Below are 491,896 nucleotides of genomic sequence, written 5' to 3' on the forward strand. Positions count from 1 at the left end.
GAAGCGGCACAACTGTTTTCAACACCGATAATAACAAATGTTACTTGAGCACAAAATCAGTATATGAATATATCCATATAAATGCAGTTTCATGGTATATTTATGGCTAGTAAAATGTCATTGTTATTTGGCAGGTTTTTTACAAAAATTATTTTGGACTTAATGTGTATTGATGGCACAGAATGAGACAACTACTAATGTTCCGAGTGTGATTTGTAATCACATACTGTACATAAATCACATTAGCATTTCAGGAAACAAAAGTAGCTTTTTACAGTAAAATAAGTAACCCCACACATATATTCAATAATACACTATCCACTGTTATATAGTACACTGTACATATCTTGTCTGCTTAGCAAAATGAAGACTGGAATGACTCAATATCATCGAGGCCTGAAATCAAATATCAAACTCGAATGAATGTCGACCACAATGACAACACAATAAAACAGCATATCACCTCTAAATACAGTTCCCAACATCCACTAAATTCAACAATCCCTACAAATCAACATCCCTACAAATCACTGAACATGCATCACGTAGCGGGCTTCCTAAATTTATGTCAGCCAGCTGTTACGTGCCAAAACAAGCCTCTATCATACAATCCTTCATTACGACAGCCCGTAGGATCTTCATATTATTCCAGATGAAATCCCTGGTGTCTGAAAGAACGATCGCTTGTGTCAGATACTGAAAATGGCAGAAAGCTGCAGCCTGCTTTTTTTATTCTTTCTGGGCGCAAAGTAGAACAAGTGTGCCTGCCAGCGCTGTCATTACCCTTGGCTTCAATTAACATCAAATGAACATCAAAACTAAAATAGCCTGATTTAAAGAAGCCAGCAGCAATCGAGCAGAGCGGGTGCACATTAAAGCATTTATGCAATCGAGCTATAGGGATAGAGATCCACTTGTTTGCCAGACCGTATGCATGAGAGCACATACTGACAAGACGGAGCGATGTTTTCACAAGCAAATGAAGAGGGAGGTCTTGATGTTTTGAGTGGGCCTGAAGAGACAGAGAGCATGCTGCATTGCACAGACAGAGTGCGGTTCTCTTGGCATCGCTTAGAACTTTTTCTGGTAACGGCACTCGCTTGATTTTGAGCAACGACAACAATTACATCCTTTTGCTGCTGCGTGCAGTTTTTTGAGTCTGGCCCACGAATCCCTCAAACTCGAGCAGCCAAAACCAATCTCCTCTCAACATTTTTTATATTACTCCTCTCAGCGTGCATGAGATGTCTTTTTCAAGTGCAGCAACTTCAAAGCGAGGACGAGAGTCCCAGTGGGAACGAGGAGGAAGTAGAGAAGATAACATTGAAGTGTTTGGGGTGATGCGCGTTCGCCAAGTTCCCTCCGCTGATCCGCAGGGGAACCACTCTGAGAGGAGAAACCACATGCTTTCTTTTCTTATAAAGGATGTAAACTACATGCTAATGAGCGAAAGAGACAATAAATAATTTGCTATGTTTTTTCTAGGAGCTGACAAGGCATTGTGGGGTCATTATGCTCCTTTTGATGTGAATCTGGTTTGCTTTTTGTTATCGAGAACTAATTAAACGCCTTGTGAGTTGCATTGTTCAGAAACAAAAGTACAGTAAAGCACATTTAAAAAGTTTAAGCAACAGTTCACTCAAAAATGAAAATTCTGTCATAATTTACTCACCCTCATGTTGTTCCAAACCTGAATGGCTTTCTTTCTTCTGTGGAACATGAGAACTGTTTTTGTCAATGGGGACCAAAACAACATTGAACACCATTGACTTTCATTGCACAGAAGAAGAAAAAACGTTTGTGTTCCACAAAAGAAAGAAAGTATATATATATTTTTTTTTTTCTTAAATAGAATGATTTTGAATACAATTAAAAATCTAGAGGCTACAAAACCTGAACTAAAAAGACTACAAACTACTTAATATTAATATTTAAACAACAAACTACTTAATGTTCAGCAATATTAATGATTTGGCTGCACTGACACTATCCGATAAGAACTGAACTGAGTAGGAAGATCACATCACGGTTTTCTCCAGAGCTGCTATATAGTTAAATTGAACACATTTCATCATTGATGAACTTTACACAGCTATTGAACAGAACTATATCAACACTGTACTGACCTCAGCTGAACAATGACACTATTGTCTTTTTAAAGCTGCTTTACAGCCGAATTGAACTTTGTTTACATCATTGATTATTATTTCCTGTTGATCACTGTAAAGCTTTTTTGAAACAATCTGTATTGTATAAAGTGCTTTATAAATAAAGGTGACTAGATTACTCACTCCTGTTTTTTGTTTTGTTTATAATGTCTCTGCACTGCTGCCCGTCACTTTGCAAAATATTGCAACAGAAAACACACAAGTTAAAACGCTTTTAACACGTTACATGTTACTGTAGTAATAACTATAAATTATGCATAATTACATGCAACAAACCCTAAACCATACCCCAATCCTAACCCCATAGTAAGTACATGTAGTGAATTATTATTACACAGTACTTAAATGCATAATTACACTAACACGGACACCTTAAAATAAAGCTCAAGCGTAAACAAAGCAACTCACACAAAATCACATAATATTTCCATTTTGACAAATTTTAGATTCAAACACAACCATATTCACTTTATATTGGTCTTTTAACTGTGGCATGGACACGTCCCACCTGTCCATACCCAAATCTACATCTACAGTCAACTCAATTCATTTTCAAGAAGATTTGTATCCATTTTAGCATTCTGCGTGTGTGCCAACAGAGCTGTGCTGTGTGACTAGGAGTGACATGATTTATAGTGATGGATTTTGGAGGGAAACAGACTCCACGTGAAGCTCATTTCCTGGATGGCGTTCGAAACGCTCTTTAAGATGCTACAATCTGATTAGAAGCTACATGGAAATAAAATATGACATGCATCCATTTTCTCTGTTCGTTTTTGACGCCAACTCATTTATTCCCCATTTCTTCTGCTCTTGAATTCTTTAAGAGGGGGCCAAATAAAACAGCTTTAATGACTGAGTAGAGTTACCTGCTGCTGGATTTCTCGGTCTTAAATCTCTTCAGACAGTCAGCGGAACAGCACCACACCAGAGAGAAACACCTGAAAGAGAAAAAGAGAAAGGGATATAGAGATTTAGGGAACAGAGTTCAGATATGAGAGGATATACTCTCTGGCCCAGAAGTCATCCACACACTAATTGAAACTGATAAAGAGGTTTCATTTTTTATTCTTTAAGGAAGAGATTTAAAATGAAAAGAGAAGTAGCATATGACACATAAGAATGACAACCATAACGATATTGCCACATAAAATCAAAGCTAACAAATATATACAGTATGTGTCATGATATTATCTTTATAATTATTATTATTATTAAGGTTATTCAAGACCGCTATACAGTGGGGGAAATAATTATTTGATCCCCTGCTGATTTTGAAAGTTGGCCCACTTACAAAGAAATGAAGGGTTTATAATTTTATGGTAGGTTTATTTTAATGGATAGAGAGTGGGAAAAAAACACATTATATAAAGGTTATAAATTGATTTGCATTTCAGTAAGTGAAATAATTATTTGATCCCCAAGCAAAACATAATTTAGTACTTGGTGGAGAAACCCTTATTGGCCGGCACAGAGGTAAGACGTTTCTTGTAGTTGGTCACCAGGTTTGCACACATCTCAGGAGAGATTTTGGTCCACTCCTCTTTACAGATACTCTCAAAATCCTTAAGGTTTCTTGGCTGTCGCTTGACAACTCAAAGTTTCAGTTCCCTCCACAGATTTTCTATGGGATTAATGTCTGGAGACTGGCTAGGCCACTCCAAGACCTTGATGTGCTTCGTCTTGTGCCACAACTTTGTTGCCTTGGCTGTATGTTTTGGGTCATTGTCATGCTGGAAGTCCCATCTACGACCCATCTTCAGTATTCTGAGGGAAGGAGGTTCTCGTCCAAGATTTGACGGTACATGATCCCGTCAATCGGCCCCTCAATACAGTGAAGTCGTCCTGCACCCTTAGCAGAGAAACAGCCCCAGAGCATAATTTTTTCACCTCCATGCTTGACTGTAGGGATGGTGTTTGTGGCGAGCAGGACGAGGTCGAGGGACGTGAGAGAATGACGCGAGGCCAGCGGCGTGATTAATGATGAACGACACCTGTGAGGCGCACCGGTCTCGTATCTCTCACGGAGGAGCGGAAATATAAAGGAGGAGCAACGACTGTGAAGATCGAGAGAGGAACAGGCCTGATTTTTATTTGATGTTTTGTTTCTGTTTTGTGTGGCCAGCACTTGTCCGCAAGGGGCTGCTGGCTTATACTTTCACGTTTGTATTTGTTTATTTATTTATAATTAATATTGTGAATAAATATTATTCACCGTTAACCCTTGTGCATTGTTCAAATTTCCATCCTTTCGTTATGTTCGTGGCTGAAAACAGCCACTACTTTAAACTGCTGTAAAAATTGATCAGATAAATATTTTTTTGCCATTTTTTTTGCATAAATCTATTAATCAACCTCAGTCCTGTTCAAAACTACTAAATGTTTTTTAAAAAATCAAGATTTTAACTCTTTAATTGCCAAATTCATAAATTATGTCACTGATTTGGGAGGGAAAAAAACACAAAATTACTTATTTTCAATATAAAATGTGATTGTGGACTGGATTTTTTTTTACCTTTTATCACAGTCTTGGACATGTCAAAGATTAGAAACAACATTGGTTTTGATGCATTGTTAGTTTTTGTGCAGCATCAGATTTTAACTTTTTCTCCCTCATTTACTGTTCGTGGCTGTTTTTGCCCCATTGACTTCCATTATAACCACATTTTTTGATTGCAAAGCCATGACACCATAAAATCATGTATTTTTGATTGTTGGTGGTTTTCCCTGTTGGGAAGAGGTAAAATTTGTAATTTTTACTGTTGATAACCAGGTGGCACAATTAACCCTTTATATAAGCCTGTGCAAAAAAAAAGCTTAGTTTCTGGCTTTTACATGGAGTTATATGGAGTATAATAGCATAATAAAGTGTGTGTGTGTGTGTGTGTGTGTGTGTGTGTGTGTGTGTGTGTGTGTGTGTGTGTGTGTGTGTGTGTGTGTGTGTGTGTGTGTGTGTGTGTGTGTGTGTGTGTGTGTGTGTGTGTGTGTGTGTGAGAGAGAACTTGATGCGTCTGAGAAAATCTAAATATGCACCTCAGCTCTCAGAACTACATGGAGTAAACAAAAACAAAGTAAGTGTATTTATGCATCTGCTGCCTTTTGATAATGAGAAATGCAGACTAAACAAAAACTAAGCAAGTGGATTTGAACACTTGCATGCAAGCCTGCTGGTCATTTGATGGTGAGAAGAGCAGCAAGCAACATGAGAAAGGGCTTGACTTGTAGTGAAGTTTTAGAGATGATCATGCAGCCCGACCCCTCCAGCGAGCTGCAGGATGTATTGTCTTCTCCCTCTGACACCACAGACTCAGGAGAGTCAGACCATTATTTGGATGTGGCACCCTCATCATCCTCTCTAGCTTCCACTGAAGGCGAGGAGGATTCGGAAGATCCTGGGTCTGGGTGGATTGTGAGAAACGATGAAGTTTGGTTTTCCACCAACGCGGAGACAACTCCCTTTCTTCAGCCTGCCAGAGGCGTGACTTCATGGCCGACGCGCTATGCCATCGCAAGGGTCCAGAACATTGATTCTGTGTTCAATCTGTTTTTTACGGGCGCCGCACAATGAGAAACTGGACCGGGGTGGACTCCACAGATCTCCGTGCCTACATGGGGCTACTGATTTTGGCCGGCGTCTACAGGTCCAGAGGGGAGTCCACACGTTGCCTGTGGGATGATCACAGTGGTCGTGCGATTTTTAGAGCCACCATGTCCCTCTCAAGATTCAGGAAATCAGCAGAGCTCTGCGTTTTGGAGGTTGGTCATGCTGACAATGAGGTCAATCATCTCGTCGGCCATAAAGTCACGCCTCTGGCAGGCTGAAGAAAGGGAGTTGTCTCCGCGTTGGTGGAAAACCACACTTCGCCGTTTCTCACAATCCACCCAGACCCAGGATCTTCCGAATCCCCCTCGCCTTCAGTGGAAGCTAGAGAGGATGATGAGGGTGCCACATCCAAATCAGGATCTGCCTCTCCTGAGTCTGTGGTGTCAGAGGGAGAAGACAATACATCCTGCCGCTCGCTGGAGGGGTCGGGCTGCATGATCATCTCTAGAACTTCACTGCAAGTCAAGCCCTTTCTCATGTTGCTTGCTGCTCTTCTCACCATCAAATGACCAGCAGGCTTGCATGCAAGTGTTCAAATCCACTTGCTTAGTTTTTGTTTAGTCTGCATTTCTCACCATCAAAAGGTAGATGCATAAATACACTTACTTGGTTTTTGTTTACTCCATGTAGTTCTGAGAGCTGAGGTGCATATTTTGATTTTCTCAGACGCATCAAGGTGAGTTCTCTCTCACTCACACACACACACACACACACACACACACACACACACACACACACACACACACACACACACTTTATTATGCTATTATACTCCATATAACTCCATGTAAAAGCCAGAAACTAAGCTTTTTTTTGAACACGCCTATATAAAGGGTTAATGGTGCCACCTGGTTATCAACAGTAAAAATTTAAATTTTTACCTCTTCCCAACAGGGAAAACCACCAACAATCAAAAATGCATGATTTTATGGTGTCATGGCTTTGCAATCAAAAAATGTGGTTATAATGGAAGTCAATGGGGCAAAAACAGCCACGAACAGTAAATGAGGGAGAAAAAGTTAAAATCTAATGCTGCACAAAAACTAACAATGCATCAAAACCAATGTTGTTTCTAATCTTTGACATGTCCAAGACTGTGATAAAAGGTAAAAAAAAATCCAGTCCACAATCACATTTTATATTGAAAATAAGTAATTTTGTGTTTTTTCCCCTCCCAAATCAGTTACATAATTTATGAATTTGGCAATTAAAGAGTTAAAATCTTGATTTTTTAAAAAACATTTAGTAGTTTTGAACAGGCCTGAGGTTGATTAATAGATTTATGCAAAAAAAATGGCAAAAAAATATTTATCTGATCAATTTTTACAGCAGTTTAAAGTAGTGAATGTTTTCAGCCACGAACATAACGAAAGGGTAGTGAATTTGCCCAGAGTGTACTGTTGAGTTTTTGAAAATTTTCAAAGCATTTTCCTAAAATATGTGTAAAAATAAGCTTTGTCACCAAAAATCATTCCATTTGCTGAAACACGGAAAAAGTTATGGCCAAAATAAGACTAAAAAATACCCCATAGTGGCTGAAAACAGCCACAACAGCACATAAGGGTTAAAATAAACCTACCATTATAGACCCTTCATTTCTTTATAAGTGGGCGAACTTACAAAATCAGCACGGAATCAAATAATTATTTCCCCCACTGTATGTTGTGATATTTTTTACTTACTTTTACTCAATTGTTTTGCACAATTATTTTCTTAGCTTGTTCATAGTTTGGATTTTGGTCGAATGGAAATAATTGAGTGTGTGTGTGTTTTTACATGCTTGCAGTGAATTGTTGCAAATCAAAAAAAATAAAATTTAAAAAAATAAAATTCAAAATTGTTGGTATGACAATATCAACACTGTATTATCAGGTAAAAAAAAACATTTAGACAAAAATTAAATAAATCAAATTTAGGGGCAGAAAAAAACATCACCAATCGCTTTTCCCCCACCCTTAATTTTAACGTATAGCACACTTGGACAACATTAGATGCATTAATAAATAATTCCTTCATTGACTTCAAAGGTTCTTGTGCCTGTCAAAGAATATTCCAGTGAAGTCAGTTAAAAGAACCCCTTGTCATCTGGTGACAGGCTTTGTGATTTAAAAACGAGGTGACAACAAAGAGTCATGTGTTTCAGACAGTTTGAAGGTCTTGATTCATGGATAACTAAAGCTTATTTTAGAGGTCAAACTCATCAGGAGGATTGCAGCTACATATCAGATATATAGAAGGACGAGATAGAAGAAGAGATGGGAGAGCGTGTGTGTATGTGTGTGTGTGTATGTGTGTGTGTGTGTGTGTGTGTGTGTGTGTGTGTGTGCCAGAGAGATTGTCCTCAACCACCCTGACAACACTAAGTGTACTTTGAGAGTGAGTGAGTGAGTGATTGCATTTATGGGTTTCTGTTAGCTGAAGTAATGTCTTTAGACTCCATCCTACAGTGAATGTTATGAAAGATTTACTCTCTTACTCCAGCAAACTTGGAGTAAAAAACAGATATACTCTACCTTTTGTACATGTGTGTACGTTTACAGGTAACTGCATTTTGTCATTTGGTAACCTGGGCCCTGTTTGTTGTATATTTCTTGACAATTGAAAGATAAAAATGACATGTACATCTTTATGAAATGTTTCAACAAAGTTATCTTTGTATTCGAGTTGGTTTCACATGCATAAAACCTTTTTCTTTTTTTATATATATATTCAAGACCAATTTAAATCTAATGATTCTAAAATTGTCATGTGATGTAAGTGTACACATACGGCAGATGCATTTACACAAAAGAAACTTACAATGCATTCAAGCTACATTGCTTTTTCAATGCATGCATTCCCTGGAAACTGAACCCATGATTTTAGCATTGCTAGCACCATGCTTACAGTTTAAGCTACAGAAAGGCTTTTTGAAAATAATAAAATGACAAAATGCAGAAATCATCAAGCATGGGGTCTGCTAAATCTGTCCTCAGTAATCAGAAAGAATCTGATTAGTTGAAAGTTACCTGTCCACTCCTTCTCAACTCAAACTCTGAAAAAAGGTGCCAGTGATGGACCTTCAAGAGCAGTTTGAAATGTCGCTTCACGTAGCGCTGAGGCCATGCGCCATCTACTCGGTCTGACAAAGATGACCAAGCTTTGTCAGCAGGTCACCTGTTCTGTCCAAGTGCTCTGCTATCAACAGTGGTCTCCTCACCCGTCCCGACCTTCAGATGGTGCTACGTGTACAGAGTGCGTGACATTTTAAAGAGGTGACAGCAATAGTGCAATGAAACACAGTGTTGTTCCCAACACATCAGATTCCTTCTATTTCAGTTATATTAAAAGCCAACTATCTCTGGTAGACAGGAGCTCTTCCAGGCTTTCCTGAAATCTCTATCAAGCAAAAGCACTGATTGTTTTGGCACGTCACCTTATAGATGACATCCAGGGTTAAAAGGACCATATACATTACAGGTACTAACACAACAAATATTAGCATGATGAGTAAATACTTTACATTTGAAATAATACAATGGGGGATTTCCACATTGAAACCTGGATAAAAAAAATAAAAAAAAGAAATTAAAATAAATAAGACATTTTCGCTCAAAGTGTTATGTATTAAATTAATATTTTTTTTTAAAAGTGGTCTCAAACTTTTGGAACTCACTGCATATTGTTTTTATTTATTTTTCACATAAAGCTGAAAATAGAGTTAAAACTTAATTTTCATTAAAAAATGTCATAAAAAAATGTTAATTTAAAAAAACGTAATGCCCCAGAATATAGGCTTTATTCTCTTATAATTTTACATATAATTTCTCCCTATTTCCTTTCAAATGTATGTTCTCACTTTTTCCTTTTGATTTTGCTTTCTAGTCAATGCTGTCTTTAATAGTATCTCTCATGTTTTTAGGATTACATGATGACAGTGTTGTTCAGCAGAAATGGCTTTCCAGGAATTAACTAAAATGCAGCTACGCAGTCGAAAACGACACCTGTCATTACATATATTATTACGCAAGGCCACGGAGCTGAACAGATTGAGAGGCATTGGAGTCACAGTTTCCCTGACTGACCCGAGTCTTTTTAGAAGCACTGGCACAATTTCTGATAAAAATTAGAGAAAACTATCTTTCACAGCTGAGAGAGAGAGAGTGAGAGAGAGAGAGAGAGAGAGAGAGAGTGTGAGAGAGAGAGAGAGAGAGAGAGAGAGAGAGAGAGAGAGAGAGAGAGAGAGAGAGAGAGAGAGAGAGAGAGAGAGAGATTAGGGTAGGGTAAAGAACAAAAGAGAACAGGGGAGACAAGAGATGTATGGGCTTCAATTGGAATGAGTAAAAGGGTAAGCAATAGGGGCATCACACATGTAGCCATTGGAGGAGTGGATTAGACACACAGAAAAAAAAAAGATTCTAGAAGACAAATTGTCATAGCAGGATGACCACTGACATCCACCCATCATTTCCTAATGGATGATGACCCTGTAAAGGCTAAAGGTCACCCTTATCCCCCCCTCAACCTGGCCTATCTAAATAGGACCACCCTCTAGTGACACAAGATGAAGCACCTCTACCCAGTGAACTCTACAAAACAATCTTCTATAGTGTGGGGGTCCAATTGAGATCGACTGGGAGGTCTTGGGGGGGAAAAGTGTATTTCTGTATGCATAAGAAAGAAAGGAGTGAGGTGGAGAAAAAGAGACAGAGACAGAGACGGACAAATAACTAGAGATATAAACAGATATGTAGAAGACTGGCAATACAAATGTCACATGAGTAAGCGTGTATATCTTTCAACGGGGTGACTTTCGGTTGTGTGTATTCTTTATGTCAACACCTGTCCGAAATAGCAATCTAAAAATCCCAAGCAGATGGGCTCCTTCACTAAATGACACACAGGAGGGGAAAATGGACCAATCCATATAACATAATGGAAAAACAGCCACCAAACTCAAATGTCAAAAGATCTTTCATCCAGACAATTGACTCACCTTAAAATGGGTGTAATTTTCTGTAGCAACAAATGGAACAAAAATGAGAAAGGAAAAGAAAAAGCTTCTTAACAGATTTCAAAACACTCATTTTGCCAAGGTCCCTGTGAAAGCAACTCAGTGCACTCGGCAGCCATATTGGTTACGCCTCATAATATGCACTTGAATGGGGAAAGACTAAAATCTCTAAAACTCTCAATGAACAGTTCCATATTATTCATACAACTCAAAAGCACCAAAAAAAAATCCAGAATACACCTGCGCATTTAACTCTTTTCCCACCAGCGTATTCTAAAAAAAGTTGCCAGCCACTGCCAGCATTTTTTCTCATTTTCACAAGACTTATGACTAGTGCTGGGTATCGATTCAAATTTCAAGAATCGATTCGATTCCGATTCTCAAGATCTTGAATCGATGATCATTATTCGATTCGATTTGATCCGATCTGATCCGATCTCATATTTTTAAAATCAAAAGTTTTAACTGTTCATGAACAATCAAGTGTTTGTATTAAATAACATTCACAAACATACATTAATGTTGTAAAAATGTATTGTTCACTCAATGTATTGATGTTAGATAAGGCATTAATGTTAATGAATGGTGTCTTAATGTAGTGTTACCAACTAAACAGGAGATAAAACGTGTTTTATTTTACTTAATTGACTGTCCTTTTATTTAATCCAAAACTGCGTTCATATTTAAAAGGCCTTTTAAACTAGATACAACGAACCGCACACGATACCACTTTAGGGGCCGTTCACATATCGCGTTTTATGCGCGTGCAAATTCAGTGAGAAGCACTTCAATGCATCTCAACAGGTCATGTGACAAAAACAAGCCTGTTACGGCCTTTCCGTAACAACATGGAAAGCTCGGCCGAACAGCTGAGCTGTACAGGGCGGCTTTTTATTTCTCATCTCAATGAATATATCTAGTAGTAAAGCTAATGCAAGGGCTAGAAATCAATTAATTATTTGATGATACTTCCTCGTCATCATGGAGAGCGCAGTTTGCACGAGTTTGCACCGCTTTCTCCTCTCAACAAGCGCGCTTTCCCTTTGCGTCTGCCGTTGCTATGCAACCATGAACAGAGGCGCGCCTGGAAAACGAATTTGCACGCGCAAAAAACGCGCTATGTGAACGATTCATTCCTCCTTTCTTGTCAACAAGTGGATTCAGAGAAACCGCATTAGCAGCGCCGCCGGTCGCTGTGTCTCAGTGTGTTTATGGGGAAAATGTAGGCCTGTTATTAAATCGATCCTCTGAGTTACGGATCGATCTTTAGAAATTAATATGAAAATCGATTTAGAATTGGTGAATCGATTTTTTCAACACAGCACTACTTATGACCCCCAGCATACTTTGTTGTATGAATATCTGAACATATGTATATAAAAAGAAAAAACAGAGACACTCCTTTAAAAAAAAAAATTAATGTGGGTGCGTTTCGTAAAAAAGAAGCAGAAGACTTTTTGTCAAATACTACAACATGCATAAGCAATGCTCTTATCGCTTGTTTCTGCGTCTTCTTCGCCTGTGTGTTTTGATCCGGAGATTACCGTATAACAGTGAAAGCACAGATTGTCAGAAAATTCCGACAATGGGGTTGTAGCATCTAGACAATTCAGACACACAATCCAGCAAACTCACTCTCCCAACAAAGGTGTAGGGCTGTAAACGAACACAAACTTTTATTTTAGATGATCTGGATCGCGATTAATCGTTTACAGCCCTACATGATAGTTAATAATATATATACACTATTTTATAATAAAACATAATTAGTTGTGATCGTCAGGACTTAGAAATATGACAAAAAGAGTTTGCTTGCTACAACCGTTTACTACTAGAGTTTGCCATTGGAAATATTATACCGGAAGCTCATGTAGCACTGAGATTCTAGCGAAAATATGTAGCCAATCAGAGAGTCCATGTGTGCAAGAGTTCCTTTATAAAGTCTCTTTTTCCCACCCAGCAACAGTCAAGCAGCCTCACCCTAAACTCACGCCATTGGTTGAGCCTGAAGCTAATAAGTCGGGCAGCTAAAACAAATAGAAATGTTTTGAAAGTGCAAAAGAGCCTCAATTTTTACAATGAATGACAAACTGGGACAAATAAAAAATTTTGTTATTGAAAAAAGATATAGCTACCTTCACCTTTAAAATGTGTTTAACTCCATCACTAGCATCACTGACAAGACTGGCTTGCAGTTGTAGAAAGTACTACAAAATTACAATATATATATATATGTTTTTAACTAAATCTACCACCTAAACAGACAATCCAAGCAAGATAGACAATCCAGATACACACATTCTCAACCAGCAGACAGGTCTGAAGACAGGGAGCATAACCTATGTCATCTGTGGCGAAAGGCCAAGCCACACCTCCCGTGGTAGCCATAACTGTAGCCTAAAATAAGCCGTGAGTAACAGCAGCCGGGCCAACAGGGACGAAGCGGGTGACTAAACACGACATGGCGCTGGCTTTAGCCGAGATGAGAGGAGAGAGGGGATGAATCACGGGAACAGGCGATCCCTGGAGGAAAGCCCCTGCACTCAGAACACTCCGTCCTTGGGAGCTGAGGATTGATGGGAATCGAGTGATAAAAACCAAACTGTCCTTGAGTCCCCTGAGCCTGAGACATGGACGTACTTGCTGAAGAGTGTGCCACAGTGACATGTTTCCCCCGTGGGTTCAGAGGCTGATGCAGGATAGGCCTGTGTCAGGCTTTTGTCTGAACTCTTACTCCAGCCATCAGTGGTAAGATGTATTAGGAAGGGAGGCGGATTTGGAAATGAGGCGCAAGATTGAATAGTTGCTTTTGAAGGAACGGGTCAGGCGAGGTGTTTCGGTAAAGAGGGGAGGGAGTGGTGCTGACCAATACAATACAGTCCTACATAATGAGAGAGCATGTCAGGGTATCGGAAAGTCTCTGCAAGTGTAAAAAAGTCAAACTGCATGTTTCGTAGCACAAACATGAGGGAAGCGTGAATGTATATATCTGCTTTGAAATCAGGTAGCGTGTTGCAGATGTTCTGAATACTGATAAGATCAAACCGCCCTTCTTTTTGGATGATCGTTGAAAGCTGGTTATTCGATAGATGAGCACTTTTCATTTTATTGTCTGCGGAACAGCATGCAGCAGCTAGTTGTCTACAGATCTTACAACATCAGGGTAATAAAGCACTTGAAAGATCAAATGAAGGTGTAACGTTAGTGAGCATGGATCACTGAGTCTGCCCAACGTATAATTTAAAATCAATATTCTGAGGAAAGCTTTAAAGGGATAGTTCACCTAAAATTTTTAATTCTGTCATAATTTTTTCATCCTTATGGCCAAACCTGCATGAAATTCTATGATATTTTGAAGAATGTTTCTGTGATTGTCCATATAATGAAAGTCAGTGGGGTCCAATATTGAACATCCTTCAACATTGTCCTCAGTTTGGGTGATGCGAGCAACTTCAGGTCAACACACCTTTTGCGTTCCATCAGAAGCATCCCTTTACGCAAGCCACACCTCAAACTTCAACAATCCACCTTCAGAGTGCAAGGATTACATGATGACGGTCAAATTTACACAGGACAAACAGAGTGTCTATGCTCCAAACAGAACAAACTACAACCAAGATATACTCTACATTCAGTCATTTTGTTTAATTGTGTGAAAGTCTGTCCCTACAAATCAGTAAAGTGCCTCAGTGGTCTATAATAAATTGTCAATGGTGTAAGTAGCTGTATTGAATTCCTACTAAGCACAAATCACAAAAGACACACACACATACACTTTTCTACATACCAGAAGATGTGCAGCTCAAGCCAGTGACCGCACATAGTGGCACTCCAGCCTGAGCAGGTACATCTCTTTAATAGGCTGCTATCGACCAGCTACCCAGACTCACTACATGCAGATCGATTCTCTGCCCAGAAATAGCCTCTGGAGACTGAGCTCCGAGGAAGCGTGGTACTGTGTGTACGCTTGAATACTAGACTGCGTTTCTGAGATCCACTGCTGTACTTTCTGTTTTGTGTGTCTCTGAACGGTGAGGAAGCCACATCTTAGAAAAGATTGTAAACAACCTGGCGCTGCAGGTGAATTTGAGAGAATCCATAGTATCCATTTACTTAAAGGGTTAGTTCACCCAAAAATTGAAATACGGTCATCATTTACTGTCGTTCCAAACCCATAAGACTATCGTTTATCTTCGGAACACAAATGAGAATATTAATGAAATCTCAGTGATTTCTGTGCCTTCGTTCACAGTCTATGCAACTACTATTTTGATGCTTCAAAAGGTTCATAAAGGGACCGTAAAACTAACCCATATGAATCGAGCAGTTTAGTCCAAATTTTCTGAAGAGACTACTGCTTAATACAGTATGATGAACAGACTGAATTTAGGCTTTTATTTACATTCAGTGTAAAAATGACACATTTTGTTTACACCTATTTATGTAAACAAAATAAATGTTTGACTCATTAGCTCTATTTGGAGAGGACTAGTTTTTGTGAAACGCAAGTCTGTTTTCCTCAAACAACCTCTGCAAAAGTAAATTACGTGTAAATTAACTTTTTCAAAATTTTTAGTTAGAGCTGCTTCATTGTGCACTTTGACCTTTTGTCAACTTTATGGTTAAAACAAGTTTGTAGCAGTTTGGAAACATTAAGATGCAAATATAATTTTTCAAAATGTATAGAACGTCTTTTGACTAAATAAAAGTGACAGTTTTCCAAGTGGCTAAACTTGCATTTCTATTTTGTGTAAATACAGGCATGAAACATACAAACTGCTCAGTAGCAGTAGTGTCAGGTATTCATAAATTTTTGCCCTTATATATCAAATTATATCATGTATATGTCTGGTTTATTATTTCATGGCAAATGCATCTAGATCACATAACTATCCATAACACCCACATCCAGGGAATAGACACTCCAATCTTAGTAAAAAAAAAAAGACTAATTCTCATTTCCCCAATGCCATTCTGAATCAGTACATGAAATCCCCACCTCAAACGTTGTTTGGAAATCTAATCCTTTCTGAATAGTGCTATTGGCTCTATCTAGGATCTATGAGACATCAGAGCTCAGAAACCTTTCCTTTGCAATAGTTAATCACAGCCAGATTGTGTTTCAGTTTAGGAGCTCCGTTAGTGTGTAGAAAACCTGAGCATTGAAGAGTGAGGCGTAACTAATCTCATCGTTTTAGCCAGAGCTGTATTTTTTTCAAAAACTCTGGAAAGTGGGGCAGTGAGCTGTGCCATGAAAAATTGAAACTTCCCCCCTCCGGGCCCATGAGCATAAATAGAGAAGCCTTCGTCAGTCTTTCCCCTCCTTTCTGTCCCCCTAGTAACATCAATCCTTCTCTCAGACTTGCGCTATCATTGTGCAAAGGTAAGGATTACAGCGGGATTAAAAACGGGAAACTTTTGCCCTGCTCAGGGAACCAGATTTCCCAGATTATAGATCAGCCTCTGTCTGCTGGTGGTGTTGACATGAGCATTGTTCATTTGTTTGTGAGTACTCAGTCAGAGTCTAAATGTTAAAGTTCAGGTCTTTATAAGAATGTCTTTCAAAGAAAGCCCTAAAGACCTTTGAGATGACAGGAACACAGTGCAATGGCTCTGGTTAACTAACAGATGTTACATAAAAATGTGAATACAGGTTCCTGCATTCTCTAGTGTAAAGGGGAGTTTAGAAGTCTTCGAAGTAGTTTAGAGACGAAAACAACAGCTTCAACACAACATCCTTGATAGAGAGAAAAAAAAATGTTCTTGTGGAATCTTTACCAGGAGGAGTAATACTGTTGCTAAATCTTTCAAAATATAACTACCCTGGCCAGCTAACTCAAAAATGAAAATTCACCCTGAACCTCATCATTCAAACCTGAATGCAAAAGGAGATTTCATAGTGACCAAGGACTGTCAAGCTGCTCAAAGGACAAAAAAATACCCACTACAAAAGCAACATTAAAATAGTCCATATACTGTATCTTGTGCACTGTATTGCAAAAGTCCTCTGAAGCTATATAATCTTTTTTTGTGATGAACAGACTGAAAGCCATTTTTCACTCACAAATCAAATCATTCATGCAAATCATTATGCAGCTCTCAAATTAAATATGGTGCACATTTCGCACCACAACGCTTCATAACAAAACACACGAGAATGAATTATGTTTGACGGTGTTAATGTGTAACCTGCATCATAAACGGCATATTTGTTTTGAGAGCCGCATAATGATGTGCATGAATGATTTGATTTGAGAGTAAATAATGGCTTAAATTTCATTCTGTTCTTACAAAGTAATCATACAGACGTGGGATACAGCACATGAGTCATATAGACTACTTTAATGGTGCTTTTTATTGTGCTTGACAGCTGAAGGTCACTCTTGTTGTATGAAAAAGAGAGATTCTTAAAAATGCTCCTGTTGTATTCCAACGATAGATAACCAGAATATGAATTTGGAACATCATGAAGGCCAGGCGAGGAAATTATTATGAAAGATAGTTCATTATTTGGGTGATTTGTCCCTTTAAAGGAAGTTTAGTTTTGTCTAGGGCCTCTATATGTGGCTGGCAATAACAGAGGTTCATCTAGCAGACTTGTTTTCTCAAAGTTTCTTTTTTAAAATCTTTTTGCTGATATGGCAGTCTGATTTGGTCTTTTACTCAAGAAAATACTTCCTATATGCCCTTTGGGGTTTATTTTACTTTCCCTGCATTTGAATTTCTGAAATTGGTTTAATCTTTATTACTTGTGTAAATAAAAATACTATTATTCATCACACACACACACACACACACACACACACACACACACACACACACACACACACACACACACACACACACACACACACACACACACACACACACACACACACACACACACACACACACACACACACACACACACACACACACACACACACACACACACACACACACACACACACACACACACACACACACACACACACACACACACACACACAGTTTCCACTCGGATTTTGAATCCTGTGTGTTCTTGCACAATCTGAATAGAGGACAGCTTTAGATGGACCCTGACCCAATAAACCATGAACAAAAGGTCATATATGGCTGTGCTGACACTGCGGTGATCATGAAAAAGAGTTTTAAACGTGATTAACATTGGCTGCAAAGAGGAAGATCCCTTTGATCATCCCAACAGGAGCCTGTGCAGGAACACATTTCTTTTCTCAAATAACCCTGGGTGACTTCTAACAACAGGATCTGGCAAGAGGATCATGAGAGGTCAACAGGTACAACGTGTACAGCTGCAGGTCGGAACGGGAATGTTGGGAAGTAAATTTCACTGTGAGACATTAAGCACTGGCAGATTCACCGATCTATCAGCTGTAGAAACACAGAGGTACTGTCAGCGCCGTACAGATGTTGAGCCACATCTGCCTTCAATCGCACATTAAAAACATGGAGAAGAAGGGCAGGGAATACAGGTATTTGGCAGGCGCGGAGCAGACATGTCAAACTGAATTACTGGGGAACAATTGATGGGCTTACAACGGCACAAAATGAGCCATTTGTTCGTCAAACACAATACACCAAACACATAAACAAGACTTACTGGCAAATCAACACTCTCTTAGCTTTTTATTGAATAAAAACAGGGGCAGACCATTGTGCAGCAAAACAAAAAAAGAGAATCTTGGGCTGCACAATTAATGGAGAAAAAAATTGCGATTAGGCTAGAGCTGCCGTGATTTAACAAAACATGAACACTGAACAGTGCCGATTACAGTAGTTCTATTTAGATCTACTCCCTGTATAGTTGCGAACTGTATAGTTGCAAAATTGAGCATTGTAGTCAATCACACATTCAAGTTGAGCATGTGAATGTAATGGCCAATCAGAGGTGTTTATAATATCACCACATAAAAAATCCTCCGTAAAAGTCGACTAGTAATGCTGGGTACACACCAAAATATTTTTTACATCTTATAAGATTTTCAAAATGTGATAGGCCACAAACATGAGGACAAAAAAATCCTAGATTTAACCGTTTTGCTCCTATAGTCTGTGGTGTGCCATGATGTGACAAAGTCTGTTAGTGTGCTGTTAGTGTGCAGATTTTCAACCAGAGTCTCGACTGTGATGTGAACACAGGAAATCTCGCGAGACTTCAGAACAAGCATGGCGGACGATATGCAGGAAGAAATTGCGATGATAGTGTTTGGAATGACTTTCACAGAAATTCATTCTTTATTGTCTTTATTGGATTTATTGTCTCTTTAGAAAGAGTTCTTTAATCCCTCTATAGTCTATAGAACCTCACTGAACCCTTAACACTCAGCTTCCTGCCTGGTAGGTAGGTAGGTCTGTGTGTCTGTGTCTGTGTGTGTGGCTTTCTGATTGGATATTGTTTCATTTCACGTGATAATCTCCAGAGCGTGCGCGCGTTTGTCCTCGGGGTTCCCCCCCAAACATCAGGATTTCTGATTGTAAATATTCAACATGTTGAATATTTACGATTCGCGATCGGGGCGGCTCCGACGTTCTCCCGAGCAGGTTCAAACACTCTTAACACATCTCACACCAAGGGAAAATCTGATAGGATAATCTGTAGAACCCTCAAGATAATCGGGACATAGATAGGATTGTCGGAAGGGGGGAAATCGGCCCAAAATCAGCCGATTATCTTTTGGTGTGTACCCAGCATAAGTAGATTAGTTTTTCTGTTCAGCGTGATGATGTTTAATGACCCTGACAGCTTTTGTAGTCCCATTTAGGGTGTGTTCACACTCGTTTCGCTTCATTCGTTTTGTCCAGTCCGGAACAAAAAAAGTCCTGGTCTGCTTAGCGTTCACATTAGCATTTTAACACCGAACCTAAAGATAACATAGCCTACCTAAGGCCATAGGGATACGTTCACAACCTGATTGGTTGGCTTTTATGACGTATTTTTCGAGACGGTATGTGCGTAGCCTGCATATGATGCTATTTTGACCAGCTGAGAACTCATGCAGAACTTATAAAATGTGTAAAGGAGTCAAAACAGCGGCAAGAATTCTTCCAACACACACAGAAACGAATGTCTGCTGCGAGGAAATGCGGTTCTGATACCTGTACAGAACTGTGATAGGTAAAATTGTGACAATGAGAAAAAACAGTTATGCTTAAGCATTCTGTCCTTTTTACGGTCACCTCTTATGACATCATGACCTTCTTGTGGTTAATTTACATGTCTTTTGTCTGTGTAGCATTCATATTTCATTCGAACCGCACCAGAGTTTGTTTGGTAGCGGACTGAGACCCATCTTTGACCAGCAGACACTCTATGGCACTGAACACGCAAGCTCACACAAATGCGGTCACTACAACTAACAAGGTATGAGATGTAAATACTTAAGGTGATGATACATCGGGCAAGTTTTTGAGCAATGTTGCTGGGCAATGTTGCTGTCAACAGGCAACCAGATGAGACACAGGGCCCACGACCGATCTAAATTATCCACATTATCCCAATGGGAAAGTACCCAAGCAACAATCACTCGGCAAGATTACCCAGCAACATTGCTCAAAAAGTTGCCCTGCGTATCATCACCTTTAGAGTTTAAAGAGAGTACAGAAATCAGTGTTGAAATGAAGTGATTGACAGCTTCAGTGATAATAAAGAGGAGTTTGCATTCTGTATAACTTATTGAACAACAGTTTGGTTCATCATCAGCATGCAGCTCTTAGAGATTCTGTTCTCAACAAAACAGAAAGAGTATATAAATACACACTCACACTGACATACACTTATAATACCATGCCAGAATGAGGTCGAGGAAATGATGCAGCTCTTCCAGCTGGGTTTTTTGTGGCTATCAAAAATGTAGCATAATCTCTTGGGCTAGAGGACTGGAGTGTTTATTTTACTAGACTGAGACTCACAAGCCAATCCAGACCACACATACTCTGCTCTCCTCCACCCTGCACTCACTCACTCCCTCTTTCTAACACACCCTCCTAAATCATTCAGCTATACACTCACAAACACGCAGTCTCACGCTAAACCCAGCCAACAATACAAACGAGCGGAGACAATGTATATGCGCAAAATACAACAGAGCAATGACATCAACGTCTTCAATCCCTTACGTACTAAACACGCAAACACACACAAACACCCGAACACACACAGGTGCTTTTGCAGACCACACACTCCAAACTGGGCTTACTTCATTAGATTAGTGCCAAGGTAAGCAGCCAAATTAGGGCCCTCCAAACTACAGGGAAGAGTGAAGGATTTTCCATGCTGTGTGGTTAGAGCGCTTTCTGAAAAGGAGGTAGCCCCTGTACTGTAACGGTACTGGAATTCACTTTGCTCATGACAGACAACATCAGTTTTAGAGGACCAATGTGCCTTGACTCGAAGTAAAGATTGTGATTTTAATCATCTGAGAATATACTGCTAAGCACTAGTTTAATTTAATACAGATTCAAATGTATCAGAGTCTTTGGGTTTAACTTTAAATTGTACCTAGCAATTTACCAACAGTTTTACATGTTCTCGTTTAGGTCTCATGTGTCCCAGAGTAACTTGGGAGATTATGAACAGACACGGGTCATGTCCCAAATGCCACCCTAAGCCCTTGCAATCTTTCAAAGTCTATACTTTGTGGACGTAATCCAGCACAAACTGTTATGTAAGAGTTTGGTCCCTTTCAAGAAAAGTCAGTTCACTCTGTGTCCATATTTGCAATGCCTCCTGGAGGCTATTTCAAGCATACAAGACCAACTCCTATTTACTTAAATAAGGAAAATAGTGACATTTCAAAAACTGTTTGCCAAGCTCAAATATAATCAAATTATATACATCACTTAAGCAACAAAACCTGCATAATCTATCTCAAAAGTTGTTTCCTATGCTCAAATAGCATTAAAAAGTAGGGTTTCTCGATATAGTTTTAGCATAGATATCACGATGTGTGTCAAGTAGGGATTGTAGTTGAAACGTGATCCATACGGACCAGGAACCATGGTTCAAAATGCAAGTTATTCTCCTTTTGAGTCTGTTTTTAGTCTGTTTTAATTAAGCGCAAATTTACAGGAAATCGAACTTAAGCGATTTGGCTAATCGCGATTATGAAAATTGCAAAGGCTGTGATTATTGTTATGCTTTTATGCTTGTCATTGACGTACGGCTTTGTAAACGCTGCTCCACCTGAAAGCACTGTTAGTCTGTGTCACTTATAACCTGCATTTGAAAATGCAACACACGTCAAACATCTTTCCAAAAATGAGAAGCATTTATGAACCTCTTGTCCAACAAAAGACAACATTTAAAACTCACTTCATAACGACAGTGAGCATCCTTCTGTGAGATGATGTGGCTTCTTACACAGAATAAGGCAGTTGTGTGTTTATTTGTCATGTTTAATCAATCAAAGCGTTTCAAAATCAAATCAAAATAATTATAAGCCAGAATTATAATATCAGTATATCCCTAACTGCAAGAGCACATGTCCCGGCTGATCAAGCATAAGAGAGAAGGTCAAAGCACGAGGCCAGGATGACTAAGAAGCAGATGGCAATAAAAGTCTTACTCAAGGTTGCAAGCATAGTGTGACGTGACAAAAAAAAAAAAAAATAGATACAGTGGAGTTATGGCTGATTTCTTAAGTTTAGTTCAGGAAAGTGAGCCAAATACAGCCTATACAAAAATCACAGTCTTGTAATCATGCTAATAATAATGAACATGCATTACTGATAAAAATCAACCTCTCAATAAATGTGCTGGATAAAACAAGACTTTGGGTGAAATAGATTTACGAGGGAAACAAATCACTCATACCCACATGTAGCCTACTCAATAAGATGAAATGTGAGGAAAGGATCATCCAGAGGAAAGGCGACTTACTGTCCCCAAAAAGGGGAAGTCCCTGTTAAAACAGAAGCCATTGGCGCACTTAACACCTCTAAAATGTTTGCCAAGATCCCAGGCGTCTCCTCATAGCCGCTTCCTACACTGGTGCCAGTGGCGTGGCAACACTTCCTATTCTAGACCCTGCTCTCCAGGATATCCTGTGTCTCTGGTATCAGCAAACTTCACGTGAGGACCCTAGCCAACCTCAACTCCACTCGCAGAGGAACTCGGTTTCTTTCTTTTTTTTCTATGTTTGGAAACGCATGGCAAGTCTATAATGGCCAGTCTTCCTGAATTTAAGTGACTACACTTGTTCAGACTGCATTCTTCATCTAGATTCATTTCCAAACAAGGAGGCAGTGGTTATTTGAATATAAAAAGTTTTGCAGTGCAAATAAAAGTTTAATGGTTCAGTAAAAGCAAAACTCAGTTAAAAATCTTTAATATGCTGTTTTTTACTACCAAAAATTATTTTGACCTTTCCCTCAGTTCATAAAGACAACTAAAAATTGTTGTTAAATAAACACAATGGAAATATGAGGCAAGGCATTGCACCCGCAAATGTTAAAATGCACAGAGTTTTGAAAGCATAGCCATAAACATTATGGTGCGGTTTCGCAGACAGAGCTTAGATTAAGCCAGGATTAGGCCTTAGTTCAGTTTATAAACATGCCATAAAAAAATAAAAAAATAAAAAATAAAATAAAATAAAACATTACTGGTGTGTGCATCTTGAGACAAAACAATGACAGACATATTTTAATATAGTCAGTTCAAGTTGCTTTCTGTTAAAACAGCTCAAACATTCATAAACTATCTTAACCCTCAGACGGTCTTCGTTTCGGAGTCACCTCCCCTCCCGGTCAGAAGTGACCGGACACCTAAAAATTAAACTTCCTCCATCCCAGTAAAACCAATGCAATTTATTTTTGTTCTATTATATTTTTCTTTTACATTTTGTATTTTGAGAGAATTTTATTGAATTTATTAATATTTATGGTCTATTTTTGCCATTGAAAATAATACAAAAATATATATATATTTTTTATGCAGTATTTTAGTTTAAAGGGGTGGTTCAGGATTTTGGACATCGGACCTCATTTTCAAGTTAGCCTGGTTGTTATTCATCAGTGGAGACAGTTTTCAAAAAATTTCATCCAGTCCTTCCAGTTGCATAGTTCGCCGATGCTAGGCTAGCGCGAGTCAACAGTATCTGCTAGCCTGCCATTAAAAACTGTTTTACCCACTCCACAGTACACCAAAAGCAAATAAATTATAACGCCAGACTGTCGATGTAAATGTCTATTGAGAGAATAATGTTAGAAATCAAAGTACCGGTACTCTTACATCTCAATGATCACATTACATTTACAGGAACTAGTTTCTCAGCAGCGGCGGAATTTTACTTTGCTCCGGTTAGTAGTACTGCGCCGAAAAGTAAACACAGAACAGAAGCGTGCACTACAGACGGGACGTCTAGCTAGGTAGTAGTAGCCTTGAACAACGATATTGAAAAACATTCGATTGTAAACTAAGGAATTGGCAACATGGTGATTCGTTGTGCATTTCGAAATTGTAAAAATAAACCAAATAGATGTTCATGCAAAAAGTTTCCACAAATTTCCATTGAGAGATCCAGAAAGGAACCAACTGTGGCTTCTTTCTGCTGGCTTGGACAACGAGACACCGGCAGAGACTATTAAAGTTGCGAATTTGTAGTGATTATTTTAGACTTTGAAAAACCCCATAATCGAAACGTTCATAAGTCACTGACAAGGAATGCAGTTCCAGCCGTCTTTCCATGCACCAACAGCAGATGAACAGGTAATAACTTTTGTTAGGCTACTATAGCTATCTATGAAGCAAGTCCCTTTTCATAACTGATATAGAATGACAATGACAGCGTTAGTGGAGATAACGTTACAGTTCAATTTCTGCCCTTTTAGCATCCATCTCGATTAGTTCTTCGTCTGTGTATTCCGGCTCATACATGTACATGTTGAATAAAACACATTCCTCGTCTCCAAAGTCTGAAACATTGGCATGGCTTTCAAACGTGGCCATAGTCCTATGTTGATTTCTTCATGAAATATCCTCTGCTTCTGTAGTGATGAGTGTCAGCGGCAGGTAAATACACTTGCGTCATGTGGAGACTCTCTAGGTTGCCTAGGTAACTTAATATCACTCCGCCGCTGCTGTAGACTGTGCTAATAAATACAGGGAACAAAGTGTAACTATTGCAATGCAACGAAAAGATAGTTTGATTTCTAACATTATTCTCTCAATAGACATTTACATCGACAGTCTGGTGTTATAATTTATTTGCTTTTGGTGTACTGTGGAGTGGGTAAAACAGTTTTTAATGGCAGGCTAGCAGATACTGTTGACTCGCGCTAGCCTAGCATCGGCGAACTATGCAACTGGAAGGACTGGATGAAATTTTTTGAAAACTGTCTCCACTGATGAATAACAACTAGGCTAACTTGAAAATGAGGTCCGATGTCCAAAATCCTGAACCACCCCTTTAATATAGAGTCTAGGCCTTCAAAAAAATGGTTGAAGCAGATTAGCGCCATCTGGTGGGAGTATGGAGAGAAAGCGTAGAACCATGGTGTAACCACTAGATGACATAAACAGCACTCTATGGAGAGGCATGTGAATTCCCCAGCTGTTTATGGACACATTTACTTTTTTTTGGTGGATTTGAATATATATTTAAACAATCTCAAAAACTATTTCTTATCAAGTTTTATATATTTTTTTTTTTTAGAAATAGTGATTTAAAGTGTTAGTTTTTGCATTATGATTAGTCAAACCTAAACATTGTATTAGAAAGAGAAGCTTGCCTAGAATAATTATCCTAGAGTGGAAATCACACAATCCACCTAATATATCATCATGGCTCAGTGATATAATGATGTTTAATATATATAGGTTAGATTGGTTATGGCAGATCCTGAGTGGCTCTGGGCAGATCCAATAGTTTTAAACTTCAACAGAGTTCCCGCCTACAAGGAAGTTAACGCTTGTCAATGGAGAGAGGCCAGACTCTCTGTACAAATGAAATGTACGAGAGTCTGGTAGAACCAGGCTAATGGGGGTCATTTTTGACCGAAGACCACAACTGTGACAATTTTTTTTATGACCACTTAGCATGATCAGATCATGACCTCAATTTGTGTTTGTATTCACATACCTAATGCCATAAAAGTCACTAAGTTTCATAACATTCCAATGAAGCTGTGATTTTTAGAAATTCAAAACAGAAAATATTTCGGTCAGAAATGACCGAGGACCGTCTTGTCCGTGAAACCGTGGGTATATGCGTTAATATGAGGCTACCATTGTCTATGCAAAATGTTTACCTATTTTTCCAACTCCTGTCACGACCGAATAAAGCCAGCGACCGCTTTAAGATTTGCTTTATGCATACAGCTATCAAATCATTGTATAAATGGAGACAAATAAAATAAGGAAATCAATATAAAGAAAAATGATCAAAGCGCTTTAAAAATGAGCTGCACTGTTTTAAATGGAATATATTACCCCATCAATTTCCATTGTAAATGCACAGCATGTTTCTACAAACTAAGAGGCGAGTCTATTTTCTGTGGTAAACGACAGCAAGCCACAGATGTTGTCAACAGAGCTTAACTTGTAGTAAACCAGGAACACTCCTTTAAAGCAGCTGTTGTCTTTAAACTGTGGACTGGAATCTAGTGTGGTTCAGCCTTCGCTTCATTGATCAACATCACCGTTTTTTCTTCACTGAATCTATTACCTCCAGCATGACTGAACAGCAAATAACCATTACTTTGTCTTAACCATGAGGATGTCCTTACACAGCAGCACACAATCAAGTAAAGAACTTCCTTGTGCTTTATTCAATAAAGCTTCCAAGACATCAAGACCAGACTACAGGACATAATGATCACAACCGTGAGCAGCACACAGAAACAGCCCAGATAAGAGAGTTACTCTCATAGCTCATCTGGGCTCCATTCTCGTCCCCATTAGGAAGCTCTGCTCCATTGTCATGATAATCCACCAAATGGCCTCCCTTTTCAAGGTCTGCGGAGTGTCTGAGGCCACACTAGTGTAAAGGAGAATAGAGCAATCATAGATCACATCACAAGACACGTCCGTCAGAACAGCCACTTGCTCAGCCACCTGTTAAGTCTTGCCCTCGTGAGGACATCGACCCCTCGGATCAAACATACTCATCCCTTTTTCAAGGATCATACAGAACTGAATTGATTGTCTGGAGAGTCCCGGATTATTTGAAGAGGTTTATCAGGTCCTGCTAACTATACAAAGTAACAGCCTCACAGGATCAACTAGGCTCGTTTAGACAAAACGCAATGTGATCAAATTGTCTTTTTAAATGCTCCACAGGGATGTCAAGTGAGTTAGTATTAAAAACACCTCAAATTTAAACAAAGTAATATATTAATTTTATTAAAACACCCTCGGATATAGACTTGATGCCACAATTCAGACTGGGCTTATGGAAAATGGATCTGCAGATATCTATGGACCTGTTTTACTTCAACTATAATGCTTACTTACCTCTGCCAATCACAACATCTAGACTTCAGAACGTTGGTTAAATGTAGTTTCCACTGAAAACAGGGCTTTAGGCTAAGTGTAAAATACCGAACTGGTCCTTTAATACTCAGAAAGAAAAAAATGGTTCTGGTAAGAACTTATATTGAAAGGTTTTTGAGGAACTCAAAATAGCATAGAAGAGCCATTGCTGTGAAAACCCCTGGTTTGTAAACTTTTTTTTTTTTTTTTTTTTTTTTTTTTTGTAGCTCACTATAAAAATCACCTTTTTAGTCGTCATCATATTAACAAAACCAGTGTAACTACAGCCTAATCATGAGTTTTCTTTTTGGCTAAGTGAGCAAGTAACATGATGTATAGGTAAACTATATCCTTGTACTTCACAACTCATGGATTTCTGGGGTTCAGTGGTTTCTACTTGCAGAAAACAAGCCCCTATGTAGTTTAAAGACCTGCGGTAGAGGAATGCAAAGGATGAAGAAAGCTAAAAGCATTTTTACATGCTTGCCATTAGGGGGGCAGGCTGCCATGGCTGGGTTACAACTTAGAGAACTAGTGTCCATGGTGCACTGGGGGCTATAAATCCAGAGTGAGGGAGCCAGCGCAGCGACACTTCTGCTCCAGATTTACACACACTATCTGGGTTTTTACGAGTGCATTGAGCAAGGAGAGGAGCCTTTGAACTGTTGTGTCATGCCACGAGGTGGTTCAAAGACTCACGGGGGAGATGTGAAGAGGCCCACTGTCATGCACCTCCAAAGATCAGTGGCTCTGTCTGACATGTCCTAACAGATTCTTCGCCTTTCTTCAACGCAGGCCACACAGCCTGTTTGTGCTAATACAACAACACTAACATTTCCTAACACAAATATAAATTGTATTTTTTTTCAAGCATATTTTCTGTCACAGTGTCTTTGTGCATAAGATTTATTTTAATCAAAGTGGTAATAATTTGAAGGTCTGTTTTATGGGTGAGCGGCAATGCTCATTTTTTGTCTGGGTCTATTAATTTATTTGAAAAAATACATAAAAAATGTAATTCATATAATGACTTAAATTGTACATTTCATGTAGTACAACCCCAATGAACAATGATATTTAGAAATGTTGTGTTTTTTATTCGTAATAAAATCTTACCTTGAAATATGAAAAATATATTTGAAAATAATGATTAAAATGTGTGCAGTCACATGCAACCAAGGTCTAGTTTACTTGATTGTTTTTTTTGTCAATAATTCTAATTTTTTTAAATGGTATAAAGTTTTTAAAAACCATATGAAAACAACATTACTAAAAAAAATCTAACCATTTGTTTTTGTTTTATAAAAAAAAGGGGAAAAAAGACTTGTCTTTATCTTGGACACTATTATTTGTCATTGACCCTTTTTACATCGTCTCCCTGCAGAGAGATACAAGCCAATAAAAAACATCCAGGATACATGAAATATCTAAATATATAGTATACTGTAGTTGTTTTTACTTAACCACCTTTCTCTCATTTTTCTTTCGGCTAGAGGATTTGAAGCCTGGAAAATGCGCTTGCGGTCTGGAATACATATTAGCTGTGAAATCATTTAGTAAATTTTACGTGTGGTGAGTTTGAGTAATTGTATACCGATAGCCCACCTCCAGCGTGAAATTTTTAATTCACCCTCATTCAGTCATGCACACAGACAGACAGAGCGCTTAGAAGATCACATAAACAATTCATAAGTGTGTTCACTTTACATTAATTGTTTCCATTTATTGGACCTGTCAGGTTCATCAAATAATCTCATTTCATTTTATCCATTACTCCAACTCTCCCTCCATTACTATAGACAGTACAGGGCTGCAGCGTATAAAAGGAAATCCAGTTTGGATTAGGATCAGTGGCGGCTACTGACTGTAAATTTAGGCCAGATTCTGGGTCTTATGTAGACTGGGTAAACCCAGCCCGATCTGCCGGACCGGAGATTTGATTTCGCCCTGCAGCTCAGGCTGGAAACCTGTACATTATTCTATCCTGCTTCCGTTACACATTTGCGGGGACCAATCACAAACTGGCTTATCCACCTGGCGCGCTATTGGCGGGTTTAATCCAATTCAATTCCCTTTAACCTCTTGACGATACTCAATGGCTTCTTTAGTTTAGCAAACAAATCGCTCGAGTGGGTATAAATACCACTCACTTTCATGTTTTTGTTTTGCACAACCTGCAAAAATCACTTGATGCCATTGCTGCTTCTGCAAACCGCTGATCAATGCTCCAAACCAATCTGTCTATGAAACCAACACGTTTGTTTCCTACCTGGAGTTTTCGCTGCAAAGTACGTCACCTGGATCGTTGGCCTGATTGGCTGAAGAAGGACTATCGAATTGCATAGCGCGTTCAGAGTCATTTTAGTACCCCAGAGTGCAGTCTGGACGATCATGGGACGGGGCAACACTTTGGGGCGGGGTGACACGTGTCGCACCACCCACCCCCAATTTAATTGGCTTATTATGCAGCAATCTTATTGGCCTAGAGATGATTCAAGCCTGAGCATGCGCATTCTATATGTACTATTTTTGTGAATGATTTGTCAGTATTAAAGAAATATTAAATGCTAACTCTAATCGTATCTTATTATCGGTTTACCATGGTAATTTTAGTTAAGATCTATTGGCTAATGTTTTATTGTTAAGACACAGAATAGACAAAGTTATTGTTTAAAAACGAACGCGACAGCACCTCAGTGTAGGCCTACTTAATAGAGTTGTTTTCATATTTCCATCAGGGTCGGTGGATCATAGGGATGGGACGAAATATCGTTTGACAAAATATCGCGATACAAAACGTGACGAAACGCATCGAGGTCGAAAAAAATGGATCGCGAAATAAAGATAGATGGCACTGCTGCATGATTTGCGTAGTATATAAATAATTTAGTGTATTATATGTGTGTGTGTATGTATATGGGGAAGACATACAGTCTATGGTGACAGGCTGGCAGCACTATCTGCTGATCAAGCAGGGTAAAACTAAATAAAAAAATATATATATCCGGGGAACGGTGCGGCTGCGGTACGTCATCACGTCAAGACAGCGCTGCAACAACAACACTGCAGTCTAGAGCGAGCTAACAAATATTAGCATTAGCACCAACTGCCTTGCCCCCAAACAGCCGACCATGGAGTCAAATGAGGTTGAAATTGAGGACGCTCCACCTGGATACAAGTCATATATGTCTGGCAGTATTTTGGCTTTCTCATTAAAAAAGACAAAGACGGCAATAGAGTAACTCACCAACTCTACCTCCGTCAAGTCCGCGTGCAAAACAGATTGTGTGAGTGAGCCCGTTTCAGTTGTGTGTGTGAGCGCGTTTCAGTTGTGTGTGTGTGAGCATTTCAGTTGTGTGTGTGAGTGCGTTTCAGTTGTGTGTGTGAGCGCGTTTCAGTTGTGTGTGTGTGAGCATTTCAGTTGTGTGTGTGTGTGTGTGTGTGTGTGTGTGTGTGTGTGTGTGTGTGTGTGTGTGTGAGCGGTGAGCGCGTTTCAGTTGTGTGTGAGCGCGTTTCAGTTGTGTGTGTGTGAGCGCGTTTCAGTTGTGTGTGTGTGAGCGCATTTCAGTTGTGTGTGTTTGGCCAGTTAGGCCTTGTGTTTCCCTGTGTGCAGCTGAAACAAAAATAAATAAGTTGTTGTTATACAGTAATATTTTTTTCTTTTTTTCCCTTTTTTGATATCGTATCGTGACGTATCGTATCGTGACCCTGGCATATCGAGGTGCATCGTATCGTGAGTTTAAGTGTATCGTCCCATCCCTAGTGGATCAGCTCAAACTCGGGATTTTACACAAATTATGATAAATCGCTGTATTAAAGGAAAGATATCGGACAAACCCGAACGCAAGCAGCTGATTTTAAATATTAAATTATTACATTTTTTTTAAAACACGACCGTTTTTTGTTGTTGATTTTTTTAACAAGATTTGTTCTCCAATGCTTGCATTTTTTTGGAACAAGGTGCAAATAAAATGTTTAATGGAAAACTCATGTTTCCTTGTTGTTTACCTGTTAAAAATAGTTTCAAATATTAACACTGGCATAGGCTATAGCTGTAGCCTAACTATTAAGAAAACCATCGCTATAAATCTGTGCAAAAGGCCTATAGCCTAATAGTAGCCTACTTCAAATAGTTACTTATTTAAACCTACTTATTAATTACACATAAACAATACTAGCACATAAATAATACTATTTGCTATAGATCGACATAATAATATCTGTTTTAGTAGAATTTTTTTCACTTTTCAGCACTGCAGGTTTTTAAATTCCCATTGTACGCAAAAACAAACAAAAACAAAAAAACAAAGGCCAGGGCTTGTATTATTTGGTAGCCTATTATTGTCTTATTTGTCACTTTCGGAACTGTGTCTTACTGAAATACAGTGAATTATAATCATGTAGTGTAAAATCCCGAGTTTGTTTTTATTCACCAATCCTAATGGAAAAATGAAGAAGTATAAATGAATGATTTAAAATTACGGAGCCCTGCATGACATTTGGAAAATATTGTCTACTATCAGCCTAATAGGCTATCTCTCATTGCAATGCTAGTAATTTAATGCAGTCATGATCATTGCTCACTTAAAGTGGCATTGACTTATCTGCTGGGTAAATTAATAAATATAATTTAGCTAAATCTAAAACATTGTATCATATATATCGGCAACATATTTATTTATATCGCCCAGCTCTAAACTGCTCAATATTAAAACTTCTAGGCCTATATTACTTTTTGTAAAGCTGCTATATAACGATTGAGCGCTATACGAAATGTTTTGCCTTCACTTCACTTGATATAGACCTAACGTTAGGTATATCGTGGCCACGAATGAAGAATTCGTTCCCCAGATTTAGCAGCGTAGGTCTGCCTTGAAGGGATTGTTTGTTGTACAGTAACTTCATTTAACTTTTTAAGTCGTATTAACTGTTTAACTCGTATTAAGTTATTAATAAAAACATTATTTAATTGATCGTTACTGAAATCGCCATGCCTACGTAGTAGCCTACGGCCAAACTGCGTAGAAGATCATTCATAAACTCGTACATAAAGAAATGCGCATGCTCATGCCTCAAGTGTCTACTCCAATAAGATTGCTGTATTATAAACCAATGAAATTGTGGGTGGGTGGGCGCCGCGCCAATCGACCATACTGCACTCTGGGGTTAGTCGAGTCATTTGAACTATGAACTAAGAGCAGACTCTACTGCAGACTAATGTTCAATCTTAAAAGATTGAGCTTGGTCTGGTGATAGCCAGACTGTGTCTTAGGGCTACGGTTAGTTAATGATAAACCTTTAATATTATAATCGCTAAACACATGCAGAACACTTTTGGCAGATGTTGCGTTACTAAGCCTGAGGTTGGCGCACTAACGTTGATTGACAGCCAGACAGTAACTTAAGCACACACAACACACGCATAGAATGCCATCTTAGTTGCCTCAGAATTATGTTTTAGCTCTAGTCTAGAGTATTACAAATTGTGGAGGAATTCCGGTGACAAAAAGAAAGTCATGTCTATTCTCAGGACAAACATAAAACAAACACAACAGACCTATAAATAAAGGCTATGAGAACGTTTAACGTTAACCTAAAGGACGTATACTTTCATTAATTTGATACACTAACGTTAGCCTACTCCACATAGCTAGTTACTGACCTGATGCAGAAGATACAGCTGAAGCGAATTGATATCGTCCTGGTCTGGAGCGAGGGAGCAAGGTAACGTTAACGGCAGTTTGAAATATTATGCACCACCCTTCGCAGGGAGTTTGATTGACAAGGCGATCTGACCAATCAAAATCCACCGAATCAACTTTTTTTTTTTTTTTTTTTTTTACAAAGCAGTCAGGAGAGTTAGTAGATTAACGTCGGTGGATTTGAACTTGCTAAACTGTGTGTACTACATAACTGACGTCTTTCCGTGGTTGAAATAACATTCCTTATGATGTTCATTCATGTTTATTTGATCTATAAATTAACTAGAAGGAAGAGATGATCGGTTCACCAGCAGCTTTACCTGACAGCTTCTATCTGTCACGACTCACGACACATTAAAGAGCCCACATTTGAAAGTTGAGACTGTTTCATATCAAAAGTAACCTAGTCTGTGGTCTGTCCTGTCTGTCTGCGCTGTCAGTATCCTCTTTGCTCCGCGATGTATTTTTCGCAGGCATTTGCGAGCGCGCTGCAGTTCCATTTTTCACCACAGATTTACATCTACATCAGTGGGGCGCTGTAGAGCTGAGCAGGGCTCAGGCACCCGCTGCCCCGCTTAGTACATTTACAATTTATTATTGATTCAGCTAGCTTATAATATAGCTTATAATATTATCACTTTAATCCTAAAGTGACCAGTGCTCATGAGTCATGTCCTTTACCTGCCTTTTAGCAAATCAGTAGGACTAGCTATTTGATGAATCTTACAACCCCTAATTAATATTTATGAGTCCGTCCATATACACATAACATACAAGACAACATATTTGATGCAAAACTCAATCTTATTATATGATAGAAATAAAATGAAGTGACAAAATAATGTGAAAAATGTGAACATACATGCCTAATGCCGTTCACCATACCCATGCTTCAGATCAAGTAATGCATAGTAATGCTCAAATGAAATCCCCCCCCTAAAAAAAAGTTCCATCTAACTGTGGACTTGATAGGACTTTCCCCCTTCCTACTATTGGGGTTTGCAGAGCTAATCCAGATGTTATTCCATTCCCTCCAAAACTGCTTATGGGTTACAATAGGTGCAGCAAAGCTGTCATGACTCTATGTGACAGAGGTCTATGCTGGACTTGAGAAGAACCTAAAACACCACCAGCTACTAGTGTAGGGGGAAAAAAAGGATGTTCCAATAGGAAACAAGAAACCTGTGTCTCATCCGCCCACACTGCATGGTCAAGTACAAAACCTTGTCCACTTTTTTTTTTTTTTTTTTATTTCGTCCTCTCTCTCCCTCGGTTTCTCCCGGCAGCCAGAGCCCATTAACTCTGGCCGTTAAATAATGACAGAGACCCGGCGCCGTGGCTGGCACACTGTCAAAGTGAGGAGAGAAGGCCAGAGCAGCTTGTTTAATTTACCTTTACCCATCTGTCTTCCGCTGCACAGCCCATGAGCAAGAGTCACTCGATTCCCCGTCCGCAATGGCACACTCGCAATTCCTACATCAGTTACATTGCCTAAAAGGAAAACGTCCAACTCTATCGCGATTATATGTCGTAAATGCCAAGCTTTGGTATAGATGTAAAAAAACAAAGTGCGTGTGTCACATGTTTCTCCTGAAATATTTCTGGTCATTAGAACCGAGCGTGTCCTCGGATTGCATTGCCCAAGGCTGCATGTGATGCCACTCATCTGGCAAACTGTGTTCAAAACAAAGATATGTTGCCTAGCTGAAAAGAATGTTTTTACAAAGGAAATCGTGACTGACAGGAAATAAACACACCTACTTCCTGCTTCTCTATCTGAAGGTTTAGTCATCAGTGTCTTGTCCTTGTCTGGGGATGTTTTAGTAACATTGCAGACATGTGAGCAAAGCCTGGGTGGCCGTTTCTTTCAAATATAGAAATGGATAGGCAGACTCTTGTGTTCAACAGCTGGATAAAGTACACTAAAACAGGTCTCGAGTTGTGTGTTTGAAAATTTTTTACTTATTTTTTTGAGAACAACATTTATGGCACAATGAAACGCAAGGGACAAAAACGTTCACCTGCATGTGTGGCTAGCAGTAGTGCCTTCAAGTGTTTTACAGTGCAAACTGTCTAACAGCTAAAGCTAGCTAACTAATTAAAGCACCACAAATAAACAATTTAAAAACAAACAAAAAACTGAAACTAGCTGTCTATCACGATTCACTCCCACAGTCACGAAACATGCTTTAACTGAGGACTTATGCTTAAACGATAAGATACGTTTTTTTATGCAACATAAGTTGTAAAGCAGTACTACGAATTAATTGTATAATAAAATACTTGTTCCTCATTTATAAATCAATTTGAATAAACGTGTCTACTAAATGACTAAATGGGCAGAGGGGGAAATTAATGGAAGGGGAACTGAAAAAATAGTATCATATAGACCTAGAAACATGGAACGAAATGCTGAATCTAGTCACATGCCAACAAATGAACACATGTAAAGAATACACGTGAGCATAAATAGAGACAAAGTCACTGGCGGAAAATAGAAGACCAAACAGACAGTAAAAGAGCAAATTTTAAAAAAATGTTCCATTTCAAAATTTCAGCAATTTTAATAACCCATTGCCTGCAATCCTGGTAAAAATTCACTTAAAGGTTAACTGTCGCCAAAATTTAACCTAGGCTCTTTTTTGTTATTCTTCCCGAGTCAAACATTAGTGTAAAAGCATAATTAGAATGGAAACGCCACTTTTAAGATTGACAGTATTTTCGTTTTACGGAGTGCTAGGGCCACTTTTATGATAGCATCAAAATCGCTACGTTTAAACACCAAGGAGGATCGACACAACATGAAACTGTGCTTGAAGTATCACCAGGGGCTACACATGAACTCGAGCATTGACAACATTGTTTGTGTACACAAAGTTTACTAAAAATAAAGGTTTTGTACAACTCACTTTATCAGTTAGTGTTTCTGGTGGCTGGAATTTTGTCAGTCAAAAGTAGTCGATCTCCGAATGCAACGTAATGAACTGACTCCATATGAGGAAATATCATGCTTTTCATTGGAATTACAAGTTCATGACATTTCCTCATATGGAGTCAGTTCATTACGTTGCATTCGGAGATCGACTACTTTTGACTGACAAAATTCCAGCCACTGGAAACACTAACTGATAAAGTGAGTCGTACAAAACCTCTTTTTAGTAAACTTTGTGTACACAAACAATGTAGTCAATACTCAAGTTCATGTGTAGAGCCCCTGGTGATACTTCAAGCACAGTTTTATGTTGTGTCAAGCCTTCTTAGTGTTTTAAAAATAGCAATTTTGATGCTATCATAAAAGTGGCCTTAGCAATTCCATTCAAAAGGCATTTTTAACTAAAACGAAAATATGATCAATCTTAAAAGTGGCGTTTCCATTCTAATTATGCTTCAACACGAAAGTTTGACTTGGGTAGATTAACAAAAAGAGCCTAGGTTCAATTTTGGCGACAGTTACCCTTATAAGTCACAATCCCATTCTCACCTTTTCCACCACAATGTAACAAACTGGACAACAAAAGAAGCAAGTCTAATGAAGCAGCTCTGCCAGGAGTCTGAGCAGTGTGAGATTCCCAAATTCCTAAATCAAGATGATGAAAAATTGTGACCAAAAAGTAGAATAAGAAAGAAGCCAACGTACTGTGTTCAGGCCTGAGCACCGGACAGCGGCAAATAACTTCTAGTAATTCTGTATGGAAAACCTACAGCAAAAACAACAATAGACTCAAGTTAACAGCTGTCAGCTTTTACATGTTGCATAAGTTTTGAACTTATCTCACTCACATGGGTTCAAGGCAAGATTTCTGCTTCTTTTGTCATATGACCGCTTTATTTTCTTTACGATTATCTAGGTCAAAGTCTTTTATTCTCAGCTGTACTTTTTCGGATTAATCAAAAGATCAGTATCAGAGTGACACTCAGTATGTGTACATGTACATTGAAAAATGAGCACATGAGAACATTTTAGTAAACATTTTAGTAATGAGAAAATTAACAATGAAACAGCACATGATTGCACACAAAAAAAATGAAAAATAAAGATGTCTTAGCCATTCTAAGTATGTGAATACATAGTTCCCAGTATGTGTACGGTTAGAAGATTGCTGTGTCTCATGTGACCTTGTTATTTGTACACGCAGTGACTATACAAATCACAACATGTAAATAGGAAAATGTTGGCCCTATTTTGTCACTTATTGGGAGCAGTATGCTAGCTGGAGCCGTTTACCTCCAGTCTTTGTGCTAAGCTAGGCTAGCGGTGGGTGCGTCAGACAGAGTTACGGCACGCACGGAGATGAAAAGGGTATGTATGGACTTATCTAAATCTGGGGAATACGGTGAATAAGCTAAGGTCCCAAAAAGTCGTTGTGTTCCTTTAACATATATGATATGTTCTGTATGCATTCACTAATCTTTATACACTGCAAGATGTACATATAAAAAAAATGCGCAAACCTGAAAGATTTTCTGTTCATTTTCTGCCAGGATAATATTATTATAAGTTTATGAACATTTCCATTAACCCTATGATACAACACTCCTTCATATTAAAGTCACCATGAAATCAAAATGGACTGTTCTTATTTTTAGATGGAATATTGTACTATTTATTATAAATGATTTATCGGTGTATATCTTTTTTTAATACATGTGCCCCCGTAATCTTTCATCAAAATAGCTTCCCCTCATCCTGACTTTGACACAGTACTTTAGTCTCGATTTCTACTGACTTTTCTTATAGTGTAGGTAAATAAAAACCTAAAATATAATCTGTTAATCATTTAAATCAACCATGTTCTTTACGCTCGATTCTTATGGATCATTTATAAAATGTACTGCATTTAGTTTAAAAATGTTGATTACCTAGTCTTTAAATGGACGGGCGATCTTCATTTGTGTTCCAAAAATGGACGAATGCCTTATGGGTTTGAAACGACACGAGGTTGAGTAAATGAAAGAATTATAATTTTTGTGTGAACTAAAGACAGGGATCCAAAATACCTAATCATCAGTTACATCAATATACAATATTGCAGACAATTTGAAATGATTAATGAGAGAGAACGCTAAAATCAATCCACTGGAGAGAGAGAGGGAGGTAAAATAGAGAAATGGAAAGAGGAGCGGCGCCATCAACTAGTCATATCCAGCAGTGTGAAAAAGCAGATTTCTGAAAAAATGGCAAGGACGACAGCATTGGATAGCACCCCGATTCAGTCAGATTTGTGTTCCCCTCCCTGTTATTTTGGAAGGACAGAGGACATTAGAGAGCCCTGGTGGAAGGTTAGAGACAAACAGAACAGGAGGTGATACCTTGAGCACGCTTTCATGAACGGAACAATCTAAATGTCAGGCTTTGTGGCATATGTCTCTGCAGACGACGGTCATGAAAGTGGCAGTGCTTTGAGGAAGCAAATATCGTACCCATTCCTCTTTCTATTGCAGACAGATGGTCGAGGAACTTCCCATTTAACTGCAAAAACAGAACTAACCGAAAACACTTTGCTTCTTACACCATATGCTGAATAGTTTCAATGCATCACAAGCATGACTCATTTCATCCTTATACTATTGCCGTTAAACAAACTGTACACAAAGTGAATCGAGGGCTTAATATTAGTACTCCATATTGCAGTCTGGGCTATGGGGCAGGACTGAACCTGTCGCTCCGCCCACATCCAATTTCATTGGTTTATGATAGAGCAAATCTTATTGGCGAAGACCCTTGAAGCCTGAACACATTCCTTTGTGTATGATTTTGTGAATGATTCGGCCATATTACAGAAATATTAACTGCTAACTCTAGAATCATATCTAATTATGTTTAGTAACCATGGTAATTTTAGTTAGGATGTATTGTTGGCTAATGTTTTATTGTACTTAAGACACAGAATTATTGTTTAAAAATGAATGCTTTCATTATGGCATCTCCAGGTTCTTCAGGCTTAATAGAGCGGTTTCATTAGCACTTCACTTCAATTAATTTGTCTTCTTCCTATTTCCGTCAGCATTGGTGGATCAGCGCAAAATCGGGATTTTATGCAAATGATCATAATTCACTGATGTATTTCAATGAAACATCAGATTTACATTTTAAAGCACAATCGTTCTTTTTAAATAATATGATTTGTTCAATGCTTCACTTGCATAACTTTGCCATGAAAACATTTTATTAGCACTTTGCCCAAACTCATGTTTCCTTGTTTAGCCTACCTACTAATAAAATATTTGGGTCTAAATACTGGTTCTATATGTTATAGTTTTTAAAGGTTCCTATTTTATATTAAATACGTGTCAACGGGTTAACATATGTGGCATCAGGTATTAAAAATCCAAATATGTTATATAACCTGCTTATGTATGGGATGAAATGACCAATTAGTTTCAATTACCAACACTAATTGTATAGCCACATAGCTGCTAGCAAATAAAAAAATTATTGGAGCTGTAAATCTGTGCAATATTGGTTATGTGAAGATTTTAAGAAGTTTTAAGTAAAGGAGACTTTTACTGTGATTAATACTTTTTTTCAAGTGATAATGATTATAATTAACTAAGCAAAAGCTAAAAAAAATCTATAGTTCTATTTTACAAAGATTCTTGTGGATTATAAAGAAATGTATACAAGGTTATTTTTAAACAAGCCACAAAACCAGTTAATTTGTAGGCTACATAAAAATAAAAATAAAAAAGAAATAACAATACCCAGAGAACTGATACTTAAAGGGACAGTTCACCCAAAACTGAAAATTGAACACAAAAGAAGATATTGAAGAATATGTAACCAAGCCGTTATTGGACCCCATTGACTTAGTAGGGAAGATAAATAGGCTACTATGGAAGTCAATGGTGCCCGTCAATCTTCAAAATATCTTCTTTTGTGTTCAGCAGAAGAAAGAAATTCAAGTTGTTTTGAACAACTTGAGGGCGAGTAGCCTAAATGATGATAGAATTTTCACATTTGGGTGAACTCCCTTTAATTCTATTTTTTTGGGTGAACAGATAGGTCAGTATTCAGAATTCAGTATTGCATGGTGACCCAAATGCTCTTAAACAGTAGGCTAGCCTATTTTAACTGAGTTCATCCAAGCAGGAAATTACTTATAGAGGCATTTGTTGCTTTTGTTTGTAGAACGAAGTGACCCAGATACACTTACATCACACTCAACATGTTATGTATAGGCATTAGGCAAATATATAACATGAATAAGACTTTTTAAAGCCAAAAATAATATACTGTCAGAATAAAGTCGACGCATGACGAAATTCAATTAAATGCAGGACGCTCGGATAGTGCAGCGTATCCGCGCTTTGCATGAAATACTTGCTGCAAAAGCTCTCAATGACACATTGCTCATTCAGGTAAGAGAACAATACAGCGCATTTTATTACGTAGCAGCCGCAGACCGGTCATTATTACCCCCGTATGCGGTTTCGATCAAACTCAACGGGCAGCTTTACAGTTAAGTAGCACACCGCATCTGAGCGCCGAAGGACGCGCCTATTCACTGCTCCACATCTGTCAAGACGCTATTAATGTGGCTACCTGTCAGCCAAGCAATTGTATTGTCACGTAAATAGAGAGCGCCAATACCTGTTGACTCCTCCTACCGCTGTGTTGGTTGGTGGAAGTTGAACCTAGAGACGCTTTAAATTCTCTCCCGAATGTCGTTCTTCTTCTCCTCAGCCGGTGAGCTATTCTGCTGAATGTGTAGATTTATTTCGTTTCGGCGGGTGGTAGTGTCCGCACCGACAGTTCAAAGAAGCGAGAGCACTGATGTTGCCTACATTCGCAGGGCGGCAGAGGAATGATGCACTGCAAGGAACTGACAAGCAGCCATTGCGGTCACGTGTGAGCTGGTGAAACCGAACACCGGCCAGCCTCCGCCGCCGTCTCCTCCCATTCTCCCCTTCCGCGGTGTCACTTCAGGGCACGATACCACTGAACACAAGCTCAGCTGGTGCTCGCCTTTATGTAACCACTGCGCGTTATGCAGGAAGTTTAGAGCTTTTGCATTAGGACAAATCTGTGTTTCAGGTCACTAAAACACTTATAAACAGCTCGAAGTTCTTAGAGGATTAAGCGTAAAAAATGAAAAGGTGTTTCAGGATCCATTTGAGGTTCCTCAGTCACACCGGCAAAACCCAAAGACATATTAGGCACGTTCCTGACACATGGAGGAAGGTTCTTACACTAGAACCGCCAAACATTTTGCATTTAAATTGAACAATTTGTGTTGTGGTAATGAGTGAATGGTGAGGAAAAAGTGCAAAAACCATCACACCTATGATTATCAATTAATGAAAATATGCATGTAAACTTGATTGAAGAGATTTGTCTCACATTTATCAGTGGTAAATTTAGCAATGGTTCTCAACCGGGCGGGGACCAGGGCCCATTTGAGCGCCTTAGCAAACTTCCAAGGGGGCCTCAAGATGCCTTGAAGTCAAAACTCTAGATATTTCTTATTTTAATTTAACCCTCTCAACAACAGTCTTGAAAAATTATTTTAAACGTGTGATTTCTGAAGAAGTCATGTAACTTCATAAAATTAATTAATAAATTATCAATTAAACATTTTTATAATTAATTTACAATTTTTCCTAGATATGCCAAGCTGCTAATTATTTTAGGGGGTATAAATAATTTTATTTGAAACAGGGACAATGCACAAATAAACATTAAACTTGTTAAACAAGAGAACATGTCTTGTGTCAGGTTATAGCAACAATTGCTAATGTCCACCTGTAGTCCCTAGAAATTACTATATATATATATATTATAACTTTATTCTTAGTCCTTAGCCTGCAGTAAATCATGAACTACAGGAAAAGTCATGGCCTTTGAGTATTGTTGTTGACAAAATGTTGAGAACCACTGGTTTATTTCACATAACAATCTTAATCTGAGTAATTCCTTATTGTGATTACTGGGAATAATCAGACTATTGGTGTATATTTATGTAGCCAATAAATTGTCTACACAAAGAATTTAAATTAAGTGATGCAGCACCCATTTATCTCAAATTTCATATATATATATATATATATACTGTAAATCATGTTGCATGTCTCCAGTTGCTTTTTTCATGCATGTTTAAAATAAAATAAAATGTATTTACAAAAAATCATGTGAAGTGATATCCTCATATTTAAATATCTGCTGGCCATTGCATCAAAATAAGCTAATCTAAACACTCCTATCTGTCCAAAAATAAAATGGTATTGTTAAAAATATATTATTGATAAGCATCAGATGTGTGAAGAAAAAAACAGCAATGTTTTGATGGAAAAGGAGTATGAGGAATGTACAAAATGGAATCAATAAGTTCCTATACAAGAACTCTTGGCACAGTCAACAAATCGTCCAGTTGCCACAAATCATAAAGGAAAGACTGAGGTTCTTCAAATATATATACTGACATTTCTTGAGTGCACAGAATATGTGAGACCTCTTTGAGTGCCTAGAGTTTCTGCCAGTGTGTCAGTCTGAAAACCCCAGAAAGTATCTTTTCATTTTTACAGTGTACAATATTGATGTTAAAGGTTCCAGAAGGCTTTAAGCAACATTTGCATTGCTGTCCTTTGTGGTCTCAGAACAAATGTGTCAACATTGTGATGTCCTCTGTGTGAAAAACAGCTGCAAGCACCATTGATCTTGTGATGATGCCTTGCATTTACACAAGCGCTGGGCATCCACACTCTTAAGACCTTTTACCACTTTACTGTGACGACAAGGACACTGTTTCTCTGTTGCAAAAGCTCTTTCTCTGCAACCATGCATTTAAAACAGACGAGAAGCCATCCACATGAAACACTAATATCCTAGGCCCCAGTAGGTTGGGAGACCATTTTAAACAGCCTAAACCAGGTGAGGCCAGCACAGACCTGTTGAATTTTTCTCTCAACAGGGAGGTGTCGTCAGTTTGTCTGCCCTCATCTTGTTTACGTGAGCTAATTCTAGGAGCAGCCTTTGCCTCTACTTGTTTTCTACCCATCATACAATATGACTGCTGCTCTGAGTGACCCCTCTTGGTATCCCTCAGTGTGTGTTTGCAAATAGTACAACTGCTGAAAGAATGCCAAGACCTTTTGCCTATATGGCCCATCACCTTGCAAATGAGGGAACGTCCCATTAACAGAAGAGAAAAATAAACTATCCTTTAGATGGTGTCATGTCACATGTGGTTTGCTTGGCCTACGGGATTCAATAGCTTTTCAAATGACTCATACTCCCCCTCTTAAAAAATGAATAAAAAATACAATGTGAGATTTGAGGGGAAATCTCTTTTTTCTTGGTTCTATATTTAGAAACGCATGCCTAAGATTAAATCTAGGTTGCAGAGTGCTCATAATCAGTTCAATCTCTCCCATCTCTCCCTCTTTTATAGGGAAATATAGAGGAAAAAAATTTATTTTACCCAGTTTTCTTTTCCTGATTATGCAATCATAGTTATGGTTGGTTTGATGTTGTGAATCCTGTTTCTCCACTCCATTCCCGGGGACTCACCTCCCAAGAATGTTTTACGCACTGCTATAGTGGAACCGGTGAAGCACGTGAAGGGACTGCTTAAAATAGGGGTCTTCAATCTTTTCAAGCCAAAGACCTAGAGCAAGGACCCCCCTTGTATATAAAACTAAGTTTTGCTTTTTAAACCTACAAACATGTGTATAGATTCATATTAATGTACAGTATTTACTGTACATACAGTAGTGGTACATGCAAAAGTGATGTGCGGAGGCGATATTTTCACAATATTTTCTTTTAATGACATTTCAGGGTCTATTAAGTCATTTGGGAACAAGTATATACACTTGTTTAAGGTATTAAAATAACTAACTTATTTGGCCAGAAAGGCAAAATCCAGCATTCAAATATGGATTTTATTGTATACAAAAAAGGCATAGAAAAACAAAAAGCTCATTAAATAGCGCATACATTTACTTCAGTGTAATTAGTTATTATTATTTTGTTGGTTCTCCCTTGTTTTTGATCATAGCAGCCACTGTCCTGGGCATTGACTCACTCAACGTTGTGACATGCTCAACTTTTTACCAATCCTCCTTAAGTTCTTCCCAAAGTTGAGCTTCATCGGAAGACCTGCAGGACTGATCACAATTCAGGTTTATAATTTCCCAAAGCTTTTCAATGGCTTTGAGGTCAGGGGACTGAGGAGACCCCTTAAAGATCTCAAAAAAGATCCTCCATTCTTGGCTACATTGTGTTCAACAGGATTTCCAAACTTGCATTTGGTATTAAAACACTCCAGTCGTCTCCTACGAATATATCTGACACCAACCATGGTTGTTAAATTTTGACTTGTCAGACTTCAATCTTCCACACTCCATACGTTCTTTGGCACACGTGTTTTTTTGCAGTAGATAAAACGAATAAATGGTTTCTTTACTGGTACACAACCTGTCAATCCAGCCTCTTGTAGCCATTGGCTTACAGTTCAATATGAAATTGGAGGCTGGAGGTCTCATAGGTCTTTAGAAGCTGTTTTGAGGTAGTTAAACATTCAGGTGATTTTCATCCTCCTGTCAAAATGCTCACTAGTCCAGCCACAGCACTTTACATTCTGAATGACATGATCTCCCTGGACATTGTGACCATTCACATATCTAAAATAATGACTGTTTGAAAGAACAGCCTTCACACAACTGATGAGAGTGTTACATTGAAATGATCTGCACAATGGAAGTCCTATTTTGGCTGATATTTCTGCCTGAATCTGTTTAATGTACAGTATAAGAATCATGAAATTATGTGCAGGGTTTCCTTACCACACCACTGGAATGAATCATGCCAGGCCTACTTGGGTTGAGTGAACGTGTCATTGTTTAATTGCGTACGGTTTAAATTGCATGGCCTTTGTATCGCATCTAGAGCGAACACCTAAAGCCCTTCTGTGTTTTGACGGGTCACAAGACTTGACCAGAGGAAATGAGCTGGGAACGCAAGCCTGTGAAGATCATATCAGAGGGTGGGAAAGAACTAGCGCCATTTAGCATCCCACCACTTCAAAGAGGACTGAAAGACAAAGAAAGACAGGCAAGGATAGTCACAGACCTCCAAACGAGTATAGTCTTCTCTGCCACCCTCGCACCATCTCATCTCGAGCCTTCAAAAAACTAACAGTTTAATTTTCTCTAATGCACTCTTTGAAAACTTCCAGCCCTGGACAGCAAAATCTGCTTCATGGGGTTTAGCCTGTCTGAAAACATGTGGTAAGCCTTGTGGAATGTTTTAAATGATTCCCAGATGCAGGCAATGAACGTGCTTAACCCTTTAGCATCTATAAGCAGAGCAGTCAGGTTTACCTTTATTTTAAGTGGGTGTGTTATTGTGCTTTTATATCTCCTTTATTTTCCTTGCCAACCGCCGGAGATCAAGCTCGCTCTATCTATCTATCTATCTATCTATCTATCTATCTATCTATCTATCTATCTATCTATCTATCTATCTATCTATCTATCTATCTATCTATCTATCTATCTATCTATCTGTCTATCTGTCTATCTTGTGATATTGCATGTCATCATTGTTAATGGTCTCTTTCAAATCTTTGTCAGCTCTCTTTAATAACATTATATAAATATTTACTTGGTTGAAATGTTCTTTCAAGTCAATTTAATTTAAACAATTGTGTTTGAACAACAAACCCGATACAATGGTATTAAATCAAATTGAATTGTTTGAAAAAAAAGAACCGCATCAAAACAATCATTTTATGAGTGTATAGTGCGACGTGCTTATTCAAAAAAGTAGTGTTACATTTTAAAATTAATTTAGGCCTATTCTTTCAAGGCATACAGACTTAGCATGTGGAGTCATCGTAATACTTAACAGTTGTAAAAGCACAATGTTGTTATTGAGTTTTATGACAATAATTATTCCTCTTTTATTAGACTATTTGTGCAATTTATTAGCTTTCAAACATGTCTACAGTTGTTTTATTGGAGTATCAACACCCTTAATGTGCGAGTAGAGCTCAAGCATGCTGCATGCCTGGGTTCAGAGAGAGGAAGTCTCGTGTTTGTGAATCTGCTGCTTGGGAGGGCGATCATATCGAAATGACTGATATCCTTTAAAGAAATGAACTCGGTCGCCCTTTCTCTCACCAACCCTCCACCTCCCTCCCCTTCTGCACTCATTCGCCTGCCAGAACAAAGCCAGGGAAAAAAGCCCATTAGGCAGACTGATAACAATAGACAGTACTAAGTGAGTGGGGGAAAAGTAAAGGGAAAAAATACATAATGTAGGTCTGAGGTACTGCCATAAGATGGGACAAGTAGAATTACTTCTATACTACAGTATTTTAAGAAGAGCAAGAAGTAGGGCAGTTGGTTTTCATGTGGGTGGGTTGTATACTGTAGTGTTTTTCAAAATGTATGGTGTTCATTATTGTTCATCTCCTTACACCCAGATGAGGAATAAAACTTGGAAGGCTCAGCTTTTCTAAAGGCGGGACATATTGAAGGACTGACAGTACGCATGGTCCCGCAAGACAGATGAGGTGGAAGTCTTGGGATAATGGTTGGCTGAGGCTGAATATGGTTCATTAAATGATGAACCTCAGGATGTTTGGTTTTTGAGTTATCATGCATACCTGCTTATCTGATTAACCTGCATGTACACCATTCAAAAGTTTGGGGTTGGGTTGGTATGAATGTTTTTGAAAGAAGTCTCTTATTGCATTTATTAGTTTAAAAAACACATAAAAACAGTAATATTAAGAAAAAATATTTACAATTTTAAATAAATATTTTAAATAAATGTATATTTCACTACATTTTGTACATTATACATGTCTTTACTGCCTCTTTTGTTCAATTTAATGCATCCGTGTTAAAGAAAATTAATTTTATTGCATTTCTGTAAAAAAAAAAACATACTGACCTTTAATGCTTGAATGGTATGTACATGAAGGGAACAACTATAATTTATTAATTATTATAAATTATAATAATGATGATAATAATAATGCTGTCAAGTCGATCTAACATAAAATTTGTTGTTTATATGATGCATGTATATATATATATTATTATATTTATACAGAATATATATGATATATACTGTACACACACACACACACACACACACACACACACAATATAAACAAAAACTTTTATGTTAGATGCGATTAATCTATCATCTATCTAATAGAAACTAACTATCTATCTTAACTATCTAAATATAGCCTACTATATAAGTATATTCACATTTTTGTGTCATGATCAAAGTTTTTCTAAATGTTTCCAGCAAGGCTACTGTATAGGTACAGTTTGACGGACACAAGCTCTCAATCCATCCTCTCTTCTCAGGGAAACTAATCTGTTGAAATATATCCACATTAGGCTCTGAGGCAGTGAGTGAATGGCACCATGAGCCGGTGGAGAGGACAGAGCTCAGTGATGACAGGGATAATGAGGGTGATGAAAGTGCAGACAGGGCACACATGGAAGACAGACAGATGAATTATTCACCTCACTTACCACTTCCTACCTTGTCTTCTTCATGTGCCCTTTGAACATCCACTGACCCACATTTATGTACTGAATCAATGCATTGTCATTATTTATCTGATTCATATTCATAACTTTTTTGTCAACACTCAAAAAACCAAACCTCTCCTTGTTTATTTTTCTGTGGAAACAATATCATAGATACACGACAATGCCGCTAGTATTCAATCACCAGCCACAACAGGCCCAAAAAAGAAGCTGTCTTCTTCAATTGGAGTGTAACAAGGCCTCTCTGCTTGTACACAAACACATTCACAAGCTCAATAAAACCAAACAACTCTGTAAACTGCAATTAAAATCCTGGGCACTAATTAGGTGGAAATGGATGCTTGTTAAAAGACAGCAAGTTAAGGGAAGTGGACTCAACATGGCGAACATTTTCTTTACCCCCTGTACACTTCTGCTAATTTCTGTCATGTTTTTTTTTTTACACATTAACAACTGATACGCTTTACAAACGTGCATTCGGACAACATGTCAAACAGACGTTCTTGTTTTTCATGCTTGAACCATGTGACGTGGATAATCTGCTGATCCGTTTTTTTTTTAATTGGTTATTGATCACATCATTGAGCCTTAGAGAAGAAGCAGGGAACAAGAACTTTTGCTGCCTCAATACAGCGCAGAGAGAGAGATCACTGTGCAGTTTTTGGTGTACGTAAGTTCAGTTGATGGCAAATTTACAAATATTACATGAGAGCCATAACGTGTAACAATACCCTAAAAAAAGGTACCACAGTAATACCATGTTGTTTATTATTTATGCTTTTCCAGACGCTTTTATCCAAAACAACTTTCCATTCAAGGTACACATAATCGAATCCATGACCTTGGCGTTGATAGCACCATGCTCTACTGTTTGAGATACAGGATTGCCTTTTCGACATGTTACCATGGACATCTAACACGCTATATACTGTGGTAGTACCGAAGCATGTTTTTTTAACGTATGTTGGAGTTCCATATAGCAATCATTTAGAACCATTATGTACAGTATGTCATATTACCATACATAATTGTAGGCTACCATAGTAAGGCCATATTAGTTCTGTAATGGTATGATATTTTACACAAATAAACACCATCTTCACATACAGTGGGAGGTGAGGTGAAGTCTGTGTACATGCTGGAGCACTCTCGTTTTCTCAACTTCATTTGTGAGAAGAAAGTTTCACTCAACTTCATTTGTGGTTTCTCTCTGGGTATGTTGCAAAACATTCATATTTTTCATATTTTAGATTTTTCTGATATTTTGGACTAAAATAAAATAGAAATGTTGTGTACTATATGATATATGAGATGTCATGTGATATTTGTTTTAAATTGCAAAAACAAGAAGAAAGAATTAAGTTACACAACAAATCTGTTTTTTAATGTCTTTCACTTTCTATATAAAGATGTTCTCGCATAGTCCTGCATCTACTCTTTTTCCTTTTCCTGAAAGAGTCCTCCTGTGTCCATTTTAGGACACGGAGCCCACTGGTGCGTGAAGGCTAGCTGTCGCTTCACATTACAGTGAGCAGGCATTGGGCACTCGGCCCTCGCGAGCAGGAGCCCCTCGCAAAACATATACATCCTCTCCTCCAGAGCTCCTGAAAATGTATCTAAACTGTAACACTCCAGACTTTTTCTTAAAATAACACAGCACCTACAAGCGCCACAGTCACTACTGTAATATTTATTCAAGATTTGATCTGATTTCTTCTTACCTGAAGAGGGAGTGACACTGTTAAGTCTTCATAAAGATTCATATATCCACATTACATATGCAGATTTCACAGATCTACAAAAGCATAACACGACCGACTCGATATGAAGAGGCAGGTCACCGGGTAACATTCACCCGTCAGAACATGCCACCGCAAAACTAAACTGAGAAACACAAGCGCACACGTACACACAAATGCGCTCAAAACCTCAGCCCACTTCTCACTGTCTCTCACGCAATGCTCCTCGCCAAGGGCTTCCTGTTCCTCTTGCTGTTGTTTATTTGGTGCCCGAGCACTACCATCAACACCCTCTCAAATGAGAAGTGAAACCGGGGTCACCTCAGGCCATAGGAGCACAGATATCTATGCCCACAAAAAGTCTTTGTTTAAATAAAAGGATGAATCTGACCCATAGTTTCAGATTTCTGTACTAAGTTGGATTATGTAGCACAATGTAGCTTTATCAGAGCTAGAATGAACATTAAACGTGTGCATTAAGCATTAGCACTGTGTCTCGTGAGACGCAAATGTGTCTTGAAGACCTGTTAAAATCGCTTGACAAGTCTTTCTTTCCTGTGTTGATGTACTTCCTGTTGAATCAGGGAGTTTTGGTGACATTGAAGGGCTCGACACCTTTGTTTAGATAGGCATTAGTGACATCATGATTTGCTACTGCTACATGGTTGACGGTGGTATCATGGTTATCATTCCAGGGAGCATTTGATTAAGCAAATTTTAAAATATTGATGATTCATCCAGATTTTTGTCCAAAGAAAAAGACTGCAAATTGTATGTGTATATGTGCTAAAAGTTACATTTGTCAGTGTTAAGGTGCTAGTAGTTTAGCCTCAAAGCTCTAATTTTGTTTTCATGAGGTCTAACAGGAAAACAACAAAGACAGTAGCTAATCTGAACACAGTAACAAAAAGAGTTAAAGGGCACCTATTATGACATTTAAAATGTTCCTAATGTTGTTTAGGGAGTCCCCAACAACAGTTTTACGTGCATGCAATGTCAAAAAACACTTTTGTTTTCGTATAATATGCATTTATTTTTACCTGATTTGCTCACCGACTCCCAAATGATTCGTTCAACGACTCGTTTTTCCAAACCCCTCCTTTGCGCGACGCTAATCTGCGATTGGTCAGATGACCCAGCAGTGTTTACAGAGATAATACTTATTGTTTAACACGAAGTACAATGATGCTTTTATCAATTAAATCGTGTTATAATAATAATTATTGTCCACTGCTTTGTAGTTTGTAGTAAAAAACTAAAAATAAGATAAAGAATTTAATGTTATTAGCGAGCATAGCCCAGAGTTCATATTGTAAAAGCACAATCAGTCTTTGTTTGCATTAGCCCGATGCATAAACATAACGTTTTTACAAAAAAAATAAATCCAGTTACGTTACTACGAGGTATTACTCTATTCTTTAAGACAACTCCGAAAACAACGACAAACACTTCACATATCTCAATACAATTGCCATTGAAGACCTAGAAGCTAAACGGTGCTTACACAACAAACAAAATAATTATTAAGCATGCTACATAAAACATAAAAGCAACAATTATTAATAACACTTAGGTGGTGATACGGAGGAGGAAGCTGATGCAAATACACATAGAAATGAACCTTCCTTCAATATCAGCCAGCTCGCGAATCCAAGTTTGATTGCAGTTAAAAAGCAATATCGTCTTCAAAATGGCGCGAACAAAGCACAAGGCTCGGACTATACTTCTGTGGTATAGTTATATGAATTGTAGCCACAAATGCTCCTCCTTGGGCAGATGAAAAAAAGTTGGCTTTTGAGTCGCACTTCAGAACACAGCGTCTCGTTGCCATGATATTTTCATGATATATTGCTGGCCTTGGAGCGCAATAAGTGGGCGTGTCATATTCAAATAACTTGACAAGTTGACGTCATCTAGTCAGAGAAAAAGCTTCGGTCTTCTAACGATTCATAAAAATGACTCAGAGTCGACTCTTACTTTTGAAAGACAATAACTTTATATACGGTGCACTTTCATATTTCAAACTTTGCAGGATGTTTTTGTTCACTTAGATCTATGTTACACACTGCATGAAAGGTAAATTTCAAAATTCCATAATAGGTGCCCTTTAATTTTCACAATGAAACAATAACATACACAAAAGTTTCAAAAGTTTGGGGTCAGTACTATTTTGAATGACTTTGAAAGAAGTATCTTATGCTCACGACTGCATTTATTTGATCAAAAATACAGTAAAACAGTAATCGATGTTAACCCCTGTGTTTTGTGTTCTAAGACTTTAATTTTGAAGTGTTTTTTTTGTTTCCTGTTTTATTTGTTTCAAGCTACCTTGATGGTTAGTGGTTGACTCTCACCTGTGCATTGTTATGTGTAAATACCTTTGTTTCAGTTGTTTTTTTTTGTCTGTCTTTGTGTTTATGTGTGTTTGAGAAGTTGTTGCGTTTCTGTCACCTGTTTGAAATATTGTCGTCTTCATCTCCTGTTTGGATTTATGTTTCTTGTTTGGATTATTGTCATCTTCATCCTTGTTTGGATTATTCTTTTTTTCTGTGCTTGTTAAATAAAATGCTGCAAATAGATCTTTGCCTCTCCTCTTCCCTGTCGTAATAATATTTTTAACATTTACATTAAGTGTTTTCTATTTTAATATATGTTAAAATGTTAGTAATTCCTTCAAAAGCTGAATTTTCAGCATCATTGCTATAAATAAAAGACCAGCATTTATTTTAATTAACCTTTTGTAACATTTTAAATGCCTGAACTGTCACTCTTGATCAATTAAATGCACCCTTTAAAATTATAAATAGATAAAAAAATCTAAAACTCAGAAATGACCACTAATATGAATATGTCACATGACATGCAGTGCAACTGCATGAGGAACTGAACGTCAACACGTGTTTTAACTCTTGCAGAGTTGTGAAATACTGCACCTGCGCTTATACACCCTCATGGGCTCAAAGATACATACGAAACAACTCAAATAAACCCCAACCTCCCATTCAAACTTATATTGTGTTGTCTAAGCCTATGAGTTTCAACATACACACACCAAAACACACACCCTTGAGTAGTTCGCTTCGATAAATATAATTAACCTCAAGCCATCCCAGTGCAGCTCTGAATTGATCAGAGCAGGCAGAGTTGCAGCACGGCCTGTCAGCACCAGGCATAATCAATACACCTTATCGATCCTACATGCGGTGTGAGTCTGTGTGTCAGCGTGCATGTGTGAGGGATCACGCTGCATCTGCTTTGGATTTGTGCTCAGTGAGCGCATGTGGGCACGACATGAAAAAGGAAGAGGGGGTTTGTGGCTTAGTCTCCTATACCGGCTGCTTTGTAACAGAGTAACATGGGAAGGCGAATGGAGATTTAAAGTGGGTTAGTGAAATATGGCTAGATTTGTGTTTTTTTTTTGGGGGGTGCTGAGGTGAGAAAAAGATTTCAATAGAGTGGTATAGTGACATATTAGCAGGGATTTCCTGTCATTTGAATGGTAAATGTTTCCCAAACTGGGGTTCGCAAACCACTTCATGAGGTGATGAAAAGTTATTAATGAATCATTTCGGTTACACTTTATTTTGGTGGTCCCTTTAAAACATTCTGTTGACTATAAGTAACGTTGCGCCTGCATATCAACTAACTCTCATTAGCATGTTAGTAGAGTGTTAGTAGACTGGTAGGGTTAGATTAAGTTTACATGCAGTTGCAAAGTTACTTATAGTCAGTATAATGTCTGTAGGAGGAGCATCACAATAAAGAGTTAGCATATTAAAGGACACCTATTATGACATTTAAAATGTTCCTAATGTTGTTTAGGGAGTCCCCAACAACAGTTTTACATGCATGCAATGTCAAAAAACACTTTTGTTTTCGTATAATATGCATTTATTTTTACCTGATATGCTCACCGACTCCCAAATGATTCGTTCAACGACTCATTTTTCAAACCCCTCCTTTGCGCGACGCTAATCTGCGTTGATTGGTCAGATGACCCAGCAGTGTTTACAGAGATAATACTTATTGTTTAACAGGGAGTACAATGATGCTTTTATCAATTAAATCGTGTTATAATAATGATTATTGTCCACTGCTTTGTAGTTTGTAGTAAAAAACTAAAAATAAGATAAAGAATTTAATGTTATTAGCGAGCATAGCCCAGAGTTAATATTGTAAAAGCACAATCAGTCTTTGTTTGCGTTAGCCCGATGCATAAACATAACGTTTTTACAAAAAAAAAAATGCAGTTACGTTACTACGAGATATTATTCTATTATTTAAGACAACTCCGAAAACAACGACAAACACTTCACATATCTCAATACAATTGCCATTGAAGACCTAGAAGCTAAACGGTGCTTACACAACAAACAAAATAATTATTAAGCATGCTACATAAAACATAAAAGCAACAATTATTAATAACACTTACAGGTTGTGATACGGAGGAGGAAGCTGATGCAAATACACTTAGAAATGAACCTTCCTTCAATATCAGCCGGCTCGCGAATCCAAGTTTGATTGCATTTAAAAAGCAATCGTCTTCAAAATGGCGCGAACAAAGCACAAGGCTCGGACTATACTTCTGTGGTATAGTTGTATATATGAATTGTAGCCACGTAATCTTCAAATGCTCCTCCTTGGGCAGATGAAAAAAAGTTGGCTTTTGAGTTTTGAGTCGCACTTCAGAACACAGCGTCTCGTCGCCATGATGTTTTCCCTGCTGGCCTTGGAGCACAATAAGTGGGCGTATCGTATTCAAATAACTTGACAAGTTGACGCCATCTAGTCAGAGAAAAAGCTTCGGTCTTCTAACGATTCATAAAAATGACTCAGAGTCGACTCTTACTTTTGAAAGACAATAACTTTATATACGGTGCACTTTCATATTTCAAACTTTGCAGGATGTTTTTGTTCACTTAGATCTATGTTACACACTACATGAAAGGTAAATTTCAAAATTCCATAATAGGTGCCCTTTAAGAAGACAGTCTACTAAGAGTTAGTTGACATGTTTGCTCAGTTACTTATAGTCAACAGAATGCTCAAAAGGGACCATCAAAATAAAGTGTTACCATTATTTCATAAAATTGTAAATGAAATGAAAAATAAATACATTTTAAAATAATAAAAAAAAATGTTTTAATATAAAATGAAAAAGATTGATTTTTTTACTTGTTCTGAAATCAGAGAACATGAAAATGCAAATGTGTTGTTAAATCATCAAAATATTAGCTTAAAATCAAAGAGGGACTTCAAGTAGCCTAAATATTATAGGTCAAAATGGTTCAGCTAAACAATTTTTTTTTTATGAATTTGTTGTTATCCCTGAAGTAAAGGAATTGTGCATTCAGCATACCTGATATGGGCTCTCTGAGGGTGTTGTGTTTATTTCTGATGTTACATTTATTGAGTCTTAAAATTATCCTACGCTTCCCTCTTGATTAATAAATTAAGGTCTTACAGATTAATTACTGAATATTACAGAAATGTTGCAAGAGTTAAAGCTACCTAACCTAGCATAATAAATAGCAGTGGTATTGTGTGCCTCTCTGTTTCTGTGCTCTCACCACCGGCACAGAGACACATGAAAGCGCGGGGGGTTGGGCACTGTGACTGTGAGGAAGAGAGAGGGGCACATGGGGAGAGGGTGGGACAAGATTTATATGAGGCTGCTGTAAAACTTTGACCCCACAGTTGTAAATCTGCCAATGGAGTCTAGCCAGCACAACAGGAAGTATGGGGGATCAGAGAGAGAGAAAGAGAGAGAGAAAGGATGCAAACATAGGAATGGGGGGTAGATTGTTAGGCTTGCATTCAATTAGAAAAGTTATATGTCTAGATTTCACGATTTAACCTGAAGGATTGTAACGGCTGATGCAAATGTTTTTGCATCTCTTTGATGCTCTGGCATTGATGAGCTGCTTCAGCTTGCCTCAATCCTATACTGGACACATTGACTGCTCGCATTTGCTCAGATATAAACCTCGAAAGTGAAAAGACTTTAAAAACAATGAAAAACGTCTAAGAGGTCAAAACATTGTTTGAAAGGGTCGATATGAGTTTAATTGAAGGATTTTATTACTTGTATACACAATAGTGCCACAAATAGAAGTTGTTTTTGAATTCAACATCAATGTTTTTCTCAATGCTCAATCGAAAGATGAAATTTCCGTTAGTAAGGGGTGAATGACAACAAGAAAGTACCCGGGACACTCGCTTTGAAGATAAACATCAACAAAACAGCATGAGAGTGCATTACGAAAGTCGGCATGAGAGCACATTACTAAAGTTAATGTGCCACCCACTTAGGTGTGGTAACTCAGGGTCATGATGTGAAAATGCAGGATGTAGGTACTGAGACAGGAAGTGGCAGGCATCGAAGTTTCAGTCTTTAATGAGAACGTCAGTGTACTCAAGGTCATGAGAAATTGCTGGCATGAATACACCTCTGAACTCTGTCTGGCTTTGAGAATGGGATATGGAAAAAATATAAACAGGCTCATGTTAATAATCGCTCCACTTTTAAATATAAAGTTACTTTGAATGTATTATTTAAGCATATAATTGAATCAATACAATTATAAATTGTATCTATATATCAATTACATTTTTATTATTATTATTAACCTATTTATAAAGTAGGCCTGTTTACTAAACATCAGAAGTTACTGTAAAATGTAACAATTTTTAGTAACTCCAAAGTAGTTGTTACTTTGTTTGTACAGTACTTTTTTTTCTTCTCTGTTTTTGTAGAAACTACTATTTCAGTATACTTGACTGTAGCCTAGTTTAACTACTTGAATGCAAGTAATGTTTAGCTTACCCTAATGACCATAAAAACCTCTTTTCACTCTTTTATTTGACTCTTCTCCTCTATTCGTCTCTCAATCTTTCTTTTTTATTGCTCTCTCTCAATAATATGCATTTACAAGCACACAATTGCTTCAGGATCTAGGAGTGTGTCTTAGCTGGTGCGCTGAATGCCTTCTTTATTTCTAACAGTGTAAGACGTACAGGATCTGTGCTAGACTGCAGCTGTTCTCAGGTCAAGGCAGGAATTCTTGAAATCTTGAGATCTGAGCAACTGTTCGTTTATTGGATACCACTCAGCTAATGGACCTGCATCTACAGCCACCAGACCAGATGTTACTGTGTGTGTGTGTGTGTCTGTGTGTGTGTGTGTGTGTGTGTGTGTGTGTGTGTGTGTGTGTGTGTGTGTGTGTGTGTGTGTGTGTGTGTGTGTGTGTGTGTGTGTGTGTGGGGGTCTTTTTTGAACTGATGTTTTTTGAAACATTTTCTGTGATGGGGATATAATATACAGTTTTGTTGCATAATTTTTTGTCTGCCATTTTTTTAAATTAAATTTTATCCACATAATCGCACAGTGCTACCAAAAAGGTTTCCTTTTTGCACCAGTACCTGTATGCATAGCGTGCCAGATTATGAGTCAGATTCAAAGACTAAAAAAAGGCAGAAAAAAATAAAAACATGCTGTAAAAATGATAAGAAAAAATAAAAGAAATGTAGGCCAAAAAGTTTAAGTACAGATATAGGATGAATTACATGCAGCTGTTTCTGATCAGAGCTGGTTCACACAACAAACGGTTGAACTTCAAAACCCAATGAAAAACTGAGAAGGTCTTCACGAAAAAGAGCTGACTGTCTTATCTCATGAGCCGAGAGTGAGGTTTGCGTGACAAGGCCGGCCACGAGAGGAAGTGAAATGTGTGAGAATGGCAGTCACCGCAGTCTCATCTCAGAACGCTCACCACGAGCTCATGCCTGCCCTCACTCTCGAACCTATTGCTCCTGCCTTCACCCCTCTCACTTCCTGTCTCGTTTAAAACACGTCTCTGACTGTTGCTGTGACGCTTATAACTTAAAAACACAGTTTACAAAAAAAAAAAGATACTGTTGCTGAAATCAGCAACATTCTGCAAACAATCTGCCCCTCGTTCTACTGCATTTTTGCATTTCAATAAAACATGATTTATGTTTACGAAGCCATTTTACTGATTTCAGCAATATTGGCAAACACACACACACACACACACACACACACACACACACACACACACACACACACACACACACACACACACACACACACACACACACACACACACACACACACACACACACACACACACACATATATTTTATCAAAATGGAATTCGTTTTTTTTATTATTAATCCGACTACAGACTAACCCTAACCTTATTTAAGCCTACATTTTATTATATATTTTTTTGCTCTTTCATTGTTTGTAAAAAAGCACCTTGGACCTTTTGCTTCTTAATAACTCATTTTGTGTTTCACATAAAAAAACATATATATTTTGAGTTTCAAATGACATGAGTTGTGTGTTTTCTGTTCTTTTAAGAACTGTTCACTGAAAGGTTTGGGGAGCCCAAAAGGGTTCTTCTATGGCATTGCATTGATGCAAAAGCCCCTTTTTGGAACCTTTATTTTTAAAGGTATATCCCATTTCCCTCTAATCCCAACTTTCCTTTCTACACTCCAGTGGCTCAAAATGATCGTGCTCATTTTGTTCGTAATTTGTTCGTAATCATCCTGCATTTCCATCATACTGTGGAGTATTTTTGACACAGTGGGTTGATGCTACCTGCTTTGTATGCCAGTGCTAACAGTGCAGTGTGACATATGACTTATGTGTACGTACAGACAGCGTTACTGCCTCAGTCATATTTCATCTATTGCTGCAAATGACAAAAAATCTCTCTCACTTTCCCTCTCAGTCTCCCTCCCTTGTCTCTTTCTGCTCTCCTAGTATCGGTGAGCCCTTGCTCGTAGGCCTTGAAGGTTAAACGCTAACTCCCCACAGTTCTGACCTTGCCTTACAATGAGCAGCATTAGTTCATTGCTCTGTCTCAGCACCATTACAGTGACTGTCAAGATGGAACACTTGCTGTCTTGTTTCAGTTCGGTGTCTATAATCTGAACATGTTCGGGGAAAGAAAAGCTAATTCAAAAGCTAATCTTCAAAGCTAATTACAGCCTAATTCATCCCCCCTCCTTCCCCCCACTCGCCTTCACTTCCGCTTCGGTCTATCTCTCTCCTTTTCTCTCCCCCATCACTACACTCCCTCCTCCTACAAGGCGTCAGTTGGAAGGTCTCAGGGGAGAAGCTGCGGCCAGGCTTTTTGGGAGAGCTGTCAGACTAATAGATTTCCTCTCTCGCTCTGATGTGAACAGAGGGAAAAACCTTCCCTGCTGGGACATACTAAAAGCAAAGTTTTCACAGGGACGGTGGAAGGCCCATATGATCTTTGTCTGATAGGTCTGAATGTTTTGAGTTTTAAGCTCTGATATTTACAACATGCATTTTAATATGCTTGATTGCATGTAATGGTTGCTTATGTCTTATCATATGCATATTTAGCTACATAGTTCTGTATATCATACAAAACTTTACTTGAGGATTTCATGATTAATTTTTCTCAAACATGTATGCATATATGATCTTGAATGTGTCCATGTTCTTTTTCTTCTTGAATTGTACAGTGATTCCCTCGATTGGATGCAATACAAGACGATCCTCAAACGCCCACTACAGGCCGACAGCTGCACAGCACTTAGAAGTGTGCAGGCTTGAAGTGTAGTAATGCTTACATACTAAGCTAACAGCGCCACCTAATGTTTGTTCAGCAACTTACCAATCAGAAGTTTGTCAATGTGGGTACGTCCAGTATTTTCACAATAGGTGTTTAATAGTATAGCTACAGATGTTTAATTGTATACTGTTAGTATACAAATAATAACAGATTTTTTAGATTAAAAATGTATGGAAAAGTTTCCAGAATAGTAGTCAATACTGAACTTGTGTTAGTAGTGATTTTTTCCCTGATCGAAACTAGATTATAAACATAAACACTGAGTGACCACCATAAAAAATGCTTTGTCCTAATATTCACATTAATGGTCAACAAATATGAGTTTTCAATAGTTAATTTTTAAATGATTATTCCTCAACCATACATATGTGGTTACAGCCTTGCAAACTGAGAAAGAAAAAAGAAAGACCCGTGACATTTAGGTTTTAGAACATTTTTGTGCCTGTCCTTTTACATTGCAAAATGTTTCAGTTTTGGGGTTGAAGGTTAATACCAAAACTAGCAAATATCGTACCCTATTATTCATTCACATGCAGTCAAATTTTGTGTACTTTGAATAAAAATATTATTATTTTATATATATATAAAATTTGTTTTAAACTGATTTAAACATTTCAATTTCATGGTTAAATGGTATTTTATGCCTGCGGTTTCAAATAAATGTGACATAAGTCTGAACTGTTAATTATAGATGTGTGGTCATGGCAAAACTGTCTTCTCTTCCTTCTGGATGTTTAGGAAGCTTCTGGCCTGTGCTCAGCTGAATACTTTTTGCATTAGCTCACAGGGTAACTCTTCATTCGTGAGGAATGTGAGGGGGACACGACTCATATGGAGAAGACAAACGAGGGCCATTATTTTCATAATTGTGTCATAATCTATTTGAGTTTTAGACAAAATAATTTTTAGAGGAGCCAAAAAATGTATGACAACTTTACCACAATCCTTTTCAAATACTAATATTCAAAAGAAAAAGTGGCCAAGATTATAATACAATCATTATAAAATATTAATGAAATGGACTAAAACATACAGGGTTTGATATTTGCATATTTTATAGATCATATATTGTGTTTATGAAAAATAATAGGTTTTTATTATTCTTTCTTAAAATATGCCCTTATATATCCCTTCTTATACATTTCTTGTAATTTTTACAATACATTTGTTTAGGAAATTACATCATAAGCAGCTTCTGATGAAGGTAAGGAGAGAGAACACACACACACACACACACGCACACAGAGAGAGAGAGAGAGAGAGAGAGAGAGAGAGAGAGAGAGAGAGAGAGAGAGAGAGAGAGAGAGAGAGAGAGAGAGAGAGAGAGAGAGAGAGAGAGAGAGAGAGAGAGAGAGAGAGAGAGAGAGAGAGAGAGAGAGAGAGAGAGAGAGAGAGTGTAAAATTAGCATGTGACTTCACTCTCTGTGCATGCCTAATGAATCATTGGGCAATCCCAACTTGGGCAGCAGAACCAATGAAGCCTGTGGGGCAGTAAAAGTGACACCAACACATAAATCAAGTTACAACTGTAAACTTATTATAGCCTTCTGAGCATCTTGAATGTTCTGTTTACTTGTAGCTTTGAATTCTTATTCATGACCTCAGTGGTGTAAAAAGACCAACTGTGGGAGGTTCTCGACGCCTGTTAGAGAACTATATAAACTGGAGGGACCTGAAGCAAGCAGATCATTCTACTGAGAGAACTCAAGACAACACCTTCCAGACAAACAGGCGAGAGAAATGTCTTCTGCCGAGAGCCTCTTCATGGACGACCCTTTCTTTGCAAACTCCTACTTTTTGTGGCCCAGGCGCAGTACGGCTCTTTCCAGCTTCAGAGAGGATTTCCTCCAGCGAAGAGCCCAAATAAAGCAGAACCTGTGGAATGAAATCAGAGACAGCTTGCCGAATGAAGAGCTCGGCGAAGAGCTCTTCCAGAGTCTAAAGGGTCAGAGGTCCTCTGCCTTCTCCAGGCTCTTCAGCACCAACACAGAGCAGAACAAACGGCGAGACGTGTCTCTCACTCTGGACACTCAAGGCTTCTCTCCAGAAGATGTCACCGTGACAGTATCTGGAAGTAGGCTGGAGGTGATGGCCAGCAAGCGGGCAGAGAAAGACGCTTCCTCATCATCTATCAGCACCTCTCATGTCGCAGAACCCCAGGCACAAGAATTTGTTCAAGCTGTGCAGCTTCCTGATCACCTGGATCCAACCTCATTGACCTGCTCGGTTGGAGAAGATGGACTTCTGCATATTGAGTCACCAGAATCCAAAGATGAGTCCTCGGAGGAGCGTGTCATTCCCATCCGCTTCAGAACATCCCTGAATTTCCCCATCAACAAGGACAGCACAAACAAAATGAAGGATGGGGCTGAGAAAGCAAACTAGAGGACAGACTGATGGCATATTATGCTTTGTACAATTGTTTTCATGAATCCAGAGGTGTGCTTCCTGTAACTGTAAATTCTCTGTTCTAATTTTTTTTTTTAATAAAGATATTAATTGGTATATGACTTCATGCACAAACTGCTTCATGTCTTCTTCAGAAATATTATTGTCAATCTGGAGTGATAATTTATAAATTTTCAGTTTTATAAAAGTGTTTTCATTGATGTTCTTTATGATCACTTCAAAACCAAAAGTGCAGAATTGTTTTTAGAATAGGTCTCCATTTAAAAAAAAAAAAAAATAATTTGCCATGCAGTGATGGTTTTGTGGTATTATCAGTTTAGCAAATCTCTAACAGCTATCAAACCTAGAATATGCATAAAGTGAGGTTTCTAGGAAGATAAAGGTTTCTAACACAATTTCTAAATCAGATTTAAAGTTACTTAAATTAAATTTGAAAAGAAATATGTTTGTGAAGCAGAATGTAATGCAAGTAGAAAATAAGTTTCACAAGAAGTAGGTTTTACAATTAGCCTCCCAATACAAATGATGGCGCTATAGACACACGACTGAGATTTTTCCATCCCAAACATGCCAATTCAATTGATGTTGGGCAAATTCCAAACGGAAGTGAACATCCCTATGCCATACTCCCTTCGAATGGCAGAACCCTTGAAGTGGGCACTTTGGAGTGAGCAGGACACTTGCGTTGCGTGACATCATGTAACCGTTTGGAATGCACTTGGCGAAGGGAGCAATGACACACAACAATTTCACCACATTATTTTCACCTGGGATGTTCCCATGACAACGCAGCACGGTGTCCATCAGCTGAATTACTGTTCTTACGAGAGAAATGTCTTATTATTGCTGTTAACATAACTGTTGCAAATAAATATACATTTTATATATATAACTTTTCAAATGATGCGTCAGCCTATATCAAGTCAAGTCAAGTCAGGAATATTTGCTTTTCACAATACAGATTGTATCAAAGCAGCTTCACAGTATTAAATTAAAATAATAATAAAACGTCCATGTTTGGTACATCAATAGTATTATTCATTGATTAATTAAATTGAATATCCCCAACTGAGCAAGCCAAAGGCAACACATCTGTGTGTGAGTGTATTTCGCAGCTCTCAACTTTAAAACTTGTCGTCTAATCTTTGGACCCTGCAGTAGGCTACCTAACACTTTTCTTACCTATCAAACTTATTTCAACATAAGACACAAATGTGTTAAATATATCACGAACAACCAAAACAACTTGAATTGCTCTGTTTGTAAGATAACTCGAACTCTCCCGCCATCTAGCTTTAAAATGAATGAATGTATTTACTGGGTCACATGACCATAAATGATCAAATTACTTCCTTGAAGTGACCATCGCTGCACCCTTAGAAACGGCCTTGAAGGGCCCTTCGTGAAGGGATCCAGTATTTTTTTCTTTGTGATATTCTTTGCCAAACTAAAGTAAGTGATAACCTGCTGAATATTTACTGGGTCAAAACATATCAATGAATCGTCATGTCTATAAGACCCTCTATTCACATGTTGCCAACAAATGATAGCCTACACACAAGCGCGATTTATGTCCAGCCCTGACTTCTGTTTGGTTCACTTTTTAAATGATTGGCGCCTCTGAACAATATTTAAAGGGTAAGTTCACCTAAAATGAAAATTCTGTCATTAATTACTCACCCCCATGTCGTTCCAAACACGTTAAGACTTTAGATTATCTCCAGAACACAAATGAAGATCTTTCTGATGTTATCGGAGAGCTTTCTCACGCATTTCCGCTTGATGTGCAAGAACTGACTGAGGTTCATTCTCGTGTCGTGTTACGCAGCACGTTTGAGCTTCAGCAAGAACCACTAAGGTTGTTTGTTCTTGCATGTCAAGTCTTTTCGGTTGAGCTTCTATTTATGCTCGCTGATTAATGTTTATATGTGAATAAAAGCTTAAATCTGTTCATCATCTAAAGCGATCAAGTCTCTTCACAAAATTTGGACTAAACTGCTCAATTCATATGATTAGTTTTTCGATCTCTTTATTCACTTTTTGAAGCGTCAAAGTGGTAGTTGCGTAGCTGTCTGTGGAGGGACAAAAATCTCTCAGATATCATTGAACAAAAGTCTTACGGGTTTAGAATGACACGAGGGTGAGTAAATGATGACTGAATAAAACATGTTGGGTGAACTATCACTTTGTGCAAAACATCCGTCTAGCGAATATTTAAGACTGGACTTGGCCTTGGATGCCCGCCTAGTGAACAGACTTTTCTCGAAAAGGACTTTGTTGTTTACATTAAAAATACTATTAAAATGCAGCGCAGTGAACGCGTTTCCGTGTAAATGAGAACTGAGCTTTTTTTGCGTTTAATTTGACCGCTGTATTTTTTGATAGCCTTGTCACTACGCAGTGGAAATGCAAAAACGTTTGGAGGACCGATTTTGTCTTAAGTTTGTTTTATCAATCATGTATGGTGATATATTAGAAGGTTATTATGGTGGCTGGTGGTTAACTTAATCATCATGTGACCAACATAATGACCACCAGCCATTATGGCAGTCAAAAGTAACCTAATCACAACACAGCATGACATTACAATTATAGTTTGTAATTTATTCCTTCTCATTATACCTGACATAGGACTGTTTTCTTTGAAAGGAAGAATTGGGGACATCCAAGATCTACTGACCATTCCTTAATCATGTCGAGACGCCAGAGAGCAAAAAGTTCAAGAGATGAAAAGCTTCCGGATGAAACAGTCAGCTGGCTATAAAAGGTATTCTTGAAATGGACAGCAGGGGAATTTGACACCAGAAAATCATGAGATGAAGAGGCCAAATGCTGCCATTACATTCAGTTCCCAGGAGGAGCTAAATAAGAGCCTGGAAAGGTTTCTCTGACATTTTCAGCCTGAGGGACACCATTTGTTGTGGCTTCAGTGCAAGTACAAAACACAGCGGTTAATATTTGATGTGTGCAACCTCAGGCAACAAGATGGAGGAAGCGCACAAGGGAAACCACAAATGTCTCCTGACTAATTTAAATGTCAGCAACATAGAGATTTTTGATCTGGATCCTATTAATGAGAAATAATGTCTCGACTGAGAGAGAAAGAGAGTTACAAAATAAAGGCAATTGCTCTAGTCCTTTCTCAACACCTGCCATTACCTGAGACTGATCACTGCTTTTACCACATTTTTGGCAAGAGGATAAAATAGCCCAAAATTGCCTTCGACCGGGGCAAAGTGGAAATGGATTTTCACGTACAAGTTTAGTGTTGGGTGTGCCAAAAAAAGTGAATGGAATCTAATTGAGTCATGGAAGTTTGTCACTTTATAAGTTTGATATATAATATTTTATATTTAAATATTTAGATTCATTTATATTGAAATATACAATATAAATTAATACATTTCAAAAATATCAAATACATCAAGTATTTAAAATTCAAGTCTTTAGATTTATTTAGAACATTTGTTACCAAATAACGTATTTATGATGTTACATCTTTTTATTATGTTAACAATATCACTGATATCATTGATAGGGGGTGCCAACCTTCGCTGCACACTTAAATACAACTTTTTAATGGGTGCTTTCAGCTGGCGCACATCTCTGTCCAGTCCTCTTCACAAACTTTAATGGTCTTGTTTGGCCTCCAGCACAATAGATGACTCAAACTGTGACAAGCAAACCTTGTGGGCAATCACTTAGATAAGGAGACAACCTGTGTAGACCCACACCAGCGGGTAAATATTGATCCCATTTCCACCTAGCACTAATGATAGTCCACTGTCTTGCTGGGCAATTCAATGCCACTGGGAGAGAAGACCTGTTCCCTAGGCAGCTGCCCATCTGCACCACTGCACCGGTAGAGCTGCTCCCCTGTGCCTTGTTATCAATCTTTTTCAAAACATGCTTTCTTTCCCTCTCTCTCAGTTATTTCTTCTTGATGGTGTGAAGATCTGACATGTCAGCCCAGACTGTTTAACCTCTGTGAGCTTTGGTACACCAGCTGTTGAATCCAGGTTCCTGTGATCCATGGCTAACGCTTTGAAGGGAAAAAATTAGTTGCTCAGTTGCTCAGTGGAAAAAGAGTGAGGTGATTTGAGTTTTTTGTTACTAGACCACCTGTGAGCAAATAGTTAAATTGGAATATGCGACTACAAGGTTCCCAATACACATTCTACAACCATATCCAAATTAGCATGTATGCAGCTTGTTAAAATGAGTGATTTTTGAAAATATAAATCCTTTTTCAGTGGATTTTTTTTCAAAAAATGTTATTTTGGATCCTTTATATTGTATTGAAAGATACTTGAAAGTATATATATTTTTTAATCTGCAGATGAAAGAAAGTCATACAGGTTTGGAATGACATGAGGGTAGTAAATGATCATTTTTGGTGAACTATCCTTTTAAATTGGAGCACAATTTGAGGGTGTTATTTGCTATCTGTCCTGCAATTTTTGTAATGCGCTCTCCGCTCAGTTAGGTTGTACTGCAGGCCAGACCGGAGGCTCTAGCATTGAGGGTGTTCAGCTCGAGAATTTGTTCTGGCACATCAGAACAACTGAACCGCTTCAGGCAGGTTAATTTGCCCCCATTGTACTGTCATCTTTAGAAAGCGTCTTTATTCTTTTAGGATCACTGTCTTTTTTGATTTCCTCAGGTAGACTGAACCTTCCTTTATATTGAATGCAGCATGCTTTTACCAAGCAGAAGTAGAGAGCTTTCAGTGTGCTAATTCTCCCACTCAGACTATATACTGTTTAAAAAAACACATGACTCATGATGGAATCAATTTCATGGATTTAATTGATTTTATAATAAAATAAAAACGGGTTACTATAGTAGTTTAAGATCAGTCCTGCCTGAATAGTCCTTAATCAGGGTAGACACTATGTTTTCCAAAGTGAAAATTAAGCTGTGAGAGATGGATAATGGGTTGTATTGTAATGTAGTCTAATGTACTGTTATTGCCCTATGTAATGTTTAATTTTCACAACAGTTTTTTTCTCTCGAAAAGACAGATTTTCAATATTGCATCAGCTCAACAATTGATAGCTAAATTAAAAACTTTACAACCTTCTGAAGAGAGTAGACATGTCTATACTTCACAGGCTTGTTTTCATTCAAATGAATTATTGCTTCTACCTTATAAGGTCCAAACAAGGGCCGTTGCTGTTAAGGTCATCCTGATGTTGTGCAAGATCCCATCCCTCTTTCTCAATGCTTGATCAAAAAATTATCATGTTGTTATATTATGTTCTGGCTGATAAAAAAAAAAGTTCACAAAAAAAGTTGAAAACCATGAAATCAAAATGGACAATTCTTATTTTTTCTTATGTACTATTGCAAACGATTTTGTAAACGATTTATCTGTGCACACATCAATAGTTGTGCCTGCATAAACTTTAATTGAAAACCTTAACTTCCCCTCCCTCTCGGAGCGTCATCTCTTCTCTGATGACGTGTGGACTGGACAATCATTTATCCCCCCCAGCAAACTCTCAATCACATGAAATCAAAGTAATTGGCAAACGACAACAATCCAATCAATTACTCTTGGACAATCAATTCCTGATGTAGCTACCCTATTTTTTTTTCTAATTTGAGAAGCTGTGTTTTACTTGGATATACATCACAATAAAGAAGAAAATACTAACACAATTTCCCAACCTGGTCTCATGGGAAATACGTACCTCTGCACACTTTTTTTGCAGCGCCACAAATACGTACCACCCGGTACGTATTGCTACAGTTTTGAAACACAAACGTCCACTGGGGTCGCTAAAGAGAAGGACTATATGTGACTGCGATCGACAAGAGCAGAGGTAAGTTATGTACACTAGTATATCCTAAAACTGTGTTATTTTCGTGATAAATGTTCGTGATATGTGTTGTTTTACTGAATCATGTTTGCTGTAATGATAATTGTAGCGTTAGAGTCATGTGAGTGCTTATGACGTCGCCGGTAGGACAGGCGAATGCCTGGGTGATTTAGCTGAAGTTCATAAAGTTACATCCGCATACATCCTCAGAACCCCGGCAAAGTATGTTAGCGTTAGCCAGGTCATTTTTTTGTGATACGTTTTCTGTAGCCTAATAGTAAATGTGACGTTAAAATCATGTGAGCACTCTCGTTAACTTAACGTTACGTTACGTATCCTGTAGTATTTTTTGTAGTTCACTTTAGGTGGATAACGTTAGTGAGCTAACCCTGAACTGTCTGAACGATAACCTATATATTTGCAAATACACACTATCATCATAGCGCCAGATATGAGCGCATCCACATTTGCAAACAAATGCGAGATATTGCATTAGCCTACTTTCAATGTAGATGAGCTTAATCGGTGTCGTCTATATAGAACTACAGATCCCATGAAACTGTCGACCAATTAAGTACGTGTTGCCATAATACTGCGTGTACAAACGTGTATTTTTTTTATGCACAACATGGTGTTAATATTTTTTGTTTTTACAGTAAGAAACTACATTTCCGTGTAGCCAAATGTTTTACATTACCAAACAATTTTACATGTGCTTGCAGGTTCCAGTCATATATATAAAAAAAAATTTTTTTTTTTAGCCTATCATGAAAAATATGGAGGAGGAATTACACCGTGATCTTGATGAAATAATGGCTGATTTGGAGGAGATGCAGGTATTTTGTATAAAATTAAGTATGTAGCACGCATTCTGCATCAAGCAGTATTTCACTAATGTATGAAAAGAAAATGAATCATTGGAATTTGTTATTACCACGGTTTGTATTTTCTGCAACTTGATATTGATAAATGATATTCTTAATCATGTTATTGTTATACTTCTTAAAAATTAATATATTTCGGAGTCATTGTTCTACCTCTTATGTTTGAGTAATACAGAGTGAGGAAGCAGTCAAAACACCACCTAAAAAACAAAAAAGAAAGAAGATTGAACCTAAACTTAGGTGGAAAAAAAGAGACCAAGAAGGATACTTGGTCTATGAGAAGCGCAAACCAAAGAAAGGTATGGTTTGAGGTTTCAGACCCTTTGATTTTTCACTAAGTATTGTGTAAATCAAATATTTTTTTCCATTTACTTTACTCTAGACCGATCTGGAAATCCAGTTGCCTCAACCATTGCCTCTGCAAGTAACCCTCAAGAAGTTGAGCTCGGTAAGCAATTATTTTTGTTGATTTCATGTAGGAGTTTGTTCAACCAAATACTGTTTGCTAAAAAAATATTGCTTACCATTACATATCTTTGACATTTATACCCTGAAGTCCGTCTATACTAACAGACAGGTAATTTTGTAAAATACATTTTCATGTGAGCTGCTGTACAGTGGAAAAGAGTTCCCCTCTCTATTCCCTATAAGTAATCCCATTTCATGTTGATTTGCTTCTGTTCTGTTGTTTGAATGCATGATACTGCATTAAATTGTATAATTCTAGAAACTGCAAGCACATCTGAAGCCTCAACTTCTAAACAACATTTTGGAGATGTAGATGCCCAACAGATTATTGGTAAGTTTACCTTAAATGTTTTTAACCATCGGAACTGTATCACAGTCTTCACGAAGTCCCTCTGAATGAACAAAAGTGCCAACATTTTATGATTTTATGATCCGAGAGATTACTTGTTCAATGTTTTGCAATTTCCGTTTCATGCGACTTTGTCACAGTTACTTACTAACTGAAAAATGCAAAGAAAGGGAGTGTGATAAATTTAATGCATTTTACCAAAAATAATATGACCAATTTTTAGCTTGAGTATTATAATGTGATATGTAATTTAAAAAGACTACAAAATCACACTGAAATTAACATGTTTTCATGATTAAGACTAAATACATGGTAAAGCAGAACATTTTTAAGCTGGTTGGTTTAAGATTTGACCAGCTAAAAAGTGCCCAAGCAGGGTAATGTTCAGTACAATGTACAGTTGGCATATTTTATTGGGACAGCAAAGACACATAATCTTACAATGGTTTAAGTTGTTGAAGAATCAACGGGTCATACGGTATGCCTATTACAGTATGTATTGGTTACACTTTATTTTGAGGTGTCTTTGTTACACCGTAATAACATTTAAGTGAGTAACTACACTGTAAAAAAAAAATTACATCCCCAAGTCAAAATTTTCTAGACGACTGAATTTTCTAGACTATTATTGCAACAATTAATTCAATTTATTTTACAGATTTTCACTTGGGCCAATTTAAAAATGTAGATGTGACCAGTCACTAGAATATTTTGACTTGGAGAGGTTACATTTTTTTTTTACAGTGTAGTGTTAGGATTAGGGTTTGGTTTAGGGTTATTGCATGTATGAATAATTTCCTGTTTTTACTATAGTAAGTACTTGTAATGTAATAATTACATTGTAAAATAAAGTGTACATATGTATGATTTTTAACATATTGGATGTTACAACAGCCACTAGCTTGGAGAACTAAAAGGGTGAAGCTAAGAAAATTGTTTTTTTGATTTATCATTGACCCAAACGTCAAAAAATAATGGCGACATCAGTTAAAGGCTAGTAAATTGTTCTGATCCCCCTGGAGTGTTTCACAGTTTGGATGGGGAAAAACATAATTAGGGCAATCAGCTGTGGTGAAGAGTCATGTAGGTTTGAATTAGATCATTTTGCAGTTTAGTCTTTATGAGGGTCCGTGACAGTCTGAAGCAGTAGGTGTCACGGGGCGACAGTGTAAAATGTGGTCCATCGCATCCAAACCCGAAAGGTCTCCACCGCGACAGATATGAACTAGCAATAAAGACGTATTCCTCTGGCAGTGGGAGCGCTGATTCGATTTGTCCAGCGGATCAGTGAAGCATCTGCCCTGCAGGTCTTGACTCTACCTGCCCCACACAGCACATCTGTGATGATTGTGATATCTCAACGCAGTGCTCGCATTACCCTGCTTGAGTCTACTTCTGATGAATAGCAAACATTTGCTTCAGCCAGATGAGATTGTGCTCTGGTATTACCTTATAAATGCCTCTCAATACTCAATATATTCTTCTTTTTTTTTTTACATTTGATGCAGTTTTTTTCTGGACTCTTTGATAAATAGAAAGATCAAAAGAACATTGAATTTTTTTTTCATTGAAATTGAATTTTTTTGTTACAAAAAGTCTTACTGACCCCTTATTTTTAAGATAGATTATATATGTAAGGGATAATGTATAGCGAGGCGGTTGTTATAGCGAATACAACCCCGACAGGCTGATTAGGACCCGACGCGAAGCGGAGGGGTCCACCTCTCTCTACATTATCCCGCTTACATGGCTACCTACCAAATAAATAAATAATTTGACACAAAATATTGATTTAAAAAGGAGTTTATTGATTTAAAAACGATTGTATTGCTTCTGCTAAAGAACACCATGTCCATGGCAACGCTCTGTTTTTCATGGCAATGGTGTGTTATACTTACAGTAGCAGCGGTCTGTTATCAAGAAATACCAAACCGCATTCTACATTAGAATTCAACCAAGCCATGTAATAAACACTAGTAGTGTATATATAATCTATTTTAAAAATAAGGAAATATTGTCATTTTTATTTTGATAAATTAATGTTCAAATCTGAACATGGCATTTTGAACCAACTAAAGAAATCAAGCATTTGTATAATTGGACTTTTGACTCAAAACATAGTTATTGGCATAAAGCTCTTATTATATAAAGCTCTAACTAGCCCCGGTCTTTAGTATATAACTACTGCAAGCTTTCATAATCAAACCTATTTTTATGAGCTTTTGATTGCACAACACTATCAATATAGATAATATTGATAAACACAATAATATAAGAGATAGTGAAGAAAATCCTCACAGCAGATCAACACACCACTGCTTAATAAGTACATTTTAACATGATTTTATCCACTTTATTTTATTTACAATAAACTTGATTGACGTTCCTTTGCAGTGTTGAGAGCAATCAAGGGCACTGGAAAAACACTTCTCAAAAATAAAACAAAACACAGTGCACACCGAAGCCTTCAAATAGGGCAATCAAACAACAAACAACCCAATCTGAGAAGAACAAGAGAAAAATGTATAATAGGATGTCTGCCCCTTTAGAGGTTAAGAGGGAGAGAGACCATTACAATCTTAGTTAGTCAAGCCTAAAAAAGGGTAATCTTGTTGCTTAAAGCTAATTTTTTTAAATAAGACACTTGCCCTGGTTACTAGTGCGTCCCAAAAATAAAAGCATCCCTTTGGTTCTTTGCTGGTCACCAAACCCTGTAAAAGACTAGACTAATTCATAGAAAACATAAAAAGCATAAAAAGCCTTTAAAAAGAAACAAGTCTCAAAGGACCAAAACATCAAACTTTAATCTGGATGAGGGCTCAAGGGAACTAGAACAACAGCTCCAAACAGCAGTCCAAATTTATCATTGCATCACATTTGTCAGAATCTGAATGAAAACATTATGAGCATAATAAATTACCTCAACAATAATGGGAGATCACAAGGAATTTGATGCAGCTGGTATGATTTGTAACTCAGCAAGGTTGACGTGCAGCAAGCTATTACGTTCTTTTTTGTGACTGAAGAAAATATTTTCCTCTAAGAATGTCTATGTCTCTTATAAAGCATGGTGTAGTTGATCAATTTAATATTCCTGGACTGAATAATGCTTTTTAGCCAGCTTACGCAAAGTCATTTGTTTTGTTTAACTTAAGGCCCAGCCTTGTCATTTTGCCAAGATAAATAGCTGTAATTAAAATGTTGCCGTAGGCATGTTTATGCTGGAGGCAGGATAGTTTTGGCTCAATAGAAGTTAAATGTAAGTTGTTGTTGCAGGTGTCATCATTTACTCCCCCCTTCAGGGAATAGTGCACAATTGTATCAATATATCAAAAAAAGAGCAAACACTCCTATTGATATTAGACTAGAGCAGTACTAAGCACCCGCACTGCCTCGTAAGAATATACTGAAAAGAACTGTAGTTTAAAGAACAATGTCATGTTCTGTGTAAATGATGTGTATCAAAACCTTTGTCTTTACAGCAGCATTTTAACACCGTTTAATAGCTTAAGTAAACTATTTGTAAGTCTCTATCTCTAAAGATGCCAAAGGACATGTTTTTTATGATTACGTGAGCCCACCCCATGCATGTATTGAATAAGAAGAGATAAAAATAACCTCCCATACACAATTGGCTTTGGAATGTTAGTCTCTTTTTGAACACAATGATAACAGATGACATTTTGTTAAAAGAAGTAAACACAATTTACTTTGTGTTTTTGTGTAAAAACAAAAAAAAAGTAAATCTAAATGTATACAGATGATTTTTCTGTTAGAATAACTTTGTCATTGGATGAATTTAATCAGGGGAAAAAGTAAGTTCAATTGGCCAGAATTTTACTATATGCTTGTGAGGGAATGCCACTTTAAAAACTTTTAAGATAAATAATAATTTCAGTTAATTTAGTATTCAAGTGTACAATTATTTGTATAATTTTATGTATAACAAAGAACCATCTCCAAAACTGCGGTTTTCTATCATGCCACCCATTTTAAAGAAATTTGAATTTTAGAATTTAAATTTCTTTGTACAATTTTTGTAACATTTTACTGTGTTAGTCCACTTGTTCACAACATCACACATTAAAGTCCACTTGAAGCTTGATAATGGTTATCCACTTGGTAATTATGAGATCAGATCTGTCGTTTTTACATAAATAAAACATAGAACCTTCGTTTATCAAGATGTCAAGGCATCAAAAGAGCCCTTAATTTAAGAATCACCCATTAACCTTATTTACATTACCAATCCTTGAATAACATCTTACCTCCATCTGCAGACACTATTTTTAGTAGTCATAATCTGCTTGTCTGAAATGTTGTCCGAGGTCAATATAGTGATTTATAGGCAGTCCAGACAGGAATCCTTTCGAAATGGACTCTAATACGGAAACCATCTGATTCCATCTCACCTGAACAGCAAACAAGGCAATAAAAATTGACAGTCTAGTAGTATTAAGAGAGTTTAATGTTTGGTCTGACTGTGGCGAATCTCTGTAATCCTGACGAAGCCCTTTAAAGCCCTTACAAACATGTCTCGTGGGACTTACACCAGTTTCTTGTCCTTGGAAAAACACCAGTTGACTATCAAACCGAATGCTGCAGTTTGATCTAATTCAGTCACACTAGGAAGACATTTCAAAGACACAAAGGTCTTCATGTTGCTTATTATAATATTTTAAATAGCACTTGAGCTTGTATACATTTGTATACATGTTTGTGTAAAGATTAGTGTCTGAATGTTCGTTTTTTATGTTTTGGTTTTTGCTGTTGGTATAGGACCAAGCTTTCCTATCTTGGCTGTAGACTTTGGCAGCCACGGTACATTATAAAAGTAGCCACAAAAACAAGCGTGGGTATCTGCAGGTTAGACTAATGCGCTTGACGAAAGGTTGGGGTGTGCCGAGAGGTGTTTATCATTGGTCGTGAAAGCTGCCTGTCAGGGTGTGCGGTTAGGGTGTAGTTTCTGTTTAGGGGGTGGTAATTCACCCTTACTCCGAGCTGCAACTACCCCTGTCTCCCAAAAAATTCAACCCGCAGCTCCATAATTTGTCCTGTGACTAGATTTCCTAAATAGACCGCAACACTAGAAATGCTGCCTGTCTAGAACATGCACCAAATAGCGGAGTGATACAGTGAACAGTCCTAGTACTGATACTGGTTAAGTGCGTGTGTGCGTGTGCGTGTGTGTGTGTGTGTGTGTGTGTGAATAATTTTACAATTTAGTTATTTTAAAATGTAAATGTTTAAAAGCTAATCCTACACCAATTTTTACACTGAGTTTGGATATTTTTACAATTTTAAATAACATTATTTTATTTTTTTTAGAAGCCATTATGTCGGTGTCACATGATTCTTCAGAAATTATTTCACCTACATTTATTTTGTATACACGTGTAAAAATGAGTGTCTGAATTCTTACAGCCTTTTTTTCTCTTTTGGGTATAGGGCCAAGCTTTCATATTTTGGCAGTAGACTCAAGCCATATGTTTTCTTCTATCGACAGATACAGCAGCTGTGTAGTCGGCCTGGAAGATCATCATCCATCAAATCTAGAGTTGGTTTGTGTTTTGCCAATTTATTGTGTCAATAACCGGATTTCATTGCAGTCTCTAGATTTAGATTCAAAGATTGTTGATTTAACTTAGTAAGATTACTTTTGTGGTTTCATCTATCACAATTGTAACCATAAATATTTTACAATATGACATACTTTTTTTTTTTCCAAATGCCCTTTTACCAATTAATGTGGCACACATATATTTCTATTCTGACCAGGCATTCTTTAAAGTACAAAGTAAAGAATTAAAAAACTTAATTTCTCATTCTGTCATTTCTTAATGTACTTTTGTGACTACTTGTGCTCAACAGATGTTTTTTTAATTATGCATGAAATTAAGGCTCCTGAATTTCATGTGTTCTCACCCAGCTTTATATTCAGAGATGATCTTGATTTATGTTTTTTTTTTATCTCATTGTATCTTCAGAACACATGGCTCGACAAACATTTCCATATGCTTATCTTCTCCTCCTCATCAGAGATAGCAGATTGTAAAATTAAGACGTGACAGATATTTATTTAATCCCCATATGCAGGAAAGATCACTGTCAATCTTCTGTGTTAGCCTTTTCCCCTTGCATATATCAAATGCACTCTACAACAAGGGACAATGAGTCAGATTTCCTCTGTCATGATTTGCTGTTGATGTAAGATTTGCTACTGCTGTGACGGCAAGCAGAGATGCAGAAAAGATGATTGCGTTATAAAAGCATTTGGCTTAAGGTTATTTAATCAAAACCAGCCATATAAAAAGGGTTCAGCTTTTCTGCCCTTTCTTCTCATCATCCTCTCATTATATTCCCAATAATTTCTGCTTCTACAGTGGCCTTAACCATAATCCCGCTTTAGCAACAACAAACTAACAGATCAGGTCTGCTTCACTGCTCATGATTTTGCTTTTAAGCGGTTGTTTCTTGTATACATTGTGCTTACTAGAGCGTCCACAGGGAGCTCCTTAAGCGTCACTAGTTTCACATGGCGTCAAAAATGGCATATGGCCTCTCTTTACAGCTCCACATGCCCTCATTTGATCCGCTGCTGTGTTCAGAAAGACAGAGTTTAAATTAAACAGGGTTGCTACAGAGTTAATTAAAGTGGGGAATTGGGAAAATGTATTGTATTTTTGGAGAGAAAAAAAAAAAAAAAAACTATTTTCTTGGTTTTAAAAGAAATATAAAAAACTGGTCAGCACAGGGAGAAGGTTGCTGCTTGAAGAGGTGTTAGTGAATCCAGCAGGGGGTTCACAATGTGGTCTGTGTGGGTCCTAATGCTCCAGTATAATGATGGGGACACTACTGTCAAAAAGCACCATCCTTCGGATGAGACGTTAAACCAAGTGAGTCACACAATGACTCTGTGGTTGTAAAAAAAATCCCAGGATGTCCTTCAAAAAGAGTATGTCTTTCAAAAAAGAGTAGGGGTGTAATCCTGACCAAACTTGCCTCCCAATCATCCCCATATATACAGTAATACTTTGACTTCATCACTCTGTCTCCTCTTTGTCACAGACTGGTTGGATAGACTACACTACGACAAAGATGAAAGTCAAAGTCTTTAATTAGTATTCCACAATGAGTAAAGAAGTTAAAGACAGGCAAAGTAACAACCATCAAACAAGACTGGACAACTAGGAGCAGAACTAACTTAAACACAAGACAAAAACAAGGTAATCAATCACACTGCTGAACAGAATGATGAATCAAATAAGCTAAGGTGACAAACTAGTGGTGGGAAATAGGCAAACATATAATCGTGACTCTCTCCACCAGTTAGCTGGTGTGTGTGGTGGGTGTTCTGGCACAATGTGGATGCTGCACATTGGTGGTGGTTGAGGAGATTCCATATGTAAAGCGCTTTGAGTGCGGAAAAAAAGAGTCTGATTCCCAAGCTCTTCTTTTTACTGAATCAAAAACAGGCTGTGCAAACAGAGCAGTCCGATTCCTTACCGAATGGCTCTGAGCCGTTCTTTTCGTTGAATTAAAAACTTGCTGTGCACCTGGAGTCTGATTAGTTGAGTTATTTTAGTGGACATTTATATTTGGACAAATATTACTTAAATCACTGTAGTTACTGTTGTTCATATGACAACTTGGTTCTACAGATACACATTATAAGTTTTGTTAGTAGGTCTAGGAATGTAACATTTTAAAAAAATATCTACCTTTTTTTAGTAGGCCTATTGTTGTTTAATATAATAGTTAAGGCTAATTAATTGATTTCATTTATACCTCTGAAAACAATATATTTTTTAATTGTAATTATCAGATCATTTGGCATTGAAATTGCATTTATTTTGTTCCAAATATTTGTTCCTTAAAAGTGCTAGAAGAATTGGTAAGGAATAGGAATCATTATGAAGAATCAGAAGAACTGGAGCTCTTCATTCATTAGCTATTGACAGGTTCAACTAATGTTGGCTACAAAGTGTCCAGTACTTTCTTATTTTTAAACAGAATGTGTTTTAAAATTGAAAGCACTTATTTTTGTAAAATGTCTTTAAAGTGTGCCTTTTTATTTTATTTTTTATAAATGCAACCTGGTTTGATATTTTGTTACATATTACAAATACTTTTTTTTGTCCAAATGGGGGTCACAATACATTTTCAGTATGTCACAGTGTTTGCTTTATTTGTGCACTTGATACGTTTTTCAGGTTTGCAAAAAGTTTGAGTCTATATTTAGATATTCTGGAACTCATTGACATACATAAAATCTCAGTAGTGTAGTAGTGGCCAGTGAGTGGAGAGTTGAACTTGCGTTCATGGTTCAGTGCAGCGTTTGCAGGGACGGCTCTTTGAGGCTGGGGGATGGTTATGAACTCATGAGTGTGCTATTGAACAGGCCACAGGTGTTAAGGTTGCATGAGGCCTTCAGGGCTTCGGTTGGAGCTGTCAGCTTCGATCACGTTCTCTAATCGAGATATAATGTTACAACCCCTGCACCAGAGGGCTGACATTAAAACTAGAGTTACCTCAGTTGTGGTCACCTCAACAGAGAGTTCAGAAGACACCGGTGTCCTTACGGCCTTCAGTTTACTGAGCTGCTTTTTCTTCATAAACCCAATATAGCATAGTAAAGACCTCAAAGTACTTTACGCGAAATAGAAGAATGAACTGGTGTGACATTTCGAACAAAATCAGTCCAAAGCGAAGTTTGTTTTGATTTTGTTTCTGGAGTTTGTAACAGCTTACTAGAGCGAACTCTCTGAAAAGGTTGTCTGGTATACACCTTAGAACTACTGTACCATTTGTCCGTGGCGATTTTTAATGTGTGGCTCTGGCTTTTCTGTTCAGTTCATCCCCGAGGTCAGACGTGAGTAAAAAGATGAACACACTGGAGAGCTGCTTTATAGTAGAGATTGAAATTGTAATTCTAATTGAAAACAACACTGGCCATGTTTTTCGTGTTTAATACAGTAAAGCTGCTTGCTTTAAAGCAATATATTGTATAAAGTGCTATATGAATAAACATGATGTGACTTAATTGGAGTGGCAAATTGCAGAGCTGGTGGAACCATGTCCATGTCATTATGATCAGATGCTTTCTTAACTGCTGTTTTCTCACATCTGCCATTTTTGTTGTGTTTATTTTGTTATTGAAAGAAAGCGCGCAGCACATTTTTACATATCCATCTAAACGTCGCTCTCAGCAGTGTCATGAAGTATGCTTATAGTATACCGTATGCAGCAATACCTTTAAAGGTATTTCAAACTTCCTTTTTATGAGCGAAGAATATAAAATAACTTTGTCAGGAGTATATCGGGGCCTTTAATGCACTGTGAAAAGAAAAAGAAAAAAAGATGTTTCAACTTAAAAAAGTAATTGTACATACTGCCTTAAATGTTTAAGTTTAGTCAACTTGAAATGTGAAGTTGTACAAAGTGACAACTTGGATATTTCGGTTGACTTAACTTAAAATTTTAAGGCAGCATGAACATTTACTTTTTTAAGTTGAAACATCCATTTTTTTTTTTTTACATTGTGCTGATTTGTATGAATCATTGGTCAGTGTTGGTACTGTTTGTCAAATGGTTGCAAGAGCAGCAAATACCAGTAAAACAATACCTTCTTATTACCTATGCAATACCATATCCAACCTAACGCAATAAAGCAACCCGGAAAACTGCCTCGAATCAAAACATGGACCGGGACATTGCTTTGTATCTACTGAGCCAGTTTTTATATTATCATATTATTTGAGTCACTTGGGCTGCAGGTGAGCAGGTGAATGATGATGAATCGCTGGTAATATGGGGTCAGTCAGTGTGATTGTGGTCTCACTTCCTCTTCATAACATGTTCTGCCATTGGCGCTTGGAGTGACTGTTCACTCATCCTGCCATTGCTCAGATTTCACCGGTGGTCTTCTGCCAGATAATTGTTCTCATAGAAACACACTTGTGCCAGTTGCTATTGCAGTAAAGCGCAAAAATCCAACAACACAAATTCCTCGTCATTACCACATTTGGTCATACAGGTCTCATAATGACGCAACTTCTCTCTCCACTTCCTGCCACATGACAAATTTTATCAGAAGATTTTTTTTTGCAAAGAATATAAATAAGTGACTTCACAGATTCAAACTGGCTTCTAAGATGATTAATATGAACTGAATGAGGACCAGAACAGCAAGTAATGCAGAAGACACAAACACGTCCATTTCCTGTAAAAGTATCACAGTTCACAGGCTATTTTCAAGGCCTCAGTATTTGCATTATTTTCTTAACCTCTTTTTTTACCACCATTTCGACGGATTAGATTAGAATTGATTATCATTTTGCTTTCAACCAGATGTTTATGTCATTTTTGTTCACCTGAGATCTTTGCAAGAAATCCACGGTTGCCAAGCCAGAAGGCTGCGTGACTGACAGTGTGCGTCTGCAGGGTGTGTTATGACGCAGAGTCTGCGAACCCCCTACACATGTTCTCCTACTCCCTCAACCGCAGGTGTGACGGCTGGATCCAGCACAGAAAATCTTCTTTTTCCAAATTCTTCTCCTTTTCCCTTTTCAAAGAGGCTCTGCTGCTGCATATGAATATTATATTGTTTTGTAACATAAAATACATATATTTTCATTGTGTTCAGCTGCTTGATTTCTATGTCATTTTAAAGAGGACCTTTTAAGCTGTTTTACATTTTCAACTTATTTTAGTGAATAATGTTGCTGTTTGAGCATTAAAAAGGTCTGCAAAGGTACAAAGTCTGTCCTAAGGGGATTATTGTCTATATCAGTAAGCACTGTTTCTGAACTCCCTTAAATTCCTCAACTGTAGTCTTGAGTTTTCTTTCAGGAACGTACATGTCACAATATCGCTCATTAAAGGTGGGGTATGTGATTTGCAAAACGGCTGGCAGATTTTGAAAATACACAACTCAAATGGTCCTACCTTCTTTCCTTTGACTCCACCCATTCAAAGAACATGGACATGGAGGGGGGGATGGTACGACCGATTGATTGACGCACTTACTGTCCAATGATTCTAGGTGGTCTTGGAAATGATTGGCTGGAGTTTTTCGAGTCCTGCCTGTTCCACAGATGATTAAATTGCTTAATTTTTATTTCAGTGCTTCTAACTCAGTGGCTGTAAGTGGGTTAGGAATAGGATTTTAAGTGATTTTGAAAAAATGGCCAAAAAAGAGAATTACATACCCCACCTTTAACAATTAACAATTCGCATTTGCAAAGACAAAAGGGACGAGGCCTGATTAAGTTGCGTTAAAAGTGTGACGAAACTGTTAAGGGAAACATTTCCGAAACACGCTCAAAGCAGTTGACCAAGCACGCCACACTGGTACAGCTGCACAACTGACCAATCAGAGCACTTTGTGCTTGCTAGGAGGAGGGGCTTCATAGAGACAGGAACTGAGCAGAGCGTTACTGACGGACTGGGAAAAGTGGTGCTGCAAAAATGTAAAATGTATAACAACAATTTTTAAAAGCTATTCTAGTAGACCCCAAAAACATTATTACTCCTGTTGAGAAATAATAGGACAAATTTAACTTGCCATAACTTGTCTGAGAGGGTTCCTACCTGCTTTATAGGTGTTTGAATCCTATAAAATTCCCCAATAAATCTAAAGGACATTTGGGATTTGTGTAAATGGCAAGCAGACAGTTTGTCATAGTTTTTGTTGTGCTAATAAAAGGCTATTGGATTATGTGACACAACCCTGAGAGGCGGACAGTGAAATAAACAGGCACAGACTGAGTCACAGCTCCCTCTGTAACACCTTTGTCAGTTTAACATACAATGATATTTGTATGTGGTATTAAGTCAGAGAATGTATTTGCTTTTGTATCATAAACTGATGAGTCTTATTCAGAGAGGGAAATCACACTTTTTAAAGTTGAATGTCTGTTAACGCCCAGGAAATTGTATAAACCACAGCTTTAAGCTGAAACCATGCTGATGATACCGTATAATAATCCAAGCATGGATGGGATGTCACAGTGCCCAGTTTGTTTTCTATTTTGCGAAATGAGTGTAATCACATGCAAATCTATAGTAATGTGTGTATTACAAATGCTGTTATATTTCCTCCACCTTTAATGTTTTTATAATATTTCCAATGCCATACAATGGAAAATCATACATCAAGTGTAATGATTTTTCTTTTGGACGGGTGAGCCATGGGTTTATCTAAGTCTGTCTCTCAGCCTGTTAGCTTTGACCTAACATTACCATGTCAAAAGAATTTATGACATGTGCTTGTGTGTATTTTTCCAAATAGTCTTTTCCAAGAAATTTCCAAAATGCCATTCATTTCTTTTCAAAGTCACTCACACTGTTAAAAGTAATGTAGTTTTTCTTGTGTAAACTATTGTACTTGTTTTGATTTAATGATGCTAACACCACGAAACATAACAGTGTTCCAGCCAATAACCGACAAGAAGGATTTGGGGGTGGGGTTTGGGGGGTTAGTGCGCGGATGAGGAGGAGGGAGGGTCTAGCTATAGCCTCCGTTTGTTTGACAATAGTTCGAACGTCAACAAGAAGTGACGTCACCCAGGATCGCTTAGAGAACCTTTAATGTCCTGCCGCAACATGTCAGTCTGGTTGAGTCTTTTCTTTTTCAGCCATTCTGTTGTAGATTTGCTGTTGTGTTTGGGATCATTGTCCAGTTGCATGACCCAATTTCAGCCAAACTTTAGCTGTCGGACAGATGACTTCACATTTGACTCTGGAATACTTTGATATACAGAGGAATTCATTATTGACTCAATAACTGCAATGTGCCCAGGTCATGTGCCTGTAAAACAAGCCCAAATCATCACTTCACCATTGTGCTTCACAGTTAATATTTTTGTGCTGATATGCTGCTTGGTTTTCGCCCATATTTGCACTGTGCATTATGGCCAAACATCTCCACGTTGGTCTCGTCTGTCCAAAAGATATTGTTACAAAAGTCTTGAGGTTTGTTCAGATGCAACTTTTCAAACCTAAGTCGTGCTGTCATGTTTATTTTAGAGAGACGAGGCTTTCCAATGACACAGTGTAATATGTCAAGTGTTGTTGTTCCTCTGTGTTCGTATTTACCTAATTTTAAGACCAGCTAAAGAACAGATGATTTTTTTATTATGTCCTGAACCCTGATACGTAAAACCATAGAATTCAATCGGGTGTCCGTTCTTTTTCACATGAATAATACATATTGGATTTAGAAAATATTTGACATAGAGTACTGTATATTCAGAGCCTCCACTAATTCAGAGCCTGATGGGATACAGTATGTGACATACTGCCATCACAACATGCAAATGCTTTTAAATACAATTTGTACCTGCATGGCTTTTTTAGTCAGATTGTTTGATATGCCATGGCACTATCTTTTAACTACAGATGTGAAATGTTGAAAGATGACATTATTCTCCTCACAAGGCTAGAAATGGGTTAGCATTTCGATCGTCTGTTGCACTTGTAAATGTAATAATGTCACTTGCATTCATTAAAGTATTGTGTGACATTTTAAAATGTTAGACTGTTTAAACACTGATGCTGAATTTTTAAAGTTAATTCTTTGACGTCTGGCCACGCCTGTTAATTTTATCTCTGAAAACTTTTATTGTTTGTTTTATGTTTTTTTTTTTTTTTAAAGAAATGTATTTTTCTTCATTTTATTTAGCCTTTTGTTACTTATTTTGTTACTTATCTTACTTAGGATAAGCATAGTGTACACAGGAAATGATGGGGAAAATGATGAGGCAACGTTGAGCTTAACAACTCAACATGTCAAAGCACTTTCTTTTGAGTAATAATGTACATTTATTATGAAATATCATTATTGAAGGCCTCTCTGCAACAAATCCATCCATAATTTGTGTAAAAAAAAAAGAAGCTAAGACTATACAAATACAAACACACATTTGTATCTAAAGAAGAACTTGAACTCTTCATGAAACCCAACCCTTGCTATCCAGCGTAGACTCAGGCTTCTGTGTGGGTGACTCCTCTTGAGTCAGTGTGAGTTTTTTTGGGTGAGTGGGTGGGGGTCTCAGAGTTTGTGCATCAGTCCGAGTGACTAGATCGCACCTCAAGGGGGCTGAACAAGCCTTCAAACTGCGATTGATGTGGAGCTTATGAACAACAGCACCTAGCTGAGGAGGAGCAGTTAGCATGAGCAAGCCCCATTGACGTGTCCATGCTGTGATAGGACGACTATGATGCTTAGGGGTGGGGGCCTCCCTGTGAGGGCTCATGTACAGCCCGCGTCAGCCACCCCACGACTAAATCCAGTATCGTGATTCGTGACGTATAGTGCATGAGCCAGCAACAACTTGAAAGGACTTCAAGAAGTCATCACTGCCTGTTGTCACAATGAGTCAGATATTAGTTGACCTTTTTGATGCAAGACAATGAAGTTAATGACACATGTAGAGTTGAACTATTTGGATTATGACTTTATGTTTATTGTGTGGAACAAATGGATACATTCTCATGGAGAAAAGCTAAAATGTGACTTTCCACAGACTGTTTTTTTTTACATATTTTAGTTCTGGTATGGAGCACCACAAAATATATTCACCATTCTATTAAACTTTACTAGTTATATTCTTTAAATGACAAATTAATTGGAACATAATGTACTTCAAAATATAGTTGTTAGTTTTATAATTACTGCAATTAGTTTATACAAGACAAAGAAAGTAAAGAATGAGTTTTGAGAATGAGCTTTATAATGAGTTAATCAGAAATAATCATATGAAATTGCTTAAAATGTATAATACCTATAAGATTATGTTACTGATTACAATTTCATGAGTGCAATTTATAATCAGTACCAGATTACACAGTAATCTACTCGACGCTGCCCACATCCATATGAAGTCAGTGATCAGTTTATATTTTTCTGCATATCTTTAAGTCATTTAAATGTCATTTGAGTCTCATATTAATCATGCCTTTGTTTTTTTGTTTTGTTTTTTTAATCATTCTTTTGCCACGTATTGTAACGAAACCACAAGTAAAGACATAATTGAATTACCACAAAGCTCTCAGTGGGAGTATTAACTACCTGCAACATAATCAGTCTGTTGGGAACAAGTTTTATTATTTAAGCCTCAAGGGATCCTGCAAATATACGCACAGAAATCAGATGCAGTAGCTTATTACAGACCCAGACGCTTTCATTTCTTTACCCATATCCTCTTACTGATTTAATTTAGACCTTATGCAAATGTGTCACATCTTCTATAAAAATCACAGATTTTCCTGTTCCAACCGATATCTAGCCTACATTATTCTTTATTAGGCTACTCTTTATCTGCGTGGAATTTGAGACGCAGCTGCAAATATGACGCAAATTAAGTATGCTATTTAAGCAAAATCATTTTTTTTTTTTTTTTACATTTTTCCAAAACTTTTCAGTTTTTGAACAGTTTTCATTTATCCAAGCTTCCAACCGCTATAAACAATCTTGTTGAACTATGAAGTATTACACAATAACCTTGCAAAAGGAAGAACAACAGTTCCAGGTGTTTTAATACAAACAAATATTTTTTTTATAGCCTATATGGTTTCAACATGGGTTGCATGTTTATGTAATGGTAAACAATATTTAAAAAGTTTAAGAAAAAATGTTGGGTACATTTTTTGGCAAATAGACTTCAGAGGTCGATTCCGTCAGAGGTGGTAACCATAGCAACAGTGGGTAGCTCGAGAGAGTTCCATTACGGTCCGATAGGGATGATAGCCTATGACAAGTTTATTTGGCTATTACTTAGTTTATTATGTTAACATCTTATATTTTACGTTTAGCTGACGTAGTCACGCGATTTGACAAACTGCGTTGCACGAGTCCTCTACAGATTGCGCCACGGAAATACTTTAGTAGGCCTACATTTAATAATTTATTAGACTTTAAATTAGTTTTAAATACACCGAATTTTTTTTTAAATAGGCGAAGTATTGACAATCAGAGAGAGAGAGAGAGAGAGAGAGAGAGAGAGAGAGAGAGAGAGAGAGAGTCTGAGTTATTTAGTTGATGAGATGAGACGCATTGATTGTTCGATTAGTCGTGTTTGTGTTTTGATTGGTCGGTGCAAACTTGATTATGGAAGTACACTTGACAGACACGTGTTGCTACATCTCCTCATAAAGAATACATATTTAACAAGAAACTTTAATGAAAAAAATCATGAAAGCTTCAAGAATGTCATAGATGTAAATTTTAACTTACGTCTCATATTCAATAAATCTGATCTGCAACTGAACATCAGCAATGATCTTGATGAAAATGTCCCGTGAGTTGTATTACGAATGTATTTATGATTGACGTGTGTGATGTGGAGTTGGGGGCGGGCAGCGCTACTGTCATTTCCACCGCCCGGCTCGTGTTTACGCAAGGCGCAGCACTGTATATAAAGCACTTGAGGTGCAGGCAGGACAGATCCGTGAGTGTAACTTCTTATTGCTGAGAGACCTCGCAAAGATTCGGGAGACGCAAAAAGAACATTGGAACAAGAAACTTCAGGGTTCCAGTCCAGAGAAATAACTGTACCTAAACTCTTTAACTGCTGAAAGTAAGTTTTTATTGTGATTATCGTTCTGCATGTGGAGGCGCCAAATAAGAAGTTACGTAACTAAATTTGAATAATTGAAGTGATGTGGGAAATCTAGGCATTATTGTTTTCATCAATGTTAAATTCATTCTGAGTTTGCCATGCCAGATACAAGATATATTTTCAGTATGTCATTTTTGTTAGTACGAGCACCTTCAGCACCATGGACAGCAGACACAAACAATAAAGTCCAAGTTCATTCATAGCCTACTACTTTTAATTAGCCTATCCGCTAGGAAAAAGGCGCGATAGACTAGATTAACAGCACAATTTTTTTTTATCTATCATAATTATTTCATCGTTTCACAAAAGTGTATCGTACGCAAACTGAAGTGATTCATTGCTTTATGCAGTTCAAACCGTCTTGATCTCAGTTGTTTTTGTTTTTTAACTTTCGATTGATTCAAATGATAATTCTGACAAATAATTCTGAATTTCGTAAGTTTTTGCAATCGTGTTGACTGCAGTGTAGCGTGCACATGCAGATACTATCATGCAAATCTGAATTTTACACAACTATATATGCATATCAAAAACCGATTTACGCTTTCCCACCTGTTGTCGCTCCCTCACTTAGATCCATTCAGACGTTTTATAAAACGCAGTCCACGCGTGCACTGGTTTATTGCAAGGAAATAAAAGGCGAGTTGTATTTTTCAGATGGCTGTCATGCTGAAGCCCTGGACCGTCATCGCTACTCTCCTCTTCTGCGTGCTCCTGTGTCTCGGGACGCTTGTGGACGCCTATCCGCCCAAACCAGAGAATCCTGGAGACGACGCTGCTCCGGAGGAACTCGCCAAATATTACACCGCGCTGAGACACTACATCAACCTCATCACGAGACAACGGTGAGAAACACACGCGGTGTGTCATACAAACACCTGTAGCTTTTATGTTTACTTTAAATGTTCTTATTATCACCTGACCAGATGACCATGATAAAAAAAAGAATCATTTCCCGTTAGTGTCAGTGCACCGTCTCCCATTAATATATCAGGACAAATGACTAAGTTCTGCAATAGGATTCTGAAATTGCATTATGGTCCACTTTTCAGTAGCCAAAGGCTCTTCATAACAAATCAGAGTGATAAAACCCAACAGATGCACCTCGAAGAAGCCTCCAAGATTGAATAGGGTTCTCATCTGTCATAGATTGATGTTTCTCTGCAGCCCTGTCCTATAGATGACTACATGTATTTACATATTTATAGTCTAACAGGCCTTTGACATTTAGGACTAGAGCAACACATTCCAATAAAGACATTTACAGTAAATGATTTTCTCTCCCCACAATACACCTTTATTCCAGGGCCTCATAAAGAATCTAAAGTGTTGCCTGTATAAGAGGTCAAAATGAAAATATATGATGCCTATCTGAGATAGAACAAACAGACGTGAGGGTTAAGCAGCTAAACCATGAGTATGTCACAGTCCTGACTACATTATATGAATGTTGGCCACTTCACAAAGTATTGCCGATGTCCGTAATAGGGAGCAGGTGGGATTCTGTAGAGCGCATGTTTCAGAAATAGCTATAATATTAGTTTAGTCTCAGACTCATTGATGTTGCTTGTAGGCATCTATTGAGGAGGAATCTGAGCATGAAATTGCTTTTTTATTCGAGTGCCAAACCAATGCCTTTTTAGCTTGTTTTCTGCATAGGACTATTCATCTTGAAGATGTTGTTCTGAGAGAAATAATACTCAATTGTCTCAGGTCAATATTCAAACTATCTGCTCCATTTCCACTAAATGTTCTCTAAAACTGACATGCGTGTTTTTCATCTGTGAGATAAATGTCAGAGTCTTCTAGGTGACATGTCTCAAGCACATTCAGCTTTCAAGCAGTCAAAAAAACATTTAACTGCTAAATTAGATTCGTAACTTCTGGGGTGACAAGACAGTTTGTATTTATATCAGTGATTGGTGTCTGACAGATAAAGTGGGCTGACTAGTTCTTTTCACTTTCTGACACTTTCACACACCACACTGAGCTCACTGTGTGAGCAATTTGAGATCATTATTTCAGTACTGAAATGTTCCCAGCTAAGATACACGGATGGAATGAAGTAATGAGGGAATAAATTGTCATATTTCTTACATGCAGGTATGGGAAAAGGTCCACTTCGGAAGATGTGATGGCAGAGCTGCTGTTCGGGGACGATACGGAGCACAAACAGAGATCAAGGTGGGAGTCTTTTTTTTACTTTAGCTGCAATTTTAATGTTAATTGCTAATGGGCTCGTTAGTATACATACAACAATAACGCAGATAAACAAAAGTTTCCTGATTTATATGGTATTCTAAAGGTATTTGGGGCGAAAGCAGTTTTTTTTATTGATTAAATCCTCGAGGAACTCACTCACACAAAGGGTGATAGGTTGTGTGTTAATGCGGGAAGGAGGACAACTCATGAATTTTTCACACCTGTTGAGGAATATTAAGGGGACAGATGGATCCCTGGCTTTCTTTCTCTCTGTCCGTCGCCGTCAGGAAGGGAGTGGGTTAGGGAACATGACGCACAGTGAATATTTGAGAGGCCTTGACATTTAACAGCCCTTATTAGGCCTCAAAATAAAAAGTCACACTGTGCTAGCTAATTGAAAACTGTAATAGACTGACAGAAATTGTAGCATTGATTAGAAGGTGGAAATATTTAAAGGTGAAATACTGCAGTGTAAACATTCGGAATAGGGAATAAGCTATATTGATGAATGAATATTGACATATTTACATGTGTCTCTTTCAGATATGATGACTCTTATATGTGGTGAAGTTCAGTGACCGCATGTGGACTGTCCTGAGCTTAGCCCACCTGTGCCTGCCACAGAAAACCTCCAGACAATTAAATGAGAACATCAGACAACCTCATCCACCTCTTTATTATACATCATCTCTTTTTTCTTTGGTGCGCACAGAACAAATCTCATTAACAACTGTACATAATATATTATAATAGGAACTATCAATGGAAGTTTATATGTGTATACTTCATTGTGTCAATCAGAAATTATGCTTTTTCGTTTGTACCATGTAAATTATTCTATGTGATTAAAAGTTTATTGGATGAATCTGGCTATTCATTTTGCTCTGGTGGTTTTTGAAAAGGCTGTACCATATGACGTAAAGACAAATAACAAGTAAGGTTAATTTTTAAGTCATTATTATTATTTAATATAATATAGTCAGATCGTAGTAGGCTACATTTTCAAAATACATAGTTGTTCTCTTTATAAGGTTATATTTAAATGACCAGCAGATGTCCCTCCTGTAACATAAAATAAAACTCTTTTAGATTCCACACGTCAATAACATTTAGGCAAAATACCATAATTGTATTAAAAAATGTTTTTACCACAAGTCATTGCTAACATCTCATTCTACAAAAACAACTGCTCAAACAATTTTTGAACAGCAAAATGTATATGAATGACAGATAACACTTAGGGTCACTATGTTTGATAATATTTATTTAATGACGTTTTTTAAACACATTTAGCAGAAGAAATGTTCGCTGTTGAACCTGCAAATGCACATTAGCCTACTCAACTGTTTGGCACTGTTATGTAAATGAATGGAGAACATTTAAAGCGGGCTGTCGAGAACATTCTATGGTCAACGCGGCCCTATAGCTAAACATCAGCTGGTGGGTCCCACCTTCTGAGACATTTGAGCGTTGCCCCTTTATGTCTACGCAATGACTAGACTCTGATTTGATGCTTTGTAGCGGGTTAGACACCTCTCTTAGAATCAAAACAACGCAACGAAGCTATACGGGAAAGGTTAGTATCTCTTTTTATGATACAAAACATTTGAGAATTACGTATTTTCGTGTTGATGTATCCCTCTAAACGTAGCCTATGTTCCATTTAGGAATGCGAACCATATAGTCGTTTCTAATAGTATAGCGTTGTCGTCTTGCTGTTAACGTTACACGGTTTGGAAATTATGAATTCATCTATTGTTTAACGCGTCGGGGTTGTTTGCATTTCTCCATTGGCAGGATATTTTTTTATTCACCAAATTTAATTGAAATGATATAGCTAATTAGTGCAATTTAGGACTACATCAGATATTTGTTGGTATCTTCTCTGTCCATATTGTTGGCGTATTGAAATTCTTGAACCTTTTTTCCCCATTATTATCAGCACTTACATTACAGTTATTATTCACCCAATAACTGCAAGAGAACCTGTGATCAGAATGTAGAAATACACTTTCTAGTGCCTATGAATTGAGCTATAGGCTAATACTTTAGTAAGGATGTAACAAAGGTAGCCTATATTCTACAAAATAACTGAAACATTATTATGAAGAGCATCTTATTATGAGAACTCTAAAAAGTATAGTAGACATTATTAGGCTATACAGCGATTAGTTTGCCTAGTTCACTCATTCAATACTAAAAATGTATTGAAGCACAAAGGAATAAAAACATGATAGTTGGTGGTGCTTTTATTTTGTGTTTGGTGACTGAAAACTTATTTATGATACCATTACACTAGCAGATTTAAAGCGTTAACGCCTATATGAATATTATTTATGTGCTGTCAAAACCAGGTGATTAAAAGGAGAGAATAATCTGGCATAGTCTCAGCTTCTTGTTATGGTTCCTTAAAGGGGACGCAGAAGTATTTGTCTGTGCTGGAGACAGATGGGCCATGCCTTTTTCTGGCTCAAAGGGAGCAGATGGAGAGCGTGGCTGCATGTGATGTGGGCTGGGCCAGACCAGGGTGTCATTAACACAGGGGGCTCAGCGGGGTCTGCAGGATGGAAGGAGGTGGGGGCCTCAAGAGTTGCCAACACATGATAAATTCACCATCCCTCCCTTTTATAAAGGGCTAGAGGAAGACCCCCTCGTGCCGTCTCTCAGGGGATCTCTCTCAGATGCTGAGTTTGCATTCACACCTGGCCAAAACACACTGGAGCAGTCTGTTTGGTAATGAGATTGAAATGTGAGCTTGAGTTTGGCCCATGTTTGGCTGACAGCTCTCCATGGGAATTGACATCAAACATTAGTAGACCCTTCAGCTAAAGCCGGTCTGAGAGAGTTTCGGGCAGTTGACAGAACTTGGAGTTTTTGGAGTTTAAGAGTAATTTTCAGATATTATTGCAAATTTATTTACAAAAATAAAATATTGATAAATTATTTAAAATATATTTTTAAATACTAAATGTAATATATACAATATAGGCTAATACATAAGGCAAGTGAAAACAGATCCATAATTTGTAGTTGATCTATGTAGTTTGCTACAAATACATTTAATAATAATAATAATAATAATTCATTACATTTATATAGCGCCTTTCTGGACACTCAAAGCGCTTTACATAGAAGGGGGGGAATCTCCTCAACCACCACCAATGTGCAGCATCCACCTGGATGATGCGACGGCAGCCATATTGCGCCAGAACGCCCACCACACACCAGCTTACTGGTGGAGAGGAGACAGTGATGAAGCCAATCAGTATATGGGGATGATTAGGAGGCCATGATGGACAGAGGCCAAGGGGCAAATTTGGCCAGGATGCCGGGGGTTACACCCCTACTCTTTCGAAAGACATCCTGGGATTTTTAGTGACCACAGAGAGTCAGGACCTCGGTTTAACGTCTCATCCGAAGGACGGTTACGTTCTTAAAATATTGGAAAAGAAAATTCTAGTATTATTGAAATTTGTTTTAAAAGATGTTTTAAAACTTGATGTACTAAAATACTAAAACTAAAAACAACTACAAAACTAGCATCAATTGTTTGCATTTTAAGTGATATATGGTTCAAATATATATTGGGCCCGCTGTGTATTTTATATTTTATTATTTTTAAGTTTTGACATGATATTTTGCTAACTGTGCTGTTTAATATTTAAAGTTTTAGAGGAGCCATTTATGTCCTGTTATTCTCCAGCTGTGTGCCTGTAGGTTAACAATAAAACCTGTTTGTTTTGTGTGGGTTAATAAAAGCGAGAAGATGGAGCCCTGAGGTGCTCTGTGATTAAAGATGGTAACTAGTGGACAATCAGAAATCAGAAGTGCTTGGGGCGTTCAAAGAAAGCACAGCCAACACCCCTCAATAAAGAGCTATTTTTAACAAAGGAGTTGCTGGAAATGCGCTGAGTGAGACACTAGACTCCATTTAAATGAGTGCCTGTGTTTGCCTGAACTGATCTGACACTTTATCGCAGTATAGCAGCATCACTCTGAGCCTTGTCATGCTTGTGAATAAGCTAGAGTGTGAGAATGAAACGGAGGTGTGTGTGAAGTCTGACCTCTCCATCCCACCGGGACTGATCTCAGCTACACAAACAACAGATTCACACTAGCATCACACAACCACATGATCAAAGATCCTATGTTTTATGTTTTATTCTTTAGATTATTCAAATAATTAGACTATGTATATTGCAATTATTAGAACCAAAATGTATATATTTACATATCACAATCACAATCACAATCACACACACACACACACACACACACACACACACACACACACACACACACACACACACACACACACACACACACAACACACACAACACACACAACACACACACACACACACACACACACACACACACACAGTTTGTAAGCTAAGCTTTATTTATATATAAAATAAGCAATATATCCTAGCCAGCATTATTAACAGTGTACAATATCACGTTTATTAGAAAGCTAGACTATGAAATAAGCTAGAGCAGAGGTGAAATGCAAAATTTTAATTTATTTTAATTTGATTTTTGTTTTTAATTCCTAAAAGCAGAGTGTCAAAAGCAGGCTTATTTTACCTTGTTTGACCTCTACCTCACATACATACATAGATAACTGACTCAAGAGATTTCAGGGCTGTTCTGGTGTTATTTAAATGTGTCATGTTCAAAGTGTTCTTTCATCTCTGTCATCATTTACTCACTCTCATGTCATTCCAAACCTTTACACAAAAGGAATTTTGAAGAATGTTGGTTGTCCATTATTGGACAAACTGATTAATCCAGGTGTGCCTGACCTCAGTAACAATAATCAGACACACCTGGATTAATCAGTTTGTCCAATAATGGCAGACAGGAAACAAAGGAGCTGGCTGAAGTTCAGGAAGTAGTGCAGCTGGGCATAAAGCCAATTGACCTCCATTGTATAGACAAAAAACAGACATTTCTCAAAATATCATGGGAAGATCTGTCTTTGGCCTTAAGTAGTGAAGGCAGTTGTGTAATTGTCTCTAGAGTAAACATGGCTAATTTATTGCCCTCTGTGTTGTATCACTACATTCATTACAGTGTGCATCCTGTTTTGTAATATGATTGACAGTACAGCTCCTGTTCGTGAGAAACACAACAGATGTCTAGACCAAGAAAATAATTGTTTGCCTAATAGATTCTCTCTCTCTCTCTCTCTCTCTCTCTCTCTCTCTCTCTCTCTCTCTCTCTCTCTCTCTCTCTCTCTCTCTCTCTCTCTCTCTCTCTCTCTCTCTCTCTCTCTCTCTCTCTCTCTCTCTCTCTCTCTCTCTCGTCCAACGTGTGTGTGTGTGTGTGTGACAGAGAGCAAATGAGAGGGAGAGAGAAGATCAGGTGTCAGGTCTTAAACTCTGATCCTTCAGGTCTTTGAAGGATTATTGGATTAAGGATTATTGGAATCTATCTATCTATCTATCTATCTATCTATCTATCTATCTATCTATCTATCTATCTATCTATCTATCTATCTATCTATCTATCTATCTATCTATCTATCTATCTATCTATCTATCTATCTATCTATCTATCTATCTGTCTATCTGTCTATCTGTCTATCTGTCTGTCTGTCTGTCTGTCTGTCTGTCTGTCTGTCTGTCTCTCTCTCTATCATATGGCATAATGTATCAGCTGTTTGACTATAATGACCAGCAGGCAGAACATTATCCTTCTAATTAAATAATAAATGGACATGAAATAGTTATTTGGTTGTTAGAAATTATTTTATTATATGGGAAGAAATAGACTGGAGTTAAACTATTGCCTGGAACAACAGCAGTTATCCAGTTTAGTTCATTATACAGAAATATTTGACAGTAGAATGCAGCGATTGGCCAATCTGATTCTGAATAAAGTATTCCAGAAAGCTGTAAAATAAATACATATAAAACCTTTCAGTCTTACTCTCAGCACTTCTGTCGCTCCCACCGTCCATCTCCCCTCTCTCCTCCTGCGACTGGTGCACCTGCTCCCTGTCATTGTTTTATTTTGAGGTCACGGCTGAATCTAAGCACCCCCCTAAAAACAATTCATTTTCTCCCTCCCATATTAACACGCACACAAAGACCTCATGTCTCATTTTATTGTATATATCGCCATAGCAACCAAAGCTTACTAGTAAACGCCCCGCTCTTTTACATTTATTTTTATTCCCCATATTTTCTTTGTTTATACTTTACCCTCTTGTCCTACTGATGTAAAATATTAATGTTAAATCTCTCTCTCTGATGCTTTAGTTGCAGATTTCAAACATCATGCCTGTGGCAGCCACCGGCACAGAGCATGGTAAGGATCATCATCTAAGAGTGTTTTTGGCCCTGTGGACTTTTATAAAATAACTCTTAAACTGTTCACACTGTCTCTAGTTTATTTGATGTGTCCAATAACAATGTCCAAAAGTGAACATACATGCATCACAGAAGATTTTTGTCACTTTTTCTAAACTGTCGTGAATATTTCCACCGGTGTCATTTTCTTTCACATTTCAAATTGTGTATTTTGTTCTTCTTTTTTTTTTCATATTTGATTTTTATGATTAAATGGCCAACTCCTTTGTCTAGCTTGTCATAACTAGGAATTTGTCTATACTAAATAGACCAAATTAAATATTTTTTTGTGCTATTTTCCACACAAAGGATAAGATGCATGATGAAATGCTTCCAGTGTTGTTTTAATGTGTTGTTTTCACATTGTTTACAAATGTTGTTTTAATGTGATCTTCATATAGCAAAATATAAAAAGTTTAGGTTATTTTTACTGAAAATCAACCCTTCGGAGATACCCCCCAAATTTTATTTAATGAACATCTAAAATGAACATCTAATTTAAAAGTATTTATTTACAGCATATATTTTTTTTCTTTGCTTCTTTGGACCCTTATGCAGATAGTTTAGCGTCAGTACAGCACACTGGTGTTGTATTGTACCTTTGGCGTGAGCTGTGGCTCTGTTCATTCAAAGAATTTGAAGTCGAGCCAAAACAGTACAGACCACAATATGAATTACAGAATAGATGAAATACAAAATCATTGAAGGTAGTTTAATTGTGGTGAGGATTTTCCTGGCGCTGTAAACATGGACACACTTGTGCCAAAGATGGCTGGCACAGCAGGGAACCCCAGCTTTAGTGAGATCATGCCCTGCATCTTAAGAAAAATGCTACTAAACAGTCCCAAATTAGGTTTCTTTGGCTTGTAACAATAGCATACCCCTTTTTGTTGCTAAATAGAACCCTGATTATAAGGTTTGAAGAACCATGCTTTGAAAGTGTTATAAAGATCGTAATTTTTAACAATAGTTAATTTTCATTAATATTAGTATATTAGTATCTTCGTACTATAATTGTTAGTGTTATTAATATACTTTTTATATATTACTTATTAATATGTTTTTTTAGTCCTTTATTTGACTGGTCTTATAATATCTTGTTGCCTCTATTTGAAATTTACATAAAAAAATAAACCACAGCATGTTGTGTCAATTAGGTATATTCATTTTTTATTGACATGGCAAATTGTAGCAAAAAATGACCTTGCTCTAACAACAGTTGATAGCTGAATACATTAATAAATAACATTAACATTGAACACAATATTGATTTAATGAAGACCAAGTTCCAGTGAAATATCTTCACAATCCTCTATTATGTCTTTACGTCCTTCATTAGCATCTGAAATACACAATTGAGTTTAGAGTTAAAGTTGGTCTCTTCCAATTTATTATGTAGGCCAAAGTTAGCTAAAATAACAGATATAAAGTCATGGGATATCAAAATTGATATAAAGTCATGGGATTGCTTTAATGTTTTTTTTGTGACTGGGTGTTTAGGCATAAAGTAATAATTAAAAATAACAATATGGATCATAAATTCAATATATCTGTTACTTACTTTGTGTAGAAGAGAAGATGAGTAGGCTATATCCTTAACTGAACAGATCTGCTCACACTTACATGTTCTGTTAAACTTAAAAGAGAAAAAGACATGATTGGTAGGAAACCAGTAACAATATTTATAAACAAAAGTGACAAAATATATTGACATTTTAGGAAATAATTAATTTACCTGTTGAGAGTGTGTTGACAGTCTTTGTAGTTGTATCTGAGCTCCAGAAAATCAGTAATGAGGAGGCTTTGACAGTTACAGATTAAAAAAAAAAAAAAAAAAGGTGGGAATAAAGAACCCTAAACTCAAACACAAAGAACCATTTCATTTTCATTTAAAGGGTTCTTCAAGTCGATACAGTTCTAAATAGAACTATAAAATAGAACCATATTTTTTTAGAGTAGAGATCCACTTGACCTTTTCTTCCCTGTGCTAATAATACTGTGTGATTCTGAAGAAACCCATAGATTAAGGGGCTGTGATCTACTCTAAAAGGTCAGTCTTGTACTGTACACATCACATATCATATACACTCCCAGTCAGATTTCAAAAGTTAAAGGCATAGTTTAAGAAATCTTTCTTACTGGCCTGAAATAAATGTGCAGTAGTGTTCTGGAGAAACTGTGGCAAATGCCGGGTAAAAAAAAAATCCCAAAACGGATTCACTACAAATTCATATTTCATATACAGTTGAGCTGTACTTTTAAAAGAAAAGACCTAATATCGTCCATATGTGAAGATATAAGTATAATAGATTGTGTGTGTGTGTGTGTGTGTGTGTGTGTGTGTGTGTGTGTGTGTGTGTGTGTGTGTGTGTGTGTGTGTGTGTGTGTGTGTGTGTGTGTGTGTGTGTGTGTGTGTGTGTGTGTGTGTGTGTGTGTGTGTGTGTGTGTGTGTGTGTGTGTGTGTGTGTGTGTGTGTGTGTGTGTGTGTGTGTGTGTGTGTGTGTGTGTGTGTGTGTGTTTGATCAAAGAGCACAGTATCTCATAAGCAGCTCCATAATCATGTCTCTATCTCCCCCCAGCAGTGCTGCAGATGCTGGACACACTGAGTGACAGCACCAGCTCTGCCACTGCCAATGACCTGGACCTCATCTTCCTCAAGGGCATCATGGAGAGCCCTGTGGTCAGTTTTCTTTCTGCATACAGTATACTGTTAGGGTAATTCCAGACCCAAACATGCAAAAAAAAAAAAAAAAAAAAAAAACTGTTCATTATCCCACAATTAAATGGCGGTTTGGGTATTGTAACATTGTTAATTTTCTTTTTTGTCATTTCTTATGCTTTGGCAATATTGTATGTAAATAAGTACTTTAAATTGAAATTTGAAACACACACACACACACACACACACACACACACACACACTTGTCAAAAGCAACAGTAGCAAACTAATAGCCGATGATTAATATGTTGTTTAAAACCTGAATGATCTCCCAGAGTGCAGAGAGCCTGGAGGAGACACGGCTGGAGGCCGTGAGGGACAATAATGTGGAGCTGGTGCAGGACATCCTGAGAGAGTTGAGCCCCTTTACACACCGCAGCAACACCGCCGCAGAGCTGTCACTCATTCTCAACCAGCCGCACTTCCAGGTACACAGCTGCAGCTCAACAAACCTGTGAAATGAAACCAGAGTAATACACAGTCTGATTTATGGCTGACACACTATGCTTGTGATGATCAGTCTCTGTTGGAGACCCACGACTCTGTGGCCTCTCAGACGTGTGAGACTCCGCCCCCGAGCCCCTGCGCTTTCATGGAGCCGCCCATCAACAGCATACCCGTGCCAGCTGATGCCATCCGGATGGTGGGCATCCGCAAAGTGGCTGGAGAGCACTTGGTGAGACTGCATTCAGTGTATAATTTGTAGTAATGTTATATTAAATGATAATACTAATATTATATTAAACAAAATGATTTAATAACCAATCAATTGATTGAATGTACCAAAGCAATCGCAACTTGTTCAAAAGAATGAGAAATTGCTTTTATGATGTGCACAAGTGACTAGATGATGTGGAGGTTGAACAAATAGTTTTGAGAATTTTATTTCTGATCTGAGAAATGCACCAAAGCGACTGAGAAAAACTGTAATGCACATTATGTATTGAAAATAGATTTCATATAAACAATTTCCATAGTAATAAATACATTGTATATGAATGTATATATTAAATAAATATAGAGAAGAATTGGAAAAAAATCCAAGTCCAGGCACTCAATAGGATGCAAAAGTTAAAAAGCCTTTATTATTTGGGCTAAAACATTAAAACACCAACGCGTATCGGCCCACTAGCCTTCATCAGGGTGTTGGTGTTAAATAAATATATTTGCATTTTAATAGTAATATTTTATTAAATTATAATATAATATTATAATACTAATATTATATTTTTGATCAGAGCATAACAATGGGATTAAATGAAATTCATAGTTATGCTTGTTCTAAAAATGTTTTACTCTAAAAATATCTATTATATGAAATTCTAATTTACAATTTTTGTTGGTATGCTCTGCTCTACAATAGTAAATTAATATAAAGACGTCATGGTAAAGTCATGGAAATTCATTGGTCGAATTCAAAATGTGCTTGCAGTGTTTTGACCACTAGTTTCTGACTTCATGTCAGGGTGTGACGTTCCGTATTGAGAACGGAGAGCTGGTGATTGCACGTATTCTCCACGGGGGGATGATCGACCAGCAGGGTCTGCTCCACGTGGGTGACATCATCAAAGAGGTGAATGGGAGAGAGGTGGGCGATGACCCTCGTGTGCTGCAGGAGATGCTGCAGGAGACCAGCGGCGGTGTGGTGCTCAAAATCCTTCCCAGCTACCAGGAGCCACATCCCCCGAGACAGGTACCATCCGCTCCCCCTAAATACAGACCGGGACATTGAGTGAGTCCCGTGAGTCGCTCTCAGTTAAAGCCAGATGTGTTTACTATGAGATCAGACAGGATCGTGAGCTGGAAGGTAGACGGTCTCAGCGTTCTACTATCCACCTCCTGATCTTATCCTCTGTCCAGACTACATTTATATGGTTGTTTGATGGGGTGTATCTTTTTAACTTTCAGATAAGCTGTGCATTTTAGGTTAAAGGCTTTAGAATATAACTTTTTTTTAAACTGACCTCATTTCGTAGATATATTTTTGAATCATTTTCAATTTTCTTATAAAATAGTCACTTTAATGTAAACTATATTTCAGTCTGGATCACTCTCATCCTTGTCTCTACAGGTTTTTGTAAAGTGCCATTTTGATTATGACCCTGCCAATGACAACCTCATCCCTTGCAAGGAGGCGGGACTGATGTTCTTAAGTGGAGACATTCTGCAGATCGTGAACCAGGAAGATGTGAACTGGTGGCAGGTTGGTTGGTCAACTTAGGCCCTGTTTACACCTGCTATTAAGATGCGGTTTGGTCAATCACATCAAGTAGTCGAGGGAGACACAATCCCGTTTACACCTGCTATTTTAATCCGTCTCTTTTGTCCACTAACCACTTCTGTCCTGATTTTTTCGAGGGGAGCATCTATGGGTGGGTGTAGGGACTTTTTCAAATCTATCGATTTAATAGATAAAAAAAGCTCATGCTATTTACATATAAACACGACCAGAGAAAACAGAAAAACTTACAGAAAGCAACAGCTTTTGTTTCTGCTCTGATAGTCTCAATTGCATGTTACAAATCAGAAATGGTGAGAGAACATTGTGCTTGGTATGTTTTACATCTTCAAACCAAACTTGGGTCTCCAGCCAAAGTTTAAATCCTGTCTGGCTAGCGCACTTCAAATAATGTTTATGCATTAGGTCAGTAGGAGGAGAGTGGGGGATATTTTGTGGCTGTTCAAACGCATTCGACCACTTGAGCGTTTACACTACGAAAGCAATCCGGTAAAATGAGTTTTCGACTACCTCTGGAAGTGGTGGAAAAAAGCTTTTAGACCCTGTTTACACCTGTAACTAGCGTCATCCACTTGTGATCGGATCAACCAAAACACATCTTAATAGCAGGTGTAAACAGGGCCTTAGAAGCGCTACAATATTGTTGAGCTAAAATGACATGCCAGATAGTTTATTAACTTTTAAAGGACCTAAAGTCAGTTAGTCACATCTGCTTTTTATTTAAAATGTAAGATATCTCTTTAAAATTTCAGTCGAGGGAATTTCTAACAAGCACACAGAAAAACATGCTTGTTTATAATATAAAACAATGATACAACAACATTACCCTCTGAAAGCTGTACATTAGAGTCATGTATCTTTGCAGGCACGTCGTGTAGAAGGAGGCAGTGCTGGCCTGATTCCCAGTCAACTTCTGGAGGAGAAGAGGAAAGCTTTTGTGAAGAGAGATGTGGAGCTGTCACCAGCAGGTATGAAATATATTGATTAATTAATCATTTCAGAAAAAATTCTGAATGATTATGACACTTAAGACTGGCATAATGGCTCCTGATAATTCAGCTTTGATGTTACAATATATTCGAATAGAAAACAATTATTTTAAATAGTAATAATATTTGACAGTTTTACTGTTTCCCTAAATTATTTTCGATTAATAAACAAAATCTGAATTACTCTGAACCTTTGACTGGTAGTCATAGTTTTCTCTCTTCTCTCTTACACTATATTATTATTATTATTATTATTACAAAATTACAATTTATTATGTATGGTAAAGCTGTATTTTCAGCATCATTACTCTTGTCTTCAGTGTCACATGATCCTTCATAAATCACTCTAATATGTTTATCTGCTGCTCAAGAAACATTATAAATGTCAATTTTGATCAATTTAATGCGTCCTTGCTGAGTAAAAGTATGAATTTCTTACAACTGTTTTTAAATCTACCCAACTGAATGGTTGATTTGTGTATACTGCCCCCTGGTGGATTTAATATGAACCACTACTATATGTCTAATCCTCTAATCCAGTGGTTCTCAAAGTGTGGGGCAGATCAACAGAAAACAGCCAAGGCAACGGCGTTCTAGTGCATGAATAGCGGTTGGCTCTCTGCCTTTATAAACTCCAGTTCCTCTGAACTTTTCTTCTTCAGACCAATGACTTCGCATCACTGCTCTAATCAAACATTCATAAACACCAATGCATACAGCAAAAGGACAAACTTTAGTTGAGATTCGATAATGCTGTAAATGTTTTTATCTAAAAAATAATATCACTGTGTATTGCAGCCAATCTCTGCACTGGAATGGTTGGCAAGAAGAAGAAGAAAATGATGTACCTGACTACAAAAAATGCAGGTTGGCTTTTCTTTTTCTTCAAAAGCATATCTTGTGTCTTTTGAAACTCAACACTCAACAAACGTATTATTGTTATGCGCTTTGTTATTTGTCTTTTATCCCTGGAAGATTTTGACAGGCATGAGTTACTGATCTATGAGGAGGTTGCAAAAGTCCCTCCGTTTCGCAGGAAGACTCTGATTCTGATGGGTGCACCTGGAGTGGGCCGGCGGAGCCTGAAGAACAAGCTGCTAGTGTCAGACCCTCAGCACTACGGCACCACCGTCCCCTGTGAGTCTTCTCGGGGGATATCGGGTGCCATTCCCGTATCCCGTGTGCATGTAGTATTCCCTTTAGTGTGAGAATTTTGTTCTTTGGAGAAATTGTGCCGCTAATCTGTTAATAAACAGAAACTAAAGAATGATCTGATGTTCACTGGGCTGTTCTTGTATCAATGTCCGCAGACACCTCTAGGAAGCTCAAATCAGCAGACAGAGACAATATGATGTATGCCTTCACATCCCGGAGTAAGATGGAAGCTGATATTAAAGCGGGCCACTATCTTGAACATGGCGAATATGATGGTAACCTCTACGGCACCAAGATCGACTCCATCCATGAAGTAGTGGAGGCTGGACGCATCTGCATCCTGGACGTCAACCCACAGGTAAGGGTCCTCTGACTTTCCAAACATGGATGAGATTCCATAAACTATTACAGATACAAGTTCTTTATTGGCATTGATAGTTCCATGAAGAACCTCAATGGAATCTTTCCATTGCACAACAGGATCTTTACAGTGGTGAAAGGTTCTTTTGATTATTAAAATGTTCTTTGTTCTAAAAAGAAAACGGTTCTTTTAAACCCTGAAGGGTTCTTCTATAACCTTTCTTTGGAACCTTTATGATGCTGTTTTGTAGTAGTTCGTGAAAACCAGGTTTTGATTCAGATTTTTTTCCCCGTAGTCCCTAAAAGTCCTCCGGACATCAGAGTTTTTGCCGTATGTGGTGTTCATCAAAGCCCCTGAGTTTGAGGTGCTGAAAACCATAAACAGATCTGGGATTGAGGCAGGAGTGGCGACCAAACTACGAACAGTAAGTCTCACAGTAGCTGTTTACTAAACTTGGTTCTCATTAAAAATCTTTTTTTTTTTACCATCCTAAAAATGTCTCTTTTTAACAGGACGCAGAGCTAAAGAGGACAGTGGATGAGAGTGCTAAGATTCAAAGAGTGTACGAACACTACTTCGACCTCACCATAGTGAACGAGGATTTGGAACAGGCGTACAGGACCCTCAAATCCTCCTTAGAGCAGTTAAAGGGAGCGCAGCAGTGGGTTCCGGTTGGGTGGGTCTTTTAGAGCTCAGTAGCAGCTATTGTGTGCTTCATGTGACACTTTACATCAGTGCTACCTGGTTTATATCATCAACCTCGTTCCAAGGGTGTACACTGATCAGAGAGATCTGTCTCTTATATGAGTGCAGGTGTGAGTGTGTCTGTGAAATCACCATCTGCGCTCTCCAAACACAGCAGAATTTAGACACAGTCTTTGTCTCAATCTCAAAATCGTTTTGTTTACAGCATGAGTATTCATGTTTCTGTTCAAACACATTTTCAAAGTAAAGATTCATTTTTGAATTTTACATACAAAAAATATTAGTCTAAATCAGTTTTTTTTTGTCCAGTTAAAATAATCCCTCAAAGAATAAGATAAATTTACTTCAGATGCAGAATTGTGTAAGATAAAACTATATTTTGTTGAATATATCTTAATTATTAATAATTTGATACCCCATTAGCAATTTGTTTTTGTCGGTTTAAGCATAAACTCAAAATTTTGTTAGATTTATGTTTAAACCAATTTTTTATAAAAACAATATATTCAATATGAACTTCTGTTCAAAACTTTAGTTTTTTTTAAAGAAATTAATTGTATTCTGCAAGAATGCATTAAGTTGGTTAAAGGTAACAGTAAAAACATCTAATGTTACATAAGATTTCTGTTTCAAATACGGTAAATAATGTTCTTTTAAATGTTCTATTCATCAAAGAATAAAAAAAATGTATCACTGTTTCCACAAAAATATTTAAACTGTAATAATATTTTTTATATTACTCTTTAAACTGTATTTTTACCAAACGAATTCAGCCTTGATGAGCATAATAGGCTACTTTCAAAAATAAAATGTTCAAAGGTTTGAACGATAGTATATTTTCTCTAAAAAAAAAACAAGTCTTTTGCAGATTTGCAACTGAAGTAAATTTATCAAGTTATGTTTTTTTTTTCCAATCCACTGGTTAGTGTACATTAATTCTGATGACATAGAAGGTAGATGACTGGACAGTGTTTCATCTCTGAATTATATTTTTTATTATAAGGCTGTATTTTGCTTCAGCTCCTGATGTTGTTGTCAGGCACATGACTTTTGTACAGTTTGTTTCTTAAACATCCACATTACAGTACTTTTTTAAATTTTGGGCAGGAATATATCAAAATGTGATCCTATTTAGACACTGAGAGCACACTGATGGGGCATGAGAAGTAGAATCAGCAGGCAGATCATATTTATAATATAATACTGTGCAGAAGGTGTCACTAAATGCAGTCGTGTATTGATTTCAGATGGTTTTTTTTTTTTAGATTTGTTCACCATATCCACCGTAGTCAGCTATATTTACATATACTATATGAAAATATGGCAATAATTATTTTTTGAAAAAGTTGAAGGACCAAACATGAGGTTTACACCCTAATAAGAAATGAATCTGTGAATTGAAAGTAAGAACAGTGCTAGAGCATGACATTAAGACCTTTATGTTGATATATATGAGGATGCTGTCGGTGTAAAATGTTGTCACTGCATGTATCTGTGCATCTGATCTTATTCACTGAAAACATTGTTACATATTTATTATAATGCTGTATATGCTTATTGGATGAAAATATCTCTTTTTCCTACAGGCAAACCCTCTCTACTTTTTTATTATGAACAAACATAATTCAAGTGCTAATTAATATTCACCAATTACCATGCCAATGGTATTTGGCTTGAATTCTGGCAGCTATTATTTATTTATTGTTTATATCTAGGTGTAAGGTATTTGGATTTTAGTTTTGATATTGATATTACATTTTCTACATATCAGATAATGGTATAAGCTATAGAGCAGATACTGTATAGTAGTTATGTTTCACTTGCAAAATCTGTGATTAGAATAACACTGTAAATTACCTGATTTCTGAAATAAAATGTTTAGGGAAATAATGTGTGGAAAAAATTAATGACTAATGCACGACTTTCCCATCAAAATCACCTTGTTTTATGTTTGGCTTAAATCTGTATTGCTGATGCACTACTAGATGACACTGACATGCAGGCAAGAACCAGACATCATTCTGAATAAATAGGATAATCATCTTCAGAAAAATACAGAGGTAATCACTTATTTTCAAACAATTATGCCCTGAAAGATTTTAGATTTACTTTGATAAGTGCCATGTATTTCTGCAAGTCCCTGTCGTTTTCTGGCTTTAAGTGATTCTGTCACTCATTGCTAAATTTTAAGTAAGAAATTTTAGAATTATCCTGATGAATTACTTAAGAGTAAATGTGTTAATAACTCCTATTGTCTGTGACACTTAATGCATTGTGTTTTTCTGTCTGCAAGTGAGACTAAACTGACTAATCTATCTTAAATTCAGGTCAGCTCATAGTTATTATTTTTTATCACAATCACATTTTCCAGCCCTAAATTGTCTACTTTTCTCATGATTTTGTTTTGTTAAGTTTCACCACCAGAGGACAGAGTTTGTCCCACATATTACATCAGCGGCTGTATGCCGAAGGGTCTTATGTGCGTTTCCCGTTAACACAGTCTCACCCCAAAACGTCACATACTGACGGGTCTTGACCATACGGCAACATACGACGAAAAGGGTACCCTTTAACGTCCATGTGTGACGATTCGGGTATGGTTGGGTTTAGGTATGAACGCTTATGTCTTACTAGCTCGTCACGACTGTTTCCGAAATCGTAATGTTGCAAATTTGTTGTTCAACCACGTTGGTTAATGATGTCACGCAGCTTCAGGAGGTGGTGGAGTAATAGGCCCGAATAGGCATAATATATATATATATATATAATTATTATTATTATTTAATTTTTATTATTAATGCCAAGGTAGCCAATCAAAATTATAAGTAGGCTACGTACGTAGCAAAAATGTAAAAATTACAAAGAAATAAAAAAGACAGCAAAACATCACATAAATACATATAGCCTACAGGTTATAGCCTGTAAATAGCCTACACATAATAAAAAAAAAGAAAAGAAAAAAAGAACAAAAACTAATGAAATAAATTAAAAAGTTGAAACAAGTTTATTGTCATAATAGCTTTACGATTCTTAGATGATGAAATGCTTTGGATCGGTGCTTTAAATCTCTTGACAAAATAAAATATATAAATGCCATTTATTATAAATAAAATATATAGGTACAGAACGTCAGCATGCGTAGGCTATTTGGCTCAATATAAGGAAGTCCACCATGTAAAAGAGGTGCCGTTCCAACCACACAACTTTGCGATGTTGTTTGATAGTATGCGTTGGAAATATAAGGCTTGTTTGAGATGCGCCTTGCCTCGGATGGTCCAATACGTAGTGGATGGAGGTGTGTTTTGGTGACGTCATAGACGCATGCGCAGTACCGATCTCTGGGTTATAATCGTTTATATACTGTCTATTGTTATAATTCGCATGCGCTGGTAAAGGCGCATTGTATGCTCAATATTGTATTGAAATGATGTTCTAATCTAACCTGTGTAGTAGTAGTAGTACTGTTAAATAGTAATAAGTAATTGTTGATGAATAAGTAATTATTTACATAAATGGGATGCTTAAGTTATCCGAGTTTCTCTCTACATGGAAAATAGTTAATTTTACAACATTTTAAATCACATGATTTTAAACCTAAATTTGATAGATTTTAGATTTTATGCATGTCATCACCGCAAGTATTTTTTTAAATGTGTGTATAGAACATTTTAAAATAAAGCCATTTTATTTTATTCAGGTCATATTTGCTGTTGAGTGGAAGCAAAAATGAGTCAAGTAGCCTAATTGTCTCTGTAATTTTAAAGGTACAATACAATAAGGTCTGTAAACATATTAAAATACCAGTACACATTCAAGGAAAAATGCAAAAATAATAACAGCATCAAGAAAATAAATCTTGTCAAAAAAAAAAAAAAGTGCTATTTTGCCTGGTAAGAGTTCCTTCTTTAATGGCTACTCGTTTTTCCACAGTGATCTGTAGGCTACTTAAGCTTCCTCTTAATTTGCTGTTCAGTGTCTGCAAGACATGTCTATGGAAGCTTGTTTTCGCCACAGAGTTAGAAATAAAAAAGGTAACTTAATTGCGACTTTTTATCTCACTATTCTGACTTTTATCTCAGAATTGCGTGATATAAAGTCGCAATTGTGTGTTAAGTCAGAATTGCGTGATATAAAGTCGCAATTGTGTGTTATTAAGTCAGAATTGCTTGATATAAAGTCGCAATTGTGTGTTATTAAGTCAGAATTGCGTGATATAAAGTCGCAATTGTGTGTTATTAAGTCAGAATTGCGTGATATAAAGTCGCAATTGTGTGTTATTAAGTCAGAATTGCGTGATATAAAGTCGCAATTGCAGGTAGTCAGAATTGCGTGATAGCTATAAAGTCGCAATTCTGTGTTATTAAGTCAGAATTGAGTAATATAAAGTCGCAATTGCGTGTTATTAAGTCAGAATTATGAGATATAAACTCGCAATTGCGAGAAATATACTTGAAATTCAGACTTTTTTTTCTCAGAATTGCATGTTTATATCTCGCAATTCTGACATTATAATACGCAATTGGGACATATAAAGTCAGAATTGCATGATATAAAGTCGCAACGTGTTATAAAGTCAGAATTGTGAGATATTAAACTAGTCTGAGGTAAAACGGGGGTGCTACCACAGAAACCGATTCTCGGGTCAGCAGCATGTGTCCAAATTTCAACCGTTCTATTTCATCAGAAAATATCTGAAAACAGCTTTAAGTGTAAAATACCAAACTTGTCCTTTAAGTTCTGTTGCTTTTATTAGAAAATAAATATAATGAACAAGACACTCAAAGTTCTTGTTATTTAATTCAATAGGCTACCAAAGACGTGTTTATCAATAATTTTTTACTTTACAGACATGTTTTATAAATATTTTTTAATAAATATGACAACAATCAAATAACCCATAGAGATCACACTGTGAGAGTTCGGAATACTCACACATAATTTATACACATAAAAACACGAAATCAGAGTTTTAAATTCAAACATTTTAAAAGAGATACATCACAGTTGTTTAAACCAATGAGCATTAAGCTGTGTCGTCAGCAAGTCGTTTCCCATCGTGCTCTTGATCAGCGCAGTGGGTGGAGAGCAACTGCGCTCGACTGCAGAATCCGACACGTGCAGCTTGCGATCGCGAGAGTGTTTTGACACGAGCCAGGCGGACCGCACTCAGACAGATCCGAGTATGAAACTGATAAAAAATGTAGACCCCACTGGCTGCGTTCACGCATGTCGTAATGACCGTAATTGTGAGATGACAACGCCTGACGTTCTACGTAAGGAGCTGCTCAAATCCTCAGACTCGGAATTATGCGTTTCTATTGCAACATCAAACTAAACAAATCAGCTGAGGTCAGGTGTACAGAGGTCTTCCGAGTTTACACCTTAACGCCTTTACAAGCGTTTTTACGTAAAGTAATTACGTTAATTACAACATGCCATGAATGCAAGGCTTTTAATGTGCTTTGGAAAACCGTCTCTGAATGAAATCAGCACAGGGAAGAGATAAACTTTATACGATAAATACAAAAAAACACAACATGAATGTGAAATATAAATGTGAGAAGAAAAAAAAACAATTCTCTCTTAAAATCTCTAATGCAAGTGATAGGCCCTTATGTGTGTTTACCACCTCTACATGTTACCGGCAGAGATGTACACTCCCCTCACTAACATATTTTATCTTCCCGCACGTTTGGAGATGACAACACAGCTTATTCCGATAGGGGGGTGACTTCTTAAGTAACCGGTAGAATTGTAGATGCTATATAAAAGCAGAAACCGTTGAAATGATCAAACTGTTTTTTAAGAAAAGATCCTTCAGTCGGAAAGCAAGTCCTTCTTTTCAGCAGGTCAAGTTTTAAGCCATTTAGTTTTATTGACCCGATGGGTCTGACTCTGAGAAAACAGAGAGAGGCCATAGATAATATTGCCTCACTGAATCCATTCTTCCTTTTGTAAATGCAGAATACTTTCTCCATCCATTTAAATGTCACAGTTATTTTATCTGGTAAACTACAGGCAAATGGGGAAATATAGCTTTTATGTGTTTCTGCAGGTCATTTCCTGGATGTCTTACATGATTCCACATTTTATGACAGAACAGTGTCATTTCTGAGAAGGTATTATGACATGGGCGTGTTTTATGTTTTTGTTTCCACTCACTTAAGAGATGATGCACAAGGTGTAGACCTTTGTACCAGTAAACATTCCATTGCAACCCTAAATCCATTGCATTTACAACCCAGACACTTCTTTTATAACATTATGACAATCATTAAATTATAGATTACACGATGACACGAAAAGTGATGACAAAAAAATGATCTTTTGAGGATATTTTGACCAAAAAAGTATGTTTTGAGACAACCCTCTTGAATTTAAATAGGCCTATAAAATCAACTGAAATCTTCTAAAATGATACAGTTTGATTATCATCATGTATTTTCTTAGGTCATAAGCTATTCTTTCTTTCAGGGTATGAGGGCAGCACGGTGGCTCAGTGTTTAAGAAGCTCAAGAAGGTCCCCGGTTGGAGCCCTGGAAGTGAGTTAGCATGTTCTCCCCGTGTCAGCGTGGGTTTCCTCCTCTTTTTCCCCCACAGTCCAAAGACATGCAGGTTAGAGGAACTGGCGAGTGCTTTCCCCTGCCTCTGGCCTAAACAAACTGGGATAGGCTCATATAAGCCTAGAAGGTCGTATAAGGAAATAGATCAGGGTACGAACCTATCAGTATCACAATAGTCAATAAATGGACAGACAGAGAGAAACTGGCAATGTGGTTTTATACAATTATTACCTTTACTGAAATTAAAGTTACTGAAGAGGTAGATAAAAATGCTTTTAAGTTACATTTTTCTGTTTTTATTTTTTATAAAACATGACAATTGAATAGATGTGTGCAGTTTACAGTCTTTGATGCATACTGTGTATGCACTTTAATACAAAGCTGTGAATTCACCACATGTGATATTTCAACTATTTCATCTGTTTAAGTAGGTCATTTGGTTAATTTTGTTGTTCATTTTATGAGTAATAAATGCATTGCATGGTGATTAGATGCATATGGCTTATGTCTGTGTGGGACAGTGAGGACAGTGACAGGAATGCAGGAGGTGGAGCGTCCTCTGTTGTAACAGCGCTGGACTTTGAGCTCAGGTGGAACATGGACCATGAAGAGCGAGCTTCCAGACAGTAGGAAAGATGGCTTATATAAAACAGTTTTTATCTCTCGTTAACATTGAACATTTTCAGGTACATAGTGGATATTATTAAGAGTGTGTTTATACAACATTCTTATTTTATTTTACATTAGCTATACAATTTAGATCCAGTCAACCATATATAGCATTTATTATAAATTAACACATTTTATTTCACAAAGTCAATAAAAAAGGTTTAGTTATGTGCAAAATTGATAAATATTCACTAAACAAAACATATATACATTTTTAAACTTTTAACCAAGTTCCGTATGCTAATTGTGTGAAACAGTTCATGACCCTATGACGTTCAAAATCCCAACAGAATCACAGATTATCACATCTTTGACATTTTCTTCCTCACTTTGCATAGGTAGCATGAGTAGTAGTCCTTGGAAAATCCCACTTTGCACCAGTCCAAGTGCTTGAGATACTGTGTGTGTTGAGATCATGATTCATGAATGTGAGGTGAGTTTGAGACAGATTCTGAATATGCAGGAGGGGGTTCAAGAGGGGAGGCTTCAGGCTTCAGACGTAACTGCAAAATAAATGTTTAAAAACATTTCAGGACAAGATTCATTCCATGATGATGTAGATATTCGACAGTATCTCCACGGTTACCTCGTGATAAGCCGGAGGGGCCTCGTACTCGTAGAACTGGACGGTGCTGTAGCGCGGCGGCCTGTGCAGCTCGTCTTCGGACAGAGAGATCGGAATGACGTACACCGACGAACGATCCACGACTCCAGCTTGACCCTGCAGGCGCTCCACGCGCTCCTTACGGGCCCGCTGCATCATTTTACAGAAGCCAGTACAGCAGATTATCAAAAAAGCAAAGGTTAGGATAGGTGCGAAAATCCTGAAACAACAACGACAGCATGAGTGAGAGTGAGCATGTGTGCAGATTTCATATTGGTGATGATAACAAACATATTACAGAAAGTAACTGAATGGACCATTTTGACATTTCTGGAATGAGGAAGTAAACTATAGGCTATATAGTTAACTATATAACTATAACTATAAACTTTTATAGGCTACAGGTACATACGAAATATTATTATAGTTTTACAATCTACAAATGAGATTTTAAAAAATCTGCTAATGTGTTTTCACAATTTCCAAAAATATAAGATTGAAGTCAGAAGAAAGATACTTTACAGACACCCTGAATTATAAATACACGCACACACACACACACACACACACACACACACACACACACACACACACACACACACACACACACACACACACACACACACACACACACACACACACACACACACACACACACACACACACACAGCAATCTGTTTTGGAGAGCATTGAGAGCAGGTATACATACTTAAATATTAAAAACGAATCACTGTTATCCATGGCAGTGATGGAATTGCCAATTCAGAAGCAACTCTGTAAGGAAATAAATTACATTTGGTGATGACAGCTTTAGTTAGTAAACAATAATAGAGTCCATATGCATGGGATATTGAAATCATTGTGGGGTTTTCGCAAACTGTTGTAACTCAGACATTATCCTATGGCAGACTGGACAGGTATGAAAGAAGCAAGAGCTTAATATTCATTCAAATAGTGCAGTCTTTCATCCAAAATTTACAATTTACTTAAATTTACTTAAGCAATTGTTTTTTTTCAATTGCTTAAGCACAATTTTGAAAACAGGGCCCGGTTTTTCAAAGCCCTACACACAATCAGCACAACACTACACCAAAGTAACACAACACCTCAGATCATTTGCAAGATAATTTGCAAAATGGAACACTTTTCTCAAAACTATGTATTATAAAAACCTTATTTTGTTGTCATAACATAAGCACAAGCATCATATGGTCTGCTTCTGTTTGAATCAATTACTGTAAACACTCATGTGCTCAACCTAAAACACTTTTAGCATTTACACAGAGAAAGTGTAAAAATAAATTCACCAACACCACATGACACCAATTGTGCAGACTAAAGTATTTATTTATTTTTTATTTCTGAACATTTCAACAAAACATTCATAACAGTTTTCATACAGTACAGTATTGTTGAAGACAGGTGAACTTACCTGTTGCTTTTTTATAGTGCTTAAACCTGATTGGTGAGTCTACAATTAAGCACCAGTGTGTGTGCACATCTGGTTGCTGTGTTTACCAATTGTTTCATGGGTGTTTTCATTTAAAAAGCCTTTGCTTTGAAATTGCAAAGAAATTACATCATGATAAATATCTGTGTCAAATGCATGCAAGTGTTTTGCAAATCACTGTTTGTAATGTTTTGCAAAAAGTGTGAACCTGAAAATGTGCTTACAGTTCTGTTCTAGGCCAGTGTTTTGCTCCTTGAGTGTAAGGTTTTGCTAATTGTGGGAAAGTTTTCATTTTAGTGTGAAAGCAATTGAAAAAAACTGTAGAGGTGGGTTTTTATTGGACATTGGACACTTTCAAAATGCCAACAAGCTAACTAAAATCCATTTAGCACCATTAATTGTATTCATTTATTTTAGAAATAATTTTATAATTCAGATCCTAGAATTCCACAAAATATAATTTGTAATACGACAGGATGCTATATAACGTAAATGTTAAGAAAATACAGAATTTTCCAGGTCCTATCAGATCTTTAATGTCTTAAAATGAATGTGTGAATATTTAACTGTCTTCAACCACCATAATAAACTTTTGTAACCTAATGAGTCAAGAAAATGATGCAAGATGTCTTGCTAACCGGAAATGTCCTAGTTCAGTATTGAGGACAGATGTAAAAGATAATCCAAGTGAGAATTATCCAGATACAATTTTTGGTTTTATTAAAGAATTAGCTTTAAACACAACATATTGTCAATTTCCATTCATATTTTGCCATTTACTGTAAGCCAGGGCCACCAAGGTCATCTATCCAAGGAATGGCCTACTGTTTGGTCTCAAGGGAGATAACAAAAAAAGACCCTTGGTTCCAGACCCTTTTACATTAAGTGAACTGTAGGCCCATAGCAGCTCAGGAGGGTCCCGCTTTTTTACACACATACCCCTTCAACACCCATCAAGAAACCCTTTCTGACACTATAAATCATGTTGATTTCTCCTTTTTTCACTGACTACCAACAGTGTTTTAGACAACACCTGTCTTTCCGGTGATCAAAAGAATCAGAGAATCTCAAAATAACACAATCTTCTGCTCTCAACATTAGATACAGCTCAATACCCTTGTGAAAAAGAAGTGTGCTTAATTGTATTGAAAGCGTACTTTTTGTGTGCTTAATATCATAAAAGTATACTTTTTGAAAAGTGCACTTGCAGATAATATAATATAGTTCAAATTAAATACCACTTAAGTGTACTTAAAGGGAATGCACTTTAATGACAATATTTCTTAACACACTTAAGTGCACTTTTTACAAATGCACTTTGTAATAATGTCTAATTAAGTTGAACTTAAAGTAAGTACACTTTCATCACAATATTTCTTAACACGCTTAAGTGCACTTTTTACAAATGTACTTTGTAATAATGTCTAATTAAGTTTAACTTAAAGTAAGTACACTTTCATCACAATATTTCTTAACACACTTAAGTGCACTTTTTACAAATGCACTTTGTAATAATGTCTAATTAAGTTGAACTTAAAGTAAGTACACTTTCATCACAATATTTCTTAACACACTTAAGTGCACTTTTTACAAATGCACTTTGTAATAATGTCTACTTAAGTTGAACTTAAAGTAAGTACACTTTCATCACAATATTTCTTAACACGCTTAAGTGCACTTTTTACAAATGCACTTTGTAATAATGTCTACTTAAGTTGAACTTAAAGTAAGTACACTTTCATCACAATATTTCTTAACACACTTAAGTGCACTTTTTACAAATGCACTTTGTAATAATGTCTAATTAAGTTTAACTTAAAGTAAGTACACTTTCATCACAATATTTCTTAACACACTTAAGTGCACTTTTTACAAATACACTTTGTAATAATGTCTAATTAAGTTTAACTTAAAGTAAGTACACTTTCATCACAATATTTATAAACACACTTAAGTGCACTTTTTACAAATGCACTTTGTTATAATGTCTAATTAAGTTTAACTTAAAGTAAGTACACTTTCATCACAATATTTCTAAACACACGTAAGTGCATGTTTTAAAAAGGCACTTTGTAATAATGTCTACTTAAGTTTTACTTAAACAGTTATTTTGATGTATTGACTAATATACTAAATAAAATAATAATTTTAATGGAAAATATGGAAAATAATTGTTTTTAATTTCAACTCAAGTGTGTTGTCCAAAATTATTTTGTTGATGTATTATAAATGTGTTTAGTCTATAATATATTGTGTGCATTAATGCACTTGAAATGTATTTTTCCTCTAAACTGCAATACATTTGTTTATACAGTATACTCCAGTACAACTTATTGTTGACATTTTTATCACCAGCTTCTGCTCTATGAACTCAATTAAAAGTGTCAGTTTTCTACATAATATTTGACAATAAAATGTCATTTATGAGAGGAGTTCTTAATGTAATATTAACGTATTGTACTTTACATCTGTGTAGAGAATACTTTTAATATCATTATGTTGATCTAATTAAATTAAACACATTTAATTGTGAGCAAAGTTAAACAAATCTAAACAAAATTAAACTGCATTTAAATGCAGTTAAAATACATTTAATTTAAATTAGACTACACTACACTATAAAAATGATTGACTTTTAGTTAGGTGAATGAATCAAGTTTTGTGAACTTACAAAGTCTAACAACACAATGAGTTTGAACCTATGGTTTGAACAGAAATTAAAAAGCTGAAACATAACCATGCATGAAATATATTAACTTTATTTAATGCGCATGCGCCAAATATACTACGTCACGATGACGCACTACTTCACCAGAGTTTGAAAAATGCACTGTTATGTTTCTGTAATCGCGATTCGTGAGGAAAGGAAACTGAAGCTGCGCAATCAGGAAGAGAACGCCACGCCACGTTTGATTACAGATGAGACGTTATACTGCAATAATGAGTCAAGTAAGTATATCTTGATGCTTTCTTTATTTTAAAATTTTCACCGTAACATGGCAGTTGTTATTGCGATTAAGACTGTGTAACACATTACATTATTTTAATCGCAGACAGACGCAATAGACTCGGGAGGTGAATTAATCAGGTTTTCAATAATTTATCTATGATTGCATTCTAATAATTTCTTACATCATAATATGTTCGCGTGTGGGTGTGTTCGACGAATTTGGCTGCTGAAAATATATATAATTTAATTAAACCGACTTTTTAAATCATTTAAAAATTACTAAATGACTTAGTCAAATTTGCTAAATACAGATCCAATATTGTAACACTCGAAGACATTTATATACATTTAATACATATAATCAATGTTATAACCACCATAAAAATGTAATATATCACTCTAGAAATAATGCTTGTAATGTAGCATTATTTTTTTATTTTTGCATTTGAAGAGTGAGTTGTTCAGTTACTATTTGTTTTGGAATATGTTATTTTTTTGTGCTTATCTGGAGTTACACGTTCATTTTGCAGGATCAGTTCATATGTGATTGGAGATACAGTGCAAGCGGTGTGGAATCACAGGCCTTTATTGATGAGGTGATGTTAACGTTACATAATTTGTCATGAATTGTTGCACAGACAGCACACCCTGATCAAGCTGAAACACTGCTATCAAGTCACTTACTATCCCTATAGCTTTTAAATACTTTGAATCTTCTCCATTTGCAAGTAATAAATTCCCACCTGTGCATTTACAGATGCCCCTATAATCATCATATATTTTACAGGTATCAAACCAAAGGAAGAGGGCCGCAGAATTGCTGTGTCAACTGTGGTACCAGTAAATACAGGAACATCCTTCATGAAGATGTGCGCGGTAAGCTGAAACTTACAAGCCAAGATGAGGAAACATTTGCATGGGTCTTGGGTATGGAAGTAAAATAATGGCAAATGTTTTTGAAACAAAAAAGCCTGTTGAATTGCACTACTTGAACAAAAAAAAAATGCATTGCATTAACTATGCTTGCATTTTAATGCATTGTATTTTTAGGGCTTGCATTTTGGGTTGAAATTTAAGCTGTGAATATTTCGATTAAAAACATTTCAAACCCATTTTCATTATTAAAAATCCAATAATCCATATTCACCTTTAATATTTTACTTAAAAAATATTAAAATGGTTTAAAAATACAACCTATAATATTTAACAGGTGATTTTTGGTCAAAAACAATTTTCCGCTTCGCAAATTCAGTGGTTCGAATTGGACAGTAAATTCAACTTTAACATCCAGGAACTGCTAGCCTGGAAATCCAGACCCAAATCCGAAAGATTAAGGGTCTGGCATTGAGTAATATAAATCACCCAACTCGAGGGGCGGCACCAAGCATTTATTTGAAAATCTCACTGCACGCAATTGGATAATACTAGTACGACCAATCACAACTAAGCCCCATACGCCTAGCTACCAGCGGAGCTAACTGGTAGATTAGACTCTTGCCGGCAAAACAGTAAAAACATCCTTCTTGCAAAGGAACGTTTCGAGCACCGTCTTCGGTTCCTCTTTTAGATAAAAGTCTAACTCGTTCATTGTAGCGGCCAAAGCTGTTTCAAACAACTGGTGTTCATCCACAGCCATCTTGCAATGTTACTAATGACGAATAATTTGTATCATTATTTTCGTCACCGACATTTTTTCACAGACGAAAACGAGACGATAACTAAATAAAAACCAGTTTTAAATGACGACAACTATGACGAAAATTTATTGACATTTGATTGGGGAATGAATAAACTGCTTCATCAGGGCAGTACTAAATAAAAAGAGAACAACATTTTTTGTTATCCCTCTTATTACTATAATTATTAACATTTTGCAGATACTGCAAGGTGTATAACTTTAAAGCGCAACTGTATATCTATCACTTTCATTCAATTGAGCCAAATATAATAATGGACTGGATCTGTTTTTATAAACAATTGTTTTCCTTCTGTTTTTGTTTTCTTTCTTCAAGGTATTTTTTCTGACTTTCCTGCTTCTCTGGAACATTTCCATTCACATATACTCTGGAGAGCTTCTGGGACATAGACATAAACAGCACTTTCTAACAACTTCAAAACATTTGGTGACAAACGATTTTGGTTTTCTTGTTTTTATGCCGTTGGAGTTCTTCAGATTTTGTTTTGTTTTTTGTTTTTAGACAAACTTACATTCACTGTAATTGAGTAAGATTTTAGAAGAAACCATTTGGTCCTGTTGGTGCTAGTAAAGGTTTAAGAGCTTTAATATTTTTACTTTAATATTAAGTCTCATTTGCTAACATTAGTTTATACATTAGCCAAAATGAACTAACAATGAACAATTTATTTACTGTATTTATTCATCTTTGTTAATATTAGGTGTGTGTGCGTGCGTGTGTGTGTGTGTGTGTGTGTGTGTGTGTGTGTGTGTGTGTGTGTGTGTGTGTGTGTGTGTGTGTGTGTGTGTGTGTGTGTTTTTTTTTATGGGGACCAAATTCCAAATTACCCCAAAAGTAGTAGTACCAGTAAATTACATGGAAACAAAAACAATTTTATATATCATACAGAATGTTTTCTGAAAATGTAAAAATGCATAATGTTTTCTGTGATGTTTAGGTACCTTTGTATTTGAGGAAGAAAATGATTGTGCATATAAGCTTCATTGTCCTCCAGACTCTTTCTAAAGGAGTTAAAGTGTTGTAACTGTTTGTGTTTATGTATAGTGTTTCTTTTGATTGTAACTAGGTTATTAAGAGATTTTTTTTTTATTAAAATTTGAAATGTACTAAATTACAAATTTATTATAATTTTTTAAAATTATAAATGTATTTAATTATATAACGAACGATGTACATGTATATTACATTAAAGTATATTTTAGTTCACATTAATTGCATGTCAGTATATTGTGTAGTGCACTTAAAGTATATTTTAAAGACACTAGAAGCTGTAATGAAAGTAGATATAAAGTTGTATTAAAGTCCCACTTAAGTTGTTCCAAAAAATCACTCTTAATGGCAACTTATTGCATTTTATTTAAACTTAATATGTGATACATTTGAAATTAATTACACTTAATGTGCATTGAGTGCGCCCAAAACAATACATTTAATTCACACTTAAGTGTATTTTTAACTGACATTAAAGTATATTTTAGTTCACATTAATTGCGTGTCAGTATATTGTGTAGTGCACTTAAAGTATATTTTAAAGACACTAGAAGCTGTAATGAAAGTAGATATAAAGTTGTATTAAAGTCCCACTTAAGTTGTTCCAAAAAATCACTCTTAATGGCAACTTATTGCATTTTATTTAAACTTAATATGTGATACATTTGAAATTAATTACACTTAATGTGCATTGAGTGCGCCCAAAACAATACATTTAATTCACACTTAAGTGTATTTTTAACTGACATTAAAGTATATTTTAGTTCACATTAATTGCGTGTCAGTATATTGTGTAGTGCACTTAAAGTATATTTTAAAGACATTAGAAGCAGTAATGAAAGTAGATATAAAGTTGTATTAAAGTCCCACTTAAGTTGTTCCAAAAAATCACTCTTAATGGCAACTTAATGCATTGTATTTCAACTTAATATGTGATACATTTGAAATTAATTACGCTTAATGTGCATTGAGTGCGCCCAAAACAATACATTTAATTCACACTTAAGTGCATTTTTAACTGACATTAAAGTATATTTTAGTTCACATTAATTGCGTGTCAGTATATTGTGTAGTGCACTTTAAGTATATTTTAAGGACACTAGAAGCAATTATGAAAGTAGATATAAAGTTGTATTAAAGTCCCACTTAAGTTGTTCCAAAAAATTACTCTTAATGGCAACTTATTGCATTTTATTTCAACTTAATATGTAATAAATTTGAAATTAATTATACTTAATGTGCATTAAGTGCGCCCAAAAGATTGCATTTAATTCACACTTAAGTGTATACTTTTAAAGTATATTATTTGTGTAATAAGTACACTTTATAAAAGTACACTAAAGTGCACTTTTTTTCCACAAGGGTATATAGGCTATATATACAAGCCCAGTCACATTTCTGTGATATTCTACTAGGTGAACATCATACACACTTTATTTATGTAGTTAGTGAATTTATTTCTTAAATCAAGCGAGTTTATAAGCACCTGACTGAAAAACAAATAAAAGTCTTACCTCAAAGGATGCAGGCGATTACGGCAAAAATGTAGACTGTGTGTGCACTGCTCTGATTTGAGACTGAGTCTTATCTGAGGGAGGGTTTATAGCGCTGATAGTGAAGTTTGAACACTTTTATGGTGACTGTCTGGTGTTTAAAGACACAGCACCTATCACATGTGTTTCCTGTAGCAGGACATTGTCTTTGCAGCACATAATTCATTTTAATCACCACAGAGCAAGTGTTCTTCATTATTTGTTTTTGTTTATTAGAACATGCTTTTTTACTTTTTTCCTCAATTTATCATTGAAGAACAGTCATTATATTGTCTCTCCCTGTTGAAAATGAAAGCAGATCAACATGAATTTCCAGGTTGCATGGCAGGCTGCACTGTAAAAAGTGATCAGTTGACTAAAAGTGAGGAAACCCATTGCCTTAAAATTATTAAGTAAATAAACTTTATGGATAATTGAACAAATTAAGTTGTGAACTTGACAATTCCACATAACTTTTTTTTTTTCAGTTACGCATTAAGTTTATCATCAGGTTAAGTCAACTGATAATATTTTACAGTGTGGTGTGTGTTGTTTTGGTTTTGGCACAACTGGTGAAGCAGAATGTAGTTTCTGGCAAAGACTGAATAAAGAAGTCTTACTATTTAATCCTGTAAAGATGCCTGGTGGGGACCAGCATCCAAAACAATATTTGCTGTCTACAAATGCCTCCGAATCCCAAGAGTTTCCACTTTTATTTATGTGGAAATAAAGAGGAACACATTTTGGGTGACAAACTTTGGACAGTTTAATATCTTTCATCAACATGAAATAAACATTGTGAAACAGTCTAAAAGAGAATAAAAAATGAAAACAATAAGGCTACTGGTGCTTATGAGCCAGATCATCATGAATGAACAGGGCAAAAGATATTTAAGGAGTGGATAGTTAAAAATTGACATGAAACAAATACAACTTTATTCCCAGACATAAATGTTAACAGTTTATTGATTCTATGGACTGTAAATGCCAACTTGGTATCATGAAATTGTGCATATTAACAGATTTCAATCACTTACTAGATGAAGAAAAAAAGTATATATTATTTCATTATTTACTCAACACAATTTAAACAAATATGTTTACAGAATTAACAAATAACCATCCACTATCTACTTCTTTGTGAACTAGTGTACAAAAATTATTCTTAATATGTTGTACATTTAGATTATAACTTACGTAAAGTCCTGAGAAATCAATTATCATGGTCATCAGCATTCATTATGTAAGACCAAAGTACACTTTAATAGGAGAGGCTTTTCATGTCCACACACACTCCTCTGTGCTGGAAACATTAGTCAGCATGTTAGTTGGGATTTTCTAAAACTTCAACATAGCTCAACAATTAATTTCACTTGATAAAATGCGAATACAAGATGCCTTATATGTCTAATAATTGTTTTACTGAAATTCTGGATTCTTATGGCCAGTTAAGCGGTGGACTCCACATAGTTGCCAGGAAAATAACCCTTTACTCCGTTCAGAACCCCCTCACACCAGCCATCCTCGGTCCTGCTGGTGAGGTAGATGATGTCCCCCTCCTGAAAGAGCAGGTCACCTGGCTTGCCTTTGTCGTAGCTATATAGTGCCACCACTTGGTAGGAAAAAGAGTTACAATGAAAAATCTGTCCATGTACATATCTTATATTCTGAATGTCATGACCAGTGGTGGACGAAATACTCCAATCAGGTGCTTGAGTAAAACTGTAATAAAATAATACTCCAGTAAAATGATTACATGTTAAAAGTACTGATTAATGAGTGAATGTATATTTGTTTTGCAATTTTATCTACTCAAAATACATACATGTGTGTGTGTGTGTGTGTGTGTGTAATGTACGAGACACAGTCTGACATCATTATGGTTTATTATGAATTGTCAAGTGGCCAACACTAGTCAATATGAAAGGTTAAGCAGACACTTAATATGTATTGATCTGCACATCAGAAGCGTCACATAGGGCAAACTCTGTTAACATTTTAAAGGGGTGGTTGATTATGATTTCTCTTTTTTAACTTTAGTTAGTGTGTAATGTTGCTGTTTGAGCATAAACAACATCTGCAAAGTTACAATGCTCAAAGTTCAAAGCAAAGGAAGATATTTGCTATTAAAGAAATAGCTTTTTAAGGAACAACAAACGGCAGGTATGGACTACACGACATTCCTCCCGGGTTAGTGACATCACCAACCCTAAAATTTACATAAACCCTGCCCCCGGGAACACATTTATAGATTATCAAAACAGAATATGCTAATCAATGACTAGAAGATACTACACATACGCTACATAAATTCATCAACTAACCATTCAGAAATGTCATGTTGCCTTCTACATGCTGTCACTTCTTCTTGAGTCTCTCCATCATTGTCTGACTCCGGTTTAACATAAAAGGCTAAACGTTTTTTAAATGTTCAGTACATGTCTGTGTGAGGTAAAATGACATGAGCTCTTGAAGCTCCGCCCTCTGTGCTGCGAGCAGCAGCTCATTTGCATTTAAAGGGGCACACACAAAACGGTGCATTTTTGCTCACCCTCAAAAAGTGACAACTTTAACATGCTACATAAAAATATCTGTGGGATATTTTGAGTTAAAACTTCACATACACACTCTGGGCACATCAGAGACTTATTTTAGATCTTGTGATAAGCGCATTATACCACCCCTTTAAGAAAAAAGCTATACAAACATGCCAGTTTTCTGTCATTTGAAACTGCCATGGCAGCGGGGAGATGCATGGGCTTTCATTTGTGTCATTATAACATTCTGTTTAGTTTTCACCTAAAACCTTCCCTGTTCAGACACAGTGATACACAAATGTGGACATGTGCACATTCAAGCATTTCATACAATGGGCTTAAACAGCTCGCCCTTTTACAGCAGATGTACTGACAGCTATGATCTAAATCTGATTTTCATTTACAATAATAAATCCTACATTTGTTAATTTTTAACACGCCCACTCACGCCCAGAGGATCTCCCGTTCTCGGCTAATTTTGAGTCTGACTTGTGAATTCATCCAATTGTTGACTCAAGAACTGATGCAATTGGATCAAGCCAATTCATTGTGCAGTGTGATTTGCGAACCAATTTTACATGCTAATTGAACAGAATCAGTTCACGAATCGGACACCAGGGTGGGTGATGATTTCTTCAGTTCAAAATAACGAGGAACGACATGTTTTGATAAAAGTAAAAAGTAAAACGGAGTAAAAAGTATGATATTTTGCTTTGGAATGTAGTAAAGTAAAAGTAAATGTTTCTTAAAGTCTCCCTGTAATCAATAATTGTATCCCTTCTTTGTAACTCTTCTCTGATCACCAAAATGACACATTTAAAAGTTGTTTCTTTGAGAAAAAAAATTATTCTTGCCTTAAAACAGCTGGAATGTAACTCTACACCCTTGCCTCATTTAGAATACGCGGTTCTATAAATATGCTAATTAGCCCCGCCTCCACTCACTCGCACCAGCTCAGAGATCCACTCGCTGACGATCACAAGTTGACATGATTGGTTACAAGGTAGTTTGTGACGTCAAAACACCAGCGATTTCAAACCGCGTTTTTGAGACTGGTTTTGTCTTTTGTTCACTGCAGTTTTAAAGAAAAAATACTCAGCAATGGTGTTGACATGCATTTTCCACATGGTTTGTCTTAAAGCATATTAACAACAATTATAAACAACATTAAATACTGGATTTTCACCACAGCGAGACTTTAAAATAAAAATACTCAGATAAAGCACAAATTCTTGAAAAATGTAATTAAGTTACTGTCCACCACTGGTCAGTACAACATTATCTTGGAAACCTAAAATATCAATACAGTCATTTTACGAAATACCAAAGTCTTGCTATTATGATACTGATTAACAATGCAAATTCTTTAGCTCTCTACAAAAAATGAGTTTGACTTAAATGAGTCGACCCTACCTTTCTCCAAATAGTCGGCCGGTGCAGATATGTCGTAATCAATGGGGGGAGGTAAAGGGGGCATATCCTCATAGTTGTCAAAACCATCTACTGGCGGTGATGGGGGCGGTGCTGGAATCTCAAGGTCTAAATGTGCATCGACACACAATGTTAACACATAGACAACACTAGAGCAAATGCACTTTGTCGTCACAAGCGAAGTGTGTGAGTTCTGCGCTTCAAGCCACATCAAACTAAATTGTGAAAACAATATTTTTTTTCCGCTTCAAACACATGGAAGACCACACAGGCAATCAATCATAATAAAAATAATAAAACTGCATTATCCCTGCGGGCCTCCATATCTTTGAAAAGAACAATTCTGTTTGCAATTCCATTTGTTTACAGTACAAATTACACACTTCACATATAAAGGAATAGTTCACTAAAGATAAAAACAAAAATCCATCATATGGCTTCAGATAACTTGGAATATAGTGCACCAGTGTCATTCATTATTATAAATACTTTGAATTATCTTTTATTTTTCATCTTTTACGTTGAGGATGTAGATCGAGTGTAGATCCTGTTGCATGCCAGAATGGCGTGATACGAGGTCAAATTATATGCTGGCTTGGCTCGCTGAAGAGCAGACTGAGGGAAGTGGCAAATATTAAGGAAGAGAAGAGCAAGACAGCAATGCGCCACACTTACCCAGGTGCTCTAGGCGAGCAGGGATCCTGCACAATGGGCTGAACGAAGCAGGCGGAGCCAGAGGAGGCGGGTATGGAGGGGGTGGGGGTATCATGACTGACAGGTGTTCATAAAGAGAAATGTTTAACTAATATGAACAGATTAGAGTTTTTTCAAGGGCCAGATAATAAGAGTGATTCGATTTTAATGTCAAATGTTTTTGGTATGTCGCATCAACAGTTTTGGCATCAAAAGGAGGAACTACCAATGAACTGTAATGAATCAGGTCTCAGGAATGAGCGGGGCCTTACGTGATTGAGCGCAGGGCAGAAAAAGCGAGCGTGTGTACAGCGAGCGAGCGCTGGGGCCCATGCGGACCCTCAGAGAGAGAGAGCGAGAGCTAGGAGGATGGCGTCGCACTCGTGACCGGCGAGAACGCGGAGCTGAGTGAGAAGAGAGAGACAAGTGTGAAAATAAGAGCATAGAGTATAAAAGCTCACAGAAACAAATAACAGCAACACCAAGATTAAGAGCAAAGGCTGGCTGTAACAGAAAGCAAACATGTAATCATTCAACGCATTTTGAAGCGAGACACAAAGCATCATTCAAAACAAAATACCACGTTTGAACAAACAAATGATGTTGATTTGGACATTTTTGTACCTTCAAAGTTCTCCTCATCAGGCAGAGGCGGTGGGGTTGGAAGATCAACGCCATCGGGGGCTGGTGGAGGAGGCATGTCACTGGGAGCTTCTGGTAGAGGAAATCCATTCTCCTCGGCCACTAGACAAAACATTTCTTTATTCAATTCTATTATACTATAGAACTTTCCATTTTTAAACTATTGTCATTGGATTATTTTCCTCTGGCTCCACTGCAGCAGCATCCATATATGCACAATATATAATACATTTTTTCATTATGACAATAATTAATTCTACATTTCCAATAAAGTGCCAGGTGTCAGCTTTCAAATGAGATCATACTTGTGCTTTTAGTACAAAGGGTTCATGAACTGTATCTGTTTTAGTTTGGGTATGACATTTCTGGGGATTTTTCAAAAGTGGCGTTGAAGGCTAACAGGTTAATGACCGGATTGTATTTTTACTACACACATGCACACTTATAGAACATACTTTCTTTTTATTTATTTTTGTGTGTATAATGTATCATTTTTTATATATAGTTTTTAGATGTTTTATTTAATAATATGTAGGTTAGTCTAGTAAATCACAGGTTTTTAAGTGTAAGTTCTTACACTCGCAGCTCAAGTCCTAACCAGTCCGTCTACACTGAACATGACACAGCTGAGGAACGTGACACAAACACAACCATCAGATCATATTTAATTTTTAATGCACAGTTACACTCCCTTCCCTTTACCTCTGTACAGATAAAACGTTTGCATTTGCGTTCTCAAGCCACCAGGCACTGTTTTGTGCAAATGAGCGGCCGGATAGCCGGATAGCGGTCATTAAGTTAATAACTAATGATCATTGCGATGGAAGTGTGAATCAATCAAAACTAACTTTAGCTGGACAATAACTTGGACAAGAGCTGCTGTAAAGCCTAAACAATCTATGTTACTTTAATTTCCTATTATCACTGTAAAGCTGCTTTGAAATCGCTATATAAATGAAGGTGACTTGACTTGATGTTAGTTTCCATTAGCATTAACTGACATTGACTAACAATGAGTAACTTATTACAGTATAAAATAACAGTTCGCTGTTAGTTCATGTTAACTCATGTCTGTTGAACAATATTAACAGATACAACTTTTGATTTGAGTAATGTATCAGTAAATGTTGAAACTAACATTAACTAAGATTAATAAATTCTTTAGAAGTATTTTTCATTGTTAGTACATTTTAACTAATGTAGTTAACCAGTACCGTTAACAAATGGAACCTTATTGTAAACCAAAAAATCCGTATACCGACCTGAAACTTTTGACTGGTATTGTATGTGGAGCGGCTGGTTAGGACAACAAATGTATTGCTCCTTGCTTTATCATGTCACATCTAGATGGCGTAACCTCCTGAAACCTTTGAATGTCCTGCCATGCTGATTGATTGGTCAGTCAGCACAAACTAACCTGTTTCAAGAGGTGGAGCTGGTGGAGGAGGTGGTGCTGTGGTTAGCAGGCTGCTGGGATCAGATGTATTGACTGAAGCAGGCATGGGTGGAGGTGGGGGGATGTCGGTACAGTCAAAGAGAGGAGGTGGAGGTGGATCCTCTGTCTCCATCAGTGGGGGGGGATCCAGCAGCGTGCTGATGATGTCACCATCAGGGCTGGTGGGCCAGCTGGGCACTACCGGGGGCGGCACGGCTTTACCAAAGCTCGAACTGCGGTGACGGAAGAAATCCAGTTATGAAAACTGATACAGATGTGACGTTAGGATTAAAAACATGAATGATAAAACACTTTATGTGCTCTTACGCAATAGACTTGTCATTAAGTGAGGTGAGGGACGCTCCATGAGACAGAGTGGGAGCCACAGGGCACTGGACAGGCTCTGGAGGACGGTTGCCTCGACTTGGTGATCATACACACACAGAAACACATACTGAGCTGTCAAATAGTTAATATTAGACATGCACTTCTGTATTTTATGCAGAAAGCCACTAAAAAGACATGTGCATGTCTCATGTGCTCGTGCTGAGAAACTAATGCTACCACAATGCAAGCCTTGTTGCTTTCAGGCAGTGCAAAGAGGGGAAGTGGGTAGAACAAAACTAAAATCACTTCCTGGAGAAAGGCCTTCTAAATGAGAAAGAAGAGGAACAGCGGCCTGAGAATGAGGGGTTAGTATGAGTATATCTGATTTCATCCAAGTTTTCTTTTTTTTTAATGAACAACAGAGACGTTTTCATAGAGAATCTAAACCAGTATAAAAGGAGATGTGATGACTAGCATGATAGTTTGTATTAGGGTGGCTGCAGTCATGTGGGCATGTCAGGAGATCAAGCAGAGAATGAATACATGTAAATGGCATTCTCTCACAGGATGCATACTGGTGATCAAAAACTGGAAGATACTGCATAACAGAATGAATCCTCGAGACATGTTTTTAAAATGAAACAGCATCACAGCACTCATAGCACAAGATGCTAAAAAAATTGCCTGACACTTTGTAATGGTCACAGAATCCCTTAAAGCACATTCTGTAATTCGTGTTATTAAGAATTGTTTTCATTAATTGAAATAAAGCTTAAATAAAATACAAATCTTGGAGGATGAAAAACTTATTGAAAAAATATTCAAATAAAAGCAAATTCAAAATATAAATAAATTCTATAATGGTATTAATCTCAAATGAATCTCTGGTAACATCACACTCGCCCTGTGTGAACAGGCCCTGACATGTCAAACAGATGTACCTCAGCGTGCTGCCGCTCCGTGTCATCGTAGCTGTTTTTAACTGTGGCTGGCCAGAATCCTGAAAACAACACATCTGATGATTAGCAGTTTGTAGATTGAACTTAATTATAATATCAAAACAAAAACAATCTATATGACCACCCTGACTCCTTTCTATTAGCATTATCCATCTGTCTCCCTTAATATTCCAATAGGGGACTTTAGGGAAACCTGTTTGAAAATATTTAATATTTCTGTAATTATTTTTGATGATGCTAGTAGCACAGAACTCACACACTTCAGCTTTACAGGTGAAATATGAGGTAAATAAACATCGTCCCCTTGGAATTATAAGGTTCTATCTGACATTTTTGTCAAAATTGACTTATTCACATATTCTTATTCTGTGACAACTTATTTACATTATGTGATGTTGTTTTTAAAGTTGTGTACATTTTGGAACTTTTTATTTAGAAAATAAAAAGGTTCTTTCTACACAGTCGAATGGAATGCAAAAACTTTAAAGTTTAATATCTCAAAACCAGTCAGAATGCAGATCGAACCTTATAATTCCAAGGTGGCGATATATGTTTATTCATACTACTGTAAACAAAAATTTGGGTTAGCAAGATTTATTTTTTATTTTTTTATAAGTCTCTTCTGGTCGCCAAGGCTTAATTTATTTGATAAAACAAACAAACAAACAACCCCCCAAAAAACAGTCATAGTGTGAATTATTATTACAATTTCAAATAACCGTTTTCTAATTTATTCTATTTTGAAACGTATTTTATTCCTGTGATGTCAAAGCTGAATTTTCAGTATTATTTCTCCAGTCTTCAGTGTCACATGATCCTTCAGAAATCATAATAATATGCTGATTTGCTGCTCAAAAAACATTTCTTTAATTATCAATGTTGAAAACAGTTGAGCTGCTTAATATTTTTTGTGAAAACCATGATACACCATAATTTAATGCACCCTTGCTGAAAAACAACAACAACGTACTGATCCCAAACTTGGTGCTTATAATAAATGTATGATAAACACAATGACATCTCAAATGAAAAACTATATAAAAAATATGTGTTTATGCTCATGAGTGTAAGACTTGGTGAGTGTGTGCTAACGTGATAGACTTTCTAAATATGGATGTGCTTCACCAGTCTTCTGTGGCAAGTGCATTCCTGTGAAAGTCTGCTAAATGCTAAACAGACCTAGCAGGGTATCAATAAGCTAGCTTAGCATGAGTAGCACCAATTAAAGACTGAAGCTGCTTTTCCCACGCTGCTTAGTGGCTGCTAGCCAAATGTGTGTTTGTGTTTGAGGGAAAGAGGAGTGTAAAGGAGGTAGGAAAAGAGAGTAATATGAATGTGCCTTTGCTCTGAGTTTGTGTGCACTGTTAATTGGTCAGACTAACTGCTTTATAACAGGATGTGGTCAAGTGTGTGACACGAAGAGATACTCTATTTTTTACCGTTTCGATTTTTATTTCGAACTGTTATGAAGGGAAGAAATTATAAGTTACATGCTGAAACAGCTAAATGTTATATCTTAAAGATTCTTGACACCATTAATCATTGTAATACTTGGTAAATGTAATCCTGGCTATTTATACTTTACCCGGTTAGAAAATAATACTGAATAGACAAGTGTTTCACACTGTATAATTGTAAACCCTGGGTTAATATTGTTATTTGCACAGCCCTCAACATGTATTTTTCGTTCCACTTAACATATTTCCTTTTACATTACACAATTGTTTCCCCTCAGACACTGAAACTATTCAAGGCAAATGGATATTTAAGCACTAAGGCAGATTCTGGTTGGTTGTCTTGATAATGAAGTTACTGTAACACACTGTACACCTCTGTCACCACAATATGGGGGGTTAACCATGCTCTGTACCCACTTCATGAGATTGTGTGTGTGCTCACCTTCATGCCATGGCCAACAGAGTCCAGGCTGGAGAAGGAGATGGGTGTGCGGGAGTACTTGAGCTTGGCGTCTTTATTTTTTACAGGGGGGACAATCTTATGACTGCGTGAAACCCTCTTGGCAACTGTGAAGGCGCCAATCTCTCTGCGGGCCACTTTCTCCCTGTGCATGTCCACTGTCTGTATACAAGCAGAGAGATTGGGAAAAGTGACACCTGGAAATCTCCACTAAGACAACATTTTGGTATTAAAATGTAGAAATCTTCACAATCGACATGCTAAAATATCACACTTTAAACCGCACTCTGGAAATCTTGAATCTGATTGGTTTTTGCTGCATTCTGCAGTCAAATTTTGTTGTTGCTGTTGCTGATACACTTAATGATTCAAATTAAACATGAAAAACATTTTTTTTAAACACCATGTAACCCATTTATTTTTTATTTATATTAAATGTAATATTTTGGTAACACTTTATTTTACAGTGTCCTTTTTACATATGTTACATGTAGCTATAATAATACCAGTAATAATTACAAACCCTAATCCTACCTTAACCCTTTGGTTACAAGTACATGTTGTTAATTAATATTACTCAGTACTTAAGTATATAAATACACTGTAACAAAGACACCTTAAAATAAAGTGTAACCAATTTTCTTTACTAATTTTATTAACCATGTATTAGTTCACAAAATTAAGATGTATTGAAACCCTTAAAAATAGTTTTGTTCATTGAAATAAAGCTGAAATTTAAAAATTAAATATAGATATTAGATGAAAACCCTAAAGAAAAATTAGTGATGTTGCCTTGGTAGCTAACTGAAATAAAATAAGTTGAACTGAAGTGCTAAAATTACTAAAAAACTGAAATAAAATAAAAAACTAATAAAAATGGCAAAAGATCATAACAAAATTATGGAAATTATAAAAGCTCATTCAAAATAGTAATAAATATTAAAATAGTACACAAACAATACTAAAATAACACCCTCAACACTATATTAAAAATATAAGCGTGAGCATAATTGAATGGTATTTAGCTAAATCTTATTAATGTTTAGGCTGTCCCAATGCACTCAATTCCCCCAGTAAAGGTTTAGTCTGATGTAGGAGGAACTGGAAGCCTCGCTTCTAAAGACATTAGATTCTTCCTGAAATACGCCAATCTGGCTTTCCTCTGTGGGCACTCAGATAGGGTGAGAAGGATCAGTATTACTCCAGGCCTGCTTGTTACAGCTCTTCTTGGGCACAGGGCAGACAATAGAGAACATCAATCAGCGTTCAAACTTTGCTTCTGAGCGAGAGAACAGTGGCCCTTTCATTGCAAGTCTGGGATCTGGCTCACCCCCTCTCAGGCCTGCCTCAGGTGACCTGGTTAGGCAGGCTGGGCACGGAGCGCACTGGAATGCTGCTGTGCCGCAGTGAGAGGAGCCAAGGGAACCGAGGGGCAAGGGGGGCCCTGGTGGCATGGAGTATTATCACCCGGGTGACAGGGGGCCCCAAACAGTGACTACCTACACTGAGCTTTGGGACATTTCTACAACAGCCCTCGGCACTACAGTAGGAAATCCTCCTTCACCAAGAGACCAAGAGCGGTTTTGCAGTCAAGCATGTTATTACCATGTTTGCCAAGCAGTAATAACAGAGAAACCCTTTTTGAAGCCTTTCACCGATTCATGTTCAGTTCAAATGTAACAGAACTCAACGCTATAACAATCATAATCGTTTAAAAGTCTTATCAGCAGGATTGTGTATCACTGAATTTTATTGAGAGTGCTTTTTGAATTCAATTCAATTACTGAATTTGAATTGAGATTGAAAACATGATGAAAATTTGCATGACCCATAAACTTTATCATAACTACAACATATAGGGTTTTTCCAGGAACAAACAAAAACATTTATTTAATTTTTATTTTTCATTTTATGGACGATGATGGAATAGATTAAAATGACAATATTTACGAATGACAATAAGTATTCTGTGGATGTGATGAACATTTTGTGGTGATGAGTTGAATGTGAGTTGATGTAGAGGTAATTGTTTTTACATATTGATGTTTAGAGAAATATTGGGAAACAAATAGGTATCAGAATTGATGTTTTGCAAAACTTGTATTGAACTGATGAATTCAACTGCATTTCTTTACATTTCAATAAGATAATATACATTTTTGAATTGAAAGTGAGCTGCTGAGTAGGTAAAGTTATCATAGTTTAGAGACCAAACCTTGTACCCATATATAATTACTAAGGGAAGTAAGGAACCAGCACATGCACAACTTCCATTTTTTATAAAATGAAAATCGACATCGTGGAGCCGACAAAGTTCATAGAGTCAGCATGATAGGACTAAACTGCTTTACACTGATTATAATGACTGTATCGTGATCATATGATCAAAATAACAAACATGTTCTGAAGTATCTCAAAATATTTAAATGCATTCCAGTCTCTCTAAAAGAAAGAGAGGAAGGGGCCGATACCTGTCCGATCTGGTTGACGGAGGACTCTATCTTGCGGAGCTGCAGGCTCTGTGCATCCAGAAGCTTGAGCACATTGGTGGCCAGAGAGCTGATCTGATAGGCCACACTAGCCAAAGACTGAGCAGTGAAGGCCTTGGTCTCCTCCAGAGCTTTGCTGGTGTCATTTCCAGACTGCAGAGGTAGAAACATCCGTTAAACAGACATGACATGCTTCAAACAGGTTCATTTTACTCCGTCTTAATGAACTTTATTACTAGCTGTCATTGTGTTGCATGCAATACATGATCTCATTTTACATCCTGTCGCAAAAAAAAAAAAAAAAAACGGAACAATTTTTTTTGTATACAAGTAGCTAAATGCAGTTAGGCTACTTTCATTTTCTGTTCTTCTTTCTACTGACTTCTATTGTTTTTATACTGTTACAATTATATTATTTATACTTGAAGGCTTAATCCTACAACTCACACAAACCTTTTTGCATTTTTAGATTTTTAGACATTATTAGTTTACTATGCAATTTCCGTCTCTGAGACCGCTGACAGGTGATTACAAGTTTTACTCTTTGTGGGGAATCAGATTTGGTCTCTACTGTAAGGAAGACAGACTTGCAATCTTGCATAAAGTACATTAAGACAATCTTCTCTCTTGTATGTGTTCCTTGAATTACAAGGGCATGCATATTTATATGGAGCAACCTTTTAACTACGAGTATAAGCAGGTAAAAGTTCCACAGTTTTAACTGCTTCAATCTGTTATCAGTTGTACAAAGTGGGTAAGTCAGTGAGTAGCTACTGAGGGACACCAAACACTCCTCAGTAAAATAAATACTATACAATTTGGTCAGGCAGAGGAATCGTGAAAAAGCGTAAGATATTGTCACGCGTTTTTAAAGTTGAATTTCTATTAACTACGTTTAATATTGTCATGCGCGTGACGCTGCAAAAGACGCGAGCGCAACGCTCTCTGTAAGAGCGTTTTACACAGAAAAACAATAAAACCTGCGCATTATATGTCCCTTACACTTATAATAACGTCACTTAAGTAAGCTAATAAAATGTTAAATGACATTAATTAAATTAAGTTTTGTAAATGATTTTTAACAGTCTCGGACTGAATCATAATGTGTAAGGAGCGCGTGTCAGCATCTTACCTGCAAGTAGTTGTTCTCGCAATACTTCGCTACTTCTTGTAAATTGTTGTAGTTGTCTAAAAGTGCTTTGCGAGCAGAGGGGGCATCTTCGAGTATTTTTGTAACTTCTTCGCCGTAGTTTTGATCCTTCATTGCGCGGTGGAATGATAGACCGTTGAAGAACCACTCCGGAAACCTCCGTGCGACAGCAGCCTACTGATATCTGTCAGTCAGAGCCCATCCGCCACTGCCTTCCTCTGTCATCACAAGTTCTCCTTTGATGCTGCAACAAGCACTTGTATCTGCTCATGGGGTGTGCAAGCATGTGGAAACGAGGAGCTTTGAAAGCCATTTTGTATTAAAACACAATTTACATTTAAAACAGCAATGAATCATTTAGCAGCTAAAGTGACTAGTTCAAGAAACATAATAGCATACTGCACTATTACTGCGGTTTTACTGCTACTTTCATGGTGAAAACACGCCCTCTAGCGATTGTATCGATTGTTACCATGTGTCTATAAAAGTGAACTATGAGAAGAATAGACAGCATTGAAAATCGAAACCCCGGTTTCACAGACAAGGTTAAAAGGTTCAGGAAACCCAAAATCAGTTTGGTCATAGCACCACGGTTTATTTAAAGAAGAAAATAGAAGAAACCTTTACATAATAATAATAGAACAAACTTATATTGTAAAAAAGGTCACAAATCATTAGAACATTTGTGACAGTGACATTAACCATGTATAGCACTTTTTAACCATGTAAAACAGTAGATTTTTTAGATTTTGTATATAATTTGTACCCAGTAAATCACAAATGACTGGGAGAGTCATGTGAATTTATTTGTTTAATAAAGAACATTCACATTTTAAAACTTCTGGAATTCTCTTTTGTCTACATTTCTGTATAATGTCCAAAAATAAAATAATAGGCAATTTAAACATTTACACAATAAAAGTATATTGATTTAGTTACCTCCATCTCAGTATGTTAAAGAACAAAAGCATTAAAAAAAATCATGTTCAGAAAAATCATTAAGCAGCATATTTATTAAATTTCACATTACACTTCACAGTAATCATACACAGTAAACATAAAATTGCTGCAAATTCAAGTTCTGTTAATATCTGTAAATGTATCTTCCTTGCTTATCTGCCAAATAAATCTGACTAAGACAGTGAAGAGAAACAGAGCTGTAATGCCAGTGTAGAAAGTAAGTATAAGCTGTAGTGCATAGACAGACTCCGGGTCAGAGATTTGACGCAAACGTCCCAAGCGCAGATACACCCCCAGTCTGATCTCTGCAGCCAGCTCTCCCTGGAGCCAGCAGAAATAGGAGCCTTTATCTTTCAGCCGCACAGGCATGAAGTGTAGGTGGTGACCGGTGTCAATGAAGATGCGAGAAGTCTTATTCAAACCCTCCATATACTGAGAGCGGTAAAGAGGTGCTGAGCCTTTATCCCAGGCCACAGCGTACTGGGGTTTGGCGCCAGGACAGGTCAAGACCAGATCAGAGCCTGTGGGGTGGTTGTGGTAGTGGATGGTGACACCCATAGAAGCGTGATCATCATCCTGGAGGAACTTCAGCAGAGCTCGTCTCTCTGGAGATGTTGTAGGTTTCGGAGGACAGATGGTGTGACAGTTCCTCACCTCAAGCTCGGCTCCGTAGCTACTGCCTGAAAGTCCAAACTGTTGGGGAACGGCTGAGGAACCACAGGAAGCCGCTGCGTCCGATTCATGCTGATAACGTACATGGAGGTAAATGCTTTTGACATAACAAAATCCCACACGCGTCTGCTCCCCCTGGATGTCACAGCGGTCACATTTAGACCACGACCAGTAGCTGGTGAACACTTGAAACATTTCCGTTTTCATTCTGACAGGCTTTGCCTCTTGTGCTTGAGTTCTCTGTTTGACATTGAAGGGAAATAAAACTTGATGGACCTCCTGGACATCGACATCGTAGCCGTAGAAGAATTCACCAGAGGCCGTGCCACAGATATAGTGCCCTGAGTCAGCTTTCTGGACCCTGAAGACCAGAAGGCTAAACAAACGGATGGAAAAGCGACTGTGCAGATCTGACCCTCTACCAACTTTGGATGATTCCACCACAGTAGTGCCTTCAAAGTCTGTGAGCACCTTGGTGTTCATGGAGCCTATTTGTTTTTGATAGTACCATACCACTGAATGAGTCTCCTCTGGTTTGCAGTGACAAGGAAGTTCAATGGTCATATCGGCTATGAAAGCCGCAGTGTCAAAGACAAGAAATGCAGGACAGGCCCTGGTGGCAAAAATGTCCTTCTTATCCTCAGGAGCCTCATAGGCTGAAAGTAACAATGGGAGGATGGGCAAAAAACAAATGGCCAGCACTTCTTTTAACATATTTCCGCTGGTGTAAAGTACTAATAAACTAAAACAAAAAACAATGGAGTTTTCAATATAAACTATTTTTGGATACCATATTTCCCCATTAACTCTTTAAGTTTTATTGTAATGTCAGTCTCGTCGTCCTCCACATGTGTCAGACTGGCCTCACAAACCATTGAAGTGTCAGAAGAATCATCTTTCGAAGTATGATATTCTCCTCCTGCAACTTGTAGCTTGTGGAAAAGCTCCTCACAGGCTTTTTGTTCTGCCTTACTAAGAAGAGTCTGGTTGAGGCCAAAACGACCAGTACTGGAAAGGCCGTCCAGCACTCCAATCACTTTTTCCTCATCTCCTGACTTAAGACACTGTGACAGAATCAGAAAGAACTCGCCTAGAAGACCAAAGCCAACCTCAGTGCTGAAGATTTCCTGCAGAGCCTTGCCTCCCAGACTCACAAGCAGAATGTACTTTTCAAATGAGCTCCCTGCAAACTTGCGCCAGCCACGGATGAATTCGGATGCATTTCTTGGCTGGATCTCAGATAACTGCGGCTAAAGACAGAATCAAGATCATTGATTATGAATCATGATCTTTGGTGAGATCTAGCATCCAGATTATTGATTTCTTTATATGCAAGATAACATAATGTCAAAGGCTCACCTGGACCTCTTCAGTTGAAGCACTTTCATGCTTTGTCCCAAAAGCAATTGGATTCCACGGCTGTTTTCGGGGTGCACCAGAGATGTCCTTTCTATCAAGAGGCTTTAAGTGAGATGCAAGTACTATGTCCCTATGAAACATAAAATCCTCCTATTAAAATATAAAAACGATTACAAGAGGATAGACAGACACATGCAGTAGCTAAGTTAACGTTACCCGGTAACGTTAAACATAATTAAAGTGTCATAGTTAGTAACGTTAATCGGTTTGGGAACAAATGTGAATTGCACAGTACAATAAGTCAGCAACGCACCTGAATTCTTCATAGCTGGCGACATTTTGGTTCAAAGCACGAAATTTGGCATCATTTTCCCTCTGATATTTCCTGTCCGCTTCCAGCGCCGCTTGTAGCTCTTTTTCAAGAGAGCTGAAATTTATCACATCAGATTTCTCCATACCTGCTCTTACTGCTTACCGAAAAATATGGTCGTAACAAGTCACTCAATTTACTTTTAGAAGGAACTGATCATTTTATTTAACGTTACCTCTAAAGTCAGAAATCCAGCAACTTCGGCTAGCCAAAAATGAGTACAGCAAACTTGCTAGCTAGCTCACGCCTCCACAACAAACTGGTCTCCATGACAACCACGCCACGCACTCAGTCGCACTGACTGATACTTCAAACTGACTGGAAAGTTTGTTTGTCTGATTATCGAGTTTTATTGAAAACAAACTGGATAGATTGACAAAATGTGTAATATTACCATAGCACATACATTACAGCTTAAATTACTTTGATTAGCGTTCTCAAGAGTGTTATTTTAAAAATAATTATTCTGACGATTGTAATAAATGTATTCCTAATGTTTTCAATCAGCGAGTATGTTAAGAATATATAATTAAATTGAAATTAACAATTATTCATTTTCATAGTTAAGGCCCTAGTTCAATAAGGACATTTAAGTAGCTTTTCTTTTTAATCACCTTAAAAAATATTACTGGTGTGCATCTCATGGTAAAACAGAGACATTAAGATGTGTCAGGGCAAGTTGCTTTCAGTTAAAACATGCATTTTAGCTTAGGACTTGTCTGTGAAACAAGCTAATGAATTTAGATATCAATCCTCAAGATTCAATATTTCCCATGCAACTGCATTTACCACATGTAGTGAAGTCAAAACTTAATATGACCAACAAAGTCTGTAAAACGTTAAATATTGCATTAACATAATAAATGTCATCACAAATTCAGTTCAAAACATTGCAGTTTTAATTGTAGACTCAAGACAATTTCCTGCAATCAACAGAGTGACACATGTGTAAACTTTGAGTATTTATTGAAAACGACAAGCCACATTTGAGCTCAGGCAATGCTACCGGCATTGGAAGCAATTCTGGGCCACAGGTCTGCACATTCCTTGGCTACGGGTCCTGTGATAGCGGAGCCTACAAAACACAAAAACATTTTTAGCAGTGCATCTGAGCTAAATCCAGAAGTTGAAAACTAAAATGACATGCATCAAGAAGAGAAGTAAAATGTTCCATCACGGATTGAGATTTAACAGCACATGGCGGCTGCCATCTCACCCATTAGCAATGGGATTTACTATTTCCTTCTACGACGACTCACCCATGCCACTGATCAGACAAAGCAAGTGCTTTAAGAAGGATACCGAAAAAGAACTGACATTCACCACTTACCTTTCATTTCTCCTTTGTTATTCACTATGACCCCTGCATTGTCTTCAAAGTATAGAAACACGCCATCTTTTCGCCGATACGACTTCCGCTGTCGTATCACCACCGCAGGATGCACTAGATTAAAAGGGGACATCTGTATGAGCATATATGCTTTTCTAAGCCAAAGCCAGCAGAGTACAGTTGTAACAGGCTCTGAAATATCTCACCCTTTTTCCTGAGCTCTGGCTTGCCTTTCTTCACTGTAGCCATAACCATGTCTCCCACACCAGCAGCAGGGAGCCTGTTCAGACGACCCTTGATGCCTTTGACGGATATGATGTACAGGTTCTTGGCACCTAAACAAAGAGAAAACCCACAGATTAGTGGAGTTAAAAAAAAAAAAGTGAAGATTAACTTAATTGCCTATAGTCAAGTTATATTTTCATGCTGCAAGTTAGTTTAATAGACATAAGTCTGCAAACTCTCAGCCAAGAAAAAGCCTGCGACAAACCGCAAACATTTGTTCCATCACGGATTGAGATTTAACAGCATGTAGCAACTGCCATCTCACCCAACAGCAATGGGATTTAATATTTCCTTCTACGACAACTCACCCAGCCACTGATCAGTCAAAGCAAGTGCTTTTAAGAAGGACCACAAACATATGCCCAATGCTGGAAGATCTCATACCCGTGTTGTCAGCGCAGTTGATGACCGCTCCCACCGGGAGACCCAGTGATATACGGAACTTGGCTCCCGATGACCCACCACGTCCTGAAGAGAAAGACAAAAACATGATTTTACAACTAACAAAATACACCAAATCAGATTTGCTGTCCATCTAGCAAGCCATTACTACATCTCATTTATTTATAAGTGACCCACCTCTGCAGTGACAAGAAATCTAGTGACTTAAGATTAAGCTGACAGTGGTTTACATACACTTTTTTTTTGGGCCAAGAACATTTTAGTCATTTACATTGAAACTATTTTGACCTCATTATTAGGGAAGGAAGAATCTGGGTCCAGTTGCACAAACATAGCCATTGTTAAGACGGTATCTTAAGTATTAGTATGACCAACTAGCAGTTAGTCAAGGGGCAATCAGTCTTTAGTCCATCTTTTTATGCAATTGACTTAAAACAGTTATGAAACGGCTTAAAGAAAAAAATGTGACGACTAACCTTAAAGACTAGTCCAAGCAGTTTATGCAACCGACCCATGGTGCAAATTTTTTTGAAGTGATAAAGGCGTCAGTCAAATGACATGCAAGAGGAGAAGTGAAATGTTCCATCACGGATTGAGATTTAACAGCACATGGCGGCTGCCATCTCACCCATTAGCAATGGGATTTACTATTTCCTTCTACGACGACTCACCCATGCCACTGATCAGACAAAGCAAGTGCTTTAAGAAGGATGGAAGAGTAGGGGAGTAACCCCAGTGTCCTTGGCCACATTCCACCCATTGGCCCTTACCAATCATAGCCTCCTAACTAACCATCACTCTCTCTCCACCTGTAGCAGGTGTGTGTGAGCACACTGGCACAGTCGCATCATCCAAGTGGATGCTGCACACTGGTGGTGGTTGAGGAGATCCCCTGAAATGATTGTAAAGCGCTTTGGGTGTACAATAGTACATGTGCGCTATATAAATGCCTCATTCTATTCTGTCACCATTCACTTTAAGTGCATAAAAAACCTAATGAAAATGGTGACAGGATGATCATTCCACCTAAAATCCAGTTTTTTTCGACAAAATAAAAGTTAAACAGGTTTGTAACAACGTGTATAAAAAAAATTAAGACGTTTGTTTAAAGGTGAACTATTTAAGTCTGCAAAATGACTAACGTTAACGTTGGTTGCCGACACTGCAGCAAGTTTATAGTAGTGAACTGATGTTTACTGCCGTATAACGTTACCAGTTTTATTTTATTCAGATACATTTATGAAGACAATATTTCAGAACCAAGCAAATTATCAATTCTGTTGCCCTGTCGGATAAACCTCCAAAATATGCATTTCTCTAACACGCTAACCTGCGATTCAACTCGCCACCATTCAGTCGAGTGTCTACCCGCTTCGTTGCATGTTAAAAGTCTCGCACCTTCTGTGCTTTTACAGTCGTTGTTAATTTTACATGGTATTTATGTAAAGGTGCTCCAGAACTTGCTTTCGCACATGAAAGTTTGCGTAAGAAGTGTTTAATCACCATACTACTGGTACTGGCTCCACGAGCTTGGGGCTACGTACTTAGCAAACATGGCTCCTACCGCTAGTGGAAAATGTACATAACTATTTTTATCAAAGATATAATTGAGCATTTACATCAATATATCGAAAAAATAATTCCTATATGACCAGTTAACCCCATGTATTGAGTTAGGGGGCTTTAGCGTACCTCATTTCAAGGATGATTTTAGATTTCCATATGCGTTTCTTACCTCTCTTAGACATTGTCGCCGAAAGGGAAAGAGGAAGAGAGAAAAAGGAATGATGGGATATATGCGTGCGCGCACCACAGATTTCACAGCATCCGGCGCAAACATCAACGTCATTCTCTGTGCATCGCCACCTAGCGTGGCGTATGTCGCATAACTGTATAACTCACGGCCTTAGCTTATATCCATTACAATCGAATTATATGTGAGAACCAAATTGACCAAATTGTCATTAACGTGAAAAGATAAAGGGACGTGTAAGACATATTGATCATGAAACTTCAGTGCGGCTCACATCAGACATTCTGAAATCCACGTTGGTTTTTCAATTAAACTTTTTTTACTCATATTGTTATATATGCATAATATAATAGGCTATGTGAATAAAAACATATTATATAGGCCTATATTAAAATGAGAAAATATTGAGTGGAAATAGGCACATTTTTGGACCTCACTGTAGATTAGCTGAAAAAATACTTTTACAAACTTTTTAAAAGGACAAATTTCACTCAGATATTCCTAGTAAATTTCACAAATAATTGCAAAGAAATGGCAAGAAACACGTTGAATTAAACGTGAAATTTGAAAGCTGAAAGACTGAAATTGTATTTTCTTGTAAAATGTAGGCCTACTCCAATAATTTACAGTGTAGGCTATATATAAATTATTTGGGATGGAAATTACAGCCTATAAGAAATCTGACTCACAGTTGGAATTACACTGTTACAATTTAAAAAGAAAGAAATGTATTATATTTATTATAATAGCCATTATTTGCATGCATTTTGTAAATTAGCTACGTTAAAGAAAATGTCTAATGAAATGGGTAAAATCAACAAAACATCAAAGATGAAATAAATGTTCAAACAAGGAGAAAATACACAAACCTGAGGTGTTTTAATACATAAAATATGTTTCCATTTGATCAGCCCTTTGAAATTGGGTGTTTCTCATTGCATGCTCCACTTCCCATCTAAACAAAAATATTTATCATCTTCATGGAGAACAATATTTTACTGGTTAATCTAATACAGTATTATTATTTTTTTAATCTATTGGAATAAACATTGAAATTATTAATGAAATGCATCATATTGGCCATAGAATAAAACATTTAAAATTCAACAACATGCTAAAAGAATGAGATGGAAAAATGGGAGATAATTTTTAAAAAATACAATGCTCCATATTTAAATATGCTGTATAACTGCACCGTAATAAGTAGACAAAATGATATACAATAACATACACATTTACACTACCGTACAAAAGATTGGGGTCGATTGGCCTTCTTAATGTTTTTGAACGTCTCTTTTGTTCACCAATGATGCATTTATTTGATCACAAATACAGTAAAAAATAATAATATTGTGAAATATTATTGCAATTTATAATAACTGTTTTCTATTTAAATATGTTTTAAAATGTAATTTATTCCTGTGATGGCTCCAGTCTTCAGTGTCACATGATCCTTTCATGTCATTCATCTTGATTTGCTGCTCATGAAACATTTCCTATTATCATCAAGTTGAAAACTGCCTCAAATATTTGTGTGGAAACCCAAACTTTGGAATGTTATTGTGCATGCATAGAGTAATGAAACATTGTGATACTGCTATTGCATGTTGCTTCTCAGAGGGTTGCGGATCTGGGTCAGGGTGGGCGGGGGTGGTGAGGTTGGCTAAAGAGGTCTGCATTGGCAGTTATCCAAGCGCAGGTTGTGTTCACCCTGGGCACAGACACGGCATGTGCTCTGCATCCCGTCCTGCCTGTCAGGAGAGCTGGTGCCAGGCACACTTCCCTTCATGGGATGGCATCCAGCCTGGGTGAGAACACTCTCTCTTTCTCCTGCTCCTCCATCTGTTTGGATGTGTTGTCGGAGTCAGTGGCTTCATTGTCTGCTCGCTGGCGCTCTTCACAGGTAGCGTGAGGGTGCGCCTGCCACGTTCCATCCTGGTAGGTGCAGAAACACACCGTCTGCTTATCAATCTCCACACGCTCTCCAGCTGAGATCACACGATTTCCAGCAAAGCAGTTTGGCCCTTTGAAGAGGAGACAGGAGCAAGCTCAGTATTTAGGGGAATCATAGCTAGTTCACCCAAAACTGAAAATTCTGTCAGCATTTACTCATGTCGTTCCAAACCTGCATGACTTACTCTCTTCTGGAACACAGGAGGAAATGTTTCTGTTCATTTAACCACTTTTGACTGAACATTTTAACGTTTTGAAATTGTAAAAGTTGTAACTTCATTGGAATGGTACGAAACTTGGTGACTTTTGTGGCACTTGTTAAGTGAACAGAATTTGTTTTTATGTTCCACAGAAGAAAGAAAGTCATGCAGGTTTGGAACGACATGATGGTGAGTAAATGAAGACAGCGTTTTCAATATTGGGTGAACTATCCCACTATTTGCGCTCAAACAGAAATTATCAGGTAGACGCCCACAGATGCATTACGTTTATATACAATGTCTATTATAGGTTTTAAAATTGATACACATTGCATACCCATTTCTACATAAACATTACACACACACAATCTGTCCACCTCTTGCCTTCTGTTATCAGGGATGGCCTAATGCCCTATAGTGCCTGTGCCATCCCAGCATGCAGTGAACTAGTTCCTATTTATAGAAGGCATGTTGGTAGTAAGCAATCTATCGAACAATTCCATTGCATCATTCTTTTTCCATGACATCACTGCGAACTATGCAGTAATAAATTGATCAAAAAAAGAGGTGTGGGCTCAACATCACCAATGAAACTGCCTCATTGATCCTTGTGAGTTGCACAACATAATATACATGCCTCTCAAAACACTAGATGCATGTGATGGAGTTTGTAAAAACATTATTGGATGCACATGTAATGTTGCATGTGTAAGGACTCACCGCTTCTGCACACAGGACAGCAATGGTTGGGTTCGTATACAGGATTTACACAATGTAAGGCAGGACAGCCAGATATGGTGCAGTAAACTTCTCTGTTGACTTCACACCGGCAACGCTCACATGGTGACAACTATTTTACACAGGAACAAAAGCCAAATGCATTAATGTAAATATAAGAAAATTCTGAGTAATTAAAAGAGTAAACAAGCCATTAAAAGAGAACTGAAACAGTCTTATACTGTTTAATCATTTACCCTTATTTATCTTTATCCCACACAAAAAATAGCAGTAAAAGTATATATTATAGTCTAATTATCATGCAATTAATATTATGTCCCAAATTGAAGCTAGTTAATAGTTAATAATCCTGAAAAGTGTGTAGTGTTGTGATGGGGGAAAAAATATGATAAAGGTCGTTATTCTACGCTATATTATACTTTTTACATTGTTGTGATATACATCAGTAAAGAAAAATAAAAAAGGTAATTTATTATAATAACAGGTTGTTATTATTATTATTATACTATCCGGTTAGACCAATATAATGAAATGTATTTAACTTATACGCTGACTCACCCTAAATTCTTCAAGCATTCTGTAAGTTTTGCCTCCATACACACAAACTTTACTGACAGCTTCACACACCGGACAGCACGACTTGTATTTGATGCGCGTGCATCTCGGGTGTATACGCGGGCACTTGGGTCTGACACACACGGGTCCATCATCTGTGCAGGTGCAGGGACACGCTGTGGAGCTCGGATAATAAACCTCTCCGATGCCATACACAAAACCTTGATCGTCGATACAGAACTTGCCACGATAGTCACCAAACTCGTATTCCAGTTCAGATTTGGAAGAGTACTCTGATGCGCTTTGGAGAACGAAGCACTGGAGTGCAAACGAGAAGCAAAGGACGAGAGATCGCATCGTTCCTGGCAGTAAGTTGTAGACTGGTTTGTCTTCATGCGCGTGGGTCAGTGCATGAACATTTGCTCAATGACATAGCCTTAGCCTACACAAGAGAAATGACCCACCTCTAAATGCCACTATCGCTACTGTAACTGTACAGGGTTGCAGACAACTGCATTTTTTAATGTTCGATGACTATCAGTAAAAAACTAACTTTTACGTTACATTTACTTTTTACAATAATAATAGCACGACTATGTTATCATTTTTGAATCATTCTAATCTTTTTAAATATTTTAAAGACTTTTCTCTTAAAATATTATTGAACCGACCGATCATGGAACGGATGTTCAACTGGTTTAGGATAGGCCTACAAATATCTCACGTGAAGAGCTTGACGGTGGTTACGTACCGATCCAAGTGGTGCTCTCAGTCTGCAGAGATAAAAATGACATCCAGCTCTCCCCCCTGGATGTCCAGCTCCACCTCTGGATCTGATGAGTGGAGAGATAGAGTTATGGGTAGGTTTAGAGTGTGGTTGGTCCTTCTAGGTCCACCCATTACGGCCAAATAAGAGGTGCCCCTGGAAAAGTACAGTCTACCTCAAGTTAATTTTTTTAAGTATACTTAAGTAAAGTTTAAGTATATTTTTCAGTATACTTTATGTAGTAGTATACTATATCCATGTAGGCTACTAGTAAATTTGTAAGCATACTATTTCAATATTGCTTGCTAAATTGAGTGGTGCAGGTATGATGTTAGCCTGGTTCTAACAGACTCTCGTACATTTCATTTGTACAGAGAGTCTGGCCTCTCTCCATTGACAAGCGTTAACTTCCTTGAAGGCGGGCACTCTGTTGAAGTTTAAAACTACTGGATCTGCCCAGAACCACTCTGGATCTGCCATAACCAATCGTTAATGTTTGGTCGTGACGTATGACGACTCAAACTATAGTGCACAACCTCAACGTCATCGTTCTCTGCCACTCCCTCTGTTCGCTGATTGGACCGGTAAAAAATTGACCGGAGAAAACCCAAGAATATACCACAATCCCAGACGTAGTACTGAATGAAAATTAAAATTGAGTATGTAGGAGGGCAGAGCCAGGCTAGTATGACGTCACTTTGTAGGCCAAAACACGGAAGCGAGTTAGCATTTTTGCACTTCTGGTTCCATCGTCCTGAAGTCAATTTGTTTTTTGAATGGGGTTTTGGTTAAATGGCTGAAATAAGGTCTGCGTTGACCACAAGCTCAAGACACGTTCACGTTTTATTCTACGACATAAAATACATTAAAATTACAGCACTTGTGATTTTTTAAGCTGTTACGTGTCTTGAAAAAGGCGGCTGCTAACAAGTGCTAAATGGGACTACAGAGGCTGTTGGGCCAACTATTCTTACGCAAACAATCTGGGAATTATTATTTTGTTTTAGATAAAAACGGAAAGAGTTTAGTAGTGGTGACGTTAAATTTGTGGGACCGTGGTGTAGTTCGTTTATAGCCTACCTTTAGCTTTTTACCCCTGGCAGTTGCATTCAGGCTTCAAAATTCATAAAAGTTGTGTTTATCTGTGATAATTATCTTGATGGACTAAACGTGGAAGTTTCATAAACATTTGTTGATCACAGAGCTTGTTTTTAATCCAAAAGCCCGTTTTTCTCAAGACAAGTGTGATGCTAACTGCCGTTTGGCCTACAAAGTGACGTGATACCTGTCCTGCACCACTCTATTGCCCCACTTTTTAGTATATAAAAGTACTATAAGTTTAAGTGTACTATAAGTGTAACAGTAGTAAACTTTTAAGTGCACTAGTTTCTCATTTGTACTGCATCTGTTCTAAGTGAACTTATGAGTATACTAGTAGTTTACTATTGGAATACTTGTAGTTTTTAGTTTATGAAAGTATACTTTGAAGTATACTCTCAGTAAAATACTATTTTAGTAGTTTTATACTGCATATAAACTTGTAAGTTTTTTTAAGTGAACATATAACATTTTAGGCTACTGTTTTTATATTTTGAAACATACCTTTAACTCCTTACATTTTAAAAACATTTTATTCTAGCTTGAATGTGAGAAAGTTTAGTAAAAAAAAAAGCAACATTTTAAACAAAAAGTTGAGAAAACCACATTTTTGTCAAAGACTACGTCCGGATCGGATTCAGAGTGAGATGGAGTAGATCAAACCTCCAAAGCTTCACAGTCGTTTCCCTTTTCATGGGTTCAACATTTCAATCAGTAACAAGCAGTTTGATTTTATGCTTAATGTTTGATGATCGCGTTGTTTTACATTTGCGTAAGCAATCTTCTTCACCTGTGTTTTGATCCGGAGAGTCTTTCAGAAGAGGCGTAATAGCGCCCCCTTCCGTGTAACAGTGAAAACATGAATAGTTTTGAAAACATGAAAATTCAGTCAGTGGCGGGGAAAGAGTTAAGTAGATTTGACGTAAATCCCTAGGATACTCAGAATTAGCATCATAACTTTTTTCTTTATAAATCACCATTTTCAAACAATGTATAAGTAAACAACAATATAAGTCAAGTACAGTATGCTATACTGAAGTGCAATTTAAGTTTAATTGAATCTTGAGTACATAAAAAGTAGACTGAATGTATACTCTCTTATGTTTAAAAGAAGTATACTAATAGGCCCTATGCACAGCTTCACTACTTCCTGAACTTAAGCAGGGACCTTTGTTTCCTGTCTGCCAGGATTGGCCAAACTGATTAATCCAGGTGTGTCTGACCAACAACAATAATCAGACACACCTGGATTAATCAGTTTGGCCAATCCTGGCAGACAGGAAACAAAGGTCCCTGCTTAAGTTCAGGAAGTAGTGAAGCTGTGCATAGGGCCTATAGCACACTTGAATAAACTTATTTTTCGTAAGGGTCGGAAAGCTTAAAGGAGACTTAAGCCATTTTTGCTTGTGGATGAAGAATTTTGCATACATTTTTTGTGTGTGAAAAATCCTCAGATGACGCAAAAATCGTCATTGGAGGCTTTTTTGGCCAGAGGCTAAAAACTACAGCCAGTAGAAGGCGTTAGATCCGCATGTTTTCAACCCGCCCATAGAGGGAGGGATCTCACTCACAGAATGTACAAATAGTGTCAGCCATCTTTTATTTGGAAGCTAAGCTAATAGGCTCTTATTCTGTAGAGAAAGCTGAGTAGTAGGGGGGGTTACCATCCTCTTTTTCCCGGACATGTCCGGCCGTCGAGATCGTTCAAAATGTCCGGAATTCGGCTTTTGCTTTCTGCAGTCGCCATTCATTGTTTACATGCACACCTTTTGTTTCAATCTAACTGAATTCATTCCGATTGGTGAATCTGAATGTAGTGTTTACATGAATGCTAAACAAGTGATGGGTTAATGTGCGTTTTAACATTACTAAGAAAATTCCCGCTCCTCCGTGAGAGATAAGAGACCGATGCGTCTCACAGGTGCCGCTCATCAGTAATCACGCCACCGGCCTCGCGTCGTTCTCCCGCGGCCGTCAGTCTCGTCCTGCTCGCCACAGTAAACATGATGAATGGGGTACGGCGACTGTAGAACGCAAAAGCCGAATCCCGGACATTTTTGGCGATCTCGAAATCCCAGGCAGACTTGTCACGGAGACTCACTAGTAGCCTAGCCTTGTTGTTTATCTGTGCTCTCTTACCGGTAGGCGTGGCTTGGGAGTGGCCTCGTCGTAGGGCAGCGAAGCAAGTGCATTCTGGGAGTTGTTGTCTTTCATCCACAAGAGCCACAAATACATTTTCTGGCTTTTCTCAGTCTAGGAGGCTCCAAATGAAAAAATATTTCACATTTCTACTACATAAATGACCCATTTTAAATACACATTCATCTTTCCAGAGGTGAAGTGCCTTTAACTGGGAAAAGCTAAATGAGTTCAGGGCAGGCTCTCATGGCCGCACTCTAACAATATGCTTACGGAGCACTTTTTACTATCTGTGTCAGACATATTGTTCTTTCCATTGTTCCAGGTGTTTTTTTTTTTGTTTTTTGTTTTTTTAAATAAGCCCATTAACTCTGATGGGAGGAATATGGAACATCCAGTGTCTGTTTGCTTCTGGTTGATATTGAGAGCTGGATACCTGTTAAAGACATTGACAGTTATTTTTTTCAGGTTCAAACTGGACTTGCATCTACTGCAGGGGGGTTGGGAGTTGATGAAAAGCTAATAATTAAAAGCTAAAAAAGCTTAAAATAAAACACTAAAAAAGATTAAATATTTTTTTGATTACACTTTATTTTAAGGTATCCTTATTACAGTGTAATTATACATTTAAGTACTTCGTAATATCCATCAACTATGTACTTACTATAGGGTTAGGATTAGGTTTGGTTTAGGGTTAGTTGCATAGTTATACATAATTGATAGTTATAACTAACAAGTCTAACAGGTACAAATAAAGTGGTACCATTTTATTTGTTTACCAGCATGCCATGTGACCATTAATGAACACTAAAGAAGCGTGAACATGTGAATGTGTTGTTAAATTATTGAAATGTTAACATTAAAATCTCAGGGTGTACTTCAAGTAAAATTCTTTAGATAAAAAGGTTTTGGCTGACAAAAAAGTTTGGAAACAGTATGTGACCTCGATTACAATCGCTACAACTTAGACTACATTCTTGTTTTTGTTCCATTGACCCTGTGTAGCCTATCAAAAAACAAAAAAACTTCATTTCTGGCCTACAGTGTAGCCATTATGCAGCTATTTAACAATAATTTATATTGCCTATTTGTTGTATGTGGTAAATAGGCCTATTTAAAAAAAAATACTGCTAACTTTGTTTAGGCTATTACGTGATTTGACAATAACTTAAATTTATACAATCAGAGGAACAAATATAATTAGTCAGATTCTGTTTTTTGTTAAATACGATTAGGCGATAACACGATAATCTGGTGACACTTTATTTTTGTAGCACGTGGTTTGATTAGTCTCTTCTTTTTATGTAATTTATTGTTTTTTTCCTGTCAACCTAAGCTTGAACCGAAACAAACATTGCGACTTTATAAATAAATGTTGCATCATTTGCAATATAATTACAGCGTATTAGTAAAGATATGCACCGCCCACGAATTTTCATCGGATAATAACACACGTGATTTGGGTTCTAAAGAAAAGGATTGGCCAGGCTCTACTCTGTTGAATAATTCATGAGGATAAGAAAAACACACATCCTTTTATTAACATTTTAAACGAACACCTAAACGTGCATAGTGACCGATCTGTAAGATTTTAGTGTGCTCTATTATCAGTTAGCATGCTAGTGTGATACCACTAATATGTAGCGATACTTGTTTATCTCGACGCAGCAGGTTTTAGCCTAGTGGCAAAGAGTAGTGGTGAGCGGCGTTACAGCCTGAATGTGTTTGTGCTGCATCAGCTTACAATTGTTCCCCCAAAAGCCGTATCGTTTTAAAGTTTTTTAGCTTGAATTTTAAAACTGCTGCCCGAGAGATGGCATCGTTAACGACAACAGATCCGGTTTTTAATCCCGGGGCCTTAGGGTTGTCAGAGTCTGTAGTCCCCGCTTGCATGTTTGCTCCTGGCCGGGGATGCGGCGATGATGACGGGGGAGAGTGCTTCGAGGACGAGGAGATGTTCAACGGCGAGGCCGTGGATCTCGGCATAGACTTCTCTAGCAAGGTAGGCTAAGTTAGGCCTCAAACAGAGTTAGCCTAGTCGCGGAGTGAATTAACGTTAGTGTGTTTAAAAAAACAACGTATTATTAATGACATGACTACACGTTGACAATTTGAAGTGACTTTTAATCATGCGATTTGATTTGCATCACTTTTTTGATATTTTCACGGTTTTACCAGCTGACCGCTGAGTGTAACTGTAAACATAAGCTAACCCGGCTGTGTTCAACGATGTTTTTAAAACATATTTCTTGCCTGTATCATATGCACCCGTCTTAGTGCAGTATTAGAATATAGCTTTCTGATTGATCCATCTTTGTGGGGGTTTCGCTGTAAAGCAAACTGATTATGGGCTGTAAATCTGCATTAAACCCAGTGAATGAAAGACATCAGTGAGGGAAGAGATGACAACCTGACAACACAAAACCTGATGAAATATCAACGCAACACAGAGGGTTTTCCCTTTAGCAGGAGGGAGTCACTGAGGAGATAAAGGAAGAATGAGGAAGTGCATATTACACTTGATCACTTTTATTTATGGTCCTAAAGTTTTAACACTATGTAGAAACAGAGCTATAATCAGGGCTATTGTAGTCAACTTAACGTTATACTATTATAAAAATCTTCTTACTTGAAATAAAATACGTCAGCAGAAATACAATTTAATCTTATTTAATTTTAGCTAGTTGCCAAGGTATAGCCTAATTTCTCATGTTCCCTTAGTTTTACTTGATGTACTGAAATGTCTAAAACTGAAATAAAATGAATGAAAATGATATTGGTCCGTTTAAAATTAACCTAATACAAATAACAAAACATACAACAAAAATACTACATGTTTAACTACAATGGCAAATATAAACATAAAAATCCCTTCATAAAATAACCAACCTCTGAATATGAACATTCTGTAAGTATAATAAGCAGCCAGTGCCTACTGTAATGTTTCCACTTAGTAAGTAATCCAACAGCGACTAGCCATCATTTGTTCATATAAAACAAATAATTACTATTTAGTTGCAGGTAATAAATAAATTTTGCCATTAAGTTCTATATCTCAAGCACAGAACCTATCAACGATTTATTCCAAATAGTATTTGATTGTATGGAACCTCATTCCAGTTTTACTAGTAACTATTCAATAGTTTTAGTTGTTGTTTCTTAGTTACTAGCAACTAAAATAGTTCAATTTAAATAGTTTCATTCCAGTTGATACTAGTAACAATTTTAATCTTTATAGCAATATTTTTTTTAATTGAACTATTATGTACCTTTTCTGACTAATGATGTCACATGGCAAATTAATGAATTGGAATAGATATATTAATGTCTCATAAATGGGTAAAAGTAGAAACGCAAAGTAGGCACAGCTTGACACGTCAGTTTCTAATTTAGGTCTACATAGCCACCAGTGCCTAACCTTGATGGACGTGGGAACCAGGGCAGATGAGAGTTCGTGTTTTCTGCTGTGACAGCGGCCTCCTTATCATTCATCAGACCGTTTCAGTCTGAGGGAGGATCTGTTTTCATATGGCTAGAGCTGAGCTCTGTTAACAGGGTTTTGCATGGAGCTCTGTCACTCCACCTTCTGCAACATTACTCCTCATGACATCTGATGTAACAAGCAGTAAAGTCAGACAACTGTTCTCAAAGTCCATCGATGACTTTGTTGTTCCTGTTTTTACACTGACGTTGAGTCAGATGGCGATAACAAAAAATAACAGGAGCATTTTTTTTTCCACAACCATTCTGTGTTTAATAAGACTCTTTTCCTTTATTCATCATAGCTAGCCCTGGTCAGTCCCAATGGAGAACAGTATGACTTGTTACTACGGCAGCTGCGTGAGAGGATGGACGAGGGCTGCGGGGAGACCATCTATGTCTTGGGTGTGGGTTCAGGTAAGACACTGAAATGAACCCAACGAGACTCGATTTAGATTTTTTATTAGGCCTATTTCTTACATGCTTTTGTCTCTCTCTTTCAGATGGTGGAGACTATGGTTTGAATGAGAGTGATATGCAGGCGTCTGTTGCCACAGTAAGGTCCATGTGTGAGCAGATCGAGGCAGACCTCATCCTGTTGAGGGAGCGTACTGAGGCTGGTGGCCAGGTCAGAGATTACCTTATTCGCCGCCAGGTGGGAGAAGCCGACTTCTTGGAGGTTAGGTGAGTGATGTCAATGTAGAAAGTGGCCTTTTCTTGCAATTTAAGGGACAGTTCAGCTCAACCAAAAATAAATATTAGACTCATCTACTCGTTGTTCGAACATCTTTTTTTTCTCTTTTTTTTTTGTGGAACACAAAATGAGATGTTTATTAGAATGTAGAGGCTGCTATTTTCCATACAACAAACGTTGACCGTGAACAAATGCAAAGAGCGAGAAAAGTTAATCCAAAATATAAAGAATGTACACTACCATTCAAAAGTTTGCAGGTTGGTATGACTTTTTTGTTGTTGAAAGAAATTAATACTTTTATTCACATTAAATTGATCAAAAGTGACCGTAAAGACATTTATAATGTTAGAAAATATTTATATAAGATCACAAGACATGATTTTATCACAATTCTTTTTCACATTGGTCTTATTATAAGTCACTGAGCAGTACAGCAAAACTAATTTAAAATTTATATGAAAAAATTAGCCTTACAAGGTAACAAAATATAAAAGAGAAAGAATGACTGCGCGGTATAAATTATACATTGATTCTTATTAAAGCTACTGAAGTTATTCAGCGACGAGCAGTAATGGATTATCATTTTTTTTTGGATTAACAATAATACAGTGATTACAAACAGTTTGTTGTGTACTTTAATCAAATAAATGCATTCTTGTTGACCATAAGAGACTTCTTTCAAAAACATGAAAAAATTGTACTGACCCCAAACTTTTTAATAGTAATGTACCATATCAATGACCCTTATGACTTGCTCTGTTAAAAGGGCATCTTTAATGTGTCTTCCAAGATCTATAAGACACTTTTACTTTGAGTGTAGCCATTTCGGATTACTAACTCAAAGTCATGATGGTGTTTACCTCAGGGTGGCTGTAGTGGGGAATGTGGATGCCGGTAAAAGCACTCTGCTAGGTGTGCTGACTCATGGAGAGTTGGATAATGGTCGTGGCTTTGCGCGACAGAAGCTCTTCAGGCACAAGCACGAAATGGAGAGTGGGCGCACCAGCAGCGTGGGCAACGACATCCTGGGATTTGATCAAGAGGGCCAGGTAGTCAACAAACCCGACAGTCACGGAGGCAGCCTGGATTGGACCAAGATCTGTGAGAAGTCTTCTAAAGTTATTACCTTTATTGACCTTGCCGGCCATGAGAAGTACCTGAAGACGACTGTGTTTGGAATGACAGGTCATCTGCCTGATTTCTGCATGCTTATGGTAAGGAGGGAAGACAAAGCTCTGTTTCAAAACCTATTGAGCCTTGATGTTTTGATAGGCAGCAACAGTTTCTCCAATGGCAGCATCCTATTTGAAATGTTCTTCATGGGCAGCAACACTGTCAACAATCACTCACGTGCATTACATAAATAATATGAGTGAGCCACACAAGAACTGCCTCAACTCACTATTGCTCACAATTGATTTTGTTGTTGCCTGATATTAGCACGTTTCTAACCTAAGGACTTGATACTACATCAAGCACAGCGAATACATGGTGAAACAAATATCGGTAACACGTCATTTTAATTCGTTTTTCTATTATCTTTTTTATATAATAAAACATTTTAGTGCTGATTGAAGACTATTCTCTTAACTGTGTAGGCCATCTTGAATTTTGGCTAAAATGTAATATGAAGGTGTGGTCACATTAACTAAATTTAAGCAAAAATTTGCAGGCAAAAAGGTCCATTGTTTATTTTCAATAGTGTAGCAATGTATTAAGCACCGATCACACAGAAGTAGCAGCTGTTTGTTGGTCAATGCAACAAATTGTGTGACCAATTTGAACCTGTTGTTAAATATGTGTATGTAAATCCTTCGCCCTCATGCGAAACTCCTAGTGGTGTAGATTCCCATTGCAATGACTGGATTTCGCCTGCTAAAATTCGCTGAATAATTGTAAATGTGACTGCACCTTAAGGCAACATGATTTAGTAAGGAACTATTTGGATCAAACTTCATGTTGGGTGTACACTAGCTAGCTCTAAAAGTGCTGCCAAAGTGGGCAGCTCATTGTTTGGAACAAAGTGAACTGATGATCGTTGACATTTAAATTGACTCCTTTTCACTCTCTTTCACAGATTGGAAGTAATGCAGGAATTGTTGGCATGACCAAAGAGCACCTGGGTTTAGCATTAGCTCTCAATGTTCCCGTTTTTGTGGTGGTTACTAAGATTGACATGTGTCCAGCTAATATTCTTCAAGGTGAACCATGAGTCCACAGATAATACCAGTTTCATTGACTGTAAATTATGGAAAGCTGTAGGTATTGCCATACTAGTGAATTTAAAACGGTCTGTCTTTTCAGAGACCTTGAAGCTCCTGCAGAAGATATTAAAGTCTCCAGGCTGCAGAAAAATCCCTGTCCTAGTCCAGAACAAAGATGATGTCATCGTCACTGCATCCAACTTCAGTTCTGAGAGGTAGTGCCCCGCAATACACATTGCTTACCTGCCAACTTTTAACCCAGTTATGCTCCAGACTTATCTAGATTTGTGTGTTTTGTAGAATATGTCCCATCTTCCAGATCTCTAACGTCACAGGAGAAAACATGGACCTACTGAAGATGTTCCTGAACCTGCTCTCCTCCAGAAGCTCATTCAAAGACCACGAGCCTGCCGAGTTCCAGATAGATGACACCTATTCAGTACCAGTAAGCATGCTTTCTGTCTCTGTTTATATATTTATGTTTCCCCTCTCTCAACGGTCTGATTTTTTTGGGGGGGAAGGGTGTAGGAACGGTAGTGTCTGGGACCACGTTACGAGGGCTGATTCGACTCAATGACACTTTGCTTCTCGGACCAGACCCTTTGGGCGCTTTCCTCTCAATCACTGTCAAATCCATTCACCGCAAGAGGATGCCTGTGAAAGAGGTCCGTGGTGGACAGACGGCCTCTTTTGCTCTGAAAAAGGTATGTGGCGTGGGTTCCAGACTAAATAAATTGCTAAAGTAAAACATTTTGTCCAAATTATTTTAGTTGGCAAATTACAGAATTACTCAAAGATGGTTGATCAGAAGCGGTTTAGTTCCTAATTGATGCTGTCTCTGACCCTGATAGACCCTCTTCTGAGACTGCAATGAAGCGTTTCCACAGTTATCATCACAATTCTAGTAAAGTTTTTTTTCAAATTGATTTACATTCATTTACAACGCTAGACTTTGTTTTTTATTACCTTGGTAGTAAATTACAAAACACAATTTAGGTCTGTAGCCAGCCTATTGAAAGGGGGGGTTCTTTTTTTTCCAAAAAGTGGACCTTTTTGCAGTTTTTCTCCATCTTTTGTATTTAATTATGATGGTTTAAATACTTCATTTTGGTGACCTTTTATGCACTAATTAGTAAAAAAAAAAAAAAAAAAAAAAATGAGGTGAAAAAATCCCGATCATGTAGGCTATGTTTTTTAATTATAAGTTAATACATTTTTGTAATTTTCATAGAACATACAATAGCCTACAATGTTATTGTAAGTGTAGCTTGTTACCTCTAGGGGGGTCCTGGGGCATGCTCCCCCGGAAGAAAATTTTGTACATTTTAAAGATAAATTCATTAATCTGGAGCACTTTGAGTCACCTTAATTTACTGAAGACTACAAATTATATTATAATATTAATTCTCAATATGCTACACATTCATATTAACCTGTGCCTTATATGATGAAAACGGCTTCGATAATGTTTTTTGTCCCCTCACAATGACAGTAACGTTACATAGGCCTATTTTCCGTTAAAAATTGTGAAATTAGACAAAGTTTATTAGTTTGCCTGATTATTTCTAACATGTATGACCTAAAACAGCTGTCAAATATGAAATGTTTAGTTTAGCTACTTACATCTTATCTCGCACTTGAGCATAAACTACTGTCTATGGTCGAGGTGCGCCTCACGCTGCTGCTAAAATTCGCGCTCAGCCGCTTCTGTGAACATAAAGCCCGCCTACTTTGATTTGATTGGTCATCTCAATTATTCTGACATTGACGGGCAGTGACGGACCAATGAGGCTCAGATGAACACACAAACACACACACACCCTGTCCTCTGTTTCTGACGGTGCGAAGCTATCTGGACGTGTGTGTGTGTGCCGCGCGTATATCATATTAATTTGAAACAGCAACCCAGCATATTTGTCACAAGCATTGATTAAAACAATGATGACAATAATCACATGAAAAAAAAAAAAAACGACTTAAATTTTGGACCTTAGGCAGTGAGCGGGGGTTCGTTCGAACCACCCGAACCCCCCCTGCCTACGGGCTTGACAAATGAATGCAGCTGTGAGGGTGTTTCTAATACAACAACTGAGGGAGTGATGGCAAATTTCACATTATTCTCTCTTCTGACTGCTGTAATCAATCTCTCGATATTTCCCCCTCTTTTGGAAAGTTGTGGAAATGCTATAATGTTTTTTTTCTTTCGCTGTTGGAGCAAATTGGATTACAAAAATTATATTTGCCGACATCTCCCATTCACCTCTATAGAAGTTTACCCAACTATGTCGACTCGTTTCTGAGAAACCCGTAAATGTGAAAAGGATTCATTGTATTTGTGACATGGCAGTTTTGTGAGATATATTTCTCACTTTTTTTTAGAAAAAAAATTAAAATACTGTTGTGTTTTATGGTTCCATCAATCACCCACCTTACAGTTTTAGATTCAGCATTACAATTGGACCTCACTCCTAAAAGTTGACCAATCATTTCTGAATATGTTTTAGTATACCATTCATTCCACAAAAATTATGTTGAGAATATGTATTATTAATTACAAATAATGATTCCTGGTTAATTTGGAATTGGACACAAATCAGTTCAGTAAGAGAATTAGTTGCAAATGTTTTACTCTGAATCAGACTCGCTCACAATCCTTCAAACCACTAATATTACCCCTTTTCCACCAACAAGAACCAGGTGCTGGTTCAGAGCTAGAGCTAGAGCCGGTTCGGAGTTGGTTCTACTGACGGTTCTTCTAAGAACCGGTTTGCCTTTCCACAGGCTAGAGAGCCAAAACAGAGCCAGATCTTACGTCACTGTGTATACATCTCATGTTGCCCAGCAACGCTAGCGCGGCAGCGCCAAACAGAAACACACCAGGCTTGTTCGAGATGGTTCGGCTTCTCGCAGACCGATCGCCGCGTGACATTAAAGCACTGCGAAAGCGATCAAAAGCACAAGGAGTCGTATGCTCTCCAAATACTCCCGGAGCTCTGATCGGTCCGCGCCGCTCCGATGCATCTCGAACAAGCCATCAACAATAACGGACGTTGCAATACTATGGATGCTCATGGGATTGCAAAAATACATCGGAATCCAACGCGTTCGTGCAGCTCGCCGTAACTTACATAGACGGATATTATAATCGAGCTACTATTAGCTCGACTAGCTGCTATTTAAAAATGGCGGTCACAAGTTTCTCTTCGTCTTGTTGGTCACGGTAACCCCGCCCCCAGCCCCTGACGCAAGCGGTTCTTACTTGGCTCCGTTCTAGACCCTGCAATGATTTGGTGCTACTTAAGAACCCGTTTTACTGGTTCGGAGCTGGTGCTTTGGCGGTGGAAAAACAAAGAACCGATTTGAAACTAGGCTCTGGCTCCGAACCAGCACCAGCTCTGCCTTGGTGGAAAAGGGGTATTAGGGGCCAAGCACTGAAGGTGCGGGCACCTATTGTATCTGTTCCCGTTCTTATTCTTCTTTTTCTTTTTCTTTTTCTTTTTCTTTTTCTTTTTCTTCCGACTGGGCGTCTATGGCAGCCTATAGAACCGTTTGCGGGAAACTTATACAAATTGGCACAGTGATAGAGGACAGCCTGAACTATCACCATAGCAAATTTGGAGTCTCCAACTCATTCCCTCTAGCGCCACCAGCTGTCCAAAGTTTCACTCATGTTTATGCTAATAACTTTTGAACCACAAGGGCTAGAAACAAAATTCTTTTTTCCTCTGATTCCTGAGCTCATGACGATTCGACTGCACCCTATGACGTCATTTTCCGTCATAATAGTTTTCCCGCCATTTTGAATTTTCCGAAAAAACTACTTTTTCGAACTCCTCCTAGGCCGTTGCTCCGAATTTCACAAAAATTGAACCAGATCATCTCCAGACCTTGACGACCAAAAGTTATGGAATTCAAGTTGATTCGAATTACCGTTCTCGAATACCGCGCAAATAAATTTTACGTAGCGCTTGCAAAAACAGACGTAAGGCCGTATCTCCACAACGCTTTATCGGATTCAGACCAAATTTGGTACATGTCATCACAAGCATGACCTGAGGCTACATGCTGCGTTTCGGCGCAGCGCCACCTACTGGTCCGGAGATATGAAGAATTTATGTTTTTGCTTATAACTTCTGAACGGTTTGTCCAAAAATCACAAAAGTGGTCTCGTTAGATTCAGGGCGTCGTGCTGAGTTGACTGATATTCAATTTTCCCATATCGGCCATTTTGGCTGTCGGCCATTTTGAATTATGTGCTAAAATGCTGTATTTTATGAACGCATGAACGTATCGTTACGAAACTCAGTATGGGTCATCAGTACAATGCCCTAAAGGTACTCAAAAATTTATGAGACAGCGCCACCTTTTGGTCAAAAGTTATAATGAAATTTCCAAAAATGCTAATAACTTTTGAATAAATTTGCCTATAGTAATGACACTGATCTCAATAGATTCCTTGGGTTATGCTGAAAACATAGATACCAATTTTGCCATAGTCAGCCAAACTTCCTGTCCGCCATCTTTATTTTCTTTTAAAACCTACTTTTTCGAACTCCTCCTAGACCGAACGTCCGATTTTCACCAAAATCGGATCGTGTCATCTCCAGACCGTGCCGAGTAAAAGTTATGGATTTCATGTCGATAGACGAAACCGTTTTTGTATACCGCAGTGGCAAAGTTGAGGCATGATGCCAAAATGACTATTCAGGCTTTATATCTGCAATGCCTTGACATATTGACACCAAACTTTGTATGTGTCATTGTCACTTAACTCTGACCACATCACATCAGTTTCGTAACTGCGCCACCTATTGGTCGAAAGTGATAATCATATTTTTAGTTATTGTATGTGATTTTTCAACCATTTTGCCAAAATTCATCTTTAAATGTCTTCAATTGCTCCTTGCTGCAGTTGGTCTCACACTCCCAGCCACTTTGGCATGTCTTGTCGTCTTGCTTGCGCTTGGCCCCGGTGATTGCTGCTTGCAGCTATATTTCATAATTGAGTTTGAGGCCGTTTTGTGAATCTTTTTAACTGGTGTATTAAATAGAACTTGTTCATAAGAGTAATTCTTTCATGAATCTCATATCATAACTATCCCCTCCTTATTTCCTTGTCATTTCTCTCTCCTTCAGATCAAGCGCTCCTCAATAAGGAAGGGGATGGTCATGGTGTCACCAAGATTAAACCCACAGGCATACTGGGAGTTTGAGGCCGAGATACTAGTTTTACATCACCCGACGACCATCTCGCCTAGATATCAAGCCATGGGTGAGATACATGCACTTTTATGCTCTTGAATGCAAGTATGTGAGATTTTCCTCTTATCATTTTTCTCGTACTTCCCTTCCCACAGTGCACTGCGGTAGCATCAGGCAGACAGCTACTATCCTGTCTATGACCAGTGACTGCTTGCGCACAGGAGACAAAGCTACCGTCCACTTCCGCTTCATTAAAACCCCAGAGTACCTACACATAGACCAGAGGCTTGTCTTCAGAGAGGGAAGAACCAAAGCTGTGGGCACCATCACCAAGGTCAGCTTCACGGGGCGTAAAATTGAGTGTCTAGGTCAGAACCGAATACATGCAAGTTTTTCTGTATTATTACAGACACAGCTAGTTGATGAGGATAAATTTTAAGTTTTTCTGTATTTTTACAGACATAGCTAGTTGATGAGGATAAATTGAAAGTTATTATCGTTCAGAATTATAAGCTTCATGTTTGAGTGTTCATTTTTCAAATTCTAATTGGATCACTTTTGTTCTCTTGACTGGTAGTTGCTCCTGTCAACAAATAATCAGCCGTCAAACTCCAAACCCCCGCAAATCAAGATGCAGTCAACGAAGAAAGCCCCGGCTAGAAGGGAGGATGGAGCGGCTCCACCCTGTGAGGAGACTGCTTGCACAGGACCGCCAGCCGCTCAGCAAAACATACCACAACAGGTAATAACAGAAATGGTGTGTTATGCTCAGATTTATAAGTATTGTCAGTTTCTCTTTCTGCTCTGATTTGTCTGATCTGTCCAGTTTTCTAATTGCTTTCTATCACTTTTTCCCTTCACTCCATCTTTTTTCATTTCCCTTTTGATACTCGTATTAATTATTTACCTTTCTTTACCTACATTATGCGGTTTCTTTTCTTCACCTGTTCTTCCATTTCATCTCTCCTTATTTCCCATAAACTGCTGTTTCCTTTACCTTATTTTTTCACACTTATTACTGCTTCAGACAGAAATGGAGGAAGACCCTCAAAACAAAGAGAACAAGGTAAAACAAGGGAACTCACTCATTCCCAAGACTGCTAATTATCCCCTCACAGGAGCTGTGCTGTTTATAGGTCCTCAATGTACTCAAAGGACATTGCATGATGCATCTTTTAAACCGGTCTCAGACTACAGGAGTTTCATGCTGATTTATGTCCGACACAGTATCCATTTAGTTTACATCCGTTTCCCCGTGAGACCATGTGAGGTGCTAAATCTGGCATGATAATCTTAATATCTTGTAGTGTGTGATGCACCAAGATTTTTAAAATCTTGTAGTGTGTGCAGATTTGAGATTTGAAAGAAGAAAATCTGTGAAGATTTTCCTTATTTGTGTGATGCATAGGGTTGACCAAAAGGGAACCGGTTCCGACGTAAACGGTAGTAACGAGACCGAATATGAACGAAAATTTCGGTGCCTGACTTTTTTTTTTTACCGCCCCCTGTAAAACATCTCGCGCAACAAATGTTCCAATGCATATAAATAAAACCTCTCCAGTTAACCAGCATAGCATTCATTTCGTTCGTTTGATAAATAAGATGATCTAGCGCTGAAATGTGTTTTTTAAATCAAGTGATCAAAGTGCTCGTTGGCGCTGTGATCAGTGGCGCGGATACAGTGTTTTCGCTCTATCAGTGCGGGACGCGCGTTTCAATCCGTTGCGGAGACATAATGCACACAAACGTGTGTATAAAATTGATATACAACCAACCACTGATGAGCATAATCGGTTTTGATGAGAAAAAAAAAAACAGTATGAATGCGGATTAGAACCCAGAACCTCTGACACGCTTGACGAAAGTTCAAGTTCAGCAGGCTGCCAGTGTCTCTATAGCACGCATTGTGTTTATCGTGCAATTTATATGCGAAAATTAGTTTTTACGTGCATATGATACGCAGTTTTCGCGTGCATTTGATACGCACTTCATTGCGTGTAATACACACACATCCCACACCACTAATTCTACCCAAATGTATAATACACACGCACCCCACACCACTACTAAACCTACCCTAACCAACCCATGCGCATCCTATGCACGTAAAAACTAATTTTCGCATATAAATTGCACGATAAACACACTGCGTGCTATAGAGACGCATTTAGTGTGATCGGGTTGCAACATCACATATGATGATAACAGCAGCCGTTCCTCTTCGGGTAAGTCTTGTAGGCCTATTTTAATGCCAACTGCAAATCTTGCATATCAAGTAGGCTAGCAAACACCGTTGCCATTCAACAGCGAGTGTAACGTGTGCAAACAAAATGTTTTAACAAAGTTCCGACACTTCTTTATACGAGGCTATACTGTGTGTTAAATATTTCTGCTCCGTGTCAGATATTTCTCTGCTTAAAATAAAAGTCATAATATGTGAAGACAAAATGTTGATCTTAACGTAAGTGTTTTACATCAGTAGCCTATTAAACGGGGCAATTTTTAATTTCATCAGAAATTCTTTAAATATTTTAGTTTTAATATTGTGTCCAGTTTGGCCCTGTAAATAAAAGGGTTCAAGAACCGTTTAAAAAAATACTGAGTAGGTACTGGTATCGGATAAAACCCAACCCTAGTGATGCAATGCAACCAGATTTCACAATCGGTTATGATTTTATGATTTCCTGTAGTCTGAGCCTGGCTTTACCAAAATTATACTGTGGCATGGAAATGAGTGAGGCTTGTGACCATTAGGTCTAATTCTAGCTGGTTTGTGAGTCCATAGTGTTACTGTGTATTTAGCAACAACTTGCTAGTATTTTGGGTGATGGTTAGTATGATCTGTTTGGTTGACAAAATATTTGGAATTTTGTTGAAATTTGAATCAGACATTTACCTATTATTATCATTATTATTTATATGGCAAACATTCTTCGTTTTTTTTTAGATATGAAATTAAATATTCCGATCATAAAATTACAGCTTCAAGGTTTTTTTTTTAATCTGAATGATTTTGAATGTATTTCTAAATTCCATCTTTAAATGACACGTCTAGAATTCAAATTCACAAAATTCAAATGTTTTTTGTCTTTCTTTCTTTTTTAGTTCCATAGAAAATGGAAACGTTTTCAGTTGCGTTTGCAAATCAAATACTGATTAATACTAATGAACCACGTACTTATTGTGTAATCATTTTGTGGAGTTATATTATTATACTTTTAGATATTATAGCAAGTATGTATAAAACAAGTGATCTAAAGTGTTACCAAAACATGTTAGTTACCATATCAGGATCAAGTGTAATGTTTAGAAGTCAACAATCATCTTAAAACCTCCTTCCTCTTTTTTCTCTTATTGAAGCCAAAGTCTGGAGGCAGAAGACGAGGAGGTCAACGGCATAAAGGCAAACCTCAAAACAACTCCACAGTGACCCTTGCTGGTGCAGTCGGGGGCTGTTAAACTCGCCCCTGTTCAAGAGTCCAGTACACCATTCATGTTTTCCTCATGCCTTTTACCTGCCCACACGGACCATACAACTTCGATGACAAAGCTTAAGGAGTTCACAGAACCAACATGCACATTGTTTTGTGAATTTTAACTTATTATAAGACGTGCGTGTGTTCGTAGACTGTATATACCGTAGATATTGAGACTATAGGACAGGCATACTGCATGGTGGTTCTGTTTTGGCTGTAAATGTCAATTTAAGAAGGATAAACTTTTAGTCTGTTTCTTCTTGCTGAACATGACATCATGTACTTGCTCAATGACTCATTTCTATCCCATTTTAAGATAATCCCATTGGAATGGAACTCTTTATTATGTAGCAAACTGTTTTAATGGGACTATTAACAAGCCTCGTCACAAAACCACATTTAATTTGAATGATCATTATTGTGGACCATAACGATAAGAGATGCTTTTGGAAAGTGTTTTGAGCTGAATTCACTGGCGGCTTTAAGACACTGTGACTTGCAAAGTTTTTTGGCAGCTAGTTAAGTGTGAAATGCAAATTGGCATTTAAACGTACTTCAAAATCTAATAACATTCATTGCTAATTATTACCTCATATTTCAGTCTATTCACAGTTTCCCAAATCCTTGGTCACCCTAGTGTTATAGACTGTGCTCAGGTTCTCAGAGCATATTAAAATTGTCAAATAAGATATTTTTTAGGTTACCCAGTAAAATATGCTGAGTAAGGGAAGATGAACAATGTAGATCTTAAGTTTCGAAGATTTGTGTAATAGTTCCTCATGGGGAAACAACGGTGCCAGTTGTTCTTGGATAAGAAAAAAAAAAAAAAGTTTTATTAACCCGTTTTTTTCCAGCTGTGATTGACAGGCCTCCTGAACACTTGCTGTATATTCTTTCAGATTGCTATACCGTTTACTGAACTTTAGTATTCACACCCGAGGCAATATGACACCTGGACCATTCTCTGCGTTTACATGTTGTGAAACTTTCCACAACCAATATACAAATAAACTGATGTTGACAATTTAAGCAGGGTGTGATTCTTTGCTACTCTGTCTCTTTGTTTATCTAGTCCAGGGACCCCTCTTATGTATCATTATTGATGTGTAGCGTTTTAACTCAAATCATTTTGAGAATGAAACACTGTACTTTATTTTTTATTTTTAAAGTCCGCATTACTCTTTTCTAAATGCATTACTTTTATTTCTAAAAGCTTAACCTAGTAACTTTTAATCATAAGTCGATCTTCTGGTGAAATGACTGACTTCTGTCTGGTGACGTGTGCGGAACTTCTACAATAATTGAAACCCCTTTTTACAAAGACAAAGACTTTGTTTTCTTTTCAAGACAAAGCTGCACAGATACAAGACAAGAATTCTTACAGATATAGATTTTTATTTACGTACACATTATCGGTTATCGTGGATATGATCTACAGCCCTGCGAATTGGTCATGCTAAACCAATACAGACTAGTTTTTGGTTCAAAACAACCTTTTTTTTTTAACCAATTACAAGAACAACAGAATGGACCCTTTTCCTTTAACTTACTGTATCACGGAACTGCTGTAGGCTATTCTGACTCGATCTAGACTAATGCAGCACTGGACTTCACCAATTCTACATCTCAAAAAAAGCTAAATACCACTCTCTTCTTCATACTTTACATGGTTTATAAGAAATACCAAGATCGAGTCATTGCCGATTCAATCAAGTGTCAATGCTGAGAGAGAGAGAGACTAAACAGTAAACAAGTCTCAATCACTTGCCATCATTAGTTTGCTGTAGTTGTAATTTGATTTTACATATGTTGGGTTTGTAACCAGTTATTTTGGAAACCATCTTTCTTGATTTGACAATCCTCTGAAGATCGTTTGACATTGTGAAGCGTAATTATGAAAATGTGTTTGGCTAAATGGTTTAATTTCTGATTGTACATTCCCAATATACACAAATGTGAAACGTAATCATTCAGACACTGATTTAGCTCTTCAAAACAATCCTTGTGGAGCCAAAATTAATTTATGAGTCATAACCACCATAACTGTGCCCCAAATAGAGCAATATTTATTTTGCTTCGGAGGAGAGGAAGTGCTCGCAGGCTGACCACACTGGCCTTTTCTGTAGTTTGATTCTGTGTGAACTCTTGGCAAAGGATGACTCCTTTATACAGACAGACTCTTAAAAGAGTCGCAAAAACTGAAACTATTGTGCCAAGACACACAAACACTCACCATTTCAGCCATGTGACATAAAGCTGTACAAGAAATGAACATGAATTTCACATGTGACCCCTGTTTTTCTGCAGATGGAGACTGATTTGGCCTATGTTTGCAGCTCACAGGATGTGTGTGATGTTTTAGCCATCGATGTCCCAGCTGAAGAGGTGATGTTTCACCAACATGTCCTGAACTCCCTCTTTCAAAGGCCTCTGCTCCTTCTCCTGGAAAAAGAGTGGGGTAAAGTGAGCCGTTTGGTAATGTCTTCACAATTGCACTGCACTGTTTAAACAGCTCTCCGTTGTCTTAAATGGCTGAATTAATTAAAAACAAATGGCTGCGTTCAGCATTCCCGCTGATTTTCACGACTATCTTGCTGTAATTAAACATGGCACTCTATCAGTGCTTGAGAGCTTGAGTCAAGAAGGTCACTGGTGACATGAGAACCATGGTGCACTAACAACTCAGCTAAAGGACAGAGCGGAAATTCCTCTACGAGCTAACAAGCTTTTAAGTGAATTCTGAACTCCAGGTAATGCCTCTCACTGCTACTTACAGACACCAGCGAAGACAGACAAACCATTAGCATCAAGCCTACATCTAGACTGCAGAGAGGATTTTCACAAGCATGTATTCTGAATAATAACAAAATCATCCTGTGCAACACCTGTCAATTCCAACATTAGGGACTTTAAGCAACAGCTGCTGGTGGAACAGCAACGGCAGCCAGAAGTAAACGGTTAACTGCCGTAGCTAAAGAATGCAAAGATCACGGTGTAGGGGATAATTTAATCATTTGACAAAATACAAATAAAGAAAGTGATTTTAAAAAGCAGGAGGGTTGCTTTGGGTATTTACAATTACAATGCCACATACCATAAAACAAACTTTCTTAATCTTTCACATAGTAATGACTACGGCAAATCAGCGGTTCTCCCGTAGTAGACTATTACAGTAGAAACGTCGCGAAATAGCAGTTAAAGTCACGCATGCGCAATAGAACGCCAGAATGCCGTTCCACCAGAGGCTGTTGCTTAAAGTCCCTATTGAATTCTGTCAGAACACCCAGACAATCCAGCCTTAAAGCCCGTTCACACAGTTGAATGTCTGCATGAAGTTTTCTGCAAACATTCATATTTCAAATGGATTTTTCAATTGTTCAGATGCAAACATAAATAAATATATTCATCCAATGAGTTTGCATTTATCATGTTATAATATGATATATTATACATGTTCAAAATTTTGGGATTTTTTTCAGCAAAGACATTAAATTGATCAAAACGTGACAGTAAAGACATTTATAATGTAAGAAAATGCTTATATTTCAAATAAATGCTGTTCTTTTTAACTTTTTCTTCATCAAAGAACTATGAATACAATCACTGTTTATCACAAAAAATTGTAATCACATTTTCAACTGATTATAATCAGAAATCTTTCTTGAGCATCAAATAATCATATTAGAATGTTTTCTGAAGGATCATGTGACAGTGAAGACTGGAGTAATGATGCTGGAAATTCAGCTTTGTAATCACAGGAATAAATTAAAGCTGCAAGCAGCGATTGCGGGCCCAAGCCGGTGGCACCGCCACCCTGGTGCCTTTAGTGGAACTAAAGGCACCGGGTGGCGGTGCCACCGGCTTGGGCCCTCCATCGCTGCTTGCAGCTTTAATTATATATATATATATATATATATATATATATATATATATATATATATATATATATATATATATATATATGTATATATATATTTAAAAAAAAAATATATATATATATATTATGTAAATTCTTTTTTTCCCCCTATTTTTAACATATATATTATTATATATATAATAATAATATATATATATTATTAACATTTTTGGATGCTAAACTATTCTTTTTATAGGCTTTGTACTTTGTACACTTTGTACACTCACGTTCCAATATAGAAAAATTAAAAAAAATTATTATGAACGGCACAAACTGTACAAATGACTATTTAAACAGAGCAGTGTAATTTTTATATGTAAGGTTGACTATTTTATTATTATATTTTATTAAGGCTATAATGAACATTCTGCGATGTCAAGATTGCAATGCTGGAATGCTGTGTGTGTGTGTGTGTGTGTGTGTGAGGCTCGATCGAACAATGGAGACATAAAAACACACTCCGTCATTTTGTTCATACAGAACATCATTCAAAATGCAAAGTGTTTCCTTATATTTGTGTACACTCGCAATGAAACACAACATTGTGCTTTTGTTAAACTATAAACTCTTGTCAAACTGTAACCTATAACTGTCACCCAACCAAAATCACACACACACACACACACACACACACACACACACACATCCCCCCTCCCCTCCCCTCCCCACACAGACAGACACACACACACACAGAATGGCAGAGAGACAGAGAGAGAGAAAATACACATTCAAACCACAATATCTGACTTCCTGTTGGTCGGAGCTAATGACTGTAAATTAGAAAGTTGTCCGGATCGAAGAGAAGAATATACGTACCGAGATTGGTTACTGTAGGTAAAACTATAACTAAGTTATAACACACTTTATGCATCCTTTTTTAATCATACATTTGTTTCCTCGCCACGGCCAAACCGTTCGAGATATCAAAAATCCCCTGGCAATTTATCATCTTCCATGTCTTGACTTCATGCTGACCGAGTTTCGTGGTCATCGGATGAATTTTCTAGGAGAAGTGTTTCAAATGCGAGAGCAAGCGTTCTCCAATCAACCCGTAATAGCCGACTTCCTGTTGGGCTGGCGTAAAACTTGACCCAGGGAAAGTTGTTCGGCCCGATTAAATCTATATGTGTACCGAGTTTCATATTAATTCATGCAAGCGTGTTTGATATACGGACAAGTGTTCGAATCCCATTCCAGGGGGCGCTGTCGAGCCCCCCTGCCACGCCCGGGTACCAGCTTCAGCCCGGCCCTGATGGCCGCGGGTTCTGACCTGTGTGCAAAATTTCAAGAGTTTTCGAGCACGTTAAGGCCCTCAAAAGTGCCAGAGATTTTGCACACAGAAGAGAAATGGTTAAACTAAACTAGCCCCCCTCCTCACACACACACACACACACACACACACACACACACAGAGAGGGGCAGAGGGAAAATGCTCCAAACAGTACACATTCAAACCAAAATATCTGACTTCCTGTTGGTCGGAGCTAATGACTGTAAATTAGAAAGTTGTCCGGATCGAAGAGAAGAATATACGTACCGAGTTTGGTTACTGTAGGTAAAACTAATACCCCATTTTTGACTAAAGGTGGCGCTACTGAGCCCCTTACCACGCCCGTTTCTGAAACTTCGCACATGTCTATTACACAATAAATGTGATATGCATGTTGAGTTTCATGCAATTTGAAGCATGTTAAGAGCCTCAAATGCATCCAAAAAGAATATAAAAGTTTAAAGCGTTGCCATGGCAACAGTATTTAAGATATCAATAATCCTTTCACAGGTCTACATCTGTCGTGTGTTTACATTATACAGATGAAGTTTGAAGCAAATCGGGTAAAAATAAGAGGGTGATTTCAAAGCATTTTGAAAGTGACACACTTCCTGCTGCCAGTTGGTGGCGCTATAACTTTGACTCACAATAGTCACATCCATGTGATCGGCCTCTTACAGCGAACACACTGCTGAAGTTTCATCAAGATCAATTAATGTATGAGGATGTTATAACACACTTCCTGTTTCCAATATTCGCCATAAATTCGTTTCCTCGCCACGGCCAAACCGTTTGAGATATCAAAAATCCCCTCGCAACTTTTCATCCTCCATGTCTTGACTTCATGCACACCGAGTTTCGTGGTGATTGGTTGAATCGTCTAGGAGGAGTATTTTAAATTCCATTGCATGTGTTTTTTAAACTACGCCAAATAGCCGACTTCCTGTTGGGCTGGGGTAAAAAGTCAGAGCATGAAGGATATATGAACCGGTGAGATCTATAAGTGTACCGAGTTTCATATTATTTCATGCAAGCGTGTTTGATTTATGGACCAAGTTTTCGGACCCCGTTCCAGGGGGCGCTGTCGAGCCCCCCTGCCACGCCCGGGTACCAGCTTCAGTCCGGCTCTAATGGCCGCGGGTTCTGACCAGTGTGCAAAGTTTCAAGAGTTTTTGAGCACGTTAAGGCCCCCAAAAGTGGCAAAAACCTTGAAAAAAAAATTATTATAAAGAAGAAGAAGAAGAAGAAGAAGAAGAAGAAGAATAACAAAAAACCCTTAGAAGAACAATAGGGCTCTGCGCCCTTTCAGGGCTTGGGCCCTAATTACATTTGTAATAGACTAAAATAGAAACATTTATTGTAATAGTTTCATAATTTTACTATTTTTGATCAAATAAATGCAGTCTTGGTGAGAGACTAAAGAAAATTTCTTTAATTTCTCTTTCATTTAGATGGAGCACTGGCAAAAACTGATGAAACGATTAAATAAACCAGCATTAGATTCATTGTAAATATAGTTCTGGTGCCAAATGTTTGCCGTTTAGCTGCATATGACTTGGTGTGAGCAGGCTTTATCTTTACAAGCACACTGGGATACAGGGGTCTGTCTGAAATGAAATGTAGTGGAGAGTAATATTTGCTTTAGAGTTTAATTAGCCTTCAACACAAAAGCGGCTAAACTGGTTTTTTGAGCTTTAGTTCACATTATCTGGAGCCACCATGTAAGCAGTGAACAGGAGAGCAGGACACACCAAGCGCTACAGCTACTAAGCTACTACTACCACCACTTCTGGCTCTGGCAGCTAGTTATCAAGCAGCAGGCTAGTAACTAGTTGCCAGCATTACCTAGAGGTCCCAACTAAAGAGGTGATGTTGGACCAAGACATCCACCACTTCTGATTTGAGAACGAGAGTCTTCTGGAATGACAAACACGCAAACACATTACCCTGGGTGTCTTTTAGGGGTGTTGAAATGAATCGTTACTAAGATGCATCGCGATGCGGACAATTCTGCATCAATGCAGTAATAGACCATAATCGTTATAGCGTACTGACATTTCTCAGACGTCATTCGTCGCATATGCACTTGCTGCGCTAGAGTAGAATGGCGGAGGGAGGTGAAACACAAAAATGCGAGTAATACAAAATTCACCCACTATTTTAACATTTACAGTGTGAGAGTGTGTGTGTGTGTGCGATTGTGTGCAGCCTGTGTGTGTGTTAACTTGAGTACACTAGTAAATATTAAAAGCACATGAAACTGTCAAGTAGTGTTTATTAGTTCTAAATGCTGCTGTCGTCTGCTGTGTTGACTTAGAGATAGTTCACCCAAAAATGAAAATTCTGTCATCATTTACTCACCCTCAAGTGAAGTTATTTTAAATCTGTATTAATTTCTATGTTACTGTATGTGGAACATAAAATATTATATTGTGAAGAATGTTTGTAACCTAGCAGTTGCAGGACACCATTGACTTCCATAGTATTCTTTTCCATACCATGGAAGTCAATGCCTCCCCACAACTGTTTGGTAACAAACATTCTTCAAAATATCATCCTTTGTGTTTAACAGAAGAAAGAAACTCATACAGGTTTGGAACAACATGAAGGTGAGAAAATTATGACAGAATTTTCATTTTTGGGTGAACTATCCCTTTAAGTTTTCTTTGACAGAAAGCGTACTCTTAAAAAGGGAGTTCATATATCTTACTGCTTGTATTCATTGACGAAAATGTAGCTATGTGCAGTAATATATTGCAACGCATCATGTTATCGAATCAAATTGAACCATTGACATGATAATCGTAATCGGATTGAATCGTCAGACCAGTGACGATTCACACCCATAGGGTCTGTGTGTGTGGGAGGACATGTAAGACATTGAGTGAATGTGAGTGAAGGAAGTGTTGATCTCGCACCTCTTTTTTGGTAGGCAGCTCACAGTCTTGGGAGAGACTGAAGGCAAACTTTGAGAGAACTCTGAAAGCAGCACATACAAACTCATGTCAGTAATATACTCAGAAATGACTGCCATAACTGTTATTTTAATACACAGACAAGCTTTAAACACTTCTTGACCAATACATTTCAATGACCCTTCCAGTTACGATTACATATCATTTGGCAATGACTCTTTCAGACCAATTTGTGAAAGATTTCCTCAAATTCAACAAATTAATTACTATGGCTTAAGTTTAATTAAAATAATAATAATTTAGAGCCAAAATAAAAGAGTAAGAAGATAATGAATTTGTACATTTTAAAATGTTATTTTATATGACTAGTCTTGAGAATTAAAGGGGTGGTAAAATGCTATTTTTAGAAGATGTAAAATAAATCTCTGATGTCCCCAGAGAGTGTGTGTGACGTTTTAGCACAAAGTACCCCACAGATATTTTTATATAGCATGTTAAAGTTGTCACTTTTTGGGGGTTTGCAAAAACGCACCGTTTTGTGCCTGGCCGAGCTGCTGCAAAGGGCGGGGTTTCAAGAGCTCATTTACCTCACACAGACACACTAAAATGACAGAAACTGTTCTGTCTTTAATGTTAAAACGGAGTCAGACAAAGATGGAGAGACTCAAGAAGAAGTGACAACATGTAGAATGCAACAAGACGTCTCTGAATGGTTAGTAATGTTGCTGATGTGGAGTTAACTATCTTCAATTAGGATATTCTTTCATGGTAATCTATAAATCGCTCGTATAGGAACGGTTGTGAGATGCACACAGAGTGACTTTCTATTGCATGTGAAAAGATGGATGGTAAAGTTTGAGCTGACTTACAAATGTACTCTTATACAACAAATTTCTCGTCTCAACATGGACTCCGTGTTCCCGGGGGCGCGTTTATGTACATTTTAGGGTTGGTGATGTCACTAACCCGGGAGGAATGCCGTGTAGTCCCTAGTTGTAGTCCTTTTCTTTAAAAGCAAACATCTTCCTTTGCTTTGAACTTTGAGCGTTGTAACTTTGCAGATGTTGTTTATGCTCTAACAGCAACATTTCACACTAACTTAAGTTAGAAAAGTGAAATCATACTTTACCACCCCTTTAAAAAAAAAAACTACATTAACACATTTCTAATTTAAATTTGATGTCTCCATTTCCTCTTTGTTTGAATGGTTTGTAACCTCAATTTCAGTCCATCAACAGAGGCTCAGTCTTACCTGAGTTCACACTTTATCTGAACCCAGCCAGGACTGCGCAGGAAAGACCAGGGATGGAACCATTTCTCCACGGCACTCATACTGGAACACAACACCTCCAGCCACAGGTGCAGAACCTGCTCACTGACACAACACACACAGATGAAGAGAGTATATGCCGCACACTTGCATTATGGGAAAATAAACGAAGTAAAGAGATACTAAAACAGCAGGGGGACTTACTTTAAGCCCACACAGATGAGCGAGCGGAACTTGACGTCCATCTGAACATGTGCAGTGTCGTGGCTCATGTTGACAGACTGCACTGCCTAAGATGACAGGCAGAGAGCGCTCAATGCACACGCAAATAAACAGTACTCAACTGCTGATCACTGACAAGATTTCTATTGTAAAACTCACCCTGTACAGTAGCTCTTCAGGTGTGAGCACCTTCCCATCTTCATCTAACCTAAAGAGACAAGAATCCGACCGGCTATCACATCAACAAAGTACTTTGAGGATTTAAAGAAGGTTAGATATTATGTTATTACATGTCTCACCTGTAGGTCTTGCACAGCACCAGTCTTGAGTAGACAGAGTTGAAATCTCTCTCCACTTCTCTGCTGGCTGCCTGTGATCAACACATACACACACACAACCACAACTCTTTCACTCACTACTGGCATATATGCATCTATACTGTATATTTATATAGGTAGCACAACCTGTTACAAAAGCACTATAAAAAAACGAGAGTAACAAGGCAGTCACACTACACTTTTCGTTGCATTGACTTCCATTCATATGCATGCGAATGCGTCAGACCACAAACACAAGCTCATGTTGGTGAATGCCTTTCACCAACATTTGGTGAACTCTGACCTGCGAATTCATCACGTGAAGACATGTGATCAGTAGAAGATCGATACATCACGGCGTGAGATATTTTTGCAGTTAAGTCAATGAGATTGTATATTTTTTACATCTTTAGTGTATTACTATTTGTCATATGTTGAATTCATGTTTAAAAAAAAAAAGGCAGCAGAGCTATATCTAGACCGTTGCAGTGTCCAAGGAAATTTTGCATGCTCAAAGACTAGTGTGACCGCGGCTTAAGACAACATTTCATGTACCTCCTCAATGAAGAGCCATGGGTGACAGGGTCCTCCAAGTATGGAGGGCTTCTTCAGGCCGTGCTGAAAGATGGCCTTGAGAGCAGGACACAACGAGCCTCTGACCAAGTCATTGACAGCCTCAGTTACGGTGTCATCTCCAGCCAGAGAGTACTGAACAACAACACAGATGTGCATGAGAAAATAAACCTCTTAACAACCCATTATCTGAAGCAAAGACATTCTTTATTGATAATCACCTCTTTGCTTCGTTCATCCAAGACTTCCACAAATTTAGCAGGAAACCAGCCTAAAAAGACAAAATAGTTGTGGGAAATACTAATTGACTTCTAAGTGTAGGTGGGATCATATCAGAAAAACAGATTTAAAGTAGGGATGCACCGATACCATTTTTTCAGAACCGATACCAAAAATTCTGAGTACCGACCGATACAGATACTGATCCGATACCACCGCATTTTTTTTTTATCAAGTAGAATTTCTAAAATAAATAGAATAAATCTCTCTTTTGTGTTTAACACAATCTACTAAACACCGACAATTTCATTATAAAGAAAAACAACAAATCCAAAAGAATATATGATCAGAATCTATGACAAAAATGCAATTATAAACTAGATTAGTGGATAATTCAGCAGTAAAAGTTACTCTAGAGACAAATCATGAGTGCACAATAATTTTATAAAATCTGAACATTTAGTGAAAAAGACATTATTTAGTGGGGAACAAATAAAAGACAAGTATAGCACTAAATCTGGTAAAACATTACACATGCTCTTTGTATTGTTGTAAAATACATCCAGGAAAAACAAGTAGGCCTATACATACATATTATAAAATGAAGACATTTTTTAATTGTATAGCGCAGCTGTTTAATGAGACCGCAATGATAGATAGGACAGAACAAGAAAGGCTATTAATAATCTTTCATTGCGCAAAAGTATTATAATATGAAAGGCTCCAATACAGTGCGGCAGAAAGCGATTATGCGCAGAATGATGCACTTGAAGCAAAATGGAGTCACAGTGCTTCGAGTCCGCATTGAAAAGCTCAAAGCACAAACGTAAAGACATATTGATGCGTAGTGTATTATACAGTATTTATCTATGCAATAGTTTATTGAGCCTTATCTTTTAGTAAAGTGTAAAGTTTTTAGTTTTAGTAAAAAAAGTCTTTTAGCTTATGAAAACCCCAAATTCAAAATGAGAATATTGTGAAAAGGTTTTCATAGCTGTAAGCCATAATCATCAAAATTATAACAAATAAAGGCTTGAAATATCTCACTTTGCATGTAATGAGTCTATATAAACAAGTTTCACCTTTTAAGTTGAATTACTGATATGAACTTTTGCACGATATGCTAATTTTTTGAGTTTCACCTGTACACCCCACACTGAGTGAGCTGCACAAAGTCCGCCATGTTAATGTCCTCGCCAGAGCATTTCACAGCAGCATTCAAGTAAGATATGTATTCTTAAATTTCCTTTTGGTTTTTTATTCATATTTAACAGCATATATAGCAGTAGGTACTGTATATTACGCTGCTATCACTTTAATACACAGATCTAATATACAAATGCGTTTTAATTACTTGTTCACGTTAACAGACATAAAAGACAATGTTTATGCGAACTGTCAAATTACATGCAAGGTTATGTCAAAAAGACACAGTTTAAGCGTAGTATCACGTGAAAGAGAACTTAGTTCAATACTCATGGGATGCGCCTTCTGACAGCCAGCTTTCTATGAGTAGTGTACTTTCTACGAGCTCAAAAACCATATATCAGAAGTTTAGACTGATATGGCTTTAAAACGCATGCAGATAATAAGCTTTCATGATGATGAAGAACTGCAATGTCACGTAAGCGTGACCGCGATAGAGAAGATAATCAAAACCAAATAGAGGTTTTCGTTTTTGGCAGAGTATCCCAGGCACGAGCTATCTTCTTCTGGAAAGCAGCTAATTTTCATTTAAAGATACAGCCATGAAAACAGGATGTTATTCCTTCCACTAACAAAATGGGCATTTACAACATTGTATAATAAATTATCTGTGGGGTATTTTTAGCTGAAACGTCACAGACACATACTGGGGACATCTGGGACTTGTATAACATTGGTAAAAAGGGGCATAAGCTTATTGTAAGGTCATCTCTAGCTTACCTCTCAGGCCGTTCAGCTCTCCCACCCAGCAGTGCTCGTCTTTCTGTGAGATGATCTAAGAATAAACAGAGAAATACACAGTTAAGGATGAAAGGTAAAGCATCAGTTAAAATGTTTATATGACAAAAACAGCAGTTTCTCACTGTGATGATGTCATTCTTCCGAAAACCCAGTTCATCATCGTCGTGCCGTTCAAAGTCCAGTAAGGCTTTGGCTCGTCTCCGGCGATTCCGAGACACGACCAGGAAGTTCTCGTGATCCCTTTGATGACTCTCCATAGAATAGTCTGGAGTCAAATCCTAGAGAGAAAGAGGAATGTACAAAACAAACATTAACAAAAACATTTTATGGGCTCAAATAAAAAATATATTGCTAATTATAATAAATATAATAATTGTAATTATTACACTACTGTAAATATCATTATTAGAGTTGTTATCATTAGTATAATTATAATTGATTAATAACTCGAGACTCTCCATGACTCACAGTGGTCTGTTTACAGGGAATGCAAGAGTGCTGCTAATTTCTTGTTGCATAGGCCTAATTTATGCAATTCAACAAAACAACTCAGTGAGTCATCCGGTTGGCTCAGTGCAATGATACATGAGTCACAGTGTGGCTGTTTCAGTGCAAATGTTCGGTTTCTAATTGAATTCTTCCTGGCAGATTTATAAATGTGATTCATTTGATTGAGTGGCTCTTACAGTGCTGCAGTTGCGGGGGTCCAGGCAGTGAAAGTGTTCTGCTGTGCGACTGATGGCTTCTCTCAGCGCTGCCACCAGCTCTGTCTGTTTAATATTTTTGGCCTTTAGCGCCTCCACCTCGTCCTCGCCCCAGAGCAGCGAGCTCAGGGTGGATTTCCTGTGCAGGCTTTGTCTGCGGACCACCTGCACAATGATGACAATTATGAGCAAGCCATTGATCACATTTTGTATATTGTTATTGGGTTTGTTAAAATGTGTGCATCACAGATAGTGGTTAAACATGCTTTTCATGATCTCACCTTGTTGAGGTTGGTGTGGAGAGAATGGGAGTTGTTGGAGTTGAGCTGGGCCTGCTCTGCCAGGATGTAGGCCAAATGCTTGTGTCTGTGTGTATCTAGGTTATCCTGAGACAGAGATCCTGCCAGACGTACAGCCTCTCCCAGCACTGCGGCCCCGTCCTCTAGTTGACTGGGCAGATCTGACAGCGTGTTGAAGATGGATGCAGAGTTCTCAGACGATACGAGCTCTTCCTCCTTTAAAACACAGGAAGAAATGATTATTATTGACTGTGTGTCAAATTAAACACTCATGATTGCCCAGTATAACACATGAAGGCTTAGTAAATAGAATGTTTTTTAGATTTTTTTCATACAATAATGCAAAACACCCAAAAACATGTGCTACCTTGATCTTCAGCATGCCCAGTGTAACCTGGAAGAGCACCACTGAGCTCTCGTAGAAGAGCAGGTCCCAGATTCGCAGCAGGATGCGTATGTCCACCACACTGGCAAATGCAGTGAGGAACCAGTGTAGAGTGATTAAAGACAGTTCTGAGAGGGAAAACAAACAATAGAAGATTTTTTTTATTCAGCACGTTTAGGAGGAATACATCTTTGTAACTAATAAATGTTGCTGTTTTTTTAATCAATTTTGCAAATGCTTTTTGCAAAAGTAAATCAAGGTATCTTCAGTTTTTTTAAATAATAAGTAAGGCTTTTTAAGACCAATACAATTAATACCATATGTCCCTACAGAACAAATCCCTACAGGACAAGCCCAAAATACACTGGGACTCTTATTTTAAAATGTCTATGCTGCTCATTCAAAAAGTGATGAGGTTGATAAATATGCACTTCTACAAACATCTACAAGATAAAAACAATAAAGTAAACATTGCCATAATTCATCAACAGTTAATCATAGGCAGTCACTTGGGATAAATGCAGAGGATTCATTGATTGTGAACCGCTAAAACCAAGAGCCTGTAGAGCATGCAGCGTTTTGACTTTGAACGTGCATCTCTTACATTTATTACATTTAAATAATTGCCTTTTGAAGTTTAATAATCAATGGCTGTATCGCAATTCCTGCTACTTCTGTCCTCAAATTTAAGACCTCTTAAATGTGCAGTAAATTATTTCTGAGAAACGCTGTAAAAAAATGAAATCAACACCCAAATAAAAAAATATTTTATATTTGCAAGATGTCTGCTCTGGGTGTGTGCTGAAAAAAATATGTTTGTACATAGTCCAGGCTGTGTAAATAGTTGAAAAACACCTGAACACCAGCAGCAACACTCATGATAGGGGAGGAGAGAGAAGGGAGATTTGTAGAAAGACTGTAGAAAGAAAGATGGCTGAGATATTACCAAAGAGAATGGTCAGAGGAATATAATCGTAAAGAATGGTTACAGGCAAGAACTAGGTCCCGCTTTAATATTGGAAAAGCTTTCTTGCACTGAAGAGACGTTAAGGGGCGGGAAGGCCTGAAAACAGACGCAGAGATTGCTTTGTTTCTCCTGTTTCACAAAACCAAGATGTGCTGTTGTTGTTGTTGAAGAATGCTGTCTGATGCGGCTGCTGTTAGTGGTTGCCTCTGTTGCATTGTGTGAAGGGAGGGGTGTGCATGTCTGGGTGTCGATTTCAAATATAAACTGTATTTCTCAGGAATCACTTACTATACCTTTAAAATAATAATTAACACTTTTGTTATGCCAATTAAGATATATAATACTTGTTGGCCTGGTTTCACAGACAGGGCTTAGATTAAGCCAGGACTAGGGCTTAATTCAATTAGGACATTTAAATAGTTTTTATAAACATGCCTTAGAAAAAAAACATAACTGGTGTGCATCTTGAGACAACCCTTGGCACTGATATATTTCATCATTGAAAACAACTCAAACATGCATTTTAGTCTGGAACTAGGCTTAAGCCTTGTCTGTGAAACCAGAGGTTATAACCTTAAATTTGATCAAACTGAATTAGAGACGTTTAAAGGACCCTGTAAATATGAGGCTGTGTGTGTCTCACCAATGTCATGCTCCTGTAGCAGCTGATCCAGACGAGGCAGATACTGCACTATGAGCTGTCTGAGCACACGCTGGTCAGTTTGAACACCCAACAGAGTGGAAGAGAAGTATGAGGGAGGCAGCATGTCCTCTATCAGAGCACACATCATCCACAGAGCATCTTCCTCCTCCAGAAACAACAGAAGGCAGGACACCACCTGCATCAAAACAAATGCCACAGAGTCTGACACCCGATGACCCAGACGTTAGACAGCAGAGAGACAAAGAGTGTGTTAAGGTTGCTCCTCACCATGCCTGTGCCCTGACAGTAGCCGATGTCGGGATACAGCCACGCAAGCCCTCTCAGGACCCGCCTGAGCTTGGGCACCCCCACACTCGAAAAAGTGTTGAAGCACGCATTAGTGGGCATGGTCCGCAAAAGATCCTTTTCTATCTGCAGCAGAGACAGAGTACAGGAAATATTGGAAGATAATAAATTAAAGTAATCATGAATAAAATGCATATTGATGTTAGCTGAAACAAACCATAAACCACTTGTGGCAGACAGGCCAAATTAAAAGTAGTTATGTTTTTTAAGCACATATTTCAAGACTTTTATTTTGAGATATTCAGACATTATATTTTTTGCCATAGTGAATTTAAATAATAGAACAATGTAAGCTTGCTAACATCTTTTTTATTAGGGATGTTCATTACTCATCAAGCTGGAAGAAAACATATAACATGCTTTTCCAATAAGCTTTTTACATAACTTCTAAGTGCTAATATTACAGGCTCCTGTTTTTGTTGTTTGGTTGCATCAGCTAAATAAATAAATACATGCTTACACTGTTTTCTTTTAGAGCTGCTGTACAGCCAAAATTAACTGTTTGCATTATTGAATCACTTTCCTATTATCAATGTAAAGCTGCTTTGAAACAATCTGTATTGTATAAACCGCTATAAAAATAAAGGTGACTTGAAATGTAAATGACATACACTGCCATTCAAAAGTTAGGGGTGTGTATGATTTTTTGTTTCTAAAGTCTCTCATGCTCATCAATGCTGCATTTATTTGATCAAAATATTATTACAATTTAAAGTAAATGTTTCTATTGTAATATACTATATCATTTAAAAAAAAAAACTTTATTCCTGTGATGACAAATCTTCAGTGTCACAATATCTTTCAGAAATAATTACAATATGCGGATTTGGTGCTCAAGAAACATTTCTTATTATGATCAACTTAGAAAACAGCAGTGCCGCTTAATATTTTTGTTGAAATCAATTCGGGGGGATTGTTTGATAAATAGAAAGTTCAAAAGAACAACATTTATTTGAAATAGACATCTCCACTTCAAATAAATCTCAGATCTATGGCAGAGATGACATGTACCTGCTTGGCTGCTGTAGTGTCATCATTAGAGCTGTTTTTGACGATTTCCCTGTAGGAAATTTCTGATGTTCGCTTTTTCTGCAGGGCCCCTGATAAACGCATCCACAACTAAAGAAATGCATGAAAGAGACAATGGGAGTACGAGACTGATAAACACACAAAGATCCAGCAGAAATGCGGCTGGAAGATCATAGATTCGAGACGCACCGCTGTTCTCATGGGAATCTCTAAAAATAGCAATACAGCATAAACAAGATATTACCAAGACATCATGTCCCATTTCAGTGAGATTACGTGAGATTCAGTGAGAATCCCTCAAGCATGCACATGGTTGCCATGGGAACATTACATCAGCAGATTAGCCGCCTGATGTTGTGTAACAATACAAAGACAGCTTTAAATATGTTGTGAGGTTCAAACACACACAGAAGCACAATCAGAGGTCGATGAACAAAGGGTCCTCAGTGCTGACCTGTGGTCTCATGGTGTGCGGTATGCCCCCCAGCACGAGGGACCGAAGGCGGTCTGAGCGGGCCAGTGTGGGGGAGATCTTGTCCCATGTCAGGTCTCCTACGGTGTTATTGTGGGTGAACTCCAGATGGGCTTGCCAGCGAAGTCTTTGCTGAGGGTCTTCTCTCTGAGGAGCTCCCTCACCACGCAGCCATTTTCGTGTCTCAACACCGTCTGAAACACACAAAAACACCCACTTTCAAACTCGTCAAAGAAGAGAAAAGACAGTACCAGATGAGGCATGATATTTAAGAGGGCTTGACATTAAGCTTTTCCTTTTTACTCATCTTTTTAAACCTGATCACACTTCTACAACAAAGCTTTATCATATTCAAATATTGGCAATAATTATACAGTGTTATTTAATACATATTATATACTTGACCATTCAAAAGTTTGGGGCTGGTAAGCTGTCTCTTATGCTGACCAAAGCATTTAGAAGATATAAATACAGTAAAAACTAATATTGTGAAATATTACTACAATTTCAAAGAACTGTTTTCTATTTGAATATTTTAAAATGTAATTTATTCCTGTGATGACAAAGCTGAATTTCCAGCATCATTACTCCAGTCTTCAAGGTCAGATGATCCTTCAGATATCATTCTAATATGATTTGATGCTCAAAAAACATTTCTTATTATGATCAAGGTTGAAGACAGTTGTGCTGCTTAATATTTTAAAGAAGATTATGATAAATATTTTATAGGAATATTTGATGAAAAGAAAGTTAAAAAGAATAGTGTTTATTTAAAACATTATAAAATGTCACTTTTGATCAACATCATGCATCATTGCGGAGTAAAAGTAATAATTTCACTACAATTTACTAAAAATCACTTACTGACCCCAAACTTTTGATTGGTGATATACTGTATGTAAACAGTAGTATTAAAAACCTCTGAGGCAGTGCAGAATAATGGATAATGCAAACTTAGTGAATAAACATAATACAATATAAAGACAGATTTAGCTGTTTTTCTGTGGTTGTCCTAGACAAACTTGTGTTAAGATTGAGCCCCATTTAACTTTTTATTAGTGCTGATGTTCCCACACCAACCTTCACTATCAATCCGGAAGCCAAATTCATCATACTGCAGTTCTGCTTCCATACTGGGGTCTTTCTGCAATAATCAGAACAATGTCTGTGAGAAATGAACCATCTCCCATGACAATGAAGATGGTACAATAACAAAACACCATTTATCTGGCACTTAAGTATAAATGCAATATTATAAAACATACCCTCTTAAGAATAAAATGAAAGAAATTCAAGTAAACTACCTGACAGTACTTTGCCAGGATGTCCTGGGGCCACATGCTGGGTGTGAGGGCCGCAAAGGGCCCCCCTGGGGCTGGAGTGTAACTACCTGCTAAACAGAAACCTTTATGAGGAGATTCACTGTGTTTGACAATACACAAATACAACCATGCTCACAATTAAAATTTTGCGTATTCATGCAGTGGCTTACTTGACATGGTGTTTTTTTTGTGCGTCTAAAGAGAAGAGTCCGATGAGAGCAGGTCAGGTTGAGGTTCACAGGCCCTAAATAAGGAAGACCAACACGTACCAAATGTGAAAAAAAAACTTCCCAAAGTAAAGCCAGTAACACACATAGAAAGCGTCATTACTCAAGTGATAAATGCAATTCACCTCAAAATATGTGCTTAAAGGAGCCAACAACGCAGAATATCATATAACATCACTTTAGTGCAATTCAATAAGGAAAAAAAGAAGTACACTATGAGGAAGTGAAGTGTCTGAAAGCTTTTTTTAAAGCTAAACTTGAGCTGCAGGTTTACTGTGTCCTCCTTTATGCTCCACTTCTCTAAATCAATGCAGACACATGGGACAGTGAGCTAAATCTTCAGCAGTACAGCATGTTCAGATAAAGTAATCATGCCAGTGAGAAGCCCATAGACAACACAATACCTTACACGACTTCTCTCTCCGTAACACTGATATCGACCGGGTGTACAACCTAGTGTGATGGAAATGGTTTATGTAATGGCCTCAGAAGTGGTCAAAAGGGGATTTCAACATGGAATGTGCAGAGAATGCAGACTAAGGATGCTCAGGTCAAAGACCATGTAGACCCAAAAAGTGCTTAACACACAGTAGAACTAACAGTCATATATTTAGCTAAGATAATTACAAACCAATCACAGTGAAGAAGAATTGAGTATCATTGATTTTTTTTGTCAACTGTAAGATATAGATGTACATGTATCTTTATGGGATCTCTTTAGGTTGTTGTAACCAGTGAGCTCCAACTTTTATTTCTGCAAAGAGCAACTTGGGAGTTGTGTCTGTTAATAGTGTGCGATACTAAACAAGAGTTCTCTTCCGCGTCCAGTACCGCTGCTAGCCATTTAGGTGCCCTAAGCATAATTCTTCTAGATTCCGGGAGATTTTAATAATAATAATTTGTTACATTTATATAGCACTTTTTCTGAGCCCTCAAAGCGCTTTACATAGAAGGGGGGGATCTCCTCACCTCAACCATCACCAATGTGCAGCATCTTAAACCTTAAAATGGGAATTTTAAGGGAATAACCCAGATAGTATTGTATTATATTGACACCTGGGGGTTGTTCAAATTGTCCGTGGTCATATTAATAGGTTGTAATTCATATACAGAATTTCCACGGCATTGTTTCTTCTCTAAACTAGAGAATAACAAATAATTAAGGAAATGCGTGAGAGAGAGAAGGGATATGAGATTATAGGCTCACCCACATAAAAAGAAACGCTAGCAAAACTGAATGCCAGGAATCTCACCGATAAACTCTCAGACCTTTTGGTCTCCGAGCCAGTGTTTTAATAAATGTGAGGGTTTATGGCTGCTGAACCAGCCAGAGGCTTTTAGCTGGTATGCAGATGCACCATTCAATTTCCTCATTTGTTTAAAATAAATCACTTCCTTGTTGAATAAAAGCCAAAGTGTCTTTGTGAATAGAGTGAAGGACTGCTCTATAAATGCACCAGAGCTTATCTTCCTGCTCTGCCTACGTGTGTTCAATGTGAGGTAAGAAAGAGAGCAATGGAAAACTTAGATGTTATCTGGATATGCATAATGCAACCTCATGGAAGCACCATTTCCCTAATGGATATGATATGATATATGATATGATATATGAGACAGACAGACAGACAGACAGACAGACAGACAGACAGACAGACAGACAGACAGACAGACAGACAGACAGACAGACAGACAGACAGACAGACAGACAGACAGACAGACAGACAGACAGACAGAGACAGGTATTATTACTTATATGAATAGGAGAAAGTGCAATGCGCAATATGGCGGAAAAAGTTCCGCCTTCTAAATGAAAGAGCCAATCGAACTGCGCATGAGCATTAATGTCTCATCCATCCTGGCCACCAAGCCACCAAGTGAAATGTCTTAAAGGGACTTTGGTATAGATTTATATTTGGTATATCAGGCCCTGGATGCAAATTGCTAAATATAGCACTGAAAAGGCTAAAGAATAAAAAGAGAAATGCAAGTAAAAAAAAAGAAAGAAAAAAAGAATTAATTATTATCCACTTTTTTTTTTTTGCCTTGCAAACCTGACCATTTGTTTTTTTGTGATTCTGTGTGGTTCTCAACTGTTTTGACTCCAAGGCCCCCTACTGCCCACAAAAATATTAAACTGTTTCCATGAAGTTTCCAGTTGTTCATGATTAAGGATTAGCCTGGCAAGCCAACTCACCAATGGGATGGCTCAATCCGAGGGGCGGGATAGACGTTTGTCTTTCAAATTCCCTCTGCACTAGGATAGCGATGCCTACAACCAAACAGCGGACCAACCAACCAACCAGCGGAGCCGTCACAAGTCTGTCGTCATTATGTTAAGCCCGCCCGCCGACTATATACACGATATGATTGGCCTGACTAGAGTTTGGTTTTTCCAGCTCGAAAGCCAACGAAGAGTTGCTAGACCACCCTGGCTGCAAAATAAAATTAGCTGCCGCTAGGGTGCGTCTACATTTCTAGGCTAATTAAGGATAAGGATTTAAAAAATATATTTCTGACTCACAGTTTTGACTCTATTTTGGTGCTTTGGATAAGTTTGCTGAAGGCCCCTGGTTGAGAACCATGTTCTACATTGTCACAAAGATAACATTATCTAAATGGCTAACATATGAGGTTTTAGGTTACAAAACCTGTTTTGTGAAGCAAACTGCAAAAAAAAAAAAAAAAAAAAGCAGCCTGGTGAAAGTTTTGAAATCATCAGTAAGAATGTAAAATTGTCAACAAAGTTGTGCAGTATAGCTACTCCAATGTAATGGGGTTACATTATATCTGTATAATGTGCAGCTTGCTAAGAATTTTCTTTTTGTAAATAAATTAATACAATTAGTGAAGAATTTTGTAAAGAAAACAACATTGAATGAAACATTTATAATTGTAGTTCTCAAAGTTAAAATATAGCTTTTAATACATTTACAAACCCAAATGAGATCAGATTTATGTACAATAGACCAGTGTGCCTGAGCCTCAGAGGACAGTCAAGACATCACTGCTGGCTCTCTGTAGGAGTCTCCATCCTAAACAAACAATTACAAACAATGACACTCCTCATCACGCTGTGAACCCTTATTGATAGTATCATCCCTATGGCAACAGACCCCACAGTAACAAACAAAAAAACCCCCAGAAAAGCAGCCGAAGGCACCACATTAGCGATCAGTGTGTGAAAGGAGTCAGTGCACCCAGATAGGGTTGAGAATTCAAAAATCAATTCCAATTCTGGAATCAAATACTTGAGGTCAGGAATCGGATACTTGTTATAAAAAAATACAATTTCGATTACTTTGTGAGCGTTTCAATATGACTTTAAGCGTGAGACGACTTGCGCTGTTTTCAGTGCTGCAGGCACGTGTAGGCCTAACTATATTGGGCAACTCTTAAAGTGACAGCAGCTGCCGCCTCTATAACACTAATCAATAAGGGTGTCACAATCCAAAATTAAGTAACAATCTTGAACTTCGAATTAAAAAATGGAATCGTCGATGCTGCCACGCCCCCATGTCACGTTCGGTCGACTTGTCAAGCGGAAAAAAAACATGTTAACTGAATGAATTGAGAATATCACCTGAAAATTCAATAACATCAGCAATTTTCATTCAATCATTCTGTCAATTAATGTAAAACTAATTGTATATTGCAGCACAGGGTGAAGTCATAACGACGATTTGAGACAAGTAAATGTAAATTAAATATAAAACTATGTAAATGGCGCTCTGTGGCGCAGCAGGATCGCGGTATAGAGAATAATGTGTTCGAATTTTAAAGACGTGGCGCTGCGCGACTCATAGATTTATCTATTAAACCAACAACTTTTTTTTTTGTGAACTTGAATGTCATCTTCTGTGAAGAAGACTGCAGTTTCAAAAGAGAAACTAGATGGCAGGTTATTTTGCTTAAGTTTCCAATTGACTGAAGATATAAGTTAGTTAGCCTACATTATATGTTCTTAATAAATGTTTTATATTTGACAATGTAGTGTGGTACATTGCGAACAAAGGTCAGATATTATGCATAAAAGTCTGGTCTAAAAATGGCAGAGCAACCTGTGCTTTAAAAAAAAAAAAAAAAAAAAAGAAGTAAAAAAACCAGAATCGTATCGAACCGTGACCTTATCAAAAATCGAGGATTTGGAGAATCGTGACACCCCTACTAATCAAACAACAAAAGACAGAGAAAATTCACTCGTTCTTGACAATAACATTTGTAACTAGGCCTATATTTGTAATGTATAGTTTATTTATAAAGTGCAGTGTTATTTTACAGCGCGTTGGAATGAAATTCTCTTTCGCACTTGAACGAACAATAACACAAACCATTATGCCAAAATGTAGTAAATCAACAACAGATCACTTTCCCATAACGCAACTCCGACTACGGAGGCCTGTTAACTCAAAGGCGCAGAGCATTCTTGCAATTGGGTCGGTTCATGTTCACATCTTAAACGAACCGTATCAGAGTTCGTTTGGAACCGTACCGAGACCACCTCTTCAGCTGGGTCTCGGTTCGATTGTTTGGTCCGCACCCGAGTTCGATTGCTGTATTCACACCTGCCCAAAAGGTCTGCACCAAGGGGGGAAACGAACTAGAGTTCGATTCAATCGAACCAAACAAGGCAGGTGTGAATACACCCTGAGTGTTTACTTGTCCTTAATAATCCTTGAAATTTATATTAGATTAGGCTACTTTTTCTAATGCATTTTTAAACCACAGGCAAAAGTTCCTTGCGTAAGTGTTCTTTAGCCTGTTCATTTTTGTTCATGATATTCAGCTACAATAAAATGTCTTGCAATAAGACTAAATGTGAATGATCTAGCCTACGTTTTTTTTTTTACCTTATTGGAATCGAAATTAGGAACCGATAAGAATCGGAATCAATAAGCAGAATCGAAATAGTTAAAATTCAAACGATACCCAACCCTACTCCCAGAAGACTCCAAGAAACCTTACAATTTCCTATAACAGTAGGTTACAAATCCCAGGACTCTCAAGAAAATAGAGTGTGGGCTGCAAGCTGCTAATGAAAGTAGATTGGATCATGTCAAGTTAGGTAGATAGATCATTGTTCCGTTGTCATTAAACCGACACCAGGGTAACTGTGACTTTGGGGTGAATTTAAAACGACCAAACTGCTGGTGTGTCTGAGGAATAACGGCTGCATGTGTGTGTACCAGGGTTATTATTATAGTTAACACTAAGACCATAAAAAATGATTACTTGAAATTAAATAACCATTAACGGAATTAAAAATAAAATAAAAACCTTAAATTTCTTTTATTTTAGCTAGTTGATGAGGCAACATTTTTGTAATAAAGGTAACTTGATGTACTAACATAATTAAAACTTAAATAATAGTAATAAAAACTTAAAATTTACCAAAACGTTAAATAAAAAAGAAAATAGAAAAATGTAAAATAAAAATACAGAATATTAATAAAAACTACTCCCAATGACACAAACATAACACTGGTGTGTGAGGCCGTGATTGTGAGAGACGCCTGCCAACCGAAGGCCATTCATGCCATGAGGCACGTGGCAGCTCTCTGACGACAGCAAGAAGGGGAGAACAGAGGGAGGGACGAGGGTAGTGAGTGTGTTACATGACTCACGGCGTGTTGTGACTAGAAGCGGGAGGAAGGAAAGATGGAGGTGGGGCTGCTGAGAGATGGGATCTTTCTCATTGAGGCTCATATTGGGGTCCTTATTTCCAACACAGCTGGACAGATAATGCACTCTCAGAGGCCATCAGACATGTCACAAGCTTATGATCTCTGGCAGGATATCCTAACCTAACCTACCCTGTGCTGAAGGAGGGCGTGAACCACAGTAGACAAACAGAGCCAAACCTTACAGCCACACTATACGTATGTCAAGGGAGTGTCGGTTTTAAAGAAAATTCCAAAACTTCAAGCTGACAAAAGAATCTTTGTTAGCACTGACCAAACAATGGGTCATTTCACCAAGCATGCGTACGCATAAATTTGTGCGTGAAATCTGCGTACGAACGTTTTTACAAACAAATCATGATTCATCAATAACTTCAGTTCTAAAATGTAAATTCCAAAAAAATATAGGAACAACTGAAACTACTCGTACGCAGAAATTACATACTCTTGGTGGCCATGTTAACATGAGATTGTAAACATAGAAATAAATCTTAAATAGGCTTCATTTATCTAACCCTATAGCTCAAGCTGCGAGGTAGCTCTGCATAAAGACGCAGATACGCAGATTAAAAGGTGTTTATTGCGCTTGAACTTGTTCTGAGGATGGACATGGTTTGGGGCGTGATATTACTTACCTCAGGAATGCAGTTGCTCATTTAGAATACTCTAATTTCATCAACATTAGATAGATCGAGGTTAAGAACAAATTTATGTGCGTACGCGCGCGTTGTGAATTAGGCGGAAAGTTTTTGTGAGAAGTTCAAATGTGCGTATAAATACGAATAGTGTGCACAATTCTTGGTGAATGAGACCCGTGACTAAATTCCAAGCACAGTAAATCTCAATATTTAAAACCTAGCGAATTGCAAGAGTGCTCGCCCAATGTTTCAGCGGCCTTGGTTCCGGAAGCATTTTCAGTTTTCAATACAGATTTTTTTATTTGAAGCAAAAGAGTAATTGAAAAATCTGACAAAATGACAAAGTTACAAGACTGTGTAGATAACATACTCCTAATGTTTTTTCTTTTGGTTGCCCTTTTAGTGATTGCCATAACCCCTTAATCTGGTCACAATTGTAATTGATAAGAGTATCACGTTATGTAAGGAGCTGTTCATGAAAACGGTGTTTGTTTTTTTGGAATGGAAGGAGTAGAGTTAAAGGGGTCATGAACTGAGAATGAAAATTTAGCATGATCTTTTGACAGTTAAGAGGTCGCAATTTCGCCCAGGCTTTGCAAACACACTTTTACGATATGGATCCGTCAGTAACGCCACAAACATGTTTATTATACTGCCTGATCTGTGAACAGTGATTTCTGATGTGCGATTATTCAAGTTACGACAGATTTTCTTTGTCTCAAAAGCGTTCAATACTGTTTATGCATCAGTAAATCAAACCAGTGACTAAATGATCAACTTCACATTGTTTCTCTTAGTACCATGAAAATAATCTGTTATTTAAATTGTGATTAAATTATATGCAGAATGCGATCAAATAATGCTTCCTTTACAATCACCTAAGATGTCAATCACACAGTTTAACTGGACAATGACAGATAAATGACACTGTTACACAGCTCAATAAAGCTCTTACTGTATTTACATCGTGTTTGCATTGTTATTTATGGTGAAAGCATTCGTGGAGTGCAGAAATCGCGTTGCAATGATGAGATCCATTATGAATGTTAGCCAATAACAGTAGTGGGCGTTTACACTGAAGTCTCACAGAAGACACGCTCCTTCAAACAGAGCGTTCAAATCAGAGGGCTAAAATCAGGGTAATAGCCATTTATTTCTAAATTGTGAAAGTTTTTGATGTAAAAATCATATTATTATAAGTGCACCTCAGAAAACACACACACACACACACACACACACACACATATATATATAAAATCCAGTTCATGATGCCTATAAATTACAATTAGACATTAGGTCTTAATTACCTATTAAACCCATGTACTCATGTATTTGAAAAAGACAAAATCATATTTTTTGCTGCTCCTTATTTTAACCAATCCAGTGATTTGTTACCAATTTCACAAGATGTAAAATAAATCTCTGATACTGCACAAAATACCCCACAGATATTTTTATACAGCATGTTAAAGTTGTCACTTTTTGAGGGTTTGCAAAACGCACCATTTTGTGCCTGGCCCTTTAAATGCAAAAGAGCTGCTGCATAGGGCGGGGTTTCAAGAGCTCATTTACCTCACACAGACACACTAAAATGACAGAAACTGTTCTGTCTTTAATGTTAAAACGGAGTCAGACAAGTAGTGACAACATGTAGAATGCAACAGGACGTCTCTGAATGGTTAGTAATGTTGCTGATGTAGAGTTAACTATCTTCAATTAGCATATTCTGTCATGGTAATCTATAAATCGCTCGTATAGGAACTGTTGTGAGATGCACACAGATTGACTTTCTATTGCATGTGAAAAGATGGATGCTAAAGTTTGAGCTGACTCACAAATGTACTCTAATACAACAACTTTTCCTCTTCTCAACATGGACTCCGTGTTCCCGGGGGCGGGTTTATGTACATTTTAGGCTTGCTGATGTCACTAAACCCAGGAGGAATGTCGTGTAGTCCCTACCAGCCGTTTGTTTTTAGTCCTTTTCTTTAAAAGCAAATATCTTCCTTTGCTTTGAGCGTTGTAACTATGCAGATGTTGTTTATGCTCAAACAGCAACATTTCACACTAACTAAAGTTAGAAAAGTGAAATCATACTTTACCACCCCTTTAAACACATTAAGGCAATGTTGGGTTAGCCCCACTCATGTGCATGCGGTCTCAGGGGACCTCAAACAAAGACACCCAAAAACTTTGATGTTTCTGGACCCTTCAGAAACCAACACATTTTTGCAATTTTCAGACATTCTTTTGGTAACTACATTGATATTATGTCAAATAAGAGATAAATTTATTGTTTTTTGTGTATGAACAAATAATAATTCATAATTTTATATAATATTTCTTTAAATGGAAAGATGAGTTTTATTAGCTTGTGCTCAAAGCTAATCTCAAGGTCAAACCATTAGCCTTACTGGAAGATAGACTGCTGAAGAATTAAGCATATGAACTACAAACACTAAATATTTTGTGATTTATTTTACATTAATTTACAAATAAATACATCATAAATTGTTTTGTTGGGAAGATTATTTTCATAAATTAACTTTTCTTTAAAGATGGGCTTAAATGGTACAGCGCCATAAAACGCATGCAAACTAGAGCCAACACAAGCTAACCTTGAATGAAAAAAACATAAAATTTCTCAATGTGGGCACAATGGAAATTACTATGATGCTTAGTCCACAGTATATTTAAGCTCCTTGCATGTCTGTGTAAACATATATTATATTTTTAAAGGAAAACTGTATTTTTACACCTTTACTGACAGTGGAACCATTTAAGCCCACCTTATGTGTTTCAATGGAGGAATCCCTCAAATTACAAAGTTTAATCAACTTTGTGAGAGAAATTGTTTAATGATAACATTTATTTGAGTGTTTTTCCCTTTTACCTCTACTAACCTTTTATCTTACTTACTACCTTGATTTACAACTGTATTTAGATAGGCCAACAAATTACACATATTAATTCAAATGAGATGGGCCCGTTTTGTCCTAAAGTCCCTTATGTATAACCGGGCATATCTCAGGAGCTGAGCCGAGTTAAGGCTCGAGACTCCCGGCATTGAGAGGTCCCAGAGGTACAGTCCTGAGCCCCTGGGACATTCTGGTTCTGAGATACCGCCACTTCCTGTCCTGCTTTGACCGGGCATAACCCGGGACCCAAGCTGAGTCGGGCCCCCCAGGCCGGGAGTATGGAGCTCCAACTCGGCTTTCTTTACGAGATAGGGGACTTCATGTGGAATTTTCACCGGGAAACAAGCCGACTTAAGGGACCACTAGTGGATCCCCCCCAAACCCCTGAGTCTGGAGTCCCAACTCTGCTTCCTTCCCAGGATACACTAGGTCAAAGTTCCACCTTTGACTAGGCATAACTCAGAGTCAAGCCAACTTTAGGCTCCATACTCCCTGCGTGGGGGGTTCACTAGAATACCCCCCGAAAGCCAAGAGTATGGATCCGCACCTCGGTTTGGCTCCTGAGATACTCCAGAGTCAAAGCGACTTCAGGCTCCAGACCACTGGCCTGGACCCCCAGCCACTAACACCTACTCATCACACTCAGGGCTCTAATCAATAGTAAAAGGACATTTTTAATGCTTCACTGTCACTGAATAAATACATTGATGTTTTACTTATTTCAAATAAATAAATAAAAATATTTTGTATAAATCAATCATGATGTGGGCTTATTTGGAACACATGCGGGCTTAAATGGTGCCAAAGTACCAATTAAGCCCATGCCAGACTTTATTCATACAATATCTTAATTTTATATTCTAAAATGTACATCAACTAATTAATACATTTTCAAACGTGAAATTAATCTTGCATTTTTTAACAAATGATTTTTCTTATAAACCATGTAAATATCTATGAAAAAAACCTAGACTTAGATTTTGGTGGGCTTAATAGGTACGCTTAACCTAAACCTGAATTAACACAAATTGCTTTCACTTATTGATGGCATCATACCCTCGAGCGGCAGGCACAGCAGTTTTCCCCACTGTCATTGCTTGTGTTGCACACGCTAGTGAACATGGGGCTGGAGGCACCAAGATAGGGGTGTGATCTTTTTGGGTAGTGGCTTGTTTGTATAGGCGATTTTAAATATTAACAGCGTTTACCAGAAATTGCTTACTGCACCTTTAACAGCTTCAGTGAGGTAAAGAACTACAATTATAGACGGGTTTCTGTGCAACGTAATCACAGCATTATGCAGCTCTTTACAGCATTTCTAGCAGAAACAGAGATGACTGTTATGTACATCTGTACATCTGATGCTGTAAACTACACTAACTGCCAAAAAGATGGATTTAAAATGTAAGAAATCAATACTTTTATTCATCAAAACTGAATTAAATTGATCAAAAGTTACAGTAAAGACATTTAAAATGTTACAAAAGATTCTATTTCAAATAAATGCTGGTCTTTTGAACTTTCTATTTATCAAAGAATCCTGAAAAAATATGTTTAATCAAATTACCATATTAGACTGGATTAATGATGCTGAAAATGCAGAACTCGCCATAACACATGTTAGCGGTTTTGCCTCTTGAATGTGCGCACATCCAGTATTGTTTGTATACAAGAAACCCGTCTATGAAGGACTGTGGAAGAGAATCAAATAAAAAAAAGGAGAAATATTAAACTATTTTATTAATAGTTTAACTATTTAAAAATATATATATATATTAAACGAATTATTATTCTAATATAATGAAAGAAAAATATATTACATAAATAATTTAATGTAGGGATAGTTGATCAAAGGTAAATTAGTCATCACCTGTATGACTTTCTTTTGTGCAACACAAAAATAGATGCAAGGCAGAATAAGAGTCTCAATCATCTTTCACTTTATGGAAAACTGTGCAGTGAAAGTGAATGGTGACTAAAGCTGTCAGTACACAATATTCTGAGTGTCTAGGTTTATATTTTGTGTCCCAGAGAAGAAATGATGTGACCAGCATGACCGCATTCTTCATTTACATTCTATGGAGACCTTTAAAAAATGAATAATCAATTGGCAGGACATATTTTTTCAGGACACAAGTCTATGGGCAGGACGAGTCATTTTACCATATGGCACCAGCAACGAGTTCGCGAACTAGCGCACGGGTGCAGTTCACAATGAATTCAGAATAACGGACCTACAGTACTCATAAGGGTTCGGGGAAACCGAACATAATAAAATAACGTTACAAGAAATTCATCCCCTCAGCGACATTAGAGGACAATCATCTGTAACGTTAATCGTACAAGAGTGCGTTTAAAATAAGTTGCGACTGTCAAAACACTGCTGCTGTCAGACAAGTAAACTTAACGAGTTGAACACCTTAGAAGAAGAAAGATGTTCGTTCCTTAATATTTTCTATTCAGTATTATTACATAAAACAGGGCAAATTATAGCAACCAAGCCCCCAGAAATATGAACATACTGCTCTCAATACGAGCAAACTAACGTACTCCTAAGAGAACATTCAAATCTGCGTGCCGCTTTCATAGTCGATACCGTTACTGAGAAAATACATCTAAATAACACGTAAACACTACACTCGAAATTTATGATAGTCCGCTTTAGCTCCGAGACACTATAACTGGTAAGCATCAATAACGTTAATCAATGCACTTGCCGCTACGATTAGCCACCGAGCTAGCGAACCAACAAATGTTATCTATCTTCTTACCTTACGTCATGCTGAATCTCCTTTCTGAAGAGATGTACTTCGTTGTACAATTAAGCATATGTTTTGCGGATACGGTGCAAGTATGGGATGTGTACTTGTAACTCGGGTTTTGTGATGGTGGACAGACCGACTGTTTTGCGTCATACACCTGTTCGTGTCTCGCACTGAAGGATTGTATCCTTCCGCCAAAAGAGATTTCCTAAAGAAATAGTTCCCATCCTAATAACATTTTATCAGCTTGAAGAAGAAAAAAACCTTTCTTTAGCAGAAACGGTAACTGTGATTTAAAATGGAGGAAATTAAACCGTATTTTCTATTTTTCTTTGTATAAAAAAAAAAAAAAAACTCTTTATATTTTACCAATCTTTTCAACATTTACTTTATCTGGAAACTTCACTTTGCACTTCATATGAGCTTTCAAGCGAAACATCGAGTCGACATAGAGAGTTGAATAAAAATCGTTTGGCAACGAACTGCTCACGTTAGCCGCTTTGTGTAGCCCATTATCATCAATGCTCACTCAGAAGTCATGTAGCAGAGCAGGAACTATAGCACACTGCCAACACAACATCATCTCCATCCGCCGTCTTGATTAAACGTCATGACGTATACTTAAAACGTTGATTAATCAGTTTATTCATTCACTCTCTTAGTCTTCTTTACCACCTATGTTTAAACGGTTTAAACTTTAAAGCGTGTTATTTGCTGTCCATGTAGGTATTTTAGCATTTATATCTGATCACAGGGTAGAGTACTGATTTGCTCGCGTTATTTTCACAGTAGAGTTATTGCTTTAAAAAAACGACATTTTACATTTTAACTCCTGGAATAGAATAGGAGTCTTAATGCAGCCGTCAATAACAATAAACATAAATTATATATAGGCTACACACACACACACACACACACACACACACACACACACACACACACACACACACACACACACACACACACACACACACACACACACACACACACACACACACACACACACACACACACACACACGAACTGTTCTCTATTATTTCACTGAATAGCATGAACATGAAAAAAAGCACACACAAAAAAACATGAAAAAAGTGCCAATGCCATTCTTCACCACAAGGTGTCAGGATATTGCAAACTATTTTAATTAGAGCAGTGAAGTAGCCCACAAGATATTACTGGAAGGTGATTGTATTTATACATACACACACACATACTTCAACAAAAACACAGAGTGGAAATATAAAAGGGGACACACAACAGCAGAAGAGGGAAGTTAAGTTCACATGCTGAGAAATTGTTCATGTAAGACAATATGTAGCCTACAGGTTTTGGGCACATGAAGTTGGTTAACTGCATTTCCCAGAGAACATGATCTGTCTCTCTCAAGGGTTGAAGATTTTAACAGAAAAATCTACTGTTACACACATTGGACTGCTTCTTAAAAAGTTCTCATGCGAAGTATATATACAAGCTAACTGCAAGCTAACTAATTAAACTGCAACAAATATATAACAGACGTTGTAATAGGTAAGTTAATGGAGAAAATATACATTTATACACGTTGGCAATCCTTGGAACTTGGAAGAGCAGTGAAGACCAACCAACAACTGTATGTGCAGAGAAGTAACCAAGAGAAAGCTACAACGTTTCGCTGGAGATCACATTGACTGAAATAAGAAACTGTTAGACATGATCAATCTCTTTAGCACTTATTCAGCCTCTTTGGGTAAATGTCTTGAAGGAAACCACTTTATGAGCCAACATAAGTCATGTCTTCTTCCTGAAACTCTGTCATACCAGTAGCCTAAAAGATTTAGTAACACATTAAATAAGATCCCATAGTTAACATTAATGCATTAACTATAACAATAAGCGATACATGTTTGTCAGCAAGGGGTTGCAAAAAAGCAGAAATAAAAATGCTGGATCTATTTGTAAGCAATCTTCTTTAATGAAAACTACACTTCTTCAGGCTATCTGGAATCAAAAACACATACACATCTGACAAAAGATTGAAACAAACAGGGCTCTTTAGGGAAAACTATAGGCCTGAATCCGAAAATGCATCCGAATTGTATAGTACACTCATAAAAGAGTAGGCAAAAAGTACCCGGGTGACTTATGTCTTCCGGCGAGATTCTGAAGTCTGCATACGATGGACACTTTACTATCCCATGAGCCCACAGGAGAGGATTTATGAATGGCAGGGAAGCAACATAACTGACTCTGATACAGGTCACTCACAACATGGTGTAGTAGGCTACATCCAGATTATTCATATACACACATTTAAACTATGTATAGAACATACTTTTTAGCGCTTGTGGAGTATTATATGCTACTTAAAATATCACACGAGATTGTGTGATTTCAGACCCTTACTTCCTCAAACTCGGAATTATGCATTTCTAAGGCAACATTAACAATGCCAAAATTAATCTTCTCAAATTATGAGTGCTGCAACTTGTTTATTTTTTTACAAGTCCAAATTTCGTAATTACGGTTATACTGACATGGCGTGAACGCACCTGTTCATAGGCCTATTTATCATGGCTTACTGTAAATAGTGCATTTCTACAATAGCATTCGCAGGCTAATTGACAGATTTAGCATGATGCAACATTAGGTGTCATTGTAGGTGATGCCATACTAATAAATGGTGAACTAGTAAGATCCTAAATTAAGGGAAATTGCCATTCACAAATTCTATTTTGGAAGTTCCATATTAAATATAATTTTCAGACATTATTTCTTCTAACAGTGTAGTCATCACAGTAATGGCTACATAAATCTGCAGTGTGAAAGGACTTCCAAAGACGTTATTCATCAGCACTCATTTTCAGATTATAGTGTGTCCGAGTTGCAGGTGAGAGACTAGCAAGTCTCCGCAAGTAGATTTTTGTGTAATGTCACTGTGCTCATGTGTATTGTTCTTATTTGTATTCCCAAGATAAAAACCCTTTCAGATGTAGCTATTCATCAAGTGGGCAACTGTATTACTCAGACCTCTGAGTCAGCAGCAGCGTTTCTGTATAATACAGACACACAAACAGTGCAGACAAATGTTGATCAGGATTCTATAAGAGCATGAATGAAGTACTGTAGTGTTTTGAACAAATCGATTGCCTCAGTGATTCACTCATCAAAACAGTTATTTGCTAGTTCCTGAATGAATTGGTGTTTTGAATTAATCGAGTGGAGAGAATGATTTAGTGATTTACTCATTAAGACAGTGGCTGCGTCCGAAATTGCATAGCCTATACTTTCTGAGTAGGTATTTCTTTTAAAGCTACACTGTGAAAGATTTTCTCCCATCTAGCAGTGAAATTGTATATGACTACCAACTGAATATTACTTTCTAGCCCCTCCCATTCTGAGGGTGTTTTAACTCCTACGGTGGCTGTATTATTCTCTAATTCGTTGTTAGCGTTATGCACAACCATAGTTAGGAACATAGCCAAGGAACTATAAAACTTCTATTTACACAAATAGGCTGAATTTCCTGTCTAGAAGAAAGCAGGCATCTTCGTGCCCTTTTAAAATTCGTGCTCCTCATGAGCTCTTTCCATCTTGGAAAAGCCACCATAATATTGACTTTGGTCTTGTTGATTTGTCTATCGCGTTGTCGTTTTAATTCTCTCTTTCACTTCCTTGGCGACTCTGTTCCATTTCCTCGAGAATAGACGTGATCCTCCATCTTCAACAGGCTTTCAAATCTGCTGGCAGTCGCGAGTAATCTCCCCCTCGCATTCGTCACGGTGCCACTAAGTGTAAAAGCACGAAAGGCGAAGCTAGAATTTCCAGGTATGTCCCTCTTTAGATAATGTATTTTCAAGATGGAGGCGCAACATGGCTGTCGCCATTCGAGCGAGTCGACTCGCTCGTGTATTCTGAATTGCAGATTATACGCTAACGAGAATACTTGATTAGTTGGTGGAACTAATTACACATGGATGAGCACATATAATTTTGAAAGAACAACGTGTTTTTTTGCTAAGATAAAAATACACAGTTTAACTTTAAAAATGTTCTATATCCAGCTGAATTTTATATAAGAGCATGGTCTTTTGTAACTTGAACATATTGCAAACTGGTATTTGTTATACTATTATTATTATGTTAATTTATTATAATATACATCCGTCATGTTGTCACTGTCATGTGACCCATCATCAGTTGTGTCATTCCCTGCTATTCATGACTCATCTCCCGTGGCCTAATGGGATAGTAAAGTGTCTATATGATGAGCACTTCAGAATCTCAGTAGGGGGCAGTTGCAAAATCATAGCCATTATGTTAAGACGGTGTCTTAAGAACTAGTATGACCAACTACCAGTTAGTTCGGAGTAATCAGTATAATTTTTGGGTATTCAATTAGACTTTTTATGACATAGTTATGAACGGTCTTAAAGAAAAAAAATGGAATGACTACTTATAAGACTAGTTTTAGCAGGCCATAGTACTCTTTTCACACACTGTTTTATAGGGAAGTATGTGATTTTGGATGCAGCCAATGTAACCGGCAGAAGAATAACTCAAACAGTGAAATGGTGCAGTTGACTGCAACTTGTTTTATAGGCTTATAGACAGTTAACTGATTATTTAGTCAAGCGTTTTAATCTGCATCTGTTTTTTTTTTTGTCTTGCTGTGTTTCATGGTCAAAGCCCAATCCACCTCTCTCTCCGTCAGTCTTAAAGCTGTCTTTTCTCCACCTGATCCTAACTGCTCCTGGCTCATCATCAGTGTGTCGAATATGCACTAGTGACTGAGACAGCTGCAGTCCCTGTGACGTCAGTGGAAGAGTCAGAGAGAGAGAGAGAGAGAGAGAGAGAGAGAGAGAGAGAGAGAGAGAGAGAGAGAGAGAGAGAGAGAGAGATGGCAGGTGTTTTAAAGAGAGACTCCACACATTTTTCTTTCTTTCGTGTGCCTGTTGAATCGATGATATCAGACCATGTGGACGTGAGATGGCTACAGGATCAGTAGCCTATGCGATACTGACCCAGCCAGCAGTATTAATATTCATAGAGTGTGATTCAGCAGGTCTTGTACAGGAAGACGGAGGAGAGAAAGAAAGAGCTGGTGGGTAAAACAGTTTTTTTTATTTTTTTATCCTCAATAAATAAATCCTGGTCCTCATTTGCACACTCAGTGCTCTGCAGTAATGTAGCTCTTCATGCAGCTCGACAGATGGCGCTGTTGCATTCCACAATGAGTCTGCATCTGACATGCACGTCTACACTCTTGACACTATGCAAATTTAATCTATAGTGTATGTACTCTACTCACCAACTCGCCAAGTTTCATTATTCATACAGTTGCATATGCCTGGCAATCACATAGGCTAATATTATGCATTACTTGTTACATTGTAAGACCTCCAAATCATTAAAGGGCAGGCTATGTTTTGAGGATAAACACTATTGTGTGGAAGTTTCACGGATGTGAGCAAATGTTCATCCCAGACAAAGTGCTGTCAAATAGCTTTTCTTTTTTGCTGAAGATGTATACTCTTGGGGCTCTTAAACATCATAAACTAGTCAACCCGAGTCTGTCAGGAGCTAAGTTATCACTTGTGATATGTGACTGCTACTATATTGCATCATCTGGCTTGTGAGTTTGCAGTCTCTTGGGCTGAATGTGAGTCTTTCAGCAGATTCACAGATGCACTGCTTAGGCTCTCACATGGGTTTCTGTCACGTTGGTTGGCTCACATGTGTGATTCTCTCTTGTATGATTATTTTTAGAGTGGCATACCATACTCATATGATCTCTGATGTAGTCTGCAATGAGTATAGGCCTAGGCTATACTAAAAACCTTGAGTACCAGGGCCAGATGATGGTCCTCTGAGGCCACTGGGCACACCGCTCGAGCAGTATTGAAAGCATATCTGCCCTAGTTATTGGTTTGTTTGTTTGTTTGTTTCTTGATTTCCCTCATGCAAAACCGTGAACTAATTCCAAAATTTAAATATGTCCAAAATTAATTAGCTAAAAAATGTATGGAGTAAACAATACTAAATAATAACCAAACAAAGTCAGTATTTTATTCAGCAAGGACGCCTTAAATTGATCAAAAGTGACAGTAAAGACATTTATAATGTTGCATAAAATTTCTATTTCAAATATATGCTGTTCTTTTGAACTTTCTATTCATCAAAGAATCCAGATATAATTTTCAACACTGGTAATAAAAATAAATGTTTCTTGAGCACCCAATCATTTGACACTGAAGACTGGAGTGATGATGCTGAAAATTCAGCTTTGACATGATTGACAACACAGGGATATATTTTAAAATAGATTAAAATAATTTTTTCAGTTAAAGTTTATGGTTTATAAATTGTTCTCTAACTTTCTTTCACAACATTACTGTTTTTACACAATTAATCAATTAATTGATCAAATAAATGCAGCCTTGGTGAGCATATGTGACATCATTAGAACATTTTTTTGCCATTTGACTCCTACTATATCAAATGACTAAAATGTACATTGATCTGATAGGATTTATTATATTATTTCATATTTTTTTATTTATTATATTATATTATTTTGCTCTATCAGGTGTATATTAAAGTGAACATGCAATCAAAATCGACCCTATTTACTCATCTGAACTATTCTTTGATGCACATTTTCTGAAGAAAAAAGCTTTTGAGCTTGATAAAATATATCCTGGCTTTTTTGCCTAATAAAATATTCTGAATTTGTTTTGAATGCTTTACATTGTCATTACTGTCATCAAGTAGCCACACAGTTACACAGTGTGCGCAAGTGAATGTGCTGTAAACAGAATCTGCAAAAAGTAGACTTCAGATGGCTTGCTTGCTTCAAAGTGTTTTATTTTTTAACAAAAGAACCACCTCTGGCTAATTTGTACATTGATCATTTTGCATGATAATATTTGAAAATCCATTGTTTCAGAAACATTGTAAACAAGAAAGATTGGATTACTCCAGAGGCTGAGATGAGGGGACGTGTAACATCCTCATAACTTGCACACTAAAGGGACTCAGCTGTACATGCTGACGGGGCCAGTGACCCTGGTGTTAAGCTTGCGCTGTGTGTGCGGATGGGCCTCAAGGCCCTCGTGTTCAGCTCATGGTGTGTATGCTGGCGGGCCTAGTGGCCTTAGTGGCCAGCTTGAACTGTATGTGCCGACAGCCCCAGAGACACTAGCGGACAGCTCATTATGCATGATCTGAGGAGTCCGGTGGCCCTTGCGATCACCTCATCATGGTGTATGTGCCAAGGAGCCCGGAGGCTTTGGAGGACCCTGGCAGTCCGAGGCCCGAGGCACTGGCCTGGTCCCCTTAATTCAGCTCTGCGGATGACCTAAATGTGCAGCCTGAGCCTACTGCATGGAATATTTGTACCTCACAATGCAAGCAATGTTAAGCATGCAAACATTGTGTGTAATAATAATAATAATAATTCTAATTATCCACAAGAAATATGACATGCGGAATGTGGAGGGCCCACAGCAACAATCTGCACCAGGGCTCTGGACTCCATATGGTCCTCACCAAGGCTGTATTCATCTGTTAAAAAATATGGTAAAACAGGAATTCTGTGACATATACAATTTAAAATATCAGCTTTCTATATATCATATATTTTATTCATGTGATGACAAAACTGAATTTTCCTGATACTCCCGAAATAATTCTAATATGCTGAATATATTAATAAAAAACATAAATATTATTCATATTAATATTATCTGAACATAGCCTGTCTCTGTCTCTTGCAGGTCAGATCACATGGATGCTAGTAAAAGAGCTACGCTGATGTGCTCAGTGATCTGTGTATGTCCCTGCACATATGCTAATCATCACTATTCAATCTGACAGTCAGGCTCAGGCATTTAAAAGGCTCAATAGAAAAAATGCCAGATTTTACAGCACCCACAGTTCATGCTGTGAACTCCTTTGTTATGTTGTACCTGAAAATAACCATATTGTGTCTATGCGTGTACATGCTTGACTGAGCATTTAATACTTCTGTTGAAACATGCTGATTGCATTACATTACAGATGTGAACAATTGTCCCCCTGCTGTCTTTGTGTGCGTGTTTATTTGTGTGTTTAAGGATATGAGAACTACAGGGCGCTGGTCATACTCTCTAGGTATACAGTGTGTGTGATTACAGAATATAACAAATCCCAGAGGCTGCGGGTGTTCTTTGTGCTTGACCATCACATGAAGAAATATGACAGGCTTTTACAAGCCTTAATCCGTCATCCTTCAACAGATTACGTTCGTCCCAACTCCATCTGTTCGATTGCAACATGCAGAGAATTCAAATAACATTTATTCACTTGGGGTTCTGCAGGCAAAGCTGGATTTCTAGTCCTTAAGGAACAGGTCAAGAGTTCAGCTTCTGTGCCGCCTTCGTACTATCCAAATAACACAGAGGCTGATGTCACAATTTCATACTCTATGAATCAGCCTGGGAATGACAATACTGGTTATTCTTCGCTGGGTCAAATATGACAGCAGAGATCTGACAATGAGAAAGAAGCACACCGTTTGTAGATGTACGGTACCCCTGAGTTTTTTTTATTATTCCAGCAAGCAAGCATGAATAATGTTAACTGAAGTTTCTGCATGGAAGGAAAAGACAGTGATTTCAAAGTCGTTGGAGAAACATTTCACCAAAAAAAAGAGAGAAATGTTTTTATCATTTACTCACCCTTAAATCAGTATGACTTAACAGTCTGTGGAACAGAAAAAAAGAAGATTTCTGAAGAATCTTTCAGCTGTTTTGGTCCATAAAATGAAAGTCAATGTAGTTTCAAAATCCAAAAATGACATAAATGTAGCATAGAAGTAATCCAAACAATTCCATTTTTTTTATCAAGTTTTCTAAAGTGATATTCAGTCTCAAGTCAAATCATATCACCAAATAGCTCTTGTATACAAAAAGCTCTAATCAATTATTGCAATAATGTCAAACCTCATTGGTAACATGCAAGAACCTTTGATGATTTGACACTTGAACATGTCTCCAGGTAGAGATGATGAATGTTTTCTGTGAATGAAAGATATTTAAACATTAAGTTGTAAATAGCTTTATAATAAGGAAAGAGACAGACATTTTCTACTCCGCTCAAGGTACTTATAAGTTATTTCTTTCTTTCTACTCAAGGTAATGTGGCTCATGCCAACAGTAGAGTGATTGACGGATATGGATATAAAGTAATTGAATGAATGGATCGCTGGGTATCTATAGTTATCTGGAAAAAGACAGACCTTGAGTGAACAGATAAATCCACTTACTGTACAGTAGTAGTCTAATAGAATGAAAAGGAAAGCGAACAATCTGCCAGTAAGAGCTTGCAAGAGACTGTGTTTTTCAGTGTTGAACATGTGACTTACAGTAGTTACAGCACCACTCCAACGGCACAGTCCAGTAAGACTTTGTCACGTCCAATGAGGATTAATATGCACAATGCTTCATCTATACCAACAACACACAGAGAGACAGGGTATAAAGAAACATATGCTTTAATTCAATGGCATTACAAGTAACTTGATGAAACAGGACAGTGAATGTCACTGAATGAAAATGCACGCAATACAAAAATACAAGAAATAACAAGCAATAAAAATAAGAAAACCACAATTAAAAAAGTGAAATGATCAAATACAAAATGATTTCAAAAAATATTTTCAAGGTTCACTGATATGTGAAGTCGTTTACACAATATTAGTTCTGTACCGATTTATCGAAGAAGAAAAAACGGATACAATAAAGAACTCTTTGCATTGAGGCCCAACCTTGATTGGGTGTTAATTTTCAATAATTCAACTATCCAGAATAAGTTACTATTTACATATTACGCCTATAATCAATAGTAGATTTAATAGTAAAGTGAATCTGTGACACTGTTAGCTCACTAGAATGACATGTTTTGGAACTGGGTGCTCTGGGAAGAAGGTTTGAGTCTGGCCTGTGTCATTTCTTATTCACATCTCTTATCTCACTCCCCCTCTTCCTCTCTCGATGCTTTTCTGACTCTCTCCTTTTTTGTATTTGTGTAAGATATAAATTCAAAGGGGAATTCCCTTTAATTTGTGATTTGAAAAAAAGTGTCAAATTAAAATATTTATTGGATCTCTCCCAAGATTATGTCCAGAATCGAAGACCTGCTTTTGCTATTTAATTTCAGGCTCTTCTAAAAAAGAGAGGATTATTTTACATTTTACATATATCCTAACCTTGGCCGCACAATAGCTTATTTATGCCTTTCTATGGCTTAAGAGAGAGGGGTTATATCCTTTTCACAAGATGTAAAATAAGTCTATGATGTCCCCAGAATGTGTGTGCCCATACGGAAATGTAATATATGTACACATATGAAATATACATATATTAAATATATCCACATATATAAAATATATATGCCATATTGCCCGTATAAAACCTCCATTTAGAAAATGGAACAATTGACATATAAAACCAGCTCATATATTTTATGTATGTATAATAGTGTTTTTTATATACATGTCACATATATAATTATCAGTTTTCAAATAGAATTTGTTTTTTTATAAAAGATTCGTAAATGAGATAGAAATTTAAATGAAATGTGGATGTAGACTTGATCTGTAGACTTGAAATAAATAGTTAAATAGTAAATAGTTTGGTATATATAAATTAAACATATCGGTGACATATATGGTCAAAACATACAGTATTATATAAATAATAATCATATACATCATATTAATATAATATAAATTTAATATGGCAAATTTGTATATGTTAAAAACCTATATCAACAGATATGTAGAGATATGTATATATGTGACAGCAATATATTGTCTTATATTTAGCATATATGACGATATAGGGACATATATGCGATATAGGGACATATACCCCACAGATTTTATATAGCATGTTAAAGTTGTCACTTTTTGAGAGTTGAAAACGCACCATTTTTGTCTGTCCCTTTAAATGCAAATGAGCTGCTGCTCCCGGCACAGGGGCGGAGCTTCAAGAGTTCATGTCCTTTTACCTCACACAGACACACACTGAAAATTTCTAAAACTTTCAGCCTTTTATGTTAAACCGGAGTCGGACAATGATGGAGAGACTCAAGAAGAAGTGACAACATGTAGAATGCAATTGGACATTTCTGAATGGTTAGTTGATACATTTAGGCAGCTTATGTGTAGTATCTTCTAGTCATTGATTAGCATATTCTGTCATGATAATCTATAAATGTGTTCAGGGGGCGGGTTTATATACATTTTAGGGTTGGTGATGTCACTAACCCAGGAGGAATGTCATGTAGTCCATACTGCCGTTTGTTGTAGTCCTTAAAAAGTAACTTCTTTAAAAGCAAATATCTTCCTTTGCTTTGAACTTTGAGCTTCGTAACTTTGCAGATGTTGTTTATGCTCAAACAGCAACATTACACACTAACTAAAGTAAGAAAAGTTAAATCATATTCAATACCCCTTTAATAAAAACCTGTACATGTAAGAGATAATGATAGTAATAGCATGTGATAGTTATTGGACACTAATTATACACATGATATCTGATCTGTACTCTAATGACCATTAGAAAATATAATTTTTAATCTTTTCCATCTATAGATGGTGAGTTAGCACTGCTGGAATGTATATGTTGCCAAATTGTTCAAACTAAGCCAAATTTAATTTTTATGGTGGTTAATTTGATTTAAGTGAAATAATGTTCTGCACTCAAACCATTACAGCAACTTTTACTATATGCTTTAATTTATAAGTTAGTATGTTCTGTAACTGCCATAATTGTGCACAAATTATGTGGAAATAGACATTTATAATTATTCACACATTTACTATTAGGATAGATAGAATATCTCATTCCACACGCACGCGCACACGTGCACACGCGCACACACACACGCACACAATGTTCAGTAAAGCAGACTCAAGTTGCTCAGACCAGATGTCACAGGAAGTCATATATGTTTCTATAGAAACTCTTTGAAGTGACACATCTGAGCACACTGAGACTATGATAGACTAGGTAGGGCAAGAGAAAAAACATCAACTCTTTCTGTCCCTCCTCACCTGAAGCTGAGAGGATCTGAACATTCAGTGTGCAGACAACCGAGAAGAAAAACTAGCTACATTTATTCAAGGAGATATTCACTGTATTTTGCATTTTGATAAATCTTTCATTGACCGGCGGACTCCACTATGCTGCGTAAGTCTCTGTCTTGTCTAAAAGCGGCCGTTAATTAAGGCTTGTCTTGACATTTTCTTCCATTTTTATGTAAATGCAGCTGTCAAAACTGAAACAAACATGTAGGGAACACACACCCGCATACGCATGGTTACAACTCTTTTTGCTTGTAGATTTTGTCACCTCCTGCAGACACATGCGTCTTGATGAATTGTCTATTTAAGACCAGTGGCTTGGCGGGTGATATTCTGCAGGGAGTTTTTCAGGCTGTGAAACTGTGAAAGATAGCTTCCCTGAGCCTGGGACGTCATTAAAGTTTCCTCTCTGTCTTCCAGACACCGACACCATTCAAAAGATAATCTGGGAATTATAAATTATTCACGCCCTTCAATTATGTAATATCAGAAAAAAGAAAGGAAGCGGAAAGAAAGCGGATTTTCGTCAGTCTGCAGTATGCGTGATGTTTGACATGGTTGACAGGTAGGATTCACTTCAGCCTTCGAATATTAAAATTCAGCTCTAGGGTCCCCAGGAGGTATAGTTTAACATCAGCTCTATTTTTATGTAAAACCACATTTTTATCAAGTCAGATTCAATTGTATTAGATACATGATTATTAGACTAATAAGATATACCATACATTGGGAAATATAATAAGAAAAAATGCACATATTCTCTCATAAATTCTCTTTAGCTTTTGGTAGTTAAACCTGATGAAATATGAGTTCTGATTAACCACATTCTGGTCCGAGTGGGATATATATTTTTTACTCTTTTTCTGCTTCTAGCATGGCCTGGCTAGAGCCTTTGCAAAATACATGAGCACTATTTTATCCAGGCCATGACTCTCAGATGTGATTCTGCATTCAATTTTATAATCATAATTCTCCAAAAGGCCATAAAGACAGAAAGTTTTCCAGGGTTTCCCAGAAACCTTTATTCAAAGCATTGTTAGAACTATTCAGGTTGCTTTCAGGAAGCTTTGGCAGAAGGGATGTGTACAACATGTATCATAAAATCTGTTAACAAATCTTACAATATCACTGCCCTCGCTTCTTGAGTCTGGTAGATCCATGCATTATTTTGCAGAGATTTACATTTTAAATGGTCCATCTCAATGCTTGGGAGAAAGCTTAATGCTAGGCTTGTCAACTGTTCTCTCTCTCTTCAGCCATGTTTGCTCCAGTTTCTCCCTGTTTTTTCATCAGTCCTTAAAAGGATAGTTTTAAATTGGTCATCATTTACTCATGTACCATGTTTTTCAAAGTATCGTTTTTCATTTAGTACTTTTGAAAACACAGTTATTTTCTAAAATGTGGCCATTTCCTTTTTTCAGCATACTCAAATGTACACCATTGCTAGCTGATACAATAAAATATACTCAAGAGGCTGTTCATGATGAATGGCTGGCTGCCTCGTTCTTCACACTTTATATGCAGCATCTGAAGCTTTTACCATCATCTCATGCATTTTTAATACATTAGTAATGTGCAACATATATATATTTTTGAAGATTATACACATTAAAGTGTCTACATACCCAGTCTTAGTCATTTCCATATTTGTAAACAAATATCCATAAAACACATCAGGTTTGGAAGAACAGACATCAAACAAACCAGTCCCATTACCTTTTCAGCAGCACAATGCCATTTCTGTATACTATAACTTAATATTCATTGCTCCTGTTGAAACAGAATGTCCAAATCAACATCGTCCCAATCATCATCCCTCATCAAAATAACTTTAAAGGGATAGTTCACTCAAAAATGAAAATGCTGTCATCATTTACTCCCCCTCAAGTTGTGTTGAATACAAAAGAAGATATGTTGAAGAATGTTACCAGTAGTAACCAGACAGTTGATTTTAGCCATTGACCTCCATGGTATTTGTTTTTATACCATGGAAGTCAATGGCTAACATCAACTGTCTGGTTACCAATATTCTTCAAAATATCTTCCTTTGTGTTCAACAGAAGAAAGAAACGCATACAGGTTTGGGATAACTTGAAGGTGAGTAAATGATGACAGAATGTTTATTTTTGGGTGAACTATCCCTTTAATTATATGTTTTTATATATCTTCATTAAAATGGTCAAGTCACCATCAAATCAAAATGGACAATTCTTGTTTTTTTATGAAATATTTCAGTATGTATTATAAATGATACTGAAACAATTTTTAATTGTTGTGTCCTCATAATCTTTCATCAAAATAACTTCCCCTCCCTCTTGCAGCCGCATCTTTTCTCTGATGACGTGTTTACTGGTGTGAGGGCGGGGCAACCTGTCACTCACATCATGACATCATGGCAATGGAAAACCACAACCATTCCAATGATCCAATCAATTACTAAAGGACAACAACATTTCTCAGGAATCGCTTACTCACCTTTTGAAGCAGCCATGTGTTATTTTAAAAAGGTTAAATAAATGTTCTAACAATAGGGGCCACAGAATCCTCAATTCTATAAGAAATGTAAAAAAAAAACACCAGATATACAATGATATTACACTTTTGTAATAATGTCTAAATGTAAAGCAATCATGTAATGTCTACATCTACTGCCTGCAAGAAGTGTTAATGAATGACAGAAATGGCCCTGGCACTCCTTTTGATGTATTGTTCAAATCTTTGAAATGATCATTCCGAGGCCTGGCTCAGTCATAAAGGATGGTGACCTCTCTTTCCTCAAGACATTGCAGTGAATTATACCCATAACGAGCACTCTTTCTGATCCACAAGTGATTAAGGGGCTTTTCTTCCCAAGCAGCATTTAACAACCATATGCTGCATCAGTTCCTTCATAAATTCATGTTTGTCTGAAAATTGCTGTAAAACTGTAAATGCATTTCTAGTGATCTATATTCATCTCAATCTGTCTGTTAGAGCAACACGTTCACCTGCTGTCTCTCTATCTCCGAGAGAGCACTAAACAACACACAGAATACAAAGAACAAATTCAAGACCTCTTCGAGCTGCAGACATCTGAGGTTACCTCTTTATTTAAGCTGCATGTGGTGAATGTTATTCTCTAAGCACTTCAGTTCTAGACCAGGGCTTCTATTTAAATCAGATATCTTTAAAGGATAAAGGAGGGAAGCATTCTGTCTGTTTGAAAGATTGATATATCAAGTATTAAAAACAGTGTCAGCTGGACCTATTCAAGATCAAAGAGGAAAACAAAGTAGATTTGTAACATTTCTGAGGAAAATATGTGTGCAAAACCCACCACCACCACAATGCTGAGGTGTTGCTAATGTAAGACCGAAATTCCTGAAAAGACTGAACACAAGAGCTTTCACAAAAACAGATACCATGCAAATTTCGAGAAGAGATCATGAAGCAGGGACACATAAAGCCAATCCTCTCTGCTCACCCAAGAAAGGTGGAGCCGGGTAAAGCTGAAGGGGTGGATAGACGGAGCACAAAGGATGGCTTGTAAATCTGTGGTACAGGCAGGGTGACGACTGACCAAGGTGGAGCCGGAGGGACGAGGGAGCCCGGTGGAGAAAGGACGATGGTATCTGGTGGAGCTGAGGAAGGAAGAAGCATGGTGGAGCCGACAGGTCGACGGACCGAGCTGGAGTGACGGCATCAGTGGCTAGAGGCAGAGCTCGGGATCCACTTGTTTGGGTGAAGCTGGAGACCGTAAGACCCAAGGCTTATCCACACATCGTTGCGTCCGGGAAGGAGATGAGGGGCTGACGGACTGGCTAGATGAGGATGAGGAGGTGGGAGAGGGAGGCTGGGTGGAAACAGCGATGACAACATAGACTCTGGGTGACAATACTGGCTTAATGCTGGGCAGGTCAGCGGCATTGATGAAGGCACAGAAGATGGACGATGGCGATGTTATCTTCTTCCGCTTCACCCACGGTAACAGAAGAACCATCCACCCACAATGCAAAGTTGATGTACTCCTCTAATGTCCAGCAGCTATTCCCCTGGGGCATCAGGAAGCGGATTTCATTGTCCAGCCCGCATCTGAGGCCCACCATGAGGTGATGGCCCACCATCACACCTCTATCGGTGGCAGATGTTAACAAACTCCTCCACATATTCCTCGAGATCGCGGCCGTGTTAATATAACGAAGCGTTCTCGTCCATAGCAGCCTCTCAGAGGGGCAATATTGCTGCAATCTCCATATTTCTTTACAGGTCCGGTATTCTGACACGTTTTGAAGTCCAAAAAGATTCTGAAGATCAAATAGTAATGTATTTATTAAACATCGTAAACTCAGATCAAGGACTAGGAAATGAACAGTGTGTATTACAGTACAATACAGGACAATGAGTGAAACAAACTGAGATACTTAAATACACAATGATAATGAACTAAATGCAGACAGCTGTGCTTGTTAAATGAATCTCCATGACAACAGATTAGTGGTGAGAAACTAACACAGGAAACAGGTAACTGAAGAGAAACAAACTAAAAGTCCATGAAAATGAAACTAAACAGAGCGTAACTACTATTTTTTTTTAAATAGTAATGGTCCAAAAGGTCATGGTCCGTTTCAATCAATGTATGGGTTTAGAGGTTTGGACAAACTCTATGAGCAACTGTAAGCGTGTCTCATCATGCATTGCAAATTGAATTGTGACATGGAAATGCATAGTACTGTTTCATTCTAATTCTGTTTACCAACAATCCACATTCATATTCAGTTGTCCCAGGGAAACAGTTATTAGATCATTAAATAATTCAAAACAATATTATGATTACTGTTGGGACAGTATTATTATTCTCATTAGGGAGCAGCATGTTGCTTGATTTAAGTATGCTACACACACAAACACATCCTGTCGACTGCAATAATGTGGGGCAGGAATATTCGTGCTATACTTTCTCTGTCAACTTTGACAGCTGAACACTTAGCAGTTCGAGCACAATCCCGTTGGCCCTAAGGCAACACAAAAGAGCAATTTATACAATCTCTAACAAAAGGATGAAAAAGTAAAAGTAATAAATAGGACTACTATCTCAGAAGCATTATGATTTGAGAATCCTTTTTGATGGGCTAACGAGCTGTACAATAACAAATGAGAAGTCATTAAACAACCCAACCACCTGAAAGTCTGAGCGCATAACAAGTTTGTTACGTCTGACATGAACTTGTCCAATTCGTTAAGGACCACATCTAAAACACAAACTGAGTCACTCCCTACTTGGGGCTTCAGATTAGTCCCATGTTCAAACGTAGCCATGCAGAAGGATAATGAAGGGTTTTTGTAAATGTCTCTGTCCAACAACTATTTGAAATCGGTCCGCACAAAGAGTAAGCTAATGAGTCATGTTAGAACCTACATGTTTATTAAAAACTTACTGCACCTACTGCACGTTTCCTTTTCAATGTCAGACATGGAATAAAATAGTGCCTTTCCATTATGATGTTCCCTTATTCCGCAGTACCTTAGTACCACACAGGGAGCCATACTTCAAATCAAGTCAAACAATCAAATCACTATTGCTATTGTCATATCAATTTATTTCGGGTAAAATAATGATGGAATCAGATTAAAATTCAATCAGTGATTTTATGCAAACGTTAAATAAACAAGTAGGTAATAACGAGTAATCTAAGCAACACACATAGTAGTTCTGTTCCTTTCTGAATAAACTGTTAGTGAACCAATTGGTTGAGTGAATAATGTCTCCTACAACCATTCCTTGAATGTATCAGTGTGTTTGAATGAATCAGTTGAGTGAATGATTCATTGACTCACTCACTCATTAAGACATAAATATTGAACTATGTAACTCCTTAACCCTCTGGTGCTCTTTGGTCATATTTGACTGAAAAAATGTACTTTTGTTTGGTTTAGAATTGTTTTTACTTTATCAGAATGGTACAGAACCAGGTAAGGGTTTTGGCACTTGTGAAAAAAAAGAAGAATTATGGACATGATTGGAAAAGATTACATTTTAAAGATTAAAAATTGTCACTCTTTAATCCTCCCCGTCAAAAATGACCGCATTGGAAATGAATGGTAGACTAATTTCATCTAGTGGAAATTTTTGGTACTGCGGCCAAACAAGATATTACTGAAAGCTAATTTTTTGGAGATATCAAGCTCAAATTGAAAACTTGTTTATAATTATGGCTATGATTTTCTTGTAGTAGTATCATTTTGCATAACAATAAACTTAAAAAAAAGAGAAATATTCAAGATTTGCGACAGTTTAAGTTGGAAATTACATTTTCAAGTCTGCTCAAAAAGTGAATAAATGGATTATAACTACAGCATAAATGGAATTTAGTACCATAAAAACCCCTAAACATATAAAACAAAAAAAAACATTATCAAACTAAACATTCATACAGTCCATTCATTTCATTGAAAAAAATAATAATACATTTTGTAATTTTTGACCGCTGCGCGAAGAGCACCAGACGGTTAAACAGACACAAGTAATCTTTACATCTCTATTTTCTCCTTGCATCTGGTTTTCAGCCGGTGATATTAAAGATGTCCTCATCTGGTTTCAGTGGCACCCAAGAGGTCTTGATGCTGTCAGATCGGTTCTGCCTGTCTTTGTAGTGAGTGCAAAAAAATGAAGTGCACAAAGCAACAGAGGGAATGGTAAAGTAACATTGTAAGTCTCTCTGGAAAATTTAATTATGAGCAATTAAATGAATAATGAATTCTGTTCGTAGCGTTGTTATTGGTTCTGAGAGAGGGTGACACAGTGAGGAGAGCTCATTGCTGAAATACTTTCATCACTCTTTCTCTGAGTCTCTGCTGTCATGATCCATTGTCACATCTTTCATCAGTTTTTTTATTACTCCGGCTTCTGTTTTTCACTCTCTGGCCTAAGGAACTCTTATTATCTCTTTATTTTAAAAAGCCAGATATGGCATTCCATCAACAGTCTGTTTGGGTAAATGGCTGTTCTGACAGACAGGTTGTTCATTCAATCTAATGTAATTTGGTTTGTTTCAGTGTTTGTTCCCGAGGGTTGGTGCATGCATTTTTAGCCTCCCTTTTCTTTTACACCCTGTAAAAATACTTCTGATGTTCTTGGGACTGTGTGCGATCTTGAAGTGTCAATGAGTGTTGTCAAGACATCATGCATCCCCAAAGTGAGTAGTCACATGACGTTTCCAAAATAGTATCCTAGTATAATTTCAAGTACCGTGAATTCCTGAATTTGGCTCCATGGTATCAAAAAGCGTCTTTCTCCATTCTGTGCATTCTCACATGTAACCAGTGGCCAATTTTGTTTTGGAGAACACTTTAAAAATATGGAATAGAGTTCTTTAAAAAATAAATAATAATTATTATTATTATTCTGAATACTTGCCAATTAAAGTGGCACATGCTAAAAATATTAAAAATAAATATTTAAACTAAATATACATATCCAGATTTTATTATTTTGTCAAATTTTTTTCATTCAATACCATGTTCTTTCAAAAATATTTAGCAATCCCAAACTTTTGAAAGGTAGTGTACTAAATATAAATTTCTTCCCTCTCTTACTTTTTGGCACCAACCTTTTGTAGTTACACTAATGTCTTCCTGCACAACAAGGCTTCTTTCAAGGAAAGGTCTTTTCAACAAAATTGTAACTCATTTGAAGCATTTCCAGCGAGACTTCCTTACTTTTTAGCGTGTCTACTCTTCCTTCTGCTCATCTCCTCTCCCGTCGCTCTGTGTGAACACTCTGTTTACTCCAAGGAACTAACAGCTTTAGAGATGACCTCTGTTTTCAGTGTCCAGGTGAGGTGGAAAGAACCCCCAGCATGAGATGAATACAAACATCCTCAGCTCTGGATCTATTATAAAGTATAGTGTTTGTATTTTCTTTCAGTTTTCCTCTGAACTCCTCATTGTGAAAGTGAATGATTTTCAAAATGATTCATAGCTCAGTTTGTAATTGGTTGGGCTCAAAATGGCATGATGTGTCATCAAATTAATGATACCCTTTGGTTATAATTATAAGTTATAATTATGTTGGATGTAATTACTTTAAATGGCAAACTAGGGTTATTCTGAGAGTAGAACCGTGGCAACATGTAAACCATTAAAATTATCAATGCTGGTTATTTTTGAAGTCCTTTGAGAAAAACATATTTTCTCAGTTAAATTAGTAAATCATAGAGTCTGATCTTCAATATCATAGTACTTGGAGTTTATATCTTGAGGTGCATTGACATAGACACTTATGAACTTGATCTCAGCAGCTCTGTTTTCATGTTTCATTTAACAACTGAGAGCTAGTTTGTTTAATTGTTTATTAGATTAACCTCGTTCAACTGCCAAGGATTCATTCGGCATGTTTCCACTTCAAACAGATTCATCTAGAACCACCAGCAAGAGCACAACCAAATTTAATGCAAAGAACACAGAGATTTCATTTGATCATTGATCCCAAATGAATCAAACAGCTTTGTTAGTCATCTGTTTGATCTCTTTGAATCAAATCATTCTGTTTTCTCCTGGGGATCTGGACATGAGCCTGGCTGTGGAAGAAACGGCCCTCCTGCTGGAATTCATTTTGAGAAAACATTGACGAGGACAGGGAGATAGAAAGATGCCGTTACTTGAGTCCTGCAGGACCCTTGGGTCAGGGAGAGGTAGTATCTGTGAATTCTGTGTCCTGACTAAATATTGTTCTGTGCCTGTTTCTTTCTGTAAAGTTAAGACATGGATGTGGCATCATGAATCCACATACAACCTGCTCGTCAACATAGCAAAATGTAATATTTCTCAGTATTTCTGTCGTCAAAGTTCTTGTCTATTCCTTTCTCTCTTAATGTTTATCTTATGTCTATTATTTCTATTCACTATTATGTTCTAATATTTGATCTAATTTCTTATGGCTTATTTCTCTTTTTCAGCTTAATTACAGGATGTTCTTAAATGGCTACATTTAGTGTAAGTTTCAGAAATGCTATTGGCCTGATTTTGATTAATTTGTAGAAGAGCTGTTGATTTAAAGTGTAATTCCTTGTTTTTAATTTTTATTTTGTGTATTTGTCCATGAAAATTTATTTTTATCAGAATTTTCAAGTCTTTTCACATTAAACCGTTCAAAAGTTTGGGGTCGGTAATATTTTCAAATATTTTTGAAAAAGTCTACATGCTAAACTCAAGGCTGCATTTGTTTGATCAAAACAAAACAAACAGTACAACTGTTTATTCCTGTGATAGCAAAGCTGAATTTTCAGCATCATTAGTCCAGTCTATGCTGATTTGCTGCGCTATTGTCACGAACGCCAGTGAAGAATCCTCTGTCGGCCACCGGAGGTCTCACTCTCCTGAATATTAGCGTTGGCTTTGAACTACATTTCCCAAGAAGCCACAGACTGTGACTGATTACTGCACACCTGATCTTCATCACCAGACTATTTAAACCCTGCCTGTTCATGCACAATTTGCGAAGTCTTGTTTGCCCCGGCTGCATTTCTGAGCATTATCTGGTTATTGTGTCTTCTGCCTGTGTTTGGACTCTGCCTTGGTTTACTGTTTACGACTCTTCTCTTCTCTGCCTGCCCCTGATCTCTGTTTCACTTGGACTCTCACTTCTCCTGTTAACTGCCTGCCTTGAACTTTTGCCAGCTTTGACCACGTTTGTTGTTCTGTCTCTGATATTGTTGTTCGGCCTGGTATTTTGACCCACGCCTGTTTGTACACTGAGCTTGCACCTCTTGTAATAAAGCTGCACATGGATCCTACTCTGAGTCTGAGTCACAGAAGACTTCGCCACCTACAGATCCAGCAGTTCTCAGCGAACTTTCTGCCCAAGCGACTCAACTGGCGATTCACCATCAACAACTAAGTCGACTCACCACAATGACTGAGGAGCTGGTGAAAGCCGTACAAAGTCTCCATCAACCCGCTCCAATGCCTCAGCCAAGTCAGGTACCAATTGAAATACCCCACAGTGCACAGTCTGCTAATCCTCGTTTAGCCTTTCCAGAGAAGTTTGATGGCGCCCCAAACAAATGTAAAGGCTTCCTTATGCAGTGTTCTATCTTCCTGGCTCAACCCTCGTTCTACTCTACAGATAACAGTAAGATCTCGTTAGTGTGTTCTTTGCTCACAGGAAAAGCACCGGAGTGGGCAACAGCGGTCTGGGACAACCAGGGACTAGAGCGCACCAGTTACACAAATTTTATTCAACATTTAAGAGAAGTGTTTGAACATGCTGAAGAATCCTGTGGAACAACTACTTGCACTTCGTCAGGGAAGAGTTACTGCAGCTGAAATTTGCTCTGACATTTTGCACTCTCGCTGCACAAACTACGTGGGTGGAGGACACATTAAAACTGCTGTTCCGCCAAGGATTAAATTCTGATTTGCAGACAGAACTTGCATGTCGTGATGAAGATAGAACCCTAGATCAATTCATTGACCTTGCCATTCGCATTGAACACCTTATTTGCTCTCGGAGACCTAACCGACCTACATGGTCTTTCAGCCAAATTAATCAACCTAGTGACAACTATGAACCCATGCAAATCGGGAGAACTCATCTTTCCACAGAGGAATGTGAACGCCGCATCAGAAACCACCTTTGCCTATACTGTGGCCAAGCAGGACATCTGAGAGCTGACTGCCCGACTCGACCCTCTCATACACACAACCGCAGGGTGAGTTTGCTGATTTCTGCCATACAAACCAATAATTGTGTTGAGTTACCAGTTAAAATAACCTGTCAGTCTGAAACGATCACCACTCAGGCTTTACTAGACTCTGGGGCTGCAGGCAATTTTATTGACGAAGGTTTAGCTCGACAGTATAAGATACCACTAATCCCTTGTGACTCTCCTTTGGCAGTGGCCGCACTAGACGGGCGTCCCCTGGGGACTGGCCATGTACTGTACACCGCCACTGACCTGACTCTACAAGTTGGAGCCCTACACACTGAAACAACACGTCTCTTCGTCATCCACTCTCCACACAACCCAATCATCCTTGGTTTACCCTGGTGCAGGACCACAATCCACAAATTTTCTGGCGTGAAAAACAAATCATACTGTGGGATCCCACCTGCTACTCCAAATGCCTGATGCCAATCACTCTGATACCGGTAAAAACTACTACCACGAGCTCAACACAACACCACATGTACCTCCTGAGTATGCTGACTTGATGGAGGTGTTCAGTAAAACCAAAGCCTCAATTCCCACCACATCGACCCAGTGACTGTGCCATCGAACTTAGTATAAAATTTGATGTTTTGAAATTTGTTTTGATGTTTTGAAATTTGATGTAAAATGGTGTTGCCTGATACAACACCTCCTAGAGGTAGAATCTTTCCACTATCTGAACCTGAGGCTAACGCAATGAAATCATACATTGAAGAAGAACTGGCTAAGGGTTTCATTCGTCCATCCACTTCACCAGCAGCAGCGGGATTCTTCTTCGTGGGAAAGAAGGATGGGGGTCTTCGTCCTTGCATTGATTATCGTGGCCTAAATGATATAACGGTCAAATTCAGATATCCATTGCCTCTGGTTCCTGCAGCCTTGGAACAACTAAGACACAGGTGTCAAACTCAGTTCCTGGAGGGCCACAGCCCTACAGAGTTTAGTCCCAACCCTGCTTCAACACACACACACACCTGCAATTTTCAAATTAGCATGAAGGACTTGATTAGCTGATCAGGTGTTCTAAAAACAAATTAGGGTTGAAGCTAAACTCTGCAGGGCTCTGGCCCTCCAGGAACTGAGTTCGACACCCCTGAACTAAGAACTGCCAAATTTTATACTAAGCTCGATCTACATTCCGCCTACAGCCTCATACGCATTCGAGAAGGGGATGAATGGAAAACTGCATTCTCAACCAGTAGCGGGCACTACGAATACCTCGTTATGCCATTCGGTCTGTCCAATAGTCCATCGGTGTTCCAATCTTTTTAATCAATGACATATTCAGAGACATGCTAAACCAGTGCCTAATCGTATATATTGATGATATCTTGATCTACTCAGACACCATGGAGGAACACATCAAGCAGGTCCGGGCAGTTTTGCAACATCTCATCAACCACCAACTGTATGCCAAGGCGGAAAAGTGTGAGTTCCATCAATCCTCAATTTCCTTCCTTGTTTACATCATCAGTCCCGAAGGAGTGTCTATGGACGAGGGGAAGGTACGAGCAGTTTTAAATTGGCCTCAACCTACTACAAACTACAAAGATTCTTGGGATTTGCCAATTTCTACAGAAGATTTATCAGAAATTTCAGCTCTGTCGCCGCTCCGCTCACTGCTATGGTAAAAGGGGGGAATCACCAAGCTTTTCTGGGCTACCGACACCATTCAAGCCTTCAATGAACTAAAGAGTCGGTTTACCTCTGCTCCCATTCTGCATCATCCTGACCCCAACATTCCTTTTGTGGTGGAAGTTGACGCATCCAACACTGGCATTGGAGCCATACTCTCTCAACGCCAAGGTAATCCACCCAAAATCTTCCCATGTGCCTATTACTCTAGAAAACTCTCCTCCGCTGAACAGAATTATGATGTGGGCAATCGTGAACTATTAGCTATGAAAGCAGCATTTGAAGAATGGCGTCACTGGCTAGAGGGGGCTAGACATTCTCTTCTGGTATTAACAGATCATCGCAACCTGGAATACCTACGCTCAGCCAAAAGACTAAACCCCAGACAAGCCAGATGGGCCCTGTTCTCCACTCGATTTAACTTTTCAATAACTTAACATCCAGGATCAAAGGACATCAAAGCTGACTCATTATCCCGCCAATATGACTCCAATCCTCAAAATCCCTCTCCTGACCCCATCATCTCACCCTCTCTAATTATAGCTCCAGTCCAGTGGGACATCATGTCCGAAATCACTCAGGCTCACGCACAGAACCCACCACCTCCGGAATGCCTTCTCAACCAAACCTTTGTTCCCCTAGGACTACGAGAAAAGGTAATCCACTGGGTGCACTCCTCCACAAGCTCTGGCCACCCAGGCATCACTACCACAGTTAGACTATTAAGAAACCGGTTCTAGTGGGAGACCTTACAGACAGACATCAGCACGTTCGTGAACTCTTGTCACTCCTGCGCTGCAGCAAAGACCCCCAGACAACTACCAGCAGGACTACTACAACCCCTACCCATTCCTCAACGACCATGGTTCCACATCGCTATTGACTTCGTCACCGATCTACCAGTCTCTTAAGGTAACACCACCATACTAACTGTCATTGATCGTGTAACCCTGTTAAAATATATTCATTAGTATAAGATATATAAGTTTGAATAAATAATTTCATAAGTTTAATAAATATAATTTAAGGTTAAAAAGTTAAGATTCATTGACCAGCAATGAAGTTATAATTTTGCTCAATGAGAGAAATGTATATTGGGTAATGTTCATGTTTTACTGAATTCAGCATTTAAAAGGTTAAATATTTGGTATTTGGTTAATAATAATTGTGAAGATGCGTTAATGATGCCTGTAAGAATAGGAAGAAAGAGTTACAGAAATGTTTTGTGAATTTATTTTATTTCTGAAAGTTTTGTAATGAGCCAATCACAATTGAGGTCAGAGGACGAGGAAAAAAAGAGGATAGAGAGACGCGAGTGTTTTTGACTGTGAAGAGAAACATGGTTAATGTTAATGTAGCTAATGCACCAGTTTTAGTGAAAGTGTTCAACAAGGACTCTTATATGAAACTTTAATGGTGATAATTCTGTCTGTGTGAGTGGCATACTCTACACTCGAAGACTGAAATAAGCTTAAGTTAGCCGCTGATGTAGTGTTTTGCATGGACTTTGCTAACAAGCTAGCGGCCAGCGACCTCGAGTAGTTAAGCCTGTGTGGAACTGTGAGATTGGCGATGATCAAAGACCCTGACGGAGCCGGATAGCGTTACCGAGTGATGGACTTTGCCCGCATCGTTGACCATGTGACTTCTCTTCAACCATCTTCTCTTCAACTTTTTTCGTCCAGTTTCCTGTTGCTGACGCCTTTGATCCTGTCTGTGTGAGGTTGCATCTACATTGAGTATAAGGTATCATTTTTGTTTGGCCAGTGTGGTGAAGCAGCCATTTGGTTTAAGGCTACAACGTACCCGAGCTACATTCAGGCCTGCGTCATTTGAACATTTGAAGGGTATTTCAAATTTAAACTAGAGTTTTGCCGGCTATTTTATTTTCTTGGGCCCTATAGTTTGAATGTGAATTTTAATGCTTTTGTGATCTGAAAAGTGAGTTTGTCAATACCTATTTATTTTCTGACACACTTTTTCGAACTAAATCTGTAAAAAAAAAAATTATAAAACAGATGTGGTTACTGACTCTTTTGATATTTTAAGTTGATTAAGAAACAAGAGATTTTTTTTTTGGTTAAATGTGAATGTGTTTATAGGATAAAAGTACTTTAAAGATTTCATTTCCTGTTAAAGTGTAAATAGTACTTCTTAAATAGTGATTTAGAGGGAAAGAGTATTTCATACAATGAGTTAGGAATTACACACACATACGTTAAACACTGATACGTTTATTAGTGAAAACTCACATATTTGATTGAATAGATAAAGAACACAGGATAGCAACCTCTCATTATAGTAAAACACGCTAGAGAGGCGCTAAAATCGTTTCTCCAAAGCATGTCGACTAATACCACTGTCTAAGCTCCCATCAGCCTTCGAAACCGCAGAACACCTCTTCCACTTTGTATTTCGCTATTATGGTCTTCCAGAAGACATTGTCTCCGACAGGGGTTCCCAGTTCACATCAAGGTTTTGGACAGCCTTCTTTCGATTACTTAATGTCAATATAAGTCTCACGTCAGGTTACCACACCCAAACGACTAAACCAAGAGCTCACCAAATTCCTCAGAATGTATTGTCAGCAGAATCAATCCGACTGGAGCCGCTTTCTTCCCTGGGCAGAATATGCACAGAACTCAATTCTCAAACCCTCCACAAAATGAACACCTTTTCAGTGCGTTCTGGGGTTCCAACCCCCACTTTTCCCATGGTCCGGAGAGCCGTCTGAAGTACCTGCTGTGAACGACTGGTTTCAACGAAGTGAGGCGGTTTGGAACCAAGCGCATGTCCACCTACAACGTGCCATAAACAGGGGTAAAGAGCAAGCTGACCGCCATCGTCGTCCCAGTCCCAACTACACTCCTGGACAGTGGGTGTGGCTTTCAATCCGAGACCTCCGTCTTCGCTTACCCTGCAAAAAACTCAGTCCCAGGTATGTGGGTCCTTTCAAAATTGTGAGACAAATCAATCCTGTGTCATACTGCCTTGAATTACCAGCCACTTATCGTATTTCTCCTACGTTCCATGTCTCTCTGCTGAAACCTGCCGGTGGTCCGAGGGTGGAGGAAGGCGGTGACTGCCCCTGATCTCTGTTTCACTTGGACTCTCTCTTCTGCTGTTAACTGCCTGCCTTGAACTTTTGCCAGCTTTGACCACGTTTGTTGTTCTGTCTCTGATAGTTGTTCGCCCTGGTATTTTGACCCACGCCTGTTTGTACACTGAGCTTGCACCTCTTGTAATAAAGCTGCACATGGATCCTACTCTGAGTCATAGCTATAAACATTTCTTATTATTCTCAATGTTTAAAACCGTTGTACTGCTTAATATTTTTGTGGAAACTGTATACATGTTTGAATTAAAAAAACAAAATGTTTATTTGAAATGGATACATGACCCAGGTCTGATTCAATCTCTCATTAGCACCGGGCTGAATATGTGATCGGAGAATATACAGGAAAATATACAGTATTGTCTGCTTGGTCCTGTTTTACTATAAAACCGGTAGCAGTGTTCAAGGCCATCTCTTTGTCCAGTCCCGGTATGAAGTCATACAATTTTACTACCAATGTGTGAGTGCATGTGTGTTCGAGTTGGATTATCTTGACATATGTTACAGTCAGAGCTGAGTGCACTCTTCTTTTCTATCTTCCTTCCTCGACAGTCTGCAGTGAACTGGAAAAATGAAATATTTACACTGCTATTCCAACAGGTTAGTTAACTCTGAAACATTAATGTCTCCTTAACGTGGGGCCTGGGAGAAGACGGAGGACAGAAAGATGGAGGGGAAACAGGGCATAGGGTCATATAAACTATTTAACTCATCTCTATTGCTGCCCTTTGCAGGTTACCCCCCACCAACCTAACCTCAAACAGCATTAATCTCTCTGCTCTGCTGTCCTTCAATACCCACCAGGTCCGGATCGGTTGCGGAACGGCTGCGGCCATGACTGACAGCTGAAGTCACGAGGACCCACGAGATTCACGTATGATCGCGCAATATAGACATCAGACCATAATGAGTCAATGGGTTATAGGAAATGTAGTTCATGGTGGGTATCATGGGCACTCCTGCTGGTGGATGTACATAGCCTATGTGTAACTAATATAAATCAAATGAAGAGCAGGAGTGGAATGAGTGTGCGAATTACACAATCATTTTTGGCTTTGAAAATTTTTGATTTTTTAAATATTTTAAAATATGTCCCAAAGGGTATTTTTATTAAAAAGAGCAGATTGTTTCTGGCTTTTTACCATGTCTTCACCGTTTTATTATTGCGGTGAATTATTTATTATTTTTATTAATATATTTAAGATTTTATTGTTTTACCCTTGACCCAAAACCAGACTTTTCATTTTAAAATATAAAAATCCTTTATAAAAAACATTAAATTATTACATGTAACCATTTTCTACCACCTTTATTTACACCACATCATTTGAGATCAGGTGGAAATAATATATTTGTGATATATGAAGTAATATTGACTTGACAGGACACACATTTGTTTTTAACTTCTCCCTGACGCACACATTTGTTTTTTTATCTTGCACCATCTTGTGGCAGTTTGGTGTTACAACAAAGAAATTGATGACTGTAATATATTTTCTTGGTGGTTGATCTATTCTAGATCATGTGACTCTTGGGTTAGAGGTTAACGAGGAAATTACCGCAGTGTTCCAGATTCTTTCCATGCGGTTGGCCAACAAGTCACATCTCTCTGTTTCTTTTAAGTTTTTGTGCCTCGGAAAGGCCTTGCCTGTAAGTTTGTTACCTTTTTTCAGTGTTTGCATGAATGTATGTTTATATATATATATTTGAAATTGATTAGTTTGAGTTTAAAAATGAACTATTTTCAGTAGTGATGGCAATTTGTTAACAATAACACTAAGCAGAGCTGATTGTAGCCATTTGGTATATGTGCTCAGAGAATATTTGTAAAAAACAGAAATTCATTTGTGTTTATTTTGAGAACATTTTGTAACAAAACATTTGTTATCTTTGTATATTTCAGTTTTACAAAAAAAGAGAAAGAAGAGGAAAGACTATTACAGTAAAACTTTCAATTTTACTACTGCGTCTGCCCCTTTTCTGACTCATGTTAGCTATCTGTCAGTGTTGTGTAGATGGAACACGCATCTGGGACAGAATAGTAAAAAGGTAACCGCACAGTGGGCACTAAAGTTCAAGGAAAGCAAGCTCTAACTCCTTCATTCCCCGTTCATCATCACGCTCTGTACTCCTAGACGGTATTAGCAATTCATGATGGCGGAGAAAGCTACGGAGGTTGAGGATGCTACAGACCAAAGTCAAGCATTAGAAACAAGATCTATAGCCTCTGCTCCGACTAATAGATCTAGAAGCTCATCGGCTAGCATAGCTGCTGCCAGGGCTCGCGCTAAACTGGAAGCTGCACGGGCCAGGACTGAATTCCTTAAAAAAAGAATCTGAAATCTTGATTGAAAAGGCTCAACTTAAAGTTACAGAAGCACGCATGGAAGCGTCTCTGTCAGCTATAAAGCATGAAAGTGAGGTGGCAGCAGCCATCGCTGAAGCGAAGGTTTTGGAGGCAGCAGGAGATAATGAGCTCGGAGAAAGGATTTCTGATGTGAGAGAAGCTTCTGATCGCACTTGTGATTATGTCATGAATCAGTCTCAACTAAGGTTATTGTCTCCTGCTGGAGATGAACCATGTCAACCACCTTTAAAGCCCATTGTTCATGTGTTGAAGCCCGAGACACCCCCAAGGCATCATCGCTTAGCAGCTTGGGATGTCAGTGATTCCAACAATAAACCTGATACTGAGAGTATAACACAGCATCCTCAGAAGTCAGTGCAAACAACTTGTCATGAATACCAAGTTCCACCGTTCACTTCTTCTCCATATAAGACAACACCACAACCATCGTTCAATAAAGACACTAATGTGAGTGAGGTCGCCAGGTACTTAGCACGCCAAGAGCTTGTCCGGTCTCTTTAAGTTTGACGATCGTCCTGAGAATTATTGGGCGTGGAAGTCATCTTTTGTCAACGCAATTGAAGGTTTGCACCTGTCAGCTGCTGAGCAGTTAGACCTTGCGAAATGGTTGGGAGAACAGTCTTCACATCATGTGCGAAGGATCAGCACTGTACACCCAGGTATTCCAAACAAAGGCTTGGGAGCACTTGAAAGATTGCTATGGCTCTCCAGAGATTATTGAGAAATCCCTCTTTGACAGGATTGATAGCTTTCCAAATATCAGCAACAAAGACGTGAAAAAGCTTAAAGAACTTGGAGATCTTCTACAGGAAGTGGAGTCTGCGAAATATGAAGGCTACCTACCCGGACTTGCTTATCTTGACACCGCTCATGGTGTTGCTCCCATCGTGGATAAGTTACCTTACAGTCTTCAGGAGAGGTGGATGGCTCAAGGTTCTCAGTATAAAACAGCATATCAAGTCACCTTTCCTCCATTCTCATTCTTCTGTGATTTCATCTGCAGAGAGGCTTGAACACACAACGATCCAAGTTTTGCTCTGTCTTCGGGAATCCAGAGTGTGTTGAAACCAGAGCAGCCTTTCAAGAGACAAATGAAAAGCCCAGTCTACACACACAAGACGGAAGTGTCATCAGGGACTGCGAGTCAGACACGCAGCTCAAATTATGAGTTGGATGATGTGGATAAAACCTGCCCGATTCATATGAAGCCTCACCCTCTCAATCGTTGCAGAGGTTTTAGGATCAAACCTTTGGATGAGCGCAAGACTTTTCCTAAAGGAGAAAGGTCTTTGCTACAAGTGCTGTGCAACAACCACTCATCTGGCCAGGGACTGTAAGGCAGCTATTAAATGTAAGGAATGTGGCAGTGATGCTCATATCGCAGCACTTCATTCAGGACTGCCGCCTTCAAACTTGTTCGATCATGGCGGGGAGGGAGAGATTGATATGCCTCAACCTGCTATTACTTCCAAGTGTACAGAAGTCTGTGGTTATGGCAAATGTTCACGGTCTTGCTCTAAGATTTGCCTAGCTAAGGTTTATCCAGAAGGCCACCCAGAAGGAGCAATCAAGCTTTATGTGATCCTGGATGACCAGATCAATAGATCACTCGCTAGAACCAAGTTCTTCAACTTGGTGCATGTCAAAGAACTCAACATATACTCTACGTACCTGTGCAGGTGTGACAGAGACCGCTGGAAGAAGAGCTACAGGTTTCATTATAGAGTCCTTAGAGTGAGTGACGAAGGTGAAATTGCCAACATTGATCGAATGCAACAATATGCCTGACGACAGGGCTGAGATACCAACACCTGACGCAGCACGTTGGCACACTCACCTAAAGCCCATCGCTCATTGCATTTCTCCTTTGGATCCAGAAGCCCAAATTCTTCTTCTTTTGGTTCGTGACATCCTTCAGGTTCATAAAGTACGGGAGCAACGTAATGGACCTAATAACGCACCCTACGTGCAAAGACTAGACCTAGAATGGGTCGTAGTGGGAGACGTCTGCTTAGGATCCTTGCACAGGTCTACAGCACTTTGTGCTTACCGCACCCATGTACTCGATAATGGACGCCCTTCTCTACTTCCTCCATGTCCCAACAAACTCCGCGTCAGGGAGAAGTTAGACATCAAGCCTCTGCCTGAGATATCTCTGGTGCACGGCACCTTCATCTTTGATGACTATGCCATAGGGGACACCATCTTCCAGAGGACAAAGGATGATAATAAAATTGGATTGTCTATTAAAGACAGGCGCTTTTTGGACATAATGGGTAAAGAGATGTTCATGGACGAGAGCAATAGTTGGGTCGCACCACTCCCATTCAGAATACCTCGCCAACGACTCCCTAATAATAGAGAACAGGTATTAACATGTCTAACCTCTCTTTTGCGCACATTGGAAAAGAAGCCTGAGAGGAAGTCTCATTTTGTTACCTTCATGCAGAACATCTTTGATCGCGATCATGCCGAAGTAGCCCCTCCTCTTTGAGAAGGCCAGGAATGTTGGTATTTACATACCTTTGGGGTGTACCACCCACAGAAGCCCAGTCAGATCAGAGTTGTCTTCGACTCAGCGCACAAAAACAGGGCATCTCCTTGAACGATGTTCTTCTATCTGGTCCTGCATTAAATAATAGCCTCTTGGGAGTCTTACTGCGTTTTAGAAGGGAGCTGGTAGCTGTAACTGCAGACATCGAACAGATGTTTCACAGCTTCATTGTGAAAGAGGAAGATAGAGACTTCCTTCGTTTCCTCTGGTTCAAAGATAATGACACCAGCAAAGAGATCATTGAATACCGCATGAGGGTGCACGTTTTCGGTAATAGTCCATCTCCTGCTGTAGCTATTTATGGTCTCCGACGAGCAGGAGTATGGTTCAGACGCCAAACACTTTGTAGAAAGAGAATTCTACGTCGAAGATGGACTTTTGGCGACACCCACAGCTGCGGGAACTATCGATCTGTTGACACAAACCAAGAAAATGCTGGCCACTTTGAATTTAAGACTGCACAAGTTCGCTTCTAATAGCAAGGAAGTAATGAACGCATTCCTGACCGAAGATCATGCTAAGGGACTCAAAGATCTTAACTTGGAAGTTGATCCTACTCCCATCCAACGTAGTCTCGGACTTAGCTGGGATGTGAAGAGGGACACATTCACCTTTCATGTAACCGACATTAAGAAGCCCTTTACTCTCAGAGGGATACTGGCTACTGTCAACGGTCTCTTCGACACACTTGGGTTCGTTGCTCCTATCATTATTGAAGGGAAATTCCTGCTACGTGAACTCTCAGGTGAGTCTTTTGACTGGGACTCTCCTCTCCCTAAAGATAAGGAAGAAGCATGGAATGCTTAGAGGTTAACCAGGAAATTACTGCAGTGTTCCAGATTCTTTTCATGCGGTTGGCCAACAAGTCACATCTCTCTGTTTCTTTTACGTTTTTGTGCGCTCAAACTTTTGAAACCTTGTTGAATTTGTATGAATAATAATAATAAAACAAACCTTTTCTTTTTCTTTAATTGCAGAGATTTGACACCTTCCTCCCATTATAAGCACTGCAGCTGACAGTGTTTGGCGTCTGAGCCCCTAACATCTCAATCCCGAGATAACAGAGGTGAAGACATCCATGAGAGAGCAGGTCCGTTTGCCCAGATCTTCATAACATTCACACTCGCACAACCGCACTGATTTATGTCCTGAATTTCCAGCCGCTCTGCCTCCCTGTGAACCCAATTGATTGGTGAAGCATGAAAATACATCTAGAGCCAAAGGGAAGTTTACTTTCTCTTACTTTTTCATTGCTTTACTTCATTCTGTAGACATCTATGAGTGTGAATATTGCATTAAAGCCTCGAAACCAAGTTAAATTCCCTCCATTCAAGATAAAAACAGCTGTTTAGTCTATTATATGTATGTATTTGCTCAACCGCAAGAGTCGCTCATATCATTGTCAGACTTTTTATGTTCAATTTAGACTTCTGAAAACTACACTTTATGATATCCGTGTGATATAAACAACTAAGCACACAACCTTTACACGAGGTAGTGTAAATTACATTTTGTTGTGTACTTTGTATGTTTGTGTCTGTGCACTGAACCAAATAATCAAAAAACACAATATGACCGAAACAAAGATTTTTTGTTGTTGATATGATTCCGCTTTATTCAGCTGATTTCATTGGCCATGTGCTACGGGAATATTTTATTTTTCCACCAACTCAGTTACATTTAGCCAAACAAACAAATACAAGAGAACCCAGTGGATATGTGGCCTAGTGGTTGTACATTAAGATAATGCTATAATGTAAGTTTATATCCGGCTTGCAACATTTTCCAAATATGAAAAGGCAATAAAATTTATTTTTAAAATAAGCCAAACTGACAAGAATATAAATATATTTTAATATTTTATTAAATAATATTTCATATATATGGAAAACTATATATACTTAATCATACATGTAGCATGTAATAAATATATTATTATTTTTAAGTGAATATAAATTAGGCAAATTATTGATTAAAACTGTCAGATGCGGTGAAAGTGGATAAAAAACAGCAACAGTGTATAAGAACAAAGGAGGGAAAAAGGGGAGATGGACTGAAAGAACAACCCCAAAGACAAACCTAAATGAGCGATAATCTTTTCCTAAGTATGAACCTGAATCCGTCCATGCCTTTTAAACCGTTTGCACAATGACACACTATATTCAGAGTAATTGCATGGTGTCACGGAGGCGTTTTCCACCAGTCAGGAATGAAAAGAGATGCCGGCTGCACTGCAAGCTGTACAAATGCAGATCATTCCTCACTGCTGCTGTAGCTCTGGACTATAAGTGAAAAACACTAATCATAAGAGAACTTTAAATAAATGACTGAATAATATTTGAAAAGCTGAATATGTAATTGTTGCTAATAATTTCTGTGGGCAGTAGTCACATTAAGGTTAAAAGATGTGCGTTGCATTATTCATACAGTCGGTTCTCAGTATTTTGCCATGGGCAAATCTGTTGACCTCATCCTGTCCACAAGCAGTTATTGTGGAGCTGCGTACAGCACTTAGCCTATGAGACCCAGCGCTCTGACCGCTCTCTGTGCCTGGATGTACAGTTGCCCCATAATATTTGGACACTTAAAAATAGAAGTGTGTTTTTTTTATTCTGCTATGACTTTTAGCTAGCTGGTTTCAAAGGGATTTTAGTGTATGTACAAAGTCAGATGTCCTCAGGTGTCAGAGCAGAATCCCCACTGGTTCTTAATGTGCTTCAGTAACACTTGACAACCAGAAAGCATCACATAACTTTTTTCATTTTCAGCATTTATTGTTTTTTTTTAAACCAAATGTGATGCGTTTTCCCAGATCGCACCACAAATATCTTAAGCATAGTGTTTTGCTTACAAAGTGTGCTTTACGTTCTTAAAATAAATGTTACTGGGTTTGACATTTTGTTATGCAATAGCAAGTGTGACTGATGTATCTAAATACTTTTTCATGACTATTATTCTTTATAACAAATGTCACTAGCTGAATTTTCATGGTTCAGAGAAAGACAATGCAGTATTTTTTTGTCCTCGTAAATGCGACAAAAATTGAGGAAAACAATGAAAAATTATCCTAAATACTGAACACGTCTTTCCCGTATGAAATATTGAAGGGCCTGATAAAGTATTGCAGGGTCATTCTCAGCTGAGGAGAACATTCTCCACCTCACCTCACCTCACCGTCCTCCAGGGATTTCCTCCATCTGTTTCAAAAGTTAATACTTGAACAAGTCAACCATGAATGAACTCTGCTCTGACTATATATATGTCCATGTTCTGGCACTGTACAACACCTGTGATTCAAAGCATCTTGCAAGACTGATTACTGTTCAGTCACTTATTAACTGACTATCTGACCTTACACTGATGAATTTTACTCTTACACACGTGGCAGATTCTTTTATCCAAGCAATTCACGCTGCATTTTGATCAGTGCATTCTTTGGGAACTGAACCAATGACCTTGACAGCAAGATTTCCTGCACTGGTTGAGCTATATGAATTAATCATATATACACACACTACCATTTTAAAACTTTTGTACATTTCATTAAAACATTTCATCACTCCAATCTTCAGTGTCACATGATCCTTCACAAATCATTTGCTGATTTGGTGTTCAAGAGACATTTACCATCAATGTTTAAAGCAGTTGCTTAATTTTTTTATGGAAACCTTGATACATTTTGGCTTTTGTTTTATGAAAAAGAACTTGATTGGTAATAGAAATGTGTAACACGGTGAAAGTCTTTACTGTCACTTTTGATCAGTTTACAGTTTTTTACAATCGCTATGACAGTTTTTTCAATACATTTAACAATTTTCCTAAACTCTTAACGCACCAACACACCTAAAACACACAATTGGCAAAACGATTAATTTCATGCTCAAAATCACACATTGTAAACTAAACTCCAAAACTAATTTTCAAAATACAATAATACACTAACACAATACACTATATCTAACAAAACACTGCAAACATGTTTCAAAATCAAATAATTATTCAAAACACTAACACATGTTCTCTTCCAACAGGAACATTTAGTCAATCATAACACAATGACAAAAAAACACTAACATCAGCTGAATTTACAGAAACTGCATTATTTTATGTGTCCGGTCGGCCCTTATACAATAGACATATATTGTATTGATCATAGATTGTGTTTTGCACTGTAGTTTCTTTTGAAGCCTCTCTACATTTTTGTTTTGTTGGGTTTAGTAAATGCATGCATTTTGTTTCTTTTGCTGCAGAAATTCAATAAAAAAAATTACAGTAATGACCATCTCAGAGTAGCTTTATGTACAGTTTATGAAAAAGAAAGAAAGAAAGAAAAAAGACAGAGACCGAATTGCTGCAATAAAGACTTTATTTGCAAAAGGACATTACTGCAAGATATACCTCTCCACCTCTCCCTTGTCCTTGTCCCACTCCTCTCCCTTGTCCTGGTACTCGTCTTCCTCTCCCTCGTGCAGGCATTTTTCTTTCTTTCTTTCTTTCTTTCTTTCTTTCTTTCTTTCTTTCTTTCTTTCTTTCTTTCTTTCTTTCTTTCTTTCTTTCTTTCTTTCTTTCTTTCTTTCTTTCTTTCTTTCTTTCTTTCTTTCTTTCTTTCTTTCTTCGTGTTGCTCTATATTGTTCCTTTTCCACACAAGATCAGCCCAAAGAGTCCTCTTTTACAGTATAACATATGGTCATGCATGCGATTGAAAGAAACTCAACACCTGAGTGTGCTTTGGAATCAGCTGTAATTTATATATTTGCATAACTTCAATAAGCTGTTTCTCAGTAGCAATGGAATAAAATACAGGGAATATATTTGTGTTTCAATTCACAATATGAAGAGCTCTTCACATTGACTTTAGCCTATATAAGTTATGTTTAGAACAAGATGTTATCTGTTCTGACATACAGTGTGAAAGCATTTGTAAATTTGGCAGTAAAATTACATTGTTTTGGTATTGGTTGAGCTTGTGTGTAAAAGAAGTTCAAGCATTTTAAATTTGTGTTAACTGTATGCATTTTGTGTCAAAGCAGCAAGAAATGTGTTAATTGTATAGCATACAAAGACGGATGTTGTGCTAACCGTGTTAAGAGTTTAGGAAACTTGTTAAATGTATTGAAAAAACTGTCATAGCGATTGTAAAAAACTGTAATGCATCCTTGCTGAATAACAGTAGATTATCCAGTAGATTACAGAGGTAATAATGTCACTGTAGGAAAATACTGAAATAACAAGATCTTTTTATGCACTTATTCAAAATAACTTCTTCACTAAACAGTTCACCAATTTTCTGTTTATTTTACAATTTTGTAGCATTTCATAATCTATTTCTACTTTTCACAAATTAATCTCCACTGTGATTGTAGCAGTTAATATGAACCCACTCTGCACATCCATTACAAATAATCCATTTCTGCCCAATTACATAAAACAGCTTATTGCACTGAAGCATTCTGCATCATCTTTCAACAGCGTAGCAGTGCTGTGAGTGGCTTTTGGTCTTTTCAGTTTTTTTTTTATATTGTCAAATATAAGTGTATAAGTTTCAGATATATCAATTTTAGTGTACAAGTGTTGAAATTCTCATTGGGTACATACATCTACAATGTCATTACATTTTCGACTGACCTCAAATCAAAAGGTCCTTTTAATCAAGAGGGGCCTTTGGCCCTGTGTGCCCTTAAAAAAAAAGGGCCACACTTTTTTGTGCCCTTCTTTTTGAAGACTTTTTCACTTTCTTTGTCTTTCTTTTAGCAGTTTGAGAAGGGATTGTTCACATCTCTTCATTAGCAGCATGACTGAAACTCTGTCTCTCCTGCAGGCCTGAATGATTTATCCTGGTCAGGACATTCATATCCACCCTGCTGTATCACCCCCTCATCAATCACGCACTCCCACACAACATTTCTAATTGCTTCATAATTTAGTGGGCTTTCTGTGTTGATGACTTAATGTAAGTTTGAAGGGAAAAGAGTGCGGTTTCTCAGCACAGAGAACAGAAGGGGATGCATTGACTCTTCCTGGAGCTCTTTTCTGGTTGTTAAATGAGGTGCAATTTTTGACTTGAACATAAAAAACTTCATGCATAATAATAAACATAATAGGAAAATGGATGGAGTATTTTGTGCAGGCTTATGTGATCAAAGACCTCAAGAAAATTTAATACTGCAAAACAATACTGCAAGGAAACAAAAGATGAAATTAAAAGAATAAACGATGAGAGGACAGAGGGGGATATTAAATAAAACATGTTAAGAAACATAAGAAAATCCATTAATAAGATTCGTGCATTCTATTAGCTCAGAAAATCAGTCACCCACTCATAGATTTTGAGTTTGGCTGCTCAGTGCCACAGCATGTCTCTGCAGAGGTACCGCAACGATGGGGTTGTAGTGTTTCTTTTTGTTTTGATCTCCTGCTTCTTCTTCAGGCCACATATTAGGAGATTAGGAGAGTAAAACTGACTGTTAGTAGTGCTTACCTTAGAGAAGTAAAGAGGATTAAGAGACGTTCCTGTGGTGAGGCAATGTGCAGAGAGACATCTCAACTTTTACTTTCAATTTACAGTTGGTACTACTAGACTATACTTACAGGTCTATTTTCAGTTAGCACAAGTCTCAAAGGAATCGTTTATGTTTTTGGAATTTCATAACAGTTTGATCACACAAATTCACAAAACATCTGAGAGAAAATGGCAAGAGTTGTCCTTAATTTTTCCAAAATGTTGTGTAATTTAGGGTGCAAAGGCTTTCAACGGTCCTTTGGGAAACAGCCGTGTTTACAAGGTACAGTATGAGTGAAGCGTTTGTGTGTTGATCACGAAAGGAGATTTTTCATCAAATAATTATAAAATGATGGAGAAGACGAGCATTATAACCTGTCATATATATAAAACAGTGACCTCAAAGTTCATATATTTTCCAATAATTTCTTTAGTGCCATCTATGATGAAGATCGGTCCTCCATTATTTGAAAGTCATACCAATTATATTGCGGTTTCACTAAATTTAGATTAGGCTGCCCTTAGAACATCACATAAACTAACTGAGATGTTGTACATGTTGGTCAGATAGTCTCTCCTGTTCAAGTGGGAAGCTTTGGCAATGGTGTGATTGCTCTGTTTGTATCAGGCAGTTCTCGCTTTTTTAGATATATCTGTAAATCAAGTACAGATTTGATCAAATGAGTCACTTAGCAGCTTTCTTTGACAACACACATAGTTCTGCCCAAACAAAAATGACAAGAGACAAGACTAACCAATGCATTTCAATGATGTTTGGCAAGCTTCCACAGTCGTTTGTGTGAGTAAAACATGACGCATATGCAGCTTTTTTTTTATTATAAATTTATTGCAAATATAGAAATAGATCTTTTGTACAGAATTTGTGGTGGAGAAGATGTAGGATATAATTACCAGCTAAATAAAAGCAAGTAAACCATTTCAGAGGCTTTTTTCCCCATCACATCAAAGAAATGGTGTCCTTTTTGAGATCCATTCCGTAGATAGAAAGAGAGGCAAAGAAATATACAACCGATCTGAAGAAAACATTGTTAATGAGACTCTTTAAAATCGCTGAAATTCATTTACAATTCTGTCAAATGCTGCGATTGAAAAACTAAGCTATTTATGATGTCCAATATCAAACTATTATAAAGCTCACAGTTGGAGCTCTTTTGTGTGTCGCCATGGAAAAGCTTTGGTTTCCACTTGCAAAAAAAAAAAAAAAAAAAATCCTTTTGGTTCAGATTCTTACCCTCAATAAAATGCTGTGCGACTGTATATTGTGTATGTATAGAATGAATAGAAGAGCCATTGGCAAGATTACAGACATGATGAGCTTGGTGTTGTGGTTTGGCCTTCGTGATCTCTCAGCCTTAAATAATCAATGTTGGCCTCTTCATTCAGTCGGTTAAAATAGAGAACGACATCCTCCACAGCCTCCAGAGACAACAGCTTCCCAAACGGACCATCTCTCTAAGTACCTCTGTTTCACTGCCCCCCATAGACTATTTCACTGGCTTTTCAGAAACATTGAAACATTCATTCGCTGATGTTTGCTTTATCATTGATTCAATGAGCAGCCGTGCACGGGTTCAGCAGAGGCAAGAGGCTACTGCGGGACACCTGCAAGGTTAATGTAGTGGATGTGCCGTATTCTCTCATTTATTGATCTGGAGTCTTCTGGGCAGCATTGAGTTCTGCAGAGGATGAATCGACACAGCTAGGATCTCACTTTATTTTTTCATTGCAGAGAAATAACCACAAGGGATAAAGGTCTTATTTTGGCACTAAACAAGACTGACCAATATATCCATTTTTTGTTGGCAATAGTAAAGCAGAATACGAAGCTTTCCCATGGCATTGTTTCAGGCAGTTTTTTTCTTGGTTCAAAACTGTAATAAGAATTCCAGTGACAGCAATGGAAGTAGTTCAGTATCCTTGAGGTGTTAATAAACCTCAGTATCATCCCTCAAAAAGTTCTGACAGTATTTCAATGCCTAATTTTTGCTTTGTTTGCAAAATATATCCACTCAATATACACAACAATATAATTCATTTCTTTAAAAAATACAGAAAATCATGCAAATATAACACTTTGTTTCTTTTCCTGCCACTTTCTATGGTCTCAGATTGAATCAGATCTGGATAACAGGGATCAACGCATTAACCCAGTCCAAAGCTATACAACATGTTACCCCAAAATCACCCGAAACCTTCCATCACGAAACATAATTATAACAATTACAACTAGAAATTCAGTGGGGAAAAAAAACAAAAAAAAAACATCTTTGATATTTTTACAAAGTTTGAAATTCACAAATATAGCTATTTTTCTACTATTTACCCTCCTGCTTTTTTTTTTTCTTGGAACAGGAAATCATATTTGTGAAAGAAGGGCTTATAAAGCAATTGAGAAGAAACAAAGATGCAAGCTAATAATTGTCATAAAGGTTCCTGAGCCGCATTTTGGGACAGGTGAAGGCTCAAAGATACTCTTCCGCTCAAGAGCAGACAGACCCGTCAACCGCATGCCAACATCATGTGAGAGGATTATTATACTGGAGGATTAAAACAAAACAAAATGAAACACAAAAGGCCCTTGTCACCCTTTTGTACATTTTACCCTCAGATTCAGCAAAACACATGATTGGAGTGTTAAAATTGAAAAATAATCAAATGAATGACAGTAGACCCGAACACCACCCCCACAAACTCCTTCTGTGTGAATTCTGCCCGCTTTACAATGTGCCAAACCAGGCTGTAAAAGTCACATTCAGTGAAACCTCAGCAATGATTTATACACAATAACAATTTAAGATCTGCATATGTTTCCACAAAATAAGGAAATTATGTTCATTAGTGCACATACCCTTCTATGTTGAAACATTTTGCACTTCACCCCTGTATTTAAAAAATATATATGTAATTTTTGAATAATAAAACGTTAACTCCAATAAGTAATGGAATTCCCCCCTCACATGTCTAGTCAAATACTATTCTCTTTTTCTCTGTAAGCCCCAATTGTTGAACACTTGCAGTTGCAAGATAATAATGATATAAAGTCCAACACTACTGTTGCGTCAGATGGCAAAACAAACGAAGTCTTAGTACACCTTTAAAAATGTGGTTTCATTAAACTTCCTCTTTTCCTCCCCATTGTATGTTCAACTGCTGTCTGAATATGGGAGTGATGCTCCAGTGATATCTTGATATGTTGGCCTGTATAGACGGATAAACGGAGACTACAGATGGAATGAGTGGAAGATTACAGGGACATCAGGCTGATGGAGTCTGAAGTTAATTGAGAAGTGAGTGATGGAGGGGGATGAAACAGTACCCAGGATTAACTGGTGTGATCCCCCAGTGCCAATAGCTGGGAAAATCCTATAGCTCCTCTGACATTCCCACTTATCTATTAAATGTTTCCCACGATTTCTGAGCGACAGTGCTGTTAATGGATAGTCTAACACTTCAAAACTCCTAAAACTTACAATTCTGTCTAGAATTGAAAAGAATGTGTTCAAAACACATATTAAATGCAACTTACTATTTTCTGTTGAACAAAAAAATTTGATTTTTTTAAGAATCTTCAAACATCTTTTTTCATAATGACCACGGCCGTTAGCAACAAGAAAATAAACAAAACAAAACCAGCCTGAGGTTGAGTATTTTCATTTTGGGATTGATGAACTAACGAACCAAACACAAACATTTGGATCCGATTCAGTCAGGATCTCATAAGCAATTCCGACCATCTAATCGTCTAGGGTTGTTTCATTGCGCATGCATTAGCCTGTCTTCTTTCACAACATTACAGATTGTGTGTGTCATTTATTCATTCAAAGCTCCAGCCATTATCAGGTTGATGCAGCTTGCGTATACTCTCTGTTCCTCTCTCTCTTCTCAAAGTACTCCTACACACTTGCTGCATCATCTCCTTCCCTGATTTACTGTCTCCTCCTGATTATGAGTGTTAAATGTGTTTTCCATAATCATAACGACATTCTCCGACTCACTTTGATGAGCTGATTCAGAGTTAACCCCTCTCTCTTGCACTTGTTTCTTAGAATCTTCTTCAAATCAATGCATTCTTATGTTTCTCCATCACAGTCTAATATAAAATACGTCTTTAATTGGGTTATTAAAGCCCATGGGTTGCGTTTTGGAGAAGCACAGCAACTGGCCCTTTTAGTGTCTCTTCTACTTCTAATCAAATGTATCCATCCTGCAGCCTGTTTCTCACAATCCTGCCATGTTTTGCTCCTAGCAGTCAAACCATCGGAATTCAGAGAACATATGAGAGACAAGAACAAGCGGTAAGAGGGAAAACGTGGCAGTGTGGTTCTCTATGCGTAAGAAAACGACTTAAAAGCTTCATAAAAGAGGTGCAATTATCCTGACTCCAAGAACCTCGGAGTGATTTTCTCTGGGCTTCTTTTGAGCATGAACAAAGACAGGCAAAGTCAACGAGGAGGACCTTCAAAGACACAGAATACGTTAACTGCATGTAGTCGTGTGGACTATATTTAGTGTCCTGAGGGGCAATAATAAGCTTGTTGAACAATATTTGGTCCTTAGTAATTATTAAGTCAATTAAATATGGATTCTGTTCTTGTAAAAAGAAGTAATTGCTTTTAAATATGTTCGTTACAAATTAAGAACTGCAATACAAATAAGTAATTCAAAGTTACCTTATTGTCTCAGAAAAAAAAGAATAATGGGGATTTATGGTATGACATGGCTAGTTAATTACCTACAAAAGTTTCTCGTTCGTCACTCTCTTGCCATTCCAATGCCGTAAAAAAGGAGGGAGGCTGGAATAAAAATCTTGCTTCAAAGCATTAATCCATATCTTTTTGCTCACTTCAAGCCAATCTCATTCCATAGTGTGTACCACTAAAAAGAGGCTAAAGAGCTTAGAAAAAGTAAAAACTGCTGTGGAAGAGTAATCCACTTTGCACTCTGTGTAATATTGCTGAAAGCTGACAGTGATTAATGTTTAAGTATTTTCTGCCCTTTGTACAATCAACTTCCTTAACACAACTATAGTGAAAGGGCCTTCAGAAAGAACTATTAGTGTAAAAAAAGGCAATTTAAGTATGACACTATGACACCAAACACCATAAATTATGCAACAGCGTCATATATCCTTTGTCTTGTGATACTGAATGGTTACAGTGAGTGGAATACAAACAACTGCGTACGGCCCACTAGTATATCACCAATTCATTCATAAAGACAACAAAAAGAGCTGGTCTCAACAGTCAACATGACACATGTTCTTCACGAACTTCTGAATGACGAATTGATAACACTATACTAGCACAGAGCAGGAATATAATGACACTTTAGCAAAGGATCCAGAAGAAGAGACAGATACATGCATTATTCAATCCTTCAAAAAACATCAGTATCCCGAGAGACGACACTCTGACCCCAACCATCCTCTGATTAATTTCGGTGTATGAAGAAAGTGGCTGTAGCCTATTAGCTCTGTAGTAGGATAGTAAACAAACACAAATTTGGCTGAACTGGGTAATTATCTGTGATACAGTATGTCAAGCAAAGATTTAAAGACCAAGTAAATCAAAGAAAGAAAGAATGTATTATAAACATAGTGTGTGAAAAAAGGTCTGATATAAAAATACTGTAACTTGAAATAATTGAGTGGCTTGTTTGTCCAGAATGAATGGGAAAACATTAATTCTTCAACAGGGAATTTTGAAGGAGAATGACCTTGAGCAAGATAACAGCATGAAGAATCACAGTCTTACTCCCCAAGCAAAAAATAAGAGGAAAAAACCCCCCAGTATGTACACATTTTCTTAAACAATAGATAACAAATCTTACAGACACCATGCCAATTGTATTATTACTCCATCTTTTGTTATTCAACCTTGAATTCATAGCAAAAATGGCTGAACACATTTGTACAGGAGTGCAAGTCTTTTTTTCTTTCTATTTTTTCTTTGTCAATGAGGGGACCATGTCTAAAACATAAAGCTGGGCATCAGATTTTACTGTTATAAAAAATGAACAGTCATTTTTGATTGAGTGTTGATGGTTAGTTCCTTAAGACCAGTCCAAGAAGGTTTTAAAATCATGTTCATAAAGTAAGGAAAATGTCACAGTAAGCCTCCGGTACCAGTCCTTTGAGAGTCCATTTCAGTTGCCCAAGAATGATTTGTCCAGTTAGGGTCCATTCTCTTTAAATGAGCTGTGTGCAATGTCTTCCTTAAGTACACACATAGCCCTAATAATCCACATATGTTATAGCTGCTGCTGTTCCTCTTTCTGTAAACCATAAAGCATCCTATAAACAACTTTTGACATATACCTTGGACTGGATTTTTTTTTAAAGCCCTCGAAAAAGAGAGAACCAAAGAGACATTGTGCCTGAGTGTATGTCCAATGTTGGCAGGTATCTATCACATATTTACAATGAAAAACCTTAATCAAGAGATATGGAAAGAAAGATGGTATATGAACATGTATTTACAATGAAATCCCTTTAAATAAGGGGTATGATATGATGTAAAGAATATGAACCAAACAAAAAAAATGTACTCTTCTGTGATACAAATGAATAATGGACCCTTTTACTGAAGGCACAAAACACCTGATGCAGAATAAAGAGGTTTGCTAATGCTAACACTTACCCTCATTTGAGCTGTTTGCATTCCATTTAAATCTAATTTATCTCATTATTTCCAAAATAGATATCTCCACAAATGCGTTTCATCAACAGTGATGTCAAATTAACGGCCCGTTACAAAGTGCTCAGATCTAAAGAGTTAGAGGAATAGTTCACCTTTTGAAAAATGTTCTCACGCTCATGTTGTTACAAATCCATGTGACATTCATTCTTTCTGAATTGTTAACTTTATTTTGCGCTTTTCCATTATAATGAATGAGAATTGCAGCTTCTGTCACATCATGTGCTTTGCAGAAGACAGAAAGTCATATAGTTTTGGAATGACACAAGGGTGAGTTAATGATGACAGAATTTGGGTGAACTAACCCTTTAAGCCATGCATTGTGAGTTTTAGTCATACTTCATTGATTAAACACCATTCATTTTATTTCAGTTGCCTGTTAGATGTCTCACCTGCCATTACATATAAACACGTATATTTTCCCACAGTGCCACTAATCAAATTTTTTGGTTTATTGGTCCCTGAAACTGTAGGCTGACTGCGGTTGCTGTGTGTGTGTGTGAGAGAGAGTGTGTGATCTCTTTTAATCAAATTGGAGGTCTTGGCTGCTTACCCTCGCACACTTAAGGATATAGCCTTGGTTAATTGCTAATTAGTTAGTGTAATCCAAATGGGAATTAATAAAATAATAGCTGACAGAGGTGTTGAAGTTGATATTATTTGTAATTTTTTCAATAAATAACATTAATAATGTATTATCTTATGAGATCTATATTTGAGATTAAGTGCTTTTGGGGAGAGGAGTTTTACTATCAACGTTGAAACCCAAGGTCAATAAATTATAACAAGAACATAAAACATCTACCGGTATTAATTTAAAATATTTATTTTTTATTTAATTAAATCTTGCTCATTTTTTTCTGTCTTAAGTCAGCATAATGTCAGCAAAGTCAGCATAATGGATAATAATTTCCCTCAATAAACAAATGAATAAATAAACAAAAAAGAGCCTGGAGAAACATGCCATATAAAGTGTCAGTTTAAAAGTGCCAAACCAGGGTATAGGTCACTTTGCCTGTTGAATGACTCGGCCATCAGCAACAGGCTTCCAAAAGCCAATTAATGGACTAAACAGATTTACCTCAGGGCAGAAGAACAGAATACATAAACCTCTGGTGCCAACAGAGACTTCATGCTCTTGCTTTGATACAAGTGACAAGGTAACCTATGATAAGGAAATGCTATTAATAATGCATCAGAGATGAGAGATGTACAGAACTATGTGTCTTTAATCTCCAACACAGATCTATGCATTTTCCACAAACCCTGGTAAATCTATTTTCTCTATCACCCCTTGCACTATTTATGCCAACCTGCACAGCACAGCAGTACAGCTCAGCAGCTGTCAAACACAGCTGACTATTCCAAGGTTCCCCTGGGAGATTCTTCTGTTTCATTTTTATCTTTTTCTTTCCTCTATTCCTTTATTTTTCACATGAGGAGTGCTATTGAAATGTAAATGTGGTTGTGCACAGTCTCTGTAATATGGAAGAGGGAAACTGCTTTTGACAGGTTTGTAGAAAATCAGCACATAATTTTATCCTCCTAAAACACACATTCCCACCAAACAAATGAATGTGATGACCAATGATTTGAGAGTACAAACAGATATTCTCTCTCAGGCTTAATAAGGACTCTAGTTAAGGTTACACTATTGATATGAACGATGAATACACAGATTATTTTAATTATTGACAAATGATAAGCCCACTGGATCTTTTTCACTGAGAACAACAATGCTCCAAATGATATCTCTGAATGTTATCTTATGTATGTAGTGTATTCTCAGGCTCTTTTTACTCTTTCTGGCTCACTGTACAAAAATGTTTAAACAACTTGTCCTCAAACCCTGAAAAACTTGGCTCTGTTTTGCAAACTGCAGCCATAACCCAACTTGCTCACTAGAGTTGCTCTTCTGGTTTATCAGGCAGTAAAAGAGATCTGCGCGGTGTATTCACACAGTCAGATAGATTACAGCTTTTGCTGTGCTGACACACCCTTCCAATAGTCAAGGATGTCATGCAAGTCCTCCCCCTTGGCAAACTGGACCTTTTTGCGCAAGGCGTTTCCAGCTGTTACGTAACATGACTCCTCACGTGGACCCTTTCTGTGGGGACGGAAGCGCTCCCAGATGCGCAAGGTGTTCTCAGTGGAGTACTCTGGACTCGAGGAGTAGCCAGAGTAATTGTGGTGACGTGGAGAGAGCTGAGAGTAGGAAGCAGCGTCTCTCTTGGTGCGTGACAGAGGCTTGAGAAAAGAGACCCTTTGGGCCGGGGAGTCATGAGAGCCCTCGTAGTATAGGGCAGGGACTGAATGACGATGCTCTGCACAGTGGTAGTCTGGGTGCACCTCCAGGTGTTGCTGAAGGCCCATCCCATCTACAGTACCACAGTCAATGCTACAGCCACCTCCTCCACCACTACCTACTAAAGGGAGCCGCTCCAGGGGCTCACCACACCCCAACGGGCTGCCCTTGTCTGAATAATGGCAGGGATCTGGGCTGTGGGGTTCCGGAACATCTAGGCTGTAAACACGACCCCCTTTCCCACTGGAAGGGCGGCAGTGCCTCTTGGAAGAGGAGACGATGACAGCAGCATCTGCGCTCATCTGTCTTTGAATAGGCCTCACTGCAGTAGCTGGGGGTGGTGGACGATATGGTGGGGACACAAAGCCACCACCTGTGATCCCAGGCCTCTCAGACAGAGGGGCAGAGAAGGGAAGAGGAGGTGGGGGAGGGATTTTTGGGGAAGGCAGGACTTGGCATGCATCACTGATACTAGAAGAGATGGAAATCAGTCCTCTGGTCAGGGAGGAGGAAGAGGTAGGTGGGGGTGAGGTGGGACCACTTGCCGTGTTGGAAACAGAAGAAGCTGCAATAGAGTCCAGCTTGAGGGCATCAATACAGTTGTTAATTATCTGGTTGACCTTGTCAACTTCCATCGCAATGGTTGAAATCTCGGACGCTGATCCCCGGCCATCATCATCTGAATCATCACCCAAGTCACTTCCATCATCCCCCCTGAGGTCTTCCTCCCGAACACCATGCATCACAGCTCCATCTCTCCCCCTTTCATCTCCTCCAACAGAGGTCCTAATATCCATATAGTTGCCCTTACTGGCCATGGCCTCAGAGAAAGCAGTTGCCATCTTCTCTACTTGAGGGATGGAGGACAGACGTGAGGAACTAGTGTTGGCAGACCCATGGCCAAGCATGGCAGAGCTGGACGAGGAGGACATGGGTAGTTTGCCATGGTGATGCTGATGGTGGCTCTGCTCGTGGAGTTTCTGGACAGCTGTGGGGTCATTTGCAACTGCTGCTGCCACCTCTGGTCCATATCGCATTTCCAGAATGGTTTTCTTCACACAGATGGATTTTTCTTTCTCTTCATTTCTGCGACGTCTTCGTAAGCAGTAATAGACAAACCCAAGGACAATGAGCATTCCAAAGAGACAGCCAACAATGGTCATGATGTAGTGGGTGGTCGTGGAGGGTGGAGGCATCAAGTCATCTGGATTTGGTGCTCGGGTAGAAAAGTATAAACAAGTGTGGTTGTAGCGCTGAGAGTTGCGTATAGATGCCACACAGAAGGTATAGTTGGTGTTTGCTTTGAGCTTGTTAAGGGTGATCATTTCCTTTTTTTTCTTCAAGTTCATCACATCTGACACAAAGCTCTGATTGTACTGCACCAGGATGTACATTTTGCTGTATGGCTTTGGAATCTGGATCAGAAGGGATGCAGAGGAAAGAGACACATGTTGCAGTTTGATGCTGGGACTAAATGCATTGTCAGATGAGGAGGAAGTTGTGGGCTGATGGTATGGTCCAATGGGCTCAAAAATGTCAGGTCCCAAGCCTGAAGAATCAGGATCAGGTGGCAGAGATGTCAACCCAGGAATCATCACCCCATTCCGGCACACAGAGGAAAGGATGTTGCGAGCACTCCGTCCATGCCCGGCAACAGGACTCAACAATGGATAGCCAAACAACTCCCGTGGGGTCTCGCACTGAAGTCGATCATAGGTGTGTGTGACATTGTTGAAGGCCTCTAACCAGCTGAGGAAACTGTAGAGCTCACATCCGCAGTGGAAAGGGTTTCCTGCAAGCTCACATCCCATGAGCCTGCCCAACACAGTGAAAGTGGATGGGTCCAGCCGGGCAAGCTTGTTCGATGACAGATCCAGGTTGCTGAGGCTGGGGCACTCCCAGAATGCATTAGTGGCAATGACTTCAATGAGATTATGCTGCAAGAAAAGACATTGCATACGTCCCAAACCTCTCAACATGCCTTCTGTCAGGTTGGTTAACTTGTTATATCCAAGTTGCAGGACCTGTAAATTAGCTTGGCTTGCAAAAGCACCATCTTCGATGTATGAGATCTCATTCTTGGTGAGGTTGAGGTCGGTCAGGTTGGTAAAGCGACTCAAGGAAGTGAAAAAAATAGCTTTGATCTTGTTCTCATTAAGCCGCAAGTCATGTACTGTATTGTTGATGTGCTGTGGGATTGTCTCGTATGGTGGCTGGTTCTGGCTGCATATGGCCAACCACACATAACCTTTGTCCCCCTCGATCAGCCAGCAGTCACCTCTGACCAATGCTGGTGGGCATAAGACAAGGAAAAGGGGAAGGAAGAGGAGAGTGGTACAGGAAGGAGAGAGGGCAGTCAACAATCTCTTCATGATTGTAGTGGAGAGGAAGGGGTGTTTTAAAATAAAGGGAAACAAGGTTGAATTATTCTATAAGTTTGTTATTGAGAGTACATAAAATATCTTTCACATATGCAAAAAAAGGATCTTCTTTTGAGCCGTCAAAGCTGTTGGCTTGTCATGGTTTCTAACAGAGTCCCCATATTTGCTCATATCCGGTATAGCGGAGTTAGTGCCTGATACATTTTCAAAACTGATCTTGAGTTGAAGGACAGCTGCTGGAGTCTTCTCTGATGAATCTGTCAAATGAAACAAAGACAATACATATGAGCTTAATTTAACAGGAAAATATCAAGGTTTCTCAAAATGTAAAAATAAAAACAAATGATTACAAACACTAATATGCACTAATATTTTATTTACTTTTATGTAAAATATAAAACAAAAATATAAAATTTCACAGATTATACAAACACAGATTTTTTTTTGAAAACCAAATTTTACAAGCAATTTATAAAATAGAACTCACATTTTAAAAGAACACATTTGGTTGTTAGTCACTATAAAACTGAATATGTAGCCACTACAAACATATGAGTCATAGAACACGACACAATAACATTTCCTAATGGATTCTGCATAATAATGGAAGCCAAATCTATGCATTTCTCAAATCAAACATTTAATTGGTCCATATTTTCATGGCTGCCAATGATGAGATGGCACACGAGCTGGTACAAGCTGGCATAAATGCATGAATCTGTGTATATGTGCATAGTGATTGCTGTAAACTCCTGTATAAAATCAGGGGGCAAAAACTAAATGAAACCAGGAAAACCAACTGCAATTTGGACTATTTCCAAACAAATCATTCACTAGCTGTAAAAACAAATAGTGCCCTACCCTTGGATTTCATTGTCTTAATCATTAAAATGGTAGCAAATGAGCCATATACTGGCTTTCCAGAATATGGATAATTTATCTCACCCTGCCACCTGTCTTTCAGGCCTCCATATAGACAGCGAGGGAGGATTGTGATACGACAAACATCATTAATCAACAAGCCATACAAGGTTTCCTGTTTCTGAGCAGCATTCCAGGGCCACTGTATGCCAGAGAGGAAAATATCTATAGAAATGAGGGATTAAAAGGTTTTTGCATTGTGCCTGCGCCATCCTCCTCTGAACGCAATGGAACACATTTTAAAGCTGCAAAGAGTCAGATCTGCTGCTCAATCCAGATGAGTCTTAGCTTTTGTTCTTATGTTCTAGCCTTGAGCACCATCAGTAACTCAACACTCAAGAGACAGTTACAAGAATATGTGATTTAATCCTGGGAATTATAACAAAACAACAATCTACAGTGAAATCTAGGTTGTAAAAAAGTTTGCAGCAAGTCCTGTAACCATGCTATCACCACTATGAAGACCAAGGTTGTTAAACCAGTCTTTGACACAGTTAAAATTCCCTCTTTTTTCTCCAACTTATTGCTCTCTCTGTATTTCCTCTTTGTACCCAGTGTTTCCCATCATTCTGTTGTATTTTTTTCCGTCTCTCAATTAATCATACAAAAGCTTATTTTGAATGAAAATATTTGCCAATCTAGAATGAAACGTGCCCTGAGAGTAATTAGAGATCATCTGCTACTGTTTTTAGATCACTACCACAAAAAAACAGTTCTATCAAAGGCTCCCAGGCAGCATTTGCAGTCTGATCATGCCTCTATATCTCGATGCCCCTCCACCTTTTCTCACTTGTTCCTCTTTTTCTTCCTCAGCCCACCAGAGATGTGATCTGGTTTGGTGCTCCACATAGTGAGGCCCAAAGGAAGCTTTAATTAGGGCTGGGGCTAAGGCAAGGAGGTGCATCCCAATGAGAGTGCAGTCTGTATGTGTGAAAGAGAGGCTAAAATAAATGAAGAATTATAACACAACCCCAGTTGGATAGAAATCGCTTGTTTATTTTGCGACTCAATACCTTTACACCATGAGATATTGATTGATTGCAAACAAACTGTTTGCTCTCCTGCTTTCATTAATTTTGTACAGTCGTCAGAGCAACAGACAGATTGGCACCTGATTTAAACTTGGAAAGTGCTCTCGTTAGAAGTGCCAATTACTGATTAATGTCTCTCCAAAACAATTACCTAATTAGTTATGATGATATCTAAACAACATCTGTGTACACAGAGAGGGTCTAAATTTAAGCACAGGTAAGTACATTTTATATTGACAGTGTTTAAGTAAGTTTATTTTTTCCTCTTAGTCTTTCCATCTGCCAGCCTATTCTTTAAGTAAATCCAAACAGGGCCTGAGTGGGAGGTTTGCTACATGGAAGTGTAAAAAGTCTCATTTCAGATTGGTGTGTGGTATGTGCCATGGTTTCATGTGATACTGCGAGATATACTAACACACAAGAGCCTTTGATAATATATATACTGTGTAGGCGCAAAACAACACACAATTTGCTATGGTTTCGCTTTGTGTGGTGGTGAGGGCTAAATCTGAAATCCCCAGAGCATATATACAGCAAGCATGCATTACAGACGTGTATGGAGACAAACTAGCAGTCACACTATATGTTTCAGCTGTGTTTAACTTTTCCCAAGGATCAGGTGCAAATATCTCCTTTTTGGTATATGAGAAATGTAGGATAAGAAATATGAGGAGGAGGAGAGAAGTAAGGAAAACAAGAGCATATTTAAAGATTTGGCAATGGTTTGTAGTGTTGGTAGGAGAATATTTCTAGAGGACTTTTGAAGGTTAGAGAAGGGGTTTGACAATGTAACTCTGCTTGAGCCACGTCCTCGTTGCTGCTGAATAGAACAGCACTGAGACCAGCTGTTATACGGACCAGGACATCACCATGGTCTCATGTCTCTATTGACAGGTAACTGACAGTGTTGACACTGATGCAAAGGAGCAGGCTGGCAATGCTTTCTCTTCCCTCTATTTAGGAGGAAATGTCAGGCAGTGTGAGGTGATGTGAGCCAGTTTGAGGCAATGTGAGGTTTTGAGAAGTGATATGAGTCGATTTGGACCAGCGTGAGGCGAGTGACATGGTGTGAGGCGGTCTGAAGCAATGTGAGGTGATACGGGTTTAAGCAATGTGAGGTGAAGTAACTGAATAAGGATATTTACATGCACTTTCAAGAGTTAGTTTTCGGTCAGACAAAAACAATAATTCATCCTGTAATAAAATGTCATGTAAACGTTTAAGTCAGGTTTTTGCAGACAAACATATAATACATTCGTAGCTCAGAATCATACAGAACGTATACATGCCATTTAAACCACATTTGGCCTTGCTGTGGTGCACTTATTATAGACAGGTGATGCACACACACAAAAAAAACTTATCAAACTAAATGTTTAAATATGTGATAAATATACTTTATTTTGAAGTGTCATTGTTACATATGTTACAGGTAACTAATAACAATAAATTATGCACAATTAACTGGAACCAACCCTAAACCAAACCCTTATTCTATATTTAGTTACTTAGTATTACTCAGTACTTAAATGTATAATTACAGTTCAATAAAAAACATTTAAAATAAAGTGCAACCATTAAAAAATAAAAGTTTGAACGGAATTTTGTTCATGAAAATATACTTTTGAGATAAAATATAATCTAAAAAAATCTATATTAGGAATGTATTTTTGCACATAAACATGTTGTGCAACTAATAACATGATGTTTGAAGCAATGTGAAGCAGTGTGGCTCGATACAAGCCTGTTTGATGCAATGTGAGGTGAGGTGAAGCAGTTTGAGCAGTAGTATGAGGCAGTATGAAGTAATGCAAGGCAGTGTAAGGTGAAGCAACATTAGGCAGAGTACATGATGTGAGACAGTCTGAATCAATCAATGTGAAGCATGTAAGGTGATCTAAGACTGTGTGAGGTGGCTTGATTCATCAGGTTTGCTTGCCTGTGATGAGGCAGAGCTCAGCCAATATATAGCTTAACATCTGCAGCAGGAGCAATGCCAAGCCTCTAACAAACCCACGGGGATCATATGTTTGTGTACCACACACCTGCTGCCGCAGCCTCACACAAAATAACTGTACTTATTGCAGGGCTTTAGAGATGCGTCTATACACATGCACAGACTGTGTAGTAAGTGGGGATGATTAGAAGTCATTATGTTATTGACACCTGTATGAGAGAGTAACAATATGAAAAAGTGACTAGTCATGAGGATTAAGTTAATAAAAAAGCTATGTGTGTTTGCACGTGTAGAAAAGATTATTGCGATTAGTCTTTGCAAGTGTACATGTGTGAGTGGGGTAAGATGTGTCAGTGGGTAGAGACCTGCACTCCTGCGGGATTACCGCGAGACCCAACAGACTGTGGCGCGGGACAATATTTGATGGGCGATGCCGGTGCGGGTGGTGCACTCGTGTGTGCAGGTTGCAGGAGAATAAAATTATTCACAGGACTCACTTAAAATAGAAATATCTAAACAAATGAATTGTTATTCATCTTTTCACAAAAGCAACAAGAACAACAAAAAAAAAAGATTTACAGGGGCAAGCATAGGCCAAGCCCGCCTTCTGCTTACCGATTGCTTTTAGAGGGAAAAGCTGCCAATAATTGCTGGTCTAGGGTCAGTTTTCTGCATTGTGAATGTAGATTCTTTAATAACAAATAATGTATTGGGAGCCTTTATGCTGGGATGTGTAGGTTGTGGCTAAGCAGCCTAACTTGAAACTATTTCATGGAAATGTAATGGACGTACTGAATACAATCTATGTATACTTTTACCTGCGGTCTTTTGCAGGCCGGAGCGGGACAAAACATTAATGTTGTGGGTGGGACCAGAGAGAAGGTAACATTTATTTTTGCGGGAGCTGGACAGAATTCCGGTGGAGTGGAAAATCCATCTGTGGGTACATTTTAAAATGTATTTGCCAGGTGTAAAAATATACAATATGAGATTTTGATCAGTTCCCAATGTATAAAACCATGTACCTGTAAATTATTTTTCAACAAAATATTTTAAAAATAGGGGGAATGAACTATGCAAATGAGCAAATGATTAATGAAGCATTGTGAATGACAAGATTTTAAATTATTTGTCAAAAGACTCGCTGTATTAAATAAAATATAAAAATAAATAAAAACATTTCCCCCAATATATTAGCTGTGGAGTAGTGTGCTAGATGCTTTGGGGAAGGCTGTGCCAGTGGCTCAAATAATGGTAATAACAAGCTTTGCCTTTTAATACAGAAAAAAATACAAATACTATAAAAAATGAAAAACAAACAAATCAGCAGCACTGTAATGGGATTATGTGTGTGTTTTTTTGTGTAAACGGTTCAAGTAGTCACCCCTTGATATGGGGCAAGTTGTGTCACTGGACCACTAATTTTCCTATGACTCTTTGTTACAGACCGCTTTCAAGTGAAATGAAAGACAACATCTTAAAACATAATTTGGTCTATTAGTTTTACATCTAATTTCTTCTTTCCTAGAGCACAACTTGAGTAAAAATTTACCCACGCTCCCCTAATCTGAGAAAGACAAGATTAGACCCTGAGGCTGACTGCCACCCAGTGACTACAAGTCTTTCAATTATTGCTCATACTTTTCCCAGAGACAAAATGAAGGACAGATTGAGAAACAGCTGAAGAAAGTGAGACCAAGTGAGAAAAGCTGGCCAGCCTCTGATCTGTAAGTGTGGTTCAGACGGTGTGAATGAACTTCATCCTTCCCATGGGGAGTGTTTTCCGTTCAAGACTTAAAGTGCTAACAGGCAACACACTGGTAAACAAGACACAACCCTTTTCTTTGGCTTTGTCAATGGCACATCTACAACTGGAAATGCTCTCTCTCTCTCTTGCACAAACACACATATAGTATACACAAGGCCACCCTGCAGTAAAAAGTGAGGCGCAGTGCTGTTCTCCCCAGCAGGGAGGTCTGTTCTCCCTTCTCTAATTAGAGCAGATTGATCACTGTGCATTGTGATTTCGTTCGGTCCAATGCACAATGTTTAATGTTTGGCCCCTAGGTTTTGGTGTGTGTGTGCGTATACATGTGTGTTTATGAAAGCATGAGTAGTTTCTTTTTGAAATCCTGGCCCACACACAGTAGTTTGTCTGCTCTGAGCAAGTGTTCAATCGTGACAGGTTTTACTTTCTTTACTTTCTTATTAAATTCTTTAATTTGAACTTTGCTCAAAAGGAAGCTAGCTCAAATAGCATAGCATAATGTTAGCCACATTGTGGCCATGGGATTGATTCCCAGGTATTAACTAATAAAATGTATACTTTAAATACAACATGAGTTCCCTTTCAGTCAGTCACTACGAGTTTCGTCAGTGACTGACGAAATGGGGGTTTCGCTAGAGAGCCCATCACCTTCGAGTTATTAGAAAACGAGCCAATGGTATGAAAATACCATGGGTCTGAGGAATTAGCATCACGAACTCCGCCCCACCGCATGGGTATAAAAGGAGCCGCGAGTGCAATCTCGCTTTTTGTTTCTGCATCGCCGCCGAAGTGTTTATGTGCTTCTCTTTGCCTTCTCAAAAAGAATGAGCGTCTCTCTCAGTCGGTGTTGGTGTAACAGCGCGTTTCAGCGGGTTCATGGTCCTGTGGCTTGTCTGTGCAGTGATTTGCACGCGGCTCGTGTTCTCCCCTGGGCGCTTCATCACTGATAAGAGAGCTTTCTGTTCTAAAAGAGCTGCATGGGCACGTCTTTTTCAAGATGTCTCGCCCGTGTGTTTCTGGATGTGGGCGCATGATCCATCCACCTGAATGTCATGAGCGCTGTCTAGCGTGTTTGGGCTTTAATCCCGCTCAGACAGCGCTTGTGGATAAGTCATGTTCTCCTTGCGGGAACATGGCCATCGCAATATTAAGATCGAGACTCCGTGACCTCCGTTAAGAATGATCTTAATGATGACGCCATGTTGCTCACAGCATCACAAGGCGGGCTTGATTCCTCTAGAGATGAGGATTCGGTTGCGTTGCCTCCCTCTGGAGTGCCAGCGTTCGCTGAGTCTGATCCAGAGCTGACGGCCATACTTGCCCAGGCAGCTGAGAGCATCGGGTTGGAGTGGCACACGTCACCCTCCCCCGAGCGCTCAAAGCTGGACGATTGGTTCCTGGGGCGACTCGGCACGTCCTGGCCCTCCTAGGCCTGTTGGTTCTCCACCACTCTCGTGGCGAAAGCCTACAGAGCTGCGGGGCAGGCCGCCTCCACCCTACATGCCATGGCCATCCTTCAAGTCCATCAGGCGAAGGTGCTCAGGAACATGCACGAGGGCAGGGCTGACCCAGGGCTCATGCAAGAGCTGCGCACTGCTACCGACCTCGCTCTACGGGTGACGAAGGTCACTGCACGATCCCTGGGTCAGGAGATGTCCACCTGTGTGGTCCAGGGACGTCATCTGTGGCTCAACCTGGCTGAGAGAACTGAGATGCTGAGAGAACTCGTTTTCTCAACTCCCCCATATCCCAGGCTATGCCTTGCCACAGTCGTCTCCCTCTGCCGCCAGACCCCTGTCAGAGCAGGCCACCGTAGAACGCTCATCCTTCCCTGGCCTCCTCTGTCAGGACACAGAATCCCATCGTGGGTACGCCTTTAGTTCCAATGACCCCGCTGGTTCAGTTTTTGGGAGCCTGGCTAGAGATTCCCAATCTGCCCCGCTAGCTCGCACGAACGATCTGGCTATGCGATGCGATTCAGTTCGCACGGTCTCCTCCCCGTTTCCGCATGACGCCTTGCTAACAGACATCTGTAGAGCTGCAGGCTGGGCGACACCTAACACTTTTCCGAGATTCTACAATCTCCGTGTAGAGCCAGTATCCTTTTTCATACCATTGGCTCGTTTTCTAAAAACTCAAAGGTGATAGGGCTCTCTAGGGAAACCCCCATTTTGACAGTCACTGACGTAATGTCTCCGTTCCCTCATTCAGGGAACGAGGGTTACATATGTAACCGAGACGTTTCTTTCGATAAATTTGTATGCCACAAACATGTAAATTTGATGCCATAGTGTCGTCAAAAAAGCCTGCTTTATCTCTCCAGGCTAATCTGCACTCAAATGAGAGTCTTTGGAATGTAACTTCCAATATTTTTTTTTTTTTTTTTTTTTATCTTCTATAATTAAAGTGCAACAGTAACAGCCCACTTTTTCACCAGTCTTGGTTCTAAGAGTATTTTCCCTTTAATCTTTCTTCTCAAAAGGGATTTTTAAAAAAATCTTCAATGTAAAGTTTCAAGCTATAATCCAACAGGTCTATAAATCACTAACAATAAGTATTTTATGAGGAAATGAATAACAAGCCCATGAAGGTTTGTGAATGACACAATAAAATAAAAATATGATGGTACAAAATAAAACTACTGATAGTTTGGTAAACTGGATTTTTTTGGTGAAACACTATATCATTTTCAAAAAATGACTAATAATACTATATAATTATTATACTATATAATTAGTTTAGAATGTATAGAAATACTAGTATATTAGTATAGGAATAATTTTTCAAAATTCTAATTTTCAAAGACTTATCAATCAAAAACGGTACCACTATAAATAAGCAATAAATGACACCATTTCTATGGCCATGTCTCATCTTGCCTAGGGCGCCACGTGAGGCCTCTCTGCCACTGGTGCTTCCTCAAAAAAAATTCACACCCCTAGCTGAAATGAGGTAACACATTCTGCATTTGATCATCTGTGACTGCAGTCGACAACCATGGCTAACCAAGCATACTGATGCCTAACACACACAAAAACAGGCAGCACCGACGCAGCTGATCAACAAACTATGCCTATCTTCTGAAGAGAGGGGCTGTTCATGGGACGGCCGCCCATTCTGTTGAGACAGCCCCTTCTGCAGAGAGGTTTGGCCTAGCGGCGAAATCCAGACGCCAGGGATCAGATCGGGCCATCACTCACTGCCCCACGGGAGAGAAGGAACTGAGCAGATAAGGGAAAGAAATTAGGTCTACACGTCCCATCATGCCTCGCTAAAGGATGGAGCTGTGTGACCCAGTTCCCAGCATCTCAGGTGTCCACAGAGAGAGACGAGGAATGTCCCAAATCCGCATTTAACCACACCACAGAGTATTTAACATACTTTCCTGCCCTTCACATACACTTGATGACACATATTGCTGTTCACTTCTGCCCTGTAACTTCATTGTCTAACACACAGCAAGCTGCACTTCACACACTAACTCATGACTGTCAGCTCTTAAACTTTGCATTTTCTGTCTGCAGGGCAGTATTTAACTCTTTTCATGAACTGATATAATCCAGAAACACTGTACTCATACTGAAGTAGTTTGTCTTACATAATTCATCCCACAGGGTGAGACTGACGGCAATTCTTTTTACATTTCAAAATTCACAAACCCTTTTCCACAGTGTGCTACTGAATAACAGCACACATTTAATGGAGATTTTACTAAAAATCCCTGTCTTGAAAGTCGTGGCCTAGGAGTCTGGTGCTAATATGGGTTCAACACACAACTGCATTTGCAGATACAGTTGATCCCATCATTTCTCTGTTGTGTCTATCCAAGTGGAAGAAGACCAAACATAACATTTAAAAAGCAAGTGTTGTTTAGAGCCTGTGTCTGTGGTCTGCCTCAGCAGTTTAACATCGCTCGTCAACGCCAAAGTAATGGAGATGGCCAATCAAATCAAAGAAGGCAGAGAAGCAATGGATGAACTCCAGTGCAATGCTTCAGTTTTGAAGGTGCAATGTGTATTATTTCTGAGGATCTATTGACAGAAATGCAATATAAGATCCATAACTATGTTTTCAGTGGTGTATAAAGACCTTACGAACCGTTATGTTTTTATTACCTTAGAATGAGTCATTTATTTCTACATAAGCGCGGGCACCCCCTTCTATGAAGATCGACATATTGTGACGTCATGTTTCTACCGTAGCCGACAGCGAACAAACAGCGCTACAGAGCGTGTTTCGTCACTAACTTGAATGAGAAGCAGCAGAAAAAGACGCCGCACAATTCCGCGAAAATGAATGACAAACAGATATTGTATAGAAAACGAAGGCAAAAATCACGGTACGAAAAACGGTAAAAATCAAAGCAACGCCGAAGTTGCCTTTTTTCTGGATAGGTAAGGTATTCCAACTTTAACAATGCAAATGAAAACTGTTGTTTCATAATGTTAGCATTACTTAGAAGCTAGCCATAGACACCGTGAGAAGTGACTTTTCCCTTGTCAGTGGTGTAAAATATGTAGTTATATTGTTTCATGTAACTTAGTTCTTTTCTTTTGCTGTGTTATGGCTTTGCTATGTGGGGATAAATGTGCTGGTTACGTTCGTGAGACAAACAGCTGATTAGTACTATTGACCGTAAAACACTAACGTTAGCTTACACTATAACAGTTCATATTAGCCAGCTAAACTTTTACTAATCTTCTCCCTCGCTGTGTTGTGGGTTTGCTATGTGGGGAGAAATGTGCTGGTTACGTCGGCCACCGTAGCTTCTCCTTCGAGTTTGAAAAGGGAGGGATAGGCCGTAAGTGACTATCTGTTTGCAATTCGCAAACCTCACCACTAGATGCCGCTAAAAATCACACACTGCACATTTAACGGTGAAAGTTTAATGTCAAAAATGTTAAATGAACAACAAAAGATTTCAGTCATGGTTAGGAGTGAAAGGGTGCATATTTTAAATAAAAATATCATTTGCAAATAGTTTAAATGCATTACAATAAATTCTAGGCTGCTTATTTTACTACTACCTGTCCTTTTTTTACTTTCTTTAAGAAAAAAAAAAGTCCTCCCCAATGCTCAAGACATGGTTATGGCACCAGTAAATAAATTACTTTCGAGTGATTCGTTACAAAAGTGCAAATCAAATATGCAAAAGAAGCTCGAATGCATGTGTGATGCACTAGAACAGGCCTGTTTTGGCCCTGTCCCAAATGGCACACTTCATGTGCATTTTAGGTTTTGTGGATTTACAATGGCTGCCGTGTGCATGTGTCCACAAGACGGTAGGGTGTCCCATTTGTCATTTTAGGTTTGAGAAGGGTGCTCGCGAGCACGCACTATGCAGCTGATTTGCGCCCTCAATGCATATCTATGCCTCTCTGACAGTCAGAGCTGCGTTATGTCACGAAAGTGTGGATTTGAGGATTGCATTTGGGACCACCACCTCCTGCATGACACCTGCATGCTAGCTGACGTAAAATAAAGGATCAGGCTTTGGATTGCCGAATACCGATCATTTAAAAAAAAAAGTATAATCGGCCCCGATACCAATCCTCGATACTTACTTGCGTACTTCTACTTTATTATTCTTGTGAGTTATTTTATCTTTTAGCTATTTACTGTAAGTGGATTTTCATGCTTTTACTGAAGTAGTGATTGTATACAATGAGGAAGGCATTGCTATGACTTGCAATAAATCTAGCTATTGTATCGCAACTGCATTACTTTACGGCCTGATTATCAGTAATGAGACTTAAGTTCATAAATAAAGAATAAGTTCATGTTTGCACAACAGTTAATTTACTCTTTATACTATTGTGATGTCAGTATTCAGAATCACAGTCTTCAGTAAACTGACTCCAGGCTTTCATTGTCAATACTGATCGCTCTACTGCGTCAAACTGTGCTCATTCCAGTAAATTCTTTCTGTTAATAACAAAAATAACAGATTATTTTGGCTGCATAACACAGCCTTTTCTGTATAAAAAAAAACAAGAAGCACATGGAGGGGCTGCGCATGCTGGCAAACTCATCTTCTCACTCTCTCTAATTTTATGCTCCAGCTTTTGTCAGTGTTATGGCAACACTGCAGTGATATCTCAAAACTCTGACTGAACGTTCATAAATGAGAAGCTGAACAAATGAAAGAAAGAGAGAAAGGCAGAGATTATTCCCTCGGCAGTGACGATGATAAGGTATTCTTAATAAGCAGCCCTCTACTTCATAAATTGTTTAAATAGTAATTAGGAGAAACAGATAGTAAAACCTTTCAGCAATGAAAAATAGTTTAAGAAAAATTAGCAGAAAAAAAATCATATAGAATATGGACTTTTATTACAATGACCAATACATATAGATACATTATAGAGTGCTGTTTAATCTGTTAAAGGGATAGTTCATACAAAACATTGAACCCTCATGTGGTTCCAAAAATGACTTTCACAACAGAAGAAATTTAGTAAGATGTTCAAGCTGCTCTTTTCCAAACGGAAATGGAGAAAGATCAGGGACAAGAGTGCTTCCAATTCACTTTCAATTGATGGACAAGAGCAGATGGCCAGTCTTTCCACAGTAGAAATTAAATCATATGGGTTTGGAAAGTAAATTATGGCATTTAGCCTACTATCACGATTTTCAATGTGTGTGTGCTGATATCTATAACTGTGTGTACCTGCGTGGTCGTATTGGCTTGTCTTGTTAGCCATGGAGAGGTATGACAGCGTTTGTAGCTGTCTGAGGCTCTGCAACAGGAAAGGAGACTATATGTCACTGTCAGAGGACAGGACAGCCTGGTTGCTCATCGTGCGGCGCTGCCAGCCAAACAACCTATCGATACCATTACAAACCTCACATTAGAGGATCTTTATCAGACTAAAAGAACATAGCATGCATGTTAATGTATCGCACCGTAATGCACCAGTGCACAATGCTGATGTTTTTAAAGAGTTCCACATACACTTTGGATAATTACATATCACATTGCCTTAAAGGGAGGCTTGTCTTGTAAGTGAATATCCTGTAATTAGAAGAACCTATGTAAAATGTTTCACATAAATGAGCACTTGCATTGATATTAGAACCATGAATTATAAAGCAAAACACAGAGAGTTCTTTCTTCAAGGCTTATTTTTATAATTTTCTCAGAAGTCTCAGATGTACCATCTATTTATCCTACTATATTGTATAACTACAATTATGTAACAATGTCAAAACTCAGTGCATAATTAATTTGCATACTGTTATTTTAATATTATTTATGTACTATTATAGTATTTCTTAATATTAATATTTTGAATTTGCTTTTTTTTTTTGGTTTAATTGATTTTGTTGCCATTTATATGCCTTTGTTGCCAAGGCAACATAACTAATTTTAACGTTTTTCTATCTAATATTATTTATTTTTATTTATAATAAAAAAATCTTTATAATTTTGTATATATATAAAGTTTATATATATAGTTTTAGTTAAAGCTGCAGTCCGTCGTTTTTCCTCTTTGTCGCCATCTCTGTTAGAAATCTGCAATTGCAGTTATTCGCGGAATTATTAACTGTGCGTGGGTAGTAAATCGGCATGAAACAGCGTGGATGAACACAATGTATTGAGGCTGCCGCGTCGCTGTGGATACTGTAACGTTACTGTCATCAGCAATCTCAGAGTATACTTTTTGAAAGTGTCAACATTAGAATTTTCATCGGAAAATGTCATCTGAACAAGTAAGTAACATTCACTTTTGTTCTGACCAAATTCGGGGGGTGGGGGGAAGCATTGCAGTAGCTATATCATGCTGATTAAATCTAACGATTGCTTATATCACGTCAAAACGTGAAAAATATATTTTTTCTGTAGCCAATCTGAAGTCCGAAGTCTTTTGGGTTTTACAACTGGTGAATCTCCAGTTGTCACTGGTGATTGTCGCTTTAAACTTTCGGGATCCGCCATACCAAGTGCTAAGCTAAATCTCCACCTCCATCATCCACACACGCTAGCCGGGGACTCCTTCTCTATGTGTACAGAAGTGACGTAATGACGCAAAGACATGCTCGAAATTCCCGCGGAAATCCACCAGTACCACTGGAATTAAAATCATTATTACAAGCTTACCGTTTTGAATCGAGGTAAGGCAAGCAGATCGTTTTGAACACTGGCTGGTTACGTTTTTTTTCAAAAATGTCTTTTTTGATATTTTTAAACCCAAAAAAGTGCCGGACTGCAGCTTTAATAAAAACACTGTTTGCATATAAATCATAAATCGTTAAAAGTGTCATCAGAGCTCAGTTGGGGATACTATTTGAACAGAGGAGATCGTTTACAGATTGAGAAGTACTAAAAAGGCACTGATGATAAGGATTTCTGTGTGGCTTCATCCATTTGGGTCATATTGATTCCTAAAAGAGCCCAAAGGCTCATAGCTGATTAAATTCACAGAAAAGTGCTGTGAAAATCTATTATTTTAATAACATCTCCCTCTCTCCTGGTGCACTGTTACACATGCTCAAAGTGGACTTAGTCCCTGCAGAAAGGGCCATTTAGACAGACAGGTTAAAAAAGCAATATCTTTTAAAAGTCATAATGTTCGAGAGAATTATTGGAAAGAAGCTGAGGAGAGAGAGAGAGAGAGAGAGAGAGAGAGAGAGAGAGAGAGAGAGAGAGAGAGAGAGAGAGAGAGAGAGAGGAGAGAGAGAAAACTTTGAATGATAGAAGAAAGAAGATAGAATCTCCTCCCATCACCCTTTGCTTCACTAAGTGATTACTGACCAAGAATGCTAATGAGGACTGAAGTGGTGAGTCACCGCACTCGTCTACTGAAGCACACAAATATGAGACAGCACGCACACTCACTAATACACTCATACACTGGGATTGCTGACAGGTTCCCCTACACTGCTGAAACATTGGGAAAACAATGAGGAAGTACAGTCATTTGTCATGATTCAAGTCTGTTTGGTCGCTTGTACTGCACTGCGGCCAAACGCAAATATATACAGTATATGTGATTTGCGATTGCAGTAATATACCATTCAAAAGTTCAGGGGGTTATTTTAAATTGAAATAATATTTCACAATATTACTATTTTCAGTTTTAATATATTTGTAAAAATGAATGTGATGGCAAAGCTGAATTTTCAGCATCATTACTCCAGTCTTTAGTGTCACATGATCCTTCAAAAATCATTCTAATATCAAGTAACATTTATTATTATCAAGATCGAAACCAGTTGTGCTGCATAATATTTTTCTCAGCATTCTTTGATGAATATGAAGTTTAAAAGAACTGCATTTATTTGATATAATGTACTATATAAAGTACATTTAGCTGGAAATAAGGTTGTTATAATATCACAATTTTAAATACCAGTGAAATTCACAATTCTTGATACCAATTTCAACACCACAGCTAATACTAGACTACCTAAAGTCCTCGAACAATTATTGAAGAAAACAAACTAATAAAAAATTCAACGTATACCTCGCTTGTCCGTATTTGTGTCCCAAAACCATTATTATACTCTGCTATAATAGTCAACCGTAGTGTATGAATTTTATAAGGTGATTTTGAACTTCAATTTATTGATTATCATTAATGGCTGCCGTAGAAAGGAAGCATAATTAAATTATTTGTCTCTGGAACATAATCTTGGTGTAAAATCCAGTTTTTAACACCCCCTACATTTCTTTCTCTCTGCGTCGGCATCTTTAGAACCCCCTTTCTATTCTTCCCATGTCTTCATCCATTTCCCCTCTTCCATTCTTTCGCTCCTCTCTACCCCTTGAGGCACACGGCATTCTCTTATAATGATGCCTCTTCTTAATTCTCTGTTTTCCGTGGTGCATCAGAAAGGCACTGTTCCAGTGGGAGAGCTGAGAGATGTGCTCTGACTTTGATAGATCGTCGGCTATTAGTGGGTGGGTCCCAGCATGCTATCCGCCTCCATGACACGCAAACACACACACACACACACACGCACGCACGAACGCACGCACACACACACACACACACACACACCACGGAGGACCAAGCCAAAAGCACACAAGCACAGTGGGGGAATACCTCACTAATCTGTCTGCCATGCATCCCTATCCAACTGAGTGTGCACTGAGTGAACATACACTGAGGGTGTGCACAGACTGATAGCAAAGCACAATGACTAACGTTCTATTGAAAATGTGATGAGATTCACTGATGGAAAAAGAGCATGCCATAACTGGAACCAAACACTCACTTTGCTATGCCAAGTGAGCAATGATGTTTTGACTGATTTATTTGGTAATTTTGGTCCTTCAAACTCAATATTTAAGGGATTATACACAGACAACATTACTGCAGAAAAAAATAAAATAAATACCAGGACCCTGACGTGAAGCTTAATACAGCTTTTTTCTAAACTCTACACACAATTCCCAAACCTGCACACACAAAATGCAAAATGCCTCACATCTCCTTCTAAATGTAACTGCATTCAAAATGCCATAAAAATGTCAGAATGAAGCATTTGCATCAAATGGCAAACACTTCTTTCATAATAGTACATTATTGGATATATGTAAACACAGTTGTTCTAAATATAAAGCTCTTTGGTATTTCATAGGTTTATATCTACATTTCAATACAATGTTCTACATTGAAAGTAATCTGCTGAGAGGGGTAACATGTACACTGTAAACAACAATGCAATGTAGAAACAGAAAATATTTATTAGGCCAAACATTACTGTTGTATACAGTAGCATACAACAAAACCACAAACATGTAAACCAAAAGTATATTCTTTAGAATACAGTAAAGAACACAATTGTGGCTGTGGGGTCTCTGTCCATTGTTGGCATCCATTGTTCAAAACAGAGAATCTGACCTTTGACATATTTATAGGCCTATACTACAGTAAAGCAGTGATTGGTTAGTGATCAGTTAAGCAATTATTTGCACATGTGAGGAGTATGTGTGTGATCTGCTGAATAAGTATAGCATTTTGTTTGGTTGTGTTTATAAAAGGAAAGCAAGTTAGTTCCAGCCATTAGATTTTTGTGTTTTAGGCAGAGAATTGTGTGTAGTGTTTTGAAAAAAAGTGTTTTGCCGCTAGTAAACGAGAAATGTTTAAATTCACAATCTACAGCTTCGGTTCTATTATATGAAACATAAGTTAAAATACATTAATGACTCGTTATAACGTAGATCAAACGACTTCTTTAATTATGTGAGTTTTTCTTCATCTCATTCAGAAATGTAGCCTATGACTGCAAGTGTTCCGTGTCACATTCATAGTTAACATCTGAACAATGTCATTCCTTCTTTCACGCGGGCATTTAGTCATTACAAAATAATTTATTGAGGCCAAACATATAAGTTATTGAGGCCAAACATTTAAAATGACATTATAATCTGAAAAGCGCCCTGAAGAGCTAATCTGGCCTGCCCCCGTTTATCACGTCACTTCACCACGTGACAGCAGCAAGCAGGCTCCGATTGGTTAACGCGGCGCGAATTGATGCAGAAGTTCAGATTTTTCAACTCGGGCGGCAGACGCGAATTCACAAAAAGCACTACATAAAATCATTAGCGCGTAACGAGCTTAACGCGCCAGACGCTCAATTTGCACCAGTTGAGGCGTATTCGCGTCTACCGCGCTGCACTCTATGCCTCATTTGCGCCGCAGGAATTTTTTACGCGCATAACGCGTCTTTGCATTGACTTAACATTTAAATCACTCGCACCTGACGCGCTATTCGCGTCCGGTATGAAACACACCATAAGAGACCTCTTTGAAAAACAGTAAAAAAACTAAACAAAAACATTCTTACTGACACCAAACTTTTGAACAGTAATGTATTTGAAAAAGTTAATATGACATGAGAGGGTGAAGTGGTAACCCATACTCGGAATTTGTCAGAAAGCATTTAACACATCCATGCACTCATTAGGACACACTGGGCAGCCATTTTTTCTGTGGCGCCTAGGGAGCGATTAAGGGTTCGGTGCCTCGCTCAAGGGCAACTCAGTAATTTCCTGCCGGTATTGAGAATCGAACCCACAACCTCCGGTTACCAGTCTGACTCTTTAACAAGGGTTTGAAATGAACTTTTCCCCCGACCGGCCAATTTGGCTACAAAATTTTTAAGTTACGAAGAAATTAACCAGATTAAGTACGTCACAGCTTTATATATATATATATATATATATATATATATATATATATATATATATATATATATATAGCGGGTGAAATAAGTATTGAATATGTTACCATTTTTCTCAGTAAATATATTCCCAAAGGTGCTATTGACATGCAATTTTCACCAGATGTTGGTAACCAAATGCTTTTTAATCTTCGCTATGGCTACAATGCAAGTGAACAAGCGTGCCGTTATTTGTTGCTTAGTGACGTGTGTGTTCAAGTAAGCCAGAAATGCACAGATTCTGCCAATACGCTGTAGTTTAATATATCATTATGACTCATGAGTTGAGTATTTGCGCTAAATCCGTGGTATCCGTAGTATAAGTCGCATCAGCCAAAAAATGCGGCATGAAAAGGAAAAAAAACATATATAAGTATTTAGAAATGTATTTCACAAAATCCAAGACCACAATTATAAGACCAAGAACAGACATTTAATCTGGAAAGGCAAGTTATTCAGCTACACAATAGCACACAGGACAACAGGCTGAATAGGTGTCCGGCATGTTAACGTAACACAGGGTTTCCCACAGCACTTTGGAACTAAGGCGGCCGCCTAAGCAACACACGCCTGCCGCCTAAACTACGTCGTCAAAAAAATGTAGGCTATATGAGCGATATCCTCCGTGTTACTCTGTCCTGTTTAGAGCTTAGATTCTCTGCCGAGCCCGATATTTCCCGCCGCTATACTCGGGCCGGGCCCGTGATCTAGAGACGTGCGGCGCGGGACTAGATTTGATGGCCGAGTGCGAGCGCGGGCGGTAGCCTAATGCATTCACTCTGTGTGTGCGGGCTGCGGGAGAATAAAACGATTTAATATTAAATGCGGGAGAATAAAACGATTATTTTATTTATTTATTTTATTTATATCTTTTTACTAAGTACATTCTTGTTTTTGTCTTACATTTATGTGTACTAAGTGAAATTGCTGCTAAATTTCGTTGTTCATTTCTTGGGCAATGACAATAAAACTTTTCTATTCTATTCTATTCTAAATAAAAATATCTATGAATAAAACATAAAAACTAATCAATTGTTATTCATCTGTTGCAGAAAAGCAACAAGAACAACTAAAACAAAATAGAAATGATTTACAGGCCAGAGTTTCTATTTGTAACATGTTTGCAGCGTTGAGCGATGTAGCCAATCACAGACATATGTGTTGATTTCTTGAACACAATGGCCAATCAGAAGCATTTAAGATAGAATCCCCTCACCGCTCAAAACTGACTTTTTGTTCAGTGCTGAATTCTGCATGCTGGTAAATCCTCTGATTATAAAAGATATTATGAAAGATTCATTATGCAGTCAGCTTCATTGATAATAACAGAGATGTATGAGATCGCGATGAACTGATGTCAGCTTTTTAGGAATTATTAAGGGAGCGCACTTTGCGTGCATTCAGTCATGGCAAACCATGCACACAGCCTGCTTGCTTTTATGTTAAGTTAACAGTGGTTTGTGAATGTTAATGCTTTAATAACAAATAATTTATCAGGAGCATTTATGCTGATGTGTATGGTGGCGACAAGTAGGCTAACACAAAGTTAAGTTAAGTTACACAAAGTACACCTTAACTAACACATTTTCTGTAGGAAACCCTACACAATAGCATAAAGAACATATACCTGGGAGGCTGAATAGGCTAAATGAACATAAGCCAGCGAGTCCAACAAGTTACCGGTAAGCAAGTTCACCAAGCTCCCGATCTCATTCCACAACACTGAATCCATTGAATTCTTCCTCGGTGTCGCTTCTGAACAACTCCGCTAACTAGAGCGCCCTCTTGTGGCTGTAGACGGTAATGTTTTCTCTTGGTTCATCTCAGTCAGTATGAATTCATTTTGATATATAAGTCGCACCTGACTATAAGTCGCAGGACCAGCAAAACTATGAAAAAAGTGTGACTTATAGTCCGGAAAATACGGTAGTAACACGCCAAATTGGCAATTGATTTGACAGCGTTACCCCCATTTGGGGTCTCTAACCATTAGGCCACAACTGCCTCAAAAACTGACAACAAAATGATGTGATTGACCAAAGTAAAATTTTCAAATGAAAGACAGAACGAAGATAAGAGTTAAAGAAGAAAAATCTTTTTGGGGCAGATTGGCCTCTGAAGAGAATGAGAGAGAATGAGGGAGGTTGATTAAAACAGACAGAGTGAGTGAGAATGAGGAAAAGAATGATTAAAAGAGAGAGAGAGGTTGAGATTTGTGAATGTGTGTGTGTGTGGGAGATGAGAAGTCTGTAAACTGTATTTTCTGTCTGACTGAAGATGACAGAAAGGGAAATGCTCCTCACTACCCCGAGGCCACACTCACCAAACAGAGCGACACAGCCAAGGTCAAACTTATTGCCAGCTATATCGGATCAAAGCGCAGTGGGAAACTTGAACACTGATATAGGAAAGAGAACAACTTCAGCAGGAGACAGCAACAAATATAGTATATAGTGTTTGTGATTGACTCAGACTTAAGTTTGTCAGGCCAGGTACCACCTTGGACCACAGCAGGGACCCTCTGATCAGTCTTATAAAAAATAGTGTGTGTATTTTAAGCATGAGACCCTGGATCACAAAACCAGTCACAAGTAGCACGGGTATATTTGTGGAAATAGCCAACAGTACATTAATTGGGTCAAAATGATAGATTTTTCTTATATGTCAAAAATCTTTAGGATATTAAGTAAAGATCATGTTCCATGAAGATATTTTGTAAAGTTCCTACCGTAAATATATAAAACGTTAGAAAAGTGGTCCTCTGAGCTGGGAGGAGCACACTCTTCTTGACGTTGAGTCGCAACCCCAACATCTTTAAATGAGACAGAACGACATCTCGATGCTGAACTGTCATCTGCTCAGATTGAGCTAGGATCAACCAATCGTCGATATAGTATAATACGCGAATGCCCTGGAGTCTCAGAGGAGCCAGAGCTGCACCCACGCATATTGTAAAGATGCGGGGTGATAAACCTAGGCCGAATGGAAGAACCCGATACTGGTATGCTTCGCCCCTGAAAGCAAACCTCAGGAACCTCCTGTGATGAGGATGGATAGATAAGTAAGCGTCCTTCAAGTCTATTGTGACAAACCGGTCCTCGGACTGAATCTGTGACACAATCATATTAGCGTAAGCATACTTCGAACTTGAGATTCTGAAACCTGCTGTTTAATTGACGCAGATCTAGAATAGGACGCAACCCCTCATCCTCTTTCAGAACAATGAAGTAGCGACTGAAAAACCCTGACTGTCTGCTGGGAGGAGGAACCCCTTCTATAGCTCCTTTTGCAGAAGTATCAGTACTTCCTGCTCCATAACCAGAGCCTGCTCGGGGTCCACCACTGTGGGGAGGACCCCTAGAAATCTGGGCAGACGAGAACCGAACTGAATTCTGAAACCCTTTTCTATAGTGTGCAGGACCCACTGAGAAATATGTGGCAGTAGTTTCCACGCTGCCAGAAATTCTACTAAGGGTACCAGTCTCTGGAGACTGGCCTCTGGATTTGGTTGAACAGTCACTTCGGTGCCCTGAAGTGGCGAACCGGCAGGGAACAATCGAACTGACCGGTCTACGACCCTCCTCGGAGGATCGTATGGGGACGCTGACACCTCAGTGCCCTGAACGGCGAACCGGCAGGGAACAACCGAACTGGCAGCGTTGCGACCCTCCTCAAAGAGTCGCACCCCAGAGGGCGCCGAGGAGAAACGATTTCTCAAAACCGTCCCTGCCCCGGAGGAACCTTCAGTAACCTGATAGCCTCAGCGTCAGGACTTCTTGTCTAAGTTTTATTACAGAGATAATGACAGTCCTCAGATCTTGCCTACCCCTACCTCTAACTATCTTAGTTCCTACGACCCTCCTCGGAGGATCGTTGGAAAAAGTAGGCCCCTTGGCACCCTGAAACGGCGAACCGGCAGGGAAACTGAACTGACTGCTCTACGACCCTCCTCGGAGGATCGTTTGGGGACGCTGACACCTCGGTGTCCTGAAACGGCGAACCGGCAGGAAAACCGAACTGGCAGCATTGCGACCCTCCTCAGAGAGTCGCACCCCAGAGGGCGCCGAGGAGAAACGATTTCTCAAAACCGTCCTACCCCGGAGGGGACAACCCTCAGAAGCCTCGGCGTCAGGGCTTCTTCTTCCAAGCTTTTATAGACATAAAACAGTCCTCAGATCTTGCATATCTCTAACTGCCTAGACCGCGACCGCCACCCAGGTCCCTCTCGATTCTGGATGAGCCCGAATGGCGACGCTCTGTTTTGCAGCACTTTATGCTGCGAGGAGCTTTAGTAGGCTGAGACTGCTCCCGCCCAGCAGTCTCAGGAACATTAGATCGGTGAGGAAGAAACCTCTGGAACGCCGCTGAATAGTTTATTTCTTCGAGTGTTCAGAAGTACAGACATATTTTATATTTATTTTTCTTTACATTAGAAAAACGTAATATATACCACTCCGTGGCCACCAGCAGGAAACAACCGAACTGGCAGCGCTGCGACCCTCCTCAGAGAGTCGCCCCCCAGAGGACGCAGAGGAGAAATGATTTCTCAAAATCGTCCCTCCCCGGTATAGTTTATCTGTTGCACGACGCAATTCTCGAATAGCGTCAGTGCTGTTTTACATCCTCATATTCATCCATGTCCTTATATACTTAACCGACCAGCGCTGCCTAATAATATTTATCTAATATTTATGATGGCTGGTGGGTAACGTCGGGGTTATGATGACGCAGACTCAGGAGAGAGATAGCTTGCAAGCGTCTCTTTATCCTGAGGCTCAGTCATACCATGATACTAAATACCCATAACATTACTATAGTAGAAGTTTGGGGATTAAACACATAAAATAGAAACCGGTTTATTCCACGATCTCGACACCTCAGTGTGGAGATAGGGAAAAAATGGCTGAGATATAGTTTTCCTTATATTCTCACTCTCATAATGTTTGGCTGGCCAGTAAATATTTAACTTAGCAACAGCACTAGATAAAACCTCCTTTTATAAGCTCCTCTTTATTCAACAGAGTTATGAGCTGACTTATTTATTTACTATTGAAAACTCTGCCTTATTCATTATATTTTTTATTGTTTTGTTCTCTTTTTCTAAACAAAACACTAACGATACCAATTCCTCGGAACTGGAAAATCGCAGCATGAGTGCCTCATCGCGGGGAGGAGAAACGCAGCGCGTGCTTCTCCCTGAGATAAGGCACTGGATCTGGCAGGTGAAAGCTGAGATAGGGCGGCGCCCGTCTCAACCCCTGCTGTCAGATCCGTTTGCAAACCCCACGATGCGAGTCACCGCCGCGCCTCGGCATCAGCGGAACCCGCGCCTCGGGGAACGCAAACCGAACCTCCTTGAGGAACGCCCGGCGGGAGCGGAGCGTCCTCACGGACAGCTTATCGCAATGCTCACAGTCAATCCCCTTAAGAACTGACTGTTGGCATGCTCCACTCCCAAACAAGCTGATGTGTGTGTCCCCACTCATGATATAACGTGGGCAGGGAACAACAAAATGCTTGCTTGCTCTTTTTTGCCATAATATATATATATTGCAACTTGACAGACAACAATATATAAGACAAGCACAGATACTCAGAGAGTGCTTTGCTGAAGAAACAGAAGCTGTCACGCACTGCGTTCAGGGGTGCTTTATAGTTTCCTGGTCTATGACGTCACCCGCCTATGACGTCTCGCTCTTTCATTGGACTGATTATACACGTGCTTCATGACGCAACACTCGGAGGTGTTCCCACAAGCGTAAACGCAGCGGGAGTTCCCTTGATAGGGAACTGGGCTATATCGATCTGCGGCATTTTGGGATATATAATAATTTGCCCGATTATTTTGAATTTAAAAAAGCATGAGAACAGTTGACACTATGAATTTGCACGTATAAGGACATTACATCAGGAGCTGACTAGCAAAATGCTTAAGTAAAAGTTTGCTTTCAAAGTCAATGAGAAAACACACTGGGCCCTATTTTAACGATCTGAAACGCAAGTGTCAAAGCGCAAAGCGCAAGTAACTTTGTGGGCGGATCCCGGCGCTGTTGCTATTTTCCCGGCGGGACAAATGACTCTTGCGCCTGGCGCAAATGTAAAAGGGGTTGGTCTGAAGTAGCTTCATTATTCATAGGTGTGGTTTGGGCGTAACGTGAAATAAACCAATCAGAGCGTCCTCTCACATTCCCTTTAAGAGCCGGCGCGCTTGTTCCACGGCGGATTGCTATTATAACGGCGGATTTGCCAGCGCACGCCAGGAGCGGTTCATAGCCGACGTTCTCGTCAGGGCCGTAAAACACAGAGAAGTGACAATGGGGATGATGGGAGAAACCCACCCAAATTAGCTTCGGTTAAACAGGCGTATAATTTGGGTAAATGTGTAGCCTAATCTAGATTTTTTTTTTTTTTTAAATCTAGATAGACCTTGTTCACATCTTCACGGACACAACAATGATTTCCCTCGTGTGTTAATATTTTTCCTTGTAATAATGTATGATTTGCAAAAATGAAAACTGCTGCGTCTGTTTATATTAGAGAATCAAAGTGGATGCGCGTTAACATTATGGCCAAGCACGCGCCCTTAAAATACCATATCACTAACGCGCAACGCGCCACTGTCTTTAGACTGTTTTTTTCCTGGTCAGTGGCGCAATTGCTTTCTAAAACTGGAAAATAGCACCATGGAAGTTTTGCGCCGGAACACGCCTCCTCTTTGCGCTGAACCGCCCCCGCGAGCGCAAGTTCATTCCCTAATTTACCGACGTGCGTCTGTGGAGGGAAAAGTCCGCTGTGCGCGGGTGCAAAATAGGAATGATACATGCGTCGGTGTTCAAAGTCAATTGCGCTGGGTGCAAGATAGGGCCCACTGTCTGTATTCTAAATTCTGCTTTACTTTATTGTCCCGTAAAGACATTTTGTTATGTAATAATAATAGTTATTTTTTGAAATTTAAATAACGCCTTTTAATAATAATCCAAGGACACTTTACATAATATTGACCACTAACACAAATAATACTCCAACATCATTTTTGCCTATGGCCTCCAAATATCTGCAACCAGCCCTGCATTAACACTAACTGTTCAAAAATTATTTAGCAAGGTTGCATTTAATTGAAAAGAGTAACAATATTTATGTATATAATGTAAAAAAAAAGAAAATATTTCTATTTCAAAGAAAGACTGTTCTTTCGAACTTTCTATTTATGAAATAATCCTAATAAATATGTATTACGATTTCCACAAAAATATTAAAAGATCCCCTGCAGTACAACGAAGGACCCATAGGGAGTTGCGGACCCACTGTTTTAAAGACTGAGTAAACTGCGTTCAATATTCATAACCTTTTTAGTGGAGAGAGCTTCACGTTTGATTGGACAGGCCTTCTAAACATAGCACACAGAAATACTGTGCGTGTAAATGCGTCTGCAGCATATCTGAGCCGAAAGCCCAGTGAGCTGAACTTGAGCTTGATTCAGAGTGCATGAAAACAGCTTGCCGCGTGTTTCTGCTTTGCACCCTCATATCATTGAATTGTTTTGTCTCTTTTATTCAGGGGGGATTGTAGAAAACCTGCTAATAAACTAGGGCACTGATTGTCTTCAGGCATAGAGGAGAAAAAGAAGAAAAGAGAGCACAGACAGAGCGGGGAAGAAAGAAAGGGAGACAGAACAGAGAAACTGAAACAAGAGAATATAATGTACAGTTTATTAAAGTCTTTAATGAGACATCAAACATAAGGGGCCCTATTTTAACGATCTGAAACGCAAGTGTCAAAGTGCAAAGCGCAAGTAACTTTGTGGGCGGATCCCGGCGCTGTTGCTATTTTCCCGGCGGGAAAAATGACTCTTGCGCCCGACGCAAATCTAAAAGGGGTTGGTCTGAAGTAGCTTCATTATTCATAGGTGTGGTTTGGGCGTAACGTGAAATAAACCAATCAGAGCGTCCTCTCACATTCCCTTTAAGAGCAGGCGCGCTTGTTTCATGGCGGGTCGCTATTATAACGGCGGATTTGCCGGCGCACGCCAGGAGCGGTTCACAGCCGAGGAGACCGACGTTCTCGTCAGGGCCGTAAAACACAGAGAAGTGACATTGGGGATGATGGGAGAAACCCACCCAAATTAGCTTCGGTTAAACAGGCGTATATTTTGGGTAGTAAATGTGTAGCCTAATCTAGATTTTTTTTATTTTTTTTATCTAGATAGATCTTTTTCACATCTTCACACAACAATGATTTCCCTCGTGTGTTAATATTTTTCCTTGTAATAATGTATGATTTGCAAAAATGAAAACTGCTGCATCTGTTTATATTAGAGAATCAAAATGGATGCGCGTTAACATTATGGCCAAGCACGCGCCCTTAAAATACCATATCACTAACGCGCAACGCGCCACTGTCTTTAGACAGTTTTTTTCCTGGTCAATGGCGCAATTGCTTTCTAAAACTGGAAAATAGCACCATGGAAGTTTTGCGCCGGAACACGCCTCCTCTTTGCGCTGAACCGCCCCCGCGAGCGCAAGTTCATTCCCTAATTTACCGACGTGCGTCTGTGGAGGGAAAAGTCCGCTGTGCGCGGGTGCAAAATAGGAATGATACATGCGTCGGTGTTCAAAGTCAATTGCGCTGGGTGCAAGATAGGGCCCAAGGACTCAAACTGTTCCTTGCATTTCTACTGACTAAATGTCAGAGATTAAACTTTAACACAGATTTTTAATTAACCACAATCATCTACAGTCATTTTGGTGTGTTGACATGCTAAGCACATGTAAAGAAATTGATTAGGGTATAATTTTAACTTTAGTGTGTTGTGCAATGTTACATTTTGTTAATATATTTTAAATGAATTAAATTGCAAATTCATAACAAATGTGTTATTACAAATATATTTAAATACATGATGTACAAGTTTCAATAGAACTGACATTCAAATATATTTTAGTTTATCATAAATGCATGTCTGTACATTCTGCAGTTCACTTTTAACCATCTTTTGAAATGACACATAAAGATGCAATGAAGTACTTAAATGGGTCAAAAAGGCAGACAGATAGTTCAGATTTGAACAGATAGTTCAAATAAGTGCATTTAATATTGCACAAGGGGTAAGATGCATATCTTATCTTTATGACTTCATGATTGACAGACTTTTGGTCGTTTTAGACCTGCATCAAAATTGGTGTCATGTTTGTGCGCAATCCTTATTGACATGCGAACCTGAAATGGTACCGGCAAACCCAAGCAAGCCCCTGTGCTAATGATGACAAGTTGTCAGAATGTCTGGAGTCTGTGGCTAGATGGAAAGAGGCAAGTAAGATCAAAACATGAAGTGAGCGCTAACTAACAAGATACTTATGTTTCAAATCAAACACGCTAGTATCAACAGTTTAACTGAGCATCCAACGCTATTGTACGACCAATTTGTACAAATTTGTACGAGTGATTAAAAGGTGGCTAACTCGTACGCATTCATACGATTTGTCTAAACCCACGTGATGGGTAGGTTTAGGGGCGGGGTCAGGTGTAGGTCATTCGTAGGAATTCATACGAATTTGAGGTCGTATGAATTGGTACGAATTAGCCACCTCGTACAATTTGTACGAATTGCTGTGAGATCGGGTTGGAACATCTTACACACACACACGAAGCTGTGCTCTTATTAGTTATTTATTAGTCCTTTAAGGGTACATTAAGGTAGAAAACCAACACACAGGTGTACTTTTGAGAGCTACAATCTGTTCAGGTGTTACACCCCTAAAGGTACAAATTTTTCTGTTAGTCTGTAGGACTGTGAACCAAAATGTCTGACACTGTCCAAACTTCAGGGGCCAGTTGCATAAACGGCTAAGACTAGCCTTACAAATTAGTTTCTTTAAGACTGTTCATAACTTTTTAAAGTCAGATAGCCTACATAAAAAGAAAGATTGGTCTAACTTAATACTAAAAAGTAAGACAGATGAGATTACCCCTAACTAACTGCTAGTAGGTCATATTACTAGTTCTCAAGACAGTCTTAACAAAATGGCTATGTTTATGCAACTGGCCCCAGGTCAGGTACAGTGCACAAAAAGTTTGAATTTCGGTCTCTCATCAAAGTAGGCCAGTGAAGAATATGTCAGGAAGAGGACAGGAAAGGAGGACAGTGTAAAAAGGGAACATAAAAAGGAAGAGAAGGGAGACTGTAAGAGTAGGAAGAGCTATAAGAAGAAAAGAGAGCAGATGAGCAATGAGTAACACGACTGATGCCATTCAGCACAAGCAATGACAGGCCGCTCTGATCAGGATGTTGGCATTGTGCGCAAACAGTCATGGGCTGAATTACAAAAAATCATGCCTAGACTGGCCTAGAAAAAAAAATCATTCTCTGAGGAAATTTCTGATGACTACTGTAAAGCAAACAGCTATTTTTCCGTTGTCCTGATTTCGCCTGATGAGAGCTATTAGTATTAGATGATCACACACACAACCACACACACACACACACACACACACACACACACACACACACACACACACACACACACACACACACACACACACACACACACACACACACACACACACACACACACACACACACACACACACACACACACACACACACACACACACACACGTGCTTCATATTAACGTGCCTATAGCCTACACTAAAAGTGTGCAGAGCTGTCATTTATCACGAGACATAAAGATGACAGATGTGGAGTGAAAGACCAGCAGATGCTGAATCATAATCATCTTACAGTATGTCTCTTGTTCCCTCTGAAGGAAACATCCAAAGTGAGTCTCCATCCCAACAAGACCAAAGTCCAGAATGAACACTTGTCAAGCACCGAATGAGAATAAAAATTTAGAAAAACAAACTGAACTGTAGAACTGTACATTAAACCGAATAACAACGATACTCTCGTCACTTTTGTAAAAAATTCTAAAAGTCACTCTGGTGCCTTAATCAAGTTGTTTCAAGGGATTCCATCACTTTACCCAAGGCAAAACTTAAAAATTTTAAATGAATGAATCTTCCGTCATCATTTAATCATAAAAAAAAAATTGTTTGCCGTGGGACACAAAAGATTTTCTTAATATTTAAGCTGCAGCTAAAAGACAAAAGCACTATAAAATGTTATAAAATTATCTATTTGTGTTCTATATTCCAAGTTTTTAGAAGTCATACAAGAATTATTTGTGAAAAAACAGCCTGATCTCATGAAATGCATCTCTATAGTACGCATTGTATTTATCGTGCAATGTATACTGGTATTGATGGTACAGTGATATTTCTCCAAATAAGACTGCACGAGTGAGCGACTACCCTACTTAACTTCCTGTTCGTTGGCTGAGATTTTTACTTTTGTCATTCATGGACATTTTACACTTTGAGTGAAAAGGTCAAGGCGGCTTTGTCATCTGCTGAGACAGGCAGCTGCAAAATAATAGCAGGGTCATGTTAGACATCAGGGTCAGCTTAGCGTATGTGCCTTTCCTGAGAGACAGCCAAACCCCACTCATCTACTCTGTCTGCCCTGATCGTGAGCTGCCGTATGAGCCGCACACCCCCATAATCAACAATATCTGCAATAAAACCTGCAGAGCCACTGCTACACACACCCTGACATTAAAGTTTACAGTCCCCAGGAATCGGTTTAATGCCCAACATGAGAGTTTAAATGACTTTGTGAGAAGACCATGGCTGGTCATGTGCATTGAGTTTGTCGTGATTGAGGTGAGGGATGAAGCGAGACCTTTTCAGAGAGTGCGAACGGCTCCAAGCTTTCTGTCTTGGATCAGGTCGCAAAACATATAAAGCCTTAGAGGTAATGTACGTACTGAGATTGCTTTGCTACAGGGTCTGACACTGTGGGTGCGGTTACTCATAAACAAACAAATTAAGCACTGTTTAACAAATTAAATACTGACACTCACTCGGTCACAGAAAGAGTCTCTTATTCTCGAACACAGACTTTTTGATCTAATGTAAGCACTGACAAAAAAAGCCAAGTTAATCACTTCTGACCTCTCTGGATATACTTGTGAAGGCAAATCCACGCAAATAGCGTTTGAATTTGAAGTATACCATTTGGAATGCTCATAAATCTAACGCTTCAAATCTGATTTCTAAAGTCAATATGTTTCTGTGAAAGTTAGATCGTGTTAAATGAAGTTCATGAATTAGTTTACTTGTGCTGCTTTTCAAATGTATAGATTTTTTTGCTCTTGTTCCATTGTTGCTTTGGTTACCAAAGAAACAATGGTGTAAATGAAAAGCATGCTTGAGATTATATGAGATCGTGAGATATGATCCGTGATTCTACAAAAAAGTATGAAAATCATTGCATATGAGAGGTCCTCACTAATACCTATAAAACTGTCTGTGAGTGGGTCAGATGAAAATGCTAAAATGTTTCATTGGGTAGTTGATACAAAATATAATTAGCCTAAATCAGTAAAAGCAATCCAAGTGAAAAGCCCCGATCATGTTATAAAAGAATATCAAATGTGTATGTGTGTGCATGTATATGTGGCAAGGGAATATACCACCCACATGCTACATCTTCAGTCATTAGATAATCTCTCTCCAGTAACAGCTCACAAACAAAGCCCCTCCTACTTCTGATGTTTAACCCCATATTCTCCTCCACATTAACAAGCAAACAATACAAATCTTGCTTCCAATGTACCATGAGCACAGTCGATGTGAAATCCACAGCCAGAACAGCATGTTCTTACCAACCAGCTTAATAAACAGCCTTGAGCACGATGCCAGACAGTGAAAATCCATCCTGCAAACACCTCCTACACAACTGCCCATCAAACCCATCCAGTGCCACCATGGAGTTAACCGCTGGAGCAGTTCCACCGACAGCAGGAATTCACCATCATTTAGACACTGAATTAGGGACCAAGTGCATCTGCTAGATTGCGTAAGATATAGCCATTCAAAGTCCTTCATGCCTTTATGTTTTACATGTCGCACAAACATAAGCAGCAATATGGCTATGGAAACACATTGGCTATGTTTTGTTAGCTCTTGTCATTGGAGGAGGAGGATTTTTTAGGTTGGAGGCAGTTAGGGAGTGAGGGAGGAGCCGATGGTGACTGTGAAAATTATTGGTAACTTAAAGGGATAGTTCACTTTGAAATTAATTTTTGATATGTTTTAGCTTACCTCAAGGGCATCCAAGATGTAGGTGTCTTTGTTTCCACAGTATTTTTAATTTTGATATTTTTAGGTCAAACCGTTGTTGTCTGACAGTAATATATCATACAGGTCTATGGGGTCCACCTCAAAGAGCATGCACAGAGAAGTCCAAATTAAACATGACTTAATGACTCGTAAATGTAAGTACACATTGATGGCCTAAGACACAAAACGAGAGGTTTGTGTGAGAAACGAACAGTATTTATATAGTTTTTACCTCTTGTAACAAAACCATGTCCAAGTGATCTGAGGGCGCGCGCGCTTCCTGGTGTGTGACGTGTGCACAGACTGGTGCATATATGTATACACTAGATGTCGCCTTGGCTACGGCAGTTCATTGGAACGAATGTCTTTAATGTGACATCTAGGGTATATATATCTATGCACCAGTCTGCGCACACGTCACACAGAAGGAAGCGCCCGCGCCCTCAGATCACTTGGACATGGCTGTGTTACAAGAGGTAAAAACAATATAAATACTGTTCGTTTTCTACTGTACATCTGGATTGGATTCAGTACAATAATCAAAACAGATGGAGTAGATTGAGGCCCCGTTTACACGATGGGAAAACGCAGATCTCTGCGTTTTGGCCTGTCATTTACACGAAAACGCAGTTTTTATCCCAGAAAACGATTATTTCTAAAAACTCCGGCCAAAGTGGAGATTTCTGAAAACGCCGGTTATACGTTGTCGTGTCAACTGGGAGAAACGGGGTTTTAGGTTCTCTCTTGTTGATTCTGAGGATTCTGATTGGCTTGCATGGCTTTATCCTTCTCCCTACACTGCCGCCCATAGGTTTGGCATAGTTATGATGGCGCTCGACGGCGTATTTATGCGGGTTGTGTGCACGATGTTATTATTGAAAACGGAGGGGGGGAAATATTCGCTTCTCTAAATACCCGGCTATGTGTAAATGTGGCCTGAGTCCACCAACACCCCCAAAGCTTGTACAGTCCTAACCACTTCCTAGGTCGACGTTTCACTCGGTAACCGTTTTGATTTTTATGCTGTTTATTGTTAATGATTACATTATTTTTCAAATGCATCCATCTGCTTACATATGAGATCGCTCGTTTCTGCTTCTTCTTTGCCCGTGTTTTGATCTTGGAAAACTGTACTCGTTCAGGAGATTTGTAATAGCGCACCTACCATATAACAGTGATAAAGCCGTAAAATCTCGTCAATGACAGGGAAGTGTTTTCTATTAAAAGACGAGATAACTTGTCAATGGCGGGGAAAGAGTTAATCTCTCCTTTTCTCTTTATCTCACTTAGTAGCAAAACCACTTCCTTCTAGTACATCATCTGAAGTGTAATAGAAAAAATACTTGGGAGTGGCATCTGATTCCCACGCTGCTTGAGGAGAAGAGCTGCAGCTGTGGTGATCCAAATGCTTCAAGAAATGCACATAATATGAAGCAGTCAGAATCTTCTAAATCATAAAATGAAAAATGAAAAAATAGCCTGAGGTGGTTTACTGGTCTTTTCTGGTTTTCACAGGTCCCCCTGCCAAGCCCAATTTTGCTTGTTTAGCTGGTTTGCCAGCTGGTCTCGGTCCTTTTTTTCCTGGATTTTTATCATCTGTCAGCCAAAAACTGTTGCGTAGGAAATAATGCTCTCTTCTGATCGCCCACTGAAGCTAAACAGGGTTGAACCTGGTCAGAACCTGGATAGGAAAACAAGGTTTCTGCTGGAAGAACTGTTAGTGAATCCAGCTGGAGGGTTCACAATGTGGTCTTTGTGGGTCCTAATGCTCCAGTTTAATAATGGGGACAGTATACAGTCAAAAAGCACCATCCTTCGGATTAAATCTTCCTCGGTTGTCCTTCGAAAAGAGCAGGGGTCTTGGCATCCTGACCAAACTTGCCCATCGGCCTGTCCATCATCATGGCCACCCAATCATCCTACTCATTAGCTATGTTTACATAGACAGCAATTTTTTCAATTTTAATGAAATCATTTTAATTGATGAATCCAAACATGATCAGGTTGATTTTTGTGTTTTCATGTGAAAAGATCAAATCCAATTTGAATCTTGTGAAATATAGAGTTTTTACAAATAGCCTACAGAGTTTCCCGCTGTTTCAAGATTCCTACCATTGCTTCTTTAATAATGAGCAACAATTTTAGACACAATATTGCCATTTTGACCTAACACTAATACTCACTTACAGTTTGCCAGGAACACCGCTCAGCCAATCAAATTGGAGGACTAGAACTAACTGGTATATAATGCTAAATGTTATCCTGTTACTCACATGACCTCACAGCAATTGCAAACCATAACCATCCAATGATTCAAACAATTTCCAATGGACAAAATCAAGTCCCGCCCTACATTTACATGTTTCACTCTTCTATATGTCACAATAGGGAAGAAAATACTATTGCAACTTCCCTTTCATGCCGACTTTAAAAGAACACATTTCAGGTTTGACGTCCTCGAACAGGAACTTAAGCCTTACTGATGGGGCGGTGGGGGTACGAAAGACAAAGAGGCATTTTGAATTCAGAGACAACAGTGCTAACAGAGACTCTTGACTAAAGACTAGCATGGCTACAGAGCCAAACAGAGCAAACGAGAGCAAGGAGGCAGGAAAGAGGGAGAACAGAAAGGAAGGCAAAAGTTTCCTGTGGACAAGGGTGGAGGAGAGATTGCTGTTTGCTGCTGCGCGATAAAACACACACCTCAGAGGGATAAGCCTCGCTTAATCTCCTCGCCTGCCATTTTTCAATTACAGGAGGTTGCAGCCAGGGAGGTTGGGGAGAGGAGAAGGGAGGATTACAAGGATATCTGGGCTCTTATATATATATTTTAAAAAAACTAAGGCCCCCTGCATGGGGAGAGCAGGGACTTGGTGGACAAGTGAGTGAGGAAAAGAGATTTGTTGGTCCCACACAGACATAGTTGCTTAACTCACCCTGGAGTTAATGTGAGTCTAGTGTCTCCATCATAGTGGCAGTACTCTGGGGAACGTGCCAGCGAGAGCGAAGTAAGACAGGGATAACAAATAATACAGTAGCGACCAAACTAGCTGGCAGGTTTAAGAACCACAGAAGCACACACACACACACACACACACACACACACACACACACACACACACACACACACACACACACACACACACACACACACACACCACACACACCACACACACCACACACACACACACACACACACACACACACACACACACACACACACACACACACACACACACACACACACACACACACACACACACACACACACACACACAAAATCAGAATGCATTTTCGAACAGCCTACCGAGGATTGTTTCTTAGCGATCCCCTGTGGAGTCAATTGTTGTACAAGGATATGTGTTTATAGTGAATTATGAATTAAACATTTTATTCCACATTCAGATTGTCCTGCAGAGAGCTGTGTGTGTGGTTTTATTCTATCTGGCTATTTCCACTGGATACAGTCCAACAGCAGAACACACTGTGGATTTGAGCTTGCAAGTTTCTGAAAAGTTTGGTGCGTGGACACTGGACACGATTTGCATCCCCCACAAATAGAAAAGCCTGAGTTAGTCAGTGAACTGGGTGTGTGCTTGTATGAAATCTTTCATATGCATTAATGTAGATTTTGGTAGAGATGGTATAGGAACAGTAGCAATTAGAGTTATATTAACTTAATGTAATTTATTGTAGCTACTGAATTCAATATACAATACCGTTTTCAACGCCAATATCCTAAAGAGCATGGTGGTCCGAAAACTGATATATGCTATATCAAACTTTTTAAATGTTTATTAGATATTTAAAGACTTGTTTACAGTTTTTTACAGTCGCTAGGGCATATTTCTCAATACTTAAGTCACTTTTTCAAAACTCTTCACACAGTTCTCCTAACCAATTTTCAGCTCGGCACAGCAGTTCATTTCACATTCAAAATGCACTAAAACTACCAAATCACTTCATACTTGTCTCAGATCAACACATTCCCCCATAACACTAAGCAAAGGTTGACAGCCAACAAACACTTTATCACCCACAAAACAATGACCTAAAAAACACTAACAACAGGTAACTTTGTACAATGTTTTCCTCTGTAAATGCTTTCTTTCTTCTACCTCTCTACTGTTTACAATTCACTGCAATATGTTACTAGAATGACATGATCAGATCAGACATGATGCAGTATGCTTCAATACTTTCTACATTTTATGTCTTCTTTTTTTTTTGCACAGAGTAATTCCAAAGTACAAACATTTGTCTACACACCATCCACCGATACAGATACAATAGGAATCAGCTGTGGTTGGTCCAATTAATTTTTAGATTTTAAATATATTTCATTACAATATTACTGTAGAAATGTGGCAAAATGCTGTTGTATACAGTTTTGTATTCTGTTATTGTTTTGAACTTAAGTTTAACAGTTTTGAAAACAGTATGTAAGCATGTGCAAATTGGCCTGTAGGTACACAGAGTTTTGGCGGTTGTTGTGTCGAAGTGAGAAAATAATTAATGTAATTTGAAAGATGTAGTCATTGAATGCATTTTGTGCCGAAGCAATGATAAATGATCCACAGTTTAGCCCACATAAACTTCTGTTGTGCTCACTGTGTGGAGAGTTTTGAAAAAGTGACCTATTGAGAAATGTGCCCTAGTGACTGTAAAAAACTGTAATTGATATAAATGCTTCTGAACAACGACTGTCTATTAAAAAAGGTTTGCCTTTCAATCATTAAAAAAATGCCAAATGTTGGTTGGTTGATTGAAAAAAGGGGGGGAAATTTGGTTGAAAAAAAGAAAAGACTGAGACATTTCTCAAAATGTGAGATCCACAAAATGTATTATCCACAGAAAAATTTATATAATTTGTATTTGTCAGAGAACTCTCCATTTAAAATGCGAAAGGTGATTGTCTCAACAATGATTATACCTCAATCTAGATTTTACATGGCATATTCCAGGAAGTCTTGCACCAACTGAGCAACTGCCATTATGATAAATGGAAATATTAACGGATAACTTTCTCCAAGTATTACGGACCTAATTTAATGTGACTGGTTCTAAGTTGCTTTTTTTTTTTACAGATCACATTTTAGAGCTTCAAAAGGATGACTTTACATTTCAATTCTTTTTTTCTAATCAAATTGATTTATGAAATAAATCATTTATGATTATATTTGCCTCATGACATTACGAGGGTAGCTAATACCTCTTATTAGAATGGCATTGTGTCTGATTGCTGAGAAATTGAAATTTAGCTGAAAGAGACGTGACAACCCACATACTGTACAGTATGCCTACCAAATGGCGAGGAAAACCCTTTAATAAATAAAGATTGCAGGATTTGTACCTATTTGCACAGGTTGACTGACGTTAACCAAACCTACACCCTTGCTCACACGGTGGCTGAGTCAGACAGTGCTGTGCACACCTCTGCGGGTACATGTGTGTTCATGAGGCGCTGCTCAGTGTGAGAGGGCACAGAGCACCTATCTGGAGGGCTTGCATAAGCAGGGTTGGATATTAAAGAGCACTCAATCCTCTGGTCACATTCACAAGAGCATCTATTTGATTTATCACTAAGAATAACTCCCCATATCTCACTCTAGTGCTCTTTCTCTCTTATTCTAGCTCTCTATTCCAGTCAGCTCCAGGACCTCGTATTCCCTCTACTTGTTGACTATTCTGACTGCACTTTTTTTTTGTTTAGCACACACACACACACACACACACACACACACACACACACACACACACACACACACACACACACACACACACACACACACACACACACACACACACACACACACACACACACACACACACACACACACACACACACACACACACACAATATCCCTGTTTTCCCCATTGCGTTATATTGTTTTATAATAAGCTAATGATATTTCTTAAATGTCCCGTTTTTCCTGTGTTTTGAAGCTTTTATTGTGTTTACAGTGTGCAATATAACATGTGTTCATGTTTCGCGTGTAAAAAAATCCTGTGTTGTGATTCAACAGCAGCTTAGCGCACGTTGCCCGGAAAGGTCACGCCTCTTACCATAACGTGGAGATGCATGCGCTCAGTGTTATTGTAAACATGGCCAAACAAAGGTGATTTGACTCCGGGATGAAAATAACAGCGTCTCGACGACATGGCGACAAACACTCTACAAACGCAACTCTTCCTCTTCTCTGTAGAAGCGCAAAAAGACCACGCCCCCTTTTTTTGTGTATTCCTGTGTGCGGAGGTTAGTCAAAAAACTGTTCTAGTGACGTAATTAAAGCAGGAAGTAGAGGGATGTAGTCCAAACCGGCCGTTCGCGGCTTTGAAAGGGGACTTCTGTTAAATAAAATATCTCGCTTGGCATTGAACTTTGAGCTTTATAATTTTACAGGAACAATTTATGCTCTAACAGCAACATTACAAACTAGCTAAAGTAAAAAAAATGGGATCATGAAGAACAGGACCTTTAAAGAGACAGTTCACCAAAAATGAAAATTCTGTCATTATTTACTCACCCTCATGTTGTTCCAAACCTGTATGAATTTCTTTCTTCTGTGGAACACAAAAGAAGATATTGTGAAGAATACTTGTAACCAGTGTGCGACATACCCGTCAATATTCGGGTGGGTCTCCATCTCCCGATTGATTGCGCAATATCTACATTTTCTCAATATGCAGTAGGCCTATAACATTGCAATATTTCATGAATGCAAGCGAAGACAATCAGTCTATAGCCTACATGTCAACACACACACGCAACAATTTAAGACATGTAAGACTAGTCTTGCATAGTTCACCCCAAAATGGGCCAGTAGTATTTGCACATTATTAACTTTTGCTGCTTGACTTAACAGAAAAGGATCATTATAAAATTAATATTAGCCACAGAAGAGGTGCAGTCTTTGCAGTTAATACTGGCCCACAGACTATAGGAAGAGACAACTAAATAATTATGAATTAATTATTATTCCTTAGTCCATCCACATGAAAATTGGACAACTATTCAAGGGATCGCTGCATCACTGTTTTTACTGGGTGTAGGGCCGACGCAGGGTTTTACGGAGGTCCCAAAAAGTATCTTGCTTAGGGGGGTTTTATTACAAGGAGAGGCAAAGTTGTGCATTAGGCAGACATGAGTCACATTATAATTATTGGCACTAATCTGGCGCATTTACAAGAGCAATCAACTGAATAAATGACAAGTATAGCCTATCGGAGACTGGCATGCAATCAGTGCACTTGCAAATGAGAGCCAGTAGTATGACCGATCTTGGTGTGTGTGATATCAGTCTGCATTTTGTTCGCAGATTTAGTCACACAAACAGCACAAGCGGCTCGTGACAGAACACAGACCGACTGAATGACACTTTAATTTAAGTAGAAAATCTCAAATGAAGATCTCGGAACTCCAGCTTACTTGTCTGTGTTTTCAGATCATCAGCGCTTCTTCAACAGTGTAGAAAGAGCACGCATGGTTGCCAGATACTATTGAAAAGACCGGGTAGAAAATATGCTCTCGTAACAGAAAAGCTCTGACTGGGGTTAAAATTATTGAAATCTGGGGTTTGGTCAAGTTTTAATTTTTTTTAAACGCATTTCAGTCTCGTCTTTTTTTGTCAACGATATTGCATGTGTTGATATATAGTCACAGTTATCGTTTAATGACGTGGGTGTCGTCTTTCATCATCTTGTCTTAGTCAGGGGAATCGTCATAGTTTTCGTAAACGAAATGAACAATGGAGACAATAAAATATTTAATTTTAATTAATTTTTTGACAAAATTTGAGACCTCCCGTATTTTGCACCCAGCTTGTAACCAAACAGTATTGGTGCGCATTGACTTTCATAATATGAAAATGAATAAATAAATAAAAAATCTCAACAAATGTTGTTTCCCACAGTTCTGGAACACGAGGATTAGAACTGCTATTGTTCCCTAAAACTAAATTAAGAATTAGTAATTAGAATAAAGCTAAAATGAAATAAACATTAATATTATCATGAAAACTTATTTTAAAATGTTGCTTTGGCAACTAACTAAAATAAATAAGTTTAAGTAAATCAGGTACAAAACCTTGATAGAGCTAAATAGAAATATATATACTTTTTTAATTACACATACAATAACTATTAAATTAAAACTTTGAATATAAAATAAAAGCTAATTCATAATATTATTTCAAACTAATTAATTAATAAATAGTATATACATACATAGTGAATAATACTAAAATAACACTTTATAATAAGTCAATTATAACATTAACATTTTTTTGGGGGCGGACAAAACCTTACATCTAAACTTCACACCACCTTTTCATCATTTCCATTAAGACATTATTTTGTATGTTTTTAAGTTGTCGTCTTTGTGACCATTGTACCCATAGTAGAATTAAACTGAATTGTCTGTTGTGGACTGAACTAAACTAATTTCACCTAACAAGCGGTTGACAATGCTAAAAAGGTTAAGAGAATATTGCTGTTCATCTCAAATACATATGGTTAAGGATAGTGACTGACAAACTGGGCACAAAAGAATAGACCTCAAACAGAGAATAAATGCAGAGTTGTGTAAGAATAATTATTTGTATCATTGGGACAGTGGCTTCTCTGCTTCCACAAAAGGGCCAGATGGTGCGGTGACCTGGGTGCTTTAAATGGATATTATTCTCTGTCTACTACCCAGCTGCAACCATTATGGGTGAGTGGGGCGCCCCAGGGGACAGGGTCTTTACATCAGGCTCACCTGGGACTGATTGTCCCAAGTACATCCTCCATAACACTCCAGCTGACAGGAAAAAGGAGCTAATGTCCACTAGAGCAGCACATCTCCTTCACAAATCTAACATACAGTTGAACTTATTGTAAGAAGGGAGATATATACTATATTGAGCTAAAAGGTGGGAATTTTTCAGTGAGTCTTTTTGCAGATTACATCGTTATGCCAATAGGTGATGACAATTGAATTTATATGTCAACGCTAATTCATTCAGGCACTAAACATGTTAATCGTTGAGCGAGTCAATAAATCATTCACCCATTCGATCAAAACACTTGATTCATTCAGGAACGAATGATGAAACAGCACTACTGTGAGCTGTTCTGCAATGCGCGATGATTCATTCTGTGTTGGCTGTGATTGTAACCTTTTAATTGGAAATATTGTCTAACATGCAAGATACTCAATATTAATTATTCTACTGTAATTATTATTACTATATGAGATATGAAAATACATTGAATTGCCACCATTCTGAGTCTGAGTCAGTGGTGTGGCACCAGCTGGTTTAGGTCCTACAGTGCATCTCATCTTCATGGACTGAGCCAGATTTGCTCGTTCTTGCTGTGAGATGTTACCTCACTCTTCCACCAAGGCACTTGAAAGTTCTCACACACGTCTGGGAGGAAACATGTTTAAACGTGGTTTGGCACTGCAAGGACGATTAACTGTCCTTCCTGTGTCCCTGTAGCATTGTCTTAGGCGTCTTACATTACTTCGGACATCGCAGTTTATTGCTCTGTTCACATCCATAGTCCTCAAGCCTCCCTGCAGCAGGACCTTGGCATGTTCACAGCGGTGATCAGGAACCCTGAGAATCTTTCTCCTGGTGTTTTTCAGAGTCTGTAGAAAGATCTCTTTAGGGTAGTTATTGGAACTGGCTCCTTCATGCCAATTAACTGTTAGGGCCTTATCTTACATCCGCCGCAATGGTTATGACTGGTTATATGCGGAAAGAAGCTTTGTCCATATAGCTCAGGTCCCTCCTTCAATGTCTGATGGTCCGGCAGACATCCATAACAACATACAATATTAATATCTATTCAAATCCCTAACCCAAATAATGAGAAAATCAAACATTTCTCATTATGTTTAGCAAACATTTAGCAAACATCACTAAGATTTCCACAGAACAAGGCCCGCAAAATATAAACATGTAAGAAGAATAAGAGCATGAGGGAGGAGACTGAAAGATTGTGCCTTGCTGAAATAATGATCATAAACCAGTCATGTTCCTAATATGTTTCAGGAGCTGAGTAAAGGCATTGCTTTGGAAATAAATTATAGATCAAAATGTTTTGCTTTTTACTCCTCTCTGTGGCTCGGTCTCTTTCTTTCTCTTACTCCCGATCCTCACTGCTGACCAAGAGCGCTGTGCCAGTAATGAGGCCAGAGACAGCAGATGAAAAGATGATAATCATCTTCAGAGTTTGTTTCTGACGTTTGAGGAATCATTAAAGCGTCGGCGAGGGAGTCTCTGACAAGCTGCCTCTGATCACAGGACAAGAGACTCTTTCTTTCTGGCTTTCTCCCTCTGTTCCCTTTTCTTCTCCTCTGTTCTTCCTCCCCCATTTCTTTCTTCTATGCAGTTTTATGTGCACTCCATGTGTAAGGGGTGCAGATTTCATAACACCACATTAATTAATTGTAGTCCGTTTATTTTGATAGAAACATTTTAGTCAATGAAAAAATGGTAAAACAGGTAATACAAAGCAAAATGACAAATGTGTCAAACTGTAAACTTACACCTGAACATTAATGTAAATGTGTCAAACTGTAAACTTACACCTGAACATTAATGTAAATGTGTCAAACTGTAAACTTACACCTGAACATTAATGTAAATGTATCAAACATGTAAAAGACTTTTCAAATCAACCAAAACAATATATAATAATATATATATTATCTTTTTGTGTGTGTGTGTATGTGTGGGTTCCAGAGGAGAAAGAAATTCATAAAGGTTTGTAATGACATAAGAGGATGATTAAATGATGACTACTACTAATTTGTTAACAGTTACTGCTAAATTATTCTGTACATGTAACTGCAAACCCAAGCTTATCAAAAACTGTCTGTATGATCAAGTAGCCCCCTTTCCAATTCTTGAGATAGCCAGGGATAACATCTGTAACCATAGTGATGGTCACTAAAGTAAATATAAAATATGGCATTATCTCCGTAACACCAGAAAGTCTTATCACCATTCCGCACACAGCAGTTTTTAATAAACGAGCCCAATTGAGTTAAGAGTTCATGCGTCAAATCTTAATTAACTGACAGTGGCTTTGAAGGCTCAGATAACAAATCTGTTGGGGATAGACAGCAACAGGATCTAAAACCTTCATACACACAGTTCATATCTCCCTCTATGAGTTTCCAGATACGGGCTTTTTGGAGGCCAGAAGAGCTGCGGAGGGGGAGGGGGAACGCGATTTCAACCGAAGGGGCCTTTAGACAGATCCGTGACACAACCTCGCCAAAATCCGCCCCTGAAATTAGCCCTCCAAAAGGGACTGACACTAGTATTCTTAATCTGAAAGAAAATAGAGACACTTATAAATATGAAGAAAAGATTATACAGATACTAAAAGAAAGATCATGATTTGAGAGAGAAAACATAGTTCCACTTAAGACTTGAGAAAAGAACGAGAAAACAGCTGGGAAAGCAGGCCCTCTGTTTGTGATTTTGCCATCTGTTTAATTTTCTGCCTCAGAAATCTCTGGAAGCTCTCGCTCATTTCAAACAGTCCCAGCCGCAGCCTCTCAAGTGCGTCTCTGTGAACTGATGTTTTAGTATGCGGCTGAAGATGCGGCCGTCCTCCGCCCTTCAGAAGTGGAGCGTGTTGAGCACTCCTCTTTAAATAATGGTGCTGAGACCCTGCTGGGTTCTGCACCGCATGAGGCACAAGATCAGAGCAAAGAGGAAGTCATATTAGATGTGTGTGCTGCCTAAACCCTTATGCATTTCTCTATCTATACCTCTCACAATATATTTCTTTGCTTCCCTCTTTTGACCTTTTAATTGCAGCATCTCTCTTCCTCTCCCTCTCCACATTCCCTCATTCCTCTGCTCTTTGATATGTTAATTCTGTCATCAGGTCTCCTACCTAATTGGCTGCCTCCTTGTTTTAATTAGGTATGTATAACTTGAACTAAGAAGTCCCCAGACTGCTGCATGTTGTTTTTGTGTGTGTGTGAGAGAGGGAGAATGAGTGTGTGCGTGAGCTCAAACGGCTCAGAGTGACATCATGAGTTTCCTGCTTTCAGGTTTCAGTGTTGTGTGTCAGGCCCTTGCGTAAGGTACATCTCTCGTGTTGTCGTAGTGACGGCACGAGCTCCCTGCAGCTGTGCTGTTGTTCCCAGAGAAGCTAATCTGACTGTATGACTGAGCGGACGGTCATAAGGTCATGTTTGTCCAATTATGGCTGCATTTGGCCTCCACCTCTGTAAAAAGATGGACTGAGGACCGGGAAGATGCTGTTCCCCCGTTTTAAAATATGCGGACCAAGCTAAATTTTAGCCTATAACATTGTGAAAAAGATGTAAACTTTAGCATACTTTTAAAAACTTATTGCGGAATAGTGTTAGCCTGGTTGACACCAGACCCTTCTCAGTTGTAACAGAGTGGGTTTGGGAAAGGTTCATTCACAGCCCATTTCCAAAGGGGCGTCACCAACGGACATTGCTCAAATGTCTCTGGGCGCAATTGGATAGACGTTTGTGATTGGTGCCTCGATTTGGAAAAATTGGAAACGGGCTTGAATGGGCACTTGGCCAGACGGACTTGCAGAGCAAATCTCAAATTTGCCGGAAGTTTGTCAGGGTTTTCCCAGACTAGAATAGTGTAGTTTAAAAGCATATACTTAAGTGAAAACTGTATGGTTTTGGACATTTAATTGCATTTTAACAGCAATTAAATAAAATTTAGATCAATGCAATTAGCTGAACGTGAGAGTGCTTTTTGAAACACCTAAATGCATCCTATATATGTAATTTCAAAATTTCTATTGTCTTTGAAATTTGGTTAAAGTGTACTGTTGAATGTACTGACAAGAATGTATAGTAAACTAAAATATACTTTAATGTAATTTCTATTAAAACTTGTATGTCATGTATTTAAATATACTTGTAATTATAAGTGTATAAAGATAAGTGTGCTTCTTTGAAACACAACAAAAGTTAATTAAAACATTATTTCAATTTAACTTTAATGTAAGACTTTTAATTTGACCTTTTAAATGTGTACTTAAATTAAACTTTCTGTCATGGAAATTGACTCTCTTAATGTACACTTAACTTTTATTTCATTAATATTACATTATTGGCAAGCACAGTTTTTCAAAAGAAAATATTTTAAGATTTTAAGTACACTACAAGCACACACTTCTTTTACACAAGGGTAGTAGATGCTTTTATGTTTCAAAAGCTGCATGCATATAGTTTTATGTTTATGTTCAAATGTAGTTCAGATGACAGCGTATTTGGGTGACATTTAATATTTCTATGGTATTTACAAAGACTGCAAATGACTTTTGTTAAATGTCCCATCTGGATTAGATGTATAAATAAATTTGCCTTCAGGTCTTTCTCAGAGAAATGTTTTTAGCATGGTTGCCCCAAAGAAATGTCAAAACTTGAACGCTCAGACAAATAAGATCTGGTGTCTCATTAAACAGAGACAAAGCTATATTCACCTAAAAAATAGATAGTTTGAAAGCAAAATAATAACCACTATTAATGAAAATGCTAAATGATATCTACTACATTATTTGTTTAAAGCATCGACCTCACTAATTGGGCTTACAGGAGTACATAATAAAAAAAGAGAGGAAATACTACTTTAGATGAAAAAAACGCTTGAAAAACATTGTAAGACAAAGTAAAAGAGATGAAGACGGAAAGAATACAAAAACAAAAGTGAGCAAATATCAGCCTTATTTCCATTATTGACATGGCAGGATAGAGAAACGGAGTGTCACGATTTGGTTTTGGTTTATGTCTCATGTCATGCTTCATGTCTGTCATGTGATCCCCTGTTAGTCATGCGATCCTGCCATGTGTTCCCTTGTCTGATGTGTTCATGTTGTCATTGGTTCATTGTTTCCTGTAGTCCACTGTTTGTAAGGGGACTTTTATACTGGGCTTGTTTGCTGCGGCCCGGCCCAATTGTTCCCGGCGCCCCCTGCAGCGTTGGTCTGGTTTCACACTCAACTTGATTCTATCGAACCCTGGTGCGTTTGCATGCAGCTTACGTCATCGCAAACGTCCACGGCGCATGATAGAAAACAGAACGTGGGTCAATATATATTGTGTTTTTTTTATTAATTCTGTGTTATTATGCACAGCTGAGTGAACAACACAAGTTTACTGTGTGTGTGTCACATAAGGTGGCCTTATGCTGCTTTCCTTTTGAGACAGTGGATTTCCAAATTTGTTGCCCTGATTCCACATGCTATGCACGAATACACTGCAGGCTCACTCGCTCGTATCCAAGGTAAATCATCAACACTATCATCCCTTACATGCGTTTTATTTAACTAAATACATAATAATCAGCTAAAACGCATGCGCAGGTCACTTTACTTCCTGAACAAGCGCGGACCCGAGTTCGTGTTGCTTTCACATTCACGCGAACCGCGGCACGGTTCGAGAGCAACCGAACTCAGACCACCTCCTCCAGGTAGTCTCGGGTTCGGTACCCCAGTGAGCACCCGGGTCCGCATGACAGCGTTCACATTAGCGATTTTTCATGCGAACCGTGTCCTGTTCTGAACTAAACTGCCAGTGTGAAAGCCCCCTTAGTCTACGTCTAAGTTCATGTTCATGTTTTGATTTAGATTTTTCATGCCACGCCATATTTTTGTTACATGTTTGATCTTCTTTGTAATAAACTGCACTTGGGTTCTCTGTACAACTTGCCTCCAGTGGATCCCTTTACACTGACGCTACGAAGACCGATCGAATGAATAGTTGTGGAATGACAGGAATTGAGTGATCTGGAGGCTGTGAGCGAGAGATCAGCAGGGGGTCTCTCGCATGCATCTGACTGCAAGAACATGCCACAGATATGCCAGAGAAAAGACAGATCTGAGAGAGTGGGGCAGTGAGAGATCGCAGAAAGACTGTCAGCTTTACGACTTCTAATGCATTAAGTGGTTCTGAATCTGGAGTGACCATATATGTCTAGTTTTCAAAGGAGATTTATAAAGATCATACATTAGTGGATTATTCACATCAAATGCTATATTTGCTATCTGTCACATCAGACTGGAAATATTAACAGTCTTTATCATGGACGTGTATGGTGTACGCTGTATGTTGTGTGTGTGTGATACGCGGAGGAGAGGTTTTTTATGTAGCGAACTGTGCGATTATGTAAGCTGACCTATCTTTTCTATAATCAGATCAGAGCGCGTACAAAATAATCCAGAAACAACTGAAAAACAATGCTGAATTCACTCAGCCAAAAAGAAGGAGTAAAAAAGCAGGAAAATCACCAAACCCGCTCGTGGAAATGTGCTGAGGATGAGAGGGTACTAAAGTTCATGCCTTAGGATGTCTATGTTCATCTGGGATGAATATTTCATGCTTTGTCAAGCTGTTTATGGCTGCTTGTGGCTCACTTTTCTTTCCATCTCTGTCTTTATCTCTCTCTCTCTCTCTCTCTCTCTCTCTCTCTCTCTCTCTCTCTCCTTTAATGAGGGCATGAGGGACAAATGTACATTAAATACCTTAGCTTTGGTTGTATCGCAGTTTACAGAAACATATCAACCACAACACACCACAAAAATATTTAAGCAGTACTACAAAACTGTGAGGTTCTGTGATGAGCAAATGACATTTGTTGACTGTATTAAATTGTACTGCATAAAGCACTGAAAATGAGCTGACAGCTGAGAGTATTTGCAGATACGCAGGAAAGACAGAGGATGTGGAGGTGTACCATGACCTGTAAAGTGTGTGTGTGTGTGTGTCTGTCTGTGTGTCTGTGTATGAATCAGGGGATGCAGAGTAATGAGATCCCTATTTAAATATTCTTAGTTGGAAATGTATGACTTGGCAAACCTGTTTAGATTTTGTATGATTCATCAGGGTTCTTTTAGGTTATCTTTTAGGTTCTTTTAGGTTATTGGCTCATTTGGTGTAGAAAAGATTCATAATCACAATTATAATTTAAAAACATTCACGATTCACTTCTGAATGCAGCACAACTCTGATTTTCTAAACTAATTATTTACTATGTTTTTACTCTGCAAGTCAGTGTACATTTAAATTTGTGGCGTTGATTTATTATAGTGTTTTAGATCTAGTCACGGCACAACACTTCTGGTGTTCAATGGGTGCAAAGTGACTTTACATTGAATGTTATGATCTACTTATTTGTTATAGACCATCTAACATGAATCCCTTGCCTTCCATTTAACAAAAACGACTGGCATAATGATTATACCATCCAAATAATAACGTACTAGACATACAGTATCCACAAACCTCCATAACGTAACGTGCTTTGAATCACAGCGTGAGGTTGTCACAGCAGGCAGGGTTTCGTACTGTATGACTCATGCTGTTTGATGTCATACATCATTGTAAAAGGAAGTTTGAAAAGGGCAGAGGTCAAATTATGAGTCTTAGCCACAAATCTTTTTAAGTGATAGTCATTGGTGTACATTATGATCAACAACAGAAACATTTCATGTGAATTAGAGTGATTGAATGCCCCGTGATATTTTTAGTATCCTAAAATTCTCTCTCATTTACCAGTTCTCTTATTCACAGCATTGCTTGATAAAGTCAATTCCACATTTATTGACTCATCAGTGCACTTGTGTTTTGACTCAAGGGTTCACAGGTCCACCGAAGCCATTAGTCAGCACAGTCATTTGTCAAGCGTTGAGGTCATGCAAAAGAAGCTGTTTCACGAGAGCTATGGGGAGCACAGAAATGCTCTCCTGTGTAGTGCAGTCCTCTCGGAAACAACAGCTCAACACAGCCACCAACCTCCTTCAAGCCCCAGATCCTCTCCATTAATAAGCAGAAAAGCCCTTTGCTCCTTCACTTTATAAAGGGACCTGAAGTCAGAGAGGGCAGCCAGAAATCATGACAGAGTTTGGAGCTCTTAATGAAACACCAGAACACACTTCCCAGACCCTGACATTAATTACCACCTCAGCTATGGGAAGACAGTCTGTGTTTCTCCATCTCACAAGTGCTCTCACCTCAATATCAGTCTCAGTGTGCAGCTACAGCTCTGCCAACTCAGAGTGCTCACTACGATCTCAGCTCACCTGACTCACTCTGGCTTCATCGTGAGAGATTATATTCTCGTCCAGAGACCAATGTCAAATTTCACTCTTAAAGTAGTTTCTTTTGACATACATGCTTTATAGATTATATTGTAATGTATAGTGAAAGACACCATATTGTTTACAGATCAAGTTGACATTTGGTCACATTAAGAGCACCGAAATGTTGGCTAGTGAACGTAAAAAAATACTATTTTATTCAGTAAAGGCGGGTGCACGGTGCAATTTTTGCTGTTTTTACGAGCTTGCAGATGATTTTTTCACTCGGGAGAAATCGAGTGGAAATCTGTGATGCTCGCATGGTTGCGGCTCGCAGCGTGTTAGAGGAATTACGAGCCGAGCCGAGCCGAGCCGAGCCGAGCACGTTACAAGCACCTCCCGATCATTTTTAAACATGTTTAAAAAATTTGGGGAGTCGGCCCGATTTTCACCAGCGTATAGGCTATCCCCTATTGCCAAATCATACACAACCACGTCACAGGCTAGATCGATGGGGCTATACCTCAGTGACAGCAACCATACAGCGTGCGCATACACTGTCACACACACACACACACACACACACACGCACGCACGCACGCACGCACGCACGCACGCACGCACGCACGCACACTCAAGTTTTTATGTTGAACGGAATGGCTACTGTTATCTGCTTTTCAACAAATAATTTGCACACAGATTTCTGTAATTTTTCTATCTGAAGCTATTGCCTGCAACATTGAAAGCTCCGGTCTCTGTGTTTAGCGCAAAAGCTCACGTGATTGCCGCCGGCTCAGGATAAAAGGACAGTCGTGCCGTGTACCAGCTGCTTTGATGCGATTATCAGTTTAACTGACTCATAACGTGTGCAATATCTCACGACCTCCCGAGTGTCCGAACTCACACCGTGTACGCCCGCCTTAAAGATATATTACATTTTTACATGGCTTGGTTGAATTCTAATAAATAAATAAGTGTGAATTATTTGATAAACGCTGTTCTTTTGAACATCGAAGATTAATAAAATAAACTTGGTTTCCACAAAAATATTAAGCTGCACAACTGTTTTCAACATTGAAAATAATCATAAATGTCTCTTGAGTAGCAAATCATCATATCAGAATGATTTCTGAAGGATCATGTGACACTGTGAAGACTGGAGTAATGATGCTGGAAATTCAGCTTTGCCATCACAGGAATGAATTATATTTTTAAATATTCAAATAGAAAACAGTTACTTTAAATTGTACAAATATTTCCCAATTTTACTGTATTCTTGATCAAATAAATGCAGTCTTGGTGAGAATAGGCGATTTATTTCTAAAATATATATTTTTTTTTTATCTTACCTACCCTTAACTTTTGAATGGTATTCTATGTTTTTAGCAGATTTAATACATTCATTTTCTCCCTGGAAAACAGAACATGATTATTGATTATGTTGATCTCACATTTTAGTTCAATAAAAGTATTTTAATTTATTTAGTAAGTGAAAGGGTCCGGTGACAAGAGGAAGAGAAAGAAAGAAAAAAAACTACTGAGTGTACCTTTAAAACATGTTATTGCCCCAACTTTAGGCCTTAAATGTTGAACCAAGTTAAAATGGCCATCTCCCACTCTGCCTATAGTATGGGGTGCTGTACTCATTCAATATGTTTGGAGAGAATAAGCTGTGTGTGTGTGTGTGTGTGTGTGTGTGTGTGTGTGTGTGTGTGTGTGTGTGTGTGTGTGTAAATCAGCCGCTGTAAAATGAGCTATACAGCACTAATGGAGAACGTTAGACTGTAGGGCTTAGTAAACACATGCCTATTTTTAAAACACGGCTCTGGATCAGTCTGGCAGACAACTCCTCATAACGCTGCATAAAATACACTTCGTTCATTATGTGCTCCATTACAAGAAAGCGCAGTAGCTGTTTTAGGCTATGTTGCTCATATAGCAGCACAATATGGTTGTCAGTCCAATTTGAAATATAATCATACACAGAGTTATGTAAAGTTGACAAACGCATTCTATAACAGAAGTTACTTACCTTGTGATCAATCAAAACTGCATTTTAAGAGTGAATTTAGTTAAATGTATGCCATATGAATATCTACAGGTGACAACAATGTACAAATGACAAAAGCCCAAAAACTATTTTCATTCATTCATACTATCATTATATACCATTTACAACATGGCAGAAACGGGTGTTTTTTGACCAAACTGTTCATGAGTGGATCAAAAGCTGGACAGTTTAGAAAGGAAAAGAAAAAAAACCTTAAAGATGCAATTCAGAGTCTTGATATTTACTATCGTTATCTGTGGCTACGGTTACAACCATTACCAGAGGCTATCGAGAGATGTGGATTGACTTTGGTTACTCATTCATACAGACTGCGTTCGATCTGTGCCAGTCTGCTGTTGTATATGTGCAGGGCAATTTCAGAGACACACCTGTTAGTAAATACGACCGTCAATCTCAAACACTGACACATCCTTTCAAAACTCTTCTCTCACAATCATTTACTCCAGACCCTTATACAGGCCTTTGGGTCTTTTCGACCTTCTCTTCTCCAGCAATCTGTCATTTCGATTCAATTACAAAACCCTCCCTATTTGGCAGCCTGTCACCTACCATGAGGAACAGCTGAGAGTGTGAACAGCTCAGTTTAGATGCGCCTCAAAAGATATGTGTGTTTGCACATTTAATTTGTCATACAGTCTCTAAGGACTTGTTGATTTACAAAATAAGTGTCTATAGTGGCTTTTGGCCCTACAATCTACAACATGTGTATCAGTGTGTCTAACATCTTTCACAATAGCGTCAATCACAGCGGAAACTGCTGTTTACCGTGTCTGTCACACAGATGCGCGATTTATTCACTACTCTCGGGAGAGCTTTTACACTATTTCCGTCACTGAGCCATGTGTATAATAATGTCCTCCCCCACACCATCAAAATCTTTCTTAAATGCAAGGCCATCTGCTTGTGGATTCAATATAGGAACAAGGGTACACATGTGAAGGATAAAGAATTAATGTTATTCTTCTGACAGTTCTTTGTTGCTCAAACCAAAGCCTCGGATTATGTGTCTCGAGTCTCGACACAGAGAGACAGCACATGCTGCAACACTTCACATCAGTGGATGGAGATCAACACACAAAGCAACACATGCACCACATCAGAATTTAACTAAATAATTTTTTAGTACTTTTAATAAATACATACACTACTAATCAAAGGTTTGGGTTAGGTTCGATTTAAAAGTATTTTATGCAAGCTGGATATATTTGATAAAATACAGTAAAACAGCAATAATAAATATTATTCCAATTTTAAGTAAGTGTTTCGAAATGTAATTTATCCCTGCGACCAAAGCTGAATATTCAGCATCATTACTCCAGTCTTCAGTGTCACATGATCCTTCAAAAATCATTCTGATATGACAACATTTCTTATTAAAATCAACATTGAAAACAGTTGCTCTGCTTGATATTCTTGTTGAAACTGTGATAAATTTCTTTGATAAATACAAATATCAAAATAGGAGCATTTATTTGAAATATGAATCTTTTGTAATGCTATACTATACATGTTATTTTTGATCAATTGAATGTATCCTTGGTGAATAAAAGTATTTATTTCTTTGAAACAAATCTATCCCTGAACTATAATGTATTATAAAAGCGTTAAAAAAATGTTTTTCCCAAATCATGAGATGATTAAAAAATGTTTAATGTATAACAAATAACAATTAGCCTAGTGCATAGTGTGTTTACACAGTCTTGTTATAGGCAACAAAATGCAATCAATAATTGTCCTTAACTACAGCAAATAACACCACACAGACTCACGGTTCAACAACATCTACTTTAATGTCATCACCCCAACAGCAACACCAGCTAAAACCACCCTCACTCACACTTATATGAATGGCACACAGTATCACACATATACATTGGGAGTCACCCGAGACTATTACCAGACTAAACAGCTGCAAGAGGTTAAGCCAACCAAAATATGTGGTAAGATATTTTATTCATTAACATTTCTAAAATAATACTGACAAAATCCATAATGTGTATTTTTAATTACACTAATGTCAAATGAACAGCCAGTGAGTTGTACACAACTGTATACTGATTGGCTTCATCACTCGGTCTCCTCTCCACCAATAAGATGGTGTGTGTGGTGGGCGTTCTGAAACAATATGGCTGCCGTCGCATCATTCAGGTGGATGCTGCACATTGGTGGTGGTTGAGGAGATAACCCCCCCCCCCCCTCCCCCTCCATATGTAAAGCGCTTTGAGTACAGAGAAAGGAGTAAATGTAACAAATTATTATTATTATTAGTTGTGTCTAATAAGAGCTTAATTATTAGATTCATTCAGGAACTGAACTACAATTGTCGCGCTGTATGTTTCGTGCTGTAAATTCAGTTGCATTATTCTAAGGGTTTGTTGAATACTTGAATTTGATTGGTTGACGAACGTTCTAAGATGTGTACTTATTTTAAGGTAAACGCACGGCTAAAGTAGTTCCAGACAGGTCTTTACCGCATTACAGTTCCATATCATTTCACCAAATGATTACAGTTCCATATCACTTCAGTTATTTCAAAGTCTCCTCTGAGGAGACACTTAACAGAGCGACTCAAGTCTTGCTTTCAGTACTCACAGCTCATTTCTGTGTGACCGGATGGCCATTATGGCACCAGGATAAGATTCTCTGGGTACGATCTAGCGCAGTCACACATGTCGAATAGCCACAGACCGCCACACATCGACAGTCTGACTGTGACTGATTCTGTGACAGGGTGTAAGAAAGCTATATTCTCACACATCCAACTGGCTCTAGCTAGCTAGCAAACTGGTCTGGATCTTCTTAATTACATAAACATTTGGTGACCCAAATATATTTTTTTAATTGTATATGACATAAACCTGAATATATTTGAGCAGTGTGAACACAAAAATCCAATCTTTTGATCCAATTTCCAGTCCACTTTCATATATGGCCCTACAACTAATACATATCTGATCCATGATCATGTAAACCACCAGACTGAGAGATCTTGATATGTTTTTGACAGTACACATTCCGCACAAGCACAAAGTAAAAACTATTACATTTTTTTTCTCCATTTGGAGCTTTTTTATCTACAGATATTCAAAAAAATGGTTAACAATTTAGTTTAATGTCCAATTACACGATTAAAGTAGCTTGTTATTAGCATGCATATCACTAGGACATTGGCTGTTTATTAGTACTTATAAAGCACATATTAATGCCTTATTCTGCATGGCCATATTCAACATCCCTTAATCTAGCCAATTCCTAAACTTAACAGCAACCTTATTAACTATTAATAAGCAGAAATTAGGAGTTTATTGAGGCAAAAGTTGTAGTTAATAGTTAGTTAATAGTGAGAGTTTGACCTTAATCTAAAGTGTGTCCCAAAAATACACACTTTTAAAGCAACATTTTCAAATACTGTACCAACTAACCTAACTGTCTGAATTTTGTTTAATGTTTGCCTTGTTTTATTTCTCACCAATAATTTTTTTTTTTTTTACAGTTAATTAACAAGCAGGCAAGGGAAATGAACAATAGACAGAAAGATTGAAAATAGATCAATATAAACTACTGAAAGGAACTGACAGCAGACAGATGGATAGACTGATGTAACTTGAAAGTTGCCAGATATAGAACGAGTCCCGATAACAGCCGAGAACAATCATGGGTCTGTTTTCAACATGACTACAGAATGTGGAGCCATTAAGACAGTCTGAATGAAAAACCAAGAGCTGCAACTACCAAACAAACTCTATCTACCTCAATGGCTTGAGATGGGCCTCTGATCAATACTTTCATTAGAACTCTCTATTTCTGTCTTTTGTCTTTTAAGAGAGAGCACAGAATGACTCAAATTGGTTCATCCTTCCTCTAGAAATCTTTAAATACATCTTTTAAAAACAGAAAGCAATTTGACTAAAAACTAATACAATACAAATTGCACTTGCAGTTCATTTATTTTATTGTCAGGCATCTTCCAACCAAAGCAACTTACCAGAATGAGGTTAAATGTTGTTTCTAAAGCATTGTGTAATCAAACAATTAACTGTCAATCATGAACGAGAAGGATTAATTGAAAATGTGTCTTTGAGAGTCGTGCAACACAATAGATTTCTTCTGTTCTGCTATGCCAGAGCTGATTGACTTCTCAATTATTTTAGAGCAGGTTGGACACACACCCACCCGCACACGCACGCATGCATGTACGCACGCACGCGCACACACACACACACGTTTGCCATCTTTGTGCGGACTCTCCATAGACGTAATAATTGTACAAACTGTATATTATATCTATCCCCTTTTACACTACCCCTAAACCCATTACAGAAAAGAATCTGCTTTTTTACATTTTCAAAAAAACTCATTCTGTATGAAGTCCCCACCAGTATTTAAAAAAAAAAAAACACACACACACACACATCAAACTTTACAGAGAACATCCTTTAGAACAGAGGGATCAAACAAATATTAGAGCTGGTCAAAGTGCACCATAATGTTCTGTTCTGCTATAATAGACACCAGATCAGGTCGCAGAGACATAATATGATTTAGCAGACACCATGTCACTCATTAACCCCCACTGAGAGACAATATCTCAGATGTTGCTCATGTCCACATCTACACACATGCATATTGCCTCTTATTGGATAAATAAAAAGTCATGCTGTCCGACATCAAAATCCTCTTAAAGACTCATTGCGATTTGAAGTCCATAGAGACAAGACAAAGAGAAACACAGAGGGTCAGATTTACTACATTCAACAGCTGCCTCACTGATTCAGTGTTCAGTTCAGTGCAAATAAACTGGGGTTTTTTTCACTAACCAACCTAACCAGTTTAATAAGTTGCTGCTTGTGCTGAAATAGTGCTGCCCTCTGAGTATTTAAATTAAATAATTATTTTCAAAACCAACAGGCTTCCTTATCTCTATACAAATTATTATTATAATGTATTTTATACAACTGTCAGTTCTGATCCAAAAGCAGGGATTTTTCTGCAGATTGCATCATTATGGAAGTGACTCTTATGTCACTTAATGACTAAGTCAGTGAATCATTCAATCAATTCATTCAAAAACACGGATTCATTCAGGAATGAAACACCACTTCTTTTCTGCTTATTTTCTCTGGCAGAGCAAAACAGACTGGCAATATTGGCCCAGTTTACGTACATCTGGTTTTAAGATGAGTTTTGGTCAGTCAGATCACAAGCAGATGAGTGAGACACATCCTGGTTCACACCTGGTGTTTTAATCCGTCTCTTTTGTCCACTTTCAACCACTTCTGTCCTGAATTCTTCGAGGAGACGGTCTATGGGCGAATAAATGTATGGGCTATTTCAGATCATTTGATCTAATGGACAAAATAAGCTCATTCAATTTACATATAAATGCAACCGGAGACAACGGCAAAACACATTTCTGCTCTGATAGCCTCAAGATGACGCCGAAAGTGGCATGTGTGTGTTAAACCAGAAATGGTGAGAGAACATTGTGCTTGGTATGTTTTTTGTCATCAAACCAAACTTGGGTCTCCAGCCGGCAAAGTTTAAATCCTGTATGGCTAGCGTGCTTCCCATAATGTAGGCAGAGAGTATGTGATCTTTAGTGATTGTTCAAACGCATTCGACAACATGAGCGTTTACACTACGAAAGCAAAATCGGGTAAAATGAGTTTTCAACTAACTCTGGAAGTGGTCTAAAGTGGACAAGCTTAAAACATTTTAGACCCTCCCCATTTTCACCTGTATTTAGCGTCGTCCACTTGTGATCGGATCAACCAAAACGCATGGTGTAAACAGGCCAGGTGTCACGGTTTTGTTCACGTCATGTCTGCTTCCTTGTCTGTCATGTGATCCCTTGTAGTCATGTGATCCTGCCATGTGTCTTGTCATGAGTTTATTGTCTGATTGTTTGATCATTGTTCACAGGTGTCCCTTGTCTGGTCGTTAGTCTTGTATGTATTTAAGCCCTCATGTTTGCCTGTGTCTTGGTCAAGTATTGTTTCCTGTAAACCACTGTTAGTAAGTCTTTGTCCATGTCATATTTTCATGCCACGCCATGTTTTTTGTTTATTGTTATGTTTTGTTTAATTAAAGCTGCACTTGGGTTCTCTTAAAACTTGCCTCCAGTGGATCCATATTACACCACGGCCATTGTGTCTAAAAGGTAATTGTGTTTATTAAACTGTTGAATAAAAGAAATATCCATTCACAGATAGAATTCTATTTTATTAAAAATACGAGAGGTTTATGTAAAACAGCACTAATACTTCAAAATTTTGAAATTAATAATTTTATTTAGCAAGCATTACATTGATGCAAAGTGACAAAATACATTTGTAATGTCACAATATATATATATATATATATCGATTTCAAATAAATTCTGTTCTTCTGAACTTTCCATTCACCAAAGAATCTGTTATAGTTTTCGCAAAAATGTTACATTACATTGACATAACACTGATAATAATAAAAAACACTTCTTGAGCAGCAAATCAGCATATTAGAGTGATCATTTGACACTGAAGGCTGGAGTCACGATGCTGAAATTTCAGTTTAGCAACAGTTATTCTAAATTGTAATAATATTTCACAACTTTATTGTTTTACTGTATTTTTGATCAAATTAAGTATTTTTGAGCATAAGAGACTTCTTTAATTCATAAACACCTTACTGACTCTAAATGGTATATGCAAATAAAGCTTGCTGTCTGAACTCCCCGTGACGGGAACCTGTCTCCAGCTGTGTTCCAGTAGGGAGGGATGGCTAGAGGCATGTAATGGTAGCTCTTGTCCTTGTGAGAAGAGTCGGGCAGGGCAGGGGTGGAAGGCACTGTTATCAAGCAGTAATAACAGTTCCTGTGTTAATTGCTGTGGGTGGAGAGCCAGCCATTATGTTCTTCTCAACAGTACAGTCGCTGCTCACATGATGATGACACACAGAACCACACACACACACACTCATTCTCACTCACTGTGTGTTTGTGTGCCTTCCCTAAAGGTCCTGGCTTAATGTGCTCTACATGACCGACCTTTACTGTCAACAGAGTGCCACAGCAGTGATTACAGAATAGCCATTTCACACATACATACACACATTCACCTCTCATGTGCCATGCAAGGAGAGACACCTCACGCAATATGAGTTTTCCCCCTGCAGTGATCCAGCCAGAGGGAAGATCAGCAGATGAGCCTGCACAGCCCCTTAAAAAACATGGAAGGTCACCTGTGTCTCTAAACACACATCATCTACACACTAACCACACAACCTCACTCTCTGTCTCTCTTTCAGTGACTGCCTTGTGCTCTCTGTAGTCTGTAGGGATGCACTGAAATGAAAATTCTGGGCCGAAATTCAGGATTTGGCAGAAAACCAAAACTAAATATTAAATGAATAATCAATTAATTATCCATACTTATTTAATAATCAACATTCAAATAACTAAAACTGAGTTGCACAAACAAGTGCACATAGGCAGTTTTTATATAAACTTTTTATTGTTTCTACTCCGAATCTTTCAACATTCCTTCCGGTGTTCAGCCGTCTTTGTAGTAAATAGTGCTATAGTAAAGAGGAGATGAGAAGATCGGTTGACATTTGCTTGATCGCTTGAACTGTCAATCTGATCTGTCACCCCATAAGTGCACCAAAACTACATTTATTGTTTGAATTTTGTAATAAAATCGACAACATTTTAAAGTTGAGACTCTTTATAAAGACCCCCCTGTGATGCAAATCAAATGTTCAATGTTGTTTATGTCTGTGTTTTTGTTGTTGTTGTTTTAAGACAAATCATGAGCAAATTCATGTCAACACCATTGCGGAGTGTTTTTTCCTTAAAACCGCAGTGAAAAAAAGACAGTTTCAAAAACGCAGTTTGAAAATCACAGGTTTTTCTTACGTCACAAACTACCTTGTAACCAATCACATCAACGTCCGGGCGGGCTTTAGCATATCTGTTAAAAATCCCACACGCCCACTTCCTGGAACTCTCTTCACCTGAGGATAATTACCAATCAACCTCACTAGTGTGTCTGTCTTTGTGCTGACTGCTTGCTGCGTCTATGGCTGCGTTTACACTTGGCATTAACATGCGATCACCGTGATCCGATCAAGCAGATCGGATCATTAGGCAATCAGGACACCGTGCGTTTACATTTGTTCATATTAAGTAGCCTCTGTATCTGGATAACCGATCGGATTTCTGTTCCCTGCATAATATTTAAATTAGGTCTGTAGCACGGCCTGTAGTAAAGGCTACTACTACATATTAACAGAAATGGGAGATTAATAAACATGCTGAAACAATAAAAACATTCAACATTTAAAACGTAAAAAAAATTAAAAGTTTATTCCTATTATTCCTCTGGCAAAGCAGCGCACGCTCTTCATTAAGATCTCATGACTCACAGCTGTGATTGTACAGGCGATCGCCTCGTTCAGATAATGTTGCACAATTAAAATGAAAAATGACACACACAGTACATGTAAGTCTAAATAAACTTTTAAATATTGACGTTTATTGTAAGGTTCAAATAAATTTTATTTATTGTCTAAACTGCGTCTGGCCATTATTTTCTGACAGCACGTGGGAGACTGGGCGGGGATTTATGACGTCCACCTGTGAATGCAGACACGATGGCTGGATTGCGTTTACATTACGCTGAGATCCGATCACAATGCGTCCTGATCGGATAAAATTCCGATCAGAAGCGCGTTTACACTCGTCTTTTCCATGTGTATGTGGACAACATCCAGATACAGGTCGCATGTTAATGCCAAGTGTAAACGCAGCCTATGACTTTGTAAGTTTATTTAAACCTTTTGTATTGATATTAATTTGATAACTGTTGATTGATTTGTTTAATTTGATTAAATATTTTCTTTATGGTTATGTAAATGTACAATTTTGATTATAATGATTTGTATTAGGAAAGTTAACATTGTTTGATTGTAGACACCAGCAATCTGCAGCAATTGTAAAGAAAGGAAGGAAGAAAGCAAATGGCAATAAATCAATTGAGAAGTAACTTCTGGACTCATTCCTGTGTTCTAATCGACACACCATTCTGGTAGCACTCATCCTTAATCAGCCAAACACCAAATATCGTATAATATCATTAACTATTCTCTGAAGCAGTGGAGTGTCAAGAGAAGCCGGGTTATCCCAGTATATTTTTTTGTTGATTTAAAAATCATGTACTTTTAGCAAAGAAATATAGCATGTGAATTATCTAGATTATACATATTATAATGTTTTGATGAAATATATGCCTTTCTTCACTGACGTTCTGAGTTGTTCAAGGCGTTTGTAAGGATGCTGATGTTTAGAAGGCAGCTGTCTGACTCTGAGATGGTGAACGGGAACATGGTTTGTGTAACACTAGCAACACATTATTATTATTATTATTATCAACTGTTTGATAACGTAGTCAAGCAAAAGGCTAATCATATTAATTACCGTTATGTGTCCAGCATTGTAAAGAGCAATACATTAAACACATTTCCATTCTGATACATCGACTTGTAGACGACCCTATATGAGTGAGTGGAGGCGGGACTAATTTGCATATTCATAGAACCGCGTATACTAAATGAAGCAAGGGTGTAGAGTTACATTCAATTATTGACTACAGGAGGGCCTTTAAAAGTAACAAAGCTTTTTTTATTATTATTTGATGGCAGGTGCACTACAAATGTTTAGTGATGTTTTGTTCACGCTGCACATCAACAGAAAACAGCACAGACTAAAAGAAGTTAGATTTAAGAAACCATATCATTACCGATTAAAATCAAGATATTAATATTGTCAATCCAGAGCTAGTGTCCACACAGCTGACATGTTTAACTGTTGTAGCTTATCCACATTGTGTGCACGAAATAGACACAGAACACGGTCAAAACGTGCCATCGAAGAAGCGCTAATTAAACGTGTTTCGGTCACTGATTTTTGCCCTCCAAAACCATTTCGATATTTTCGGTAGCTAAAATGTCGGTGCACTCTATAGCTTTCAGAAAACGTTTCCTCAATTTATTATGAAATAAAACCTAAATGAGGAAAAAAGTAAAAGATATATACATTATATTTATACAAGTATTTGTTAAGAAGGACATGATAAAGCACATAATGAGCACATAATGATGGTCTTCATTAGGACTGAGGGGGTAAAGAGGGTCAAAGGTGAGCTACAGTGGTCCAGACTCATTAGCCTCTCAATGCTATTGAGCTGACTGCCGTAAGCATGAGCGAGCAGGACCATTCGAGGGAGCAAGCAAGGCCATTTAACCATTTCATTTTACCGATAAAGGGGTCATGAACTGCATTTTTCTTTTCTTTTACAATTTTCTCTGAGGTCCACTTATAATGTTAAGATTTGTACATACAAAACATCCTAATTTAGTTGTAATAGGCTATTTACATTGCTATTTCTGCTATCATTTGCCAACAATATAATTTTTTTTACATATGCTTTATAAATCTTGGATGTGGCCAAGGATGATAAAGGTTGACTCATGGTGTTTCGTGTAGAATTATGAATGAGTGTAACATCGTTTGTCAGACTGTCTTTTTTATAGGCTATTCATCGTTCATCCTTTTCGATAAAGTGAAAAACATGGCCTACATTATCATTTGCAGTGTTGTGTTTTAAAATAAAATGAAACATGTAATGTCTTACTGATGACAAAACAGAAGATGTCGCTCCACTGAAGCTTTTATTCAGGATAGATCAAAACAACAAAAGTGGCGTTCTCTACGTGCTTTCTTCCAATAATCCAACGCATTAACCCCATAAATACCAAAGCAAGGGAAAGAACAGCAAATCACAACTATATTCACAGTTTTGTGTTGTGACATTACTGTCAGATCCAATATAGTCGGCAATGCATCATCTTTTATTTTCAGTCTCTCTGAAAAGCCTGTCGAACTATGTCTTGTTTCAAAACTAATCCGCCGTATTAAAAAAAAGTAAACAAATGAACTGTTTAACTTATGCGATCCGACTGGAACTTTGTTAAAAATAAAGTTCATCCATGCTTTCCTGTCTCTCTCGTATTTACTACTACATGACATGAACGAATCGGTGGGCGGGAGCTAAAGAGGTAATGATGTAGAAGTAGGCATTGATCTTCTTCTGCAGAGGCGATCTTTCAAAACACTATGGCGTAATAATGTAACAAAATCCGACATGAGTCGTTTTCTGAGCTTGGTTTCAATAAAAGCTGTTTTTGGACTAACAAGGAAGTTTTAAGTTCTGAAACTTACAGGATATGTTTTATAGTACCATAACTTCTTACATGTCAAATAATTAAGGAAAATTTGATTTCTCAATTAATGACCCCTTTCAAGAGAGCAGAAATCAAATGTGGGACTCTTAATTCCACTGTATACTAGACCAAATCAAATGAAAATACTTTTCTTTCTTGTGTGCCTGTATTTTAAAACGGAAGAGGGCAGATATCTCTTTAAATACTGAGTGTGTATGGTGTGTATGTGTGTAAGAGAGTGGAAATGACATGACAGGTCCATCATCATTTACAAAAACACAAACCACAGTGCCTGTCAGTCTGGGGCAGGTCTGATGCTTGTTGAAAAAAGCGTAAACGAATGGAACAAATGCTTTTGCAGGGAATTTGTACATAGATAGTTTTTCATATGCACCACTTCACAAGGGTATCTGGAGCCGGTTAAACAATCAATACACAAAAAAGGGACTAAAACAGTACCAATATAGTGTGACTATGCCAGTTAGCACTCACCTGCTTTCTCTGCTACACAGTTTATCTTCTGTAAAACGAGACTGTGGCAGTGTCTTCCTCTTGGGCGGCAGATCAGGTGTGCTCGCCGTACCAGGTCTGTGGCTGCAGACGTCAAGTATAAGCGGCCCTGATGCTGCAGTTTTTAAGCCTTGGTTGAAATCCACTTGTCGCAGGGAACAGGGGCTGGGAAACGATGAGCTCTGAGCTGTAGATAAGAGATGATGGGAGAAAGAGAGACAGTTAAAGAGCTGGCGCAACTTCTGAATAATTTTGTTTGCAGTGCTGCAAAACCCACTTGGTTTTCTTAATTACCCTGAATCTAAATAAGGTGGCAGACTTGCTGACAGGCAAACCCGGAACGATGAAAGAGTATGGGGAGTATGTACTGAACACAGACTTTATCACTCTTTTATTTTGTAATTTGAACTAGACTAAGGGTCTTCAACAGGGGGTCCAACAAATTTCTGTTAAAAATAATAAATGAATGAAGATAAGTTTTAATGTGTCCGTAAAAATGTGTTTCGAAAAATGAAAAGGTAAAGTACAATTATTTGACTCTGTACGTTACTACGACTATGTCAATGGCTTTGCAATGTACGCATCATAACGAAGTATGCATGCTATTTTAGCCACACGATGCAAAACTACATTGTGTACTATATCTATAATGGGGTTTCTTGCTCGGAGTACTCGAAAAATACCTTAAAAACAATAAAATGTGGTTCAAAACCAACACGTTCTCACTCCCAACTTGTCACATAGGCTATTGATGCTTGGTCAGGACCCCCTCTGCGTCACTTTTTAACACACAGGGTACTAGTGTAAATCAGCCATGATCACATTCACCTGTATGTCATTACCTTGTTTACTCACCCCATATAAGCTTGGTTTTCACATTCATTCCCTGCAAAGTCTTGTTTAGTGTTTATACTACAATTCTGAGCGTGTTTGTATCCGGTTTCTCCCGTGTCCTGGTTACCTTGATTCTCTGTCTGTTCCCTCAGATTTCTCTCCTTGCCTCAGCCCTTTTCTGTTATTGTTTGGATTGATTGTTTGTTTGTGTATGATCCTTGCCTGGATTTGGATTACGTCTTTGGATTACCCTTTCAAATAAATACTGCATTTGGATCCTCAACCTTTGTGTCTAAGAGCAGTACGCGACAAAAAGATACACCCGCACATTAGAAAGACGCAGGCAGCAATTTTTGAATGTTATGACGGATGGAGACGTGATCACTTCTGGGTCTTTACCTCACACAAATCAATCGCTTGGCCTCGGAACACGGAATATATATATATTTTTTTTAATAAATTGTGATTGTAGTGATATCTGCCTATCTTGTGTTTATATTATATTATACACAAATGGGTTTAGGGGTAGAGGTTGAGTTATATGCTCAAACATGGCAAATTGTTGGCAAAATGGCTAATGTTCATAATGGCAAAATTACACAGCAATATATCTAATTTCATTTTGACAATAAAATTCCCTTGTCCATTGTATGTATGATGTGTGATGTACCCTGCACGTCGAAAAATGACAATAAAGTGGTACCCTGTGCTTTAAAAAGCATCAACGTATGACGAGTTGAGAGTTAGAACCAAGTAACACAATCAACATCATCAGTTACAAATCAGATCTCCAAGGCAAGAGCGATAAGAGACAGAGGAGCATTGGAATATTTTGTAGAGACAGAATGAGGGATAAGTGTGGTGGAATGAGCCTGAGGAGATCAGAGCATTGGCTGACTGGTAGATGCTGTAATTTAACAAGCAAAAGTTCTGGTATTGGTATTGGAAAGGGGAGGTGGGAGAGAGAGGAATGATGGGGCAGATCTTTCCATCAATCACCCACCCAAATCAATGAGTCAGGCAACCGTGAGCAGAGTCAGAGGAGATGTAAAGATTCAGAGGAGAGAGACCGGAGATGGATGTGGAATGAGAAAAGAAAGAAAGACTTATCTGTGTATATCTGAGTACTTATTTATGTTCATTGACTTCATAACACTGCACTTTATGAATAAAATATAGGCTACATTTTCATGCAAAAGTAACTATACAGTCTCATGGACTTAAGGGACATGCACAAATGGCAGCCATTGTAAGTCCACAAGACTGTAAGTGCATAATGAAGTGTGTCATTTGGGACAGGGACAGTATATCTCGCACTATTCAGTATGAGAGGTGTCTGTCTGTGTGCACGTTTTGGATGTGTGTGCAGCACAGAAAACAGAGCGTGAGTCTTCTTGCTCTTGAATGATTTAAAATCACTTTTCTGCACAAGCTTTGGATGTGTGCATGCGCAGCACATAAATCAGCGCTTGGGTCTTCTTGCGCTTGAATGGTTTCAAGTCATATCAAAATACACACAAAGTAATTGATAAGAGGAATAGAAATTTTAATTTTATAACCATTTTCCGATTCCTGACCTTAAGTATCCGATTCCAGAATTGGAATCGATTGCCAACCCTAATATTGTCTACACCTTTACTATAAGCACTAGTACTTGTGCAGTTAAGTGCACTTTAAGAGAGTACACATTCTTGTGTGCAGTCTTCTTCCACAACCAGGCACTGCACAATATTTTGTAAACGGCATGATTATTGGTAGCTCGATTCGGTTTAGCAATGATCAGTTGATCACCTCGTAGGCCTATGTTATTTAGCTATGCGTGAATCGGTGGGCAGGGCTAAACACAGGCAGTGTTGAAGTAGGCGTTGATCTTCTTTTGCGGAGGCGGTGTCTGATACCCTTTGACGTCATAGATCCCCACTTTGAAAACTTCACTGTTAGTCCAATAAAAGTTTTTTCAGTTCTGAAACTTTCAGGATATTCTTATAGTATGATGACCTCTTATATGTCAAAAGCTCAAGGAAATTATTATTTTTTTAGTTCATCACCCCTTTTACCATAACTACTTTAATCATATATTTCAAAGACAATTATTACGAAATTACAAACAAAACCCACTCTAAAGTTCATCAAATTGCATTTAATAGAAATGTAATCCAAAATAATTTTTTGAGCAAGTAGCCTACATATCCAGCCAGTGTTCAAAACTATCTGCTTGCCTTAGTTCGATTCAAAACGGTAAGCTTGTAATCATTTTTTTTAATTCCAGTGGGACTGGTGGATTTCCGCAGGAAATTCAAGCATGTCTTTGCGTCATTACGTCACATCTGTACACATAAAGAAGGAGTCTCGACTACTAGACTATATTGCGTGTGAGGAGATTAATACCCTTTTCTCACAGAACTTGATATAATTAGGCTAAACTTATCAATTTGATGGTGGATCCAGAAAGGTTCAAACGACAATCACCAGTGACAACTGGAGATTTACCCGATGTAAAATGCAAAAGACTTCGGAGTGGCTATAGAAAAAAGAGACTGCAACCGGGCCCATGCGAAAACAAGGATAAATATCTGAAGGGCATTGAATGTAGTCACGCAATGCTGATGTTGTTAACAATTTGAGAAAAAAAGTATAATTTGCACGGTTGTACGTGATATGATAAGCGATCGTTAGATCTAATCAGCGCGATTTACTGCAATGATTGTTTCCCCTTAGTTGGTCAGAGCAGTGGATGTTACATACTTGTTGTTCAGATGACAATTTTCCGGGGGAAATGATTATGTTGGTCATACTTCCAAAAAGTAGAATCTGTGATTGCGAATGCCAGTTAGTATCCACACCGGCGCGGTGACTGACAGCAGCACATTCTCCTCAAAACATTGGATTCATCCACGCTGTTCCATGCCGAGGCGCAACCCACGTAAAGTTGATAATTCCACGAATAACTGCAATTGCAGATTTCGAACAGAGATGGTGACAAAGAGGAAAAACTGCGGACTGCAGCTTAAAGCACGTTCTTTTAAAGTATATTATTGCTGTAATAAGTACTCTTTCTAAAAGTTTGCTATAGTGTACATCTTTTTCACAAGGTCTCTTAGTTTTGTTTGTACAGCTCTCAAATCTCATCACATTTATACATATTCAAATATGGTAAATCAATACACAATACACAATACACAACAATGCCAAGAATCAAGGAATACATTTCTTTTATAATACTTTACAGTGTTGTTATGGAACTTGACTGTCACTGGTCACCATTACTTTTTATTGAATGGAAAAGGGAAGCACGATCATCCTGCCTAGCATGTTTTGTGTTTAACAAAAGAGAGAACATCATGTCTACAACAATGATGATGAGTAATTGACAGTTATATTTTGGGTGAGCTGTCCCTTTAAAAATGATGCCAATAAAGCATTGTTGACTCTGACAAGGTCCACAGCAGACATGACTTGAGGCCGGTAAACGGAGGGAGAGAGAATCAATCCACAGTGGAGGAGGAGTAAAATAAGGCAGAGGTTGTGTAGGAGGATCGCTCTCTATTATGCTGTTGTCCCTGGCAACAGCCACTTTCTCTGTCTCTCTCACTCCTTTCTTCATCCTTCTTTTCCACACCTCCTCTTCCTCCAGCCTCTGCTGTTCACCGTTAGCCTTTTCTGTTTTTGGCCTCAACCTCCCTCACTCTTTCTGCCTCTATCGCTCACGGCCTTGCTGCTAATACGCCATATTTGCTTTTTCTATTTCCACGTCATGATGTTCATTTTTGTCTCAATTCTCTCTCTCGCTCTCTCACTCTTGGTCCGTGAGTGCAGTGAGTTAATGAGTTCTCAGTTGTCTCACAGTGGCACTGAAGGGAGGAGAGATTGTCAGTCAGTCTGTGCATCTCTAACACACTAATCCCTGAATTTATCTGCGCAGACATGTGCACTGGCACAGCATACCATGCTCTCTCTCTCTCACACTCATGCACATGCATATTCGACCTGCACACCCACTATACTGCCGCTGACACTCTGTATCACGGTAAATAAACCGTGCAAGATGCTTCTCGGCCAAGGTCTCAGTGAGAAACAATAATATACTTGGTAAAATGTTGACAATAACAGCCAAGCAAGAGCTCTAGGAATCCGTCGCAGTGCTAAAGGTGTCTGTTATACAGGGATTTGACTTCTTGTCTGAGTCCTGATCTGTATTTTGGCCCTCTGCTAGCCACAAGCACAATAACTTCGCACTGTGATTTCCAGACAAATCAAATCTCGGACCGCTGCATAGGTATGTTTATTTCCAACGTTGTGAAGTTTGTTCTGGTACCCTGCGGCACCCTTCAGTCTGTGTTGCGTTCTTTATTTTGTTCTCTCTGTCCTCTTTGAGAGTGAAATGTCGAATTTTCAGCAACAATGCATATATTTCAACCACAGCTCACTGTGCATTAAAAAGTCTTGGTGTTAAAATGACCAGAGAGTTCATACGCGGTGCTGTGTTAGATATTGCTGTTGGCCTGGACGATGAACAGACCAAAGAGCTCTTTATACAAATGGTCAGGTTGAGAATGTACATTGTGCTCTTTGTGAGCCTTTAATTGTTGTGATTTTACACATGCTCCCTTAGATGAGAGAGATAATAGACCTAAGTGTGTGTGGACTTTTGGACAAGGTCTCAGAAGAAACATGACCTGCATGTTGAAAGACTCAAAAGGTCCAAATTCCCTCGAAGGCAACTCATTATTCATATTATTAATTATGTCATTCATCTAATCGGCCTAATTTTTCCATCTCAGATCAATGACTATCGATAAGGTCTCAGTCTGCCCAAGGCGTCAGTATCATTACACCACCTTCTGCTGTCTCAAACAAGGCTGTTAAGTCTTAATGTTACTCATGTGACTTCGACTCAATTTTAAATGAACCTCCTGTTGATGTTTCTGCTATTCAACCAAAATCAGGAAAATAATTTGATCCCTAGGTTAATAAATCGGATACATTTTATTTATTTATTATTATTATTATTACAAACTTGATCATCATTATTTATTTATTAATTTTTTTACATGAGGTGGATCACATTTACATCCCAAAAGTAATTCCTTTACACAGAACAGAACCCAGGGATGCACCCGTGAGATGCTAATTATTTTCATGTTATGGCCAACTATACCAATATTACAATTGTATTATATGTTGACTAAATAAATACAAAATAAAATTAATCGTATTTACAAGATGAATAATACGGGTTTGGAACATTTTTGGGTGGACTATCTCTTTCAATATTCAATACTTGTTAATTTTAGTGCAAAAAATATAATACTCACCAATCCTATGTATGGTGAAACAGGACTAATGGTTGTAGATAACACAGAATTGCTTCTCTGTGGTTTCCTGTCAATTTCTCTTTCTTGGTAAAATGAGGAACAGAGTTTCTGACTCAGAAGACCCAACGTTAATTGGCTATTATTGTCCAAATTCTCAGCAGAACAAAACGAAATTGCAATAAGTCACTATGTTCATACTTCAGCTAATGACTACTGCCTCCTGTTAGCATCGCTCGCAGCTGCAGTTAAATTGATTGATGTGCCCTCTGTATATTTAGACGGGTAACAACACAGCTGTTATTATAACTTGTTCACCCTGCTCACAAACACAAAACCCAGCAGGCTGCGGCAAACGATTCAGCAACCAGACACAATGTTGAAGTAAGCAGCCATTGTAAAATACTATGAGCTATAAATGACAAATGTCCAGTTATTTGGCCCAAACACGCATCTATTTATTTAGGGTGGTAGTCATGTAAAACAGAAATTTGTAGTGTAAATTCTATTGAGAACGATTTTAGCAGGATGCAAAATTGCTGATGGCCAACAGCAGCATCAACTGAAGGTTACGAGCTGCTTCAATTTCTGAATACAAATGTTTCTTAAAACATCTTAAATCATCTCAGATGAAACCAGGTTACTGCTGTTGACCTCCTCTCAACTTGCACTGTTTAATCAAGGGATAGAATCACATTGGCAATATTTAGCTTAGTGCTTCGGGGTTTTTTTTGTGGTTTTTTTTACATTTGAACTTTTACATTAATTTTATTATTCATCACTGTACATGTGACACTTGTTTCATGAACAATATAATGAATTGAAAAATATTTTAAAACGGATTTACTGTAAAATGTGCAAACAACAACTGAAGCACACAGGTTTAAATAGACATGTTAACAAGGGGCTTAAGAGGGACAGATGTTGGTGATGATGTCATGGGAACAAACAAGGTACAAGGCAAAACATGAACCAAACACAGGAAATAAACACAGAAACAATGGAAACTAAGTAGCCTATACACTTCAACATAAAAGTCCCACAAAACACAAGACACATACAGATACACAATACATGGAAATTGCACCTATGTTTCCATGGACAACAGTCAATTATTCAGTTTAGTATCATTGTATTTGACTGCTCAGTGCTGACCAATGTGATTCAAGTGTAAAAAACCAACAGTTTAATTTGAAAATCAATCTTTTTTATCCCCGTTTGATTATTATATCATTATGCGCCTGTGTGGCTGTTTCGCAGTAGGTGAGGATAGACTGCAGTTAAAAGAAAGAGAGAGAAAGTGAAAGTGCTGAAATGCTTAGGGAAAGCAGCAGGGTGTTTTTTAGCGGCAGTCAAACTGAGGCCTGCAGAGAAAAGCTGAATTTTTCCATCTGCTAGGTGAGCGCATGGACCACCCGTGTCATCAGGTCACAGGTGGCTTAAAAACACACATAGTACCCTCACTAAATACACATATCACATTTGAAACTGTTCAACATACAGGCCAATGTGCCAAATGTTTATAGCCATTGTTTATTCATCCAGTTTTGCACCCCGGACTCAAGCCTTCTGCTCTGAGGGTGACTCATTAACTACCTGCAGAATTAACCCTGCATTTGCCCTGCACATTACAAGGTGCAGGGGGAGACATACGGAAAAACAATGAGAACAGAGCAAGTGAGAGAAAAAGTGAAAGACTAAGTGGCTCCCTAGGAATGTACTCCCTTTTTGATTTGACCACAAGGAGGTGCATCACACTGGACAATCTAAACCACAAAGAAGGTGCGTATATCTCACACGTCACGCATCCTAACTGGGCAACATTTCGACCATTAGATCTTCATCAGGCACAATCAGGTGCCTGATGAAGACCTGATGGTCAAAACATTGCGCTTTCAATAAAAAGTTGTTTAGAGTTGTTATTTTCGTTGTGATGTTCTCTAAAATGTTTCAGTTGTATTGACAATTGAACATCTAAGATGACTTTGGGAAATCAGTAGATGCAAACAGACACAAATAACTGCAGAAGTGGAGGAGTGAGAAGTCTATAGAATTGCCCCGCCTCAAATTATTATTATTATTTTTTTTTTATTAAATAAAAATTGTACTCAAACCAATCGAATAATAGTAACTTTGGTTTTCTAAGTAAAAACGGCATATGTGAACATGCATTTAACTGGCCACAAGGAAAATATGTCGTTCTCTCAGCATAGGATCTCGAGGCCATATTTACACAACTTATTATCATGTTCCCAAGAGTTTATATGTTGTGGCCGCTACAAAACTAAATGAACTGAGCATGTCCCCTCACGGTCACCATAGTTTTGTATTATAAAAGACTGTTCTGTACTTCTGTACTTCTTTTCAGATGAATACACGATTAAACCTCACAGAGAATAACATGATACATCTGTGCTGAGGCATTACAAGCAACCTGCACGATTTGTGGTGTTCAAAATGCCTCTAGTTTATTTAAGCCAAAAGTAGATGTAAAATCACTGGATCAGGTGCAGAAAACTAGGTTGTAAATTAATTAACAGAATAGATTAATATAGTTGGCCATTCAAAACATCTGATTGTATAAACAGTAGTAAAAATGCAATTAAAAGAAAAGTATTTTGAATACTTCAGAGTAATATAATGCAAACTACTCAGCTCTTTTGGATAAAACACAATTACATCCCACACAGTATTTTACGGTTTCAAAATCTGAAATGTCAAGAATATGTACTTAAAATGGTGATACATTTTAAGAGAATCAACAGATACTCAAGAAGTGCATGGCTGCCTCAATGTTATGAACTTTTTTTACATTGTTTACTTATATTTAAGGCCCTCTAGCCTTTCTCATAGCTAAAAAAAAAGATAGATTATTCTGCTCATGAAACATTCCCTACTAGGCTTGAGAGATATAAACATTTTAGATGGAAAGGATCTCCAGATGACTAGCTGAAGACGTCACTATAGCTTTACCCTTTAATAGATATGGTACTTCATTGAAAATATGAATTAATTGATTGCTCAAATCACAATAGATAATGCTTTACAATGGACTCTGTTAGAGAGCTATATGGCAATTTACCTGTTCAATAAAATATATTTCCACCTGTTGAGTGATACAAATGCCCCCTCTGCTTTGCCATCTCTGAAAAGCCAAGCCAATGTTGATTCTTGTTTTATTACGAGCTCTGTCGCGTTCTCTTTTTGCCAACAAACTCACTGTTCAACGTTTGAAACAAAACAACAACAACAGGTGATTCAAATCCATAAGACTTCCGTTCATCTTTGGAAAACAAATTAAGATATTTTTGATGAAATCCGAGAGGTTTCTGACCCATCCCCCCATCCCCCCATAGACTGCAACGTAATTGGCCACTTTCAAGGCCCAGAAAAGTAGTAAAGATTCTGTAAAGTTCACGTAGTAAACATAGTGCGGCGCTTCCGGGTTTTACGTCAGAGCGCCGTCTCATTATTGGCACCTACGGGTTTGGAACGACATGAGGGTGAGTAATTAATAAGAAAATGTTCTTTTTTGTGGGAACTAACCCTTTGAGACAAAACAAACACATTTTGGAAGATGGATTGGTGTTGTATTGAATCATTATTTAAATGTTGTTCATTTTAAACAAAAAAAAGTTACATAGTGTACCTTTAAATTAAAACATTTAATATTAAAAAGTGATAAGCATCTCTATATTGGAAGAACACATTAACATTTACCTTTAATTAACATAGGCCACTAAATTCAAATATATGCAGAAAATGGTGCAAGGGCATGTATGCATTTGAGTATCCTGCGTGTGTGCAAATCATTGCACTGGATTACACTGGGAAGATGACTCAACATTCTGGCCAGTGAATAGATAGAAGCACATGGCACACAAGTGAAGCGAGGAAAATTGGCACTCAGATATTCTCAATACTTAGACGGGGACCTCATGATCCCATACATCCTCTTTGGCATTAAAAAATTCCCCAGGAATCCATCAGTTTGACCCCATACAAATTACTCTATGGGCACAGGCAGCTTTCAGGATTCCCTGCCAAGGAGGTTTGGGAACAATAATCATCTCCCCGCCACTCCATCATGTAAACCACGAGGAAACAGATTAGTTCGATCATGCACCATATGCTGGAAGACCAGCATGTGAGTTTCACCCTGACTGCAGAGTATTTATAATGCACTTTTTACAGTATTTGTGTCAAAGTCTACATTTCTGGCTGTCTTCAATGTATTTGGCCTGTGCAGTGAAAGGCTCATAGTGAAGGACATAAAGCTTGGAGATGGGCCCACCATCCCCATCGGCTGGAGAAATATGTAGCAGCAGTTCCAACTTGTTTTTTAAAAGTGGATAAAGCCAGATTCCCAACTTTGCTGAGGACTCATGACACCATGAAGATGTGTGACCAACTAGTGTCAAGACTCTTCAACACTCCAAGACAGACCATAATACAAATGTACATAACTGGCAAGGCAAGGCAAGGGAAGGGAAGTTTATTTATATGGCACATTTCATACACAATGGTAATTCAAAGTGCTTTACATAGAAGAAATTGAAATAATTAAAAGAAATAAGAATTAAAACAGTTTAGAATAAAAAATAAAGTAAAATACAGTACAAACAGTCGGACGAACAATGGCACAGTGCTCATTCAGTAAATGCTAAGCTAAACAGATGTGTTTTGAGTCTGGATTTGAATGTGGCTACTGTAGGAGCACACCTGATCTCTTCTGGAAGCTGGTTCCAGCTGCGGCTGGCATAATAGCTAAAAGCGGACTCTCCTTGCTTTGAGTGAACCCTTGGTATTTCTAGCAGATGTGATCCTAATGATCTGTTGGGTTTATATTCAGTGAGCATATCTGCAATGTATTGATGGTCCTAGACCATTGAATGATTTATATACCAGTAATAATACTTTAAAATCAATCCTAAATGTGACTGGGAGCCAGTGTAAAGACCTGAGGACTGGTGTGATGTGTTCATATTTTCTGGTTCTGCTCAGAATCCTGGCAGCAGCGTTCTGTACGAGCTGCAACTGTCTCATGGTCTTTTTGGGAAGGCCAGTGAGGAGTACATTACAATAATCCACCCTGCTAGTAGATGTCCTCATTCCCTCATACAAAGTGCAGACAGAGCAACAAATGGCTGGACACACTGACAAATTTCCCATGTTCCCATGGATGAGTCAAACTAGTGATTGAATGCTTGTTGTTCTTAAATTTTCAATTACAATGAGTGTCCTGTGGTTTTAATCAACCAAGAACTCTCGGTTTCACTTTATTTTGGTGGTACCTTTAAAACGTTCTGTTGACTATAAGTAACGTTGCACCACATGTCTACTATCTCTCATTAGCATGTTAGTAGAGTGTTAGTAGCCTGGTTGGCTCAGGGTTAGATTAAGTTGACATGTAGTTGCAAAGTTACTTATAGTCAGTATAATGTCTGTATGAGGAGCGTCACAATAAAGAGTTAGCATATTAAGCAGAGTCTACTTTAATGAGAGTTAGTTGACATGTTTGCTCAGTTACTTATAGTCAACAGAATGCTCAAAAGGGACCATCAAAATAAAGTGTTACAAACTCTCATCTTTTAAACTCTAAAAGTGTCACTGCATAGACCAATTATACAAAGTTTTATGAGGAAAGTCACCTGAAGTGTTATTACCTGCAGGTCTTTCTCGCAATTCAGTGCCTTTGGGGCTGTGAAACTTAATGCTCTATCATTGAGGGACAATATAAAGTTTTCAGAAGTCTTACAACTTGATGACAAACTGTTGTATTTACATAAATATTTTAAATATATGACGGACATAATATGTACACCCTAAACAGAAAAGTAGCCTATAATCTGATATAAAGTGTAACTCGTTTAAAATACACAATCGTTCATAAGTTTATGGTCAGTAAGATGTTTTAGGAACACGATTTTTAATTTCACCAAGGCTGCATTTATTTTCATCAAAAATACAGGAAAAAAGTAAGATTGTAAAATGATTATAAAAATTTTTATTTAAAATTATTCTGTGCTGTCGAAGCTTAATTATTTATCATTATTACTGCAGTCTTCAGAGTCACATGATTTGCTGCTCAAGAAACATTTATTATTATTATCAATATTGAAAACAGTGCATAATATTTTTGTGGAAAGTGTGATACATTTTTTAGGAATATTTGATACATATTAAGTTCTAAAAATAGCATTTATTTGTAATATATAGGTTTTTTAACTTATAAATGCTTTTTTGTCACTTTCGATCAATTTAATGTCCTTGCTGAACAAAAGTTAAAACTTTTGAATGATAGTAGGCCTATAATTTTTGCAATAATCAAGTGCACCTTTATAACAGCGAGTCTACTGAAAAATTATTAAATATTATAAACTAAAATATTAATTGCCTATATACGTATGATACGTAAATATCGTATGTGGGTTCAATTCTCAATACCAGGAGGAAATGACTGAGACACCGAACCCCCATTCGCTCCTCGGGTCACACAGCAAAAATGTCTGCCCACTGCTCCAGGTGTGTGTGTGTGTGTGTGTGTGTGTGTGTGTGTGTGTGTGTGTGTGTGTGTGTGTGTGTGTGTGTGTGTGTGTGTGTGTGTGTGTGTGTGTGTGTGTGTGTGTGTGTGTGTGTGTGTGTGTGTGTGTGTGTGTGTGTGCGCGTGTGTGTGCGCGTGTGTGTGTGTTCACTACTCACTACTCGTAATGTGTGTGCACTAACTTGGGATGCATTAATTCCGAGTATGGGTTAACATACTTGGCCTTCACATGTCACTTTCACTTACAAAATATCTGCACAGATCTTCAAACAAAGGTGAGGCGAGTCACTCCCTGTGCTGGGGATGCTGCACCACATGTCTCATGGGCAGAGTGGGGAAACTGCCATCCAGCTGTTTTTAAACTCATGTCAACAGCAGTGGAGTGACCGTGCAAGTTTTAGTGGGTTGAAATCAATGGGTCAAGGTGGCAGCCGCTTTAGAGATGAATGGGAATGTTAATGGATGGATTTCTCCAAGAAACATATACCTCGGTTAATTTTTTAGAGTGATTGGTTAGATTCCCTGTTGGTTTTCATGCTGATTTGTTCATTTTAATATATGCAAAGGAAACTAAACTTTATTATTTTCTTGTCCTACTATCTCTACTCTGTCTTTCCCTCACTTTCATTGTCCCCAGGCGCTCTGACGCCTCCATGCATGTGGTCATGTGGCACTCTGGGGTGTTAGTGAGTCAGTAGGGCGTGAACTGCTTTGAACAGGCTGCCTCACTCTCTCTCTCTCTCCCACCCTCCATCCCTCTTTCCTGATGATTTCACTCAACTCTGAAACTGTGCGCATCTCCCTCCATCTCAGTTAATCTCTGTCTCTCCCTTCCTTGTCCATTTCTGCCATCTGTTTTTAAAGCCTCACGCTAACCATCCATTAGGAATTAATGAGCTTTACATAACCAGGCCATACTTGCTAATTAGACTACTGTACACCACTTGTAACATTTACAAACCATAATTTCAATCTAAAGCTTCTTGACTTAACAGCTTTGTATGCTAGCCTTTCAGAAAATACTTTCAATCTAGAAACATTACTAAAAACAAATGCTGCATTTGCATGCTTCCTCATCCTTCATAAACCTCAAAAAAGGTGAGCCAGATCAATGTACCATAGGGTGCACATTGAACAGCAGCACCGAGCATATCAATCCGTGCACTGCCTCCTCCCACTCCCTCCTTCTGCATTTGTATTGTTTAGGACCACAGTGTGTTACAATCTCAACACTGCAATAATTTCATTTTGCACAGTCATCACAACTGTTGCCATTCTAACCCCCGTGAGCAGCAGAGCATGACAGCATACGCTTATAAACACCGTTCAACACTCAATCTCCCTCTACCAGCCTGAATACGGCTGCGGGCCAAGAGCCGACTCGCCTGCCCTGATCAAGCGGTGCAGGGAGGTCATGTGGGAGTGAGGAAGGATGACCAGACTGTGAACGGGGTGAGAAGAGACTGGGGTGTGTGGCTCTGTGTAGCTATTAAAAAGGAAATCAGTCTTTTCCTTGAAAATTTCATTTACAGCTTGACAAAAGCCTACACAAATTTTTGTGTTTTGGCAAAGGTTTTTGGTAGTGAAAAAAAAATATATATAAACAAACTGGCCAGATTTAGTTTGGGAAAAGTTATTTAATATTAATTATGTATCGTCCCACACTAACACACAACACCCATATTTGTACTGCTTGCTTCGCTTGTTGTTAGTAACTAGGAATTTTTCAGTGACTCTTTCTGCAGTTGCATTGTTACGCCAGTAGGAGGCAAAAAGTGAGTGTCTTCATGAGTGAATCAATAAATGATTCATTCAGCTGATTCGTTCAAATGCACTGATTCATTTGAGAAACTCAACAAGTGGCTCTCTTTAAATGTACACTGTGTAGTTTTTTAAGTATTTGATTAGCTAAAATCAATGTCTTTATTCATAAATATGATCTGACTTATCCTCATAAGCGAAGAATTTCTTATTTTCATTTACATTGGACAGGTAAGTCCAAGGAGGCTTCCATGTCGTTCCGCCATTTTGAAAAACTATAATAGCAGAGAGGGACAAAAAGCACTAGCCTACCTCAACGCGTTTTCGTTCAGAGCCAGCGTCACGTGACTGAAACCAGTTGAAACGGACAAGGAGATCAGTGAGAGGCGCTTGTCACTGTCCCGGCAAATTTGAAAGGCTGCACTGCACGGTACTTCATAATGCAGGATCATACTTATGCCGAGCCACAGGAGATGCTTTTTACAGTCTGTGATTCATACTGTAACATTCGTTTGTTCGTTGTGTGTCAAGTTGCAGTTTGTTTGAAATAACGAACCTCATCACCTGAAAGAAAACTCTATGAAGTGCTATTGGAAGACATGTTGTCATAGCTTCTTGGTACATAACGGCTATGCATAGTTGCAACACGCATTTGAAAAAACGAGGAGCTAGACAGCACTATTCATTTGAATGCAAAATACAGTTTCACCGCTAGATGGGAGAAATTCAGTGTACCTTTAAGAGTGAGTCATTGAATCACACAAGCAATACGTTCAGTAACACTTAGGTCTTAGCCGCACCGCATTCAAAAGAAAAAAAACTGATACTGCTTTATAATAGTCAGTGGGACTGGAGTTTTAGTCATGAGCATTTGTGTTGGACCTTCAGTATCAAAAGGATGAAGGTTGAACATCACTGATGTGTGCATGGAGACACACACAAAAAAGAAGTAATTCAAGTCAACAGACGTGTCAGGGTGACATGACTCACTCAGAACATATTAGGCATGCATGTTGCACAAGTAGCATAAAGCATTATGATTGGTTGTCAGGCAGAGATATGAATTTTGTGTGTGTGAGAGGGGGAATCAAATCCCCCTGCTTTGGCATGGAAATCAACATTTACCCTGAAATACAAACGCTGTTGAGATTTGTGGGAAATGCTTAAGTAAAGAAAACAGACACGAGTTGACCTGATTCCTTATCCTCTGACCCAATCACATGCGAGAGGGAATCCCATTGGGCAATGCATCATTACTAATCCACTAATGCTGAATCATGGAATAGATCAGATTTAGAGATCGCACAAAGAGCAGCTTATTGAGGGGCTGGCTACTGACAGAGAAACTGTGCAAAATCAGTAAAACACTTAAGGTTTGTGCTAATCCTGGTTAACAGTTTTGCATGGAGTGCACAGTAACGCGATATGGAAAGCGAATCATAACGAATCATAAAAAATCTTCAATAGGATTCTAATAACTCTGGCCCTTTCCATTACCAAGACTATTTCATAAAAATTTAAAGGGAACATTAGGGTTCGAAAGGAAATAAAAGTCTGCTAATTCATTATAGGCTATGTCTTGTAAGACATCTGGCTCAACGGGAAGCCTAAATGTTACATTCTGCAGTAAAATAGTAAGTAAAGTGAACTCTTCTGGCACTAGAATACATGTTCACCTTGTAAGAAAAAATTATGTGGACGTCGAAGATCTCAAAAATGAAGTTTATTACAGCATAGCAGTGGCAAGGTACACGAAACACCTTGGGTTCACCGGCGTCAGAATGAACCCAGAACATCCAAATCTCAAACCTTTTATCCTGATACAGTTTACAACTCTTAATGTAAATGAAGTTGCTCTTATTGTAGCTGTGGTCTGCATGTTAATGAAGTTGAGACACCCATTCCCATTCTACAATTGATTACCATTTGTTCAGGATGTGATCAACCCAAATGGTCAACTCTTAATGTAAATGAAATCAGAACAGCAAAAGGTTTAGGTGATACAATCTATATTCTGAAGTGATCACATCTTTGATCTTCTGTTAAAACAGAACGGTCAAATGTTTAAGGTGACAAGCTATTTGAAGTCCCTGTAACAAGATGGTGGTTGGTTGCTCTCTGTGATACTATTTACATATTACTGAGATTGAATGTAATTCAATAATCTCTATATGATATGATAAATGTAATAATCTCTATATGATAATTAAACTCTTTTAAGTGAAGGAACATTTTGAGATATATATATATATTGGAGTGGAAGTTGTTGGGAATAGACCATAATTTCTTATAACCTCTATATTTCTCTACTCTATATTATTTTTAAAATGCATGTCTCTTTGGTTTTCTAGTTACCTAGATTTGATTTAAAATAAGAACTCAAGCAGGCACGGTGCAAAGCATCAATGAATTTTAGTCAATTTGTTTTTCAACAGTTGAATCAGCAATATGAATTGCGATAGAGAGTATATTCATCCTACCATATCAGCTCTGTCCTGTTATAAATGTTGATATGAATTATTTATCACATGTATGCCCTGCTCATTGTGAACAGTGAAAGCTGCACTAGGAACCCTGTGAATGGGAATGCAGATAATATCTGCGTGATGGGAGAATGTCTGCAGCATGTGATGCTTTCATGATTGGGCACAGAAGCGACTGAGCTGTCCATGGTTCTGAAAATAGAAGTCAGTCATGACTCACAGAGAAATAGTGACAGAGAATTAATAGATGAGTATATAATTTGGAGTTTAGAAAACGAGCAAACGTGTGACCCAAATGTCAGTTTCTCTCATTGTGCCCTCACCCACCATGTAAAAAAAAAGAAAGAAGACGAAAACGTTTTTTTTGTTGCCCCCCTTGGTAGTTTTTGTCATACGCAGACCAAAAAAGTCATAAAATAAGGAATCAATACTTTTTAATGACGCAATGGCAACTTTATTTGCAATTACTAAAGTAGATTTGTATAGTTATACTTACAGCCATTTACAATTTCTAGCTCGATTTGTTTGAGAATTGCACCAATTTATAAACAACTAGGGATGAAATATTAAAAAAAGAATCGTACTGACCCCAAACTTTTGAACAGTATAATATAACAAGTATATCATATTTGTGATTTTGTTTGAATTTTAAAAGAGCCATAAGAGAAGAGTCCTGTTAAGTCTCAGCGGACACATTTAGCCCTGGTCTAGCGGCTGTGTCTCGGTTATGTGCCTCAGTAGCTGTATAATACTAGTGTGGGTCCACAGGGAGAAAGAGTTAGAAATGGAAGTCCCATTGGTGACTGCTGACCTTGCAAACATGTTGTGCTCGAGTGGATATGTCAGTCTGATGAAGGCCTGAATACAGACCCGTAAAGTGACCTCTTCTGTATACACACATTCACACACTCAGTGTTGTGTGCTGCTGCGTCTGCCCACTAAACACCATCACTCATGAAGTCACACTTCAAAATCAACACTTTTACAGATATATAAAGGTACTTGTAAAAAAAAAAAACACATTTTGTCAATCAACTAGTCAAAATATTAGAAAAAGTTATATTAAAAAAACAACAAATTAAGATTACGATACAGTACATAAATAAATAAATAGTTATTGAGAATCACATCAGGTAAAAGCACATTTACACACTGTAGGCTAATTATTCAGGAAAATATTGTCACAATTTAACATTTATAAGAAGTGTCCCAAAATAGGAATGTGGGTTTTATAAATCACTACGTAATTTAACTAATATAGTTGTATTCCATTTATTATAGTTACTGTACACAGTCAACTTCTTCATTTAAAAAACGATATTTGCTGAGCAACAGTGGGCATAGCAAATCTTATTCACTCTTCAGTGAAGCCAAATGAATGAGTCCCTGTAAAGACTGCTCGGTGTGCTGTAGCTCAACTTGTGGTCACATGTTCGAAACATGATTGCATGAACATGAAATTATGTGTTTGAATAAAAGCACGCCCTTTTTCCAAAGCAACTTGGATTGCATTCAAGACATACACATTTTCAGTTCATGCATTCCAGGGAATCAAACCCTTGACCATGGCATTGCTTGCACCATTGCACCATCACCTCTGTTACCACTGAAGTCAGTAATTTAGAGAAGATTATAATGAAAAGCCAGTTTGATAGTCTAAGCCAGACTCGTAACACAGATTCTGATCTTTTTTTCACAGCACACGTGTCAATTGTCTTTTACTGGCTTCAGCTCTGAACGGGACTAGAGAGTCTGGATCTGGTTTGTCTCAACTTTTCAAACCCTGACAAAGGAATTCAGTGGAACAAGTACACATATAGCGAAAACCATTCATGTAGAGTCGTTGCGCTAACGAAAGACTGAAAAGAAGCAACAAATCCATTGGGAGTTGTGGAATCCTCACAGTTTCGCGGATTATGTGCTTTAGAAGGTTATCAAGTTTGAAGTTGCTCTCTGGAGGACTATTCTAAAAATGAGACCTTTAGGTGTGTTTTCAGTTGTTTGTCATTGTTCATTGTTCACACTATTAAAAATAAAGGACATAAATCTCATTACCATTTTCAACAACAATCAAATTCAATACAACCAGCGTTAAAACCATTTGCATTCTCATTTAACACACTAAACACGTTACTCCAGCACGCCGTGACGTGCACAAACAGTATGGGGGAGAATCACATCAAACCAGAAAGCACAAAACAAGCTCAACGATTCCTCAACCAAAAAAAGGCAGTGAATTGGGTGGCGAATTAATTCTCACTTCATGATACTCTGTTTATTAAAGGGTCCATTACCAATTCAGGGCCATCCTGTGCACAAATCCAGGGCTGGGCTGGGAAATTCATTATGGTAATGAAAACACTATGACTATACTGTGCAGAGCAGGAAGCTGCATATCCTCTTTTTTGTCAGTTTCTTGCTTCTACCTTATTAAAGCATTACATTTTTTAATTATTTATTACATTTTAAAGACAGAAAATGTCCAGTTAGTTCAATGAAAGTGCCCCTTGCCAGAGAATGGATTTAAATGACCTGGGAAGGGTTGAATGAGCCGTGTGTAAGGTCTTAACGAGACAGAATTAACACTAGGGGGCTACAATCTAAAAATGAGTCTGTCACTAACTCAATTAATTAAATTGGATTCCCTAGGGAAAAATAAATACACCCAAATCTATTTTAAATACATTTATTTCATGCTAAGTATACTACAAACATATTTACATATTTGTGTAAAAATACCCTGCAACTGTACTTTTGGTATAAATTGATACACTTAAAGTCTGCTAAATTGGAACTATTTCTGCACTATTATAGTGCATTGTAAATTATTCATATGACACAGGTTATTGTGATGCAGATTATTGTGTTATTAGCAGAAATGCTCAAACCACAACAGAATGGCGCAGCATATATTCGCCTCCATCATTCTCCCCACGAATGCAAGGCTCAGGGAAACCCCAGACATGGGTCTTAAAGTAACAAACACCCAGACCATTACAATATCAGCTGTACACATTAGTTTGTATTTTGTCTCGCATAACTGTCAACAGTAATAAATTCATGCATAAATAATCATGAAATCTGTAGTTATAATATATATATAAATAATTTATTGTTTTATTAAACTATCAATATTAATTTTTCAGAAACTACCGGTATATCTGAGATAAAGAAATAAAGATGCATAGCCTAATAAAAAATACCAATACACCAAATTGTATTTGTTTTTTTGTGATGAAACCCTCCATAGAAAAGTGGCATCAGGTGACACACACAGTGTGTAGTTTAGAAGTAATTTATTAATTTAAAGTATAATCCCCTCAAAAGGTAAACAAGTGTAAATGTCGTTGTATATGTCTAAAGGATTTAAGTCTGTCACACAGAACATGATCTCATTCATGTAATCCAATCACCTTGCCATTTTGTTCCAGCCAATAACCCTTGGTATAGGAGGCTTATATTTAAATGATATGTAGTGTTGCGATTCAATCAAGTTTAATATTGCAACGCTCAGATATTTACTGCACAAGTTGGAGAGAGAGAGAGAGAGAGAGAGAGAGAGAGAGAGAGAGAGAGAGAGAGAGAGAGAGAGAGAGAGAGAGAGAGAGAGAGAGAGAGAGAGAGAGAGAGAGAGAGAGAGATGGTGGGAGTTGAGAAGTGGGCAGAGAGTCAGAAGAATGTTATTGCCAAAACACTGAATTGGGACAGGCAGAAAAAAAACACTAGTATCTGTGATACGGCGCTCCTCTCTGAACAACGGTTTTAAAGCAGGAAAGAGAGAAAAAAGGATCAACAAGACATTCTTGGTTACTTATTAATACAAATCTTCTCTGTCTCTTTCTCTGTCTCCCAGGTTTGTATGCTTCACACTCAATAGTAGTGGATGATAGAGGGTAATGGGTCTGAAGTGCTGCAGATGGCAGATGGTACCCAAACCAACACACACACACACACACACACACACACACACACACGTCTCTAACCACGTATGCCTTCTCTTGCTCATATATGAACATACGTGAACGCTAACCCCTTCTGTGCGCCTGTCTCTCACAAATATGGACATGATCAAGGTCTACACACACTGAGTCAATCAGCTGAACAGCTGTAGGCTACCTATCCAGGCACCGATAAACAGATCTGTCATATTGCAAACAAGAGCAAGATTAGAAACAGAAATAGAACAATTATGATTAACTAAATGCAATGCAAACTTAGGTGATTAAAGATCAGTAAGCATGATGAAAATGCTTTGGCAGATGTTGATTGGGATATTGGTTTCCACAGAAATCTTTCCTTTAATGCAAATGCACTGTATCACTAAAGCTAAAGGTAAACAATGATCTCTTTCAAAAGTATACAAAAGCAGAAATGATATACTGCTCTTACACAACAAAACAATTCAATTCAGTCAAATCACTAATATCTTTAAAAACAAAATTCTAGTGCTCATAAACAAAGTTTATGCTTTACGCAAATAAACTTTTATGTAAAGCTAAAAATAGCCATCGAACATCACAAAATATTTAAACCAAATGCTTGAATACGGGCAAACTGCAGTGAACTTAAATTGAATGTGCATTTGATACATTTGCATATTTGACACATTGGAATATCTATGGTAATTCCCATAATCTCTTTCTCTCCCTCTCTGTCCCTGGTTTTCTTATCAGAGTTGTGTGGTAATGTTGCTGCTTGTGTAGAACAACTGTTCTTCGGACATTATCTCCACAATGATCGTCAATTTGAGGCTGAGAGAGTGATGGGCCAATTTTTTTCTATCTTTTTTTTCTTTCTTGAGATGGAATACTCTCTAAAATAAAATAAAAAGATCTTAGACAAACATGTGTACTGTATTATGTAAGGGATAATGTACAGTCAAACGGTCATTATCACAAAATAACCCCCTTTGGGTGATACAAGGTCACTATAAAGATTAGGCTACTGTATTTGCGTCCACAGCGGACGATATTGTTTTATTCTAAACAAGTGCTTGTCTGCCGCTTTAAAGGCTCAAGGTCATCACGTCAGGATGGATTCTGATTGGCTGTTTTTATCGTTCATCAGCTGGATAAAATCGGTCTGAAAGTGATTCCAATGATATCGTTTCTCTGTGCCATTATCGTTATAGTTGTGGTGGCGACTCTGCTATTCTTTAACAATTAGAACGATATTTACCGTTATCGATATCTTAAAAGCCCATCCACAACAGGGACAATATAATGATAACGATAAAGATATTGATAACGATAAAAAATATTTCCAATTGTAAAAGAATAGCAGAGTCGCCACCACAACTATACAGATAATGGCACAGATGAATGATACTATCATTGGAATCACTTTCAGAACTTTTTTTTTTTTTCAGGTGATGAATGATAAAAACCTTGACAGCCAATCAGAATCCTCGGATACCATGGACGACCAATCACAATTGACCAATCTGAATCAAGTATTCCAGAGCACTGTGTAATAAAATAATGTCAAATCTTTGCTAAATATCTTTGCACTCGTTCTGAATGAAAGAAATTTAATTTTCCCTGAGTTTACTTAAATGCAGAGAGCATGTTAAATCTTTTTTTCCCTCCACACTCTAACTCACACTGTTTGTGGTTTGAACATGAAAAAAGGAAAAAAGAGAGGTGTGCTGTTACTTTTAAAAGTACTTATTTTTTAACCAAACAGACTTACATTTCAAACGTTGCAGACTTACACTGAAAAGAGGAATTACTCATATCACGGAGGCTTGAGGGTGGGCTCTTTTTTTGTCTTGGTCTTGTAAACAACAATCTAACAACCACTCACAACACCCTAGTAACCACATAGCAACAAACAAACAACCAACTGCATAACAAAAACCAGGCAACCCATCATGCTGGAGAGTTTTACACAGGTTAGTGCCACACTTGGAAAATATAAAAAAAATTAATGCTATCACTTTCACATGACAACTTTAGTCAACATTTCATATGTAGTAGGCCTACTTTTTAATGTATTAATTTGAATATGTGAACTTACACACAGACACAACAAACATGTACGCATGACAGTCAGCATACACTGTCTAACATATCCACGTTGTAATAGCAGTGCTTAAGGTAATTTAGGGCCCCCTCCCATAGTACTGGGAGTATAATTAGCCCCCTGATCCAGCCAATAGGAAGTGACAGTAAGGTAAACAGGCAAGCCTCATTAACCCATCATCACGAGACTCGTAATGAGGAGACACACACCACAATTACAATCAGCTCATCATCATAACACACACTGGCAGGAAGTTGTATATAATCTGGAGAGACGAGTTTGCTGTTTGCTGGGCAAACGTGTGAAGATGATGAGCATGTTTAGGTAGACAACACATTCACTAGAAAAATATCTGCTTTCACACACTCAAGTGCAAATTCATACAAATGAATGCATACCATGTGTGAATCTGTGTGGGTCTAATTGACACAATACCTGTGAGACAGCTGCATGTGTATCAGTGTAGTGTACCCAAAAAGCATTTAAGCATTTCTGTGTCTCTTAACATCTAACCACATTTACTGCATGAGGAGTGTTGTCACATGATTTGAGTTGTAACACAGCAGTTAAGCACATTACAAATGAATACAGGAATGAAATCCTCCTGAGGTGACAGTAGAAGTTGTATTACATTTAATATATCAAGGATTTAAATCTTCATGTCTGGTTTATACTTTGATTTGGGATCATGTTAAATGACAAAACTATAATTCAAATTAACATTCTTATTGTATAAGTACAAATAACATCCATATAAGCATTTTACAGTATGTTAAAAGTAGCAATATCATGACAAAATTAAGCCCCAAACCACGCTCACGCTGTCCATTATGTTTTAAGGGTTTTATTTATTTCTCGTAATTTGTATATGGTAATTATTATTATTCAAAAGTTTAAGGTAACTTAAGGTAAGTTTTCTTTTAAGATATTATATTGATCAAAAGTGACAGTAAAGTTGATACAAAAAACAACGCTATTATGTTGTTACAAAAAAAAAAAATTCAAATAATTCTATTTCTATTCTACTTCAAATAAATGCTGTTATTTTGAACTATGTACAGAATTTATCAAAAAATCCTAGAAAAAAAGTTTAACAAAAATATTAAGCAGCACAACTGGTTTTAACATTGATCATAAGAATTGTTTCTTGAGCATTTAATCAGCATAATGATTTCTACAGGATCATGTGACTCTGAAGACTGGAGTAATGATGCTGAAAATTCAACTTCGGCATCACAGGGATAAATTACATTTTAAAATACTGAAATAGAAAATAGTTATTTTTAATCTTAATATTTCCCAATATATGGATAATGTCATTTTCCAATACTTACAGAAATTTACTTCAACCCTAAAACACATAACAATGCGATGTGTAATTCAAAATCAAAATACTGGTAAAACCGCGGCTATTTACGTAAAGTGTAGTTCTACCATACGTAGCCTACATTTATTTACGTGACAGCACAAAAACGTAATTTATTTACGTGGTATGAACAACTACCGACCTGTGTAGTATGCATTCCTATTTATGCATATTAAAATCGTGGCATTAGCCTAATGTTTTGACTCTTGCATTCAATTGTCTTATCACGTTTTCATTCTCATTTATTAATGCAGTTAACTCATAATACTCATAAATAATAACATTTCGCTCTGTTCGTGCCCTCTGCTGCAAACTCATTTCGGATTAACAGTTAGCCTAGATGGTGTTTAACAAGAATACACTTTAAAACCTTAAAAATATAAGATTCTTCTTTAATCGTTTAACAATTTTGTAATATTATTTACCGTGAGACACAAAAGGCGTTTTCTCCTATAGAACCATAATACACTAAAACACAACATTTAATTCACAAACGACGTCAATTTTATTAGCTTGATGTAATCCAAATCTGTGGAATGCATACGTTGTTTGCAAGAAACAGATCCAAATTCAGCCCTTTATCCAGCGAGCACTGACGACGGAATCCAAAGGCGTGGGCGAGGTAATGGATGTGTTAAATTATATGAAATATAATATAATATAAAATAAAATATAATAAAAATATAATAAAAAAAAGCACAAACACGGTAGCCTGGGAAAACCCAGACCACTTCCGGCAAATTTAGATTTACTCTGCAAGTGGGTCTGGCAAAGAGCCCATTGAAACCCATTTCCAATCCGTCGAAATCGCGGCACCAATCAGAAACGTTGGGGCGGGCTTTACATGATGATGACAGAGCAGAGACGGTGACGCAGATTTTGTACATTACAGAGATGGATGCCGCGGTGGAACATATCACTCGTTCGAATCAGCTATCGCGTCTGTTTCAAGCGATTTAAAATTGTCATTTACAAAAACGGCAAAAGTCGTCAGAAGCCATTGCTACATCTTCCTGAAAAACACAAACAGAAAATTGCCAACGCATTCTCAACCTAGGGCGTCATATACTGACACTTTCGTCTACATCCAACGCACATGGCACCCTTTAGCGTCAATATGACATGCACAGAGCTTTGTTCGGTTATGTTTGGGTTTAGGTCTGGGGTAGTGTTAGGGTTAGACCACTAGGAGGCGCCTTCTGGCCCATATCTATCTGCGTCTCATATTGACGCTAAAGGGTGCCATGTGCGTTGGATGTAGACGAAAGTGTCAGTATATGACGCCTTGGGATGAGATCGGGCTGCTGAGAGTCTCAGATGTTTCTCCTTCGCTCTGATTGGTTTTAGATCTATCCAATTGCGCCCAGAGCCATTTGAGCGACGTCCGTTGGTGACGCCCCTGTGGAAATGAATTGTCTATGGAGCTTTGCCAGACCCTAACTCAGTTACAACTGAGAGTGGTCTGGGTTTTCCCAGGCTACAAACACGGCAGAGATGGCAAGATCAGCAGCTGTAATTTGCTGAGGTGAAGTGAGTGACGGCTAACCGGCTAGCATTCGGCTTGTTTGAGATGAGCAAAATCTGTGCAGAACCGATCACCGGTGATCAGCGCGAGATGCATGCCGGTTAGAAAAGTGTCCGAGTGCGGTCCGCCTTGCTCTGATGTCATGCTGACGTATGTCAAAAAACTCTTGCGAGCGCAAGGCGCACCTGTCGGATTCTGCAGTTGCGCGCAGTTGCTCTCCACCGACTGCGCTGATCAAAAGCATGATGGGAAACGACTTGCTGACGACACAGCTTAATGCTCATTGGTTTAACCAACCGTGATGTATTGTTCTCTTTTAAAATGTTTGAATTTAAAATTTTGATTTCATGTTTTTATGTGTATAAATTATGTGTGAGTATTCCCAAACTCTCTGACAGTGCGATCTCTATGGATTATGTAATTTTTATATATAAAAACACATGTCTACTGTATTAAAGAAAAAAAATGAAACACGTATTTGGAATGGGATTAAATAACAGGGCTTTGGGTGTCTTGTTCATTATATTTATTTTCATATAAAAGCAACAGAACTTAAATTACATCCAGTTGATTAGCAACACTGTGCACGAGCGTGAATCCCGTGAATCCAGCGATATCTATCTTTGATCTCACAGGTGTCAGATCCACTGAGAGAAGAGAGAACTGTCCAGCTTGCCTGCACTTTTTTCACTCCTCCCCTCACTGCAGCCGCCTACTCTCGCATACAGTTCAGGCGAGGCAAGGCGCATCTCAAACAAGCCTATTGACATCATTTGGAATCCACCTGTCACTCAAAAGTGGACACACCCTTATTTTTGCAGAACTTTAAATATTAATAAACTAAACGGGTGAGTTATAAAAAAATTCACCCCCCTCACAGTTGTTATAAAGGGCAAATTTAGCTGTATAGACCAAAGCCACGAGAGAACCAGGCTGTAAACATGTTTTTTTTATGCTGTAAAGTTGGGCATTTTAACAGATTTGACTCACTTCTGCAGCCAGCCTCAAGCTGCCAGTCGATGAATTGCCGTTTAATTCACTTCCGTGTTGGTTTCAAGAGAAAGACAGGGAGGTTTGCCGCTTGGACGTCACCGAATATAGTGGAGTGCAGCGCGACAGAAGTGTCGCACGGACAAGTGGATCACCGCTCCACCACGCTCACTCGCGGGAAAAGTTTCCCGGAAAACTGCAGTCGCCACACTCAACTGTGGAGTTACTGGACTACCTACCTACTATAATTATAACATAATAAGCACACAAGGCAACTTACACTCATTGGTGGGCACGCACTGCCGATGATGGCACCAGTTGTCGGCGCGACGGGAGGATGAAGGCCGAGGCGGGAGAGTCGGTTCGGCCCCATTCAATGGTAACATCGGATTATCAGTGAATTCCAGTTGTCTCCGACGAAAGTTTATAAATCTAATTTATCCCGTGTAAAATTATCACTACAGATGCGGGTTTTGGCTGCGATCCTCAGCTCTCCATCAAGGTGGCTCTTCACAAAATTAATCCACCTCTTCTTGATGTGATCGTTTTTCGGAAATTTAAATAAGGACACCGATCTGTTTTGTACGTGATCGCATCCAGATAGTACGTATTTCCGTGACGAAGGCATAGCTAGCTAGCAAACTGTCTGCTGTAGTAACTCGCGATTGAGCGGCGAACTGATGTGAATGTGCTCTATGTTAGGGGAGGGGCCAGCGTCAGGGGCTCCTGTGCGTCATCAAGTAGGGGCGGGGCCAGGAGCTCAGGGGCTCCAGTGCGTCATCGAGCCCCCGTTTTAGCCCCGCCCAAAAAATCCGGAACACAGCAATGGTGAAAAACTAACTCCACACTTCAGTACTTCACAGTTCACAGTCTTTGTAATAGGCTATGTTTTAGTAATACATTTCTAACATGTATAATGTGTTTAGAATGTTTTTTTTTTAAATTGCCTTTACAGGGACTCTAAGTACTTTTTTTTAGAGTGTAGGCCTATTTGTAAAATCGACTATTATAGCAGACAATATATATAATACAATATATTATATACAATATATATACAGTCTTTGTTATAGACAATTATAGAGTCTAAAATACTATTTAAAGATGTAAGAATATGTGAATCTGCTAAGCTAAAATGTAGACACAATGTTGTGCAGTTATAGACATAAGCATGGTCTAGTCTGATTTAGTTTAATAAAAATAAATAAATAAACTATATTACATAAACCAAATTACTTATTAATTACACAGAGCCTCATTACTACAACAACATTTGCTTAAATGCAAGAAAGACTGACTATGAAGCAGGTTCCTCATTTGCCAAAGGGAAAACACACTTCTTTCTTTCCAGTTACAATATAACAAAAAAATTGTTTTTATAAATGCTTAGATGCAGAGTTGCACTGATATTATCTCTCATCGATTTTGTTAGCGTAATAATAAGTGATCACATCTCAACTCTTATGTTTTATTGATTTTGTGGCTTGCTTAGGCAGCATGACATATGATTACTTAATAGCACAGGCCAGCACTTCTCTACTTTCAAACTAACAACATGATTAAAAATGTGTGATTGATGTGATTAAAGTTATCTATTGCCCTGCAAAACAGTTCTGACTTCACACACAACATTCTTGTGGTCCAATACAGTCTTCATTACTAAATCAAAGCGATTATTCATTAATGGGAAGCAGAATATAAGACACATACTTTCTCCCTTAGTCTCTCTCTCTTATATCATTATAAGGCTCTAATTAAAAGGCACATTGAAAGCCTGCAGGGATTCGATCTTTAGGGACGTATTTGGAACAAAGGGACAGTTGAGCTTGGCATCATAATTACTGCCTCTCTCCGTGCAGTGAGGAGAAAGATGCATTAAGTGCAGAAGAACAACATCATCTATAGTGCTTATTTCCTTCCTTACGCTGGTTTCACCTCACACCAAGCAGCATCAACCACATTTAAAGACCAGATTGTGCACCCTCAAACCATGAAGCTTGCGGGGTGATGTTGAAAATGTCCTCCACTTCACTACGCTGGTGGCTTGACCTTTGTGTCCATAGCTGTTGGACAGTCTGTGAAAACACAGCGCTCCTGTGGCTGAGGAAGTGAGCTAATTACTCGGAGTATCAATGACGGATAGAGTGAGATCGAACACTGTGGCACCCACCTGTGCAAACCAATGCGTAATCCTGCTAAACTCTGCTATAAGCACTTCCACAAGTCATTTAGCAATTTTAAAACTGTTTTCACTATTGAGAAGGAAGACACTGCGATGTGAATTGACACTGATACACTGTAAAAATTATTACACCTGCTGCTCCAGACCTGATTACAATTTGTGCATTGCTTAGTGACCCGTATCTTTATTGCATAAATATGGTTTGTTTCTAATGCACGCACGCACACACACGTTGTGTTTTCATGTTTTATGGACTTTCCATAGACATAATGATTTTATACTGTACTTTATATCCCCTTACCCTATACCCATCAACTTTTAGCATTTTTACATTTTCAAAAAACATCACTTACTGTATTATGATTTATAAACTGTTTTCCTCATGGGGACCAAAAAAAAAATCCCCAAAAGGACAAGGATTTCGGATATTGCCATCTTTGTGTCTTTACCTGGCCACACACACACACACACACACACGCATGATATATACGCACTGCACTTATACAATTTAAGTGCATTTATGTTGAATTTTATATATATATAACAGAATAGGCTACATTTAGAAAAGGAAACAATAGGGGGAAAATATAAACGTAAAAATGTGAGATAAATGTCCAACAGGTTTTTTTCAGGGAATTAAGGCTACTGACACTTCATAGAGACAATTCAAAGGCAGTGCCACCCCGTTACTTTTCGATGCATATTAAAATAAACCATAATCGTTGTTCAATAGCTAGGCTATATTTCAATCTCTCACTCTTACAAACACGCACATCCTCTGAGCTGTGAATGTAATTCCACCACACAGTTCATGGAGACGCTTTCTGACATTCTTACATAGCCTACATACTAATGAATAATACATGAGATGAAAAGAATCATGTCAAAGTTATGAAATACTAAAGGAGCATGCCCCTTCGATCGTCTTAATGCTGCTGTGAACCGAAACCGTGTCACGCAGTGAGTTCGCCAACAAAACCCCGCCATGGTATATTAATACCAAATCCCCTCCACACATCTGTTAGTGGCGATCTAACGGTGCGCTCTAAGTGCATCTCCTGCAGTCGCTCTCCATGTTTTTTTTACATGGCTATAGATTAAGACCAGCTCCCAGTGAACTACATCCTATGTGAGGAGACGCAGGATAATTCATATGGCACCACACAAGGAACACTCACGAGAAAAATCTCCTCAAACCTACATATTTGCGCTTCAACGACTGCCTTGAAATACACGCTTTGAGGCGCATCAATTCTGACAGAAAACGCGCTGCGCCAGAAACGCGTGAATGCGTTGACGGCTTCTACATGGTTTCTGAATAGAGCGTGTGAGTCGCGGCGCGTGCAGGTGGCTTCTCATCAGAGCAATGCGCAGTCTGGGCAACTACGATGCCTGCTCTCCGATACAGTCTGAGGAGGTGGTCCATATTTTCCGCCCAGGCATGCCTGCCGTGGATGATATAAATACAGAAAAGTTTCTTACCTCTGTCAGTGTCTTCTCTGAAAAGATTCCGCTGTTTGTTTAGCTGCCTATCCGCTTTACTACACTGTGGGATCAGGGAGAGATACAGAATGAGGATGGGAGGGGGAGTGAGAGAGTGAAGATCGGGGTAGACCTCTCTACACTGGGATGATGCCACTCCTGCGTGATCCCAACCGCAATATGCAGCCACCCGTTATGTTAGACAAAGATGCCATCACTTTTTATTTAAAGATCCTCTGCCCCCACCTCCCAACTATCCACCCTCTCACCTTATGTGTTTTATGTACAGTACTATATAATATCATCTTGTAGGAGTTGCTCTAAATTGTTTTCCGTTTTAATGTCTGTTGTTATGAGCTAATATTGTTTAGTTTTTTTAAATGCTTGTGGCACCATTTGAGGTTCCTCAAATTCCATGACTGGTGAAAACCACTGAAAAACTCCAGGTAGCCCTTCAAAATGGTTAGTTCTCACAGGAACTTACAAAATGGATCGCTTAAAGGGTTAGTTCACCCAAAAAAGAAAAAAAAAACTGTTTTCAAATATACTCACCATAACAGCGTTCCAAACCGTAAGTCTTTTGTTTATCTTCAAAACTCAAATAAAGATCTTTTAGATGAAATCTGACAGATTTCTGTCCGTCAATTGACAGTCCATGCAACTACCACTTTGTCGCTTCAAGAAGTTCACAAAGAGATCCATATTAATCGAGCGGTTTAGTCCAAATTTTCTAAAGAAACTTGATAGCTTTATACAACGATGAACAGTTTAAATTTAGGCTTTTATTCAACTATAAAAAGCTGAACCATGCTTGACACAAAATAACAAATCTCATTGGTTCTTGTGGAAGCTCAAACGTGCTGCGTAACAAAAGATTGAACCTGGTTGATTCTCACATATCAAGCGAACATGCTAGAGCTTCCGTTTATCACACATATATATATATAGCCTATGTCTACGCTTATTTTGAGCATAGCTGAGCCTTTAAGCATTCTTTACTGACTATGTCCATCACAGCTTCAAAATGGTTTACAAAATATTCTGGTAGAAAATATAGGCATTATGCCATGTGCAATGTGTAACAGATCTGCTGAGGGCTGGACTCTTAATCAAAGCATTAAAGATATGGAGAAGAACACAGTTGTTATTGTTCACACTCTCAAAAAAAAGGTTCCATGGTTTTGTTTTTGACATGTTTTTGCCACTAAAGAACCTTTTAGTGAACACAGATAACCATTTTTTTCCCATTAAGGCTGGTACAATACACAACCTGACGTTTGCTCAGATTATTGCCGCAATTGACTGTCTGGACGAGGTGACGCTAGTTGCCGAATATCAGAACCAGTCTGCAGATTTGAGTTTACAGATTTCACAGAAAATTGTGTAGTGTGTATGGTCCAGACTCCAATGATTTAGCTTCAAAGTTTGCATCCATTCTAAGGATATCAAACATGTTTGACATTTTGATCCGATTTTAGAACATATAGTTTTTATTTGTCATGAGTCTCCTAGCAAGGCAAATATTTCTACGTGAGTTTGTTGTGTTCGAGTCTGGTAGTGTTAGTTCCTTAGTCTTTTAGTGTATGGTTTCCTTTGTAACTATTTAAAAGGTCGGCAAGTCTATACCTAGTGTTTTAAAATCTTTTCAGATTTTAAAAGTTGTGTAGTGTGTTCCAGCCTTTAGAAAACATTTATTGACCTCAAGGACCTCTTTTTCACTTTAATGAACCTTTTGTGCAATGCAGGATGGAAGGGTTTCAAGGATGTATGTTTTTCAGTGAACCAACAATAGACAACCTTTATTTTGAAATAAGGAACATTCTGTGATCACTTCTTATTCCCAACCTGTATGAGTTACTTTCTTCTGTGAAACACAAAATATATTCTGAAGAATGAAAAAACTGATTATGTCCAAACAAACAAAATAAAAAAAAACACTGATCACAAAACAAAAATCGTACAGGTTTTGACTGACATGAGGGGAAGGGAATTATTTTTTTGGGTGAACTATTCCTTTAAAAATTGTATCTTGAGTCTGTGTAAGAAATGTTAAAGGTGGGGTAAGCAATTTTCAGAGTGGCTAGCAATAGCGAGCTAGCTTTGAAAGCATGAGATCCCACCCTCCCTTCAGAGCGTCTTCAAAGCCACGCATCCTTCAAACACATGAACGAGCGTGCAGCAGGGAGCAATCAAAAGCAGCGTTAAACTACTTCATGTCTCAAAGCAGATATATTACAATAATAATGAACATAAACAACTTAAAGAGAACTGACCCGTACCACCTGACTGCTGCAGTTTCGGCGTTGATAGTGTTACCATTGAAATGCATAAATTCGAATCACGAACCGCCCAGAGTATAACTTCACAGATTTCCATCTCTTCCAAATTACTGTAGCTGTACAGTAGCTACTTTATGGTCCTCTACCTTCCACTGATGATATACATATAAATGCATTTAGACCACTTAACTTAGTGATTGCTATCAGGATGTGAAGAGACTTTTAACCAGCCTAAAAAAATAATAAAAAAATAAAAAAATCTGGAACAAAGCGCCCACCCTGCCTTTAACATGTTGGTGCATAAGATGAATAGAAAAAGATAGAGAGTTGGATGCACTATAAAGTGATCCTTGATAGAGCTGACTGTAATACCGTCCAAGATGAGAACTTCTAAGTACAAAATAACACATTTGCTCACACTGTTGGCAGAGCTCTGTAGGTTCTGTATAAGCCACATTTCCCCCCATCCAACTCGCTAAATCCAATGAAGAAACGTGTTTACTAAATAGCAACCCCCAGCCTCCCCAACTCACGACTCAAGTGCTGCAGCTGTGTTCCCATGGCAACGTGCCGCAGAAGTGAGACAAGCAATGAGCCAAGGTAGAGCAAAAAGATACAGTGTGTGACACTGCTTAAAAAAGGCAGATCTTTCTTCTTATCTCACGCTCCCGTTCCATCCCTCCATTACTGTCACTCTCTAGTCTCTCACGTCCATCTGTCGGAGCAACGGAGGCTCAGTCACAGTGTTTTCATAACTGGCGGTCAAACTATGTGTAAAACGGGCCCACAAAGTAGCTACTAAAAAACGTACGATGCCGACGTTATGTATGGAGGTTTTATTTGTGTTGAGCGAGAAGTGACGAGAGGACTCTCTCTGAGAAAGAACATCATGTTTCTGTCTCTCACAGAGGAACTTCGAAATTCACTTTGAAAATAGAGACCAGGGTAGAGGAGAAAAGATGAATAAATGATGGCGTGAATAAATGAACACATGCAGGGATGAGTAGCAGAGCTGTTGATAGACTACAGGCTTCTGCTGTGGTGGAAAACTCACCCGATCATTTGTTCATTCTGTTATCATCCATTCAACAAGCATGTCCTTCTCAGATTCAGTACACTTGCGAATTTTAACCATCAAGTCCATTTCACACCACTCGCTCCCCATCTGTCTGAATGGCGCGGAGTGCTTGTTTTTAAAACATGGTACTGAGGACCGGTTCTGGTGTCAAAAAAACCTGACAACTCCATAAGTAGACAAGAAACTCACATCCATGACCTGAGAGTCCTGGGAGGGGATGTAAATGATTTAGCTAGGTCTACTTGTTTATTGCAGGATGCTCAGAAGCACATTCCATCTGGCACTGTTAAATTCACACCAATGTTTCATCATAAAACTGGATAGCTATGCTAGGTTTGGTCTTTAATGAATGCTGTTAGTTATATCAGCAGAATGGAAAGACATAATTAGCAATGAGCAAAGACACACAAGACAAGCTAGGGCATCTGAAAAAAGAAGGGAACAAGCTTAGACGACTGATGTGTGAATATTATCATCTGAGAACGGGAGAATCAGAAGAATTGGTTCAGATGTTTTGGATTATATTAAAAAGTAAGCAGAAGCTGGAATGTGTTTGTTTCTGGGTCACGGGAGTGTACATGGTCTGTGGAAAAGAGAAAAACTGTGTAAAAAAAACACTTTTGAATTTAAGGACGGGGGCCCTTGCATCAGGGTGATCATATTTGGGGGTCCGTGGCATATCATGGATTGAAACCCCTGTTCTAGAACATGTATATCCCAGTGTAATTGTTGAAGATAGGCTACCATGTCAAAACAGCATTTCTTTCTACAAATGGATCTATATTTAGCAGATTTCTAGAGGTTATCAGTGTGACCCTCCCTGGCCCATAAGGTTAATTTGTTCCTCATTCCACTGCATGTTTCTTCAAGCAGCTTTATAGCATCACCAAGTTTCAATGTACACGTGCTGCCATCAAGTGGTGAGCAGAAGTAGATAGATAGATAGAGATTTATTTATCCTTTCGGAAAATTGTTCTGCGCCATACAGCACGTCAGATACATGTATACAACGACAATAAGACAATTTGACAAGACAGAATACAAAACAAAATATAGGCTACAACAGAATTTCCCTCACCGCAACCACTCCCACCCTACCACACCCCCCCACACACACAACGTCAGGACGAAAAACTCAAACCCCACTACACATAACTAGGATAATAAAGTGTAGTTGTGCATACTGTGACAGACCAGCTGGAAATAAAGTGCATGGTGCTATTTAAAGTGCTGCCCTGCAGGTATTAACTTCTTATTTACCTTAACCAATCAATCAGTCTTACATTGTGATATAGTTTCCCTAAACTGAAGCGATTTCCATCTTTGCTCCTGCCATCTGTCAGTGGACGACTCTCTAGACAATCTGTGCTCAAGCTGTGAATTAACTATGGATGTCATTTTCAGCATGCAGGCAAACACACAGCCACACGGCAGCTGCCGTCAGTGGTGACAAATTTACTGTAAGTGTTTTCTGCAGATGCTGACCACATCGAAATGTTGTAGGTTGCTTCTCACATGCAAATGTTGCAGACGCGTAGCATATGACCAAACTACTACTGAAGTAATTAATGGGTGAAATTATTAATAGTAGGCTAACATAAATACACAAAACTAAAATAGTGAGTAGCTTAAATACAGTAATTTGCATTTTATGCAACAAAATCGTCCATGTTGCTCAGCAAGTATTTATTATAGTACATAATTAGGGTATCATATAATGGCTAAATGTCTCTGATGTGCAATAGGATGCAGCCTGGAATAAATAACAACTTGAGTTAGACACGTAGCTTATGGCATGATGCTCAATGTGACTAACTCTGTAACAGGATTTAGATAGCCTACAACGTCTAGTAAATTAAAAGTAAAAACGAGACTCTTAAATGGTCAAATTTTGGAATGCAGAAGATTCAGAGAATATAAAAGTGGTGAGATGAGCTTCTCAAAGGAGAAAAAAAACGTTCTGCACCCGGAGATCCTGTAATAATGCCACTAGAGGGCAGTGCTCCTTTTTGTTTGAATATTCCAATCTATACATTTCACACCGGGACTTTCCACAAAAGGTACATGGGGTCTGAAACTCTTAAAAAACATTTAAAAAACAAATTGTGAGATACATTTTGAACATGTTTTTTTTTTACAAATTGCTCACTTAGTATGAGCTAGCTAGTTTGCGACCAAATGTTGGTTTAAGTTATTCAACAACTCATAAAAGCTAAATATTATTATTTATTTAATTGGCAATAATTTTTTTTTCATATTTTAAAATAGTTCTTATTACAATGAATTTAATATCAATTCAACACGTTTATTCTGTTTATGTTTTTTTTTATACCAGTAATGTGAAATTTAGACTATGCCTCGCCACTGCTTGGCTTTTGGCTTGCTATTGACCTGCCTTATTGCGTGGATGACGCAATTTTCTTCTAGAAACAAACGTTGTTGTATTATTTTCATGTTATCACTGTGAAGCTTTTTTGATACAATATTGTAAAAAGCGCTATATAAATAAAGGTTTGACTATGGATAATGCGTAAATGTTTGAATTATAAATACACACAACAATTAACGTAATAAAAAGACATGGGCAGTGATCCTGTTGAGATGGACAAAAAGGTAAACAAAAAAATATTTGCAGTGTAATAATAATAAACATAGGCTACACCAATCTGGCAACCCAGTGTTTTCTCTTTCAATAATTCGTGACTACGGAAGCCCGTGCGCACGTTTCCAGACACAAAAATGCAATTGGAAATGTAGCTCACCGGGGTAATGTAAGGACATCTATAGGGTCAACATGTGACGTCACGCGTTCGTATAGTTTTCCCTGTAGTTTAAAACACTTAGATGTAGGCTATATGACCTGCAGACAATTTTACATGGACTATTCTACCAAACAGTGAGTATTTCATGCTAACCATATACAATGTATTGATGATCATTTCCCATCAAGAATCGCCCACAAGCCTCATTTGAATATTTTTAGGGATTATTTTATATCGGGCAGTTAAAATGAAACCTACAGGAATTTTGCATCGAACTTAAAGGCTAAGTTACCATTTCAGGACGCAGTAAAACTCCCCCCAACACCAAACGTTGCTCTAATATAAGCAAACTTTATTTGATGTTAACGTTCCCTCGCGGTGTGCTGTTCTGAGTTCATGGCGTTCTCTACATTGGAGCTCTGTGTGGCGAGACGTAGAGGCATGGCCTACTTTTTGCGCACGTATGGAAACGAGGCGGTGGCTCTTTTCGCTGTTGCTGTGCCAGCCTATGCGCAAATACATCTCGACGCTGGATAGGTCTCCTGGCATTGAGGCTGCGCCTGTGATGATCATGCGATTGAGTGACGATGGGGAGTCATGTCTAGTCTATGCATGATCAGTGGCTCTGCGCTCCGGATCCCGCTGGAAAAAGAGTTCGCGCTCGATGGCTCTGCGATCGACTTCGCGCCTATGCCCACAATGAATGGCTGTTTCCAGCGCGAGACAGACGAGGCGAGAGAGTGAAGGAGAGCGAGCGCGTCGGACTCCATTGAAACACTTTGAAACGGCCTCCAGCTAGGGGTGAGTATCCTGCCTTCGAATCCCCGCAGCAGGTCATGTGAGGCTGCGTGACACGCGAGGACGGCGCGCGAGCGGCTGTCCTGGCATTTTGGCTGAAATCCGATGGCGCTGAGATGTTTGGGGGGCATTGTTTTGGGGAAGGTGTGCGGTGGGGGATGGGCACAGACTAATGGTACCAACAAAAAAGTTTAACCACTTCACCGACCTCACTGACATGGCTGAACGCTCGTGCTGGCAGATGTTCCGGAGTCAGATCTGGCTAATTTAAAAACCCGATTTCCGGGATCTCTTTTATCTGTGAACCGAAAGGCTCCTATTTGTGCATTTAGTTTGAAGATACCACTTTGAGCGTGATTGATGTTGTTGTGGCGACGAGTTGTTCAATCATTTTCTTATTGGCGGAGTCTAGCTGACCCCCCCTGCTGTCAGCGCTGGTTCAGTCTGGCTCGCCCCCAGTTCCGTGCATTTGTCCCGGGATGACCTGTTGATGTCTGTGAAATAAGATAAGGTGGGGTATCCGAACTAGCGCGCAAATCGCCATGGAACATTAACTTTGAAATTCCGTGGACTGAAAAGTATGCACTTGGGTATTTAAGGATGCTAACAACCGGCTGCTCATTCAGTCGTTAGAGATTAAGTGTTGCCGTTGTAATTGAGTGGGGTGGAGAACGGGGCGAACCCTCATTTCAGCGGTGCCGCGCACGAGACGGACCCGTCTAACGTTAGGCCCGAGGATGTAGGCACGCTCGCTCTCGGTGCGGTGCATTGGCAAAGACGGGACAAGAGCGGCAAACTTGCTCGTATCGCGCGGCCCTCTGTGCGTCGCGGCGTTTCCCCCCACTGCGTTATTTCTCGCTCGCATGTAGGTGCTGCATTTCTCACAGAGTGGCTCATAGTAGGCGCTTTTGCCATCGTTCTTCACCCCCCTTCACGGCCCGTGCCAGTGGAGAACTCCGGACGGACGGGCAGATTGACTGACACACGGTTAGCTTGCCGCCGACACAGCCTCATAACACTGCTGTACTGGCAGGGCTGGCGGCCAAAGGTTTGCTCACTATTTACTTATATTCTACTTAAGTGTTCAGCATTGTTGACTTAGTGTTAGTTTATGCACCGTCGTATGTTCAGAGGCTGCGTCTGCACTTCCATCACAGTATTAGACAGGATTCTAAAGCTGTGCTGTTTTTCTTTTTTTGTAATGTATCAGTGGTTCTCGACTGGGGTCCCGGGTCCCTCTAGGGCACTTGGTTGCTAAGAGGCCCTCAATCATATTATATTTGATTATTATTTTAACAATGAAAATGCTAAATATGCTAATAACATGTAATATACGTGTAAATGTAATATAAATATTGTAACATGCATCAAATTACTGTAATGGAAAATCAGGGACTTGACATTTTGCTGAGCTGTCAGTCAGTCATGTTTCCTGTGTGTGCAGCATACAGCCTTGGTGAACAAAATGTACTTTTATTATTTGCCACTTTTCAACAATTTGTATTTAATATGTCTGTAGTAGCATTTTGTTCACTCTTTGGTGATGTTTGTCTGTTATGTTTCATTTTAAAAAGTTGTAGGCTAGTTGAGCAGAGAAGTTCTTCAGCACCAAAGAAACAGCTATTTGTATTTTATTTATTTATTTATTTATTCTTTCCTTAATAAAGAAGGCACAATGTGTTAAAACATGTTATCTACAAAATCTCCTGATTAAACTATTATTATCTTTTTATTATTAACTTAACCAGTAAAAAAACTCAATCACAGTTCATTTTTAAAATATATTTACAGCCACAGTTTCTATTACAATCACCTTTGATTTTAGGAGATCTTGAAATTACAAGGGTTGAGAACCACTGACATTTAGTTTGAAATCACTTTTGAAAAAAAAAAAAAATCTCTTTTTTATGCTGTCTGCCTAAAAGGGTCCCAGTTGACCTGAATGTACATAATTTGTCATTGAGAATAAGTGCATGCAATTTCATGAGTATACTTGATTATTCATTCTAAGATTATTTTATGTAGGCCTAGGTGTTTTTAGACTCAAAAACTCAATTGGTTGCATGTTAAAAGTTTCATACAGGCAGTTTGAGTTGTGAGGACAGTCTTTAAAATGTTGCGCCCCCCTCTCTCACACAGCATGATAACTATACCTAAGGTGTCCCTCTCCTCCTCCACCCCAAGGGAAAGCTTCTTAAATAAACCCTGGGCCTCTCAGTGTGTATGTGTGCCACAGCTCTCTGGCCAACTGTAAACAAGCCGTTTTGTCTGATGTCTATGGCTTGTGTGTGTGCATGCAAGGGAGGGGGGAGCGAGCCTGAAGTCAGACAAAGAGGGTACTTCTTTTACCACGAACGTCCTGTTAGTTCTGTGTGATCTGATCAGATTCAGTGATTTTTAATGTGGTGGCTTGTGTGGGAAACATGTGCCCAGATGTTTTGCCTTCCACTGTCTAATCTTAATGTGTGAAGTATATCACATCACAGTGTTATTCTGCCGTGTTGGTTTAGCTGACATGATTTGAGGGCTGTTTTTTCTTCACCAAATGATTGCTTAACAATAAGCAACCATTTTTCTTTTTGATGGAAAAAATAGTGTATTTCTTGCTTAAAAATGTAACCGACCACAGTTTATAACTCTTCTTATTTGTAAAATGTTTGGACAGCCTAAAGTAGAGGGCTGTTTTCTTAAAGTAGAAAGTTCAGGTTATAATGAATTTTCCCAGCAGCACGGCTGTGAGCTGTAATGATGGCTTTGCTCATGGTGTCACATTTAGCAGTAATAAGACTGACTGCAGTGTCAGTCAAAGCCCATTGTTTTCCACCCTCTTCCTCAACTATGACCTCAATCACTGGTTTAGTATCTCTCTCGCACTCTCCCCCTCTCTCCCTCCCCTGATGTAGTACTGTAAAGAGTGCCATTTTATCTCTGTCTCAGCTGAATCACCATCTCATTCAGATTAGCAGTCACATCCTGCTCACAGGGTTTTAGAGGCGGCTCGCCAACCCCCCTATTATTTTTCACAGTTCGCATGTTTTAGGCCAGTCTGCGAAAGGTGCCTACAGGCTCGTCCCTGGGGTCTTATACATTTCACCACCTTTTAATGTATCAGTCTGTTGCCAATAACCGTTTGTCTCTGCAATAAATGATGTTAGATTTAGTGGATTTTACTGCTTCAAAAGCAAATGACGGTTGCAATGAGTCTTAAGGGATGAACTACTGTGCTGCTGAGAGAATGCTGCTGACAAAGATCTCTTTCTTTCTCTTCCATCTGTCTTTCCCTCCTTCTGTTCCTCTGGTGCCGCTCAGATTTCTCTGGTGGTGCTGGCCATAGCGCCATGGCTCAGACCCTTCAGATGGCGATCCCAAACTTCGGCAACAATGTCCTGGAGTGTTTGAACGAGCAGCGGCTACAGGGCCTGTACTGCGACGTGTCTGTGGTGGTGAAAGGACACACCTTTAAAGCTCACCGCGCCGTGCTGGCAGCCAGCAGCTCCTACTTCCGTGACCTTTTCAACAGCAGCGCGGGCAGCAAAACCCCTACGGTGGTGGAGTTGCCCCCGGCCGTACAGCCGCAGAGCTTTCAGCAGATCCTGGCTTTCTGCTACACCGGCCGCCTCAGCATGAACGTCGGAGACCAGTTTCTGCTTATGTACACGGCTGGCTTTCTCCAGATCCAGCAGATCATGGAGAAGGGCACAGAGTTCTTCTTGAAGGTCAGCTCGCCCAGCTGCGACTCACAGGGCCTCCATACCGAAGAAACTCCTCCATCGGAGCCTCAGAGTCCCGTCACCCAGACGGCGGCAGGGGCCTCGGCAAATGGAGGTGGCGCAGCCAGTCGGCCCACTTCCTGCTTGACCCCGTTGCCCCTGGTGTCTCGGGTGAAGACAGAGCAACCGGAGGCTTCGCCCTATTCTGTGGTGTGCGCGCCGGTGGCCAAGCGGCTCTGGGAAGGAAGCAATCGGGAAGGTGGCGGAGGCTCGGGCACAGCCGGAGGAGGAGGGATGAGGAAGGCGGCCCGCTTTTCCCAAGAGATGGCACGTGGAAGCGCCATCCAGCAGCAAAGTAGCATGGGACTTGGTATGGGTCTAGGAATGGGCCAGGGGGGTCACAGTGGCGGCGGCAGCACCAATGGCAACGGCACGAGCAGTGCCACTCCTGAAGGCACCAGCCCCGGTACATTGAGTGCCTATGCCAGCGATTCCCCCATCTCTTACCATGACGATGAGGAAGAGGAAGAGGCGGTGGATGATGGCACTGAAGAGCAGTACAGGCAGATCTGCAACATGTACACCATGTACAGCATGTTAAACGTGGGAGCTACAGGTGAGTCCACAGCCCTGCTGCATTAAATGAAACGCTTAAAATTATTTATGTAATAATTGACTCGGTCATTTTTTATAATCATTTACTCTACCTCATGTTCCAAACCTGAATGATGAAATTTTAATAATGCACTCGTAGTCTTTTCCATGCAATTACAATGAATGCGAAATGAGCTTTCAGACTTAAAAACCCACTATAAAAGTTGTCAGTATGACTCTTGCACTGTCTTTCAAGTCTTCTGAAGCTATACGATAGCTTTGTGTAAGAAATTTTTCTATTAAAAAATAAAACGATTTTTTAAAAACAATTTATCCATGCATCTTTAATTTAATATAAAATAAAATTGCACCTTGTAATTTTTACTTTAAAATGTCAACTCATTCTTCCAGTGAAACGACAGGCTTGTCTCTAGTGACATATGTAGTTGATTGCAAATCCCACATTGGAGTTCATTTCAATCAACAACCAATGGATAGAACCAAGTTCTTGCCATACATTTCCTTTTTTCACTAATCTGTTACACTCCGATGTACATCACAATAAGGTTTGAAAGTTGTTGTTTTTTTCCGCAACTATTTATTCAGACTTTCCCTCTCGTGAGCGGTTTACAGTTGAGCTCCTTGGGTCAGTCCGATTCATGAATGAATACAAACTTGGGTTAAATGCAGAGGACAAATTTTGAGAATGGGTTACCATACTTGGCCTTCACATGTCACTTTCACTTTTGTTCACTTTGATTCAAGCCAGTTTTGTGAACTGAATCAACCGATTCTTTGAAAAGATCTGACAAAAAAAAAAAAAATCACAAATCTAACATCACTACTTCTCTCATCAACTCATGATTTTCTCTGAATAATGACACAAAAAGCCAGCTCCAGTCCCTGTTCATGATTGCATGGAAAGAAAACGACCAGAACATGGTTAAAATTGTTGTTTTCTGTGTTCCACTGATGAAAAAAAGTAGTCATGGAGGTTTGATTATGACAGAATTTTCATTTAAGTTAATAATAGCACTTCCCACACCAGCACTTCCTTTGATCCTGTATGTGTTGTAATGTATACAGGCTTTTTTTGGCCTCCATTTTAACAAGTTAACTATTGTCTACTCTCTGTTGTGTTTCTTAAGTAGGAATATCATCATAGCTAAATTCACACTTTTTGTTAAAATGCTTCAACTGTTTGGAGCTCATGAATATTTAATCAGAATGTCTTATCTTCTCTCAGACGGCATGCAAACTGAATGTGTTCTGATGCCTTTGGATTTCACAGGTCTTTTATTAGTCTCGGTCCCAAGAGGTCTGTATTATCTGTCTGTTTTTCAGAGTCAAAAGACCTGAGTGCTGGTTTAATCTTCACAACTGTCTAGACAGTGTATGCCGAGATCACGTTTTTGTCTTCACACTTTCTCTACTCTCCATAAACTTCCCTTCTCTTCTTCTTTTTTTTCCTCGTCTTCAGCGGGCGAGCGTGTGGAGGCCCTCCCGGACCACTCAGAGACGCGGCCTAGGATGCGCGGCCGACAGGATCTCGCCTCTCTCCCTGCCGAACTCATCGCTCAGATCGGCAACCGCTGTCATCCAAAACTTTACGAGGAAGGTGACCCTGCAGAGAAACTGGAGCTAGTTTCAGGTCTGAGTCTGATCATTGTACCTGTTCCTTAAGAAAACGCAACCGATGAACCAAAACATCTTGAGTGAGAGGTGTATTATAGTGGGATAAATCATTCTATTGTTGCTCAAGCAGTCGTCATATCACCCTGCATGCACTGTAAGAAAACATCTGCCGAGAAAATAATATTAATCTATAGAAGAGACAAATGGGGAGTTAAACCAGCATCATACAACTGAGTCATGTTCAATCGACCATGAAAAGCAAATTATCTCTCGTGGTGATTGATAGGTCAACCATGTTTGGAGAAGCCGTGTTTTGGTATTGTGGTGTAGAACAGGTTTTGTTGAGTGACTGTAAGGTAATGGAGGCTTTTATGAGCTGTAAAGCGTGGCCTTAAGTGACTCTGAGCTGTCCGACTGGAACTGTTCAGTACACATAACAGAGGAATTCCACTAATCGCTGAAACTTTATTTAAACAGCAGTCACATATATAAACATGCAGCTCAAAGTGCTTTACAAATACGATAAAAGAAAGCGTTCGAACAAGACCAGACATGAAGCAATATAAAGTGGAAAATGAAATGAGGAATTGAAACAAGACGAAAGTACAAACGATAAAAAGGTCTTTGGGAAAAAATGTCATCAGAAAGTCATTAAATGATGAACAAATACGAAGCACTGGAGGAGTGAAAAGGAAAAATGGAAAGGAGACAAAAATGTTTAATTAGGAGCATGATGGAAAATAAGCTTTTGAATGATTTTCAAATGTTGTTTTAGTAAAGATGTTGTTTTTATGTAAGAAATTAATTCTTATTTTCAGCAAGGACACTTTTAAGTTTGAATTGATCAAAAGTGACAAAAGGCATTTATTATAAATTACATTAAAAAATATATTGAAATAAGTTATTTAAAAAAATATATATATATATATTTTACAATTGTACTGTTTCACTGTAGTTTTGATCTAATTAATGCAACTTTGGTGAGCATTTTGTTTCAAAAACAAAAAATATATACACAACAAAAAAAGTGTATATTATAGCATGAGATAAATTGTTTCATGCACATGTTTGCTATTGCCAATTTACTCTTTATTTGGAGCCGATCTATTATTTAGTTCTTGAGTTATTTGTGTTAAATTGCTGCTATTGTCACTGTAGAAACTATCTAAAAAAAAAAGCTGTTTAAGTCCACGATAGATTTTTTTGAAAACTAGTATCTGGTGACTGAGTATTGATAAGAATTTTTTTAATTAAGAGATTAATAAATCAAATGCAGCTAGATATGATAGTATATAGATATTATATAGTATTCTGTATTTGAAAAGTTGAATTGCATTAGAAATGGCAGTAAAGTCAGAGCTTAAACTTCACAGGTTACAGTCAGTGCTAACATGAATGGTCTTTAGCGCTTATAAGGAGAGCTGAATTTCTTTCTGAGCTTTGTGTGATTAGTATTCATTCGTTTAGTATTCATTTTTGGGATTTAAATGCATTCATGCAAATCGATGAGTCATAAAGCATTTGTCAGTCTTTCAATATGTATATCTTGAGTACATTCATTTGAATTAAGTTTCACACCTTTTAAGCGAGATTCATGTATTTGGTCCACAGGCACCAGCGTGTACATTTCACGAGCTCAGCTGATGAACTGTCACGTCAGTGCAGGGACCAGGCACAAAGTCCTTCTGAGGAGGCTGCTGGCTGCTTTCTTCGATAGGTAAGTCTGAGGAACATTAAAGATGTCTTCCATAATAGTGAAAGTGTAAGGCCTCTAACTTTCCTGTTTCTGTTTGACACACAGGAGCACTCTGGCCAACAGTTGTGGAACTGGCATCCGTTCCTCCACCAATGACCCCAGCCGTAAGCCGCTGGACAGCCGAGTGTTGCATGCTGTCAAGTGTGAGTTCCTGATCTTTTATACCTCAGTTGCTCAGAGCACCTCATTTGCAAACCTATGAACATGCCCCGCCCCGCACCCCCATGTATAAACGCATAACGTTCACAACAGCTTAATTGAAATATGAACACATTTTACCGTTGAAACCTGATGAACAAAAATTACTTGATCAATCACAAACTTGCTTATTTGATAAGTAACATAAATAGTGCGGAACTTAAAATATTTCTGAAGCAATTTTCCATAAAATTTGTTTACAATTTAAAAAAAAATCCAACAAGTAAGTTTGTTTTCAGGTTTAAATTAGACTTTGAATAACAGATGTTCAATGTGACCCTACTGAACCCCACTACGTGTGAATGGAGTTTGCAACATCACCGTCATTGTGGAATGTTTATCAGGATGTGATGCGAAGCGGTCACGCTAATGATTTGTTGGAGTTGTGGGCTTTCACTGACTTGTGCAGTTTAATTCTCACACTTTGTTAGAATTTATAGCTCCAAAAACAAGCTATGTTACAATGAAAAATGATTACCTCGGAATGTAGATCAGTAATGCAGGTGCGAGGTGCTTTATCTTTTTCTCACGTGCCAGCGATTACCCCATAGGTTGCCGGCCCCTGAACTAGTCTGACCAACTAGCCGCTACTTTGGTCTAATTTGAATCCAAAAAGTAAGACTGATTAGCCCTATCTACCTTTTTATGTAACTGACTTAAAAAAAAAGAAAAAAATGAGATGACTAAGTTGTAAGACTAGTTTTAACAGTTTATGTAACCAGCCATAGTACTTTTTGTTAACTGTTCATCATGTCTTAGAAGTAAACTTGTTGTGTATTGAACCGAATCACGATACCACTAGAACGTTATCATCTATGGATGTGGATGCTGATATAGTTGTCGTTTAAGTTATTCGTGGTGTGAACGTGCCTTTAGAAATGACTCCCTCCCGTATGTCTACAGTTTACTGCCAGAACTTCGCCACCAGCTTTAAAGAGAGCGAGATGAATGCCATTGCGGCGGACATGTGCACTAACGCTCGACGCGTGGTGAGGAAGAGCTGGATCCCCAAGCTGAAGCTACTGATGGCGGAGGGCGACGCCTATGCCAATTTCCTTCCTGACAGCATCAAGATGGAAGCGGACGGCCTCAGCGGCGAGCCTACCTTTGAGACCGCAAGCCTGGAGGGCGGCGCTTCGGTGGAGACCGGAGGATCCTCGGGCGAGTCTCTGCAGGGTGTGGGCGGAGACAACGGCACTTTGTTTCAGTGAGCGACCTGGCGAGGAAAGCCCTGCCCCATCCCCTCTGCCGCCCCACCTCCTTCCTGCCTCCCACCCCGCTGCGTGACTCTGGGCTCTGCTGCTTTTGCCTGGGATGGGAAAGGGAGAGTCGGGTAGGAGATTGGAGGAGATAGCACGGTCTAGTGTCGGGAGGAACACGGGGGGTTTATACCAGGGGCGCTATTTTCTTTTCAATCATTTTTGTTTTTGCTGAATAACCCTCTTTTGCACAGAAGATCCCCTTTGCCTCCATGCTCGGCAAGTAAATCTAGTCACCGATGCTATAGGAATACATAATTAGGACCAGGAGAAGTTATTGCGACGGGAGGCCCGATGTTCCCTGATCTCACTCTACTGAATTTGAATGTATTAGTTTGTAGCTACCTGGCTATGTCAGACTAGCCGATTGTATTTGGCCCAGGAGAGAGACAGGAAAAATGCTTGTCATAAGATCTAAAGGAACAGCAGATGGAGAAAGTGGTGAGGGAGGAGAGGAGAAGTAGGTGGCATATTCTGTCTCTCGTTCAGTCTAAAATGGAAAGAATCTGATATCCTCCTCTCCTTCCATTCTTCCCAAAATATATGTGGGATGTTAGTCTGCCACGTTCTTTGTTTTTTATGTCGCCATTTTCTCCTTTCCCCTTCTACTTGTTCCACTGTGTGTGATTTATATGAATTCAGAGTTGATGAAAGATGATTAAGGACTGTAAAGGATAAAAATATATTTATCTGCTCACACCTTTTGAGCTTGAGAGAGAGGGATTGTTTTAAAATCTCTATTTTTGTTTTTTTATTTTCCCCTCAAGAGACACCTTTTTATTGGGCTTTAAATGGAAATAGTGAGAATAATGAGGAATATTTTTGCATACGGATTATCTTACATTTCAAAGAATGGTGCTTGGCTTGTATCTGGATTTCCATCGTTTCCGTAGCAGAATTCGATTGGCCCTTTGACCAGTGACGCAATTAATACGGTAGTTTCAACCCCACTGACTTTCAGTGTTTGCACAACAACAGTTGAAGCATTCTTTAAAATATCTTCTTTTGTGTTACATACAGTTTAAGAACAATATGAGGGTGAGTAAATGATGACAGAATTGGATAAACTATCCCCTGAAGAGAAAAGAAAAATTGTGTAGGACATAAAAACGTAAGTGTTTTTAGCGTGTAAACCTTTTAGCTTTCTTCCCCCATTATCACACACAAACATGCTTTTACAGTTCCGGAGGTTGTGCTTCTTATTGTTAGTCACTTAACTGTCTTAAGGTTTGGGCCTGACTTTGTGTGTGTGTTTGGGAGTGGAGGAGGGTTTACATTGCCTGTGTCCCAGGAGAGGAGGAGCAGAATGATTAAGTCTCTCCATGTTGCCCATGTCCCTGTTTGGGCAGCTGTGTGTGCATGTGTGCGTGCGTGTGTGTCTGTGCTCGCTTAGGCAAGCATGTGTGTGTCCGCACAAGTCACCATCTGTATACATTCCTTGCACATAGTTGGCACTGTGTATTTGCATGTGGGTGATGTGTTGATTCTGGGATTTAGGGTGTTTGTTTCTGTGTTTATGCGTACGGATGCTTCTTCGGCTGTCTGAAGGTTTGCCGTAACCCGTGAACTTTTGCATAATCCAGATTTCCATCAGGATTTGAATGGGATTGCATGTGATGTCTTAATGTGCACTCAGGCATGGGTTTCATATGCACATGCCTCACAAAAACAGAAATACGATACTTTAGGCGATTTTAATATTTCATGCCCGAATTGGTAGGCCGCGCGTTTGTATAAGTGATGTTTTTTGTGTGCATCTGATCTCCTGGGACACATACAGTAGCCGCCCCCTTTCTGAAGAAATGGAACTCTTTGCACCTTTTCGTAGACTGAACTAGAGCCTTTTGCACCTTTTTGTAGAGGAGAGTGGTGGATTGTGCACCTTTTTTTGTAGAGCGTAAACGATGGTTTTTGGACTAAACTTTGTGGATGTGTATGTGTCGGTATCTGGCCCATAACAGGATGCACCCCTGTGTCTGCGGCCAATCATGTTGAATACTGATGTAAATATCGAAGAGACTGTTGAACAGATTTTGACCACGTTTTTAATTGATGGCTTGCATTAGGTCTTTCACCCCTCGTTTTTGCTCAATTTTTATTTTATTTTATTTGCATAACCAAGTCTGGCTTACCTGCTGTTTGTATATCTGGAAATTGTAGTTTTCTTGTTTTGTTTTCAAGCTTTAGAGTCGTAGCAAATAAAGTGAACTCCTGGCAAGTTTACGTCTTAAATGCAGTTTGGTTCTGGTCTGACCGGTGACCTATTTCTTTTTCTTTTCTTTTGGACTAGAAGACAATAATGCCTCCAGTGTATAAATGTATAACATCCTGCAAAATCAACATCTGGGAATGTGCATGCATTCATTTCATTCTCGGTTTCATTTCTCCATTCTTTTAGCAGACCACATGTACTGTATTTACTTTTCAACTACTACTAATTCAAGATGAAGAGTTGACTTGCCAAGTTTTTTAAGGATACAATATAGAGTTGTTTGACTGATGATAGAGTACTGAGTATTTTTTGATTTCTTCTTATCGACTAAAGTGCTGGGAGGGTGGGGGCACGGTGAGGAATGAACTGGTGCTATGTGTCCTATTCTTTAGATGTTAAAGGCCTGCTGGGTCACTGGTGCCTTTTCAGGAGGACTGCGGGAGACTGACTGCGTGTGTATCTGGGTAGGGCATGGAGTGGCGGCGCTCCTCTCTCCTCTCGCCGGCTATGACTGTGCCAGTGTTTATGCGTCCTCCATTTTGATGGCACAGATCACATATGCTGCATGCGTTGCTGGAGAGGAACCGCTGTGTCCATGCACCACCTGCTGTCTGTGTGTTGTTACTGCAGCTTAAATTTACTACTTAGTCAACACCAGGGGGTGTCATAACTGAGAAATATGACTTTTAGTGGCCACAAAAGATGGCTTTTCTCCTTCTGGGAAGTTGAAGGTGACGTGTGTAATTTTTTTCAATGTTAAAATGCTAAAAGTAAGCCATTCGATGGTTGATTTTTCCCGAAAGGTGTACTATGGCTCTTTGGCACTATCAAAAAGTTGCTCTGTTTGTTTGAGCATCACAACCTGCCCAAAAGAGGCTGAAATCATTGTTTTTGTGAATTAGTTTTAATTTACACACTTATCCTTTAAAGGATTATTTTTATTTAGGAAAAACGTATGTCTCGCTGGTATGAAAGGTTTCTTAAGGCAAGTATATAGTGGGAATGAAGGGACCAGTGTAAATCAAAAAAGGCCAGGATGTCCATATCACGTTGCCTATCTGTCTGCTCTCTGTGCCCGAGTAAAGCACCTTTTTCTGGGGTTCGCGTTCATAGACGTGCTCCCCGGCACCTTGCAATTCAGTCTGACTGTGTCACGGAGCACAGAGCAGTTAGATGGCAGACGCCTGTGAGGGTGGAGAAAGAGCGTGAGAGTTTAACTGCCCATAAGTCTTGTCATCCTTCCTTGTAACACAGTTTGTTGGGGTACTAGGCATTGTAGATCATTGTGAATGTGTAACCTGGTGAATCGCTGACCGCTTGCAAGAAAGAGTATGGAGCGGTGCATTAAAAATGTATCTCTTTTATAAATAGTGACTGTCTCTCCTCTCGGCAAAGGCAGAAACCGGACCCGTCTGTTTTGAAGCAACAGACTCGCTGCATTTAGCAGGTTTTCCTTTAGCTTGCAGTTTGTTTGTTTACCCAGAATGCAGCATTGCTATTCCACTCTAAATAACAGACATACCACAAAAAGATACTCGCCTCTTTTTCTGCGTGTTGCGTTCTCTTCCAGCACACCCCAACACTCTGCTTTCAGTCTTTTCCCTGAAATGAGATGGATTATAACCCCACTTTGCAAATGTTTTGGTAAAGTAACGTGTGACAGCTCGACAAATTGATGTCCGGACATGGTATCACGAATTACAGAGAAATACAGACAGGATGGGTGATGATGACATCAGCTCGCTTGAACACTCAAAACAACAAACAGGTTGTGAACTTTTTTTTACGATGCAGTGTCTCACTTTCTATGACTACATCCCTATACAAATCTATATACTGTATATTACATAGAAGCACTAATGAAGTTTGATTGTTAGTCGTGCACTCTCAGCATGAGTTGTAACCCATACCCAGCTGTGCTCATGCACTGACCCTGTAACGCCAGTGCTCATCCACTCCATTCTGTCTGTGTTCAAAGTGCCAATAACTTTGTGAATCCCTAACTGTGACCCAATATTATCAAAAGTAATTGCACATTAACTACTGTAAAAAAATGAGTAAGAGAAAAGTCAAAGGATACAGCTGAATATCTTAATAAAAGTTTGTAACAAAGATTTGTGTGTCTTTGGTGCCTTATTTGATTTTTTTATTCAAAAGAAAAAAAAATAGTTTTCTTACCCATTGGCAGATCTCTTTTCCAGTTTTAAACAAGACCTCTTTTTTTCAAGACCTAATATATTTGCTTCACAAATAAATGTTTTTTGGTTTAAGAATTATAGATATTTATATTGGAAAAAGATAAATGTATGGAGTTAAATAAGTCTTTTTATTGTTTACAAAAGTGCAGCCCCTGTGAGACCACCTGGTTGAAAACCACTGTTGATATGTAAATATAGTAGTATGTTTAATATGCAATCGAATTACAGTCCTTCAGGAGTGAATACACCTTGACTAAACATGGAGGTCTTTTGATTGTCATTTTGTTTGTCTTTTAAGGCACACAACTTTTATAGGTTTACTTTAACCAACCACACTTAAGTGGAATACTTGAGTGAATGTATAGATTTCAATTAAGTCTTACTTCGAAATAACTCAATGTACTACTTTCTTCTATCAGACTATACAAGATTGTCATGTAGACCTTGAGAGGTTATTGAGTTTATTAAGTTTATTAATCCCTAAACTGTAGCTTTACCTGATCACAGAGAAATACTTGGAGTTTGTGCAACCTTTCCTGATCATGTCTGCAATCCAGAGATAGAGTTTGAGAGTGCAATTTAACATTTCATTATTATTATTATTTTATCCCATTGAATAGATCAACTGCCTTTTTGATAGCCAAAAAAATATTTTAGCTTGTTTTACCATATAAATAAAGTCTAATAGCACATATGGTATCACGTGTGTAACCTCTGCAATTTTACAGTTCCTTCGTCCAAAAACTAAATTTAGAAAATGTATATTTGGTTAAACAACATCTGGGGATCTAACGTTTGATAAAATGGTGCTGTTATATGTTTTACGCGAGAACAGCTGGATCCACCCGTAAATGGGCAGAGGAAGCTTGACGCGCTCGTGTCGTGTGAGGTTAGTGGCTATGACGAAATCTCTTGAAGCAAATAAGGCAACAGGAAGTAGCCTGAACGTGCCCACGCATCATGGGTTTTCCACAGAGCGGACCGACAAGCGGATGTTCCTTTTATGGGCAAAAGAGAACGAGGAAGCTAACAATATCCATGGGAATAAAAAGTAGTAGCCTATCTATTAACCCAGGCTAGAAAAATGGCAAAGACTTATTATGCGTTTGTATTGTGTTGTCGAGTAATTATATAATATAATATATAATCTTAGTTTAAAAAAATGCAATTATTTAAAATAAAATTCAGGCTACAATAAAACAATCAGAAGGTGATTCATCGACCTTTACTTAAGTTTTTTGATAATCATTGATAGTCTAGAGGTGTTGATGATTAAATCTTCTGACTGATTAAATCAGAAGCAGAATGATACATCCTCTGACTTATTTCCTCAAACAGAGCCGCAACTCATGGGAGGAGCCCGAGTGTCAATCACAAGCGAACACGTCACCAAAACTATATAAAGCCCACTGTCTTAACGCTGAGGTTTACTTCGGTGAATGAAACAGTAAAAGTAAACTGAGCTCAGAGGAAATTGCCTAAATATTGTTTGTCTATTTAAAACGAGGATAGAAGTTACTTAAATAACTAAGAACGATGGATGTCACAGCAGAGGCCAAGCAGATTATGGTCCATGCGTTGAGCAAAATCTACTGCTCGCGCACCCAGCGTGGTGGACTCCGACTCCACCGGAGCCTGTTGCTGACGCTCGTCATGAAATCTGCAAGGGACATATACCACTCTGCTCGACTGACAAGCGAGAAAATGGGGCAATCCGACACACTCAGTGTCACAGAGAACACATCGCAAACAGAAGAGACCATGGACACAACGAGCTCCACGGCAACACCTCTGCGTGCGATAGCGACACAGTCCACCGAGGATGAGCAAAGGTCCGGACTCGAGGGTCATGTACATCTACACAGCCCCGCAGGACTCAAGGTGGACAAAGAAAACTGCAACCCAACCAGACCGGACCGTCACTCCAGAAAGCGACGGAGCAAAACAGCCACAGATCCTGACTTCCTACCGTGCAAAAAAGCCAAACTGGAGTTTGAGGCCAGAGGAATTCTTCAGAATAATTCCGCCAACTGCGGTAGAGCGCTAGACTCACTGTCACTTGTACCTATGCCAAGAACAATTGTGACATTTTGAAAAGACAAACAGCAATGGCACAACAGAATGACAGTGAAGTGAACTTTGCGCACTACAGAGGGCAGCGTATGCTATTATGTGACGCATAACAGCTGTGATATTGAGGGCACTTGACTAATGTGGAGAAGTCAGTGGGTGATTACTCACAGTGGAACAATGTGACAGCTCATCGGAGAGCGGGTTGCTTTGGGAAAAGGGTGTGATGGTTCTTGATCAAACTGTCACGTTTCTCTGATTCAGGAATCAGGACAGGACGCGGCGGTATCATGACTTCCACGAGAAGTGTTACTGAGAGAACTTCCACGGACATTCACAAGAACTTTATCTATTTATTTATTTATTGGCCATCTGGATATAGTGTATGACAGCCTACGTGTTGTTCAGACTTTATTTGTCTATGCTGCTGTCAGGATGGTCCAGTTATGACACTGACTGGGAAAACCCATATTAAGCTGTGTTTTGGAACATTGTAGCTGGTTTCTTGCTGGTCCAAGCAGTAACCAGCGGAAACATTGTAGCCAGGGATTTTCCAGCAGGTCAACATTTAAGCTATACAAACAGACATTGTGATGTTATGATCTATCTACCTCAGTTTTGTACAATAAAATATTCTTTGACATCAATTTTGTGTGTGTGACGCATTATCTCGAGAACGGTTAATCCAGGAAATGATCTGACAGAGTCAGGCTTGTATGTAATTGCATGCGCTCTGAAAGTACTCCGCGGTCACGTGACCGGAGGTGCGGATTGCTCGCGGGCAGGAGCTGTGTGTTCGCGGAAGGCAGGAAGCGGTGAGGCCGTGAGCACAGGCACATCAGGCCGGATAATCGCTGCTGTCGTCTTTTTTTCACACTCCCACTTCTTTTCAACCCCACAACCGGCTCAGGATATGGGGAACAAAAGACGAGAAGCTGTAAAACGTTTAAGTCGTTTACTGATAATTAATGGCCCATTCGCAAGTGTTGTTAAACCCAAACTTAACACTTCATTGTATTAGTCATTGCCCTTTTTCTGAATTCTGTATTTAAAGTCTATGTAAAAGCTATACTAGTTGGTTGAACACATACCTTATTACATCACAATAATGCTACTATCCAAACTGCAATGTGCGGAGTTTTCCAAGGAACACTCTCAGAAAAAAAAGGTACGAAAGCTGTCACTGGGGCTGTAGCCGCTGTACCTTTTCAAAAGGTACACTACACTTTTGTCCCTTTTAGGTACTAATATGTACCTTTTAGGTACTAATATGTAGGCCTAGCATTGAGGTACCAATATGCACCCTTAAGGGTACAAAAGTGTACATTTTGAAAAGGTACAGCCCCAGTGACAGCTTTCGTACCTTTTTTTTCTGAGAGTGAATATTTTTCGGCGGCAATCTGTTAAAGGTCTTTGCGCGCACCCAAATTTGTCTTTTGGCGCCTTTAATTGGCTACAGTTAGCCAACTCATAAATCGCCCATTATTTATATCTAAGTAATGATAATTATTTTGCTACAGCGCTTGAGCGACATTGTAGCTGTGGTTAGTTACCTTCGCAACACACGATTTCTATTGTTTTTTTAGCTCAATATAATAAGATTATAGCAGATAGTCTACACTAATTTATTGTATTTGTTTCAAAACCTGATTCACTTTGAAACAGGCTTCTATGTGTCATAGATAAATAGGTGTAAAAGATAGATAAATCCGCATGTGAGCCATGTGTATATTTTTTGACCCAGCAAAATCCTACCCCATGTTGGATCATGGGGTAAGGGAGCAGGAAGTGGGGCAGGCGCGAGAAAGGAATGTGAGCGGAAGGAGGTATTAATAGACTAGAGGAAGGACAGCACCCTTCACACATCCGCACATCTGGCCGACATATACAGCAGACAGCCGGGGGAGGGGAAGCTGCTGAATGCATGTGTGGCCCATCGATTGTCCTGCTAATGGAACGAGCCTCCCCTCCCTTCCCTCTTGAGTCTGAAACCTGATCCTCCTCCAGTATCTGAAATCTCACAGGAATGCACTGTTAGCTCCCACAATCTCCTGACCAAACGGCTTTACAACACTCGGATCAGCAGAACTATCCTACACAAAGACATGCAGGATCAGAAAAGGACAGAGCAAGGGTATAAACAAAAGGAACAAGCTAATAATGTAGCCACATGCCACCCAAATGAGATACTGCAGCCTCATAGGCGGAGGGTGAACCAACTGGCTAGATGTGAAAAGCACATTGAAATATAATCTCATGAAATAACAACCTACACATCAAAGCATAAACGCTCTTGTTATTAAAGTGGTTATGTTCGCCAACCACTATAATTTGATCAGGCAAACGTGGTAGCGCACGTACATCACATATACGTCTATTTGATGTGTGTGTTTACATCTGGAAGACGTATTTTTGAGTGTTTGCTCATCTGTAATAGTCTATAGGACGTCATATGTCAAATGGACGTTTAGAAAATGTCTTTAAAATGTTTATGATTTAGAATGTATGTAAAACTGACACGTTAAAGACGTCTATGAGATGTTAGTAAACAGCAGATTCAAGATTAAGTGATCTTTGGCATGGCAGCCAGTTTGAAAATAGCGATAGGCGATCACATTAAAAATCTATGATTTTTAAAATGATTATTTAGCCTTGGAAATACACTAAACCCGATTAAAAGGCATGTTTGAGCGGTTTTAACGGAAAGCAACTTGCACTGACATATCTTAAAATATATCAGTGCCCTTGTCTCAAGACGCACAACAGTAATGTTGTTTTAAACAACAAAAAGGCACATATAAAAGCTACTTAAAAAAAGCTACTCTGGCTTACTGTGAAACCAGGCCTAAAATTTTATGAAATTTGCTACATTACAAAAAACAAACAAACAAAAAAACGCCGCTATTTAACTTGTAACATTGACCATTTAAAAGGGATAGTTCTCCCTCATGCCGTTCCAATCAAACATATTTTTTACCTGTTAGTAATCAAACAGTTTTGGTTACCATTGACATACAGTGAAAAAAACCTGAAACATTTCTCAAATTATCTTCTTTTATATTCCACAGAAGAACGTCATACAGGTTTGAAATGACATGAGGGTGAGTTTTCCCCCCTTTAACTCTTTGTATTTGATTTTCATATTACCACAGAAGCTCACAAGATGCTTTTAAAAACATGCTGGCTAACATGATCATCATGCATGTAGCTCCAACGGCACTGCCATTAAAGCACAAGTGGGACAAAATAAGGACCATCGTTTGTAATAAAAATTGAGAAACTGAGAAAAAAAAATAAGAAAAGAAAGAAAGAAATGTGTAAGATACTTTTTAAACATTTGTCAGCAGCGTGAGTGGGGTACTGATAGCAGCAGCACCAAGAATGGAAAGTGTTAAATCCTGCTCAGAGCACTTTCTCCTGACCATACTCAATTTAAGCAAGGCACGTAACCTCTGAAGCCCTGGTGGTGTCTTGTGACTACTCCTGTGGTCTGATCCCTCTATGTGTCAGATAAGGCTAAACCAGAGAACAAGAATTTTCTATACCAATGTAAATTCTGCGAATAAGAGGATGCATTCAGCTCTGTGTAACCTCACTCATGTATACTCACAATCATGACCCGGTTTGCCAAATGCACATTCCTTTGGACTTGTGTAAGAGTCAGAAACTCAAAACAGTAGTGAGAGAGCAGAGGAAGACGAACATGGGGGATTTCAGAACTAAAAAGAGTTTTGCGCACAACAGCAAGGATTTTCTTCTTGACTCTTTTATTTCGTTCTTTTTTTTGTGTGTGACAGTAGTCATATTGACGTGCCCTGAACATGTTGAAGTGTCTCTCCTTCTAGTTGGCAGAAAAGAAAAAACAGCTAGAAATAGAAAGAAATAAACAACTTGAAGTTGCATCGAAGTGATTTTCCTTCCCAGAATATGCAATTTTTTTTGTTTGTTTTAAAAAATAGAGCATAAAGGAATATATTACTTTAAAAAAGATGTATCTGTACTCGTGTTTTTTCTACAAAACATTTCATTTTTTGAATTCCTGCAGATGACTTTTTATCAAACGCTGTGGCATGCACATTGCACATGCAGTTCTCGAGGTAAATGCTTTTCTACATTTTTTTTTTCTGACAAAAACTTGCGTTTTTAGTTTCTCCTTTTTACAGTGTGACTCCCACATCGGCATTGTATTTTTAAGTGTCACTTGTTTTGCCAAACATGAGGTTGTTAGTAACAATGAATTATGACAGACAATGAGAAATGTCGATGTCCTATCCAGACAATCGCTTGTCTTTTACCTCACAGCCACACACACACACACACACAGCAAGACGCTGAGAGAACATCATGCATGCAAATTAGGATGACCGAAAATCATTCACGTGTTGATTTTTGTCAAACACATCCTCATGGACCTGATCACAAACGTATTTACACACACATTGCTCACAAACATACAGACACATAATTTCCTTATATGCTTGATGCAACTCAAAACGGGGTTGTATTGCATATAGATCCTCTCCATATAAAAAGCTAAATGCCTCTTGTGGATCAAATAAATCAAGAGAGAGTCTGTTTTTCACTGCAAACCAACACACTGCAGCTGTATAAATGTGTAGAGACGTGCAGTCTAAATAATACTGAATAAGGCACTGATTAATCTCAGTAATAAGAATGCAGTTCTCAAAGAAACAATGACCACAGAATCTAGTAATGCTCAACTAGCAAGGGGAGACATGAAACTTGGATTCTGGATCTTGTTTACATCCTCAAAGACAATACTCACCAGTTGTGGACACTTATACACTGAGTCTTAAAGGAGAGCCACAATTTCATCAGTAGTGCTACATACAGGACTCACTCAAGTGGGACTGTGCGTGAAAATATGGTAGTAATGCTACATACATCGTCTAATTTGCACATGCTGCAAAGTTGGACTTGATCGGCAGCGTGTCTGTGTATGCGGAGTCATTCCACAGAGGATTCTGCCTCGTAAAGAATACTGAGATGGCAATGGTAATATGGGCCGAAGAGACACAAAGATCAGTGGGACACAAGAGACAAGTTTTGGCAGAAAAGGCCCGGTCATTGTTTCACCCATGCAATTTGATTGGCTGTGTTACATGTTCCTGTGCAGTTTGACTGGCTGTGTTACATTTCCTGAACACAGAACGGTGCACCATCGGTGACAGACACATATTACGACTCTCAATGTACAGGTCATTGACAAACATGGAACAGAAAAAGGTGAGACTGACAGAGCCAGAACCACTGGCTGCCGAACAATGTGGATCACAGCGCCATCTGCTGATTGAGTAGAGGTAGTGGAGCTCAGTTACCTTCTCACATTTACCTACACATTGAAATGTCTTAAGGATTTTTTGTTGTTGTTGGTCAGTTTAAAGCAATGGTTCTCAAGCTTTTTGATTTGAACGCCCCCCATTTCTGGTATGTCTTCTATAATTATGACAAAGCTGCTTGTTTTGTATCTTTTTGGGGGGAGTTTTAATTAACTACAATTTATTATGCGACTATTATTTTATAATATCATTGTTGACTTCTGGCCCCCAGTTGAAAACCACTGGTTTAAAGGTATAAAATAACTAATTATTAATAAATAATTATAAAAAAAATATAAAATAAAAATCAGCATTTAAAAAGGAAAGTTAGGACAGTAAATATTTGTATAAAATATAAGATTTTTACGCCACCCTAATTAATTCTTGTTAACTAACATCTAAACGCCCTTTTTAATATCGAAACGTCTTCTAAGACGTTTATATCATGTTTATATCAATATGGTTGATAACTAGTTAGCTCTTCCTCTACTTTCTTTTTCATTTTTCTCCCCTTCTTGATAAAAGTGGTCACAGTTACAGAGACTTGAGATCAGATGCATGCTTCAAACTGTCATTAACGCTCACTGATATGGCTGAGAAAGTGTTTCCATAGAAACAGTCCAAGTCGTCGAGCTACCGAGGACGTCGGCTGAAGGTCAGATGGGTTTCTGTCATGGCCCATAATGGATCACTATCACAGAGCTCCACACACCATCTACACAAAACTCACATGAAAACAAGTATGGCAATACAAAGAGTGGCAGTCAAATACAAAAACAGGTAGAAAATGAAATTAAAAGCATCATCATCATTATCTTCATCATCACCATCATTACTTATTTATGTGATCATCTTTATACACATTGTCATTATCAACATGAAATCATATGTAAAGATGGAGAGGTTCTCTCTCTCTCTTCTCCCCCCATATCTCTCTCCCCATGTACCCTGGAAGACTGGAAGAGCATGTTTATTCATCCTTTGCCTGTTATATGTTTGTATATTTTATGTGCTACTATATCTGCATTTTTGTGCAAGTGAGCAAATTATCTATACAGTGATAGAGGAATGTAAATAAAATGTTATCAAATGTCTCAAGTTTAAAAAGTAATTGTGCTATCCGTTTATTTTTGATTCACAACCTTTATTGTATGTGGTATTTGGCACCAAATCTGGTACAAAAAAATTGCAAACATCTCTCTGTCACCCATTTACTAGTAGTTTGAACGTTAGCAATGGCTTCATCTCTCCTATCCTTCAGGAGAGAGGGATCTCAGAGAGTCGTGAGAGAGAGAGACGGAGGGCGTCGACTGGAGAGAGAAAGAACGTCACGGACATGACAAAGGAGCCAAAAATGTTATCCCCCCTTCCCCCTTTTTATCCAAAGGTTCTGTGTATTTTTTAACTTGTTTTTTTTTTTTTTTTCAATCATGCAGAATTTCCAAAGGATTTATTTTTTTAGGAGTTCAAACAAAGCTGGGCAGTGCAACAGAAGATTCAAACTCCAGTGTTTCCAATGAGAAGCAGAAGACGAAGCCGAAGAAGAAGAAATAGTGAGGAGATTTTCGTTTTTCTCTCCTGTCTGTTTGTTTGTGATTCTTCTTTCTTGCGTTTAGGGGGCTGAAGTGCAGGGTGGGCTTTTCTATTTTAGTTCAGGTGAGTTCACCTCCATCTCCCACCCACAACTTACCCGCACGGGCAAACGCCTCCCCCTCAACTGGGATAATTATTAACAGTAAACATAGATGATAAAACTCATCGATATTTCCCAGCATCTGGACTGATTTTTGCAATAAACGAATCTCCAGTCAAGTTCTGTGAAATAAAAAGTGATCCACCTTTTTTTAAACGAGTGCTAAAGAGTTTGTAGCGTCTCATTTCCGGAGGGACTGCATGAAATGTCCTGGGGGGGAAAAGTTCAGACATTCCTCCTCCTTATCAAAACATTTTTTGTATTCTTCAGAAAAAGGCTAGGAACATGATTTCATATTCGTTAGTCTTCATATTCACTGTCAGCGGTCCGTCGCTTTCAGGGAAACACTTGGCAGCAGAGGAAATGGAAAAGAAACAAGAAATAGAAAGAAACGAATCATGCCTTGATTTCCCCTGTGGACATTCAGCGCACTGCCAAGTGTTTCCCCAGACAGATCTGCCAATCCAGTGAGAGTATTGTTACTGTGTGGTGGCAGTCCGTTCCAGAAAAGTGCGGAAGGACTCGCCCCTCCCCGTCCCAGAGGCTAGCACCAGTCATCCTCATCAGTCTCACTGTAGGGTTCATGGAGGCCCTTCCTGGGCCCTCTGGGATGAGGAGGCTTATGCGTTCCCGGGTGGGTGGGGGCGTGGTGGTGCGGAGAGGGCGAGGACGAACGGTAGCCATTCGGCATGCGCCGCGGGTGGCCCTGAGAGGGGGTGCTGTGGCGGGAAGTCCTGGGGGAATGTGGGTGAGGGTTGCCCTGCACAGGGCTTTGCTCGTAAGATGGAGGCTCGTTGTGATTGAACTCGTAGTCTTGGTCGTCGTAGAAACCGTCGCCCTCCACACTCTCCGTAGGATCAGGGCCCCAGTGCGCATGACGGGAGGAGCGGGGAGAGCCGTGGTGGGGAGGCGACGGGTGGTGGTGAGGGGGAAGCGGGGGCTCGGTGCCAGGTGGACTGAACCGACGGGAGGACGGGGTAGGGAGTCGGTTCTGCTGGCCGGGAGGGGGGGTGCCACCGATGGGCTTACGGACCACGGGAGAATAGGTGACGTGGGGCCGGGGCGTAGCAGGGGTTTGGGGTAGCTGACGCCGGCCGCGGCGGGGAGTGCTGGTCCCGGAGGTGGAGGGGACTGGACTGCCGCTTACTGAACTACTGCCCTACATGAAAATGGAACAAGGCAAATAAAACAGAACCACAAAATTAACCACACAACAAGAAGAAAGACAGTAGGAGGTGACACACACACACAAACACACACCGCAGTAAGAGAGGAAAGAGCGCAGTCATAAAAGAGAGAGAGAGAAATGCAAGAATGAGAGACATTGCAAAGCAGTAGAGCAAAGCGACCAATGCAAACAGCCATAAAATAAACGACCAAAATTAAGCAACATATCAAAGGGAAAAGAGAGGACACAAGGAAGAAAAAACAAACAAAAAACAAAAAATTCAATTCTGTTGCAGCTGTGAAAATAACTTCAGGTTTGTTCTTGACAAACTAGTTAATGTCAATTCAAATGAAACTGAAATTTAGACCGATCACATAATTTTGGGCCTGACTATCAGATATTGTCACAATATTATTTAGATGACAAACAGCATAAAATGACTCAACAACAGACCTAAAATTAATTAAGTCTTTTAAGTTAAACATTCTGTTTTAATACAAGAAACATGGCTTCTCTGCAAAAATCATTAAATCATTTTCCCAATCAGTATTTTTGTCTTGTTTTCCAGTAAAAAAATAAAATAAAATAAAACAGTTTGTTTGACTGTTTTTGAAAGAAGTTTCTAATGCTCATTTCTCAAAAAACTAAATGTTAAATATTTCATTTTAAAATTACAGTTTTCTTAAAATAGATTTGAAAAAAAAAGCATCATTACTACTCATGTCCTCAGTGTCACAGGATCCTTCAGAAATCATCCTAATTTACTGTTGAAGAAACATATCTATAAAATATATTTGCTAAATATGTGTGGTTTAACATTATAAATACATTTTGATATATATCACTTTTGATCAATATAATCCATCCTTGCTGAATCCAATAATTCATTTCTTTAAAAAAAAAAAAAACTTGATGACCCCCTACCTTTTGAACGGCAGTATACATACATAAACTTGGGAGATATAAACACACACATACACATGCTCACACAAATCCACATCTCAGTACCAACTCCCAAGTCACTGTTTGGTTCAGCATCAAATTCCACTGAGCTTTATGACCCTGAATGAAATGCAGTTCAAACTTGGGCATAACAGATATATATATATATATAATCTACATCTGGAAAGTATTCACAGCGCTTCACTTTTTCAGCCAAAATGGATTAAATTAATTATTTTCCTCAAAATTCTACAAAAAATACCCTGTAATGACAACGTGAAAGAAGTTTGTTTGAAATTGTCATGGCACTCCAAATTGAGCTCAGGTGCATCCTGTTTTCACAGATCATGTGGTAAATTCAGTTGATCGGACATGATTTGGAAAGGCACACACCTGTCTTGCAGCACAAACCAAGCCACAAAGTCCAAGGAATTGTCTGTTGAATTCCGAGACAGGATTTTATGGAGGCATAGATCAGGGAAAGGTTACAGAACAATTTCTGCAGCATTTAAGGTCCCAATGATCACAGTGGCCTCTGTCACCTGTAAATGGAAGAAGTTTGGAACCACCAGGACTCTTCCTAGAGCTTGCAGCCCGGCCAAACCCCCCAAACTGAGCGATCGGGGGAGAAGGGCCTTAGTCAGGGAGGTGACCCGATGGTCACTCTGACAGAGCTCTAGCTGTGGAGAGAGAAGAACCTTCCAGAAGAACAACCATCTCTACAGAACTCCACCAATCAGGCCTGTATGGTAGAGTGGCCAGACGGAAGCCCCGGAAAGCCCGGACGGAGGAGTCTCAGACCATGAGAAACACAATTCTCTGGTCTGATGCCACAAAGATTAAACTTTTTGACCTGAATAGCCAGCGTCATGTCTGGAGAAGACCAGGCACCTCTCATCACCTGGCCAATACCATCACTACATTAAAGCATGGTTGTGGCAGCATCATGCTGTGGGGATGCTTTTCAGCATCAGGAACTGGGAGACTAGTCAGGATCGAGGGAAAGATGAATGCAGCAATGTACAGAGACATCCTTGATGAAAACCTGCTCCAGAGTGCTCTGGACCTCAGACTGGGGCGACGGTTCATCTTCCAACAGGACAACGACCCTAAGCACACAGCCAAGATAACAAAGGAGTGGCTACGGGACAACTCTGTGAATGTCCTTGAGTGGCCCAGCCAGAGCCCAGACTTGAACCCGATTGAACATTTCTGGAGAGATCTGAAAATGGCTGTGCACCAACACTCCACATTCAACCTGATGGAGCTTGAGAGGTTCTGCCAATCAGAATGGGAGAAACTGCCCCAACATAGGTGTGCCAAGCTTGTAGCTTCATACTCAAAAAGATTTGAGGCTGTAATGGTGGCAAAGGTGCTTCAACAAAGTATTGAGCAAAGGCTGTGAGTACATGTGATTTTTTTCTTTTTTCATTTTTAATAAACTTGCAAAGATTTCAAACAAACTTCTTTCACATTGTCATTATGGGGTATTGTTTGTAGAATTTTGAGGAAAATAACGAATTTAATCCATTTTGGAATAAGGCTGTAACATAACAAAATGTGGAAAAAGGGAAGCCCTGTGAATACTTTCCAAATGCATTGTATGTGTATAATATATATATATATATAAATATATATAATACAGAATAAAAATTTAATTAATTAATAATTAATCAAGAATGAAATAATGTTTACTTGTTTTACTATTGGCAAAATATATTTGTTCTTTCTTTGTAAATGTAAACCCCCCCCCTCCCCCCCTAAAAAAAAAAGAAAAAGAAAAAAAGGATGCTTTGATAGTTTTACAGGAAAACAGTGAAGGCAAAATTACTGATTAGGAGTTTTTTTTTTGTCTTCAGTGTTGCAGAAATAATCAACTGTGATAAGATGCATTATGAGCACGTTCATTATGAATGACGCCCACCTGTCTGTGTGTCAGGCACTCTCTGCCCTCACTCGGTGAGCGGGACCAGCGGCGGTCTCCCTCTCTAGACTGTCTGTGGTTGTAGTCCCCTCGTTCTCTCTCATGTCCGTAGTGCTCCTTATCTACAGAACTGTGGTGGTGATGGTGATGATGGTGGTGCTTGCGGTCTTTGGCCCGCCCCCGGTCCCTCTCCTTGGATGGCAGGTCTCCTGACTGTGTGGTCGTGCTGAGATCAGTACCAAGGCCTGCTAGGCCACAGCCAGAGAGAGAAAAACAGTACTAGTATTAGCTCTCCTACTCTCTTATACACATAAATATATATGCTTTCGTCTCTGACCTGTGTCAGCATCAGTGTAGCGGCTTAGGGACCGCTCTGATGCGCGGTGACTGCGGTCTCTGTGGCGATGCCCATGTCTGTGACCCTCTTCTGGGATGACACTCTCCATGGCGTAGTCCTCACCCCGCATTGAGCGGCCTGGACGCCCGTGTCCCAGAGATGAAGCTGAGCGCTTCATAGGACTGTTATCGGTGATGGTCTGCTGAAAGAATCGGCACAGAACAGAGAAAGTGGTAGGGGGAGAAAAGAAAAGGGAGCGAAGGAAGAGAGAGTTTTCTGTTTATTGGAAATAAATGGGTCTGGAAGATTTGAGAAGGGAGCTTAATTTCTATAGTATTTAGTAACGGCAGGCAGATGGTCGTGCGAATGTACGGCCTTGTTTACACCTGGTATTAACATCCGTCATGGGTGATCCCGACACAAGCGGTCTCCTGTGGCCACTTTTGATAATATAAGGGAAACAGTATCCAACTTTGGATTAAATCACTTGAATCATCATTCAAAAGTTTGGGGTCAGTAAGATTTAAAAAAAAAAAAAAAAAAATACATTAAATCAAAAGATTTTTACTTCAAATAAATGCTGTTCTTTTGAACTTTCTATACATCAACGAATCCTGAAAAAACATCTCTCATTTCCCACAAAGTATTAAGGATCACAATTGTTTTCAACATTGATAAGATTTTTTTTTTGAGCAATAACTCAGGATATTAGAATAATTTCTGAAGGATCATGTGACACTAAAGACTGGAGTAATTTATATATCTCCAAAAACAACAAGTTTTGCTTCTCAAGTAAAGTGATCTTATTTTAAGGATATTTTTACTGGAAAAAAGGGAAGTACCCTACGTCTGTAGATAGTGCAGACCATTTGTGAACGTATCTACCCAAACATATCTTAATAACAGGTGTAAATGGGCAATATGACTTCAAACTTGTGTTTAATTCTGCAGGTCTGGGAGTTGGTGTGATTTTATTGTGTATGACCTGACAAACACACTCAGCCGATACCAGCGAACAAATAAACAAAATCACCATTCACCATGCAGAGACCGAGAAGAAGAGAAAGATAGAAAAAATATGAAAGAAAGAGAGAAAACGAAAGATAGCTGCAAAAAATTGTGCCTCGCATGCATCCAGGACTGAATCTCAAAATACTCATTGGTTATAAAAACATTCTACTACAACATTTGAGAGAAGCACATTTCTTCCAGCAGACCCCTCTATCTATCACTCACAGTCATGCACACCGCAAAGAGTGAAGAGAGGGGGCTGTCCAGGCATTAGACAGAATGTGTGGGGCAACACCAAATGTATGGTCCATGAAGAGGGATGTGCAGAGTGGGGTGGTTTGCAATGGCTCAAGCCCTGAACCCTTTGCTCTAGTCTGATTAGAGCCTTTCCATCTCAAAAAAAGCATGAATTTGACTGATTTGGTGCAGCTTCACTATCAAACACCATCAACACTGACACCTAGAGTCGTGGATGGAACATTACATACCATCGAGAGTGTTCAGTTACTGATTCATTTGTAGAAATCTGATACAAATCATTCACCCATTTTGATGTGTAACCTGGAGCAAATACAGACTAGGAGAGTGCAGCAAGTCAATTTTCATATCTCTTTTTGAAAAATAAACAGTTAATAAAAAATAAACAGTGTAGAGGAATGCTACCTTACAATTGTGCATTTTATAGAAAGCAACAACATGTATACATTTTTTCTCACCCACTTCCATCAGTAGCATTACATTTGTAGGTTTTTTATTTATTATTTATAATTATATGTTTTCATTTATATTATTTATTTGCGGAGGACAACTGGTTGTTCCTTCATCATGTGTTGCATTCAACAACTATATTCCAGTATAGATGTAAGTGTTACTCAATAACATATCCAAACTTTCCTAAAAAATAAATAAATAATAAACTCCTTAGAAAGACCATCTTTTCTCCCAGTGACACATTGAAAACCAAAACGCACGTCTCTGCTCAGCAACACAGTCACACGCTCACAGTCATAGCACAGATAATTGCAGACTCACGCACAAAGTACATATGCATGTAACATGCACATGAGCACAGCACATAATGAGTGTTGCAAAGCACAAAGATAGCAGATATAAATTAGGAGGAGGCAGACAAGGAGTTTTGTGTGGTTTTATCTGCACACAAATCTAAAAATATGTCTGTGCTGTACAAGTAATAATGCTATATATACATATATATGTACATATACACATTCTTCAACCCCCATTGCAAATCAGGTTTATTGGCAAAAAATTATTCTCAAATTATTCAGCCCCCTGAATAGATTCCCTCACAATAGCACAAATCTGCAAAACAGGTTTTGTCTCAAGCACACATGACATATCTGAACTGGCATGTTAGAAATATGGCAAAAGAATGGTCCAAAAAGTTAAGAGAAGATATCATCCCCCTTCACAAACAAGGAACAGGATACAAAAAGATAGCGAAGGTACTAAATGTTCCTAAAGACACCGTTGAAAGCATAGTTCAAAGTTAAAGGAACAGTGGTTACACTACCTGGACAGGGCAGAAAAAATAAGCTATCAACAGCTGCAACCATATGCCTGAGAAGACAGGATCAGAAAAACCCTTGAGTGACTGCAAAAGACCTGCAGCAAGACTTGGTGGCAACAGGCACTCCGCTTTTCAGCTTGCACAGTAAGGTGCATAATAAACGCATGCGTTTTCCATGCCAGAACTCCAAGACGTACACCACTACTGACCCAAATGCACAAGAAAAATGCTCAAAATTATTTAAATAAGCCACAGAAGGGATTCGGTTCTGTGGAGCGATGAAACAAAACTGGATCTTTTCGGCCCTATGGATCCGAAAAGTCTGGAGGAAGATGAATAAAGCATATGCTGAAAAGAACACTGTCTACAGTTCAGCATGGTGCCGCTAGGTGATGCTCTGGGGCTGCTTTGCATCCTCTGGCACTGGAAACCTGCAGCGTGTGGAAGGCAAGATGGATTCATTGAAGTATCAGAAAATCCTAGGAGAAAACGTCATGCCGTCAGTGAGGATTCCAATGATCCCAAGCATACCCCAAATTCCACCAAGGCTAGGTTGCAGAAGTAGTCCTGGAAGATTCTACAATGGCCATCAGTCACCTGACTTGAACCCCATAAGGGCTTTTCATGCTTGAAATAGTTAACCCTGGATCATTCTAAACCCTGGGTAAACGGAATCCCGGGTTATCTTTATTCACGTTTATCACTGCTCATACTATACCCTGGGTTAACAGTTAATCCTGGTTATTCATAAACTGCAGTTTTACACTGCACATTCCTAAACCCTGGGTTAAAGCCCTTATTTGCAGTGTCAGTGTTACTGACTGGACAAACAGCACGTGACCTAAGGCTCTAGCATTGCGCATCCTCATGTTACACATTGCTTACTGTAATATCAAGTTTTTTTTCTGAGTGTACTTTTTTAACTTTAAAGGTAAGAATGAAGATCTCTTCTTCACTCCAATTGTCGCTTTTTCCATCGCCGTTTGATATTTTTGCTATCATACGCAGAAACGACTTTTTATATACATCGCATGTTGTTTTAGTGACTGCCCAAAGTGCATACATTTAAGACACGGGATTGGTTGTTGGTTGCTAAGTATCTAGTTGTAACATTCTTACACCACATCGTTTCGCACTATACAAGTTCGGCACTGCAATGCGGAGATAAAACCGCAAAAGAGGTGCTTGCACTGCTCCAGAGCAGAGTTTCATAACCTCGGGTAAAAAGCGGTGGTAACCCCGCATCTAAATTACAAGTGTGAAACTCTCCTTTACCCGGGGTTAAAAGCAGTGTTTAGAACGACGGTAACCCAGGGTTAAGCGCAGTGTGAAAAGCCCTATAGAAAATATCTGGTGGGATTTGAAGAAGGAATATATTTGAAGATTACTGAATATTGGAGGCCATTGCTCATGAGGAATTTGAGCATGAGGTTTGCAGCAGGTCATAACAGCAAAAGGGTGTTCTACAAAGTACTAAAGATGCTTGCCATGAAGTGGTTGAATCATTTTGAGATTGCAGAAGTCATCAAAAGTTGTATTTTCAGTTGAATTTGAGGAAACCACTTGAAACATTTGTTGTGTTGAGCTATTTCAATTACTTTTATTTGACTTGTTCATTGCAAACAGCTGAAAGTCTGTATTATAGACTGTAAAGTCTGTAAATGTTGCCTATAAACAAAATTTGCAATGGGGGTTGAATAATTTGGATTATATATATATATATATACAATTTTCTTTTAAAAACATATGTTAAATATTACATACGTATAATTCTTCCTTAATTGCCTTAATCTTTTCAGTTAGTTTTGACTATTTCATCGAACATTTTGAATTAAGTTTGCAATAATGGCTGAAATAATGGGTCTTTTAATAAAAAATAAAACAATTAAATAAATGTCAAACAACAACCACAACAACGTTACAGTATTGCAAGTTTTTTCTAGTATTTTCTCATGAAATATTCAGGCACAAATTATGTGATTTCCAGAGAATTGGCCAGAGAGACAGAAAGACAGATGTTAGAGTCAGACAGGGTCAAACAGAGTGATGATGGAGAAAAAAAGTAATAATGAACTAGAGAGATTGCACATACAGTGAGATTATCTCCCCGGTGCCGTCCTTTCCTCCTTGGCTGCTATACAGCCATTTCCATACAAGCACAAGACGCGCCAAAAATATGTCCATACAAATACACACATATGAAGCACATAGGGCCGCATTTACACAAGACAAAGCACATTAACAATGGGTGACCCCAGGCATGAAAGAGAAGGAGAGAGAAACAGAGATTGCACTCAAAAGAAGAAAAAGGTGGAGATGGGGTTCATGCAGTAAATTAGGATAGGGAGGCCAAAAACAGAGCGAAAGAGGGGAGGGAATAAGGAGAGAGAGATATATAAATAAAGAGAAAAAAGAAAGACACAGAGAACCTGGTTAGACATAGAAGCAGTGGAGACGGAAAAAGACACTTACCACAGCAGCACACAAACTGAGGGCCAGAGGCAGTGTTAGAGACACGTCACAGTACACCACACAGAATGATACGGTGAGGAACAGTACAGTGATCATCACAAGACACAGTGGCCATAGAGAGGTATTCTACTACAACACTGCACACATATACAGTACGTATAGCATGAGACCACACACCAACAAAACTCTCTTGTACTAGGTTTCTGAAATGTATGTAAATTACTCTCACACTATACTGTTCAAAAGTTTGGGGTCGATAAGATCTTTTTTTTATTTTTATGAAGTCTCTTATGCTCCAAGCCTGCATTTATTTTAAATAAAATTACAGCAAAACAGTAATATTGTGAAATATTATTACAATTTAAAATAACGTCTCAGGTTACGACTGTAACCTATGTTCCCTGAGAACAGGGAACGAGACACTGCGTCGAATGACAATCAAATCAAGAGCAGTGCAAGCAATCATATTGACCGGCGACAGCACGTGAATCATTAGCGAGAATGATTAACCTGCGACCTGGATACATAAAAGGGCGCCTTGCAAACATGACACTATCCTTTCGTCTGAAGGGATTGTTTGGTAGGCAGGCCCCGAGGCATGGCAAGGAGACGCAGTGTCTCGTTCCCTGTTCTCAGGGAACATAGGTTACAGTCGTAACCTGAGACGTTCCCTTTCGAAAGGGAACTCGCACTGCGTCGATTGAACGATATACCCACGCCGCCATGCTAAGGGGAGTGCATGCCCATGGGGAGTGCATGCCCATGGGGAGTGCATGCCCATAGGCAGTGACAACTGTCAGAACTAGCAAATTCAATGAAACGCCAGAACCACTCAGAACCTCTATTCGGGGACGTACCATCCGAAATGCCACCAGGACAGCCTGACCTGGTGTCACTTAAATAGACACTTTAGTATGGACACTTCCTGTCTGTCCGAAGACAGAGCCTTTGGACACTTGCCTTTAAGTAAGGCATCCAACTCGAGGGACTCCGAAGCTGGCAGTGAAGCACTCGGCCAGGATCTCAGAGACGGGGTATCCCGGAGAGCATGACTCAGCATAGTGCTCACAACCCTTTCTAGCGAGGGGAGTTCCTCTGCTCGATCCACGGATCTACCCAGTGCTTATGTTTCAAAGTACTGAGGAGGCCTGAGAAGGCCTGAGGACAGATCTAACTGGGAGGCCTCGCGAGAAACCTACGACTGTCTGACCAGACTCAGGAGTCCACGTACTCATAGTGACCCTCGGTGAGGGGATCACATGGTCCGCCTGGTAGGCAAACCAGGCTGTAGGCAGGATAAAAGAGGTTCCGGGAGGGAACCAGTGGCAGAGAAAGAACACTTTTGTCGAGCCAGGGCGCAAGCTCGCCTTCAGCAGCTGCCCGATAAGGCCAGATGAACTGATAGCAAGCGGCCACTAGCTTCCTGGACCCTGGGAAACCACTCATAAGGAGGCCTGGTGAGGCCTACTACCTGATAATCACCATGAGTGGAAACTTCGTCCTTCAGGAAGGCCTACTACCTGACAACCACAAGTGGGAGCTCACCTTCAGTGGGGCCTGGTGGTGAGGCCTACTACCTGACAAACTACAATATGTGGGAGCTCACCTTCAGGGAGGCCTGGTGAGGCCTACCACCTGACAACCATAATATGTGGACACTCGTCCTACAGGGAGGCCTACTACCTGATATCCACCCTATGTGGGAATTCTCCTTCAGGGAGGCCCGGTTAGGCCTACTACCCGATAGCAAGCCAGGCTAGCTGTCCAGTTGTCTGTCCTTGGAGCTTTGACTTCAGGGAGGCCTGGTGAGGCCTACTACCTGAAAACCATGGTAAGTGGGAACTCAGCTTCGGGGAGGCTTGGTGAAGCCTACTACCTGACGACCACAATATGTTGGAACCCACCTTCAGGGAGGCCTAAAGAGGGCTACTACCTGATAGCAATCTAAAAACTGGATGTTATGAGCCCTGAATCCGGGTGACAGTCCGAGGGCAGCCTGCTAAGGCCAGCCAGTCCTGGGGCACCGTCTCGGAGCGGCCTGTTTAAGCCAGCCTCCTGAACTACCACGGACCAAACGTGTCGGGCACTGAGCTACATGGTGGCAAGCACTGCTGGGGACTCACCTATCAGGGAGGCCTGGTCGGGCCTACTAGCTGATAGCAAGTCTAATTCTGCTACAACATACACTGTTGGGAACCATACTATTTTAACATAACTATAGGGCCTACCCACAGGAGGCCTAATAAGGCTAGTTACCTGGTCACGGCCATAATGCATGTCCCACAATGTTGGGACCCACCTCCAAGGAGGCCTGTTAGGGCCTACTACCCATCGGTGAGTCTACTGCCCGAACTACTAAGGCAAACCACCTGAGGTAACAGCTGGCCTAAAGAGCCCTGTTGGGGGCTTCCCGGTCAAGGTGGGCTGCCCGGTCAAGGAGGCCTGCTGAGGCCTACTACCTAACCATGCAGCCTTCGTTGGCAGAAAAGCTGTTTAAACAGCGCCTACAGCATCCTGGTACCTACTCACATTGCCAAAGGTAGTGTACTCAGCAACAAAGTACTACTCTTAAGCAAGGGGAGTACAACATACGCCACTTTAACCCAGGGGCCTACCATATAAATGCATGGTAGGCATGCATTTATATGGTAGGGCGTCAGCTCATGGTAATGGTCTGGCTTCAGGGGAGCGCAATTCAAAAACCAGAATAAAATGAAGTTTAGAACTCTCCACTCAACCTGAGCCATCGTGGTGTGAGGTAGATTGATACAGAGCTGAGAATGGAGTACTCAGAACTACCCTGAGTTAACGGGGTAGTAAAGATTATATGCCCCTGACAATTTTAACAGGGTGCGGGACTGCTAGTGGCTCTAGAGGTGACAGGCTCAGCGAGCTGAGTGGAGCCAACCCTGGAGGCCCAAGTCCATATGCTAGCTCTGTACGGCTGGGTCTGGCAAACAATCTCTTCGCAGAGGGAAAGATGGCCTAATCCTGCCCGAAAGACCCATAGTAATGGGGAGGCCTACTGGAGACCTAACCCTGGATCTTTTCCTCGACTACCAACCTGCATTACTCTTAGCACCCCTGAATGCAGAGAAGGCGGCGGGCCTTAGCCGAACAACTCCCTATTATGGGAGGAGGCAAAAATCTAGGGAAGAAGGAAGCCTAAACTAATGTAGTGAATGGCTAGAGGTAGAAATGCGTCAGCAGAATGCCTCCACTATCCCTAGCAAAGCCTAGGCCAGCTACAGAGTGAGGGCCAGCTAGCAAACATAGATCTATCTGAGGGCTCGGAGGATCTTTTTTTTTTTCCCCAGAGGGGCTGCAGAACCGCTCAGCCTACTGAAAACCCAAACAGAGCTCAAGGGGGCGATGTACTCAGGTTAAAAATGTCAGACGGTCCCGTGGGCCGGGCATAAGATCTATCTAAAGCACGAGCGTCAGTCTATACTCCAAACAAAAACCTTTTGAGAGAGACCAACTACTCTACCCTGAGGTGGCTAATAGCCCGAGGGCTAACATAGATGTGTGTAGAAAAAACAAGCGGTAGCACAAACACAATTTACAGCTAGAATGAGCGGTGGCACACCTTGAATTATCTTACACATGACAACAGGGAAGCCATCATATACTCACAAAATAAGCCCATACAACTGGTACTTCTCTCTATCGTTCTACCTACCTAACAGGGGAACTTCAGGGCCCTAATAATCCAATACATTATAGCCTTAACGTATAAAGACATTGACATGTCCCCTTAACTCTATACAGGGAACAAGGTCTGTAAAGAGATACATTTTAGTGTTAGTTGCACACAAAAATTACTCTTAAGAAGACCAGTCAGCTCACCTGCAGCATACGGAGTGAAGACTCGCTAGATAGTTCTTATGAACCTGGGGTCCACCACTTTACATGCCTGAAAGAGGCGCTCTTACTAACCAAGCCGAGGCGGGCCATCAAAACATAGTTCTCATCATGGGCTCAGCCCTAGACCTGATGTAAGGAATGCCTGAGGAGTCGGAAAGAGAGATGAGGGCTGTGATGTAATGAAGCCCTCCGGGGAGATTATCCATCAGCGACGCTGTGTGCGTTTGTGGTGGATAACCTCCCTTAGATCCCTCTTCTTGCGGGAGTCAAGGGGGAGGCGACACTGGCTCTCTGACCCCATCTATGGTCCTCGGACCATGAAGGGCCAGGCCTTCCTGTCTGCCTGGGCATGGACCTGGATCTCAGCGGTATGCAGGTCTTGAGAGGAGCTGAGCACGCCTTCGCCTCCCTGAACAGCCAGCAGCCATATCACCTTGTAGCCCAAGACCGGTTGCCCACTGAAGTTAAGCGGGGCTGAGCCTGGTTAGTGCCTGGATGGGAGACTCCTGAGAAATCCAGGATGCTGCTGGTAGAGGTGTTAGTGAGGCCAGCAGGGGGCGCTCACCCTGTGATCTGTGTGGGTCCTAACACCCCAGTATAGTGTCGGGGACACTATACTGCCAAAGAGTAGTCCTGACTCTCTGTGGTCATTCAAAATCCCAGGATGTCCTTCGAAAAAGAGTAGGGGTGTAACCCCGGCATCCTGGCCAAAATATGCCCAGTGGCCTCTGTCCATCATGGCATCCTAATTATCCCCATATATACTGATTGGCTTCATCACTGTCTCCTCTCCACCAGTAAGCTGGTTTGTGGTGGGCGTTCTGGCGCAATATGGCTGCCGTCGCATCATCCAAGTGAATGCTGCACATTGGTGGTGGTTGAGGAGATTCCCCCATTCTAAGTGCTTTGAGGTCTCAGAAAAAGCGCTATATAAATGTAACAAATGATTATTCTTGAACTTCCCAACCACCGCCTCCACGGAGGTGCCAAAGAGTTCAGAGGGCGAGAGCGGTGAATCGAGGAGAAAGGCCTTCTCTTTCTCCCCGATGTCAGCCAGTTTTAACCACAGATGCCTCACCGTGGCCACCATCGACCGACCGGTCGCGGGTAGCAGTCTGTTTGGTGGCCCAGAGAGCAAGATCCGTGGTACGGCGCAGCTCAGTGACCGCCTCAGGGGACATTCCTGCCCCTTGGTCGAGATCCCGCAGCAGGTCAGCCTGGTACGCCTGTAGTACCGCCATGGTATGAAAAAACATAGTTCGCAAACATCTCGTCAATGGGCGGCATTGGCACATACCCATGCTCTGCAATGAATACGGGCAGAGCATGGGTTCTTCCATGCCCTCTCGATCTCTGTGTGAAGATCAGGAAGGAATGGAAGGCTCACCTGAGCTGGTGCCCTATGGCCGGGGAGAAACCGATCGTCAAGCCGGCCGCGAGCGCGTCCCATAACGTCCACCAGCTCCGCATACACGGGGCAGGGTGGTTGAAAGGGCTCAGGATCTACCTGATTGTCGCCCTCATCAACCATCTCCTGCTCGTCCTGAAGAGCACCCGCTGCAGGAACAGTAGGAGCATAGTCTTTGTCATCCACCTGCAGCTCACTCTCGTCAACCGTCGAATCGTCTGAGAGGTTTACACCCCTCTCAAGACGATCGACAAGCTCCATCTGGAAACCCCATGATGCAAGTCGCCGCTCTGCCTCAGCATGAGCGGGACCTGAACCATGAGGTCCAGATGCTGAGTGTGAAGAGGGCCAGACGAGAGCGGAGCGTTTTTTTAAAGAAAAACGCTCAGTTTGCACAGAAAGCTCCCTCGAGTTCCCCCCGTGCATGCTCTTCACCCAAGCAGAAAATGCACAGTTCGTGGGTGTTACCCGGTGTCAAAAACCTTGGGCACGGGTCGGCACACTTCAGAAAATGGTTAGTCTTCTCCGTGCGTTTCATTGTTGACCTCTTACCGTATATTTCTTTTTGCGATACAGAGTCCCTGAAGACGAAAATGATGATGTCATGTTTGCAAGGCGCCCTTATATATATCCAGGTCGCACGTTAATCATTCACGCTAATGATTCACGGGCTGTTGCCGGTCAATATGATTGCCGTGATTTGATTGTGATTTCATACACCTGTCACGCCTGAGTCGTAAGCCTGATACGTTCCCCTAGCGTCATTCGACGCAGTGAGAGTTCCCTTTTGGAAGGGAACTGTTTTCTTTTTTAATATATTGTAAAATTCCTGTGAATCTGTATTTTCAGCTGAATTTTCAGCATCATTAGTCCAGTCTTAAGTGTCACATGATTCTTCAGAAATCATTCTAATATGATGATTGACAGTTGTGCTGCTAAATATTTGTTTTTTTAACATTATAAATATATTTACTGTCACTTTTGATCAAAATAATCCATCCTTGCTGAATCCAATAATTAATTTCTTTAAAAATAAAAACTTTGGTGACCCCCCTACCTTTTGAACGGCAGTATACATACATAAACTTGGGAGATATAAACACACACACATACACATGCTCACACAAATCCACATCTCAGTACCAACTCCCAAGTCACTGTTTGTTTCAGCATCAAATTCCACTGAGCTTTATGACCCTGAATGAAATGCAGTTCAAACTTGGGCAAAATAAAATATATATATATAAACCGGTATATATATAACACTTTAGCTCTTAAATAAAGTAATACTGCACTGTAAATACAGTTAAATACAAAGCTTAATTTACAATAGTAAAATACTGTAAAAACACTGAGTAACTTCTTTCCTTAGGGAGGAAGTCACAGTTAGCTAAACCCAAAAAGGAAAATAAGAATTTAAAGAGAAAAGAAAACGAGAAAGAAAGGAGAAAAGACATATTCACAGTAAACTCAATGAGAACAGCATAAGAAGAAGATTAATTCAGGGAAAAACTACTTTTCTAATCTCTCAGCTTCTCAGTTCCCACAGCAACATGGGATAGCAAAGTGTGCACTTGTTACAAAATCCCAGAGAATGTAGTATGTCATCTGGGTATTGTGTTTTATGAACACAGAGCATTCATATGTCCTATTTGTGTGACATACTGCTTTTTGTATAAAACTGCTTTTTGTGGCAAGGACATGTGTATATTTGGGTCTGTAGGAATGAGGAGGCGGCTACTCGAAGGCCAGTGGTTAAAAATATAAGGAGGACAAAAGAAAAGAAAAGAAAAGAAAAAAAGAAAGAAAAGCAAAACACACACACACAAATTCTACCTGTTCTAGACCTGCATCAAATATGCATCATGAGTAATGAGGGTGCATGTTGTAATATCCTAGATAGCATAGGCTATATCTAGACAAATTATAATAAGAGAGTGTTTGAATGCAAACAAATATGTATCCTTGAATACATCACATCAAACACATATTCTGATAATTACAAATACTTAAAATGCATATTTATGACAGGTATGTGGATGAAAATCATTGATCTGTTCTGGGCCCAACATGTTTTCCTATTAATTAACAGCATTAAAAGGCATTTTTTTCCTTTACAATTTGATCTGTTATGAAGATTGATACACAACATGACACAAAGTATTTGGACAGCTAAACATATGTCTCTAATGAAAATGTAATATATGCTGCTATAAGGGACGTGCGGTCCATACAAGCTGCGAATGCTCTGCATACCCAAGCCATTCGTAGACTTGCTACTTAACATTATAAATGACTATAAATGTCCTTTTTTAAGGTAAAGCTTACATGATGAAATGTTGGCAATACGTATGTAACTCTGTCATTTATTTATATCATGAACGACGGACATTTTCTTAAAATCTGCCAGTTACGAAGGGTTTCGGGTAAGCAGATCTAGAACAGCTTTGCCACCTACGCTCTGTTGTTATGTATCGTCATCATTGTCCCGCATTCTCATTGGTTTACCGCTCGACATTAGTGCCACCAAGCGGAATTACAAAAGTACAGCATATTTTGCAAACGGCCTTTTCGCAAGTCAGACCTGACTCAACTGAAACACAACTCAACAGCTTTTACAGGCGAGTAGAGTAAAAGGTGTTGCATGTGGTGCATGTGAAGGCATTAACAGGTGAATCAAGGGTACTTTCAATAGCAGGTCAAATATACAGTATAAGGCTACGTTCACACTTAGCGTCTTTTTTGACAAAAAAAAGTTAACAACGGCGTTTTTTTAGCAAAAAAAAAAAAAACGCTGCGCGTTCGGTTACAAATAGCAGCCGAGCGCGTCTTTTGTTGCTATAACAACAGCTGCAACAGTAGTGTGCCCACACAGCCTCTTTGTGATGTATGTTATGATAGAGTTGTGTACTCGTATCAAACAGCTCCTTGTGCTCCGAAACAAGGACGATTAGTTTTTCTACCGGCACCGTGTCCATTTTTCTTGTTGTTATGGAAACGACAGGTCTCGCTACTCGCTTGTCATTGGTCAGCTGTCAAAAAGGCGCTTGACGTAGGGCGTTCTTTTCAGAAAAGTTAAACTTTTTTCAACTTTAAAAGACGCTCTGAGCTGCAGAAAAAGACGCCGGCGGTGGCGTTTAAAAAAGCGCTCAGGACTTTTTTGAAAAAACGGTTTACTCCATAGGGTTCTAATGTAGAACAGACGCTGGCAGTTTGAAAAAAGACGCTAAGTGTGAACATAGCCTAAGGAATACTTTAGCTGTGTTGCTGTGTGTAATGAGAGCAAGCAACTGAGCAGCTAACACTCTGTCTAGAGCGAACACGAGCGTCTCCTTATTATAGGCCCATCCAAAGTTTCTGCACCAGGTGCATTTTTGACAAACCGCGCCACCCAGCATACCCGGTTAAAAAATGTCACTGCTCACCACTGGCTGCTATACCAACTTCCAGTCTTCCACTCAAGAGACTGCATGGTTGTATACTTGATTTGATGTATCTTTTAGCCATTTAGAGTGGTTAGGAATTAGTGACTTAACATAATTCACTTGTTTGTCTAATTCACCCTCACTTGCTTGTACAGGACATCAATCCATTGCAGATGCTATAATGGGTTCTCTTTGTTTTATCTGGTCAATGGACACATTTGTTTAATGCAAACGCAGCAATGGAAAGTGGGTTGTTTGGAGGGCCAGGAAAGGAAATACAGATGTGAAAAGGGGGTAGAGGAAAAGGAAGGGGGGAAACACAAAGGAATGACAGGATGAGGCGCTCACTTGGTTGTCTGCTGGGAGTCGAGGCATGGAAGCAGCTCTGCCATGGCCTTCCATCGGCAGATAGTGCTCAGTGTCCGAGTAACCGTCCCGCCCCATCTCTCTCATCTCTACTGTCTGCAGAAACAGAGGGAGACCATGCATGACTGCCCAGGGACAGCAGGCAAGAGCGGAATGCCAGGAGCCTGAGAGACAGGCATAAGCACAGTGGATGGATGGAGGACATCTCCACCTTCATCTCTCCCTTCACCCTGTGGGGAGATGCAAGAGTAGCAGGACAGTCCTGCCCCAGCCTCTGTTCTACATGCCACTGCTGTTGGGTTCACATAAAGTGATCTGATGCTGTTATCCGGTTATGTACATGCAGGGATTCAATGACAAGATTATCCGGAGAAGATCAGGAGATGTTGGTATTACAAACAACGCTCTATCTCTCACAAAGTGTTTTAAAACAGGATATAGGGTGTCAACTTCAAATATATGGACACACATCTCTTTTGTTGACTCACATATACATATGCACTTTTGTTAAAGGGTTAGTCATAATTTAGCTCAAATTGTTGCTCCAAACTATATAAATTTCATTATTCTGTGGAACACAAAATAATGATTTTTGGAGAATTTGCTCCAAAATGGGGACTGAAGTTTTCAAGCTTCAAAAGGAAAAAAAGCCATACAACTATCATAGGAAGGATCCATATGATGTGTGCACTATAATTTAAAATTATCTGAAAAAAAAAAATATATATATAGTTATTTACCGATTTTTGGAACTAATTTACATTCATTCATTTACAAGAACTGACTCAAACGATTCAAATACAAACCAGACATTGCTGCGTCTCTCTGTTTTTCTCTTTTTCAGTAAATAGAGACTTAAATTTCAGTCATTACACTACCATATGGCTTCAGAAGATTACAGTGCACTAGTTTTATGGACGATGTGTTAATCCTTTTTTTCATTTTTTTTTTCATTTTGAGGATTGGGGATTGAATGTCCTCATTCACTGTCATCACGTGAAGATATTCTTCAAAACTCACTCTTTATGTTCCATAGAAAACAAAATCATATGGATTTCGATCAATATGAGGGTGATTAAAGGAACACTCCACTGTTTTTTGAAATAGGGCTTATTCACTGTCTTTCCTACATTTAGATAGGAGGGCAAATGCATTTTTGTCTCAGTGCATGCATTGTTTTAGTTTGGCAGGGTCACCGCTAGCTTAGCTTAGCATAATGAATGGATTCCTTTGTTGCCAGCTAGCATGTCCTGAGTAAAAGTGATCAATAAAAAAACAAAAAAACAAACACCCAATTACTTCTTGTGGCCTGCGTATTCACAATGAGTACAAATAGCGATGCAGATTAAGACTAGGCGATTTCCTAGGCAGAAATTGACTTGGGACTATATTAGGGTGAAGCACAGGCGAAGCACTGCTACTTGAGCGCAGAGATATTACGCAACACCTGAAATCCCACAACTTCCGTCAACATACCGGCGTGAATAGTAGCTGGATATTTTTCATACAGTAGACATAGTGAATGGCGATGAACATGGCTGATTTTGTGAGAGACGAAGAGGGTGAATTCCTAGACAGTCAAGATCCAGAACCATACCTCTATGAACCAGAGTTTTCAGAAGAGGAGCTGCGTGCTTTGGAAATAGAACGACAGGAGGAAGATGTTGCCTGGGCTGTGGCGAGTGGGACAAGGTACTGCCATCGATGACCAGGCTCAACGTGTCAGATCAAGATGAGCATGCCCACAGTTGTGTCACAGCTACCGATGATTTCTCGGCGTTGATCCCTCCTGCAGCCCTCGATTTTTTTTTCCCGGTGCGATAAATCAAACTGGAAAAAAACACCCCACGCCGAATGGACCCAATGGAGAGCTGTCCACAGAGTATCTTTTATCACTTTTACTCAGGACATGCTAGCTGGCAACAAAGGATTCCATTCATTATGCTAAGCTAAGCTAGCAGCGACCCTGCCAAACTAAAACAATGCATGCACTAAGACAAAAATGCATTTGCCCAACTATCTAAATGTAGAAAAGATGGTGAATAAGCCTTATTTAAAAAAAATGGTGGAGTGTTCCTTTAAATTAGGGTATTTTTAATTGTTGCGTTTTCATTTTTGGGTGAACTATAAATTTAAGGTTTTGCTAATATATATATATATATATATACATACACACACTCACTGAACTATATTCTCTCACTGTTTCTTACTTTCATCTGCTCAGAAGATCTTGTCTTTCAGAAGAAGTCTTTTGGAAAGATGTTTTTCCAAGCAATTTGGGGACTTTGTTCTGTAGCTTTTGTTACTTCCTTCTTATGAATCACTTATGATACCTTCCCCATTGATGAGATTAGGATAAAAACACCTGCTGTTCTGAATTTAAAAAATAGCTTAGCTGGGCAGGAGTGTCTCAACTCCTGACAGTACAATGGCACTCAGAACTGCAGAAGGGTTTAAACATCCTTCCCAGACAGCTGAATATGAATGCATATATTCAATGATATGAGCTTCACCGTACAAAGCAGACATGTGAGAGTAATAAAAGAAAATAAACGGTAACAGATGGACACACAGACTGAGGGGAAATATAAAAGAGAATAAGATAGTGTGTAAGATAGTCTGCTGAATTCAGTTTTTACTCAGCAACAGAGAAGGTGCTTTGTTGCTCTCTGCCAATGAGATGCACATGGATGAGGGATAGACAGACCAGCCATTCATGGTTATGAAAAAAACAAAAAACACTCAAATAAATACCCCCCACAAACGACTGAATATCTGATATGCTATCTTATAAAGGCAGAGAAAATATTAGCGATCCACTGAGACTTCCAATGGAGTGACACTACATGAACGTCCTGAGCTCTAAGGCATAATTATCATGCTGTGAGTGAGTTATGCTGCTGTAGAATCCATTACTAATGAAATAGTGGCTTTCACATTTAGAAAACTATTGTTTTATCTCATACAGTAGTGTGTGGGGACAATTTTACTTGTATTTATTGTTGTACCACCATATTAATCTGGTAATGCTTGAGGTTAAAGATGCAGTGATGCACTAATCTAAAAAAAAATTGTAATCATAATTTCAAGCATTTATATGAATACCCTAATAGTAAATTGTAAATGAGATGGGGCAGGCTCTGTGTACCTGAGATTGTCTGTGGTTATCTGCTGTGTCGTCTGGGTGTTGGCCTTCAGGACTCCAGCTGCCTGCTTTCTGAGACATCTCTTGAGCTCGCGCCGTCACCCATGATTGGCTCTCCGGTATCCTTTCATCAACAGGCCTGACAACACACCCATACTTAGTCAATTTACAAGCTCACTACACTTCTTGAAGGGCTCAAGGCTTTGGTTTGATACTCATTGTGGTTTAGATGATTTTTCTCATTAGATGTCCATTAGAGTCAAGGAGAGGGAAGATGATCTTCATTAACATTTGTTGTTTGTGTTTTATTGGACATGGATTATAGAAAAGAAAAGAATGAAAAGTGGCCAGCATAAGTTTTTTTTTAACAGTTTTTTGTTTTAATCATAGTTTTTATCTTTTGGTGAAAATAACCTTTTAATTCAACCTTGTCATATGTATTAATTAAATTTGACTCCAACTAGAATGAATACTTGTCATTAGGTTTAGGTTAATTGAAACTCTTTCACTTATATTCTTTCTGGATTTTTCCTCTACAAAAATAGTTGACTGCTGCCCCCCCAGCATGCCAAATATTGTTAATATTTATGTCAGTAATTTGTTAACACTGAAATTGACACTATAAACTTTAATACTTGGGGAAAGAGACTGGGAAAGAAATGGAGTGGGTGCTACTCACAGATGATTTGCTGGGTGCGGTTGAGTTTCAGGAAGGCCATTGAGTCCCTGCCCAATATCCTGGCTTGGAGATGGCGGCTCCACACGCTGAAACATTAATGGCGTTCGATTCTGTGTAAGATACAACATGGCCTACAGCTGGTATCAGGCAAGCTGATGGGAAAATGGGGTTGGGGAAAAACATGGGATGCAAAGCATCCCATGTGCGAATGGGCAGGGGAACCAGCAGCGGTCAGTCAGGAGGCATTCCAGGAGCATTATGGGTAAATGGATTTATCCTGCGAGTTGTACTGCCTGAAAGCTGACGATGGTACCATGCTGAGAAATCATTTACTTTCATTGTCCCAGTAAATGAAGTGTTTGTAACCAACTTGCTGCTAAACAGTGGTGATAAATCTTGGTGTCATTCAGCAGACCCCATAATATCAAGATTGGGTTGTTTGTTAGCTATGAAGTAACTTATATACAAGTGTACACATATAACGTAGACAGAAATTCACTTTTAGCAGATATGCACTACCATTCAAAAGTTAAGGCTCAGTTAAAAATATTAATAATAAATATACATATAATTAATTGTATTCAGGAAGGTTACATTAAATTGGTCAAAATGGACAGTAAATACATTTATAATGTTACAAAAGATTTGTATTTTGAAATCAATTCTCTCTATTTATAAAAGACATAAAAAATCCTGAAAAAATATCACTTTCCACAAAAATATTTAGAAGCACAGCTGTTTTCAATATTAAAGATAATGTTTGTTGAGCAGCAAATCAGCATATTAGAATGATTAAATAATTATTTAATAATAAACTGTTTTACTATATTTTGTCAATGCAGCCCTTTAAAAAAAAAAAAAAAAAAAATCCCACAGACCCCAAACTTTTGTAATGGTAGTGTACACATATAAAACAGATAATATTGATGACTATTCCTGTAAAACATAGATTTATGTTCAATTAAATATTTTCTAGAAAGAGAATGTCCCAGAATACCACCTCCAAAATGAGTAAAAAAAGTAGCCACATAGCTGTGATGTAACTAAACCTATAGCCAGGCTATTTGCCCTTTGGTATGTCTTGCCCTGTTTCAATAGAAACTGCATCCATCACAAAAACTAACAGTAAACATACTGTATGACTACTGATTTAAAAAAAATTAAATAAAAACATGTCCTGAGGTGGTAAAACTGTTGCATAATCTTAAAGGCTTGTGTGTATTTGACCCATAAAGCAAATCATTGGTTCTACCAGCCAAAAATGACACCTTGAGATTTGGAAAATGAAAAAAATGTATAATAATAATAACAAAAAAAATCAACCAATCCAGCGAGAAACACAAAATGCATGTAGAATGTAAAGGCAGGTTTCATATTAAAATCGCATGAGAGGAAGTAACAGTTGAATGAGAGCTGATAAAATAAATATAAATAATCTGTGAACAACATGCACATTTTACTTTATCTAATGGATGAGTTAGGAGATAGGCTGTATGAGGAAAAGCATAGCAGGCTCAATGTTATCTGGAAAAACTGCTACATCCACAAGAAACATCATGGGTTACCACCGATATTTTTTATGAAACTATTGTCAACTTTCATGTGGATGTAGAGTTGTAGATCACACAAGAACAAAACAGTATAAACTGTAGATTAGGCCCATGTTGCATTAAACTTTAATATTCAGTCTAATATTCATAATCAATGAAAACACATGTATAACCATCTTCACATAAACCAATGAGGAAATCAAAGTGTTGTCTGCTAAAATAAAAAAAATAACCCAAATAATGATTTTGAACACTCCATCAGCAAACAAAATCATGGTAACTGCTAATAATCAATAGTCATTAAAGGGGCGATGAACTGAGAAATAAAATTTTCCTTGAGCTTTTGACATATAAGAGGTCATCATACTATAAGAATATCCTATAAGTGTCAGAACGGAAAACTTCCTTGTTAGTCCAATAAAAGCGTTTATTGACACCAGGCCCAGCGAACGACAGGTTTCTCAAAGTGGGGATCTATGACGTCAAAGACCGCCTCAGCAGAAGAAGATCAACGCCTACTTCAACTTGCCTGTTTAGCCCCGCCCACCGATTCACGCATTACATGCAATAGCTAAATAACATAGGCCTTCGAGGTGATAATTGCTTAACCGAATCGAGATACCAAGCAATAAACATGCTGTTTACGAAATATTGTGCAGTGCCTGGTTGTGGAAGAAGACTGCATAAGCTTCCTTCGGATTCCAATATTAGGAATGGTGCGTGATTAAATCAGTCACAGTTTCCGAGTCCGACACAGGCTTTGCAAACAGACTTTTAGCTGCTACGACTGATCTGCCAGCAACCCCACACACATGTAAGTAACAATGTGTTTATTTTAATGCCTGATCTGTGATCAGTGATTTCTGATGTATAATTATTCAAGTTCAGATATATTATCTTTCTCTCAGAATCATTCAATACTGTTTATGCATCAGTGACTAAACGATCAACTTCATTTTGTTTCTCTTAGTAGGATGAAAATAATCTTATTTAAATTGTGATTAAACTCTATACAGAAAGCTATCAAAGAACGCTCTCTTTCCAAATCGCTCAAGCTGTCAATCACACAGCACGAGTTTATCTGGACACTTGCCAAAACTCGTTATAAAATCAATGACGATGTTACACTGCACAACAATGCTTTTACTGTATTTACATAGTGTTTGAAATGTAATTTGGTGAAGGCATTCGTGAGAGTGCAAAAATTGCTTTGCAATAATGAGATTTATTCACACGATCGACAGACTGTCTGTCATCTGCTCAGTGCTCATCACTGCAACCTTTCATGTGATGAAATATATTTAAATATAATGCTTTAAAGTTTAAACAATACTTTTCACTATTTGTTAATCTCGATATCTGTAATAGTAAAAACGTAGTAAAATTTTCGAGAGTTCCAGATGTAATTCTAGCTTTTACATATCCAAACGTGTCAGCCAATCACAACAGTGGGCGTTTACACTGAAGTCTCACAGCAGCCAATCACAGCAGTGGGCGTTTACACTGAAGTCTAACATAGACACGCCCCTTAAAACAGAGCGTGCAAATTAGAGGCTAAAATCAGGCTAGGAAAAATGCCTTTTATTTCTAAATTATGACAATTTTCACACCCCAGGCAACATTATAAAATAATAAAACAATCCAGTTCATGACCCCTTTAAATGGCAGGGATTCAATTATAGAGGGACACACATTATTCTGTTATTCAGTTGGAAGAATGAATGGACATACGTTAATTAAAACAACCCATTAGATATATTGGACTAATAAACCACCCACTGCAAGTGACTTCATAAAATGAGGAATTACAGAATAGAATAGAATGAGGCATTTATATAGCGCTTTCATAAGTACTACTGTACACCCAAAGCGCTTTACAATCATATCAGGGATTCTCTCCTCAACCACCACCAGTGTGCAGCATCCACTGGGATGATGCGACGGCAGCCACAGTACAACAGCGCCAGGGCGCTCACACACAACTGCTACAGGTGGAGAGAGGAGAGAGAGTGATAGAGCCAATTCAGTGGATGGGGATTATTAGGAGGCCAGGATTGGTAAGGGCCAATGGGTGGAATGTGGCCAGGACACCGGGGTTACACCCCTACTCTTTACGAGAAATGCCATGGTATTTTTAATGACCACAGAGTGTCAGGACCTCGGTTTAACGTCTCATCCGAAGGACGGTGCTCTTTTGACAGTATAGTGTCCCCATCACTCTACTGGGGCATTAGGACCCATAATTATCTATGTCAGTCAGTAAGTTTGGCAATGAATTATCAATCTAGAAGTTTATGTGGAAAAGAGCAATCATGCAATTCAATACTTTCCAAATGATAACACCTTTTAAGGGTCATCATTACAAGAATTCCCAGGTTTATTCTATTTCTTTTCATATCTTGGATAGATGCCACAAATGGCACAGATGTGATTTAAATCACGTCCCAAATGTAATCTAAATCTGTAGATTACGATTGCAAGTCTAGCTTTCCAAGGAAGATGATTTGTGAGATTACATTTCTTCATGAAATTCCCTCAGTCTTTAGAGTTGTTTTCACTAATTAAAGAGATGCTAAAATGTTTCTGAATTCACAATTCAGTTAAGAAGCACTGCTGGACAAAGACGACATAACATATCTCACTCTGTTTCTTATTGAAAAGCGTATAGAAAAAGTATAGAAGGCCTGATTTTTCAACCCACACAGAGCTTAACACCGTGTCCTAACTACACGCGACGTGCGATAAAAGGTATCTTTGATGTTAATCAGAGTTTTTGTCCTAACCAGCCGCGGCAACTATTTTAGAAAATGTTTCTATTTTTCTGCGACGTCGCGCTGGAACAACAAACACAAAGTGTGGCAATGATAATCTCAGGTACTGTTTATGTGCTTTATTTAATGTTAAAAGCGTGTTATGTGACTTTGAATATCCTTTAGTGCTCCGGCTTTGTAGCTGTAAAAGCAACAATGGATAATTCACCTCAGATCTTGAAATTAAACAAATGGACACAAGAACGTTCAAACTGTGAAGAAACAAATGTTTAAATGGTGTAATATTTGTGAATTTGATTATGTAGCTTACTTATTCATTTTCTTGCGATTGCCGCCCACATGCTATTCTGATTGGCTGTGGGTTTTGAGTGATTTTTACGCATCTCGCAGTCGCGTCTAGTGTGGACCGACAAATTATTTGTCGCTGGAATTTATCGCATCGCGTCTGGTTAGGACACGGTGTAAAGGTGATGTGTGTAATTTTATCAATGTAAAAATACTTTTCTTGTCCCAGCTTGAAGTCGACATAAAACAGAGATTGCGATCGATTTTTCTCCCCTAATATGACATGTCTAAGTGCATCTCGAATGAGAGGGGGGAAAAGTGGGCTGGGACTGGATTTTATCAAAGTGGAATTGATTGGATCGTTGAAATTTGCTAATTGCTGTGATCTCATGTGAGTGACAGGTTTCTTGAGGGGAGGGATGCTTTTGATTAAAGACTACTAATTTGTGTTTGGTGCAGGTCTACAGGTTTTTGTCCATTGTTCCATTTGGTGACACTAGTGGTGCAGAAATTAGACACTTCACCTTTCACTTCATATATATCTTATTTTGTGGCAGAGATGCATTTGTTAATGTAGTGCTTTAATGTCAAATGGTTGTTCTTAGTAACAGTAAAATGTTAAGCTGACATCACGATCAACAGTTTGGATTAAAATAGTCATGATGAAGGTCCAGGCTAAGAAACCAGGTAAATATATTGAACTACTAAGTACCAAGAAAGTTATCACTCACATTCATGAAATTAGAAAAAGAGGGTGAGTACATTGTCAAATTTGATAGAGAAGAACAGTTTATTCTCAGATTCCACATGAACTGTGGCAAGCGGCAAGAATCCAGCACATTTTCATTGGTTTTCCTGAAGGTGAGAGTTTTGCCAATTAGCATAGTTGAGGATTGCTTGTCACAGCTCATCATGGATTGAGGTTTTGACTGCAGGGTGAGAGGAAGACGGCATACCTGCTCATCGTGGAGAGCTTGTGTCCGTTTGGCTTTACTTTGCCGATAGTACTCCATGATCATCATGGCAGCGTAGATTTTTCCTACTGTCAGGTCTGTCGCTGCTGAGAAATGGACAAGTTACCCTGTACGATTAGACAAGGTGAGATGGACCCTGAGCAAGGTGGATGGGAGTGAGGACGGGACATGCACACGACAAACGCAGATGCACAAACTCACATGCACAAACAAAGAGTGTCAAATCGACACACACAGAGGCAATGGTCTTTTCACAAGCAGACTGATTGAAATGACTACACTGGGCTTTTTATGCACTTCATTTTTATGATCAGTATTTTAAATGCTCTTTCTGTTTCTACTGTTTTAAGTGTCAAAGTATTGCAAGAACTGACACCAAACTACAGCATAAGTCCTAGATACAGTAAACAAGGTAAAACCAATAAATGGTCTTTGGCACTTTATGGAACCGAGTCCACATGGAGAGGTTACTAAGAGTAACTTCAGACTAGGTTTACATGCCATGCTTAGTGGTGTTTAAAGCCATGGTCACCACCTCTGTATAGTATCTGCATAGAACAATGACGATAAAAAATTAGCATCAAACAAAATCGTTCTAAATTATTACATGCTGGCAGCAAACTCATCTGAAACGTACTTTTATATTACTAGCATTGAGATTTGGCCAAAAGCTTTATTGTGTGACAGCAAAGCCACCTCATTATTTCATGCTTTTTTGGAGCATCTAGCAAGCATTAGGCTACCTAGTTTTAAGCAAGTCTCATAAGATAGTAAGCATTTAGCATGTCTTACCGGCAAGCTTGCACATACATCTTATTGGTTGCATATTAGTGGTGCAATAAAACATTTTTAATACTGTTTTAGGTACATCTTGTCAGGAATCTCATAACCCCTGTAGTGAAAAGACATCTATAGAGGGTTGATCTATAGTAAGGCACCCCCTGATCTCAGGCATAGTGAGCTAGAACGTACAAGTAAGGCTGTTATCACTGTTTTTTGTAGCACTTGAATATACACTCAATATGTTTTTGTGTTAAGTTGCAGTTTCTCTACATAGCGTAAGTGAGAGCTAAACATGCTAAAGATAACGGAAATACAACAGGTGTTCTTGAAACATCTTTCAATGTTTTTGTACTGCTCTAAAGTATATTTCGGGTTTTACGTGTAAAAGGTGCAAGGTGGACCAACAACAAATTACTGGTGACGACAACAACAATATATGTTCCCAGATAACCAAAACTAAATGAGTGCAAATTAATTTGTATCGCTCATAAGTTAACTTCTGTAGAGAAATAGTACAGACACTGGATAAGGACGAAACTTTCTAGTCAGTGTTTGCGCACGTTATCACATGGAGTACACTTTGAAAGGCTACGAGTTTGGCTCGCGCACACACACACACACACACACACACACACACACACACACACACACACACACACACACACACACACACACACTATATATTTAGGCAAATATTGCCTTGGTTCATTGCATCTATTTATATGTTTGCGCTGTTATCCAATTTGCGTACTACATACTTTCTGCGATTCATTCTGTGATCAGTCTGCCATCTAAAAGTATGTGGTTTATATCTATAAGGTCCTATAATTACTCTAAACTAAGGGTGCAGGCCTGGACCATCAGGGGGTGCAGAGCAGTGAGTGGGCTGACTGAGAGAAGCTGTCCTCAGGTGGTAAAAGAGAAACGCTGTAGACACACCAACCTCCTGGGTAACTTACACTTGTGTGGCGTCACCAGAAGGTCCAGAGTCTTCTGAGAGAGATTAGGCCATATCGCCATCATCTCCTTCCTTAGTTCAGCATCCATCTGGTGTTTATCTACACCTCCTATTTACACAATAACAGGGACACAACACAACACGTACACACACATATGCAAACAAATTTCCACAAACACACACAATTTTTGTTATGGTTTGAACAAAGTTGTATCCAATCTTATGTTAAAGTACTGTGCACAAAATCTTATAAATTATATTTTACGAGTCAGTGGGGTTCCTAAGTTCTCTTCCGAGAGGCCTATTTTTTGGATTTTTTTCACCAGAAATGTTTAAGGTTTAAATTAAATTTGATTCTCAGACTTTTGAACCCCACTGTAATTAAACCGCTGTAGGCAAATATATTGACCATACATATTTAGGCACAAACAGAGGAAAAGTCTACAACTACTTAACATAGGAAAGATATAAAGAGGAATGAATGAGGGAAGGAAGAAGAAAGGGGTGGCAAACCTTCCCCCCCCTTGGCGATCTTGATGTCCAGAGCAGTTCGGATTAAGGCCATAAGGGTAGAATTAAAGTGCACTGTGTTGTCATCGGCAACCGGCAGATCCATCCGCAACAGTCTCTGTGGAGAGCCAATCAGGGGCAGTTAAAAGAGTAGGACCACTGAAATGTGTGTGTTTTGAACCTCCGGGTAGGGTGTGCTTTTGGTGTGCGAGAGGGAATGGGAGGAGAAAGGAGGAGGGGTTTTCAGGGTTAGCTCTGTGACCTTTGACACTCAGTTTATCATTAATTTAGTGTGGCAATCATGACAAAAGAGGATCATTTTATTATAAAGTATTATTCTGTTGTCTAGATCAGTGGTTCTCAACTGGTTGATCAGGACCCTGAATTGGGTCACAGACACTTAAACATAATACAAATAAAACTTTTTATCAACTTTTAAAAGTGAGGAGGAAATAATTCTCCTATATTTTGTTGTTGACCTCAAAGTTTGTTTGATCCAACTGTATTTTATTTTTCTGCAAATTCATTTGTAATTTGGTGGAATTCTATTTCTATATTGCAAACATTGACAGATTGTGTGACAGGACCTCACTGTCAAAAATAACGAACATAAGGTAAGGTGTCACTAGGGTAAAACAAATCATACTAAATCAATGCGTCAACGCTGGTGTTTGATTTTAAGGACATGTTTTGTTCGTTTTGTAGCTGGGTTGCCCTTTGATGTAAAATTTGAGTCCTGTAGCAAGACCAGCCAAAAAACACTGATATAGATGTCAATGAAACTAGGGCTGCATATGCTACAAATCGAATTTGTATCTGTGCAATTGGTATATCTTGTTTTCATATCAGCATCTGAGCTGTCAGTCAAAGAGCTTTTCCGGGAGGAGGTTCACATATTAAACTCAGACCAGAGGATGAAGTAATAAATTTAAACAGCATTACGTAAATGTCAGTGTTTTAATATATAATTCATCCTGTACTGGTCTGGGGAAAGATTATACTCAAATACAGAAAGTCATAATTGCATTGCACAGGGTTAAATGTTACCTCAATCCTTCCGATACCATGACACCCTATGCTATGCAATGTTACCCGATGTCTCCCCGTCCCACTCCATCCCAGAAGAAACACTCAACCCTCCACCCCCCCACCACCCTCTTTCCCAGCATGCATCATGCAGTCACATGCATCACAGGACAAGCAACAGAGCAGCCAACACTGAAAGCATCATCTAGTTGGTTCATTTCAGCTCATTCATTTAGGTTTAGTAGTGGTTGCTGTCATTGAGACTCAATCATAGATGGGCTACTGGATAAAACAAGAGCTTGATCCAGATTCTCTGGTCTCTCAATGCAAAAACGATGGGTGCAGGCTATTGGTTTAGGTTAGAGCAGCATTCTCCAGTAAAAAAGAAAAAGACCAAAAGAGGGAATGGCTTTGTGAGTTGTTGTTGCGAAGAGGATGAGCTAAGAGTGAGGATTCAGCTACCTGCGCGAAGGTAATACTTTAATACTACAGATGAAAAAGAGAAAAGCAGAGGGCTGCCAGAGAGGAGTACCGGAGCAGGAAGTTGGTTTAGGACTGACAGCTTTTACAGGAGGAGTTTGGATGGTGGATGTGGTAGTGATGAAAGAGACAGGACAGAGACAGTGACACCAAATTTAAAGAGAGCTCGAAAACTACATGAAAATCCAAGGGCGAAAGAGAATGAAGTGTAAGATAAAGCTACTGGAAACATAAGAAAAGAAAGCTCTACCACAGGCTGGTCACATTCTCTACAGGCGATTCTCTATTATGGGCCCTAATGTTTGACACGGAGAAAGAGGGTGAATGCAATGGTTTTGGTCACTGTTCCTCATTCCACTGAGATTAGGCGGCGACAGAGACCACATTAGACAGGAAGTGACCTGTCTGATTGAATACACAGAGATTGTTGGTCTGCCACCACAAGTCTATGTTGGTGGAGATCATTGAACACTCTGTGGAACATAATATTTTACCCAACAACGAAATGGGAGTTCAAAAGGGGCAGATAAAAAGGAAGGGTGGACAGAGCAAAAGTAAGAGAAAGGAGATCCCAGTCTTGTTGAGGGCTCACTAAGGGCGCAGATCTCCTTTCCTGCACTTTCTAGCTGTCATTCACTGACCAAGGGTGAAATGTCAGTGTACGCTTGCGGACAGACAGAGAAAGAGAAGAAGAAAGAGAGAAAAAGCTAACAGAGTATCTTGTGGGAGGGGCCAGTGGCCTGGGAGGCGGGGCATGCAGATGATTGGCAGAATGTAAAGAGGAGGGGCTGGAAACAGATTAGAACTGCATTGACAGAAGAAAGAGCAGTGGGAAAAGGATTTTTTTTTTGGTGTGCAAAAGAGTTACATTGTATGAAAATTACTTAGACCATCATTACATGTGCGTTGTTGTGCGTATGTGAGTGTTTGCTTATCTATGTGTAATCGAAAAGAGAGACAGAGAGCTGGTCCCAAGAGGAAAGGGTCCCTAAGAGAGCGGCATCCACAGAGCTGAGGGACTCGGAGGACTAAAGCCCCACAGGCCTTCCAACCACTGCTGCACACGCACATTTGAGTGTGTATTTGAGAATGTGTGTGTGTGCATGATGACGTGAATATACAGTATGCATGTGTATGTGTTTAGCTGCGTCCCAATTTGTGTACTTATGCAATATTCTATGCCATTTTGTAGATTAAATAGTGTGAGTGGTGTGTTCACACTGAAAATCCCGACTAGAAAAAGTGCACTTCAAATACCCAGATGATGCACTTATTTAATGCTTAATGTTAGACACTAAATGCACTCAACTGTCGCAGCTTTCCTCAAGTAGCGAGGGCCTATCAGTCTATGATGCTGGATGACAAAATAACCTGATAAAATTCATACACTAGACGGTAGAGTACGTGTATGTGCATAAGTGTATTCGGTGTCATTTGGGACACAGCTTTTGTGTTTATTGTTCACTTATTGATCACTGCTGTACATTAAAGCATATGCATTTAGCTTTAATGTATCGATAATGATATAGACTGTAAAAACCTTTACATTTCATTCTCTAAAGCTTTAAAACCTGCATGAGAGTGCGCTAGTGTATGTCTTTATACGGTGCAAAAGTGCTGAGAAGGTTTGTCCGTTCCCGCTTCCCTGTGGATCGGCCCGTCTGAGCCTAACACCCTCGAACCCGGCCCTGCCACCAGAATCACAATAGCGGCCTCCGTCACACAACGAAGGAGGAAAAGAAGGAGAGAAAATAAAAAGAGAAAACACCAACAGTACAGACACAGCGCTGGCCACTCGGAGGCCCTCTACCTTGTAGGCAACCCGTGCAGGGCACTTCTTCCCCAGGCCTAATGGAGGAGACATGTGCCTGAGCATCTCATACATATCCCTGTAACTGATTCTGCCACTGGGCAACCGAAACAAAACAAAAAACCAAAGGAAATGTGCATGGGAGAGAGAGAAAGAGAAGAAGAAAAGGAGTAAATCAAAAAAGAAGGAGACGGGAAAGTGGGAAGGGAGGAGAACAGAACAGAACAAAAAGAAGGTTATTGGCCTGGACGAAAGGAGCGGTTTGGTAAACTAGGCTGCCGTAAAACTGATGATCGGTTTATTTGTGGGTCAGGGGAAGGGGGGTGGGAGGGGGGTGCTCAACATTTGAGTGTTAAAACGGCATTCTATGCAATGTGGCAAGTTGCATAGAAGAGCAGGGGGGCTTCAGAACAGGCATAAAGTCCCGCTGCTGTCAGGGCGTTGTAGTGAAGTTTTATGTCAATGCAGTTTCTGTCCCCCTCCACCCAGAACAATGCACGCTACCGTACCAGCTAGGCCTAGCCGTGCCTCAACAGCAAGCAAAACAAAAATCAAAGATGGCTGATTAGTTTCTTTTTTGTTTGTTTGTCTTTCACTTTAGTGTTTTTCTCGTTTGCTTGTTTCATACACACTAGTGCACTTCATGCTCCTGTAAGTGTCGGCATTGTCCTGCACATTCTCATTGTCATATCAAGTAGAATGCAAGTAGAAATGGTGAGAGTACAAAAACATTGTTGAAAAGAAAAAGAAGAGGAGGTAAGCGACATTCATTGCATTCTGGATGCTAGCAGGTAATATTAGTTTTTAAGTGGAAGTCAAACCTTGCAGGCCACCCTATGAGGACATTTCTTGCCTAAGCCCAGAGGGGGGTCGATAACTCGCAATAAACTGTACATATCCTTATAATGAATGCGCCCGCTGTAAGAAGAATACAGGGAAGTTAGAGAACACAACTCAGAACAGAGACATTGGCAGGAAGAAGAGCACAAGAACAGAAAAAGAAGCACAGAATCACACAAACATTTTCTTATTTGCTCGTCACCCGTTTGTGTCGTCAAAATCTTTAGGCTGCGTCTGGTCATTTCGCCCACGGTTCCTCACCCGTCTCTACTTCATTTCTTGTTTTATCCCCCCTTCTTCATTCCTTTCAGGTTTCAGTTTGTTCTATGTTTTTCTTTTCTTACTACTGTATCTTCCTCTTTTTTCCTTTCCTTTCTTCCTCCCATTTTCCTTCCCCTCTATTTTCATCCCCCTTTCCTTTCACCTTTGGTTTTCATTCATTCCTTTCTTTCTATTCTCCTTCATTTTCCATTCCTTTCTCTTTTCCTTCCCTCCTTCTTTTTTCTTCTTCTGTTTAATGTTTCCTTCCTTCCTTTCTTGTTACTTTCCTTCTTTTATCCATTTCACTCTTTCTTCCTCTTTCCATTCTTTCTACTTCCTTATATTCTCTTCTATTCATTTATGTTTCTCTTCCTTCCTTCCACTTTTCCTTTTTTCTTTCCATTTCTTTCTTCTTTCTACTTTTCCTTTCTCTTTTTATTCCTTCCTCCTACTTCATTCCCTCTTTGTTCATTCCTTCTTTCCTTTCTATTCCTTCTTTCCTCTTTAGTCCTTTCTTTTTCTTTTTCCTTTAGTCATTTGTTTTCCTTTCTTTTCCTTAGCCTTTCTTCATTTACTTAGCCTTCTTTCCTTCCTTCCTGTTCTACTTCCTTTCTCTTCTCTTTCTTTAATTCTCCCTTGTCAGATTGATCCTGCCGTTCAGGATAAGAATCACTGGAAGACTCACTCTCCTCAATCTTTTGAGTATAATTTCCCTACCAAGGCTTTAATCCTGCTTAAGATTCAGACCTTCATTTTCTTCTCTGCATATCTGATTAACGCTCAGTTGCCCGCCTACATTATTGTCTAACACACAACATTAGGGTGACAGGCACTGGAATGCAGATACCGGGAAACTTAGCGTGTTCAGTAGAAGGGATGGGGGCTGGCACAGTAAGTTTGGCTTGCAGTATGCAGTATTCCAGAGTGGGAGGACTGGGACTCACAGAAGGGCACGTAGGAGGGTTTGGGGGGGATTGATGGATTTTAACAGAGCTGAGAAGCTCAAATCCATGATCCCTTTCTCTCAGCTGGTGCTGTGGTATTCTCCCCTCTGTTTGGTCCACGGTAGGATACAATGAAGCCAAGCTCTGTACGTTAAAGACTGTGCCAGAAGCCACGGCTCTATACCAATGTCAAAAACGAAGCGTTCCAGTCGAACACATAAGAGAGGGCCAATGTGTTCTGCATTATATAGGACATAGGCTTTATTCACATGCATGAAACTTTATAGTTAGACACATTTAAATCAGACTGGCCTTTCACACAAGATCAAAAAGTGTTTCATAAAATAGCCTCTTAAAAATGGTCTGTCCAGAAATTCAAGGGCCAAAGAAATTCAAAAAGTTGTAGTCAGAGCATGTCAAGTCTGCATTTTTAAACAGCATGTATTTTAAAAGACTGTATGGTTATCTATAAATTACCAAGAAACTTGTTATTGACAAACTAATGTTAGTTGTATATCTACAGTATGCAAAACTACCAAGAGTGCATTGATGAGTTTAGTGAGATAAATAACTTATATAACTAAAAATAACTTAAATCATTTATAACTTCACTGCAAGTTAACAAGTAATTAGTACTTTCTTGGAATTAGTATGTTATTTACAAAATATACAAGAGTAGTATATAATGTTGTGTTTATGCATGCAAGTGCACATGGGCTCACCAAGCAGCTGGATCATACTCTGCCCAGATCCTCACATACTCGTCCAGATGATGGGGTCCCAGGATAGAGGAGTCACGTGTCAGGTACTCAAAATTATCCATGATCACAGCCACAAAAAGGTTGAGCATCTACACACATGTAAACCAAAGGTCTGATGAGTTGAGCTGTATATTACACACCAAATGTGCATAGGACTATGTTATTTTTCTGTTTTTAAGCAATAATAATTCAATCAGTCATGGGAGTCACATTGTAAAAAAGTGGAATGAATAGTTTTTTTTATAGATATAGAACTAGCCTTCACTACAGTAATCATGCTGCCTCTCAGTTTGATAGGTCAATGGATTAGCGGTGTAATACAAATTACGACCAAATATTGGTTTAAAATGACCCATATTCATATTTTGTTTGCATTTAAGTTTATTTTATTTTATTAGAACAGATGGAAAAGCACTAGATAAGTATGTCACATGTCTGAGTCACTGCTCACCACTGATGACAAACATCAGAATTATAAATTCCAGTTTCAGATTGCCTCTCATGAAAACTGCTGCTCAACAATTGGAGATCCTTTCATATTCTACAAGTTATTAGCAGGGACAAAATCCGACATTGCAACCAGCTGTGGTGATATGTTCCACAGTATATTATGCTTATGAGTACAATGGTAGTAATAAGAACAGTGCTGTCATTCTCACCAGAAAGGAACAGAGGAAGATGAAGGAGACAAAGTAGAGGTAGGCAAACTCGCTCCCACATTCTGCTTCCGTGTTACCAGACAAACGATCACATTTCTTCTTTCCCAGACATGACAGCATGATTTCATGCCATGCCTCACCTGTAGCACTCCTACAAATGCACAGAGTTGAACTACGGTTAGAAAGTGTATGTGACACACACACAACATTTAACAGAGCCAGTCTGTGATGCATACACAAACCTGAAGAGCAGCATTAGGGCCGTGAAAAAAGTCCTGAAGTTGTTGTGCTGGTTAATGGCACTCTCACTTTCTTCCTCAATATTAATGTTCCCAAACAGCTGTGAAACACAAACACAAATCTCATTGCCCACTACCTTCAAATATAACCATTTACCTATTCTCAGTATGTACTGTGCAGCCTCCCACACACTCTCTTACATACTCACCTGCATGCCAATGATGGCGTAGATGAAGAACAGCATGGCGATGAGTAGGCAAACATACGGCAGAGCCTAAACACAACATATAAGTCAAAATTAATCACCATTTAAATGTGTGTGAAAACCTGTTACTGGACGTTTAAGGAGAAATGTACACTGTATTGTCAGAATGTTAACATTTTGTCTACAAGTGATATTTTACACAATTTGTTACATTTTCGTCTTTCGTTAATCAAAACATACTATCATTTTAGTTGACAAAAATATGCTTTAGTTATTCATTACCTGTGATTTATTGCGTAAGTCTCATTGTGAATATGCTAGCTTGGCATTAACATCCTGACTAAAGCGTAACAAATCTCAAGTTTACTTAAGTGCATTCACGGCATTTTGTTCAGATTAAAATGAATCATCCAGTTTATGTTGTGTGATTTATCTTATGTACAATGATCTGATTAGGTGAGTTAATTTACACACTTTCCATGTTACAACAGCGAAAGCAGGGTATTTATTGACTATAATTGGATTATTTGAAAGAATAATATTCTTTCTAGACTTTTCCTCGTCTTTCTCACTTTTATTTTCCTGAACAGCATTCTGTAATTAAAATGGGTTATTTCTCTTAACAATGCACATTTTACTTCGCATCTTCTTTATCTCTGACGAATTAAACAAAACCAACCTATGTTAACCAACATTTTCTCCATTCATTTCATTGATGAGATTAACATTGCGTGTATGCTGCCCTACAAAGTCTCAGAAAACAGTGGTTGCATACTTCTTTGTATGTGTGTAATTTTACCTTGAAAGACTGGACGAAGGTCCAGAGCAGGATGCGTATGGTCTCACCCTGCCTGAGCAACTTAATGAGACGTGCAGCTCTGAAGAGCCTTAGAAAACTCAGATTTATGAAGTTGTTCTACACAGAGAGAAAGGAAGCAGCAGCAGACAGATGTAGAGAAAGAGGAGGAGATAGATAAAGGCAGACAGAGAGAAAATAAATTACGTCATTCTGAAAATTTGGTTACAAATTGTAAACAAATTTAAAAAAAAGGAAGGAAAGAGCAAAATCAAACAAGGAGAAACCAGAAAACAAATATCAAACTGGCAAGACTGAACAGGCTCATCATATCCAATGGTGAAAGAGGGGAAAGACAGAAGAGGAAGGAGGCAGCAACTCAAACAAAAATGTATAATAATAATAATAAAATAAAATAAATTATTGTAAGAGTCTAAACATCCTCATTAGGGAAGGGAGTGCACAGACCCTAACTTCTTGCTTCAGTCAACCAAATGCACTGATCTGTAGATTCACGTGGAATCATGCCAACCACATTAATAGCTTACAATGACCAACAGAGGGCACTAGCAAAGAGAAGGGGCACGCGTGCTGGGTTAAAGGACACATTTCAGTCAGATGTGGTAAAATATTGTACTTTTTGTCATTTTTGGCACATGAAATCATCAGGAATTGAGGGGAAGAAATGACTGTTCAATGTCTTTTAAGCAGCACAGAAATACAGGGAAACAAATATAGAGTATGAGCTCAAGGTGGATTTAATTCCATCTCTACCTTCATAACTGACATATTTAGATGCCTTCAGTATCTTTACATCTGTGTGTGTTGATGTATTTGGATGTCTATATGACTATGAAGATGCAGTGTCAGAAACATAATAATTACTAGTGTTCCCTATTAACAAAAAAGTTGAGCGCAACATGCATTCAGGAAACCTGCAGAGAAACACCAAATGTTTACCAAACTGTGCTACGGATCAATTACACCTCAGCTGAGAGGGGTTTTGTCATATCATCAGACAAGCAGGGGTGAAAGGTCATCATGACTCGAGCACATGCATCATTATCATCATCATCAGCCACAGGGAAACAGATGCATTAGTTACTCAAAAAAAAAAAAATTTACAAACCATCTACATGTAGATGTTGCAGAAGCATGGTTTATAGCAGTATTTTTGGAGGTTGATTAAACAACCATTGTGATTGGTCAGGTCAGGTCATGGATATACACATGAGTTTCATAGTGCATTTTGATTGGATGGAGTCATCAGAGGGCAAAGCCGCCATAAAGAAGAGTTTAAAGAAAGCATGTAAGAAAAGATAAAACAAGAAATGAATTATATTTATGCATATCTTACAACAACCTTTTTGATCCAACTAAAGGTTGATTATAACCAAACCATCTCATTTTTAAAATGATGATGCACATCTCATATGCTTTCAATGCAGCTTGAATTGCTGTTAAGCTGTATTATTGTATTATTTTACAGTCGGATAACTGGAGATCTGACTTCCTTCAGACTTTAATCGCAACTTTAATGAAGCACACCAGGTCCAGATGGTTCACTGAAGGTTACTGGCAGGTGTGCTTGACCAGTGATGTAAAATCTCCAGGTAGATCTCCAGATACAGGACTGGGCCTTAGACTAAGAAATCACTGTGTTATTAATATCATGTCAAGTTATTTCACATCACATTTCTGTTAAAAGACCCCATGAATTTAAAACAAAAGCCCATGTGTGTTTGCATTGAGGCCATCAATATGATTGTGTAATCCTAAAAGCTAGAAAAAATGTAAATACAATTTAAAGAGTAAATGTAAATAAATTAATGGGAATAAAACTCTTGATGACTGAAATGTATGTACAATAAAAAGCTCTCTAGAATGCTAAATGTCCCCCTAATGCAACCTGCCATAGTTGTGCAATAGCAAGTAGTAAATCATGGTTTTGTCAGACTGTGAAATAAGCCTACTGGCTATCAAAAAAATTAAACAACTCTTTTTTTATTGCATAGGCCCTGTCCCAAATGGCACACTTCATATGCACTTTCTTTTCGGTCTTGTGGACTTACAATGGCTGCCATGTGTGCGTGTCTGTTGAGACCATGGGACCGTAGGGTGTCCCATTTGTCATTTTAGGTGTCAGAAGGGTGCTGGTGGCCGATATGCGTACCCGATGCATACTTTTGAAGAGCCCCCACTGATGCGAGCTCTGCAGCAGACTTCTTCCCGACAGTCAAAGAGGCATTACGTTAACAAAAGTGCAGACTCATAGGAAGACCGCAAGGGTTTAGGGTGCAATTTGGGACAAGGCCATATGATAGGCAACATACTTTAGTTAAAATACAGCCATGAACTATGATTTGCTAGTCGCATTTGGGGTTGGGACATTCTCAGTCTAGATAGCATTTGATAGGACAAAAATTTGTATAATGTAGGATGAGTCATCAATATCTTTAGTCTGTTTTCCTAGAAAAGAAAGACAGTACTTTTTGAATGTGTAGATTTGTATGTATATGTAAAGATTAATTTGATCAAATTGAGGTGCAAACTAGCATATAAATAACTTCACAGTTAACAGATTTATAAAGTCTCAAAACTTAGATTTCGTGAGGTCTGTACAACAGTTAACTGGTAGGTGTTGATGGTCGAAACCAAGAAAAACAACAACACAATCTTATGTTGCACTCATTTTTAGATGGCCATCATCATTTGCTAGATCATAAATATATGTTAATAGTTAAGAGTTTATTGTTAACTATAGTTTTGTTTTTTACTGGTAGGTCAGTTTGATCTGACTCGGGGATAAATGACGAATCTGGAAAAGTCACCGATGAGCACGGCTGGCTCACTGATCTGCCTCACACACCAAATGGGACGATTATATAAGACTTTTAGGAGTTCCTTACACCTCAGTGAGCAAGAGAAGATCCTGCTGAGAGTCTCTCAATCACATACGGAAATACACACCAATGTACAGACAGGATACACAAACAAACACACATACGCACGCACAGATGGCAGCCCTTCTGCTACACACTTACCCCTAGCTCTGTGACTAAAATATCAGTGATGCTGCCAAGTACAGTCACACAGTCGAAGATGTTCCAGGCATCTTTGAAGTAGTTCTGTGGTAAAAAGACACAGATGCGTTTGTCAGTTGAGCTAAAGGAGGATTACATTTGGCACACACACATACACTCAGTGACCCGCTGACAGAAAAAGGAGCAAATTATTTATTTGAACTCTCTGGTGCTGAAAACAGCTCCCTTCCCCATTTCAGCCCTTATTCCTTCACAGTGTTTTCCTCTCCCTCACGCAGTGTACAAAAAAGGGTGGATGCCTAGAAGACTAGTGGCCCAGATGCTGAACATAACAGCCTTTTTGTGAGCTGCCAAGTGAGTGCCTGCAGGAAAACACTGCATTAGAGCCATTCAGTACACCAGCTGCATGGTAACAGAGGCACAAGTGCAAAGATCGTGTGTAATTCTTTCCATCCAACACGCGTCATATACCCGTCATCTTCATTTCGCTCTAAATCTCTTTCTTTTTCCATTTTCCACTCCTAATCACTTCAATGTGCCCTCCAGTTCTCTATCTTCATCTTCATTCTCTTACTTGCATGACTTTTTGCTGACTACAACCATTTCCTTTGTGTCCTGTACTTCCATGTCCCAAACCTTTTCTCATCTACTTCAGAATGCTACCTCAATGCTCTCTCTCTCATGCTCTATCTGTTCATAAATCTGCTCATACAACGCTGATTCTGACCTCTATGATTTTTACAAAACCACTTAAATCAAATTGCACTTCTCACACAAATGAAGCACATTGTGATTTTGTTCATCATATTTTATCACACACAGACACGTTTTTATATATAGCTAGTTATAAATACTGTACCCTAATCATAACAGAAAACTTTTTTCATTTTTTCAAATGAGAAAATTCGATTTTGGGAGAGATTTTTTCAGGTTTAATTCACTTCAAATTATGGTTAAGTAAGCGCGCACACAGACACAGACAGACAGACAGACAGACAGACAGACAGACAGACACAGACACACACACACACGTTGGGTTTCCATGTTTTATAGGGGTTCATAGGCATAATGATTTTTATACTGTACAAACTGTGTCCCCTAACCTTAAACCTATACCTAAACACTACTCTCTCAGAAAACTTTCTGCATATTTACATAAAATAAAAATCCTTTAATATGATTGGATTGCATTTATATAGCGCTTTCACAGACCCAATGGTCACCAAAGCGCTTTACATTTTGCCTCACATTCACCCATTCATACACCGACGGCGGTGTCAGCCATGCAAGGCGCCATCCAGCTCGTCAGGAGCAACTGGGGTTAGGTGTCTTGCTCATGGACACCTCGACACTTGGTCAGGTGGAACCGGGGATTGAACCACCAACCTTCCAGTTTGTAGACAACCTACATGAACCACTGAGCCACTGCCGCACATAATATGATTTGTAAGCTGTTTTCCTCATGGGAACCAAAAAAATTTCGTAGAAGGTCAACAATTTCTGGTATTGCCATCCTTGTGGGGAAATTTGGTCTCCATAACATAGCATTTACCAGGACCGCCCACACACACTTATAGAAAACTATACTCACCAGCGCTCCAAAGGCAATGATCTTCAGTATGCACTCCATGGAGAAAAGTGAGGTGAACACTATGTTCAGGTTGCCTAACACAGCTTCATAGGCAAGTGATGCTCCATCATACTAAACACAAACAACATATTTAATCTGTATTAAACTGTTGTCATATTTGGTAACTGGGTATATCCCAGGCCATTTGTTTTACAAAATGTAGGGTTACTATACATTGGAAGTCTGGTTCAGTGCTCTAAAAATTAAAGCAATATGTACTAAAGGGAAAAACTGCCACACCTTCATCATAAGGACTATGGTATTGAGGGCAATCAAGGCCATGATGGTATATTCAAATGGAGGAGACACCACGAACTCCCACATGCGGTACTGGAACGTTTGCTTGTTCTGAGGCATGTGCCGTGTGAGCGGTCTAGCATTGATGGCGAAGTCTATACAAGCTCTCTGAAAATAGAACAGATACGGTTAGGTTAATCAAGCTGAAAATCTGCCTAATATGATGTTACATATAAATGAGATCAATGCCAGCAGCGCTATGCATAAAGAATGAGCTAGACTGATTTTGTAGCTTTTAAAACCTTCCATCTGATAAGTCCTTCACCTCATTCTTTTCCAGGCTATAGTCCTCCATCATTTTGTCTCCTTGCTCCTGGAAAGTGATGATGATGAGAGCCACGAAGATGTTGACGAAGAAGAAGGGGAAGACCACAAAGTACACCACGTAAAAGATGGACATTTCCATCCGGTAACCTGGGCTCGGGCCCTGATTCTCGTAAGTCGCATCCACTGAATGTTTCAGCACCCTGGAGAGTGGCAAAATGGGAGATATTGGGTGATTTTCTGCAATGTGACATTGTGAAATCTTGTAGGTAGTCGTAACGAGTCCTTAGATATGCCATGTAAAACTTATAGATTCACTCAGATTGTAATTTGTGATGAAAATATTTGCATTACAAAACAGAGGCAATTTCACTAATGGATTCAGACTTTGGGTGCATACACTGGAAATTAGGTTAAGAACTGAGATGTGTACATACTGCGGCCACCCCTCTCCCGTAGATACGGTGAAGAGGGTGAGAAGGGCCCAGAGCACGTTGTCGTAGTGGAAATCGTATTTCTTCCATTCCCGCTTCTGCGCCCGCACTTCGTTATCTCTTTCATAGACAAGATACTCGCCCCTAACAACAAAATGCTTTTAGAACAACATACCAATGTGTCTGTTCGTCAGTGTGTTCGTGTGTGTTTTCTCTCACCTGCAATCTCGCTCAAACTCCTTGGATTCATCAGTACAGTAGAAGAAACGGCCCTTAAAGAGCTGCACAGCCACCACAGCAAAGATGAACATGAACAGCATGTAGACAATGAGGATGTTCAACACATTCTTCAGAGAGTTCACCACACAGTCAAAGACAGCCTAAAAAATAGACAAAACAGAGAAGAGACAAAGCAAATTATAAGCAGAACACAAACTCAGCCTTCCGTGAGACAAAACACAAACCAACACAGCATTAACAAAGCTAATAAATGACCATAAAACCAGAAGCAGAATTACAGTAACCTGAACATTTCTAAAATACAGCAACATTAGTACTCAATTCAACGGTGGGGTAAGTGATATTTCAAAAACGCTGTTGGACATTGTTGATATTTGAAAACATCCCAAACAAACACATCCCTCTCTTCATTGCTCCGAATCGAAAACTCACCCTCCTGTCCTGTCCTAAACTCACCAATCCTAACCGCCCTGCTCCAAGTCAGTTTCGAACCCTGATCGCCACCACCATGCGAGGCGAGTGCACTAACAATGACGCTAAACACTGCATTCTCTAGCTGTCGTCAGCGCGACTCTCAATAGCTGGCCTCCGTTACGCACGCAATCCAAGAGTGGATGTCTGTGCATAATCATAGCATAAGCGCAGCAAAATAATGCTTCATGAAAAATAAAGCGCAGATGATGAACGAATGACAAGGAAGCACAAAAAATATATGTACAGTACACAATAGTAATTACAAACAAGAGTTTGTTTCTAGTTGCCAACAGCTTCAGACAAACAATGACACTCAAACCCAGTGTTACTCACGTGTGGAGCGTTTCTAATATTTCTAATTTCTAATAGCTTTTCTAATATTAACGCGGGTCCTAAAGCTCTTGCCCAGTAATAACCCTTCATTTTACAGTAATTTCTTCTGAGCTTTTCTCTTTTGCATTATGCCTCATCTCAACTTCTGCACTGCAGTCTTTCTTCAAATCTCCCTCTTGCTCGTTCTCTCTCCTCCACCGTCATAATGCTGATTGGCTAGCCATGTTTGTTGTTGTTTGTTCGTGTGTCGGTCCGACTAACTTCCAAACAGCGTTTTTCAAATATCCCTTACCTCACCTTTAAGCTTGTAGAAATGAAAGCGTATGGGCCCTATTTTAACGATCTGAAACGCAAGTGTTAAAGCGCAAAGCGCAAGTAACATTGTGGGCGGATCCCGGCGCTGTTGCTATTTTCCCGGCGGGATACATGACTCTTGCGCTTGGCGCAAATGTAAAAGGGGTTGGTCTGAAGTAGCTTCATTATTCATAGGTGTGGTTTGGGCGTAACGTGAACTAAACCAATCAGAGCGTCCTCTCACATTCCCTTTAAGAGCAGGCGCGCTTGTTCCACGGCGGATTGCTATTATAACGGCGGGTTTGCCAGCGCACGCCAGGAGCAGTTCACAGCCGAGGAGACCGACGTTCTCGTCAGGGCCGTAAAACACAGAGAAGTGACATTGGGGATGATGGGAGAAACCCACCCAAATTAGCTTCGGTTAAACAGGCGTATAATTTGGGTAAATGTGTAGCCTAATCTAGATTTAAAAAAAAAAAATCTAGATAGATCTTTTTCACATCTTCACGGGCACAACAATGATTTCCCTCGTGTGTTAATATTTTTCCTTGTAATAATGTATGATTTGCAAAAATGAAAACTGCTGCGTCTGTTTATAATTATTAGAGAATCAAAGTAGATGCGTGTTAACACGCTACATTATGGCCAAGCACGCGCCCTTAAAATACCACATCACTAACACGCAAAGCGCCACTGTCTTTAGGCTGTTTTTTTCCTGGTCAGTGGCGCAATTGCTTTCTAAAACTGGAAAATAGCACCAGGGGAGTTTTGCGCCGGAACACGCCTCCTCTTTGCGCTGAACCGCCCCCGCGAGCGCAAGTTAATTTCCTAATTTACCGACGTGCGTCTGTGGAGGGAAAAGTCCGCTGTGCGCGGGTGCAAAATAGGAATGATACATGCGTCGGTGTTCAAAGTCAATTGCGCTGGGTGCAAGATAGGGCCCAATATGTCAACATTATATAATTAAGTAAAACCTACTCAACTTTCTGGTACTGGTGTTTCCATCATGCACTGGGGCATGAATAATTAATAAGGTTGCATTTTTTAACGTTTTCTAGTTATATTTACACTGTTTTATCACTGATTTTGTTGTTAGGTAAGGTAATTTCTGTTTTGTGACACCTGGAGTATATTTTGTACTCAAAATTACACATTCAAACTCAACAATATTTAAATGAAAGTTACCGTTATTGTGTACCAAGTATTGAGGTATCTGTGTTCGGTATTATATTACTTCTATTATGTAGATATGGTGTCTGCACCATATCTACTGTATTTATTTACTGAGATACTCTAAGTAAAGCATACACATTAAAAGCATGGCTTAATTCAGTGTTATATTGTTTGAGTAAAATGTACTTGAAACAGAGTATTGCAAAGTAAACGTTAATTAAGGAGAAATTACTCTGGCCAAGTTAAAAATCGCTTATTTTAAAGTTAAGTAGATTTTACTTATAGTTTTTTTCCCAGTGTGTATATATACATAAGTACATACATACATAAACAATATACAGTTGGTCAGAATTAACGGCACCCCTGGTAAATATTATCAAAAATGGCTGTAAAAAATAAATGGAAATCACATTATGAAATAAATGTTTTTCTCCAAAACACATTGGCCACAATTATTAGCACCCCAAGAATTTTTTACGGGTGAAATATCTCTGAATAATATTCCCATTAATATTTGCCTTTTTTAGCACACCAGGGTGACTAGGAACATGAAATTGTCTGTTTCACAGGAGTTTAAACATGAGGAAACAAAAAGGCCAAATTCCCTTAATCATCCATCACAATGAGTAAAACCAAAGAATATAGTTCTGATGTGCAGCAAAAGATTGTTGAGCATCACAAAATAGAAAGTGGCTGTAAGAAAATAGCTAAAGCATTGAAAATCCCCATTTTGACCATCAGGGCAATAATTAAGAAGTTCCAATCAACTAAAGATGTTACGAATCTGCCAGGAAGAGGACGTGTGTCTATATTGTCTTAATGCATGGCGAGGAGGAGAGTTTGAGTGGCCAAAGACTCTTCAAGGATCACAGATGGAGAATTGCAAAGATTGCTTGAGTATTGTGGGTCAGAAAAAAAAAAAAAAACCAAACAACCCCTAAATCACCACATGTTGTTTGTGAGGGTTTTAAGAAAAATCCTCCTTGTTCCTCCAAAAATAAACTCCAGCATATTCAGTTGTCAGACATGACTGGAACTTCAAAAGGGACCGGATTCTATGGTCAGATGAAACAAAAAAGGGCTTTTTGGCAGCAAACCCACCAGATGTGGTAACAGGGATAAAAACTACCCCATGCCTACGGTAAAATACTGCTGGATCTGCTGGTTGTGGGCCTATTTTATTGTTGGAGGTCCTGGACATATTGTTCAGATACATGGTATCATGGATTCTAGCAAATACCAACAGACAAAAATCCAAATCTGACTGCCTCTGCTAGAAATCTTATAATGGGCCGTGGTTGGATCTTACATCAGGACAACTATCCAAAACAAACATAACAATCAACACAAAAAAGGGTAACTGACCACAAAATGAAGCTTCTGCCATGACCGTCCCAGTCCCCTAAACTGAACCCTATAGAAAATGAGTGGGGTGAACTAAACAGAAGAAGCACCAACATGAACTTGTGAATCTGAAGGATCTGGAGAGATTCTGTATGGAGGAATTGTCTCTTAACTCTTGTCAGTTGTTCTTCAAACTCATCAGGCATTATAGGAGAAGACTCAGAGCTGTTATCTTGGCAAAAGGAGGTTGAAAAAAGTATTTAATAACAGGGAGCCAATACTTATGGCCAACGTGTTTTGGAGCAAATAATTTATTTTATAATGTGATTTACCCCCCACTTTCAATTATTTTACTTCAATGAAAGGTTATATTTTTGTGAATATTTTGAATGAAATATCAAAAGGATAAATAAACAATGCAGATTTGTTTTTTACAGTAATTTTTTATCATATTTACCAGGGGTGCCATTAATTCTGACCACAACTGTATGTGTGTGTATAATGCATATATATATATATATATATATATATATATATATATATATATATATATATATATATATACACACACAAACCACAAAGGTACCTTCAGCTTGGGCAGACGCTTGATGGTTTTCAGAGGCCGCAGAACTCGAAGCACACGCAGGGACTTGATAGTACTGATGTCTTTCCCTTTGCTGCTTCCTCTGCAAATTAACACAAACACACACACAGTTAGAAAGTGAAATGGCAGAAGGCGTTAGGCTACATGGGGAATTGGTCTTGCACACACAATTTAGGGGTGAGTTAGTAGTTCAGGCTGTTAAAACAATGAAACATGCCTGCTACATCCACACATTTACTCTCAGCCAATCACGTCTGTGTCTCCTCACTGAGAATGTAGCCTGTTGTAGCTAGACAATCAAGCCCATTTCACAGTACTTAGGAAAGACAAATACTAAAACGCATGCACTCAGTCAATCTGTCAACACGCACTCTCAGACACGCTCGCTGATGTTGCTCATGCTGTACTGGATACTAGCTCAGTGGATGTAATATCCACTGTACCGTCTTAGCCCATGATGGAACCATCACTGTACCTCTTTTCCCAAGGAACAATGGCTGGTTTCATTACATTGGTTTCATGACAGCATGAGACATACGGAGCAGACTCAGGCATCACCACTGTGGAATGCCCAGCCAAACCTCTTTCTTTCTTGTTTTTGGGGTTGTCCATTGGCAAACACACACACAAAAAAAAAAAAAACATAAAAGGAACTGGAAACACACATCCAGTCCGTCCAGCTTCTACAGTGAGCTGGTCCGTTATATCAGCCCTGGCTCTGTAGTGTGAAGAACCGTGTCACCCTGAAGATAGTCGATCTGAAGAATTTCTGGCTTACATTATCACAATTTGCACGTCGCTATTGTGGTACCCGAGCACAGCCATCCACCAGATGTGTGTACAGCTGTTGGATGGCAGATGTGCAGCTAGTGACCAGCAAGCTAAATGCAAAAGCTGTACACCGAAGACTAAACTATGGAAATGTGTGGTCGTAAACTAATTTATATCACAGAAATGCTTTTGATAACTTGCATCACATACAATGGGGTCCAAAAGTGAAACTTTAAAAAAAAAAAAAAATATAATACTATAGTCTTCAGTGTCAAATGATCTTTCAGAAATCATTCTAATTATGCGCTGCTTAATATTCTGGTGGAAACCGTGGCACTTTTTTTCAGGATAAAAAAAAAAACTATTATAAATACATATAATGTATTTTTATAACAATGTAAAGGTCTTTACTGTCATTTTTGATCAATATAAAGGATCCTTTCTGAATAATAGTATTTTTTTTATCAAAAGCACGGTGTTAACAACCTTGTTTATGATATCAAATCATCTAATGCATTAACAAATAATTAACAAATATAACATAACTTCAATTTGGTTTGTTCTTCATACAAAGCAAACTAAAATATTTTAAGTTACTTTTCTTTGTTTATAACTTGTCTAAATCCTCTAACTTTGTTTATGTCAAAGTTTAAATGAACAAATCCCAGATTTAACATTTTCTCTAACACTTTTGGACCTCACTGTGTAAAATGTGTATTTTTTCCTCTATATTTATATTTTGCATCTTTATTGTCTTCCCTGTCCTCTCTTCTCTTCTTCTGTCTCAGTGTCAAACATAGAGGGCAGTGCTCTAGATTTCCAGTGCCGTGCCGAATCCTGCTCTCTCAGCAGATGTGGTTACACACTGTCAAGCATAAACAAGCGTCCATCAGAGAATTGCTGTTAGAGTGACGGGTGTAGAGGTGAGGGACCTCTCAAACCCCCTTATCGGGACTGTGTGGACTGAATGATCGCCCACGGGTGGTTAACACAGGAACAGTGACAGAGCGATAGAAGGAGATGGGTGACTTTCAGACAGACATAGAGACAAATCCAAAAAAGAAAGAGAGGAAAGCTATGTAATTGCCAGGACAAGCATTAAGAGCAAAAGGAGGGAGGGAGGGAGAGAGAGAGAGAGAGAGAGAGAGAGAGAGAGAGAGAGAGAGAGAGAGAGAGAGAGAGAGAGAGAGAGAGAGAGAGAGAGAGAGGGAGAGAGAGAGATATTACCCGCTGCCTCCGCTGTAGGTGTGAGCAGTTGAAGAGATGAGAAAGGAATCAGACACACATACACACACATACGCACAAAGACACAGGGGAGAAAGGGAGTTTGAAGGAAGAAATACATTAATATGAGACACATACAGTAAAAAGAGAGAAATAAGGATGCAAGCTTGTGAATTATTATACTAGTGCAAATCCACACCCATATATCTGTGTTCACTTACCATTTATGTAACTTACAAAACTCTTAACTATATGCTACACCAGCAGGACATTGAGTCTTATATAGCCAGACTTTTGACTTGCGGCAAAACGTCTGGTCCTCTTGGCAGCTTATTCTGGCCAAGAACCGCCCACTTAGGCAGGAAGTGACTGCATGACTGACATGTAAGCCGACCAACCACAGTCTGTTTTGGTTTTACGTGATGGGGGGGTGGGACTGTCCAGTCAGGTTCCGGATGTAAAAACTAAATTATTTTTTTCCAAGGGGAATTTTAAACAATAACATAAACTTTTAGTGGCCGCCTACTCCCATGAAGCACTTTCATAAATCTCTCAAACTACTTAAATATTAACTATACACATTGTTTGTATATACACAATAAACATCTTTAAATCACTAGGTTTATATTTATCTGTCGTGTCCAATTTGATTATGTAATTCGTAAACACTTTGGAATATGGAATAGTAGCCTATATGTATACAGTCTTTTTTTTTTCTTCATAATTTTAAATATATATTTTTTGCTTCAAATCAAAGTTCTTGTTGTGATTAACCTAGAAGCTGGTTGGTTTGGCTCATGACTTTTTTTGTTTTTATTCCTATGAGAAAAATTAATGGGAAAGATACTTTATACCGTAGTCTGCCACAAAAAAAAAAGTGAATTCACATTTTCGCATGGAGCAAAAAATCCAAGGAAAATGCTTGTAGTACTTGGTATACATATTTCACAGACAAAATCGAGAAAACAAAGCGGAAAATGTGCTTCTGATTCAAAGTCAAACAAATCGAACAGAAAATTGAATAGCACTAACCTGCTAAACTTTTGCAAATCTACTCATTAGTTCTTCCTTAAAAGTGCTTAACTTGGTACCATTTAAACAGTTTGTTTCCCAGTGAACTGATATGAATCCTGTGCGGAATGACTCCTGAAAGCATCATAAATCAAGCCAACCAGATTTGAACTGTTGATTTCAGCCGGAAGTTGCCATTCTTTGTGTATATTATGTATCAGACAGTCAGTGAACAAACTGTGGGTGGTCTGTGGGCATGCCATCTGAGGCTGAGACTAGCTAACATACACACACAAATCTAAATCTATTTGAACAGAAGAGTTGTAAACATGCAGTGCCATTCTGCATGTGACTTCATCACAGTTAGTTGCCATGCCTCCTTGTTCATCATGATCTCATGATCAAGTACCGGTACTTTAAAGCTCATACTGTCACATACAACAGTATGTCACATGGCACACCATAAGCAATTCACCTGCAGGGCAATGGAGACCCAAAGCTCTGCTGGAGTCCGCATGTGATTCAAAGAGATTTACTCTACATGCACAAACTATCATAGACTGCTACTTTTATGTGCAAAACTGTGGCAAAAACGGTTTAGAAATAACAAAGGAGAAATTATTTCTTAAAGATTACACAGCATTCTGCTATGTAATAAACAACAAAACAAAAAACAGACTCCCAGCAAGCTCAAGTCTGTCAGCTTAAGCAGTTCACAAGGCTAATAAAGTTGAGTCAAAACAGGCTTTAAACTGTACACGTGTGCAACTGTGTGGCAAAAACAAACACTGACCTTCTCAACAAACATCTCTCTATATGTCATGAGAGACGTTGTCTAACTCATCTCTTTTCATTCTCTGGATCAACCTCATCACTAGAGAGGACTTTTGTGCCACTAACTTACTCAAACATGCTATATTTGACCATGCAGTGCATCTGTCCTATTCCATGTCCTTTTGCCAATCAACCCCAAAAGTAAAACTAGAGTACACCTATTGAAAGGTGTGTAGGAATGAGAAATTTATGCAGAGACCTTTATACTGTATGCTAAGTGGTCCACCAAGAAAAACGTCAAAACCAATATAATAAGATAATTACGACTCTCACTTCTGATTGAATGAGCTGCATTCAAAGCCATATGCAAAAACAAACCAGTGATCACACATTATATATATTTTTGCCATGTTGCTTGGCAAACACGAACAGTGTAATGTAAACATATACGGTAAACGTGGCATCCAAATTATTCTGATGATTCTTTTTAATAATAAAAAATATTTACAGAAATAATTTGGAGTAAAAAAAAAAATGCAAACACAAATATATATAATTTAACTACGGTATTTAAAAATTGGTGTCTTTTATTTGCTAATAAAAGCAAATGGTCAATTGTTTCACTGGTTTACACATTTTTTCAGTTCTGCCTATAGTTATGCAGTCTCTCTCTCTCTCTCAGCTGACTTTTTGCCATAAAAAAATAGACTGCCTAATTGGATCTTACATTCATCAAAATGTTGATACACATCTCAATTGGACAGTGCCCTTCTAGGAGGTGAGCAGTTGGATTGTCTGTAATCCCATTATGGTATTATCTTTCTGGGCAAAGACCCTGTTCAGCCATAAGAGGTCCTAATGCATTCTGTGTTGTCTTGTTTCACTGCTTTACACGGGCCTGACCATTTTACTGTGCATCGGTAAAGTGCATCGGTCTAATCTGCAGATTTTTATCATGTCCAGATCTAGTTGTATTAGTCTGTAAGTGAGTCATTCCATGAAAGGACCACTTGTGTCCAGTCATCTGATGGAGTCTACCAACTACAAAATCTTTAAATATAAAAAGTATAAATAACATAAAAAGTTAAATAAATTAATAAAAATGTATTAAAATGTCTACATGTAAAAGTAATATAATGTAATATAAAAGTAATAATGCAATAATCACAATTACATTTATCCGCTCTTAAAAACATTCTATAAATCTATAAAAAATACATTAATTTAAAAGTTGCATTTCCACAATCAAAAAGGCACTTATTTCATTGAACGAGTCAAGTTTCCATTACTATTTTACTTGCTGTAAATCAGTCATACCCCACTTTTTAGACATTTCAGACAACGTCTTCAAACGTCCGACCCAGAAACAAAGAGACACACACGTACACATAGACACAAACACGTATGTTAACACATTTAGGTGTCCACATACTGTAGATTGTACCAAGAGTTGATTAGCTCTAAGATTGAGTTACTGCAGCTGGCTAAAGAATGACATGACCTTGCCCTTGGCATGTGTCCTATGTGTGAGGGACGTGGTGAGAGGACGTTTGGACGGACAATCAGACAGACAGATCAGTCTATAGAAGAAGAGGACAGGCGTGTAATGAGAAGGACAGGCAATTAGAGCAAACAGAGGGGAAAGGGAGAAAGAAAGAGACATTACCCCTCTCCTTCCCCACCGCCTCCTCCACTGTAGGTGTTGAGAGATGATCAGAGACAGGAAGACAGAGACAGACAGAGCCAAAGACACATACAAAGACACAGAACACACACAGAAACAGAGGCAAAGGGAAAGAATGGGGTTTTTGAAGCAGGAAAAACATCCATATGAGACAGAGAATACAGAGAATCACAAAAGAGTGGCAGACCTCTTAGTTTGGTTATATGTGGACACCTAATCTAGTGTAAACACTTAAAACAATTAAAATACAAAAATACATATATACAAACAGGGTCCAAAATTAACTTATACCAGCCTGCATGGGTAAATTGAGAAGACCCCCCCCCCCCCCTCCCTATTTAACCTGGAACACAATTTTTGTCCTCATGAGGAAATAATGGACTTTACAATAAAAAAATTATCTTTTTATTTGTATTTTTCATTGTTATAACTTCAGAAGTTTATGTAAAGACAAATTTAATCAAATAAAATATAATAATCTCTTCATTAGGGCCCGAGCACCGATGGTGTGAGGACCCTATTGGAATTGCTCCGTTTATTAAATATTTATTAATATATTTAAACAGGACAAATTAATTTCATTTACTTGCAAAAGCCTCTTTTTATTTGCATTTGGCGTTCTCTATAAGTGTTAATCTTGGACCCTGTACACAAAATACTAAATAAACATGCACAGATATACAGTATACACACACATACGAGTCACTCCCTGAAATTGAGTGAAAGGTTAAAAACAGACTCTGTGAGAGATAGCAGAGATATGGAAACTGTTCCCACGCTCTCAGCCAGGGAGCGCCAGTCACCCCAGAGCGCCTGCCGTTCCGAGCGCTCTACGCTGTGTGGAGAGAGAGAGAGAGAGGGAGAGGGAGGGAGAGAAAGAGAAACGGGAGAATCTAGCGATGATAGGAAGGAGTACAGTATTTTTCTAAGGGAAATGCAGGCACATCCAAATGCCTCATATGAATAACCTAATAAGACACTTATTTCATGCTGGAGCTAAAGATGTGAGTGCAAATGGAAGTGGGGTCGGGTGGAATTGGTAGTCAAAGGGAAAGGCAACCATGATGCTTAAGGATTTAAGGCGGTTTCTTTAAGAAAGTCATGCTGGGAAAGACAATCAATGCAGATTGCAAGCTCAATTTGTCCTCACAAACAATGTTATTTTTTATTTTATCCTTAAATGTTACAACTTGAGTTCTAGAAAGGCCATACAGTATACTGTATAATATTTTGGCCACACCAAGCATTAATATGTGGCATAATTTTTTTTTTTACAAACCAATGCATCTCTATAAACTACTTGACAAGTCTGAAATTGAATTTAATGAGCATGGGAAATTCGGCATCAGACAACACAACATTTCCAGACAGGAAATGTTGTGCAAAATTATTTTCGAATATTTTACACTTTTACACTTAGTCGCATCAGACTTGTGTGAGCAGGTTTTTATAAATATTAATTATTCTACGTCACAGCCATTCACATGTTATATGCATGGTACATGTCATGTGTCATGTCGTGTGTATATCCACCTTAAGGCCCGTGTCAGTCTAAATTGCACTGCATATGGACTTTTGTTGTGGAAAAGAACATCAGTTGTTCAGGGACAGAGGAGGATGTACACAAACACACACACAGGACCATATACTATTACCATTTCAAAGCGTTCAGATTCTGGTATTTTAGGAAGAAAAAACATTTGATCTAGGTTCATCGTATTTCTTCCATTCATGCTTGCATTTCAGATTATCAGATTATCGATTCCCAGAATCCACTCACATGCTCTTTACTAAGCCTGGAAAAGAGCCATTCACATGCATTTGTTTTCCAGTTTCATAGTAACAGATGCACCTTTCTGACCTTTCCCTCATTTTAAGAACTCTCTCAAACCTGAATGTTTCCAATGAGATCAGATACACAACCTGTAACAGTCCTTCACAATCATTCCTATAGTCTCTTGTCGGCTTTCCTGACCGCTAAACATAAATCCCTCCCTCTTTGTTCCTGGCTTTATTTATAGTAGTTTGTTTAACAAGATCCCGGATAGTTTCAGTCTGATCTTAACCGTTTGAGCAGCTCATTTTAGCATTGATTGCTACAAAAAAAGTACAATACTCAACCCAACTGCAAACCCTCAACCCAAGGAAAAGCATTACAACTCCTTTCATGTAAACAAATCAGCCAATCATAAGAGGGGTCATTTAAAGAGGTATATGTTTAAAAAGCATGTTTAATTCTGCTTTATGGTCTGTTCACACTAAGAACGATAACAATAAAAACAACTATAATTATATTAGCATCCAAACCTATGGACAATCATTTTCTGTTTATTATAAGCGCGCTCTGAAGTTTTGTCGCCTGCTGCTTTAAATGCTCGTAGTCTATAAAGTCAGATGAATTCTTATTGGCTGTTAATGTTTTTATCATTCATCACCTGAAAAAAAAAAGTTTCTCATAGAATTAGAATGCTTATTAAAACGATATAGTTATAGTTATAGTAATCGTCCATTGGTGTGAAAAGCCATTTAGAGTGAGAAATGGTCATGAAAAAGTATATTAAATAGTTTTAACTAATTATAATTCATTGTAAATGGACTTCTAAATGACACAAAAGTGTAGCATATGGTCCCTTGAATGTTTTCCTCTTGCTCTCGTCTCTTTCTTCTTGTCTGTTTTCCTCATGCTTGGTTCCAGCAAGGTATGTGGCACAGAAGGTGGGGAGTAGAAATACCTGAGGTGAGTGTGGCTGGATGCTCCAGAGAGTCCTGGGCACTAAAGGGTTACAGGTGCCCAGGCAGGGTCATCACCCTCATGGAAATGGGCCCAAGTGCACCCACTGGGTAGGCACTGCGCAAATGTGATGCATGGTGGGGCAGGGTGGGGAGATGCAGTGAGAAATCTCCAAAAGGAGAACTGGGGCTAAATGTAGGGAGGGAAAGAGAGGGTCAAGATATGCCAAAAGCACAGAACTGAGTTCGGGGAAGGAGAGAAAAGCAGAGAAATGGTGAGAAAGAAAAGAAGGAGGGAGAGAGAGAGAGCTGGGCTGTATGGGGAGCAGGCTGGCGCTCCAGGGTGGCAGAGAGCTGTGTCAACTACACAGGCGTTAGACCTGTAGGGAGCAAGACGGGGAAGGACGAGGAGAGGCAGCAAGCAGGGAAGGAGAGCAGAGTGAGGCATGAGCGCTGGAGCCTTGATGACACTTACGTGAAGGCGAACGCCACCAGGGCACCACTAACCACTATAAAGTCCAGGATGTTCCACAGGTCACGGAAATATGAGCCTTGATGCAGGACAAGGCCTAAATCCACCATCTGAAACACAGAGAGCAAATGTTTACTAAATACATGACCATTCAAATGTTTGGCGTCGGATAGATTTTTCAATGTCTTCGAAAGAAGTCTCTTGTGCTCACCGAGGCTGCATGTATTTGATCAAAAATACAATAAAAACAGTGATGCTGTGAAATATTATTATTATTTAAATAATATGTTTTCTATTTTAATGTATTTTAAAATGTAATTTTATTCCTGAGATGGCAAAGCTGAATTTTCAGCACCATTACTCCAGTTTTCACTGTCACATGATCCTTCGGGAATCATTTTAATATGATTATTTGCTGCTCAAGAAACATTTATTATTATTATTATTATCATCAATGTTGAAAACAGCTGTGCTGCTTAATATTTTAGAGAAAACCATGATCAATTCTTTCAGAATTATTTGCTCAGAATCATAGAATAATTTATTAGATGCACGCCAGTCTGTTATTGTAGGGACAATGACATTATATTTTCACGCCCCTAAACATGACGCGGAACAAAACGAACTGTGATTGGTTGAGAGATGGGTTTTCTCCAAAGAGAAAAGCTCAGAGGAATTTCACTGAAAAAGGAAGGGTTATGATCAGGCAAGAGCTTTAGGACCCGCGCGCGGTAACATTAGAAAAGCTTTCCAGAACTGGAGAGACCTAAGTGGGAAGGCATGAAAATGAACACAGAGGTTGTGTTTATTTCTGCTATGTTTTATAGAACCAAGATATGCTGTTGTTGTAATGTTAGCTATAGCAGGACAGTTCTGGGTGTCATTGTTTGTCTGGAGCCGGTGTGCTGCTGGCAACTAACAACGGATTCTTACTTGTATATACTCTTCATTTTTTTTTTTTGTTCTTCCTTGTCATTCATTCATCATCTTTATTTTGCTTTGCTTCAGCTATGAAGAAGAGACATGCACTCTTGCATTGCGTGTTCGTGCATTTTGGGGACTAAGCATTAAGCAATGAAGGTAGGGGTGTGTTTGTTTGGGATGATTTTAACAGTGTTTCTCAAAAATCGCTTACAGCACACCTTTAAGTATAATATAGATAAGTATAATCTATATAAGAGTGACATAGAACATCATAGCCCAGACAGTAGGACAGATGTGTACCTTAATGAGCATCTCAAAGGTGAACACACCCGTGAACACATAGTCAAAGTACCGCAGGACCTGCAAGCACAAAAGAGAAGTACAATGTCAGCAGGAAAAGCAAACTCTTTATGACAATTATGCAAAGATGGATGTAAAGAATGATAAATAAACAGATGGAAGGATGGAGGTATGGAAGGATAGATTGGGTAATGATTAGAGGCATGGACGGATAGATAGATGAGATGGCTACTAGTCCAGTAGACAAAAGTGGACTGAACTACATAGACATAAATAGAGGATGTTGAGATGTGGGACAGTCTCACATTATTGCGGGGAGATTCGGGCCAGACGGGGTCTTCAGCGGCCAGGGCAATACTGCTCATCGCAATGACCAGCAGAATACACATCTCAAAATATCTGAGCGTGACGATATAGTGGCACAACCTCCGAAATCTAAAACACATGTTTATAAAATAGACCAGGTAGTAGCAAAAACAACAACTACATCAACATTGAGAATGTTTTCAATAGAAAGCTTATTTAATTACATTAAACAAAAAAATACAGCACAAGGTGAAACCAGATGACTAATTTATTTTGTTTAAAGACAGAGTTTGCATTGCAACCCATTTTACTTTCATATTTGGATGAATTCAAAAAAGAAACGGTACATTCAACTACGGAAAATGGGATAGAATTTGTTTTTATCCATTGAAATTGTTTGAACTTTGAAAAGTGGTCATTAAATAGCAGATTAGAGCAGGTAGTAGGAGGAGAGGGTTAATGTGCACAAATGTTAATGTATTAAGAATAATTAATTTCACATTGACTTTAACTGCAGAGTCACAGTTTCACAGTGTCACCAAGTTGACTGCACTCACGGGTTGGTGGTAGACAGAATGAACATTGAGGAGAAGGGTGGCATGGGTTTAGGCCCCCCATCATCTTTCTTATCATCATCATCATCATCACCCTTTGTGTCTTCCTTCTTGGGCAGGGGCTCAGTGTTGGCATTTTTATTAACTGTGGAGATGTGAAAAAAGGAAGGAACACTGTAAGACAGATGATTCAACAAATGAAAAAGGTAAATTATCCTCTTCAGCTCTTTCTCTAACCCTGTAGGATGGCATTACTGGAGGGGAACATCGGGGGGATGTCCACGGCAGTGTGGTCAGATTTCATGCCCAGGTGTCCAGTGCTAGCAACATTAGCAGTAGTAGAGGAAGGGTTGGTGAGAATAAGGCTGCTCTCTGTGCCAGTATGTGCCAGGCCGGCACTGTGGGCACTGTTGGCCAGATTGAGCAGACTATCATGTGGGGTGGAGTTACTAGGTGGCTGGGTGGCAAGCTTGTTGTTCATGGCATTGTCCAGGTCCTCACTGTACTGACTGTCCTGCCTGGACAGAGTCTTCTGAATGGGACGGGTCGTGGAGAGAGTCGGGCCACTTCCATGACCATCCCTGATGAAAGAATGAATGAATGAATGAGGCATTTATATAGCGCTTTTCATATGTACTACTGTACACCCAAAGCGCTTTACAGTCATGTCGGGGTCTCTCCTCAACCACCACCAGTGTGCAGCATTCAGCCACAGTACAAAGGCGCCAGTGCGCTCACCACACACCAGATTTTGCGTTTTGCGAATAAGTCGCAATCCATAATGATAAACTGATTTGCTGAGGTGTAAAGTCCAGGTTCAGAAAGTAATATTCATCCTCTGTATTTTGTTCCAATCACTAATTTGCCAATTTGCTAATTAGCACAGTTTTTCAGCCAGGAGGTAGAACTAATTAGTGAAATCAGCTGGCTGAGTTCATGGGTGGAATAAACATATGGCAGGACTTTTACTTTCTGACCCCTGGACTTAATACCTTAACTTAATAGTTAATTTTTTTTTTTAAACTTCATGTAATTTAAGAACTGTTTTTTTCAATGCACTTGAAAAGATGCGAGAGGAGAATGCAATTGACCGTTCGCAAAGACCCGCCCCCTTTAATAATTACTGTTGTTATGTCCGACAAACCACCCCGCTCTCATGCCCCACCATGTTCTCACGCAGTGAAAAATACATTGCGGAGCAGGGAGGACACTGACAACGAGCTGACAGACAGGACAGACCAGGTTACTTTTGATATTAAACAAAGTAGCAACTTTCAAATTTGGTCATTTTTTAAAGAAATGTAAACAATAAATACTGTGTTGTGCTCTTTAATGTGTCTGACAGATCGCTGTAGAGCCTCAGTTAAAATTGCTTATGAACCGATCATCTCTTCTATCTAGTTAATTTATAGCATCAAATAAACACGAATGAACATAAGAAGGAATGTTGTTTTAACCGCGGAAAGACATCAGTACACTCAGTACATCAGTACAGTTTTTCAAGTTGAAATTCTCCAACGTTAATCTACAAACTCTCCTGACTGCTTTGTCAGACAAAAATGGCGGATTCGGGCGGCTTATGATTGGTCAGATCGCCTGTCAATCAAACTCCCTGCGAAGGGTCAATTGTCAAACACATCCCAACTAGTGCATAATATAATTTTTTTTTTTTACCAGAGATTAATTAATATGGAACTCACTTCCTGGTTCGGTGTCGCACACCTCTCTCTTTCCTTCCCTCGCCCTCATGGCGATGGCGTCTGTGTTTACGCTCTCCTCCATCTATATGCTCACACTCAGGTCCTCTTTCCCTGCCCTTATTCCTGTGTCTCCTCCCTCCACCCTCTCCATCCTCTTCTGGGGCTTTACGATGTTGACGGCCTTGGCTGCAGCGCTCGCCGTGCTGATGTCTGCGGTGAGACTCTCTACCCTCCCCATGGTTCTCGGAGCCCAAAAGACTCCGACGAGATCCTGTAGAGTCCCCTCTTTCCAATGCGGGCCAGGGCCCAGATCCTCCACCTCCTCCTCCACTCTCCCCCTCATTGAAGTTGGGCTGTTTGTGCAGGAGCTGATGAGTACGCTGGGGCTGGCCATCACCCGGACGGCTTTTGTTGGTATTGTTATTGCGGTTCTCCTGAGGGTCCACGACCAATGGCCGGTCCAGGTGAGTTTTCATATCGGGACGGATGTGACGGGAGTACGAGACCTGAAGGCATGATTAAAAACACAACAACCACATTTGCCAGAAGAATAAGAAAAATAACCTCAATTCAAGACATTTTTCCCTGAAAACAAATATGAATATTTATTTATTTATTTAACATATTTTAAACATATATTAAAATAGTGAAATTAAATACCAGAACACTATTTTGCTTATAGATTGCTTAAAATGTTTTTAGATATTTTTACTGGAAAACAAGACAAAAATACTGAATAAGAACATTGTTTTTGTGGTGAACTGGTAAATTGTATATTCTATGATTAGGGATCGTATTAAAAGCACCAACATCAATAATCCTGCCAATATGATAATCTGATAATTATTTTAATGTTATGCTCAATAACCGATAAATGGCCGATATTTGAATTTTATATAATTTTTTTCTAATAAAAAAAAAAAATATGCTAAAGTGAATTTAGGCACCACAACATTATAATATACAATATGAAAAATGGATATTCATTAAGAGATTACATTTAACAGTGTTATTAAAAAATAGAGGAAATTAGCAAAGTACTGTTAAATATTCAATATCAACCAATCAGATAAATATGTTGATAAAGCACCTGTTAACAGATACTTATATCCATCTCTCTCTTTATCATTTCTTCCTCACCTTCCAGCGTTCTTCAGGTTCCAACTCATTGTAAAGAGCCTCTCTGCTGTTCACCAGGGTCTGTCGCCTCAACTCACTAGTGCGCTGCTCCCATACTGACTTACAACCTTTGTGGTTCTTCTGTTGCTCCGTGCTGCAGAAACGAGAGAGTGACAGAAAGAGACATTTATAGTAGATCTGAGATTAGTAATCATCAAGAGGGAAAAGTGAGGTTGCTGCAGTTACCACAGGCTGGAAATGCCCACCTACAAGCTACAGCTACCATTTGTTAAAGAGTATGATTGCACCGCCTGGGTCAAACTCACTCACAGAACACACACACACACACACACCACACACACACACACACACACACACGGACACACACGGACACACACACACACACATAAGATAACTATAATAATTCTGGGAGTGAAGACATCACAGGCGCCCAACCCTTGGAGCAAAGCATGTGAAAGAGAAAAAGAAAAAGAGATGAGAGGAGAACAGCAGATGATGAGTAGCAGGATGAAGAGAGAAGAAGAGACGAGGAGTGACAAACCCGTCCCATCCCACCCAGCGGTCTGTAGAACAGAGCGGGGAGCAGCACAGAGAACCGAGGAGGAAATGCACATGTCGAAAAGGCTGATGGGAGAAGAGTGGGAGGTGTGGGGCGAATAGAGAGGCGTTTAAAAAAAAAAACAGAAAGAGTATAAATGAATAAATACCAGTCCAGAAAGTGTTCTGTTGCATCAAGACGTTCAGAGTTTACTGTCACGCTGAGGAGAAAAACAGCATGTGTGAAACACAGAACATCTCTTTGCTCTTCTTCCTCATTCACAGACTTGTCCTCACTAATACACATATATTTTCTCCTGATTCCCTCTTCTTTTCCTTACAAATACTTGGATAAATTCACACACGGACAAACCTGAATCATCTTCAATCAGTCTGTGCCTTTGCATGTAAGTTGTGTGTATATAAACTGTGAGAGGATCACAGGTGATCTTGTAGGACAAAGGATTACATTACAGATGTATGACACCAAATATAACAGGGAAAAAAAGTATGTTGCCTTAAAGTTCTATATGTGATTTGGAATATAGACCAACTAGTAATACAAATAGCTAGAGTCCAGCTACATGTTCCAAAATGCAGTTACAAAGTTAAACTGAATTTCCAGCAGGGTAGAATGTGATTCACAATGTCACTTTTTTTTTCTCCAAATAATTTGGCCTGGGTAAAAGAACGCGTGAAAGAAAACGTCTTTGTGACTTATGGTTTAAGTTTGGGGTCTGCAAAAGAAATGAATGTTACAAATGATTTCCATTTAAAATAAATGCTGTTCTTTTGAACTTTCTATTTATCAAAGAGTCCTGTAAAAATCTATCATGGTTGACACAAAAATATTGCACAACTGTTTCCAACACTGATAATATAAATAAATGTTTCTTGAGCAGCAAATCATCATATCAGAATGATTTCTGAAGGATCATGTGAAACTGAAGACTGGAGTAATGATGCTGAAAATTCAGTCTTGCCATCACAGGAATAAATTACATTTTAAAATGTATTAAAATAGAAAACAGTTAAATTGTAATGATACTTCACAGTATTACTGTTTTTACTATATTTTTGATCAAATAAATGCAGCCTTGGGGAGTATAAGAGACTTTTTTTTTTTAAACTTACTGACCCCAATATTTTGAACGGTAATGTTGATATGTTTGTATTGTATATGATTTAAGGTTCGGATTAGAACAACATCAATGAAAAGAATGGAAACCAAAACATTTGGTTTTGCTTGGTTTTTTTGGGGGTCTATGATTGACCTCTGTGTTAATGTGGCTGATACAAGAGCTACAAATAGTCTGAACACGTGAAAACAGACATAAGGAGGACAAAGAATTTGTGGGAGACAAAATGTGGCTGCAGGACAGAGAGAGAGAGAGAGATACTCACGCAGCAATGGAGAGGTTGGCTGCAGACAGTGGGCTGACCTCAGCTACTTCCTTCGCCGTCTGAAGAGCCAATTTCTTATTGGCTGCCTGCTCTTCCTCCTGTTCATCCTAAAAAGAGAGAAACATGAAGCATATTGATTAAAATGTGATGCGGAGTGTGAAGAAAAAAACAGTCTGAGAGCAATACAAGAGTGAGAGAAACGTGGTCATCAAAAATGCTCATACTGAGTGCTATAGCACTGAAAAGGCGTGGGCAGTAATTTTTGCGGCTGATATTGCATTTGCATTTGTAGGAATTTCCCTTTCAGGTGCCAAATTTATGGGAGGAGATTATTTAAATTAATCACGCAACACAATTTACTAAGGTTTGCGCATGTCAATTTACTGGTATTTGCGCCATAATTTAAGACCCAAAAAAGCACGTCTTGAACCAGACGCTAATTTGCGCTACACTTGGTAGATTGCGTTGGTCATTATGGAAATTATCTGGCTGCGGTTGTGTACATTGTCAGAAGATCACGAGAAGAACTTTCCACTTCTATCAGCACTTTTATGGGATTGCGCTCTCATGCTAATTTGCCCTGTTTAGTAAATCTGGCACTATGTGTGGTTTTACCTTGGTCAGCTCTTGTGCATTGGCCAGATTGTCCACAGCGATAGCCAAGAACACATTGAGCAAAGTATCTGTTCACAGAGGTGTTAAGCAACATTAATACTTCATCGGTGTATGAGAAAACTGTGCAAACAGTATGTCAGCATTCTTTATGCATTTGGATACAGTTGCCGAAGAGTGTAAGAACAATGAAGAAGACTGAGAAGACCATGCCCGTTCTGACTCCACCCTGAGACTCAATCCCATCATACATGACCATGTTCCAGTCTTCACCCGTCAGGATCTGAGGTACACAGAAAGATCCATCATCAAAAAGCCAAGGAAAGCAAACCGAACGATTGCACAGTTTGATGGGCACATTTACTCACCTGAAACACTGTCATTATTGCTGCAGGAAAAGTATCAAAGTTTGTTGGTGGTGTGCCGGATTCAAAATTAAACCTGAAAAGACAAAAAAAATTGCTATTATTATTGTTACACCGAGTATTTTCTATGTCTATAGTTTTATTTATGGCACCAAGTCAGCCTGAATTATTTATTTATTTTTAATACTAAAAAAATAAAATAAAAGTGAATGCCATTATTTTAGTGTTATACTGACTGTCCTCCAAACAGCTGCATGCCCAGCAATGCAAAGACCACGATGAAGAGGAAAAGGAGGAAGAGTAAACTGATGATGGATTTCATGGAGTTCAACAAAGACACCACCAGGTTCCTCAGAGAAGCCCAATATCTGAGAAAGGGAAAAGAGAAGACTTTTAAGACACTCAGTCCTTGAGACAGCTTAAAGGGTACATCAACAAAAGAGAGGGACAGAGAGACACACATGGGACTCGAGAGACTCACTTGGTCACTTTGAAGATCCTCAGTAACCTGAGAGCTCGTAACACACTGATCCCAAACGAGGTTCCTGGCTGGATCATAGCCCAGAGCACCTCGAAAATGCTGCCACAAATGACCTGTCACACACACACACACACGCAAACGCACGCGCACACACACACGCAAACGCACACACACAAAAATACACGCATTTACAGCTCATTCTATAACATTAAGCCACAAAACAAAACCCACTGAACCATGCAAAACACTATCACATATTTGCTTCTTACACTGCAAAAAAAAAAAAAAAAAAACATGATAAAATAATATTTTAATAACAATTATTATTTTATTAACATGATAAAATAATATTGAATTACCGGTAAGTTTTAACATCTCAATATCTTGAAAAACAAAAATGCATATTGACTATTTTTATGTCCATGTCAAATTTAAATAAACAAACAAACAAATTGTACATATTTTACAGTTCTGCTTGAAAATCATCAATCTTCAACACTAAAACACTGATTAAGAAACCAATTTTTTTTTACAGCGCAGTGACAGTGAATTACGAATTATTAAGAATCTTTAATAATACAAACTAATTCCAGTAACTATATCATCATCAAGACCTGATAGAGGAATGATTGGAAAGCTGGTATAATGCTTTTGGTTTCCTCCAAAAAAAAAATCTGATTTACTAAAAGAAGGCAATAGAACAAAAGACAGGAGAAACTCACGATGCAGTCAAAACAGTTGAAGGAGGAGTGAAAATAAGGTCTCGTCCCCAGCCCATACATCTTAATACACATCTCTGCCATAAAGATCCCCAGGAAGATGAACTCAGCAAAGTCTGGATTGAGAGAGACGAAAACAGACAGAGTGTTTACAAAAGACAAAGATATGAAGAAAAGAAAGAAAACCACACAGGAATAACCGAGGCTTTTAGTGACCCAAAATGCAGCCACATTTAAAAATGTATCATGAATTATATGAGGGTTTCTTTTTTTTCCCTTTTTTTACATAGAGCACACATTTTTTGTCAGCAAAAAAGAAAAGTTGTTGTTTTTGGTTTCAAATGATAAAACGTATTGATATACTGCTCAAAACTACAATCAGGACACTTTATAGTTGTCAAACTAGTAGAACATGTCCATTATTAATGTGTTAAAAAGGGAAAAAAAGGAGCCTGGGTGCTCGAAATGTTACCACCTGTGTGTGAGTCTAACATTAAATTTTTCACATTTTTGGAGCCATGGTGTGCCCCTTTGCTGTGGATGTGCATGCTTTGGATCTGATTTTACTATTATTAATGTGATGAAATTGCCATTCAGACATTAAGTGTCCAAAATGTAATACTTTTGGGGTCCATAATACTTTCTAACAACTATTGAATAAACTCAGATAAAAAAAAGAGAAACAGAGTAACATCTTTAGAAAATAGAACATAAAGGAAAATAAAGAAAAGGACTTTTCTCTTACTTTATCTACAGACAATGAAAGAAACTTCACAGATTCAAAACTGCTGACAAGCACATCTGCACAGATTATACAGCCACAGTTTTTCCGCACACAATATGCAGAGAAATTACAGAAAAGTTTGCAGATTCTGTGTTACAGATTATGGAATGGACAAGTGAACAGACTTACAGAGGAAATCAGAGAGCAGGTCAGGCTGGTCATAGTGCACGGCAGCCACACACAGTGTGTTGAGTCCCACCAGACATAGCACAGTCCAGTAGAAAGTTTGCGTCTTCACTATGTGCCTAATGAAGAATCTCAGTCGACGCTCCTTTTTATGGAAGGAAGATCCCTCCAGCTTCGAGCTCTTCAGACTGCCCCGTGCAAATGGAGAACCTGACGGACCAAAACACACATAGAAAAAAACACATATGATTTCTAAAAGGAAAAAGCAACACAAAAAACAGATACTATACTAATTCTGAAATTCAGGTTAATTTATCATATCAGCTTTTCACTCAAATTGTTATGCTAATAATATATTTTGTAATTAAATATATTATGTAATACTACCATGGTACTATGACATATATTTCAAAACTTTCTATTAATATACCATGGTTTGTCTTTCAAAGAATACCAAACACTAGCATGTATTTTTATGGTAATATCCCATTGATCACCTCTTTAGCCTGCATCCTACATTATATAAATGTATAAGTGTATGTTTAACTCTCAAGCGCACCTATATCTCCATCTCCATCCTCTGCATCGAGCAGCTCTGTTTTACTCTTCTTAATTGTGGGCCTCCTCTTTGAGCCTGTGTAACAGACCATACACACTCATTTCTAATTGATTATACTCACAGCATACACACAGATCCAGACAGCCTAAAATACTCAATGACACAGAGTTATAGGAATAGAGAATTTAACAAAGAAGAAAAGAAGAGACAACTCTGAAGTGTAATGTGCCTGTTATATGGATCATAGACAAATATGAAGTTGAGAAATCACATCTCTGCTGTGAGCTACAGATGGACGGTCCATGTAAATGTTCTAATGTACACTGTATTAACTGTGCTTATGGACATGGAGTATACAATATCACCCCCTCAGCAAAGCCAACATGCTATTGATATCTCTCTTCCTTTACATTGGGAAATCAACACCTAGTCCCAGTGAGGGAGCAAAGCGAGGAGGAGAGGGGGATGAAAAGGAAGGAAAGATAGAGGAGTTCATGTAAATACCGTCAAAGGGCATCCGGTCATCTGGGTCATTGTCATCGTCAGCCAGAATCACCTCTTCTGTACACAATAAAAAAAGAGGATTCAAATCAAACCACTGCAAAAGTCATGAAAATGGGGCAATTTCTAGTGCGTAAATGATGCCTGATGAAACATTTTGTACTTTATCAGCACGTTCCAAGACTGAGATGTACACGTGTAAAGACATCCGTATCAAAAGAGACAAGCTTCTATCTGTATTCTTGGCTTTAGCTTCTCTCTGGAGTATTTAATGGTTATTTCTATGGCATTTACCTGCTTTGCAGATCCACTCGAGATATCCGTTCAGCTCTCTCTCTATCTGCTGCTGACGCTTCAGCTTAAGAAACTCGCTCCTGTTCTCCACACGCTCCCTTTCTTTCGCAAACTCTCTGTATCACATACACAAATGCATGCAAAAAAAAATTAGCATCAACAGATGTACACAAAATGCACATATACACTAGTCAATTCCAGATATAGGCCTACTGGACAATTTTTTTGGCCATTTTGAGATCATAAGAATCACTGGATAACTGCCTTCTTGCCTTGGTTGCTTTACTATGGAGGCCTGCACATGACAAAAATAATGGTCAGGAATTAAGAACTTGTTCCCATGACTTAATTAATGTCCTCATTTAAGTTAAAATGTGGCCATGTTGTACTAATTTGTGGCCAGGATTTAACTCAATTAAAAACGAGGGAACAAATTAATAAATCGTGGGAACAAATTATCCGCAATTAACATCTTTAGACATAATTTTAAGTATTTTAAGCTTGTGATGTCCTTCTGGTGTTTTTAAATATTTTTGAGTGAACATCATCTATAGGTACATCTGATGAATTAAACTGTATTATACCATGGTCTGTCTGAATATTCGATTCTGATTGGCTGGAAGGTGATCAACAAAACCGTTTAATGTACAGGAAGTTCCAAATTAGTTTAATCACTGTTCTATATTAATGCGCTATATTCTATATTAATATCCATTTTCATTGAAGCACACACACACACAAACACACCACTTGACATAACATAACATAAACTTGTTATCAATGCTGCCCCGCGACGTTTAGTGATAAAACAGCTTCGCTACTAAATCGCTACATTATATTTCTCAGCAGCAACGAGGGGGTAACATTGCTATTTTTAAGTAGTTAAACTCACAGCTTCGTTGTTAATAGAGAGAACAGACACAGGTACACATCTCTCTCACTCCGTAACCGTAAATTAACCGTAAATTAACCGTAAATTTTATCCTTCCGGTCAAATATTGCGCTGCAAACATCAATAACAGTGTGGATTATCCCTCTCTTGAACAATGCTTACTGTAACACTAAAATCTCATTTAAAATTAGATTCAAAATGTCATTTAAAACATAGAGTAAACTTGAATTTTTGATTTATGAATTTAACATAAAATATCCACACACTGCATATTTTCATATACAATCCACACAAATATCAAACACTGAAATTTATTAGCAAATTAGACAATGCACCAAAAGTGTAAACATAAAAATAAAAAACGATATAGCTGATTTTGAGAAGAGCTCACAATCCCTGAGAGAGTGTTCTTACCCTGATAACACACCCAGCACAAGATTGAGCATGAAGAAGGAGCCGATGATGATGAGGGGGATGAAGTACATCCAGTTCCATGCACTACCTGAAGCATCATTGCTCTGTAACGGCATAAAACAGCTCAGTCAGTACAATGAGGCACACATTCAGAGTACAGTCAGTTTGTTCATCTGGTTTTCTTTGCATTTGCCTTCCCAAGACTCTCAACAGCTCTCTTCCAATGGTGTCAATTAGGGAGACATATGAATGTTAAGGTTTTTTTTTTTTTTTTAGGGAGAGGGCAAGTTGAAATCTGACCCTGCTTACAGAGGATGAGAACATCTATGACAGTACCGTGTCAGATCCTAGGACACCACGTACCATGTGATGTGCAACCTGAGAGTGGCAACCATCTGGCTGGGGCTGCTTCATCTGTGGTACACACAGCTGGGTGCTCGGCACCACTGCACCCTGCCACTGCAGAGAGGAACAAATGAGCAGCCATCTTGTATGGCATTGCTCCACTGACTGCCTCTAGGGAAGGAACCAAGGCTACAAAAGCCCAGATTGAAACAGCCCACAAGTGCTGCTTTACAAAAACGCAGATGATGTCACAATGTCTGCACAATTTGGTTTTGGAGCATTTCAAGAGCACACTTTTTGTTTTAAAGGGATAGTTCACCCAAAAATGAAAATGGTGTCATTCACCTAGTCTCGCCAGACCTTTAAACTAACGGCAGAAGGTTTGAAGTCATAGAGGTAGGCCATATGACTTTGTATTTAAAGTCTTCGAAAGCCTTTAATAGCCGTTTATGAGAGACAGACTAAAAGTATAAGAAATTATGAAAATATTAACTTTTAAGGGTCACCATTTGCTTTCATTAATTGAAAATTAATGGGCATTCTGCATTCAAAAAAAGAGAGAAATAAGTCATGAGTTTGGAACGGGGAGAGTAAATAAAGTAAACTACAGTAGCTATTCCTTTAAAGATATTTTAAAATAGCTCATTCATTATCCAACTAAAGCTGCTGAGATCTTCACATTTTATTTTCATTTATATTAAATTGTTGCATTTAGCAGACAATTTGATCCAAAGCGACTAACAAAAGGGAAACAAAAGCAATTTGTTAAAAAAAAAAATCTATATTTGTAATATACAAAGCCATTTTGTCATAGCTATGAGCCATACTCATCCTCCCTTCCCCTGTTTCTGTCTCCCTTAATCTGCCCCACTTCTTTTTCATCCGCTCCTTCATGTCTGAGAGCTCTGAAAGCCCCAGTATGTACTGCAGCTTTTTTGCAATTAAATTTTCATAGGTTTCTTTCTCAGCAGCTGTAAGAATAACTTCAGTTGAGCAGGGTGTGTTATATATAGAGCCTCGTTCACCAGAGAGAGGAGGGAAACAGGAGGGAGAAAAAAGCTGGGGCAAGTAGAAATAGGGGTTTAGAGGCGGCGAGACGCAGAGTAATGAAAAAAGAAAACAAGTATAAAAATACAGTAAGACCAAATAAGAGATGTTGACATCTTATTGGGCTGTGGACAACTGCAAGCCTTAGTCATGTGGAATCACCACCCTCAGACTTATTTCTCATTGCCAAGATCCTTTTAAAAATAAACATTTAGTTCTTCAGGTAAATCTGATGTTAATTTGTGGGAAGTATTGACGTGGCATTGAGATTAAACTGGTCCCTGAGGTAACAACATTAGTATGTGGAAATCTTGAACATGGCATTGACATCACTGTCCTATTTTCTGCCGTAGAGGGCGGCTGAACTCACCTCACCGGAAACAGCTCTGTCTGTTCAGTGGACAGGCTGCCCACAAGCGATAAGACTATAAATGCACTGCACCGCTTCTGACTCTATAGGCAATATTTTGCTTACTGTATGTCTGCGAGTGAAAGGTAACGGGGATGTGGATTAGGTGGGGCTATTCAGTCCCTAAGATTGGCTATTTTTGATAATCTTGAAGTAGAAGAAACCAGTAATCCTCTACACTAAGGATTAATCAAAACCAAAATAATACAGGATGTCCAGATGAAAAGATGAGGCCCTCCAATTTCAAGCCCATCTGAGACAAAAGTACAGTGTTCATGCACCAATAATATAGTATATAGACCATATAAATATATTATGACAACTCTCTGAAGATTTTAGCATGGTAATGGATATGACAATGTTAACGTATTTGGTCTTGGCGGAATAGATCTGCTACGCTGCTGCTGCAGAGCAAGTACCGGAACTTGCTACTGCCAATACATACGCTGATATTCTGCTGTGATTATGCAAGTCATACTGTTGATAACGCAGTTAAGTAGTTAACGCAGTTAATATCATCAGCTCTGTTAAGGACCCATCAGCCTGCGACATCTAGTTTCATGACAGAACTAGAACTATGCATACCGGTATATATATATATATATACACAGTGGGGAGAACAAGTATTTGATACACTGCCGATTTTGCAGCTTTTCCCACTTACAAAGCATGTAGAAGCCTGTAAGTCTTTTATCATAGTGATTATCATCTTCAAATGTGAGTGACGGAATCCAAAACAAAAATCTAAAAAATTACATTGTAGGATTTTTAAGTAATTAATTTGCATTTTATTGCATGAAAAGTATTTGATACACCAGAAAAGCAGAACTTAATATTTGGTACAGAAACCTTAATTTGCAATTACAGAGATCATACGTTTCCTGTAGTTCTTGACCAAGTTTGCACACACTGCTGCAAGGATTTTGGCCCACTCCTCCGTAGAGACCATCTCCAGATCCTTCAGGTTTCGGGGCTGTCGCTGGGCAATGCGGACTTTCAGCTCCCTCCAAAGATTTTCTATTGAGTTCAGGTCTGGAGACTGGCTAGGCCACCCCAGGACCTTGAGATGCTTCTTACGGAGCCACTCCTTAGTTGCCCTGGCTGTGTGTTTCGGGTCGTTGTCAGAAGAAGCTGGAAGACCCAGCCACGACCCATCTTCAATGCTCTTACTGAGGGAAGTAGGTTGTTGGCCAAGATCTTGCGATACATGGCCCCATCCATCCTCCCCTCAATACTAGGGGTGTCACGATTCTCCAAATCTTTAATTCGATTAAATTTTCAATTCTAAGGTCACAGTTCGATTTGATTCTCGATTTTTTAAAAATGTTTTTCTAAAGGACAGGTTGCTATGCCATGCATTTTTAGACTTTCATGCAATATAATATCTGACCAATTTTCACAATGTACCACACTACATTGTCAAATTTAAAACATTTATTAACAACATAATGTAACAATAACTTATATCTTCAGTCAATTGGAAACTTAAGGAAAATGACCTGCCATTTCTCTTTTGTAACTGCAGTCTTCTTCACAGAAGATGACATTCTAGTTCACACCAAAATAAACAAACAAACAAACAAACAGTTGTTGGTTTAACAGATACATCTATGGTTTTGTGGTGCCTGTAGAGATGCCCTCAACCTCAATTTACCTCAACAAGGCAACATAATGAACAACACTCATCTCATTCGTGGAGGTGGAAAAACAAGTTCTTTGTGACATGCAATATTTATTGTATTCAAATTTAAATGCAAAACTAAGAAAAGGCGTGAGAGTCGGCTGTTTTTGTCAATAAAAGTTGCTGATAACTTCTGGATTTGAAATACAAATAGTGAGTAAATGTGTTTGTGGAACAGCCACGGATCAGTTGCACACAGCAAACAAAGCATATGTGAAAGCACTACAGCGTGTGCTGCTCCTGTACCGCATACGCACTGCAAACGGACAGTGGCGATTCTACATTGAATTACACCCTGGGCGAGACCCCCTTCGAGCTTATGTAACACGTTCAAATAAAGTTTTGACAAAAGAGGTTTTATGAAAAGATAAACCTCACATATTTCAGAGTTTAAATAATTTTTATAAAAAGAATGAGTCAAAAAAGATAAATTACTGACATTTACAATGCACATTAGCTTTTATTATTAATAGTAAAATTCAGTCCGATTTTCTCATGGCGTCTGTCGTTGCTACCCAGACAGCAACATAGTGTCGCCCAGATCCGGGCCACATGTGGATTCCACGCGTACCAGATGTGGGCCGGATCTGGGCGACACTATGTTGCTGTCTGGGTATAGAAGTTTTAGTAGCTAATGGATTTCCACCACCTAAAAACGCTTGCTGAAGATCTGCTACAAGATTTATTTATGGAGAAGAGAAAAACACCCATGTGTTTGGGTGCCCCCCCATACTGAAAAGTTTATTTCGCTGCCCCTGGAAAAAAAATGAGCCTCAATTATGAGCCTTGCGCCTACATTTGAAATAACGAACTCGAGCGTGCAAAAGACGCGATACGTGAACAGCCTCTTGGCGAGCTACACATATTGGAGACCCCCTTGACATAGCTTCTGTGCACGGCAGTGACGGCACCTTCTCAGCAAGCAGGGGCGCCAATTTGCCAATAATTGAAATGATAGATAATAGAAAACCGCTTCGCGGCGCAGAGGATGTTTTTTTTTAAACTGCTCGAGCCGCCCCTAATGTGACATAAAAAAATGCTCTGTTTGCTCGACTGCTCGGTTCGGCCGTAGCAAAAAACGCTACTACTAACGGAGTATGTGTGAAACGGGCGTCAGTCATGCGGCCAGTGGCCATACTTCCACATAGGCGACTTCAGTGAAAGAGCGAGGAGGGGGTTCAAGTTCTGTCGATGGGTCTCCTGCATTTGCCATGCTATCTTTTGACTGGCTGTAGCTAAGTTAGAGGAGGTTGACTCGCAGCACTTCAACACGCTTGTTTTTTTTTTCGCTTGGCAAGCCGACCGGACGTGACATGAGAGTGTGGCAGCATCGACGACTCCATTTTTGAATTTGAAGTTCAAGATTGTGACTTAATTTCGGTCTTACTCAATACGGCGCAGAAGTCCTGTCCCCTTTGCAGAAAAGCATCCCCAAAGAATTATGTTTCCACCTCCATGCTACACGGTTGGGATGGTGTTCTTGGGGTTGTTCTTGCATCCTTCTACATCAGACCACATGACCTTCTCCCATTCCTCCTCTGGATCATTTAGATGGTCATTGGCAAACTTCAGACGGGCCTGGCCTGGACATGCGTTGGCTTGAGCAGGGGGGCCTTGCGTGCGCTGCTGGATTTTAATCCATGACGGCGTAGTGTGTTACTAATGGTTTTCTTTGAGACTGTGGTCCCAGCTCTCTTCAGGTCATTGACCAGGTCCTGCCGTGTAGTTCTGGGCTGATCCCTCACCTTCCTCATGATCATTGATGCCCCACGAGGTGAGATCTTGCATGGTGCCCCAGACCGAGGGAGATTGACCGTCATCTTGAACTTCTTCCATTTTCGAATAATTGCGCCAACAGTTGTTGCCTTCTCACCAAGCTGCTTGCCTATTGTCCTGTAGCCCATCCCAACCTTGTGCAGGTCTACAATTGTATCCCTGATGTGCTTACACAGCTCTCTGGTCTTGGCCATTTTGGAGAGGTTGGAGTCTGTTTGTTTGATTGAGTGTGTGGACAGGTGTCTTTTATACAGGTAACGAGTTCAAACAGGTGCAGTTAATACAGGTAATGAGAGGAGAACAGGAGGGCTTCTTAAAGAAAAACTAACAGGTCTGTGAGAGCCGGAATTCTTTCTGGTTGGTAGGTGATCAAATACTTATATCATGCAATAAAATGCAAATTAATTATTTAAAAAGTCATGCAATGTGATTTTCTGGATTTTTGTTTTAGATTTCGTCTCTCACAGTTGAAGAGTACCTATGATAAAAATGACAGACCTCTACATGCTTTGTAAGTTTTATCCCCGGTGGGGATAAATTTATCCCCCCCTCAAAGTGATCAGTGCTTCTACACTAGTGGCGAGACGGATCACAAAACTTATCACGGATCCGTGGTTTGATTAAAGTAAATTTTATTTAAAAATGCGCTACTTTGGCTGGCTCTGATATAGCTGCCGCAGCCTCTCTGTAATCACCACTCTGCAGACTTGCTCAATGTCCCGCCCATGGCGCTATCTGATTGGTTACACCTCACAAGTAATCAACACTTGCGAGACGGTTGCAGGTCCGCTGGGCAGTGGAGCTGTGTGTCGAAAGGAAGGCAGCATATTCAGCATATTACTGAAGCGGGAATAAACATCACAATCTGATTATCTGTTTCTATAATGACAAGCAGAGTTAGTGTCCCAGTCACACCACTGAGAATGGCCGAAGTTACACATACGGTGTTTCCCTTAATTGAGGCTAAAGCAAAGGTTTTTTGATTACTCACTCACTCTTGAGTGTCTGGCGCGAGTGATTTCAATGTTAAGTCAATGTAAAGACGCGTTTACGCACCTCTAGAGCCTCATTCGCTACACTGCGAATGAGCCGTTTAAAGTGCTAAAATGTGAACTGTCAGTGCAGTAGAACTTTTTCGTTGTGCATGATCAGTTCATATGTGTGGGGAAAGATAAGCTATTAGAGTAAAAATATTGCGTTAGGCTACTTCATGAGTTAATAAGAAAAAAGATTGTTGTGTGAAGTTCATGTTCTCATGATTTATTTTTAGGAATAAAAATGTTTCAAAACATCCCCCCCTCTGTTTTTTTTTCACAAATCGCACCCTGTATATATATATATATATATATATATATATATATATATATATATATTATGGCGATATATATATATATAATGGCGATATATATATATATAGTTTCCACAAAAATACTGAGCAGCACAACTGTTTTCAGTTAATAAGAAATGTAATAAGAAATGTTCAGATAATAAGAAATGTTTCTTGAACATCAAATCATTATATTAGAATGATTTTTGAAGATTCATGCGACACTGGCTACGTTTACATTATAAGACTGGAAAAAACTGGAAGAGAGGGACACTCTCGGAGAAAACAAAGGAAATTAACGTCTCAGGTTACAACTGTAACCTATGTTCCCTGAGAACAGGGAACGAGACAATACGTCATCGACGCTTTGGGGAACGCCTCAGGCGTGACAGGTGTCTGAAATCACAATCAAATCACGGCAATCGCATTGACCGGCGACAGCCCGTGAATCATTACGTGAATGATTAATGTGCGACCTGGAAGTATATAAGGGCGCCTTGCAAACATGACAAATCATCCTTCGTCTGAAGGGACTGTTTGGTAGGCAGGCCCCGAGGCATGGCAGGGAGACGTATTGTCTCGTTCCCTGTTCTCAGGGAACATAGGTTACAGTTGTAACCTGAGACGTTCCCTTTCGAAGGGAACTCGACAATACGTCATCGACGCTTTGGGGAACGAAATACCCACTCCGCCATGCTGAGGGGAGTGCATGCCAGGAGGCAGTGACAACTGTCAGAACCAGCAAATTCAAATGAAATGCAAGAACCACTCACCCTCAGGTCACACTGGGCTGTCAGTGACAGCATTCCCTACGGTCATAGCCCAAGCTATAAGCCTAACAGGAGGAACTCCAAATAAGTAATCCGAAGGCCTACCTGGGCCTGCTCAAAGGCCTAGGACCACAACTTCAATTTAGAAGGGGTCCCTTCTAGGGAATGTGGCTAGGGAACCCGAGGGAACCCCAGCCAGTCACTATACGGGGGAATATACCACCCGAAATGCCACCAGGACGGCCTGACCTGGTGTCACTACGTCGGACACTTCAGTCTGGCCAAATTCCTGTCTGTCCGGAGACAGAGCCTCTGGACATTTGCCTTAGGTAAAGCATCCAACCCGAGGGACTGCGAAGCTGGCAGTGAACCTCAGGCCGGATCTCAGAGACGGGATATCCCGGAGAGTATGACTCAGCATAGTGCTTTAAACCCTTGCTAGAGAGGGGAGTTTCTCTACTCGATCCACGGATCTACCCAGTGTTTGTGTTTGAAACACTGAGGAGGCCTGTGAAGGCCTAGGGGCTGATCTAACTGGGAGGCCTCACGAGAGGCCTACAACCGTCTGACCAGACTCAAAAGTCCAACACTCATAGTGACCCTCAGTGAGGGGAGCAATGGACCGACTGGTAGGAAACCAGGCTGTAGGCAGAGTAAGAAGTTCCGGGAGGGAACCAGAAGCAGAGGATGAACACTTTAGTTGAGCCAGGGCACGAGCTCGCTTTTAGCAACAGCCTAATAAGGCCAGCTGAACTGATAGCAGGCGGCCACTAGCTTCCAGAACCCAGCATCGTTGGGGAACCACTCACAGGGAGGCCTGGCGAGGCCTACTACCTGATAACCACAGTATGTGGGAGCTCATATTCAGGAAGGCCTGGTGAGGCCTGTAACCTGATAACCCCAGTATGTGGGAGCTCATGACCAGGAAGGCCTGGTGAGGCCTGTAACCTGATAACCACAGTATGTGGGAGCTCATAACCAGGAAGGCCTGGTGAGGCCTGTCACCTGATAACCCCAGTATGTGGGAGCTCTCATGACCAGGAAGGCCTGGTGAGGCCTGTAACCTGATAACCACAGTATGTGGGAGCTCAGTGTGTGGGAGCTCAAAACCAGGAAGGCCGGATGAGGCCTGTAACCTAATAACCACAATATGTGGGAGCCCACATTCAGGAAGGCCGGGTGAGGCCCGTAACCTGACATGTGGAGACTCATAACCAGGAAGGCCTGGTGAGGCCTGTAACCTGATAACCACAGTATGAGGGAACTCACCTTCAGGGAGGCCTGGTGAGGCCTACTACCTGACAGCCACAATACTTGGGAGCTCACATTCAGGGAGGCCCGGTTAGCGGCCTACCACCTGATAATCACATTACGTGAGAACATGCCTTCAGGGAGGCCCGGTGAGGCCTACTACCTGATAGTAGGTCAGGCTAGCTGTCCAGTTGCCTGTCCTTTGGGCTTGCCTACAGGGAGGCCTGGTAAGGCCTACTACCTGATAGCCACCGTAAGTGGGAATTCACCTTCAGGGAGGCCTGAGGAGGCCTACTACCTGAAAGTAATCTTAAACAACTGGTAGCTATGAGCCCTGAATCTGGGTGACGGTTCGAAGGCGGCCTGCTAAGGCCAGCCCACTGGGGACTCGCCTATCAGGGAGGCCTGGTTGGGCCTACTAGCTGACAGCAAGTCAATTTGCTCCAAAGGTACACTGTTGGGAATCATACCACACCAACAAGTAAGTCCCACAATGTTGGGACTCACTTCCGAGGAGGCCTGTTTAGGGCCTACTACCCATCAGTGAGTCAACTGCCCGAACCACCAAGGCCAGCAACACTTTTTTGAAGTGAGCTGGCCTACAGCGCCCACTTGGGGGCTGCCCATACAGGAGGCCTGCTGAGGCCTACTACCTAATGGCGCAGCCTTCGTTGGCAGATAAGCTGTTTACACAGCGCCTACAGCATTCTGGTACCTAATCACATTGCCCATGGCAGTGTACTCAGCAAAAGCGCTAGCACCCTTTGAGCAAGGGGAGTACAACATACGCCACTCTGCCTCAATGGAGGCCCCAGAGCCAGGGGCCTACCATCTGTAAGCATGGGCGTCAGCTCATGGCAATGCTCTGGCTTCAGGGGAGCGTACTTCGACCAAAAAAGAAGTGAAGGCTAGAACTTTCCGCTCAACCCGAGCCATAGTGGTGCGAGGTAGGATAATACAGAACTGAAAGTGAAGGACTTAGACCTGCCCTGTATCACGGGGGAATACTCTCCACCTCACCCTGAGGTTTACCAGGGTGCGGGCCCGCCAGTGGCTCTAGGGGTGACAGAAAAAGTATCTGTGCCCAACCTAGGGGAGTGGGGCTTGTTTGTGAGCCAACCACCTACAACCCGACGCTCGAGCAGTAGCTCAGCGAGGTGAGTAAAGCCTATACTGGCAGCCCATATCCGTATGCTAGTTCTGCACGGCAGGGTCGGGCAGACAGACCCAGCCTCTTCGTGAGGCGAAAGGCGGCCTAACCCTGCTCAATAAAGACACATTGTACTGGGGAGGCCTATTTGAGGCCTAACCCAGGATCTTTGTAAACCATGCCTCTGCACCACGCTGCATTACTCTTGTCGCCCCAGAATGCAGAGAAGGGGGCGGGCCTTGGCCTAACGACTCCCATTGGAGGAGGCTGTCATACAGGGATGCTAGGAACCTATATACACAGTGAAAGTTCAGAGGCAGAAATGCTTAAGCAGAGCGCCTCCACTATCCCTGGCACACCTAGGCCAGCTACAGAGGCGGCCCTGGTGAGGGCCAGCCTGCAAGCATAGATCTACCTGAGGGCTCGGAGGAGCCACAGCCTCACTAGAAAAATAGTTATTATTTCATACAACTGGCTGCAGAATCGCTCAGCCCACTGAAAACCCAAACAGAGCTCAAGGGGGCGATGTACTCAGGGAGGAAGTCAGACGGTCCCATGGACCGGACATAAGATCTATCTGAAGCACTAGCGTCAGTCTATACTCCAAGATGAAAATCCTATGGGAGGGAGACCAACTACCCTACCCTGAGGTGGCTAATAGCCCGAGGGCTAAGATAGTCGTTCTAGCCACCTAAAGGGGGACTTCAGGGCCCTAATAATCCAAAAATGTACCTTACATGACCCCATAGCTCTATACAGGGAACGAGGTCTGTAGAGAGATAAATTTATGTGTTAGTTGCACACAAAATTACTCTTAAAGAAGACCACTCAGCTCACCTGCGGCGTGCGAAGTGAAGACTTACCAGACAGTTCTTTATGAACATGGGGTCTACCACCGTTACATGCCTGAAAGAGGCACTCTCCTAACCAAGCAGAGGCAGGCCAACAGAACATTGTTCTAACCATGAGCCCAGCCTCAGGCCTGATGTAGAAAGCGTCTGGGGAGTCGGGGAAGAGAGGAGAGGGCTAAGATATACTCACGCCCTCAGGGGGAGGTGATCCATGCCGATGCTGTGTGCAATCGTGCTGGATCACCTCCCTCAGATCCCTCTTCTTGCGGGAGTTGCACCTCTACTGCGATCTACTCCTCCACGGAGGAGGCGCACGAGAGGCGACACTGGCTCTCTGGCCCTGTCTAAGGTCCCCGGACCATGATGGGCCAGGCCCTCCCGTCTGTCTGGGTGTGGATACGGATCTCAGCGGTATGTATTTGTCCTAATACAGCTGAGCGCGCCCTCGCCTCTCTGAACTTTCCAGTCACCGCCTACACAGAGGTGCCAAAAAGCTCAGAGGGCGAAAGCAGCGAATCGAGGAGAAAGACTTTCTCTCTTCTCCCCGATGTCGGCCAGGTTCACTCCGTGGCGCAGCTCAGTAACCGCCTCAGGGGTCCCACCCCCTGGACGAGATCCCCCAGCAGATTGGCCTGGTGTACCTGCAACACCGCCATGATGTGCAGGGTAGCACCGGCCTGACCCGCTGGCGTGTATGCTCTGCCATTCAACTGGCAGGGTTTGAGCTCTCAGTGTAGACGCCTGTCCAGACACGAGATAGTTGCAAACGTCTCGTCAATGGGCGGTATCGACACATACCCATGCTCTCCTATCACCTCAACATCAGTGAGATTAGCCCGCTGATGTCGGTGGACACGGGCAGAGTATGGGTTCTTCCATGTCCTCTCGATCTCAGCATGAGATCGGGAAGAAATGAAAGGCTCACCTGAGCTAGTGGTTTTATGACTGGGGAAAAAACGCTCTCATAGTGAGCGATTTTTCCCCCAACGTTACCATAAAACCACCAGTTCAGCATACACGGGGCAGGGTGGCTGAGAAGGTTGATTATCACCACCCTCATCAGCCATCTCCTGTTTGTCCGGAAAAGCACTCACTGCTTAATCTCGTCAGCCGCCGCATCGCCTGAGAGGATTATACCCCTCTCAAGGCGATCGGCGGGCTTCATCTGGGATCCCTTTTTTTTTTTTTTTTTTTTACCCAGACGCTGAGCCCTCTTCTCTCAAGGAGAGGGTCAGACGAGATCGGAGCGTTCTCAAAGAAAAACGCTCGCAATTGTACAGGCAGTTCCCTCAAGAACTGCCTGTGCGCGCTCTTCCTTCCCAGACAGAAAAAGCACAGTTGAAAACACTCAGCCTTCTCAGTGCATTTCATAAATACCTGATTTTCAAAAGCGGTTACAGACAAAACAGTCCCTGAAGACGAAAAGATGATTTGTCATGTTTGCAAGGCGCCCTTATATACTTCCAGGTCGCACGTTAATCATTCACGTAATGATTCACGGGCTGTCGCCGGTCAATGCGATTGCCGTGATTTGATTGTGATTTCAGACACCTGTCACGCCTGAGGCGTTCCCCAAAGCGTCGATGACGTATTGTCGAGTTCCCTTCGAAAGGGAACATCTGAACTCTCTTGCTATATTAACATCCCCATTCGAGACATGATCACACTTGAGTTGATCACCTCCCAATTTACATATCATTCCCTTCACCCATCTCTATCTGAATTCACCCAAAAATCTATATGGTTAAATGCGAACAATTATCATACAGTATTATACACTGTAACATAGTTCGTTGTTATGGGAAGAAGGAGGTGCGAACCGGCGAACATTTAAAAACGTAACTATACATTTTAAACTTAAATATAAATAAATAAACAAAAGATGCAAGTAAAGACGGCAGCCCCTCACGGACGACTGCCACCACACATAATAAATCAAAACATCAAATAAAACAGTCCAGGTCTGGTCCTCTCTCGTCCTTCACCATCGTCGTTCCTCCGTGAGAGATATGAGACCGGTGCGTCGCGCCGTTCTCTCACAGCCATTGGCCTCGTCCTGCTCGCCACATACATGTTTGGTATCATTTGAAATGTCTCAGTGTGACTGGTACAAAAGGTCTCATTCCCACAGAAGTAAACCAAAAAGGTAATAAGGTGTGGAGAGTTTAGAGATATCTTGTTAACTGCTGTGGGTGTGCCCCCATGTAAATCGACTTCCGTCCCCAGTAAGTCAGGGACTGTGATTAATGCAAATTCCCATTGTGAACTCATGTTTACATTTGAAAAGAGGTGTTGCCTTGGTCTGAGTATTTATGGAGATGCTGAGAAGGGTTCAGGGCGCGATTTGTAGTTCAAATCAGCCCGTGATGTTGAATGTCCTCAAGACACTCAGCATCATGTATTTTTCTTATGTCAGGTAGCTTATACATCTTTTCTCTTTATCTCTGAGCATTTGAAGGTATTGTATTGATTATCTAATTGGCATGATACATTTACCTGACTAATAATAAATTGTTATTTACTCTGAATTTATTTTCCCAAGTAGATTAAGCGAATGCGTATGTTCCCGCTAATCTGTGTCAGATTAGTGACGGCCTAGAGTCCAGTTTTGAGTGGAGAATAGGGCACACCAACTGGGATTTTAGAGTTCCGGCTAATATTTGGCACTAATTCCAGTGTACTTGGTTTTGTAAAGACAAAAAGGGAATTTTCATTTAGGACAGCAAAATGTTGCTCGGCCAACCTAAATAGGGTGAGTCTTACCTCTGTTAAATGTAATGTTACTCTAGTTAAGTGTACGTGGGAAACCATGGCATGATTAAACCAAAGCTACTATCAGAGAAGTAATATTGGTCGGCTTATATCTGTAGTAGTGGCCATGACCTTGGTCTAAACTAAACGTTACTTTAATTCAAGTGTACACTGACCACGGGAGGCTAACAGCTACAAAAATATCTAAGATTGAGTAAGCGTGAATGCGACCGTCTAAGATATTAGCCAATTACCTCGGTTAAGTGACCAAACCAGACGCGTCTTTGATAGTGAGACCCGCATTAAACAACCGGCGCGAGGACCTCAAAGCGACATAGATTCCTAATGAAAGGGTAAAATATAAATTAAAGAGTTAAATAGATTAATCAAATGTGCTACTAAACTATATGACCAATAACCAATTGGCATTCCAACCTAAATTCGAGTTCATGATAAAATGGAGTCAGATAAAAGTTTAATTGGAATTAAATTACTTTGCCACGCTGAAAAGACACGCAGTAAACCTTCACCCGCTTATCGGAAACTGTCATTGGACCCATGGGCAGGCCTTACAACATGCAAACAAATAATCTGCAAGTAATCGGAATGATACTCAATCGGACTGAAAAGCCCTCATGTAAACACCTTAATCGATCCGATGGAGCTTGATCCGAATTCAATTTTGATCGGATTGAAAGGGGTGATTTTTTCCTTTCCTTATCCAATCGAGAGGACATGTAAACTCTTGATCGGATTGAAAACCAAAACAGAAAGGACTGCGCATGTGCAATAGCATAATGACGTATGACACGTGGAACGAACTGTTCTTCCTGTCATATAAATGAGTGCCCCGTCAGTCATTTAAAATTCTCCTTTCACTCTGCATCTGTGAAGTGGAGCAGGACAATGTCCCACCAGTCGTTGTTCTTTCGGATTCTCATCCACAGAAGACTTGTTTTGGGCATGGGGAGGGGTATTTACTGCGTGATAAATATAAGCAGCATGGCACAACGGTTCATATGTCATTGTCTCCAAATTATGGCCAGAAATGGATAAATATTTGTATACAGTAAACGCGCACATCTTTGCACATCTGTTCTTTGGTCTATTTAAGCATAGGTCAAAATTCCAAAAATGAAATGAGGAAGCTCTGTGGCATTAGTCAAGTGCTGCAATGCGACTTACATAGTATAGCAGGTCAGTCCAGCCCTCCATGGTGATGCACTGGAAGACTGTGAGCACGGCAAACAGGATGTTGTCGAACTGGGTAATACCATAGTTAGGTCCAAGCCAGTACTTTTTACATACTGTTCCATTAGGACACCCTCGAGCGCTAGTTTCATTCCCGCAAGGAAACTCCTCTCGGATTTCATCTAACAGAAAGAATAGGGTGTAAGAAAGAGAAAAGTGTGAAATCTTTCATAATTAATTAAATTGTGCTACTTGTGATTGTGACATTCCATGATCTCCAAAACTGGCACCAAGTGACCTACCAGTGACACTGTCAAAGCATGTAGTATGAAATTTGCCCATATAGAACTCTAGACCAATGATGGCGAACATGAGAATGGCAAAGAAGAGCAGCAGACCGATCTGCAGCAGTGGGATCATGGCTTTCATAATGGATTTGAGAACAACCTGCAAGCCTAGAGGAAAGAGAACAAGCATATTGACATTGTCAGAGGTTTTAGAGTTTGTTTTTGCAGCATAAAATTGGATTACAAAACTTGACAGCTTGTAATATAGCACAGAATGTATCATGTAAACTGTGCATCATCATACTTCAAATATACTAAATCAGCTGTGCATCATCATACTTCAAATATACTAAATCAGCATATAAAAGCAATTCTTATGAACTGTATATTCAAGTCTTCTCAGATCATGAGAAAGTTTTGAACAATGAATATAATGATATTTAATCTTCCCCTACACCAAGCCCTCAAATCACAGTTGCGGTTGCATTTTAAACCGATCAAATTGGTCATGTGACATGCAAGAATGAATGTCATTTGTCTTCAGCAGGGTTTCTGCAGTTTTTATGAAGATACATTTAAGACTTTTTAAGGCCTTTTTAAGACCAAGTAAAGAAAATGTAAAGAATTGATAGAACACAATTTGTCAATATGTTCTCTAAATGTAAATGTCTAGGGAGAAACACAATGAGTTGGATTAACACTTCACAGTTTAAAAATACTACTTTCAACAGATATCGATTACTTTTTAATTCATTCTACAAAAAAGACTGACTTGTTCTGCTTCCACCCACTAGAATATGGAATCTATTTTACTGTACTTTCTGATCACACTGTACGAAAGTGACATTCTTCTCCTGTGTTTTTGTCTTGTTTTCCAGTGCAAATATCTAAAGAATCTTAAATCAAGATGCACTTACTGAGACTTACTGAGTCTTGTTTTCTGTAAAACTGATTATGAAAACATTTTATGATTAACAAAATATAAAATATCTGCCAAAGTGCTCAGAAACTTTGATAATTCATTGATAGATATAGTATGTTCTTGTCCAAAGCATAAACTCACTTAATTTTGTATAATTTTTAAAGACATCATTTGCATTTCAAGTAAATGTATCTATATTTCAAGATTTTTAGATATTTGTATTGGAAAACAGGACAATTTGTTCTTGCAATGCATGCAACATTTAATGCCATGACTATGAATATAAAACTTTCTCCTCTGATTTAAGACCTTTTAAACACCATAACTTGTGAATTAGGACTTTGTAAGACTTGTTTAAGACCCGCAGAAAGCCTGCTTCAGTGACTTAAAGTGTGAAGCATTTTTTGTTGTTGTTGTTGTGGTTCTTCTTATTTTTTGGAGCTTAGCAGTACAAATCACATTAACTTTCATTGTACAGAAAACATATAATTAGGGATGCACTGAAATGAAAATTCTGGGCCCGAAAAATAAATGATAAAATTCAACAATTTAACTGAATCTGAATAAAAAAAAATACAAGCTTTTATTTAAAGTAACACACAAAAATTGGACAGACAATAGGCCTATATTAAAATAATATAAAATATTAATATCTTAATATCAATATATTATTCTTCATTCAGTTCTATGCAACAGAATCAGATTTAACAGATTTTTTTTTGGACTAATTATCAAAATAAAGTATAGTCCTAGAAAGCTATTGTTATCAGAGCATGTGACCAGATAGCAGGGAGCGGATCAGTGAATAAGAGGGTAGCGTCATTTTACTAGTGATGCCCAGCACGCCTTTACCACACCATGGTACAGCACAGTAGGGCCGTTGCAAACAGAAACTACTCGGTTACTATCGTAACCTCAGTTCCCTGAGAATAGGGAACGAGTATTGCGTAGCTATACGTAGTGGGGAATTCCTACTAATAAATTCCTCAGATTTATTGAAGCTTAAAATGTAAAGCGCATTGCAGCTACACAGCGAGCACAGTGAGAGACTGGCTCACTCATTGGCTGTGCCGCAGCAACTGCACATCCAATGGTGCAGGCACCTCTAACGTATGCGCGAATCAGCTCACATCGCACCGACATAAGCCAGAGACCGCCAAATAGGGCGAGGCAGAGCCTATAAATGACCCCGAAATTCGCCATTATAGCAGGTTGAAATCGACTGAAGCGGCAAAACTTGCCATGTTACTATAGTGCGGCAGGCTACGCAATACTCGTTCCCTATTCTCAGGGAACTGAGGTTCGATAGTAACCGAGTAGTTCCCTTTCGAGAACAGTTACTTCATATTGCGTAGCTATACGCAGTGGGGACACCATGTAAAACGCCGCACCATAAGTAAGTGGCCGAACATGAAACTCAGGACCCCTGAGTTCATGAAACAAGCCAGAATACAAATATATGTATATTTGTATATATGCATAAATATATATATGCATAAAGCCAGAATACAAGTATATATGCATAAATATACTGATAAGACCGGACACCTTCGGGTCTGAATCATGTATACAGTGATGTCACTAAGCTCATACCCCAAATAACATACCAATAGACCAGAACCATCAGGTCTGATATATATTCGGGGACCGAAAATAACGGCTGTAAAATCCATGGGGCCCTATTTTGCACCAGCGCACAGCGGACTTTTCCCTCCACAGATGCACGTCGGTAAATTAGGGAAGGAAATTGCGCTCCCGGGGGCGGTTCAGCGAAAAGAGGAGGTGTGTTCCGGCGCAAATGTTCCTTGGTGCTATTTTGCAGTTTGAGAAAACAATTCTGCCACTGACTAGGAAAAACCTAGTGTAAAGACAGTTGCACGTTAGACATATGCTATTTTAAGGGCACGTGCTTGGCCATTATGTAGCGTGTGAACAACGCGCATACACTTTTAATTTTAATCTAAACAGACGCAGCAGTTTTCATTTTTGCAAATCATACATTATTACAAGAAAAAATATTAACACACGAGGGAAATCATTGTTGTGTCCATGAAGATGTGAAGAAAATAGGCATAAATCTAGCTTACACAATACCCAAATTTTGCCTGTTTAACCGAAGCTAATTTGGGTGGGTTTCTCCCATCCCCATACAATGTCACTTCTCTGTCTTTACGGTCCTGACGAGAACGTCGGTCTTCTCGGCTGTGAACCGCTCCTGGCGTGCGCCTGGCAAATCCGCCGTTATAATAGCAATCCGCCATGGAACAAGTGCATCTGCTCTTAAAGGGAATGTGAGAGGACGCTCTGATTGGTTTATTTCACGTTACGCCCAAACCACACCTATGAATAATGAAGCTACTTCAGACCAACCCATTTTAGATTTGTGTCGGGCGCAAGAGTCATTTATCCCGCCGGTATAATAGCAACAGCGCCCGGGATCCACCCACAAAGTTACTTGCATTTCACGTTTGATACTTGCGTTTCAGAATGTTAAAATAGGGCCCAGAGTGTTTTAGCGCGGGAGGAACCAACTCCATTGCCCCTTTTGCTAACAGATTCTGTAATTTCGGTGCATCCCTATATATAATACATCAAATTTAATAAATTGAAACAAATATGTTACTCACTTGGAATTCCAGACACAAGTTTGAGAGGTCTCAACACTCGAACAGCACGCAGGGTCCTCAGGTCAAAGTCTGAGCCCACTGTTGACAGTATTCTGGAGAGAAATAATAACGTTACAGAATGAATCATAGAGGACCAAGACAACACAAAGTCAGTTGAGGTTTAAACTGGGATATTGTGGTAAACAGCAGCCCTTGTACTAATATAGGATTAGCTTTTAGTGACAGTTTAGATTTTTTTAAATTGAGAAAAACGTGTATAAAGGGAGAGAAAGGTGCATGAACTGAGCTCATGTAAATCTATTTACATCGAGATTAAGCTAATGCCCATTCTGAACACTGACAATTTTTTTAATCATAAATGACTATATTAAGGCTTCAACTGGTCAGACATCTATGCTACAGTGTGTGAATCATGGACTCAAATACGATAAGCAGTGGCCATTAATGGTTTGAGAGAGGATGGCACACACTGACCGTCCCCCCGCAGAGTGAATGTCAGAGGTCCATGCGCAGAGAATAGAGATAAATGTGGGTACCGCTGCTTTGTATTCATATGACCTTTATTTGTGCAGGAAAGTCACTGGAAACTGATTCTCTTTAGTGATAACATGCAGAGAAGAACAAAGACGCGAATCCAACTGAATCAATACAGCACGGAGAGTGAAACATATATGACACGGGAATTTTAATCAACATTCAAACCCACAGATGTAGCAACAAAATATAATTTTTTTCGTCACATGAAGTCTGTTTGAAGACAGCTGACAACCTAAACTTGCTTCATTGTTCATGAAAAAATTACATTGAGATATATTTTAACCCGTCTAAAACTGCTTTGACATGAGTGTCAACTGTTAAAGAAAGTTGTGCTGCTATCATCTTTGTCTTTAGTAGAACAAACTAAAAGCAACTGAGGACATAGAAAAAAAAGCAGAGGACATAGATGCAGAGAGGCAGGAATCATGGAGGTTGAAGGAAGACTAGTTATTCAGTTAATATTAATGTAAATTACTGGGGATGGACAGAAAGCCAAATGAGAGAGAGAGAGAGAGAGAGAGAGAGAGAGAGAGAGAGAGAGAGAGAGAGAGAGAGAGAGAGAGAGAGAGAGAGAGAGAGAGAGAGAGAGAGAGAGAGAGAGAGAGAGAGAGAGAGAGAGAGAGAGAGAGAGAGAGAGAGAGAGAGAGAGAGAGAGAGAGAACAGTGAATGAACAGAGCAAAAGGGGGTTGGAGGAGGAAGAGGGAACAGAGAGAGGGGAGGAGCTGGATGAGAGGAGTGAGAGGAAGATGCTGACTGGCTGATTTATTCCCATCTCTCCTCGTCTATTTATAGAGCTGCAGTCTGAGAGCCACCACTGTCAGCTGTACCTGACTTATTATACAACACTTTCTCTCCCGTTCTCTAACACATTAACGCACTTATTTCTCTATGATGGTGGGGACTTTTCATTGACTTCTACTGTTTTATAATGAGCTAATAATGTTTTTGATCTGTAACCCTAAACCTAACCCTCGTGGAAACCCTTATATTTTTCTTAGGAAAACAAAAAAAAACAAATTCCTTATGGAGACTGTTGGCAAATGTTAACAAACATACATACACAAATAAAATGACCTAATGCTTAAGTGAACATTTTAAATGACCCTAAAAAACAGAAACAAAAGTCAAACCACTCATAAAACACAGATTATTAGTCTTATCATTTTAGTGCACGTTTTGAAACAAAATAAAACTCTGTTGTAACGCCGAACATGTTGGTGCCATGGCCTACATGCATGTAAACAAAACAAAACAAAACAAAATTAAATTACATATTTAAATAAAATAAATAAATTGCCCTTACTGGAGAACCCCACCTAGCTCAAGGCCCCCAGGTAATTTAAGAATGAGACCCCTGTTGTAAATGTATACATAAAGTGTTTCTTACACTAAACTGGTGTGTTAAGAGAGAGGCTTTGCTGTTTTGAGGAGGTTCAGGAAGGTGAACCATGGGTGTGCGGGCTCCAGAGGAGCCCCCAAAGAATCTGACAGATTGAGCTTATGGGATACAGAGGAGAATTCACAGGTGTTTACACTGCACTGACACGGGGCAGCCCACAGGGAGGCATCTGCCAATCCATCTTACCACAATCCCAGACACACACTGTGAGTGTGGGAGAATGTGTGTACGGCTAGGAGTGAGAGAAAGCGGCAGTGTTTTTTGTAGCAATGGAAATAAATGTAGGTCAGTGCTGCTACTAGTCAAAACACTACCGTTTAGTTACCAACATGATATGAATACTGTAGCAGCAGTGAAGTCAAAAACACATTCACAATCTTTTTGTTTGTTTAGAGAGTCGATGAGGATGACAACTCCGATCACAGATTTCCTCGCAATACACCATATCCCCATAGCAACCGACAATTCCTCATTCAGACAGTTTCTACGGTTACTGGGCCCTTCTCATTCATAACTGTTTCCATGGGAACAAGAGCCATTTCTCATTGATATAATTTTAGCATCACTGAGCTAACAAGGCAAAAGGAGGGGTTTGATGAATCTAAAAACATACAGCATCTACGTACTCTGCAATCGGTCCAATACACAGTCAGATATTGTTTTTACAAAATTAAATATCCATAGCATAATCATACATATGCGGGAAAACAAACATGCTTAGTCACTGTGAAATATTAAAGGGCCCCTATTATAGATTTTTGAAAATGACCTTTCATGTAGTGTGTAACATAGCTTTAAGTGAATGAAAACATCCTGCAAAGTTTTAAATCTGAAAGTGCACCGTATATAAAGTTATTGTCTTTCAAAAGTGAGAGTCGACTCTGAAAAATGATTTCATTGACACTAACGAGTCATAAGCCGCTTGTTGTGACGTTAAGACGAAACATTAGCATATTGCCCGCCCACTTATTCGTTACTGTCTTTATTTTACGGTGTAGGAAGACTCAGGACAAGCAGAGCTGATGATGTTATGGCAATGGGTGTTTTTGTTTTTCGACACGTGCGCTGCACACGGTAGACCAATCACAACAGACTGAGCTGTCTGGCCAACCAGAGCAGAGTAGCTCGCGAAAAGGAGGGATTTAGAGAGATTGATTCAGAGTCGTACATATTTTAAATGTTTAATATTACAGCCTGGTATGATGACTTAGGAGTGAGGAATAAGAATAAGTTGCAAAGGATAGTGAGAATGGCAGAAAAAAATAATAGGACGCCAGCGAACACAGCTTGATAAACTGTATTTGCTGGCAATACACAGAAGAGTAAGAAGGGTTGTATCTGACTCCGCACACCCACTTAACTCTAAAAAGTATATAATAACATTAAATACCAGTGGCAGTTAGAATATTAAATGAAGGGACTGGGGAAATTAACTCTTTTTGAGAATAACTTTTACACTGTATATTGTGTATGTGTATAACTTGTGTTTTTATAAGAAGCCAAAGGAGAATTTCCCCATTGGTGAACAATAAATTACAAACTAACTAACTACCTATATACACAAGGTCCACACAAGGTAACACACACACACATATTTACATATATATACGCATTTACTGTATCCGAAGCGACTTACACAGTTGACTGAGTAGGATGAACTTGACACTAATAAATTCCTCGGATAACACAAGTACAATCAATGACACTAAGTGGAGGCATATAATTAATATATGTGATAAATTGCATATATATATATATATATATATATATATATATATATATATATATATATATATATATATATATATATTTGTTATATATATATATATATATATATATATATATATATATATATATATATATATATATATATATACATTTTATATTAACCTAAATCAAATATTTCATAAGAAAAATCATATTTTTGGAACATCTAATCTGTTGGTGTACAGGAAGGTCTTATTGTAATGTGTTGGCTATTTACATCATTTAACCATGACCACTGTATGCATAAATGGTGTTTTTGTGCACTCTCTACTTCATGTTGCAGCTGTTTTACATCAGATTTCAATGTGTTGCTCAGTGTATTTCTATCGAAAAATAAAGAGAAAAAGGGAAAAAGAGAAAGGGCTATTAGTGTTTGTTATATCAAAGGACCAGAGCTGAGGTGTTGAGAGGAGACATATCATTTCATCTTCAAAGTGCTCCTCAACTGAAAGACACATCCGCCATTTACCTTCCACAGCAAAGAGAGAACAGCTGTGAGCAGAGAGAGAATATCAGCATGTGAGTGTGTGAGGAAAGAGAAAGTTCTTGTGTCTCAAGGTTTTGCTGGATGATTGATCATCTGCAGTAGTGAAAAACAGGTTACTGCAGCAGCTCCTGCATAGACTGCTCTCATTGGCTTGCTCTGCTTCTCCTCTCTCTCAGTCTCTCTCTCTCATACACATACAAGCCACTGCTTGTTTCCAACCTACTGCTTCTCCAGTTGCATCTTTCCCTTTCTCTTATCTTTCTCCTCTCTCCTTCTCTTCGATAAACCCTATGGAAAGACAAACCCAAGATCTTACCCAGTTCCCTTTTCTCCTTCACCCTTGCTTATGTATTTATTTGTCCATCTTTTTTTATTTTGAATTCTCAAAATATGCACATACATCTGTTAAACAGGACAATTGCTCAGCCTACTTCAAACGTTCACTGTGTACATGATGAAGACTCAGAATAGAGTGAGTATGGAGAAAATGGCTGCAGCAAACAGGGCTATAGCTCTCCTCCCTACTGCAGCCAACACACCCTCTGACCCATTTACACACACACACACACACACACACACACACACACACACACACACACACACACACACACACACACACACACACACACACACAAAAACGGAGAATCTTATGTACATACACATATAAACACAAATACATATACATACACAGAGAAGACAACAAGCACCTATTCGTGTACCCTGAAAAACAACAATTTCTCTTAGCTATATCATCAAATATGCAAATAATAATTAATAAAAATTGACCATTAAAATAATACAAAATTATAATAATAGCATTTTATAATAAACTAGCATTTTATTTTTTATATATTTTAAGAGTTTTGTTGACAATGTACTAATGCACATCTATCTTGTTGTCCCTTTTAAAATAATTATGACACTTAATATTTTATTTTGTTAGGTTTTACATAATTTGACGCAAGCTTAATATGCCAAAACTACAATGACATTAATTGTACAGTAAAATTTGGTCATTCAAAAGTAGAAGTTTGCAAAAATATCTTTATATTTTTATAAAAATATAAATATATTTAGGTTTAAATTCTCTACGAAACACCTTGTAATGTCAGGCTTATAATGTCAATCCTGTTAGAATCAACCCTGTTTTCTCGTATATGCCCTTGTTAATGTTATATTAACTTATTAAAATTTACCTCAAGTAGTATTCATCACATTTATTTGTCTAAATTTTTTTAAAATCTTACAAGTTTACTGAAAAAGGCACCAGGTTCTTAGAATAACACAACCGCACGAAAACTGACTAAACACACCTACATGCACTTCTACCCCTCTTCAGTACAACTCAGAATATGACAGAGCTGAGATGAGAATCCGTTCACTGCTGATGTGACGGAGCACGTCACATGATAAATGTTTTTGCCACACATCTACCTCCTGCACATTTTTAAATTTTCACAACACCACCCACCATGCATTAAACAACCAATAACAACGCATGAGATCCAGCAGTTCAGTGTTAGTCATCATGCTAACTGAGCTACAATGGTTGATCAATCAAGCTTGTGGATTGTAGGTCAAGTGGCAATATCTGCCTGAGCCAACCTTTAAGCACCTCTCCTTTCAGTCCTAGTTCTCTAAATTACAAACTAAATTGGATATGTGAGCGAATTTGATGTACGCAGAGAGGGATGGAAAGGCTATAACATGCATGCTGGAGAAGTAATGTACTGCAAGATGATAGGCAGTGCAGACATTATAACATTATAGATTCAATTTCACAGTATTGTTTTCAGAAACATACACTACCATTCAAGAGTTTCAGGTAAGACATTAAATTGACAGTAAATATATTTTTCATTAAAAAAAAATAGGCTACATCTATTTAAAAAAAATCCTGTTATTTTGTACTTTCTATTTCTTTAATTTCAGTATATTTATAAATGTTTCTTGAGCACCAAATCAGCATATTATAATCGATCATGTGACACTGAAGACTGTAATGAAAATTCACAGGTTGAAATTACATTTTAAAGGGGACCTATTATGCAAAATTCACTTTTGCATGGTGTTTGGACATAAATGTGTGTTGGTAGTGTGTGTACACAAAACCACCCAATAGTGATACAAATCGACTTACTCTTTTTTTTTTTTTTTTTTTATCCCCATTTCAATCCCAAATCATAAGCAGTGTCTCCCAACGACCTGTTTTCAGCCATGGGGCTGGTGTGACGTCACTATAGCCACAGGCCCCGCCCACAAATGTTGACAGACTCTGCCGTTTTAACATAGAAACACCCTGATCGAGTTCACAGCGAGTTTTACACATCCGCCATTGCTGCACTAACAAGAATGTCGCCCAAGTGTTGTAGGTGTTGTGTGGCTGGATGTATTAATCCACATATCTATTTAATCCCGAAATCTGAGCCAGCCGCTGAAGACGAGGTGGATAATTTTTTTTTTTAAAGAAAATGCTCCCTCAACTCTACTGAAATTAGTTTATGTACTTACACACTTCATATACTGTGTATACTCAGCTCTTACGGCGATTTTCTGGAGTAAAACTGATGCTTCATCTTTTTTGTGATGTACAATAAACTTTATTAAACTCATCAGTATATTTTTGGCCATCATTCGGACAGGGTCTGCTACAGCAGGCTTGTATTAATAGTGGATACAAGCAGATGACAAATACGTTATAGTCGTAATTAAACTAAACTATACATGTTCCATCTCCATACAGCAAATATTATCTGACTCTGTAGGAATTATTGTCCGACTCCAGGTCGAAATGAACACAGTTACTGAGAGTTTCTGTTTTGATATTATCATCATTCTGTGAGATGGGATTGCTCTGACACTGAGCGTGAGCTCGTGAGGCTCCGCCCCCTGTGTCGTGCAGCAGCAGCTCATTTGCATTTGAAGGGCACACACTAAAATGGTAAAATTGTCAAAAGTGACAATTTAAACATGCTATAAAAAAAATTCTGTTGGGTATTTTGAACTGTTTTTAGAACATACTTTTGTTTGGGTAAAAATGTAACTGGTGCACATAAACTATTCTACAATCTGAGCCTCAGTATTGGCAATCACCATTCTGATTATCTTAAGAGTGCAACATCAACTTAAACGTAAAAGGCTGTTCACGCCAAATTCAGGGCTACTTTCAAACAAAACACTTCACATAGTTTGACACAGACCAGTCCATTACTGAATTTTCGTTATTCTCTTGAAATGGTTTGGATACCTGACTGAATGCCCTATTAAAATAATCATAAAAACATCTGGCCATTTACAAAATAAAGGAATTCCCTTTCAAGGGAATTCGAGCTGCGTCAAGATGCTGTGGGAATGCCCCTGTGTGATTGTGTCATGAAGCAGAATCAGTCCAATGGTGTGACGAGACGTCATAGGCGGGTGACGGCACAGACCAGGAAACTATAACTTTGGGAGTTGAGCATGCCCAGTCAGTTCTCGAGGGGGCTGACTGTGAGAATTGCGATAAGCTGCCCGTGAGGACGCTCTGCTCCCGCCGGGCGTTCTTTAAGGAGGACGGTTCGGTTTGCATTCCCCAGAGTGCGGGTCCTGCTGCTGCTGAGGCACAGAGGTCGTCGAGAGGTTTCAGGAGGCGAAGAAACAATCAGCTGCGTTCCAGAAGTTTCTTCCTCACCGATCTAATGACCCTGTGACTGCTGGACGGGAGGAGTCTTGGCCGTTTACACCACAGCTCCTCACACCACAGTGCGCAACAAAAGCAATGTGTCGCCACTCAGGCTCCTCCACATTCAGGGGGATCTGGTTAGAGGCCGCAGTCGAAGCCATCTAAAGATAGACAAGATCTGAGAACTGCCATTTTCTCCAAGAAGGCTTCGACTAAGAAGAAGTCCTGACGCAGAGGCCGTCAGACTTCTGAGGCCAGTCCCCTCCAGGGAGGGTCGTAGATCAGTCATTTTGGTTGTTCCCTGCCGGTTCGCCGTTTCAGGGCACCAAAGTGGCTGTTCGACCAATACCAGAGGCCAGTCTCGAGAGACTGGTTCCCTTAGTAGATGTTCTGGCAGCGTGGAAGCTACTGCCAAATATATCTCGTCGGGTCCTGCTCACAATAGAAAAGGGTTACAGAATTCAGTTCGGTTCTCGTCCGCCCAGATTTCTAGGGATCCTCCCTACGGTGGTGGACCCGGAACAGGCTCTGGTTATGGAGCAAGAAGAACAGACTCTTCTACGAAAGGAGGCTATAGAAAGGGTTCCTCCTCCCAGCAGGGAGTCAGGGTTTTACAGCCGCTACTTTATTGTTCCAAAAATGGATGGGGGGTTGCGTCCTATTCTAGACCTGTGCCAACTAAACCGCAGGGTTCAGAAACTCAAGTTCAAAATGCTTACACTCAAACAGATTGTGTCACAGATTCAGTCCGAGGACTGGTTTGTCACGATATACTTGAAGGACCCGTACTTCCATGTACCCATCCATCCTCATCATAGGAAGTTCCTGAGGGTTGCTTTCGTGGGTGAAGTGTACCAGTATCGGGTTCTTCCCTTCGACCTAGGTTTATCCCCCCACACTTTCACAAAATCAGGGGTTAAAGTGAAAAAAAAAATCCTGAACCTGAACTTTTTTTTATGGTTGGAGAGAAACTGCACCGGACTTATCTTCAAAGGCACCATCTATTTTCAAGTATTAAGGCTGTATGTTAAAATTGTAACTGAAATACGTAAATAATGTAAAATAAATAATGTAAAATAAATAAACAAATATTGACGATAATGACAACAATACAGTAACAAGAGCTTAAAGTGCTTAAAAAACTGGTAAACAGACTGAGATGGACAGATTCACTTCTCTTCAATGATTATGCTTTGCACCATTTATTTTAAAGTACTATGTCAACTAATGTGTTTTCTTCTGAACAATAACAAGTGCTTAAAGTGCTAAAGAACTGAAATGGTAAACTGAAGATTAGAAGTGAAATCAAGGCCGTTATCACTTATTTTTTAGTAAATGTGCACAAATGTATTTTTAAGTACGGGCAGCGGCTCTATGATCGGGGTCTAACTCGTGATGAGCAAGCACTTTCTTACCGCTGCTGGCATATAGCTTCCTCAAGCAAAACGTGCAGAAACAAGCACCAGGCTCTCTCGGTTTCTGGCACCAACTGCAAAAAGGCTCACTGTCTCTACCTTCTTCTATCCATGCCCAGCGCCATTTATTTTTGAGTCCTTTTATCTATGGGTAGGACATAATCTCCAGGCTTCATTAACTTGTGCTCCATGCTTTCACTGACAACACTAACGTGATATATGGATCTCAATCACACTGTGTTGCCAGGACCCACCCTGCTCTGCTTCTGATAGGCTTGTAACGTTAATTAGAGCTGCGTTCCTCTCATAGGATTGGTAGGTGAAATCAATTGACTCGAAAATATTAAACCGCATGCAAGTTCCCAAATTTGTCAATTTTTTTTGCTCACGGCTGCACGGCAGAGATCCGGCAAGTTGCCAGAATACTTTAAGCCCTGCAAAATGCGTGTATGCAGTTCTGGCTCCACTGAGACTCCAGGGCATTCGCGCATTGAATTACATAGACGATTGGTTGATTTTAGCTCAATCCGAGCAGATGGCAGTTCAGCATCGAGATGTCGTTCTGTCTCACATAAGTTGGGGTTGAGGCTCAATGTCAAGAATAGTGTGCTCCTTCCATCTCAGAGGACCACTTTTCCCTTGCAATAACTGTCCCGGTTCATGGATTCACTGACTCTTTCTGTGTGTGTATGTGTTGTGTTGGTGTGGCCGCTGATTAGCTGATTGTCTGATTTGTCCGCTGATTGTCACATCAGCTGCAACTGATCAGCCTAGTCTATTTATACTCATGTCGTTTGTCTTGTGGTTAATAATAAATAATAATAATAATTCATTACATTTATATAGCGCCTTTCTGGACACTCAAAGCGCTTTACATAGAAGGGGGAATCTCCTCAACCACCACCAATGTGCAGCATCCACTTGGATGATGCGACAGCAGCCATATTGCGCCAGAACGCCCACCACACACCAGCTTACTGGTGGAGAGGAGACAGTGATGAAGCCAATTAGTATATATAGGAGGATGATTAGGAGGCCATGATGGACAGAGGCCACTGGGCAAATTTGGCCAGGATGCCGGGGTTACACCCCTTCTCTTTCGGATTTCTAGTGACCACAGAGAGTCAGGACCTCGGTTTAACGTCTCATCCGAAGGACGGCGCTCTTTGTCTGTATAGTGTCCCCGTCACTACACTGGGGCGTCAGGACCCACACAGACCACAGGGTGAGCGCCCCCTGCTGGCCTCACTAACACCTCTTCCAGCAGCAACCTGGTTTTCTCAGGAGGTCTCCCATCCAAGTACTAACCAGGCTCAGCCCCGCTTAGCTTCAGTGGGAAACCAGTCTTGGGTTACAGGGTGATATGGCTGCTGGAACGTGGAAGAAGTGGCATATGACAGAATCCACACAAACCCTGGCGTGAACCACAGGTTGTCAGATCGTTGTTTGGATTACCCGGTGTCTTGTCTTGTGACCTCTGAGTTATGTCATCTTGTGTTGGACTGGAAGTTCCTGCTTCTTCTCCAATCCTGCCTGGGAGATATTGTCTGGAGATCTGTGGTTCACGCCAGGGTTTGTGTGGATTCTGTCATATGCCACTTCTTCCACGTTGGATCGGGTTCCCCATTGGACGTCCCTGCGTCACCCAGATTGACTGTTACCTGCACTACTGTTTGGACCCACCATCTTACTTTGTGGTTAATAAACCTAGTGATTAACTCGCTATTGTATCCTCTGCTTATTCGTTTGTGACAGAACGATCTGACTAACAACATGGATGCAGCGAGTTCAACTGATCTGAGTGAGTTTTTGTCCCGGAGCGTGGCCCGTATGGATCAGCAGGAGGAACATCTGGAGAACACAGGCCGTGCAGTGCAAGCTCTAGTGGTGAAGGTGTCCGAGCTCACCCAACAGATTCAACAACTTAGGAGTCCCGCTGCGCCACCCACACCGCCTGTTCAACCTACTCGTCCGGAGCTTAGTCGTCAGCATTAGCTGCGTTTGCCCATCCCAGAGGCGTTCAGGAGAACCAAACTTTTGTAGATCGTTTCTAAGAAAGTGCTTTATGTTTTTTTCACTGCAACCTCAAACATTCAGCAATGAACAGTCTAAAGTGGCCTTTGTTCTTACATTGCTGACCGGATGGGTGGCTCTGTGGGGAACGGCGGTGTGGGAGAATCAAGACCTATGCTGCGCCTCGTTCCAGGCACACTCAGAGGAGATGAAGAGGGTTTTCGACCGTGCGGTGGCAGGACGAGAGGCGGCTAGACTACGCACCGGTTTCCACCAAGGAGACAGGCCGGTTTCAGGATTACTCCATCGAGTTTCGCACGCTGTCCGCAGAGTGCCATTGGAACGAGGAGTCGCAGTGGGACATGTTCCTGCGTGGGTTTGATGGCTGACCGCATCCAAAAAGAGATCTACGCCCTGAACTCCCTCAAAGTTTTAATGGACTCGTTGACTTGTTTTTAAGGGTTGATGCTCGCCTAAACCGGATGGAACGACGTACACATCCGGCCAGACTCCATGGGAACTCCGAAGTTCCCCAAGACGGCGGCGGCGATGTGGTCAGCCCCCGTTTTCGATCACGAGCCCATGCAGATGAGTAGAGCTCAGCTTTCCCGGGAGGAGAGAGAGAGACGGAGATCCAAAGGGCTATGTCTGCATTGTGGAGGAGCTGGCCACTTCCTGTACTCTTGCCCAGTAAAAGATCGGGCCCGGTAGTAAGAATGAGGCTACTATCGGGTGGGATCTCCGCAGGCAAGACCTCATCCTCCACTCTCCTCCCGGTAAGACTGCAATGGGCAACCCACTTTCACAGCGGTCAAGCCTTACTGGACTCAGGAGCGGAAGGTAACTTCATGAACTTAACCTTTGCTCATAAGTTTCAGATTCCCATCACATCACTCACTCACAAGATTTCTGTCAACGCTCTCATCGGCCAAGAACTTCCTAACATCTTACTCATCACCGGACCCATAACCCTTATCACATCAGGAAACCACATTGAGAAACTGTCGTTTCTCCTCATGGACTCCCCACTGGCACCCATAGTCCTTGGCCATCCCTGGCTGGTGCAACACAATCCCAGGGTTGACTGGGGCCACAGTTCTGTTTTCGGCCTGGAGCAATCAGTGTTATGCCTCTTGTCTTGTGTCTGCATGTTCGTCTGTGCCTGGTTCTGTGTTACAGGAGGAGTCGGTGAATTTGTCAAACGTGCCCGTAGAGTACCTCGACCTGAAGGAAGTGTTCAGTAAGTCCCGTGCTGCTTCTTTTCCTCCGCATTGTCCTTATGACTGTGCTATAGATCTACTACCAGGTACGTATCCGCCAAAGGTCAAGTTATACTCGCTTTCTGCTACAGAAAGGGAGGTCATGGAGAAATACATTTCTGATTCTCTAGCAACCGGATTCATCCGCCCTTCCTCTTCTCCAGCGGGGCGGGGTTATTTTTTGTGGGGAAGAAGGATGGTTCTCTGCGACCGTGTATTGATTACCGAGGGTTGAACAACATCACGGTAAAGAATACTTAGCCTTTACAGTTGATGTCTTCATCCTTCGAGCGGTTGCAGGGAGCATCTGTCTTCACAAAATTGGATTTACGCAATGCTTATTTACATAAGGGAGGGGGATGAGTGGAAGACCGTGTTTAACACCCCCAGGGGCCATTTTGAATATTTGGTCATGCCTTTCGGTCTGTCCAACTCCCCAGCGGTTTTCCATGCACTCGTCAATGACGTGCTTAGAGATATGGTAGAACAGTTCATGTATGTCTACCTGGATGACATATTGATTTTTTCATCTTCTCTCCAGGAACACGTTCAGTATGTCAGACGAGTGCTTCACAGAGGTTGCTAGAGAATGGGCTTTTTGTCAAGGCGGAGAAATGCGCTTTTCATGCACAGTCTGTTCCTTTCCTAGGTTACATCATCTCGTCTGAGGGAGTGCGCATGGATACTGATAAGGTTAAGGCTGTGATGGATTGGCCAAGTCCAGATTCCCGTAAGGCCATAAAGAGGTTTCTGGGGTTCGCCAATTTCTATCTGCGTTTTATTCGCAACTTCAGCCAACTAGTTGCCTCTGACCGCATTGAGCCTCTGACCGCATTGACCTAGTTGCCTCTGACCGCATCTAGAGCCTCTGACCGCATTGACCTTCCCCAGAACGACTTTCAGGTGGTCTGATAGAGCCGAAGCTGTATTCTCCAAACTTAAGGGCCGCTTTCTTCGGCTCCCATCCTGATAGCCCCTGATCTTTCACGTTAGTTCGTGGTGGAGGTCGACGTGTCAGAGGTGGGGGTAGGTGCGGTTCTTTCCCAGCACTCTTCCACAGACGAAAAGATGCATCCTTGTGTGTTTTTCTCTCATTGTTTATCACCCGCCGAATGTAACTATGACATTGGTAACAGAGTTGGCAGTCAAGTTAGCGTTGGAAGAGTGGCTTCATTGTTTAGAAGGGTCGGGGTACCTTTTATCGTATGGACCGATCACAAGAACTTGGAATATATCAGATCCGTTCGAGACCCTGGTCCCACATAGCGCTAGATTTTATCACCGCCCTCCCAAGGCAAGACGGACGTTTTGACCGCAGTGGACCGGTTTTCGAAGGCGGCACATTTTATTCCCTTGGCTAAATTACCGTCCGCTAGATTTTAACTAGAGCCCGGGAGACTCTCCTCCAGGTGGGGGCACGCATCAAGGCTAAGGCCGATCGCCACCGGTCAAAGTCTCCCGTATACGTCGTAGATCAAAAAATTTGGCTTTCTACCAAGAATATTCCACTCCGATCCGTTTGTTAGTTAGCTCCCAAATTAAGTTAGCTCCCAAATTCATCGGCCCGTTCACTGTCACCAAAGTCCTTAGTCCGGTGGCAGTCCGACTCAAACTCCCTCCTGCGTATGGGAGATTTCACCCCGTCTTTCATGTTTCTTACTTTGTGGTTAATAAACCCATTGATTAACTTGCTATTGTATCCTCTGCTTATTTGTTTGTGACAATAACCAGTGCAAGTTGCTTGATCTATTTGAATTCAACATGTCATGAGCACAACATGATATGTGAACAGTGAAGGCTCTGTGGTGAACCTAGCTGAAACCAGATTGAATACCTCCGACCATGTAGTGTGTCGGGGTAAACTATACAGAATTGCAATTACAAACTTTTCAACCCACACATCACCACCCCTATAAAAATGTACCATGAAGTTACTAATAGTAACCATACAACCATGATAATGAGGAACATGTTGTTGTTTTTTGCCTGTGATTACAATTAAACTCTGGATTGTATGCAAGAATTATGGTAACTTTCATTAAGGCAACTACAAATGAGAATTTAAGAGCTTTATAGCCTGGTTCCCATGAATTAAGGATGAAGCTATGCCTTTTTCTTCTGTGTGGATATGTTCCGTTATAATAAACTTTAATTGAAGTAAAATATTAAATAAAGAGCATGCAATATAATGCAATATTAAAGTTGTTAAACATTTGCAGTATTTTCAAAAATATCTATTATTATTTGCTTCTGTCATTTATTTATTCATTGATTAATTAATTAATTCCTGATGCGACCTTTCACCACTGTTAAAAACATAGGTATAATTTTTTATTTTTCTCTCTCCTTCCTCCCTTACATTTCCTCATATACCAAATCTGCCTTCTTTCACCTCCAGAATATTACAAGTTTACATTCGTTTTTAAATATCAATAATGCTGAGACCCTAGTCTATGCTTTAATTACCTTTCAGCTAGACTACTGCAATTCTCTTTTCTATGACTTACCCAACACACTAAAAATAAATAAGCTCCAATATATTCAGAACTCTGCAGCCAGGGTCCTTCACATATGCCAATAAATCTTCCCACATTACTCATTTTTTAAGCATACTATTAAAAACTATTTAAAGTAAACTCCTTACGGTAGACAAATGTGCAAAAGTTGTTGCCGTTTCTGTAAATATGTTTGCTTTGACCTCATATCTAGTGAAAATGCATTTATGCTTTTAATATGTTGAAGCCTGGAATATTTACACTCATTGTGTGCTTACTCACTCTGTGTTGGAGATTTTTTTTTTTTTTAAATACGAATTAGTCCTGTAGTAAAAAAAACGTTGTGGCACCAAGATAGGCTACCATGAAGGGGGCGCTTAGGTTTGCTACAACCCCAGGGCCCTTTGTGTTTTTAATCCAGACTGGGATGAGAATATAACTTCTTTTTTTTTAAAGCATGCGTTTTGCGCATTACATTGTTCTGTTCATTATATTGTTCATGTTTTTAAATAAGTATACTGCAAGCTCGACATGTCATTATAAGGCAAAAGCAAATCTAAGTGTCTGTCTATCCATCAGATCTTCTTGTTATACTCTTCCATCCTCCTTTGCAAAAATCATGATTGTCTACAGCCCTGTGTTGTCCAATCATTCTTCCTTCTGTATGGTTCTCTTTTTTTCTGTCAAACTCTCTCTCTCTCTGGTGACATTTGTAGAGTGTCCTCACCGCTGGTATCCACAGTGCTGCTCTGATCTTAGCTCACCATGAGCTCATTAGGTCAGGAGAGAAACATCACCCGCCGTGCGGTTACACCTCGCACACACTCACGTCACACGAACACATGCAGAATTCACGTAAAATAAACCAAATTGACAAAAGCATTCACCCATAAACCTTTTCAAAAACGTGCACCACTTTTGCATCTGTGTTTTATTCACTAGCCACCCTTAAACCAGTTTAAGCATGCATTATCTAAGCTCAAACAGTAGAGCATTGGCACTTGCAACGCCATGGTCATGGGTTCGATTCCCAGATAATGTAAATGTGTACCTTGAAATGCATCGTAAGTCGCTTTGGATTAAAGAGTCTGCCAAATGCATAAATGTAAATGTAAAATCTACATCAGGTGTATTACAATTTTTGTCATTCCTTTCAGCACAAACACACCTTTTTCTAATCTAAATAGAATCATTATTGAGTGCCTAAATCAGTGATATCTGCCTGGTGCAATTATTGCTATCACTGCTTATTAAAAGCATGTGGCAGGGACAGCAAAAGTACTTCACAGTAAAACAGTAACAACAATGAACCCTTTTCACAGATTGTGATGATGGATTTCCACAGTTATCAACATCGCAAATGTTACTTTTATTATTAATATTATTATTATAATGATCATTATTATAACGCAATACTGTCATATTTGACAGATGATCTCTAAATATCGATATAGAACTTATTTCTTAAAAAAAATTAGTGTGCTTAATAGCCTACAGGTTTTTGGTGTGACATCGAAATTGGTGTGGAGAATTTTGAAATTTCCCTTAGTATTGGATTTGCATAATTCCTAGTGAATCAGGTGCTAAAACTGTGCAGTGTGACATAAACAACTGCAGCAGTAGGTGCAATTTATTCTTAGTGAATGCAGATGTGTTTGTTCTGACTTACCCAGTAAGCACCACTACAAAGTCCATGACATTCCAGCCATTACGTAGGTAAGAGCCCTTGTGGAAGGCAAAGCCCAGGGCCAAGATCTTAATGCCTGACTCGAAACAAAAAATGCCGATGAAGTAAGGTTCTGTATCCTCCTGTGAGAGAGAAGACAATGGAATGGACAAAGAGAAACAAGAATGTGTAAACAGGAATCAACCACTGGATTTATTTAAAAAATATATATATATATTTCAGAGACCAATTAGTTATTGGGCCCTATTTTAACATTCTGAAACGCAAGTAACAAACGCGAAACGCAAGTAACTGTGTGGGCAGATCCCGGGCGCTGTTGCTATTATACCGGCGGGATAAATGACTCTTGCGCCCGACACAAATCTAAAATGGGTTGGTCTGAAGTAGCGTCATTATTCATAGGTGTGGTTTAGGCGTAACGTAAAATAAACCAATCAGAGCGTCCTCTCACATTCCCTTTAAGAGCAGGCCCACTTGTTCCATGGCGGATTGCTATTATAACGGCGGATTTGCCAGCGCACGCCAGGAGCGGTTCACAGTCGAGCAGCCGTTCTCGTCAGGGCCGTAAAAGACAGAGAAGTGACATTGTATGGGGATGGGAGAAACCCACCCAAATTAGCTTCGGCGTATCATAATTTGGGTCCTTGATTTAAGGAGGGGAACCCAAATAATTTGGGTAATATTTTTCCTTGTAATAATGTATGATTTGTAAAAATGAAAACTGCTGCGTCTGTTTAGATTAGAATTAAAAGTGTATGGCCAAGCATGCGTAATGGCCAAGCATGCGCCCTTAAAATAGCATACAACTAACGCGCAACGCAACACTGTCTTTAGACTAGGTTTTTCCTGGTCAGTGGCGGAATTGTTTTCTAAAACGTCAAAATAGCACCAGGGAACGTTTGCGCCGGAACACGCCTCCTCTTTTTGCTGAACCGCCCCAGGGAGCGCAAGTTAATTTCCTAATTTACCGACGTGCATCTGTGGATGGAAAAGTCCGCTGTGCGCGGGTGCAAAATAGGAATGATACATGCGTCGGAGTACAAAGTCAATTGAGCTGGGTGCAAGATAGGCCCCATTGTGTTTTCTATTGAGTTATGTAGATTCTGGTATTGCAGTATACTGAAACAAAGAAACACAACTGCAACTCACCAAGCGCTCTGACATAGGTGTCTTGTCCCCATCTGGAAGGTGTTGTTCCAGGGCTAGGACAATGCAGTTAGCGATGATGGTAGCCAGGATCATGTACTCAAATGGAGTGAGAATCACAGGTCAAGGAAAACTCTTTAAACAACATGAATGCTACAACAGTTAAATACCCCTTTCAGAATATGTGGGTTTGTACAAATTGCTTTTAGTTTATGAATGATATAGACATAAGACAAAATATAAATATGTATAATATACGCATATTTACAATTTCATATTTAAAACTTTAACATTACATTAAATAACATATTTAAAATGAATATAATAAGAACACACAAGAAAAAGGAAGCAACACAAAATATACACAAATTGGAAAAGGATAATTCTTGTAAATTTAGTTATAATTTTGTATTGTGGAATAAGCTATGTAAATATGTTTTGAGGCTTCTTGAGATCAGCACTAAACTAAAAAAGTTTTATGATCTTATTTTTAAGATTTAATCCCTTTATTTTTCGAAAACGCTAAACATCTTACATACACTTCAACGGGTATGTAAACTTATGAGCCAAAGACTCTCTGAACATCAGTGAAGAATCAATACATCTGATTCTGAGAGGGCAGACATTCAAACAGTCGCCCTAAATGGATTACTTAGCAAAATCACATTAAGCCCCTTGTGCTAAATAGAGGTCAATTCAAATACAGCAGTGATTTTGCTGAGTTCAACTGAGAATCAAGTCCCACCTCACTTTGAAGCTGCTTTAAATAGTAAATGTAGCATCATGCTCACCCTGCATGGGCCAAACAACATCTCACATCATCTCCTTGTGCGGCTGGCTGAGCCTGTGGCAAATAAGCTGCTATTCATGCTGAAGTAACACACGCAGTGGATGAGTATGAGTCAGGCAGATTCTGTATGCTTTAAATGACCTCATCACTCGCCGCTGGTATTTACTGCGGGCCAATTTGTGTATGTGTGCATGTGTGTTGAGAGAGTCAGTATGAGCTTAGAAGGTTTGAGCCGCCTTTGTGATTCAAAGTGACATGTCTCTTTGGCTCACTAAACACAAGAACTTAAGGGTGGGTATGATACGACTATCAGGACTGTCTCTCACTCACTCACACACCACACACACACCAACACACACACCAACACACACACCAACACACACACCAACACACACACCAACACACACACACACACACACACACACACACACACACACACACACACACACACACACACACACACACACACACACACACACACACACACGCTCTGTTTCAAAACCTATTGAGCTGCCAATGCAAAAAAAAATACAGGCTTTCTATCCCCTGGTTGTTGATTGGATGGAGGCTGATCTAATTGTGAGGTCGCCATTGTCTGTGCTAAACATATGCACTGATGATTAATTTACAATAAGATAAATACCATGCATTTAGAGAGTAAATAAAGTGAATTTTAATTCATCGTACTGCCAATACAAAGACTGCTCCACTCGTTTTGGGCTAATTCTAAGGCAGAATAGCATGCATCCTGCATGAATACATAACATAATCCCAGAAGGCTTTGCTATCAGCTCAGTGCAAAAAAAAAATCCTGAGAGAAATATCAATAAAAAATATATATATAATTAAAGCTGCAAGCAGCGATTGCGGGCCCAAGCCGGTGGCACCGCCACCCTGGTGCCTTTAGTTGCACTAAAGGCACCGGGTGGCGGTGCTACCGGCTTGGGCCCTCCATCGCTTCTTGCAGCTTTAATTATATATATATATATATATATATATATAAATATATATGCTTGGAAACATCACAGTGGAGCGGTGCTTACTGTGAACGGTACGAACTGTACAACTGACTATTTAAACAGAGCAGTGTAATTTTTTTATGTTAGGTTGACTATTTTATTATTAAATTTTATTAAGGCTATAATGAACATGCTGCGATGTCAAGATTGAAATGCTGTGTGTGTGTGTGTGTGTGTGTGTGTGTGTGTGTGTGTGTGTGTGTGTGTGTGTGTGTGTGTGTGTGTGGCTCGATCGAATGGAGACATAAAAACATACTCCGTCATTTTGTTCACACAGGACATCATTCAAAGTGTTTCTCTATATTTGTGTACACTCGCAATAAAGCACAACATTGTGTTTTTGTTAAACTATAAACTCTTGTCAAACTGTAACCTACAACTGTCACCCAACCAAAATATCACACACACACACACACACACACACACACACACACACAGAATGGCAGAGAGACAGAGAGAGACACAATCCACATTCAAACCACAATATCTGACTTTCTGTTGGTCGGAGCTAATGACTGTAAATTAGAAAGTTGTTCGGCTTGATAAGATCAATATACACGCTGAGTTTTGTAACTGTAGGTAAAACTATAACTAAGTTATAACACACTTTATGCATCCTTTTTTAATCATAAATTTGTTTCCTCGCCACGGCCAAACCGTTCGAGATATCAAAAATCCCCTGGCAATTTATCATCTTCCATGTCTTGACTTCATGCTGACCGAGTTTCGTGGTCATCGGATGAATTCTCTAGGAGAAGTGTTTCAAATGCGAGAGCAAGCGTTCTCCAATCAACCCGTAATAGCCGACTTCCTGTTGGGCTGGCGTAAAACTTGACCCAGGGAAAGTTGTTCGGCCCGATTAAATCTATAAGTGTACCGAGTTTCATATTAATTCATGCAAGCGTGTTTGATATACGGACAAGTGTTCGAATCCCATTCCAGGGGGCGCTGTCGAGCCCCCCTGCCACGCCCGGGTACCAGCTTCAGCCTGGCCCTAATGGCCGCGGGTTCTGACCTGTGTGCAAAATTTCAAGAGTTTTCGAGCACGTTAAGGCCCTCAAAAGTGCCAGAGATTTTGCACACAGCAGAGAAAGGGTTAAACTAAACTAGCCCCCCTCCTCACACACACACACACACACACACACACAGAGGGGCAGAAGGAAAATGCTCCAAACAGTACACATTCAAACCAAAATATCTGACTTCCTGTTGGTCGGAGCTAATGACTGTAAATTAGAAAGTTGTCCGGATCGAAGAGAAGAATATACGTACCGAGTTTGGTTACTGTAGGTAAAACTAATACCCCATTTTTGACTAAAGGTGGCGCTACTGAGCCCCTTACCACGCCCGTTTCTGAAACTTCGCACATGTCTATTACACAATAAATGTCAAATGCATGTTGAGTTTCATGCAATTTGAAGCATGTTAAGAGCCTCAAATGCATCCAAAAAGAATATAAAAGTTTAAAGCGTTGCCATGGCGACAGTATTAAAGATATTAATAATCCTTTCACAGGTCTACATCTGTCGTGTGTTTACATTATACAGATTAAGTTTGAAGCAAATCGGGTAAAAATAAGAGGGTGATTTCAAAGCATTTTGAAAGTGACACACTTCCTGCTGCCAGTTGGTGGCGCTATAACTTTGACTCACAATAGTCACATCCATGTGATCGGCCTCTTACAGCGAACACACTGCTGAAGTTTCATCAAGATCAGTTAATGTATGAGGATGTTATAACACACTTCCTGTTTCCAATATTCGCCATAAATTCGTTTCCTCGCCACGGCCAAACCGTTCGAGATATCAAAAATCCCCTCGCAACTTTTCATCCTCAATGTCTTGACTTCATGCACACCGAGTTTCGTGGTGATTGGTTGAATCGTCTAGGAGGAGTATTTTAAATTCCATTGCATGTGTTTTTTAAACTACGCCAAATAGCCGACTTCCTGTTGGGCTGGGGTAAAAAGTCAGAGCATGAAGGATATATGAACCGATGAGATCTATAAGTGTACCGAGTTTCATATTATTTCATGCAAGCGTGTTTGATTTATGGACCAAGTTTTCGGACCCCGTTCCAGGGGGCGCTGTCGAGCCCCCCTGCCACGCCCGGGTACCAGCTTCAGTCCGGCTCTAATGGCCGCAGGTTCTGACCAGTGTGCAAAGTTTCAAGAGTTTTTGAGCACGTTAAGGCCCCCAAAAGTGGCAAAAACCTTGAAAAAAAATTATTATAAAGAAGAAGAAGAAGAAGAAGAAGAAGAAGAAGAAGAATAACAAAAAACCCTTAGAAGAACAATAGGGCTCTGCGCCCTTTCAGGGCTTGGGCCCTAATGATAATTCAATACCAAAAACTACCTAATTAAAAACTAGACTATTTTTATTTGTGAGTTGTGTATTTTTATGCTTATGTGCTATCATGGCATATTCCATAAAGGTGACTTGCTTTGTATCTTATACAGTAGACTGACCGTTAGCTAAGCAACAAGCCAAGGGAGGTGTGTGGCTCGCGAATCTCTTTGCTTGTTTGTTTTGGTTCCATGCACCGGTTCCGCTTTTTCATTTCCGACAATGGCGAGCAAAAGAGAGAGAGTGTTGTTGCAGCTGGAGCTAATCGACGTTGAACAACAAATTATTTTATTGCAAATGTTTAATCGCAGAAGAAAAAGACGTCATTGAAACAAACAGTGCAGTGGTCAGGGAAACCGGAAAAGCTACACTCCGGAAATGATGTATAATCTGACCAATCACAGCCCTTGCGGTCTGCAGCCCTGTCCCAAATGGCACACTCCGGACTTGTGGACTTCCTCAGAGTCCACACTTTGGTGACGTCATGTAGTGCAGACCTATAGGGCCCTTGGCGCGAGTCCACGAGGGCGCATTGAGAGGTATTTTTGGGACAGACTCGATCGTCAAGCCGGAAATAGGAAGACGGTCCGGTTGTTGTTTAAATATTATATTTCTACATTTACATATGAGTCAGTAAAGCCCTGACATTCGGTTCTATTTATTTAATGAATCATAATGCGATCATAGCCTATTATTCAGCAAGCTATTTATGTTTATATTAAATATAAATTTATATTTATGTTTGAGACATCAACCACTGGTTGATGACCATAATGTTTGTAGGTAACAACTGGTAAAATGTTCACCTAGGTAAGGTCATACAAACCATAATGATATTTACACTTAAATATTTTCTTCTCACCCATGTTAACAATTGTCCGTGAGCGAAAGCTCCTCCCATTGTCTGATTGGCCTTTCGCAAGGATTCCTGGGTAGTTAAAGTGCGTGAAGCCTGCATCTATGCGGGCTTCGCGGAAGACCGCTTCAAGGGTACAAAGGGGGCGCTGCTGAGCACACTTCAGAGCATTGAAATGATGAATGGGACGGCCTACGGACTCGTAGACACAGTGAGCACGCGCAATTTAAGTCCACAAGACCGAAAGTCCACATGAAGTGCGCTATTTGGGACAGGGCCTGCGTCGCCTCGACGCGTAGTTAAAATTTTTTGGAGGTGCACGTCAAGCTACGGCGGAGGGGTCGGAGAGGGATTCGCGGAGACGCAGAGGGGTCTGCGGGGGTACGCCGTCGATTTGACGCAGTAGCATAAAACAGGATTTAGAGACATCACCAACCCTAAAATTTACTCTCGCTAACTTCCCTCCGTCTCGTTCACTCGGATGTGCGTCATTGCTTACGCTGGACGAGTGCCCATACTGGCGGAAACTGCAATGGGCTGAACTGGATCGTCCTAAGCCCTTGATCACTTGGAATCAGAGTTGATTTATTATTCAATTGTTTTTCCCTTTAAAGGGGTCATGACATGAGAAACCAAATTTGCCTTGATCTTTTAGTATATAAGAGGTCTTTGTACCATTAAAACGTCCTGCAAGTTTCATAGCTTAAGACTCCCTCCCCATTATAAACGAATCATTTATTTAATCAAGCTCTAAATACAGCTCGTTCTGGATTCATGGTAAGAAGTGACGTCACGGTACGAAGTGACGTACCAGCGTTTGCATACGACCGCCTCCAGGCACAAGACAACTACGCTTTAAGCGCAAGACAACTACGCTCATTTCGTATCGTTGTCGCGCCCGCGCGCTGCGCGCCTCACAAGTGTTCAGTCGACGGACAGCGAGTGTGGGTCTGTGTACAGGGAAATTACGATGCCACGCAGATGTGCTGTTCCTGGCTGTGGACAAACAACATCTTTGAATACGCTGCCGAAAGATCCAGTCGTCAGGGGAAAATGGATGCACTTTATTTTTTGCGGATGTCTCAGTCACGGCAGTGTTAGTTTAAGCGTTAGTTAATCCATTTGAAGGATGACTGTTTTGAGAACAAATCCAAAAATGATGCTGGCTTTGCCAGAAAACTGTTGCTCAAAGATAAGTCCGTGCCGACTATTCTGGGCTCAACAACGACGACGCAAACTGTAAGTAATGTGTTTAAAACTTTAAACTACTTTTTAAATACGCTGAATCCGCACAGGTTCTGGCTGGGGGCGTTAATAATTGATCTCTTAAAGGGGAAACACCCCCAAAACAGACTGTTTGAAACAGAGGATGAGAAACAGGGTGGGAAAAGGTAATAAATCACTACATTTTAAAAGTTTTTTGTAAAAAAAACTATAGTAATACTATATTTGCACCATAGGGAACATAATAATAAAATAAAAAAAACCCATGTCATGACCCCTTTAAGAGTTTGTTTAATACAGCATCCAAATGTATATAGGTGTGTTTAAGTAGTTTTAAACAAATAAAAATATAATTAATATATCATAGAGCTGTTTGTTGTGGTGGTGATGTCACAATCGTAGTGCATTGTGGGACATATATGTGCCTGAAGTGTACATATGACGTAGACTCGCTCCCTCGGTCAAAATCGAGGGTCTGTCCATATAAACTTCACGAAGTGGAACGCACTTCAAAATGGCGAAAGGGACTTCCTCGGGGAAGTGCATAGGGAAGTTCGCAAGTGCGTGTCTAAAAGTGGACTGGAACAGTCCATGTTGAGAAGAGGGAGAGTTATAGTCAAGCACATTTGTGAGTCAGCTCAAACTGTAGCATCCATCTTTTCACATGCAATAGAAAGTCACTCTGTGCATCTCACAACAGTTCCTATACAAGTGATTTATAATTATCATGACAGAATATGCTAATTGAAGATAGTTAACGCCACATCAGCAACATAAATTCATCAACTAACCATTCAGAGACGTCCTGTTGCATTCTACGTGTTGTCACTTCTTCTTGAGTCTCTCCATCATTGTCTGACTCCGTTTAAACATAAAAGGCAGAACAGTTTCTGTCATTTTAGTGTGTGTCTGCGTGAGGTAATCGGAGCTGCTAACGCACACACGAGCTTTGAAACCCCGCCCTCTGTGTCGGAGCAGCAGCTAATTTGCATTTAAAGGGCCAGACACAAAACTGTGCTTTTTTGTAAACCCTAAAAAAGTGACAATTTTAACATGTTATATAAAAATATCTGTGAGGTATTTTGAGCTAAAACTTCACATACACACTCTGGGGACACCAGAGATTTATTTTACATCTTGTAAAAAGAATCTACATTACTTCAATAAAGTAATTGAAATAGTTACACTATTTAATATATGTTAAATTGGGTAAATTGTAATCTGTAACCTAATACATTTCCAAAGTAACCTTGCCAACACTGTTCACCACTGGCTAAATGGACTTTCAATAAAACTTGGCTGCTAATGCAGTTGAAATCATTGCTACCTGACAAGAGAAATCAAAGAAAAAAGACTGTTGTCTTCAAATAGGTAGGATAACTTCAACACCCATAATGTGCTGAGTGTGTTGCCGTCCATACATAGCCACTCCAACCAGTCTGGATATGCTTACCAGAGTCAAAAACTGCCTTGCTTAACTTTTATACTTATATATAACTTAGTTATAGTGGTGTAGACTTGTATCCGGGTGCAAGAATTCAAAGAGGGTTTAGAAAGTCACTTTTTGTTTCCACTGAAGGATTCAGCACATTGTAAGCAGTGGCTAAAGAATCGTAAATATGGAGAAAACACAGAGATGGAAAAAAACTCTTTGTTTATAGTCAACATTTCCAACTGGGTTACCAAAAACACAGCGTTTTGGGCCAAACTGAGGAGAAAAACTGAAAGAAACTACCATTCCGTCAGTTCTACCCAAACCCCCAATGCAAAATGCTGTCGCTTACTGGTATGAAAGCTGTTGCCATAGTGTTCTATTTTTACCATAATGCTGTTTAATGAGTAGACAAAGTATGATACAATTTTCAGTGATAAACCAATAGCTATAGATAAATACAATAGCTTTTTGTTAATAACCCTATCGATTCGACTGTCCATGGGCAGGGATGCAAAATTGCGGAAGTATCTACAGTTAGAATTGGAAATGTAATGTTCATTCATTTTAATTGTACCTTCAATTAAATTCTACATCCTGTTTGCTACCTCAATTCAATTTCAGGAATTTAAAAGACCTTCTCAATTCATCTTTGAATGACACACAACACTTGTGTTAGCACATCACAGTAGCCCTCCAGAGACAAAAATCACCATCAGAATGAACAGGTTGTAATGTGTAAAACAGCATGAGGCGTTACTGAAAAAAAGAGGGAATGGTTCATTTCAGTGTGGCATAAGCTGAAATATCTGTCGAAGCAGAGAGAGAAGGACAGATCTGGCATCCTTTCACAGGATATGTACAGTAAAGACTCCAGCTCCTGTAATACCCGCCAGTCCGTCCAGCATTTTACAACACATTAACAAACTCTGTGCCTTTTAATTAGCCTACCTGGCCTCTGCTCTGACTGTGTGTGCATGTTCTTCCACATGCACGCATAATGATATCAGTGTTGTTGTGTGTGTGATCATTCTAGTGTCTAATTTAAATACTACTGTTTGTGTGTGCGTTAACACACCCATCGGGATGGTATGATGAAAGGGAAAGTGGCGCACTCTTCCTCTCTAGTAGGGTGGATGAATGGACATCCGGTTCCTGCTCTAGAGGCCAGTGTTTGTGATATGGCCGCAGCGTGTGTTTTGATGCTTTGAAGACCCTTCACGTTCACTCTACTGCATTTTGAAAAAGGCGGCCATTTAAAGATAGGATGAATATAAGACAATGCTATGATGTGCCCCGCCAGAAAGCTTATGAATTATGAACCCACCTTCCTCCCTCTGCACAAAACTATATATAGCAATGCCATTGAGATAAAAGAAAGTGGTAGACAAAGGAAGGGAGAAACTGTCCTTTCTCTGGCTGAGTGAGTGTGTTTAAAGTGGCCACAGCGGCACTGGCCTTGTGAATGCTATCTAGACGCTCTAAGATTTCATTCCTGTTAGGAATGAGGTTGCACAGCTGGTACAGGAGGTCATGACTAAAAATCACATAATGCAGGAGTCTTAACATGGTAGGTCATTCTGCTGCCTCTTAAGATACCTAATTTTCACCAAATTCTAAGACATCAGTGCATGTATCTGTTGTGGAAAATGCAATTCCAAAATGAACTGCATAGAGCTCAGTGGAAAAAAGATACTTCCAAAACCGCTTAAAAGTTTAGGTTCAGATTTAGTTGTTGTTGAAGATTTATTTTATTTGGCAAGGAAGCATTCTAATGTATTACTGTTTGTGACAAAAGTAAAAGTAAATACATTTATAATGTTACAAAAGTCAAATATCAAATAAATGATGATCTTTTAAACTTTTTTCTATTTATCAAAGAATCATAAAAAAAAAATCATACAGCATAGTTTCCACAAAAATATCAAGCAGCGCAACTGTTTTCAATATTGATAATAATAAGACATTTTTCTTGAGCAGCAAATCAGCATATTATAATTTTTTTTTTGAAGGATCAGGTGACACTGAAGACTGGAGTAATGATGCTGAAAATGTATGTGTGAGTGTGTCAAGTGCCCTTCAAAAGTCTTGCACTCATCTTTTCCCTCAGAATCTTTTCTTCTCACACTCTCCCAGCGCCTCATGCATCTCGTCAATCTCTCATTCACCATCCCTCAATCTTGTGTGCATTGTCCCCTCAGTCGGCTGCTTCCTCACTCTACCTCTACCACTGAACCTGTGAATTCATCATCTCCCTCCATCAGCCAATCTTCATTCAGCCGAGTGCAGTCTGCACCGTCAGCACGGCCGCCTGACACACAGCTCCACAGAGAGATGGATGGAGAGAGATGGAGAGACAAGTTGAGATGAAGACTGAGTGAAGGAAAAGAATATAATCTGCAATGGGACCAAAAGACAGACAGATGCAGATGAAGGTGGAGGACAGACACGGGGAGGCATTAAAGAAGAGATACACCAATTTTAAGATATGAACTGTTTTAAAAGTGTTGCTAGAGTGAAGTTTCAAAAGAGACTTCTCTCTGGTGACATATACCAGAATTCTCCAATCATTTAGTCCTCGTAAACCTCACCAATTTCTCATGTTTAACCTTAAGCTCACATTCAGAACTGCCTCCAACCAATCAAGCTGATGAATAGAACCAAGTTTTTAAAAGTGCTAATTATGCTAAAGTAAACAATGACCGCAATTCCAATCTAACTAACTGTAAAAAGATGTTTTAATCTGCATACTAGTTGATGTACACAAGTTAGATGAGCAGTCATATGGCAACATCATTTAAAGTTGATCAACAAGACAGGTTTTATACATAGGAGCAAGGGGATGTACATTATCCACACATTCTCTCACAAAGAGAATCGAGATAAAATTGTCCCGATCACCAATCACCTCTGCACTTCATTTCCCAGAATCATTTCTGCTTCCCACCTGTACACACTCCACCATCACCCATGCTTGCCATCGATTACCCTCATCAGTCACACACCATAAAAGCCTGCACCACACTCTTCATGATGATCTGGTCTATGACTAGGACTGTGATACTTACACCTCTATGACTCTCTCCACATCTCCATCTCATTCTCCTTGGATTCCCTCTCCAGTCTCCTTTGTGTTTGCCTTCTACATCCGTAAGAGACAGATACACATCCTTAATCTTTTGAATACAGCAACATACGTGTGTGTGTGTGTGTGTGTGTGTGTGTGTGTGTGTGTGTGTGTGTGTGTGTGTGTGTGTGTGTGTGTGTGTGTGTGTGTGTGTGTGTGTGTGTGTGTGTGTGTGTGTGTGTGTGTGTGTGTGTGTGTGTGTGTGTGTAAAAAGCTAAAATGTAGGCCAAAGGTCAAAATTTTGGTTCTATGCATCAGCTGTTGTTTGGATTTCGAGATCTGGTATTACACTTGAAAAAAAGAAAGGCAGGTAAACATAAGCTTGCAGGGGTGGGGTTTAAGCAGACTAAATGATTGGAGAAGTTCAGCATAAGTCTACAGATAATAGTCACCAGATGACCGTGTTATGACATATTGATTAACAATTACAAGATCATTTTATTTTTTAAAGAAACATGCACAGATAAATCGTTTACAATAAGATCAATAACATGCATTTCAAATAATAAATAGGGTGAAATTTCTGAGTCATCTTTTGTGTAATTTTGTATTAGTTTCAGCAACTAAAAACTGCAGAATTTTAGATGTTCCCTTCCAATTAAAATGTACAGTATACCGGTAATTCAAATTTGGCTCATCAAGCAGTCCCCACCACTTGCTTTTATTGAAGAGTTGCAAACTACAAAATCCTATACAAGCAGCGGTATCAAAATGGCTGACTAGACACATCAGAACTTATCCCATAAAGAAGCCGAATGAGTTGACGCAATCAGACAGACAGTTATACTGCACGCTAATCCACTAATAGAGTACATGAGCGATTCAGTGGGCATGTCAGTCAGTCAGTGAGTGTATGTGTGTGAGAATCACTAGTGTGGTAATTAGTAGTAATAGATGGCGTAGCACTCTTCAGAGCGACCAGAGAAGCCCAGCCAGTGAAATGTAAATATGTATTGATTTCCTCATCTGGCTGTAAGGTCCCAGGCTGTTTGCTTTTCTAATTCTATCTCTTGCAATCTGGAGCTGCAGCCTGAATAATTTATTAACTAGAAACAGCAGCGTTTTTCCTTCTCTTTATGCAGCTATGAAAGATAGGCATGTAGTTACAAGCGCTAACACTCGTCCCCTAACTTTAATCGCTCATTTACCCCTTATATACCCCTAGTGCTCAGAAATCAGTCTGTTAGCACAGGATTAGCAATAATACCATTTATGTGCATGTGTGTTTAAGCAGTATAAACGTATAACTGTTAAGTCCAGTAGGGTCTTATCTTTATAGGAATTACTATGCAACACTTTCTCCTTAATGCCTATATCAGCCTTCTTATAATAATCACTCAAACATGTGTTAATTTATGTATTGGGAGGTTATTCAAAGTAAATATTCCCCTTTGGCCTCAACGGCTAGTACAGCAAATACATGAAAAACAGCTCGTTATTGTCCGACTGTGTACAATAGGGAGACTAAATAAATGCATAAAACGACATATATTGTATGTAAATATACATTTCAAAATGTTATTTAAAGGATGCATTAAATTCAAGAAGTGACATTTACAAACGAGTAAAGACTTTTGTATTTCAAATCAATGTTTTCTTTCATTTCTATTCAAAATATTCTGAAAAAAAGATCAGTTCCCCCCCACAAAAAGCAGCACAACACTCTTTAACTTGTCTTTGATAATAATAAGAAATGTTTCTTGAGCAGCAAATCAGCATATTATAAATAAATAAACAATCACTTCCATCTCAGATAGGGTTTTAATTATTCTTATTTCTTTTGATTATTTTAATTTCTTCTATGTAAAGCACTTTGAATTACCACTGCTTAGCTTTGCATTTACTGAATGAGCACTGTGCCACTGTTCGTCCGACTGTTTGCACTGTATTTTATTTTCTAAACCGTTTTAATTATTCTTATTTCTTTTATTATTTATGTAATTATTTTAATTTATTCTATGTAAAGCACTTTGAATTACCACTGTGTATGAAATGTGCTATATAAATAAACTTGCCTTGCCTATAATAATGATTTCTGAAGAGCCATGACTAAAGATTGAAGTAATGATACTGAAAATTCAGCTTTGACATCACAGCAAAAAATAATAATTGTAAAATATAAAAGAGTTATTTTACATTGCAACAATATTTTGCAATATTTCTGTTTTTACTGTATTATTGATCAAATAAATGCAGCCCAGGTGAGCATGAGACTTTTAAAGAATCCCCAACCCCACATTCTGAACAGCAAAGTATAATATAATATAATATAATGAATTAGGCTTGTATAAATAACATATTTTACAACTACTTGAGAAGCTATAGCAGCGTGCGGATACTACTAAGGAGTCGGACCTTACTCTATTTTATAGCAGCATTGTGGAGTGGGGGTTTCAGTATTATGTTTTTGTGTGTGCATCTGGTAGAGGGAAGGTAGTAGCTAAAGGTGTGTGTGTGTGTGTGTGTGTGTGTGTGTGTGTGTGTGTGTGTGTGTGTGTGTGTGTGTGTGTGTGTGTGTGTGTGTGTGTGTGTGTGTGTGTGTGGCAACAGCAGTAGCAGTAGCAACATGTGACACGAGCACCAACATAAAAATTCAAGCCACCACATTTTTTCCCCCTCACTCTGCACCCAAAATAGATTTCTCCCAAGTCAGCATCACACACATACCACCCAGCCACATAACTGAATAATTCACTACTAGAACACAAGATACAGAACCAGAGAGAAAGAGCAAAAACATGAGCGGGTAGTGAAGTGCAATGCTAGCCTAAGACGCAAGCAATGCCAATAAAACAACTGACTATACACCCCTGCTACATTGTACAATTACATACTGTACTGTACATATCAACACAAAGGCAAATGTCATTTTGAAAAATTCATTAAAGGGAAAGTCAATGTCGTTCCAGGTCTGTATGACTGACTTTCTTCTGTGGAAAAACAGAATAGGATTTTGAAGATTTTTACTGGTTGTTCTTTTTCCATGCAATTACAGTGAATTAACTGGAACTTTCAAGCCTCAAAAAGGACACAAAAACACAATAAAAGTTTCAAATTGTTTCAAATGTCTGTTCCTTACACAAAGGCATCATTTGATTTCAGACACAAAGCATGAGGGTGAGTAAGTAAAGGCAGACATGTAAAGGGTTCTGGATTTCTCTAGATTATGCACATGAAAGCGTTTAAATACTGGGTTTTGTAGCCTCGTCCGCCGGTCTGCGGCAGCAGCTGAGCAGTGTGAGGCTGCAACACTACGGGTGACTACACTCATTTAGACCCAGACATTAGGTATGAAACCACCAGATTAGATCTGGAAGGCAAACACAAACATGCACATATACACACATTGCTTAGCTGAAACAACAAGACTGGTGCCCTTATAATTGGAAAACAAAGGTCTCATGCCAAAATGTGACTTGAATGCCATTTAAAATTTCACGTGTAGACATTAATTTTCAGAAATGTTGTTGCACAGCTTCTCACTATACGTTTCCAAACAAGTCTCTTCTGCTCAACAAGGCTCCATTTGTTAAAAAATACAGTACAAACAGCAATGTCAAGCTGAATTTTCAGCATCATTACTCCAGTCTTCAGTGTCACATTCCTTCAGAAATCATTCTAATGTGACGATTTGCTGTTCAAGAGACATTTCTAAGAACATTCAAAATAACAGCATTTATTTCAAACATAAATCTTTAATAACACTACTGTCACTTTTAATCAATTTAATGCATATTTGCTGAATGTACTAATTTATTCAAAAAATAGACTGATCCCAAACTTTTAATATACTTTTAACACATACGTTTTATTTTGGCATCACAAAATTTAAAACACCCTAGCAATCTGTAGAATAGATTTCATAAATTCCTAAACATTAAAGAGTTGAAAAAAATAAAAATAAAAATTCTGTCACCAATTACTCACCTTCATGCATGTCACTCCAAACCCATAATATTTTGTTAATCTTCAAAACACAAATGAAGATATTTTAATGAAACCTGAGAGATTTCTGTCCCTCCACTGAAAGTCCATGTAACTAAAAAAAATCAAAAAGTTCATAAAAACTGTACACTGTAAGCGTCATCCATATGAATAAAAAATTAACAAAACTCTTATGGGTTCGAAATTACATGAACTTGAGTAAATGATGACAGAGTTTTCATTTTTGGGTGAACTAAAAAATAAATGTAAAAAAAGAATTCAAATTGAACATTGCTGAAAGCAGTTCACTATGCACCAAAATGTGCCAGAATCTATGTTTTTATTACCATTACTTTTAATCAAATGGTCCCATGGATGTATGAGATTAATTCCCTTTAAACGCATTATAAATGACTGAATCCTTACCCAATCCAATATTTCTATATTTTACATTAATGCCTATAAACACAGAGAGAGAGGGAGTGACTGGCAGAGACAGTGACGGTTGTGTGAATGAATGTAGGATGACACATTTAACTCCCTGCTGCCCAAATGAAAGAGAGGATCTAAAATGAAGGGACAATCTTATCATCCAGTCATATCCCATCATAAACAGTGTTAAGACACACAGGGACATGTTGTGATGCTATGAACCAGGGGAGAAGAAGAGCTGAAGCGTCCAATGAAGCCTGTGTTAATGATCTAATTATGTGATGTGTATTATTTACAAAATTAAAGGGTTTGTCACAATTTTAAGTGAAAACCATAAGCTTTACTGTAGCCTTGTGGTATGTATGCATTTAGGTGTGTGCAACTATGCCTGCATCCTAAATAATTTACAGTCAGGCAGGCAGTCTCTTTCCCTGTCACTCTGTTATTCCAAAATGTATTCCAACCGACTTCCTTTCATCCTTTTTTTAAGTCACAGTGTCTCTACCCTTTTTGAAGCACACATGTATATCCAGATAAGACATACACACATGTGCAGTATACATACAGTCTACGTACAACATACAACCGCAAATAACAATTACTGTAACCACGTTGTTTGTTTCACAACTGTAGAATATTGGTAATATTCAGTAGTAATAAACAGTTGTATTGTATTGTACACATTTGTGCAGATACACAAATATAATAAAAACAGACAAGTTATAAGAAAGAGTTAGAATTAATAAACAAACTGCCAGGAAATATCAATATAATCCAGCAATACCACATAATACATAACTACTTAAAATAAGTTGCTTATAATTCTTAAGATTCTGCTGAATAGACATAAGAAAAAATGTGAGCAAATATGACATGCTTGCACTAAAAACTGTATATTCAGTGGTCTTAGCTGCCTGTCCTCTTTTCTACCTCAGTTTTACTTTAAAGACACTATGTAGCCCTCTTACAGAACTACAGTCCCCATTTCTCCTCCAAACTGGCATTGGAGTTGCGGTTAGACAGCGATGCCTGTCTGTGGCCCATCTGTATGCATACAACAGAGGACTGACTCCAAGGAGGCAGAAAAGCAGGTGGGAAGGAGAACATGCCATTGAGAACTTCTCTTTCAGTCCACCGCTATTTTTAGCCTGACGAGAACCTCAGAACAGGATAGAGGAAGAGACATGCTTGTGATAAAGAAAAAAAAGAGGTTTGATATGTTGGAAAGTGTGTGTGTGTGTGTGTTCATGTTTTATCAGGACTTTCCATTGATTCTTATACTGTACAAACTGTAGATTCTTTCCACTAACCCGACCCATCACAGAAAAGGTTTTTGCATTGTTACATTATAAATAAAACATCACTTTAGTATGATTTATAAGCTGTTTTCATCATGGGGATTTAAAAAAAAGACCCCACAAGGACAAGGATTTCAGTTATTTCCATTTTTGTGGGGGCATTTTGTCCCCATAACTTGAGTTTACCAGGTACCACTCACGTGTGTGTTTACCAGATTGTCAATTCAAAGTAGTGTGCGCACATAACTTCAGCAGGTGTTTGATCAAAAAACATCTTTATCACAAAAAATTTCAAAAAGAGAAGAAAACGGCCAAATTGTACCATGATTCTATGAAACACACGTGGTAGATCTGGATTTGTCAGCACCTTCTAACACACAAGTAGCTCGATTTGAATGCTGCCATTTTTCATCATTGAAACAATTGTATGCCAGTCAAGCAAACAGTAGTTCTCTCGAAAAAATGAGGGAGAAAGAGGAATTGAGAGAGAAAGGGAAAGAAAGGGGGAATAAATAATTGAAATTCTGCAGACTGAATGTAGATCACTGCTTCTACACATGGAAGAAAACTGCAAGGGCTCACGACGACTTCTTTCTATCAGTCTGTCTCCCTCTGGTGTCCACTCAACCACTCTTGCTGCATTCTCCAAATCATCTAATTATAGTTTCTTTTATATAATTAATTTCTCATTAGTTTCTATCTGTCATTTCTTGGTGGTAAACTAGATCGGGCGGTTTAATTATGAGTTCAGAACATTCAGTCAACTTATTTGTGATTGAAAACATGCATGCACTTCTACTAAAATGAGACCACAGGTACAAAAATGTTTCATGACTAGATGCATGTTTTAACATGATTAAGAAAACCAACTGAGCACATATTAAAGGTCTTTTCGGATAGATGGACATACTTATCTGCACTCCAGATAGGCTGCAGTTTCATATTTGTCAATGAAACTAAAATTAGAAAATACATACAGCTATAAGGTTACATTCCATTTACAGTGCAAAGAGGCGGCCCATCAACGAAAAGAGGCTGAGGCAATGTCTTTTTAGAGTCCCATTATCTCAACAGAGAGGGGTGGAAGAAAGGATGCAATGCTTGGTAACCATAAATTGATCTTCTCATCTAATCTACATTCACATGCGGCACACTCTTCAACTTTGTAATTCACAATTTTTGTCAGCGACTTCTGTAAGATACAAATCACGGCCAATTGTAACTATTAAAAAGGTTGCTATACTGTGGGCATCTGAAAAAACACTTGAAAAAGCAGAGAAGTTAAGGACTTTGGATCACAAGGCCTCATTAGATGTTTCCGTGAGATAAATCAGAAGAATGAGGCTTATAGAAAGAGTGGCTTTCAGGTCGAGAGCAATGTTAAAGGTCACTGAAGGCTCTGGTAGTTTAAAATACAGTGTCAAAAGAGAAGTGTTTGTGGGTGCAGTTCTGTGCAAATATAATGATTTTAAATCCTAAGAGGCCTGTTAGAAAAGGCAGGGAGTAAACAACTTCTGCCTTTTTCCAGTAACTAAAGATTTATATAAATAAAACACTAGTGTTTATTGGGTTGTTCTGCCATATGCTGGGGCATCCAATCCAATGTAACAATAAAGTGGAACCTCTTCAATGGAAGCTTCAGTGAACTATCTGGGGTGAAACACGGCCTTCTCAGGACATACCAAGCCAAAAATACATACATGATTCAATGCATCTGCTCACTGCATCTTACATGCCCTGCTTTTGAACAAGCCTGCCAAATCCCTTCCAAAAGGGTGTCATGAGGACATGATTACAATAGACTTGGTACAGGGCATAGTTTTTCTTTTTCATCAATACACACAGTATAAAACTGGTCTACTGATAAACCTAATATCTTTTTACAATATGAATGGGGCTGTCACAAAAGAAACCAAGTGCATGTTTCAGGAAAACTCACACCTACGTACAGAAAGCATTCCTAATGTGCAGGTTTTATGTAACAGTGTCTTAGTATACGAAAACAAGTATGTCCTAATTTGCAGTGTTGGTAAAACACTGGGTGAAAAATATATAATTTGATAGACACTTTACTTGTCTCTTAGGGGCCATGGGACATAAGTTGCCATAGGCTAATTGTAAATGTGGTTGATGTCAAGACACATGCATGGGCTATAAAATCATACTCTATCAACAAAAAAAAGTTATTCGTTTAATGCAGTAAATATTCCAACAGTATGGGATTTTGGAAGTAGTCATGTGTCACTCTGCTTCACTCACATATAACTCCAGACTGGCTTTCAGTCTGTGTGCTGCCTGGATGACACAAAGCTTGATTCTTTTGGAACAAGGCCTATTTGTCTTGGCATAAACGAATAATGAGATAAATAGCCTATTTTTGTCTGAAAGACTAGTTCCTCATTATAAAGTATGCTTCGTGTTTCCTAGCAGTTGTATAAAAACATTGTCACGCTGACAGTCATGCTGTATTGAACATCAGCACTGCTTTGATTACCTGCTGCCTTGTATCACCGTGATGTCACTTAACAACTTCCATTTCTCTGCAGACTTAACCTTTGCTTTTTGTCTTTAAAAATGAGGCTATGAAAAATGCAAGTACATACATATCCTCATGGGGCTCTTAGAATATGGGAAATGGTGGCTTCCCCCCTCCCCTCACCTCTCCCTTTTCACCATCGCTTTCTCTCGAACGAGACCGAGCTGAGAGACTGCACATGCTGACATCAGCAAGCCTCCGCGAGCCATAGCGCCGCCCGCTAGCGTCACACAGCGCTAAGCTCACCTCACACCCGTGCGTAACTCAGCGAACACACACCAGATATAGACTCAATTCATATCGTACACCGAAATAGCTTGACAAATAAATAGCTGAAAACACGCAAATGAAAAGTCCTAATAAAATCATTACCTCCCGCGCATTTTTTTTCTTCTTCTACACAGCCATCATTAAACCTGCAGTAATGTGATTCATCGTTATCGTGTTTTGGCATGTTCAAGTGACCTTACATATGCCATACTCAAGTGCACTATACCTGCAACTGGAGGCCCCAAGGTACTCACTTACTGGTTTTAAAAGGATATGGCCATTCGGTGATCTTTTTGGCGTATTTTCTCACAAAGTTATCCTCGCTGAAGATGAACAGAGATCGGTTGACAGTGAAGCAGTTTTGCCGCACTGGTATAGGGTTGTACAGGGCCATAGTTCTGGCTCGCTGGGCCATTGACTGCTTGTACATTCTCTGACCCGGCGGGCCACCCTGCCTGCTGCCGCCGCGGCCGGGTCCCCCTTGAGCGTGTCCCGGTCCTCCGCCATACCTGGACGGCACCTCATCTCCGAACCGAGCCATTCTATTGACTCCAAATGCCAGTCTTCACGAAGCAGGAAAAAAGGGGGCGAATATTCAACGCGACCACACCACATTACATCCCATCTGCTTCAAAACTTAATACGTGTATAACTGGAGTACACATTTGTCTTCCTGGCGTGTATATGACGCGGTAGACTCCAGGAGCTGATGGTTAAATTTTAGGCAAAAACGAAAAATAAAACGAACAAAAAACAAACAAACAAAATGGAGCAAATTAGCGTGCCTTATATTTTGCAGTTCAGGTTCGTTTCACACTTCAGCACACAAAATGGTCCATCATCACCTCATTGTATGTCCTAAATCAACATATTTCCACGGCCATGTCATTCTTGAGTACATCTCTCGTTTTCTGTGGCTCCATCCTCATTTTCCAGAGCGGACTATCTCCCGTGCTTTTCCTTGAAAATTCAGGTTGTAATTATCATAGCTACAATAATTTAGGCTATACGATCTAGATGTGATAACCAAGTGAACAGAAATGAAAACATTTAAAACAATCGTTTTAGTTCAGTTTTAACTGTTCATTCTGATTATCACAGCATGAATATCTGTTTAAAACAGAGGGAAATAGGATATATAAAAAAAGATTATTTATTTATTTCGCAACATCCGCAATATTTGGCACAGTAGCTATAATCTGCCTTCGGTCACCTCGCGCTCACGATTACTCGCATGGATTTGCATCTCTGCTACAGATAGATGCACGATATCCGATATTAATTCTGTTTTCCTCTTCTTTACGACACATTGTTCGGATGCAAAAATAGATCATCACAAGTATCGATGGATTTTTTTCCCCTGTGCTCACTAGTAAGGTGTCATCTTTTTCGCCAGAGCCATTACTGGCATTTAAAGTGCAAAAGAACCAATCCAACCGTCGTAAAATCCAATGAAGGGACACATTGACAGAAAGTAGAAGCATCAATCGCGAGGGGACAACGGCGACATCTTCGGGTCCCCATAGCCACTCTTGCTTCTCTGCACTGGGCTCTGGGCCTCGTAGGATCTGCTCATCTTCCCCGAAGGCAATCCGTTCGTGATAAGAC

At 39.0% G+C, this 491,896-nt stretch overlaps 16 protein-coding genes across 42 annotated transcripts; 7 read left to right on the forward strand and 9 right to left on the reverse strand.

Annotated features, from left to right (window-relative positions):
• Positions 1 to 60,508: 60,508 nt before the first annotated feature.
• On the forward strand, positions 60,509 to 61,349 carry hspb9 (heat shock protein, alpha-crystallin-related, 9). Its single transcript, XM_079633234.1, has one exon. The coding sequence runs from the start codon at positions 60,576 to 60,578 to the stop codon at positions 61,218 to 61,220; it is 645 nt and encodes a 214-aa protein (XP_079489360.1). The 5' UTR covers positions 60,509 to 60,575; the 3' UTR covers positions 61,221 to 61,349.
• A 1,221-nt stretch (positions 61,350 to 62,570) lies between these two features.
• Positions 62,571 to 88,465, forward strand: pyya (peptide YYa). 5 transcript variants are annotated; one of them, XM_079620415.1, is made up of 5 exons: positions 62,571 to 62,696; positions 63,894 to 64,011; positions 86,050 to 86,237; positions 87,496 to 87,576; positions 88,138 to 88,465. In XM_079620415.1, the coding sequence occupies exons 3-5, from the start codon at positions 86,050 to 86,052 to the stop codon at positions 88,160 to 88,162; spliced, it is 294 nt and encodes a 97-aa protein (XP_079476541.1). In that variant the 5' UTR covers positions 62,571 to 62,696; positions 63,894 to 64,011; the 3' UTR covers positions 88,163 to 88,465. The 5 variants fall into 5 exon arrangements, with proteins under 5 accessions (XP_079476541.1, XP_079476540.1, XP_079476542.1 ...); XM_079620414.1 differs by having other exon boundaries at positions 63,876 to 64,011; positions 88,138 to 88,457; XM_079620416.1 differs by lacking the exons at positions 62,571 to 62,696; positions 63,894 to 64,011 and adding an exon at positions 84,974 to 85,071 and having other exon boundaries at positions 88,138 to 88,419.
• On the forward strand, positions 66,983 to 75,987 carry LOC307003372 (uncharacterized protein). Of its 4 annotated transcripts, XM_079621703.1 has the most exons (7): positions 67,688 to 67,724; positions 67,831 to 67,905; positions 68,129 to 68,252; positions 68,336 to 68,401; positions 68,681 to 68,752; positions 74,277 to 74,331; positions 75,839 to 75,987. In XM_079621703.1, exons 1-6 carry the CDS (start codon positions 67,689 to 67,691, stop codon positions 74,291 to 74,293), a joined length of 390 nt encoding a protein of 129 aa, XP_079477829.1. In that variant the 5' UTR covers position 67,688; the 3' UTR covers positions 74,294 to 74,331; positions 75,839 to 75,987. The 4 variants fall into 4 exon arrangements, with proteins under 4 accessions (XP_079477830.1, XP_079477827.1, XP_079477829.1 ...); XM_079621704.1 differs by lacking the exons at positions 67,688 to 67,724; positions 75,839 to 75,987 and adding an exon at positions 66,983 to 67,072 and having other exon boundaries at positions 67,792 to 67,905; positions 74,277 to 74,684; XM_079621701.1 differs by lacking the exons at positions 67,688 to 67,724; positions 75,839 to 75,987 and adding an exon at positions 66,983 to 67,072 and having other exon boundaries at positions 67,792 to 67,905; positions 74,219 to 74,683.
• A 617-nt stretch (positions 88,466 to 89,082) lies between the features above and the next one.
• Positions 89,083 to 104,001, forward strand: mpp2a (MAGUK p55 scaffold protein 2a). Of its 2 annotated transcripts, none has more exons than XM_079618272.1 (13): positions 89,083 to 89,170; positions 93,860 to 93,908; positions 96,529 to 96,629; positions 96,944 to 97,096; positions 97,189 to 97,344; positions 98,134 to 98,361; positions 98,740 to 98,871; positions 99,773 to 99,875; positions 100,695 to 100,763; positions 100,872 to 101,033; positions 101,207 to 101,409; positions 101,708 to 101,836; positions 101,925 to 104,001. In XM_079618272.1, the coding sequence occupies exons 1-13, from the start codon at positions 89,105 to 89,107 to the stop codon at positions 102,099 to 102,101; spliced, it is 1,728 nt and encodes a 575-aa protein (XP_079474398.1). In that variant the 5' UTR covers positions 89,083 to 89,104; the 3' UTR covers positions 102,102 to 104,001. The 2 variants fall into 2 exon arrangements, with proteins under 2 accessions (XP_079474398.1, XP_079474399.1); XM_079618273.1 differs by having other exon boundaries at positions 89,089 to 89,170; positions 96,532 to 96,629.
• A 5,640-nt stretch (positions 104,002 to 109,641) lies between these two features.
• Positions 109,642 to 118,611, reverse strand: LOC306995298 (uncharacterized protein). Its single transcript, XM_079606781.1, has 4 exons — positions 118,555 to 118,611; positions 110,663 to 110,727; positions 109,936 to 110,173; positions 109,642 to 109,852 (listed from the first exon to the last, which is right to left on the reverse strand). The coding sequence occupies exons 2-4, from the start codon at positions 110,692 to 110,694 to the stop codon at positions 109,763 to 109,765; spliced, it is 360 nt and encodes a 119-aa protein (XP_079462907.1). The 5' UTR covers positions 110,695 to 110,727; positions 118,555 to 118,611; the 3' UTR covers positions 109,642 to 109,762.
• A 909-nt stretch (positions 118,612 to 119,520) lies between these two features.
• Positions 119,521 to 132,559, reverse strand: abi3a (ABI family, member 3a). Of its 2 annotated transcripts, XM_079606762.1 has the most exons (11): positions 132,135 to 132,554; positions 130,985 to 131,155; positions 128,496 to 128,675; positions 126,579 to 126,637; positions 125,638 to 125,733; positions 125,293 to 125,543; positions 123,858 to 123,977; positions 123,506 to 123,637; positions 123,216 to 123,311; positions 122,523 to 122,648; positions 119,521 to 120,184 (listed from the first exon to the last, which is right to left on the reverse strand). In XM_079606762.1, exons 1-11 carry the CDS (start codon positions 132,264 to 132,266, stop codon positions 120,021 to 120,023), a joined length of 1,527 nt encoding a protein of 508 aa, XP_079462888.1. In that variant the 5' UTR covers positions 132,267 to 132,554; the 3' UTR covers positions 119,521 to 120,020. The 2 variants fall into 2 exon arrangements, with proteins under 2 accessions (XP_079462888.1, XP_079462889.1); XM_079606763.1 differs by lacking the exons at positions 123,216 to 123,311; positions 123,506 to 123,637 and having other exon boundaries at positions 132,135 to 132,559.
• Positions 132,560 to 133,226: 667 nt separating this feature from the next.
• Positions 133,227 to 134,498, reverse strand: LOC307002449 (Ig-like V-type domain-containing protein FAM187A; the record flags this gene model as incomplete). Its single annotated transcript, XM_079620064.1, has 1 exon — positions 133,227 to 134,498. One exon carries the CDS (start codon positions 134,496 to 134,498, stop codon positions 133,227 to 133,229), a length of 1,272 nt encoding a protein of 423 aa, XP_079476190.1.
• A 62-nt stretch (positions 134,499 to 134,560) lies between these two features.
• Positions 134,561 to 135,853, reverse strand: dnaaf19 (dynein axonemal assembly factor 19; the record flags this gene model as incomplete). 2 transcript variants are annotated; one of them, XM_079620082.1, is made up of 4 exons in its annotated part: positions 135,689 to 135,853; positions 135,457 to 135,570; positions 135,144 to 135,293; positions 134,561 to 135,034 (listed from the first exon to the last, which is right to left on the reverse strand). In XM_079620082.1, the coding sequence occupies exons 3-4, from the start codon at positions 135,282 to 135,284 to the stop codon at positions 134,561 to 134,563; spliced, it is 615 nt and encodes a 204-aa protein (XP_079476208.1). In that variant the 5' UTR covers positions 135,285 to 135,293; positions 135,457 to 135,570; positions 135,689 to 135,853. The 2 variants fall into 2 exon arrangements, with proteins under 2 accessions (XP_079476208.1, XP_079476207.1); XM_079620081.1 differs by having other exon boundaries at positions 135,144 to 135,273; positions 135,457 to 135,853.
• A 609-nt stretch (positions 135,854 to 136,462) lies between these two features.
• Positions 136,463 to 139,411, reverse strand: rpl23 (ribosomal protein L23). Its single transcript, XM_079620100.1, has 5 exons — positions 139,266 to 139,411; positions 137,513 to 137,596; positions 137,050 to 137,178; positions 136,844 to 136,957; positions 136,463 to 136,588 (listed from the first exon to the last, which is right to left on the reverse strand). Exons 1-5 carry the CDS (start codon positions 139,276 to 139,278, stop codon positions 136,506 to 136,508), a joined length of 423 nt encoding a protein of 140 aa, XP_079476226.1. The 5' UTR covers positions 139,279 to 139,411; the 3' UTR covers positions 136,463 to 136,505.
• A 729-nt stretch (positions 139,412 to 140,140) lies between these two features.
• LOC307001640 (brorin) lies at positions 140,141 to 143,487 on the reverse strand. The gene is made up of 3 exons (XM_079618402.1): positions 142,733 to 143,487; positions 142,157 to 142,286; positions 140,141 to 141,307 (listed from the first exon to the last, which is right to left on the reverse strand). Exons 1-3 carry the CDS (start codon positions 143,084 to 143,086, stop codon positions 141,069 to 141,071), a joined length of 723 nt encoding a protein of 240 aa, XP_079474528.1. The 5' UTR covers positions 143,087 to 143,487; the 3' UTR covers positions 140,141 to 141,068.
• Positions 142,972 to 162,817, forward strand: gtpbp1 (GTP binding protein 1). Of its 4 annotated transcripts, XM_079618362.1 has the most exons (14): positions 142,984 to 143,097; positions 148,595 to 148,734; positions 150,518 to 150,629; positions 150,716 to 150,896; positions 151,772 to 152,120; positions 152,984 to 153,107; positions 153,211 to 153,325; positions 153,411 to 153,555; positions 153,632 to 153,814; positions 158,247 to 158,382; positions 158,468 to 158,646; positions 158,890 to 159,054; positions 159,340 to 159,378; positions 161,673 to 162,817. In XM_079618362.1, exons 2-14 carry the CDS (start codon positions 148,624 to 148,626, stop codon positions 161,769 to 161,771), a joined length of 1,938 nt encoding a protein of 645 aa, XP_079474488.1. In that variant the 5' UTR covers positions 142,984 to 143,097; positions 148,595 to 148,623; the 3' UTR covers positions 161,772 to 162,817. The 4 variants fall into 4 exon arrangements, with proteins under 4 accessions (XP_079474490.1, XP_079474488.1, XP_079474489.1 ...); XM_079618364.1 differs by lacking the exon at positions 159,340 to 159,378 and having other exon boundaries at positions 142,972 to 143,097; XM_079618361.1 differs by lacking the exon at positions 142,984 to 143,097 and having other exon boundaries at positions 148,183 to 148,734.
• A 289-nt stretch (positions 162,818 to 163,106) lies between these two features.
• Positions 163,107 to 193,478, reverse strand: sgsm3 (small G protein signaling modulator 3). Of its 8 annotated transcripts, none has more exons than XM_079618294.1 (22): positions 193,236 to 193,478; positions 192,857 to 193,055; positions 180,795 to 180,868; positions 180,607 to 180,692; positions 180,383 to 180,446; positions 179,285 to 179,496; positions 178,813 to 178,920; positions 177,724 to 177,867; positions 177,436 to 177,631; positions 175,808 to 175,953; positions 175,423 to 175,656; positions 175,124 to 175,306; positions 174,560 to 174,715; positions 174,417 to 174,471; positions 172,493 to 172,542; positions 172,254 to 172,406; positions 171,681 to 171,751; positions 171,541 to 171,589; positions 171,364 to 171,449; positions 171,142 to 171,264; positions 169,893 to 169,953; positions 163,107 to 164,230 (listed from the first exon to the last, which is right to left on the reverse strand). In XM_079618294.1, exons 3-22 carry the CDS (start codon positions 180,799 to 180,801, stop codon positions 164,147 to 164,149), a joined length of 2,268 nt encoding a protein of 755 aa, XP_079474420.1. In that variant the 5' UTR covers positions 180,802 to 180,868; positions 192,857 to 193,055; positions 193,236 to 193,478; the 3' UTR covers positions 163,107 to 164,146. The 8 variants fall into 8 exon arrangements, with proteins under 8 accessions (XP_079474420.1, XP_079474421.1, XP_079474417.1 ...); XM_079618295.1 differs by having other exon boundaries at positions 193,338 to 193,444; XM_079618291.1 differs by having other exon boundaries at positions 163,162 to 164,230; positions 180,607 to 180,695; positions 193,338 to 193,444.
• Positions 193,479 to 237,784: 44,306 nt separating this feature from the next.
• Positions 237,785 to 335,742, reverse strand: elfn2b (extracellular leucine-rich repeat and fibronectin type III domain containing 2b). Of its 4 annotated transcripts, none has more exons than XM_079618432.1 (4): positions 335,666 to 335,739; positions 305,148 to 305,352; positions 280,771 to 280,807; positions 237,791 to 243,472 (listed from the first exon to the last, which is right to left on the reverse strand). In XM_079618432.1, the coding sequence occupies exon 4, from the start codon at positions 243,204 to 243,206 to the stop codon at positions 240,501 to 240,503; it is 2,706 nt and encodes a 901-aa protein (XP_079474558.1). In that variant the 5' UTR covers positions 243,207 to 243,472; positions 280,771 to 280,807; positions 305,148 to 305,352; positions 335,666 to 335,739; the 3' UTR covers positions 237,791 to 240,500. The 4 variants fall into 4 exon arrangements, with proteins under 4 accessions (XP_079474557.1, XP_079474558.1, XP_079474559.1 ...); XM_079618433.1 differs by lacking the exon at positions 280,771 to 280,807 and adding an exon at positions 247,943 to 248,061 and having other exon boundaries at positions 335,666 to 335,728; XM_079618431.1 differs by lacking the exon at positions 280,771 to 280,807 and having other exon boundaries at positions 237,785 to 243,472; positions 335,666 to 335,742.
• Positions 335,743 to 341,736: 5,994 nt separating this feature from the next.
• Positions 341,737 to 356,092, forward strand: nacc1a (nucleus accumbens associated 1, BEN and BTB (POZ) domain containing a). Of its 4 annotated transcripts, none has more exons than XM_079618471.1 (6): positions 341,737 to 341,918; positions 345,892 to 346,908; positions 348,367 to 348,537; positions 350,133 to 350,238; positions 350,323 to 350,420; positions 351,379 to 356,092. In XM_079618471.1, exons 2-6 carry the CDS (start codon positions 345,921 to 345,923, stop codon positions 351,684 to 351,686), a joined length of 1,671 nt encoding a protein of 556 aa, XP_079474597.1. In that variant the 5' UTR covers positions 341,737 to 341,918; positions 345,892 to 345,920; the 3' UTR covers positions 351,687 to 356,092. The 4 variants fall into 4 exon arrangements, with proteins under 4 accessions (XP_079474597.1, XP_079474598.1, XP_079474596.1 ...); XM_079618472.1 differs by lacking the exon at positions 341,737 to 341,918 and adding an exon at positions 342,170 to 343,630; XM_079618470.1 differs by lacking the exon at positions 341,737 to 341,918 and adding an exon at positions 342,171 to 342,585.
• A 1,478-nt stretch (positions 356,093 to 357,570) lies between these two features.
• ier2a (immediate early response 2a) lies at positions 357,571 to 358,855 on the forward strand. Its single transcript, XM_079621058.1, has one exon. It carries the CDS (start codon positions 357,681 to 357,683, stop codon positions 358,236 to 358,238), a length of 558 nt encoding a protein of 185 aa, XP_079477184.1. The 5' UTR covers positions 357,571 to 357,680; the 3' UTR covers positions 358,239 to 358,855.
• Positions 358,856 to 361,301: 2,446 nt separating this feature from the next.
• Positions 361,302 to 471,332, reverse strand: cacna1aa (calcium channel, voltage-dependent, P/Q type, alpha 1A subunit, a). The gene is made up of 47 exons (XM_079618413.1): positions 471,039 to 471,332; positions 469,872 to 470,011; positions 453,169 to 453,260; positions 449,635 to 449,787; positions 449,327 to 449,514; positions 434,784 to 434,887; positions 433,478 to 433,593; positions 433,187 to 433,243; positions 432,683 to 432,757; positions 432,127 to 432,333; positions 431,217 to 431,329; positions 430,495 to 430,607; positions 430,250 to 430,381; positions 430,017 to 430,089; positions 429,814 to 429,931; positions 429,652 to 429,719; positions 429,037 to 429,143; positions 427,803 to 427,853; positions 427,096 to 427,228; positions 425,956 to 426,461; positions 424,493 to 424,836; positions 424,259 to 424,400; positions 423,701 to 423,830; positions 423,396 to 423,455; positions 422,175 to 422,281; positions 413,488 to 413,587; positions 409,263 to 409,423; positions 409,047 to 409,187; positions 408,611 to 408,812; positions 408,289 to 408,453; positions 408,010 to 408,120; positions 406,419 to 406,502; positions 403,378 to 403,494; positions 402,582 to 402,647; positions 402,376 to 402,473; positions 402,134 to 402,284; positions 401,436 to 401,563; positions 399,490 to 399,586; positions 395,356 to 395,470; positions 394,844 to 394,951; positions 393,084 to 393,187; positions 387,522 to 387,607; positions 386,846 to 386,981; positions 383,680 to 383,793; positions 369,618 to 369,819; positions 369,281 to 369,528; positions 361,302 to 366,405 (listed from the first exon to the last, which is right to left on the reverse strand). The coding sequence occupies exons 1-47, from the start codon at positions 471,129 to 471,131 to the stop codon at positions 365,791 to 365,793; spliced, it is 6,771 nt and encodes a 2,256-aa protein (XP_079474539.1). The 5' UTR covers positions 471,132 to 471,332; the 3' UTR covers positions 361,302 to 365,790.
• Between the last annotated feature and the right edge of the window lie 20,564 nt (positions 471,333 to 491,896).

Source organism: Phoxinus phoxinus (assembly GCF_949152265.1).
Source record: "Phoxinus phoxinus genome assembly, chromosome: 1".
NCBI classification, from domain to species: domain Eukaryota; kingdom Metazoa; phylum Chordata; class Actinopteri; order Cypriniformes; family Leuciscidae; genus Phoxinus; species Phoxinus phoxinus.

Coding starts and splice junctions, on each gene's coding strand:
- hspb9 (XM_079633234.1), top strand. CDS start 60,576: ATGTCTTCTGCCGAGAGCCTCTTCATGGACGACCCTTTCTTTGCAAAC.
- LOC307003372 (XM_079621701.1), top strand. CDS start 67,837: ATGAAAAATATGGAGGAGGAATTACACCGTGATCTTGATGAAATAATG. Junction 67,906..68,128: donor CTGATTTGGAGGAGATGCAG/GTATTTTGTATA, acceptor TGAGTAATACAG/AGTGAGGAAGCAGTCAAAAC. Junction 68,253..68,335: donor GAAGCGCAAACCAAAGAAAG/GTATGGTTTGAG, acceptor ACTTTACTCTAG/ACCGATCTGGAAATCCAGTT.
- pyya (XM_079620415.1), top strand. CDS start 86,050: ATGGCTGTCATGCTGAAGCCCTGGACCGTCATCGCTACTCTCCTCTTC. Junction 86,238..87,495: donor AACCTCATCACGAGACAACG/GTGAGAAACACA, acceptor TCTTACATGCAG/GTATGGGAAAAGGTCCACTT. Junction 87,577..88,137: donor GAGCACAAACAGAGATCAAG/GTGGGAGTCTTT, acceptor TGTCTCTTTCAG/ATATGATGACTCTTATATGT.
- mpp2a (XM_079618272.1), top strand. CDS start 89,105: ATGCTTTGTAGCGGGTTAGACACCTCTCTTAGAATCAAAACAACGCAA. Junction 89,171..93,859: donor AACGAAGCTATACGGGAAAG/GTTAGTATCTCT, acceptor CTGATGCTTTAG/TTGCAGATTTCAAACATCAT. Junction 101,837..101,924: donor TGGCGACCAAACTACGAACA/GTAAGTCTCACA, acceptor TCTTTTTAACAG/GACGCAGAGCTAAAGAGGAC.
- LOC306995298 (XM_079606781.1), bottom strand. CDS start 110,694: ATGGATAACAGTGATTCGTTTTTAATATTTAA. Junction 110,174..110,662: donor GATTCGTTTTTAATATTTAA/GTATGTATACCT, acceptor TTGTTGTTTCAG/GATTTTCGCACCTATCCTAA. Junction 109,853..109,935: donor CCCCTCCGGCTTATCACGAG/GTAACCGTGGAG, acceptor TTTATTTTGCAG/TTACGTCTGAAGCCTGAAGC.
- abi3a (XM_079606762.1), bottom strand. CDS start 132,266: ATGAAGGATCAAAACTACGGCGAAGAAGTTACAAAAATACTCGAAGAT. Junction 123,638..123,857: donor TGATGAGGAGAACTTTGAAG/GTACAAAAATGT, acceptor CTTCTCACTCAG/CTCCGCGTTCTCGCCGGTCA. Junction 123,312..123,505: donor TCTGCCCTGCGCTCAATCAC/GTAAGGCCCCGC, acceptor AACACCTGTCAG/TCATGATACCCCCACCCCCT.
- rpl23 (XM_079620100.1), bottom strand. Junction 137,179..137,512: donor CAACTGCGCTGACAACACGG/GTATGAGATCTT, acceptor CTCTTTGTTTAG/GTGCCAAGAACCTGTACATC. Junction 136,589..136,843: donor TAACAAAGGAGAAATGAAAG/GTAAGTGGTGAA, acceptor TGTGTTTTGTAG/GCTCCGCTATCACAGGACCC.
- LOC307001640 (XM_079618402.1), bottom strand. CDS start 143,086: ATGCGATCTCTCGTCCTTTGCTTCTCGTTTGCACTCCAGTGCTTCGTT. Junction 142,287..142,732: donor GAATGCTTGAAGAATTTAGG/GTGAGTCAGCGT, acceptor TGTGTAAAATAG/TTGTCACCATGTGAGCGTTG. Junction 141,308..142,156: donor CTGTCCTGTGTGCAGAAGCG/GTGAGTCCTTAC, acceptor TCCTCTTCAAAG/GGCCAAACTGCTTTGCTGGA.
- gtpbp1 (XM_079618361.1), top strand. CDS start 148,546: ATGGCATCGTTAACGACAACAGATCCGGTTTTTAATCCCGGGGCCTTA. Junction 153,326..153,410: donor TCCAACTTCAGTTCTGAGAG/GTAGTGCCCCGC, acceptor TGTGTTTTGTAG/AATATGTCCCATCTTCCAGA. Junction 159,055..159,339: donor AGCAAAACATACCACAACAG/GTAATAACAGAA, acceptor TTACTGCTTCAG/ACAGAAATGGAGGAAGACCC.
- sgsm3 (XM_079618291.1), bottom strand. Junction 175,307..175,422: donor TCCACACCAACCTCAACAAG/GTGAGATCATGA, acceptor ATCATTGTGCAG/GTGGTCCGCAGACAAAGCCT. Junction 171,265..171,363: donor CTCATCTGTGTGGGCTTAAA/GTAAGTCCCCCT, acceptor GTGTTGTGTCAG/TGAGCAGGTTCTGCACCTGT.
- elfn2b (XM_079618431.1), bottom strand. CDS start 243,206: ATGAAGAGATTGTTGACTGCCCTCTCTCCTTCCTGTACCACTCTCCTC.
- nacc1a (XM_079618471.1), top strand. CDS start 345,921: ATGGCTCAGACCCTTCAGATGGCGATCCCAAACTTCGGCAACAATGTC. Junction 348,538..350,132: donor GAAACTGGAGCTAGTTTCAG/GTCTGAGTCTGA, acceptor TTTGGTCCACAG/GCACCAGCGTGTACATTTCA. Junction 350,421..351,378: donor AGTGTTGCATGCTGTCAAGT/GTGAGTTCCTGA, acceptor GTATGTCTACAG/TTTACTGCCAGAACTTCGCC.
- ier2a (XM_079621058.1), top strand. CDS start 357,681: ATGGATGTCACAGCAGAGGCCAAGCAGATTATGGTCCATGCGTTGAGC.
- cacna1aa (XM_079618413.1), bottom strand. CDS start 471,131: ATGATCCTGGCTACCATCATCGCTAACTGCATTGTCCTAGCCCTGGAA. Junction 433,594..434,783: donor GTGCTGGGTGTGTTATCAGG/GTAAGAACACTC, acceptor TATGTGATACAG/AGAGTTTGCGAAAGAAAGGG. Junction 399,587..401,435: donor GAGTATGATCCAGCTGCTTG/GTGAGCCCATGT, acceptor TTCTTCTTACAG/CGGGCGCATTCATTATAAGG.